Below are 576,716 nucleotides of genomic sequence, written 5' to 3'. Positions count from 1 at the left end.
AAAGCAAGTTTCAGCACATTTAAAAAAACTGAAATCACATCAGGTATCTTTTCTAACCAAAATGCTATGAGATTAGAAATCAACTGCAAGAAAAAAACTATAAAAAAACCACAAAAACATGAAGAAAAAACAGTATGTTTCTAAACAACCAATGGATCAATGAAGAAAACAAAGGAACTGAAAAACACCTAGAGACAAATGAAAACAAAAGCACAATGATCCAAGACAGTACATTAAAAGGATGAGACACCATGATCAAGTGAGATTTATCCCAGGAATGCAAGGGTTTTTCAATATTCACAAATTAATCAGTGTGATATACCACATCAACAAAATGAAGAATAGAAACCATATGATCATCTCAATAGAGAAAAAACTTGAAATTAATCAATACCTATTTATGATAAAAACTCTGCAGACAGTGGGCAGAGGCAACACACCTCAGCATAGTAAAGTCCATATATAACAAACCTATAGCTAATATCACACTCAATAGTGAAAACCTGAAAACATTTCCTCTAAGATCTGGAACAAGACAGAAAGAGTCCACTGTTACCACTTTTATTCAATGTAATTTTGGAAATCTTAGCTATGGGTAATCAGGGAAGAAAAATAAATAAAAGGAATCCAAGTTTGAAAATAAAAAATTAAGCTGTCACTACTTGCAGATGACTTGGTGGCTCAGATGGTAAAGCGTCTGTCTACAACGCGGGAGACCTGGGTTTGATCCCTGGGTCAGGAAGATCCGCTGGAGAAGGAAACGGCAATCCACTCCAGTGCTATTGCCTGGAAAATCCCATGGACAGAGGAGCCTGGTAGGTTACAGTCCATGGGGTCGCAAAGAGTCGGACACGACTGAGCGACTTCACTTTATACTTTCTTTACTTTACTTTGATACCATTCATAGAAAATTCTAAACACAGATAGAATTCTCTTTGACATAAATCATAGCAAAATCCTCTTTGACTGCCTCCTAGAGTATGGAAACAAAAATAAACAAATGGGAGCTAATTAAACTTTAAAGCTTTTGCACAGCAAAGGAAACTACAATATGAAAAGACAATCCTCAGAATGAAAGAAAATACTTGCAAATGAAGCAAGTGACAAAGGATTAATCTCTGAAGGATATAAGCAGTTCATGCAGCTCAGTATCACAAAAAACAAGAAGCCATTCAAAAAATGAGCAGAAGACCTAAATAGATATTTCTCCAAAGAATACATACAAATGGCTAAGAAGCACATGAAAAGATACTCCACATCACTCATTATTAAAGAAATGCAAATCAAAAGTACAATGAGGTATCACATCACACCAGTCAGAATGGCCACCATCAAAAAAATCTACAAACAATAAATGCTGCAGAGCATGTGGAAAAAAGCGAACCCTCTTGCACTGTTGGTGGGAATGTAAATTGATATAGCCTCTATGGAGAACAGTATGGAGAATTCTTAAAAAACCAGGAATAAAACTATAATATGACTTAACAATCCCACTTCTGGGCTTATACCCTGAGAAAACCATAATTCAAAAATACATATATCCCAATGTTAATAGCAGAACTATAGCCAGGATATGGAAGCAGCACAGATATCCATTGACAGATGAATGGATAAAGAAGTTATGAACATACATACAATTAAATATTACTCAGCCATAAACTGCAATGAATTTGAGTCAGTTGTAATGAGGTGGATGAACCTAGAGCCTATTATACAGAGTGAAGTAAGTCAGAAAGAGAAAATCAAATATTGTCTATTAATACACATATATGGAATCTAGAAAATAGTATTGGTGAACCTGCAGGGCAGGAGTAGAGACACATACATAGAGAAGGGACTTGTGGACACAGTGGGGGAAGGAGAGGGTGCGACAAACTGACAGAGTAGCACTGACACATACACACTCCCATGTGTAAAACCGACAGCTAGCAGGAAGCAGCTGTGTAGCACGGGGACCAGCTCATCGCTCTCTTCAAAAGGGAGGGGATATATGGACACTGATACCAGACTCATGTTGTACAGCAAAAACTAACACAACATTGTAAAGAAATTATCCTGCAATTAAAAATAAATTTAAATGTCAATGTATGGCAAAACCAATACAGTATTGTAAAGTAAAATAAAGTAAAAATAAAAATTTAAAAAATAAATAAATAAAAATTGCATCGCAGCACTGTATTTTTCAATCCACCTCTTTGTTTAATCGAAATAAAAACAAAAATAAGCAAGTGGAACCTAATTAAACTCAGAGGTTTTTGTACAACAAGGAAACCATAAGTAAAACAAAAAGACAACCCACAGATTGGGAGAAAATATTTGCCAATTGTGTGACGGACAAGGGGCTTAGTCTCCAAGATATACAAACAAAGCTGAATGCAACGTGGTATCTTCAAAAAAACAAAAACAATCCAATGAAAAGACAGGCAGAAAAGCTAACTGACATTTCTCCAAAGAAGACATACAGATGGCCATGAAAAACTGTTTAAAATTGCTAATTATTAGAGAGATGCAAATCAAAACTACAATGAGATATCTCCTCACACCAGTCAGCATGACTATCATAAAAAGAAAAAATCCACAAATAATAAATGCTGGAATGGTTGTGGAGGGAAGGGAACCCTCCTACACTGTTGATGAAGCTGTAAATTGGTATAGCCACTACAGAAAACAGTATGGAGGCTCCTTAAAAAACTGAAGATAGAGCTATCATATGATCCTAAAATCCAACTCTTGGGCACATACCTGGAGAAAAACATGGTACGAAAGGATACATGCACTTCAGTGTTCATTGCAGCACTGTTTATTATAGTCAAGACATGGAAGCAACAGAAATGTCCATCAACAGAAGAACAGATGAAGAAGAGATGGTAAGTATATACAACAGAATTTTACTCAGCCTTTGAAAAGAAGAAACAGTGCCACTTTCAGGTACATGGATGGATCTGGAGATTGTCATACTGAGTGAAGTAAGTCAGACAGAGAAAGAGAAAGATCGTATGATACCACTTATATGCAGAATCTTTAAAAAATGATAGACATGAGCTTATTTACAAAATAGAAACAGACTCATAGACTTAGAGAATGAATTTATAGTTGCCAGGGGCGAATGATAGGGAGGAAGAGATAGTTAGGGAGTATGGGATTGACAAGTACACAGGACATACTGCATGGCACAGGGAACTCTGCTCAATATTCCATAACAACCGAATGGAGAAAAGAATTTGAAAAAGGATAGATACGTGTATACATATAACTGAATAACTTTGCTGTATACCTAAAACTAACACAATATTGTTAATCAATTATACTCCAATATAAAATAAAAAGCTTTAAAACAAAGATGTGGTATATATACATACACTAGAATAGTACTCAGTCATAAAAGAGGAATTGTTGCCATTTGCAACAACATGGATGGAAATAAAGAATATCATACCAAATGATATTATGTAATATCTTGGCCACCTGAAATAGTCTAATTAGGGACTTTCCACATAGGGTAGACAATCAACATTACTAGCCATAAAACTGCCCGAGAATATGATTTTTTGTTATTTCTCTCCTTTTAGAATCATCTCTGAAGAGGAATATTATGCAGTAATCTTGCATGTTTGGTTTGAACTCAGATACCAAGCCTACCCATTCATATACCAAAGTCAGGCATTTTATTCCTCCTTTTGCTGACTGAGCAAACCCCACACATGGGAAGCTGAGTGAAGTGCACTGGTGTAACAATGATGAGTGGTATGATGACTTCAAATACCTGCTCTAACAATTTACAGATGTCTTCTCTTGTGTGAGTTTGAGACTGGATGTTCCGTTTTGAGTTTTCTGTGAATTGCTGCCAGAACCTTTTGATTTTGTAAGTTAACAGACCCAAAGAAACCTAGCTGATACTCAATGATTCAGTATATGTGCTCATATGGAGCCACATGGACAAAACTCCCATTTTGCCTGGGATCCACTAACACACTAAGAGCTATCTCTTCACAGGCAGAGGACATGGCCTTGTTTCAAAACCCCAGGGCCTATATAGTGATTCTTTTCGGGGCTGCTTGTCATAGATTTCACATCATATCTACCACTACCACCAGTTTCCAACAGGGTCAAAGACATCAGCTGTGCCATACTTGACAGCTCTAATTATGGCTTCAGGTTTTCAATGGGCAAGGAAGAAACCAGGACCTTTTCTGGCCTTGCATTCTTCCTCAAAATTGGCCACTTTTATTATCATCCAGCATCATATTCACAGGTGTGAAATGTTTGCTTCAATAACCCAAAGAAGCATATATCAGACATCACCTTCTTTGTGGTAGGGAAGGCATCGTGAAGCGATTTGCCTTTACTCTTCGGCTATTTCCCAACATGAGCTACATCCTGTAATCTGAAGTACTCCAATAATACGAATTGTCCCTGAATCTTTGTAAGGTTTGTCTCCTAACCTTAGAATGTATATCTCCTCATAAGACCTCCAATGAACTAACCAGCTCATGTTTGCCTGGGCCCATCCTCATGATGCTGTAGATATAATGATTCAGTTCAATGTCTTCTGCAATGTCCAGACAGTCTAAACCTGTTCAGATAATATGCCAGATGCAGGAAGGTGAATACGACTCTGGAGGCAAATATACAAAATATACATGGTTATCCATGACATATGAATGCTACACTCTTTTTGGATGCTCTTTTCTGATCAAAATAGAAATTAATAAGTTTAGCAAATCAATGACTGATGCACCTGATGCCACCATGCACCTGATGCCATTTAATATCCTCTGGCAATGGCAACCCACTTCAGTACTCTTGCCTGGAAAATCCCATGGACGGAGGAGCCTGGTAGGCTGCAGTCCATGGGGTCACTAAGAGTCGGGCATGACTGAGAGACTTCACTTTCACACATTGAAGAAGGAAATGGCAACCCACTCCAGTGTTCTTGCCTGGAGAATCCCAGGGACGGTGGAGCCTGGTGGGCTGCCGTCTATGGGGTCGCACAGAGTCGGACACGACTGAAGCAACTTAGCAGCAGCAGCAGCAATAAGACATTCTGAGAGTTGGTTGTCTACAATCACTCACTAGGATCAATACAGTTTCTGTAACGGCCGGATTGGTGATTTCTATGGAGATGTGATAAATACAACTGCTGCTGTTTCTTTTAGGCTTGAATAGTGCACTTGTGTCTACCTTCTCACCAAGAACATAGTATTGACTTTGATTCACTATCCTGGCCAGAGGCAGAGGCATCCACCTGCATAGTAATGATGACAGCTTTTATTCCACATGCCAACTTTATATGGACATTATTCCCACTACTTAAGATACCAATCCCAATTACATACCTGAGGACTCAGACATGTGACCACTAGGTTGGACTGCAGGGCACAGAACCCACTGTAAAACGTATGCCAGCTAGAACTCCACTTTTTTCCTGATGTCATAAGCTCCCACTATTTCAGGGTCCACAATAATGCTTTGGAATCTGAGCATCAATATCAATGCAGGTACTGTGTCCAATAATCTTCTCAATTCTACTCATTTCTCTATCCCTACCACAGTGTCTCCTAAGGAAATGGTTTTAGGTTTCTTGGGTAAAGGACTGATAGAATCACTACATGATATATTTGTCATAATGTTGATATATCCTTCCTCCTAGGGACCCAGCAGTCTCTTTATTCAACAGATTCTGTATTTGAAAATCTGCTTTGCTCTAAGAACTGAATAGGCATCAGGACTTTTTTTTGAGTGCAACCTTTCTCAGTTTCCTGCTCCTCCAGTTTTGCCTTCTTCTGATTGTAGATGCTAAGTAGCACTCTTTTTGGATATTGATCTGTTTTCCTTCAGTTCAGTTCAGTCACTCAGTCGTGTCCGACTCTTGCGACCCCATGGATTGCAACACGCCAGGCCTCCCTGTCCATCACCATCTCCCAGAGTTCACTCAAACTCACGTCCATCGAGTCGGTGATGCCATCCAGCCATCTCATCCTCTGTCGTCCCCTTCTCCTCCTGCCCCCAATCCCTCCCAGCATCAGAGTCTTTTCCAATGAGTCAACTCTTCACATGAGGTGGCCAAAGTATTGGAGTTTCAGCTTTAGCATCAATCCTTCCAAAGAACACCCAAGGCTGAAATCCTTTAGAATGGACTGGTTGGATCTCCTTGTAGTCCAAGGGACTCTCAAGAGTCTTCTCCAACACCACAGTTCAAAAGCATCAATTCTTCAGTGCTCAGCTTTCTTCTCAGTCCAACTCTCACATCCATACATGACCACTGGAAAGACCATAGCCTTGACTAGATGGACCTTTGTTGGCAAAGTAATATCTCTGCTTTTCAATATGCTATCTAGGCTGGTCATAACTTTTCTTCCAAGGAGTAAGAGTCTTTTAATTTCATGGCTGCAGTCACCATCTGCAGTGATTTTGGAGCCCAGAAAAATAAAGTCTGACACTGTTTCGACTGTTTCCCCATCTATTTCCCATGAAGTGATGGGACCGGATGCCATGATATTAGTTTCTGAATGTTGAACTTTAAGCCAACTTTTTCACTCTCCTATTTCACTTTCAAGAGGCTTTTTAGTTCCTCTTCACTTTCTGCCATAAGGGTGGTGTCATCTGCATATCTGAGGTTATTGATATTTCTCCTGGCAATCTTGATTCCAGCTTGTGTTTCTTCCAGCCCAGCGTTTCTCATGATGTACTCTGTATAGAAGTTAAATAAGCAGGTTGACAATATACAGCCTTGATGTACTCCTTTTCCTATTTGGAATCAGTCTGTTGTTCCATGTCCAGTTCTAACTATTGCTTCCTGACCTGCATATTGGTTTCTTAAGAGGCAGGTCAGGTGGTCTGGTATTCCCATCTTTTTCAGAATTTTCCACAGTTTATTGTGATCCACACTGTCAGCGATACCATTATCTGTTAACACCTCAAAATCCTTAGGTAAAAGGTAAATCCCTTCAGTCATCTCTCCAGCCTTGGCAATTTTGATGCTAATTCTGATCCCCTAGATTCCGGTTCTTACATTCAGCCCCTGACCTCTGTTACTTGAGAGAACTCATTATCCTCACAGCTCTTAAGAAACACTGGTCTGTAACAATGTGTCATCAAACTGTTCTATAGATGAAAGACACAACTGAACTTAGAGATGATATTGACCCTTGTACCAGCAGCATATTTTAAATAATTTTTATTGATGCATAATTGACATATAACAGTCTATTAGTTTCAGGTGTATAACATCATTAATCATTCAGTTCAGTTCAGTTCAGTCGCTCAGTCGTGTCCAACTCTTTGCGACCCCATGAATCGCAGCATGCCAGGCCTCCCTGTCCATCACCAACTCCCGGAGTTCACTCAGACTCACGTCCATCAAGTCAGTGATGCCATCCAGCCATCTCATCCTCTGTCGTCCCCTTCTCCTCCTGCCCCCAATCCCTCCCAGCATCAGAGTCTTTTCCAATGAGTCAACTCTTTGCACGAGGTGGCCAAAGTACTGGAGTTTCAGCTTTAGCATCATTCCTTCCAAAGAAATCCCAGGTATCATTAGGGATATTCAAATCAAACCCTCAATGAGATCACCTCACATTTGTCAGAATGGCTGTCATCAAAAAGACAACAAATAACAAGTGTTGGCAAGATGTGGAGAAAAGGGAACACTTATGAATTGTTGGGAATGTATTAATAAATTGGTGCATCCACAAGGAAAACATTATAGTGGTTCTTCAGAAAAGTAAAAATAAAACTACCAAACAACTCAGCAGTTCCTTTCCTGAGTACTTATCCAAAGAAAGAAAATGAAAATACTAATTGAAAAGATATATGCAAAAAAAAGAAAAGAAAAGATATATGCACCTCAGTGTTCACTGCAGCATTATTTACAACAGCCAAGATATGGACGCAACCTGAGTCCATCCATAGATGAATAGTTAAAGAAGATGTGGTATGTATATATGGTGATATATATATATATATATATATATATATATATACCACCTATATGTATGTTGTATATATATTGTATCCATATATATATAATACAATATAGCTATAAACTAAAATATTACTCAGCCATAAAAAAAGGACATCTTGTCATTTGTGGCAACATGAATGGGCCTAGAGGGTATTATGCTAAGTGAAATAAGTCAGATAGGGAAATACAAATACTATATGATTTCACTTTTATGTGAAATCTAAAAATCAAGACAAATGAACAAACATAACAAAACAGAAACATCATCATGTATACAGAGAACAAACAGATCGTTGTGAGAGGGGAGGTAAGAAAGACGTGATTATGAAGTGGAAACTTCCAGTTACAAAATAAATGAGTCATGGGTATGACACACATGGGAGTATCTAGTCAACAGTCATGTAATGTCTTTGTATGGTGACAGATGGTAAGTAGACTTAACAGGTTGATCATATAGAACAGCACAGACATTCAGAATCACTGTGCTGTACACCAGGAACTAATATTGTGTGTTGGTCAACTATACCTCAAAACAGACAAACTCATAGAAAAAAAGAGATCAAATTTGTGGTTAACAGAAGTATGGTTTGGGGGAGGGATGAAGGTAGTTAAAAGGTACAAATTTCCAGTTTTACAGTAAATAAAAACAGAGATGCAATGTACAACAGGATAAATATAATTAGCATTGCTGTGTGGTTTATATGGAAGTTGTTAGATAAATCCTAAGAGTTCTTATCACAAGCAAAATATATCTTTTTCTGATTGTCTAATTTTGTATCTTAACGCTATGGATGTTTACTAAACCTATTGTGGTAATCATTTCTTGATGTGTATATGTTACATCATTATGCTATACACTTACACAGTACTGCAAGTCAAATATATCTCTTTAAAACTACAAGAAAATTTTTCATTGAAAAAAATACAAAGTCAGATTTCCCTGGTGGCCCAGTGGTTAAGACCCTTATCAAGAGGCTCTTTAGTTCCTCTTCACTTTCTGCCACTAGAATGGTATTATCTGCATACCTGCGGTTGTTGATATATTTTTCCTAGCAATCTTGATTCCAGCTTGTCAGTCATCCATCCCTGCATTTCTCAAGATGTACTCTGAATATAAGTTAAATATGTAGGATGACAGTATATGACCCCTTACAGGAGCCCTATTTGCCCTCTTAAAAACATCCAGTCTAATTATATGATTCCACTTCAACTCAACTTCAGCCTGTCATACTCCTTTTCAAATTTTGAATCAGTCAGTTGTTTCATATCCAGTTCTGATTGCTGCTTCTTAACCAGCATACAGGTTTCTCAGGAGACAGGAAAGCTGATCTGGTATTTCCATCTAAGAATTTTCCACATTTTATTGTGATCCATACAGTCAAAGACTTTAACATAGTCAATAAAGCAGAAATACATGTTTTTCTGGAATTCCCTTGCTATCTCCATGATCCAATGAATGTTGGCAATTTGATCACTGGTTCTTCTGTCTTTTCTAAACCTAATGTTTTTGCTGCCAATAAAGCGTTTTGTGCTTTTCCTTAACTCATAGGTGATACACACAAAAACTGATCAGTGACAAACCATTAGTGAGACTCATCAAGAAACAAAGGGAGAAGAATCAAATCAACAAAATTAGAAATGAAAATGGAGAAATCACAACAGACAACACAGAAATACAAAGGATCATAAGAGACTACTATCAGCAACTAAATGTCAACAAAATGGACAACTTGGAAGAAATGGACAAATTCTTAGAAAAGTATAACTTTCCAAAACTGAATCAGAAAGCAATAGAAGATCTTAACAGACCCATCACAAGCACGGAAATCGAAAGTGTAATCAGAAATCTTCAAGTAAACAAAAGCCCAGGACCAGACGGCCTCACAGCTGAATTCTACCAAAACTTTAGAGAGGAGCTAACACCTATCTTACTCAAACCCTTCCAGAAAATTGCAGAAGGTAAACTTCCAGACTCATTCTATGAGGCCACCATCACCCCAATACCAAAACCAAAGATGCCACAAAAAAAGAAAACTACAGGCCAATATCACTGATGAACATAGATGCAAAAATCCTTAACAAAATTCTAGCAAACAGTATCCAACAACATATTACAAAGATCATACATCATGACCAAGTGGGCTTTATCCCAGGAATTCAGGGATTCTTTAGTATCTGCAAATCAATCAATGTAATACACCACATTAACAAATTGAAAGATAAAAACCATATGATTATTTCAATACATGCAGATAAAGCCTTTGACAAAATTCAACATCCATGTATGATAAAAACCCTCCAGAAAGCAGGAATAGAAGGAACATACCTCAACATAATAAAAGCTATATATGACAAACCCACAGCAAACATTATCCTCAATGGTGAAAAATTGAAAGCATTTTCTCTATAGTCAGCAACGAGACAAGGGTGCCCACTCTCACCACTACTATTCAACATAGTTTTGGAAGTTTTGGCCATAGCAATTAGAGCAGAAAAAGAAATAAAAGGAATCCAGATTGGAAAAGAAGAAGTCAAACTCTCACCGTTTCCAGATGACATAATCCTCTACATAGAAAACCCTAAAGACTCTACTAGAAAATTACTAGAGCTAATCAATGAATATAGTAAAGCTGCAGGATATAAAATTAACATTCAGAAATCCCTTGCATTCCTATACACTAATAATGAGAAAACAGAAAGAGAAATTAAGGAAACAATGCCATTTGCCATTGCAATGAAAAGAATAAAATACTTAGGAATATATCTACCTAAAGAAACTAAAGACCTATATATAGAAAACTATAAAACACTGGTGAAGGAAATCAAAGAGGACACAAATAAACAGAGAAATATACCATGTTCATGGATTGGAAGAATCAATATAGTGAAAATGAGTATACTACCCAAAGCAATTTACAAATTCAATGCAATCCCTATCAAGCTACCAGCGATACTTTTCACAGAACTAGAACAAATAATTTCAAGATTTGTATGGAAATACAAAAAACCTCAAACAGCCAAAGCAAACTTGAGAAAGAAGAATGGAACTGGAGGAATCAACTTGCCTGACTTCAGGCTCTACTACAAAGCCACAGTCATCAAGAGAGTATGGTACTGGCACAAAGACAGAAATATAGATCAATGGAACAAAATAGAAAGCACAGAGATAAATGGACACCTTATCTTTGACAAAGGAGGCAAGAATATATAATGGAGAAGAGACAATCTCTTTAACAAGTGGTGCTGGGAAAACTGGTCAACCACTTGTAAAAGAATGAAACTAGAACACTTTCTAACACCATACACAAAAATCAACTCAAAATGGATTAAAGATCTAAACCTAAGACCAGAAACTATAAAACTCCTAGAAGAAAACATAGGCAAAACACTCTCTGACATACATCACAGCAGGATCCTCTATGACCCACCTCCCAGAGTAATGGAAATAAAAGCAAAAATAAACAAATGGGACATAATTAAACTTAAAAGCTTTTGCACAACGAAGGAAACTATCAGCAAAGTGAAAACACAGCCTTCAGAATGGGAGAAATAATAGCAAATGAAGCAACTGACAAAGAATTAATCTCAAAAATATACAAACAACTCCTGCAGCTCAATTCCAGAAAAATAAATGACCCAATCAAAAAATGGGCCAAAGAACTAAATAGACATTTCTCCAAAGAAAACATACAGATGGCTAACAAACACATGAAAAGATGCTCAACATCACTCATTATCAGAGAAATGCAAATCAAAACCACAATGAGGTACCATCTCACGCTGGTCAGAATGGCTGCTATCCAAAAATCTACAAACAATAAATGCTGGAGAGGGTGTGGAGAAAAGGGAACCCTCTTACACTGTTGGTGGGAATGCAAACTAGTACAGCCACTATGGAGAACTGTGTGGAGATTCCTTAAAAAACTGGAAATAGAACTGCCTTATGACCCAGCAATCCCACTGCTGGGCATACACACCGAGGAAACCAGAATGGAAAGAGACATGTGTACCCCAATGTTCATCACAGCACTGTTTATAATAGCCAGGACATGGAAGCAACCTAGATATCCAACAGCCAACGAATGGATAAGAAAGCTGTGGTACATATACACAATGGAATATTACTCAGCCATTAAAAAGAATACATTTTAATCAGTTCTAATGAGGTGGATGAAACTGGAACCTATTAGACAGAGTGAAGTAAGCCAGAAAGAAAAACACCAATACAGTATACTAACACATATATACGGAATTTAGAAAGATGGTAACGATAACCCTATGTGTGAGAGAGCAAAAGAGACACAGATGTATAGAACAGTCTTTTGGACTCTGTGGGAGAAGGTGAGGGTGGGATGATCTGAGAGAATACCATTGAAACATGTATATTATCATATATGAAACAGATCACCAGTTCAGGTTTGGTGCATGAGACAGGGTGCTCAGGGCTCATGCACTGGGATGACCCAGAGGGATGGTATATGGAGGGAGGTGGGAGGGGGGTTCAGGATGGGGAACACATGTAAACCCATAGCTGATTCATATGAATGTATGGCAAAACCACTACAATATTGTAAAGTAATTAGCCTCCAACTAAAATAAATTTAAAAAAAAAACTGATCTGTGATTACTTTGCAAAATTCCCAAAGTTGGCGACCATATTTCAGTCCACCTCATCCTGAGCAGCCTCAGATTGAATGTTTCCATTGCTAGCACCTTTTCCTTCACAGAACTTATACTTCCGCTGTAACCTTGTGCCTATCAGGAGGCTGGTCCCCAGCACCAGGTGTGATTCTGTGCCCTGCAATGCACCACAGAACCAAGCTGAGCAGAAGGGCTGGAACCTGAATTTAAATCTCACGTCTGTAAGTTGGGAGCATCCCTGGTGGCTCAGGCTACTGTTCATGACAGTTGAGAGAATAAATAGTCACAGGACTTTGATTTCACTAGGTATGGACTGGGATATGAAATGAAATAAATAGCCAGCTAGGTGCTAAAAATTTAAACAGCCCACAGGTTATTTCAAGATTGTCTCATCAGCTACAAGCAGTGCAAAATTGAAACCTCCAGCTTTTTTCCAAGTTCTCATTCCTTATGAACAGAGGAGGGAGAGACGGGTCTCGGGATTTGGGAGTGGAGCCAGACACACTGGATGTTAAGAGGTAGGAATGCTCCTTTTCTAACCAATACAATTTTCAGCAAGAGACTCTCCCCACCCCTCCACATACACACACACAAGAGTACAGTGTCACAAGACCACGAGACACGTCAGTAAAATGAAATCCATTCCGTCCTTGAGGTCTGTGATCTGACACAGATCTGAGATAATCCCTAGAGATCTAATCTAGTAGTCATTTAATGTTCAGGAAGATAATAAAATGGAGCCCCAGGAGGGTAAGGCTAATCCTGGGATCACAGACTGGACTCCCCGCACACCTGGTGCTCACAGACGTCACTTACCCACAGATACGCTCTCCCTCACCCAGGCCTTGTACTCAGGGGACAAACACACTCCCTAACATTAATGTGTCCCTGGCTTGTCTGTTTTTGTTGAGTCATAGATAATATTGTACATATGGCCGCTCCCCTTCTTGTTCACACACATCCATCTATTCATTTGATAAGCATTCTAAGCACATATTCACCTCGCATTGTTACAAATGTCAAAAACACTGTACCAGCTCTCAGAGGCTTGTTTCCTCATCTACATTCATAAATAGACACACGCAGAGTTTATCACCCTTAGGAAAAACTAATGGTTCCCATTCACCCTTTAAACTGAAAGTAAACAGAAGGACTGTCTTTAACTGGAAGGGTAACTGGATTTCAGTCCAGAATCTTCCACTAACCAGCTATGTGACATTGGGCATGTCGCCTTTCTTCTCTAGCCTCATCTATCCTTTTTGTAAAACGACGATCTTAGTCAAAGATGGGTGGTCTTAAGCTTGTCAGCTTCACGTTCTCTAACTCTCTGTGAGCCTGCTTGCTCAGTCGCTTCAGTCGTGTCCTACTCTTTGCAACCACATGGACTGTTTCCTGCCAGACTCCTCTGTACCTGGAATTTTCCTAGCAAGAATACTGGAGTGGGTTGCCATGCCCTCCTTCAGGGGATTTTCCTGACCCAGGAATTGAATTCACGTCTCCTGTCTCCTGCATTGTAGGTGGATTCTTTTTACCACTGAGCCACCAGGGAAGCTCTCTGACATTTTAGTAAATGTAGGCCCTATAACAGTTGTCAGAAAAGCTCAAGTTATTAGCTGTGCAAATTGATGAAGAGTCTGAATTTTTTTTTCTTCTAGTATATGATAGGAGATAATATATTCTGGAGCTGCATCAGAAACAGTGGCTGAAGACTGTGGGATGGTATTGTTTGGCTATCTGTAAAGGCCTCTCTGGCCTTCACATTCTAGAACTTCAGAGAAAGTTCATGGTAAAAAGCAATTAACAGAGCACAGCAAAGGAAAAAGGGGGAAACTGTGACAACTGTGGTAGCTTCTTGCCCTTCTTTGATGGGGAAGGATGGGGGAGGCAGCGGAAAGGGAGCAAAAGCTGCCCTTGGAGCCTTCTCAGAGTTGTAATATCCAAAGGATTTGTTAGGAGTAAACACCTGTACAAGGATTTTGTCAAGATTTTTTTCTGTGTGTTTGGAAGTGTCACACTCCAATTATTCTGCTCACTCAGGCCTCCTCCAATTAAGAAATAAAAATCACCAAATAAGCCTTAATGAACCTCACTGCTGAACCTTTGCTGGTGAAGTGCTGCAATTTCTCCAAGTTGTGCGTCTTTTCTCAGTGTTCAATGACACAGTTCAGTTCAGTCGCTCAGTCATGTCTGACTCTTTGCAACCCCATGGTCTGCAGCACACCAGGCCTCCCTGTCCATCACCAACTCCTGGAGTTTACCCAAACTCATGTCCATTGAGTCAGTGATGCCATCCAACCACCTCATCCTCTGTTGTCCCCTTCTGCTCCTGCCCTCAATCTTTCCCAGCATCAGGGTCTTTTCAAATGAGTCAGTTCTTTGCATCAGGTGGCCAAAGGATTGGAGTTTCAGCTTCATTAAGGCTTATTTGATTTTTTTTTTTTTTAATGGGAGGAGGCCTGAGTGGCAAGGAAAAAGATGAGAAGGGGTAGGAGAAAGGTGAGCACAAAGTGTGAAGGCAAAAGGATATAGATGAAGAGAGAGAGTAAAGCCCAGTTCAGAAAGCGGTAATGGGCAGCTCCTAGAAGCACAGGATGTGGAAGTTGTTGTCCTCTATAGTTTCTTTGATCTCTTCTTTGTGGAGTCCAGAATTTATGCGGCTCTCCTGGGCTGCAGGCATCAGCTCTGCACAAGGAGGATGTAGTAGCTAAAGTAGCCAAGGCAATTTCACCCAGTCTGGTATCTCCTGGTCTCACAATATGTAAAGGGAGACTGCAGAGAGAACAAACCAGAACTGAAGGCTAGGGGCCCTGTAGAGAGTGCATTCTCACCAGAGCTGGGCTTTACTTAAGAGTGTGTGTGCGGTGCTAAGTCTCTTTAGTCATGTCCAATTCTGTGACTCTATGGACTGTAGATCAGGCTCTCCTGTTCATGGCATTTTCCAGTCAAGAATACTGCAGTGGGTTGCCATGCTCTCTTCCCGTGGGTCTTCCCGACCTGGGGATCAAACCTGTGTCTCTGTTTCCTGCATTGGTAGCTGACTTCTTTGCCACTAGCGCCATCTAGGAAGCACCCTTAATTAAGAGGTGAACCCCCAAATTGAGTGTTGTGTGGTCTTAGCACACCCTCCACTGGTAATAGGCAGTGACTCCAAGGCTTTCCCACACCAGGATGATTTCTGTTGGAAATACCACAGACCAGTTATGCCTCTCAGCACTTTTTTTGTCCTCAAAGTCTCGTCTCCACCCTCCCAATCTAGAGGAAATAAAAAATCCCATTTCAGAAAACTTTTGTCCACTTGCCTTCTATCATTTGGTGATGCTTCCAGCCAGTTAAATACTATTTAAGGGTCAAAAGGCAGAAAACAAACTAGAGAAATTTTTAAAAAAGAGAATTACTGGAAGCAGTAATTTAGGACAGAATATCTGTCATCTGTAAAGACTATTTTTTAACCTCCTAGTCAATAGTAGTAGCCACTCTTTTTATCACCTATGTTTCCTTGCCTGAGTTCTATACATATTTCACTTAGGTTAACTGACATCAACAACAAAACTTCAATTCACAGACAAAGCAATGGGGTCTCAAGGGGGTTATACAATTTGTATAAGATTACATAGTTTGTAATCTGACAAACTGACAGAGCCAAGATTCCAATTTAGGTCTATCAGTTTGCATTCTTTCCCACTGAACTTTGCTGTCTACAGAGGAGATAAGATTATTTAGATATAATCTTTTCATTAAAAAAATTTCCTTCTAAACTTTTATTTCAACAATCAATTTTAGTATAAAATACATATTACACGAAACAAGATTTCAGGAAAGAAACAGCAAAGAAACATAAGCTTAAATGCTATTAACAGAATGCTGAGCAATGCTATTAAAATACTATCTATGCTGTGACTTTTTAAATTTTTAATTGAAGGATAATTACAGTTTTTTGTTGATTTCTGCCATCCATCAACATGGATCAGCCATAGGTATACATACGTCCCCTCCCTCTTGAGTCTCTCTCCTACCTCTCACCCTATCCCAGCCCTCTAGGTTGTCAGACAGCCCTGGTTTGATTTCCCTGAGTCATACAGCAAATTCCCACTGGCTCTCTATTTTATATATGTTAGTGTGTATGTTTCCATGCTACTCTCTCCATTTGTCCTACCCTGCATTTCCGTAAGTCTGTTCTGTATGTATGTTTCTCCACTGCTGCCCTGCAAACAGGTTGATCAGGATCATCTTTTTAGATTCCACATATATGCGTTAATACACGATATTTGTTTTGCTGACTTACTTCACTCTGTATAACAGGTTCTAGTTTCATTCACCTCATTAGCACTGACTCAAATGCATTTCTTTTTATGGCTGAGTAATATTCCATTGTATGTATGTATGTATCATAGCTTCTTTTCCCATTCATCTCTTGAAGGACATCTAGGTTGCTTCCACATCCTAGCTGTTGTAAATAGTGCTGCAGTGAACACTGGGGTACATATGGCTTTTTCAATTATGATTTTCACAGGGTATATGCCCAGTAGTGGGATTGTTAGGTCACTTGGTAGTTTCATTCCTAGTTTTTTATGGAATCTCCATACTGTCTTCCATAGTGGCTGTATCAGTTTACATTCCCATCAACAGTGCAAGAGGGTTCCCTTTTCTCCACACCCTCTCCAGCATTTATTGTTTGTAGACTTTTTGATGATGGCCATTCTGACTGGTGTGAGGTGATATCTCATTGTAGTTTTGATTTGTGTTTCTCTAATAATGAGCAAAGTTGAGCCTTGTATAGAGCCTTGTATACCAGTCCAGATATACCTGGGATAAATCCCACTTGGTTGTGGTATAATTGTTTTTATACATTGTTGGATTTGTCTTCCTAATAGTTTATTGAGGACTTTTGCATCTATCTTCATGAGGGATGTTGGTCTATGGTTTTTCTTTCTTGTTGTATCTTTCTTTGCCTTTGGTATTACGATAATGTAGACCTCAAAGAATGAGTCAGGAAGTATTTCCTCTGCTTCTGTTTCCTAGAAGTTGCAGAGAACTAGTATAAGTTCTCCCTTAAATATTTGGTAGCATTCACCACTGAATTCATCTGTGTTTGGTATCTTCTGTGTTAGAACATTAATGATTGATTCAATTTGTTTAAAAGATGTGGCCTTATTCAGGATACCTATTTCTTCTTGTGTTTTAGCAGACTGAGTCTTTCAAGGAAATGAAATGTCAAGGAATTGAAAGGAAATGTAATTGATTCATCTAGATGATCAAATTTGGGGCATAAAGTTGTTCATAATATTCATTATTCTTTAATATCTATAGGGCCAATACTGATGGCCTATTTTTTCATTTCTAGTAATTTGTGTCTTCTCTTTTTTTTTTCTGTTTGGCTAGAGGTTTATCAATTGTATTGATCTTTCTAAAGAACCAGCTATTGGTTTTGTTGGTTTTCTCAATAGATTTCTGCTCTAATTTATTATTTCTTTTCTTCTGCTTGCTTTGAATTTGCTCTTCTTTTTCATTAGATTAATAGATTTTTTAATACACACATTCAATGATACTAATTTCCTTCAAAACTCTGCTTTTGCTATACCCAACTAATTTTGGTTAAGTTGTATTTCAGCTTCATTTACTTCAAAATATTTTAAGTTTCTCTTTAGACTTCTGTGACATGTGTTATTTAGAAGTGATAGCTCACGGTGAACAATGTCAGTTTTGTGATCTCTGAAGAAGATTTAGCTTCGGGTCCAGGGACCAGGCTTGATCACTCAAGAACTTTTGTGTAGCAGAGTTTTATTAAAGTAAGAAAAGGGACAGAGAAATCTTCTGACATAGACATCAGAAGGGGGACAGAGAATGGCCCCCTAGCTAGTCTTATCAAGGCCTTATATACTTTTTTCAGACCCACTCCCACAACATACATCTTAAATTAACAAGATTAGAATGAATAGAAAGATCTTACCAGACCCACTCCCATAAAACACACTTTAAGATGACAGGATAAGTCAGAAGGTTCTTGCTAAGGAGAAACAACATCCTCAGGATACACTGTTATACTGACTAAGACAAAGCAACATAGAAAAGATGTCCTTTTCTCTTTGAGAGCCCCAGATCCCTTTTTCCTTCTCGAGGACTCTGGACTGCTTTCTCCTCCTTGGGAACCCTGGACTTATCATCAACCTACCTAGGAATTGACTCTCTCAGAAGTGTATTAATTCATCTCCAAGTATTTGATTTTCCAAGTAGCTTTCTGTTACTGATTTCTAACTTAATTTCACTGTGGTTTAAGAGCATGCTTTGTATAACTTCTTTTAAATTTTTTAACATGCGGTTTGTGACCAAGAATGTTGTCTTGATAAATGTCATGTGTGTTTGAGGAGAATGTATTCCACTGTTGTTGGAAGAAGTATTCTAGAGATTTCAATTAGACCAGTTGATTGATGGTACTGTTGAGCTTACATAGGTTCTTACTGATTTCCTGACTGCTGGACGTGTCCATTTCTGACAGAAGGCAGTTGAAGTCCCCAACAAAAATAGTGGAATTCATCTATTACTCTTTGCAATTCTGTCAGTTTTTCCTCCATGTATTTTGTTGCTTTGTCATTAGGTACAAACACATTAAAGATTGTTTTTTGGAGAGCTGACTCATTTATTACTATGTAGTGCTCCCTCATTCATCCCTGATAATTTTCCTTGCTTTAGTCTACTTGCCTGAATTATGTAGCTACTCCAGCTTTGTCCAGATTAGTGTTAATATGGTATATAGATCCTAACCCTCCTTTTCACTCCTTCCCTCCTCAATCCTGTCTACTCTATTGATGACTCCATCTAAGCATTCATTTGTTAATAGCATTTTTGATTTCTAGAATTTCCTTTTGATTTCCTAGAACGTTCATCTCTCTGCTTATTATCCAACTGCATGTTGTATACTTTTTTCATTAGCACTCTAAACATACTAACCATAGTCATTTTAAATTCTCCAATCCTTGCCATATATGTATCTGAATTTCATGCTTGGTTTGTCTTTTAGAACTGTGCCTTTTGTCGTTTAGTATGCTGTGTAGTTTTTGTTGTTGCTGTTCAAAGTTGGTCATGATATCCAGTTGGACTGGGTAAAACAAAGTCCATTGAGTAGGCCTCGGATGATGTGGCAGTAATGTGGGACGGCAACAGTCTAGTCTTTTGATTAGGTCTTAGTCTATTACCAATCATGAGATCCTGGTATGTAACCTTCACAACTGCTTCTCAGTCTTACTCCCTGCTCCTCTCCCCCCATTTAGGTGAGAAAGGCTGGTAGGGGCTAGAGTTGGGTATTTCTCTTATGCTCCTCTCCCCCATTTAGGTGAGAAAGAAAGGCTGGTAGGGGCTAGAGTTGGGTATTTCTCTTACACCAGTTGGTTATGCTCTGGTAAAATCCAGTGTAATTAGGCTCTACCAAGAGTTAGTTCCCTTTGACACCAGGATTTTGTTAAGAGAATTTGGGGGGCATATTTCAAAACGGTTACTTTCCCTCCCCTTGTCAGAAGAACAAGATTTTTCTCCAACATTCACTGTGAAAAGCTGGTGGGGCTTCTGGAAGTCAAAGTTTGTTCCTGTCCTGATCTCCAGTTTTTAACTCTCAAGTTAGTCCATGCTCAGTCTCTAGTAATTAGTCAATTTCCCTTTAGGTATTTTTATCTGATGCTGGGCCCAGCAGGGGTTTCCAGGTGGTTTCTCCTCCAGGAAAACTGGAGGAGATTCTCTATATTTGTCTGTATCTCAAGTTTTCAGATGATGGTTTTACCCTGTACCTCCGTTCTCATGGATCGAAGAACATCAATTTTCAGTTTTTCAATTTTTTTTTTGTATATTAGGTGGAAGTTAAGACCTCATTATTTTTCCTTTAACTTGGGACAATATATGTTTCTTAACACATTTTAATGGTATCAATACAATCATCAGGTGATGCCTCGGAGACTGATAAGCATGTCATGTGAGGTATTAAAATTAAAACCAAGAATCTCACCACACTGATCATTTTCCACACAGGTCTAATATAAAATTCTGCTTGACATTACTGTTAAAATTTGGATCTAGACCAACTATTGTCAAGCAGGAATCCTACTTGCTGGTGGAAAAGAAATATGGGCGGGGGGTGCGGGGAGGGGGTAGTCTTCCCAGATGGCACTAGTGGTAAAGAACCTGCCTGCCAATGCAGAGACCTAAGAGATGTGGGTTCAGTCCCTGAGTTGGGAAGATCCTCTGGAGGAGGGCATGGCAACCCATTCCAGTATTCTTGCCTGGAGAATCCCATGGGCAGAGGATGCTGGTGGGCAGCAAAGAGTCAGACATGACTGAAGCGACTTAGCATGCATGCATGTTGGGAGTAGAATAAAGGACACTCTTTAAGTAGCAATATTCACGTTTATTGAGCAGTAAAATATATATGGTCAACATTGTTACTTTCATTTGCATATGGAAGAGTTGGGCCTTATACAAACCTGTACTTGACTTTTTATCAAGAGTACTTGTCATCAAATTACTCATATCTAGGCTTCTGCAGGTCTGGAATTTTCTCTCCATTGGATAGGAGTATATGGTTGTAATTCCAGTTGATAACATTTTTATTTAAAATTTAAAAAGTAAAAACAGAATCAACATGGTCAAGTTGTCTTATTAGTCTTAAGGATTTCTGGATTTCGTCCTTGGAGGAGATCAGGATCTTCCCAAGGCCTGGGTCCTCGAACATTTTTCCAGTCATCAAAGGTGGAATCCTTTATTTTCTACAGAGCCACAAAAATTAGAGCATAAATATTAGTATAGGAGCCCTGTGAGTTTGGCTAGGACCTAACTGAATAAATGAGTAGAAAGAATTCAATAGGCCCCCACTTATAATTCTAGTAAACAAATCAACTGCATGTCAAGCTTAATAATTAAAGAAATATTATATTTCTTTATAGGATCTGGAATTTTTCTTGCTATTGAAATTATTGCCTATCTTTCCCCTCATCAGAATAAAACTATTAAAAAAGGAACAGAATCTACATGTTTTTAAAAAAATTTTTATTTTGTTGAATTACAGTTGATTTACAATGTTGTGTTAATTTTTGCTATGGCAAAAGTTCTGCAGTTATACATATATATGTATACATACACACACATATTCTTTTTCATCTTCTTTTCCATGATGGATTATCACAGAATATGGAATATACGTTCCTGTGCATATACAGTAGGATCTTGTTGTTTACACAGTCTGTATATAATACTTTGTATCTGCTAATCTCAAACTCTCAATCCTTCCATCCTCCACCTGCCCCCACCTTGGCAAGCCAAAAGTCTGTTCTCTATATCAGAGTGTGTTTCTATTTTGTCGATATGTTCATTTGTGTCATATGTTAGATTCCACATATAGGTGATACCATATGGCACCTGTCTTTCTCTGACTTACTTCCCATAGTATGATGATCTCCAGATCCATCCATGTTACTGCAAATGGTGTCATTCTTTTTTTATGGCTGAGCAGTATTTCATTGTACATATGTACCACATTGTCTTTACCCATTCATTTGTCAATAGTCATTTAAGTTATTTCCATGTCTTGCCTATTGTGAATAGTACAACTATGAACATAGGGGTACATATATTTTTCTGAATTATAGTTTTCTCCAGATATATATTCAGGAGTGGGATTGCTGAATCATATGGGAACTCTATTTTTAGTTTTTTGAAGAACCTCCATATTGTTTTCCATAGTAGCTGAACCAATTTACAATCCCACCAACAGTGCAGGAGGGTTATCTTTTCTCTAAACCAGATTCGGCATTTATCTGTAGATTATTTTTTAATGATCGCCATTCTGATCTATGTGAGGTGGTTCCTCTTTGTTCCAAGTCATTCTGACTTACATTTCTTGAATAATTTACATGTTTTATTTCTGAGAGCACAAAGGGAAGAAGCTGAGAAAACGAAATTCCACCTCAACACTGATCCAGAAGAGGAATGATTAGCACAGGTACTGGCAGTAAATGAAAGGAAGAGACCAAAGGTGGAGACTGTACAGAGTCTGCTAGAAGGGAGAGATATCACAATGATTTGTTCCACACCTGAGAAATGAGCCTGGCCTTAAGAATGAAAAGCAATTCCCTATAGCGGCTGTGAGCAAAGCCCTTCTGGAGCAATAAAAACTAGTTTCACGTAGAGTTTGCATCACCGTATCTTTAGTTAGCTGTACCTCTGGAGCACAGGAATGAAAACAGGAAAAAAGGGAAGAACATAAACATTTCTTTATCCTCTCACACCACTCTGACAGTAACTTTCATATATGTGCTTTGGTTATTCTGGAATAATTAACTGAACAAGATAGAAAAAGAAACACAGAGAACACAGGACAGCTTACATCCAGTGACAGAGGAAATGATATAAATTGACCTTGACACTTGGATACTAAACATTACTCTTTTACCAATAAGCTATATAACCCTGTGCAAGTGATTTATCTGGGCACTAATTTTCTCATAAGTAATAATGAAAAGACAAGACCAAACAGTCTGCATGACTTCTTCAGCTCTCACATTCTATGGTTTCTAAAAGAACTATAGGGAACATCTACTTCCAGACAAACCCTTCATAGCCCATATACTGCTTATATACTGAGAGGTACCAAGTTAGAAGTTTAAGAGAAAATAATGGGGAAATAGTGAATAATGATTCTCTAAATTTCTCTTAGAGCTTTACCAAAAGTTTAAATCTACAAAGGTAAACAAATTTCTACTAACTCAAGAAGAGAGTAAGTTATCTTCAAGTATAGTTATGAAATGCTCCAAAGTTAAAAAAAGGTTTTAAGAAAGAACAATGGCCTTCACTCAGATAATGTAAGACATATGTGGTCAAAAGAATTTAAGAATAACTGTTAGATGGGGTGCAAGGCTGACTGAACTACTTCACGCGAAAGTGGTCCAGTTTCAAACTAAACTAAAACAAAAATAGCAAACGACACAGTGGTCCAGTCTTTAGCTCTGACAAGATCCTCTTGGGAAAACAATTCAGAGAAGGAGTCCCACAAAGTTCAGGGGATTTAGGAAACCTCAAAGCCTTTCCACAGATCCTCCCTTACAGAGTATAAAATCAAGCTCAAAATGACCAGCCAATAACTGGACTGCTAAAATGAGAATCAACCGCTCTTCACAAGTCTCTTCAATATTTACTATTCCCAATGCCTACATTTCAATAAAAAAGGACCACACACAAAAAGAAAAGGGAAAATATGATAAGAGATGGAGAATGTCCTCCTTCCCAACATCCTATAATTAAACATGCTATTAACTCCTTGATTTTGTTAATCAGATAGCTGGAAAAATGACACTTCATTATAATGTTAGTTAACATTCCTATTATAAGTTGAGCATCTCTTTATATGTTTTAAAAATGCTATTTATTTCCTTGTCTCTGAACTCATGACATGTTTTGCCCATGTTTCCACTGCCAACTGAGTTGTTGAAATTGTCTACTGATTTGCTCTTTATATTTAATCAATTCATCATGATAAGGATAAACAATATTTTTAGGATTTCTCATCTACTACTGACTTTATATTACACATTTTTTTTTTAGGTGGTACCTTTGAATATTTACTTTTAAAGCATCTCTATTTCTCATCACATTTAAATAGGCTTTTCTGACTCAAGAACACAAAAAAGAAATTTCATTTTTAGCCTTTTGGGTTTTTTTATTTTTAAATTCTTGATCCATCCAGAATTTATTCATAATATATGAAAAATAGATCCATGTTTATTGCCTTCTCAAACAACCACATAGTTGTTCCAATAATGTACATTTAAGGTAATTTTTTTCTGTACTGGTAATAATTTGAATTTACCTTAAGGCAGATAGAACCAATCACAGACTAGGAATGTTGCTACATTAGCACACTATACCTCGTATTCTGATTCCAATGACACTTTATTCATTTTCAGCTTTTTTTCTAACTCAGGATCAATCTGTAGAAAAATAAAAGCAGCCATAAGTTACTTAAGTTTGTTAGATTCCATTTGCAATTTAAAAAGTTAATATAAGCATGGCTCAGATGGCATGGCAGATTACAAAAATGTGGGAAAATCCCCACAATCTATCAAATTGTATGACAACTAATATCTCAATAGTACTATAACCACTACTACAACTAATAGCAGCCAAAAATTTACCAAGCACCTGCTATATGCCACATATTTTGACATTTATTATTTCTTATAACTCACAAAAAAGTGTATGACCTAAGTATTATTATTTGATCAAAGCAAGGATAATGGAACACAGGGAGTTTGAATGACTTGTCAAAGAGGCACGACTTGGCTTTGAAGCTTGGCCCTCTGCCTCCAGTTGCTGTTGTTCAGTCACTAAGTCATGTCTGACTCTTTGCAACCCCATGGACTACAGCACGCCAGGTTTCCTTGTCCTTCACTATCTCCTGCAGTTTGCTCAAACTGATGTCCATTGATTCAGTGATGCCATCCAACCACCTCATCCACTGTTGCCCCCTTCTCCTCCTGCCTTCAATCTTTCCCACCATCAGGGTCTTTTTCAATGAGTCAGCTCTTCATGTAAGGTGGCCAAACTACTGGAGCTTTGTTTTCAGCATCAGTCCTTCCATGAATATTCAAAGTTAATATCCTTTATGACTGACTGGTTTGATCTCCTTGCTGTCCAAGGGACTCTCAAGAGTCTTCCCCAGCACCACAGTTAAAAAGCATCTATTCTTAACAGCTCAGCTTTTTTATGATCCAACTCTCACATCTGTACATGACTACTGGATGAACCACAGCTTTGACTATATGGACCTTTGTTGGCAAAGTAATGCTTCTCCATTTTAATACGCTATCCAGGTTTGTTATAGTTTTTCTTCCAAACAGTAAGCATCTTTTAATTTCATTGCTGCAGTCACCATCTGCAGTGATTTTGGAGCCCAAGAAAATAAAATCTGCCACTGCTTCCATTTTTTTTCCCCATCTACTTGCCATGAAGTGATGGGACCAGATGCCATGGTCTTAGTTTTTTGAATGTTGAGTTTTAAGCAAGCTCTTTCACCTTCACCAAGGTCTTTAGCTCCTCTTCACTTTCTGCTATTAGGGTGGTATCATCTGCATATCTGAGGTTATCAATATTTCTTCCGGCAATCTTGATTCCGCTTGTGCTTCATCCAGCCTAGGATTTCACATGATATACTCTGCATTTAAGCTAAACAAGCAGGGTGACAACATACAGTTTTGATCTACTCCTTTCCCAATTTTGAACCAGTCCATTGTTTCATGTCAGTTCTAACTGATGCTTCTTGAGCTGCACACAGGTTTTTCAGGAGGCAGGTAAGGTGGTCTGGTATTCCCATCTCTTTAAGAATTTTCCCTCTTGACTCTCCCTTAATCTCAGCCTCTCAACCCTTGTAATTCCTGTCAACCTCAACCAATCTTCTCAATTCCTCTCAAAGTTAGTCCACCTTACCCTCTCAACCTTGTTTGAACTCAACCTTACCCAAACACTGACTCTCAACTTCACCAGAGTCTGACTTCTCAGTATCAACCAACCTGGACCTCTCACTCTCAGTAGGTCTTGTCCTCTGATCCTGCTCAGCTAATCTTTGTCCTCTCAGCCTCCTTCCACAGACCTCGACCAATCTCATCCTCTCAATCAACCTCATTTCTCTCAATTTTGTTCTCTTTACTCTGACCCCATCCTCTAGACCTCTTCTGTTATTGCAATCTCCCTCATTCTCCCTTGCTGTGAAACTTTACCCAGTCCTTAAAACCAAAGCCTCAAGTCATCCCATATTTATTTAGATTTTAATACTGTATATATCACTATCAACTTGCTGCTACAAATTCTTTTAGAATCCATTCATTTCTATTGTCATTGCCAATGTTTTACTTCAGATTCCAGTACTGTTCATCTATATTACTGCCAAAGTATCTTAACAGGTCTCTCTATCTCCAGCTGAAACACTCTCTTCCCTCCTATCTTGCTCCCCTAATCTCCATCCATCCTGTACTCTTGCCAGAGTTCTAAACTGAAAATCTGACCATATGCCCAACAGTCCCTCTATGTTATATACTACTAATCATTTTCATCATTTAGCTATCATTTAACTCTTATCATTCTTAAAGCCTTAATTCAAAGGTTGATACCTCTAGCAGACCTCTGGTATCCCTTTCCCAAATCTAAACTATATATCTCTCCTTGAAGTTCTAGCAATGTGTTATGTAAAATTCTAATCTAGCATTTCACTAGGCATTGTTATATTGTATGTTTGGATACATTTTTATATTAGAAGTCTCCCAACCTTGCTTATGGGGCTTTCTGGGTAGCTCAGCTGGTAAAGAATCCGCCTGCAACGCAGAAGACCCCAGTTTGATCCCTGGGTCAAAAGTTCCCCTGGAGAAAGGATAGCCTACCCACTCCAGTATTCTTGCTGAGAGAATCCCAATGGACAGAGGAGCCTGGTGGGCTGCAGTCCATGGGGTCGCAAAGAGTCAGACATGACAGGGTGACTAAGTATAGCACAGCACAGCCTTGATTATGCTATAAGCTTTATAAGAACCAGTTTCTTGAATCTTTATCGGTAGGATATAAGACATGATAAACTCATGACAAAGATGCAATTATTTTTCAAATACGTATATGACATCCCATTTCCAAAAGTCAGATTACTATAACTTTCATCTTAGAGCAAAAGGGCAAAAAGTCCTTAATAAAATAATTGGGATGGTAACAGAAACTTTAAAACTCAGTTGATAACTGGTCTATTCCCTCACAGAAACCATATATTCCTTTTTAATTTAATATTTATTCTAATACTGTCTTTAACACTAGCTAGAATTGGTATTTCTCTTAAACCATAAGATTAATTGAAAAAACTGAATAAGCTTTCAATACTCTACTTACCCACCAACATTACTGAGGTCTGCTAATGAAATACAGCTGACTCTTGAACAACACGAGTTTGTTCTTTGAGAGTCCACTTATACAAGGATTTTCCTCAATAAATATACACTTGGCCTGCCATATCTGTGGGTTCCACGAGCATGGATTCAGCCAGCTGCAGATTGTAAAGTACTGTAGTATTTATTGAAAAAAGTCCATGGTACCAGTGGAGCAGCACAGTCTAAACCTCTGTTGTTCCAGAGTTAACTGTACTTGGGAAAAAAACAAGTATCAGATGTGTGCCACAAACTAAAGCTATATACTTTTGAATGAATTAACCAGAATTCTTCTGTAACAACAGACCTGAATTTGGTAGTAATTACACAAACTAGTAAATGTAACAAAAAAGAAGCAGACTCACAAATACAGCAAACAAACTAGTCCTACAATAAAAGCAAACTATGAAAAAGACCCCTATAAATCCATTATCTATGTCTCTTTCTCCACATATTCATACAAATACCATGTATTCGTGGAATCTAAAAAAACACAACAAACTAGTAAATATAACAAAAAGGAACAGTGAAAGAAAGTGAAGTTGCTCAGCTGTGTCCAACTCTTTGCGACCCCATGGACTGTAGCCCACCAGGCTCCTCTGTCCATGGAATTTTTCAGGCAAGAGTATTGGGAGTGGGTTGCCATTTCCTTCTCCAGGGGATCTTCCCGACCTGGGGATCAAAACTGGGTCTCACGCATTGCAGGCAGATGCTTTACCATCTGAGCCACCAGGGAAGCCCAACAAAAAAGATGCAGACGCACAAATACAGAAAGGAACTAGTGGTTACCAGTAGGGGCAGGGGACAGGCAATACAGGGGTAAAGTGGTGGAAGTATGAACTACTGGGTGTACGAAAGGCTCAAGGATATATTGCACATCATGGGGAATATAGCTAATATTCTGTAATAACTCTAAATGGAAAGTCATCTTTAAAAATTGCATAGGACTTCCCTGGTGGTCCAGTGGTTAAGAATCTGCCTGCCAAAGCAGAGGACACAGGTTCAATCCTTGGTCCAGGAAGATTCCACATGCTGTGGAGCAACTAAGGCCATGTGCCACACGTGCTCTAGAACCCGTGCTCCTCAACAACAGAAGCCGTGCACCACAACTGGAGAGCAGCACCTGCTCACTGCAACTAGTGAAAGTCCCTGCACAGCAATGAAGACACAGCACAATCAAAATGAATACATACATAAAAATTTAAAATATATATATATATAAAACTTTTAAAGAAATGTTTTATAAAAGAGCAAAAGGACATCTCTCGTGGTCCAGTGACTCCACACTCCCAATGCAGGGGCCCTGGGTTCAATCCCTGCTCAGGGAAATAGATCCCATATATTGCAACTACGACTTGGTGCAGCCAAATAAATAAATATTTTTTAAAAAAGCGAGATAAAATTCAGACAGCTTAGTATTTTAAGTATCCATGTCTCATAAACCAAAATATACAAATATGCATGTCAAACTCCAATGAGAGTTCTTACTTTAATCTTCACAGCATCATAACGAATTTGAGAAAACTCACGAAGACCAAAAGAACCTCCAACAATCAGCAACTGAAACAAAACAGAGAAACAATTAAAATAGAAGGGCAGAATTCAGCATATCTATATATTACTTATCTAAATGCCAAGGGTGGCAGATTATACAAAATCCTATAGATTATTTTTCCTGGTGAGTTACCATTCATTTCTTCAGAGCAAATGTAGTATAAACTATAACTGGGAAACATTTTAGCATATTAGCAAATACCAAAATCACTAATTTATACCTGTACTTGATCCTATGATTTAAATACCAGATCACAATCATTGTATCAGTTAATTCTTATAAAAGACCTATGAACTAAGGGAAGACTATACACTTAGTATATGAGAAAGTAAAAGCACACCAACTAAATGGCAATCTTGATTCCAGCCTGTGCTTCATCCAACCTAGCATTTCGCATAACGTACTCTGCATATAAGTGAAATAAGCAGGGTGACAATATAGTGTCGATGCACTCCTTTCCCAATTTGGAACCAATCTGCTGTTCAACGTCTGGTTCTGACTGTTCCTTCTTGACCTCCATACAGACTTCTCAGGGGGCAGGTAAGGTGATCTGGTATTCCTACCTCTTGAAGAATTTTCCACAGTTTGTAGTGATCCACACAGTCAAAGGCTTTGGTGTAGTCAATAAAGCAGAAGTAAATGCTTTTCTGGAACCCTCCTGCTTTTTCAATGATCCTACAAATGTTGGCAATTTGATCTCTGCTTTCTCTGCCTTTTCTAAATCCAGCTTGAACAGCTATTAGTTCTCGGTTTATGTACTGTTGAAGCCTCACTTAGAGAATTTTGAGCATTACTTAGCTAGCCTGTGAGATGAGTGCAATGGTGCGACAGTCTGAACATTCTTTGGCATTGCCTTTCTTTGGGACTGGAATGAAAACTGACCTTTCCCAGTCTTGTGGCCACTGCTGAGTTTTCCATATTTGCTGGCATACTGAGTGCAGCACTTTCACAGCATCATCTTTTAGGACTTGAAATAGTTCACCCATGTTGCTGGCATCCAAAATAAAGCAACATTTCCTTTCCACTAACTTTACTTTTTTATTGGCTTTTGAGCTGCAAGCAGCCAGATCCTACTTTTGGTTACATATACATATGAACAGAATGGTCCACGTGCTAATAGCTGTGTGTAAGTTCAGGAGATTTCTGAGAAGATCCTTCCTACACACTCAACAATGGCTAACTTTGAGGCTCTGAGCAAATAAGTAAAGCTTTAAGGCAGAGTTGTAACCTGCCTGAGTATTGAAGGAATGCCCTAGCACACAGAGCCCCTTGACAAAGACTGAATCCAGGTGTTTAAGGAAACCTCTGCCCAATATAAAGAAAAACACATTCTCTTAAAAATGGGCAAAAAACTTGAATAGACAGTTCCTCAAAGATATACAGATAACCAATAATCAATCGTAAGAAAGGATGTCCTGTATCATTAGTCATTGTGCTGTGCTTAGTTGCTCAGTTGTGTCTGACTCTTTGCGACCCCATGGACTATAGCCTGCCAGGCTCCTCTGTCCATGAGGATTCTCCAGGCAACAATACTGGAGTGGGTTGCCATGCCCTCCTCCAGGGGATCTTCCCAAACCAGGGATCGAACTCAGGTCTCCCACATTGCAGGTAGATTTTCTACTGTCTGAGCCATCAGGGAAGCCCAAGAATATTGGAGAGAGTAGGCTATCCCTTCTTCAGGGATCTTCCCAATCCAGGAATCAAACCAGGGTCTCCTGCATTACAGGCAGATTCTTCACCAGCTGAGCTACCAGGAGAGAAATGCAAATCAAAACCACTTCACATCTCCTTGTAAGGGTTTAACTATTTTTAAAAAGTGGACACTGACAACTGTTTATAAGAACGTGGAAAAATCAGAAGCCTCATATGTTGCTGGGGGGAATGTAAAATGATGCACTTTTTGAGAAACAGTTTGACAGTTCCTCAAAATGCTAAACATGGAGCTATCATATGATGCAGCAATTCTACTAGTAGGCATTTATCCAAGAGAAATGAAAACACATCCATATAAAAATCTGTACATGAATGTTCATAGCACCATTATTCATAATAGCCAAGAAATGAAAAAAAAAAAAAAAAACTAATGCTTATCAATGGACAATATTCCAACTGATGGAATACTATCTAGTCACTAAAAGGGTATGACACTTTGATACCCGTTAGATGAATGAACCTTGAAAACATTATGCTAAGTGAACAAAGTCACTCACAAAAGACCACAGATTGTACTATTCTATTACATCTATAGACAGATGATTAGTGGTTACCTAAGACGGAAGAGTAGAGGAGAACAGGAAGTGGCTACAAGTGAGTTTGGTGATTCCTTTGAAGTGAAGTGAAGTCACTCAGTCGTGTCCGACTTTTTGTGACCCCATGGACAGTAGCCAACCAGGCTCCTCCATCCATGAAATTTTCCAGGCAAGAATACTGGAGTGGGTTGCCATTTCCTTCTCCAGGGGATCTTTCCGACCCAGGGATCGAACCCGGGTCTCCCGCATTGTAGGCAGATGCTTTACCATCTGAGCCACCAGGGAACTGGGTGATGAAAATGTTTTAAAATTAGATTGTGATGATAGTTTCCAAACAATGAATATACTAAAATCATCTTCAGACATTAAATGGTCGGAATTTTAGTATGCAGAAACCAGTAATGACTGGTCAGATTAGAAAGGTAAATTCTGGGGACTAAATGGGCAGTGCACAAATTGAAACAACAAATATATTCTCTTTTCCAAGTGGTTTGGGAAAGAAGGGAAGGAGAGTACTGTTAGCCTATACCTGGTACTCTAAGTCCTCTTCTGTTTGTTGTTGAATAAATATTCTTGTGAAGCAAGCACTAACATTTATGTAAGAGATTAAAAAAAAAAAAGAGAGAGTAAAACAGCTGGCTTAAAATTCAACATTCAAAAAACTAAGATAATGGCACCCAGTCCCATCAGTGCATGGCACATAGATGGGGAGAAAATGGAAACAGTAACAGACTTTATTTTCTTGGGCTCCAAAATCACTGTGGACAGTGACTGCAGTCATGAAATTAAAAGACGCTTGCTCCTCGGGAGAAAAGCAATGACAAACCTAGACAACATATTAAGAAGCAAAGAAATCACTTTGCTGACAAAGGTCCACTTAGTCAAAACTATGGTTTTTCCAGCAGTCATGTATGGATGTGAGAGTTGGACCATAAAGAAGGCTGAGCATTAAAGAATTAATGCTTTCAAACTGTGGTGCTAGAGAAGACTCCTGAGAGTCCCTTGTCCAGCAAGGAGACCAAACCAGTCAATCTTAAAAGAAATCAACCCTGAAATATTCATTGGAAGGACTGATGCTGAAGCTGAATTTCCAATACTGTGGCCACCCAATGTGAAGAGCCAACTCATTGGAAAAACCCTGCTGCTGGGAAAGACTGAAGGCAGAAAAAGGGAGTGACAGAAGATAAGACAGTTGGATGGCATCAGCGACTCAATGGACATGAATTTGAATAAGCTCCAAGAGATGGAGAAGGACAGGGAAGCCTGGCATGCTGCAGTTCATGGGGTTACAAAGAGTCAGACACGACTGAGCAAATGAACAATGACAACAAAGAGAGAAAATAATTTCAACTTTAAGTATAGTAGTATGCTATAGTAATATAGTAAATATGGAATATCCAACTGATATATGATGAAGACCATGCATCATCTGAGCTCTTTCTAGTACTGTTGGGTTTTAGAGAACTGAGTTCAACATTTTCCCCTACAGAATTAGTTACTTGTCTAGGACCCTTTGTGTGGATCACAACAAACTGTGGAAAATTCTTCAAGAGATGGGAATACCAGACCACCTTACCTGCCCCCTGAGAAATCTGTATGCAGATCAAGGAGCAACAGTTAGAACTGGACATGGAACAACAGACTGGTTCCAAACTGGGAAATGAGTATGTCAAGGCTGTATACTGTCACCCTGCTTATTCAACTTATATGCAGAGTACATCACGCAAAATGCCGGGCTGGAAGAAGCACAAGCTGGAATCAAGATATTCCAATGAGACTTTTCCATCAAGGTTATTCCAATATCAATAACCTCAGATACGCAGTTGACACCACTCTTACAGCAGAAAGCAAAGAACTAAAGAGCCTCTTGATGAAGGTGAAAACGGAGAGTGAATAAACTGACTCAAAACACATCGTTCAAAAAACAAAGATCATGGCATTTGGTCCCATCCTTTAATGGCAAATAGATGGGGAAACAATGGAAACAGTGACAGACTTTTTCATGGGCTCCAAAAATCACTGTCGATGGTAACTGCAGCCCTGAAATTAAAAAATGCTTGCTCCTTGGTAGAAAAGCTACGACAAACATAGACAATGTACTAAAAAGCAAAGAGATCACTTTGTGGACAAAGGTCCATATAGTCAACAGAGGACCCACATTTTGAAACAGTATAGACCTAGGTCCAGTGTAGTACAGATTCAGTATAGACACAGTATAGACCAGTATAGAAAAATACACTTAGGAAGAAGTCTACTGTGGTAGTCTTGTCTTATAAAACAAATGAGGGAATCCCTAGAAGGTACTTTTATACTTTAATACTAGTGGTTTTAAGAGCTTAGCTTTGACGATTTTGAAAGATAACAAACAAAACTAAACTATCTTCCAGTGGGACATGCAGGTGACCTCAACTTGCACTGACAATCATGTTTCTGAATGGACCTCTATTTTGTGGAAGGGGAATCCACAAGGAGGATAGTTTTTACACAGTCCCTGTTGGCTACGCAAATATAATTCTGCGTTGTCTTATAAATGATTTTGTTTAAACGTTTAAAAAGATAAAAAGGAGTTTTTAAAGATTAAAAAGAAATCCACATTCATCAAAAAAGAACTAAAAAAAACACATTACTTTTCTAAGGTCGCTACTTTCCTTTAGTCCTGGTTAAATGCAAAATCTGGTAACTTTTCCTGTACCAAATTCTCATAAAAGCAATAAACTATTTAAAAACTGTTCACCTGCTTTATTTAAATTATTTCATTTACTATGACATCAAGGCTTGTTGAAACAAACTACCTTGCCAAGGTCAAACAGAAAAGAAAGTGTGGTTTCACTGGATTCCAACTCCGGTTGGTGTTAAGTATTAAGCATTAACTTGAATCTTCAAGATGAACAGGATCTTCTGAGAACTCCATGTAGGAGTGGATACAAACAAAGAAACGCCAGAACTACTTGCACGGTGCTTTAAAAATATCAACCATAATGCAGCGACTATCTTTGCAGGGCTGCTACACTGTGCTACATTTAACTCACAAAGATTTTTTTTTTTTAACTCATAACAACCCTGGAAGAATTAAGCCAATTCACACTAGTAAACTGAAACCTGAGGATGCCCAAAACTGTAGTTAAATTAAGTGAATATAACTAGTTTCAATGATCAGAGTTATATTCAAGCTGTAGCGTGGCAGACGGGAGGTTGGGGTCAGGGAATGAGAGTTTAGTAATCATCCAGGCTCTAGCTAAGGCCTGGTTCGGGTTAAAAACTGGTTCAGAAGCACATCCAGGTTAACTACCAAAGGTCAGACAAGGACCTGAGATCGAACTACCAACGCGGGGAGTGACTAGGAAACTAGGACTGCCTAAAGGCAAGCCACAGTCTAGCGCAGGCTGCGGTTCCTCGCCTCACACACTACAGGTTCACCGCACTCACGTCCCAGCCAATCTTGAGGTCCCACCCTCTCGGAATCCCTCCTCCCCACCCGCCTCCAGCACACACTTTACCCTCCGCTGCGCTCACCAACATGGGAACTCCGTAGCGAAGGGTCTTATTCTTGCGCAGGGCGCGCCTCACCGCGTAGGCGAACATGACTGAACTGTCCGAGTCGTTTAGACGCCAAACAAGCTCAGCGCGGCCTTCCGAATCTCAGTAGCTCCGCTACGAAGACGTCCTTGACTCACCTCTTTCCCTTGGCCTCCCAGTGCCGGTTCTTTCTAAGATCGACCTCCGGCAGGCAAAAGCAATAGATCCGTAGTAACACACTTTAGCTTCCCCCCGGAAATTCGAGTACGAGCCATTTAGTTCCGGCAAGCTGGTGTCCCCTTGGGACTTGAGACTGGTTGTGTGTCCGTGCTTTGTCGCTCAGGCTCAGTCGTGTCCGACTCTTTGGACGTCATGGACTGTAGCTAGACAGGTTCTTCTGTCCATGGGGATTCTCCATGCAAGAATACTGGAGTGGGTTGCCATGCCCTTCTTCAGGGGATCTTCCCAACCCAGGGATGAACCCAGGTCTCCTACAGTTGCAGGCAGATTCTTTACCGCTTGAGCCACCAGGGAAGCCCAGTCATGTTTGTACTAATTGTCAAAGGATGTGGAACCTGTATTTATCTCCCATGTTCTGGGTCTCTTCTTAGAACACTTCCTGGCACATAAAATCAGCTCAATAAAAGTGGGTTTAAAAAACCTACTTTAAAGCCAGTACTCTAACCTCTGCAGTAATTTGCGGAGTTGTTCATTTTCTCAGTCATGTCCCGATTTTGCAACCCCATGAACTGCAGCACGCCAGTCTTCCCTGTCCTTCATCATCTCCTGGAGCTTGCTCAAAGTCATGTCCATTGAGTCGGTGATGCTGTCCAACCATCCCATCCTCTGTCATCCCCTTCTCCTCCTGCCTTCAATCTTTCCCAGCATCAGGGTCTTTTTCCAGTGAGTCAGTTCTTCATATCAGGTGGCCAAAGTATTGGGAGTTTCAGCTTCATCATCAGTCCTTCCAATGAATATTCAGGACTGATTTCCTTTAGGATTGACTGGTTTGATCTCCTTGCAGTCCAAGAGACTCTCAAGAGTCTTCTCCAACACTGCAGTTTGAAAGCATCTGTTCTTTGGCACTCAGCCTTTTTTATAGTCCAACTCTCACATCTGTACATGACTACTGGAAAACCATTGCTTTGACTATATGGACTTTTGTCAGCAGAGTAATGTCTCTAGTTTTTAATCCACTGCCTAGGTTTGTCATAGCTTTTCTTCCAAGGAGCAAGTGTCTTTTAATTACATGGCTGCAGTGATGGGTATTGTCACCCTGCTTCTTTAACTTATATGCAGAGTACATCATGAGAAATGCTGGGCTGGAAGAAGCACATGCTGGAATCAAGATTGCCAGGAGAAATATCAATAACCTCAGATATGCAGATGACATCACCCTTATGGCAGAAACTGAAGAGGAACTAAAAACCCTCTTCATGAAAGTGAAAGAGGAGAGTGAAAAAGTTGGCTTAAAGCTCAACATTCAGAAAACAAAGATCATGGCATTTGGTCCCAACCCTTCATGGCAAATAGATGGGGAAACAGTGGAAACAGTGTCAGACTTTATTTTGGGGGGGGGGGGCTCCAAAATCACTGCAGAGGGGATTGCAGCCATGAAATTAAAAGACACTTACTCCTTGGAAGGAAAGTTATGACCAACCTAGATAGCATATTCAACAGCAGAGACATTACTTTGCCAACAAAGGTCCATCTAGTCAAGGCTATGGTTTTTCCAATGGTCATGTATGGATGTGAGAGTTGGACTGTGAAGAAAGCTGAGCGCCAAAGAATTGATGCTTTTGAATTGTGGTGTTGGAGAAGACTCTTGAGAGTCCCTTGGACTGAGGAGATCCAACCAGTCCATCCTAAAGGAGACCAGTCCTGGCTGTTCTTTGGAAGGACTGATGCTGAGGCAGAAACTCCAATACTTTGGCCACCTGATGCAAAGAGTTGACTCACTGGAAAAGACCCTGATGCTGGGAGGGGTTGGGGGCAGGAGGAGAAGGGGACGACAGAGGATGAGATGGCTGGATGGCATCACCGACTCGATGCATGTGAGTTTGGGCGAACTCCAGGAGTTGGTGATGGACAGGGAGGCCTGGCATGCTGCGATTCATGGAGTCGCAAAGAGTCAGACACAACTGAGCGACTGAACTGAACTGAACTGAGTGATGGGTAGCTTAATAAAAATGAGGATTAAAAGTGCCATGAAAATTCAGGTTGAATGCTAATTGGTGTTGTGTCTTGCTATCTGTGAATCTTTAATACTCGTGCTTTTACTGCCAGATATTGTGCAGTCATCAGTTGTTTATGAATGTCTAGTTTCCACTCATTCTACAACCATCCAGTACACCTTTTGGGGAGTCATTAGAAGGCTCGAAAAACACAGGGATGAAAATATATGCTCCCTGCCTTAAAGAAGCTGGCATACTAATAGGCACACATGAACCATCTAGCTTGGGAAACAGCCCCTCACGTGTGCTGTTTGCATTGATGAGTCAGGGAAAGCCTCACCTATTATCACCTCAAACTGCACTTGACCGGTGAGACTTCTCTAGGTGACCTATAGAGGTCAGCAGGGACTTGGTTCCCTGGTGGCTCAGACAGTAAATAATCTGCCTGCAGTGTGGGAGACCCGGGTTCTATCCCTAGGTCAGGAAGATCCCCTGGAGGAGGGCATGGCAACCCACTCCAGTATTCTTGCCTTGAGAATCTCATGGACAGAGGAGCCTGGTGGGTCCCAAAGAGTCGGACACGACTGAAGCAACTACACACGAGGCCATGCAGAGTTAGAGAGTGTAAAACTGAGAAAAAAGCTTAAGATCACCCATGTTTGACTGAGATCCTCCTTTCACAAAAAGGATAAATGAGGCCAGAGAAGAAAGGCGACATGCCCAAGGTCACACAGCTGGTTAGTGGAAGATTCTGGACTGAAATCCAGTTACTCTGACCACCAGCTAAAGACAGTCCTTTTGTTTACTTTCAGTTTTAAGGGTGAGTGGGAACCATTATTTTTTCCCAAGTGTGATAAACTCTGCATGTCTCTGTGAGCATAGGTGAGGAAACAAGCCTCTGAGAGTTCCCATTTGTAACAAATGTTAAAAACAGTGTTTTTGGCATTTGTAACAATGCAAGGTGAATACCTACTAAGAATGCTTATTGAATGAACAGATGGATGTGTGTGAACAAGGAGAAGGGGAGTGGTCATATGTACAATATTATCTATGACTCAACACAAACAGACAAGCTAGGGACACATTAATGTTAGGACACATTGATGTTTGTCCCCTGAGTACAAAGCCTGGGTGAGGGAGAGTGGATCTGTGGGTAAGTGATGTCTGTAAGTACCCGGTGTGTAGGGAGTCCAGTCTGTGATCCCAGGATTAGCCTTACCCTCCTGGGGCTCCATTTCATTATCTTCCTGAACATTAAATAACTAGATTAGATCTCTAAGGATTATCTCAGATCTGTGTCAGATCACAGACCTCAAGGAGGGAATGGATTTCATTTCACTGACATGTCTCATGGTCTTGTGACACTGTACCCTTTTGTGTATGTGGGAGCCGGGGGCGGGGGGGGGGGGGGGGCGTGTCTCTTGCCGAAAATTGATTTGGGTAGAAAAGGAGCATTCCTACCTCTTAACATCCAGTGCGTCTGGCTCCACTCCCAAATCCCAAGGCCCATTTCTCTCCTCTGTTCATGAGAAATGAGAACTTGGAAAAAAGCTAAAGGGTTCAGTTTTGAACTGCCTGTAGCTGATGAGACAATCTTGAAATAACCTGTGGGCTGTTTAAATTTTTAGCACCTAGCTGGCCATTTATTTCATTTCATATCCCAGTCCATATCTAGTGAAATCAAAGTCCTGTGACTATTTACTCTCTCAACTGTCATGAAGTGGCCCCCTCCCCCAGATGGAGCTGATTTCTTTGATTACATTTCACACTGCCATTCTGAGGCCACCTGCCACTATTCAGGACTAGATCTGCACCCAAGCTTCCGTGCTGCTGCGTCAGGCAGACAACAAGGCACAGGGGAGGGGAGTGGAAAAAGAATACCAGTGGAGAACAGTTCATCTCTTTTGGAATCTAGTTTCTGGCACTTGACAAGTCAGTTAAGGAGAGTAAGTGACTAAAGGTTTGCTGGACAAATTCTGCTACCTGCCTCCAACATTTGAGAGCAGGCTTAGCTGCTCTAGCTGAATCTGTGATCCCTAGCACAAGGAACTATAATACCATGACTGGAGGGCATCCTTGGTGCTGAGTTAAATTACAATTTGTTTCCTGAGAAATGAGAATCAACCTGAGCTTAATTCCTATCTGTAAAAAGTAAAAATCAGATTAATTAAAAGGTTATACACCCTGACTCCCCATGACTTCACTGACATTCTTGTAGGGAATGGGCTCATTTAAGTTCATCTTGATCTCATCAACTAATGAATTGTTGTTGTTGTGTAGTCGCTCAGTCGTGTCCTATTCCTTGCGACCCCATGGACTGTAGCCCGCCAGGCTCCTCTGTCTATGGGATTCTCCAGGCAAAAATACTGGAGTGGGTTGCCATTTCCTTCTCCAGGGGGTCTTCCCAATCCAGGGATCAAACCCATCTCCTGCATTGATATGTGGATTCTTTACCACTGAGCCACCAGGGACGCTCCCAACTTATGGACGTGAGATTTAAATTCAGGTTCCAGCCCTTCTGCTCAGCTTGGTTCTGTGGTGCATTGCAGGGCACAGAATCACACCCGGTGCTGGGGACCAGCCTCCTGATAGGCACAAGGTTACAGCGGGAATGTAAGTTCTGTGAAGAAAAAGGTGCTAGCAATGGAAACATTCAGTCTGAGGCTGCTCAGGATGAGGTGGACTGAAATACGGTCCCCAACTTTGGGAACTTGGCAAAGCAATCACTGATCAGTTTTTGTGTGTATCACCTATGAGTTAAGGAAAGGCACAAAACGCACTTCATTGGCAGCAGAAACATTAGAGATCCTGGACTGATAAAATGTTAGGAAGTCACCAGTCAGGCAGACCAGCGGGTTTCTTCTTTGGACAAATTCCAGCAGAAAAGGAGATGGAAAGGATTAATTCATGTGCCGATTCACTGAGTGATTGTAAAGAACAATATTGCATAGGAATCTGGAATGTCAGGTACATGAATCAGGGTAAATTGGAAGTGGTCAAACAGGAGATGGCAAGAGGGAACATTGACATCTTAGCAATCAGTGAACTAAAATGAATGGAAATGGCAAATTTAATTCAGATGACCATTATATCTACTACTGTGGGCAAGAATCCCTTAGAAGAAACGTAGTAGCCCTCATAGTCAACAGAAGAGTCTGAAATGCAGTACTTGAGTGCAGTCTCAAAAAGGACAGAATGATGTCGGCTGATTACCATTCAAGATCACTCTAACACAAGTCTATGCCCCAAGCAATAATGCCGAAGAAAGCTTAAATTGATGAGTTCTATGAAGACCTACAAGACCTTATAGAGCTAACACCAAAGAAGGTGTCCTTTTCATCATGGGGGGATTGGAATGCAAAAGTAGGAAATCAACAGTTACCTGGAGTAACAGGCAAGTTTGGCCTTGGAGTACAAAATGAAGCAGGAAAAAGGCTAACAGAGTTTTGCCAAGAGAACACACTGGTCATAGCAAACACCCTCTTCCAACAACACAAGAGGTGACTCTATACATGGACATCACCAGATGGGCAAGACCAAAATCAGGTTAGTTATATTCTTTGCAGCCAAAGACGCAGAAGCTCTATCCAGTTAGCAAAAACAAGACAAAGAGCTGACTGTGGCTCAGATCATGAACTCCTTATTGCAAAACTGAGGCTTATATTGAAGAAATACAGAAAACCAGTTGGCCATTCAGGTATGACCTAAATCAAATCCCTTGTGAATATACAGTGGAAGTGACAAATAGATGCTCTTCCATATGATCTGCTCTGTTTCCAGTGATTACTAATGCATTCTTCATTTTATATACTGAGTTCTTCAGCAGCCAAATTTATGTTTGGTTCTTTTTTAGAGTTTCAATATCCTTGTTAAAGTATTCTGTTCATTAATTTTATTGCTAAACCAATTGAACTGGGTTTCTGAGTTTTCTTGTACCTCGTTGAGTTTCTTTGTGACAGCTATTTTGAATTCTTTATCAATTAGATTGGTGGTTCATTATTAAAGAATCCGCCTTCCAATGCAGGAGACAGGTTTAATCCCTGGATTGTGAAGATCCACTGGAGAAGGAAATAGTAACGTGCTCCACTATTCTTACTTGGGAAATCCCATGCAGAAAGGAGCCTGTTGGGCTACAGTCTACGGCATCACAAAAGAGTTGGCCATGACCTAGCAACTAAAAACAACAATCAGATAGATTGCAGTAACCCATGATTTTAGGTTTGGTTTCTGGAAAACCATCATTTTCTTTCTGTGGAACAGTGTCACTGTGGGTATTTGTAGTGCTTGATAAGTTGTTCATCTACTGATGCATTTCAAGTAACAAATACCCTTCTACTTGATTCTAATGATTCAATTCATTAGAAATTAAAGGCTTTTATTCTGTTTTCCTGTTGCTGTTGTTGTTGTTCGTCCCTCAGTCCTGTCCGACTCTTTGCGACCCCATGGACTTGGGAAGATCCCCTGGAAGAAGAAATGGCAAACCACTCCAGTATTCTTGCCTGGAGAATCCCAAGGACAGAGGAGCCTGGTGGGCCACAGTCCATAGGGTTGCAAAGAGTTGGACATGACTGACGCGACTTAGCACACACACACACTTATGCAACAAGAGTCCCCTCAATTTTTAGGGCAAGATTTCCCCTAGTATCAGTTCAGGAGCTCAGCCATGTCCGACTCTCTGTGACCCCATGGACTGTAACACTCCAGACTTTCCTGTCCTTCACCGTCTCTCAGAACTTGCTCAAACTCACGTCCATCAAGTCAGTGATGCCATCCAACCATCTCATCCTCTGTCATCCCTTTCTCCTCCTGCCGTCAATCTTTCCCAGCGTCGGGGTCTTTCCAATGAGTCAGTTCTTCACATCAGGTGGCCAAAGTATTGGCGTTTTAGCATCAGTCCATCCAGTGAATATTCAGGACTGATTTCATTTAGGATTGACTGGTTTGATCTCTTCACAGTGTAAGGGACTCTGAAAAGTCTTCTTCAACACTACAGTTCAAAGGCATCAGTCCTTCGGCACTCAGCTTTCTTTATGGTCCAACTCTCACATCCATACATGGCCACTGGAAAAAACCATAGCTTTGACTATATGGACCTTTGTTGACAAAGTAATGTCTCTGCTTTTTAATATGCTGTCTATATTGGTCATAGCTTTTCTTCCAAGGAGCAAATGTCTTTTAATTTCACGGCTTCAGTCACCATCTGCAGTGATTTTGGAGCCCCTCAAAATAGAGTCTGACACTGTTTCCACTGTTTCCCTATTTATTTCCCATGAAGTGATGGGACAGGATGCCATGATCTTCGTTTTCTGAATGGTGAGCTTCAAGCCAACTTTTTCACTCTCCACTTTCACTTTCATCAAGAGGCTTTTTAGTTCCTCTTCACTTTCTGCCATAAGGGTAGTGTCATCTGCATATCTGAGGTTATTGATATTTCTCCCAGCAATCTTGATTCCAGCTTGTGTTTCTTCCAGTCCAGCGTTTCTCATGATGTACTTTGCATATAAGTTAAATAAGCAGGGTGACAATATACAGCCTTGATGTACTCCTTTTCTTATTTGGAACCAGTCTGTTTGTTGTTCCATGTCCAGTTCTAACTCTTGCTTCCTGACCTGCACATAGGTTTCTCAAGAGGCAGGTCAGGTGGTCTGGTATTCCCATCTCTTTCAGAATTTTCCACAGTTTCTTGTGATCCACACAGTCAAAGGCTTTGGCATAGTCAATAAAGCAGAAATAGATGTTTTTCTGGAACTCTCTTGCTTTTTCCATGATCCAGCAGATGTTGGCAATTTGATCTCTGGTTCCTCTGCCTTTTCTAAAACCAGCTTGAACATCAGGAAGTTCGCGGTTCACGTATTGCTGAAGTCTGGCTTGGAGAGTTTTGAGCATTACTTTACTAGCGTGTGAGATGAGTGCAATTGTGCAGTAGTTTCTCCCCCAAAGAACAATAATATTAGTAGATTAGTCTCAACGTTTTTTCTGTTCTTTTTCAAGAATCAAGGTTTTCCCCCTATGAGTGTCACTTCCTTCTCCTCTCAGTGTTTTGTAACAGCACACATGACTGCTATACACAAAAACATATTCTTAGATCAGGTAACTACTGCAGGCAAAATGGCAGGTCTATGCAGTTCCTCACCTTAGTACGTGGACTTTTATAAAGAAGAGAATGATTTGGCTTCTCAGGTTTTATTGCTAATCAAAAAATAGAGAATGAGGTATCATCCCTAAAATTTAGATGCTACATGGATCTTGGTTTACTGGGTTTTTGCTAGAATTCTTAAGCAGATTTGCCAGTACTCTAGTGCCCTTTTTTCTGAACATCAACTAATAACTTTTATTGTTTATTTTTTATTGCTATCTTTATGTTGCCTTTTGCTATTGAAGGAACATTCATACTGCATGCTTGAATTTATATTAGTAGGTAACCAAGTGCAATTTTGAATGTAACACAGACTTTGGAATTATTGGGGTGGGTGTTCTCTTAATGTAGCCCAGGGCCAGAGAAAGAAGATGCCTCATACTCTAGTTAACTTCAGTTTGCTATAATGGCAATGGCACCCCACTCCAGCACTCTTGCCTGGAAAATCCCATGGACGGAGGAGCCTGGTAGGCTGCAGTCCATGGGGTCGCAAAGAGTTGGACATGACTGAGTGACTTCACTTTCACTTTTCACTCTCATGCATTGGAGAAGGAAATGGCAACCCACTCCAGTGTTCTTGCCTGGAGAATCCCAGGGATGGGAGAGCCTGGTGGGCTGCCATCTGTGGGGTTGCACAGAGTTGGACACGACTGAAGCGACTCAGCAGTTGGATTACTAGACGGTTTCAGTCAAAGAGTGCCGCTCCTAATTCTGTCCACCTCCAAGGTAACCCTGCTTTCCACAGGTAATTACATATAACTCTAGACACACGTGTATCCCTCAGCATTCTTGCAGCATATAATGCTTTCCAAACCGTGTCCCATTTCTATACCTTTTGGTAATATCTGTGCACTACTTTACCATCGACATTGGTTTTCTATTGTTGGGGTAACAAATTATCACAAACTTAGTGACTTAAATTTTTTTTTCTAATTTCACAGTTCTGGAGGTCTGAGTCTGATGTGGGTCTCAGTGGGCTAAAATCAGGGTGTTGTCAGGGTTGTATTCCTTTCTGAAGGCCCTAAGAGAGACTCTCTCCTTGCCTTCCCTGGCTTCTGGAGGCCACTCACTTTCATAGGCTTTTGGCCACTTCCGTTACCTGCAAAGCCAATCATGGAAGTTAAGCCCTTCTCACATCTTGTTGCATCACTCTGACCTTTTCTTCTGCCTCCCCTTTCCACTTTTAAAGACCCAGGTGATTACACTAGGGCCACTAGATCATCAAGGATAATTTTCCTATTTGAAGAACAGCTGTTTACTATCTAAATTCCACCTCTTAATTCCTTTTTGCTGCATAAGATAACATATTCACAGTTTCTAGTGATTAGAATGTGAACATCTCTGGGAAGAGGGGAAGTGGGTGAGAAGAGGAATTATTTTTCCACAAGAATATTTTTATTATTTTGGAGAAGTCTGAGCATACCACCTATTCTGAGCACACCACCAATAGGATAGGGAAAAGGTAGAAATATCTCACAAATACTGATCATCATCATTAAAATCTTCCATTAAGAAGTAAGGCCTCTTAGCTCTTGGACTCAGATCTAGGTTGCATTAACAGGGCAAAACGCACCAAGAAGGTCAGAATTGTGGGCAAATACAGGACCTGTTAAGGTGCCTCCCTCAGGAAAATGGTGAAGAAAATTGAAATCAGCCAGCATGCCAAGTATACCTGCTCCTTCTGTGGCAACACCAAGATGAAGAGATGAGCTGTGGGCATTTGGAACTGTGGTTCCTGCATGAAAACTGTAGCTGGTGGGGCCTGGACCTACACACCACTTCTGGTGTCACAGTAAAGTCTGCCATCAGAAGACTGAAGGAATTGAAGGACCAGGTGAAGCACCACCATTTGATAATGTTGCCAGCCTATAATAAATGGGTTAATTTATACAACAACAACAAAAAGAAGGCTTCTTAAATATGTTTGAATGATAAATGACACACAATTGATATGTATCAATTCATTGAAACAGATACTGATATTAAGTATTTAATATCATATTTGTAGAACCATCTATAGTTCAGTTCAGTTGCTCAGTCATGTCCGACTCTGCGACCCCATGAACTGCAGCACACCAGGCCTCCCTGTCCATCACCATCTCCCGGAGTTCACTGAAACCTATGTCACTGTGTCAGTGATGCCATCCAACCATCTCATCCTGTTGTCCCCTTCTCCTCCTGCCCTCAATCTTTCCCAGCATTAGTGTCGTTTCAAATGAGTCAGATCTTCGCATCAGGTGGCCAAAGTATTGAAGTATCAGCTTCAGCATTAGTCCCTCCAGTGAACACCCAGGACTGATCTCCTTTACGATGGACTGGTTGGATCTCCTTGCAGTCCAAGGGACTCTCAAGAGTCTTCTCCAACACCACAGTTCAAAAGCATCAATTTTTCAATGCTCATCTTTCTTTATAGTCCAACTCTCACATCCATACATGACTACTGGAAAAACCATAGCCTTGACTAGACAGACCTTTGTTGGCAAAGTAATGTCTCTGCTTTTTAATATGCTGTCTAGGCTGGTCGTAACTTTCCTTCTAAGGAGTAAGCGTCTTTTAATTTCATGGCTGCAGCCACCATCTGCAGTGATTTTGGAGCCCAGTAAAGTAGTCAGCCACTGTTTCCCCATCTATTTCCCATGAAGTGATGGGACCGGATACCATGATCTTAGTTTTCTGAATGTTGAGCTTCAAGCCAACTTTTTCACTCTCCTCTTTCACTTTCATCAAGAGGCTCTTTAGTTCTTCACTTTCTGCCATAAGGGTAGTGTCATTTGAATACCTGAGGTTATTGATATTTCTCCTGGCAATCTTGATTCCAGCTTGTGCTTCATCCAGTCCAGCATTTCTCATGATGTACTCTGCATATAAGTTAAATAAGCAGGGTGACAATATACAGCCTTGATGTACTCCTTTTCTTCTTTGGAACCAGTCTGTTTGTTGTTCCATGTCCAGTTCTAACTCTTGCTTCCTGACCTGCACATAGGTTTCTCAAGAGGCAGGTCAGGTGGTCTGGTATTCCCATCTCTTTCAGAATTTTCCACAGTTTATTGTGATCCACACAGTCAAAGGCTTTGGCATAGTCAATAAAGCAGAAATAGATGTTTTTCTGGAACTCTCTCACTTTTTGCATGATCCAGCGGATGTTGGCAATTTGATCTCTGGTTCCTCTGCCCTTTCTAAAACCAGCTTAAACATCTGGAAGTTCACGGTTCACGTATTGCTGAAACCTGGCTTGGAGAATTTTGAGCATTACTTTACTAGCGTGTGAAATGAGTGCAATTGTGTGGTAGTTTAAGCATTCTTTGGCATTGCCTTTCTTCGGGATTGGAATGAAAACTGACCTTTTCTAGTCCTGTGGCCACTGCTGAGTTTTCCAAATTTGCTGACATCTACAAGTTACCACTTAACAGTAAAATTTTTTTCAACCTTAATAGCATCCAAAGAAATATGAATCAGTGAGATCTCTCCTTTTTTTTTTTGCTATGCCAGGTCTTTAGTTGTGGCATGCAAACTCTTAGCTGTGGCATCTGGGATCTAGTTCCTAGACCAGAGATCAAACCCCAGCTCCCTGCATTGGGAGTGTGGAGTCTTAGCCACTGGATCAACAGGAAGTCCCTCAATGAGATCTTAAATAGTATTCTGTAGCTAGCTATAAAGATTAAAACATTATGTTCACCCACAAAGTTAATGAGCAGTATGAAAAGGCAAAAAGATATGACACTGATAGATGAACTTTCCAAGTCGGTAGGTGCCCAACAAGCTACTGGAGGAGAGTGGAGATATAGCTCCAGAAAGAATGAAGAGGCTGAGCCAAAGCAAATACAAAGCCCAGCTGTGGATGTCACTGGTGATGGAAGTAAAGTCCAATGCTATAAAGAACAATACTGCACAGGAACTTGGAATCTTAGGTCCATGAATCAAGGTAAATTGAAAGTGGTCAAATAGGCGATGACAAGAGTAAACTTCGACATCTTAGGAATTAGTGAACTAAAATGGATGGAATGGGTGAATTTAACTCAGATGACCATTATATCTACTACTGTGGGCAAGAATCCCTTAGAAGAAATGGAGTAGCCCTCATAGTCAACAAAAGAGTCTGAAATGCAGTACTTGGAAGCAATCTCAAAAATAACACAATGATATCTGTTCATTTCTAAGGCAATCTATTCAATATCACAGTAATCCAAGGCTATGCCCCAATCAGTAATGTTGAAGAAGCTGAAGTTGAATGATTCTTTTCATCATAGGGGAATGGAATGCAAAAGTAGGAAGTCAAGAAATATACAGAATAACAGGCAAGTTTGGCCTTGGAGTACAGAACGAAGCAGGGTAAAGGCTAGTAGAGTTTTGCCAAGAGAATGCACTGGTCATAGCAAACAACCTCTTCCAACAACACAAGAGATGACTACACATGGACATCACCAGATGGTCAACCAAAATCAGACTGATTATATTCTTTGCAGCCAAAGATGGAGAAGCTCTATACAGTCAGCAAAAAAAAACTGGGAGCTAACTGTGGCTCAGACATGAACTCCTTACAGCCAAATTCAGGCTTAAATTGAAGAAAGTAGGGAAAACCACCAGACCATTAAGGTTTGGTCTAAATCAAATCCCTATGATTATACAGTGGAAGTGACAAATAGATTCAAGGGATTAGATCTGGCAGACAGAGTGCCTGAAGAACTATGGATGAAGGTTCATAACACTGTACAGGAGGCAGTGATCAAAACCATCCTCCAGAAAAAGAAAGGCAAAAAGGTAAAATGGTTGTCTGAGGAGGCCTTACAAATAGCTGTGAAAAGAAGAGAAGTGAAAGGCAAAGAAACAGGAAAGATATACCCATCTGAATGCAGAGTTCCAAAGAATATCAGGGAGAGATAAGAAAGCCTTCCTCAGTGATCAATGCAAAGAAATAGAGGAAAATAATACAATGGGAAAAACTAGAGATCTCTTCAAGAAAATTAGAGATACCAAGGGAACATTTCATGCAAAGATAGGCACAATAAAGGACAGAAACGGTACAGACCTAACAGAAGCAGAAGATAGTAAGAAGAGGTGGCAAGAATACACAGAAGAACTATACAAAAAAGATCTTAATAACCCAGATAACCACGATGGTGTGATCATTCACCTAGAATCAGACATCCTGGAGTGCAAAGTCACATGGGCCTTAGGAAGGATCACTACAAACAAAGCTAGTGGAGGTGATAGAATTCCAGCTGAGTTATTTCAAATCCTAAAAGATGATGCTGTGAAAGTGCTGCACTCAATATGCCAGCAAATTTGGAAAACTCAGCAGTGGCCCAGGACTGGAAAAGATCAGTTTTCATTCCAATCGCAAAGAAAGGCAATGCCAAAGAATATTAAAACTATCACACAATTGCAGTCATCTCACATGCTACCAAACTAATGCTCAAAATTCTCCAAGCTAGGCTTCAAAAGTACATGAACCGAGAATGTCCAGATGTTCAAGCTGGATTTAGAAAAGGCAGAGGAACCAGAAATCAAAATGCCAACATCTGCTGGATCATAGAAAAAGCAAGAGAATTCCAGAAAAACATCTACTTCTGCTTTGTCGACTACGTTAAAGACTTTGACTGTGTAGATCACAACAAACTATGGGAAATTCTTCAAGAGGTAGGAATACCATACCACTATACCTGCCTCCTGAGAAATCTGTATGCAGGTCAAGAGGCAACAGGTAGAACTGGACATGGAACAACGGACTGGTTCCAAATTGAGAAAGAAGTCCGTCAAGGCTGTACATTGTCACCTTGCTTATTTAACTTATATGCAGAGTACATCATGTGAAATCCCAGGCTGGATGAAGCACAGGCTGGAATCAAGATTGCTGGGAAAAATATCAACAACCTCAGATATGCAGATGATACCACCCTTAGAGCACAAAGTGAAGAACTCAGGAGCCTCTTGATGAAAGTGAAAGAGATGAGTGAAAAGCTAGCTTAAAACTCAACAGTCACAAAACTAAGATCATGGCATCCAGTCCCATCACTTCATGGCAAATAGATGGGGAAAGAATGGAAACAGTGACAGACTGTATTTTCTTGGGCTCCAAAATCACTGCAGATGGTGACTGCAGCTGTGAAATTAAAAGATGCTTGCTCCTTGGAAGAAAAGATATGACTGAGCTAGAGAGCATATTAAAAAGCAAAGACATTACTTTGCCAACAAAGGTTGAAATAATCAAAGCTATGGTTTTTCCAGTAGTCATGTATGGATATGAGAGTTGGCCCATAAATAAAGCTGAGCACCGAATCACTGAAGCTTTTAAACAGTGGTGTGGGAGAATACTCTTGAGAGTAGCTTGGACTGCAAGGAGATCAAAACGAGTCAATCCTAAAGGAAATCAATCCTGAGTAATCATTGTAGGAACTGATGATGATGCTGAAGCTTCAATATTTTGGTCACCTGATGCAAAGAGCTGAGTCACTGGAAAAGCCCCTGATGCTGGGAAAGATTTAAGGCAAGAGAAGAAGGGGACAACTGAGGATGAGATGGTTGGATGGTATCACTTACTCAACGGACATGAGTTTGAGCAAGCTCCAGTAGTTGGTGTTGGACAGGGAAGCCTGTCGTGCTGCAGTTCGTGTGATCGCGAAGAGCTGGAGAAAACTGAGCAACTAAACTAAACTGAAGAGAATGAAGACAGTGAAAATGTACAGAAACAGATGCTCATTCACATAATTAAGTTATGAATTAACTTAATGGGAATTCAATAAACTTGTCAAAATTTAAATGACTATCCCTTTTGACTTAACATTTGGACCTCTGCAAATTAATAGATGTTCTTTATGATATTATCTGTAATTTTGAAGAAAAGAAAAAGAGACAACCTGTATGTAAAGAAAAAGCACTGATGTTTATAACTCATGATATATCTACATATTAGGCTAATACTCATCCCTTTAAAAATGTATGGGTAGAGGACTTCTAGTTCTGGCCAATATGGAGTACCTTCATCCCATCCAAGTACTTACTCTTATCAAATAGAGGAAGACTTTAAAGTGGAAAGATAACAGACTGCTTAGTGAAATGAACTCGCTCAGTCGTGTCCGACTCTTTGTGACCCCGTGGACTGTAGCCCGCCAGGCTCCTCTGTCCATGGGAGTCTCCAGGCAAGAATACTGGAGTGGGTTGTCATTTCCTTCTAGGGACCCTATATATAAGAAATGAGATGAAGCAGTCACTTGGATTCTGGATAGTCCTTCATTTCCTGTTGCATAGAAATCTTTTGGTATATATTAATAGCAAAGTGTATTTAAAAACAAAGTCTTTTGTGGCACAGACAGATTATCCCAGTCCTCTACAGAGTTACTCCTTGGTTTTGGATCTGATATACTTGTGGACAGGATGACTGAGAACCAGATGATATTCCTGGAGGAGTACCATGCTTCTGAAGAAGCATTCTTACTATAAAAATTATATCTATGTAAGTGGATGAGAAATATAATCCTTTTTATTAACAAGTTTCTTGTTCTACTTGAAAGTCATTCACGTAGAAGCTGTTGGGACACGTGGACCACATAGCAGCTACTGAAGAAATCCTTTTGAACAGCAGTGGAATTTAAATGGCCTGGAGGATGATGACATTTTTGAAAGAGTGAAAAAAGACTAAATTCCCTTATCAATTCTTTCACAAGATCAGGTTTCTCCAAAATTTACCATGTCCATTCCTGCACTCTCTTCCTCAGCTTTGCCTGCTTGTCCCTACTGCCATCCCTTTTCCTGTTGGTCTTCCTGTTTAGCAGTAGCAACAGCCCTACTTCCTCAGGAGTGGCTCTAGAATGTAGCTTTATTGGTATCAGTAATACAAGCGCAGTGCATGGGCCCGTCAGCAACAATGGCCTGGTCTGCCTTAGACCATTTGTGAACCTAAGTTTGCTCTAGCTTCATTGTTACTGTGGTTGGCTCTCTGGCTTTCCCAGATTTTGTGAGCAGCTTTAATTACTCAGCATCCATTCCATACTTGAAAGCAAGAACTTAAGACCTGCATAACATTTATAAAATATGCACTAGATGATAGGATCTGGTACTACAGAAATGAACAAGACACACAGCCCTTTTTGTCAAAGAATTCACAGTAGAGTTGGGAAGAACTGACAACTAAAGAAATAACTAAAGGACTTCTGCTACCAATAGTGATAGACTAGGTAATTCAGATCAAACTCTGAGAAAACTAGACCATCTAGATAGAATGTATAGTAAGAAATCTACTTTAAGGCATAAAATATGTAACAAGATAGAGAATAATTATCAGACTGAGAACAGAGAGAAGAAAGGAATTCCGAGTTGAGCATGGCATTTAGTGTTGTTTTTCCTTGAGAGTATTTCTGCCATGAGCTCAATGTTTGTAACTCCTCCAAATTCATCTTGAAACCTAATCCCTATTGCAATGGATTTTGGAGGTGGTTTTTGGAGTTGATTAGTCATGAAAGTGGAGCCCTCATGAATGGAATTACTGCCTTTGTATGGGATGCTCAAGAGAGCCCTCTTGTTCCTTCTTGCCACGTGAGGTTATAGCTAGAAAACTCTGTGAGCCAGGAACTGGGGTCTTACCAGACACTGAATCTGCTGGCACTATGGTCTTGGACTTCTCAGCTCAGAACTGTAAGAAATAAATTACTGTTGTAAATAAGCCACCCAGTGTATGGTATTTGGTTATAGCAGCCAGAATGGACTAAATCAATTTCTGCTTTTAAAAGTGCAGCTGACTGACACTTATAGGAACTTCAGCCAAAATCCATTCACTTCGTCAACCAGTTGCAAATTCCTTAAAATATGAAACATAGAGTTGCCATATAACTCAGCAATTCATATACCCAAGAGAAATTAAAACATCCACACAAGCCTAGTACATACGTATGCAGAGCAGCACTATTTACAATAACCAAAGTGGAAATAATCCAAATGCCATTAACTGATAAATAAACAAAAATGGTATATCCATTTGATAGAATACTATTAACAATAAGAAAGAATAAAGTATTGACACATGCTACCTCACAATGAAGCTTGAAAATATGCTAATTGAAGGAATCTAGTCACAAAAGACCACATACTGTGCTATTCTTTTATGAAAAGTCTAGAAAAAGCAAAGCCTGGAAACCAGGCTTTTCATAAAAAGAATAGCACAGTATGTGGTCTTTTGTAACTAGATTCGGAGAAGGCAATGGCAAGCCACTCTAGTACTCTTACCTAGAAAATCCCATGGATGGAGGAGCCTGGTAGGCTGCAGTCCATGGGGTCACTAAGAGTTGGGCATGACATTGACTTCACTTTCGCTTTTCACTTTCACACAATGGAGAAGGAAATGGCAACTCACTCCAGTGTTCTTGCCTGGAGAATCCGAGGGACAGCGCAGCCTGGTGGGCTGCCATCTATGGGGTTGCACAGAGTCGGATACAACTGAAGTGACTTAGCAGCAGCAGAGTACTCTTGCCTGGAAAATCCCATGGACGGAGGAGCCTGGTAGGCTGCAGTCCACGGGATCACTAAGAGTCGGGCATGACATTGACTTCACTTTCGCTTTTCACTTTCACACAATGGAGAAGGAAATGGCAACTCACTCCAGTGTTCTTGCCTGGAGAATCTGAGGGACAGCGCAGCCTGGTGGGCTGCCATCTATGGGGTTGCACAGAGTCGGATACAACTGAAGTGACTTAGCAGCAGCAGAGTACTCTTGCCTGGAAAATCCCATGGACGGAGGAGCCGGGTAGGCTGCAGTCCACGGGGTCACTAAGAGTCAGGCACGACAGCGACTTCACTTTCGCTTTTCACTCTCATGCATTGGAGAAGGAAATGGCAACCCACTCCAGTATTCTTGCCTGGAGAATCCCAAAGACAGAGGAGCCTAGTGGGCTGCTGTCTATGGGGTCGCATAGAGTCGGACATGACTGAAGCAACTTAGCAGCAGCAGGAGCAGAGTTGGGAAGGGAGTGAGGAGTGAGTACTACTTGGAACAGGATTTCTTTATGGCATAAAGTTGTTTGGATAAAATTGTTCTATAATTAGATTGTGGTGAAAGTTGCAGAACTCTACAAGTACACTAAAACTCTTGAACTGTAAGTATGCTTTAAACAGGTGAATTTTATGGCATGTAATTATATCTCAGTGTTTTTTAAAAATCTAATTATTTCAATCCCTGAATTTGGATCAAAATATTTTGGATTGCTATTGCCTCTGGGCACTGGCAGAAGGAAAAAAAGGGAAATGCTCTCTGGATAATGAAAATATCATCTTGGGCCAGAAATTAATTCTGATTCTGCAATATACAGTATTAAATAAAAATTTTTAAATAGCTAGGAACACAAAGAGATAAGGTAACATAAACAAGAACCAGCAGAAAGAACAAATATTAGATCTGTGGGGACTCCAGCTATTAGAGCTAGCTAATTATTATATTAGGCACAGACTTAGAAAACTATGCTTAATAGATTTAAGATAAAAGACAAGATTTTAAGTTTTGGCAAAGAACTGGAAGCTATAAAAGACATAGTAAGTTTGAAAAAGAAACAAACAGAATTCTAATATGAAAAATATAATGACAAGTGTTTAAGATTCAGTAGATAAAAACAGTAAGAAATGAAACACAACTGAATAATTACTAAACTGAAAGAAAGTTCTGAAAAAAAAAATCCAGAATAAAACATGGAGACATGAAAGGATTAAGACAGTAATGAGAGGGTTAAATAAAGAGACAGTGATGAGAGGGTTAAATATAAAGAGGTGGTGGTTTAGTTGCTAAGTCGTTTCTAGCTCTTGCGATCCCATGGACTGTAGCCTGCCAGACTCCTCTTCTCCAGACGAGAACACTGGAGTGGGTTGCTATTTCCTTCTCCAGAGGATCTTCCCGACCCAGGAATCGAACCTGCATTGCAGGCAGATTATTTACCCACTGAGCTATGAGGGAAGCCCAAGTAAAAAGAGGATGCTGTGAGAAAATCTAACTTACATACAATTGAAGTTCTATAACACAAATAAAAAATGAATGGAACAAAAGCAACATTTGAATAAAACAATGGTGAGAATTTGCCAAATCTCATGAAAGATAAGCTGCAAACTCAAAAATGCTACAAGCTACACACAGAATAGACATAGCTGTGGTAGTAGTAGTAATGATAATAATAATAACAACAATAACATAAATACACATCATAGAAAATTTGCCAAAAGCAGTGAAAGGAAAATAACCATGAAAGCAATCAGGGGAAATTTTTTATGTCACCTCACTTACTAATAGTGTTAGGGGAAGCACACTGATTGAAACCGCCCATCCTGGCCAGACACCATAGTAACCATTTGCATGAGTTGTTTTATGACAGGAGACCCTGATAAGGAATACGGAACTAATAAGCCACCACCAACTGGAAGAGTTCAGGAAAGGTCGAAAGGAGACACCGCGTGTCTGTCCACTTCCCAGAATCCCTCTTGCTAGCATCCATCTTGGCTGAGTGATGCGTGCACCACCAGGAAAGACTCTGAATTAGAACGATTGGCCAAAGACCACCCAGAAACTAATCCCATCACCATAAAACCGGATACTGTGAGCCACGTGGAGAGCAGTTCTCCTGGGTTCCCTTACCTTACGGCTCTCCACCCGGATGCCCTTTCCCAATAAAATCTCTTGCTTTGTCAGCACATGTGTCTCCTTGGACAATTCATTTCTGAGTGTTAGACAAGAGCCCAGTTTTGGACCCTGGAAGGGGTCCCCCTTCCTGCAACAATAGTACTAAAAATGGAGGGGGAATTTTTTATTTTGATTCAAGATTATAGAAATCCTATCCAAAAAATGTCAGGCTTAATGGTGAAATGTTGAAATCATTCCCTTTAAGGTCAGATCAAGGATTTTCACAGAATTCTTACTCTTACCACTTCTATTTAACAATGTACTAGAAGTCCTAGCCAATCCAGTAAGGCAAGAAAATGAAAACAACTGGTGAAAGATTGGAAAGAAAATTTTAATTGTGATTGTTTGTATGAAAAATCCAAAAGCCTTCACAAATGAGTTATTAGAATTGATAAATTAGTTCAACAAGTCTGTAAGATGTAAGGTCAACAAAGATCAATTGTATTTCTATATACCAGGGTAAAAAAATTGAAAGTTTCAGAAACAATTTATAATAGCTTAAAAGTATCCAAGTTTTACATTGAATAAAGGTATTCAAGACTATTTCACAGAAAAAAAAAAATATTTTCTGAGGTTAAAGTGACTGAAAATAAATGTAATGATAATCCATGTCATGGGTTAGAGGATTCAGAATCATAAAGATATAATCTTGCTCCAGCTTGGTGTAAAAAATTAATGCAACCCAATCAAAGTTTCAACAGCCATTTTGTAAAACCTGAGATGATTCTCAAGTTTATGTTGGAAGTTTAAAGGGCCAAGATTTACTCAAGATCCTAATTAAGGTATGTGTGTAAGGACAGGGCTTCCCAGGTAGCATGAGCCGTAAAGAACCTGTCTGCCAAAGAAGGACACAGAAGAAATGTGGGTTTGATCCCTGGGTTGAGAAGATCTCCTATTCTTGCCTGGAAAATTCCATGGACAGAGGAGCCTGTTGGGCTACAGTCCATAGGGTCAGAAAGAGTTGGACACGACTAAAGCAACTTAGCATGCACACAAGCATGTATAAGGATAACAGACAAAATTTTAAATAATAGTCCAGAAAAGAAATATACAGAGGTCAACACCAAATTTGCTCAATAAATAAACGAGTAAATAAAAATTTTTAAAGGCACAAAGTAAAGGAATATCTTATAAATATGTAGTGCTGGGACAAAGAAATAATAACATAGCAAAAAAGTAAAATCTTGACTGCTAGTCTACACATGTAAAATAAACATTCCATTAGCTGTACATCTACATGTAAAATTTGTTTAGCTTTAGATAACATGTTAATTCAGAGCAGAAAAATAATTCTTAGGTGGGACATATTGTCTGGCCTCACTGTGCATTAGGCACACGTACTTGCATTTGGAAACAACATGACTCCCCTGATTCCACAGATTTTCTTAATTGTTTTCTCTTAATGGAAACTCCCATTTTCTCTATTTTCTGCCTTCCTGCATATTAAGGTTTCCTTGTTCTTCTTTTTTTTTTTTTTTAGACAGCATGGCTCTTTTCAGTTTATTACGTGAAGGAATTACACTGACATACTTCTGAATACATGTGAAGCCCCAGCACAATTACACAATCCATGAGAACTCCTGTTATTTCTCTCCATTTCACTGTGAGTTGTGTTTTTTTCTTTCCCCCAACTGAACTGGGTCTTCATTTCAGCACTCAGGCTTTCTCTAGTTGCAGTGCATGGGCTCTAGAGCACATGTGCTCAGTAGTTCCAGTGCATGGGCCAAGTTGCTTCTCAGCCTGTGGGATCCTAGTTCCCCAACCAGGGATCATACACCGATGTCCCCTGATTTGAAAAGCGGATTCCCAACCATGGGACAACCAGGGAAATAGCACAGTGAGCTCTTTGAAGGCTATGCATGTGTGTGTACTAAGTCACTTCAGTTGTGCCCAACTCTGGCTCCTCTGTCCATGGAATTTTTCAGGCAAGAATACTGGAGTGAGTTGCCATTTTCCACTCCAAAATTAAACTAGTCCAAGTTAAAAGCAGACCCCAAATGGTTATATTAATACAAGTTGTGAGGTTTTTAAACTTGTGACAAGGTACAGAAAGGAAATTCTACTCATTGCAAGGAAATTCTCACTTTAGCTTCAGTGAGCCAAAAGCACTTAAAATCCATGAATCTTCAGCTGGTCATCCTTAGCCAGTCCAACCCCTACGAAGAACTAGCATATGTTCTTGCATTGGTCACTCCGTAGCTGAAATATAAAGTTTCTTCATTCTTAAAAATTATATTTACATTAATATATAAAGGGAATTTAAATGCTTTATCTGTCCCTCCACTTATTGCCAACGAAATGAAGTGACAGTCTCTCAGTCGTGTCCAACTCTTTGGGATCCCAAGGACTGTAGCCCGTCTGGCTTCTCTTTCCATGGAATTCTCAAGCAAGAATACTGGGGTGCTTTGCCATTCCCTTCTCCAGGGGATCTTCCCAACCCAAGGATCAAACCCAGGTCTCTGGCATTGCAGGCTGATTCTTTACCATCAGTACTTATTCAGTTTATTTGGTGACCCTTTTTCTTGTATAGTTCCTTATATTTCTTTTGAAGCTGAGTGCTTAGGTGAAAAGGGCAATCTTTGCAAGTACAGAATAGTGATTCCCCCTACCACCATGCAGTCTATAAGAAACTTCTTTTTTTTCGCAAAATTTCTTCACTGATGACTTTCTTGATTTTCTTTTCCAATTTCAATTTGATCTCTTCTCTCTTGGCATTCCAATGTCATCTACTTACCTTTTTTTTCACTTATCATACTTTTTTTTCATTATGATCACTTTACTCATTCAACTAACATGTGTTAAGCAGGGCCACAAGTTGAGGATGGCATGAATCTGAGTTTGAAGTCGAGAAGTCATTTTTAAAAATTTTCATCTCATTTACTTTTTTCAAAAACATTTTAAAGATCTGTCATTTTGCCCTTTTTAAGATGGGGAAAACATAACTGGGAGATATTAAGTTATCTGATCACAGCCAGACAACTGGAAGAAGATGGAGCTGAAACTTGAGACCAGGACTTCTAACATCACCTCCTGTGTTCTTTCCACTACTCCATATTAACTTCTCTCAAGACTGGCAAATAAAAGGCCTTCCTGCTGAATCTGCCTCTTTCTTGTTTTGTTTGATAAACACAGTAGCTTCTGCTTTGAGAAACAACCTGAAGTTAAGCCACTGGGATTGGTGGAAGAATGAAAAGTGCAATTCCAATTAAGGCATTCCAATTCAGATTAATAATCAAACCTGAAACTACTCTGTTTACTGGTCTTATTGTAGTGACTTAAAAGAAAAAAAAAAAAAGACTGAATCTTCCCTCTTACCAACAGGGAGAGACCTTTACCCCTCTCCCCTTCCACAGAGAATTTTCTTGAACAAACTTGTAATTAAAATCTTTCTTCTGTCTCTCTTACATGTATGCAAGTCTTTAAAAGGCTAAACGAGCCTCTTATCAGGTAGAATGGGCAAGACTAGAGATCTCTTCAAGAATATTAGAAATACTAAGGGAATATTTCATGGAAAGATGGGCATAATAAAGGACAGAAATGGTATGAACCTAACAGAAGAGGAAGATATTAAGATAAGGTGGCAAAAATACACAGAAGAACTATACTAAAAAAGATCTCAATGACCCAGATAACCACCATGGTGTGATCACTCACCTACAGCCAGACATCCTGGACTGCAAGGTCAAGTGGGCCTTAGGAAGCATCACTATAAACAAAGCTAATGGAGGTGATGAAATTCCAGGTGAGCTATTTCATATCCTAAAAGATGATGCTGTGAAAGTGCTGCACTCAATATGCCAGCAAATTTGGAAAACTCAGCAGTGGCCACAGGACTGGAAAAGGTCAGTTTTCATTCCAATCCCAAAGAAAGACAATGCCAAAGAATGTTCAAACTACTGCACAATTGCACTCATCTCTCACCCTAGCAAAGTAATGCTCAAAATTCTCCAAGCCAGGCTTCAACAGTACGTGAATCGTGAACTTCCAGATGTTCAAGTTGGATTTAGAAAAGGCAGAAGAACCAGAGATCAAGTTGTCAACATTCATTGGATCATAGAAAAAGCAAGAGAATTCGAGAAAAAATATCTACTTCTGCTTTATTGACTACACCAAAGCCTTTGATTGTGTGGATCACAACAAACTGTGGCAAATTCTTCAAGAGATGGGAATACCAGACCACCTGACCTGCCTCTTGAGAAACCTATATGCAGGTGAGGAAGCAACAGAACTGGACATGGAACAACAGACTGGTTCCAAATTGGGAAAAGGGTAGATCAAGGCTGTATATTGTCACCCTGCTTATTTAACTTATATGCAGAGTACATCATGCAAAATGCCAGGCTGGATGAAGCATAAGCTGGAATCAAGATTGCTGGGAGAAATATCAATAACCTCAGATATACAGATGACACCACTCTTATGGCAGAAAGTGAAGAGGAACTAAAGAGCCTCTTGATGAAAGTGAAAGAGGAGAATAAAAAACTGGCTTAAAATTCATCATTCAAAAACCAAGATCACAGTGTCTGGTCCTATCACTTCATGGGAAATAGATGGGGAAAGAATGGAAACAGTGTCAGACTTTATTTTGGGGTGGCTCCAAAATCACTGAAGATGGTGACTGCAGCTGTGAAATTAAAAGACGCTTGCTCCTTGGAAGAAAAGCTATGACCAACCTAGACACATATTTAAAAGCAGAGACATTACTTTGCCAACAAAGGTCTGTCTAGTCAAGGCTATGGTTTTTCCCAGATAATCATGATGATGTGATCACTAGTCTAGAGCCAGACATCTTGGAATGTGAAGTCAAGTGGGCCTTAGAAAGCATCACTATGAGCAAAAAGCTAGTGGAGGTGATGGAATTCCAGTTGAGCTGTTTCAAATCCTGAAAGATGATGCTGTGAAAGTGCTGCACTCAATATGCCAGCAAATTTGGAAAACTCAGCAGTGGCCACAGGACTAGAAAAGGTCAGTTTTCATTCCAATCCCAAAGAAAGGCAATGCCAAAGAATGCTCAAACTACCACACAATTGAACTCATCTCACATGCTAGTAAAGTAACGCTCAAAACTCTCCAAGCCAGGCTTCAGCAATACGTGAACCGTGAACTCCCTGATGTTCAAGCTGGTTTTAGAAAAGGCAGAGGAACCAGAGATCAAATTGCCAACATCCGCTGGATCATGGAAAAAGCAAGAGAGTTCCAGAAAAACATCTATTTCTGCTTTATTGACTATGCCAAAGCCTTTGACTGTGTGGATCACAAGAAACTGTGGAAAATTCTGAAAGAGATGGGAATACCAGACCACCTAACCTGCCTCTTGAGAAATCTGTATGCAGGTCAGGAAGCAAGAGTTAGAACTGGACATGGAACAACAGACTGGTTCCAAATGGGAAAAGGAGTACGTCAAGGCTGTATATTGTTACCCTGCTTATTTAACTTGTATGCAGAGTACATCATGAGAAACGCTGGGCTGGAAGAAACACAAGCTGGAATCAAGATTGCTGGGAGAAATATCAATCACCTCAGATATGCAGATGACACCACCCTTATGGCAGAAAGTGAAGAGGAACTAAAAAGCCTCTTGATGAAAGTGAAAGAGGAGAGTGAAAAAGTTGGCTTAAAGCTCACCATTCAGAAAACGAAGATCATGGCATCCTGTCCCATCACTTCATGGGAAATAGATGGGGAAACAGTGGAAACAGTGTCAGACTTTATTTTGGGGGGCTCCAAAATCACTGCAGATGGTGATTGCAGCCATGAAATTAAAAGACGCTTACTCCTTGGAAGAAAAGTTATGAGCAACCTAGATAGCATATTGAAATGCAGAGACATTACTTTGCTGACTAAGGTCCGTCTAGTCAAGACTATGGTTTTTTCTGTGGTCATGTATGGATGTGAGAGTTGGACTGTGAAGAAGGCTGAGTGCCGAAGAATTGATGCTTTTGAACTGTGGTGTTGGAGAAGACTCTTGAGAGTCCCTTGGACGGCAAGGAGATCCAACCAGTCCATTCTGAAGGAGATCAACCCTGGGATTTCTTTGGAGGGAATGATGCTAAAGCTGAAGCTCCAGTACTTTGGCCAACTCATGTGAAGAGTTGAGTCATTGGAAAAGACTCTGATGCTTGGAGGGATTGCGGGCAGGAGGAGAAGGGGACGACCGAGGATGAGATGGCTGGATGGTATCACGGACTCGATGGATGTGAGTCTGAGGGAACTCCGGGAGATGGTGATGGACAGGGAGGCCTGGCGTGCTGCGATTCATGGGGTCGCAAAGAGTCGGACACGATTGAGCGACTAAACTGAACTGATGTATGGATGTGAGAGTTGGACTATAAAGAAGGCTGAGCGCCAAAGAATCGATGCTTTTGAACTGTGGTGTTGGAGAAGACTCTTGAAAGTCCCTTGAACTGCAAGGAGATCCAACCAGTCCATCCTAAAGGAAATCAGTCCTGAATATTCATTGGAAGGAGTGATGTTGAAGCTGAAACTCCAATACTTTGGCCACCTGATGCGAAGAGCTGACTCATTTGAAAAGACTCTGATGCTGGGAAAGACTGAAGGCGGGAGGAGAAGGGGACGACAGAGGATGAGATGGTTGGATGGCATCACTGAGTCAATGGACACGAGTCTGAGTAAACTCCCGGGAGTCGGGAGTCGGTGATGGACAGGGAGGCCTGGCGGACTGCAGTCCGTTAGGGTCGCAAAGAGTCGGACCCGACTGAGCGACTGAACTGAATTGAGCAACCATTTTATGTCTCTTAGCTTTCCTAGCCAGCCCGCCCCGCCCCGAATCCGTCTGGAATGGTAAAATCATGACAGAAACGCGCTCCTTGCTCACCTCGTAGTTTGATTTGAGAACTAGGTGAGAGTTCGTGCCGGGCGGCAGCCAGGACCACGACTCCCGGCATTCCTGGCGCTCGCCCCTCATCCGGCTTCCTTTTCCGGTTCGCGGCTGCTGAAACCGAAAGTGCGGTGTTGTGGCTGCTGCCGGCAGTGCTTCTCACCTTCACCTGCACCGATCCTCGCTGACCCCGGTCGGGAAGCCAGAGACTAAAATATGAACGGAAGAGTGGATTACTTGATTACCGAGGAAGAGATCAATCTCACCAGAGGACCGTCAGGTATGTGCAGAAGTAATCATCGCTTGAGAGTAGAGTTCTTGAGGCTGTAAATTGCAGAGCGAACACCTCTTGCGGAGCCGGATTCCTTTGGCCCCGGACAAGACGGCCCCCAACCAAGAGGTTTCCTGAAGCGTTTGTGAGCAAACGGATGACTTGTCTTGACATCCGGCGTTAGCACGAGAGGATCTGAGGAGTCCACCTAATTTGCAGTCGGTTGTTGGTTGAGTCGCTCAGTCGTGTCCTACTCTTTGCGACCCCGTGGACTGCAGCACGCCAGGCTTCCCTGTCGTGACCACCTGTTTTTATAGTCGGGAGGGGTTTCTTTCTTCCAGTAGTGGTACTGGAAAATCCTGGGAGGTGGGGGGGTGGGGGTGGGGAAGCCTGCTTTTTTAGCCAGCACTGATGAACACCACACCCCTCCTTCCATTTGTCTGCTCTGTCCCTATTTCTGAGAGACCGTTTAGTGAAAATGGGAGCATAAACGGTGTGGACTGTAATTGCATATCCGTTTTCTCGGTGCTGGTATTCCTCCCTCCCGCCTTTCATTTCTGGAAAATTCATTTAGAGGGTTAACTAGAATGTTGAAACAGAAAGAGACCTTAGAGATCCTCTACAAATGTTCCCAAAGCTGGTTTCGCTTCAAAATTATCCAACTTTGTTTGGTTTTTCTTTTTTTTTTTAAATAAGTTAATTCCTAGAACCCATCTCTGTGAATTTGGATTCAGTGCAATTGTTTGTTTGGGCTTTTTCCTCTTTTCCTCACAGCAAACCTGTCATGTGATTCTGATACTACCAAATCTTCATTTTCACCTATAGTCCTCTTATCTCCTGATGCCCTTGACTCCACTAGGCTCTTAACATTGCTGCCCACGTTGGCTTTTGTTGCCTTTCCTTTATAGCTGTCTAGTGCTTTAAGAGCTTAAGCTTTGGGTTTATTTAACCTCTTACTAGTTCTTTGATACTCATTACCTAACTTTACTGATATAAGCTTTAATTTGTCATTTGTAAAGTGTGCATAGTAGAGTACATTTCTAAGGGGTATGAGAATGAAATCAGTTAATCCGTAAAATATTTAGAACATTGTGTGGTAAACACTGTGTGTTCATTACTCTTGTTTTTATTGTTAGGAAATAAATGAATAGATTAACACACTAAGTCTTGCTAAATACTGTTATTTCAAGTCTCCAACAGCTCATCAAGTACCAGGCACTCTATCTGAGATGTTTTTGTAAGCCATACACACCTGTCTGTTGCCATCACTACTACCTAAATCAGTCCATCTTTTCTCATCTGAAATTTTTTAGGAGCTTGACTACAATTTATAGATTATTTTTCATAAAATATGGCCCAAAATCATCTTTGTCTTTTTTCTTATTATAAAAAATTAGAAATCAGCTTACTGAGAGTGTAATTTATTGCCAATCTGCATGGTTAAATGCCATGCTTCATAGGAGCTCCTAAACGTTTGTCAAAGACTCATTCAGTATGCTCAAATCTCTTAGGTATACTTCTCTTACTTAAGTTTCTCCTTCTCTTCCTATTAATGGTTATTGACTTTTGAGACTAACCAAAATCTGTTTTTCAGTACTTTTCATCCATTGGTACTTGTTCTCCTAGGGCCAATTGAAACAATGGTAGTTAGAAGTATTTAAAGGCAGCTGGTTGTATTCCTGTTTTGTCTCTTCCTTCTAAGCCTAACTATCCCTAGTTGTTACATTAGTTCTCTTGTGTTTTGTTTCCTGTTTAAGAATTTAACCTGTTCTGACATAGTTCCATCAGTGTAGTATCTGCAGTATTTTCAGAATCACCTGACTGGAGCAGAGCAGCACTCTGATATTCTCTTGCTTATTTCAGTCACTAAATATTTTTAAAGTTTAGTGTAATATCACTTCACCTTTTTTGGTAGTTACATAACAGTGTTGCTGATGTTCAGCTGACCATTCATTGAAATTTTTCTGATCCTATTGATCTTGCAGACCTGAAATTCCTAATATAACCATTTTTCTGAATTACTGGAATTCGGAAAAGCATCAAAGGAATGATTAATAATAATTTTTTTAGCTAATATATCTCACCTCAGAGTTAATTTCTGTTTTGTGTGTGCATTTATTCACCTAGTGACTTTTAATTTTTTCTAAGCATTTTCACATTTTACCCATAAAAGTTTATAAACTTTAAAAAATTTAGACGAGTAGAGCCGCTGACTTTTGAAGTTTGGTTGGTTCATTTAACAAGGTTTCAAGTTTCTGTTTATCACCTGCCATTGCTAGTTACCTGCTATGTGGTGTTCCCAAGAAGTCTCACAATCTCACTCCACTTTTCCTCACTGTGTCATCATTAAGATATATAGGGAATAAGTCAGTTATCACGCCTAGAAGTTTCCAGTAATTTGGGTAGTCCCAAAGTAGCAGTCTTTTCTCTTTTTGGGTAGTCCCAAAGTAGCAAACTAGGAAAAGCCTCTAGTTCCAAGTATGCATTTCTGTGTGTAGGAAGTATTGTCACTCTTTGTTTCAGTACAGCTTCCTTTGCAGGGACCTGATAATTTAATCAAGTAATTGCAAGAATGTATATACTTTTGTTTTTGTGTGTGAGTGTTCTGTCAGGGACAAGGGTCTTGGGTAATTCCAGTGTTTGGGCCCATTTTGCAAGGCAAATGCACCTGTTCTGTATGGTCCTGCTTACTGCACAGGAAAGAAAATCTTGGAAAAATCATGACAATGAAGTGAGTATCTGGTGAGGCAAAAAGAAGCTTGATACGTAGCTCGGCAACTATCCTATGCCTTCTTCCTCAGCCTTGTAAAGAGAGTCTTAGGTTGGATGACTGGAAGTTTCGTCCTCCTCCAAGAGTTCATGATTCTTTGGCCTGTTCCATGTGTTGTTTCACAAGTCCTGCCATTTGTAACTAACAGTAAGTGGTCTAAAGAACCAGTTGAAATTTCAAATGCCTTTAAAGATTTGAAGAGTCCACTTTTTGTCCTTTATGGAACGCTCTTTTCTTTCTGTGGAAATCCAGCTTGATTATAGTCTCAAAGCCTCCCGCTTTTTCCTTTATTAAATTGAGTTCTTAATGTTGGAAAGACTCAGTTACTCTAAGAAGTATGACAATGAATTTAATCTAGATTTTTTTAACTTCATGTTGGATATTAGGATTCCTTGTTCAGGACTGAGTTCTCAATAAGTTTCAACAAGTTGCTCCTGATTACCATCTTTAAAAAGGAAGCAGAATTTCTATTTTTCTACTTTCTTTAAGGGAGTTGCAGAGGATAATGAGTTGGAACAGTTTTAATCATGAATAATTAAGGAATTCCGTATTATCTTTCTGGCAGTATGCTAATTATTTCATACACACACACATACATATATACACTTTTTTCTTCAAAACCACCACGAGTGGTGATTAATCCACATTATTAGATGAGAAAATTGTCTCTCACAGAGGTTAAGCATTTGCCCAAGTTCTAAAGTCAGTAAGTTTCAAAAGCCCAGAATTTAACCCAGATCTGTTGATCCCAGTGTTCCACATACTACCTCCTAGTATAGTAGCTGCATTTACTAGGCTGCTGTGCTACCTAGTCACATGGCTTTACAAAATGTGTCTCTAGTTGAGCATCTATCAACTTTTTTTTCTTCTGTCTTAAAAATTCTTAATAAGGTTGATCCTTGAAGCAGTCTTTAGAGATACAGTTTTTATAGCATATACTTTTCTCACTGTATGTGTTTTCCCACATATTCCATCTCCTTGTTTCTGGAATCTTAGTCAGTTTCCTACCCATTACATTGTGTTATGACCAAATTCATTCTTCTCTCTTAAATTGTGTTTAGTGGAGAACCTTGTTTATGACTTTTTGAAAGCTGAAATAGACCATGTTACTAGTTATCTTTATGTAATAGCATTCTATTATGATTTTTGATATTCATCAATTTGCCTAGTCATTTCATGAACATCTGCTGACTACTCTTTGGCATGTGCCAGGTAAGGCATTAGGAAAACAGGAAATGAAATACATATCCTTTGAATCAGAAGAGCTCAGACTGAAGTTGAGGGAAGAGAGAGAAGTAAGGAAGCAAATATAGAAATAAACACAATCTTTTTTTCTCCCTTTGCTCTCACAGGACTCTGATCTTTCTAGACTGGTTCCGAGCCTGGATTCTTAAGTCACACAGCATGCTTCAGTTGTGCTTAAGTTACACAGTCGCATCAGTTGTGTCCGATTCTGTGCGAACCTGTGGACTGTAGCCTGCCGGGCTCCTCTGTCCATGGGATTCTCCAAGGCAAGAATACTGGAGTGGGTTACCATGCCCTCCTCCAGGGGACCTTCCCGACCCAGGGATCGAACCCATGGCATCTCCTGCATCTTCTGCATCGCAGGTGGATTCTTTACAGTCACACAGACCTACATCCAATTCTTAACTCTGCCACTTAAGTAAGAGACATGATCTAGTAGAGACCAGGCATATGCATTCAGTTCTTGCACAAGGGCTTATTGTAGAGTGAGAGAATAAAGATGCTGGTGGCTGAAAAAAAATGCATAATCTAAACATTGAGAATTATGTTTTATCTGGCAGTCTTCCTGGGAACTTCAGGCCCACAAGACAGCTACTCAAAGAGCTCTGAGGGAGTGCTCCAAAGAGGTAAAGGAGGAGCCAGAATATTATAGGGGTTTTTGCAACAAAGGCCAGGTAGTCAGAACATCAAAAGATTACTGTTAAGAAAACCAGACATCTCAAATTAATGAATTTAGAGCTTTTCTTTGTGGCTCGAACCCAGGTCTTCTTTGCAGGTGGGGTCCATACCCTCCCTCCCCCTACCCCCCCACCTGTCTGAGCCACCAGGTCTTTCCTTCTGTATATGGGAAGATGCAAAAGTCTGGGCTCATTGAAGTCATTCCTTTGATATGCACCTGAGCTCTATAGGGCCAGCATCCTGTATCTTGCCCTGAGTCTCCTCAGGGTACCTCATTGGAGATGGCCAAGCAGTGGCTGACTGCTTGATGACAGGCATCCTGTTTCAATCCTGAGTTTGCTCAAGGTTCACCATCGGGGGCGGCTGTAATGTGATGGCTTGATGGCTGCAGCAACCTTTGTTTACTGATGTTGTAGGCAATATTTTTTTCATTCATGTAGGCCATATTCTTTGTTGCTTCCATCAGAGGGGGCACCAGGATGGAGAGGGACTGAGTTGAGCACAGTACATTTTTTGTTGCTATACCATCTTTCTGTTCCTTTGAGATTTAAGATTTTCCCTTATTCTCTCCTTGTTTGTCATGCACACTTGTTACTCTGTTTTGGGAGAAGTAACAAAAGTGACATATTTCATCTTTGGACCAGAGTTTCTCCAGAGAATATAATAGTTTTGAGTGAAAGATGCCTCATTATTAACCTCTTGAGTCACTTATTTGAATCTTTCTTTCGGTCTACACATATATTGAGCAGTGACTATAGGGCAGGTTTCTGTGCACAGCACTGTGAATACAAAAGAGAACTGAATTTTAATATAATTGCAGTGGGTAGCTGAGCATAGTGATTAAGAGCATTTTTGCCTGCGTTGCTAGCTACGTGTGCTTGGGCAAGTTACCTCACATCTCTATACCTTGATTTCTTGAAAATGAGTGTATTAATAGTACCCACTCAGAATCTTTGTGAGAATTAAATGGGGATTTTATTTTGTTTTGTTTTACAAATGATGTTGATTCTATATCAAGTACTCATCTAAGCAGTTTGCCAAAAATAAATCATTTAATTAATTTAATGGTGCCTGTCATTACTGCGGCTGTGTAGACAATAGACTTTACTAGGGTAAGAGCTCGGAGAAGGCAATGGCACCCCATTCCAGTACTCTTGCCTGGAAAACCGCATGGACGGAGGAGCCTAGTAGGCTGCAGTCCATGGGGTTGCGAAGAGTCGGACACACCTGAGCAACTTCACTTTCACTTTTCACTTTCATGCATGGGAGAAGGAAATGGTAACCCACTCCAGTGTTCTTGGCTGGAGAATCCCAGGGACGGGGGAGCCTGTTGGGCTGCTGTCTGTGGGGCCGCACAGAGTCAGACACTACTGACACGACTTAGCAGCAGCAGCAGCAGCAGCAGCAGGGTAAGAGCTGAGTCATCTGGGAAAGGTAGGGTAACCTGTCTCGCAGGCATTTTAGGGACATTGGGCTTTCCCTCCTGTATTTTTCTTCTTTTGTGCCTTTTTTTCCCCCCAGGTGTTGAAAAAGCCTGCTAGAGGCTCACAGAGACATTTTTAACCTTGCTGCATTTCCCCAGAATTAGAAATGTTAGGAATTCCTGGCTTGAGTATTATTTCCAATGGTTTAACAGAAACTTAACACCAACTGAGGTCCATAGGTATACTGGGTACTGTATGGGACAGGATGTAGAAAAATAAACAAAAGCCAGTCCCCTGCACATGGATGTTTATAGCAACTTTATTCATCATTGGAACTAATTATTACAGTAAAGAGTTAATTAAACCAGTCATTTCAGTGAAGTGTGTTTCTAGGCAAAAGGAAGGTGGTGGTTTAGTCGCTAATTGGTGTCCAGCTCTTGCAACCCTGTGGATTGTAGCCTGCCAGCCTCCTCTGACCATGGGATTGTCCAGGCAAGACTCCTGGAATGGGTTGCCATTTCCTTCTCCAGAGGCAAAAGGAAGAGGACATTGAAAATCATGGAGACATAGAACACTCAGGTGTAGAAGGGCGAAAAGCAGGGAGGTGATAATTATTATTTTTTTAATTAAGGCTTTATTTATTTAGAGCAATTTTTGTTTCATAGCAAAATTGAGAAGAAGGTAAAGAGATTTTCCATATCCCCCATGTGCATGGTGGTTTAGTCACTAAGTCGTGTCCGACTCTTAACGGCCCCATGGACTATATATCCTGTCAGGCTCCTCTGTCCGTGGGATTCTCCAGGCAAGAATACTGGAGTGCGTGGCCATTTCCTTCTCCAGGGGATCTTCCCCACCCAGGAATTGAACCCAGGTCTCCTGCATTGCAGGCAGATTCTTTACTGACTGAGCTACAAGGGAAGCCAAATATGCATAGCCTTCCCCATTATTGACATCCCTCCCTGAGTGTTTGTTACAGGTGGTGAACCTACATTGACACATTGTAAATACCCAAAGTCCAGTGGTTCACTTTAGAGTTCACTCTTTGTATTGTATCTTCTACAGAAGTGGACAAGTGTAGAATAATTTATGTCCATCCTTAGAGTATCATACAGAGCATTTCACTGGGCTCAATCTGTGCCGCATCTATACAGCCCTCTCTTCCCCCAACCCTGGTAACCGCTGATCTTTTTTCTGTCTCTATCGCTTTGCCTTTCCAGAGTTTCATACAGTGAAAATCATGCAGTATGTAGCCTTTCCAGACTGGCGTCTTTCACTGAGTAATATGCATTTAAGGTTTCCCATGTTTTTTCATGGCTTAATAGTCCATTTCTTTTTAGTGCTAAGTAGTAGTCTGTTCTGTGGAGAAGTGTGAGAAGTAGGGGAATGTAATCACATTTTTTGCTCAGTTGTTACCAAGTGATTGATGCTTTGAGGAACTTGGGGCTCTCTTTTATTATTAATTGTGAGTCAGTAATAGAGGATTGCTAAGAGTCGGACACAACTTAGCAACTGAAAAGAAAAGATTTCCCTGGGGGTCCAGTGGTTAAGAATTTGCCTTGCAGGTTAGGGACACAGGTTCAATCCCTGGTTGAGGAACTAAGATCCCACATGCCGCAGAGCAACTAAGCTAGCACACTGCAACCTCCTGAGCCCACAAGTTAAAACTGTTGAGCCTGCGTGCCACAACTGAAGAGTCTCTGCTCCAACAAAAGATTCTGCATGTGAATGTTGCATCAGAAAAGATGCAACAGAGATCCCAGGTGCCGCAACTAAGACCCAACACAGCCAAATAAATACATTTTTAAAATATTAGATGCTTAGAATACTTGCATTTTTGCACTTGAGAATTATCAGATTCATTTTTAAATCAATTTTATTGCAGTATCATTGACATAAAGTACATCCATTTTAAGTATAAAGTTCTAAGAAGTTTGGCAAATAATATACATATGTATAATCATGACTCATCACTTGAGAAAATTCTCTGTGTGTTCCTGCAGTGGGCCCTCTCACTGCATGCTCTAGGCAACCACTGGTCTGATTTCTATCACTTGCCTAATATAGAATGTCAAGAAATAGGATCATATAGTGTGTACTTAGGCTTCTTTCACTCATTTACACATTTATTTGGTATTACTGTCAGTATTTCATTGCATGGGGCTTCCCAGGTGGCTTAGTGGTAAAGAATCTGCCTGCCAGTGCCGGAGATACAAGAGACGCGGGTTTGATCCCTGGGTCAGGAAGATGCCCTGGAGGAGGAAATGGCAACCCACTCCAGTACTCTTGCCAGTATAATTCCATGGACAGAGGAGCCTGGTAGGCTGCAGTCCATGGGGTCGCAGAGTTGGACACAACTGAGCACAGCACACACACGTTTCATTGTGTAAGTATGCCACAATATACCATAGTATGATTATCCATTCACTTATTAATTCACATTTATGTTGTTTTGGGATTTTGGTTATTAAAAATAAATCTGCTATGAGTATTCACATGCAACTCTTTGTGTAAACATGTATTTTAATTTTTCTTGATTAAATACCTAATAATTGAGAATGGGTTTGCTGGTTTTAAGGGTGTGTGTTTAGCTTTAAAAGAAATTGCCAAACTGTTTTTCAAAATATGTGTGTTATACTTCTACCAGGTATGTATGACAGTTCCAGTTATCATCTCACATCCTTGCCAGTATTTGATATTATCTTTCCTTTTTTATCTTAGTCATTACAGGGGTTGTGGAATGGTTTTTATATGCATCTCCTGGTTGCAAATGATAATGGAGCATATTTTTATATATTTATTGCCCTTTCATATATATTCTGGAAAGAACTCAAGTCGTTTACCCATCTTTATTGTATTGTTTGTTTTCGTCTCATCAGATTGTAAGAGTTCTTTATATATTCTGGACAGAAGTCCTTTGTCATGTTTATGTGCTGTAGATATTTTCTTTTGGTTTGACTTGCCTTTTCGTTTTGGGAAGTGGGGTTTGTGTTTTGAAGAGTGGAAGGCTTTAAGTTTTAAGAAGAACAGTTTGTCAGGTTTTTTTTCCTTTTTCCTCTATGGTTGGTACTATTTGTACAATGTCTAAGAAATCTTAACTACCCCAAGGTAAAGAACATTTTCTTCTATGTTTTCTAACAAAATGTTATAGATTAGCTTTTATGTTTAGTTCTATGATTCATTTCAGATTAATTTATTTTGCATGTATTTGGGGTTAAGCCTGCAAGTTCCTTTTTATGTCTATCTCCTACACAGTTGTCCCAACACTTATTGAAAATATTATCCTTTCACCATTGAAATACATTAATGTATCAGATAAGTTGAGCATTTATATGTGGGCCCAGGATTGGTCTCAAATTGATTCCATTATCCTGTTTTTCTCTATACGAATACGTTGACAAATGTAGCTTTTTAGTAAGCCTTGAAATAAAGTGTGCCTTCCAATTTTGTTTGTTCCTTTTCAAAAATGTTTTGACTATTATAAAATAGAAGTTTAACAATGTAAATTTAAAAAAAAACCCCAGAGTATAAATTTCCATGTAAATTTTAGAATCAGCTTGTCAATTTCTATAAAAATATCTGGTGGGATTTTGATTGGGATTACATGAAAATTTTACTATTTTGTGAAATGATGTTATTTGCAGCAACACAGATGGACCTAGAAATTTCCATACTTGGTGAAGTCAGAAGGAGCCTGACAGATGCCATGTGATGCCACCTTATATGTGGAAACTAAAACGTAACACAAATAAAGTGTTCTATGAAACGGAAACAAGCTCACAGACATAGGGAACAGACTTGCGGTTGCCGAGGGGGAGGTCAGGTTGGGGAGGGGTAGATTGAGTTTGGGATTAGCAGATGCAAACTATTAAATATAGAATTGATAAACAGCAAAGTATTACTCTGTAGCACAGGGAACTGTATTCAATATCCTGTGATAAACCTTAATGGAAAAGAATATGAAAAAATATATATATATGTATCACTGAGTCACTTTATAGCAGAAATTAGCACAATATTATAAATCAACTGTACTTCAATAAAAAAGTAAATTAGAATCTATTTTGATTTATAGAGAATTGCATCTTATAAGTACTAAGACTTCTGGTCCAAGACATGGTAGAGCTTCATTTATTTAGTTTTTATTAATAATTTTGTGTACCACAATGTAAAATTTTTTTACTGTATCATTCAGCTAAGATGTTTTCTATTTTTCCTTATAATTTTATCTTTAACTCATATATTATTTGCTTTCCAAACATTTAGGGATTTTTTTTTTTTTTAAGGATATCTTTATTGTTGAGGACAATGTTTGTGTCCCTCCAAAATTCATATACTGAAACCCTAAGCTCTAATATGACTGTATTTGGAGACAGGCCCTTTTATTGAAGTAATTAAGATTAAATGAAGTTATAATAATGGGGCCCTGATCTTATAGAATTAGTATCCTTAGAGAAAGTGACCCAGAGAGCTCACTCTGTCCTTGTGTATACACAGAGAAGTCATAGGAGCAAGAGCAAGGTGGTGGCCACCTACAAGTTAAGAGAAGAGGCCTTAGAATGAAATCTGTCTTGCTGGTACCTTGATCTTAGCTTCCAGAATAGAATTTCTTTTAAGTCACGCCGTCTGTGGTATTTTGTTACGTCAGCCCAAGAAGACCAATATAGTTATTTTTATTGATTTCTAATTCAGTTCTGTCTTTTGAAATTTATTGGACTTAACCTACCATCAATCTTTGTGAACGTTTCCTGTGTGCTACAAAAGGATGTTTATTTTACAGTTGCTGAGTATATTGTTCTGTAAATGTAAATTAGGTTAAGTTCATTCTTAGTGTTATTCAAAGATTCCATATTTTTACTGACTTTTCTGTTTATTTGTTCTGTCAATTACTGAGGGAGAAGTGTTGAAATCTACAAGTCCGTTTTGAAAAAGTTTGACGTGTTTATGGCTGCACCAGGTCTTCATTGCTGTGCGTGGGCTTCCTCTAGTTGCAGTGAGTAGGGGCTCCTCTTCAGTTGTGCTGCCTGTACTTCTCATTTCGGTGGCTTCTCCTGTTGCAGAGTACAGGCTCTACACAGTGGGGCTTCATTACTTCCAGCACGCGGGGTCAGCAGCTGCTTCAGTAGCAGCGGCTCCTGGGCTCTAGGCCGTGGGCTTAGTCGCTGTGGGGCGTGGGCTTAGTCGTTGTGGTGCGTGGGCTTAGTCGCTGTGGGGCATGGGCTTAGTCGCTCCGTGGCATGTGGAATCTTCCCAGACCAGGGACTGAACTCATGTCCCCCACACTGGCAGGCAGTTTCTTATCCTCTGTACCACCAGGAAAATCCTGGAAGTCTTTTTTGACTTGCCTTTTTCTCATTTCAGTTTTTGTTTCATTGATATTCAAGTTCTGTTATTGGTGCATCCATATCTAGTGTTTTATTGTCTTCTTGTGAATTGACTCCTTTTTTTAAAATGAGGAAATGTCCCTTATTATCCCTTGTAATTTACTTTTTGTTACATTCATGGGACCAGTCCAGCTGCTTAGTATATCTGTGTTCATCCTTTTAATTTTAAGGTACATTTACCCATATATTTATGATTTCGAGTGGTGTTCATTCCTTCATACCCAAGCTTCTGTTGCGTATTTATGTTTTTGCCTGACAGACTTCTTTAATATTTATCATAGTATAAGTCTGCTTATGTCACATTCTGACAGCTTTTGTTTTTCTGAAAAAGTGTTTATTCTGCCTTACTTTTGAAGGCTGCATTCACTAGACATAGAATTATAAGTTAATTTGTATTTTTCTTTTAGCATTTTAAAGATGGTGTTTCATTGACTTGTGACTTGCATAGTTTCTAAGGAGAAGTCTATTGTCATTCTTATCTTTACTCCTTTGTACTTTGTTATTGCTCAGTCATGTCCTGCTCTTTACGACCCCACGGACTGCAGCACGCCAGGCTTCCCTGTCCTTCATCATCTCCCGGAGCTTGCTCAGACTCATCTGTTCTTGCTCAGACTCATCTGTTGAGTCTGTAATGTCTTTATACTTTACTATGTCCTTTTTCCCTCTGACCGCGTTTAAAATTTTCTCTTTATACCTGGTTTTGAGCAATGTGACTATGATATGTATTAGTGTTTGTGTGTTTGTTTTCTTTTGTATTTATCCTGATTTGAGTTTGAACTTCTCAGATTTGTTTATATTTTCATCAAATTTGAGCCAGTTGTTTTCTTCAGGCATTTTTTTCCATCTCCCTTTTTTCTTCTCCTTCTGGAACTGTACTTAACATGTGTATTGAACCGTGTGCCATTATCCCACGTGTTACTGTGGTTTCCCTACACTTATCTTTTCACTAATCTTTTCTCCTGTGGTATCACATCTGTTGTCATTCACATCTAGTGTATTTTTCCTTTCAGATATGTAGTTTTTAAACTTATTAGTTTCGTTTTTCCTAAAAAAACTTCCATTTTAACACACAGATCAGTAGAACAGGATAAAGTCCAGAGAGTAAACCCATATACATATGATTGATTAATCTGTGACAGAGGAGCTAAGACTATACAGTCGAGGAATGATAAATGTATCATTTATATCTTCAATAATGATACTGGAAAAACTGAATGCTAAAGAATGGAACTGGACTACTGTTTTATGCCACACAAAAAAATCAGCTCAAAATGAAGGCAACTTCAATATTTGAGGGAAAAACTTCCATTTTCTCATTATGTTTGACTTCCTTTATTTTCACATAGTTGTAATAGCCTTTTAAACATCGTTGCCTGCTAGTTTCATATTTCGGATTCTCTTTCTCTTGACCAATTTTTTTTCTTGATTCTAGGTCATGTTTCCTTCTTTCCTTGTTGTTCAGTCACTCAGTTGACTCTTTGCAACCCCATGGACTGCAGCACTCCAGACTTCCCTTTCCTTCACTATCTTCCAGAGTTTGCTCAAACTAATGACCATTGAGTTGATGAAGCCATTCAACTATCTCATTCTCTGTTGCCTACTTCTCCTCCTGCCCTCAGTCTTTCCCAACATCAGGGTTTTTTCCAGTGAGTCAGCTCTTTGCATCAAGTGGCCAAAAGTATTGGAGTTTCAGCTTCAGCATCAGTACTTCCAATGAGTATTCAGGGTTGATTTCTTTTTGTATTGACTGCTTTGATCTCCTTGCTATCCAAAGGACTCTCAAGACTCTTCTCAGCACCATGGTTCGAAAGCATCAGGTCTTCAGTGCTCAGCGTTCTTTATGGTCCAACTCTCACATCCATATATGACTACTGGAAAAACCATAGCTTTGACTATATGGACCCTTGTTTTCTTCTCAGCATGTTAAAAGTTTTTAATTAGATTGTGGATGTTGTGACTGGTTACATTGCTCAGTGTCTGCATTTTGTTTTGTTGCATTAACATTTCTAGTATTACATTGTTGAATTTGTTTTGGTAAGCAGTTAAGTAACTTGCAGGTCAGTTTTACCTCTTTAGGACTGTTTATAAACTTTTCTAGGGTGAATCTAAAGTAGCATTCACTTCGGGGACAGTTGAACCCTCCAAATGTTCTAAGTGGGTTGCCACTGAATTTCCTAGTATATCACTGAGGATTTTGATTCTGGTTGGTTAAAAGTCTCTCTACCTTGTGTTAACTTTTGAGAATTGCTTAGCCTGCTACTAGTTTTTATTTGTCTAGCCTTGTGGAGTTTCACTTAATGGATACATGGCCTCTCAGTAGACTCATGCGAATACCTGGCACTCTCTCTTGTACTCTCTTTTTTTTGGTCTAGCTTCTTTCTTTCCAGAACTTTGCCCTTCCAGAACTAACTTCCAGCAGTCTCACCCTCCCAAAACTTTGATCCTCATTTCATCCAGCCAGTGAAGCTGCTAGACTCTGTTTGGGCCTTACACCTTGTGGTATTAACTCAAAATTTTTCTTTAGAAAGCTATGGTGATTACAGAGCTACAAGGTTTTAATTCAGCAGCCTCTTAAGAGGATTATATACCATGACAAAGTGCAGTTTATTCCAAGAATGCAAAGATGGTTCAATATAAGAAAATCGGTTGATATGGTACACCATATTAATAGAATGAATGAAAAAGAGCCCACATTATCATCCCAACATATAGAAAAAGGATTTGAGAAAATTTCCTTTCCATGTTAAACACTTTTCCATGTTAAAACCACTCAGCAAAGTAGGAATAGAAGGAAACTTCCTCAACATGATAAAGGTCATATATGAAGAATCCATATATGGATACATCATACCTGGTATAAGAAACTTTTCTTCTAAGATCCAGAACAAGACAGTATGCTTGGGTTCATCACTTCTGTTCAAGATGGTGTTGGAAATTCTATCCAACAGGAAATTGGAAAGGAAGAAGTAAATTGTCTCTGTTCACAAATGGTACAGTCTTATGTGTAAAAAATTCTAAAGGTTCCACCAGAAAAACCTCAGAATTAATAGCAAACTTCGCAAAGTTGCAAGATACAAAATCAACACAAAATTAGTTGAGTTTCCATACATGAGCAATTTGAAAGGGATATTAAGTAAACATTTCCATTTATAATATCATTAAAAATAATAAAATACTTAGAAATAACTAATGAGACAATAACTTGTACATTGAAAACTACAAAATTTGACTAAAAGAAATTAAAGGCATAAATAAGTGGAAAGGTATTCCATGTTCATGGATTAGAAGAGTTAATATTGTTAGTGACAACACTATCCAAAGTGATCTGCAAACTCAGTATTTATCAAAATCTCATCTGCCTTTTTACAGAAATACAAAAATCCCATCCTAATATTCATATAAAATCTCAGAGGACCCCCTAATAGCCAAAGCAGTCTTGAAAACAAAGAACAGTGTTAAGGGACTCACAACTTCCTGATTTCAAAACTTACTGAAAATTACAATATTCAGAACACTGTGGTGCCAACATAAGAGCAGATGTATAGCGCTGTGGGGTAGAATAGAGAACAGAAATAAGCCTCCTCATATATGGTCAAATGATTTTTGAAAGGACACCATCACTATTCAATGAGGGGAAAGACAGTTTTTTCAACCAATTATGTTGGGAAAACTGGATATCCACATGCAAAAGAACGAATTGGATCCTTGCCTTACGTTTTATACAAAAATTAACTAAAAATGCATCAACTACTTGAATATGAGAGCTAAGACTAAACTCTTAGAAGAAAAGATAGGGAACATTTTTTATGACATTGGATTCACTGATGATATTGTTAATGTGACACCAGATACACAGGCACAGAAGAAAAAAATTAATTGGGTTTTACCAAAATTAATAATTTTACGACTCAAAATAGACTATAAAGAGAGTAAAAGATAACCCATAGAATGGGAGAAGATATTTGCAAATCATGTATCTGATACTGAATTAATACCAGTATACATAAAGACCTCTCAAAACAACTTCATTCAAAAATAAGGCCTTGAGACAGTTCTTTAACGAAGATACATAAATGGGCAATAAACTCGTGAAAAGATGTTTAACATCACTAGCCTTTGGGAAATCAAAATCACAGTGAGATACCACTTCACATTAATCAGAATGACTAATTATCCTAAACCCCACCCCCACCCCCAAAATGAAGATGATAAGCATTGATGAGGAGGTGGATAAATTGGAACCCATAGGCAATGCTTTTTGGAATGTAAAATGTGGTACATCTGTGATAGAAAACAGTTGGGCAGTTCCTCAGATTGTTGAACATAGAATTACCATGTGATCAGCAATTCAGTTCCAGATATATACCCCAAAGAATTGAAAGCAGAAACTCAGACACTTGTATACTAGTGTTCATAGTAGCATTATTCACAGTAGCAAAAATACGGAAACAACCAAGTGTCTATTGACAGTTGACTAAACAACACGTGGTATGTACATGCAATGGAACATTAGTCATCCTTTAAAAGGAATGAAATTCTCATACATCATACAACATGAATGAATTTGGAAGACCTATTTTGTGGAATAAGCAAGACACAATGAACAAATTTGTCTAGTTCCACTTATATGGGGTAAATAGAATAGGCAAACTCACAGTGACAGAATGTATAATAGAGGTTACCAGGTAAAGGGGAGAGTGAGACATTTAATGGATGGAGACTTCTCTTTGATATGATGAAAAAGTTGCAGATATGGACAATGGTGATGGTTGCACAACATTGTGAACGTACTTAATGTCACTGAATCGTACTCTTTAAAATGGTTAAAGTGTTAAATATTGTGTTGCATATATTTTACCTTTAAACAAAGAGTAAGTTGTTTGTCCTTTAGAGCTTGATTTTATGCTACATATATTTTGCCATGAAATGATTAAATGAATAGTGTGACCAATAGAGCTTGACTGGTATCTAGGGAAAACTATCGAGATTATCTTGGGATAGAAAAACCTTCAGGTAGATAGGGGGAAGGTAGAATATTCGTTCATCTAGTGTTCATAACTCAACATGTGGCTACCATCATTGGTGTTAATGGACTATTTTGTTTCATTTTAATGAATTATTTTCTTCCAGAATAACAGATTGTGAAACACTGCTCTTTTACTTTATAATGTTTAGATTTTAAAGAGAAGAATCTGAATGAAATGAAAGATTTTCCCTGCTCTGTCATGATAGTAAGCAATAGGGATCCTGACTGAGGTAACAACTCAAGAATAACCAATTCTTCCTTTGGAATATATTATACTTGAGGACTGTTCTACAGTCATTATCCCAACATTGCTTATTCATGCCAGCCCCCAAAACAAGTTGATTTATGCAAACTTTTTTCTAACGCAGTTGTTCATATTTCCTACAAAGATACAGCATAGCAAAATGGTTTAAAACTTATCCTTAGCAATCAAACATCCGAACTTAGTGTCTGAGCTTTACAAAGAATTAGCTGTGTTACCTTTTAAAAAGTTACTTAATCTCTTCATGCCTTACCCTTTTAAGTTCATCTGTACAGTGTGATAACCTCTTCATGTGTTTATTGGGAAGATTAAATGGGATAATGTATGTAGGGTGCATGGCATTATACCTGGTAAACAATAACTATTAGTTGCTGGTCTTATTTGTAAATAAGCTCAAGATCCAAACCTGGAGACAGGAAGAGGCCCCAAGAAGACATTTCTTGCTTCATTTTACAAAGCTCTTAAACTAGACACTCTTTCTTTCTCTCCCAGTCATATGATGGTGTCATTCTTATGCCATCTGTACATTTTTGTGCTTAAACTTCTCCTCCAAATTAGAGACCAAGAAATCCATTTTAAAAAATTCATTGGCGCATTATAACCAGGGTTCGCTATGGAGTATGTCTTCATTTGTTCACTTCTTAAAAAGTCTGTTGAGTCCCTGTCTTTTTCTTTCTCCATCTCCCCTCAACTGCTTTTGGATAGTAGATGCCAAGTACTGATTTAATTAATACCCTTCAGCTCCATGGGAAAGACTAGAGATCTCTTCAAGAAAATTAGAGATACCAAGGGAACATTTCGTGCAGAGATGGGCACAATAAAGGACAGAAACTGTATGGACCTAACAGAAGCAGAAGATACTAAGAAGAGGTGGCAAGAATACACAGAAGAACTATACAAAAAAAGATCTTAAAAACTCAGGTAACCATGATGGTGTGATCACTCACCTAGAGCCAGACATCATGGAGTGCAAAGTCAAGTTGGCCTTAGGAAGGATCATTACAAACGAAGCTAGTGGAGGTCATGGAATTCCAGTTGAGCTATTTCAAATCCTAAAAGATGATGCTGTGAAAGTGCTGTACTCAACATGCCAGCAAATTTGAAAAACTCAGCAGTGGCAACAGGACTCAAAAAGGTCAATTTTTATTCCAGTCCTAAAGAAAGGCAATGCCAAAAAATGCTCAAACTACCACACAGTTACACTCATCTCACATGTTAGCAAAGTAATGCTCAAAATTCTCCAAGCCAGGCTTCAGCAGTACGTGAACCAAGAACTTCCAGATGTTCAAGATGGATTTAGAAAAGGCAGAGGAACCAGAGATCAAATTGTCAACATCCGTTGGATCATAGAAAAAGCAAGAGAATTCCAGAAAAACATCTATTTCTGCTTCAGTGACTATGCCAAAGCCTTTGACTGTGTGGATCACAACAAACTGTGGGAAATTCTTCAAGACATGGGAATACCAGGCCCACCTTACCTGCTTCCTGAGAAATCTGTATGCAGGTCAAGAAGCAACAGTTAGAACCAGACATGGAACAACAGACTGGTTCCAAATTGGGAATGGAGTATGTCAGGGCAATATATATTGTCACCCTGCTTATTTAACTTATATGCAGACTACATCATGTGAAATGCTGGGCTGGATGAAGCACAAGCTGGAATTAAGATTGCAGGGAGAAATTTCAGTAAACTGAGATACGCAAATGACCCCACCCTTATGGCAGAAAGTGAAGAGGAACTAAGGATCCTCTAGATTGAAAGAGGAAAGTGAAAAAGCTGGCCTAAAGCTCAACATTCAGAAAACTAAGCTCATGGCATCTGGTCCCATCACTTCATGGCAAAATAGATGGGGAAACAAATCTGTGTGTTGTTTTTATTAATTTTATTTTATTTTTATTTTCTTGGGCTCCCAAATCACTGCAGATGGTAACTACAGCCATGAAATTAAAAGATGCTTCCTCCTTGGAAGAAAAGCTTGACAAACCTAGAGAGCAGATTAAAAACCAGAGACATTTGCCAACAAAAGTCTGTATAGTCAAAGCTGTGGTTTTTCCATTAGTCATGTATGGATATGAGAGTTGGACCATAAATAAGGCTGAGCACCAAAGAATTGATGCTTTGGAAGTGTGGTGTTGGAGAAGACTCTTGAGAGTCCCTTGGACTGCAGAGAGATGAAGCCAGTCAATCCTAAAGGAAATCAGTCCTGAATATTCATTGGAAGGACTGATGCTGAAGCTGAAGCTCCAATATTTTGGCCACCTGATGTGAAGAGACAAGTCATTAGAAAAGACCCTGATCCCAGAAAGGTTGAAGGCAGGAGGAGGAGGAGATGACAGAGAACATGATGATTGGATGGCATCACCGACTCAATGGACATGAGTTTGAGTAAGCTCGAGGAGATGGTGATGGACAGGGAAGCCTGGCGTGCTTCCCTGGGTTTGCAAAGAGTCAGACACGACTAAGCAACTGAATGACTGCAACTTCAGCTCCATAATAAACTGTCCTCATCAGTAGGTTCAAAGTCCCTTTTGGTTTTCATTCCTAAGCTTTATCTTCTATCCCTCCCTCACAGATAATGTGTCTTAAATATGTATACATTTTTGTAAATAGGTAACACTGTTCCACATAGACATGTTTTTAAGAAGATTTTATACTATTGGAGAGGGAAATGGCAACCCACTCCAGTACTCTTGCCTGGGAAATCCCATGGATGGAGGAGCCTGGTGGGCTGCAGTCCATGGGGTCGCAAGAGAGTTGGACATGACTGAGCATGCATACACACATATTATTAATATCAACATTATATTTTAAAGCTGTTACTTTGTGTATGATTATTCAGTGCATCTATGTTTTAATTTTTTCTTAGTTACCTGTTCCCCAAAGGATGAACACCTAAATTGCTGTCAGTTCCTCACTACCACAAAACATGCAGCAATTAATATATTCTCACATTACCCTTGACAAAATGATCACATTGGTCCAAACTGAGATGCTTTTGAAATTGAAAGGGACTATTTTAATTGCACTGGGGACAGTATGTGTTTATCAAGATTCCCTGGCAAACCAAGATATGTGGTCCACTGTATGGAAGATTTTCCCTAGACGGAGCCAATAATCATCGGTTATATGCTAGGGTGCTGCTGCTAAGTCGCTTCAGTCGTGTCCGACTCTGTGCGACCCCATAGACAGTAGCCCACCAGGCTCCCCCGTCCCTGGGATTCTCCAGGCAAGAACACTGGAGTGGGTTGCCATTTCCTTCTCTAATGCATGAAAGTGAAAAGTGAAAGTGAAGTCACTCAGTCGTGTCCGACTCCCAGCAACCCCACGGACTGCAGCCTACCAGGCTTCTCTGTCCATGGGATTTTCCAGGCAAGAGTACTGGAGTGGGTTGCCATTGTAGACCTTCCCATTCTGATTGTTTCCAGCTGACATCTGGTTGGTGCATGCATTGGCCTGAGTATTGAATATTTTCAATACTGCCATTGCTAGAAATTATTCAATTAGGGAGATGTCTGGGTCACAGGTAATAGCCTGAATTTCCATAAGGATGAAAGTTTATTGAGTTCCAGTCTAGTCTTACCCTATTAATAGGTGGATGGACATTTTAATCTGTCTTCCTTTATTTCAGGATTTTTCACATTTGTACTTTATGTTCATTCATCCTTTCTCCATGAGACTGTCTAGTTCGGGGGTGTAGCAGGCACTGCTGTTTTATTGGCAACTACTGTTAAAGGAGCTACTCCATGTAGCAACCACTATATAGTTTATAAAGGATTTTTTAAGACTTTATGTTATTGGACCCTACTTTTTGAGTTAGGACAGAATTTATAATCCTTAGGTTACAGAAGAAGCAGCTGAGGATCAAAGGTACACTAACTTGTTTTAGTCCACATATTCGGTAAGTTATGGAGTTGAATTTGTGGCCAGGTCATTTGAGTTTAATTTACTTTTGCAGACTCTAAGCGGGACAGGAAAACGGATATATTTCTATTTGTTGTTCAAGCAGAGACTGTCCAGTTTAGCTTTATGTCTTCCTCGGGATATAATGCAATGCCTGCTGCTGCTGCTGCTACTAAGCTGCTTCAGACGTGTCTGACTCTGTGCAAACCCATAGATGGCAGCCTAACAGGCTCCCCCGTCCCTGGGATTCTCCAGGCAAGAACACTGGAGTGGGTTGTCATTTCCTTCTCCAATGCATGAAAGTGAAAAGTGAAAGTGACCCCATGGACTGCAGCCTACCAGGCTCTTCTGTCCATGGGATTTTCCAGGCAAGAGTACTGGAGTGGGGTCCTATCGCCTTCTCCAATGCAATGCCAAACATATAGTAAATGATCAATAATGAATAAGTTGACTGAGGATTATGTAGGGCCCAGGCTTGAATTGGTAATATTACTCCTCAGTGCTTCAGAGACTCCTGTTTATTGCAGTGACGCTTCAAGTTAAAGGTAAGTTCAGTTTGTAAGTGTTGTAGCTGAAGAAGGAGACTTCTTATTAGTCTAGAAGTTCTCATATTAAGTGGTGTGGTTCATTTACAATTGATGTAGCGATAAGCGTGGCATTATAACTATGATTATATATTGTGGTCGGGGAAGGAGTAGACTGTACTTATTTGTATATAGAAAATTTGGGGAAGATTTTTTTTCCACTCTTCTTTTTTAATCACTATTCTGTAGTTTTAAATACCCAGTAGCAGAGTTCTTTTTCTTTCTAAGTACTATGTTGCATTCAGCAACATAACATATACTTCCTATTCCAAGATTCCCAGAGGCAGCTCTATTGTTTGGTGAGGATATTGGATTTCATTGAAAAATTCTCTCCAAATGGTTTCTCCCAGTACTGAGACAGGCTGATTGGCCTCAGCGCACCTTGCTGAAACCTGTCACGGTCTTAAAGGTATTTCAAAGCCTTTTATAATCAAGCTCCACCTACCTTTCCATCTGATCTGAACTGCCTCCCATCCCCTTTCCAGTACCGTCTACCCACTATGATAAAAATTAGGATTTTTCTGAGAGAAACCATTTAATAACTTAACAGTTTTATAATCTACCCTTTAAAGAAGTTGAAGTAGTCATCTTCCAGTGGAAGTTCTTTGTATTATGTATCCTTTTCATTCTCTAGCTGCAGACACTCTGTACAGCAGGTAGGCTATTTCAATTAGACATTTCCTGTTGCTTCTTTCTTTGGCCATGTGTTTCCTTAAATCATAGATTGATTCGCTAGTGCGTATGTTAATCATAGATTGATTCACTAGTGCGTATGTTAATACAATGAGGTTCACTTAGGCTTTCATCTCATCCCTCTAAGTATCTGTGTTCTGTTGAAACCAGTAGTAGGCTAGTGATTATGGCTGTATTTTTCCAGTTGTGCTGCCAGATAAATGTTTTTCATATCTGTTTTATGTGTTTCCTGATATATGTGTTTCCTATCTCTTTTCTCTTTGCACTGTGTCTTTGAATTCTACAGCACCGGATGTAAAGAAGGCCCTCCTTTCTTTCTTTTCTTTTTATTGCATAGATAAAAAGTGGCTTTTCTCTATTGCATAGATAGAAACCATGTAACCGTAGTTTTGTAAATGAAGCCCTTCCCACAGCTTATTGTTTGATCCTTGGAAATAGTACCTTGGTAGTCATTTTCTTTTTCTTTTTTTAAATTCAATTTTATTTTATTGTGGTAAGAACACTTAAATGAGGTCTACTATCCATAGTTTCTTCAATATCTAATAAGGCTGTTGTTATCTGTAGGCACAGTGTTGTACATCATATTTCCAGAACTTCCATCTTGCAAAACTGAAACTTTATACCTGTTTAAAATAATCACTCACTGACGTGAAGAATAGAATGGTGGTTGCCAGGGGCTAGGAAGAGCAGGAAATGGGTAGTTGCTAATTAATAGGTTGTTAGTTATCTATAGTAAATAAGACACAGGTTCTGGGATGATCCTCTGGAGGAGGGCATGGCAACCCACTCCAGTGTTCTTGCCTGGAGAATCCCATGGACAGAGGAGCCTGGTGGGCTACATTCCATAGGGTTGTGAAGAGTCAGACACGACTGAAGCAACTTAACACACATACACACACAGTGAATAAAGACTAACACACAGTGATAGTCACTATACCCAAGGATGTAGTTGTTTGCACTTGAGGCATAAAAGGAAAGAAGAATGAATTTGTTGGTTTAGTCCTGTCATGAACTGTTACAGTTACCTTTGTCTGCCACCACCTCAATTCAAAATAGAAAAAAATAAATGAACTCCCAAGGCCATTTTTTCCAAAGCACCACCATACACAAACTCTTCTGAAGGCTGGGAGAAATATACAGGGGACGGTTTGTTTAAGAATCTCCCTCTCAATAAGGAACAGTTCATTTGCCAACTAGTTAAAAGCATTGCTTCTTCTAAGCAGAAAAGTCAATATTTTGGATCCTCCAAATGCTACCAACAGAATCTAAATCAAATAGGAGCAGCACATCTTAGAATTGCCTTAATTGCCTATGGTCTGCAAAGCTGACCACTAAGTGCTGAAGAATCCAAATGTGAAATACTTAGTCTTGGGAGCCTGGGAGAATGGCTCCTAATTCTTTTGTTTATTGGTTGGGAGAAGTGCTTTGGGGGTAGAGAGATGTCATAAAGGCAAGAAAGAGCTGAGAGCCAAGAGGCCTAGGTTCCTGCCCTGATTCTGCCCTCAGGGGTGGGGGTCGGGGGGCTGAGGCTGTCATGGCTTTCAGGAAGCAGTGTAAACTGATGAAGACAAATACATTCTGTGCAACGATGCATCTTGTGAGCTCCACGGTGGCTCTGCAGGCAGCTAGGCTGGGGAGAGGCTAAGCTAAAGTTGAGCAGGGTGCTTTCCTGCAGGGCTTCTCAGAGCCTTTCCTGTCATTATAATGACAGGTGATATTTATTAACCACTTACTCTGAGCTATCACAGTGCTAATGACTTTGAAAAAAAAAACTTTTTTTCTTTTTGTATTCAACTAACCATGTTGATCACTGTGTTTGTATTTTTAGCCCTGGCTGGTCTGATTGAGTAACTCTGGGTGCTCTTGACCTCTGTTAGTGATACTAATCACTGACCTTGCCCATTACTAGCCACCAGCTACATCTGGTGTAGTCTGGACTTCCCCACCCCGCTTACCCCCCACCACCACTCCCTAACCCCTACCCTTGCCACAAGGCTTTCCTTTCTCTTTCTCCTTATCTTCTTTAACCTCTTTCCGCCTTCTTCACCCCTATCTCCTTTACAACTCCTCCATGATTTTCTTAGGGCTGGGCTTCAACATCGTCGGTGGGACAGATCAGCAGTATGTCTCCGACGACAGTGGCATCTTCGTCAGCCGCATCAAAGAGAACGGGGCTGCAGCCCTGGATGGGCGGCTCCAGGAGGGTGATAAGATCCTCTCGGTGAGAACTGGCTTCCGCCTCCTTCACTGTCCTTGGCTCCTTAGTCACTAGTGCCTAACCCCAACCCCTTCCTTGGGAAGATTCCTGCCTGCCTTTCTGGATCTGGAAATACAGTAATTCCCTCACAGACGAATGTGTTCCAGTCTGAGAGCAAGTTCATAAGGCTGATTTGTTCGTAAGTCCAACAAAGTGAGTCTCGGTACCCAGCTAACACAATGGCTACATAGTACTGTACTGTATTAGGTTTATAATACTTTTCACACAAATAATGCTTTGAAAACAGAAAATGAAACATTTTAAATCTTACAGTCCAGTACCTTGAAAAGTAGAGGAGTACAACAGCTGGCAGATAGGGGCTGACAGTGAGTGAACAGGCAAGCAGAGTTATTGGAGGAGCGAGAAGAGGTGGGAGATGATAGAGCTGAAGGGTGCTCAGCTAAAGGAGATGGAGGGCAAGCTGCAGTTTCATCAGGCCTTTCATGACTGGACATTCGAACACATACTTGCATCTTTAAACGTTCGTATGTAGGGGACTTACTGTATCCAGATTGCAGAGTTTGGTAAGAGGGACCTTGATCAGTTATCTTTTCCAACTCTGCCATAGAGCATGGAGGATAGTACGTCATGCAATGGAGAAGGCAAATTAAATCCAGAACGTGAGGGATTGGTGTGTGGGAAAGGGACTTAAAATTCACATTTTTTGTTGTTCTTTTATTATACTTTATTACTTCCTTTTGTTGATTAAACACTAAAGTGAGTCTTCCTTTACTTCAAAATTGGAGACAAAAGAGGAAGGTAGAAATTGTGTCCTTTTAGACTCAAAGACCTTTTTAAACTCATTATTTAGAGGAAATTTGGAATGCAGTCTGATTTGGTTATCTGTCCACCGTGCTCCCACTTCACCCTGCTAATGTCTCTAAGAGGGCATTGACTACATGGTTATCATTGATTTTATTATTTTCTGGAAGTTCCTCAAGGGCTCAGACTACATCTTTTTTTAACCATTTATATTCTAGCACAGTGTTTAATATATATTTAACAAATTAACAAGTTAAGAAATTTAAGAACACCTGGAAAGGTTGGCTGATCTAGAATATAAAATAATAGCATCATGGATGGTAATACCCCATTTTAATCCTTCTCACTGATTGTTTTGCCTCTTTACTGTCTCCTAGGCCCTGTTTATTAATCTGTGAGATAAAGACAATAATAATCTACCTAAGTTTAGAAGCAGGTCATTTCTTATTGCTCCTAGGAAAAAGACATTCTGAAAACATGAAGTCAACTTGAGTGATGTGTTAAGGAAAACTTGAGAATGGGTTGTTAAGGTTAAAGTGTAGCATGTAGTTGGAGACTATGCAGTGTAGTATTTTGACACGTAACGGCATTCTCTTCAAAATACTGGGAACGAGGCTTCATGGTGAAGAGGGACCTGAAAAAAGTTGGGTTAAGAAGAGAGTCATTATTCAAAAGGCTTTGGTTAAAGATAAATCACTGAGAAATGAGAATAATTTAAAGGTTTTGAGCATTCTATGCCAAGCAGTATACTGAGAACTTTAAACTTACTTAGTATTATAGCAACCCTACAAGGTGGGTATAATTGTTATGCGCATTTTGCAGCTAAGGAAGCTTAGTGAGGTCAAACAGCTTGCCCAAGGTCATATAACTAGTAGATGGCAGAGGACTTGGTCTGCAAATTGGGAACCTCTACTTTTAACCCATATACTATATTGTCTCCTAAAAGATAAATGAGGAGCTGGGGTTCTTTATCCTAAAGAGAAAGTTGCATGCTGAATTAGTAGAGTTTATGTATGGTTTTACATAAAAACTGAAATTAGTCTTTTCTATTAAGGGTAAAATGATAGAACTAAAGGACATACACCTCAATGTGAGAGAATTTATTAGACCTGAGCCAAGATAAAGGAGCCTTTTGTACGTGAACCATCACCTCAGAGAGAAAAGAAATTACTGGAAGGCCACTCAAGTGTTTTTAAAAGATATGGTAGGAGATAAATATCAACGAAGAGAAAAGTAGATGTCTAAAAACCTCAGCTCAATTGTCTTTAAAATTTATAGCAGAGAACTTGACTTTATCAAAATACAAAAAATTGATTATAAAGATCTTTTGCAAGATATAAAACATTGCAACTACATATAAGACATATTCCAAAGAATGATTCAAGTTTATGTTCTGGCCAGATAAGGAAGAGGTATGTAAAAGAAGGGAAGAGAAAATGCCAGGCAAACAGAAGGCAAAAATATAAGACAGTATTCTTACCTGGGAAATTCCATGGATAGAGGAGCCTGGTGAGCTGTAGTGCATGGGGTCACAAAGAGTTGGGACATGACTTAGCAACTGAGCACCCAGGGTATCTCACTATTGTTGGGCTTCCCTGGTGGCTCAGTGGTAAAGAAGCTGCCTGCCAGCGCAGGAGATGTGGGTTCAGTCCCTGCGTCGAGAAGATCCCCTGGAGAAAAAATGGCAACCCACTCCAGTATTCTTGCCTGGGAAATCCCATGGACAGGGGAGCCTGGTGGGCTACAGTCCATGGGGTCGCAAAAGAGTCAGCGACTAACCACAGCAACAGCCCTCTTCCCTCCTTCACCACACCTCAGGGAATGCAGTCACCCTCACCACAGGGCCCCTCTTATTGTTTGCCTTCATCATAAGACAGATACTGAGAGAAATAGAGAAGACCGAAGAAAAGACGGAGCTTATACAAGAGGAAAAGGCCAGCCTGCTCTCTGTTTACCTAGGGCTACATTCTTTGTCTCCAGTTCCCCTTCTAAGAGTGTGCTGCAGAATTTAAATTCTAGATCCCGTTTCTTATGAAACACTGCCTCACCATCCTGTTCCCTCTGTATCCTTAAGTGTACTTGTTAGGCGTTAACCATTAAATGGTTCCACCTGTTCTTGAGCTTGCTTTATCTCTTTGATGTACTTATGTGCTCATTTATAATTAACTTTGGAGTCTCTATAAAATGATGCTAAATTATTTATTGGCCTGTATTCCCATTTGTTCTTTAAGGGCTTCCATATTTTCCTCACATGGTTATTTTTCCATGTTGTAAAATTTGCTCCGACTATATCTGGTGCTAGGTAATCAGACTAAGAATATGTCCTTTCTTTAGTATATATTCATTTTTGGTAACTAATAGAAGTATCGTTAAATGACCTAGATTTCATGTGACTAATTATTGACCATTAGTTTAAAGCTTCCCTGGTGGCTCAGATGGTAAAGAATCTGCCTGCAGTGCAGGAGACGAGTGTGATCCCTGAGTCAGGAAGATCCCCTGGAGAAGGGAATGGCTACCCACTCCAGTATTCTTGCCTGGAGAATTCCATGGACAGAGGAGCCTGGCAGGCTACTGCCATGTGGTCACAAAGAGTCGGACATGACTGAGCAAGTATCACTTTCACTTTTCACTTAGGAGATCAGTTGGAAACTAGAAACTCTCATCCAGTCAGTTACAGAGACATTGAAATATGCAGGATCCTTTAGACAGAGTACCTCTAAGGAAAAGTCCTTGTTTTCTCATCTCTTTTAGCACCATGTACGCCTGTAGCTGGCACAGAGGAAGCATCTAGTAAGCTAGCTGCTCTGTGAATGAAGCTCTGTCACCTAGGAGCTTATAGCAAATGCAGAATATTAGGAATGAATTATAACATAACTGACTTTTTTGGTTTGACTTTATTAATTGGAACTAGATAATCTTTTTTTTTCTTTAATGAAAAAAGAGGATCCCTCCCCCCAAATTGTAATTCATTTTAAGATTTGGGGGAAGAATTAAATTATCCAGAGTATAATCTGATATCAATGCTTACTAAATTGAACCCATTCTTTCTCTGTATCTTACACATCTGTATTTATATTATCCTATAGTTAGCACTCCAGTAACTCTTACATTATCCTAAATGTTAGATTATCTTAATGCCATCCAAAATTATTAATCATCCAAGAAGTCTTATTTTAACTCAGTTTACTCCTTTTCTAAGGCAGGAAATGGGAAACTCATTTTTAAATACTGATAATAGCCATAGTCAAAGCAAAAAATCGTATGACTCCCCATCTGTTAACTAGAATATCACACTCTTAACACTGATCATTCAGTTAACAAAATTTTCTAGCATGTTGCAGATCTATCATATCTCAAGTTTAATACAACTTACAGTACCATGAGTTAAGGAAACTGAAGTAACAAGTTTAGCAGTATTCTAAGATTTCTCAGTTGAATAGCTCTTGGTAGTAAAATTGAGGTCCAAGGAACATCTGCCCATCACCTGGGAGTTTATTACAAATGCAGAGTCTCAGGAAACAGCCTGTGGATAAATTTTGAGAAGCACAGCTATAGGCAAGTGTTTTTCAAACATTTCAAATTATGACCTGTAATGGGAAATGCACACACACACACATAACCGAAGTTAAACAAAATAATACCTATCTCTTCTGTATATGATGCATTTTGATATGTTGTGTTTTCTAATTTCACTTATTTAAAATTATTTCTCATATTTAAAATTAAATTCTAATCTTGACCCACTGGATTGACTTCACTATCTTTTGTAATGGGTCAACAAACCTGTCTTTGGAAAATCACTACTCCAGTAAATGGAAAATCATTGATGGAGTCTAGATGCATAGACTATGGATTAAGTAGGGTAAGTAGACTGGGTGTGGAGAAAGCTTCAAGCAATTTAGGTTAAAGCTAACTCAAACTTCAGAATCACCGGATTACTAGAATAGGGCCTAATAAATTGCACTTTTAACAAATCTCCAAGTTAATGCTGCTGGTCCTGAGACCATTCTTTGTGAACCTTTGGTTTATATTATTAGGTTGGTACAAAAGTAACTGCCGTTTCAAACCATGAATTTTCAATCATTATAACTAGGATCAAACACACCTTTATTAATCAAAATAGAAACTGTTACAATCAACACATTTTTGCCAATGAGAAATACGTTTTTTTATTCCTGTAGGGTAAAGATCTATACTTTGGGATTCGATGAACTCTTGGAAAGCATTTTCTGCCTCGGCTGGTTGTGGAAGCGTTTTGCCTGCAAAAAATTGTTGAGATACTTGAAGGGTAGTCAGCTGGCGAGAGGTTAGGTGAATATGGCCCGTGAGGCAAAACTTCGTAGTCCAGTTCATTCAACTTTTACAGCATTGGTTATGTGATGGGCAGTTGGACATTGTCTTGGAGAAGAATTGGGCCTATTCTGTTGACCGATGCCAGAGTCAGGCATTGCAGTTTTCAGTGCATCTCTCAATTTGCTGAACATACTTCTCAAATGTAACGGTTGCACCAGGATCAGACGGGCCTCAGACCACCAAACAGTGACTGTGACCTTTTTTTCGTGCAAGTTTGGCTTTGGGAAGTACTTTGGCGCTTCTTCTCAGTTCAACCACTGAACCAGTTGTCATATAAAATCCACTTTTTGTCACATTTCACAGTCCAAGAAATGGTTTGTTTTGTTGCGTACAATAAGAGAAGACAACACTTCAAAAATGACATTTTTTTGTTTGTTTTTTGGTCAGCTCATGAGGCACCCACTTATCAAGCTTTTTCATCTTTCCAAAATACTTCAAATGCTGAATGACCTTGAATGGTCGATGTTGAGTTCTAGGACAACTTCTTGTGTCGTTGTAAGAGGATCAGCTTCTATGATTGCTTTCAGTTGGTTGTTATCAACTTTCAACAGCCAGCCACTGCACTTCCATCTTCAAGGTTCTCGTCTCCTGTGCAAAACTTCTTGAACCACCACTGCACTGTACGTTCATCAGCAGTTCCTGGGCCAAATGTGTTGCTGATGTTGCAAGTTGTATCCACGGCTTTATGACCCATTTTGAACTCAAATAAAAAAATTTTTTGAATTTTCTGTTTGTCTAACATCAATCATTTCTATAGTCTAAAATAAATATAAAATAAACAGTAAGTAATAAGTCACTATTAAAAGAACATAAAGCAGGAAATTCACTTTAAATGATGTAGAGCATAACCATATTTCTTTAAGAATGTATCCCAATATCAAATGGCAAATTTCCACAGTGTAGAACCACAATTACTTTTGCACCAACCTAATAGGATTGCAATAGAGTGGATTCCACATATATTTGGGATGAAAATCTGCAGCACTTGGAAGTTAGTCTGTATGAGCTGGAATCTGTAACACACTTAGAGGAGGTAAATATTAGAAAGCAAATTCAGCTTTAGAGTAGAGAGATGTATACTTTTCAAGAGAGAAAGAATCAGTTTTATGGAGCTGTTTTACCTCCCACATACTTAGGCAAAGGATGAGAAATGATTCTTTAAAAATGAAATTCCCTTTGCATTTCTAAAAGGCTTAAAAAAAAAAATTTTTTTTAAGCAATTAGAGTAACTGACCTCTTAGAATACCTTTAGAAAACTAAGAGGGTTGAAAGGTATCATTGGCCTGTGCTCTTCTTTTGTCTGATGTTACCCAATGTCTTTCTTCCCTGTTGTCAAAAGGAAGCGCATGTGAGGACCAAGGTTACACTTGCCTTCCCAGCAACAAGTGAACTTCCTGAAGCAGGGAAGATACCAGAAACTTAAAACAACCCTTTACATATATAGTTTTGATACAGTTCTGTATCAAACTGTTCATGGGAACAGCAGACTCTAAAACTACAGTAGATATAGACACACACAGTCTCACACAAGAGAAAAAAAGAAAAAGCAATCCAAACACAACACTAAAGATGGTCATCAAACCACAGGAGGAGAGAACAAGAGAGGAATGAAGAAGAAAGACCTACAAAAACAAACCGAGAACAGGGCCTCCTTTGTGTCTCAGTGGTATTTAATCTGCCTGCCAGTGTAGGAGATACTGGTTCAAGCCCTGGTCCAGGAAGATCCCGCGTGTGTTGGAACAACTAAGCCCATGCGTCACAACTATTGACCCTGTGCTTTGGAGCCCGGGAGCCAAAACTACTGAGCCCATGCTCCTGCTGCTCAGTAGCTTCAGTGGCGTCTGACTCTCTGCAACCCCAGGCATTGTAGCCAGCCAGCCTCTTCTGTGCATGGGCTTTTTCAGGCAAAAATACTGGAGTGGGTTGCCATTTCCTCCTCTGGGGGATCTTCCTGACCCAGGGATTGAATCTGCATCTCGTGCGTCTCCTGTACTGCAGGTGGATTCTTTACTGCTGAGCCACTGGGGAAGCCCAGGCACCACAACCTCTGAAGCCCTCACACCCTAGAGCCTGTGCTCCACAATGAGAGAAGCCCTCATGCTGCAGCTAGAGAGCACCCCACGCAGCAATGAGACCCAGCACAGCCAAAAAAAAGGAGAAAGCAGCACTAGGAGGATATTAAGAAACCTTAAGGGGAAAGGAAAGAAAATGGAGAGAATGTTTGTCATAAGTTCTTAGTATTCTCAAAAAAGATAAGACACGGATCTGCTGAGAAAAGAGATGGAATTGGAGTTTGATGGTAGGAAAGGTCTTGGGAACAGCTACCCACTGCGTATGTATTAGGGAGTTGAGAAGGATTGTAGTTGAGATGAGAAGAATAGTAAAGGTACAGCAGAAGCCAGCTCACATGCGTCTGTGGTGGAAAACGTGACTGTATCTTTCTCTCGGAATATTGAGCTCACTGATGACAAGGAAAAGAAATGCAGTGTGTTGCCCAGGACTGGAAAGATGGTAGAAGATCCTGGTGATAAGGGATTCCAGTCATTTTTCAAATGCCTTTTTGAAATAGTACAAACTCCTAGATGTGTAAAAGGCATTGATGAGAATGAAGAGGAGATTTTCAGAGGTATAGGAAATATGGAGAAAGTCGATTTTTTATCTTTTTTTTTTTTTTTTTTTAAGTTTGAGATATTGGAGCTGAAGCATGCCTAATGTTGAAGTGGAAGGCTTATGCCGTTGGTGACTAGAACGGAATAGAGCTGGAACCCTGCAGTTGGGACAGTTAATAAGGCCAGGGTGATGATGGAGTTATTCAGCAAGAATATTGACAGGGAAAAGACTGGAGGGATAGTTCTGAACCTCTTGGAGAAGGGAAACCGTGACAAGGAAGATGAGAAGGTTGAATAAGTAAATGACTTGAGCTTCAGCAAAGGAAAGAATAGCTGGTGAGTCAGGGTGGAGGAGGAGGAGTGCAGAAGGAGCAGTAAGAGGCAAGAGCACCTTAGTATTCCTTCCCGGATATAAAACACTTAGCCCTCGCTTCTACAGTTACTATGACTTTGGGTAAATTACCTAACCTTGCTAAGCTTCAGGTTTTTTTTTATTTTTATTTTTTAATTGCTGAAAACAAGATAAAAATAATGTCTACCTCATAGGATTGTGATTACTCAATGAGTAATGTATGAAAGCATGTAGAACAGAACCTACCAAATATATTAGATGTTCTTGCTACCATTGCCAGGTATGAAAGCTATGGAGATTTTACATAAAGTGGGCTACACTGTATCCCTTGAGTACAGCATAGACTAGGTATCACTTGTGGCCAGTGTCACTCCTGACACTGAGAAGTGTTGATAGCAGAGCCCTTCGCCTCTCTTACCTTTAGGTGGTAGGACTCAGCTTCACCAAAACATTTTTAGTAGTTTGTATCATCACAGAAATATGTTTTTTTTAGTAAATTTGAGGAGGATAGGAATATCCAAGGAGTCAGTGGAAATTGTTCAGAATAGAACAAAAACAATAGAAGAGGCTAGTCGATTTATACCACATCAAACTAAATTGTGGGAGAGCTTCCTAGAGTTACATTTCTAGAGCTGAAGCTGGCCCGGCCATGCCAGGGATTAAAAATATAAAGGGTATAGAGTGGTAACCTGGAAGACCTGTAGCTTTGAAGATGAAAAAGTTATTCTGAGTTCTAAGTTAACTTTACCCCTTCTCCTAGCCCTTGGAATTGTCTCTGTTTTTAAATATGTGGTCACATGTAAGTAAATCTTTTGACTTATGAGAGTTCACATTCTGTATCTTTCACTACTTTTCCTTGCTGTTTTTGACAGGTCAACGGCCAAGACCTAAAGAACCTGCTGCACCAGGATGCTGTGGACCTCTTCCGTAACGCGGGCTATGCTGTGTCCCTGAGAGTGCAGCACAGGGTAGGTGTCGTTTGCCGTCACCGAGTTTTTGTGACATTGTTGTGAATTAATTATGTGGTGTAATCTTCAGTAGTGTGTTTGGCTTTTTTCCTTCCCCTCTCATTCTTTTGAAGAGATTATCTGTGCATAGGCAAGGGTGTTCTGAGACTTCTCCTAATCATTAAAGGAAATTCTTAACTACATTTGCAACCCAGTAGCTTCAAGATAATATGGCCTAAAGATAAAGCTTGACAACCAAATTAAAATAAATCGGGAAGAATATAACTGGGCCAATTTTATTTCTTAGTAGAGGAAACATATGTCTTCCCTTGAACATTTTTATTTATGAAACTCTTAAGTGACAGAGGTGGTGGGTTTTTTGATATCCACTGTGTGCTTTTCCCTATCATCATCTTAAACACTTGTCTTATCATCTTGGGGATCCTCTTGACCTAAGCCCTCATGCTTAAAGGGGAGCTCTAGGAGAAAAGAAATGAGATTCAGAATTTGATCAAGACAGCTACCTATCCCTAAGTCCTCTCCTTAGTTCCTAGTGTTTTATCATTTACATGATAAGAAGAAAAGCCTGAGTGGACATAATCCTCCTGTAGCATGAAGGACTTTGGAATGCACTTATAACACAGGTTCACTGTGTCTTTAAAGTTGCTCACTCTTAAATTGATGCTGTCTTTGCCTCACCCAACTCCCGAGTGAGGCTTCAGAGACTGAAGAATTCAACAGGAGATAGTGAAAGAAGTGTAAATGGCACAAGGCATGAAGGATCTGAGAAAACAGCCAGGGTTGCAAGCAGAATCTGGGTGTGATGGATTAGGAAACCAGGTCAATAGGAGACGTTAGTATTCAGCTGCTTCTGCCTCGGCCCTTCTATGTTTCTAAAGTATGGGAGAAAGTATTGATATGCAACAGATAAAGGCAAGCAAATATAGGCTTACACTCTAATATGATTAGAGTTAATTTTGAAGGCATGTGAGTTCATTTTTTAAGGAAACATCCATAAATAACTCCAAACAAAACAGATTGTTCTGGTCAAGGAATTGGCCTATAAAAGCCATGTGTTTCTATTGAGCATGTTCTCTCAGGACATCTCATCTGGAAATGAATGAAAGCTAGAAGGGGGGATATAAGATAAAAAAGGTAGTTTTTTCAGTCTTTTCTTTCAGATTGAGAGGTCAGAGTTTCATGGACTAATGAGATTAAATCTAACTAAAACAAGACGGCTTCACAATTACTAAGTTATCTATTACCAGTTAATATTAATCTAATTTGAAAAGATACATGCCCTCAACATTCATAGCAGTGCTGTTTACGATAGCCAAGACATAGAAGCAACCTAAGTGTCCAGTGACAGATGACTAGATAAAGAAGATATGGTGTACGTTTGTATGTGATAATGGAATATTACTCAGCCATAAAGAATAAAATATTGCCATTTGCAGCAACATGAATAGACCTAGAGATTATCATATTAAGTGAAATAAATCAGAGAAAAACAAATCCTGTATCATATCACTTACATGTGAAGTCTAAAAAAAAATGAGGCAAATGAACTTATTTATGAAACAGAAATAGACTCACAAACATAGAAAAAAATTTAGGGTTACCAAAAGGGATAGTGGAGGCAGGGGAAGAGATAAATTAGGAGTTTCAGATTAACATATATATACTATTATATATAAAGTAAATAATAACCTTCTGTATAACACAGGGAGCTCTATTTGGTATCTTGTAGTAACCTATGATGGAAAAGAATCTGAAAAAGAATATGTATATACTGAATCACTTTGCTGAAACTAACACAGCATTATAAATTAACTGTACTTCAATTTTTTTAAGTGGTTTTTTAAAAAAAGTTGATGTTAAGAGAGGCTACCTTTTACAAGATTGACTGAAATGAAGAAAAATTACCAGCCTCAAAAGGGAATGTTTCAGCAATGGAAAATTATAACTGTTAGGATCTGAAATTTTTTAACTTATTTACGTTTGCATCTTTTACCTCCATTCCATATAAGTTTCACCTTTATCTTTGCCTAGAATTACAGAATGGGGGATGAAGGACAGGACCCCATCTTCAGAAGGAGTAGGTACCTTTCAGGAATTGAAAAGTATTTCTAAATAATGGCATTGCGCCTGTCCCATTGCTCAGATCTGCTGTTATTACACGCTGACTACTGATAAATCTTTCTCGATAAACGTTTCTAGAAAGATGGACACCTCTGCCCTTGCCCAGTAATTTCCAGGCTTCCTATAGGATCAGTAGGCTTCATTTCATATCTTCATTTCCCTGGTATGGTATACATATAGTTTAGTGGACAGTGCAGAAATAGGAAGAGGTTATCTGACTTAACCTTCGGTCCCTTTAGGTCAGTAGCACAGCAAGGTTAAATGCCTTTCCATCAGACTGACTTTGTTTCCCAAGAATCAGTGACATTGATGCATCAGCTCCAGATAGAGAGAGGACACCTTGTGTTTGGTAGTGCTTAGGGTGCACAGCTTTGAGTGATGCAGAGACTGCTGACCCAGGTAATGTGTCAGCTTGGACACTGCAGTTGTGGTAAACACACATTGTCACTAGAGTTAACCTTTTTCTTTCCCTTCCAGTTACAGGTGCAGAATGGGCCCATAGGACCTCAAGGCGAAGGGGAGCCAAGTGGTATTCCCATAACTATGGTGCTGGTGCCAGTGTTTGCCCTCACCGTGGTAGCAGCCTGGGCTTTCATGAGATACCGGCAACGACTTTGAAAAACTTGCTTTCTTCCTGTGCTCCCAAAGAAGAAGATACATTTCTCTTTTTCTCTCACCCTCTCCTGCCAGTCTTCCGTAACTTTTCCCTCTACGTAGCCAGCTCATGATTTCAAGAGACTGCTACCCAACCAGAATCTTGCTATTTGAAATCTCTGAATCCTCATTTTCTCATGGGAGAGTAAAGGCAGTGTCTGAAGGAAACCCGAAAGAAGGACTTGCCTAGAACAAACGAAGAGTTATATATTTTACTAGAACTGCCGATAGAAGTTCAGCTACAACCCAAAAAATGGGAAAGGTCCAGTCTTCCCATCACCCTGCAGTATTCCTTTTTTTCTTACCTGGCATGCATCAAAGGCCAGCTGTAATAAGAGGAAAACAGGATTTTTCTCTTTAATGATCTTCCTTGGGAAGTTTTTGTGGCCTTTTATTTAATTTCTAACTATTAATACCTACTTGGCACCTACTTTGTATCAAACAAAGATGATTGAGAAGAACATTTCTACTTTTTAAAACAAACATATATATATACACACACATGCACACACACACATATATACGTACATATTCATGTATGATATTATAATAGTGATGCCTTATGGAGAATTAAAGAAGTGGAAAGCAACTCCGGTTTCTAGGTTTCTGCTGTAAGGAGTAAGTGATAGTCTTCAATAGAAGAATTCAGTATGTAGCAAGAGTAATAGAGTGAGACTTAAAAGGATAGCAATCTGAGTCATTTAAAAAAACGAAAACTGAAGCAACTAATTAAGAATCTTAGAACAGTGTTTCTTCTTCATAATACCTGTGGTGACAACTGAGGTAAAATACCATAATCCAGCTTTGTGCAAACAAGTCTTTAAAAAACCTGGGAGATGTAAACGTAAATCTTACTAGTCTCTGGACTACTCTAGTGACTGTCTTGGTACCTTACCGTCCTGTTAAAGGATCAACTGGAATGACTGTAGTCAGAGCTATGAGGCCAAACCAACCCAGTGAAAACACTCAGGCCATCTACCAGTCTTTCCTGTTTCTGTTAACAGGCAAACTCTGAGAGAGGGACTGCTCCCCAGCAGGACGGGCATGAAATCAGCTCTCCTTCAACTCAGTTAAGTTGAACCTTTTTTTGAAAGGTTTTAAGCACTGGTTATGGCTTTTAATGAATGAACTATTTTGCAAGGAAGGGGAAGAAAGTTTTGTTTGTTTTAGGGGCTCTGGAAGTTTGGTTTATGTTTTGTGGGGAAAACTTATGGATGAATGGATATTAGGGAATACCAAGGGCACTAATGAGGTGGGAACCCTCCTGTTCTTGTGGTATTGAAGGTTGATTTTTAAAGCACTCATGAGAGCTGAACCAAGGCTAATTTTCTGGCTTAAAGAAAATCATTTCCATCCTCCACGTATACTTGGCAGGCTATAGGCTTTACATAATCTTGGCAGCAAGAGTATGAAAACTTTCCCTCAGGACTCAAGAAGTCAGTTGTGTCCAATTTTTAGCATGGATAATCTGATAAGAATTTTACAAATGTCTGTTGGACATCAGGTTTGTTACGACTTTTACAAAGAAGCAAAATACATAGCCTCCATCCTGAAGGGTTTTTGTTTTTGTTCCATTTGGGAAGAGAACACTTTTACACATGAAATAGTATACAGTTACCTGCATAGACAGGGCAATGCAAGTTAGGGTCAAATTTATATTGTCAACAACAAAAGGGATGGTTACTGAGAATTGAGGCACTTGAGAAAGTTCTATGGTGGAAGAGGTCAAGTTAAGGACCCTTGAGTTAGTCTAGTTAAGAGAATTCTTAAATAGATGAGAAGATAAAAGTATATCATAAGATTAAGTAATAGTTGAGAACAATAATAAAAGAAATGGCGCTATTCAGAATTCGATGCAGCAACAAAGACGTGCACTTTTTTTTTTTTAAGGAATTCAGAAAAAGAAAGCTGTTGATGGCATCAGGCCAGAGTGGAAAGAGAAGGCTTTTGAAACTAAAAATCTCAGTGAAGACTTTGCCTCTGGGTCACCTATTGGTAGAAGAAGAAACTTTCTGTAAACGATCCTGAGGATTTCTGCCTTCAGACCCAAACAGTTTAATACCTCTGAGACTCAACTTAGACAACTGCATTCATAGATTCCATGGAGAAACCCTCACAGTATTCCACTTCTCGCCTCAGCCAGCCCCACTGTGGAGGCGCAACCTCGGGTGCCCTTCCTATATAGGGAGGAATGTACAGCAGCCTCTGCAGTGGGCCTGCTTTCCTCCCAGGATTCCTCTCAAGGTTTGAACATTAACTCCTGAAAGGACCTTGAGACACACAACAGGAAGCAAGTGGCAAGCAGGATGGAAAGCTATTTCATCTTTTGTGTGTTGGTATATGTAAATAAAAACACCTATCACATCATTGGTAGAAGTTTTGCTTTGATAATAGGGATTCTGATACACTTTAATAATTCAGGTTTTCTCTGGAATTGTATTCAAAAGTCAATAGGGACTTCTCTGGTTGTCCAGTGGTTAAGAATCCACCTTCCAATGCAGGGGACACAGGTTTGATCCCTGGTTGGGGGACTAAGGTCCCTCATGCCTCAAGGCAGCTAAGCCTGCACCACAACCACTGAGCCTAAAGTATGCTAGAGCCCACGAGTCACAGCTAAGACCAGCTGCAGTCTAATTAATTAAAAAACAAAGATCAATACATTAAAAGGTTTAGGCAGGTATGCCACTTAAATTATATTCTTATTTCTGATTTTCTAGATAATTAAATTACTATAAGTGAAGTATTGGAGTCCATTGTAGGTCATTAAAACATTCATGCTGTTTGTAGATCAAATCTAACATTTCTATCACTTTATCAGTTGTATCTAATATTCCTTGCACCTAAATTACTAAGTTTTAAAGATTGAAAGTATCTTTTAAGACATTTACTTAAAACACTTCTCTACATTTATCATCCTATGTTATATATACAGTTCTAATGAGACAGTTTGCTTCAATTCTCTCTTACCTTTTCCTGCCAGATTTTAACCAGTGCTATTAACTTATTCATACCATCTAGCCATGTGTAACAGAAAAGGGAAATGAGGACCTGTTAACTGCATTCTGTGCCAGGTGCTGAACTAAACCCTGATTGGTAACACTGTTGATGCCTCACAACTCTGAGGTCTAGGTGTTGTTAAAAAGACAGTAAAGAAAAGAGAATAAGTTGCTTCCTAAGATTGCATAGGTGGTAATAATAGAGTCAGGATTTAAACTCAGGACTTAAGGTGCCACTACCAATGATACTTCCTTACTGGCTGCTGCTGCTGCTGCTAAGTCGCTTCAGTCGTGTCTGACTCTGTGTGACCCCATGGACAGCAGCCCACCAGGCTCCCCCATCCCTGGGATTCTCCAGGCAAGAACACGAATGGGTTGCCATTTCCTTCTCCAATGCATAAAAGTGAAAGTGAAGTTGCTCAGTCGTGTCCGACTCTTCACGACCCCGTGGACTGCAGCCTACCAGGCTCCTCCGCCCATGGGATTTTCCAGGCAAGAGTACTGGAGTGGGTTCCCATGGCCTTCTCCTCCTTACTGGCGGTGGTTCTCCAAGTGAGATTTCTGGACAAAAGTATCAGCATTACCTGGGAATTTGCTAGAAAAGCAAATTCTTGGGCTCCACCCTAGGAGTCAGACATTTAGTAGGGCACCCAGAAATAAGTTTTAAATAATCCTTCCAGGTAACTGATGCACACTAAAGTTTGAGAATCACTGTTGTATGCCAATAGTCGCCTTTTTCTCAGGGTAGAATCACCTGGAGAGCTGATAAAATTCTCATGTCCAGGCTGCAACCTAGATCAATTAAGTGGAAACTAAGGGTGGGAACAGGGCAGCAGTAAAACAGTTAATCAGGTGACTCCACTGTGCAGTGTCAGGAAAAGAAAAAAAAGGTATGGCATTTAAACTTACACTAAATTATTACATTCAGGCATCTCCAGCCCAAATAAGAATCTCACTCAGGCCTTTTTGGAGCCCCGCCCTCCATTAGCTTATGCCTCAAGTGTAGATGTGAAATAAGAAGTGAAGTGTTCTTTGGCTGTTGATTTGTTAGGGACTGACCAACTTCCAGTAAAATGTATTAGCATGTCAGTGTGTGCATCTATTGAAACTGAATCATAGAACATTGGAACTAAAAGATTCTAGAATGAATCTGTCTTAAAGATGAGAAAATCAGGGCTCAGAGGTATATAACAATCCAGATTAAAGAGTCTGTTGCAAAAGTGTCCTTTCTGTCTTAAATGTCTTGAATGCATCATATAGTGGATAGGCAAAACTATCCTTTTTATCTCACTTCCCTCTTCTTTCTTTGGGCCTTGAATAAAGACCAGAGAACTGATTGACAGCTGAAGGGTATTATTCCAAGCATCATGCCTGATTGGGAGATTGCATAGAATGATCTGAGAAAGATCTGCCCTCTTTTAAAAAAAAAAAAAGGCACAACGTGAGAGTTGGGTGTTAAAGTTTAATTTGTGGCAAAATGAGGACTATAGTCGTCCAGGAGATAGCATTTAAGATAACTCTGAGAAACTGCTCCAAAGAGGTAGCAGGGAAGTTCAGAGTATGATTTTGGTGAAGGGGGAATACATGCAATCAAGCACTTTTTTTTTTTTTTTTTTTTTTTTTGGCAAAAGCTTTCTGCTAGTCAAGAGGAGCAGCTGTTACCATGAAGGATTAAGTGTTTTTCTAGATATGAGGAGATAAACAAGAATTGGGCTCATAAAATCAGCTCCTGAGAATACCTAACTATCTGAAGACCTGTTCTGCTGCGTTTTCCCAGAGCACAGTGCCTCATTGCTATCTCCACCTTGAACTTTCAGGGGTGTTGAAAATCAATAGAGGAGCCTAAAAAGGATGCTGATCTTCAGCAGCTCATGATTTAATCCTTATAGAGGCAGATGGCAAGTGCCAATTTGGAGTTGACCTAGTATCAAATTGAATCAGATGAGTTCTTCTGCGACTAATTTCAATAGTTCAAAACTAGAGAAGTATGGTTTGTTTTTAACATTGGACATCATTTTTGTTGTGTAAATAAGCAATTTTTAAAAATGAAACAACATAAGGTTCTCAACTATGTGGGAGAGTAGAGTTCATGTAATTTCATGTGAAGCTGAAAGATTTTATTCCAATCTATTTTAGTCGAAACTTATCTTTGGACAGATGGGCGGGTTTTCCTTCATTCAACAAATGAGTGCCTACTATGTGCATCAGGATCAACTGTTCTGAGAGGGACAGTGTTTGAAGAGGGGATTGTGGGATGGGCAGATGATGAAAGGTGTCCGTGACAGTGACTCTCCCCAAAGATCTCATGCCGGGCCCTCCATGAAGCCTTTTTCTCCACTGATCTAGCTCACATGGGTCTGGCTCTCTTTCACTTAGAACTTGCATAGGAGGACAGAGGATTCAGTCATTACCATGGCTTTTCTGAGATATATGTAAGCAGGTGGAGGGCAGGAAGTCGGCCTTGTGTTTCTGTGTGAGCTGTATGTCAACTTGATGGGTGACTCGAGGCCCTTTCAGACATAAGTACAGACACTGATTCTTGGTGACAAGCAAAATTTTAAAAAGTGGGAGTGAATTTCTTGGAGGGTATGGAGTAGCTTATAGAAGGGGTGGAAAAGGTAAACTCCCAGACCTCAAGATGGCCCATAGCACTAGAGAGCAAGGAGGAAGGAAGAGGCAGACCCCATGGGGCACTGCCATCCAGTGAATCACCTTCAGCCACCTTCCATTCTTTGTTTATTTGGCTGTGCCAGGTCTTAGTCACAGCCTGCAAACTCTCAATTGTGGCCTTTGGGATCTAGTTCCTGACCAGGGATCAAATCCAGGCTCCCTGCGTTGGGAGCGTGGAGTCATGGCCACTGAGTCACCAGGGAAGTCCACCACCCTCTGTTCTTCTAGCCCTCCACCCAAGACTCAGATTTCCAGCTCAACCAACTACTGGCTTTATCACTTGGACAGGTCACTTAACCTCTGTGTTTGGGACTACTTGTTGGCAGAATGGGGCTATCAATTAAGCCCACCTCCTAGAGACATAGAAAGGACTAGATAATTCAGTACATGAAGGTTCTTAAGGGGCCTGTGTTAGTTGCTTAATCATGTCCGACTCTTTGCAACCCCATAGACGGCAGCCCACCAGGCCTCTCTGTCCATGGGATTTTCCAGGCAAGAACACGAGTGGGTTGCCATTTCCTTCTCCAACCGGAACGACAGAAAGAAAGTGAAGTCGCTCAGTTGTGTCTGACTTTGCGATCCCATGGACTGCAGCCCACCAGGCTCCTCCATCCATGGAATTTTCCAGGCAAGAGTACTGGAGTGGGTTGCCATTTCCTTCTCTGCTTAAGGGGCCTACCACCTAGCAAATACTGAATAGATGCTAATTTAAGGGACCGTTTTTAGTGGTCATTTTTTGACTTTTCACCTTGTGACCATTGTTTCCTTAAGTGATACTATGTCACATTAATGAATACTATAAGAGAATATGAAGATTCTCCTTAAAAAGAAAGGAAGATTAAAAATAACTTTTAAAACAGCCAGACAACTCAGCGAGTATCATTAAAGCAGGCAAAGTCTCAAGGTGCTGTAATCTTATGTCATGATTCCCAAGGCTTAATTGGAAATACAAGTTATAGAAAATGACCTAGGAACCTCGTAAGTCAAGCGGAATCATGCACAGAAATGCATAGGTGTTGAAAATACCATGACATTTTATTATAGTGGTAGATTTGTGCTTGTGTATATTGTTGTCTTTAAATTGCACATAACACTGTTAATCATTTATTACCGAGCAAATATATAGACCCCCTGGGCTTCCCAGGTGGCTCAGTGGTAAGGAATTTGCCTGCCAATGCAGGAGACACAGGAGACTCTAATTTGATCCTTGGGTTGGGAAGATCCCCTGGAGGAGAAAATGGCAACCCCACTCCAGTATTCTTGCCTGAAAAATCCCAAGGACAGAGGAGCCTGGCAGGCCACAGTCTACTGGGGGCCATAATCCATGAAGTTACAAAGAGTCGGACACAACTGAGCATGCACTATGTGCTAGGTGCTGAAGGTACAAATATAAATTAAATAGGGTCACTCTAAGCTGAAATAACTTATCATCTGAAAGGGAGGGAGTATTTGCTAGTGATTTTTTAAAAAATATTTTTACTTATTTATTTGGCTGTGCCAGGTCTTAGTTGGGGCATATGGGATCAAGTTTCCCAATCAGGGACTGAACCTGGTCCTCTGCATTTGAAGAGAAGACTCTTAGCCACTAGACCACCAGGGAAGTCCCTGCTGGTGATCTTGATGTCAAAGTATTTTTCTGATTTCACCTTAGAAGCAGTACATTCGAGTTGTGAAGCTCTTATGGGTGTGTGCTAAGTCACTTCAGTCATGTCCAACTCTGTGTGACTCTATGGACTGTAGCCTGCCAGGCCCCTCTGTCCATGGGATTCTTCAGGCAAGAATGCTGGAGTGGGTTGCCATGCCCTCCTCCAGGAGATCATTCTGACCCAGTGACTGAACCTGCATCTCTTATGTCTTCCGCATTCTCAGGCAGGTTCTTTACCATTAGTGCCACCTGGGAAGCCCCATAAAGCTTTTTGTGCATGCATGCTGAGTCTCTTAAGTCATGTCCAATTCTTTGCGACCCTATGGACTGTAGCCCACCAGGCTCTTCTATTCCATGGGATTCTCCGGGCAAGAATACTCTCACCTATGATATAATAGGGTTACAGTTGGTTGCTCTCCTGTGGTAAGCCCATTTGCTGTTTCTTTTTTATCTGTACATCTTTTTGAGACCAACACTCACATCCCAAAAGGCAATTGTAATCAAAGGAAGACAAAAGGAAGGCAGTATTTTAAGGAATTCTGATCAGAACCAAGTTCTTATGATGCAGATACTTGTAGAGAGATTTCAAAGCACTTAATCTGCTTTCTGATTTCACTTGATACACTTGATTCACTTTCTGATACACTTGATGATAGTGTAATAACCTATGGTATAAGCAACCATTGCTCTATCTAAGGAATCAAATGATTGCGAACATTAGGTCCTGTTTCTAAATGTTTTCCTTTCTTTTGCAGGGTGATAAATGGGAGAGGGAGAGAGCTGACGTGCATTTTTCAAATGCACGTCAATCATTAGCAGAGTCATTTACAAAAGAACTTTGTATTTCCTGTAATCATTAAATTGATTGACCAGTCAGGAAAATATGATCCTTCTTTCTGTTTTGAGATTGGCAAATGGAATCATAAGATTGAATCCCATTTTTTTCTTAATAAATGGAATGTGGTTTTAAAACTTTTGCTTAGTTATTTGGCTGCCTTGGGCCTTAGTTGTGTCACTCGGGATCTTCCTCGCAGCATGCCAGGTCTTTTGTGCGGGCTTCTTTTGTTGTGGCACTGATGCTCAGTAGTTGCTGTGCGTGGGTTCAGTAGTTGGGGCACTCAGGGTTCATTGCATCGGGCATGTGGGATCCTAGTTCCCCTTTTAATTCTGTGTCTGCAGTGCTGATTTGAATATGAGTTTCTTATTACTGTTTTGTATGTTGAACATGTTTTTATTGTGTAAAGTACAGGTATGTTGTACCCCCGAAACATGTTAATCTTTTAAATTTTTAAATTTATTTTTTTATTTTTGAGTGCACTGGTCTTCATTGCTGTGTGCACATCTTTTCCCTAGTTGCAGTGTGTGTGGGCCACTCTCTAGTTGCAGTGTGGGGGCTCCTTGTTGAGGTGGCTTCTCTTGTTATGGTGTCTTCTCTGGTTGGGGAGCACGGGCTCTGGGGCATGGGCTGACTTGCCTTACTGGTATGTAGAATCTTCCTGCACCAGGGATTGAACCCATGTCCTCTGCATTGGCAGGCAGATTCTTAACCACTGGACCATCAGAGAAGTCCCATGTTAGTCTTCATAAGATTGTTTTCTTTTGAACCTTGTTTTATTTTCCTTCCTGTCTATTTTGATCCTAATGTCATATTGCATGCCTGGATCTAAACAGCAGTCAGTTTCTCAGATCCAACAGATGCCTTGTAGCAACTTGGAAGATATATGGACATAAAACCACTTTTTTTTCTAAGGAATACCATTACAAATTAAATAAGTTAATGATGCCATCAAAATAGATAATAATCTCTCCTAAGCTTTGCTATTTTATGCCAGATACAGCACATAAGATAATAGTGTATCTAACTGTGCCTAACTTAGTATTGGCATTCAACAAAAACTTGTTGCATTTGTCGATAAACCTTTACAATCTTTTTTTTTTCCCCACTTTATTTTGGGGTTTGTGGAATAAATGTCTCCTTATTTAACCACCAGCTTCATGGGATAACACTCTGACAGAGCAATAAAATGAGAAAAACAAGGATTCTAAATGATCAGTTTAAGGCCTAGCTTTGACATAGAAGATAAGGAGATAAGGATAAGGGCTCAATCGTGCACTGCTAATAATAGTTGGCTAACAATTATTAAACTCTTATCAATTTATTTCAATCAATCTTATTTCAGCTACTGTGCCAAGTCACTTACATGTGTTTATTTAAGCCTCACAACAACTCTAAACTGCTGCTGTTTTCCCCATTTTATAGATGAGATAAGCAAAGACATTGAGAGCTTAATTTGCTAAATTACACAGCTATTAAGTGCCAGAGCTGGGATTTAAACCCAGGCAGTTTAGCTTCAGAACCTACATACATAACCATAATATGCTGTCTCCACTCTCCATGGTTCCAGGCACTACACTGGGCCATCCTTTTCAGTAACTTAAATGCCAACGAATTCTCATAACTATGCAAGGCAATATCAATAATTTATTTTTATAGATAAGGTAACTGAAGGCCTAAAGAAATTAATAACTTGCTCAAGATACATAGCTAATCAGTGCCAGACCTGGGAATTTCCTTCAAGCCATTAGGAGTCTACTTCTCATCCATCATTCCAAGAAATTAAAGTTTATTATATTTTAATTGAATTTGGTTCAACCATGCTAAGACACCCTTCCATTAGAGGTAATAAAGAATTGACTGCATTATATTAAATGTTCTACAACAACAGCAGTAGTAGTACCATTCATTTCATACAAAGTTTGAAAGCAGTTACCAACATTTGCCTTCTGACTTGTATCTCTTCCATCTCCCAAAACCTCATAAGATACATAGAAGACAGCAAAGGGTTTGTGCCACAGGATGTGAAAGGCGTTGTCAGAACTGAATACTGATTGACCTTTTGCCTAAGTTACCTTGCATACTCTGATATGAAAAGTTATCACTGCTGTGCCATATGACTCAAACAAAGTCCAGACCAGGAGTCAAAGTGCTAGTCTCTAACAGTAATTGTGTACAGAATGGCCATTTTCTCCCTTGATGGGCAAAGAAAGCATGTAAGTTAGCAATTACAGAACAATCCACGGCAAAACTTAATGTCTTAAATTTTTTTAAACTTAAGAAGATTCTGTGCATTGACTGTTTCTTCTGGTACCAGCTAGAGTCACATGGAACTGCATTCATCTGAGGACAGAGGTGGCCTCTCTTTCCTTACTGGCGCTTAATGCTAACTGTAGATGAGTGCCTTGGTTTTTGTCCTCATGGCCTCTCATCTTCCAACAGGTCAGACTGGACTTTCACTGCATGTGGAGGGGGTGTTCTCAGGGACTTGTTCTAAGAAGGCAGGTCCCAATGTGGAAAGCACTAGTCAGGCCTTTGTACTTGTCACACTTGCTGATGTCTTATTGGCCAGACCAGGCCAAGGCCAAGCTTAGAGTCACTGCAGGAAGGGACCTAAACTCCACCTCTTTTTAAAAAAAAAAAAAAATGTCACATATACCTCCCCACCCTCAACCCCATTTTTCAGTTGTTCCATGAGGCATGTGGGATCTTAGTTCCCCAACCAGGGATGGAACTGGAACCCCCTGCAGTGGAAGTGTGATGTCTTCTCCACTGGACCACCAGGGAACTCCCCCTAAACTCCACCTCTTGATGAGAACAGTGCAAAGAATGTGTATCATTTTTAATCCACACAGAAAGAAGCCAAGCTTCAAACAGCAAAGACCAGGGTTCAGCAAACGTTTTCTCAAAGGATGAGATGGTAAATCTTTTTTATATATATAAATGTATTTATTTTAATTGGAGGCTAATTACTTTACAATATTGTATTGGTTTTGCCATACATCAACATGAATCTGGCATGGGTGCACACGTGTTCCCCATCCTGAACCCCCCTCCCACCTCCCTCCCCATACCATCCCTCTGGGTCATCCCAGTGCACCAGCCCCAAGCATCCTATCCTGCATCAAACCTGGACTGGCGATTCGTTTCATTTATGATATTATACGTATTTCAATGCCATTCTCCCAAATCATCCCACCCTCTCCCTCTCCCACAGAGTCCAAAAGACTGTTCTATACATCTGTGTCTCTTTTGCTGTCTCGCATACAGGGTTATTGTTACCATCTTTCTAAATTCCATATATATGCGTTAAGGTAAGGTAAGGTGAAGTCGCTCAGTCGTGTCTGACTCTTTGCGACCCCGTAGACTGTAGCCTACCAGGCTCCTCCGTCCATGGGATTTTCCAGGCAAGAATACTGGAGTGGGTTGCCATCTCCTTCTCCAATATATGCGTTAGTATACTGTATTGGTGTTTCTTTCTGGCTTACTTCACTCTGTATAATTGGCTCCAGTTTCATCCACCTCATTAGAGATGGTAAATCTTTTAGGCTTGCAGGCCTTGGGTCTTTGCAGTCTGGGGTTTGAAAGCAACCATAGACAATATATAAGCAAAAGAATGCAACTGTGTTCCAATAAAACTTTATTTGCAAAAGCACGAGGTCCTATATGGTTGGTTTTTTTATATTTACAAAAACTAAACTATACACTATAGTTTGAGGACCACTCTCAAAGACAACTGCAGGTTGAAATAGACTTTTAAGAGTGAAAATGAGAGAAGAAAGTTCCCAAATGTTGATCCCTTGGAGTTCCAAACTGACACATTTTCTAGGAATGGCCTTTTAAAAACTTTCACATCCTCCAAGAGAGAGAAGCCAGGCAAAGTCCAGTGAAAATTTCCCCTACTGTAATTTTGGAAATGAGTTGAACAGTGACCATTGTCAGACTTAGTGAAGCAGCCATCACAGCCAGGTACTGTGCTTAATTATTCAGTTGTGTCCAACTTTTTGCAACCCCAGAGACTGCAGCCCATCAGGCTCCTCTGTCCATGTGGATTTCCCAGGCAAAAATACTGGAGTGAGTTGCCATGCCCTCCTACAGGGGATCTTCCCAAGCCATGGGTCGAACCCAGGTCTCCTGCATTGCCAGGAGAAGAACTCCTGGGTTCTTTACCATCTGAGCCACCAGGGAAGCCCTGATAGCCAGGACACCATCCAAATCCAAGGATTCACATAAAACCTAGAGCAATATTAAGAACTTGCTAGATACTTTACGGAAGTTATTTCATTTCATGCTAAAGAAATCTTGTTAGGTTAAAATTATTACCCCATGTTAAAGATAGATCAAACTTTGGAGATGTGAAGTTAAATGTCTCTAGTTAATATTGTTAATGTTAAAATTTAAACAGCCAATATTTGTAACCAAAACCAGAACATTTTCTACCACATACTCCACCACGTTGCCCCTGCCTTTTGAGTTTGAAAGGAAAACAATCTATGTAGGAAGATAACTTATTGGAAAAATTATGTATACAAATTATTTGTAATTACTAGCCACACACACATACAAAATAGCATCTCTTCAAGTGCAGAAAAAAAGATGGGGAATAAGAAGAATTGGTAGTTTTCTCCTACCTATTTTCAATATGGGTAGTTTTCTCCGGCTTGTGCATTAATAGAATGTGAGAGGTATAATAGGGCCAAAAGATCAGGAGACAACTGACATTAAAAGGTTAATTTATTACAGTTGCCAAGAAAAGAGGACATTCTGTGTCTTGGGGGCCACACAGGGAAGCACTGATGCTGGTTGTAGGGCAGAGGGAAAGGGAGGAACTGTGGGCGAGAGCCTTTATTGTGGTTTCTGTGAGAAGGAACTGACCAGGCCAGGTAAGCAGGCTTAGGATGGATTAGTTTGAACAGTGTCAATGGTCTCTGTAGCATAGGGGCTGTCCCTACTAGCTATCTGGTACCTAGCCTTGGGGTGATGAGGGCATGTGGATAAATGGCCCTAAGTGTGAGAGCTCAGTAAAAGAGATCGTTGGAATGTGAGCTCTGGATTGGCTCCTTTGTATTTGAAAACTGTGCTCATGAGAGTTGTTTATTATCTCTAAAAATGTACTAACCTCTGGAGGAGTAGTCCCTTCAGGGTCAGCAAGGCCCCAGCTGTCAAAGCATCAAAAGACAGAAAATAAAAGACAGTGGTTACACTACCACTACTACTCTAGTGGGTTCTCTAATTTTTGCTTTTACTCCAACACCTACAGAAATAACAGATAGCCAAAGGCAATCAGAACTAATCTAGATTACAAAGGTAATCTAGAAAATAGCCAAAAACAAGGAAAGAAACAACACAAAAAAAGAGGGTTCTGGTTCAAGATGACAATATAGGAAAATCTTGATCTCACAGACACACTGGGTCTACAGCTATGTATAGAACAATGTCTTTCAAAAACCTAAAGCCTGGCTGAGTGATGACTACACATCAGGCAAACAAGAGGAACTACATCAAACTCGGTAGGAGGCTGGGATACAGTCTTGCCATAAACCACACGCCCAGCACAGTGGCACACAACCCAGAGAAAGTTCAAAACCTGAAGCTCCTCTCTGAGGAGCAAAGGGTTTCATTTCCATACCGGTAACTTTGACTTTTCGGACCTGCACCAGAGAGATGATCCCCAACCACTTTGACAACTAACAGAACCTAAGAGACTGTAGTAATCTGGGAGACATATCCTAGAAGGTCCGTGCACTGAGAGGAGCACCAGGATCCAGCTCATTGTCAGCTGATCTCAACCAGACTTGAAGAGGCTTGAAGATCAGGGACAGGACAGGGTGCCCACCACCACCGCTTTTACTCAACACAGTATCGGAAATCCTAGTCAGAGCAATGAGACAACAAATAGAAACAAAAGGAATCCAAACTGAAAGGAAGACGTGAAGCTGTCAGTGTTCACAGATGACATGACACTATACATGGAAAATCCTGAAAGCTACTAAAACTCATCAGTGAATACAGTATATATTATTTATCACAGTAGCTTATAGTTGTTCAAACTATAGTTGTAGTTTATATTATAAAGTCGTATAATACAAAATTAACATACAGAAATTTGTTGCATTTCAGTACACTAACAACAAACTATCAGGAAAAAAAGAATCCCACTTACAATCATATGAAAAGAATGAAATACCTAGGAATAAATCTGAGGGAAAATGACTGTACTCATAAAACTGTAAGAAACTGATGAAAGAAATTGAACACATTACAAACAAATGGAAAGCTATACCTTGCTCATGGATTGGGAAAATTAATACTGTTAAAATGACCTTACTACCCAAGGCATATACAGATTCAAAGTATATTTTCATTAGTTATGAAAATACCATTTTTCGCAGAACTAGAACACATAGTTCCAAAATTTGCATGGAAAAAACAAAAGACCCTGAATATCCAAAGCCATCGTGAGAGAGAGGAACAAAGCTGGATATATTACATTTCCTGAATTCAAACTATACTACAAAATGACAGTAATCAAAAACCACATTATATGGCAACTAATCTATTATGAAGGAGGCAAGAAAATACAATGGGAAACAGCCTTTTTGAGAAATGGTGCTGGGAAACACTGGACAGGTACACACAAAATAATCAAACTGGACAACTTTCTCACCCATATGTGTAAATAAATTCATAATGGATTAAACACTCAAATGTAAGTCCTGAAATCATAAAACATCTAGAAGGAAACATAGTGCATTCTTTGACTTTGGTCTTAGCAATATATTTTTGGATATGTCTCCTTGGGCAAAGGAAACAAAAGAAAAAAATAAACAAATGGAACCTAATCAAACTGTAAAAGTTTGGCACTGTAATAGAAACTATTGACAAAATGAAAAGACAGCCTAATGGATGGGACCAGGTATTTGCAAATGATACATCCCATGAGGGGTTAATACCCAAAAGATACAAAGAACAGCTCAACATTTTTTTTTTTTTAAAGCTGATTAAGCCATGGGCAGAGGACCTGAAGAGACATTCCAAAGACATACAGGTGACCAACAGGCACAGGAAAAGATGCTCAGACTTCCCTGGTGGCTCAGTGGATCGGGATCCGTCTGCCAGTTCAGGGGACACAGGTTCGATCCCTGGTCTGGGAAGATTCAATGTGCCATGGAGCAAGCAAATTCCTGTGCCAGAGCTACTGAAGCCTGCTTGCCTAGAGCCTACGCTCTGCAACAAGAGAAGCCACCACAATTAAAAGCCCATGCACCACAACAAGGAGTAGCCCCTGCTTGCTGCAACTAGAGAAAGCCTGCATGGAGCAACAAAGACCCAGCGCAGTCAAAAGTAAATACATACATACATACATACATACATACATACATAAAAACGTAAAAAAAGATTGTCAACAGCATTTATTTTACAGAAATTTGAATCAAAGATACAGCGAGATATGACCTCACACCTTTCAGAATGGTTATTATCAAAAAGACAAGAGACAACGTATCAGTGAAGACGTGGAGAAAAGGGAATCTCAGGGACTGTTGGTGGGAGTGTAAACTGGTACAGCCACTGTGGAGAACAGTATGGAGGTTTATCAAAAGCTAAAAGTAAGACTACCATATGTTCCAGCAGCTCCACGCCTGGGTACGAAGAAGAAAAGGAAAACACTAATTCAAAAGGCCATCAGCTGACTTTTCTGTCGAAACTTTGGAGGCTAGAAGGGAGTGGCATCTGGCATCATGTATTTAAAGGGCAATAACTTCCAATGAGTATAATCCATAAAAATATTGAATAACTATGTTGTATACCTGAAAACAATATAATATTGTAAATCAACTACACTTCAATGAAAAAATAAGGAATTGCCTTTTCTCATGGTAAATTGATTTCAGGCTGAGCTCAAGCATACTTGTATCTGTTTGAATATTCCTGAGTGCACTAATTTTTAAAAAATCTTTCAGTGTTGCATACAACACATTCATACAGTAGGACATTCTTCTTTTCTAAATGTTAACATGAGTGGTACTGGTTCTAACTAAAAGATATAATCCACAAAAGAAGAAACCAAGTGAGATAAGTTGCTCATGGTAACTACCTTATTTTGAGTTGAGTTCATTTACAGGCAATCCTATGCAGAAATGATTTTTGAAAACACAAAGAAAATGATGTATGAGACAGTGCTGATCATGATAATGATGTACGATTCTGGAAAGAGCTAAAAAGAAACTGAAGTCAGAACTTTTTTTTTTTTTAAATAAATCAACTCTTTTGAGATATACTCAGTATACAATAAAATGGTCAGAGTTAACGGTGAGGTTTGACTTGTAAGTACCATCCTGTCTTAGCGTGTTGAGAATACTATAATAAAGTACCTTTAGACTGGGTGGTCAGACATCCTGGAATGTGAAGTCAAGTGGGCCTTAGGAAGCATCACTATGAACAAAGCTAGTGGAGGTGATGAAATTCCAGTTGAGCTATTTCAAATCGTAAAAGGTGATGCTGTAAAAGTCCTGTACTCAGTATATCAGCAAATTTGGAAAGCTCAGCAGTGGCCACAGGACTGGAAAAGGTCAGTATTCATTCCAATGCCAAAGAATGCTCAAACTACCACACAACTACACTCATCTCACACGCTAGTAAAGTAATGCTCAGAATTCTCCAAGCCAGGCTTCAGCAATATGTGATCTGTGAACTTCCAGATGTTCAAGCTGGATTTAGAAAAGGCAGAGGAACCAGAGATCAAATTGCCAACATCCGCTGGATCATCGAAAAAGCAAGAGAGTTCCAGAAAAACATCTATTTCTGCTTTATTGACTATGCCAAAGCCTTTGACTGTGTGGATCACAATAAACTGAAAATTCTTCAAGAGATGGGAATACAAGACCACCTGACCTGCCTCGAGAAATCTGTATGCAGGTCAGGAAGCAACAGTTAGAACTGGACATGGAACAACAGACTGGTTCCAAATAGGAAAAGGAGTGCGTCAAGGCTGTATATTGTCACCCTGCTTATTTAACTTCTATGCAGAGTACATCATGAGAAACGCTGGGCTGGAAGAAGCACAAGCTGGAATCAAGATTGCTGGGAGAAATATCAATAACCTCAGATATGCAGATGACACCACCCTTATGGCAGAAAGTGAAGAAGAACTAAAGAGCCTCTTGATGAAAGTGAAAGAGCAGAGTGAAAAAGTTGGCTTAAAGCTCAACATTCAGAAAACTAAGATCATGGCATCTGGTCCCATCACTTCATGGAAAATAGATGGGGAAACAGTGGAAACAGTGTCAGACTTTATTTTGGGGGGCTCCAAAATCACTGCAGGTGGTGATTGCAGCCATGAAATTAAAAGATGCTTACTGCTTGGAAGAAAAGCTATGACTAACCTAGACAGCATACTAAAAAGCAGAGACATTACTTTGCCAAAAAAGGTCCGTCTAGTCAAGGCTATGGTGTTTCCAGTGGTCATGTATGGATGTGAGAGCTGGACTGTGAAGAAAGCTGAGCGCCGAAGAATTGATGCTTTTGAACTGTGGTGTTGGAGAAGACTCTTGAGAGTCCCTTGGACTGCAAGGAGATCCAACCAGTCCTTCCTAAAGGAGATCAGTCCTGGGTGTTCATTGGAAGGACTGATGTTGAAAGTGAAACTCCAATACTTTGGCCACCTGATGTGAAGAGCTGACTTATTTGAAAAGACCCTGATGCTGGGAAAGATTGAGGGCAGGAGGAGAAGGGGACGACAGAAGATGAGATGGCTGGATGGCATCACCGACTCAATGCACATGAGTTTGGGTGAACTCCGGAAGTTGGTGATGGACAGGGAGGCCTGGTGTGCTGCGGTTCATGGGGTTGCAAAGAACCAGACACGACTGAGTGACTGAACTGAACTGAGACTGGGTGGTTAATAAACAAGAATATTTCTCACAGTTCTGAAGGCTAGTAAGTCCAAGATCGAGACACCAGCAGAATTAGTGTCTGGTGAGAACCATTCCTGGTTCATAGAAGGCACCTTCTCACTGTAACCACAAAGGGCAGAAGGGTTGAAGGATCTCTCTGAGGCCTCTTTGTAAAAGTACCAATCACCTCCCAAAGACCCTGACTGCTAATACCATCACCTGACAGGGGTGGGGGGTGCAGTGTTTAGGATTTCAACATGTGGACTTCGGAAGGAAACATTCATCTTGAGCACACCCCAATCAAGATACAAGTTTCCCATCACTCCAGAAAGTTCTCTCTCTCCCTCCATTCCCTCACATCAGGAAACACTGATGGAAATTCCATTCCCTTGTATTGTTTGGACTATTCCAGAACTTCATACAAAGGAAGTCCTATATGAAGTTTCTTTGTTCTGATTTCTTTCTATCATCATCCTATCTATGAGATACATCCATCAGTTCAGTTCAGTCTCTCAGTTGTGTCCTACTCTTTGCAATCCCATGAACCGCAGCACACCAGGCCCCACTGTCCATCATCAACTCCTGGAGTTCACCCAAACCCATGTCCATCGAGTTGGTGATGCCATCCAACCATCCCATCCTCTATCGTTCCCTTCTCCTCCTGCCCTCAATCTTTCCCAGCATCAGGGTCTTTTCAAATGAGTCAGCTCTTCGCATCAGGTGGCCAAAGTATTGGAGTTTCACTTTCAACATCAGTCCTTCCAATGAACACCCAGGACTGATCTCCTTTTAGGAAGGACTGGTTGGATCTCCTTGCAGTCCAAGGGACTCTCAAGAGTCTTCTCCAACACCACAGTTCAAAAGCATCAATTCTTCGGCACTCAGCTTTCTTCACAGTCCAGCTCTCACATCCATACATGACCACTGGAAACACCATAGCCTTGACTAGATGGACCTTTTTTGGCAAAGTAATGTCTCTGCTTTTTAATATGCTGTCTAGGTTGGTCATAACTTTCCTTCCAAGGAGTAATCGTCTTTTAATTTCATGGCTGCAATCACCACTTGCAGTGATTTTGGAGCCCCCCAAAATAAAGTCTGACACTGTTTCCACTGTTTCCCCATCCACTTCCCATGAAGTGATGGGACCAGAGTCCATGATCTTCGTTTTCTGAATGTTGAGCTTTAAGCCAACTTTTTCACTCTGCTCTTTCACTTTCATCAAGAGGCTCTTTAGTTCTTCTTCACTTTCTGCCATAAGGGTGGTGTCATCTGCATATCTGAGGTTATTGATATTTCTCCCAGCAATCTTGATTCCAGCTTGTGCTTCTTCCAGCCCAGCGTTTCTCATGATGTACTCTGCATAGAAGTTAAATAAGCAGGGTGACGATATACAGCCTTGACGCACTCCTTTTCCTATTTGGAACCAGTCTGTTGTTCCATGTCCAGTTCTAACTGTTGCTTCCTGACCTGCATACAGGTTTCTCCATGCTTGTACACATATCAGAAACTTGTTCAGATTTACTGAGGGTTTCCCCACTGAATAAATAAGCCAGTCTGTTTGCCATTCATCTATTCAGTACTGGTTGTTTGTTTCCAGTCTGTGGAATAAATCCATGCATTATGCTGCTATGAATATATATATATATATATATATATATATATATATATATAGAGAGAGAGAGAGAGAGAGAGAGAGAGACAGAGACAGAGACAGAGACAGAGACAGAGAGAGAGAGAGAGAGAGAGAGAGAGGCAGGGGGGAACTTCCTATGGTAGAATCACCAAGACATAGAGCAGATATATGTGTAACTTTATAAGAAACTATTATTATCCACCCTAATGTTGCCAAGAAATGCAATTACAGAGGGGTGTGCAACAACAAAAAATTGTCGCTACCAGCAAGGTTAAAGACTACCAAACTGTAAGGAAAAAGGAAGAGGTGACAGTGCGCTCAGTGGCCCTCCACCTGACATGAAATCAGGTATTCGAGGCAAAAAAATACTTAGTGTAGACATGACTGTAGCTTCATTGTGTATTCGTTTCCTACTTCTGTTAGCACGAATTTTGCTGGTATCATTTTTCATATAATAGATGTTTTGTAAGAGAGAAAATAGAAAACAAATTTTAAAGAAACAGAAAATCCCTGAACAAAAGAAACACTAATGGAGAAAATCACAGTGGCACTTACTGGAAGAAATGATGAATAATCACTCTGATAATTACTTAATTCTACTGCTATTTTGGTGAAAGAGGAGAGTGAAAAATCTGGCTTAAAACTCAACATTCAAAAACTAAGATCATGGCATCTGGTCCCATCACTTCATGGCAAATAGAAAGGGATAAGTGGAAACAGTGACAGACTTTATTTTCTCGGGTTCCAAAAACAGAGGGTAGCAACTGTAGCCATGAAATTAAAAGGCCCTTGCTCCTTGGAAGTAACCCTATGATAAACCCAGATAACATATTAAAAAGCAGAGACATTACTTTTCCAACAACGGTTCTGTATAGTCAAAGCTATGGTTTTTCCAGTAGTCATGTATGCATGTGAGAGTTGGACCATAAAGAAGGCTGAAAGCCGAAGAATTGATGCTTTTGAATTATGATGCTGGCGAACGCTCTTGAGAGTCCCTTGGACTGCAAGGAGATCAAACCAGTCAATCTTGAAGGAAATCAATCAACCCTGAATATTCATTGGAAGGACTGATGCTGAAGCTGAAGCTCCAATACATACTTGGCCTTGGCCCTGTGATCTGATGTGTTGACTAATTGGAACAAACCCTGATGTTGGGAAAGACTGAAGCAAAAGGAGAAGGGGAAGGCAGAAGATGAAATGGATAGATAGCATCACCAACTCAAAGGACATGAATCTGAACAAATCCAAGGGACAGTAGAGGACATAAGAACCTGGTGTGCTGTGGTCCATGGGGTTGCAAAGAGTCAGACAAGACTTAGGAACTGAACAGCAATGAACAACAACAAAATGTTGGCACTAACATTATGGCATCTCTTATGCCCTACCAGGGACTGATTGATTGACATTTCAATCAATGAGTGTTCTCTATTTCTTCTCCTAGTAGAGTTCTGCATAATTTTTATTTGCACAGACTTTTCCAGGTATTAGAGTTGTAGTTCATGTCAGTGCACCTAGTTTCAAAGAAACATCTTCCCTTTTGTGCAGTTTCATCTCCAAAAAAATACCATGGACAGAGCAATGCAGAGTTCTTATCAACTGTACCACGTGACAACTCCTAAAGCTAGGAAAACATTTAGCTCATGAAAGTCAAAAACCTCCATAGAGGAAGTCATGGTGTTTTTAAGCAAAAACAATACCCAGTTGTGGATGTGGCTGGTGATAGAAGCAAGATCCAATGCTGTAAAGAGCAATATTGCATAGGAACCTGGAATGTCAGGTCCATGAATCAAGACAAATTGGAAGTGGTCAAACAAGAGATGGCAAGGGTGAACGTCAACATTCTAGGAATCAGCAAACTAAAATGGACTGGAATGGGTGAATTTAACTCAGATGACCATTATATCTACTACTGCGGGCAGGAATCCCTCAGAAGAAATGGAGTAGCCATCATGGTCAACAAAAGAGTCCCAAATGCAGTACTTGGATGCAACCTCAAAAACAACAGAATGATCTCTGTTCGTCTCCAAGGCAAACCATTCAATATCACAGTTATCCAAGTCTATGTCCCAACCAGTAATGCTGAAAAAGCTGAAGTTGAACGGTTCTATGAAGACCTACAAGATCTTTTAGAACTAACACCCCCAAAAGATATCCTTTTCATTATAGGGGACTGGAATGCAAAAGTAGGAAGTCAAGAAACACCTGGAGTAACAGGCAAATTTGGCCTCGGAATGCGGAATGAAGCAGGGCAAAGACTAATAGAGTTTTGCCAAGAAAATGCACTGGTCATAGCGAACACCCTCTTCCAACAACACGAAAGAAGACTCTACACATGGACATCACCAGATGATCAACACCGAAATCAGACTGATTATATTCTTTGCAGCCAAAGATGGAGAAGCTCTATACAGTCAACAAAAACAAGACCAGGAGCTGACTGTGGCTCAGATCATGAACTCCTTATTACCAAATTCAGACTCAAATTGAAGAAAATAGGGAAAACCGCTAGACCATTCAGGTATGACCTAAATCAAATCCCTTATGATTATACAGTGGAAGTGAGAAATAGATTTAAGGGCCTAGATGTGATAGATAGAGTGCCTGATGAATTATGGAATGAGGTTTGTAACATTGTACAGGAGACAGGGATCAAGACCATCCCCATGGAAAAGAAATGCAAAAAAGCAAAATGGCTATCTGGGGAGGCCTTACAAATAGCTATGAAAAGAAGAGAGGTGAAAAGCAAAGGAGAAAAGGAAAGATATAAGCATCTGAATGCAGAGTTCCAAAGAATAGCAAGAAGAGATAAGAAAGCCTTCTTCAGCGATCAATGCAAAGAAATAGAGGAAAACAACAGAATGGGAAAGACTAGAGATCTCTTCAAGAAAATTAGAGATACCAAGGGAACATTTCATGCAAAGATGAGTTCGATAAAGCACAGAAATGGTATGGACCTAACAGAAGCAGAAGATATTAAGAAGAGGTGGCAAGAATACACAGAAGAACTGTACAAAAAAAGATCTTCACGACCCAGATAATCATGATGAGGTGTTCACTAATCTAGAGCCAGACATCCTGGAATGTGAAGTCAAGTGGGCCTTAGAAAGCATCATTACGAACAAAGCTAGGGGAGGTGATGGAATTCCAGTTGAGCTGTTTCAAATCCTGAAAGATGATGCTGTGAAAGTGCTGCACTCAACATGCCGGCAAATTTGGAAAACTCAGCAGTGGCCACAGGACTGGAAAAGGTCAGTTTTCATTCCAATTCCAAAGAAAGGCAATGCCAAAGAATGCTCAAACTACCACACAATTGCATTCATCTCACATGCTAGTAAAGTAACGCTCAAAATTCTCCAAGCCAGGCTTCAGCAATACGTGAACTGTGAACTCCCTGATGTTCAAGCTGGTTTTAGAAAAGGCAGAGAAACCAGAGATCAAGTTGCCAACATCCGCTGGATCATGGAAAAAGCAAGAGAGTTCCAGAAAAACATCTATTTCTGCTTTATTGACTATGCCAAAGCCTTTGACTGTGTGGATCACAATCAACTGTGGAAAATTCTGAAAGAGATGGGAATACCAGACCACCTGACCTGCCTCTTGAGAAATCTGTATGCAGGTCAGGAAGCAACAGTTAGAACTGGACATGGAACAACAGACTGGTTCCAAATAGGAAAAGGAGTGCGTCAAGGCTGTATATTGTCACCCTGCTTATTTAACTTCTATGCAGAGTACATCATGAGAAATGCTGGGCTGGAAGAAGCACAAGCTGAAATCAAGATTGCCGGGAGAAATATCAATAACCTCAGATATGCGGATGACACCACCCTAATGGCAGAAAGTGAAGAGGAACTAAAAAGCCTCTTGATGAAAGTGAAAGAGGAGAGTGAAAAAGTTGGCTTAAAACTCAACATTCAGAAAACGAAGATCATGGCATCCAGTCCCATCACTTCATGAGAAATAGATGGGGAAACAGTGGAAACAGTGTCAGACTTTATTTTTTTGGGCTCCAAAATCACTGCAGGTGGTGACTGCAGCCATGAAATTAAAAGACGCTTACTCCTTGGAAGAAAAGTTATGACCAACCTAGATAGCATATTAAAAAGCAGAGACATTACTTGGCCGACTAAGGTCCGTCTAGTCAAGGCTATGGTTTTTCTAGTAGTCATGTATGGATGTGAGAGTTGGACTGTGAAGAAGGCTGAGCACCATAGAATTGATGCTTTTGAACTGTGGTGTTGGAGAAGACTCTTGAGAGTCCCTTGAACTGCAAGGAGATCCAACCAGTCCATTCTGAAGGAGATCAGCCCTGGGATTTCTTTGGAAGAAATGATGCTAAAGCTGAAGCTCCAGTACTTTGGCCAACTCATGTGAAGAGTTGACTCATTGGAAATGACTCTGATGCTGGGGGCAGGAGGAGAAGTGGATGACAGAGGATGAGATGGCTGGATGGCATCACAGACTCGATGGACGTGAGTCTGAGTGAACTCTGGGAGTTGGTGATGGACAGGGAGGCCTGGTGTGCTGCGGTTCATGGGGTTGCAAAGAACCAGATACGACTGAGCGACTGAACTGAACTGAACTAAGAAAAAATGGATGCAGGGCAAATAAAAACAGATGGTTATTTCTATTTCTGACTGTAGTCTGGGCAAAGGTCTGGCTACAAAAGGATTTGGTCAAAAAATATTTTCTCACCCTAAAAGCCTCCATTCCTTGAGATTTCTGTTTTCTATGGCTTAAATAATGGTTGTATCTCTAGGAATCCCCTACCCTCCGTGTGGTTTAGACAGTCAGCCTAGACCTTGCATGCTTGAGGGGTGGATTCAGCACAGTTCCCTATAAACTTAGAATTTCCACTTCTTCCTTAGCCCAATTACATGTCTTGGGATCATCCACTCTCTAACTCCCCGCAAGGTACAGGAGGCCTAAGCAATAACGAGGTTTATGAAGAAGAGAGACCAGGTGAAACAGCTAGTCCCAGCTGATCGAGTCAGTTTACCAATCCTACCGCATGGGGGCAGGAGGAAACAAGAGAGAGGGAGTCGTCTGACTGCAGAGAGAGGGCCGATTTATCGCTGTGGCCAAAACATTACACCAGAATTTGACAAAACATTATAAACTCCTCAGGATTGGATTAGGGAAGAGCAAAATGGAAGACTGAAATAAGGGGGAAAAGATTTTCTTTCTATTTCAATATATATATTCCAGTTACTTGTCTAAGCATAAACGATAATATGGTATTGTTTGGTAATTTAAGTTTTTTTGTTTCTTTTAAGAGCATATTTCCATGTGCTTAAATATTTGATAGCACATAATATATAAATTGTAGGGGCTTCTCTGGTAGTTCAGGTGGTAAAGAATCCGCCTGCAATGTGGGAGACCTGGGTTTCATCCCTAGGTTGAGAAGATCCCCTGAAGAGGGCATGGCAACCCATTCCAGGATTCTTGTCTGGAGAATTCCATGGACAGAGGAGCCTGGTGGGCTATATAGTCCACGGGGTCGCAGAGAAGGACATGACTGAGCAACTAAGCACAGCACATAGTACATAATTTTAAATTGCTAGATAAATTTTCAGTCAAAGGCAACTCTAATATATCTACTTAAACCACTATTTTGGGGTAGGCTTCCCTGGTGGCTCAGAGGTTAAAGTGTCTGCCTGCAATGCAGGAGACCTGGGTTTGATCTCTGGGTTGGGAAGATCCCCTGGAGAAGGAAATGGCAACCCATTCCAGTATTCTTGCCTGGAGAATCCCATGGACGGAGGAGCCTGGTGGGCTACAGTCCTCGGGGTCACAAAGAGTCAGACACGACTGAGTGACTTCACTTTCACTTTCACTTCACTTTGAGGTATTTCCAGAATTTCTATAGTTATAAAATAATTAACTGTAATTAACTTTCATAAGGTTAAATCTTTCCCCAAAATCACAGTAATTTCCTCTGATGGAAGTGCTGGGTTCAAATGAATATAGATTTTTAAGGAATGTGTGCTAAATTGCTTCTGCTGTGTCCAGCTCTTTGTGACCCTATGGACTGTAACCCGCCAGGCTCCTCTGTCCATGGGATTCAACAGGCAAGAGTACTGCAGTGGGTTGCTGTTTCGCCCTCCAGGGTTTCTTCCACCAGGGATCGAACCAGCATCTGTTATGTCCCCTGCACTGGCAGGCAGGTTCTTTACCGCTAGAGCCACTTGCTGAATTCATCAAGAAGCACTTACCAATGTATATTCCACAAATAACATATTACATTATGCTTACACTTGGTGGCTTCTCTGTTCAGTCACATTTCTTAAATTATAATAATGTTGAATATTTTATTTTATTAGAATTACAATATTATTATAATAACATTTATATTTTATTCATGTTTTTTAAATTTCTTTTTTGAATTTTCCATGAATATCCTTGATCCAGAAGCACTTACTTTTTCTGAGTAATTCTGGTTCTGTTTGGATATGTAGCACCCTTGTCTCAGGTCAAGAAAGCATTAGCAAAAGAGGAATTTGTATCACTGTGTTTTTGAAAAGCACCGTCTTTCCTTACAGTGCATTTTATGGTCTCTTTTCCCCTCTCATCTCAGTAACTGCCAGCCCACCCAGCACTTCCCATCTTGCTTGTCTGCTCCCATCAAGAGTTTGTGTGGACATCCTGAGCAGCCCATTCAGAGTCCTCACAGTCCTCGCAACGGGGAAACTACCCAGCACTCTCTACCAAAAGGTCACCACTTGATAACCTATCCTTTTTAAAAATCTTTCCTGTTCCCCTATTTGTGATGTGGACTTTTCATTCAATTAGTTTTGCAACCCATTCTGATGAATTCACCTCAGACTCGCTCACTCACAGTAGATCCGTCATACTAAAATAGCACTTCAGAGTTGGATGAGGCAGTGGGAGGAAGACAAGAGAGAGGAGGGTGAGAAGAAAGAGAGAGGGAGCCGAGGCGGGAACTCTGATGCTTGAGAGAACAATTTAACTGGACTACCCTGAAAATAGACACCTTTAACTCTCGGATCAAAGCCAGTATTTGATTGTTGGGGCAGACTGTTTTTTTTAAACATTTTTTCCTCTATATGACAAAGTCATTTTTAACCTATGCAGATTTGTCAATGACTTGGTCAAAACTGATCTTTGCATACTCATGTTTAATGGACCATATAGCCAGATTTATTAATTTTTAATTAATTTCAACTTCAAAAATTCTGTTAATGTATACTAAGATAAACTAGTTAAGTTTCTTTTTTTGACAAAAGGTAAGCAGAGATTCATAAGAATCCAATTTCACAATAAAATCCAAAATTGCAAAACATTGCCCATGTGTTTATTTCTTCAGGATCATTTCTAGTAACTTGCAAATATCTCTATAATCTTAAATTTTTAATTTTCTCTTAGATTTTTAAACAAAAAACTTCACAGCATTACATATAATGACAGAACTGAAGTAACTCAAGTTTTATTTCTTTGTTTCTACAACCACTGTGCTCTCACTGTTTATTTTAATTTTTTGTTAAACACTGGAATATGTGCTATTATAAGAACTGGAGACACAAACTGTACCCAAAGTTAGCTTGAATAATTACAAATTTTTACAAATTTACTCTCAAAACAGTGCATGTAGCTAAGTCTGCATGGGCCAGGGCTATCTTTATTTTGATAACATTATCGTCTATGTGGAAAATCTGAAAAAATTTGACAAAAAAAACCTTCTGAAACTAGTAAGGAATTACAGTAAGGCTACAACATACAATTTAATATACAAAAGTCAATCCTCTATCCTAGATACTAGGAATGAAAAAGTGGAATTTGCAATTTGAAACAATACCATTTACATTAGCACCACCCGACCCCCATGAAATGCTTAGGTGTAAAACTAAAAAATATGGACATGATGTATATGAAAACTATAAAACTCTAATGAAAGAAATCAAATAAGAACTAACTGAATGAAGATATATTCCATGTCCATAGTTAGGAAGACTCGATGTTGTCAAGATGTCAGTTGTTCCCAACCTAACCTGATCTACAGATTCAATGTGATCTCAGTCAAAATTCCAGCGTGTTACTTTGTGGGTATCAACCAACTGATTTTAAAGTTAATATGAGGGGCTTCCCTGGTGGTAAAGAATCTGCCTGCCAGTGCAGGAGACACAGGTTAAATGTCTGGTCCAGGGAGATTTCACAACTAAACAGCTAAACCCATGTGCCACAACTAGAGAGTAGCCCCTGCTCACCACAACTAGAGAAAAGCCCGAACAGCAACAAAGCCCCAGCACAGCCAAATAGAAATAAATAAGATTGTATAAAAAGTCAAATTACCACAGACTTACCGGTTTAAAACACAGCTGTTGTTGTTGTTGTTTTAATTTTTAAAAAAGCTCATATAGGGAAGGAAAAGACTCAAAATTGAAGAAGAACAAAATTAGAGGAACTGACACTATTCAACTTCAAGAATTACTCTAAAGCTACACTATTCAAAATGGTGTGGTATTGTGAAAGAATAAACAGTTAGATCGGAGAAGGCAATGGCACCGCACCCCAGTACTCTTGCCTGGAAAATCCCATGGACGGAGGAGCCTGGTGGGCTGCAGTCCATGAGGTCGCTAAGAATCGGACACGACTGAGCGACTGTACTTTCACTTTTCACTTTCATGCATTGGAGAAGGAAATGGCAACCCACTCCAGTACTCTTGCCTGGAGAATCCCAGGGACGGTGGAGCCTGGTGGGCTGCTGTCTATGGGGTCACACAGAGTCGAACATGACTGAAGCGACTTAGCAGCATCAGCAGCAGAGAATTAGATCAGTATGATAGGAGAATAGACAGCCTAGAAATAGAAACATGTAGATATAGTCAACTGATCTCTAACAAAGGGTAAAAGCTAATCTTTTTTTTAATATAAATTTAACTGAACTGTGAACTTCCAGATGTTCAAGCTGGATTTAGAAAAGGCAGAGGAACCAGAGATCAAATTGCCAACATCCACTGGATCATGGAAAAAGCAAGACAGTTCCAGAAAAACATCTATTTCTGCTTTATTGACTATGCCAATGCCTTTGACTGTGTGGATCACAAGAAACTGTGGAAAATTCTTAAAGAGATGAGAATACCAGACCACCTGACCTGCCTCTTGAGAAACCTATATGCAGGTCAGGAAGCAACAGTTAGAACTGGACATGGAACAATAGACTGGTTCCAAATTGGGAGAGGAGTATGTCAAGGCTGTATATTGTCACCCTGCTTATTTAACTTCTATGCAGAGTACATCATGAGAAACGCTGGACTGGAAGAAACACAGGCTGGAATCAAGATTGCTGGGAGAAATATCAATCACCTCAGATATGCAGATGACACCACCCTTATGGCACAAAGTGAAGAAGAGTTAAAAAGCCTCTTGATGAAAGTGAAAGAGGAGAGTGAAAAAGTTGGCTTAAAGCTCAACATTTAGAAAACTAAGATCATGGCATCTGGTCTCATCACTTCATGGGAAATAGATGGGGAAATAGTGGAAACAGTGTCAGACTTTATTTTGGGGTGGCTCCAAAATCACTGCAGATGGTGATTGCAGCCATGAAATTAAAAGACTCTTACTCCTTGGAAGAAAAGTTATGACCAACCTAGGCAGCATATTAGACATTACTTTGCCAATAAAAGTCCATCTAGTCAAGGCTATGGTTTTTCCAGTAGTCATGTATGGATGTGAGAGTTGGACTGTGAAGAAAGCTGAGCGCCGAAGAATTGATGTGTTTGAACTGTGGTGTTGGAGAAGACTCTTGAGAATCCCTTGGACTGCAAGGAGATCCAACCAGTCCATTCTGAAGGAGATCAGCCCTGGGATTTCTTTGGAAGAAATGATGCTAAAGCTGAAGCTCCAGTACTTTGGCCACCTCATGTGAAGAGTTGACTCATTGGAAAAGACCCTGATGCTGGGAGGGCTTGAGGGCAGGAGGAGAAGGGGACGACAGAGGATGAGATGGCTGGATGGCATCACCGGCTCAATGGACGTGAGTTTGAGTGAATTCTGGGAGTCGGTGATGGACAAGGAGGCCTGGAGTGCTGCAATTCATGGGGTCACAAAGAGTCAGACACAACTGAGCAACTGAAATGAACTGAACTGAACTGAACTGAATTACTTTACAATATTGTAATGGTTTTGCCATACATCAACATGAATCCACCATGGGTGTGCACATGTTCCCCATCCTGAACCCCCTCCCACCTCCCTCCCCATACCATCCCTCTGGGTCATCCCAGTGCACCAGCCCCAAGCATCCTGTATCATGCATCAAACCTGGACTGGTGATTCATTTCATATATGATATTATACATGTTTCAATGCCATTCTCCCAAATCATCCCACCCTCTCTCTCTCCCACAGAGTCCAAAAGACTCTATACATCTGTGTCTCTTTTGCTGTCTCGCATACAGGGTTATCATTGCCATCTTTCTAAATTCCATATATATATGCGTTAGTATACTCTATTGATGTTTTTATTTCTGGCTTACTGAACTCTGTATAATAGGCTCCAGTTTCATCCACCTCATTAGAACTGATTTAAATGTATTCTTTTTAATGGCTGAGTAATACTCCATTGTGTATATGTACCACAGCTTTCTTATCCATTCATCTGCTGATGGACATCTAGGTTGCTTCCATGTCCTGGCTATTATAAGCAGTGCTGCGATGAACATTCGGGTCACGTGTGTCTTTCAATTCTGGTTTCCTCAGTGTGTATGCCCAGCAATGGGATTGCTGGGTCATAAGGCAGTTCTATTCCCAGTTTTTTAAGGAATCTTCACACTGTCCTTCATAGTGGCTGTACTAGTTTGCATTCCCACCAACAGTGTAAGAGGGTTCCCTTTTCTCCAGCATTTATTGCTTGTAGACTTAATGGGCCAAAGAACTAAACAGACATTTCTCCAGAGAAGACATACAGATGGCTAACAAACACATGAAAATATGCTCAACATCACTCATTATCAGAGAAATGCAAATCAAAGCCACAATGAGGTACCATTTCACACCAGTCAGAATGGCTGCTATCCAAAAGCTAATCTTTTTAACAATGCTGTTGGAACAACTGAATATCCACAAGCAAAAACCAAACCCGAACAAACAAACTTAGATGCAGACCTCACACCCATCACAAAAATTAACTAAAGATAGATCATAGATCTAAATATAAAGCCCCAAATTATAAAGCTCCTAGAAGATAACAGGTGAAAATATATTGGGTTGACCAAAATATTCATTTGGGTTTTTCCATAAGATGTTACAGAAAAATCTGAATGAGCTTTTAGGCCAACCGATAGAAGACCGTGGATATATAATACCAAAGGCAGGATCCATGAAAAAAATTATTGATAAGCTGGACTTTTTAAAATTAAATACTTCTGATATGTGAAATACACTGTCAAGAGAATGAGAAGACAAGGCACGCACAGGGAGAAGGTACATACAAAGGATGCGTCTGATAAATGACTGCTTGGGTGTGTGCACGCTGTCTCTTCAGTCATGCCTGACTCTGTGCGACCCTATGGACTCTAGCCCGCCAGGCTCCTCTGTCCTTGGGATTCTCCAGGCAAGAATACTGGAGTGGGTTGCCATGCCCTCCTCCAGGCGATCTTCCCAACCCAGGGATTGAAGCCACATGTCTTATGTCTCCTGCGTTGTCAGGCAGGCTCTTTACCACCTGGGAAGCCCAAATAATACAGAATGATGTATAATTTCCAGTTATTTCCAATAAACACTTTTCTCATTTTTGTTAAATTAGTAAAACAATTGTCAATTATATTTATATATTTTTATATATAATACAATATATTAAATATATTGTATATTTAATATTTTAAAATATAATACATTTATGACATATCACATTATATATTGAATAATTATTTATTATTTATGTTTTAAAAAGTTGGTTGCCCAAGTCAGCCCCCACATAGTCCCACATAGCCCGTCACATAAATCCTATGAGATAATAGTATTAACCCCACTGATTTACAGATGAAATAAAAACTTTAGAGACATTAACTTGCTTAAACCACAGAATAATAAATGATGAGTTTTTTTTTCTCCTTTCCATCTAAGGTTAATCAGCTAGATTATTTTCTCTGATCAAGACAACTGAACATGGAAATGTCCTTTTTTCTTTGACCATGCTCTGTGACATGTGGGATCTTAGTTCCCCTACCAGAGGTCTAACCCACTGCCTCTGCAGTGGAAGTGCAGAGTCAACCTCTGGACCGCCAGGGAAGTCCCAAAATACCCATTCTTTTTATTACAGGGTTCAGAAGTTAGTCATCCACAGTAGTAAGAATGCGTGTTTCTGTGCATATGTGTGTGCATGCGTGCTCATGCTTTGGTCGGCAATATAGTTTTAAATTAGGAATTTCACATAAAAGTCAGATTTCAGTTTTCTCTTAAAAATTCGGATTATCTGGAAACACTGGGCCCTTATTCCTCCACAGCAGCTGCTTGCTATGGACATTTGTTAGGACATTATCTCATTTGCCAAGCTCCGCCTTCTCCCTTTCCTCTACATCCTGCCAGCTTCAATCAAGGACATTACACTTACTGCAGAGGTAGCAGGCAGAAATGGTTTAAGAAGCAAGACTGGGGTTCAAATCCCCGCTCTGCTACTTAACCAGCTCTGTAACTTTGGACAACTTACTTAACCTCTCTGTGTTCCCAGTTTCTTCAGTTTGTAAAGCTGAACTAATAACAGTGTCTTTCTCATAGGGCTTTTTTCTAAACACTAATTAAAATTTTTTTTAATCTACTTATTTATGGCTGCGCTGGGTCTTAGTTGCTACATACAGGCTTTCTCTAGCTGTGGCCAGCCTGGAAAGCATTAGTCGCTCAGTTGCGTTCAACTCTTTGTGACCCCCGTGGACTGTAGACAAGCAGACTCCTCTTTGTCCATGGAGTTCTCCAGGCAAGAATCCTGCAGTGGGTAGCCATTCCCTCCTCCAGGGGATCTTCCCGACTTGGGACCGAACATGCATCTCCTGCATTGCAGGCAGATTCTTTCATTGCATTCAGTCTGAGCCACCAAGGAATCTGTTTATTTATGGCTGTACCGGGTCTTAGTCACGATGTGCAGGCTTTCTTTAGCTTTGGCCGGCCAGGGGCTACTCTTTATTCCAGTGCACAAGCTCCTCGTTGTGGTGGCTTCTCTTGTTGAGGGAGCGTGGGCTCTAGGAGGACCTGCTGAAGTGGGTTACGGGCCCCCGGGCTCTAGAGTGTGGACTCAGTAGCTGTGGTGCAGGGGTTTAGCTGCTCCGCGGCATGTAGGATCTTCCCGGACCAGGGATTGAACCCTTGTCACCTGCATTGGCAGGCAGATTCTTAGCCACTGGACCACCAAGGAAGTCCCCTTCACAGAGCTTTTAGAGGGTTTAAAGTAACAATTCTAGAAAACCTTAGAACATTCGTTAGCATATATGTGTTCCCTAAAAGGATCATTACATTCTGTCACAGTGTAAGCACTTCAGTTTGAGTTCCCTGTTGATGAAACTCCACCTCTCCACCCTCAGAGGTATAGCCAGAAAATGAACTCAGACCACAGTAGTCCAGCAGCTGTGCTTTCTGGGTTATTCTGTGTTAAGTAATTCCATACATGGACTTCAGTCATCCAGCCTGTGTTGAGCTAAACCATGGCCAGTCCAGTTTCATAGTCTATTCGAAAGGGAATATACCGCATCACAGCCTTCATGCGGTTTTCAGTTTCCCAGATACATCACGCATCATTAATCACAAAGGAACAAGCAACACTTAGCAAGGCAGCATGCTCTAAACTCATAGGCAAGCAAGAGCAATTTTTCTACCTTCACTTTGAACCACACCCCACCTCAGAGACAGCTCTGATTCAGACATACATGAGAAGGCTCATTATTGAACAGAATTCTGGCCACTCGATGTAAATCATCCCAATCAGGTTAAGGGTGACTCCTATCTCCCCAAACCTGAAATAAACTTTCTATCTTTTTCAGGACTGAGAAAACTAGCAATTCAGAAAAGCTCTCAGAAGAATCTTAAGGGTCTGACTTTAAATATTCATTTCTAGGTATCAATGTAGATTATAAACATACATATAATTAAAGCAAAATATATTTTACTTTCCATGATGTCTTACACCTGCTCTTTTCATTTAGTACTACATTAGTAAAATATTTGATGTAAATACATTTGCAATATTATTTTTAGTGGCTTTTTGATATTCAGCTTTGTGAATGCTGGGAGGGATTGGGGGCAGGAGAAAAAGGGGACAACAGAGGATGAGATGGCTGGATGGCATCACTGACTCGATGGACATGAGTTTGAATGAACTCTGGGAGATGGTGATGGACAGGGAAGCCTGGCGTGCTGCAATTCATAGGGTCGCAGAGTTGGACACGACTGAGCAACTGAACTGAACTGAACTGATGTGAATATAACAATCCCCTATACTTAGACATCTGGATAGCTTCCTAGTGTTCCCCAAGTTCACAAAAACGATGTGATAAACAATCCTGTAAATTAAATTTGGAGAGCAACTTTATTTGTTTACCCTGGAATTTTTTCTTAGAGGTAGTTCCCCTAAGTCCTGCCCACCATTGGAAATAATTTTTAAAGAAAAAGTAAACCTTAAAATATCCCAGTTTGAATATTCCATCTATTTCCTGTTAGCCCTTAATTGACACAGAACCTATCACTTATCAATATCTACTGTGTGTTCTATACATTCTTTAGTTAAACCATCCAACAGCTTTTTGTGATGGGCACTATTATTCTCAGTTAAGAAATGAGGCTCAAATGTGTAAAGTAATATGTCCAAGATCACAGCTAATTAATATCAGGAAATTTAAATTCTCCTTGGTCTGACTTGAAAGTTAAGGAACTTTCCTTAGCACTATGTTCTTGAAGAGATTCCATAATTCAATTTTTAAATAGACCCAACAATATTTTAGGTGCTGTGAGGAAGAGGACCATTTCGAGTTGTCAGTAATGATTTGCAAAATGAATACCCATTCACTAAAAATTAATGGAAATTAAAATGTTTAGTCATGAGGTAGCTGAAATCAAGAGATATTTCTGATTTCCTTTGGTTCTGAAAACACGTAATTAGTATCACCTGCTCTGAGGTGGATGCATGTGCCAGCTCAACTTTATTCTCTGCCTTAGTGCCCTCCAGAGCTCCTTGAAAGGTCTCTATTCAGACTCTAACTCCCTGTTCTTATAATATGCATGCAAGCATGCCAAGTCACTTCAGTCATGTCCGACTTTTTGCAGTGCTATGGACCGTAGCCTGCCAGGCCCCTCTGTCCATGGAATTCTCCAGGCAAGAATACTGGAGTAGGTTGACATGGCCTCCTCCAGGGGATCTTCCTGAGCCAGGGTCTCATGTCTCCTGCATTCCCAAGTGGGCCCTTTACCTCTAGTGCCACCTGGGCAGCCCATTCTTACACTATATAGGTTACTTTTCTCTGTTCCATTCAGTTCAGTCGCTCAGTCGTGTCCCAACTCTTTGCGACCTCATGAACTGCAGCACACCAGGCCTCCCTGTCCATCACCAACTCCCGGAGTTCACTCAAACTCATGTACATCGAGTCAGTGATGCCATCCAGCCATCTCATCCTCTGTGGTCTGTCGACCCCTTCTCCTCCTGCCCCCAATCCCTCCCAGCATCAGAGTCTTTTCCAATGAGTCAACTCTTCGCATCAGGTGACCAAAGGATTGGAGTTTCAGCTTCAGCATCAGTCCTTCCAATGAACACCCAGGACTGATCTCCTTTAGGATGGACTGGGTGGATCTCCTTGCAGTCCAAGGGACTCTCAAGAGTCTTCTCCAACACCACAGTTCAAACACATCAATTCTTCGGCGCTCAGCTTTCTTCACAGTCCAACTCTCACATCCATATATGACCACTGGAAAGACCATAGCCTTGACTACACAGACCTTTGTTGGCAAAGTAATACCTCTACTTTTTAGTATGTTGTCTAGGTTGGTCATAGCTTTCCTTCCAAGCAGTAAGCGTCTTTTAATTTCATGGCTGCAGTCACCATCTGCACTGATTTTGGAACCCAGAAAAATAAAGTCTGACACTGTTTCCACTGTTTCCCCATCCACTTCCCATGAAGTGATGGGACTGGATGCCATGATATTCGTTTTCTGAATGTTGAGCTTTAAGCCAACTTTTTCACTCTCCTCTTTCACTTTCATCAAGAGGCTTTTTAGTTCTTCTTTACTTTCTGCCATAAGGGTGGTGTCATCCGCATATCTGAGGTTATTGATATTTCTCCCGGCAATCTTGATTCCAGCTTGTGTTTCATCCAGCCCAGCGTTTCTCATGATGTACTCTGCATAGAAGTTAAATAAGCAGGGTGACAATATACAGCCTTGACGCACTCCTTTTCCTATTTGGAACCAGTCTGTTGTTCCATGTCCAGTTCTAACTGTTGCTTCCTGACCTGCATATAGGTTTCTTAAGAGGCAGGTCAGGTGGTCTGGTATTCCCATCTCTTACAGAATTTTCCACAGTTTCTTGTGATCCACAGAGTCAAAGGCTTTGGCATAGTCAACAAAGCAGAAATAGATGTTTTCTGGAACTCTCTTGCTTTTTCCATGATCCAGTGGATGTTGGCAATTTGATCTCTGGTTCCTCTGCCTTTTCTAAAACCAACTTGAACATCAGGGAGTTCACGGTTCACGTATTGCTGAAGCCTGGCTTGGAGAATTTTGAGCATTGCTTTACTAGCATGTGAGATGAGTCCAATTGTGCAGTAGTTTGGTATTGTCAAAAAAATATATACTAATGTCAACATGTTTTAGATGTAACAGAGAGTATATTTTAAAAAATATGCCATATAGCTGTACTCAAATTTTGGTGGAATATAGATTCTGGTTGTTTCTTTTTTGGCCACTTGCTAATCTAAATCTGCCCATCTTTTGTAAAGATCAGCTTCCACCAGTTAGAAGACAAATGTTCCGTGTTCACCCAACTGGTTAACTCCTGAGATTGGATTTATTATCTGAGTGCTGAAGAACTGATGCTTTTGAACTGAGGTGTTGGAGAGGACTCTTGAGTCCCTTGCACTGCAAGGAGATCCAACCAGTCCATTCCAAAGGAGATCAGTACTGGGTGTTCTTTGGAAGGAATGATGCTAAAGCTGAAACTCCAGTACTTTAGCCACCTCATGCGAAGAGTTGACTCATTGGAACAGACCCTGATGCTGGGAAAGATTGAAGGTGGGAGGAGAAGGGGATGACAGAGGGTGAGATGGTTGGATGGCATCATCGACTCAATGGACATGAGTTTGAATAAGCTCTGGGAGTTGGTGATGGGTGGGAAGTCTGGCGTGCTGTAGTCCATGGGGTTGCAAAGAGTTGGACACGACTGAGCGACTAAACTGAACTGAACTAAGTTTGTAGTTACTACAACATTGAGGGTACCCTTCAGAAAAGCTTAACCTCTCACTCTTTGATCATTCTTTGCACCAATTAGGATAGGTTCACTTGCAAGAAAAGTGCATTAAGCCATTGGAAATGTTCTTGTTTCTTAAGGAAAATTCCCAAAGTGGGCAGTTCCAGAGTTGACTGGCAACTCAAACATGTCATCAGGGACCCAGCGACTTTTCATCCTTGAGTTTCAGCATGCTAAGCATGCTGCCTCGCATCCTCACATTTGTCACAAGGTCACAAAGTGGCTACAGAAACTCCAGGCCTTAGGTCTTCATCCAACATTCAAAGATGAGAAAAGGGGGCAAAGGAAAAACACCTTTCCTGTTCATCAAGAAGGAAATATCTTCCAGACTTTCTACTATGCCCAAGATGGGAACTGGATCAAAGAACCATCTCTGACTGCAACACAGGCTGAAAGGTGAATATCTGGCAAAGAAATTTAAAGCTCTGATTGACTTAGACCAGTCACAATTTCATGCTGATTCAGCCTTTCTATCCTGCCTCTTTAGTGCAATTTTTGATCTTTCACTCTTACTGTGGCCAAGGCTGAAGAAAGCGGAAATGAGCTAACAGTGGCTGCTGTCATGTGGTGCAGTGTGTCATAGGACCCTCTGTGCTCTGATATGAAGAAAGGATAATAAAGTTACCTAGATGATGTTATGATTAGGACTGGTCAAGAAATGGGTTTCGTCTGTGTTTGATTCTTGCTTTAGCCTTGGCTACAATCAGCATAAAAGAAGATAACAAACACATCAAAATTGTAGAAATGCAAAAGGTGGTTAAAGTCTTCCATGGGCTGAATTAGGAGTATGGGATAATCAGACACACACCGCTATACACAAACTACGTAAACAACAAGGGCTTGCTGTATAGCACAAGGAACTATATTCAATATATTGTAATAACCTATAATGGAAAGCAATCTGAAAGAAAAACTGAATTACTATGCTGTATGCCTGAAAGTAGCACAATATTATAAATCAACTTCAATTTAAAAAATTATATGTAGGCTGAACTCATTACAAATATCATTTAGAGGCTCAGCAGGGCCAAAAATAAGGAGAGAACTGTTATGTCCAAGTCAGACAGAGAACAGTTAATCTCTGATAGTATCTTTGATTAAGACAGCTCCCCTTATCTCTTAACACTAAAGAATAAGCCAATTTCTCTGGTTAGAAAGCCCAATTTTTTAGGATAAAGGTCAGGATGTGTATGCTGTGGTGTGTGCATGCCGTGTGAGTACTTAGTCACTCAGTTGTGTCTCTGTGACCTCATGGACTGTAGCCCACCAAGCTCTGCTGTTCATGGAATTGTCCAGGCAAGAATACTAGAGCAGGTTGCCATTTCCTAGTCCAAGGGATTTTTCCCGACCCAGGGATTGAACTTGGTCACCTACATTGGCAGGCAGATTGCTTACCACTGAACTACTTGGGAAGTTGCTGTATTCCATGGCAGGGGCAGTCAAAAAATTTTAATACCAGTTATGTGGGTGTGTAGGTATCTGTTCCTCAGCAATGCACTATGCACTGAAATGAGTTCTATTGACAGCTACACACTAAATAAAATAATCAGCTAAATAAAAACCAGTTCCCAGATCTCTGAGTCTCATCTATCCTCTTTGTATAATTCACCCTTATGAACTGGAGAGGGGAGTCAAGGAGCTGCCAAGGTTGTAACACAACAGTGTTAATCTCAGAAAACAACCACATGGGACATAATTCTGACTTTGCCAACCCCAACCTCTCCTTGCACTAGTTTCCTTGGTATCACCAGAGCCTAATTAAAAAGCAGTATCAGTGGAAAGCTGGTTACTAAATAATGCTGAATTTAAAGTTAGGATACAAAATTGTAACTACCAAATGCCCAGGTATACTCAAACACATATTAAGTGTGTAACTGCATGAAATTACACATGTCATAATAGTTATGTCCAGGTGGTGTTATTTGGATGATTTTTCTTTATCCTTTTCTGCATGTCTAATTTCCCCAAAATAAATATGCATTGCTTCATAATTAGGTAAATATTACTGTTTTCTTTTGTCTGTCTTTAAAATCAGCATCACAGTGTAAGAGGCTGTTATGTTACAAAGCTGGTGCTGTTCAGCACCTCTGGAAGGAGCAAATCTATCCAGAGCTGTTTTCATCAAAAAGTGCATTTCTCACTGGTGAAAGAGATCAATAGATCAAGACCAGAAGTTTTGTGATGATTTCTTGGGGGAAGAGACTGCGCAGGGTGCTTGGGGCCTGGGCTGTCTGGTTCCCTACTGCCTCTGGCTCTGTGCAGAATTTAGCAGATTTATCACTGCACTCCATCGAGACTGTTATTTTTAGCTCTGTTGACTTCTAAACTGTAGCATACAGACCTGCAATAGACAAAGTACTTGTAGGTGGACAACCAAGCCATGGCAAAAGGAAAGAGCCCTCCACTAGGAAGAGGACGACTCACACCAGGAGGAAGAATGATAGGATATCTTGCGTAGAAAGACTTTAGGGAAGGGGACACCAAGCTAAAAGCCTCAGGAGTTCCAGGCTGCCTGCCTTCAGCAGCAGCCGGAGCTGAAGCTCTTCCTTCCTTGCTGCCTGCCACTCTCTCCCCGGCCCTACATCCTTCACTAGGCTCTAGCCACGATGGCTGCTTCCTGCTCCTTGAACACAGCGCTGGTCATCTGCCCCCAGATGTGCACATGCCTCACGCCGTCACTTCACCCAAGCTACTGCTCAAATGTGACCTTCCCTGAGAGACCTTCTCTGAGCATTCAATCTAGATTGCCGCCAAACTATTCTCACCGCAACCACTCTCTGAACTTTCACCTGGCATGAGTTTTCTCCATGCCACTTTCTTCCATCTGGAAATTCATAAAAATGCCCTCTAGTTTATTTGCCAATTATCCCCCTTCTGCACTGTGAGAGCAGAAACTTTGTCTTGTTGACGGGTACACCTTCACCCCCAGAACACTCCCATAGATAGTTGGCTTTCGAGAAATAGTTGTGGCGTCCCCCTTGCTTTTGAAGGTGGTTTTGTGGCAGTTTTACTGCCCCTCACTAAGGGCTGGTAACTCTGAGTCTGGGGTGGAAAACTTTTCCCTGTTGTTTCTCTCCCTCATCAACGTGTTCACCACCCAGGAACATGGCCCTCTCCCTCACCTCCTTTTTAGTTCTTTCTTGTTTAGTTCATTCCATCAGCTTTTCCTTTGGGGACTCCCCCTAGAGCCTCAGCCCTTTTCTGGTTATCTTTCTTGTGCACTTGTTTTTGTTTTTTTTTTTTTTTGCCAGTTTCTTTGAGGTTTGACTGACAAAACTTGTAAATATTCAGGTTGTATGTGATTTTTTAAAGGTGTATGTTGTAATGATTTAATTTTTGAGTGTGTGGTGAGGACACTTATGATCTACTCTTGGCAGATTTCAAGTGTACAATACAATATTACTAACTATTGTCCTGATGCTAGGAAGAACTGAAGGCAAAAGGAGAAGGGGGTGGCAGAGGGTGGTGGTTGGATGGCATCACTGACTCAATGGACATGAGTTTGAGCAAACTCCAGGAAATAGTGGAGAACAGAGGAGCCTGGAGCGCAGCAGTCCATGGGATCACAGAGTCAGACATGACTAGTGGCTGAACAAAAAGAACAAAATCCATGGTCATTGTCCTACACATTAGGAAAGGAAAGGAAAGTGAAGTCGCTCAGTCGTGTCTGACTCTTTACGACCCCATGGACTGTGGCATACCAGGCTCCTCCATCCATGGGATTTTCCAGGCAAGGGTACTGGAGTGGGGTGCCATTGCCTTATCCAGGGGATCTTCCCGACCCAGGGATCGAACCTGTATCTCCCACATTGCAGGTAGATGCTTTACTGTCTGAGCCACCAGGGAAGCCTCATTAGAACCTGTATCTTACAACTAGAAATGTAACCGAGCAAGTGGGTTTGTGACCTCCTACACAATGGAAAGACCAAATACCAAGTCAATGGTCTTTTATAAAGAGAAACAAGTTTTACTGGACAGAGGAGTCTGGTGGGCTACAGTCCATGGTGTCCCAAATAGTTGGACATGACTGAGCAACTGAGCACACATCCAAACATTTTATAAAAGAGGGAAGGTTATTTCCTCCTTTGGTCCTTTCCAAAAGTCCCTTGTCTGTCTCCAGTGCAGTGAAACAAAGAGCAGAGCAAGTCATCATTCCTTCTCAGGTAGGGAGTCTGGCTTGAACTAGCATTTTAAGCCTTGTGGCTCAGCTGGTAAAGAATCTGCCTGCAATGTGGGAGACCTCGGTTCCATCCCTGGCTTGGGAAGATCCCCTGGAGATGCGAAAGGCTACCTACTCCAGTCTTCTGGCCTGGAGAATTCCATGGACTGTATGGTCCATGGTGTCGCAAAGAGTTAGACATGACTGAACAACTTTCACTTTCACTTTCAATGGCTCATAAGACCAAATCTGTTTTTCTTTGTTCCATCCAGTTTTTGAAAGAGTGAGTCATACTTGGGTGTGGTAAACCCATGGTCTTATCCCCACTAATTTAAAGAGGAGTTAGTGTTCAACAGCACCTTGTATGGTCCTGTCCACTGACGGGCAAGTTGATGCTCAGGTCCTTGCTCTCTCCAGGTTTAGAGGAAGAAATTCCCCAGGCAGGAAGGGGAGCAGGACTTCCTCATTTGGGGAGACAGACTATTGGAGATAAACTCATGAATGGAAGTTAATATAGTGCTAAAATTTTAACACAGTTGGTGACTGCTAAGTCCTTTAAGACATCTATAGATTCTCCTGCCCAGACAGACACCTGGAATAGCCTACCATAAATATTTCAAAAGTGCTTAATTTAAGCTTGCTTTTAAGAGACACATTAATCAGTAGCAGGGCATCTGGCAAGGCCTTATCTCAAGTTAAATTAGTTTCTTGACATACTTTAACAATGGTCCTTTCTAATGTATGATTGATTTTCTCAGTTTTTCCTGTTGATTGTGGTCTCCGGGTTGGTGGTTGTTTTCAACTAACGTGCAGTGTTTAGACACTTGTTGGGTTATGCTTGAGACAAAGGCAGGCCTCTTTATCACTTTGAAGCGTACTAAACCATCCGACTAATGTCCATCTAGTCAAGGCTGTGGTTTTTTCCTGTGGTCATGTATGGATGTGAGAGTTGGACTGTGAAGAAGGCTGAGCGCCAAAGAATTGATGCTTTTGAACTGTGGTGTTTGAGAAGACTCTTGAGAGTCCCTTGGACTGCAAGGAGATCCAACCAGTCCATTCTGAAGGAGATCAGCCCTGGGATTTCTTCGGAAGGAATGATGCTGAAGCTGAAACTCCAGTACTTTGGCCACCTCATGCGAAGAATTGACTCATTGGAAAAGACTCTGATGCTGGGAGGGCTTGAGGGCAGGAGGAGAAGGGGACGACAGAGGATGAGATGGCTGGATGGCATCACGGACTTGATGGATGTGAGTCTCCGGGAGTTGGTGATGGACAGGGAGGCCTGGCGTGCTGCAATTCATGGGGTCACAAAGAGTCAGACACGACTGAGCAACTGAACTGAACTGAAACCATCCAGTGGCTTCCCAGGTGGCAGTAGTGATAAAGAACCCATCTGCCAATGCAGGAGACGTAAGAGACACTGGTTTTATCCCTGGGTCAGGAAGATACCCTGGAGGAGCACGTGGCAACCTACTCCAGTGTTGCTGCCTGGAGAATCCCATGGACAGAGGACCCTGGTGGGCTATAGTCCATAGGGTCGCAAAGAGTCAGACTTGACCAAAGTGACTTAGCACATAACACGTTAACTATAGAGGCTTTTTGCTATCTGGGTGGAATATGCTTTCCCCCATCCTGAAAAGCTGTACACAAGCACCAGCAGGTATCTAGAATTTCCTGCAGCTCAAAACATTTGAGTGAAGTCTATTTGCCAGTTCTCAGTGGGGCAGGTCCCTCTGTGTTGAGTCCCCAACTGGGGAACTCTGACAGCAGTCTTTGGGCTATTTTTGCACAAATCAAGCCGTTCTGAGTGACTCGCTGTGTAGTCTTTTATAGGTTAGATCCCATTAAATACTTCTGAATCCATTTAAGGTGGCATCTCTCCCATAATGGGTACTATTATGAATGTGCTGCAGGGCTTCCCTGGTGGCTCAGACGGTAAAGAATCTGCCTGCAGTGCAGGAGACCTGAGTTCAATCCCTGGGTCGAGAAGATCCCCAGGAGAAGGGAATGGCAACCCACTTCAGTATTCTTGCCAGGAGAATTCCATGGACAGAGGAACCTGGCAGACTACAATCCATGGGGTTGCAAAGAGTTGGACATGACTGAGCAATTAGCATTTTCATTTCATGAGTGTGCTGCAGCACAATGTCCAGGAGTATCTCAGGGATCAAAACAATTCCTTGTGCACAACATTTCCAGCCAGGAAATCAAGAGAGAAAACCTACTATCTGACCCTCTCTCTGTCCTTTTCTGAATACACTGACCGGTATTTTGACAAGTCAGTCTGTTAGAGAAGTGATCCCATCACGACTTGATAATTGCCCTAGCAAATCATCCATATATTGCAGTAAAAGTGCTTCACTCCATATTAAGTTTCCAACCTTATTCCCCAAATAAGGTAGGGGGATTTGTAAATCTTAAAGGCAGGACTGTCCAACATTACTCTTGGACTACCTGTGTTTCTGGGTCCTGCCATTCAGAAGAAAATAGCTGCTGTGATTCTTCCTCAAATAGGAATGAAGGGAGAAAAGAAACCATCTTTTAAGTTCCCAAACTGAGTACCAGCCATATTCTCTCAGAATAATTGTGAGCAGAGCACACACAGAGTGCAACTCTTGAATTATTTCATTAATAGCCCTCAAGTTTGGACAAAGCGATATTCTGCTGAGTTTGACTTTTTGACCAAGAGAATAGGGGTTTTATATGGGGACCTGCAGGGTTTCATCAGTCCTATTTTCAAAAACTTCTTGAGAATTGTCTGGATTTCCTTTTTGTCCTCTTGTCTCAGAGGATACTGTTTTAGATTAGGTGTCCCACCATCCCTTTTTAATGAGCTCTGTATTGGCTAAGTGTCCCATCATCCCTTTTTAAGGAGACCTATGCGTTTTTGGCCTTTCCTGCGGTGCCATCTGCCCACCCTTTTGGTCTTATATTTCCATATCCCTTGGTGGGGAAAGAGCTCTGTCTCCTTTTCTGGGATTTTTATGATTGTCATCTGTAGGCTTAAAGCTTGCTCTGGTGGACTCTGATGTCAAGCCCTTCTGGCAGAAAAGTTACTTGAACTTTACAAAGGAGATCTCCACCCAAAAGAGGGATTGGACACTCTGGTATATATTAGAAACTATGTTTCAAAGTGAGGTCCCCTAGCTGGCCTTCAAGAGATTGGAAAAACAGATGGCTTTTTGAGAAATCTGTATGCCGGTCAGGAAGCAGCAGTTAGAACTGGACATGGAACAACAGACTGGTTCCAAATAGGAAAAAGTGGTACGACAAGGCTGTATACTGTCACCCTGCTTATTTAAACTTATATGCAGAGTACATCATGAGAAACGCTGCACTGGAAGAAACACAAGCTGGAATCAAGATTGCCAGGAGAAATATCAATCACCTCAGATATGCAGATGACACCACCCTTATGGCAGAAAGTGAAGAGGAACTAAAAAGCCTCTTGATGAAAGTGAAAGTGGAGAGTGAAAAAGTTGGCCTAAAGCTCAACATTCAGAAAACGAAGATCATGGCATCCGGTCCCATCACTTCATGAGAAATAGATGGGGAAACAGTGGAAACAGTGTCAGACTTTATTTTGGGGGGCTCCAAAATCCGTGCTGATGGTGACTGCAGCCATGAAATTAAAAGACGCTTACTCCTTGGAAGAAAAGTTATGAGCAACCTAGATAGTATATTCAAAAGCAGAGACATTACTTTGCCAACTAAGGTCCGTCTAGTCAAGGCTATGGTTTTTCCTGTAGTCATGTATGGATGTGAGATTTGGACTGTGAAGAAGGCTGAGTGCCGAAGAATTGATGCTTTTGAACTGTGGTGTTGGGGAAGACTCTTGAGAGTCCCTTGGACTGCAAGGAGATCCAACCAGTCCATTCTGAAGGAGATCAGTCCTGGGATTTCTTTGGAAGGAATGATGCTCAAGCTGAAGCTCCAGTGCTTTGGCCACCTCATGCGAAGAGTTGAGTCACTGGAAAAGACTCTGATGCTGGGAGGGATTGGGGGCAGGAGGAGAAGGGGACGACAGAGGATGAGATGGCTGGATGGCATCACGGACTCGATGGACGTGAGTCTGAGTGAACTCTGGGAGTTGGTGATGGACAGGGAGGCCTGGCGTGCTGCGATTCATGGGGTTGCAAAGAGTCAGACACGACTGAGCGACTGAACTGAACTGAACTTGTACTTCTCCAGAGACTCTGGTGACCCAAAGTCAATCAGCTCATTCCCTACTGTCTGTGGAGAAACTGGAATTGGGCTCCGCTCCTCAAGTCCCATGGAGGCCCTGGGCCTCTTCATTCATCATCAGTGTTGCTCTCTTTCTACCATATGAGAGGCTCCCATTTTTGTTTTATTGCTTTTCCTTCTTACGTGTTAGCTCAGGGCAATCTTTTTTCCAATGCCTTTCCTCCTTACAGCAAGTGCATTGTTCTTTCCACAATGGCTGTTTACCTCTCTTTGGGTTTTTGTTGAATTTCTTGTGTTTTTTGTTAAACCCAGCCTGTTGGCTATTTGCATTTAGGCCCCCACGGAATAATGACATAGGGAAAATTGCCCTGCATGGGGAGTGGCTCCTGATCTGCACTGGGTGCCCTGTCAGGTCTTAATTGGTTCCTCTGCCCCAGGAACTAACACAGGATTTTCCAATTGATTCCTACATGGAGGGAGAGCTGGTCCCATTGCTTCGTGAGCCCCAGCATGGAAGCAGAAGTAGATGTTTTTCTGGAACTCCCTTACCTTTTCCATGATCCAAGGAATGTTGGCAATTTGATCTCTGGTTCCTCTGCCTTTTCTAAACCCAGCTTGTACAACTGGCAGTTCTCTGATCATGTACTGTTGAAGAACAGCTTGAAGGATTTTGAGTAGAACCTTACTAGCGTGTGAAATGAGTGCAATTGTATTATAGTTTGAACATTCTTCGGCATTGCCCTTCTTTGGGAATGGATTGAAAACTGACCCTTTCCAATCCTCTGCCCACTGCTGAGTTTTCCAAATTTACTCACATATTGACTGCAGCACTTTAACAGCGTCATGTTTTAGAATTTTAAATAGCTCAGCTGGAATTCCATCACCTTCCACTGGCTTTACTGGTAGTGCTGCTAAGTCACTTCAGTAGTGTCTGATTCTGTGCGACCCCATAGACAGCAGCCCACCAGGCTCCCCCGTCCCTGGGATTCTCCAGGCAAGAAAACTGGAGTGGGTTGCCATTTCCTTCTCCAATGCATGAAAGTGAAAAGTGAAAGGGAGGTCGCTCGGTTGTGTCCGACTCTTTGCAACCCCATGGACTGCAGCCTACCAGGCTCCTTTATCCATGGGATTTTCCAGGCAAGAGTACTGGAGTGGGGTGCCATAGCCTTCTCCATTATTGGTAGTAATACTTCCTAAATTAAAGCCTACTTCACTTCACACACTAGATGTCTATAAAATATACTAGATTGTTTTCAGCTATTTCCCCACTGACCTTTAAAATCATCATATCCAGTGTAAAAAAAAAATTAAACTAGAATTCTGGTTGAAATTTCCTTAAATATATAAATTCCTTTGGGAAAGGTAGATATTGTTATGACATTATTTCATCCTATTAATATCTTAGGAAGTTGTGACTCCATTTAGATATCTTTTTTCCACATTTTAATAATATTTTTATAGTTTTATTTACTTGGGTCTTTTGCCTTTCTTGTAAACTTTATTTCTAGGTATTTATAGTTCAAGGTTTTATTAAAAATGGGATTTCCTCCCCCCAGAAATTTAAATTTCTGTTTATTACAACTGTTAACTTTTGTATTTTAATTTTGTATCCAGCCACATTTTTCAATCATTTTAATAACAAAAACTAACATTTTTGGAGAACTAACAACTAACAGCTAGACATTGCTTCAAGCCTTTTAGTGCATTAACTCATTTAATTCTCATAATATGCCTATAAGGTAGATACTATTATATCAGTTCTATAGATGAGGAATTGAAGCTGTTAGTCTCAGTGGTGTCCAACTCTTTGTGACCCCATGGACTATAGCCTGCCAGGCTCTCTGTCCATGGAATTCTCCTAGCAAGAAGACCAGAGTGGGTTGCCATTCCCTTCTCCAGGGGATCTTCCCGACCCAAGGATAGAATCTGGTCTCCTGCATTGCAAGCAGATTCCTCACCATCTGAGCCTCCAGGGAAGCCCATAGATGAGGAAACTGAGTCATAAAGTAGAATTTCTTAATCTTTCTTGGAAAACAATCTTCTAACCTGAAATTGATGATTTTACTATTTAGGGATATTTTGGTAATTTTTAAAATCTTATTGTATTGCCTAAAACTTATAAAACTGTATTGAATAACAGGGGAAATAATACATGCTTTTTCTTATTTTAGTAGAACTATCATAAATAGAGATTATAGGCAAATCCAAATGTACCCTGGTAATATGATAAAGAACTGCTGCTGCTGCTGCTGCTGCTGCTAAGTCGCTTCAGTCGTGTCTGACTCTGTGCGACCCCATAGACGGTAGCCCACCAGGCTCCCCCGTCCCTGGGATTCTCCAGGCAAGAACACTGGAGTGGGTTGCCATTTCCTTCTCCAATGCATGAAAGTGAAAAGTGAAAGTGAAAAGTGAAAATGAAGTAGCTTAGTTGTGTCAGACTCTGCCCACCAGGCTCCTCTGTCTATGGGATTTTCCAGGCAAGAGTACTAGAGTGGGGTGCCATTGCCTTCTCCTGATAAAGAACTATATGCTTTCAAATAATGATATTATTATTATTAGGGAGCAAAGAAAAAAAATAAAGAGATTTATATGTACAAGTATCTTTCATCATCCCAACTGAATGCACAGTTACAGAGAATACCAAGGAGAGATAGGAAGCCCTTCTTCAATGAACAATGCAAAAAATAGAAGAGAACAATAGAATGGGAAAGGTGAGACCTCTTCAAGAAAATTGGAGATATCAAAAGAATATTTCATGCAAGGATGGGCATAATACAGGAAGAAATGGTAAAGACTTAACAAAGGCAGAAAAAATTAAGAAGTGGCAAGAATACACAGAGGAACTGTACAAAAAAGGTCTTGATGACCCAGAAAACCACAATGGTATGGTCACTCACCTAGAGCCAAACATCCTGGAATGTGAGGTCAAGTGGGCCTTAGGATGCTCTACTACCAATAAAGCTAGTGGAGGTGATAGAATTCCAGCTGAGCTATTTGAAATACTAAAAGATGATGGTGTTACAATGGAATATGAGTCATTAAAAAATGCATTTGAATCAGTTCTAATGAGGTGGATGAAACTGGAGCCTATTATACAGAGTGAAGTAAGTCAGAAAGAAATACACCAATACAGTATACTAACGCATATATATGGAATTTAGAACGATGGTAATGATGACCCTGTACGTGAGACAGAAAAAGAGACACAGATGTAAAGAACAGTCTTTTGGAACTCTATGGGAGAATGCAAGGGTGGGATGATTTGAGAGAATAGCATTGAAACATGTATATTATCATATGTAAAACAGATCTCCAGTTCAGGTTAGATGCATGAGACAGGGTGCTCAGGGCTGGTGCACTGGGATGACCCTGAGGGATGGGATGGGGAGGGAGGTGGGAGGGGGGCTCAGGATGGGGAACACATGCACACCCATGGCTGATACATGTGAATGTATGGCAAAAACCACTACAATATTGTAAAGTAATTAGCCTCCAATTAAAATAAGTTAATTAATTTTTTAAAAAAGATGATGGTGTTAAAGTGCTGTACTCAATATGTCAGCAAATTTGGAAAACCCAGCAGTGGCCATAGGACTGGAAACAGTCACTTTCCAACCTAATTCCAAAGAAAGGGAGTGCTAAAGAATGTTCAAACTACCAGACAATTGCATTCACTTCCCATGCTAGTAAGGTCATGCTCAAAATCCTTCAAGCTAGGCTTTACCAGTACTTCTGGATGTTCAAGCTGGATTTAGAAAAGGCCGAGGAACCAGAGATCGAATTGCCGACATTTGTTGGATCATAGAGAAAGGAAGGGAGTTCCAGAAAAACATCTACTCTGCTTCATCGACTATGCAAAAGCCTTTGACTATGTGGATCACAACAAACTTTGGAAAATTCTTAAAGAGATGGGAATACTGGACCATCTTACCTGCCCACTATGTGGGTCAAGAAGCAACAGTTAGAACCTTACATGGAACAACTGACTGATTCAAAATTGGGAAAGGAGTATAACAATGCTATATATGATCACTTTATTTATTTAACTTATATGCAGAGCACATCATGTGAAATGTTGAGCTGGATGAGTTACAAGTTGGCATCAAGACAGGTGGGAGAAATATCAAAAAACTCAAGATATGCAGGTGATAACCATCATAATGACAAAAGTGAAGAGGAACTAAAGTGCCTCTTGATAAGGGAGAAGGAGGAGCATGAAAAAAACTGGCCTGAAACCGAACATTCCAAAAACTAAGATCGTGGCATCTAAGATCACTTCCTGGCAAATAGAAGGAGAAAAAGCAGAAGCAGTGACAGATTTTATTTTTCCTTGGGCTCCCAAATTACTGTGTATAGTGACTGCAGCCATGAAATTAGAAGATACTTGCTCTTTGGAAGGAAAGTTATGACAAACCTAGACAGCATATTAAAAAGCAGGGACATCACTTTGCTTATGAAGGTTATATAGAAAGCTTTTGTTTTCCCAGTAGTTATGTACAGATCTGAGAGTTGTATCATAAAGAAGGCTGAGGGCCAACGAATTGATTCTTTTGAAGTGTGATGCTGGAGAAGACTCTTGAGAGTCCCTTGGACTGCAAGGAGATCAAATCAGTTAATCCTAAAGGAAATCAACCCTGAATACTCATTGGAAGGACTGCTGAAGCTGAAGCTCCAATCCTTTGGCCATCTGGTGAAAAGATCAGACTCACTGGAAAAGACCCTGATACTGGGAAAGATGGTAGGCAAAAGGAGAAGAGGGTGGCAGAGAATGAGATGGTTAGAAAACATCACCAATTCAATGGACATGAATTTGAGCAGCTCTGGGAGAGAGTGAAGGACAGGGAAGCCTGTTCTTGAGGCTGCAAAAGAATTGGACACGACTTAGCGACTTAACAACAACAACAAATATTTACTGAAGAAACATCAACAGATATAGAGGCAAGAAGAAAAAAAATCTAGAACACAGCAAAAAATGAATCTAGAGTGACAGAAAACAATCAATGGTTGCTTGAGGGAAGGTGAGGGATAATTGCAGAGGGGACCAAGAACTTTTGAGAGATGAAAATGTCCTGTACCTTGATTTGAGTGGTTGTTATATTTGTACGTACTTTTGTCAAAACCCATCATACGTAATTATACCTCATAAGCGGAGAAGGCAATGGAACCCCACTCCAGTACTCTTGCCTGGAAAATCCCATGGACGGAGAAGCATGGAAGGCTGCAGTCCAGGGGGTCACTGAGGGTTGGACACGACTGAGCGACTTCACTTTCACTTTTCACTTTCATGCATTGGAGAAGGAAATGGCAACCCACTCCAGTGTTCTCGCCTGGAGAATCCCAGGGACAGGGGAGCCTGGTGGGCTGCCGTCTATGGGGTCGCACAGAGTCGGACATGACTGAAGTGACTTAGCAGCAGCAGCAGCATACCTCATAAGGGTTTCCACGATAGCTCAGTTGGTAAACAATCTACCTGCAATGCAGAGACCCCAGTTCGATTCCTAGGTTGGGAAGATCCGCAGAACAGATAGGCTACCCACTCTAATACTCTTGGGTTTTCCTTGTGGCTCAGCTTGTAAAGAATCTGCCCGCAATGCGGGAGACCTGGGTTCCATCCCTGAGTTGGGGAGATCCCCTAGGAAAGGGAAAGGCTACCCTCTCCAGTTCTCTCTGATGGAAAATTAAGATGTTTCCAGTTTTTTCTTCTTAAAAACACTACCGTGAATGTCCTTGTAACTAAACATTTGAGCACAAATCCTCCATTATTGCCACAGAATGAATTTCTACTAGTAAAATTACTAGTAGAGGCAAAAGTGGTTCACATTTTTTAAGTAATTTGATGTATCTTCCAAAACTGCCTTCCCTAAAATCTACGCTAATTTATGGGCCCACCAGCAGTCTCTTGGGCTTGACTATGGGCCAATCTGCATCATGGGTCTCCATGAAAACAGACACAAGGTAAATCCCACCAACTGTCATAACCTGAAATCACACATTAGAAGTTATTGAACTTTGGCAGAGTCAGTGCCTCAGCCCCGAACTGGATTCAAGATCCATGAATGTAGAGGGATGTGAGACCACAGGGCTCAGTTGCTGCTGCTGCTGCTGCTGCTAAACCGCTTCAGTCGTGTCTGACTCTGTGCAACCCCATAGACGGCAGCCCACCAGGCTCCCCTGTCCCTGGGATTCTCCAGGCAAGAACACTGGAGTGGGTTGCCATTTCCTTCTCCAATGCATGAAAGTGAAAAGTGAAAGTGAAGTCGCTTAGTTGTGTCAGACTCTTTGTGACCCCATGGACTGCAGCCCACCAGGCTCCTCCGTCCATGGGATTTTCCAGGCAAGAGTACTGGAGTGGGGAGCCACCGCCTTCTCCGACAGGGCTCAGTTAGGACTGAGGATATCTAGGACTCAGACTCAGGACAGAAACCACCGTGTGATTTGCTGAATAGCATTGTTCAAGGGACCAGGAAAGAACTCACACACCATCCCCGGCTCAGGCGCTCTCTAACTCCTATGCCTACTTAATCTCTTTGGACCAAAACTTGTTCCAGAGCAGTTCTTAGGGGAGCCAGGAATCTGGGAAGTTGCACATACTGTTGAAGTTATCAGTGAAAATCCAGTTGATTCCACCTTTCTCTAGTCCTTGGTTCTGCTGCATGTGGCCTTGGGATGGTTTTTTAACCTCTCTAAGGCTCAATTTCCTCAAGAGAAAAATGGAGTTCATAACTGTACCTGTCTCACAGTTTTGTGAGGATGACATGAAGGGCAATCACATTCATTAGCAGGGCACTTGGCCCTGAGGAGGTGCTGACACTTGCAGAGTACTATTCTCACTTTCTTTGCTCATCATTTTCGGCTTCAGGCAGCAAAGGCCCGAGAGCAACTTCGTGCCCCTATGTTCTCTCCCAGAATCTGCCCTGGTATCTCTACAGAAGCCCCCACCAGTCTCATTTTAGATCTGCCTAATGCCATCCATAGACAGGGATGTGAAACCCCATTCTTGGGAGAGGCTTGCCCACCCCTCAGGCCTCCAGGACCAAGCCTGACAAATATAGCAGAAATTACAGGCATCTGATTTCAGGCTACGTGTGTACACTTCGTGTAAGCCAAGCCCCAAACCCTAGTTCTGTTGCTGCATCAAAGGATCATCTCTCTTCCAGACTCCAGGCCCAGAAGAAGCAGCAATTTGGGAGACAGCCCCCTCGTATTTTTAGCCTTGAAAACCCCAAAGCCAACATACCAGCGCTCACCCAAGCGTCTGTCACAAGCTGTTGTTTGATTTGGGTTGAGAAAATGACAGACTGAGTTCTGCACCAAGAACAGAAGGGGAAAAAAAAGAGGTAGAAAGGGAGTTTTCTTTTCCCTCCACTGCTAACCCCGTCCCCCCTCAACTCCTCCCCTAGGCCTGGGTGGACCCTGCCTGGTTAATCGTCCCCGGCTATATTTAAAAACCACAGATGTGTTTGGTGGAGACTTAATTTCGGGATTGCAGGCGGCGTCTCCTGAGGACAAGGGGAAAGCCGGTGCTGCGCGCCCGCCTGCCCTCCCTCCCCGCCGCTGCCCGGAGCTCTGGACTCCGCGGAATCCAGGTCAGGACGCGCCGCCGTCTTGGAACTGCCGCTGGCCAGGAGGCGCCCGGCGCCAGGCTCCAAAGATTGGGTGGGTGGCCTCGGGCTACGGGTTCCGTCTGCATTCGGTCCTGGGGGCTCTCGGGATGCGAGAGGCGGACTCGGCTCCCCGCTGCTGGTCGGAAAGCTCCCTGAAAATCACCTCCATCGGCGCGCGAGGATAAATATGCGCGGCTAGTCATGCCGTGATAGGGTGACGTTGGGTTTTGGAGGCTTGGAGATTGGCTTTTTGATTTGGCTTTCTCCTGCAGCTTAATGGGCAAAGCTCTCGGCTCGCCCAGAAACCAGACCCTCCGCGCGTCCCCTCCGCGCGCGGCGAGGCCGAGACGAGTCCCGCGGTGACGGCGTGCTAGGGGGAGAGCCGGCGCGCTCCCAGCCCCGGGAAAGCCCCGGCGACGCAGACTGCAAGTCCGGGGTCCTCGGAGCCGCCAGAGCACGCCGGGCCGCTCGCCTTCCTGCCCCTCCCGGCAGGGATCCCCTTGCTGCGGGCGGCCGGGACTCCGGGCCTCTCCAAGGGCTTTAGTCCGAGCCCGCGCCCGAGTCGGGGTTTCCCGGGGGTCTACCTAGGCGTGCTCCCTGCTCCTTAAACCGCTGCCGAGGGACCCCTCCCCAGGCCCCCTGCTCCGGCCCTAGCCCTCGCCCTCCGGATGCGCTACCCCAAGGCTCCCTGAAAGCTGGTAGCCCACGAGCCCGGCGGGCGGGCGGCGGCGGCGGACTGACATGCCCCGGACGCGGCTGCGGCCGGCGGGCAGCCCGCTGGGGCGATGAGCCGCTGCGGCCGGTGAGGAGCCCGGCGGCGGGGGCAACGCGCACCTTTCTCACACCCCCCCTCACTTGCCCACCCCGCCCGAGAGACCGAGAGGAAACGGTGAGTGAAGGGCTGAGCCTCCTGCCCTTCCCCCTCAACCGGCGGCAGAGGCCGGGGAGGCAGAGGTCGGGCGGGGGCGGCGGGGGGTGGTGGTGGTGGAGGGGGTGGGTTTGGGGATGTCCCCGTGAGGGTTCCGGCTTGTGAATAACGGTGTTAATTAAGTTCTTTCTGGAGATCATTCACGTGAACTGCTTTCCTGCGGGTCTAGTGTCAGAAGAGGTGGCTGGGGAGGGTGCCCCGGAAAGTGTACGGGGATGCAGGCGGTGCTGGGAGGTGGGGTGGGGGGCGTTCTGGCGGACTGAGTGCCTCCTGGGAGGTGCGAGGGTGGGGGGGTGGTGGGGGGGGGCGGTGCAGAGATGCCTGGGCTGGTCGCGGGTTTGTCGGGTTACGGACGGGTGCGCATTAGGGAGGCTGAGCGCCGTGTTGCGTGCCGGATGCGTGTATGCATGTGTGTGCCTGGGCTGTGCCAACGAGTGTTGTGCTCCCGCGGTGGCGAGCGCCCGTGGGGTTCGGGGGCTGCGAGGGGAGCGCGTTACCCACTCGGCGCGCGCCCGCGTATACTCACTCACGCCCGCGCGCACCCCAACCTCGGGACTCCGCCGCCGCGGGTCGGGAACTGCAGCCCCGGCGCACCAGCCCGCGGCGGCCAAGGGGGCGGGGAGAAGGAGGGTTTCTCCCGGCCGGTGTTTTCCTGTCCGCGGTGGTCTGGGCGGGCCGGGGCCAGGTGGAGAGACGTGAAGTGTGTAACTATGCCCCCTCCCCGCCCCACCCCCACCCCCGCTCGCCCACACACCCCTCACCGCCACCACCACACACAAGCACACACGCACACAGCCACAGGCCTTCATTCAGAGGCTGGCCCGCTCCTGGAAGACCCTGCCTGACCTGCCCCGAGGACCCGGGCCACTGGGGAGACGAAGAAAGCGATCTGTTTCGCTTTTTCCCCTCCTCTTTATTCGCTGTGTTGTATTTTTAACCGTGGAGGGAGAGGGTGGGGGTTAAATAGAAGAAACGCCTTTAATGCAGTGCTATAAATTTACCCGGCTCCCTGCCCGCCTGCCTGCCGCCTGTCTCTCTCTCCCTGTCTCTCCTTGTCCGTCTGTCTCTCTCAGTCTGGCGCGCGCTCTCTCTGTCTGTCTTTGGCTCTGTCCCCTGGTGACTAAAAAACAACCCCCGAACGTTCGGTCGTTCGGACTCCTGGGCAGAAAGATTGAAACTGGGGTAGTTTATGAAAAGGGCAGGCCGCAGCTGGGAGCAGGGCTGCGCGCTCTGGAGTGGCCGAGAAACACCCCACGCGGAGGGAGCTGTGGGTACGTGATAGGAGCACATCCGGCCTGCTGGTGGGGGCCGCGTGGCGACCTGGTGACTCGCAGCCGTGTGTGATTAATCTTCCGCAGCTGTTGTGCCCCGTCCACTTGAGCTGAGCTCTTGTTTACCTCGATTTTCAAATATAGCTGCTGCAACCTGCTTCTGCCTGACGGAGGGAGATCCGCTCAGGTCCTCCCTCCCGCCGGCCCTCCTTCCTGCGGGCCTTTTGGGGTCCGAGTTTGAGAGGAACCCGCGCCTTCCTGCCTTGCCCCTCTCCACGCGAGCAGGGTTGAGGGTCAGAGCTGGGGGTAGCTGTGGTCTCCCAACCCCTCACCGCCATCCGCAATTCCGCTTTGCAGTTTGCACCTACAAGTCCACTCCACAGTTGCCTGTTCCTTTAAATAAAATATAGATATGGGGTTGAGAAGAAGCAGGTGGGACCTAAATTTGGTTGAAGTGGTACTCAGACTTCATGAAGATGGGAAGGCTGTTTAGGTGGTTTCCTCTACCTGGAAATGCTTTCTTGCTCTTCCAACACTTCGTCCTTGTTTAATGTACTCCTGTTTATTTTTCTGTCCTTAGTTCATTGGTGGCTTTCTCAAGGAAGCTTTCCCTACCTTCCCTAAGCCAGATTATTTTACACTCCTAACTTGAACCTATTATTTTGAAGTAATTTAAAGATGCACATTCAATTTATTTATGTGATTGGTAAGACCAGTCACGCCTCTGTACAGCAAGCTGCATGAAGGGAGGAAAGAGAGCTGGTGTTTATTCACCTTGTATCCCCAGGACCTGGCAGTGTGTCTGACATAGAGAAGCTACTCCATCAGTGCTGGGTGAATGTATGGAACTAGGAGGAATAAGGTACCTTTCCTCTGATCTCTAGTTTGGCATCTCTTGCAGAAGGGCTACAGTCCTTCCCAGTGGTAAAGAACCCATCTGCCAATGCAGGAGATGAGAGAAGATGCAGGTTTGATCCCTGGGTTGGGAAGATCCCCTAGAGAAGGGCATGGCAATCCCCTCTAGTACTCTTGCCTGGAGACTCCCATGGACAGAGGAGCCTGGCAGGCTACAGTCTATGGGGTCACAAAGAGTCGGACACGGCTGAAGCGACTGAGCATGCATGCACGCATGGCCCTGCAGAGCCTCCTGGTCAGAGAAGGAAGCATAGGGCCAGCAAACTGACCCTGTAAAAAACACGCCCTTCCCATGGACTTCTCCCTGGGCTGGGACCCTGAAGCCAAGGGAGTGTCCTCCTGATCCAGCCCTGCCCTGTCCCTGTGCAAGGTGGGTCCTTGTACAGTCTCTGGCGTAGTTAGCGGTATTGTCCATGGGTAGTCACTGTGGGCATTGTTCCTCAGCCTAGCTGGTCCAGTCACTCACTGCCGACAATCTGAATTTGGAGGAATGTGTCACACAGCTTCTCTTTAAGCTACCAAGTTTGGCTCAAAAGAGAAAATCACTCCCTTTGCACTCAAGCCTGGTTGCTTTGCTTGGAAGTTCAAACATTTGATGAGTTTCAGAAATATATTTGACTCCAAAAAAGAAAGGCTTCATTGATATAATCAATCAGTTATTTATTCAATAAATATTCAACAATCCCCTTGGCCAAGTATTTGCTGGGTACAGAGGCAAATAAAATAGAATGTTTCCTTTCCTCATAAACACACACTCATCCCAGCAGGAATAACCAACTAGTGAACACACACTTACCCTTTAAACTGATTCCTGTCTGTGAAGGCTACATCCCAGGTGCGGTGAAAATGTAGGAAGATCACATCTCTAAGGGGTCTTAAGGAGAACTTCTAGGGATAGCTGATCCCAGAAAGACAGGCTAGGGAGGAGCTGGCTTTGGTGAAACTAGGGAGAGAAATGGTGGGAGAGAAAGGTCTTTGAGTGAAAGGCAGGCTCTGTCCATGGGATTTCCCAGGACACAATACTGGAGTGGGTTGCCATGTCCTACTCCAGGGGATCTTCCCTACCCAGAGATGGAACCTGCATCAGTCTCCTGCATTGCAGGCAGATTCTTTATTGCTGAGTGGTCAGGGAAGCCCTGAAGGGATCAGTATGCAAAGGACTAAAGGGGACAAGAGCTCGTTCAAATAACTAAAGACTGAGGGTAAAGTTCAGAGAGATGAATTTAGAGGAGTTCAAGGTGCCAGATCTTGAAGGACTTGTGCTTCATGCTAAGGTTTTCCACCGAGTTTCCGGTGGGGACTTGGGAAGGTTTTCAGTACTGAAGTGCAGGGTCAGATTTGCATTTTAGATGGTGCATCAAGACTAGAACGTAGCGAGAGGAAGTAGGGGACTGTTGCAGAACCCTTGTGCATGGCCATCCTGCTGGCCTATGAGGGAGGGTTAGGGGGTTCCTCTTTCTGTTTTAGCATACAAACCAGAGCTGTCCTTCTAGGCAGGAATTTCCCTATTTTCTTTAATGAGATTGGTTTGTGTTCAGTCGTCTCTTTGTTTTTTGGATGGGCACTCTAAACCCAACACTGGGTAGACCACCTCAAGAGAAAGGAAAAATGGCTCCAGCATGTCTAAGATACTCTTCCCAGTCAGCTGAGCTGCCCAGCAAGGTGGACCCCTAAAGATCTGAGATCTCTGGAGCCTGGGGAAGGTCTTGAGTAGGAAGGTGAGGGATAAGAAGGATTGCGATCCATAGAGACTATTGAACAAGACACCTAGATAGGAAAAATCACATGTATATATACACTTCTATAATATGAAGAGTAAATAGAGGCTGATTCCTGAATCAAGTTTATTTACATGTGGTATACAGGGTCATGTCTACTAAGAAAACAGCTCTTGGAATGGGTCAGGTGGCATTTACTGTCTTAATGTCTGAATGACAAATAGTGCTTTCCTGGTTGTGTACAGGAACACTGGGTCATGTTGGGACTGGATCCGGAAGTGGGTCTGGAAACTGTATTCCTGCCCAGGCTTCCACATGGCAGTTTCCAAGTCACTTGAGAGGAGAAGATGTCCAGGTCACACACCACTTTGTTCATCCTAGAGACTGAACCAAATAATGTGAGCTTGCACACTCTTCCTTTGCACCCTGATCTCCCAACTTTGTTCTCCATCCTTACTTGTCACTGGTCTCACAATTTAAAAAAGCTCTCCCTTCCCTTCCTGCCCGGTGTCCCTTCTGCCCTGCTTCCATCAGCTTGCCCTGAGCTCTTTCCTTTTGAGCATTAAATCCCCTCCATCTAATTGTAAGCATGCTTAACATCCTGGCAAGAATATCCCTTTGTTCACTTCCTCCCCTGTCATTTTCTCTTCCCATCTTGCTTTCCACACACTCTTGAAATTTTAGAGTAGACATCTGTTTCTATTTCCCCATCACTCATTCATTCACTTATCCCTTGCTTTCTCATTTTTTCCTACCTTCTGCCCGACTCTCACTCACCAAGGACTTCTCATTCCCCCAAATATGATAACTTATTCCTGATTTCTCCCAACCCCCATCAGAAAAGATTGATCATTAGCTCCGTGAAACTTTCCCCTCTTGACTTCTATCACACAGAACTCTCCAGGTTCCACTAACTCTCTAGGTGGGCCCTCTTTCACTTCATCTCCAAGATCCTCTCCTCCCTCCCAGTTTTCTCCCACAGGTTTGCTATTGCACCTCAGGCTGCAAAAATCACAGCCACTCTGTGTGATAAAGTGCTCCGTTAAGATGGACAAGGCATTAAATTTGTACTGTAAGATATTCTGGGGGCTTCCCTCGTAGCTCAGTTGGTAAAGAATCTGCCTGCAGTGCAGGAGACCCAGGTTCAATCCCTGGTTTGGGAAGATCACTGGAGAAGGAAATGGCAAACCACTCCAACATTCTTGCCTGGGAAATCCCATAGACAGAGGAGCCTGGCAGGCTATAGTCCATGGGATTGCAAGAGTCCAACATGACTTAGCGACTAAACCACCATCACCATTAGATGTTCTGAGTGAGAGAATGAAAGAGAATACACTCACACAACTTTTATTACAGTATCTTGTTATAATTGTTCTATTTTATTATTTGTTATTGCTGCTAACCTATTTCAGTTCAGTTCAGTTCAGTTGCTCAGTCGCATCCGACTCTTTGCGACCCCAAGGACTACAGCACGCCAGGCCTTGCTGTCCATCACCAACTCCCAGAGTTTACTCAAACTCATGTCCATTGAGTTGGTGATGCCATCCAACCATCTCATCTTCTGTTGTCCCCTTCTCCCTCCTCCTTCAATCTTTCTGGGCCTAATTTGGAAATTTAACTGTAAATGGGTATATACAGAAAAATACATAGTATACAAAGAGTTAAGTACTATTTGCAGTTTCAGACATCTACTTGGGGGTCTTAGAATTTATCCCACACAGATAAAGGGGGACTCTTGTGTTGCTTACCCCTGTTCAGTCCATTCCTCTCTTCGCTGTCCCTACTACCATTACCTCAGTATGGATTTGACAATCTCTTACATAATAATAATAATTATAATAGAAATTATTATTAAAGCAGCCAACATTTGTATGTTTGCAACAGAGTCAGGCTACTGTATTCAAAGTGCTCAACATTGATTTTTCCCACTCAGTCCTTACCGTACCTATAAAAAAAATAACTTTCTAAGCTATATTATTACGATGATACTATAAGCAGTAACTTTCTAACATCTTCCCAACTTCATTCTTCCAGTCCTTCAATTCATTTTAGTGGCTGTTATAAGATTGCCTTTCTAAAACACCAATCTAGTAGGCTTGTTATTTTCCCACACAAAAACCTTGAAGGGCCTCTCACTTTTTGCAGCAGTCCAACTCCTGGCTTTCAAGGTCCTCCATGGTCTGCTTCACCACTCCACTTCTAGCCTCACTTCTTACAGTTCGCATGTGGGCACCTAAGTACACTTGCCCTTTCTTCTTCTGCGCCTTTGTTCATGGTTTGCCCTTCACTAAGAATCTTACTGTTCTTCAGTTCAAATGCCTCTTTCTGATGGGAAGACTGTGAAGAAGCAGTCTCTTATTCTGAATTTTGATAACGCAGCATCTGTTTTTCACAAGTCCCTTATATTTATTGAAATGCAGATTTTTTATTATTAAAAAATATATATTTTTCATCTTGAGACTTACCTTCTTTCCTGGACCAAGTCCTTTGTCTCTCCCACTTATTGTTGTATGGTACGTGAAACACAGTGGCTGGTCAATGAAAAATGAATAACCTACCTCACTCTTGAGGCAGGTGGACTAAGATCAAGAAAGAGAATCTGTCCTATTTATCATAAAAGGAGCCAGTGAAGGAATAAAAAATCATCCCAGGAACGGGCAATGTGGTATCACAGAAGATGCATTGAACAAGTGGCAAGAACAGTATATTTTAGTCATTATTTCTTCTGACAACTACAGGCAAAACCCATTGCTGCTTTCCGGGCCTCACATTCCTTACCCTTAAAAAAGGCTATGTTGGATGTGTTGACTTTTAATCTACTTCCCTGACAATTCTGTGTTTTGTGGCTCTGGTTCCACAGCTTATAGATCACCTCCTACCAAGAATATTATTTCGTGCTGATCACATCTTTTGTTTCAGAGCTTTCCAGCTGCAATTTGAAGCCCCCAGTGTGTCTGTTATTACACTGGGTCTCTGGAGGTGAGATGAGCAGCCAACCCAACTATCTCGCTGTCTGGGCTACAAGGCATCCTGAGCTGTTTGAAGGTCCTGGTGGCCTGAGGTTGGCCCTCCTGTGTGGAGTCCCTTCCCACTGTGACCCTCCAGGGCATTCTCAGAATGACTAGTAGTCACGCTCGGCCCCCAAATGCTCCAGACGGTTCAGTCTCAAGTCCTACGCTTCTGCTTTTCCTTTTCCATCCAGGAAGGATGTATTTGGATCCATGTAGACTCTGTTGAGAGTCTACCTGGAATCCCTTTGCCCAGCGGCTTTCCAAAGGTTCTGCTTACTCCCTATCATATCACTGTACTCTCTCCCCTAGGATTCAGGAAAAATCATCTTGAGTCTGTGCCTTCCAGACCCTCAGGAGGAACTAATGAGGGAGTCAACTTCAAGGGGAATCATTACTGACCAGCCAGGGTGTGTGCTCTAAAGTAGAGGAAGAATGGGACTTCCCTGATGGTCTAGTGGTTAAGACTCCTCCTTTCCATCGCAGGGGGCAGTGGGTTCGATCCCTGGTCAGACAGAGCTCTGCCAAGACAGCGGCTGGATCTGCAGGAAGTCCTAGGAGTCTGCTCCTAGTGCCCTCTTGTGAAAGAAGGGCCCAGAACATCCCTGGAGTTGAGTGTACAAGAGACTCTCCCAGCCATGTATCAGAGAGAGAACTCTGGGTGCTTGCCTGAGTCCATTTGCTCTTCCTTTGGTCAGTGATATGATTTAATCCCATATTTTAACATTTAAAAATTAAGAGAACTAAATGGTATTGAAAAATAGATCAGTCTCCTGGAAAATGAGCTGAGGAAAAGGTACGTAAAAGTACCAGCTTTTATGACCAGCTCTCCCTTCATGGGTAGCCAGTAGGGCAGAGGGATGTCAGTCCTCTCTCTCTGGATAATTCCGAAAGATAGAGCCCAAGTCATTTTCTCTGGGAACACGGAAAGGTGGGAACGATATCCCCTCAGGCTGCCCTGGGCCTCTCACCCCCCTGGCCCAGCCCTGATTTCCTTTCAGTAATAGGGAATGTTGTCTCTGGGTCTTTGCTGACATGATGCTTTTCCAGCTTGGTGGAGGGAGACCCCCTGAAAGCTGGAGGACCGAGGTTAGGTTCTGACTCAGTTATTTCTTGGCTTAGAAACTCTAGGCAGCTGACTGAGCCTCTGTTTCTTCATCATTATGAACGTCCTCGTGAGGACTGAATGGGAGCAAGAAGGCCTTTGTCAACTGTTGGGACAGACTATCACTTGATATTTGTTGAGGAAATAGTGCACTGTGAGTGTCGGCTATTGTGAGGCCATACACTCTAGAGGAGAGGTAAGGTGCCCATGAGAGGACTAAGGTAGATAGAATGAAGTGCATTTAGAAACAGTCTCCCAACAGCCTTCCAAATACTTTGTGGTCCTGTTGGTGCTTTCAAATGAACAGAACCGCCGGCTCTCTAAGATCATTGGTTTTAACCATCTACCTCTCTACCCCAAGGCTTCCCAGAAGCTTGACATCTCCTCTCACAGGTGCATCTTTCCAAACACGCTTTGTCCTGCAGAGTGAGCACTGATCTCTTCAACAAATGCTGACACTCACTCTGCCAGGCTGCAGTCAAGCAGCCTGAGAATATCATAGTGAGAAAAAAGATCAAGTTGTCTGCTCCCATGGAATTTATATTCTATGATAAACCAGTGAACAAACAGAAAAACAATGATTCCAGCCAGTGTGGGTGCTCTAAAGAAAAGGAAAGAGTGGGAATTCCCTGATGGTCCGGTGGTTAAGACTCTGCACTTCCACTGCAGGCAGGATCAAGTTGCGAGCTTTCAAAGATGCAAGCATGCATTCCTTCAACATTAGGCATGAGTGAAATTGCAGCTTGCCCTCCATCTCCTATAGCTGAGGGTCCTTGAACTCCACCATCTCCCACCTCTTCACCCTCCTCCAGTCAATAATTCTTCTTGCCTGTTCACTTGATGCCAGCCCCTGTATGCCAGCTGTTTTACTGTACTCCTGTACTTTTCAAGGAACTGTACTCTAAGATTTAAAATGTTTGTTTTTTGTGTTGCTTGTTTTTTAATGAATTATTTGTGTGAAAAGTATTATAAACTTATTGCAGTATAGTACTGTATAGCCAATTGTGTTCGTTGGGTACCTAACCTAACTTTGTTGGACTTAGGAACAAATTGGACTTACAAATGTACTCTTGGAAAGGAACTCATTTGTATGTAGGGTACTTAACTGTATCTGATTTACATTTTAAAAAGATGGTAGTTGCTGTTTTTCTGGAGCACAGACTGTAACAGATGTGGCAAGATTGGCAGCTTTGCACTAGTCCAGGTAAAAGATATAATATTGAACCTCCAGTAGCTGGAAAAGAGTGTGACATACAGTTGGCACCCAATAAACTTGAGAACACATCCAAGATTCTGCGGACCAACTGAAAACAGAAGATTCTGATAGTGAAACAGGAATGAAGAGACACCGCTGGCACCAAACCGCATCAGGCACCGTCATCATCCCAGTGGTCCTGCAGGGTTTTTCCTGTAAGGATCTCCAGGACTGAAGAAATGGGAGCTGGAAAATTCGACACAAATTGGTCAGACTTAGATAGCTGTATAGCTTTGGGACGTCTGTGGCTGTGAGACAGATGGGGCCAGGAGAATTATGGGCTCTAGTGAAGAAGGCCCTAGAGCTCCAACAAAGGACCAGAATGCTCCTCAGTCTTGTCAAGGTAGTAACCATTTGTTGGCTCAATAGTCCAGACTGTTCTGAGTCTGGGCTTGCAAGTGGCACGGTGGTAAAGAACCTGCCTGCCAGTGCAAGAGACGCAAAAGACATGGGTTCGATCTCTGGATTGGAAAGCTCCCTTGCAGTAGGAAATGACAACCTGCTCTTGTATTTTTGCCTGGAAAATTCCATGGACAGAGTAGCCTGGTGGGCTACAGTCCATGGGGTCACAGTAAGTTGGACACAACTGAGCACGTGCGCGCGCGTGCACACACACACACACACACACACACACACACACACACACACACATCCTACTTTTGAAAACATGCTCCAAACCCCTGCCTCCCCTCAGCAGGCCTGCTCTCATTGCCTGTGTTCAGGTTCTGATCACATCTCTCTCAAATACTTTGAGAGTCTCTGAACTGGTCTTTCTGCCCCTAGTCTTCCCCCACCTTCATCCACATATCTAGTTTCTGCATTGTTGTCTGTCTAGGTCTCCATCCAAAGGAAAAACAATGATCTTGTCCCTCCTGTGATTAAAAGACTTTCAGTACTTCCTTATTACCACTAAGGTAATGACCAAATTCCTTGAATGGGCATACAAGGCCTTTCACAAACTATTCCTCAGTGATTGCTGCAGCTTCTCTCAGTTTTCTTAAATGTCCTGTTCTTCAGACACCCTGCTTACCTTTCTTTAAACAGACATTGCTTGTTGAGGCTGACCTGCTCTTTAGCATGGCTTTCTCTTACCTTTATTTGAGGCGCAGTGGCTTTGACCCAGTTAACTCATGTTCATTCTTCAAATCCTAGACCCAAAGTTGCCTGGTCCGTGAAGTGACCCTGATGGTCCCAGGCAGCACTTGACCTTCCTTCCTCTGCACTGTCTTGGCACATTGCACATGCTTCCAAATCTAGGACTTTTTTTTTTTTCTTTTGTTAATTTGGTTTTCTGTCACTGTTCTCCAGTGAAGTGTATGCTCCTCAGGGGGGATTACATTTTTGTTCCTATAACTCAAATTAGAAAAACCTTGCTCACAGCATCCCTAACAGATGGGATGCTCCATTTGAACACTGCCAAGAGTGGGAGAGATCACTGGCTATTATGCCTTCTATTTTTGTGCATTTATTCATGGATCTATTCATTCACTAAGTATATACTGAGTGCCCGCTCTATGCCAGGCACTGATATAGATGGCAGGGGTACAGAAATACCAAACAGATAAAAATTGCTACCCTCTAGGAACTTTTATTCTAAGTTTTTTTGAATGTGCGAAAACAGAGGTGGGTACCTTCTCATCTAATTCAGTGAAAGTCGACCCATACTACATGGACTGAGTTTCATACAAGTGCATGCGTGTGTACGTGAATAAACGAATCACTGAACAAAGATGGCACGAGGGAAAACATGGAGAAGTCAACATAAGATACCATCCATGAAAAGGGAAATACTTAGAAACATGTCTTGCTGAAAATGGGATGAGCAGCATCATTTTCCTGTGTAGATAAGGGAGCTCTGGGTCTTTTCTGTTTCTTCAGTAAGAGTGTAGATTAAGCTAACAGCAGGTTTAGGGAGAGACCATGGGAAAATCTACGTATATGGGTAGGGAGTTGATGCTCTTTGTCATTGGCAGGGTTTGAAAGGAAGTCAGAGTCCAGGAGGGTGGATGTTTGTCTAGTGTATAGAAAGGGCTTTGTGGTACACCCACTTATGAGTCAACTCATGATACACTAAGAGTCCTTCTTTTGGCCCAGAGAAATTTGGTAATGGTTGGAATCCCTGAGATGCAAATGTCTTTCTTAGTTAGTCTGTGTTCCTTTTATTCTCTCCCAGGATTCTCAACCTTGGCTGTACCTCTAAATCAACTAAGGAACTTTTAAAAAGTCTAAGTATTTGAGACTTCACTCCCAGAAAGTCCAAAACTTAGGTCTGAAGTAAGATCCAGATACCTGTATTTTTTAGAGCTCCAAAGTTACTCTAATGCGCAGCCCTCTTTAGCATGTGATCCTGGTTCCATTATTGCCTCCAATGTGGGGGATGACTTACATGCAGATGTAGACCCAGCATCTGGAGAAGCAGAACCTAAATTAGGTGAGCAAGGCCCTCTCTTTCTTCCTTTCACTCTGGTCCCCTTGCATGGTTTGTGATTCTCCAGACCTGTCAAGGACTCACAAAGGGCAAAGTCCTCTGGCCTCTAGAGAGTGTGGTAAACCTTTGAGTAGAGTCAACAAGCCTTGGAATCATAGAATTTTGGAGGCAGGGAGGATATTAGAGATCAGATCCAACCTCTTCGCCCTCTGAACTGAGTGTGATAACTTGCTAAAAAAGAAAAGTCCCTATATTGAGGGGGAATCCCTCAAGGAGTTTCTCTAAGTGTGTAGGAGATGGACATGCAGACAGATCAGCCCAGGTTAATGTGATCATGTGTGACAAGTGCTTTAATGGTCATCAAAGGGCTAGAGGAACGCAGGGGAGAAAATGACTCAGTTTGAAGGTAGAGGAAGAGGGTGTTATCACGGAAGGCTTCCCAGAGGAGACAGAGATTTCCAGGGCTGTAGGTTCTTGACCTAAGGGCTCCAGATTCCTACCCTGTTTTTCCACCTTCACTTTTAGACTTTGGCATTTCACATACCAAGTTTCATAGCTCAGCTGTGCTACTCAGCTAGTGGACCTGGGTAAATTAGTAGTCTTTGGGCCCACGTCTCCTCATCTCTAAAACAGTTGCTGCTGCTGCTAAGTCGCTTCAGTCGTGTCCGACTCTGTGCGACCCCATAGACAGCAGCCCACCAGGCTCCCCCGTCCCTGGGATTCTCCAGGCAAGAACACTGGAGTGGGTTGCCATTTCCTTCTCCAATGCATGAAAGTGAAGAGTGAAAGTGAAGTCGCTCAGTCATGTCCGACTCTTCGCGACCCCATGGACTGCAGCCTACCAGGCTCCTGCGTCCATGGGATTTTCCAGGCAAGAGTACTGGAGTGAGGTGCCATTGCCTTCTCCAACACTACCTAAATCATTGTGGGATCCTTAGGTCTTAAACAGAAGCTATAGAAATGCCTGATGCAGTGCCAGCCATAGAGTAAAGAATACTCAATGAAGAGATAGGATTGTTGTTATCATTTTAAAGTCCTTTATTTATATACAGCATGAGGAGGTTGAGGCTTGCTGGTGCTTCCTCTTTGTGTGTGGCAGTGCCTAGGAGAAGGCCAGCTTCATAACTTTTATGAAGTTATCATATGACTTGGATGCCATTAAGGGTTTGGAAGCTTTGAGGAAGGCAAAATGTGACAATTGCATGGGAACAGAGAAGCAAGAATCGTAGAATATCAACCATGCATACTACTGCAAGGTCCTCGATATTATAAAACTGTGATGTATTGCAGCCACTGTCCATAAGGTTAGAGGCATCTGTGCAGTGACCAACTTGAGAGCTTAGAGCAGAACAAGAAAAAGAGTAACTTCCCATGATATCATCATAGTGTCATGCCCATAATTCCTTGTTTGTCTTTATCCTTCATTAGAAGAAAATTTCAAACGGTTGGGGATGTGGTGTAGCACTTTCACGGGTGTATGCTCAATCATTAGTGCAGTGCTTGGTCCAGAATGGGCATTCAAAGAGCAGTGGTTTAAAAAATGAGTTTGATCCAAGGTGCTTTTGGTAAATCCAGATTGTAGGCTCTCCTTGCCTTTGGGGGCCCCCTTTTCCTACCACCCTCCCTTAATCTCTTCTCTTCTGACGTCTCCTGGGGAGTGACTGGCTCTCACACTGCTCTGGGCCAACCTAACTGAAATATGTGCCTTCTCTTCTTTGCCTATTGTGGAGATGGACCTGCCTGCCATCAAAGCATTTTTGACTCAAAGCAACTATGGAGATTGTCCAACCCAACACGAATTTTCTGGATGAGGAAGCTGATGCCCTAAGAGTTCTCTGACTCTTCGAAGTCTCATAGCTTGTTGAGGCAGAGCTAGGAAGAAAGTTCTTGCCTCTTGCTTTCAGATTTGGGGCTCTTCTACTGTTTCAGGCTGCCTTGGAGTACGTACCATCTCCAAGTTCATAGTGAGGGCTCCATATCCAGAAAAACTCACCCTCCCTTCCCCAGGCCCTTTGCTTTTCAAAGGGCTACCCAAACCCAAGGCATCTACCTAGCATGGTGGTTAATGCCAAGTGCTCTAGAGTCAGACTGCCAGAATTCAAGAGCTTATTTGTCTACTTACCGTGATTTGGGCAAATTATTTAACCTTTGTAAATTCAAATTTGCTTATCCCCTGGAGAAGGGAATGGCTATCCATTCCAGTATTCTTGCTTGGAGAATCCAATGGACAGAAAAGCCTGGTGGGCTACAGTCCATGGGGTTGCAAAGAGTCGGACACGACTGAGCAACTAACACTTTCACTTTCAAAATGGGCGTGACGATAATGTTAACTTTTTTACTTGGAATATTCAAAGCGATCATAATGGATGAAAAGCAGCGTCCTTACATTTTCCTCCTTGGATCTAAGTTCCGATTGTGGCAGCCAAACTGCCTAAGTAGCCGAGGTCGCGTCTTTCCTATTTGAGTGCCAGAAATTTAGTTCCTGCGTTTCTGGGAGAGCTTTGCCATGGAGAGGACTCTGCAGGCTCTCAGCCCCTGTGGCCAGAGGAAGTACAGGAGAAGAGGCAGTGTTCTTGGACTCGGGTGACACTTCAGATCCAGTGCAGCCTGGCTGCACCTAAAACTTTAATGTAAATTGGCTGTGACGTCTGTGCAGGGGCCCAGATTTAGAAGCAGAGCAGGATGCGTCTACCCAGGCTGGTGACAGACCCGGAGGAGTGTTCCCATTGGAGAAAGTGGAGGGCGTAGCAAGAGGGAGAATTTGCTCAGTCTGGCCTGGTGGCTCTGTTTTATTAATGATCTGGAAGAGCAGAGGAAAGTGACTTTAATTAAATTTGCCAGTGATATTAAAAGATGTCAGGAGCCACTGCTGAGGACACAGACACCTTGCAGATGGCCCTGGGGGCTTTAGGAAAATAACCCAGGAAAAAAATGAGAGGCTGTGGGCTGAGCTGAGGGGTCAGAGGGTCATCATAGGCAGAATGTACCCTAGGCTCACCCTCTTTGTCTGTATCTGTTCTGTTTCTAATAGATTTCTGACTGATCTTCCTGCTTTGGTTTTGTCCCAGTTACAGCCACCCTAAAACCTATCTAGCCAAATTGGTTTTTCTGGAATACAGATCAGACCATGTCATTCTCCTGTTCAAAATCCTATCATTGGCTTTTCACTGCCCTTAGGATAAAATCCCATCTTCTCAGCCTGGCATAAAAGACTTGCCATGAATTGGGTCCTCCCTCTGTGTCCAGCCTCATCTTCTGTCCCTCCTGCCTCACACTGATTTGCCTGTAATCCTATGTACACAGAGGGCTTTCCTGCCCCATGTCTTTGCTTGGGCTGTTCTCTTTGACTCAGATGCCCTTCCCATGTTCTTTCTTTTTTTTCTCTCTCTCTCTTTTTCTTCTTTTTTTAACCAAAGTGCACTCATGCTTGAAGCCTCATTTCAGGGATCACCTCCTTCAGAACGCCTCCCTGAATCCCCAGGTTGGCTCAGTGCCCTGCTTGCGTTTGGCAGCATTCGGCCCACACCCTCACTGATGATAGTAGAAGTGCCTGTGTGCACAGCTCTCCACCCCTGCTCAATGGGGCCTTGGAGGGAAAACCCCGTATCATAGTTTATTTTGTCCGGCGGCCTCTAGGACAGGCCTGGCAAATCACAGGCACTTGTTAATGTTTGTCAAACTGATAGGAAGGAGAATATTTGGGTGGGAGATGGCCTTGGGCAACCAGGACACCTCGAGGAAACCTGCTACTGCTGCTAAGTCGCTTCAGTCGTGTCCGACTCTGAGCAGTCAACTCAACCAAATGGTTGGCTCTCCTGTGAGCGTACGTAGGGCAGCCAGATTGCTTCTAAGACCACAGAAGACTAGAAGCTGACTGGGGCTTGTGGATGTTCTGTAACAGATTGGGACATCCTCATAAGGTGGAGTGGTTAGGGCCATCAGCTTTATGTCATCTCTATGTGGGCTCTGGTTCTGCTACTTCTTTGCTTTATACTTTGAGTAAATGACTCAAATGACTTAACTAAGACTCAGTTTCCCAAAATGTAAAATAGGGATTAAAATAGTACTCATCTCTAACAACAACTAATAGGGTTGTTATGAAGATGAAATAATACGTTCAAACTTTATGCACACAATAACTGCTTTTAAGTGTTAGTTACTGTCCCTAATATCTTCCTTGTTTTGGGCAGTTCTGGGGATCTCAAGCTGGGTCACCTCCATGAGTATGGCTTAGGCTCTGATTAAGAGCCTTCTGGAAACACCAAAGATCAGTTGGGTCTCTAAGGGAGTGCAGTGAACCACCCAGGAGGTAGGGACCCGTCTCAATCGGTGTCTGGGGCTGGAGTTGTGGCAAAAAATGACCATTGGCTTGTTCATCAGAGACATCCCCTCTCCCTCTAACTTCTCAGGCAGAAACCATCTCCTGGCAGAGCTGGAGAGAACAACTAGGCATCCCCCAGTGGTTTTTCACCTTCAGTTCTAACATCTTAGTGCAGGCAATCCCTAACCACTGTCTTGCTTTGTTTTCTTTTATTTGTTCATTCAGTTCATCTGTTGTCTCAGGGAACAGTCTTTCTAAACTGACCTCTGATTATGACCATGTGATAGCATAGTCCCCATAAAAACCTGTTGCCACAAGTGTCTGTGGGACCAAGGAGAATAAAGACCGTGATCCTCCTTAATTGTCCCGGTGGGTATGAGCAGTCGGAGTCCTCGTCCCCTGTCGATCAGGATAACACTACTACCTGCGTGTCCCCTGTCCCCTGACTGCAGCAGGCCAGCCTCTTCCCTAACCTGTGGGTAGCCCACCCCTTTGGGCTTGGCCAGTTGTGCAGCTGCCACTGCCTGTAACCATGTTGGCTCTTGATCAAAGAGCTGCTCCAGCTGGGCCCACCTGCTGTCTCTTCCTGCATGGGGCTCATCAGAATTCACAAAGTGTTGGGTTTTCAGAGGTCAAGGCAAGGAGCCAAGATCCATGTCTGTCCACAATTCTCCAGGTAGGTGAGTGCTAACCCTATGAATAGGGTCTCTGTACACACCGCAGGCTATGGGGGCATGTTCAGTCTTTGAATATGGATGCCAATCACCTTCAGCCTCTCTGCTCCTCTACAGTCGATGTCATAGCCTCTTCTCCCCCAAGTGAGGTCAAATCCCCAAGCACCTGCTGGGGTGACCCCTGGTACCTGGACTAGTGGGGATTATGAGCCTCAGCAGTTGGCTCCCGTCCGAGGAATACAAAACCAAGTTAATCCACAGAGCCCTTTGGGAGGAGGGCCTGCAGGATTACCATATGCACCAGGGTGTGTCCCAAGGGCAACTTCTCTTTGAGTACAAGCCTTGGCAATTGAAAGAGGTCCTAGGTAGCCTCTAACATCTAGTGAGGATTTGTCTACGAGATCTATTTTTTTCTAAATGGCTACGATTCAGATTGTAAAATGACTTTTAAGAAGGCTGATTTCTGAGTGTGTTGGTCTGCTCAGGCTGCCATAACAAAATACCATACACTGAGTGGTTTAAACAACGGAAATTTGTCAGGAGGCTGGGATTCCAAAATCAAGATACTGACAATTTGATTTCTGAAAAGAGGTCTCTTCCAGGCTTGCAGATGACTGCTTTCTTCCTATGTCCTCACAAAATGGAGCGCTCTCTCTTGTCTTCTTAAATGCCACCAAGCCTATTGGATTAGAACTCCACTCTTATGACTTCATTTAGCCTTAATTACCTCCTTAAAGTTCTGTCTCCAAATAGAGTCACATCATGGATTAGGGCTTCAACATAGGAATTGGCCGGGGGGATTGTACAATTCCGTCCATAGCAGTGAGGAACCTTCCCTAGGGCCACATTTATTTATTCCAAAACATACATTTACTGAGCACCTACGAACTACCTACTAAGGATACCATGATAAACAGAATAGACATAGTCTTTGCCTTTTTGTTATAGCTTAATGGATGAGTTAGTCATCAATCATATAATCCCACAAATACATATGTAATTTCAAAATTTTGTAAGTGCCATGAAAAAAATTAAAGGAAAGGAGTGGACCATTTTAGGGCGAAGGAAAGTTTCTGTGAGAAAGTGACATTCAAGCTGAGAGCTAAAGCATTGTTACGAGTGGCAGTGCAAAGAAGAAATGATATTTTTGGTCATGGGTCATGTTATGGGCAAAGGTCTTGAGATGCAAAATAAGATGGTGTACTCCACGACCTGATGTAAAGGCCATCACTGCAGAAATGCAGTGAGAGGGACAGTGACAAGAGATGAGGGGGACGAGGAAGAAGGTCGCTCGCACGAGGCTCAGCAGGTCATGGTGAGGATGCAGGTCTTTATATTGAAAGTGAGGGGGAAATGCCGAAAGGCTTCAAATAGGGGAGAAGGAGCATAGGCTTTTTTTGTTTTTTGGTTTTTTTTTTTTAAGATGACTATGGCTATAAGAGAAGATGGAATAGAGAAAGGTCAGAGTTGGAGTGAGTTCAATGAGGAGGTAACTGAGTAAATTCATCAGGTGAAAAGTAATGGGCTGTGTTGGTGGTGAGAGAGATGGGGAGGAAAGTTGATGGGACTCTGTGTTGGACTGGAGAGAGAAAGGCTTGCAAACAGGCAGCGGTTTCCAGGCGGAGAAACTGGGTGCATGGAAGTGCTATTTTCTGAGATAGGAAACAGCAGAGAAGGAGGAGGAGCAAGTAGAGAGTAGCAGCATTCTTCCATTACTAACAGTATTCCTACATGCTTGTAACAGAGGTGGAAACATGGGCAAGTTGTTTTTCTTTACGGTATTGAATAGTTATTTGCAGTCTCATTCCATCTGAATGAGGCAATGAGTAGAAAGATAACTGCAGTTTCAGCTGAATTTCTTCCATTCTTCTGAACTCATGCTTACCTTTTAGTGTCTTGAGGTCAGCAGAGGAGGCTGAATTTCACCCTGAAATCTTGCCTACAGATTAAAAAAACTTATTTAGAGTCACTTGCATGTTGTTTATAGTGCTTCCTACCACTTGGCCCTTGTGGTGTTTGGGTTTCAAGCTAGAGTGGCTGACTGATCTTCATCCTCCTGTAACTGGATGCCTAAACTCTTTCATAAGCCTGTCTTGCTGGAGGGCTAAGGACTGCTATGGACTGGGCCTTGGGCACCACTTACAGGGCTTCGGTTTAGCTACATGACAGGTAGTATTCACTACAGAATCAATTCTCTTGATTTCTCAAGCAATCTCAGAATTACAACTTGCCTCCCTAAGTTTTCATCTGGGGAAGGAGTTTTTCCCAACTGGGCTCAACTGCACACAAAGCAAGGTGTTCCATTTGCAGGAAAGTAGTCCAGGATAACAGTTCAATTCAGCATGTACTCCTATAAACTTATGTTTTGCAAGATTCTTGCGTATGATGACAGTGTGGCAAGGAAGGCTGAAAACCCTAGAAACAGTAGAAGTGGGGATGAAGATTCCTGTAATACTTGGCCAATTTTAAGTTAATTCTTGAGAACTCTCACAGATACCAAAAGGGTTGGGAGGCAAGACTAAAGGGGTATCAATTAAATTTCCATTACCAATATTCCCAGCTATTTTAAGCCATTTTTCTACTGACTCTACCAGATGGTCCTAAGGACAGAGCAGCTATTTGAGCCTCCCAGTGACATCTATTTTTCCAAGTGAGAGACTGCCCCATATGTTAGTACAATATGTCACTCAAGATGAAGCATCAGTTTTTATTGGTGGGAACCTGCCATTTATTGTCCTCCTTTTTTTTCAGAAAAAAACTTTTTATTTTTTACTGGGGGTATAGCTGACTAATAATGTTGTGATAGTTTCAGGTGAACAGCGAAGGGACTCAGCCATACATATACAGGTATCCATTCTCCCCTAAACTGTTCTCCTTTTCTTCATGCCTTTTTCTGCCTCTCTGATCTCTTCTAGGTCTCTGGCCTGTCAGGAGGACCATTGGTGCTGCAGCGGAAGCCGGCGGCTAAGTCTTGTGTATGGCGTGGTTAAGGTTGCAGCCTCTCACCTCTGCCTTCCTCCATTTTGGGCTGATTACCTTTGTGCTCTTCCTCAATGGTCTTCGGGCAGAGGCTGGCGGCTCAGGGGATGTGCCCAGCACAGGGCAGAACAATGAGTCCTGTACAGGGTCATCGGACTGCAAGGAGGGTGTCATCCTGCCAATCTGGTACCCGGAGAACCCTTCCCTTGGAGACAAGATTGCCAGGGTCATTGTCTATTTTGTGGCCCTGATATACATGTTCCTCGGGGTGTCCATCATTGCTGATCGCTTCATGGCATCTATTGAAGTCATCACTTCTCAAGAGAGAGAGGTGACTATCAAAAAGCCCAATGGAGAGACCAGCACAACCACCATTAGGGTCTGGAACGAAACTGTCTCCAACCTGACCCTTATGGCCCTGGGTTCCTCTGCTCCTGAGATCCTCCTGTCTTTAATTGAGGTATGTGGTCATGGGTTCATTGCTGGTGATCTGGGACCTTCTACCATTGTCGGCAGTGCAGCCTTCAATATGTTCATTATCATTGGTATCTGCGTCTATGTGATCCCCGATGGAGAGACTCGCAAAATCAAGCACCTACGAGTCTTCTTTGTCACTGCTGCTTGGAGCATCTTTGCCTACATCTGGCTCTATATGATTCTGGCTGTCTTCTCTCCTGGTGTGGTCCAGGTTTGGGAAGGCCTCCTCACTCTCTTCTTCTTTCCAGTGTGTGTCCTTCTGGCCTGGGTGGCAGATAAGCGACTGCTCTTCTACAAATACATGCACAAAAAGTACCGCACAGATAAACACCGAGGAATCATCATAGAGACCGAGGGTGACCACCCCAAGGGCATTGAGATGGATGGGAAAATGATGAATTCCCACTTCCTTGATGGGCACCTGGTGCCCCTGGAAGGGAAGGAAGTAGATGAGTCCCGCAGGGAGATGATACGGATTCTCAAGGATCTGAAGCAAAAACACCCAGAGAAGGACTTAGATCAGCTGGTCGAGATGGCCAACTACTATGCTCTCTCCCATCAGCAGAAGAGCCGCGCCTTCTACCGGATCCAGGCCACCCGTATGATGACTGGCGCGGGCAATATCCTGAAGAAGCATGCAGCAGAACAAGCCAAAAAGACCTCCAGCATGAGCGAGGTGCATGCCAACGAGCCGGAGGACTTTGTCTCCAAGGTCTTCTTTGACCCGTGCTCTTACCAGTGCCTGGAGAACTGTGGGGCTGTGCTCCTGACAGTGGTGAGGAAAGGCGGGGACACGTCCAAGACCCTGTATGTGGACTACAAAACAGAAGATGGTTCTGCCAATGCAGGGGCTGACTATGAGTTCACAGAGGGCACTGTGGTTCTAAAGCCCGGAGAGACCCAGAAGGAGTTCTCTGTGGGCATCATCGATGATGACATTTTTGAGGAGGATGAACACTTCTTTGTGAGGCTGAGCAACGTTCGCATGGAGGAGGAGCAGCCCGAGGAGGGGATGTCTCCCAGAGTACGCAGTAGTCTTCCCTTGCCTCGGGCTGTCCTGGTGTCCCCTTGTGTGGCCACAGTCACCATCTTGGATGATGACCACGCGGGCATCTTCACTTTTGAATGTGACACTATTCATGTCAGTGAAAGCATTGGTGTCATGGAGGTCAAGGTTCTGCGGACATCAGGTGCCCGGGGCACAGTCATCGTCCCCTTTAGGACAGTAGAAGGGACCGCCAAGGGTGGTGGTGAGGATTTTGAAGACATATATGGGGAGTTGGAGTTCAAGAATGATGAAACTGTGTAAGTAACCCTTCCATAGTCCATCTGCCTCCATCCCTTTCACCCCCTTCTCTCTTGCCCCATGCTTTAAAACTTTCCCTTGTACTCATGTTAATGTCAAACTTTGGTTCCATCACAGGTATGCAAAATCAGCAGACACTCCTGCCAGGTTCTGCTCCCAAAATCTCCTTCAGTTTTCTCTCTTTAAATTGTTTTCAGGCAAGGAATACCATGGCAGGATCTAAGCGCACAGGACCTAAGAACATTTTGTCCAGTGAAACTCAAAATGATAGCTGGTGGGGGTGTGGGATGATGGAAGTTCTGCTATCAGATTTGGGGAGAGTCTTGTGATGAAGCAAGATCTAGGAGACTGCTTGGGTCTCTCCTTCCTTCTCTTCTCAGGCCAAGGGCTTACATGAGCTTTGAAGGCAGTCCTTTCCATTCTGAATCAGTGATGATAGTCCAAGCTGGACATCCTCAAGAACGTGAGTGGCATTGGCTTATGCTTTTCCAGTACCATAATGCAGTTGTATTATATAAGCAGATTTCAGGCACCTCTCCTTCATTTGGAAATTGCAAAATTGATTGAAACTTGGCAGTCTCTTTAAGCATCAGTAGGCTTGTTTTATGGTGTGAGGCTTGCCCAGTCTAGGTGAAATGAATCAATATGGCTTGAGTCCTGGAGGTATCTTAGAGAAGCAGAGCTCCCAGGGCAGCGGCCACTAGTCTTTAGTCACAGGTCTAAGCTCCAGAATCTGGCTAAGCAGTGGAGGAGAAGCCTCTTAGGAATTGTGGGAGAAAAGACATCTTCTGTGTGGTCATCTCTTTTCACAGTCCAGAGTTCTAAAACACTGCTCAGGTCACTGGCTCATTTAGCCCTTCAGACACTGTGGGTCTTATGTTTCTATTGCCTCTGTCACTCTGAGGCCTCTCTGCATTGAAACATCTGTACTGGGTGTTCTCTCCTATTCTCAGATGGATATCTCTAAAGAATGAAGCAGACTGACTCTGCCCAGGAGACCAGACTTGCCAGGGTTGCCAAGAAGGAAGGAGATGAGAAAGGGGAACCTTGTCTCAGGATTGCTGCTCACATCCAGAAGCAATAAGCACTAGCAGGGGAATATCGAAGGAACCAAAGGGACACATATAGGAAGTGGGAGATGTCAAACTGCTCCAAGAACCTGCTCAAAACACTTTCAATGGGAAATGAAAGCTCTCATCTGTAAAGTGGGAATAGCAATACTTTCCTTGCCTCGAGGTGGGCTCTTTTTTGCAGTTCCTCCCAGCTCTAGGATCTTCTGAACTATAGACATAGGCGCTCAGTGTAGGTCATAACCTGCCCCAGCCAGATGGAACAGGGGGATACTGTGCCCTGAAAGGAAATAGCCATTGACAGATTGATTTATTAGAGCCCTGTTTAGTCATTTTGTGGGAAAGGATAATCTCTTGTTAGCATTAATAAAAACCTGTGCCTTTCTAGAGAATACTCTGCCTTTCGGTATGCTCTGGGGAAGATGCTTATACGTACAAATGAAGGCCCTCACGGCGAGGAAAACCCCCATGAAATTTCATGCGTATTTATGGCAATGTCAGTAGATAAATTACTGTCAGGCATTAGATGACATCAGCATTGGCCATAACTGGAGAGCCTCGTGGTCCCTCCCATTCAGTACCAATCTGCTGAAGGCACCGAAGAGTAGTATTTTGAGAGATCAGAAGTTGGGATCCCAATTTCTTAACCTCGTTAGTAATCAACTGTGCACCTGGGATCTCCAAATATGACTAAACCTTCCTCAAACCTATGTATGTTTTCAGCTTGATTACTGTCTTGGTGTAAATGAGCCTCATGAATGATCACTTCTGGGTAATATTGGTTATAAATATGTATGAACTTATACATGTTTGAGATGCTGGCCCAGGTATTCTAAGTTTTCCCATCTTGTCCTTTGCATTATTTTTTTAGACATCAGTAGAATTTAGACTACCCTCTTGGCCTTTTTCACTGCAGAAGAATGAGTCCAAAACCTGCTAATCTATTCTCACAAAAGGAGGCCTACTTTTGATACTTGAAATTGTAATTTTACAGCTAGAGACAGTATGATACAGCAAAAAACCGTGGGCTCTAAGTATAGTACTCTGTGGATTAGGATTCTGGCTCTAGTACTGATTTAACCACACTGGGGAAATTTTATTAATTTATGAGGTTTTTTCCCCATTGATAAAAAGGAGATCATAATGTCACTCTAGCAGATCTATTATAATGATTCATGATATTGTATCCCTGTACATGTTATGTACATGTTATATACATGCAGTGTCCCCTGTACATGATATGTACTCGGTAAACAAGCTCATTAATAGTAATACTGATGAATTAACAGTATTCTTCAGAAGGCACCACTGAGGTCATCAGGTTACTTGATTTTCTAATTAATAAGCATGCTAGTTTTTTGGTCACCATGAAGGTTACTAATCTAAACTCATAAAATATTGGAGCGAGAAAGGACCTTAGAATATCATCTAGATATTCTAGAGTAGTGTTTCTCAAATTTTAATGTGCTTGTGAACCAGCCAGGCATCTTGCTAAAATGCAGATTATGACTTCCAATATCTAAAGTAGGGCTTGAGATTCTTCATTTCTAACAAGCTCCAGATGCTTCTGGTTCCCAGAAGCAGAGCTGAAAGGCTCTAAACCATGAAGCTTAGGAAGGAAAGTGGCTCTTCACATGAGCTGCGTGACTGGATCGTGAATGCTTGCTTTCCAGTCCAGTGTTCAGCTCCATCTTGGCTCGAGTCTAGCTCTTATCCTGAGACCCTGCTAACTGCGGGAACAGTCTGAGCCCTGAGATTGGAACCTTCGGGGGACTTGGACAGAGCTGTGTGATGCCTGGAACAATTTCACTTTCTACTTCCCCACCAAGCCCAGTGGCACTGTCACTTTTGCCCTCACCATAATGCTCTGAATCTGCAGAACGAAGCAGGCCTATGCGCCACCAACAATATGAGGTCCATGAATTCATGCATTTGGCTTTATGCTTTACTTCTTCAAACGTGTCCTAGGATGGAAAAACACTCTGGTGTCTGACAAACAGGTGTGAATCCATTGCGTATCAGCTGTGTAACTTTAACTAGTCATTTCAGCTTCGGAGTCCCAGCGATTTTGTTGCAATGATAGGAACAATAATACCTATCCTTCGAGATTATGATTAGTACTACATACAGATAGTCAGAAAATGCACCTTAGCACAGTGCCTAAGTGCATCAAAAGTGCTCAGTCACTCAACAGACATTAAATATCTGCTACATCCTAGGTACATTACTAGTACTGGAGAGAAATAAGTGACTAAGATGAGGTGGCATTTTAACTCCCAAGGATCTTATTCTCCAGTGGAGAGGATACAAGGTATACAGACAAATCAAAACAGGTGGGAGAAGTATAGTTTGAGGTTAGCTCAATAAAAGGGGAATGAAAGCTTCTCCTTCTGTGCATGACACCACTAAAGTTTTAAAGTCACCTTCATCAAAGATGTAGTAGTGAAGTAGGTGAAGGGTGGGGGTGGGTACTTTAAACCCACGTTACAATAAACTCGTGATATTTGAGAAGGATGCTGCTGCTGCTAGGTCGCTTCAGTCAGGTCCGACTCTGTGCGACCCCATAGACGGCAGCCCACCAGGCTCCCCCATCCCTGGGGTTCTTCAGGCAAGAACACTGGAGTGGGTTGCCATTTCCTTCTCCAATGCATGAAAGTAAAAAGTGAAAGTGAAGTCACTCAGTCATATCCAACTCACAGCGACCCCATGAACTGCAGCCTGCCAGGCTCCTCCATCCATGGGATTTTCCAGGCAAGAGTACTGGAGCAAGTTGCCATTGAGAAGGATGCTACTGACATCTTTGTGGTCTGGAAGAATCCTGGTAGTTTGTGACTATGTAGCTCATCCTAGGGATTATGGCCTCCAAGCGTCCTGCACATTAATCTCACTCACTGAACACGTGACTCACTCCTGTATACCAGGCGCACAGAGAGCCTCTGCAAAAATAAGATTATTACAGCTCATTGACCTTTGGGGTCTCTGGGAATAGCCAAAGACTCAGATGTCAAATATGCAAATAGCAAGATCTACTATAATTAAATAGCGTGGGCCTCCTTCAAAGAACGGAGTGTAAGCTGTACCACACATTTCCCAAGGAAATATAGAATGTTGAAACTGGAAGGTATCTGTCCTCCCAGTTTTACAAGTTATGAAATATGAGAATCTGAGATGCAAAGCGACTTGTCCAAGATCGCAGAGGTAGATATGATAGAAAGTTAGACTTTAGAAAGGACTTTTCTGGATGCTACTGATTTAATGTCTCCCCCTCCCCTTTTGGACTTTTCCATTTTACTTTTATCCATCAAAATGTTATCTTTGGAAAGAATATGAAAATTCATGGGTGAAAGATGCCCTGGAAGGACACATCCAGGAGTGTTTTTGTGAGTAATGCCTTAACTAAGAATAATAATATATTATGGATTATTTTTAATCTTTTGGTTCACCTTGAAACTGTTCAGGAAGGAAAATATTGAACTCATAGAAAAAAATTTTAGAAGGTTTATCTTAGTGATCTCTTGCTGAAAAAAGTGACAGTGTAGCTGAGACATCTCTTGGTGATGGTTAACTTTACTCTAGACCTTGTTCCATGAAATAGTGCAGTATTTTTTTCGGAATGATACAGGCCATTCTCTTCCAGGGGTGCTTTCTCTGTAAAGTTTTAGCCAAAGGCATCTTCCCATGAAAACCTATACAAATAAGGAGTTACTCAGGACACAATTTTCACATTCTCCAACTTGACTAAACACAGTCAGGTTTTTGCTTTTTCTTTGGCTCAGCAGAGTAATAGGATAATTTTTATCTGGTCACAGAGGAAGATAAGGGGCTTCCCAGGTAGCACTAGTGGTAAAGAACCCTCCTGCCAATGCAGGAGACATAAGAGATGTGGGTTCAATCCCTGGGTTGGGAAGATCCCCTGGAGGAGGGTATGGCAACCCACTCCAGCATTCTTGCCTCGAGAATCCCATGGACAGAGGAGCCTGTCGGGCTACAGTTCACAGAGTCGCAAAGAGCTGGATACGACTGAAGTGACTTAGCACGCATGCATGCATAGAGGAGGACCATTTGTTTCTAGAATGTCCTTTCTGCACTTGAGAAAAATCAGAAGCTGCACACTTAGCGCGGGTGGAAGTGCAATGGAGGTAGAGGTATTTCCCCCTTAGCTGGAATCCTTTTCTTTCTCCTTTCTTCAGCCTGCAGTGCTGATTTCCAGTAACAAGCTCTCTTTGTAGTTGTAGGTAAACAGTCCATCCCCAGAACCATGGCTTCATGGAACTCACAGTGGAGCTATGTGCTTGATTCAGAGTGATCCTGAAGAAAGAAATCCGTGTTTAAGCGAATTGTTAAATGGGGGAGGGGGGTTTAACAGAATAGTGGAACATTTCAAATAGGGTTGTTCAACTACAGTTTCCTCTCTTTGGGGTACAAGGGAATGATTAGAGGCTATGTGGACTCTTCAGCAGAAGCTTTGGATGTTGCGCCCAGAAAGGCCCCAGGTTTTGGTAAATTTTTGTTTCTTTTTCTTAATTACTAAAATTGCCCAAGAATATGTCAAAGAGTGACATATTCCAACTTCAGGATCCATAAAGCATGTCAAATATACTTAAACCTCATATGTCCATAAAGATCGCCAGCAAGCCCAGAGCTTTCCTGGTTTATTTGTTTTAGGGTCTAAGGGTGCAACATCCTTGGCAATACTGGATCGGGCAGCGCTCTCTCTGCTGGACTTGGTCAGGGACCATAGGCGACAGAGCATTCAGCGTGCCTGCCCTGGGTCTTCTCACTTTGGTCTGCCCTCTGGTATGAGAAAATTCAGGGTGTGCAGAGTTGGAGACTCCACCAAGGAGAATGTCAGGTTGGGTTTGAGGAGAAAGGCACACTGTGGTTGGAGATGGTCACATGACCAGCCAATCAGAAAATGAAACAGTCTCAGCCTCAAAGCAGGCTCTCCTGAGCATTGCTTGCAATGATGCTAGTTGGGGCTTTAGGCAGAAATAAAGGAATAACAATAAAGATCCTGCCATGGGCCTTGCTTTGTTTGTCTCAACTCTTCTGGCTCTTCAGGTCAAAGTTTTCTCATTCAGTCACAAGTGTGATAGAAAGGGATAGTTGGGCAAAGTGAGATGGGTGAGTGGGGAGGACTCCTACTTGTCGTCCAACTTTCATCAACTTTTCAGGTGTGTTTGGGTCGTATATGAGCACTCATTCCTTCCCCATCCTTGGGCTATGCCCCCATCAACTCCACTAGAAATGGAGTAGAATTCAGTGCTACAGTCTTCAGTTTATTCAAGGTGTTATTTTCTTGTCCTTTTAGAAGATAAACTAACCTGTGCTTCCAGAACCAATCAGAAGTCCTAGTGTAGAGCAGTGTGTAACTAATGGTTGGAGAGAGAGAACTCCTTGACCTACAAACAGAGCAAAATCCCTCTATTTAAATTCTGCACCATCCAGAAGCATCTTGTAGGAATCAATGTGCTTTGAAAATTTTGCTAAAAGACCATGAAGGAAAGCACTAGGTAAACATTTTTAGCTGATGTGATCGTTATCATTCATACAAATTATAGTTCCACCCTACCATCTGCCACATACACAAATAGGAAGTTATCTGGCTAAGTAGAGAAGAAGATAAAGTTGAAGTAAAATTTATTCATTATGGAAAAATGTGTTTTCCTAAAATTGAGCCATCACTTGGTGAGTATATATATTTGAGTTCAGTTTTCAGTGTGGCAGCATCCTGACCCTTTCTAGTGAAGGGTCGGCATGGCATGGACACAGGCTGGTTAACCTGCTCTTGCCTGAGCCCAGTTCACTTGCCACTTGGTGACAAGGATTCATGAAGAACCAGTTAGTTATAATGCAGACAGCTCTTTAACATGGATATTTTAGTTGGTACTTTCAAAATGAGTGACATCTTGATAGTAGCTTCCTATTCAGAATATTGGAGAAGGCAATGGCACCCCACTCCAGTCCACAACTTGCTCCCCAGCCATTCAGAATATGGCTGCGGAGCAAGCTGTGGATTAGAGATGACGAATTCTGCCATTTCTTTGTAGTGGTCCATCTTTTTCCAGAGCCCTTGGTCTTGACTGGTCTCCCTTAAAGGTTTCCTCCTTGTGTGTCCTGTGTGATTTCTCCTTGGGACCCTCCTGAGCCCCTGACCTCCTCTTTCTGAGCTGCAGTCATGGAAGGTGTACCCTACCACCATCCCTAGGGCTAACCCTGGACCTGACTACAGATACTCTGGGTGTTCGCTCCGTTTCCCTGCTTGCGCCTCCCGTTTTGTTTGCCTGCTTTCTCTCGCACGGGCTCTCTCTTCTGGAAATCCTCGGCTGCACCCTTCTTTCTTTACTGTCTGTGCTCCAGGAGCCACTGACACTCAGGCCATGTTTGCTGCTCTTGCTTGAGCTCAGTGACTTCCTCCTCACGCCCTTTAGTCCCGTCTCCCGTCTTACTTTTATTCTATTCCCCACGTCTGTCTCCTTCACGCTGTTGGCTTCTGTGTTTGGACCGCCTTCTGTCTGCTGTCTAATCTGTGATTTCTTTGCGTGACCAAGAGTGTGCTGTGGGTATCCCTCAAGAAAGCCTGGCATTTGGATAGAAAGAACTAGCCTCATGATAATACCAAGAAGACTGAAATCTCCCAGGAAACAGACCACTCACTCTGGTGCTCTTTTTTTTTTTTTTTTTCCTTCACCACATAGTATTTGACTTTTAAGACTAGAAGCTTGAATTGTAAGGATCCAGCATAGGCTGGAACTGGTATCAGAAAGGCATCAGAGCCTTAGGGACCACCTTCTCTGTCTAACACGCTCCCTCTCAGCCACATGGTCTCTGTCTCCTGACGTCTCTGCCCTCTCTGTGGTCTTTTCCTTTATTGCTTCAATGAAACCTCACAGCCCAACAGCCCTATTTCCTACCTGAAAAGATCTTTCTATTCTTCTACCTCTGATTCTCAAGGGAGGGACTCTGCTGTTTCCCTCCCCCACCTCCACCCTTCCCCACCGCTCAACTTAACTTTATCAAAGGCCACTGGCCAGATAGATATTGGTTACCCTGGGTTAAGTCATGTTTCCATCCATCCCCAACTTGATGCTTAATCTGCCATAGTTGGGTGGTGGGGTGGGAAAATGAAGTTGCCCAGGGGTCTCGATGGTGAGCTAACTAAGCAATTGTGTCTCTAAGTGGTGGACAGTGTCACTTAGGAAGAAGTCCTAGGCAAAACAGTCTTCTGTCTCCTCAAAACTGACACAGTATGTAAGGCTTGCCGTACCCCTCCTGCTGCTGCTAAATCACTTCAGTCGTGTCCTACTCTGTGCGACCCCATAGACGGCAGCCCACCAGGCTCCCCCGTCCCTGGGGTTCTCCAGGCAAGAACCCTGGAGTGGGTTGCCATTACCTTCTCCAATGCATGAAAGTGAAAAGTGAAGCCTCTCAGTCACGTCCGACTCTTAGCAACCCCATGGACTGCAGCCTACCAGGGTCCTCCATCCATGGGATTTTCCAGGCAAGAGTACTGGAGTGGGGTGCCATTGCCTTCTCCAGCCGTACCCGTGAGAGAGTGCTGATTTTACAGTGATGAGTGCTGGCGTGGTAGGCTGGAGAACAGGAGAAACAGCCACCTCTGGAGCCCTCAGCACTACTATAGCCATCCAGCCGACCACAGACTCGGCAGCCGAAATTAAACTGGCTTCTGCCCAGATCAACAGAAAGCATTCCTAGCGGGTGATGCTCAGTGGCACAAGGCTGCAGGCCACTGGGGTCAATCCTCCCCCTTTGCCCTTTTCTGGTCCGGCGTCTCCGGGAGACGAGCGTCAGAAGACACTCTGCCGTCATTTTCAGGTGCCCTCAGTTTGGGTCCTGAGTCACTGTCCCAGCCTCTTCCTGGGTTTGGGTTTCCAGAGCAGCCTGTATTCCCTACTGGGACAGAAAGCATCCCCGCCACGGGTAGAATGACAGCCTCTCCCTTCTCGCCCTCCCGGGCTAGACAGCTGGTCTGCTGGACTTAGCACAAGCCAGCAGGCACCCCCACCCCCTTACCTTTGCAGCTGTAACTTGATGCCTCTCCAGGAACTCCCCGGAAGCCACTGCATTCTCATCTCCGGGTGGCACAGAGCGCAGCTCTGTCAGGTGCCCATGCCCCAGGGCACATGGCTGGGTGTAACATAGGACTCTTTTCTGGGTCAGTTCCGGTCAGTCCACTGTGGCTGTCCAGGGAGCCATCTTGGAAAGGATTTTTGAGGCTGTGTCTGGACTCAGCTGTGGATGTGAGAAGAAAAGCCAAATATCTGCCAACTCTAGTCCTGGGATGAGAGATGGGAGGAGCTTCATGGGATAAAGTAGGAGTCTCCATTTCACTGAGGTGCATTAGCATGAAGTTGTCACCATCTCTCCAATACTGGGCCAGCCCTAGGGGAAAACCTCCGTGAATTGCTCTCTTCTTCCCCCTGAATCCACAGGGACTTAAATCCCCACTGGACCCATGATGCAGGTAACCTTATCAGACCAGAATCTTCCAGAGTCCTTGCTAACATAGTGGGCTTTGTAAACCAGACCATGGTTCCCAGCCAGCTTCCCATAACAGGTCATTTTAATTATCTACCTCTCCTTGTGGGACACCAGGTTTTACAAGATTCTTAGCTGAAAATTAATTAAATTTCCATCTTTTTTTCATAAACTATAGCATAAGTTAACTAGTGTCACAACAATGAGTTAATACAGTTCTAGCCAAAGTAGACAGAAATGGTATTTTAGTTAACCCATGGACTGTTGGAAGAATATATGCTTTCTATTTTGAGGACTGGGGAGAGAGTACAATGAACACAGCCACGAACTCACTTTCAAAGGAACAAATCGATATAAAATACTTTGAAAATATTAGGCACTAATTGTTTAAAGTTGTTTTGAAGAGGGTGATCCCCTGGGGAGATTGGAATATGCTGGAGAATATATCAGAATATGGGACACAGTGTTGATTTTCTAGGCTTCTGCATTGTTTAGACCTTTGGGAAAGATTACTGTTGTGGCTGTTATGTTTTTACATAATAAGACTTATAATATTTATAGAGAAATAAAAATTGCACTTTTAATATTATCAATTTCTTTGGATGAGTTAACTGAATTTAAGAAAAGTTAATTTACCTTAGGACACAAAGCGTTTAAGGGTCAGTGTCCAAACCTAGATCTTCTGCTTATAAATCACATTCTTTCAACTACGTTACATAGTTTAGCATCAGAATAAGGTCAGGAAGTTGAAGCAGCAGACTTTATTCTCATATAGAAAGAGTTAAGAGGACATCTCTTCCTTAACAGCAAGAGTTGGCTGTCCTTTAATTCAGGGACAACTGGGCCCAGGGAATTTGGCAAGGGCCAAATAGACTCCTTAATGCCCAGCTCAGAAATCTGGACTCATCGCTCTTGGCTGTTGTCTCAGACCCACCCTTGCCCAGACGGGTACACAAGGGATCCTTGTCTGTCCACTTAACCATCAGAAATATACGCAGCTGACACTTTGGCTTGCTGCAGGCAAGGCTGACTCAGGAACATGTGTTCAGATTGAGGGGGCCCCTTTTGAGGTTGTGACCCTGGTGTCTGGGTCAAAGGGTTAGAGGAGGAGGATAGTCAGAGAGCTCGCAGCCCTCAGAGAACCTACGAGAGCCCTCCCTCCAGAGAGGAGGTGGGGAGGAGGAGCCAGTCTCTCAGGGTACAGTCAGCAGATGTTCATGGAGCTCATACAGTGAGCTGAGCACTGAGAAGAGGCGCCACCCCTGTCTTCAGGGAGTCCCCAGGCGGGCGGGGAAAGGGAGTGCCTGTGAGCATTGCTATGAAAGAGGGGCCCCTGAGCCTCAGCCACACAGGGACTCCTCCTTTTGTCACCATTTATCATTATTATTACTTGTTTGGCAATGTCGGGCCTTAGTGGCAGCACACGGGATCTCTCCTTGCGATGCGGGGATGCTCTAGATGTGGCGCTCCGGCTCAGCAGTTGTGGCGCGTGGGCTTGGTAGTTGCCGCCTGCAGACTCCAGAGCATGTGGGGTTCAGCAGCTGCAGCTCGCAAGCTTTCTAGTTGTGGCACATGGGTTCAGTTGCTCTGAGTATGTGGGGTCTTAGTTCCCCAAATAGGAATTGAACCCACATCCCCTGCCTTGCAAGGTGGATTCTTAACCACTCGACCACCAGGGAAGTCTCCTTTTGTCGTGATTCAGTTTGGAGTCAGTAAAGGTGACTTGCACACCTCCTCCTCTAGTCCACTTAGAAGAACTTGTTAGGAAGAAGGGCTGGTTGGCTGCGGCTTGTGGGGCATGCGTAGATAAAAGTAGAAGTTGACTTCAGGAGTGAATGGTCCCACAGCAGGCTGCGTCCTCAGATCAGAGCAGCACTTGGTTCTCTTTCATCACACATTCTAGGGGCACAAAAGATGCTTGTTAAATGAATGAGTGAATGGACAGAGGCCTGGTCCTCTGGCTCTCTACCACCTCCTGGTTGCAACAGCTGGGGAGATATGGGATTTGAACACACTTCTCAGGTATGAGCTCCAGGGATGCCCACCATCCCCCACTCTCTGTGCCTTCCTCCTCTTCTCTCCCAGGGTCTGCAAGACCACCAAGATTCCCCAGAGCTCTCTCTACTTCAGGCATCCCAGCTCCTCCCAAGCCCCACCCCTCCCAGCACCAGCTCCACAGGTCTGCTCCTGGACTGTTCGGCTACCTCTGAGCACAGGCTGCCTTTGATGCTCAGGAGACACCCTGTAATTCAATTAGGAGCTCCCTCCAGGGAGCATGTCATTATGTCCTGTCTGGGCCTTGTAATGACAGCCCCCCGCCACTGCCCAGGGAGCTGCCCTGCTCAGCTGTCCAGAAACCTTTCCCTGGGAGGGAACTAATCTGCTTAGCCCAGATTGGGTGCAGTTCCGCACAGCACCTCCCTGAAGGCCTCAGAAATCAGTCCCCACTAGCAGAAAGGACTGCCTTAGGGGAGCCTGAGGGTTAGCTCTGCTTTGCTCTTTGCTGTGAGCCCCCGACCCCCACCCTTGGGATTGTTCTTGGCTGAATGGAGGCTGAGGGGGCTCCATCTCAGCCATAGCCCCTGGGTGACCCCCAGCCCTCGTGGGGCTTAGAAGGGAGATGAAAGGAGACTGAAGGAATTTGCCTCTTTTCCATGTGAGTTTGGGGAAAGAGGGTGCAGGGTGTATTGAATCACTTGGCATGGTACCTGGATAGTGTTGCACTTTGAAGGGGAAGGGGCCTGGGCTGTTTTGGGCTGTGGGGGAAGTTGCCTTCTTCTCTGCAGGACTGACTTTGTCCGTTGGACTTGATTTCTGTGATATGTTTTAGATGCGAGGGTGCAGCCTCAGTCTGGCATGGACGCTGCTCAGGGTGGTTTGTCTCCTCCATCTCCCCACCCATATCGAGGTTTACCTGAGGCTTTCCCTTGAGGAACCCAAATCCTCTCCTTGCTGTTACGTGGAATCAGCCAAAAATGCCACCGGCAAGCTATGCAAGGTTAAAGAGAGTCCCCACTCCCCGCTCCCAAATCCATGTCCACGCATAATCTCAGAACATGACAGTGAGGTTATGCTCAGTTAGGGTGGGCCTTAGAGCCTATGACTAGCATCAACATAAGGAGGCCATGTGACAACAGAGGTAAAAGTTGCCTAGTGATGCCAGCTGCAGACCCAGGGATGCCAAGGACACTGATACCCAAGCCTTGCATAATGCTTGCTCTGGACTTCAGTGAGTCAGCGAGGGGTGTCACACGGATGGTCAAAGGGCTGCTGGTGAGAAGAGCATTGCCCGTGGGGTTAACCACCCTCAGGACACTGACCCACAGCTTCTGAGGGGGATGGAGACCAGAGCTCATTTAGCAACTTTGTTATGTATGGATTGCAATTGTAAGCCTTTCCATTCCTGCTTGCAAGTTAGATGAGAGTTCAAAAAAATAATCTGGCCCCTTTCTCTAAGCCACACTCCTCCCAGTCAGTTTAGTTACTTTATGACAGATATTTTAATGACCTTCCCTTTTATCTGCCAATGTTCTTAGTCCTGATCCATCCATTGATGATTATTTTATACACACACACACACACACACACACACACACACATTCACTTTGTCAATATTTCTATTGAAGTATACTTGATTTGGGCTTCCCAGTGGGCTTCCAGATTTGGGCTCAGTGGTCAAGAATCCACCTGCTAATGCAGGAGATGTAGGAGATGCAGTTTCAGCCTCTGGGTTGAGAAAATCCCCTGGAGGAGGAAATGGCAACCCACTCCATTATTCCTGCCTGGAGAATCCCGTGAGCAGAGGAGCCTGGCAGGCAACAGTCCATAGTGTCGCAAAGAGTCTGACAGTTCTGAGCGAGTGAGCATGCACGCGTACTGATTTACAGTGTGTGTTAATTTTTGCTATACAGCTAAGTGATTCAGTTATATATATATACACATGAAAAAATATATATTCGTTTCCATTACGGTTTGTCATAGGACATTAAATCCAGTTCTCTGTGCTATACAGTAGGACCTTGCTGTTTATCCAGTCTATATATAAAAGCTTACATCTGCTAACAACAAATACCTACTCTATCCCTTTTCAACCCCCCAGCCTTGGCATCCACCAGTCTTTTCTCCATGTCCATGATTCTGTTTCTGTTTCATAGATAGGTTCATTTGTGCCATATTTTAGATTCCGCATTTAAGTGATATCATGCAATCTTTGTCTTTGTCTTTGACTTCCTTCACCTAGTAGGATACTCTCTAGTCCATCTGTGTTGGTACAGTGGCATTATTTCATTCTTTGTTTGGCTGAGTAATATTCCATTGCACCACGTCTTCTCTCCCCATTCATCTGTTGGTGAACACTCAGGTTGTTTCCGTGTCTTGGCTATTGTGAATAGTGCTGCTGTGAACATTAAAATTGTCTGTTTGAATTGTAGTTTTATTTGGATATATGCCCAGGAGTGGAATTGCCGGATCACACAGCAGTTCTGTTTTTCGTTTTCTCATGAACCTCCACTGATGGTTCCTAACTGCCTAGAGGCTCCAGCTAATGCTCCATGAACCTCCTGCCTACTTCTTTTCCACCCTTGTGACCAGGGAGGCACAAGAAGGGCCCATTCTCCAGGCACTCTTTCCCATTGGTGTTCCCTGCTGCTTTGCAACCAGTCCTGAGAGCCAGGTGTGTTATCTGCTTGTCCTAAAATGCAGATGTTACCTGCCTCCCTCTGCAAAGCAAGGTGGGCCTAGCTGGGGAACAAATGGAGATGCCACAGCCAGCCTGAGAGCAAGTGAGCCATGTCTGTCTGTGACGAAAGGAAGGCGGCCCTGACACATGAGAAGGGGGCATTGAATGAGTGCTGGGAGCTGGAAGACAGAATTCGAGTTTATCATTTGCACCGTGAATCACCAATGACAGAAGTGGGAGAGCAGCGATATGGGTAAAGCCCATACAGTGGAGGGTAGCAGAGCAGAGGCTTCCCGCATAGCTCAGCTGGTAAAGAATCTGCCTGCAATGCAGGAGGCCCTAGGTAGGGAAGATCGCCTGGAGAAGGCTTAGGGTGCCAGCTCCAGTATTCTTGGGCTTCCCTTGTGGCTCAGCTGGTAAAGAATCTGCCTGCCATGCGGGAGACCTCGTTTCGATCCCTGGATTGGGAAGAGCCCCTGGAGAAGGGAAAAGCTACCCACTCCAGTATTCTGGCCTGGAGAATTCCATGGATTGTACAGTCCATGGGGTTGCAAAGGGTTGGACACAACTGAGTGACTTTCATTTTCAACAGAGCAGGGTGATGAAATACACGGAGAAGGTGTCACATGGACCAAATTGGAATCCCAGCTCAGCTACTTATTGGTGTAGGGATCTAGGGAGAGTTAACTGGCTTTTCACTTACTCATCTATATATATATGGATAACAATAGTGCCTACCTCCTGGGGTTTTTGTGAGGATTGAATATGACTATAAAGCATTTAACATAGTGCTTCTCAATTACTCATCAGAAGCATGATGTGCCAGTTTGTCATTAAGGAGTTAAAGAATCTCTGCCGTGACCTGTGGGCCAATCGTCTTCTCAGGCAGTTTCCCCATCAGTAATTATATGCCCCACCTGAGCCTAAGGGGAGTTTGGGGGAAGAGACCATTGATCTAAAGATAGAAAGTCAAGGAGTCTTGTATGGAGGAAGGCAGAGGAAAGTTTCGTTATCCAGGCTTTCTTTGACGACATCAGGGAACACGTCAGTGTTCTCTCCAAGGAGAGAGCAGCCCCAGGCCCGGGTACAAGGTGACCTTGGAGTGGATTCTTCTGCATCCTGATGTGGACCTTATTGAATTTGTTTGGGAGATGAAGGGAAAGAAGGAAGATGGAGAGAGAAGGGAAATAAAAGGAGAGGGAGGAAGAAGGGCTGGGAGGAGGATGCATGTTTGTATCTGGAGGATAATTACATAGGAAATTATTATACTTGCTGGTGGGGCTCTGGGGCTGGCACGACTACAGTAATTACAGTGCAGGCTCCCGGGGGCTCTTGGGTACGTCTCTGAGCAGCAGGTAGGCAGTGCTGTGATCTCTCTCCTTTGACCTGCTTCCCAGGCTCCACAGATCAGGAAGCTTAAACAGAGCAATTACCAGTTTCAGAACAGAGGCAATTACTACTTATTTTTGTCTTTCTTATTGTAACTGGACCATTATATCCTAAATATGAGTCCTACTGACCAAACGCGTATTTATAACCCTCCTGCTAAAATGGTAGACACCATGTTCTGAGCTGGAACCAAACTCAGGACTGAGCCAAGGACAGAGCCCCTGCCTTGAGGGCAAGGCAGATGACTTCTCCCACTTCTCTTCACTATATGCCTTGCACATAGTGGGGGATTAAAAAAAAAAAAAGTGTCTTTTGAATGGGTTAGCTAATGAGTCTGTGTCACATTTTTATGCTTATGTAATCAGTGTGATTATCTATGGGCTCATGTGATGCAAACCATTAAAGTTGTCCATCCTGGCCTCCTTCAGGTGGAGAGCCCTGCTCTTAATGGCCAAGTGTCTGGAGCAAGATGAGTAACTCTGCCGAAGTGCCGGCCAAGGTGCTGTCCCTTCCCCCCGTGCTGCCCCACGAGAGGAAGTTCAGTGACTAAAGAATTAAATATTTTCCAGCGTGGTTGTGGTGTTCCCAGTCACTGCCTTCTGCCTTTCTTTTTGTCTTTGTATTTAAAGATGCCTCCTCCTTACATGAGCAAGGCAGTTTTCTGTTGTCTGGTAAACAGCCAAATAATGATGTTGCCACTTTTTTGGTACTTGTTGCTGTTCAGTCACTAAGTTCTGTCCGACTCTTTGTGATCCCATGCACTGCAACACGCTAGGCTTCCCTGTCTTTCACCATCTCTCCGAGTTTGCTCAGACTCATCTCCATGATGTCAATAATGCCATCCAACCATCTCATCCTCTGTTGACCCCTTCTACTCTTGTCCTCAATCTTTCCCAGCATCAGAGTCTTTTCCAGTGAGTCAGTTCTTTGCATCAGGTGGCCAAAGTACTGGAGCTTCAGCTTCAGCATCAGTCCCTCCAGTGAGTATTCAGGGTTCATTTCCTTTCGGATTGACTGGTTGGATCTCCTTCTGTCTGAGGTTCCAGGTCCTGTGTCAGGTGTGTGGCATGTGTTATTTATGACCCTTACACTAATCCTGCAATGGTGCGTAACCCCATCCCTGCCCTGGGCACTCTGCCCTGTGCTTCCCCTTTTGTACCATAGCATATCACTAGATCAGAGTCAGAGATCTGCAGATTAAGCTTGGGTTTTGTAGGTGTTCATCCTCCCCACAGCTGCACAAAGCCTGTAGCTGAAATCTCCCATAGTTGAGGCATGAGCATGCTCACTGACATTGTCCCTCCTGGCTCTGAACACCAAGTTGTTCTATTCTTGCCTTGACAACGTCCATGTTCGTGTCTCTTCCCACTCAAGAAGTCCTCCCCGACAGTATTCCTGGCTTCTTTCCTGCTTCCGGTCTCTGACCTGACATTTTCTAACTACTGGTTGAGTCATATGTAGTTGCTATTCGTGAATATCATAAACAATCATATCAGCTATTTCATGTGGTTCATCCAACGTTGAACCCAGTGAACCCAGAGTTCTCTGCTTGCTCTGTGTGAACACTGTTGCCCCCCAATTCCCTTTACACATTTCCTGAGAAAGAGGAGGTGAAATGCTTGCCCACCCCCACTCCTCATCTCCCAACACTAAGAGGCTCCTCACTTTTTTACTAGTCACAGTAACTGCCACCACCCAAGACTGAAGAGACCCACTTTGTATTAAGACTTGTATTAAGGCTTCTATCTTAGCCATTTTATCTGAATGTCTTTCATATTTCCTTCTACCACTGTCTTCTCCCCATGGCAACCAAACAAGCAAGCAAAATCCAAAGTGTGGTATTACATCATATAAAGGACAAGAACATCAGCTTTAGGAGGCAGGGACCCTGTGTTTCAACCCTGACTCTGCCACTCCTTAGCTATGTATGTTAGTTTTCTTTTGCTGTGTAACTAATAGCCAAAGACAATACTGATGTATTGCTGTTCAGTTTCCCTGAATCGAGAGTCTGGGCACAAGTTAGCTGTAGTCAAGGTTAGGGTTAGGTCAGCTGGGGCTGCTGCTGTCTTATCTGAGGCTTAGGGTTCTTTTCCAAGTTCAGAGGGTTGTTAGCAGAATTAATTTCCTTTTAGCTATAGAACTTGTGGCTTTCTTCTTCAAGGCCAGCAGGAGAGAGATTCACCTTTTAAAGGACTCGTCTGTCTAGGAGAGACACACCCAGAGTAATTTCCTTTAAAATCAAGGCTTAAGAGTCAATCGATTATATCTGCAAAATTCTTTCACTTCTGCATTGCAGTGTAATCATGGCATATGACCATGGCCATGTTTACGGGTCCCCACTTACACTTTAGGGGTGGTATCGTGGAGGGCATGTATGGTGCAGAGGGGAAGGAATCTTAGGGCCATTTTAGAATTCTGCCTACCATGCTGCATGACCTCAGGTAAATTGCCTATTCTCTTTAAGATTCAGTTTTCATACCTAGAAAAGAAAAGAGCAATAAAAGCAGCCATATAGAGTTTATTATAAAGACTAAAGAGATATAATACGTTGAAGGGAGTGGCAGATAGTAGACACAAGTCCATGATTTCCTACTTATCCTTCCTTTTGTTGCTCATATATCCTGCAGTCTCTGTGATTAGAAATACCATGGAAAACCATCCCAAGAAGTCAACATTGTGTCAAAAAGCATAGTTTATTCTCATTATTTGTAGCAGTTATGTTCTATAAGGTTGCTGCAAACACTGAGTTAGTGAATACAAGGCAGGGGAATACAGAATTAGGTTCCTGTGAGTCCCCGATCATGGTCTTTTCACCAACCGACCAATGCACTATCTTGTTTTAAGTGTTTCTGTATGCTTATGCAATATATGCTGACGCTTCATTAACATTAAACTCATGGGCAACAGCACCATAACTCAGGCCTTATCAAAGCCTATCGAATACAAGTATTTTCTCCATAATGTGTGTCATGGCCTTCCTGCACCTAGAAACCCTGGACAGCACTTCAGCACTAGGCTGGGGGGCCATTTAAAACACAAAATCACCAATAAAACCCCACAAAAATGTGAAAGACAGTGGCACCAAACAGACTGCCCGAAGGCCACTTGTTAATGGCATGAGATGAGACAAGAAGGCGGAGCGTCAGCTTGTTGGACCTCACCTGGGAACATGAAGTCAGGTGACTCAAATGTTATATAACATTTTATATATTTTATATAAATATTAAATAAAAATATTTATATATTTAAAGTAGGTAGGTTGTTTTTTAAACTTTTATTAAAATATAGTTGACTTACAATGTTGTGTTAATTTCTGCCGTACAACAAAGTAATTCACTTATATATATTCTTTTTCATATTTTTTTCCATTATGGTTTCTCACAGGGTATGGAATACAGTTCTCTGTGCTATACTGTAGGACCTCATTGTTTATCTGTTCTACATATAAATAATAATAATTTGGATCTGTTAATCCCAAACTTCCGACCCTTCCCTCCCCTAGCCGCCCTCCCCCTTGTCAGTCACAAGTCTGTTCTGTCTGTGAGTCTGTTTCTGTTTCATTCACATGTTAATTTGTGTCATATTTTAGATTCCAAGTGTAAGTGATATCACATGGTATTTGTCTTTGCCTTTCTGACTTCGTTTAGTATGATAATCCCCAGGTCCATCCATGTTGCTGCAAATGGTATTTCATTCTTCTTAATGGCTGAGCAAACTTCCACTATATATATGTACCACCTCTTCGTTACTCACTCCTCTGTTGATGGACATTTAGGTTGCTTCTGTGTCTTGGCCATTGTAAGAAGTGCTGCTATGAACACAGAGGTGCATGTATCTTTTCAAATTATAGTTTTCTCTGGATGAAGGAAATGGCAACCCACTCCAGTGTTCTTGCCTGGAGAACCTCAGGGACGGGGGAGTCTGGTAGGCTGCCGTCTATGGGGTTGCACAGAATCGGACATGACTGACGCGACTTAGCAGCAGCAGCAGCAGCATGCCCAGAGTGGGATTGCTGGAACTTATGGCAACTCTGTTTTTAGTTTTTTGAGGAACCTCCGTACTTAAAACAGGTAGATTATTTTTCCCCCCAAATCTTTTTCTAGTGGTTTTTCACTGATTAGATGGAGGAGCTAGAGTGAGAGTTGGAAACAAGGGCCCTCTTTCCTTGTCCCTTGCTGGACCTCTTTGGAGAGCTTTCACCCCCTCAATACATTTTTACAACTCTTCTAATGCACCATCAGAAAAGAGAAACTAAGTAAAAGCTGATTTGTTTAAAAAAATGTGCATCACTCCATACTAAGAGATGAAATGTTCTAGGGGAATATTCTGAAGATATGACCTCAGCCCCCATGGCCTTATTGTGGACCCAGATTCCTGCCAGAGGTACTTTGGTTTGAACCTCCCCAGCCATGACACTGTGGACGTGATGGATCTCCTGCTGTTCAGATCAGGGAAGACATCCGTAGCAGGTGTTGTATATCAAAGAACGCCGGGAAGGGGTGATGCCCCAGTGGCTAGAGCTGGGTGTGAGTTGGCCACACAAGATGCCTCTTCTTTTCTCTCTTCTGCCTGTGGTGACAGATTGCAACCAGCTCTGGCTGGCAGTTGCTTTGAGACACACTCCAAGTGTTCCAGAAGACATTTTACACCAAATCTGTAATTCCGATGTTGTTGGACATGCTGTCTTCCAGCTCTGCCTGCCTGCCTGCGGTTCATCTGCTTTAGAACCGGCTTTGCTGAGCACCTGTCTTCGTAGCTCCTCATTAGTGACATGAAACCCTTCCCTTCTACCCTAACTGCAACTCATTAGGACTCAGTAGCAACAGCTGTGGTGCCAAAAATGGGGCTGGGGAATTGGTGTTGGGTAACGGGGCGGTGGGGTGATTATCTGGGACAGGTGAGCTCGTTGTTTCTTTTGTCCCCTTCCTCTCCCCTCCCCACCCACCTAACACACCCTTTCACTGCACCAAAGGGAGGCAGCAAACAATGATCTGGCAATGTGGCTGTCATGGATACCAAGCCTGCCATCTGTGGGGAGCCCTTCTGTATGTATCATCAGTCAGCAAAACAAAGTAGAACCGTGTATCTTGTAGCTGATAGAGCAGGGCAGCATCTCCACTGAGGAGGCTGGGGCGTCTGTTGCTTTATTAAGGAATGAAACGGCAGACTTGATTTCATGCTTCAAAGTCACACGTTGGTCCTGGTGTGGAATGCAGGTATCCACTGACACAGATGGCCCCGCTGTCTTTTCTCTGCAGTGACTTGTTGAACTTAATAATGAAAATGTATAAAATCCAGAGTGATTTGAACTGAAGGTGTAGGGACTTTGTTCCAAATTGATATGTAAGGGATTTGGAAGGGAATGAGGGATTCCTCTTGATACCGCTCATTCAATTATGGAGCCAAATAACCATGCATTTACAAAAAGCAAAAGAGAAATTGAAATAGGATTAATCTTGGAATTTCTGTGCCTCCTATGAACCAAATCTTATAATAAGAATTATGTTTTTTTTTTCATTCCATGCCCAGTCAGCAAATATGATTAGTGGATATCTACTGACTTCAGGGCACTGTGCTAAGAGGGGTTACCGAATGTCTTCACTTCACAGAGTCCTGCTGAGCTGCTAAGCTGTGTCAGTACCATGCCTGGTGCTGCATGTAAGGCATAATGACAGGGAGTGTCAGGCCTCAAGAAGCTTACAGTCTGTCCGGAGACATCAAACAAGTGAGCCAACAAAATGATCTACCATCTTAGAGATGAGTCGCTCAGTCATGTCTGACTGTTTAGGACCCCATGGACTATAGCCCGCAAGCTGCTCTGTCTGTGGGATTCTTCAGGCAAGAATATTGGAGCGGATTGCCATGCCCTTCTCCAGGGAATCTTCCTGACCGAGGGATCGAATGCATTGCGGGCAGAATCTTTACTATTTGAGCTATCCAGGAAGCCCCACTAGCTTAGAGATAGTCCTCAAATTCGAAGAGTTGGCAATCTTCTAAAGAAGGTAAAACATAGACCTGTGAGCATTCAAAAAACACCCACTGAAGACGATAACAGAAGAATGCAGTTGACAACTGAATTATACAGACTGTAATGACTATAATATAAAAATTCACTGAAAGAGATCATTATGAGCTGGGGACAATCCAGGAGACTTCCTTTTGGAGGTAGGTTTTCAGCCAAATCTTGAAGGGTCAGTTACTATTGTTTTTTGCTTCCTATTTTTTAAAAAAAGTCTGTGTCAAATGGAGGTGAACGGAAAGAGAGGCTGTGACAATGGAAAGAAATGATTTCTCTAAAGAGTTTTCTGATGTAAGAATCCAGCTCTTTGGGTCTGAGTGTATTCCTTCAACCAGTATTGTTTGAGTCCATCCTTTATGCCAAGTGCTGCATCACACAGGGGACAACAGCCCGTGAAATTCTAGAACAGCAGTGGCAAAACCAGTGAATTATTGAAGCTGTCAGAGCTCAGATTAGCTCCAGGATCTCGAATCCAAGCCCTCTTTCGGGCATGAGTTCAGTTCCTCCCTGTGGGGGAGTGGTTCTCAGTCTAACTTCTCTTTAGAATTACTCAGCTTAAAAAATACTGATGCCTGGATCCTACCTCCAGAGATTCTGGTTTCATTAGGCTCTGGTGGGATTTGAGCATCAGTGTATTTTAGAAGCATCCCAGGTGATTCTAATACGTAGCTAGGGTTTGAGCCTCTGCTCTGAATTAGCTATCTGCTCTCTGGAAGTCCTCCCAGGCCTGTTTCTCCATGAGTCAACAGGCTTTTTGCAGCAGCAAATGGAGAGAATTCCAAGGAGGCCCTAGTGGTTAAGAACCCACCTGCCAGGTCAGGAGACATAAGAAATACAGGTTCAATCCCTGGGTCAAAGATCCCCTGGAAGAGAGCAGGGTAACCCACTCCAATATTCTTGCCTGGAGAATGCTATGGACAGAGGAACCTGGTAGCCTTTATGCCAATTCTAGGGGAGAACTACTCAATGCCTTACTTTATACACATTTGTGACAATTTGTATGGAAGTGCAGTCATATTTTGAGGAGTCCTGTGGTCAAATAAAGAATCTTTCAGATAACCTAATGATCAGATACGCCGCTGCCCTGCTCTACCCCATCCTACTTTTACTCAAATCTGAACGGTCAGCCATTCTGACTTTCTCAAGGTAACTAGCTCCTTTTCTGGACTCTGCAAGAATGGCGTACAGCATTTCCTAAAGCAAGCCCAGGGCTGAGAGACTAGAAGCCTGTCTGCTCATGATAATGTGAATCAGTTGAAGTATCACTCTGCGCATCGGATTTGCTTTGAATCAGCCCAACCCTGGTGACTGGCACTTCTGATTTTTCACTCCTGGCTCATGAGGGACTGCACTGACCGTCTATGCTAGGCTGGACTCTGAAACTGCGTTCTGTGGCAAGACTCTTGTCATTGTTGAGAGGGAGGCTACTGGGATGGATCTCCAAACTGCAGGCAAAGCAGCTAGGTGGGCACCCTTTCAGAACAAAGAATGGACTACAAGGTGAAAGAAGTCACACTGTGAGGTAAGCCAGGGAGTAAGAGAGCTGATCTGAGAAAGGTACCAAGTTCTTGTGGGTATAACAAGATTTTCAGGGGCGGGTCTCCACAAGGTAGTATCTCTGAAACTATAGCATCTAACTTCTGGTGGTGTACATGAATTGATTTATGACCAATTGAAATTGTAGAGGTTTCCTCTTGTCTCATTCCAAGTCTCACTCTTCTTTCTGCCAAGTCTGAGGAGCGCTTGTTCTGTTAGCAAGTGCACGTGGTTAGAAGAGGAAGTCATGAACTGTTTTGTGCTATGGAGATGGTCCACATGGGTGTATGCCCTGTTGTTTCAGTCGTGTCTGATTCTTTGCAACCTTATGGACTGTCCCCGCCAGGTTCCTCTGTCTGTAGGATTCTCCAGGCAAGAATACTAGAGCAGGTTGCCATTTCCTTCTCCAGGGAATCTTCCTGACTCAGGGATCGAATCCACTTCTTCTGCATTCGTGGGTGGATTCTTTACCACTGAGCCACCAGGGAAGCCCCTTATTAGCTACATATACTTTCACAAGTCACTTCTTCTGTTAGCTCTACAGCCCAGGGGTTAAGATTGTGCTTTGCAGACACATTTATTTCAAAGACTTGAATATAATCTTAATAAATCTTTCATTGTCTAGCCACGTGACCTTGAGCAATCTATGTCTACCCTTCTCTTTTTCTACCTATAAGATGGGCATACTGTTATCTATCGTACAGCTTTGCAGTAAGGTCTAAGTGGGATAATACATTTTGCACAGGGTCAGTGCATATAGTAAGCTCTTGATAAGTGTTAGCTAAAGCCAACCAACTAACCCACCAATAAATAAAACCTTTCAGTCAGTGTTGATGGAAGGAGACCGTGAGAGAGGTTCAAAGCACTCTCTTACCATACCTGACACAGGGCCAGTGCTCAATAAATTAGTTGTTATTATTATATTTTCATCATCACCTTCTTTCTCTTCTGTAGACCTCAGGTTTTCCAAGCTCTCTCACAGAGTAGTAGTTTAGCAGCAGCATGGACTTAACTGAGCTCCTAATGTGTGTATGGCTAGATGCCCTAGAGAAGAGATGCAGGCACAAAAGTATGGAAAGGAGAAAAGTGCGCCTTAAACTAGGCTTTCAGGAAAAGGGCTCAAAACAATGTTCGTAGCAGCATTATTGACAATTGCCAAGATGTGGAAGCAACCCAAGTGTTCATCAGCAGAAAGGTGGATAAAGAATGTATACATGCATGTATACACAATGGAATACTACTAGCCTTTGCCATTTGCAGCAACATGGATGGACTTGGAGGGCATTATGTCAGGTGAAATAAAGTCATGCAGAGAAAGACAAGCACCGTATTGATATTGTTTATAAGAGAAATCTAAAAGATAACAACTAGTGAATATAGCAAGAAAGAAGCAGACTCAGGTACAGAGAAGAAACAAGTGGTTACCAGTGGGGGTGGGGGGAATACACGGGTAGATTGGTCAAGAGGTACCAACCATTAGGTATAAAATAAGCTATAAGGATATATTGTAAAACACAGGGAATATAACTGATGTTTTATAATAACTCTAAATGGAGTATATCCTTTAAAAATTGTGAATCACTATATTTTACACCTGTAACTTAAATAACATTGTACACAACTATACTTCAACTTAAAAAAAGAGCTGGAGGAATTAGTAGTTAATGTACATCTGTACTATCTGCCAGGCCCTAGGTAAACGTGTCCTGTTCAAATCCTCATAGCATCTTGATGGTAGGTGCTACACCCATTTTATAGAGGAGGAAGGTAAAGTTCAGATTCAGTAAGTCATTTCTCCAGAATGCCGAGGTGTGAGGTGGCAGTGCCGTGACACAGATCCACTGGGACTTTGCCCCTAATCCATGTTCTAGATTCTTCAAGGCTTTTGGAGACAGTGACTAGGGGGAAATAAAACTGTCCCAGGCTATACGTTCTGAGTTCAGTGATGATTTTATGATCGATCATACCTTATACAGCTACTGTATGTATGCAGTGGTATCATGTATGTGTAACTAGTTTATTAGACAGTCCGAGCTCAGAACATATAACCTGGCTATTTGAGGGACAAATAGTGAAAGTCGCTCAGTCGTGTCCGACTCTTTGCAACCCCATGGACTATACAATCCATGGAATTCTCCAGGCCAGAATACTGGAGTGAATAGCCTTTTCCTTCTCCAGGGGATCTTCCCAACCCAGGGATCGAACCCAGTTCTCCCAAAAGGAGGAGGAGAAGCCAAAAAATCTCCTCAATAGCCAGCAATTCAGGCACCCCATCCTTTTCTCCTCCTCTGTTTCACGGGCTGGGAAGGGGGTTGCTGGAGTGACCACGGGGTGATGAGGGGAGCAGGGCCAGTTCAGTGGCCTTTTGCAGAGTCCCAAGGGAGGTATCTGGCTGCTGTCTTTAAGGCTGGGGAGAGTTAAGGCCTCTTTGCCTCAACTCTCCATTCCAACTGCCAGGATCGGGACAGCGGGCAGAGCTGAGTTCGACATCCTGTTAAATATTTGAGGCATAGCAGCACGGCGCCTGGCACCGGGCAGGTGCTTCCTAAGCGGGAGCCAGCGGGAGACCTACTGTACTCTTTTCCTTTTTGCTTAACCTCCAAAGCAGCTAGGCCCATTTGCTTGTCCACACGCAGCCAGATAAACAGAGCACTGAGACTGTGGTGCTCGTTGCCCTGTGTCCTCATCCCACCTGGGAGTCTGGAACACACTCATTCCACAATGTTAGTTGGAGCCTTCTCTATGCAGAGCACTGCACCAGGCCAGGGAGACCAGCTTTACTGAACTCCGAATTGAGGCCAGTTGGCAAGTTGGGTAACTTCAGGCATGGGGTGCAAGGGCAGAAGCAGTGGTTGTAAAAGCAGAGCTCCAAGTTCCCTGCCTTCCGGGAGCTTACAGTCGGTGCAGGGACGGGAGAGGTCTGAAAAAGTGAAAGTCACTCAGTTGTGTCCGACTCTTTGCGACCCCATGGACTATACAGTCCATGGAATTCTCCAGGCCAGAATACTGGAGTGGGTAGCCTTTCCCTTCTCCAGGGAAGCTTCCCAACCAAAGGATCGAACCCAGGTCTCTCGCTTTGCAGGCAGATTCTTTACCAGCTGAGCCACAAGGGAAGCCTGGGAGAAGTCTGAACCAGGATTCAATCCGCTGGATCTAGATGGGTGATACAGTGGGCAACGCTGTGAGCTCAAAGCAGGAGGAAACCTCTGGTTCAAAGAAGCGTCTGTCACATCTCGGCTGCTTTATATGGCTGATGGGAAGCATTCATCCATTCATTCATCCTTTCTTTCCTTCAGTCAACAAAGATGAGTGAGTCCCTTCTGTATGCCAGGTACTGAAAATGCAGTGATGAGCAATACAGGTGAGATCCCTGCCCCGAGGAGCTTGCAGCGTAGCAATGAAAGCGTCTTTCTCAGCGGCCTCTCCCTTTGGTAAGAAACCACAGCCGGTGCCCCTGCAGTCCTGAGGCTGATTGCTCCACAGAGTCACACAGGCCCTCAGGAAGCTCCGCCAGCCACCCGTCCCCTCGAGGGCAGGGGCTGCAGCTGCTGGCAGTGTGATCAGTGCCACCCCGAACCCGGCTGCCTCCCTTCTCCTGAAGGCAAGATCGTGGGGAACATGTCAATGATTTCTCCTTCCTGAAGAGCGCCAGCAAAGGTGTACAAGGGAATTGAGGGGCGTGATGGATCAAGGCCCCGTGGAAGTGAATCACTGCTCAGCATGAAAAGCGAGGAGACGTGCTCAAAGGACAGACCGTGCCAAGTCTGCCATGCTTCTCCCCCACGGAGGTGAACTGAAGATCTTATTTTCCCCAGGGAGTCAAATCAACAAGGTGCTGGGAGTTTTCCAAATCCGGAAAAAAAAAAAAAAAAATGTCACTACCGGCTCTCAAATCAGATAGACTGGTGGGTGGTTTTGTCGACTAGCTCATTGTATTTGGCATCCGATGCTAAAATGAGGGTGAAGGCAAGGAGTTTGTATTGAAAATGCAGCCACCTCTGAGCAGGCGGTACAAATCAGCATCATTGTGTTTTCAGAGGCAGGAATCACAGCATTCCCTGATGCCAACTACCTTAGTGACCACAAAGCTGAATTTTCACAAATTATGAGGTAGGAAATTGTCAGTCATTATACAAATTGATTTACCTCGGGATTCCTTCTAGGTGGCCAGTTCCCTCAGTACTTTAAAATATGACTTAATTTATAAAAATTTGATATATAAACAGATTTCTTTGTATTCTCAGCATGAGCTGGTAGAAAAAGCTTGTGTTATAATTCTTAGAGGCCTGGTTTTCCATTTTATTTCTGACTCCAGCGAAAGCATGCTATTACCTCCATTGATCAGCCCTTTCATGCTTCATTGTGGGTGTTCCTTCCTTCGACAGAGGCATAACAGGATGAGCACTAAATGTAGCATTCATTCATTTATTCACTCATAAAATTCACTGAGTGTCTTACAGGTGCTGAGCACTGTGAAAAGTGCCAAGGATATATTAGCAAATTCTTTCAGGACAGTGAGCTTGGCTTAGAGGAGCAGCCCATCAATGGTCCATATCTGCATGCAGCTTATAGCCCAGTGGCAGAATAAAGTAAATAAACAGCTAGAAAAATTAAACAAGTTTAGGTTGAGATAGGTGCTGTGAAGGAAAGAAGCAGGCTGCTTCAGACCCACATAGATAGAATGGTTTGGGAAAGTCCCTCTGAAGTGGTGACATCCAAAGCAAAACCAGAAAAGATAAGGAGATGCCAATTACATGAAGGCCTAGAGAAACAATGTTCTATGGAAAAAAACTAGTCCATGCAAAGGCCTTAAAGGCAAGGCGGGCCTATTGTGTTGTAGAATGTATATTCTAGATGTGAAGAAAAAGCCTTACTGGAATAAGGGTGAGATGACATAAAAGGAATTTGCTGAATAGGCAGAAACCTCATCATACAGGTTCTTAGAAGCTATGTGTATTAGCATCTTGGGGTTGCTGGAACAAAATACCATAAACCACATGGATTCAAGCAGCAAAAATTTATTGTCTCAATTGTGGAGGCTAGCAATCTGAAATTAAAAATGTCAGTAGCACCAGGATCCCACTGTAGGGGAATCCTCCTTTGCCTCTTTCTAGCTTCTGATGGGTTGCTGGCCATCTTCGGCACACCTTGACTTGCAGCTGTGTCTTTCCAGCCCCTCTCCATAAGCAGGCGGTGTTCTCCCTGTGTGTCTGTGTCTTCACTATCTTCTTAGGACACCAGTCATACTGGATTGGGGGCCCATCTGACTCCACTGTGACCTCAGCTTTACCTAACTAATTACATCTGTAGCAACTCTATTTCCAAATAAGGTCACAGACAGTGCTACTAAGGGGTTACGACTCCAATGTGTAAATTTTAACTCATTACTTTTCAGACACTTTTTCAACTCATTACCCCATGGTAAGGAGTTTGAATTTAATTCAAGTCCAGAGTGGTCTTAAGCAAATGCATGGCATGCTATGTTCTAAAGGCTGCTATGTAAGGATGGACCAGTGGTAATTGTGGAAAGGTGATGAGGATAGAGGTTGATGACCAGGGATTCACTTGTAAAGGGCTAGTCTAGGTCAGAGGTGATGATGGCATGGACTAAGATGATTTTGGAAGTTGGAGAAGGGAGTAGAGTTTAAATGCCAAAGAACACATTGAATGAGATGTGTATGGACTGGGTACAGGGTGAAGGAAAGAAAGGACCTGGGGATGGTGTCCAGTGTTTTACTATAATTGTGAGAGGATGGTGGTACCGTTTATCGTTGTTCCCTTTACAGACTTGGAGAGGATCAGATCTGGGGTTGGAAGTGGTTTGTATCAGGGTCAAGGAATGGTAAAAATGCAGGAGATGAAATTAAAAAGCTTTTCTAATCCCTGCCATCTTGCTTTTGTCTGAAGTACTATAAAAAATAATTCCTTTTTTTTGGAAAGCTCAGTTTAGTTCAGTTCAGTCGCTCAGTTGTGTCCGACTGTTTGCGACCCCATGAATCGCAGCACACCTGGCCTCCCTGTCCATCACTATCTCCCGGAGTTCACTCAGACTCACGTCCATCGAGTCCGTGATGCCATCCAGCCATCTCATCCTGGGTTGTCCCCTTCTCCTCCTGCCCCCAATCTCTCCCAGCATCAGAGTCTTTTCCCATGAGGCAACTGTTCGCATGAAGTGGCCAAAGTACTGGAGCTTCAGCTTTAGCATCATTCCTTCCAAAGAAATCCCAGGGTTGATCTCCTTCAGAATGGACTGGTTGGATCTCCTTGCAGTCCAAGGGACCCTCAAGAGTCTTCTCCAACACCACGGTTCAAAAGCATCAATTCTTCGGCGCTCAGCCTTCTTCATAGTCCAACTCTCACATCCATACATGACCACAGGAAAACCATAGCCTTGACTAGATGGATCTTAGTTGGCAAAGTAATGTCTCTGCTTTTGAATATACTATCTAGGTTGGTCATAACTTTTCTTCCAAGGAGTAAGCGTCTTTGAATTGGAAAGCTCAGTCCCCTGTTGAAGTGAAAACATTGCTGGGGAGGAAACACAGCCAGTCAGAGCACTTTTCCCCAAAGCAGTTGCTTTTTGGGAGATCAGACAGAGCAGCAGACAAGACACCAGAAGAGAATGTCAGGAAAGAAAGAGCAATGACACTCCGAGGCACAGGGCCTGGAGTCACAGTTTTTCCTTAGACTGGCTGTAGGTGTGTACGTAATTAAATTCCATTGCAGTGCTGGAGCGGGACCCAAGAGCAAATAGCCCAGAAGTGCCAACAAATTGGGATTAGGATATAACAAGTTCCTTCCATAGAGACCAGCTGGAAGAAAGTAAGATAGAGGGGAATTTTGGGGGTGGGTTGGGACATGCAGTGTTTAAAGCACATAAAACAGAAACAGGGCTTGGAGTAAAAAGTGGGCTAAAGCTAGGCCTTTAAAAGAGAACTGTTTCCTGAGTTCAACTCACCATCATCATGGCTTTCTCTTGACTCAGTCTTCTTTTTTTTCATTATTAGAAAATAACTCAGCATATCAGTTTTTTCTAAACTTGTTTATTTTTAATTGAAGGAAAATTGCTTCCCAGTATTGTATTGGCCTCTGCCATACCTCAGCATCTGTCAGCCATCGGTATACCTGTGTCCTCTCCCTCCTTAATCTCCCTCCTACCCTTCCTCACCCCTCTAGGCTGTTACAGAGCCCCAGTTTGAATTCCCAGGTTCAGTCATTTTTGAAACCCCATCTTCATCTGCATTCCCAGCAATAGCTCTTCCAATCCCCAGAATTTTGCTTCTACCAGAGCTGGGTTTTCATCACAGCATCCCCTTGAGCTTGTATCTCCATTACGCCTTTTTGCTTAAATTCTCATCAGATCACCAGAATGTGGGCATTTGGAATGATCACCGTGGAGAGGGGGCATCCTGGCTTTGGTACTTGGCATAGTGTGACCTCATTGGTCCCCACCACTTGTGTGCCGCCGCCCTGTCCTGAGTTCTCGCCACTGTGCATGGATTTCACAGAAGACATGCTCACTCTTCAGCCTCAGTGCACCTTGCTCTGAAGAGGATGTTAACACTCAAGAGAATATGAGGACAGTGGCCTATGCTGGAAGGGGTCCCTGGCCCTCTTATATCTTTTTCCAGGTGACCTACTATCTTTGCATAGACCACCTCCTAGCTTAGCATCAGGACCATTTGTCCAGCCTGTTGAGCAAAGGTTATTCTGCTTGAGCTGAGAGAGCACAAGAGAGTTTAAGCATCACTTTCATCCTGTCATTTCTTTTCTCTTCCTTCAAGGCCTTGCTTTTTGGCTTAAACAAATGGCAAAGGCCACTCTGTGGCAGGTAGCAGATCAACTTTGCCTTGGTTTTATTGCCATGCTAGTGGGGAAGGGGGTTCCTCTTTGTAAAACTTCAGAAGACATCTCTTTGGTTTGGAAGATGGAGGGGGGGGGCTGTAGTTGGAGGAAGAAAAGATTTTCTTGCTCATGTTTTCTCAGCATTTATTGAGTGTCAAACCTGGCAGTAAATGAGACTCAGAAGATAGCAGTCAGTGATAAGCAGAGAGGCCAAGGGTGTTGCCAGAGGAAGGCAACAGACAAAAGTGAATTGTTGGCTGGCCCCACAAAAGGTATTAGAAGCTCTCATGCGGCCGTGTGGTGAACCCCCAGATGCCCCAGGATGGGGCTATGGTTCCCTGAGCTCCTGCCGCCACTGTCTCATCCCACCTTCCCTGGGACTGACTGACAAGCAACACTCATTTGCTCACCGAGGCCAGGTATTCAGCAGCAAAGCCAAGAGCTGAATTTGTCTGGTCTCTAGATGCTCCTCTCTTTACACCGCATTGCCAGAATCACCGCCTCCAAAGGCTGTCCTGAGATGAAACTGGAGGATGAGACAAAAGGCCTTCTGTTTCATCCACTGTTGCCTCCTGAGCTACTTACAGCAGCAAGTCAAAGCCACTAACGCTCCGCTTGCCTGCACACACTGCACACAGACAAGGGCGCCCCTGTGGCTGGAAGTCTGAACGTCTCGATTCTAGTCTCAGCTCAGCCTCAGATTCCTTGTGCTTGGCAAGCTGATTTCTTCATCTGGAAAATGAGTTGGCTCTTCCATAACTTAAAAAAAAAAAAAAAACTACCCTAGAATTTTCACTAATAAATTGAAATAGTTTATAAAGCAAGGGGCCAAACCCCTAAATATAACAGTGAAGGCTGCAGCATCTCCTGAACTTTCTGCTTTCTCTGCTGGAGGATTTTCTAGCTTGGTTTCCTCTTTCCCATTCCAATCCAACAAGGAGTGATCACCAAAAGACGGCAAGCTGAGTCTATTTTATTTCCTTTCAAGCAAACAGATACCACGAAAAGAACCAAGGGATCCAGGTTCTAGCCCTGGCTCTGCCATTAACTATATGTGTGCCTTGTCTGAACCAGCTGTTCTGACTCCAGCTTCTCCTTTGCCTGATGACGAGGCCATCTGGGTGATCGCTAATCACTCTTTCCCCTACCAGGATGAGAATTTGCTCTCATCCTGAGAAACTTTTCCCTGACGCCTCCTATCCCTTCTCCTATTTGAAGACAGCCTGTTTTTTGTTTTGTAAATTAGTTCCTTTGGATCATTTCCTGATTCTACATATAAGCGATATCATCTGATACTTGGTTTTCTCCGTCTGATTTATTTCACTTAGTATGAAAATCTCCAAGTCTATCCATGTTGTCACAGATGGCACCATTTCATTCTTTTTAATGGCAAAGTAATATTCCACTATGTTTATGTACCACATTCAGTGGGGATGGGTAGTGAGGGATAGACTGGGAGTCTGGGATTGACATGTATGCATGTCATGTTGTATTTAAGATGGATAACCAACAAGGACTTTCTGTATAGCACAGGAAATACTGTTCAATATTCTGTAATAACATGTATATGAATAATTGAATCACTTTGCTGTGAGCCTGAAACTAGCACAACATTGTTAATCAACTATGCTCTGATATAAAATGAAGAATTTTAAAAAGGCAGCCCCCATCCTCTTCTTCCTGCTCTGTGACCTTGCTTTCTCTACCACCCATCTATTCCTTCCCTTATTCTCTCACTTATCACTTAGTGTGTATCACTTCTGAACTCTGATCTATGAACTTCTGAACTATGATCTTTGCTTTGACTGTCCCTGAATTTCAACTTGTTTTCATACAAACATAGGGACTTCGTAAACAATCACAGACTCTGTCACATTCAGTAACTGACACATTTCCCAGCAACAAGTGTAATGATCTCAGAAACCCACAATTTCACCCAATTGCAGCAAGAAAACTCAGCAGCCCTTGAATTACACTGTTTGCCATTAGGAGGGCCAATGTCTGAGTTTGCCTATCCTTCCCTATCACTTATATTCTATCTGTATTTAAAACTCTCCTGTGGTTGAGCTCCAGCTCCACTGATTGAATAAGGTGGTTTCCTGGGGCAGATGGACCAACCCAAGGTACCCTGCAGCCAGACTGCAGCCTGAATCCCTATGCCCCTGTGAACCCTGTGGTCTAGCTTTTATTATATTCCCCTTACTGATGAAGAAACAGCCTTGTTGGATCTACTCCAGGCCACACAGTTGTATGGAAGCTGAGTGTCCCACTAAGCCCCGGGGGACCCCGAAGCATCACAGAAGCTCCACCCCCTCCCGCATCATTTCAGCTCCACTCCCACCTTCAGCTCCCATCCAGCCTTCTCAGACATCCCCCGTCTCTGCTTCACTGCCACCTCCTGCCACCCTCGGCCCCCTGCAGTCTGAGTTCTCTGAGATTGTCAAGGCTGCTCTGCTCTGTTCGACAGTTCTGATCACTGGCCTTCCGGAAGTTCCTCACTCGTGTGGACTCTGGGACAGAGCAACCTCCTGGCTCTTCTCTTCCTGTCTCTGTTTTGTTCACTGGTAGCTTTTTCTCCACCATGCATCAAAATTGATGTTCCTCGGGGTCTCACTTTGCCTCCTTTCTGTACAGTCTCCATGATCCATGTCATCCATCCAGGCTTTGCCCACAACCTGTGTACTGACCTGACTCTCCAGCTCTGGCCATATGTTCCATTGCTGAGAGGCATCTCTTCCTGAAGGTCTCACAGACATTCCTTACAGCTACGATCCTCATGGGACTGTCTCTTCCTCAGCCGGTAGCATCATCCTTCACCTCATCCCTGGAGCTGGAGTAACCTGGGATTCTTGCAAGCCACCCTTGCTTTGCTCTGCATCCAATTAAACACCACGTCCTTCTTCCTAACAACTTTTTCTCACAGACATCTCAGGATAGACTCCACCTCCTTTGCATTCACCTATCATTACCTCTATATCAAGCCTTCATCATCACCATCTTTTTGTACTGCAGTAGTATAAATGGCCTTTGTGTCTTTTTGCCTTGAATACCCTCATCCCATTTCTTGCCTATAAACTCCTATCCTATAAAACTCAGCTGGAAGTTACCTCTTCTGGAAAGTCTTCACACAGACACACACGTACACACACCTACACACCCTACATGGCCCAGGCTCCCTTGGGTGACCTTTCTTGAATACCAAACCCTTAACTACTGTGTACAAACCTTCATCTTCCCACTCACACTGCCTCAGAGCTACCTGTTTGTGTGTTTGTCATTTCTGTCAGAATTTGGAGGACCATTACTCCTACACCTGTGGTTCCCAATCGGATGCCTGGAACACAGCAGGCACTAAATAAATGTTTTAGAGGATAAATGAGCAGGTACACCAAGTGCAGAGCAAATCTTTAGATATCTGGACATAGTTTTTTTTTTTTTTTTTCCCTCTCTTTTGCTAATGTTTAGTCTTTAATTATAATTAACCAAAGCACTTGACCAGACCATGCAATCTAGAGATGAAGAGTGCTTTAAAGCACATTAGGGGCAGGGGAAAATATGTCACCTGATTTCTGGTCTATGTGAGTAACTGTCTGGATTTTAGGTTTTCTCCAATTCGTGGATAAACAGATGAGACCTCCTCCTACCCCACCGGGACACAACTTTTTCAAAGCAAGATTAGCCAATGGGCAGAGAATAATAATGATAGGAAATAACCTTCATATGTAGTGGTTATATGTGCCAGGCACTGTTCCAAGCATGTTGTATAGTTAATATCATTTGTTTAATCCCCACAACATTGAGATGAGTGAGGTACCTTTACTGTCCCATTTTGCAGATGAGGAAACTGAGGTACAGAGTGATCACGTAGCTTCCCAAGGGAACATAAACTGTAAGTAGCACACATAGATATTCACATGTTTAAATAGCATTAAGTGCTGATGAGACCAATTCTGCAGACTGTGTTCTCATGGGCCAATTAGCCTCACTTCATTCATAACCACATTGCATCTTGAGAGGGAAGAAAGGGAAAGAGAGGTTAGAACTGCTATTTGGGCGCACCTATTAGGTGTTGAGAATAGCATTAAGGGTTTTACAAAGATCGTCTGATTTGTCTCTGACCAGATAGATGCTCCTATTTTACAGATGGAAAACAGAGTCAGAAAGGCTAAGCAACTTCTGAAATTGCCTAGTAAGTGGCAGAGCCGACCTGGAATGCAGGCCTGTCTGATTGACAGTACTCCATAGTCAGCCTTCAAGGCAGACAGGGTCAATGCATGGGAGCAGAAAGGTGATTGCTACCCAGTACCAGAAAATACAAGTGTGAGATGTGGGTTTTGCTGGTCAGGATAGGCTTGAGTGTCCTGCAGTAACAAAGAATCCCTGAAATCTCACTAGCTTCATATAATAGTTTTAGTTCTTGTTCACTAGAATACAGAGCTAAATGTAGGACACACTGCCTTCCTTCCTCTCGTGGCTGCTCCACCAGGAATGGACAGCCTCCAAGATCACCATGGAGGGGTAGAGAGAGAGAAAGAGACAGAGGGAGGCACACACACTCTCAACTGCCTTGACTTTGAGTAGACACATTTCACTTTCACCTACAGTCCTTTGGCCGAAACTGGTCACATGACCCCATCCAATGACAAGGGAGGCTGGGGGATTTAGCGGAGGGCTTGGAGATGAGTGAGCACCAGCCTGCCCATGCTTCTGTGGCCTTTATTGCCAAGGGCTCTTAAAGGATGTGGAAGATGTGAGCCTGGAGGTCTCCTGGCATGTTTCTACATCTTTCCAGCACAGTACTCAGGGCTCCTTCCTCCTCTGTGAAGGTGAATCCTCTATAGAAGAGACACCAGAAAGTTCTCAAGAGAACAAGTTAGCAGATGCCTTTTGAACCCTATGCCTTCTGGCTCTGGGTTTTGTGAAATACAAGTTGATCTTCTTGCACTTTGAGGAGAGAAAATGCGGTGACACTCACCTGTGAAAGGCACTGCTGTGTCTTCATTGCCCAGGAGTCAGGAGAGGGTAGGGCCTGGAGAAGGAGCAGGGGAGGTCCAGGAGGGGAGCGGGAGTGAGGATGGGGATTCTGGCTGCCGTCCCTCCACAGCTGAGTCCGGCCTCTGCAGCAGAGAGCTATCCTCTTTTTATTAAGGCATAGTGCCTCTTTCAAAATAATTTACAGCACACACCCAAGCCTGCTGTGCAACATCACAATTTGTCATTAAAACTCCATTCCTCTTGCCAGAGTAAATGAGCCATTTACAGCCAGGGAGCCAAGGGGGACTGTTGTTACTTTTTCTGCTTTTGTTATTATGAAGGTTCACAGCTCTTCTCAGACAAGCCCTTGGGGATTCCCAGAGGAAGTGGCTTGACATTCAGGTCAATTAGCGAGGCTTGGTGTGGTTTTCTGGATGTAGGTAACAGCCTTGTAGAGACTGCAGGAGACCAGATGTGGATTCCCCCAGTGTGATTGCTGACCCTGAGAAGTAGTCCTGTTCTTACGCGTGCTAACAGGCTTCCCTGCTGCCTCAGACAGTAAAGAACCTGACTGCCAGTGCAGGAGACATGAGACTTGGGTTTGATCCTTGGGTCAGGAGGATCCCGTGGAGGAGGGCATGGCAACCCACTTCGCACACATGCAGCACATGTGCACACACACGCACGGACACGAGCTCTCACATGTGTATACACAGGACACAAAGAAACACAGGGAACTCAGCATCTCTGCCTTCCCAGCTGTTAGCAGGGTTGTACCTCCATTAAGGGTGGGAACATTAAGGAAGGTTATCAAATCTCTGAACTATGTGCCTAGATGGGCTCAGAGAGTGACCTGCAAATGTCGTAGGGTGTGCAGTTCTTTCCCATGGTCTTCTGGTCTCAAAATTCCCACCCCGGCTGCTGTTCTTGACAGTAGATTAAGATCTGACCTAGACGAAGCAGGGGGCAGTCAAGTAAACGAGTTCATCAGCTATTCACTGAGGGAGAGAGAGTGGGAGGATTCTTTGGGTGGCTGGAGGAGGAGATTCTGCTAGTGACTAAGGAAAGAGTTGTGCAGGGGCCTGAGGGCAACAACTCTATCTTGTTTATCTTTATACCCCACCCCTCCTCGTATGCACACTGTCCTGGCAGGTACAGAGAAGATGCTTGATGAAAACCTCTTGCATCTGTTGAGATGATCATAGGATTTTTATTCTTCAATCTGTTAATATGGTGTATCACCTTGATTGATTTGCAGATACTGAAAAATCCATGCATCTCAGGGATAAATCCCACTTGGATGTATGATATTTTTAATGTATTTTTGGACTTGGTTTGTAGTATTTTGTTGAGGATTTTTACATCTGTGTTCTTCAGTGATTGGCCTGTAATTTTTTGGTGATATCTTTGTTTAGTATCAGGGTGACTCTAGCCTCATATTAATAGAATAAGTTCAGAAGTATTCTTTCCTCTCCAGTTTTTCAGAATAGTTTCAGAAGGATAGGTGTTAGCTCCTTTCTAAATGTTTGGTGGAATTCACCTATGAAGCCATCTATCTGGTCCTGAGCGTTTGTTTGTTGGGAGTTTTTAAGTTGCTGGTTCAATGTCAGTAGTTGTAATTGATGTATTCATGTTTTATATTTCTTCCTGGTTCAGTCTTGGGAGATTTTACCTTTCTAAGACTTTATTCATTTCTTCTAGGTTGTCCATGACAAAAAACCTCTTGAATTGAATTATACATAAAGGATGTGATTCTTCCCTCAAGGGATTTCCTCCTTTCTGTTTCCCCAGAAAGCACATGCCCTTCTACCTCTGCCTTTTGAGGTCTGGTCTACCTTGCAAAGCCACTGGCCCAAATCCTTTTCTTTAAGTAAGACTACTGAGTCAATACCAACCTCTCTCTTTCCATAACAAAATCCGGTTTACTTGAATACTTAACTGTCTCCTCCACTGGCCTCTGGACTTCTGGGTCAGGGAGCATATCTGATTGATCCTTAAATCTTCCACAATGTCTAGTACAGTAGCTGGAGTAAAGTGTTCAATAAATGCATTAAAACATTAATGAAGCTCGCAAAATGCTCTAGTTTATGAGTCACAAAACCCAAAGTTCTCTAAACTTTTTCTTCTGCTTAAAATAAGGATAATAATTTTAGTACCCACACAGAATTGCTGGGAGGATTAAAATGATATATATATCATTAGCATAGTAATATTAGTTACAAGATAATGGTAGCTTCCAGAGCAACTCTTCTCAGCATTATTTACCTCCCCCCCTTTACATCCAGGAGTCCAGATCACAGTGGCCAGATTCCAGGACCCCACATTTTCTGTAGGTGCTTTCCTTCGAGTATCAATAAGGTGATTTGGGTTCACACTATGCTGTGTTGAACTCTCTTTTCCCCACTCACAGGCACTGAATGTGGCCTTTCCAAGCTTGAGCTGAGATGGGCTTGTGAGTAAAGATTTAGATCTACGCTGCATAGGAAAGTGTTTCTTCCCAAGGTCCGTCTGGCCTGATGTAGTTAGAGATGGGTATTTTGGCCCAGAGCCCAAGCCAATAATGGGAACCACTGCATACAGGCAGCCACCTCCCACTCTCCCTACCATCTCCTACCTATACCCATAACTACAACAGAAGCTAATTAACCTGTGATGACACTGACAGATGTCAAGGCGCCATAGTTTCAGACTCCTTTGGTGTGTCCTACGTGGGTTTTTAAACCAGTAAAGAAGCAAACGTTTTACACTCACACCTATCATGAAAGGCTCAGAGAAGGCAATGGCAACCCACTCCAGTACTCTTGCCTGGAAACGCCCATGGACAGAGGAGCCTGGCAGGCTGCAGTCCATGGGGTCATGAAGAGTCAGACATGACTGAGAGACTTCACTTTCAGTTTTCACGTTCATGCATTGGAGAAGGAAATGGCAACCCACTCCAGTGTTCTTGCCTGGAGAATCCCAGGGACGGGGGAGCCTGGTGGGCTGCTGTCTATGGGGTCGCACAGAGTCGGACACGACTGAAGCGACTTAACAACAGCATCATGAAAGGCAGGTGGTAAGGGTGGTAAGAGCTCAAATAAAGGTGTGAAACACCTTGGCAGAGCAGGAGGAATTGTACAGCCTGAGGCCTGGTCCCTTGATTGGGAGAAAGGAAACACGTTAAAAGAGGCCACCATATAGCCATAGCCACCTTCTCTGGGTTTTTCATGGCTGTGCTTTTGTACTGCTTCTTCTAATATATTCTTATCATAGTTTTAATAACCAGCAATGTAACTGCATTAACTTAAAAATGCTAAGAGTCACCACTTACTGGGACCCTGTGTAGAATGGGAGATGACTTCATTAAAGAAGGGAGTCTTAAAGAAGAAATAGGGCCTTGTCAAATTAAAATGGAAGGAAGGACATCTCTGGTCAAGAGAAGGAACTGTTGAGGAAACAGTGAATAGTGCAACGTGGCCAGATCAGGGTGCAGAGTGAAAGAACCTCGGAGTTTGACCGAACTGTAGATAGCCTTGACAACAGCCGGGCTTCCCTTGTGGCTCAGCTAGTAAGAAATCCACCTGCAATGCAGGAGACCTCGGTTCAATCCCTGGGTTTGAAAGATCCCCTGGAGAAGGGAACGGCTGCCCACTCCAGTATTCTGGCCTGGAGAATTCCATGGACTATATACTCCATGGGGTTGCAAAGAGTTGGACCTGACTGAGTTTAGACAATACTCTATACTCTGCAAAGCAATACTCTGCAAAGCAATTGCAGAACTCACTTTGAGTAAGAGAACAACATAACAAAACAAAAAGATCTTTGTCTTAGAAACGTTAATCTGGTAGCAATATTGAGGATGAATAAGCTGCAGCTCCAGCGCCAACTCGGGGGCCTGGACACCCCTGACCAGGGCCCAGACCAACTGTTGTTGCCTGAGGGCACCATGAACAGCATGTACATGAACATGCCCACGAACTTCTCTGTGCTCAGCTGCCAGCAAGCCACCCAGATCATGCCCCAACAGGGGCAGTACCTGCATCCCCCTTCATGGGGTACATCATGCAGCCAGACACGGTGACCACGACCCTGGTGCCCCCCATTCCTGGATGGGCTTCAGACAAGCAGATCCAGACTCCCTTCCCTCAAACCAGCAGCGAATAGAAGAGGTACCCAGTGGTGACCATGTAATGCAGAGTGTGGCTGGAGTCCTGGACCAGACAGAGGCCAGTGGCAACTGTGAGCTTGGGCAGGATTCTAGCCTGGAAGTCCCTGCCAGGTGGTGAGTTTATGGCATGGTTCTGTTGGATGGCTTCATTTGCCCCCAAACTGTATGAAAACATCTTTCTCCAAGTGGGTGTTTCTAGATATGTTTTGGTCTTCCCTGGTAGTTCAGCTGGTAAAGAGTCTGCCTGTGATACAGGTGACTCTGTTTCGATTCCTGGGTTGGGAAGGTCCCCTGGAGAAGGGATAGGCTACCCATTCCAATATTCTTGGGCTTCCCTGGTGAATCAGATGGTAAAGAATCCACCTGCAATGTGGAAGACCTGGGTTTGATCCCTGGGTTGGGAAGATCCCCTGGAGGAGGGTGTGGCAACCCACTCCAGTATTCTTGCCTAGAGAATCCCCATGGACAGAGGAGCCTGGTGGGCCACAGTTCATGGGGTCACAAAGGGTTGGACTTGACTGAGTGACTAAGCACAGCACAAGGAGCAGATGGGAAGAATCCAGAAAGAGGGTCATAGACTAAGGAAATATCACAGAAATGCAGGTAGAAGATGAGAGAGGCCTGGGTTGTGTCTATTGAAATAGATAGGAAATGGATACAAAGGCATTCTATGAGACTCAGTAGATTTGGAGCCTGATTGGCACTGAGTGAAAGGAAAATAAAGAGGGCAGGGTCAAAGATGACTCAGTTCAGTTCAGTCGCTCAGTCATGTCCAACTCTTTGTGACCCCATGGACCGCAGCACGCCAGGCCTCCTGTCCATCACCAACTCCCAGAGTTTACTTAAACTCATGTCCATTGATTTGGTGATGCCATCCAACCATCTCATCCTCTGTCATCCCCTTCCCTTCCCACCTTCAATCTTTCCCAGCATCAGTCTTTTCCAGTGAGTCAGTTCTTCGAAGCAGGTGACCAAAGTATTGGAGTTTCAGCTTCAGCATCAGTTCTTCCAATGAGTATTCAGGACTGATTTCCTTGAGGATGGACTGGTTGGACCAACACCACAGTTCAAAAGCATCAATTCTTTGGTGCCCCGTTTTCTTTATAGTCCAACTCTCACATCCATACATGACCACTGGAAAAGCCATAGCTTTAACTAGATGGACCTTTGTTGGCAAAGTAATGTCTCTGCTTTATAATATGCTGTCTAGGTTGGTCATAGCTTTTCTTCCAAGGAGCAAGTGTCTTTTAATTTCATCTGCATATCTGAGGTTATTGATATTTCTCCTGGCAATCTTGATTCCAGCTTGTGCTTCTTCCAGCCCAGCGTTCCTCATGATGTACTCTGCATATAAGTTAAATAAGCAGGGTGAAAATATACAGCCTTGACGTACACCTCTCCCAATTTGGAACCAGTCTGTTGTTCCATGTCCAGTTCTAACTGTTGCTTCCTGACCTGCATACAGATATCTCAAGAGGCAGGTCAGGTGGTCTGGTATTCCTATCTCTTTAAGAATTTTCCACAGTTTGTTGTGATCCATACAGTCAAAGGCTTTGGCATAGTCAATAAAGTAGAAGTATCTCTTTTCCTGGAACTCTCTTGCTTTTTTGATGATCCAATGGATGTTGGCAATTTGATCTGTGGTTCCTCTGCCTTTTCTAAATCCAGCCTGAACATCTGGAATTTCACAGTTCACGTATTGTTGAAGCCTGGCTTGGAGAATTTTGAGCATTACTTTACTAGCGTGTGAGATGAGTGCAATTGTGTGATAGTTTGAGCATTCTTTGGCATTGCCTTTCTTTGGGATTGGAATGAAAACTGACCTTTTCCAGTCCTATGGCCACTGCTGAGCTTTCCAAATTTGCTGGCATATTAAATGCAGCACTTTCACAGCGTCATCTTTCAGGACTTGAAATAGCTCAACTGAAATTCCATCACCTCCACTAGCTTTGTTTATAGTGATCCTTCTAAGGCCCACTTGACTTCACACTTGAGGATGTCTGACTCTAGGCGACTGATCGTACCATTGTGATTATCTGGGTCATGAAGATCTTTTTTGTGTAGTTCTTCTGTGTATTCTTGCCACCTCTTCTGCTTCTGTTAGGTCCATACCATTTATGTCCTTTATCGAGCCCATCTTTGTATGAATTGTTCCCTTGGTATCTCTATTTTTCTTGAAGATATCTCTAGTCTTTCCCATTCTATTGTTTTCCTCTATTTCTTTGCACTGATCGCTGAGGAAGGCTTTCTTATCTCTCCTTGCTATTCTTTAGAACTCTGCATTCAAATGGGTATATCTTTCCTTTTCTCCTTTGCTTGTTGCTTCTCTTTTTTTCACAGCTATTTGTAAGGCTTCCTAGCAAGATAGAATGGATAGACTTGCCTTTAAATGTGATGGAGAATCTAAAAGTGGGGAATAATTTTGCGAGGTGTTTGGAGGTCAATGTTGAGTCCCATTTGGGACATGCTGCTTTTGAGACAGTAATGGGACATCCATGGAAGAATGATTTAGACCAATAGAAACATGGATCTGGCATTCAGGATAGCTTCAGAGCATTAAGTCATGATAATGGAGGTGAGATAGAAGACATGGGAGTAGATGAGGTCACTGAAAAGAAGAACGTAGAGGCCAAAGGCTAACTCTGTGGTGTCCTTTCTTTTCATGTACCCTCTGGACCATCAGAATTTCATAATATTCACATCACCTCATGGATGACCACAGGCAAGTCCCTTCTCTCGAAGGGATTTACTTCTTCATCTGTAAAATCAGGGTTTAGATTGGATGATTCACATTCTATGAAGTCAAGTTTGGAGAGACTGTAGCAGATTGGTTGCTATCAGAGGAAGGCCATTATGAGACGAAACGGAGCGAAAAAAGTCTAGCACAGGGAAGACACTTTCTGGTGTGGTCGCAGGAAGGCAGGACTCGACTTAACCCATTGCCATCACTCTCAGAAGCCTTCAGCTACCACTGACCACACTCACAAGGAGAGAAACCATTAGAACTGAGAGTTAACCCCTTAGAGATGGTCAAAGAACTCTGGTCTGCAATACCTGGTGATAAAGTGCTACGATGCCTGAATAGGTTCAGAAAGGCGCTCAGATGTCTGACATTTACCAACGGCCCATTCACCACCTTCTCTGGATGGACCTGGTGTAAGCCTCATCCAGACTGTCTCCGAGGAACAGAACATTTACTTTGCTTTCTCTCCCCATCTCCATCCTTTCTGCCTCTTTCTAGTCTAAATCACATGTAAATTACTTGGGCATGAATTTGGGAGCCAATTCTAGGGAAATAGAAGGCAGAGATGATGGGATGGGTGGAAGGTGTTTCTCGCTGCTTCCTGCTGTACTCAACAGGTTAGGAGACATCCTGGGAGCCCTCCCCAGTGACCAGGAATTGGTCACAGCATGAGTAAAATTGATAGTAGGGTCAGAATGATAGCAACGCTTTAAGGTCGAAAAGACCTAGCTGGAACTGATGAGAAGAATATAGATCCTTCCTTTCCCTGGGTGCTACCTGCACATTTACTGGCAGGGTCCTGTATTTAGTTCGTGTGTGTGTGTGTGTGTGTGTGTGTGTTTGTGTGAGTGAATTTTATTTCCTCAGTTATAGTCTGAGTTCCCCAGAACAAGATGTTGTGTTTCTTTGTATTCTCCATACAGTCCTTTGCATAGTTCTAAACAGTAGTAAGGATTCCATTCAAGTCTGATTTTAGGCAGCTCCAAATTTTCTACATAATTGGCTTAGAGGCAACAATCCGGTTGCAATAGGAGTTTGGGAGCTTTTTTAAAACATTTTTTTAATGTATGTATTTATGTATGATTTCCGTTGCTCTGGGTCTTCAGGCTTTCTCTAGTTGCAGCAGCAGAGGCTCCTCTTTGCTGCCACGTGGGGGCTTCTCGTTGCCATGGCTTCTCTTGTTGCAGGGCACAGGCTCCAGGCACCTGGGCCTCAGTAGCTGTGGCCTGTGGGCTCGAGGGCCCACGGGCTTCATTGGTTGTGGTGCGGGCTTAGCTGCTCTGTGGTGTGTGGGTTCTCCCAAGATCAGGGGTTGAACCTGTGTTCCCTGCATCTTATCCACTTACCACCAGGGAAGTCCCAGGACCTTTTCTTAAAGCACATTTTACATGTAAGAAAGTGCCAGTTGTGCATATCTAAGAATGGGTAGGGTTTAATGACCCCCCAATTTACCCTTACCATCATCAGTTTTCATTTCTTCTGATTCTGGGCCCATCTGATGAAGGCCTTTAGATCCCCCAATGTAAAAGCCAGACTCTGCTGGTAGAGAAACTCTTCAGGAAATGGCAGAGAAAATTGTTAGAACTTGAATGCACCTCAGATCTAATGTAGTAAAACACTTTATTTTTTATCAGGTAAAATGGAGCCCCTGTGAAGTAAGTGATTTGTTCATGATCACACAGCTACTCAGTAAATCCAGGACTTATGAGATCCATTGCCCTTCTCTTAAACCAATGGTTCTTGACCTTAAAGAGCTTTAAAAACCTGCTAGTGCTATATCCTTCCCAGAATAATTAAATCAGAACCCATGGGGATGAGACCCAGACATCAGTATTTTTTTTTAAGTTTCCCAGAGTTGAGAGTCACTGTACTGCACTATGGGCCTCTGCTGTATTGTAGCTCAAAATGAGTTTAGAAAAATTTATAGATCAATATAAAAATATTTACTGAGTATGTACGAAGTGCAAGGTACTGTTAAATGACTGTGGGGAAATTAGATTGGGGAAGAAAGGCCAGATCATGGCCTAGATGAGCTTTACACCAATGGAAAAGACAAGTGATAATGAAAGGCCACCTTCTTCCACCCCTTCCCCATTGTTTTGCAATGGCAGATACAGCTAATTGATTTTGTTACCTTTATCTCTGACCCAAATATGGTCTCATGAGTCTTTCAGCCAGGATCTAAGCAGATATCACCTTTTGATCTCTCGACACCTGGGAAGAGACACATTTACCACTCTTGAACAGGGCATACATATATGGCTAGAGCTGAGTGACCAAGCAGGGGAGTAATAAGAATTAAAGCAAGGCTTAAAGGTTCAGGAGACAGAGAAAGGTTTTGCAGGTCAGGCAGCGATCTTGAACTTTCTTAGTAGGAAATCTAAAGCTGTTACCTTGAAGGACAGAGAGGTAGGAGTTAGTGAGTCAAATTGGGAGGCAATTGCATGGTTGAGTCATCAGGATATATAGGAGGCAACAAGGGCCTGAACATGAGGGGGTCATTGTGAAAACAGAAGAAAGGAATGATGGAAGAGACACTGAAAGAGGAGAGTTGGCAGGACTTCATGCTGGATAGAGGGAAGTGGTGGAGAAGAGAGTGAGAGAAGTCAGAGGCCTGCCACGTCTGGGCCCTGGGTGAGGGAGAAGAGGATGATGCCATTACTGAAAAGAGAGGCTGGAAGAGTCACTGGATTCAGTGGAGGGATAATCAAGTTGGGGTATCCAGACGTGTTCCCCTTGGAGAAGCCGGCTCTGAAGTGGCACCAGCATACTGAGTTTAGAGTCCTAGTTCTATGGTTTATCTACGTGAAGTGGACATGAAATAAGCAAGCCCTTTAATGTCTGTCAGTTGTTTCTTCTGGAAAATGGGGCTGATGCTGTTTATCACAGGGTTGTTTTGCAGATTAAATAAGACAAGTATGGCAGGGCTTTGTAAACAGTGATAAGCCCTGAGCAATTGATTGATGATGGATTCTCCTGGCTCATCCACCTGGATGTATGCTGGCCCAGGGGGACCAGAGTCTGGGAGGGAAGCCAGGCCTGAAGATGGAGACTTGAAAATACTCTTTGTGGAAAAGGCAATTAAATTAAGCATTGTTTAAGACCCATTAAATAGATATCAAAAAGAGAACAGAAACCACATAGAATGTTGAATAATACCATGTTGTAAAATATTCTATTTTATTTCTATCATAAGAGAAAAAAATCACTCTACGTGGTTTCCTGCCACCAAACACATGATTCACAGTTTATTGTATCTCTTTCTTTCATGTTTTTTTGTGTTTCATATAAACAGTTATTCATAAAGGAGAATAACAAAAGGAGAAAGCGGCTCTGACATTAAAAATGGTTAAAATAATTCTAACCCCAGAGAATAGTCATAATACATTTTTTTAAGAAGGGGGGATAAAAATCACATACTCCTATAACTGATAAAACTGTAAAAGTCATTTAATCTAAACTGTTTTTGGTTAAGTCTTCATCCATTATATATACAACATGATCCAGATTCTTGGCTAAATGCTATTCATGCACTGTGTCATATAGTATTCCCAGGAATCCTATAAGGCAGATAGTATTACTATCCATTTTACAGATGCAGAAACTGAGACCAAGGTCGCAGAGCCAGGCCTGCCTGATGTTGGGATGCATGCTTTTAACCACTGTGCCATCAGAGTCGTCCTCACTGTCCTTGGCCTAGTAAAGCTGAAAATGTTCCTAAGGGATGAGCGGGGAATGTGGCCCCCGGGGGTGTGTCTGAGTCAGAAGCAGCTGGGAGTAGGCTGAGAAATGAGTCTTCTGTGACACAGAGTAAAAGACAAAATGGGTCAGAAGGCGATAATCATTGTCAATCTTTTTGGGAATATGTGGGATGGGAGTGGGGCCGTAAGGGTTTCCAAAGTCACTTAGAGGTGACATGTGGCTACTCACGTTCTCCATTCACACACCTGCCCCTGCCAGATCTCTGCTGTGGCTCTCTTCATGGCTATCTCTGGCTTCTTTAGACAATGGGGTGCCCAGTCCTCCTGTCGTCACAGGGTAGGGATTCAGCTGTGCCAGTGGAGACAAGTAAACCTCTCCTTCTCATTGAGCCTGAGTCTTTAAACAGAGAACCCTATGCCAGCATCATTTGGAATGAACCTTGGGCCATGGCCTCTTTTCCTGTCAGCTGGGCAGTCCTATGAAAAAAGAGTTGGAGGCTGGGGAATCACTCCCAGCCCCCGCAGGAATCAGAAGGGCTGACAGGATTGCTTTTCCACAAACAGCCTTCCTGCCTTGTTGGAAAGAAAGCCCTCTCCCCAGCTCTGCTCCAAGGCAGCCTCCTGCAGAGCATCCATAGCAGCGCTGAGCCGTTCCCATGGCAACAGAGGAAGGGGCTTTTTGTTTCCCACAGAAGGTTGAATCCTTTCAAACAGAATGTTGGCTAGTAGACTGTTCACCACAATCCACAATCTACTGGTTTTTAGCTGCATGACTAGTTTTGGAGTTATGGAGTTTTAAACATAATTAAAACAGGTATAATATGTGGAAACTGAGGCTGAAAGGCTTAAGGAGGCAACTAGTCTAGAAGTTTCTCAGTAACTGCATGTTGTTGTTGTTGTTGTTGTTTAGTTGCTCAGTCATTTCCGACTCTTTGTGACCCTATGGACTGAGGCAAGCCAGGCTTCCCTGTCACTTTTATCTAAGATTTTTTTCCCTCACTTTCTTCCCAAGTTTGCTCAAACTCATGTCCATTGAGTTGGTGATGCCATCCAGCTATCTCATCCTCTGTCGTCCCCTTCACCTCCTGCCCTCAATCTTTCCCAGCATCAGGGTCTTTTCCAAGGAGTCAGTTCTTCGAAGTAGGTGGCCAAAGTATTCAAGTTCAGCTTCAGCATCAGTCCTTCCAATGAATATTCAGGACTGATTTCCTTTAGAATTGACTGGTTTGATCTCCTTGCAGTTTAAGGGACTCTCAAGAGTCTTCTCTAGCACAATTTGATAGCATCAGTTCTTCAGTGCTTAACCTTCTTGATTGTCCAACTCTTACATCCATATGTGACTACTGGAAAAACCGTAGCTTCGACTATACGGACCTTTGTCAGCAAAGTAATGCCTCTGCTTTTAAATATGTTGTCTAGGTTTGTCATAGTTTTTTTTCCCAAGGAGCAAGCATCTTTTAATTGCATGTTGGAGCTATAGATTTAAACCTGCTTAGAGCAACACTCATCAGAATCTGCAAGGGTGTTATGAAGAGGCACCAGCTACTTCAAAAGCATCCTCTAAAACACTCCAGAAGTTTCTAAGCAAGAAATGTAGGTGGCGATGCAGTGGAAAACACTGACCTGGCCCCTCTTTGGGGCATAGAATGGGATGCTTTTTCAAATTTCCCTTCTTTTCCAAGGCCATGAGTCAAGATGACTGGCATAGAGGGCCCGAACGTGACCTCATCTTCAGGTAAGTGACCTTGGATGAGCTATCTGATCTCTCTGGACCTTTGTTTCACTGTAAAATGAGGGCATATGAAATAATAGCCTCCTTTTGGGTTTAAAATGCAGTGCTTTGAGCTGCTGGGGGAAAAAGACATTTCCGAGTTGTTACCATGTTGCATACTCTGAACTTTTCCAGAATGAACACCTTTCTTAGGATAGTTGCCTTGTAAAGGAGCCCTTTTCTGCTTTGTCCTATATTATACATCGAGGTATATGGCCTATAATCGGCCATGTAGGAAGAGAACCCTGCACAGTCTGCCTCTAACATGCCTGAGTCCAGGACAGGCAAATCCCCTCTAGACTGATCCCCTTGAGGCCAGAGACCATATCTTAAAGATCTTTGCCCCATCCCAGCACCCAGCACAGTGCTCGATAAATGTCTGTTGAGTGGAAGAACTTGTGAGAAAAAACAAACAAAAATAAATCATTAGAGCTGAGAGGATCCTTTGAGCTCTTTCAGTCCTTCATTTTATAGATGAGGAAACTAAGGCTCAGGACATTGTGTGACTTGACCAAGGTTACACAGCAAGTTAAAAGCAGAGGGAAGACCAGGCGTGGGCTGTCTCAACACTTGCACCACAACCCTTCCTCCAGCGTTTATAATTCTTTCACCATTCTTGCAAAGGATTTTATAGGAGCATCAGGCCAGGGCTGAAATCGTTTAGAATCCTCTTATCATTCATCAGGAAAGCTATGTCAGCCGCCAGGGAGGACAGAACTATCCTGGGCTCTGCCTCTGTGCCCTCTGCTTTTTAATAGCAAGAGAACCTAGGCTTTTGAGTGTGAGAATTAGTTTAAATAGGGATGCCATGAATAGCTAACCTCTCCCACCTTCAAACCCAGAAGCTGTAGCTAAAAGTGATACCAGTTAAACACTCCAATTTTCCCTTTTATTTTCTCAATATATGTCCTACTTGAGTATTAATAGCAAAAGCGTATTAGTCCGGGTGATTCATGCAAGCTCTCATAACAACCCCCAGATGTCATTGGCTTCCACAATAAAAGTTTGCTTCTTACGCATGCAAAGTCTAATGTCCTGGGCAGGCAGTTCTTATCCAAGCCATTACTTGGAGTTGAAGGCTGCTTGCATCTTGCAGCTCCACCATTTGAGGGCTGCAGCGTTGCTCTGGCAAACTCCGATCAACAAAGGAGGGCAAGGCTTCCCTGGTGGCTCAGTGGTGAAGAATCTGCCTGCCGATGCAGGAGACAGGGGTTTGATCCCTGGTCTGGGAAGGCCCCACGTGCCACAGAGCAGCTACTCCCACGTACCACAACTATTAAGCCTGTGCTCTCGAGCCCAGGAACTGCAACTGCTGAGCCCTCATGCCACAGCTACTGAAGCCCACACGCCCTAGAGCCCTTGCTTCACAATAAGAGAAGCCACTGCACCAAGCCTGCATACAGCGACTAAGAGACACCCTCTGCTCGCTGCAACTAGAGAAAGGCCGTGCAGCAGGGAAGAGCCAGCATAGCCATAAACGAACCAATGCAACTATTAAAAGGAAAACAGAGGATGGCAAAGCTTGTGCCTGTGACTGAACCACCTTGGTCCAGTGGTGGCACACATCACTTGCACTTCTCTGGTGTGTGCACTCAGTCATGTGACCCTACTTAGATGCACAGGGGACTGAGAAATGTACCCCTGATTGGTCAGCTGGGTCGCAGTGACAGCTTAACTCTACACTGTGGAAGGGGAGCCCAGATCTGTTTTGGTCTCTACCACAAGGAGCTAGCATTTAGGCCAGGGGTCCCAAACCTCCAGGATCTAATGCCTGATGATCTGAGGTGGAGCTGATGTAATAATAATAGAGACAAAGTGCACATTAAATGCAATGTGCTTGAATCATCCTGAAACCGTCCCCTCCACCGACAATCTGGGATGGATAAATTGTCTTCCATGAAACTGGTCCCTGGTGCCAAAAAGGTTGGGGACTGCTAATTCAGGCAACACTAATTATTTGCCAGGAGACATCCTAGGTTTTATTTCATTTAATCTTCACAGTATTGCTACAAGGTTATTATCGTCTTCAGTGTACAGATGAAAAAACTGCCTGTAGAGATGTCACACAACTAATGCAAGGTTACATAAGTAGTTGGTGGCAAGTCCAAAAATCAAGACTTAACTCCAGAACCCAGCTTCATAGCTGCGTCATTACAGTCTTTTGAGACTCTGAGCTGAGAGACTATATCAGCCACTAAGTAGTCTGTATGAGCTTCAGCAATTTACTTTTCCCTTCTGCACCTTGGATTCATTCTCTGTAAAGTGACAGTGTTATGCTGGGTGAGATCTGAGCTAGCCTGCCAGCTGGGACATTATATGATTTTTGGGGTGAACAGATAAGATGTGTGTGTCTTAGTCAGCTTGGCTGCTAATAGCAAAATACCATAGACTTAGTGTACAAATAACAGACATTTATTTCTCTCATTTCTGGAGGCTGGAAAGTCCACGATCAAAATGCTAACTGATGTAGTATCGGGAGAGGGTCCATTTCTCAAGTTGTAGACAGCTGCCTTATCATCATACCCTCACTTGGCAGAGAGAGAAAGCTCCAGTGTTTCGTCCTTTTCTTTTTTCTTTATCGGAATATAATCGCCTTACAATGTTGTGTGAGTTTTTGTTGTACAATGAAGTGAATCAGCTATATGTATACAAACATCTCCTCCTTGGGCCTCCCTTCCACCTCCATCCCACCCATCTAGGTCACCACAGAGCACTAAGCTGAGCTCCTTGTGTTATACAGCAAGTTCCCACTAGCTACCTGTTTTCCACATGATAGTACATATATGTCAGTCCTAATCTCCCCGTTTGTCCCACCTCCCCACCCCATCTCCACAGGTCTGTTCTCTCCATCTGTGTCTCTGTCCTTATGAGGGCGCCAACCCCATCATGGGGGCTCCACCCTCATCACCTTATATAAACCCGATTACCAACCTCTCACTTCCTAATACCATCTTGTTTGGAGTTAGGGCTTCAACATGTGAATTTTGAGAAGGAACATAATTCTTTCCATTACAATAGAATCCCTATAGTTGCTTGACTATAGCAAGGCCTTTCCAAAGCTTTCCTAATTCCCTATGGAAACATGAAGGCTCACAGTGTCCTTATAGGGGAAAGCATGTCAAATTAGTCTCCTTTCTTTGATAAAAAATTAATATACTGAGAAAGGAATGCTTTTCCACCCAAAGCTTCAGAGTAACTTAGGGGTATTCTTGGAAATAGGATCTTCTATCCAGTGCTCTTCTCACTGAAATGTGGAGGGGGACAAATTGGGAGATTAGGATTGACGTGTATACACTATCATGTGGAGGACAGATAGCTAGTGGGAACATGCTGTGTATAACACAGGGACCTCAGCTTGGTGCTCTGTGATGACTAATGTTGTCACTAGAATAAGGGGAAAACACTACTTCTGTACCCAAAATGCTGATTTCCTGAAATTAAAGGATGTCACCTGGACACAGATCATTCCCAACAGCAACAGAAAAATACTTGCACTTAAATACAGTTGTGAAGCTGTAGGACTTTAATGAGCAGGGTCGTATAAGATCCTTGCATTGACATGCTCTTGAAGTGCTCAGATGGATGAATTATTCAGTGTGACTTCTTATTAGAGACTTCTTATGACAGTAAAGTTCCAAACTCGTTCCAGGTCTAAATATTTAAGGAAAGGACAATCTTTGAATGGCTGTGTAGAGCAAAGCTATATTTCACTGTGTTCAGAGGTGACCAATTTTACATTTGTGGGTGTGTGTGTATACACCTCCATGTGTCCTTTCTACCTCCATCTTCCTAATGCTCCCACCCACAGCATCCTAAGCATCTTGAAATTCCTAAACTTGGAGGTAGGAGAAGCTTCAAAGGCCTCTTGCAATTTCTTCTGAAAGCTCTTCTGTGACATGTTGGACAGTTCATTAAGGAACAAAGAGATGACCGAACAGGGTCTATCTATCTATATGGGGATGTATGTGTGCAGGAGCATAGGAGTCCCTTCTTAGGACTGAATTTTGCTTCTAGGAGAAGGATGATCCCTCAAGAAACCAGGGAGGAGAAATAAAGAGTTGAGCCTAGAAATTACTGGTGGTCAGAGCTGAGAAGCCCAAGTTCTAGGCAGAGTAGATTCTAGAGCAGCTTCAGAAGACCCTAGAGTTTGTTTGGGTAGCTTCTGCTAGACTAAGTGTTTCCTGTCCATATTTGTTCCAGAATGAGAAAAGAATGTGAGAAGTCAGAGTGTGAGTGGAAAGGGAGTAGGGTGCACGAAGCGTTTGGAATCTGCCTGTTGTAGCCTGGCCTCGAGAGCATCAGGCAGCTTGCTTGGGAATGACTAATGCCAGTGTCTTCCCATGGCTCCTGGATCTTAAAGGGATTCAGGCACTTTGGCTTGGAGAAGTGTCTCTCTAATACCTTGTTTTAAAATATACCCAAGATTTATTTTAATCAGGTGTGGTAAGACACACAGACGTGGAAGTGACTTTATGGAGGAATAAGTTTTTATACTCACAGATCCGCAGAGACAGGAGGCCTGGCATATCATGCAGGGCTACGTGGAGAAGCACCAGGATTTGTTGCCAGAGGAAAACGTGGGCAAGAGTGTTCATTTATTGTGGTTCCTGTAGGAAATAATTGGCAAAGCAGAGTAAGCATGCTTAGGATTAGCTAGTTTGAATGTTTTTGGTGGACTCTGAAGTATAGGGCTTCCCAGGTAGCTCAGTGGTATAGAATCTACCTGCCAATGCAGGAGGGGCAGGAAACACAGGATTCAATCTCTGGGTGGAGAAGATCTGCTGGGGAAGGAAATGGCAACCCACGCCAGTATTCTTGCCTGGAAAGTCCCATGGACAGCAGAGCCTGGCGGGCTACAGTCTATGGTGGTCACAAAAAGCTGGACACAATTTAGTGACTGCCCAGGCATGCATGCCAGGTATAGGGACTATCTCTAGCAGTCTGGCATCTAGTCTTGGGGTGCTTATAGCAGGTCGAAAGTGACCCAGAGTGTAAGACCCCAGTAATGGAGGTGGTTGAAGGAATGGGCTTTGGGTTGGTTGTCTTGTATATGAAAGGCTCACTTGCTGATGAGTCCTCTACTATTTCTAGAAATTGACTAGCCCAAGGAAGGGCAGGATCAGCAAAGCCCCAGAGATTGAAGAATCAGGAAATAAAGAAAACTTTTTAAAAAATGATCAATGCATATCTATAGGAGGCCCAGTCTTTGTGTAAAGAACAACCGAAGCATTGGTATGACAGGTTGGTTTCCCCAGAAGTCAGACTCTGAGATGGAGATCTGCATGAAGGAAGTTGAATGTGGACGGCTCTAAGGTTGTGTACCTGTGGAGGAAGTGAAGGGAGCATTACTGGGCGAGGAGAAACTGAGCTGTGAGGCTAGTCACACAAAGACCTTGGGGTCTTGGTCCATGTGGAACTCTGGAGTGCAGAGGGCCCTACAGAGATATCCTGAATTGGGGCAAGGGGTCAGACCAGTCACTGGGTGCAGGCTCCCCATCCTGCCCTAAGAGGGATGTGGTCTTAAACAAATCAGCTCTCCATACCCAGGGTACTCTAGTGGGGACTTAGCCACCAATACCCCCAGCAGCTACAGGAAGAACGCTTCTGTCCTTAAGGAGAATCTGGGTGGCACACCTGGGCATCCGTTAGAACTAGGATGAGAATCCATCTCAAAAAAAGGCCAGGGGCTGCTGGCAGGAATCCCCTGGAAAACAGAGGTCACTATTTTATTTAAAATTAATTTTTTATTTTTGTCCACACCTCCACACCACGTGGAGGACCTTAGTTCCCTGACCAGGGGTTGAACCTGCCCCCCTACATTGAAAGGTGGTGTCTTAACGCTAGATAGCCAGGGAAGTCCCTCCTCATATTTTATTTTAAATCAAGCTATGTATCTGAAGCTATGTGGTGAGACAACTCAATTTGCTGCTAAGGAGAAGTCACCAAACTAAACTGGCTTATTCATGTTGAAGAAGATGAGAATCATCCTCAGATTTTGTGGGTGATCCTGCTCAGATGAAGTTTATCTATTGATATGCTTATGGTACGGTGGTACCATTGCTAAAAATCCCATGAGGAGAAACTAACCCAAGGCATTTCCTTCCTCATGGTTTGGCTTTTAAAGATGGAAGTTTACCTGGTGCCCCTCTGGATCTTACATGGAAGTGGCAGATTTCTCTCTGAAATTGAAAGGAACCAACCCTGCCAGCAAGCATGACTGGAGTGTCCCTTTTGTGAGAGGAAGACTTAGTGGAAATTATTTATTTTGAGAGCCACAGATGAAGACACATCATGGCTTTCTTTTACCTTCCGGGCTCTGTCGACCACAGACTTACCAGTGCACCTGAGAACTGAGGATGAAGCAGGTGCTGTGCCCGTCTACCTTAAAGTCTTGGAGCTCTCAGGCAGCACAGCTCCATCGTAGTCATGGGGAGTTTGCTTGGTATGATAATGCATTCCATTGAGCGCTTATATAATTGCAGAGTCGATGGTGATCTCCAGGCCAGTTTCAAGTCAAAGCTATTTTTAATGAAATTGCCAAAGGATGTTAGGGTTGGAGGCAGGGAGAGAAGAGATGTTTACAGAATGGTTTTCTAAGCCAATACCTCTCCCCAAATTTTAGTCTTTGCATTTCTGAACCTGAATTTTCAGGGCAAAGGGGATTGGAGCATGCAGATTAAATCATAGCAGATATATTTGGAGGTGAGATTCCCTTTTCTGCACCTATAGTTTTCTTTTGAACGCTGTTGCATATAATGGAAAGGTGACTGGGATGAGACTCAAGAGACCTGAGTCCATCCCCAGCTCAGTTAAAAGCCCTTAGTGTGCCCTTGAGCTGCTTACTATCAGTTGCTTCATCTGCAAAATGAGAAGGCTGAACTGAAATGATTCTCACAGCCCTTCCAACTCTAAAATCCTAGATGATCTGCAGACGTCAACAGCGCTAAAGCCCCTGAGCTGTGAGATGTCACATGATCCATGAGGGGTTAGGTTCTTCCTGCTTACATATTTTCCTCCGACCACGACTTCTCACTTACCTTTGTTGATACAACCTTGCCTGTCCTAAGCATTCAAGGACCCAGGGCTTTATTTTATAAGCTTTCTTCAGAAGAAGGTAAAAGGCTTCTCTGAGTTCTGAACACCATCTAAGAAGAGCATAATTTAAGTTATTCCAGTGTTAGGAGTTCATAAAGCTTAGTATCAAATCTTCAGAGAAGAAATTTCCGCCAACACCTAGCAATTTCAGGAAAAGAAAAAAAAAGCTTCCTCTGCTACAGTCAGGGTTGTGTGTGTGTGTGTTGCTCAGTTGTGTCTGATTCTTTGTGATCCCATGGACTGTAGCTCGCCAGTCCGCTCTGTCCTTGGAATTCTCCAGGCAAGAATATTGGAGTGGCTTGCCATTCCCTTCTCAAGAGGATCTTCCCAACCCAGGGATTCAATCCAAGTCTCCTGCATTGCAGGTAGATTCTTTACTGTCTGAGCCACCAGGGAAGCCCTAGTCAGGTTAGGCTGTTGAATTCTGATTTTGACCTTGAACTTGCTATATCTGAACAAGGTAGACAAATGACCTAATGGAATGCTTTAGCATTGCTTTAGCACAGGAGTGGATTTCTGAACCAATTTTAAGCAATCCTGGCTCTTTCTGTGCATGTTGATTTAGCTGTGGTTATAGTGCTAACAATTTTGTAATTCATCTCATTTTTAATCTCCCTTTCCCTTTAGCAGGATCATTTTCTCTGTCTTAAGGGATTAACACTGAGGTAAGAATGGCTAAATAACTGCCCTTTCTGGAATACAAATGACTTTATAAATAAAGGAATATAAAATAGGAAGAGTTCTTAGTGCTACTACAGTCAGTAAATGCTGTAGGCCTTCGTCTCTGTGCATCAGCCAGACCAAGCATGGCATTAACAGTTCAATTCTAGTGGTCTCTTTCAAGACCATCCCATGCTTGAGTCTCTACTGGGCACAAAGACCACTGTACTTGGCTGTTCCCCAACATTTCATGTCTGTCTGTAAATCCTAATGGGAAGAACAAAGGACCCATTCACAAAAAAAAAAAAAAAAAAAAAAAAGAAATAGGGTCTTTACTGATGTAATAAGACACGATTGTACTGGAGTGGGGTGGGCATACCTCCTAAATCCAATATGAGGTATATCCCTAGTAGAAGAGAAGAAGAGAGCCAGATACACAGGCAGTTTATGTGACGAATGAGCCTATGATTGGAGTGGTGCTGCCTCAAGCCAGGGAAGATCAAGGATTGCTGGCAACCACCAGAACCTGGGAAGGGTCAAGGAAGTATCCTTCCCTAGAGCCATCAGAGGCAGGGAGCATCAGAAAGAACATGGTCCTGCCAGTACCTTATTTCAAACTTGTAGCCTCTAGAATTGTGGGGTATTACATTTCTGTTGCTTCAAGCCACCTGTGTGGTACTTTATCAATGCAATCAGGCTGGAGAGGCGTCTGGGAGCCACAGGAGAACAAACTGTAAGAGCCAGAAACCCCCAGCCTTGACTTGTGCACTGCCTGTTGCCTTCTTTCCTGCTTTCAGGCTAGGAGGTGGCAGGAAGCTGTGAAACCCACTGATGGTCTCCACGTGGATTCTGCTCCCTAGTCCTGTCCAGACCACCACGGATCTGTAGCCAGCCTTTCATTCCTTTCTTGTTGGCTGCCTGTCCCATTCCCTCAGTGACCAGACTGAACCTTTCTCATCTTTCCCAAGTCTCCAAACTCACCCACCTGCCTCACCCTCAATGGATGATTTACTCTGAAACCATGATGAAAACACTCTTTAATTCTTGCCTCACCTTAGAACTCTTTCTGCATCCTATGTCTGAGGGAAGATGTGCACCTCTTGCTTGCCAAGGAGACTCTCTTCTTTCTCTTCTCTTTTTTTAGTTATCAGACAAATTAGCACATTTTATTTATTCATCTATTTGTAAACACAATGAACACTCTTAAGTTTTCTTAGACTGCTTACTTAATGTGTTGAATCATCAGTTCAGTTCAGTTCAGTTCAGTCACTCAGTTGTGTCTGACTCTTTGTGACCCCATGGACTGTAGCACTCCAGGCCTCCCCGTCCATCACCAACTCCTGGAGCTTACTGAAACTCATATCCATCGAGTTGGTGATGCCATCCAACCATCTCATCCTCTGTCGTCCCCTTCTCCTCCTGCCTTCAATCTTTCCCAGCATCAGGGTCTTTTCCAATGAGTCAGTTCTTTGCAACAGGTGGCCAAAATATTGAAGTTTCAGCTTCAGCATCAGTTCTTTCAATGAATATTCAGGACTGATTTCCTTTAGGATTTACTGGTTGAATCTCCTTGCAGTCCAAGGGACTCTCAAGAGTCTTCTCCAACACTACAGTTTAAAAGCATCAATTCTTCGGCATTCAGCTTTCTCTACAGTCCAAGTCTCACATCCATACATGACTACTGGAAAAACCATAGCTTTGACTAGCTTTTAAACCTTTGACATAGTTTTTAAACCTTTGTTGGCAAAGTAATGTCTCTGCTTTTTAATATGCTGTCTAGGTTAGTCTTAACTTTTCTTCCAAGGAGTAAGCGTCTTTTAATTTCATGGCTGCAGTCACCATCTGCAGTGACTTTGGAGCCCAAGAAAATAAAGTCTGTCACTGTTTCCATTGTTTCCCCATCTATTTCCCATGAAGTGATGGGACCAGATGCCATGATCTTCGTTTTCTGAATGTTGAGCTTTAAGCCAACTTTTTCACTCTCCTCTTTCACTTTCATCAAGAGGCTTTTTAGCTCCTCTTCACTTTCTGCCATTAGGGTGGTGTCATCTGCATATCTGAGGTTATTGATATTTCTCCCGGCAATCTTGAGTCCAGCTTGTGCTTCCTCCAGCCCAGCGTTTCTCATGATGTGCTCTGCATGGAAGTTAAATAAGCAGGGTGACAATATACAGCCTTGATGTACTCGTTTCCTGATTTAGAATCAGTCTGTTCTGATTTAGAACCACGTCCAGTTCCAACTGTTGCTTCTTGACCTGCATACAGATTTCTCAAGAGGCAGGTCAGGTGGTCTGGTATTCCCATCTCTTTCAGAATTTTCCACAGTTTGTTGTGATCCACACAGTCAAAGGCTTTGATGTAGTCAATAAAGGAGAAGTAGATGTTTTTCTGGAACTCTCTCGCTTTTTTAGTGATCCAACAGATGTTGGCAATTTGATCTCTGGTTTCTCTGCTTTTTCTAAATCCAGCTTGAACATCTGGAAGTTCACAGTTAACATACTGTTGAAGCATGGCTTGGAGAATTTTGAGCATTACTTTGCTAGTTTGTGAGATGAGTGCAGCTGTGCAGTGCTTTGAACATTCTTTGATGTTGCCTTTCTTTGGGATTGGAATGAAAACTGACCTGTCCAGCCCTGTGGCCACTGCAGAGTTTTCCAAATTTGCTGGCATATTGAATGCAGCACTTTCACAGCATCGTCTTTCAGGATTTGAAATAAACTGAAATTTTATTTGAAATTCAACTGGAATTCCCTCACCTCCACTAGCTTTGTTCGTAGTGATACTTCTAAAGCCCACTTGACTTTGCATTCCAGGATGTCTGGCTCCAGGTGAGTGATCACAGCATCGTGGTTATCTGGGTCATGAAGATCTTTTTTGTATAATTCTTCTGTGTATTCTTGCCACCTCTTCACATCTACAAAAACAAGTTATTGTTTATGGTGCATGCAGGTTTGGGAAGCAGATTCTTTTAAAGTCTGCCCCTGTGTAGACCTAAAGCAAATAAAATACATCAAGTTTAAAGTAGGGTATATGTATTTAACATTGTATGTAGAAATTTTATGTTCAATGTAAAAAAATTATATAAACAAATGCTTCAAAATGCATATGACAGTCAAGAATCATAAATTAGCCAGTTTGGTCTTCACATGATGCTCTTCTATGCCTAGGGTGGAGTGATTTGGGGGAAACCACACCCAAATGACATGTGGGAAATAGCACACCTAAGCATTCTATAGAACATAGATGACCTTCTAGGGGTAGGCAATGGACTGTCTGGGATGTTGGGAGAGGTTCCTATCTCAGGATAATTGGGGTACAGCAAGGGTATAAGTGTACTGGACAGCCAGGGATCCACAGAGGTGGTCAGTATGCCTTTGTACAGTTCCATTCTTTATTTCCATTAGTTTTTATTTTATATTGGAGTGTTGTGATTAATGATGTTTGTGTTAGTTTCAGGTATATACCAAAGTGATTGAGTTATACATATGCAAGTATCTATTCTGTTTCTAATTCTTTTCCCATTTAGGTCATTACAGAGTTCCTTGTGCTAGGTAGGTCCTTGTTGGTATCAGTTTTAAATATAGCAGTGTGTACAGTTCCATTCTTTATAGGTTTTATTGGGCTTAGATTGCAGCCCCAGAGCAGCCAAGTCCACAGTAGCGGCGGGAGTCAAGGTTTCAGGTGTAGCCTTGACCCAACCTTCTCCGGCAACTTCAGCTTCTGTGCTCCATCATTCCAGCCCAGCTGTGGTCTCAATCTCTCCAACTCTGGTGCTCCCCTCTCTCCCCATTCTCAGCACCTTTCTACAAGCAGGCCTAGTCTCTTAATAAAGCCAAACCAGACCAACAGACAAATACACTCCTCAGATGATTATTTGGTCTTTCCCTTTCCCTTCAGATTTCTTTACGGAATTTTTTAATAGTCACTCCTTCCAGTTCATCAAACCCTTGTGGACAGACTACTGCCCTCACGCTGTAACATGAAACCACTAAGGGAATTTCCAAATCAATAAAACAGTCGTCTTTTTGTTAATATTAAAGACATCTCAAATATTCATTAAAATTTTTTTTCCAAATCTTCATTTTAAAGCATCACCATCACACATTGCCTCACACTGAAACAAAATGTTTTTGCAGTTTTCCTTTCATGCACACACGTATTTTCATGTCGTTAACATGGTTTGCATACTGTCTGCAGCGTTTCTCGCTGGGCCACTCTCTTCTTGAAACTCTCAACTCACTTGGACCCTGGTTTTCTCCCACTTCTCCATCTGTCCCTTCTCAGTATCATTTTCAGGCTCCTCTGCCCCTACCCATATTCTTTCTTAGGTCTACAAGCTATCTGTGAATAATGTCATTACTCCTGTAATTTCAGTGATCACCTGCGTGCCAGTGGTTCACAATTTCCTATCCTCAGCCCAGACTTCCCATTGATCTTTAGATTCTTCTCCAACTTCCTGTCTTGATGTCTCACAGATATTTCATTTTCAGCCTATCTGAAGCTGAACTCATTATCTTTTCCCAATGCTCTTTTTTTGGTGCGTTTTCTCTCTGCGCTGCACGTGGCATCTTCATCCACACTGCTACTCTCCTGAACAGCTGGGAACTATCTTAGGCCACTCGCTCCTCCGTCTCCACTGCCACCCTACCCGTCCTGTGCCCCTGCTTCTGTCCATGGTACCACTGCTTTCTCTGAACTCATTATGGTGTCTATCATCTCCAGTTGCTTCTCGAATCTAGTGAGTGGGCTAATCCCCTGGCTTGTCCTACAACATTTGCTGCTGCTTGTTATCTTTCCCTCCATTCCTAACACTTCCAATGAGGCTTTCACTTCATTTCATCTGGACCACTATGGTGGATTACTGACTAGTCCTTATGACTCAGGTTTCTCTCTGGGCTAATGTCAACTTAAATAGTGAAAGAAAAAAAATGTCCAAAGTATTGTTTGAGGACTGAGTTGGAGGGAACATGATTCCACCCTACTAAAAAAGAATTCTTTGATGGCAGAAAACTCAAGCTGGCCTCCAGATACAAGCACCCTGTGGTTTTGTTTGTATCTTTCACTGTCTCCAATACGTACTCTGTTGCTCAGGATCCGCTGGGACTTTCAAGCCTCTGTGTCTCGGCTGCGAGTGCTACATACTCCACTGTGATGATTCTGTCCTGCCTCACCCTTGCACCACATAGCATTACCCACCGAAATCCAGGACACACTTTTACATTTATCCCACATCACCACTGCCATCATCATCACTGTCATCTTATGTTTGAATAGGATTTCAGTTTTCAAAATACCTCCACATGCGCTTTCTCAAAATCTCTATAGCTCAGAAGGGTACATATTTATTATTCTTTTGAGTGTGGAAACAAATCAGAAAAGGTAACTTACTACCTCAGTTCATTCGCTTAGTCGTGTCCAACTCTTCGCGACCCCATGGACTGCAGCATGCCAGGCTTCCCTGTCCATCACCAACTCCTGGAGCTTACTCAAACTCATGTCCATCGAGTCCGTGATGCCATCCAACCATCTCATCCTCTGTCATCCCCTTCTCCTCCTGCCGTCAATCTTTCCCAGCATCAGGGTCTTTTCCAGTGAGTCAGTTCTTCGCATCAGGTGGCCAGAGGATTGGAGCTTCAGCTTCAGCATCAGTCCTTCCAATGAATATTCAGGGATGATTTCCTTTAGGACTGACTGGTTGGATCTCCTTGCAGTCCAAGAGATTCTCAAGAGTCTTCTCCAACACCACAGTTCAAAAGCACCAACTCTTCGGCACTCAGCTTTCTTTATAGTCCAACTCTCACATCCATACATGACTACTGGAAAAACCATAGCTTTGACTAGATGGACCTTTGTTGGCAAAGTAATGTCTCTGCTTTTTAATATGCTATCTAGATTGATCATAGCATTTCTTCCAAGGAACAAGTGTCTTTTAATTTCATGACTGCAGTCACCGTCTGCAGTGATTTTGGAGCCCAAGAAAATAGAGTCTGTCACTGTTTCCTCTGTTTCCCCATCTATTTGCCATGAAGTGATGGGACTGGATGCCATGATCCTAGTTTTCTGAATGTTGAGCTTTAAGCCAACTTTTCCCTCTCCTCTTTCATTTTCATCAAGAGCCTCTTCAGTTCTTCTTTGCCTTCTGCCATAAGGGTGGTGTCATCTGCATATCTGAGGTTATTGATATTTCTCCCAGCAATCTTGAGTCCAGCTTGTGCTTCCTCCAGCCCAGCGTTTCTCATGATGTACTCTGCATATAAGTTAAATAAGCAGGGTGACAATATACAGCCTTGACGTACTCCTTTCCTGATTTGGAGCCAGTCTATTGTTCCATGTCCAGTTCTAACTGTTGCTTCTTGACCTGCATATAGATTTCTTAGGAGGCAGATCAGGTGGTCTGGTATTCCCATCTCTTCAGAATTTTCCACAGTCTTCTGTGATCCATGTGGTCAAAGACTTTGGCATAGTCAATAAAGCAGAAAAAAAAATGTTTTTCTGGAACTTCTGAATTACTACCTAATATATAACTATTTAGGGGCTCTTCTTTATATTTCCCTTGTCTCCTGCCATGTTCTTCCTATTAGGATTATTGCTCCTATGACCATATCTTTCATGCTATGTTGTAAATCATTTATGATAGCAAATAATAGTAAGAGTGGTGTACTTTTGTATTACATGGTTTGCAAAATGCTGCTTTCAAATTAAGCAAATCCTCAAAATATTCATCTGTTAAGAATGATTACCCCCATTGTAGCATACATGTTTGTTACTTGAGCTAAATTTCCTTGTTATAGTTGGAACAGATCCTCATCCATAGGATGAATGCAGTGTTTGTGGCTTGTCATGACAGCTTGAAAGTCTAGTCCTTGAAAATCTGGCCACAGAAGAGCATGAGATTACTTAGTCTATGTGTCCTCATATTGTAAAGTTAAAACCTGTCAGTGGACTTTAGAGTAAGGGCATCATGCTTAATGTAAAAACAACTTTATAGCACTTGGAGCAGCCTTATGCTGAAACTGCCACAAGATGTAGTGAGCTCTTTATTTCAGAGTATTACAGAGGTCATTTCTGCAGAAGGAGGGAAGATGGCCAGGTAGGATACATTGTCTATTTCTTTATTAAAAAATTTAAAACATTGAAGTGTAGTTGATTTGCATTGTGCTAGTTTCTACTATACAGCAAAGTGATTCAGTGACATGTATATGTATACATGTACATATGTATACACTTACATAATATACTTATTTATGCACATACACACACACATATATATACTTTTAGATGCTTTTTCAGTTTCTCTTCCATTATAGTTTATTGCAAGGTATTAATATAGTTCCCTGTGCTGTATATATACACATATATCAGTTCAGTTCAGTTCAGTTCAGTCGCTGAGTCGTGTCCGACTCTTGGCGACCCCATGAATCACAGCACACCAGGCCTCCCTGTCCATCACCATCTCCCGGAGTTCACTCAGACTCACGTCCATCGAGTCAGTGATGCCATCCAGCCATCTTATCCTCTGTCATCCCCTTCTCCTCCTGCCCCCAATCCCTCCCAGCATCAGAGTCTTTTCCAATGAGTCAACTCTTCGCATGAGGTGGCCAAAGTACTGGAGCTTCAGCTTTAGCATCATTCCTTCTAAAGAAATCCCAGGGTTGATCTCCTTCAGAACGGACTGGTTGGATCTCCTTGCAGTCCAAGGGACTCTCAAGAGTCTTCTCCAACACCACAGTTCAAAAGCATCAATTCTTCAGCTCTCAGCCTTCTTCACAGTCCAACTCTCACATCCATACATGACCACAGGAAAAACCATAGCCTTGACTAGACGGACCTTAGTCGGCAAAGTAATGTCTCTGCTTTTGAATATACTATCTAGGTTGCTCATAACTTTTCTTCCAAGGAGTAAGTGTCTTTTAATTTCATGGCTGCAGTCACCATCTGCAGTGATTTTGGAGCCCCCAAAAATAAAGTCTGACACTGTTTCTACTGTTTCCCCATCTATTTCCCATGAAGTGATGGGACCAGAGGCCACGATCTTAGTTTTCTGAATGTTGAGCTTTAAGCCAACTTTTTCACTCTCCTCTTTCACTTTCATCAAGAGGCTTTTTAGTTCCTCTTCACTTTCTGCCATAAGGGTGGTATCATCTGCATATCTGAGGTGATTGATATTTCTCCTGGCAATCTTGATTCCAGCTTGTGTTTCTTCCAGTCCAGCGTTTCTCATGATGTACTCTGCATAGAAGTTAAATAAGCAGGGTGACAATATACAGCCTTGACATACTCCTTTTCCTATTTGGAACCAGTCTGTTGTTCCATGTCCAGTTCTAACTGTTGCTTCCTGACCTGCATATAGGTTTCTCAAGAGGCAGGTCAGGTGGTCTGGTATTCCCATCTCTTTCAGAATTTTCCACAGTTTATTGTGATCCACGCGGTCAAAGGCTTTGGCATAGTCAATAAAGCAGAAATAGATGTTTTTCTGGAACTCTCTTGCTTTTTCCATGATCCAGCGGATGTTGGCAATTTGATCTCTGGTTCCTCTGCCTTTTCTAAAACCAGCTTGAACATCAGGAAGCTCTTGGTTCACGTATTGCTGAAGCCTGGCTTGGAGAATTTTGAGCATTACTTTACTAGCATCTGAGATGAGTGCAATTGTGTGGTAGTTTGAGCATTCTTTGACATTGCCTTTCTTTGGAATTGGAATGAAAACTGACCTTTTCCAGTCCTGTGGCCACTGCTGAGTTTTCCAAATTTGCTGGCATATTGAGTGCAGCACTTTCACAGCATCATCCTTCAGGATTTGAAGTAGTTCAACTGGAATTCCATCACCTCCACTAGCTTTCATATATACAATTTCTATATACATACTTTTATATACTTTTCAGTTTGTCTCCTATTATAGTTTATTACAAGATTCTGAATATAGTTTCCTGTGCTATACAGTAGGACCTTGTTGTTTATTTATTTTGTAGATAGGAGTTGGTATCTGCTCATCTCAAACTCCTAATTTATCCCTCCCCCGCCCCCTTTCCTTTCTGGTAGTCATGAGTTTATTTTCTATGTCTGTGAGTCTCTTTCTGTTTGGTAAATAAGTTCATGTATCATGAACTTATTGTATCATGTTTTAGATTCCACAAACAAATTATAAGATAGATTATTTATTTATTCCTTTATTTAAAAAATATTTATTAACAATATTTAAAATATTTATTAAGAATCATTCATGTGCCAATAGTTGTGCTTGGTGATGAGAGTGTTCAGTTCAGTCGCTCAGTCGTGTCTGACTCTTTGCAACCCCATGAACCACAGCACACCAGGCCTCCCTGTCCATCACCTACTTCCGGAGTCTACCCAAACCCATGTCCATTGAGTTGGTGATGTCATCCAAGCATCTCATCCTCTGTCGTCCCCTTCTCCTCTGGCCCTCAATCTTTCTCAGCATCAGGGTCTTTTCCAATGACTCAGTTCTTGGCATCAGGTGGCCAAAGTATTGGAGGTTTAGCTTCAACATCAGTCCCTCCAAGAACACCCAGGACTGATCTCCTTTAGGATGGACTGGTTGGATCTCCTGTAGTCCAAGGGATTCTCAAGAGTCTTCTCCAACACCACAGTTCAAAAACATCAATTCTTCGGTGCTCAGCTTTCATCGCAGTCCAACTCTCACATCCATACATGACCGCTGGAAAAACCATAGCCTTGACTAGACAGACCTTTATTGGCAAAGTAATGTCTCTGCTTTTTAATATACTGTCTAGGTTGGTCATAACTTTCCTTCCAAGGAGCAAGTGTCCTTTAATTTCATGGCTGCAGTCACCATCTGCAGTGATTTTGGAGCCCAGAAAAATAAAGTCAGCTGCTATTTCCACTGTTTCCCCATCTATTTACCATGAAGTGATGAGAGTGTGGTGGTAATTAAAAACAAAACTCTTTTCCCTTGTGAAATTATCAGCTCACTGGGAAAGACTGGTTTAAGTAATAAACAAATAACAACTTGTAAGAGTGTTATAAAGAAAATAAAATGGTGCTAAGATGAAAATAATGGATACACTTTATTTTGAGACAATCCCTTGAAAGCCTCATTTAAGATGTAGAAGTTAAACTGGCACATATTGAGGGAAAAGCAATCCAGGCTTAGGAAGCATCAAATGCAAAGGCCCTGAAGTGGGGAAGAGCCTGGAGAAGAAATGCAAGTCAGGGCAGCCAGTATGGCAGGACCACGGTTACAGTACGGAGCTAGACAGCCCCCTCCCCGCCGACTCCCCAGGCCATAGTAAGGAAATAGCTTAGGTTTTCTTCTCAATACACTAGGAAACTGATAGTTTTCATTCTAAAACTGTCTAAGAATGGCAGCTTCTTCAATAAACTCTCATATACCCAGACTCCAACACCATGAGTGGCAGCTGTTCTAATTCAGGGTGGATCCTCCTGCCACACACCATGTGGACAGGACTCTGATTCACCAAGGGGTCATTCTTCTCTGGGAGGAATTTAGCAATCTGCCTAGGGGAATGCCTAAGTCTCAGAGAAGACAAGGCAGCAAGGGACGACAACTTGCTGGGACAGAGATTTGTAAGGATGAGAAGAGAAAAGGAGGTGCTGAGCCCTTTTCCCTAATCCATAGCCTGCAGTTGGACACACAAAGAAGCGTGCCTTCACTGGTTTCATTCCATGGCTGGAGAGAACTTGGAAGAGACTCAGTAATAACACAGGCTACTCTTCCAGTTCCTCAATGTGTTTTTGGAGCTTCTATTATGTCCCAGGCTCTACCAGCTACTGGGGATATGACAATGAACCAGACAGGCAAAGCTCTTGTCATTGGAGAGTCTAAGTAGCAGTGGACACAAGGAGGTAGAGAGCAACCCTTTAGGAAGTCATTGTAAGCACTTCCAAGAGAAGAAAGTCTAAGGGCAAACACATCCACTCATGCCAAACGTCTCTCAGAGGCAAGAGATAAAGGAATTTTAAGACCGGACCTCAATGACAAAAGGTCTTTGGAAAGGAAAACAGGAAGGATGAGGGTAATTACCTGGGTGGCAGAGTTTGTCTGGTATACTGCCTCAGCTCTCTAATCTTTTTCAACCCCAGTCCCAAATTTGAAAAGGTGGCCAGGAACTCCTGCTGGAGTCATTTCTGGGTTAAGTAAATGTGCAGAAATGAAGACTCCTGGACTGTTTGCAGATTTCCCCATATTTCATCCCTTTTGTAGAAAGGTTGCACTGTGGCCTTTTGGACTGCTGTGATTATGTTAGGACACCAGTGAACAGCATTGGTATGAATTAATCTGCTGCAGTATCTCTACAGATCAAGAGACTGACTTCTGGAAATATTCCAAAGCACAGGGAAAGCCAAATATCTCCCCACACTGAGACTGAAAATGCCTTGGGTGCCCTTGCTGATAAGATCTGATGTATAGATGCATGTCTACAAGCGCTCAGTGGCCACTGGCAACATTTATTACAACTTGAGTGTACATGTGCTGTCCTATTCATGGATTCTGATAAAATTTATCAGCCATGGTTGATGTACAAGGAATCTGGCTTCACTGTGACTGAGTAGAGTTATCTTATTTCCTATTTCTAAACCACATTTACTCTGGGAATTGAGCTGGAAATTGCTCGCAAATGCTCTCCTTTCTTAGTTATGAAGGTATAGTTATTTGGTTTTCTATAGGAAGAGATATAAGCCAATCACGTTAAATCATATTCCACTGATGTCAGAACTATTGGTCCTAATCTTCCTTTCCAGTCTCAACTTCTGTTTATTTGTAACTCTTGCTCCTCCAAACTAAACTACCTGTGGGATCCTGAAATTGTCACCTCTGTTCAGTCTGGCCCTTTTGCTAGGAATGATATAGGAGAGTTGTCTCTCATCCTTTGTGAACCAGCTGAAATCTCAGTGTCTCTGAAAATTCTTTCTGTGCCACTGGGGAACTTCTTTATTGTGCATTCCCGCAGGTCAGATCCTGTGTTGAGCATGGAAGATGCAAAATCAAGCTATAGAAGTGTCTGTACCCTCAAGTTCTCATAGCCTGGTAGAGAGCTGCTGCTGCTGCTGCTGCCAAGTCGCTTCAGTCGTGTCCGACTCTGTGCAACCCCATAGACGGCAGCCCACCAGGCTCCCCCGTCCCTGGGATTCTCCAGCCAAGAACACTGGAGTGGGTTGCCATTTCCTTCTAGACACCAGTAAATACATCTGGTGTATTTACTTTCTATAGCAAAGGCATAAAAAGAGACACAAAATAAAGAATTAAGTCAAATGCAACATGGATCCCAATTCCAAGCTCTTCCCTTGTTATAAAATTACCAGTCTTCTCTAGTGATATCACAATCGCATCCTGGTACTCTTCTCAGTACATTAGCCTCCTTCCTACACAGGTAATCACTATTCTCATCATGATCAGCAGCAACCTCGTAATCATAAAATGATAAAAACAGAGTTAACAGAGTGTGAACTTTCCAAATCAACAATATATGGTATGATTATTCATATGAGAAGGATGATTCTTCATTTTCTAAAAACATCTGTAAATACTAAGATTCCTGCTACAATAAAACTCGAGTTCAGTTTACAGATTTTGAATATAGTCCATCTTTAAAGAATATTTATTTCATAAAATAAAATTAAAATGCATGTGAGAGTATTAGCACAACGGAGTTACAAAATAAAATTTTAGTCAAATGTAAAATAAGATGCACATGCATTGAGAATAGGAACAGTGATGATCATTATCTTATTCATAAGCAATATCTCTAATCAGTGTGCCTTCTTTGTAGTATTTAGAGTTGCACTTATTGCACAGAGTACCAGTTGTTCAAATGCCCTGTATTAGAGATTTTCTTCTTGAACTTAAGTAACCTATTAATGCTTTTGAACTGTGGTGTTGGAGAAGACTCTTGAGAGTCCCTTGGACTGCAAGGAGATCCAACCAGTCCATTCTGAAGGAGATCAGCCCTGGGATTTCTTTGGAAGGAATGATGCTCAAGCTGAAACTCCAGTACTTTGGCCACCTCATGTGAAGAGTTGACTCACTGGAAAAGACTCTGATGCTGGGAGGGATTGGGGGCAGGAGGAGAAGGGGACGACAGAGGATGAGATGGCTGGATGGCATCACTGACTTGATGGACGTGAGTCTGAGTGAACTCTGGGAGTTGATGATGGACAGGGAGGCCTGGTGTGCTGCGATTCATGGGGTCGCAAAGAGTCGGACACGACTGAGCGACTGAACTGAACTGAATGATTTTCTTTTAAATTTTGTAGGCATAATTTTTTATCTAACAATTTATCTTCCATGGAAACTAAAACTCACTATTCTGTTACATTGACAATACTAAACTAGCTTAATTACTGTGGCATTTTAGTAAGTAGTGTGAATTCCCCAATTTTATTCTTCTTGTTCAAATATTATTGTAGTTCCTTTGTATCTCCATATACATTTTAGTGGAGAAGGCAATGGCACCCCACTCCAGTACTCTTGCCTGGAAAATCCCATGGACAGAGGAGCCTGGTGGGCTGCAGTCCATGGGGTCGCTAAGAGTCGGACACGACTGAAGCGATTCACTTTCACTTTTCACTTTCATGCATTGAAGAAGGAAATGGCAACCGACTCCAGTGTTCTTGCCTGGAGAATCCCAGGGACGGGGGAGCCTGGTGGGCTGCCGTCTATGGGGTCGCACAGAGTCGGACACGACTGAAGCAACTTAGCAGTAGCAACATGGAAGACCAGCTGTGATTATAATTAGAAATGTAGTGTTGAATGCATAGGTCAAACTTGGGGAGAATTGAAATCCATATACTATTGAGGCTTCCAATCCATGAACATGCTATATCTTTCTATTTGTTTAGATCTTTAATTTTTCTCAGGAATGTGTTATAGCTTTCAGTGTAGATGTCTTCTATATATCTCTTTGAATGTATCTCAAAGTGTTTTGTTTTGTTTTTGGTTCATGTACCAGTTGTTTGCTGCTAGTATACAGAAATACAGTTGAGTTTTGTATATTAGCTTGTGTCCTATGACATTGCTAAATTACCTTGTTAACAGCTGATTGTTGCTTTATGTTTTTCTTAGGGTTTTTAATATAAACAATTATGTTCTCTATAGTTTTACTCTTTTCTTTATGCTTTTATTTTTTCTTGTTTGTTGCACTGGTTAGTATAGTGTTGAATAGGAATGGAAAGAATGGACATTCTTGTTCCCAATCTTCTTCAATATTATGTCTATAAATTTTTCATTGATGCCATTTATTAAATCAAAGAATTTGCTTCTATTTCTGTTCCCTGTTAATTTTTTTTTTAGACCGCGAGTGGGTTTTAAATTTTGTCAGATTTTTTTCCTGTGTCTCTGTAGATAATCATATGGTTTTGCTTTTAAAGCTGTTAATATGGTTTTTACATTGATCAGTTTGCAAATGTAAACCAATCTTATAATACTGACATAAGTTGTACTAGGTCCAGATTCAAACTACTACTAATTTTTCTGTATGTGTCTACTTTCATGATGGAAATTAGTCTGCAATTTTTTTCTCATAAAGTTTTTGCAAGGGTTTAGGGTATCAAGGTTATTTGAATTGAGAAGAACTCTCTTTCTTCATTTTTCTTAAAGAATTTGTGTGGCATTTGAATTATTTCTTCCTTAGATGATCAGTAGAATATACCAGTGACACCATTTGGACTAACAGTTTCCTGTTAGAAAGTTTTGATAAAGAATGTAATTTCTCTACAATATATACTTATATTTTCTGTATTATCTTGTGACAGGTTTGGTGAACTGTATTTTTCAAGGAATTTGTCCATGTCATCTATATTGTTAAATTTATTAGCATAAAATTGGCCATAATATTCTTTGAATGTCCACAAGATCTGTACTGATGTCCCTTCAATTTTTTTCAAGAAGGCTTGCTAGAAGCTTATCAGTTTTATTAACCTTTTCAAAGAACTACCTTTTGGTTTTATTTATTTTTCCTCTTGTTTGTCTATTTTTCATTAGGCTGCTTTCCATTCTTTATTTTCTTTCTTCTACTTTGGGTTTTAATTTGTTCATTTTTTCCTAGTTTCTTGAGATGGAAGCTAACATTATTGATTTTGAAACTTTTTCCTTTTCTAATATGTGCATTTAAACTTATGTTCCCCTGTAAGCCCTGCTTTAGCCATGTCTTACAATTTTGATATTGTTTTTATTATCATTAAATTCAAAATATTCTAATTTTCCTTAGGACTTCTTGTTTGACCCCTGGGTTGTTTATAAATATGCTGTAATTTCCAACTGAAAGTGAAAATGTTAGTTGCCCAATCCTGTCGACTCTTTGCAGCCCTGTGGACTGTAGCTCTTCAGGTTCTTCTGTCTGTGGAATTCTCCAGGCAGGAATACTGGAGTGGTAGCCATTCCCTTCTCCAGGGGATCTTCCCGACCCAAAGATAGAACCCATGTCTCCTGCATTGCAGGCAGACTCTTTACTGTCTGAGCCACCAGGAAAGTCCAATTTTCAACTGTCTAGAGGCTTTTACTTACGTCTTATTATTGTTGTTTTCTAATTTAATTCTGCGGGGTCAGAGTACATACTCTGTAAAATTTCTGCCTTTGGAAATGTATTGAGAATTGGTTTTTGACTTAGTAGATAGTTTATCTTGGTGAACATTTTATTTTCATTTGAAAGGAAAGTATACTCTATAGTTACTGGGTGTAGAATGAAGTGATTGATAATGTTTAGATCATCTATATCCTTACTGAATTTTGTTTAATTGTTTCATGAATAAGAAAAAAGAGTTTAAAATCTACAACTGATTGTGGATTTGACAGTTTCTCGTAGTACTGTCAGTTTTATTTCATGTATTTTTAAATTCTGTTAGTAGATGTGTATTCATTTATGATAGCTGTAGCTCCCTGATGAATTGGCTCTTTTAAAAAATCATTTATGGGGACTTCCCTGATGGTCCAGTGGTTACAACTTCACTGTAGACCTGTTTCCATTTGATATTATTTCTTTTGATCTGAAACTTCCATTAACATTTCTAGTGCAGGACTGCTGGAAACATATTCTCTGTTTTCATTTCTCTTGAAATGTATTTATGTTGCCTTCACTTTTGAAATATAGTTTTACTGGGACATAGAAATCTAGTTTGATGGTTGTTTCTCCCTTTTTCTTGGGTTCCATTGTCTTCTGACCTCTGTTGTTTAGGAAAAGAAGTTATCCATTATTTGCTATTTCCTTGTATATAATACATATAATACGTTACTTTTCTTTGGCTGCTTTTAAGATTTTTCTCTTTATCTACGGTTATCCACACTTTGAATATGCCTAAATGTTGTTTTCCCCTGGAGAAGGAAATGGCAATCCACTCCAGTACTATTGCCTGGAAAATCCCATGAACAGAGGAGCATATTTATCCCACTTGGTGTTTACTGAGCTGCTAGGCTATGTAAGTTAATTTTTCCCTTGAACTGCAAGGAGATCACACCAGTCAATCCTAAAGAAAATCAGTCCTGAATATTCATTGGCAGGACTGACACTGAAGCTGAAACTCCAATACTTAGGCCACCTGATGTGAAGAACTGACTCATTGGAAAAGACCCTGATGCTGGGAAGGATTGAAGGTAGGAGGAGAAGGGGATAACAGAGGATGAGATGATTGGATGGCGTCATTGACTCAATGGACATGAGTTTGAGCAAGCTCTGGGGATTGGTGATGGACAGGGAAGTCTGGCGTGCTGCTGTCCATGGGGTCGCAAAGAGTCGGACAGGACTGAGCAACTGAACTGAACTGACTGGGACATTTTAAACCATTATTCTAGATTTTTTCTTTTCTGTTCTGTCTCCTCTCTTCCTGGCACTCTGATCACACATAGGTTATACTGCTTGATATTACCCCACAAGTCATGAGGTTCTTTCTTTCTTTCTTTTTTTCTCTATATTTCTGTTTTTTCCTCTCTGTTCTTCAGATTGAACAATTTGTCTTATCTGTCTTAAAGTTCATTTATCTTTTCTTATCCTATTTCCAATCTGATATTAAGGCTACCCAGATCTAAAATTTCTATTAGGTTGTTTTTTATAGTTTCCATTTCTCCGTTAAGTTTTTTTGTTTGCTCATTCATTAAGATGTATTTTCCTTTAAGTTCTTAAACATATTTGTTTTAAAGTCTTTGTCAGCTACTTTCAACATCTGAGTTATGTTAGAGTTATTCTCTATTGAGTGATTTTTTTTTTTCTCTTGTCTGTTGGTTACATTTTCATGTTTCTTCACGTGTCTAGTGATCATTTATTGTTTGCTAGGCATTGAGATGAATTAAAGGTCTCAATAATGTCATCTTCCTTTAAAGTGTATTGAATTTTGTTTAGAAATGAATTACAGTACTATAACTTTTGTTTCTGTCAAGCTTGGTCCTGTTCTTTGTAAGGATGGGCCTGTTTTTAGTTTTGAACAGTTCTCCTTGCTCTGCGGTATGGTCCTTACTTCTGCAAAGCTTCCCTTCAATGCCTGAGATGCTTAGTGAGGTCTCATTACTCTGATTGGGCTGGAGCTGCAGTATTTCCCATCATGGCCTGATCTCTGCTTTTATCATTCAGCTCTCAGGCCTGCATAATAAGGAGATCCTTTCTGGGCCTTGTGGAATCTTGCTTGCACTTGTGCAGTCCAACCCTCCACTAAAGACCTACAGGGAACCTACATGCAGACTTCTGGGCTCTCCCTCTCTATAGCTTCCTCTTCTCAGAGATTCTACTATGAAAATTTCAGCCACCTCCGCAATCCAGAACTCTAATCTCGACTTATATCAACTTAGCCCAACTACTACTCTGTTTCAGCTCCATCGTTGGCTCCACAAAAAGAAAAAGAAAAGTATCTCCAGGAAGGAAAGCTGGACAATTGTGAAATGGTTGACTTTTGATTCATGTGTTTTGTTTCTCTTAAAGGTCACAGTTCAGTCCTGTTTGTTATTCAATACCTGAAGACAGTTTCTTCAAATACTTTCCCAGTTTTATGACTGTTTTCAGTGGGAGGTCATGTCTAGTACCAGTTACTCGGTCATGGCTAGAGATACAAGTTCAACATGAATCTTTTTTAGAATACAAATCGGGTCACATCTCTTCCTGCCTAAAACCCTTTGGTAGCTTTCCATTCAATTCAGTTCACTCGCTCAGTCATGTCCAACTCTTTGCGACCCCATGGACTGCACACTCCAGGCTTCCCTGTCCATCACCAACTCCCACAGCTTGCTCAAACTCATGTCAATCGAGTCGGTGATGCCATCCAGCCATCTCATCCTCTGTCGTCCCCCTATCCTCCTGCCTTCAATCTTTCCCAGCATCAGGGTCTTTTCCAATTACTCTTACTTTCCATTACTCTTAGGGTGTTTGTGATCTCTAATATCATCTTCAAAGCTGTATATGACAGGTTCTCTGCCTGCTTCTCTAGTTTCCTCTCTAGTTCCTTTCCTCCTTCATACACTACCCTTTTATTGGCCTTCTCACTTTCCACGGAGTTCTCCCACCGGGGGCTTCTCATATCATATTCCTTCTACCTTCAAAATGCTCCACTATCTCCTTGCTGCTATTCATCCTCAGGTTTCAACCAAAATATGATTTCTTGAGGATGGCCATTCCTGCCCCCACCGTGAGTCTTAGGTTTCCATCTCCTATTATATGCTTTTGTTTCACTCTATATTTTTCCTTCAAAGCACTTACTAAAACTATAATTATGTGGTTATTCTTTTATATCTGTCTGCTCCTCCAGAATGCTCAATCCAGCAGCACAGAGAGCCTGTCCCTTGTATTTATTCTACAGCCCCAATGTTTATTAGTGCCCAATACTCAGTAGTTAACATGTACTTGTTGAATAAATGAATCTGCCTCTGTCTTTTAGAGCTTTTATTCACTTTATCACTGATAGTAAATGTAACTCATGAATTTGTATAGTCTTTTTTCTTTTTCAAAGAGGAATCTCCTGCATAACTCCTCTGAGTTTCCCAAAACCCTGTAAGGAAGCTTTGTGACTGTTATCAGGTAAAGATTTTTGAGACATAGAAAAGGCTGATGATATGTCAAAGCTCATACAACCAGAGGTGGAAACATGGCTAGAACAGTCTCCAAGCATCTAATCAGGAATTTTTTCATAAGAACCCCTCTGGCCATCTTTCTCCCCTTATAAAGAAAAATGTGTACATGGCATAGTCCTCTTTTCGAAACAAGTCTTTAGTTTCTCAGGATGGAATCATGTTGACTTTTTAGGTTCTTAAAAAAATATCAGTGAGCACAGAGAAAACTCTGTGTGGGTTTACACTCATTTTGCTCCCATCAGTTTCCACACTGAACAGTTTCCCCATTTCCATTCTTGGCTTTGTGGGGCTCTTGGCTGTCCAGTCACAGTTGAAAACTGCTTGGGTCTTTTCTTGCAAAAATACATCTCAAACATTCTAACACCCCCTTTCTAAAAAAAGTGAATAAAGGCTGTTCCGAAAATCAGCCACGAGTCTAGAAAGCCTGCAGTCATCTGTGTGCTGTCATCCCTGGGTGGACGTGCATGTGCTGAGCTCTGTCCCCACCCCCACCCAGCTCCTTTCTGTGACCCATGTGGATATTCACAGGACAACTGGCTGGGAACACCACCTGAATTTTTGACCACACAAAGCCGAATGGCTGATCCAGGTTTAACCTTGACATCATCAGCATGACCTTCTCAGTACGACTTTGGCTCAGCAGCTCACTTATGCATTCCAAAGGATGAATAAATGTAGTGTCAGGGTCTCCTTGGGGGTTTTTGAACTCATTTATCTGTTCAATCTTTTATAAAAGCTGAGGAGGTGAAAAGGTAGGCCAAAACAGTTTTGTACTATTAAAGGTTGTCTGATTTCTCAGTACATGTTCTTTGCTGCTTTTCTACTAAAACACCGTTTGGATGATGTTGGTTTTAGTAGGTCTTGTGCACAATGGGCCTGATAATGCTGTATGGTGCACTACAAGGCTGTATGGTAGTGGTTTGGGTGAGCAGCTAGTCCTGGTTTTAGGTGTTCATCATCAGAGCCTTTGTCCAGCTTCTCGTGGGCCCAGAATCCCTGTCTCCATGGAACACCTTTGAATTCTGGGAATTCTAATTCCTGAAGCAGTTGTGAGAAGGAGTATCTGATGCTTATCCAAACCAAAATATTTGCAATTGGTGTAATTCTGGAAGAAAATCTAGGTCATTTTCCTGCCATATTTCAAATGTACTTTTCCATCCTTCCCAATGGTAGTGCTGACTACTGTTTATAGAGCATTTATGCAGTGAACACTGTGCTAAGCTAGTGTCTTCATTTTCTGTGAGATAGATACCAAGCCTAGTTTTACAACTGAGATGCACAAAAATGATATAAATGCCATCAATTCATTCACTGAGTTAGTTTGTGGAAGGCCTGGGGTTTGAACCTCATTATATCTGTCTTGAGTCTGTAGTCTTTGCTTTTAACCAGGGCTTGGAAAACTTTCGGTAAAGTGAAGTGAAAGTCACTCAGTCGTGTCCAACTCTCTGTGACCCTATGGACTATACAGTCCATGGAATTCTCCAGGCCAGAATACTGGAGTGGGTGGCCTTTCCGTTTCCAGGGGATCTTCCCAACCCAGGGATCAAACCCAGGTCTCCCGCATTGCAGATGGATTCTTTGCCAGCTGAGCCACAAGGGAAGCCCATTTCTGCAAAGGGCAGATGGTAAATATATCAGTCTCTGCAGGGAATATGTGGTCACGGTCACATCTTCTTCTTTCTTTTACAACCCTTTATAAAAGCAAAAGCCATTTTGAAATCACAAACCACACAAGAAGTGGATGATGAGCCTGATACGGCCTGGCTTCAGTCTGCGGCCATAGTTTGCTGACCTCTGCTTTTAATCAGTGCACACACTGTTTCTCAGGATGTGAAAACTCAGTGTTTCCAGTGGAAAACTGAGAAAAATGGTAAGAGCCTCAGAGAGGTAGCTGGATGACAATAGGTGCTGTCCCCGCTCTGGTGAGATGAGCCAGGGGTCCTTTAACCACTGGCTGCTGTGTGCCTGGAAGAGTTCAGCTTTACCTTACCAATTCTGTCGGGAACCTTGTGCCTCCAGCAACCCAGAGAACAGCCTGGAGGGACAGCCCTCCTCTGGGAGAAGGAAACCTGCAAGGCCAAAATTGTCTGCCTGATCCTTCTCAACCTTTCTTTCCTGCACCCTCTTGATTATAATCAGAGCACTATCAGGAACCCTAGAGTCAGCAGCTTTTTATTTGTATGTTTTAATTTATTTCCCTTTTCAGTTGCCAAGCGTTTGACTGTTTAAGGGACTCCCGTGGTAAATATTTATCTCCCTCCTGGCACAGCGAGGTTCCCTTTGCTGGGCTCACACAGTGGGGTTCTTTGGGTGCTGCCAACCAGGACAGCTGACCATCTCTAGTAGATGGAGTCCCCAGCTGTGGGCTGAACCCCTTCCAGAAGAAGCTGGAGGGCCAAGAAGCTTCCTGCGAGTCCCCACTGCCCCCATCTAACCAATATGTCCATCTCCTCGCCACACACCTCCCTGCCTGCCCCCTTCCCCTGGCGCAGACACATTCTTCTGCCTGGCAAAAAGAACCGTGTTTCCATGGAAGCCTCATTAAATCTGCATCTTGCTTCAGTTTGGGTTTGATCACGGCTGCCAGAGTATTTTTATCCCATGCAGTTCCGTAATGAGATGGGAATTGGGGAAGGGAGAGGGGACAGTATGGACAGAGAAGATTTTTTTTTTTTTTAAGAAAAAAAGAGGAAGGAAGGGAAGAAGAACCTCAGGAAGAGGGTCCCACCAGAGGAGGGAAGGGTGGAGCACTCCTTGGGTGGTGAGGACCGCTGCTCCTGGCTCGCTCCACCCTCTGGAAGCCTCTGGACACTTGCCATGACAGCTGTCCTGGTCACATGTCAGGGGAGCCTCTGATCTCCCTTTCCATGAGTTCAGTTGGCCCCAGCCAGGGTGTCACTTAAACCAGGGAGTATGGTGGATGACGCCACTGCTCATGGGTTTCCCCTCCCAGGGGGTGGAGGCAGGGAGGCAATAGTAGCCAAGTTGAGGACTGGGGTTCTCAGGGTCTGCAGCTGTAATGGCCACAGGGTGATAGCAGGGGAGAGAGGGTGTCTTAACACACTGGAGGTTTATACCCAGAGGCAGGATTTGGGGGGTCAAAGAGGGCGTGTAATGTGATTGTGCCAGAAGCTGACACCAAGGCCATCCCTGGCTGCTGAGGTTCTCAGAGCTTTCATGTTGGCCCTTCAGCCAGACTGTGCTCTCACTCTGCCGTTGTGTGTGAGCGGGCTCTTGAAAACCTGGTTGGTCATTTGCATTGGCGTTGTTGGAATGTGTGTGTACGTGTGTGTGTGCATGCCACACACCTATGAGTGCAGGTCCATAAATCACATCACATAAAGAGATCAAAACCACAGGCATGGAGAATAGCTAACATTCACTGAGCCCTCCTTGTAGCCACACAGCATTTTAGGCATTATGTACGCAATAACTCATTTTCTCTTCCCCTACTCTATGGACGAGACACTTAGCATCTCCATTCTACAGACAGGGAAACTGAGGCATGGAAAAGTTAAGAAGCATACTCAGGGTCACAGACCTAATTAGCAGTGGGTCTGAGCATCGTACCCAAGTAGCCTGACTTGCGAATCTGCACTTTGAAATTGGTAATGTTAGCATGGGCCTGTCATATGTTTGAAACAATTTTCTGTACAGAACCATTTATAGTAACTTTGGATGGATGAGCTGAACACAGTCTCCAGATGTGCTGCTGGGATTTCATTCATCCTTAAAGAGATGGTGTGTTTTTTTTTCCCAAGGTTTTCTGAGGGCGGTATCCAAATTCATAAAAATCTTCACAATCAAGATTTTCACGAGCTTCATTCTGACTCTCCTGCTTTGCTGATCTTCCCACATTTCTGGCTGATTTCACTGCCTCATCTCTCTAAAGCCCCGCTGCTCCCCAGTGTGTCTGCATGTGCAGCAACAAAGACTCAGTGCAGCCAAAAATAGATAAATAAATAATATATTTTAAAAAACATCCTATGAGCTGAGTGCCAGCGATACCCTTTATTTAGATGAATAAACTGAGGCACAGAGGTAATTTCCTTCAGGTCCACACAGGAAGTAAAGGGTTGGAACCATGATGCAAAAGAGGGCAGTCTCGCTCCAGAATCTGGGCCCTTAATCACCATTCTATGTCACTTCCTACTTGAAAACAGCCAGGGAAAAGTTGGAGATAGATCAGTAGCCATCTCCTTGCACAATAAAGCAGAGGCCAACTGTCTGGAGCTACACTAGCCTGGTTGTTCATTGTGAAGGCCCTGTGTTCAGCGATAGCCTCTAAAGTTCAAGGTCTTGCCTGGATGCTGTAACAACTGGGCACCAGCAGAAAAATCAATGTCTATGATTCGTCAGTTATCTAGTCCATCTAAAGGTGAGGTAGGAAGAACACATATGTATGCCCCATGTCACTCTCCTTTTTTTAAGTTGAAAAACTTAAAAACTGTATATGGTATAAGGGTATCTTACAGAATTTGGTTTAAGGCACACAGGCCTTCTGAGGTGCTGAAAGCAAGAATGAGGATGTTGCCAGCACCTCAAAAAGTCAAGGCAGAGGTTAGTCGCATGCTTTTCACGGATGGAGAACCCGAAGCACAGAACGCACCTGGCTGGGCATCCAGATCTCTGGCTTTGTTTCTGTACTGGGCCCACCAGACATGGTATCTGATTTTGAGGGGATGTGGGGTTTCTCTACTTTCTCTCTCCCCACAGCACTGGCTCATCAGGGGGTCCTGGGGCCCTCCTAGGGTAAATTCAGTGCAAGAGCCTCAGGAAAAAAGTATGCAAAGTGAAATTCTGGATCAGCTCAGGCTCTGGTGTTGTTACTGACCCATGTTCTTGGCCCTCTCAATCAATAGAAATTGATCAGAGGCCAGACAAGATATTCAGTTAAGGCTTTACTGGGGCCCCTGCTGCAGCAGAGGGGAGTGAGAACAAAGTAACAGGTCCCCTTGCTCATTCCCCATAGGGAGGTGAGCAGGTTCCTCCTTTGGGGTGAGGGTAGGGAGGGTCCAGGGATCGGCTGGAGGGGGGCTTAGATGGCTTGTCCACCCCTCTGGTGGTATTATTTGCAGGAGGCATGCTCAGTGCCCTGCTTTTGTTCCCAACTCTTCAGAAGTGCCAGTTGGTCTTCCTGTAACTTGTCATAATTTGCCCCAGTTGCAGTTATTTTTAGTCCCCTTCAGTTTCTTCGTATTTTGTGGCTCGAGGAGACGTTCTGTCTGGGTGCAAGCACTGCAGCAAAGGGCCCAGGCCCCAGTCCCAGCCTGTCTCAGAATGAGGACTCCTGGGTCCTGAAACCAGCTCTTGGCTCATCAGTTGCTTGGTGCCATCGTGACGCTAACATCTAATGCTCCTGGATTGAAATACAAGTCTTCAAACTTCTGCTCCTTCTGCCATGTTTCAGACCCTCACATATTCATGCCTCAGCCCTATGGGATGGGAGCTTTCAGACCCACATTTCAGACGAGCCAGTTGGGACTAGGAGGGTAAGCAGCTAGTTCAAGGTCACACAGCTGAGCCAGAGGTGAGAACAGCTCTCTCTAATTCCCGAGAGCCACTTGCCACACTCCTCCGCCCTCTGCTTCATTTCCTTGTCTGTCTGATGGGAATGATATGCCCATCTCCCTTGGATATTGTTGGGGAAGAAACAGACAAAAGAAGAGAAAGTGCTCTGAAAATGTCAGCAGCCCCTGCAGATGGCAGTTGTTTTTGTTGCCATCACCTACCACCAGCCCCCCACCCCTCACCCCCCGGAGTTTTGCTGAGCTCTACCCAGCCCTGGGCTCCTCCCCACCGACAGCAGCGGGGAGCCTGTCTTCACCCTGAGCCAGGCTGACAAAGTGAGCCCCACCCACCCCCTACCCCACCTCCCCAGGCCTGGAAGGAGTGTAGCTCCCTTGTTGCAGGAGGGAGGCGGGGATGAGGTGAGGGGATAGGAGGTGGGGATAGGGGATGTGGAGGGGTGCGGAGGTGGGCGGAATGGCAAAACCTAGAATTTGGGTCTCAGCAGGTTGAAGAGATGAGGGGATAGATTCCCCCAGCCCACCGCCCCAGATTTATTTTTGAAATATTTGTATTTGTGGATCCACATTTGCTTGCAAATTTCTGCCAGAGATATAGAATATCCCAATAATGAGAACTGTTTAATAATTGAGTGGGAAAGGAAACATCAGTTACTGAGCACCTGATGTATATTGGATAACTATGTGACTGTGGGTCATCTTTACAATGTAGTATAGGTTCTATTTAAAGGACTCCCCTTTATTTTGGGGGGCTCCAAAAGCACTGCAGATGGTGACTGCAGCCATGAAATTAAAAGACGCTTACTCCTTGGAAGAAAAGTTATGAGCAACCTAGATAGCATATTCAAAAGCAGAGACATTACTTTGCCTACTAAGGTCCATCTAGTCCAGGCTATGGTTTTTCCTGTGGTCATATATGGATGTGAGAGTTGGACTATGAAGAAGGCTGACTGCTGAAGAATTGATGCTTTTGAACTGTGGTGTTGGAGAAGACTCTTGAGAGTCCCTTGGACTGCAAGGAGATCAAACCAGTCCATTCTGAAGGAGATTAGCCCTGGGATTTCTTTGGAAGGAATGATGCTAAAGCTGAAACTCCAGTACTTTGGCCACCTCATGCGAAGAGTTGACTCATTGGAAAAGATTCTGATGCTGGGAGGGATTGGGGGCAGGAGGAGAAGGGGACAACAGAGGATGAGATGGCTGGAAGGCATCACAGACTCGATGGACGTGAGTCTGAGTGAACTCCGGGAGATGGTGATGGACAGGGAGGCCTGGCGTGCTGTGATTCATGGGGTCGCAAAGAGTCGGACACGACTGAGCGACTGAACTGAACTGGTGGCTCAGACGGTAAAAGCGTCTGTCTACAGTGCGGAAGACCTGGGTTCGATCCCTGGGTTGGGAAGATCCCCTGGAGAAGGAAATGACAATCCACTCCAGTACTATTGCCTGGAAAATCCCATGGACAGAGGAGCCTGGTAGGCTACAGTCCATGGGGTCGCCAGGAGTCGGACACGACTAAGCGACTTCACTTCACTTCACTTCATAGGCTCTATTTATGCCCACTTAACAGACAGGAGTATGATCGGCACTGTGTGTGTGTGTGCCTAGTCACTCAGTCGTGTCCACCTCTTTGTGACTCCCCAGGGCCGCCAGGCTTCTCCGTCCCTTGGGATTCTTCAGGCGAAAAACTGGAGTGGGTTGCCATGCCGTCCTCCAGGGGAATTTTCCCAATGCAGGAATTGAACCCAGGTCTCCCTCATTGCAGGCGGATTCTTTACCGTCTGAACCACCAGGGAAGCCCAAGAATATTGGAGTGGGTAGCCTAATGACCCGGAGAAGGCAATGGCAACCCACTCCAGTACTCTTGCCTGGAAAATCCCATGGATGGAGGAGCCTGGTAGGCTGCAGTCCATGGGGTCACGAAGAGTCGGAGAAGACTGAGTGACTTCACTTTCACTTTTCACTTTCATGCACTGGAGAAGGAAATGGCAACCCACTCCAGTGTTCTTGCCTGGAGAATCTCAGGGACGGGGGACCCTGCCATCCATGGTGTCACACAGAGTCGGACACGACTAAAGCGACTTAGCAGCAGCAGCCTAATGACCAACACAGTTGTGTTCAATTGGCTAGTTCCTCAGTGATGGAAGGAAGGGCTGGGTTTGAACCTAGGTCTCCAAAGTCTCCGTCTTTCTACCACTGCCTCCCATTGGAGGGGAGATTAGGGAATAGATGTCAGAGATGTTCCTTTCCAGCCAAGCAGACTGGGAGGCCGGTTGGAAACTACTTGTACAAAGGTCAGCTAGTAAGGGAGAAGTCAGAGCTGGACTGAGTCCCCAGGCAGCTCGCCCTTGCCGACCCACATGGGGCAGCCAGTTGTTGTCACCCGGGCTGGACTAGGCTTACTATGTTCTACAGAGGCACACAAGCCAGAACAGTCCATCAGGGTTCACCAAGGTTCACCCCAGCTCGTTAGCTAGGGCAGTTACCTGGGCATGTGTTCTCAGGGATGGAGCAGGTAAGCAGGAGACTCAGGATCCGTTTTCATGGCCAGAGGCTGAGCTGAGAGGCCTTCTGAGCAGTGGCAGGGTGGGAAGCGGCCAGAAGGTTTGCTTGATGATCGAGCCAGGAGGAGAGGAAAGAAAAAAAATCAGATGTTGAACGTGGGAGGGCTCGCCTCAGCTCAGGTGTGTTGGGCCAGCTCTCGAAGCAGTGACACTGCCTGTGGCCCCGTGTTTATCAAAGCAGCCCTGTCAGCCCTGCAGTGGACTCTGTGTTTAGAGAGGGACCCAGTGTAATTCCCCAGAAAGGATTTAACAGCAGCCAAGCGCCGCTATATGTTTTCTCGTATCATCCTCTCAGTAGTCCTGTGAAGTGAGCAGGACCCAGAGAAGTTAAGTTGCTTTTCCAGAGCCACACAGCTGGTAAACAATGTCTGTCTCAGCTGTCTTCTATCCCACATGCAGTGGTCTGTGCACCATGCAAATAAAAGCTGATCGGGCAGCCATATGGGGTATGTACGCCTTTTACAGTCTCCCTCATTTCATCTTTCAGGAAGTGCTCATTATTTTTGGTTAGACAAGAAATAATCAGGTCAGCCAACACTTGTGCAGGATGGTTAATCAAATACACAGAGCAAACTCAGACCCAAATAGATGCTCAGAGCGCGCATGGAGTCACTGCTTCACTATAACAGCTTTAAGGTGTGGCCTCATGTACCTATCATAGTATGACATGTGTTCACACTCTCACCTCAGTCCCTGATTCCGCATTACAATAAACACAATTTCAGGCTTTGTTTATAGAGCCTCTGGCGAATGCCAAGCCTGGAGTTAGCAGCTGGAGTCAGAGACATGAAGAAGGCAGTCGGTGTTACTTGAGAGGACTCTTTGGTGGCAAATAGCAGAAACCCAAGTTGCATACACGTTGGAGAAAGGCTTCATTGGCTCCCATGAGCAAAGCATGAGAAAGGCAGTCCCAGGGATGACCACAACCAGCAATTCAGCTGCCTCCAGGATTCTTCCTGTCCACTCTTTACCTGCCAGCTTCCTCGGCCCAGAATGGCCTCTCTTCACCAGGCTGGAGACATAGCTGAAAGCAGCCATCAGGCTCACAGCTTAAGCTTAACCATTGGAGGTGACTGTCCCTCTGTGTCAGAGACCACTTAGAGCATTCACTCAGCCAGCTAGGTAGGATGTGTAAGAAGATGGCAGCTCCCATGTCAACCACGTGGTTGGAATTAGAGGAGCGAACATACCCCAAAGCAGGGGCTTGGAGGTGTGAACCTACCCCAAACACGAGCTTGTTTGTCACACTATAGGTGGAGAACAATACCCAGTCCCTGACCTGAAGGGCCTTTCCCTCTAGTGGAGGGTGTGGGTGTGGACAAGTGAACCAGCAGCTATAATACAGTCCCATAAGCTCTAGACACAGGAGCTATGAAAGCCAGAGGAGGGGAATCCACGTGGGTCTGCACTGGGGTGAGGAAGGTCGTCAGGAAAGCCTGACAGGGGAGCTGAGGGACACTTGATGACTGGAATCATCTGGGTGTACAAGGGGGAAAGGGCATGCCAGCCAAACCCAGCCACATTAGCAAAATTCCTGAAGGGTATGAACATTTGGGAAAGACAAGTAACTCAGTATTGTTGGAGGCCCAGGTACAAATGGAAGGGTGATAAGGTCCTGATGTCAAGGATAGAAGAATAAAGGTTTCAGAAATATTTGTAGAGCTGGGATCTTAAAAACCCTGAAAGGAATTGTTGAGAAGAGGATCAGAGAACAACCTGAACAAAGTATATAGGCTGAGAAGCAATGGATAGCGAGTAATGTGGTGACGAATGTTGGCTTGAAAACTATCTGTAACATGATGGTTTTTTCGAGGATTTTCCTTTGGGAAGAGAGGAAAAAAATCTCAGACTGTGCAAGTAATTAGTGAATTTCCCTATACATATAAAATCTCAGGAAATGTGATTATGGGGATGCTGGTGAGACATGCAAAATGGTACAGTTTGTAATTAGTGGTTACTAAGTTGGCTTATCCTTCAGGTCATGCTTGTAACATGATTTTCAAAAATTAAAGGTCACTTAAGTTTGTCTAAAAAAAAATTATAAAGGAGGAAGATTATGTTGCCTTAAGTTTAAAAGGAACATAGGAGTTGGTGATACAAATGATCCAAAGCACCAAGCTACCTCTTAGGATTCAAGGGGCTAGGGTACAGCTCAGAAATCAGATATGTGCAAAGCAATATGGAATGAGACAAGTCAACAACAGACATTTAGAAGATTGGAACTGATATAGGATTTTCAGGCACCAAGAAAATGAAATGAGACCTAATAAAGGAGAGCAGAAGTCAAGGATGTGTAAGGTATTAGAGAAAGTGAGAGGGGAGGGTTTTGTAGGAAGGGAGGAAGGAGCAGCAAAAAGAGCCCCTCCCTCCCCTCTCCGACCTCTTGCTAAAAAGTGGGTTTGTTTTAGCTGAAATGACTGTAAAGCAAACATTTGTTTTCAAAAAGGAGCTATTTTGTGCTGACTTCCATCATAGAATCAGAGCTCTGCTGCCATGAAATACAATCTCATAATAGAATGAGTAGGAATCTTGATATCTTGCAGAAGGAAAGATGGCAGCCCGCTCAAGGCCATGCTGGGCATGATTGCACACAAGCCATGCACCTCCCGCTGGGAGTTGTAGCTCCCGTAGTTCACATTTTCTTTACAGCTGTTTTCTCTGCATTCTGAGGTTACTGAAGTCTATCACCCCTCAGCAATTGATCTTTAGTCCAGGGGTTATTGACTTGGAGCCTAGGGACATTTAGGGCATCAATGGCTGGTTTTTGTGAAGTCTGTGAACCCTCTAAAACAACATACAAAATATTTGAGTGTGAGTGTGTATATTTTTCTGGTAAAAGACATCTGAATTATCAAAATAGTCCGTGATCCCTCAGAAGATTAAGAACGATTCCCTAGAACAGAGGGAGTTTTTGCTACACTTAGAGACTTCCAGATTTGACCAGGGCAGTTCACATAACTGGGATGCAGTCTCACACTTCAAAAGCAGGTCTATTTTCAGCTCTACAGATTCATCAAGGACATGTTGTAGCAATTCTATAAGAATCAGAAATTTAGTGTATTGAATGTATTTAGAATAAGGACTACTATATACCCATTCTTTCAAAAGGCCAAAGATTATGCCCTTGGCAGGGAAGAACATGTCAGATTCATGACGTGCTCTTGTAATTATATTTCAACCCTGAAAAATAATGGTGGTTTCACTAAGTAAAACCTTTATTTCAGTTAGGAGAATGTTGACTGGTTTTAGCTTCCAGGGGTAAAATATAGCCCGGATGATATACCATTGGCATCGTACTTTCATTCACTAACAGGGCTTTTGTAATTGACAGACAGGCATAAGGATGTGCCCATATTATGTGGTATGTTTAAGGACTCACAAATGTTCACTGGAACTGGAGAAGAGGAAAATTCAAAACACAGAATTTCTTGTGGAAAATCAACATAGAGAACATAGAGGAGGCAAAAAGAAGAGTGAGTAGGAATAATTCTTATAAAACTTGTCTGGATCAATAGCAACCAACCTGCTGATCAAAGAAATTATATTTGGGGGGAGGGGAACAGTAGGATCCAACTGAAAAATAAACATCATACTGCATAAAAACAGGTGACAGAAATTACAATGGCCGGATGGTGTAATGAGGTAATTAACATCTGGAGTTTGCAAAATATGCTTGAAAAGAACAGTAGGCATTGTTAGGAAGACAAAATACAAAAACTAAACAGCAGATCTTCAAAATCAGAAGCAATGGAGACAGTTGTTCAGAAAAGTAAGAAAAGAAACCTCACTTAGACCTGAATTACCTGGATAATTGATAAAACTTCTTTCACGAAGCAGCTTCTGACCTCTGCTCTTCTCTCTAAATTCTGTATTGAAGACATCTTCCATAGATGGTTTTAAAGAGATCTTTGGTATGGATAAGTCCCAAACCTGTGTCTCCTGGGCTCTGTCCAGCCGTCATCTCCCAGTCAGCCTGCCCAAATTGAAAGCATCATTTTCCTTTGCCAGAGCCAACTGCTTCTGCTCTTCTGGACGTCTCTTTCTCTGTCCATCGCTCCATCATCCCTTCCTCCTCCATCAGGTGTGAAATGTTACATTTATCTTTTACTTTGCCTTACTTTCCATTTGTGCATTCAGAATGTTTTCCTTACACATCCCTTCATCCACTCATTCCCTTCCTCATTCATTTGTTCACAAGCATTTTTGAGCTCCTGCTAGGTTCTGGATACTGTGCTTGGTGCCGAAGACGATCTCGTGAACAAGTGATTTCAGTTGAGTGTGTTGTGTCACCACAAAGGCAAGAAGAGTTCCACGGGAGGGCAGAAGAGACTCACCAAGCAGTTCAGGGAGGTTGGTGAAGGCTTCTTGAAGAAGCTGATGTCTGAGGGCTGGAGGATGCGTGGGAACTGGGCAAAAAAAAGGGGCAAGAAACAGTGATCCGGAAGAGCCTTTTACAGCATGCTGAGATGGCTGGATGGCATCACTGACTCGATGGACGTGAGTCTGAGTCAACTCTGGGAGTTGGTGATGGACAGGGAGGCCTGGCGTGCTGCGATTCATGGGGTCGCAAAGAGTCGGACACGACTGAGCGACTGAACTGAACTGAAGAAGTTTAGAGGACCGTGGAAAAGGGAAGGAGGAGCCGATGAGACTGGCAGCTGGAACAGATGGCTGTGTTGGAAGAATGAAGTAGCATGGCCATGAAGCAAGTCAGGGAGATGATTTAGGAGACTGCTGTGGGAATCTGGGCCAGAGGTGATGGAGGCCAGTGAAAAAGAGTTTCATAATACCGTTTGCAGCAGCATGGGTGGACAAAGAGATGACCACACTAAGTGAAATAAGTCACACACAGAAGGACAAAAGCATATGATATTACTTGTATATGGAATCTAAAAAATGATACAAATGAACTTATTTACAAAACAGAAACAGACTTCAAAAACAAATTTATGATTATCCAAGGGGAAACCTGACAGGGAGGGATAAATTAGGAGTTTGGGATTAACATGCACACATACACTGCTATATATAAAATAATCAATAAGAACCTACTGTATAGAACAGGGAGCTTAATATTCTGTAATAACCTACAAGGGAAAAGAGTCTGAAAAAGGAGGTATAACTGAATCACTTTGCTGTACGTCCAACTTTACTCCAACATAAAATTAAAAATTAAGAAAAGAGTTTTAGAGGAGGATGGAAAGAAGAAATTGTATTTTGAGCTCTAAGTAGGTAGAAACAACAAGATCCACTGCCTGGCTGGAAGTGGGGGTGGGCCAGAGAGGGCTCCAGGATGCAGGAATGAATGGATAGTGTATGATCCACTGACAGGGGCTCCAAAGAAGGAGAATTGGCTTTAATGAAGAAGATAAGTTCAATTAGTAATAACTGTATGGGGTGCGTATATATACACAGCAGATTATTATTCATCCACAAGGAAGAAGGAAACCTGCCATTTGCAACAACATGGGTGGATCTTGAAGGCATCGTGCTAAGTGAGTTAGAGAAAGACAAGTACTGTACAGTCTCACTTATAGGTAGGATCTGAACTCATAGACTAGAATGGTGGATGGGGGAAAAGGGATGTTGTCAAAGAGTACAAGCTTCTAGATTATTAGACGAATAAACTCTGGAGATCTAACATACAGCATGGAGATTGCACTTAATAATACTGTGTTGTGTACCTGAAAGTCGTTACGAGAGTAGATCTTAAATAAAAATAGTAATTATGTGATGCAGGTAAAAAAAAAAAAGAAGATAAATTCAGCTTTGGGGTGTGGGAATTTGTTATTTCAGAGGGAGGACCATTCTAAGCAGCGGTAAAGCTCGGGAATAGAGGTTTGAGAGTGGATGGCCCAAGCAGTGGTGAAGGTGATTGAAGATGAGAAGGTCAGCAGATCTAGTGGCAAGGATTTTGGATTAGTCATCTTGGGGCTGCTTACATCACCCAGGATGCTGGCAGGAAGACTAGGAGCCAGGTATCAGAGTCTGCAACGCTGAGGCAAGTGACTCAGACATCAGCAGACAGGGGCAGGAAGCAGCAGGAAAGGGGTTTATAGCCTGCTGGGTAAGGGACCATTACCTAAGAGTGGCACGGAGGACAGAGTTTTCCTTGGCCGATGCAGCAATGAGGGCTTGTGTTTTTCAGCCAAGCCTTGAGAAAGAAACAGCAGTATTCTTAGGAAGCGGCAGACACTGGCTTCCCCAGAAAACCTGCCTAGATGCATTCTCTTGCCAAAGGACTCTTGTCTAGAAAAGTGAAAGTGAAGTCGCTCAGTCATGTCTGACTCTTTGCGACCCCATGGACTGTAGCCTACAACGCTCCTCCGTCCAAGAGTACTGGAGTGGGTTGCCATTTCCTTCTCCAGGGGATCTTCCCAACCCAGGGATTGAACCTGGGTCTCCCGCATTGTAGGCAGATGCTTTACCATCTGAGCCACCAGGGAAGTCTGCTTGTCTAGAAAAGGACTTCGTTATCAGAACACCACCAACTAGATGTGTTAATCCACCTGTCTCTCCAACCCTTCTGCTCTGGCCGCATGGGCTTGCAAATGGTCTGCTGAGTACACGTATTTTCCTCTTTCAGTGCGGCATAGTTTGCAGCCTTCTTCTTGCCTCTTCTTCACCTCACCTCCCTCAACCTTGTGAACTCTTTTTTTTAATTTATTTTTAATTGAAGGATAATTGCTTTACAATGTTGTATTGGTTTCCGCCATGCAACAACGTGCGTCAGCCGTAAGTATACACATGTCCCCTTTCTCTTGAACCTGCCCCACCCACCCCACTCCACTCCTCTAGGCTGTCCCAGAGCACTGGGTTGAGCTCCCTGTGTTATACAGAAACTTCCCACTAGCTCTCTAATTCGCATATGGTAATGTGTATGTGTCAACATGGAATCTAGAAAAAAATGATACTGATGAACCTATTTTCTGGGCAGGAATAGAGATGCAGACACAGAAAGCAAACTTGTGGTCACAGCGGGGAAGGGGGGAGGAGAGGAGGGGATGAACTGACAGAGTAGCTTTGAAACATACACATTACCATGTGGATTCTTGATGACCGACTTCATCCCAGCTCTTCCAAGAACCTTTTAATAGCTACCAAGTGATCATTCTCTCCACTGACTGCACCTCTGCAGCGTAGCACTTATTCTGCAACTATCAAATACTACTTATTAGGCACATGTTTGGCAATCTCTTGGTAGACACAGACTCCAGCTTATACTTTGTCAGTCTCTAGCACAATTCCTTGCATACCTAGATGTGTCATGAAAATTTAGAAGACTGGTCAGTTAATTTCCTACTTGGAAATTACATGAGTTACAAAGTTCTGGCCCCTGTGTTTCCTGTATGAAGTAGGAATGACAGACAGTACATGGAGCTCAAATTCCATGAAGCAAAAGCGTATAAGGGATGGCACTGGACTATTTGTTTCCTTTTAGCTCTTGTAGCAACTGTTTTGAATTTGTTTGTTTTGCCTGAGAGCTAGGATTGTGAATGGCAGGTCAAGTGATTTTTCTGTACATCCAGAAAATGAAATTGAGTACTTGATAGAGAGTAACGGCTTAAGACAGGAAAAAGAAGAGATTGTAGTGCTCAAAAAAATTTCTATAGCAGAGCAATAAAAAATGAAAATAAATAAGGTTAAGTAGCAAATATCTAAGCCTACTGGACACAAGCTTCTGTGGCCATTGATGGATAAAGTTTATATGACTGCTGGGCCATTGATAGATGTACATTAGTGGTCAGTGTTCCAGGAAGTTTAAGGAGATGAATGAAAATTGCACAGCAACCCAAGTCCTTTCTTAGGACGACAGTACTCTGTCAGAATGCCATCAGTCTGTTTGCCTGTCCTAAACTCTTCATATTTAATTGCCTTCTTTTTCTCATATTTTTAAAAGATTTTTATGGGGCCATTTTTTAAGTCTTTATTGCATTTGTTACAATATTGTTTCTGTTTTATGTTTTGATTTTTTGGCCATAAGGCATATGGGACCTTAGCTGCATGACCAGGGATTGAACCCACACCCCCTGCATTGGAAGGTAAAGTCTTAACCACTGGACCACCAGGGAAGTCTCCTTTTCTCATTTTTATGATGGTTATCCTAATAATACTCTAGCCTGGACTTTGGCCAAGACATCTGGAGATAGGAATGATCCTGAATTATTCTATCCTTTGGGTAATGATTTTAAAAACTTGTTAGATGGCTAGAGATCCTTGGAGAATTTCTGTTTTCTTGAAAGATTGTCAAAGATAGTGAGGACTGTGCTTTGAATAATTGTCCTTGTGAAAGGTCACATCCTCACCAGCTCCCCAGACTCTAGTCAGTGAGGACCTTTGGAACTGCAAGAGTTTCATCCCAACAGACTCTTCCCTCCAGCACTCCTAATTCGGCACTGGCTCTGTGTAGTAGGGGGTCTGGTTTATGGAATCTGATTATCTCAGCAAGGGGGTGAAGAGGGAGCAATGGAGAGCCCGTGTTTAATGGGGACAGAGTTGCAGTTTAGGATGGTGAAAAATCCGGGAGATAGATGATGGTGAGAACTGTACAACAATGTGAATGTACTTAATACCACTGAACTGTACAGGTCCGTCCAGTCAAAGCTATGGTTTTTCCAGTAGTCATGTATGAATGTGAGAGCTGGACTATAAGGAAAGCTGAGCACTGAAGAACTGATGCTTTTGAACTGTGGTGTTGGAGAAGACTCTTGAGAGGCCCTTGGACTGCAAGGAGATCAAACCAGTCAATCCTAAAGGAAATCAGTCCTGAATATTCATTGGAAGGACTGATGCTGAAGCTGGAACTCCAATAATTTGGCCACCTGATGCGAAGAGCTGACTCATTGGAAAAGACCCTGATGCTGGGAAAGAGTGAAGGGGACGACAGAGGATGAGATGGTTGGATGGCATCACTGGCTTGATGATCATGAGTTTGAGCAAGCTCTGGGAGTTGGTGATGGACAGGGAAGCCTGGTGTGCTACAGTTCAGTTCAGTTTAGTTCAGTTGCTCAGTTGGGGTCGCAAAGATTGGACACGACTGAGCGACTGAACTGAACTGTACAGTTAAATATGGTTAAAACAATATGTTTTATATTATGTGACTTTTACCACAGTAAAAAGCATTAAAAAAAAAAAAAAAAGGCTATACAAGCACCTTCCGAGAGTGAGGGAACTAGAAACGCTTATCCTACTTTCCTGAAACTCCAGAATTTTAGGGCAACACAAATGTTCAGTTCATGACAGGGCATGGCACTAGTACCTGGCTCATTGAGCTGTAATGGTAGTTGAATGAGATGTGTTGATGGCACCTAGCACAGTGTCTGGCACATAGGAACATTCAAGAAATTGATAAATGCAGGCTGTAAAGTAGCCAGAGAGGCCTGAAGGTGACAGTGGACGACAGAGGCTGTAATCTCTTCTGGTTCACTGAAAAGCAATTTTTAACCATCTCATTTGAGAGGTCAGTATAGTCTGGTCGTTAAGGGTGTGGACTGCAGACTTAGACTACCTCAGTTCACATTCTGAAGCTGTCGTTTAAGCTGTGTGACCTTAGGCAAGTGACTTAACCTCCCTGTGCCTCAGCTTTATTATCGCTAAAAATAGACAATAAATAAAACAATGATTTCTACCCAATTGGGTTGTGGAGGTTTAACAAGTTGATATACATAAAGTGCTTGAAATAGTCCCTGGAGCATATTAAATGATATGTAAGTATTAGCTGTTACTATTTTGTGATGTGTGGTAAAGGACATATGAAAACTCCAATGTTTTTGAGGTGTTTCCCAGTTTCATAAATCACACTGAGTGTGCAATGTAAATATTTCTTTGCCTATCTGCCTTCCCCATTGGACTGTGAATTCTTAAAGAGCAGAGAAACAGTTTCATTCATCTCTGTGCAGCATAGCATCTTACAATGACGCTTGATGTTTTCGAGATGCTGTATCGGGCACAGTATTGGGCATATTATCAGATCTCTGTCAATGTGGATCAGAGCAGGTGGGGCAGCGGGTAGGTTAAAGGTGAGAGAAAGGCTTCAGGGGCATCACACGCACTAAACAGTCATCAACATATACTGAAGACACTGCTATCCAGGAAAAATCAAGTCCGTTATTCCCCTTCAGTATCAACACCGAAAGAACCTGAGAATACGTAGAAGAGAACATTAAGATTTGCTTGTACATGTTTTATTTAATTTTTTACAATATTTATTTATCAATCTGCTGCACATGGGATCTTTCATTGCAGAGCATGGACTCTTTAGTCATGACATGTGGGCTTAGTTGCTCCTTGGAGTATGGAATCTTAGATCCCTGACCAGGGATCAAAACCTTGTCCCCTGCATTGCAAGGTGGAATCTTAACCGCTGGACCACCAGGGAAGTCCCTGTATGTGCTTTCATATTACCACTAGATGGTTTTGTGTGTGTGTGTGTGTTATGTTTTGTTTTAGTGAGCATGGAAAATGAGGGCCCATCTTCTCCCCTCCCCAACACTAGAGCTCAAGAGAAATCGTCACAGACATGAATCTGTAAGCTGGAAATTCGGCCATGAGGGTTTCTAGGTCGCTCTTTCTCAACATTTACAATCTGTGTCATGCCAAGCTCCTTGAAGTAAAGAAGATCTTACTCATGTTTGTAACTCCTTCAGCCCCTAAAGCCATATACTTTGACCATAGGCATTCGATAACCATTAGAAATGGCATTGAATTTCTGAAATCCAGGAAGGTACTCACCTTTTCTCATCCCTCCTGGATGACACACTTTGTCTCTCCTTCTCTGGCCTTATAGACAGCATGTGATGACATCCCAGGCATCTTCTTCCTCCTTCATTGTACCTGACACTTCCACCGCTCTGTGACTCTCTTGTCGACTTACAAGGCAGGAATAGAGATGCAAATGTTGAGAATGGAGGTGCAGACATGGGATGAATCGGGAGATTAGGTTTGAATATATATACCACATATATATATATATACACACACTACTATGTGTAAAATAGATGGCTAGCAGGAACCTGCTATAAGGCAAAGGAAGCTCAGTTCAGTGTTCTGTGATGACCTACAGGGGTGGGATGGGAGGGTATAGGGGAGCAAGGTCCAAGAGGGAGGGGATATATGTATACACATAGCTCATTCACTTCACTGTACAGCAGAAACTAACACAACATTGTAAAGCAATTACAGTCCAATAAAAGAAATCAAATTTTTTTAAAAAATCAAGGGAAAAATCCCACTGCATTACAGTGAACCAGAGCAGAAATAAACCAGGAAAGAATCCATTTTTGGGGGGGTGGTAAAAAAAAGAATTTCAAGTGCCTTTAAAATTCTAGAAATCAGAGACCTAAGGCTCTTCAGACCCCACAATCCAGTTTTGTGACCTGAGGTGAGGCCCTAATTTCTTTCCCCAACTCTATTTCTCCTCTCTCTCAGTGGATATTTTCTGAGTTCCCCTAAGGCATTGGCAATTCCAGAAATGTTCGTGTTCTCCTCTCTTAATACCACGCTCCTGGACACCACTTTCCCTCTAGAGACTGAACGCTGGAGAAAAATGGAAAAGTACTTTGAAAGCATGTGTGTGTGAGGAAAATGCTAAGTGTTCTCTCTGATCGCTTCAATGACAAGTTTACCTCTTCAGAAACCGGACTAGACAGAGCGTGAGGGGGAAAAAAAGGAAAAGGCAGAAATGTGTTAAGCTTGGCTGAATAATGACCAGCAACTCGAAAAGATAAGAAAACCACCTGCCCACAGGATTTCTATCCTTAAGCCCCAGGAAGGTTGACAACAATAGCATTGAAACTACTCTTAATGGGGGGTATGGCACAAAACCCCAAAACTGTACAGCCATATTTTTGGTTTTTTAATTTTATTTACTTTTATTTTTTTAATTAATTTGTTTATTTTAATTGGAGGCTAATTACTTTACAATATTGTAGTGGTTTTTGCCAAACATCGACATGAATCAGCCATGGGTGTACATGTGTTCCCCATCCTGAACCCCCCTCCCACCTCCCTCCCCATCCCATCCCTCAGAGTCATCCCAGTGCACCAGCCCTGAGCACCCTGTCTCATGCATTGAACCTGGACCTGCGATCCGCTTCACATATAATAATATACACGTTTCCACGCTACCCTCTCAGATCGTCCCACCCTCTCCTTCTCCCAGAGTTCAAAAGACTGTTCTTTACATCTGTGTCTCTTTTGCTGTCTCACATATAGGGTCATTGTTACCATCTTTCTAAATTCCATATATATGCATTAATATATTGTATTGGTGTTTTTCTTTCTTACTTCACTCTGTATAATAGGCTCCAGTTTCATCCACCTCATTAGAACTGATTCAAATGCATTCTTTTTAATGGCTGAGTAATATTCCATTGTGTATATGTACTACAGCTTTCTTATCTATTTGTCTGCTGGTGGACATCTAGGTTGCTTCCATGTCCTGGCTATTATAAACAGTGCTGCGATGAACACTGGGGTACACGTGTCTCTGTCCATTCTGGTTTCCTTGGTGTGTATGCCCAGCAGTGGGATTGCTGGGTTGTATGGCAGTTCTATTTCCAGTTTTTTAAGGAATCTCCACACTGTTCTTCATAGTGTACAGCCACATTTTTGAAACAGGATAGGGAAGTTTGTGACATAGAGAAAATGCCTAACTGTATGGGATTCCACTGCCATCTTGGATGATAACCAAGATGATATGGTCTTATTCAGGATCATTTAGTTAAAACAAATCCAGTGGTTAATGCCACTGTTGCTGTCAATAATCAATAACATTGAGTACATTTTGAGGAATTTGTGCCAATCAATTTGCAGGAGAAGATTACACTTAATCTTCATGGTGTCCTTTTACAAACAAGAAAATCACCTTTAAACAGCTGTTTTTCCCACTGTTATCTGGCCGTGAGTGGCAGAGCTGTAACTCCAACTTAGGCCAGTCTAATTGCAAGACTCTGCTCTTCTTTCCTGTATTGTAATATACCCAGTTCATGGAGATGGACCCTCATCAGAACTGCTTCTGTTACCTTCAGAATGCCTAGGTATGGACTGAGTCAAGCCTATAGGCTGAGAGAAAGAATAGGGTATTTTTTATTTTTTCTTTCTTTTTGATTGAGAAATAATTGCTTTACAATATTGTGTTGGTTTCTGCCATGTAACAACATGAGTCAACAATAGGTACCCTGAACACACACGATCTCATCTGATCTCAGAAGCTTAATGGGGTTGAGTCTGGTTAGTACTTGGATGGGAGAAGAAAAAGAGGGTATTGAAAAGGGTATGACCTTGTTTCTGAAGATGTGGGCCTAACCCATTTACCAGACATAAGTACCATTTGCCAGCTGTGTGACCTTGGGCTCATTCCAACACAACTAAGCCCCAGTTCTCAGTTGCCACACACCTCAAATGTAATGTGAGTATAACTCACATGTGTGAGTTATAACTCAGATGTGTGACTATAACTGCATGGACCTCACTGGGCTGTTGTGAGGCTTAAATGAAATAACTCTCTAAATGAAAGTGCCCACTGCAAATACAAAGCTTTATCGGCATTCCCCACGTGGTACCAGTGGTAAAGAGCCTGCCTGCCAATGCAGGAAACGTAAGAAATGTGAGCTCAGTCCCTGGGCTGGGAAGATCCCCTGGAGGAGGGCATGGAACCCACTCCAGAATTTTTGCCTGGAGAATCCCATGGACAGAGGAGCCTGGTGGGCAACAATCCATGGGGTTGCAAAGAGTCAGACACAACTGATAGGACTTAGCATGGCATAGACAACTAGGAACACCAAACGTGGTCAGCTGTCTACCACTGGTGATGTAGTTAATTTGGGCTCCTCTTTCTCTTTCTCTCAAAAACTTATAAGACATTTGCCAGCTGCCTTTCCAATAGGATTTTTTTCTCTTCGTGCATGGTAAGTTGCTTCAGTTGTGTTCGACTCGTTGCGATCCTGTGGACTGTAGCCTACCAGGCTTCTCTGTCCATGGGATTTTCTAGCCAAGAATACTGGAGTGGGTTGGCCATGCCCTTCTCCAAGGGATCTTCCCAACCCAGGGATCGAACCTGTACCTCCAGTGTCTCCTGTATTGGCAGGCAGGTTCTTTGCCACTAGTGCAACCTGGGAACCCAGGGAGAGAGGAAATAGACCGCTCTTGTTGTTGTTCAGTCCCTCAGTCATGTCCGACTCTTTTGTGACCCCATGGACTGCAGTCTTCCAGGCTCCTGTCCATGGGATTTCCCAGGCAAGAATACTGGACTGGGTTGCCATTTCCCTCTCCAGGAAATCGAACCTGCATCTCCTTCATTGCAAGTGGATTCTTTACCCCTGAGCTACCAGGGATGCCCGGGATGCCCAATAGCTAATCCCATAATTCTCTGGAGGAGATGGGACCTCTGCACTGTAAAGGTCAGACAGTGGTGGTGGCCTCGTCTGGACCCTGAAAACAAGTTCCTAGGCTAGAACCTAGGACTTACATAATAAATGTTACAGTCTTTTGTTGGTGTTTTTTTAAAAATAGAGAAGACTTTACGATGTAATCTGCTATAAGAGCAGGAAAACAGCAAGGGAGAAAAATCGGGAAAAGAACCCTCTTGGAGATGTACTTTCATTTACCTAGTACTGGATCACCCAAAAGCATCAGCTAAGTAGAATCATCTCCCCCAAAATTAGGGAAAAATTGAAATAATTTGAGATTTAAAAAAAAATCTTATCACTTTAAAGAAAAAACCAAGAAGGAAAAGAATTTTAAAAAAATCCTATCATGAGGACCTAATTGGGCTTCTTATATTTATTTTGTGGGTTAGGGTGCAAATAGAACCTGGCATTAGACCACTTACTGCCTGGATAATCTTGGACAAAATTACTTAACTCCTAACAGATTCAATTTCCTCACTTGCAGACTGCAAATGCTAATAGTATCTCATGAAGTTCTGGGGAGGGCTAATGAATTATCAGTATAAAGCATGATGTTCGGCCTAGAGGAAGCTATAGGGGAGGGGCCATCAAAAGGTCTTCAGAATGGAAGAGAGCTGAAAATCTCAGTCCAACCCTGACTATCTCCTCAACAGCATCATAGAACTTCTGTCCTTTGTCATATAGTTCTCCCAACACTTCAGTAAATGAGCAATCGAGCATTCATCGTTCAGTGGATTTCTCCAGACTTTGTGCTTGGCCAACAAATGTATTTTCAACCCAACTCTCACATACTCCTTTAGGATTTTTCATCTGATCAACCTCTTTCCTGTGCTTTTGAGAACAGTACCCTTCCTCTCTGCCACCCAGAGCTTCTGTTAGCAAGGCAAGCTGGCTCCACTCGCTGCACAACAGGTCAATGAATCCGAGAGATGAGGTGTTGAAGCACGGGAAACAACTTTATTCAGAAAGCAACTGACCAAGAGGATGGCAGACTAGTACCTCAAAATAACCGTCTTATGGGGTCTGGATGCCAGGTTCTTTTATAGATCAGAGATGGGGATAGGCAAGGAAGCAAAGTAAAAAGGCCATTTATCTTGCAAACATCCCCTAGAATGGCAAGCCTCAGGCGGGAGATGTGTTCATTTCTTCCTTCCTGCCATCCACAGGTGGACAGGGTTCTGAACAGTCAGGCAGAGGGGCAAGATTCTCTGAGGCAAACCATTCTGTGTGATTATAATAACAAAAGCAACAAAAAAGAGGTCAAAGAAACAGTTCCATCATGGAGTCAGAACTGGCTTCTCTGCTGCCCGTCCTTGGGGTGGCCATCTGCATGTTAGACACAATGATGACCCCACCAAGGTCAGAGAGTGGCTCTGGCCTCATCTGGATCCTGATGACAGGTTCCATAGAATCCATGGCTTACCAACTGTCTGGAGTCCAGGTGGCCTGGGTTCAAATCCCTGTTCTGCCATTTATCAGCTGCCATTTATCAACCATTGGGCAAGTTGCCAACCTCTCTGTGTCAGCCTCCTGTAAAGATAATCCTACCTCACCAGGCCATTTTGAGGATCCAGCGAGATAATGTGTGATTAACAGCTTTAGGAATGCTTGATCGTTCTGCAGTGCAGGTTTTGCATCATCTTGGAGCCTGCCATGCCCACGTTCAAATCCAGTCAGTATATGGAGTTCTGCATGTGAATAAAATCCTTCTCTTCCTTTCTGCCCTTGTGTGACTTTGGTTTTCCTTATGGGCTGAATCCATGATGTGTGAGCCTGGGCTATAGTGGGGCTCCCTTGGATTCTCTTGTTTCTTCCTCCTTCCTCAGAGCTGAGGACAAGAATTTCCCAAAATTCAGCAACAAGAAAAGGGACATTCCTCCCCGGGAAGGAGTCTGATCTGAGCATCTTCCAAGCCCAACATCACTAATGTCATTCCTCCACCAACCCCATCAGCTGCCTCCTGACTCAACTGATAGAGAAATCATTTGAGGAAGGCTCCAGGAGCTAAGGCTGGGACTGGGTCAGTGGAGAGAGCAGTTTTCAACAGTTAGTTTTATCTCCTCTTACGAGCATTTCCTAGGCAGTGACTCCTCCCATTTCCCTGCAGCACCTCCTGATGGGGTGCACAGGTGGGGGTCCTGGCAGGCATCAGCTCAATGGGAGAGTCCCCCTTCCAGCCAGACTCACAGATCTTCCCGACAGCTTCATCTTTCCTTTCAGGCTGTCCTCCCTGCTTCCTCCCCCACCATCACCATAGCAACACAGTGGTGTAAAAAATAAAAGAGCTGAGGCATCTAAATATAGTCTTGAGTCTCAATACTTCCAGCACAGAGCCTAAAACCTAGGGGGTGACAACTAGGAGCAGCCAAAGGATGAGCAGCAGCCAGGAGGCAGGATGAGTCCAGGAAGGGTGGAGGATAGAAGGAAGGGAGGGGAACGGCCATCCCCTGACCCTGCTGCCTGTGTCTTAGCATTTGACCCCCACACCCCTCCCCCTCCACATGGATGGTGTCACCTCCATGTTACTACAGAAGACACGGAAACTCAAAGAGGTCAGGGACTTGGCCAAGTTCACATAGCCGTAAGCGTTTGCGCTCAAATTTTTAACTCTTGTCTCTGGGACCCTAGACTTTATGTGTTTTTTCCCGCCATACCATATATTAGATGCAGGCGAGAGACTTCTGGGGACACCGGGCTTTTTGAGACAATCATATAAATAAGCTGAGTCCAGAACTCAACTCTATCATTGGATGAGGTTCAGTCTATTTGTAGGGTGAGGGGTAGGGAGGAGAGGGAAGGATGTGGCTTCTACCTGCAGCCCCTGTGTGTTCCTTGAGGCCGGAGGAGGATGAAGAGGGAGATGATGGTGAGAGTGACCCAGGGCACATGATGGAGTGGAGTGGGAGCGGAAGCTGTTTTGATTCCCTAAAACAGAACTTAAACCTGTACAAAAAGGGCATGATTAGGAGCCCTAAACCAGAGAATGCTCACTGTGATTCATGCCATCACTCACCCGTTCATTCAACGGATATTTTTATAAGCATCTCACTTGTGGTTGACTCTGGAGATACAGAGACAATTAAAACAAATACAGCCCCAGCCCTTGTAGAGCTTAGAACAGTGGAAAAGACAAATAAGGAAATAATTACACTCTTGATTCTTTCCAACTGCGACATGTATAAGTATGTAACAGAAGTACATCACCTCCCTGATGGTATCAGTATAAGGGAGACACAGACCCTGTTACAAATGAAAAACATTCACTTGGTCAGTTTTCAAGGTGATGTCCATTTTCAAGGTGGTGTACTAATAACTTAGCTTCAACCATGAGCTTACATGATCAATGTACCGTGTCCTGTCTCATCGTAAAAATCATGAAGTCTATCTGATAGCTGTATAAATGAAGCTTTCAAATCCCTGCCCCTTAGACCCAGAAGAAATCCGATGGAAATGTATTATGTCTTCTTACAGCCCTTGGTGTTGCTGGCATTATGTGTGTGTTAATGTAAGCAAGGCAAGTGAAGCTATGGTACTGGCTCCTTAGGGCTACCAGGAGCAGAACTGGGACGTGTCCTGCAGTAAGCAGGTGCAGGAGAGGAGGGAGAAGGCATTAGAAAGTCGTGAGTTTCTGTGGATCCAAAGCTTTTCCAAACTACCTGCAAGGCAGCAAAACAGGGCCTGCTGTATGAATGAGTTAGAATTAGATAATGAAACGTACTTGGAGCCCTTTAGGTCTTCAGAGTAATGCTGTCTAAATACGTAGTGCTCGCATCAAAGATAATGATACACTGGTTTATTTATAGCACTCTGCTACCTACCTGCGGGCTCTTTTCCAGGGATGTGGTGCACATGAATGGGCAAGAGCTGGGAAATGTGCTTTGAAATCCTTGATTAAAAGGCCCTCCAGGCAGATGTAGCGTTTCAAAGAGTATTATATGACTGTCATCGTCGCGAGGTTTTCTTTTATCACCCAGAGTGTCACCGCCTCCCGTTTCAGGTGAATGACTCTGCCTGACTGCGCACGCCCTGAACATCATCAGGAAGTCAGCAGCTCACAGATGTGCAGTATAAACAAGCATGTTGTTAACTGAGGGTTCCACGGGCATGCTGGGCTCACGCCTGTCAGCTGCCCGCCCCCGCCCTCCCCGCCCCGCTCCTGTGAACTTAGGTTCTCCCAAGCTCATTTTATTTCCACCACTAGGACCGGAAGATTCAAACGGTGTGCTGGAAATGAGCATTGTCTGCAGACCTTCTGGTCCTGAGAAGTGGGGAGAGGTGACGATTGGAGGAAGGGCGGGTAGATGTGTTAGGAAGGGAAAATGGACTCTTCTCCCCACCCGCCCGCCTCACCCTGTCAGGCCGACAGAGCAAGGGAGCAGGCGCGTCTCGGAAGTGAGGGCGGGCCAGGAAACGAGCTCCAGGAATTGGCACTAATTGCGACTAATCGTGAAATCTGAAATCAGACTGTTGCACCCCTGGGAACAGTGAAAGATGTGGATGGGTGGGGGAGGGGTGCACCTCTGTCGACTGGAACATCCAGGATCGGGCTCGGGCTCGAAGGAAGTGAATTCAAATGCTGCCTCCCCTGCTTGACTTCCCATGGAGAGCTGCTCTTCCAAGGGCAAATTGGCACCATTGCCTCTTCACGTTCCCCCGGGAAATCAACCAGGACCCTTGAAGGCCCTTCTCTGACTGGTTAAAATATGGGATTAAACTATGCAAATGAACCACTTCTGCAATCACCCTCAGCTCCCACCCCAGGAGAGAACCAAGAGCAGGGTTGGATAATAGGGAAGGTTCAGTTCAGTTCAGTTCGGTCGCTCAGTCGTGTCCGAATCTTTGCCACCCCGTGAATTCCAGCACATCAGGCCTCCCTGTCCATCACCAACTCCCGGAGTTCACCCAAACTCATGTCCATTGAATCGGTGATGCCATCCACCCATCTCATCCTCTGTCATCTCCTTCTCCTCCTGCCCCCAACCTCTCCCAGCATCAGGGTCTTTTCCAATGAGTTAACTCTTCACATCAGGTGGCCAGAGTATTGGAAGTTCAGCTTCAGCGTTAGTCCTTCCAATGAACACCCAGGACTGATCTCCTTTAGAATGGACTGGTTGGATCTCCTTGCAATCCAAGGGACTCTCAAGAGTCTTCTCCAACACCACAGTTCAAGAGCATCAATTCTTCGGCGCTCAGCTTTCTTCACAGTCCAACACTCACATCCATACCTGACCACTGGAAAAACCATAGCCTGGACTAGACAGACCCTTGTTGGCAAAGTAATATCTCTGCTTTTTAATATGCTATCTAGGTTGCTCATAACTTTCCTTCCAAGGAGTAAGCATCTTTTAATTTCATGGCTGCAATCACCATCTGCAGTGATTTTGGAGCCCAGAAAAATAAAGTCAGCCACTGTTTCCATTGTTTCCCCATCTATTTGCCATGAAGTGATGGGACCAGATGCCATGATCTTAATTTTCTGAATGTTGAGCTTTAGGCCAACTTTTTCACTCTCCTATTTCACTTTCATCAAGAGGCTTTTTAGTTCCTCTTCACTTTCTGCCATAAGGGTGGTGTCATCTGCATATCTGAGGTTATTGATATTTCTCCCGGCAATCTTGATTCCAGCTTGTGTTTCTTCCAGTCCAGCATTTCTCATGATGTACTCTGCATGGAAGTTAAATAAGCAGGGTGACAATACACAGCCTTGCCGTACTCCTTTTCCTATTTGGAACCAATCTGTTGTTCCATGTCCAGTTCTAACTTGCTTCCTGACGTATGCATAGGGAAGGTTACCTTCTGATAATAGAGAAGGTTACCTTCTGATAATAGGAAACGTTACCTTTGCCTGCCTGGCCCATCATGGCAGCAAAAGGTGCCCTTCCTCCGGTCAGAAGCAAACCCCAGGTAAAGGACTTAGATATAGGAAACTAGAATGTTGCCTTGAGCTACAGACACTTTGGGGCTTCCCAGGTTGCTCACATGGTAAAGAATCTGCCTGCAATGCAGGAGACTTGGGAAGATCCCCTGGAGAAAGAAGTGGCAACCCACTCCAGTATTCTTGCCTGGAGAATTCCATGGACAGAGAAGTCTTGCAGGCTACAGTCCATGGGGTTGCAAAGAGTCGGACACAACTGAGCGACTAACACATACTCATACATACCTTCTGAGAGGCCTGTGGCTAACATTTCAGCAGCAGGTTCAGGGGAAGGATGATCCTCGTTTCACAACAGACTTCTTAAGACAGGCTAAGGTCCATATGCAGTGATAGAAACTGAGGAGAGATGCTGAGGAGATTCTAGCCCACTCTGGGCATACACACCCCGTTGTAATTCTTCCTCAGGCCAGACCACGGAGTGCAGAAAATGTGCTGCCTGGTTCCAGACCAGCACTTGTCAAACTCCCAATCATCTCACCCTCTTCTGACCATATTCCAGAAGGAATGATCCCCCTGTTAGTTGCATAACAATAGACCATCATCAAATCAAGTGAAATCTATGACTGCTTATTATATGCCAGTTCATATACTATGAATTTTACTTGCATTGCCTTATTTAATCCTCTCCAAACCCCTATGAGGTAGGTTTTATTATTGTACCCATCTTCAGATAAGAAAATCAAAGCTCATAAAGATTAAGCCATTTGCCCAAAGTCCTAAAACTCTTTTTCTCCCCTGCATAGGTTAATTTTGCTTTATCTTTTTTATTGTAATTTTTGTTTTTATTGAAGTATAGTTTATTTACAGTATTATAATTAGTTTCTGGTGTACAACAAAGTGATTCAGATATATATATATGTGGAAAAAACATGAAAAAGGATATATATCCTTATATATGCATATATATTCTTTTTCATATTTTTTCCATTATGGTTTATTATAGGATATTGAATATAGTTCCCTTTGCTATAATGTAGCACCTTGTTATTTGTCTATTATATATATAATAGCTTGCATCTGCTAAGCCCAAATTCCTAGTTTATCCCTCCCATACTCACTTTGTTTTCTGTCTGTGAGTCTGTTTCTGTTTCATAAATAAGTTCATTTGTGTCATATATTTTTTAATTTTTTTAAATAAATTTATTTATTTTAGTTGGAGGTTAATTACTTTACAGTATTGTATTGGTTTTGCCATACATCAACATGAATCCACCACAGGTATACACCATTTGTGTCGTGTTTTAAATTCCACATATAAGTGATGTCATGTCATTTGTCTTTCTGACTTACTTCACTTAGTTTAATAATCTCTAGGTCCATTCATGTTGCTGCAAATGATATTATTTCATTCTATTCATGGCTGAGTAGTATTCCTTTGTACCTATTGTGTATATATAAATACACACACACCACATCTTTATTCATTCATCTGTCGGTGGACATTTAGGTTGCTACCATGTCTTGGCTATTGTAAATAGAACTGCTATACACATTGGGGTGCGTGTATCTTTTTGAATTGTAGTTTTGTCTGGATATATGCCCAGGGATGAGATTTCTGAATCTTATGGCAACTCTATTTTTAATTTTTTGAGAAACCTCCATGCTGTTTTCTACGGTGGCTCCACCAATTTACATCCCAACCAACAGTGTAGGAGGGTTCCCTTTTCTCCAAACCATCTCTAGCATTTGTTATTTGTAGACTTTAAATGACAGCCATTCTGACCTGTGTGAGGTGATACCTCATTGTAGTTTTGATTTGCATTTCTCCAATAATTAACAACGTTGATCATCTTTTCATGTGCCAACTGGCCATCTGGATGTCTCCTTTGGAGAAATGTCTATTTAGGTCTTATGCCAATTTTTTGATTGGGTTGTTTGAACTGTATGAACTGTTTGTAATATTTTGGAAATTAAGCCTTTGTCAGTTACAAATATTTTCTCCAAATGCATTGGTTGTCTTTTGTTTTTAAGGTTTCCTTTGCTTTGCAAAAGATTTTAAGTTTCATTGAGTCCGATTTGTTCATTTTTTTTCCTTTTATTTCTATTGCCTTGGGAGAAAAGTCTTAAAACTCTTTAAGTACTGAGTCCAGGTATCCCTGACCTTGGGCTCAAGCTCTTCACCACTAAATGACAGAACGGAATGTTGTTTTCACAGCACAAGTCACAGGAAGGAACATAATGTGCTATGCTCAGTCGTGTCTGACTCTTTGTGACTCCTTGGACTGTAGCCTGCCAGACTCCTCTGTCCGTGGGGTTCTCCAGGCAAGAATACTGGAGCAGGTAGCCATTCCCTACTCCAGGGGATCTTCCCAACCCAGGGATCAGACTCCTGTCCAGAACAGAAAGTTGTCTTCATGGTATGGGTCACAGGAAGGAAGAGTGTAGCATATTAACATTCCGCTAAAGGCATGACTGAATTCAGGAAGTGGCACTGGAGCCAGGTTCTAGCCAAGGGGACTCCTTCCATGTATGTTTTAAAGGGCAAAGGAGTTTAGATTTGTTTGGGAAGGTAAAGGGGAGAGAGTAAAGATCATTTCATAAGAGAAGCCCCATAACAATGCTCCGAAGGGAGAATATAGGCAGAAGTGATGTCAGAGAGGCCCGCTCAGGTCTGCCTCGGCACAGCCTCCAGCATAATCACTTGTTGAGAGTTAGTGCAGGCTCTGCAATCAGTCCCCAGGTCAAACCCTGGCACCACCACTTAGTAGTTTCACTCATTATTTGTTGAACAGGTACAGATTGGGGGCCTAAGTGCCAGAGGCTGTTGGGGCACTGGTAAATAAGACAGTCACAGCTTCTGCTCTCATGGAACTTATATTCTAGTGGGGAAACAGATTGTCTGAAGACAAAACAAATATATTCAGTTCAGTTCAGTTCAGTAGCTCAGTCGTGTCCAACTCTTTGCGACCCCATGAACCACAGCACGCCAGGCCTCCTTGTCCATCACCAACTCCCGGAGTCCACCCAAACCCATGTCCATCGTGATGCCATCCAACCATCTCATCCTCTGTCGTCCCCTTCTCCTCCTGCCCTCAATCTTTCCCAGCATCAGGGTCTTTCCAAATGAGTCAGCTCTCCCCATCAGGCGGCCAAAGTATTGGAGTTTCAGTTTCAACATCAGTCCTTCCAACGAACACCCAGGACTGATCTCCTTTAGGATGGACTGGTTGGATCTCCTTGCAGTCCAAGAGACTCTCAAGAGTCTTCTCCAACGCCACAGTTCAAAAGCATCAATTCTTCAATTCTCAGGTTTCTGTATAGTCCAACTCTCACATCCATACATGACCACAGGAAAAACCATAGCCTTGACTAGATGGACCTTTGTTGGCAAAGTAATGTCTCTGCTTTTGAATATGCTGTCTAGGTTGGTCATAACTTTCCTTCCAAGGAGTAAGCATCTTTTAATTTCATGGCTGCAATCACCATCTGCAGTGATTTTGGAGCCCAGAAAAATAAAGTCAGCCACTGTTTCCATTGTTTCCCCATCTATTTCCCATGAAGTGATGGGACCGGATGCCATGATCTTAGTTTTCAGAATGTTGAGCTTTAAGCCAACTTTTTCACTCTCCTCTTTCACTTTCATCAACAGGCTTTTTAGTTCCTCTTCACTTTCTGCCATAAGGGTGGTGTCATCTGCATATTGATATTTCTCCCAGCAATCTTGATTCCAGCTTGTGCTTCCTCCAGCCCGGCGTTTCTCATGATGTACTCTGCATGGAAGTTAAATAAGCAGAGTGACAATATACAGCCTTGATGTACTAACAAGATAGAAACAAAACAGGGTGACCTGATGGAAAGTAGTTAGAGTCAATAAGAATGGGTGGACAAAGAAGTAACAGGTGAATTGAAACATTTTAAAAGGCCCTGATGATAAGAATCTGGAAGGTCCCAGGCTTAGGAAAGAATTTAGTGAAAAGGCACTAAAGCAGGGTTGAGGTGGATGCATTTGAGAAAATGGAAAGAAAACTAGTAGAGCTTGGACAGAGTGGATGGAGGAGGCATGGTATGGCACGAGTTGAGGGTAAGCCAGACTGAGCTCTGCAGACCCGGTCAGGTCCTCACGGTCGTTCAGGAGCCTGTAGCATCAGTGTCCATGGAAACTTGTCTGAAATGCAAATTCTCAGCCCCTACCCAGACCTCTAGAATTGGAAACGATGGGGATGGGGCCCAGAGTTTTGAGTGTTTCATCAAGCCCTCTTAATGATTCTGAACATGCTGAAGTTTCAGAACTTATGGGCTCAGTTATGCTGGGTTGATTTTTTAAATATTTTTTTGGTTGTTTTTAAATTTATGTGCTTATTTTAATTGGAGGATAATTACTTTACAATATTGTGATGGTTTTTGCCATACATTGGCATGAATCATAGGCAGTTTAATTTTATTCTCAGTGCACTGGAAATCCACTGAGGGTTTAAAGTACAGGAGTGGCACATTATGATTTTCATGAAGAATTTTTTAAAGCCCCCTTGCTGTTGAGAAGAGAATGGACTCTTAATTCGGCAAAAGGGATGGAAGCAGGGACCGGGTTGACTTAGGTGGCTATCACAAGGGTCCTGGCCAGAAATGACAGTCATTTGCGCAGAGTACCAGTGACGAGAACTGGGCCATCCCTGATAAGGGCAAGGGCCACAAAGAACTGGCTGCCACCATCCAGAGGACAGTTCAAAGGCAGTGCCTTCAGAGAGGACATTCTGCCCTCCCCAGTCTTCTCCCTTTTGTCTAAAATTACGAAGTCCGAAATGGAGATGGAGCCTGTCTTCAGAGGGTGGGGACTTACCTTGCTGCATGAGGATAGGTGAGGTGGGCAGCAGTGATGAAGGGATGGACTCTAAACGGCTGAGAAAGTTGGGAGCCTTCCTGAGAGGCCTAAGGGGTTAGTTTTGGAGGGTGAAGTAGGAGCCCTACACTTTACACACAGAGACGTGCTTGACTGAAACCTGTTATTTCCAAAAACAAGGGTTGTACTTTTTGGCTTATATCACTATCCACAAAAATCCTGAGAGAGAGATAAGGGCTCCTGTTCTCTCATTTAAGCTCAGAGAGGGTGAGTGCCTTAGGAGAAGGCATTGAATGAGAAGCAAGAGCTGAATACAAACTCCGATCTTTTGCTTCCAAGGCTAACACCCTCTCTGTTAACACAAGTCACCAAATGACCCCTGAAGTGGGTTAGGATGAGGGTGCAGTGAGTCATACACAGGCAGGGTGGCTCCTGTCTTTATTTAAAAATTTGGTATTCATTATGAATTTTTTAAACTTAATTCTTTTTTTTTAATGTTGCATTAAAATATTACTTATCTTGATCACTGAGTTGCCTGGTGGACCTCTTAGGTTTTGCACCTTTTACTTGCTTGTCTCACCCTGGTCCTGGCTATGGACCTGTTACTCTATTCTGTAACAGCCTCTTCCATTGATCGTGAGCAAAACTTCAGACCTTTATCACAGAGCAAATAGGATGTCCATTCTCCTCACCCTGTGAAAATCTCAGCTGCAGATTTTAGACTCTATTGCCCAAGAAACTGGCCTCCTGTCTTCCTGCCGAGATCTCCGAGTAGCTGGAGGCTAGGTCTTGACGTTGCAGCAGAGGGTCCAGCACTTAGCACTCCTGCGCCCAGCAGGGGCCAGGATTCAACCCTGCCCACTCCAACCCTTTGACAATCTGAGCTCCAGTTTATCTCTAGGTGGTGCAAGACGAGAATTTTCTGTTTGGCTGGTAGAAGAAGGGAAGAACTCTGAACAGGAAAACAGGTCATCTAGAAATCTCAAAGACAGGGAATTCCCTGGGGGTCCAGTAGTTAGGACTCTGCACTCCACTTCAGGGAGCATGGGTTCGATCCCTGATCTGGAAACTAAGATTCTGCATGCTGCAAGGCCAAAATAAGATAAAGTCAGTTCATCTTTAGAAAAGAAAAGTCTCATAGGCAGAAATTTCTGACAACCCCTTTGGAATCCACAACACAATTCACCCAAAATGGACCCAACGGTTGACACCCAACCTGGATGCTCTCCTCTCACCCAGGGCCGCTGCATCGCAGAGCCCCAGGGCCTGCAGTCCCATGGACATCTACGTGAATGGATGGAATGCTACAGCTCAGCCTTAGTTTAGTTCTGGATTAAATCAGTCATGAAAACTCTAGTAGGACCAGCAGCTCACCTTCCATTTTGTTAAGTCCCTAATTGAAGGAGTTTCTCTGCCCAGACCCGGGACAGTAATCTTTCCTGAACTTGCCCTTCACGGGGATCTCTAAAAATTATCCACCAGAAGGATGGGCTTTTTAAGTGCTGCAGTGGACAGGGATGTGAGGTGGAAAGTGAAGCTTTGACTGTGTTTAACTCAGGTCCTGAGGAACAAGCTCCTCTCTCTTCCTATTAGAAGGTTTTCCTTGGACCTGAATTTTCACATCTGTACAGTACGAACTTCCCTCCTTTCTGCTTGAGTCAAAATTGTCCTAAAAAAAAAAATGAGATCCCCAGCAGAGAGAGAAAAGAAGACAGAAAGACCCAGCGTCTCCAAAGCTATGAATCAGTCACTTGTTCTCTTTGGAGCTGTAGGAGACACACTGTTAAATAAAATGATTTTATAGATTATTCTCACTGCCTTTCCAAGAAAGAGATTTATCAATTTCAAGGCACAGAAATGGTTTATTCCCAGATCATTGATGGGTTTCTTTCTTTCTTTTTTTTTTTTTTTTCTTTTTACCCTCTCCTGTTGACTTAGAAGAGGAAGAGAATTGCAGCTGTGAGTTGTCCTCCTCTCCATTCTACTTTCTTAGGGTGAGTCAGGGCACACTTGGGACCCAAATAGGGCTGTAAATAACTGAGTCACATATGGAACTGAGACCCACACGTGAGACCAGTGGGGATTGGAAATTGAATTTCCCTTTGTGCGTAACTAAGACTCCTGCAGAGACTTCTTTTCAAGAAGGCCAGATTCTCCCTCCAATGTACAGTGGGTTGTATCTAACCCTTCCCCGCCCCATCATAGATAGTTTCACTAGCATGCGCACACACACACAGTCAAGAGCATGAAACACTCCCTACCATAGGGCAGCAGAGGGGGAGAAATCTTTATTGCGGCTTGAAGAGCACTCTTCTCCCAGCAGAGACATTGCAGCTAGACAGTGGAGGAGCTCTTTTCCTCATGTGCACACCTAGACTTTTATCTTGGCATGGTGGCCATGAGACATAGCCAAGCTTAGGAGCCTCCTTGACATTTGTGGCATGCTCAAAGCAAGACAGATTTGCACTGCTTGGGGAGTGCAATCTGATGCCTCCACTGAGAAGTGTCTCCTAGAGCTTAATATTACCTGCTTTGCCATGGAAATGCCATAAAAGCATTGGTCGGGGAAAAAGGATACCTTCTGTGCATGTTCACACCACCAGACTGTGAGCCTCATGAGGGCAGGAACATGCTTTTGATCAGTATGTGGTCATATTGATGGGTGGGTGGATGGATGGGTGAGTGTGTGGAGGAATAGATATTCCAGAGAACATCTAATTCCTAGAATGAAGGGTCCAGTCTATATCCTCTATGAAAAGGTAGAGAGATAAAAATCTATAATCTTTTCCCTGTAGGGCTGCCCTGTGAGGCATGACAGCCTTCCAAAGAAAGGGTATCTACCAGAAATGCAGACAGACTGCTGACTAAGGAGCAAGAAGTGAAAAGGATGGAGGAAGAAGAGAGGAAGTTCCGTGTTTTGCTCTGTATGCTTTAATACCATATGAATCTTTGAGAATATTTTACTTGAGTTATAATAAAGGAAAACACAAAGGGAAAAAAAAGAAAGGGTGCTTATTTAGAAGACCATATTTTTAAAACATTAAAAGATTTTCTCACTTTGTCCTGACCTATGGGAAGCAGAATGAGTGGCCCTGCTGGGGCTTTTGGCACGATTCTGGCTCTAAACATACCCTAAAGCCTTAAGTTCATAGTCATGCAGTCATTCCGGATGTCTTTTTCCCTTTAGCCCCAGGTAAGAAGTTCTTCAGGTATGGGGAAAGCAGGGGATTAGGAAAGGGAAGGAATCGGCCATGAGTTATGGTACCCAGCGATGAGCCCAGACAGTCCCAAATGGACAGGATGCACATGAAGTCTTCAGACGTGGGTGTGCGCCCATCGACTTGCCCAGCAGTCCGGTCTTAATTGTCAGTGGAGACAGAACGCTTCTACATTTTGCCTAGGGGAAGCCACCCATACTTACAGGTTCTCTCTGCTCAGCCCAACTAGTCATAAGTATGTAAAAGCTGCACACAGCAGCAGGCTCATCAGAAGGGTCCAGCATAGATGCCAAAGCAGCAGAAATCCTGTGCATTCTCCTCCTTACACACCCAAACACCTTTCCCTCCCACTCTGTACCTCCCTGCCTGCTCATCCTCTCACCTATCTGGCCACTCCCCAGGCTGCAGAAAGTTATTCAGTGAAATCCATGTCTCTGCCTTCACCTGTCCCATGTTCTTGTTCGTTCAAGCATGTGTGTGGAACAGTCAGTCAGGCAAGAGTCTGCCAAGCAAGGCTGCCATGTATAGTTGTACAGCCTGTGCACTGCATAAAGACCCTTCTCTCCACACCAAGTTCAGCTGTCTGACATGACCTACTGCTCTGGAAGCTGGAGGAAGGAGCTTTCTTCTTGCCAAGCTGTGTATCTCCAAGGCTGTATCTTTTCTCGGTTTTGCATAAAGGCGCTGTGGAGCCTAGCAGTGGCTCTACATCAGGACAAAGTAGTTCAATTACAAAATAGACACTGCAAGACAGTTCCAAGAGATCGTCTGGCTCAGTTCCTGACTTCATAAAATTTTAAAAAGCCTTTCATATTAGTTGCTGTGAAACAATGTGTCATTAACTTAGAGATGTAACACAATACCTAAGTCACAATTCCATAGCTCAGAAGTCCAGGCATGGCATGGCTAAGTTCTCTGCTCAGGGTCTCCTGAGGCTGAAATCAATGTGCGGGTGGCTGGGCTCTTGTCTGGAAAACTCTGGGGAAGTGTCTGCTTCCAGCCTCATTCTGGAAGCTGGCAGAATCCAATTTCGTGTGGCTTTAGGTCTGGGGGCCCCCTTCCTTGCTGTCTGTCATCCAGAGACTAGTCTGCTCCTTGAGGCTGCTTGCTTTTCTGCCCATGGGATGCCTTCCATCATTAAGCAGCATGTTGTATCCTTCTTATGCTTCAAAGGGATTCATGCATGAAGTCTTCTGCCTTCCTTTTTCTTCAGCCAGAAGTGAAGCTTTCTGCTTTTAAGGAGTCTGGTGATTAGGTCAGACCCACCTAGATAATGCCCCTATTTTAAGGTAACATAACATATCACATAACATCATGAGGAGGTGATATCATATTCACAGGCTCCAGGAATTAGGGTAGGACATTGTTGAGGGGACATTGTATTTTATTTTTTGTTGAGGTATAATTGATATACATGTTGTGCTAAGATGGGACTTGTTTCTTTGTTTTAAACCTTTAATAAAAGCAAAAATAAAAAAGAATGCAGAAGAATACAATGCTGAAAACTTAGTATAAATGTGAATCTTACTAAATGTTCAAATCTGATATAATGCAAATTTTGTTCATGCTATTTTACATTTTTACCAACTTTGGTTTGTATATTTGCCATTAAGTATTGGCAACAAAATTCTTCAGATTCACATATTTTGGCTATATTGTTTCTAACAGATAAAGATTTATTTCCAGTTTAAGAGAAAAATGCTTATGGTTTGTGCATGATCAAGTATATTTGAAAGATTCAATAACTGCTTTCATCTAATAAGTTCTGGTTTTTCATAAAATGCTGGCATCCTCATTGAAAAATCTTTTCACATAGCTGATCATTTTGTTCTCAGAAAATGTATAAGGGATCATTGCAAAGTTCAGAATGATCCTTTTCTTTTACACAAAATTCCTCTAAAACAACTTGGTGACAGTAGACTAAAATTTACTCCAGAATATTTTCCTCAAAACAAAGTCAAACACAACAAAGACCATCACCTGAATGGATGGTCATCAGCAGTGGCCATCAGTAGTGGCTCCACATAAGATGGGGCATTTTAGGAATTCAACCTACCACAGTCTTGTCACCCACCCACATTTATTTTAAAAACCAAATCCTTGAGCCTTTCCCCCCACAAAGGCTCATGTGAATAAGCTCCTTGAGATAGCCGCCCATTTTGAGCAAACACTCGCAAGTAGTAAAATAATTTGTAAATTGATCAGAACTACCTTTTCTCATCACAACCTCTCTGGAACGTGCTGGTAGAATCTGAAACTGTCAGTGGTCTGTTGGAACTGGCTTTTACCAGTTCACAAGAGCTAATTGTTATGTGTTTAAACTTTTTGCAAGCTGGTTGTTCAAACTACTAGTACCCTAAAATTTACTATAGTGGCAGTATTTACACCATGGAAGACATCACCCCAAACCAAGGTTGCTGGTTTTTTTTCCCCTAATGAACAGGTTTACCAGCACACCACTGAGTGCTGATTTTTCTTTACAGGTCATCTCCTTGACCTCCTGTGGAATGTAGAATCCTTTCCACAGACCTTTTCATGCATGGTCATCATTCAACTTTTGAATACCACCAGAAATGGGGTGATCACTCCCTTTTATTTATTTATTTATTTTTCTTCTCTTTCTGATCACTCCCTTTTAAATCGGTTGATCTCATTGATGTAATGGTATATGGTAGAGTTGAAGTCTGCCTTCTGGCCAATGGCCTCGGTCCTTTGGACACACCACTTGTGATGGCCCCAGGACCATTTGGAGTGGGTGCCATCTCCTCCCCAAGCAGACACCTCTCCTCTGGATCCACATATCCAATCCTGATTAGAAGGTCAGTCTTTAGAGCCACACTGTTTGAGTTCAAATCCCAGCTCTGCCACTCATTTAACTGAGACCTTAGGCAAGTCTCTTAACTTGCCTGGGCCTCTAGTTCCTCATCTATAAAATGGCAATAAAAATAGTACATACCTACATGGGTTATGATGAAGACTAAGTAAATGAGATGATCTGTGTACCTTGCCTGGCATGTACCTACCTCATGGGTTTGTTGTGAAGATTGAATTATCTAATATACTAATTCTATAATTAATATAGAATTCTAGAATTCTAATCATTCTATCTAATATATAATTCTAATGAAGCGCCAAAAGAGGACAGTACCTGGCAGAAGTAAGACTATTAAATATTAGTCAATTAATTTGAAACATGATGTCTTCATCAACTAAGTCACCCTGTTCAGGGTGCACTCTAATTTGGCTCTCAAAATGTAGTGTCAAGGGACTTTCCTGACAGTCCAGTGGTTCTGCACTTCCATTGCAGGGGGCAGGTTCAATCCCTGGTCAGGAGCTATCCCGCATGCCACATGGTATGGCTGAAAAGCAAATTTAAGAAATTAAAAAAAAAAAAAAAGTAGTGTCAGAATGGACCTGATTCCAGCCTTTGCTGAAATGCTAGACTTCAATTTCAGCTCCACCTCCCTGACTGGCATTAGTTTTTGAGCAGCTACGTCCTTTTCCCTGAGTTTTTAGTAGAGTCAGAGAGACTTCCCCGAAAAGTCTTGGGGGCTGGATAAGCAGCATCCAAATACCCGGGTTACTTGTTAGAAATGCAGAATCTCAGGCCCCACCCCAGGCCTGCCTACTCAGAATCTGCATTTTAACAAGATTCCCAGGGGAAACATGCACACCGAAGTTTGAGAAGCGCTATTTTTGGGGACCTTATGACACACCGATTTTCAAGAGAAAACCAATGAGAGCATCTTAAGCCTTCTCATGAGACGAGAAGCTCTTCCCCCAGACCTCGGTAGGGGTGGGGGAATGTCAGTGTTGGGCTGTCAGGCTGTGTTGAAGGTGGGAGGGGCTTTTCTGCCATGGTTCAGAGCCAGAAACCTAGCAGAGGGAGATGGGGGCTGCTGGCACCAACTTGAGAGATAAAAAGGACTAAAAGAAGAACCCAGCACAGACGTGAGGCTTCTGAAAGCTCCCACAGAAAGGCTAACAGCTCTGTCCTACGGCCCTGGGTCAAGGAAGCTTTGTGAGTGTTAGCTGGCCTGGAGCGGCCAGGATAAATTTAGAGATGATGAAAAGGAACGCTTCTTGATGTGGTGAAGAGTCATTTAGTGGGAATCAGGAGGGAAGAGGTCACCAAGTCAGGGATTCTTTAGAGATTATTTCCAGCAAGGGAGGGCCGAAGGGTTAAGAAGCCACCTACTCACATTGCAAAGCAGAGTCAGATCCCTTTATTACCTGCCTATGCTGCCTGAATTTAAATGGGAGGATTCTGTGCTTCTTTGCTGTGGCCGTAGCTTGGGAATGGCACCCAGAGTTTACCCACCTGCTTGTACGAAATAAGCTCCAGGAGTAATAAGGGACACATGCTAAAACCTCAACCTAGGTGACTCTGGGCAAGTTACTTAACCTCTTTGGGCATCTGTTTTTCATCTTTAGAGTGGAAGGAATATCACCTATGTTACACGGCTAAAGTAAGGATGAAGTGAGAATGTTCTTATGGCACTGAATGAGATGAAATGTATATGTTAGATTCCTTCCTTGTGTAAAGTGAGATTCACAAGGTCCTGATTTGGAATTGGGTTTCCTCATACAAAAGAATGTTCTGAGAAGGCCAGCGAGGCAGCCCAGAAATATGTTTCCTAATCCTTTCCCGGTTGCCGGTGGGCGAGGCCGTGGGGGCATCTTTTCAAGCAGCATAATCAGTCTTAGCTGGGAATGCTGCCTCCTTTGGCACCTCCCTCTGCAGAAGGCTCGGAGGAAAGACAGGCGCAGACTTACTGGCTCTGAAAGCATGACTGGCTTTTAGGAACAGCTGCTCAGGATAATCTGACCCCATGACCATTTAGTATCTGCCACTGAGTGGAAGGGAAGGTCCCCTGGAGAAGGGACTGGCAGCCCACTCCAGTATTCTTGCCTGGATCCTTCCATGGACAGAGGAGCCTTGTCCTTTTGAGGCCACATACACATTCCTTCCTTGAGGGGCCATATTACCTCCTTGGGTCTCTTTCCTCCCCACCATGCCCACCCCTCCACCCTGGGTCACTTTCTATCATGTCCTATAGGCTATAGTATGAATTTTGTATTTATTCCAACTAAGGAGGCATGATAAGACCTGGATTTTATTTTTAATAGATAACCCTGTTGTCATGCAGGGAAGGAATTGAAGGAGGATGGCAAAGTCAGGAGCAGGAAAACCTCTTAGGAAGCTATTGTAAAGTCCAGGGGACAGGTAATGTTGTTTTGATCTAGGTCTTGATAGCAGAGGGAAAATGGTGATAAATTAAATGTTTTAGGGTCAGAGGCGGGCATCAGGCAGGGGCTGTCAATGGGAAGGGATGAGGTGAAGGGAAGGAATCAGGTGATTCTGGATTTAAATAGATGATGGTTCCATTGACTGAAGTGGAGAAAAAACAAGTTTAGAAAGAGAAATCAAGACCCGGCTGGTGACCCTTAATAAATGTAAATGTTCGTCTGGCCTCATTTGTGGCTTAAGCAGAACTGAGAACTTTCTCAATTTTCTCCAGGCCAGATAATGTCTTAAGCCCAAGCAGATGTGGTACCTTCCCCACAAGCAATCTCAGGGAGGGAGTCTTACTTACATCCTGCCTCCTCCCCTGTGACACCTTCCAACTAGAGGTTCCTCCTTGCTCGGCCAAATTTCTTTTGCCACTGCTTGTTGTCTGGCCTCATTTCTCTGTCTTCAACTAAGTTGTCAATGGCTTCTCTCATTCTGTTTATCCATTCACTGAAAATCAAACAAGCACAAGGCAGGCTGTGTTCCTGACATGTGGTCTGTCCAGCCCACAACTTGTCACTGGCAGGGACACAAAGCCAGATTGGGGGAGAATATGAGAGTCACTCTCCATGCGACTTGAACATTCCAAGCCCCTCTAAGAACCCATCTGGCAGTTATGATCCTGTTCTGTCCAATTCCTTCTTGACCTGACTTCTATTTCCAGCCGGTGCTACCTCTTGGGTCACCATTTCTATTTCTTGACTTCCCTTTTATCCTCTGATTCAATAACTGGAGATGAGATTTCTTTACATATTACTCTTGATGCACCAAACTGGGGTTATATTACTCTTAGTAATGATAGTGGCTATTTATTAAGCATTTACTAGGGAATGCACAACCTGCCAAGTGCTTCGCATGCATTATCTCAGTTAGGAACGCTGTGAAGAGGTATTAGTATTCCACTTTACAAAGGAGACTTGGCAAGCTCTAGCAAGTCGCCTGAGGTCACCCAGCTAACTGAGAGGTGGGGCGGGGTTTGACCCCAGGTCACCATCTCTGATACAAACCCACTGCCCTGGAGGAGAGAAGGCCAAAGTATTGTGGCCTTTCAGTGACCCCAGTGGGTGAGTCCTGCACTCTCTGGTGACCAGCCAGGTTAATCTGTGACTGGGGTGGGTGTGACAAGTGATGAGGGTTTGGAGCCTGTTTTTGAAGCAGTGGGGTGGCAGCGGCATTCACTTCATGAGCAATGGACCGGCATCTGGTTCTACAAGATCGACAGTGTGGCCGGTGGAAGCTCTGTAGACATCCAGAGTTCTAACAGTGACTTGGGAAAGCACAGGAGAGAAGAGAGTTTGTTCCAAGTCACAATGTAGCCATATTCCTACTTTATGCTAAATAATAAAGGGTGAAGCTGAAGGCCTCCGTCTCCCCCACAAAGCAGGCCTCGGGGCACCCGAGTGGGAAAGGGCAATGCCCTGGGGCAGCTGAGCAGGGCTCCTATGTGGCCCCTTCTCTCCCACCGCTGAGGGGAGACTCAGCTCCATGCCCACCCTTATCCCACAGTGTCTCTCCCCCTTAGTATCTGGGGTCTGATCTGGAAACATCCCCCAAGTCAAGCACAGCCTGGGAGAGGCTCAGGACCTCCTCTGTTTTTGAAGCTCCTGGTAATATGTATTTTTTAAAGTAAAAAAATATGCAAAACAGGGCTCCTGAAATTGGTTTTTGTTTTTCAATGTTTAACAGAACAACTACTTTTAGCACAAAAACAACTTAATTGCACTCATCACAAGATTGCTGTAGGATTTATGAATTAATCGTAATTCAGAGAGTCAGAATTCCTGTGATCCAGTCAGTGTGTTCCTCTGACAACAGAAGCTCATTTGCAGATCTGATCAGTAGTGTTTGACAACTGCTGTGAATTACCAGAAGGTGTGACTTGAGCCAAACGGCCCTCCAGGTTTCCCTGTGATAGTCACAAACACAGAGAAAGGGACTGGTTCCAGGCAAAACTCCCACGGGCCAGCAACATCCCCCCACACACTGCCCTTTCTGCCCTTTCTATAAAATAAACCTTTCAAGTCAGTATCAGCTGATTTCAAAAGAAAAAAAAAATTTTTTTTTTTAGTTCTCTCTTGCTCTAAAAGCAAGACAGAATAAGGAAGGAAATGCTTTAGAAGAACCTAAATGTCTGAGCCTTTATACGTATATTTCACAGCTCTCACGTTTGCCCTGGGATGATGTTAGTGTTATTCGGCCTGTTTGTGTAGCAGTGAAATTATTCGTCCAAGGTCACATAGCGTACACAGGATTAGAACCTAGATCCTTTAACTGCAAAGCCTGAGCGTCTTCCAGTCTAATAATGCCATGAAGCCACTCAAAGCCTGGGAGGAGTCTGGTGGGGCTGGAAGGCGTTCTGGGGCGACCACTCTCCTCTGTGCTCCTATGGTGTTGGGGCAGATTTTTGGCCCTTCTGGATCTTTTCCCTGTTTCTTTCTCCTCCCATTCCTTCCCTGCCTGGCTAGCCCCCCAGTCTACTCCTTGCTTATGATCCTTATTTTTCCATCCACAGCAAAGCAGTTCACATCAAGGTAATTGATGGTGAGGCGTATGAGAAAAACAAGAATTACTTCCTTGAGATGATGGTCCCCCGCATGGTGGATATGAGTTGTCAGAAAGGTGTAGTACCCTGTCCTGCACACTAACGTTAACACCCTCCTCTCCCCTTGTTTCCCCCTTTCTCCTACCCATTTGTCGCCTTCTCTTTCCCCGTCTTCTCCCTCTCCGGTTCACTGTCCCTGTTTCCTTTCTCGTCCTCTCTTTCCCTCTCTCTCTCTCCTCTCTCTGCATACAGCTCTGTCCTAACACCTGCCAGCCTGTCACATGGTATCATAAGAGGGATGCTCAAGAGCCAGTGGTAACTTTTGTGGGATGAGGAAATGGATATGGGAAAAAAATTGAGAGAGAGCAAGCACCAGCCACAGCCCCGAGAGTATCATACACGAAGCTCTCTGCTTCTCCCAAGTGATTTAGGATGCAAGGAAGGAAAAGATAGCGCAGCTCCAGGCAGAAGGGCAGCCCTGGAACACCAGCTCAGCTCTTAGCCAAGGTCCACAGGGCAGCTCTTCTCAGGGCTAAGCTGATAGTCCCTGGGTACGAACGATCAATATATTTGGATTTGGGTTCTATTTGTGGTTCATCCATTCCTCAAGGCATGCTCCTACGGTGAGAGCTGCTTAACTGCCATATCCCTGCAAGCAAGGGTATTTTTCTCTCCCTGACCTTGATTGAGCTCAAAGTACAGGTATGAGTTCTAGGTCTAGATCAAAGACCTGCCTATCATACTCTGCTTTCCCTGTGAAGGGCATCTAGGTGTGAAGGCAGTTATAAGATGGGAGGGAGGATTCTGACCTGAGGGGAGGCTCCCCCAAGAAGTCACAGGACTTCTCAGAGTGGGCGGAGCTTCTGCTTCGACTTAAATGGCCCCATACACCCCAGCCTCCAAGAGACAAGACAGAAAATCCTTTTTTCGGATGGATCATACTGTGCAGGAGGGCAGAGCCATCAATCGGGTCCCTCCAGACCGTGCCCAGGGTCACAGAGCAAGCACCCCCTTCCCATCCCCCAGCAGAGTCGCTGCAGTGGAAAAACAGGCTGGGCTTACATCCTGTACACAGCCCTAGGGTACCACATCTAGGGTGAGAGAGAGTCCCAGAAAATGCCTCTTGACAATTGGTGATATTTGTCTTTGGTGCACAGAGCAAGGTGTGGAAAGATGTCCAGAAAGTGCTCAAAAGGTCACACACAAGCACACACACACACACACACACACACACACACCCACAAATGCACAGCAAGTCCAGTGCCCAACAAAGCACCTTAGATCAGCCTAACACTGTATAGATGATAAAGCCGAGCCTGTCTTCAGAATGGAACAGGAACATCAGAGGTTCTAATGAAACTTTTTACACTATTGTTTGTTAGCACATTTTATCCTTTAGAGAGCATTTAGGTCCCAGGCAAAACAAACAAAATACAAGATAAAAAGCAGAAAATAACAATTAGGGCTCACTGTTAGGACTTCTTGACACCACTGTGGTTCCATGAAGGACCAGGAGAAGCCACACAGAGAGATTCAGGCCCACATGGCAACTTCTACAATAACAGTGGACCTGAACCAGCCTCAGGCCAGTCTGTGAAAGGGAGGGATTTTCTTGGAAACTTTGCTTTCCTGTATGATTTGGTTTTAATAGATACTATGCTTTGTTGGGGCTTCCCTTGTAGCTCAGATGGTAAAGAATCTGCCTGCAATGTGGGAGACCCCGGTTCAATCCCTGGGTCAGGAAGATTCCCCTAGAGAAGAGATAGGCTACCCAATCCAGTATTCTTGGGCTTCCCTGGTAGCTCAGATGGTAAGGAATCTGCCTGCAATGCGGAAGACCTGGGTTCAATCCCTAGGTTGGGAAGATCCCCTGGAGGAGGGCATGGCAACCACTCCAGTATTCTTGCCTGGAGAGTCCCTATGGACAGAGGAGCCTGGCAGGCTACTGCCTATAGGGTTGCAAAGAATCAGACATGACTGAGTGAGTAGCACATGCTTTGTTGAGATACCCAGAAATGAGCAGAAACCTCCATCACCGTGTCCCCTTGATGCCTAATAATCTGCATTTAAGGAAGCCAGCTTTGAGACACATCACCCCCATGTGACAGAGGTCCAAAGATGATTTAGAATTGATGATTTGTGGCATTTTCATCACACTTTTCAGGAATGCATCAGCTGTAACTTAAAGGAGTCCCACATCATATTGTGGTCAATACGTATTTATTTTACTTCCCACCACTAAAGCCCCTACAAGGTAAAGAATGAAGAAGATGATAGAATTCTGCCTTCCTTCTTTCCTTTCTCTTTCTCTCTGATTTCCCTGCCTCAAAAATACTTTCCTTTTAAGATTTTCTCTATGAGGCTCACATATGAAGTGGGTATAGACCCAAGGAAGGGAAACAAGCCCCTAGCTAGATACTGTTGACATTCTCTGTTGTAGAAGAGCCCTGGGCCACCCCCATAGGCCAGCAGTTCACCTACTCCCCAAAGAAATGCCAGTTACCATGTGACACCCAATGGAATGTGCTGCCCAACTCACTTTGTACTAACCATCAGCAGGATCGAAAATGACTCCTCCCCACCATCAACCCCCTTTTTCCTTCCCATTTCCCTCCCATCCTCATGGATCCCTTCCTTTGCCCACTTTCCCTTGCCTTCTGACTCCCTTTCCCTCTCACTCATAAGGACAACTCTGACCAAGGAGAAAAGAAAAGCTAAGACCTTTTTTGACATAAGAACAATATAATCCACTGAGTCCTGTCAAAAGCCACCATGGCGGGACTGGGCTGCATGTGCCAAGAGTGATGGGGAATGATTTTAAAGGCTGTGCTCCGGGTGACCAACCAACCTACCGACCCAGTCGACACTTTCTCTCTTGTTGTCCCTACAGGAAAACCGTAAGGGTTAAAATAGTAGATGAGGAGGAATACGAAAGGCAAGAGAATTTCTTCATTGTCCTTGGTGAACCGAAATGGATGGAACGTGGAATATCAGGTGTGAGATTCTTTAAAAAACAACAACAACAGCAACAAAAAACCAAAAAATGAACAAACAAAATAAAACAAAAAGAAAAAAATTTAAACAAGCTGTAAAGCAACAAGAACAAAAAGCAACTATATTTTTTTTCTCCCCTCCCCCCCTTTTTTCTTTTTCTTCCTTCCTCCTTTTGACCAATGGACTTTTTTTATTCTTTTCCCTCCTATATTCTCGCTCTCACCCTGTTTCGGTATCATCTCTGCCTTCTTAGCCTTAGCTTATTTCCAAGTCCTCCTGTTTCACCTCCTGGGCACAGTGCAGCCTCGACTCCTCATGACCCTGCTGAGTCACATCTGCCTTGTGTTCCAATTATCTGATTCCCAATGTCCCCTGCACTTCCTCTTCCACCGCCCACCCCTGCCCCATTTCCCACCCCACACAAAGTCACCTGTAAATGTGCCAACTCCTTGGTGGATGGGGAGGAGAAGATGAAAGGAATGCATGCGAGGCATGCCTGTGCCCCTTCCCTGCCTCCTCCTCCTTCTGCCCTCCTCTCTCTCTAGCCTGGATTGAATGGGGGAGGGGCTGGGGAGGGGGCTGGATCCCATGTTGCAATGACGCTTTGACAGCCTTCTGCTGCATCTCCCAACCTCCGTGGAGTGCTTGGCAGGTTTTTCACTTGCAGAGTGGCCCATGGGCCGCTTTGCCCTTCGTGGAGGTAAGTGTTTTATCTGGCTATTTCACAGTTGGGTAGAGCTAAACGTGGAAAGATATACCAGTTGTCAGAGGTCACACTTCTGGGAGCTCTCTGAGGGAAAGCTGGCTTCCAAGGTAGTCATGCAATCTGGAACCCTGAGCTGTTCATCCTTCCCTTGACTTCCCACCCCATCTCGTTCTACCTCTTGTCTAGCCCAAGGCGGGGTACTTTATTCTGACTGCTTTAGGGTAATGCAGTCCTGAAAGCAGAAAATTGAGTCTGCAAAAGTGAAGTGATTAACTCCAGATATGGAAATCACCTCAGCCAGAAGGCCCTGGAAAAAGACTGACATTGGGCCGGCCCCAAGTATGGCCTTTTGGGTTTTCCAATAGGAGGAACTCTCAATGGTGTGGTTGGTGTTGATCCTTGAGAAATAGATGTTGGACAGTTCACAGAAGGCAGCCTTGGCTTGGCGTCTGCAAATGAGAGCATTACCCAGGTCTTGAGATAACCCTCATCCCACACCAGAGACGTGGCCTCCTCTCCTCCTTTGCTCAGGACCTGCATCTTGGGATACCTGCCTAAGGGACTGATTATGTTGCAACCAAGGTAGATGTCAGGAAAGATTTCTTCCCTTGAATAAAATGATTGGAAGCTACACCTTTGCAAGTGTTGGAGTATATGTGGGTAAGAATGCTCTTGGGAAATGCCAAGAGGGGGTCATTTAGACTCCCCTTCAGGACACATGTGCTGCTGGGAGCCTCATGGAGGATAGAACAGCGAGATCTACTTGTTTGTCAAAAAAAGATGATGCTTCTGCCTCTACTTCACATGACAAACAACAGCATGAAGCCTTTCATTCAAGGACAGATCCAAGATATTCAGCCACTACATTCCTAAAGGCTTTTGCCCAGGTCTTCTGAGACATGAATGATTGCTCAGTTCCCCTTGTCCTCTGACCCTCTCTGCAGATCTGACTGTTTCTGTGCCCACACTGGTTTGGTCACACCTGGTGTTGGAGAAGCAGAAGCGCTCTCTGCTTTCTATTATTCATTCTCTTCTTGGCCACCTAATAAGATGTTGCCGTGAGCCTGATTCCCAAAGAGTGCTGGAAGAAAAGAGTAACTTCCGTTGCTTCCCAGACTGTGTTCCTGCCACCTGGACTAGTCTCAGAAATTGTCTCAGTATCTACCCTACCTCATTCCTATCTCCCTTCTGCATTTACTGCACATCGTCATGATTGGTTGGACGCAGCTGATACCTAAGGGCGTTATCAACTAGCCTCATCAATTTCCATAGTCCCTAGCTACTTATGTGCAAATGAAAGCTGGACAAAGGATCACACAGGATGGCTAGAAAGAAGGCAGTCTTCTCCAGACAAGAAGAGTGAGTTGCAAGTCCATCCATGACTTTATTCTACCAATGAAGAGACTTTTCTTTTCTGCCTCCCCAATAAAGACCATTCAACAGCAGGACAGAGAGTGACCTAAGATAAATCTTGTGATCTTCAAGAGACTTGACCAAACATGAATGCCTATGGCTACTCTTCATTTGAGGACCCCTTTTCACTGCAATAGATTCTCTGTCCAAGGAGATGTCAGCAGAGCCCTGATGGAGTCCAATCCTGGGGGAGGCAGTAGGAGAGAAGACAAGGATTTCATCAAGCTACCAGTGTGATATGCCCCTAGATCTTTTCCCAGTGACCAAGGTGGAAGTTGCCAATAGGAAAGGTGTCCATTTTCTGTCAGTTTCTATTATCTATAGGGTTTATTTTCAGTTTCTTCGGATTGTCCCATATTTTGGCATTAGACCACAAGGCAAGAGGTCATAAAACTCAATTGTGTAGACTCAGAACCAAATGAAACCCCATCCCGATGTCCAGAATGTCCTGCTGTTCTCCTAGTGAGAAACATCACAGTGGACATTGCTTTTCATTATCACTGCTGCATGGGAGAGGCTTAGGCATTCAGAAGAGCATAGCATAGTGGGTGCATGGTCAAAGTGACAATTGCATTACAAAAAAGTAAAATGCTGTATTTGAAATAAGAGATTCTATTCTTGGCAAACAAAACAGATTACAGAGGGGAGATTAAATCCTCCGGACAAACTAAGGGAGGGAATAAGAGGGGATGAACAGGACACACAGTTGCCCAGGAGTAGAGGAGGCATTGGAGTTTAGCAGTGGACAACTGAGAGCAACTCTGAGCAGTACAATCAAGGCTGTCAGGCCTGGGCCTGGACATTGGAAGCCTGTTTGTGCCTTCTTTGGCTCAGAGGTTAAAGCGTCTGCCTCCAATGCGGGAGACCTAGGTTCGATCCCTGGGTCGGGAAGATCCCCTGGAGAAGGAAATGGTAACCCACTCCAGTATTCTTGCCTGGAAAATTCCATGGACAGAGAAGCCTGGTAGGCTACAGTCCACAGGGTCGAAAGAGTCGGACATGACTGAGCAACTTCACTTCATTCACTTTGGGCTCCCTCTAACAAGTTGCTCAGATCCTTCCAAATACTCAGAGATGTGCTGTTTCCTGCTTGTCCCTGGGGTATCTGAGCAATCACCTGACCCTGGGGGATCAACACAGGGAAAAGTTCAGCTCCAGCTTCTCTCATCAGCCACAGCAGGAAAAATACCCTGGAGGGATCCTGTCACTCAGTGTGTCTACCTGGATCTCACTGATCCATCCATAACTGTTCAGTGGAAAGCCTCAGGTTCATATAGACATGACCAAGAAACAGTGCCCAGCTGACTGAAAGTCCTCTCATTGTGCTAGAGATGATCCTGGTGCTGGGAGGGATGTCTCAGTGAAAACCAGAGCAGCAGGGACTTTTCTGGAAGAGCTGCCCTTTGTCTGGCCTACCTGGGTACACTGATTTGTTTGGGTCTCTACTCTTCTTTTCTTTTTTTTCTACTCTCCACCAGAACTTGGGGGCCAGGAGAGGCTCTTCTGTGAAGATCCATAGGAGGAGTAGAATGAGCAGGCTGTCTTGCTATCTGTCCATCTCTCATCTCAGTGTAGTACAAAGATCCACTGATCCATTGCCCCTTAGAATTCCATATGGGAGAAACCAGAAAAAGTCAACTGCTATTCTCCCTGATTATGTACCATAAAGATTCTGTATCCATATGTGTTTTCAGTGGCTGTGAATACGGAATTACAGACTGAGCTGTGTTCTTAGAGATTTTTAGAAGAAACAATTTACAGACACCTTGCCCTGCCCCCTGCCTCACTTATTCCTCATCAATCCCCATCAGTCACCAGCTGCACCAGGAGTATGTAGCAGGATATTCCCAGGCTTTTATTTGACAAGAGACAGGGAGGGAGGTGCTGTACTAAGACACCATCAAAGTGAAAATGTGGTATGTTACAAGAATTTCTTTTATCTTGAAATCTAGGAGAGGTTAGCGTAAGTGAAAACTCAGGGGCTAGGAAAGACCTGTGCTGGGTATATCTTTAACTCAGCTTACCAGACCATTTAAGGACCTTGCATTTGTCATCTCCCATCTGTCAGTAGCTTTCGGTATGACAGTCTCTCTGGTCCAGAGTATCTAGACTCTGACTTAGCCTGTCCTTTCTGAAACAAAACACCATTCAGTGATGCAGCCCCACAGGATCTGTGAAAAATACAATTGCTGAAATAGGTGGCAAATGGCAAACCTCTACTGAACATCTACCCATTGCAATGACTTTGCAGTTGGCTTCACAGTGACTTTGCACAGTAGATAGAGTCGATGCAAAATGGGAGGAGGCCATGGCCTCCAACCTCCAGCCTTTCTCTATAAAATGATACACTGTTCAAGGAAAACATTTTGCAGGATTTATCTTTTCACGAGGTTATCCTTTTAGGGATACTCAAAGCTCTGGTAGGGTTGCAACCTATACAGTTTGAAGATAACTGGATTCTCACTCCTTTACAGAATGGATGTGATAACCTGATCCTTTAGAAGATCACGAATGGCCAATTCTGTCTCTGCTCCACCTACTTAGTTCCCCCCATCCTCATTCCTCTATCCATAGCCCTCAGGGTTGTAGAGAAGTTGTGGGGGAAACTTGCAGCTGCAAGGCCCTGGTGCCCAGTGCTCTCTCCAATAGTTCACACCTCTTGCTGCGGCTGCTGCGCATGCTCCAATTGCTGCCTTTTGCATGTGGCCACAGTGCTCTCACCTACTAAGCTCACTGCTTTTCTTGCGCTACTGCAGCCGCAAAACCTGGGGACACTTTCCAGATGGGACCTTAATGCTCTTTCCTTTTCTTTCTTCCCTTTGTCTGGTACCCATTTGCAAACAGCGCTCCTGTTATCGCCAGGTAAGAGGTGTCTTCCCTCCATCCCTTTTTCTGCTTCTTGCCAGTGCCATTATTTACTTTAAGACCAATATCCTTTGCTTTATTTACTAGGAGCTGTGGGCTTAAGTTCTCTTAAGGACCAGGAGATGTATTTCCCTACTGCAAGTGATTGTGAGGAGGTAGACAATTCCTTGAGCACCATTTCAGTGGATGTGGGTAAAGGCGTAGTTGGTCCTCTCTGAGACCAGGAAAAGAACTGAAACTTACTGAAAAAATGGAGGGAGGTCATACACTTCTCCTGAGTCTTAATTCCTCCATCATCTCATGTTGTGGGGCAAGAGAGGATGAGAGTCAGAGCTGACTCTCCTAATAGGATCATGATGGGATGAGAAAGCAAATACTTCAATCTGGATGGGGTCTGGGGAGAAATAATCAGGAGCTTCTGTGAGAACATGAAAAGTAGTTTTTAAGGAATCTGGAATTTTATTGATCCTGAAGATCTTCCATCTCATCACAGCAGAGACATAAATTTCTAGAACTTTGGTTCATTTGTCATTGATCTTTGAAATCACATGTGCCATGAATGACAAGAAGAATTAGAATATTATGTGGTGAGGGGGCAATTATTTGATTGGATATAGAAATTTGGCAGAATTTATATTGGGGATATTCTCACACAGAATCTAGAGCCTGTCATAGGGAATGTACCAAATATGCTTGCATCCGTGTAATCAAATCACAGACAATATCCAACTTTGTGAGTAGTTAGGAAGGCATTGCTGGCATATGGGCAATACCGTAACTCTTGGTGCAGACAAAGCGAGCTATACAAGGTGTCCCAATATATGCTAAAATAACATTTTACATTTCATCAGTCCTTTGAACATATAAAAATTGTAAGGTCATTTAAGATGCAAAACATCTTTCAGAATTCACTGATAGTCGCCATAGGCTGTACACTGAGTTTGAGAAAGGGGCAGGTTACATACTAAGGACATTGATCTCCTTGGAGTCATAAACTGGAAAAAAAAAAAAAAAGTAGATAAACCCCTACATTTTCCCTTTCTGGAAAGAACCACTTCAGCTTCCTTAGTTTCTTGCTTCCTCTTATATCAATAAGATAATGACTACCTCCAACCCCATATATTCCACTCTTCTCCCAGGTTTTAATGTCAAAGCACTGGGTGCTCCTTCTCCAGTTAGCTCATCTTCTCGCCTGAGAAGGCATTCAGGCTTTTTTGTCCCAACTCTTGCCTCTACCCACTACCAGCCACACATACATATGCTCAAAACAGAGATTGTGATTTAATTTAAGCTTCATTATACTTTTAACACATTGGCACAGATACCAGTAGACACTAAAACAGGAAGAAAAAAAAAGGTGTCATTTCCTAGATCTTTCAATCTGTAAACCTTCAATTTAGGAGCCCTTGGCTAGACTTTAAATTCACTGGAAATCTCAACTCCTTGTTTGGATTTTTCCAGGTGGCCACGAAAACGTGATTCACAATGCCTCGTGATAAATGGAGAGAAAATGTGTTCAATCTGAGCTATGCCTCCAAGCTCAGGGACCTGACTACACTGCCCCATTTCTTTCTGAGAATGTCTGTAAAACATTCATGGCAATCTATTCCAGTCTGGCCTGGCAAGCTCTTCTCTCTTCCAATATTTGTTTAATCTTCCATCCTATTAATAGGTTCATTCTCTCTTTTCCCCCTTCCTCCTCCTTTTTCTAGATCTCAGTGTTTGTTTAGTCAGTCTGAATATCAAAGTCACCTGTCATTTATTTTCTACACTCAAAATTGAGAGGTTACATTAACAAGTGATCAGAATAATTATGATCTTTAAGGTTTGAGACTTCTCACCTTCTCAAGAAAGTAGCTTAATTTGAATGTAAAGAAATGATCATTGCAGAAGTAAGGCAGGAATTACTACCAAACCAAGATACTAAATCAGAATTGATTTAAAAGCATGTGAATCAATCATTAACAGATATATATATATATATATATATATATATATGGGGAGAGAGAGAGAGAGAGAGAACCTCTGTGGGGCTGTGGGAGATCCAAAGATAGAGGATTGGTTATTTGTCACAGTGATTTCTGCAGAGAGCTAGATGGAAAAACTGACTGTCACCACAGGGTTGGACAGGTCAGTAGCTAGATCAATATCCTGCCAGATGGATACAGTGCTAGATTGATAGCTAGACAAGGGGTTAGACAGGTACATTTATAAGTCACTGGAGAGCTTATTATGTTGGGATAAAGTTCTTGTGGCACATGCAGAGTATGACATGGGGGAAATGGGGAGGGAGGAGTGGAATAATACTGTCTCTACTAGGATATGCATTGTAATATGGTCCCAAAGACCACAAGTAGAGGAAAAGAATGCCCATGTTTTTTAAAGAATCCACATATATACGTTTTTACAAAGGCTTTTATTCAGAGTGGCTTGCAGTCTAGCTTCTAGGATCACTGACTTCATAGCCAGACTTATTTTCAGAATTACCTAATAAGAGGCTCATATGGACTAAATAAAGTCAGGCTGCAAGAGGGTATATGCTTAGAAATGTACAGGAGGATGCTGATCCATGAGAAGTAACTGTTTCCAAGAGTGGTCACCAACACTAGCGGGAGGACAGCACCACGGACAGCTCCCCAACATTCTGGGATTGCCTTCTGCCTTTGGAGCCAGAAGCACTGAGTAAAACAGCCAGCCCAGGAATCCACTGCACACTCTCTTACCAGTCTTCATTCAAAACAGCTTTAAAAATTCTTATATAAAACAGACCCTCTGCCTGGTTTACAGTCTTTCCAGTAAATTATTTTCCTTGCAACTTTAAGAGCTCAAGTCTCACCCCTCACCATGCTTCACCAATCCCCAAGATAGAGAGAAAAGAAGACCTTCTTGTCCTCTGACCCGTTTTGTCCTTGAGATTACTCAAGGACTAGAAGACTCCCCTGGGAGATTCACTGTGTGGAATAAAAGCAATTAAAGAGCCAAATAAAAGAATTAATTGCATGTAAGAATGTGGACTCGGATGGAAAGATGTTTAAACGAGCTCTGAAAGAAACAGACTGCCAAGAGCAATTTTCTAATCAAAGGGAAATAAAAAGATTCAATCTCTGTTTCACTTTAATCCAGAAAACATGTCTTCATGGTGAAATGGTCTTAAAATGGGCTCACCAGCTGAAGTGGAAAAAAGTTGTAACTGTTCAACATGAGAAGGGATTGTAAATGAGTCAAGATACTGAGGGGCACACGGAATACCTCAGAAAGAAATAAAGGAAGAACTTTCTCTTTGTGTGTTTTTGAACAAGTATTTGTATTTCAGAAGAAATGTGCCTGGTTCCTTAAAAATCCTAGGGCTCTTTCATTTAGAAATCATGACATTTTGAGGGAAGCCGTCCAAGTTTCTCATTGTGAGGCTAATATTCACTAGTACGAAATGTAGATATTCCTGAAAACATCCTTTTTGTCCCTTATTGAAGTTACAGTCCTAAGAATGTTGGAGACAGATGTTAATGTGAGCCAGTGGACATTCCATTTGGTTGAAATGTGCTTCTGACCCCCAGGAACCTTTATATGAAGTAGTCATGCCAGTCATGCCCAACAGTTCAAAGCTGTTAAAGGTCAAGAGATTTGGCTTTTGTTTCCAGCTCTTCAATATCTCATCAAATGTTTTGGGGCTTCACTTGGTGCTGCTTCTCAGAAGGTCTTTGGGTCAGGTTCCCCCGCCCCAACCCAAGCCAGGTCTAAAAATGGAAAGAGGGATGTTAAGCTCAGAACGTGCAAGGAACCTTTTCATGGTCTGTTTAGCAGCTTATAGAAAGAGGCACTAACAAGCACATAAAATCCCCATCCTCAAGAGTTATTTCCTGTATGCCCATTGCCAATGCCTAATACTCCGAGCTTTATTTAGACTACCAGGGAATGGCAAATGTGCTAAAGCTCGTCTGGTTTTGTTTTGTTGCAGAGGTGACAGACAGGAAGCTGACTGTGGAAGAAGAAGAAGCCAAGAGGATAGCAGAAATGGGAAAGCCAATATTGGGTGAACACCCCAAACTAGAGGTCATCATCGAGGAGTCCTATGAGTTCAAGGTCAGGCCATAAGTGAGATGTAACTGAATAACAAAATAATGAGGTGGGAGGTAGAAGCCCTGGAGTTTTGTTCTAACGTCACCACTGAATACATAAAGTTGAAACTGCGCAAATCACTTACCCACCCCAGTCTCAGTTTTCCCATTTGTAACATGGAACAAACAGTTCTGGTCATTTGTAACTTAGGAACAGTGAGGAAGTATTACACGGCCTATGGAACAAATGAGCTATAATACCCCAAAAGTATCATCACTATTTAATTGTATTTTTAAAACAAAGATACTGAAATTCACTATCCCAGGTCTAGGTTTACTGATCCCTCGGTTGGGAAGATCCCCTGGAGAAGGAAATGGCAACCCACTCCAGTACTCTTCCTGGAGAATCCCATGGAGGGAGGAGCCTGGTAGGCTAGTAGTCCATGGGGTCGCAAAAAGTCAGACACGACTGGGCGACTTCACTTTCACTGTAGTGTTATTCTCTATTGTATTGCTTTAAATATCCAATGTCAGCAGTCACAACCCAAGAAGAGGACAGTGGAAGGACTATGCCAGAAGATGCCCCCCTGAGGCCATTTCATGCATAACTTACAGAACCCACGTGGAGCCCCCTGGAGCGCAGGGTATCTTTCATCCCCACGAAGTGCCGAATTCTTCAGTGGTTCTGAGCATTCTGACCTCATGGTTCCAAGTTTTAATCTCCCTGACAGACTACCGTGGACAAGCTGATTAGGAAGACAAACCTGGCCTTGGTCGTGGGGACCCATTCCTGGAGGGACCAGTTCATGGAGGCCATCACTGTCAGTGCAGGTAAGGGGGTCTCGGGATGGACACAGGCTTTGCTGGGAGGAGCAGGAAGCTCCAGAGAAGCAGGAACACAGACATGTCAGCAGCTCACTCATCTCAGGAAGGGCCTCAGCAGCCAGCCTTCCCGGCTCTTACCCTAGATGTTTGTCTTTTCACTGGGTCACTTTGGAAGACAAACATGGGGGTAACTAAAGGAGCATGGCTATCTCTGCTTCCAGACCCTGGTTCTGCTGTGTGAAGAGCTTCCCAGGTGGCGCTAGTGGTAAAGAATCTACCTGCCAATGCAAGAGACGCCAGAGACGTGGGTTCAACCCCTGGGTCAGGAAGATCCCCTGGAGAAGGAAATGGCAACCCACTCCAGTATTCCTCCATGAGAAATCTCATGGACAGAGGAGCCTGGTGGGCTACAGTCCAGGGGTCACAAAGAGCTGGATACGGTTGAGCACACATGCATGCTATGTGAACTCAGACAAGCTGTCCTCCCTGTGTCTCAGTTTTGTCACCCAAAAAAAGGAACTATTGCTACCTTTCTTTCTCAGCAAAGAGAGTAGAAAGCTACAGAGTCTGGTGCTAAATAGAAGCTTAAGACATTCTGGCTTTCATCATTCCATCATCTTGTTAAGGCAGTCCTCCTTTTCTGTAAAATGAGAGACTATTCTGATTTATAGATGTGTGGGTCTGAGGTTGGTAAAAACTTTGCATTGACTGACAGACCTCTGCTCTGGGTGATTCCAGATCGCTCCTTGGCACTTAGTGACAGGTTTCCTCAGTGGGCACCCATGGCACAGCCAGCATCCCAGAGGCCTACATGCAGGTTAGCATGGGAAGGGAGGGGTCTCATCACTCCCAGCAGCAGTGGGTCTCAGCACCACTGAGGCCTTCTGTGCTGCCCAGCACTCTGGGCCTTGTCTCTTTTCGTGAAGCTTTGTTGTCATAGCAACCCACTGGGTCGCATCCCTGAGGTCCCAGCACCACAGCCAAAGTACAGACAGGAAGAGAGGGCCACTGCCGCTGTGTTCACTGCCCCGCCTTTTCTATCACCTGCTTCCAGACGTCCCCTCTTATGACCTTACTCTGCCCCTAAAGAGACAATGAGTAGACTATCAGCCACATAATCGAATGCCCTCCTTTTTCAAATGAGAGAACCAACGTTCAGAAACAAAAAGGGATTGATGCCAGGTTCCAGATTCTCTTCATGGAAAAGATGCAGCTGGAGCCCAAGTGCCCTGAATCCTGCTTCCACAGGTCATGTTGGAACATGACAGAGCTTGCCTTTGACCGAGCTGCAGCACGTCCTATCCTCCTGGACAGCCGAGTGGGCAACTCTGCCCGAATTTCCTGGCAAGGACAAACCGGGAACAGCCCAGCTCCGTCCCACGGGATATTTGGAGAATGGCAAACCTGTATGCGAGTCAAGAAGCAAGTTAGAACTGGACATGGAACCAAGGACTGGTTCAAAATTGGGAAAGGAGTATGTCAAGGCTGTATATTGTCACCCTGCTTATTTAATTTATATGCAGAGTACATCATGCAAAATGCTGGATGAAGCACAAGCTGGAATCAAGATTGCTGGGAGAAATATCAGTAACCTCAGATATGCAGATGACACCACCCTTATGGCAGAAAGTGAAGAAGAACTAAAGAGCCTCTTGATGAAAGTGAAAGAGGAGAGTGAAAAAGCTGGCTTAAAACTCAACATTCAGAAAACAAAGATCATGGCATCTGGTCCCATCACTTCATGGCAAATAGATGGGGAAAAAGTGGAAACAGTGACAGATGTTTTTCCCTTGGTCTCCAAAATCACTGCAGATGGCAACTGCAGCCATGAAACTAAAAGACACTTGCTTCTTGGAAGGAAAGCTATGACCAACCTAGACAGCATATTAAAAAGCAGAGACACTGCTTTGTCAATAAAGGTCTGTATAGTCAAAATTATGGTTTTTCTAAGCAGTCAAATATGGATGTGAGTGTTGGGCCATAAAGAAGACTGAGTGCTAAAGAGCTGATGCTTTTGAACTGTGGTGTTGGAGAAGACTCTTGAGAGTCCCTCCTTGGACTGCAAGGAGATCCAACCAGTCAGTCCTAAAGGAAATAAACCCTGAATATTCATCGGAAGGACTGATACCAAAGATGAAACTCCAATACTTTGGCCACCTGATGCAAAGAGCAGATTCATTGGAAAAGACCCATCAGCTGGAAAAGATTGAAGGCAGAAGAAGAGGGTGACAGAGGATGAGATGGTTGGATGGCATCACCGACTCAATGGACATGAGTTTGAGCAAACTCCAGGAGATAGTGAAGGACAGGGAAGCCTGGCGTGCTGCAGTCCATGGGGTTGGACTTGAGTTAGTGGCTGAACAACAGCTGACTCACCAGAATGCCCACATGATCTGGAATGACAGGTGTCTCACTGTGGATGGATAATGACCAGAACCACGTGGTTATTGCAGTAGTCATGTCAGGAAAATTAGGAGCCCTGTGGGTGTCCAGTGAAGAGTGGGCTCACAGCTCCCGCTTTTCTTCACCTAAGCAACACCATGCCTTCTCCATCTCCCTCCCTCTCTCCCCCACTGCCCTGTCGTTTTCACACTCCCACATTCCGTCTCTTTCTCTTCTTCCTTACTCCTCTGTTCCCTCTCTCCCACTCTCTCACTCTCCCTGCATTCAAATTGACTAGTGGGGCATCCCCATGCGTTTTCTCTTTCCCTCCTGTTTTCAGGTGCCTGCACCAGCTGCCCAGGAGACAGCTGGCGTCTCTGTGCCGCCAGTGATGCTCCTGAGGTGGGTTGGACTTGACTTTCTCATGAATGAGGATCTGACCCCGCTGCCCGCTTTTCTTGCCTTCAGCAGGGGACGAGGATGAGGATGAGTCAGGCGAGGAGAGGCTGCCTTCCTGCTTTGACTACGTCATGCACTTCCTCACGGTCTTCTGGAAGGTGCTGTTTGCCTGCGTGCCCCCGACAGAGTACTGCCACGGCTGGGCCTGCTTCGTTGTCTCCATTCTCATCATCGGCATGCTCACCGCCATCATTGGGGACCTGGCCTCCCACTTCGGCTGCACCATTGGCCTCAAGGACTCGGTCACGGCTGTTATTTTTGTGGCATTCGGCACCTCAGTGCCAGGTGAGAGTGAGGGGGGCTTCGATTAACAAAGGGAATATTACCTGGTTCAAGTGAGCCCTCCGATTTGCCTCATTATCTTCCCTACGATCTCAGATCTGAGCTTAAGGTGCATGAAGGTCAACCCAAGGGACCCCTGCTTCCATTAAGAATGATCATTAACATTTCTTGAGCACTTCTGATGTGTCAGGTGGTATGTATGCTAAGCAGCTTACCTGTTTTAGCCCTGTAACCCTCACCCAAACCTTATTCAATAAGAAGAGTGATTATCCCCACTTGACAGATGAGGAAACTGAGGCCCAGAGAGGTTAAATCACTTGCTGAAGTCAGTGACCCACTTTCTTAACCTCCGCATCAGACGAATAGGCCATTTCCCTCTGGCTGCAGATTAGCCTGCTTGGAGATGTGCAAAAGAAAGGCCCACAAGCCTCCTCTGCTTAGGACACCTGTAAATACCAAGTGTCTTCCAGCAGGACGGGTGAAGGAAGCTTCACAGCCTCTTGTCCTTCATATGATGAATCACATTTTTTTTTCTCATAAACACCTAGAGATGAAAAGGAACAGATATGCCTTTATTCCTTCATTAGACAAATGTTTGCTGAGCCTGATAACAGTTTTGTGCTGGTTCCCGGGACAGTAATGGGAAACAAGACAGACACACTTCCCTCTCTACATGAAGTTCATAATGTAGTGAAGGAGACCACATTCAACTATGATCGTTCAAATCATCTCAATAAGTTTGATGACGAAAAAGTACAGGCGCTGAGCAAGCATGGAACAGGGGGACCTCGGCTGGGCTGGGAAGGCAAGCAGGGGTAAGCAGGTAGAGAGGGGCTACATTAGCCCAGGTTCCTTACTTAGTTCAGATGGGGTCTCCAGTGTGTCTGAACCCCAAATTCCTACCAAGGAGCTGGCCTCCCAGTTGTGGTAGAAAGACAGAGACAGCCCCTTCCTATGGAAAGGCTGAGCCAAATCTCATCAGACAGGACTTTGCTGACTGGAAACCCTTCTCGTGCCAAGAAAGCATATCCTTCTGGACAGTAACTGAGTCTGCATCACACTCTGGAGAAGCCACTTCCCCAGACCCCAGCACAGACCAGTGGAATTATTTGTACATTAATGATGCAAAAGATTTGGCTATCATGGGAATGCATGGAGTGGTAGGAAATTAAATGGATAATTGAGGGAAGGCTTTGTGAGAGAGATACCCTATGATTTACCTCTGTTCTCTGGGGCCTCAAGGAACTATCAGAGGGGAAGGAGCAGATATGGGCAAAAGGAATAAATGTGGGAAGAAGTTGCAGAGAATCAGAAGTTTAAAAAAAGAAGAAGCAAGGTCATAGGCAAGAAAAGGCAAGAGGTCTTCTTGGGGACAATATTGACAACGAGGAGGCAGGCTGGGCCAGGGAGAGCTTGGGGCTTGTCCAAGACCTTGCGGTGGGTGCAGAGAACAGCTTGCAGCATTAGGGGCTTGAAGGTGATGCTGTGGTCCACTCAGCTTAATTTGTGGCTTTGGCTGAAGCTGTTTGGATGTCGGGTAAAGCTATGGAAAGGGCTCTCAGAGGAAGGTTTTCAGGTCAAATCTCTTGCTAACTTACCTTGAGTAGATCCCTTGACGCTTACTTTTCCTAACTTGTCAAATAAAAGGATGGCCGGCCAGCTTCCAGTGCCTACAATCCATACCAACATCTAAAGTCAAACAGCCTTTGAGGCCCTGTGCTTTGTATGCTAACTGTGAATCCTGAGCCCTGTCATTCTTGAGCCCATGGATATCCCCATCATTAGTCCCTGCATCTCCCCATGTGTCCTCTGTCCCCATAAATCCAGCCCTTAGCACAATGCTAAGCCCACGGGCTCAATCACAGTCTGTTTGCAAAGTAAATATCCCACGTGACAGGGGCAATCAGGCATTTATTCTAAACAGCTTCTCTGGATGTCAGAGTTCCCTGGGAGATATTATGGGAAAGCAACACCCGCCCCTTACAGAAGTAGTAGTCAGAAGGGAACAATAAAAGCCACTCAGTAAATATCAGGACCAGAAGGACCCTTGAAAACCTTTCAGGCTCAGGCAGATTAGGAACAGAAAGCCCGGAGAAGTAAGGTGACCAGCCCAAGGCCACACAGCTTATTAACAGTGGACCAGGGAGTAGCCCCCAGACCCCTGCCTCTCACTCCCAAGGCTCAGCCTGCTGGCCCCGGCTGCCTTTCGGCCTCTCCATGGAAGGCCCTCCACATCTCAGCCTCCCCACCGGCTCTCACTGTCTCTGCCTCTTTCCAGATACGTTTGCCAGCAAAGCGGCTGCCATCCAGGACGTGTACGCAGACGCCTCCATCGGCAACGTCACGGGCAGCAACGCCGTCAATGTCTTCCTGGGCATTGGCCTGGCCTGGTCCGTGGCCGCCATCTACTGGGCCCTGCAGGGACAGGAGTTCCACGTGTCGGCTGGCACGCTGGCCTTCTCCGTCACCCTCTTCACCATCTTCGCGTTCGTGTGCATCAGCGTGCTCTTGTACCGCCGGCGGCCCCACCTGGGCGGGGAGCTGGGCGGCCCTCGTGGCTGCAAGCTGGCCACGACTTGGCTCTTTGTGAGCCTGTGGCTTCTCTACATACTCTTTGCCACGCTGGAGGCCTACTGCTACATCAAGGGGTTCTGAGTCACAGAACGAGGCCTCCGGCTGGGCAGGCCTGCAACTTCTCCCCAGAGAAGGGTGCGTCCCCACCCGTGACCTCTGGGGGACGAGCCACACCCTGGAGAGGTAGCCTCAGGACCCGAGCCGCTGGAGCATCACTGGACTGGGCCCCTGCAGTGAACTAAAAGGGCAGAGTCCATCCGTCCAGTGGAACAGAGGAAACACCCACTTGGCAAAATATTTAATTCAATCCACACCAACGACAGCAACAGATCCACCTCCAGCCCGTCTCCCCGCCGTGTCCCTGACCCATAGCAAAGTCAGACCCTCTCTCCACCTTCTCTTCCACATTTCTTCTGACTATTCCTTTGCTTTCTAACTTTCCTTGTGGGGGGACAGGGTTTCTCCTGTCTGTCTAATTTGACACATCGCCATCCTCTCACTCTGCCCGCGCGGCATGGAAATGAGCCCTGTCCCCGTGGCTGGCTCGGGGGTCTCTTCATTGTCGTCAGTATCGTGGTTGCTTTTGTTTTCCCACCAGGTTTTGCTCATCATTTGTTTGTCCACCTCGTCTTTTCTGAGGTTAGTGATGACGGTGCTGCGAAGGAGCTCAAGGTCTGAGCCGATGGGCAGAGGCCTGAACTTTCAGACACACCCTTTCCCCCACTCTCCCCTGGGTAACAGCTGTCTCCTGTTCCAGCGAGTTCCTGTTCCCTTTCTCCTTTTATCCTCTGCATTCTTGAATGGACTGTGGTGTCTGGATGGTGGTAAGTTCGCACACCCGCGAGGGCAGTAAGAATGGGGACTGTGGCTGGAGCAGGAACAGCTTTATCTCAAGCTTCTGTCAAGATCCAGTTTGCAACAAGAAGTCCCTGTTCTCTTCCCTGCCCGAGCCTTTCAGATTCTGTCTGTCTCATTGTATCAGTGTCTGGATGTTCATCCCTCTGCACCAAGACCCACCAAGTGGTAGATAGGGAACGAAAGTAGAAACAGAATATGATGACAGAGGGCAGCTAGGAAGGCAGAAGGGCTATATGCCTTCTAGAACATCTCTGGCTTTGTATCTGAGGCAGGAGAGAAGTGATGTCCACCTAGTGGGATCTGTCAGGAAAAGATTGTACTGAAAATGTCTGATTCTGAGAGATGTCAGCTTCGCCACTCCCTCACTTCCTAATGCACCAGACTCAGAGCTTTGACTGTATTTCTTGATTTCCTGCAGAAGCTTAGAACTGTCTAAGAAAATGAGGGACTTCACATCTCCTGGACTCGGGTCATGTTTGAAAGCATTTTCACAGGACAGGGATTGGAACTCCTCATCTCTCCCACATTCCTGCTTCGTTTTAAACCTCTTGAAGCTCTTTTTCCAGCCTGTGGGCTATTTCTTGCCCCAGTAGGAGGAATCTTAGCTGCCATAATTCCATGGAGCCTGGGTTTATAGAGAGATTGCCATGCCCTACAGACCTTTTCCCAACAAATTTTGAAAGGACCTGGCTTTAAAACACACACACACACACATATAATCACTGAAAGACTGCCCACAGATCTTCAGGCTTTCTGCATTGACATAAATACATTTTTTAAGGGAAAAGAAGAAATGAAAAACACCTGTTTAATTTTAAACACATTTTTTAAGAAAACAAATAACTGAAAAAGAAACCGTGTTCATGTCATAAGCTATGTTGACAGTTGCCAGTGGAAATGTTTGGTTGGTTTAAAAAAAAAAAAATAAAAGCTATACTTATATCTCTCTGAAGACAGCTTGCTTCTCCCCATGTTGCTTCAGGAAAAGGTCCAGGGGGCCACCTTGGGTTCCTTCTGGGGCTGCAGTGACTGAGGTGAAAGTGTCATCTCCTATTTGTATGTCCCATTTGTACCTGTCATCTCTTCAGATGCCAGTGTGCCAAACCTAGGATTTTTAAAGCAAAAAAAAAAAAGCTTCAGGGAAATGTCACCTGTCAAAATCTGGATTTTAAGAGGCTAGAGGACATGAGAGGTAGAGCCGTGATAATGATTAAAGGGGAAAGAGCTCTTGGTATTAGAAAGGCCTGCTGGGTCAGGGACTCCAGCTAGACAAACAGCATCCTGTGTTTATTACCAATGGGCACATCCATTCATTCATGTACTCATGATTCTTTCAACAAGTGATTCTGAATACCATGTGTGCCTGGAGATATGTTCTGGTGCTACAGTGAAGAGGAAGGTAGAGTTTCTGACCTCAAGAAACTCACGGTCCAGAGTGGGAGGCAGAGCTGCTTTAACCAAGGCTCTTTGGGTTACAAGAAGCAGAAACCCATTAAAGTCGTTCAGGAAATGAAGAGGGGCTCTACTTCGAAGCCTTAGTGGGGGCCTCTTGGGGAACCCAAGGCAGGAACACAGCACGGGGACCTGAAAGCCCTCAGGAACTGAGGCCACATTCCGTGTCCCCCAACTCACAGCATGTCCCCCATCCTTGCTCCTTCTCCCTTGCAGGCCTATCCTCCACCTCCCTCTCCCGACGTGCTCTTGCTTTGCTCGTCTTGTTCGTGGTCTGGCATGGCCCTGACATACTGCCATGACCTCACAACTCTGTTCCCTACAGCAACCTGGAACATCTCTTTTAAACTCTGAATGCACATTCTCAATGGAGGAAATGGGGCCAATTTTTCATCCAAAGGGGCCATCCCCCAAAGGCAGAGTCCTCGTAGAAGGTTCTGTCGAGATGGCAGGAGTGCCTGTGGCCCGGTTACTTTGTGTCAGGCGTCCAGTCCTGGTCTACAGCTCAGGGGAGGAGACGAGGGTGGCCACCACCTTGCATGTACTGTCACCCTTTACAAAAGTTAAGGGATGGGAAGAAGGCTTTGCTGCATGTGAGACATCAAGGTGGGAATGAGAAGTGCAATTCTGTGCCATGAGTGGCCAAAAGGTGGGATAGACAGGGCACCACAGCACACGGTGGAAAGAAACTCTGTTTCAGCCTGCAGGAATTGCAGAAGACTTCCCGGAAATGGAATAGGTGGGTAACATCTTGGAAGAAGAAGAAATAGTGACTTATCTTGGTGAGGGGGTTGGTGATGAAGAACATTCGAGAAGAAACAGCATACTTGAAGGCACAGGGTGAACCAGGGCCTGGCAGAATCATGGATTAGCAATGGTTGTCATGGCTAGAGGATAGCGTTTAAAAGGACGCACAAGAACACACAAAAAAAGCAGTCCAGGAAAAGGGTTTGGCTACAAGGCTCGGTCATTTTTTTTTTTTTTTTTTTGCCTGCCACAAAATTGACAATGAAAAATGCCTGTTAGCCAATGAAACGGTAGATGCAGAATCATAAAATCCGTTTGTCTCCATCTCTCCCCTTTCGTGAGTCATTCCTGGGTTATCCAGATGTTAGACTTTGTCAAGAGAGAAGCTGGGTTGAACCACAGAGACCTGGTTGAACCAGCTCTCAGGACTTGGTACTGGTTAAGATGCCACCACTGAGTAGCTCTGTGCACTTGGGCCAGGCCACCTTCCTCCGTTTCCTGAACTACAAAAATGGTTTTAATATATGGCCTCTGAAGCTCATTACTTCCAGCACTGGGATTCTAGAATATACATACATATACATCTATGATGTATCTCTGTGTGTGTGTGTAATTAAACTGTCCACCGACCTCATCTGATGGAGCATAGCAGATGTCCTTTTGCAAGCCCTTGGCTTCATCGGCCTGTGTGCTAGTGTGGAAAAGACACAGCCAGCCGTTATGCACATGGCATCCTCAGTACTTTTTCCTGGCAGAGCTATAGCATTCCCATCCCCTTGATTCATTTATTACTTAGAGCAATCTTAGCTGCTGTAATAAAGAAACCCCAGGATATCGGGGCTTAACAAAACATTTTAGCATTTCTCACTCACATAATAATCCAGCGAGATTGGCCTCAGTCAGTAGATGGCTTTCTTCCAGGCAAGGATTCGGGAACTCATTTTTCTCCTATTTTTTGATGCCTCCAATCTCAGAGGCTTTGGATCCTCTTCCTCAGGTCATAGGTGGGAAAGAAATTAGAGAAGGCACATTTCTCATGCCTTGGCTCTGAAGTGCTACTCATCACTTTTGCTCATATTCCTTTAGTAAAGGTTACTCACTTCAACCCAGTCAAATGCAAAGGAGATAGGAAGTACAATTCTGGCTGGGCTGCCACTTCCCAATGACCATTCTATCCTACAAGACATGACTTTTTTTATGAATGGTTACCTCTGCCACAACCCCTTGGTAATTAAAGATAGGTATTTTTGGTAGCTATGGCCAAAAGCAATCTGACCTATGTCCATGTTGGAGCTTTGTGGTTTACAAACCTTTCATGTTTTGAGTTGGTTAAGAACCACAGAAGTAGATATTATTTTCATTTTATCAGTGAGGTTCCTAGAGGTTGAACAATTGCCCAGGAGCACACAGATAGTAAGAGGCAGGTCATAAACACAAGTCTTCTAATTTTAAATCAGAATGTCAGCCTTCCATGATACGCACCAGAACAAAGGATGAGCCCCTCAGAAGGCCATTCTTCCAGCGAGGGACCCTGGGAGGCAGCCAGAGTCCAGGAGGAATAGCTGAGGAGCCAGCCCTCTTGACCTAATTCAGTCCCCTTCTTCTGCTTTTGTCCCCACCCTTAACTGAGCAAGGACCTCTTCTAGGGGCAGCTGAGTGGACCCAGTAAGAGTCAAACTGGTGAAAATTTCCAAAAAGGGAAATTTCACTGTGATAAAGTGATTTGGGTCGATAAGTCTAATTATTCACAATTCATGATGGTATATTCCCTAGTCCCAAGGAGGGGGTGATTCAAAAGACATCTTAGGAAATGTTTCCTAGAAAGCTGCTCCTAGAAGGCATGCCATATGATATTTACAACATGTTCAGAAAAGAACAGGGGAATCAAACTGTCTTTATAAGAAATGGGATTAACCTTTACTCATAAATGTGGAGGGAATTCATCATTCTTCAGAATCTGGAAAGGAGGTGACCCAAGGTAAACTACTTTGATGCCTCAAAATCCTCGGATTCTAATTTCTAATCTAATTCATCCAATTTCTAACTTTTCTGCTGTATCTCAGGTTGGCCCCAACTTCTCCATCAGGTGAAACACAGTAGGAGCTGGTTGTCACTCTGTGGCCGCCCCAGTGACCTTTATTATAAGGTCAGATTGCATGAGTGACCTTGCTTCCACATTGTGAGGTAATTCACTCTTCTGCTATGATCACGGCCTCTGGCAGACTCCTTGTTCAGTCTGTTTCCCTTTCCATGACTGTGCAGGGCAAGAGTTAAACCGGGTGGGCAGCAGTGTGATGCATTTGATCCATGTATTTTTTTTTTCTTTGATGATTACCAGGAAATGGGGGAGTGGGCTACCAAGATTGATGTTTTTGTTTTTAATTTATTTTTAATTGAAGGATAATTAGAATATTGTGTTGGCTTCTGCCATACATCATGATCAATGTATTTTTTAAGTAGAATAGTTTTCAGTGTCTTTAAACAAGCATTTTGTGTAAAAATATGAATTTTAACTTCTCTGGCCACACTGGGTGAGCATTCCTTCATGGCAATACTCCAGCAGAGCTGATCGGTGGCCACCCCATGTTGACAGGGCTTCAGTTCTCAGTTCCCCAGGGTCCCTATCCAGCCTTCCAGTCTCATTCACAGGACTTCCTGGTCCCCGGAGCCACTTGTGCATGTGACACCTACTGTGGGGTCAAGGTTTGGGTTTTGCCATTTGACCTTCTACATGTTGGTGCTAACCTCCAGTATTCTCGGGTTTGAACCCCAGTTGTATCATTTTTACCTTTTGTGGGGATTTTTAAACAAGTGACTTTAACCTCCCTGAACTTTGTTTTCTCCAACCCAGACATACAGTTGTTGCAAAGTTAAATGAGCCATTTTTCAAGGCAATTACCATAGTGCCCTGTACTTAGCACGTACCCTAGAAATATTCCTTTCACCTCACAATAATGCTTTGTGGTAAAATCCCTTACAACTGGTGCCATTGGGGTCTGACATGTTCCAGGAGCCTGGCAGTGTTCCAGGGGATAGATGGATGACCTCAGGCCACCTCATACAACATACTGTCCCTCTCTATGTTGGTCCAGGCAGGCTCCCTGGAGGTGGAGAAAAGCCCTTCATAGTCTTGCTTCTGTAGCAGGAGCAGGTCCCTGGCTTCTTGGGCTGCATGGGGCACAGAGGTTAAGATTTAAAGGGACAGCCAATGGGCACTAGAATCCCCAGGTCAGGCAAGCCCCTTGGACTTTGGAGAAGTGGGCCAGATATGTTTGGCATCAAAGAAACAGTGACACAGAAAGAGACAGCAGCCCATATAGAGTCTTCCTTGCTAATACTAAAGTGGGTCATGGTGTACAGAAATGCCTGCAAACTCACCGAAGGAGGTGAAGCTTCGGGAGAAGCCGTGTAGTCTGGCCAAGGTCATCCAGCAAGTAAGTAAGCTGGACTTAACTAGGTAGGTCCACCAGATTACAAAGTCACTGGTTATTATCTTCATTTACACCTGTTAGGTGTGTAAGACATGCTTTGTTTACTTTCATAGTGCTGATTAAAAGAAATGAGCATAAATGGGATGACTTGTTTTGGTTTTTCCTGGACTTTCCTGGTTTTAGCACTGAAGTTCCCATGTTTCAGGAAACACTTCAGTCCTGGGAAATGGGCATGGTTGGTCACCCTAAAATATCCTGAATACAGAGTAAGACTTAGTGCAGTATTGCTGCTGCTGCTGCTGCTAAGTCGCTTCAGTCATATCCAACTCTGTGCAACCCCATAGACGGCACTCACCAGGCTCCCCCGTCCTTGGGTTTCTCCAGGCAAGAACACTGGAGAGGGTTGCCATTTCCTTCTCCAATGCATGAAAGTGAAAAGTGAAAGTGAGGTCGCTCAGTCGTGTCCGACTCTTCGAGACCCCATGGACTATAGCCTACCAAGCTTTTCCATCCATGGGATTTTCCAGGCAAGAGTACTAGAGTGGGGTGCCATCGCCTTCTCCGGCAGTATTGCTGCTACTAGTAAATGGTAGTCTCTGCACGTGCATCTTCTACCACGTCATGCTGTCATCTTTCCCCAACCGTTCCAAATCCCATTACTCTCAGCCAGTATTTCAATTGGATGAGGTCCTTTACCTGGTGTGATAACTCAAACCTTCATCCCAGAAAATTTGAAATCCTGGTGTTTTGCTCTAATGTTTCATTGATTGGTATTCTCAGGAAAGGGAGTATGAAAAGGCACCCACAATGAATCCCAAGTTTCCGAAATAGTCCTTCTTACTCTCATTAGGTAGCAACCCAGGTCCCCCAAAATAACTGGGATAATCACCCTACCCAGTTCACTGATCTTTGCCTTCTTGATGTAAATAATCTGAAACTGTGTTCCCTGGTAGAGGCATTTCTCCCTTAGGCTTTAGGACCGCCAGACCTACTGAGGCCAAGGTTATAGGGGCAGAAATTAAAATTCTTCAAGGAGATTACTAGGCATAATGATGAGAGGGAACACCCCACCTCCACTCTTTAGTCCTCAGACCTGTGCATCCTGTCTGGAAGAAGTCAACACTATACTGGCTCCCAATTTAAAGCATGTTGTTGCTGTTGTTACTTAATGAGTTGTGTCCAACTCTTTGTGACCCTGTGGAGGACTGTAGCCCACCAGACTACTCTGTCCATGGGATTTTCCAGGCAAGAATGGAGTGGGTTGCCATTTCCGTCTCCAGGGAATCTTCCCAACCCAGGGATCGAACCCATTTCTCCTGCCTCTCCTGCATTGGCTGGCGAATTCTTTACCGTTGAACCACCAGAGAAGTAATTTAAAGCATACACTGCATTCAGTAGGATAGCATCACAACCTCACAAGGTATTACCTCCTAGTTGGTGCTGTAAGTGAGCCTGCAACAGGTCAATCCACTATTATGTCAAGTCAACCATATGTGAGTGATAGGAAATGTGCTAAGTTAGTGCCTCTGATTAAAGACTGTGTTATAAAAGATATATGGCAATGGATAAGGCAATCTGAGTCCATAAATGATGTTAGCAGGGAGACTATGGGCAAATCCACACCCAGAAATTGTGTTCAGCTCCTTGCAAAGACTAACTGCTACCTCTTCCATGATGAGAATGATTCAGTGTAATCACCCAGGTAACTAGCTGATCTTCCTGGAACATATCAAGGGCATATCATATCAAAGGCTTATCAATTACCTCTGCAATTAGCAGGTTGCCCACTTATCGGTGGCAAGAGCCAAACGAGCCTCAGTGAGGGGATCCAATTACTAAGCTCAAGCATAGCTTCCATCCCTGTTACCAGGACAATTTTATGGATGAACCATTGAACAAGCCACCAGAACAGCTGGAGAAAGGGGCCAACTAAGATCTATAGCATGAGTCATCCTGTCCATCGGATGATTGAGAACTTCTACTACTGTGACCATTCCTAGGTAGGCACTAATATCTTCACACTTTGGGCAGCATTCCAGAGGTCCACATATACACATCTTCAAACTTCCGTGTCACCAATTACCTTCCTTTCAAAGCTTCAGGGAGCCAGTCACCCTTTTTTCACTGTGTATGAATCAGTGTGGGCTTCCCTGGTGGCTCAGATGGTAAAGAATTCACCTGCAACGCAGGAGACCTGAGTTCAGTCCCTGAGTTGGGACGATCCCCTGGAGGAGGGCATGGCAACCCACTCCAGGATTCTGGCCTGGAGAATCCCCATGAGAGGAGCCTAATGGGCTATAGTCCACGAGGTCACAAAGAGTCAGACATGACTGAGCATCTAAGCAGAGCACAGCACATGAATCAGTGTAGATTCATTATTCAGACGAAAATGGGCAATCAGATGATCTGCCTGAAGTCTGGCCCTGAGAGAATTTCCACCACTGTGGTCTCTGAGGGCCATCTCAGTGGGGCTATAGCAGGGTGCTCTCCACTTCTGGCTGGTTCTGGCACACTGTAGATCCACCCGAGAATTAAGTCCATGCTTTCCCCTTATTTATTAACTGGCCACAGGAAATTATCTGTGAAGCCACAGTATGGCTGAAAAAGAGGCAGCAAAGCTGTAGGTACAGTGGCTATAAGCATCTAAGTGTTCAGTTGGGTACAACTCTTTGCCACCCCGTGGACTGTAGCCCGCCAGGCTCCTCTGTTCATGGGATTCTCCAGGCAAGAATACTGGAGTGGGTTGCCATTTCCTTCTCCCAGGGATCTTTCCGACCCAGGGACTGAACCCTGGTCTCCTGCATTGCAGGCAGATTCTTTACCCTCTGAGCCACCAGGGGAAGCCCACAAGCATTTAAGCCACCTGTTTTTACAGCTTACTCGTGCCTGCTTGACTTGACTGGCTTGGGTTTCATAATTATCTCTTCAATGTTCATAATTAAATAGCTGTTTTGTAAGTCTAATTTTTATAGTTTTTTGGATAAGGTGCCCAGTTCTACACAGTTAAAGTCTCATGTTACTTGGTTTCACTCCTTCCCTACCTGTGTCCTTAAGATACATAATATGCATGCTCAGTCATTTCCAACTCTTTGCAATCCTATGGACTGTAGCCTGCCCGGCTCCTCTGTCCATGGGGTTTTCTAGGCAAGAATACTGGAGTGGGTTGGTGTTGTGTATTTAATTGATGCTGTAACTTGGACTTGGCCCATATTCCTATCCTCCTAGTGCCTACAGGTGAGGAAGTATTCCTTTAAATTTTTCTGGGAGGATTTCCAGTTGCTTATGGGAATATTCATAATTTTCATTTGTCTTTTTCCTTATGTATGACCTTTAAGGCCATAAAAAGAGCTGGGTGGCTCCACCATTTTCATTACTGTTCTAAGTGCTACAACACGTTGTTCTCCAAACACCTTGCTTTACCTTCTGATAAACTGGGTAATTACAATCCTACCATCTACCATGAACTGCCTTGTCCCATTTGCCCTCATCCAGGAAGTTATCTTTGGACTCCTCAAACACATGACCAACCCAAGCCCAGAATTCCATTTTATGAGTCTGTTTCCTGGTACCACTTCCAGCACCTGTCCTGTGTCAGTCAGAATCCCAATAGAAATAAATGGCATTTTCAAATTGGGATAATCCAAATGTGTGGACAGTATTGAACATCCAGGGCTGGCAGCAGTGGGACTGCTGCCACTTCTTGGCTCAAATGGCAGGGGAGGAGAGATTTTTGGAACTGAGAAGGAGAGAATCATGTCCATGCGTTTTTTGTTTCTGTTGCTGTTCAGTCACTAAGTTGTGTCCGAATCTTTGCGACCCCATGAACTGCAGCACATCAGGCTTCCCTTCCTTCACTATCTCCCGGAGCTGGCTCAAACTCGTGTCCACTGAGTCAGTGATGCCATCCAACCATCTCATCCTCTGTTGCCCCATTCTCCTCTTGCCCTGTCTTTCCCAGCATCAGGGTCTTTTCTAATCAGGAAAAGCTCGTCACATCAGGTGGCCAAAGTATTAGAGCTTCAACTTCAGCACCAATCCTTCCAATGAATATTCAGGGTTGATTTTCTTTAGGATTGACTGGTTTGATCACCCTTGCTGTCCAATGGACTCTCAAGAGTCTTCTCCAGCACCACAGTTCAAAAGCATCAATTCTCAGTCCTCAGCCTTTTTTACAGTCCAGCTCTCATATCCATATGTGACTACTGGAAAGACCATACCTTTGACTATACGGACCCTTGTTGCCAAAGTGACGTCTCTGCTTTTTTAATACACTGTCTAGCTTTGTCTTAGCTATTCTTCCAAGGAACAAACGTCTTTTAATTTTGTGGCTGTAGTCACCACCTGCAGTGATTTTGGAGCCCAAGAAAGTGAAATCTGACACTGTTTCAACATTTCCCCCCATCTATTTGCCATGAAGTGATAGGACTGGATGCCATGATTGTTTTTTGAATGTTGAGTTTTAAGCCATCTTTTTCACTCTCCTCTTTCATCTTCATCAAGAGGCTCTTTAGATTCTCTTCACTTTCTGCCAAGAAAGTGGTATCATCTGCATATCTGAGGTTGTTGCTCTTTCTCCCAGCAATCTTGATTCTAGCTTGTGCTTCATCCAGCCTGGCATTTCACATGATGTATTCTGCATATGAGTTAAATAAGCAGGGTGACAATATACAGCCTTGACGTACTCCTTTCACAATTTTGAACCAGTCTGTTGTTCCATGTCTTGTTCTAACTGTTCTTTCTTGACCTGCCTACAGGTTTCTCAGGAAGCAGGTAATGTGGTCTGGTATTTCCATCTCATTAAGAATGTTCCACAGTTTGTTGTGATCCACACAAAGGCTTTAGCACAATCAGTGAAGCAGAAATAGATGATTATGATCCAGCATATGTTGGCAATTTGATTTTCTGGTTCTTCTGCCTTTTCTAAATCCAGCTTGTACATCTGGAAGTTCTCAGTTCATGTACTGCTGAAGTCTAGCTTGAAGGATGTTGAGCATAATCTTGCTGGCATGTGAGATGAGTGCCACTGTATGGTAATTTGAACATTCTTTGGCGTTGCCTTTAGCATTGAAATGAAAACTAACCTTATCCAGTCCTGTGGCCACTGCCAAGTTTTCCAAATTTGCTGACATACTGAGTGCAGCACTTTAACAGCATCATCTTTTAGGATTTGAAATAGGTCAGCTGAAATTCCATCACTTCCACTTGCTTTGCACATTGTAATGCTTCCAAGGCCCACTTGACTTTGCACTCCAGGATGTCTGGCTCTAGGTGAGTGATCACACCATCGTGCAGCCATTTCAGTTGAAATCCAATGAGTACAAGGCAAACCTAAGAATAGAACCAGGGGAATAAATACCCTTCCTTCCTCCCTTCCCACCCTCCCACCTCCTGCTGGACTCCTGGTTTATCCAGACAGCACTAGAATTCCACTGATGCAGTTCACACAAGCCAGACCTCCATGGCAGAGCAGGCAGCAGTGGAGAAGGGGGAGAATAGATGTAGAGTCAGGCAGATTTCTAGCGTAGCATGCAGAGTTGTTGCAATGATTCCATGAGATAACAGACTTGGCAAAGTACATGCCATATAGTAGGCACTCACAGGTGAGAATGCTGAGAAGGCCCAGAGAGGGAAAGCTAACTGCTCAAGGACACACAGCTAGTTCATAGTAAAGCTGGGGCGGGGGGTGGGGGGGTGGGGGGAGAGTGGAGGGGGAGCAGATTCCCATAGTGAGTGTTGTCTCCACGTCCCCTCCCTGCCCTGGTGTATCACATGGCTTTGCTGCTGACTTTGAACTGTCCCTTCACCCTTCTCCTCAAGGAATTATCTTAACACAGCCTCTATCACAAATTTCTGCAATGGGATGTACATCTCATCATGCTATTTACATCTCATTTCACTGCCTCAGTGAGTAAATTTCACGATACCGTTCCCTAATGGTAGTAGTAGTGTTAGTCGCTCAGTCATGTCTGACTTTTTGCGACCCCATGGACTGTAGCCCCCCAGGCTCCTCTGTCCATGGAATTCCCCAGGTAAAAATATTGGAGTGGGCTGTCATGCCCCTCTCCAGGGGATCTTTCTGAACCAGGGATCGAATCCGGCTCGCCTGCATTGCAGGCAGATTCTTTACAGTCTGAGCCACAAGGGAAGCTCATACCTTTCCTTAAACATCTCATATTTTAGATACTGACATGATGTGTTACTCAACATCACAGTAGACACACTTCTGCTTCCGCATTTAATGGACTTTTCTGCTCACATATGTCATATCTCTCTTTAGATGTGCCAAATTCAGCTCCATTAAGAATACTAAATTAAGAGCCAAGAATTTTAATTACATCTCTATCACAAGCTAGGTGTCTGATCTGCAGAAGATGACTTAACTTATCAAGCTCTTGGATTTTTTTTCATGTATCCAAGTAGGCAATTTTCTGGGCTCTTCGCAGTGCCAAAGTTCATTGATGATGCAGAGGAAGAGGAGGAAGATGATGACTCACAGAGAGTGAGCCCCAGCTTTGTACCAGGCACTGTGCCGGGTATCAATACTTTATCCTCATTACCTCACTGAACCACTGTGTCCACCCTGTGAGAAAGACCCTTTATCCCCATTTTACAGATGAAGAAACTGAGACTCAGAGCAGACAAGCAATTTGCTCACAGTCACCCAACTACCTCTTGGAAGCACCGGAATGTACTTGGATTCATCTGACACTAGAAACCACATTCTAATCCAATGATTCTCAAAGTATAGTCCCAAGATGAGTAACATCAGCAGCACACGGAATTTATTATAAATGCAAATTCTCAGACCTCATCCCAGATTCCAGATCCCTGGGCATGCGTCCTAGCAAACTGTGTTTAACAAGCCCTCCAAATGAATCCAACGCGCAGCTCAAGTGTGAGATTTACTGCTCCAAACCACTATGCTCTATAACTTCTCTCTCTCTCTTGCCATGTACATTTCATCATACGTTCAAATATGCATATTCAATACCACTCTCTAAAGACAAACCACAGTATCTTTCTGTTTGTATATCAGGTTTTCTTCTTAAACGTGCTAATTGCATAATTCTTTCCATATAAACATCTCACTGTGTCTCCTACATCCTTTGGATGTTTTCATATTCAAAGCCTTAAGTTATTCTAAGCCTAAGGTGGTGACCTTGGTCTAGCTGAAGTAATAGACATGAGAATTACTGATTGTAATTTGGGTAAGGACATGCGCTTTGGTGGTCAGAGGGGCAATCTTCTAGGAGCCTGAAGCACCAGCATTTGATTCTAAAGCAGCATATAATGAACAGAGCAGTTGGGGTTTCTTTCTAAAAGGAAGTAATGCTTGAGTAGTTTCAAATATTAGTCAGAAGAATAATGATTGTTATTGTTTTAATCTTAGTTCCTTTTTTAAAATGTATTGAAATATAGTTGGCCAGATGGATGGACAGCGGGGGAAGGACATTGGAGCAAGGAGAGAAGCAGGACTGTGGGGTCCCAGGCTTGAGGGGAGTGGCCGCTGGTGTGCCTAGCACTGAGGAGAGGTGGAGGGAGATGGCACGCACAGGTTTAGTTACACTGAGTTTTCTAGACTTTTGGGACACCCACGTGGAAGTGTCCAGGAGCTTGGGTGCAACAGAGACCCGGGCTGAGTCTCAGTCAGTTCAGTTCAGTCGCTCAGTCGTGTCCGACTCTTTGCGACCCCATGACTGCAGCATGCCAGGCTTCCCTGTCCATCACAACTCCCGGAGCTTGCCCAAACTCATGTGCATTGAGTTGATGATGCCATCCAACCATCTCATCCTCTGTCGTCCCCTTCTCATCCTGCCTTCAATCTTTCCCAGGCTCAGGGTCTTTTCCAGTGAGTCAGTTCTTCACATCCGGTGGTCAAGTATTGGAGTTTCGGTATCCATTCTTCCAGTGATTATTCAGGACTGATTTCCTTGAGGATGGACTGGTTGGATCTCCTTGCAGTCCAAGGGACAATCAAGAGTCTTCTGCAATACCTGAGAAGAGCTGAGTCTAGGACCAGAATAATCTCCCTAGCAGATTTTCCAGAGCAGTCACCATTCTCCTGAGAGTCTATTCTGAAGTTGCTTAAAATAGCCCACATGCTGCCCTGCAGCGCTCAGTCACCAGTGTGAAAACCTCAAACTCCAGCAGTCCAGCAGAGACACCTCAGCCTATTTCTAGTTTGTTTTTCCAGTTTGAGATGCCTCATTCTTCCCAAACCCTCTTCCTCCACCCTTGCTCCAGGCCTGTTAGTCCTCCCTCTCCCTCCCTCCCTCCCCACATCATAATTTTTTCCTCTTGAACTCAGCTTTTCACGACTCTTCACCAGCCATGACCCTCCCTCAGGGCTCTCTCAGCCACTCCTGATTTCCTTCTTGCCTCGCTTCTCCCTCTCCCTTCACGTGGCTTCACCTCTTGCTCTGCCTGCATCTTATTTCCTCTCTAAACACCTCACATTTTTTTTTCCTTCCTTTCCTGACAATCGCAGGCCCACAATGTGGATTCCCTCCAAGGATGCTTTCTCACTCCCGTCCCACTTCCTAAAGGTGCATCTGTTGCATCTCCCCATCGTGTATGTGCCCGCTTTCCTCTGAGGATGCTCAGCACGTCTTCCCCGTCTGGGTGCCTCCTTGTCCCCTGAAAGACACAAACCTCCTGCAGTGTGAGACCAGCTGCCCTGTGTGCGGTAGAGCAAAGAGCCCAGGCAGAAAGAATCAGTCTTTAAAGGTGAAGCCAGTTACCTGAAACCCAGGGTAGTTCAACGGCTGAAGCAGGATGAAAAGCTGATCTTCTAAGTGCAGGACTCTGGGAAATTAACACCACCAAGTGTGCCAGGTCTATAGAGACTCCGACTTCTTGCCTTAGCTGGGCTCCTGCTGCTACGCAGGGGTCCTCCCCACCATCTCCTGCTAACTCCCCACCACCTTCCTCAAGGAGAGAGCTGCCTTCCCAACCTTCCTGCCCCAAACACGTGAACTTCTCTGGTCTTAGAATCTGTTGGATCCAGGTCTCCTCCGGGCCAAGGATTTTAAAGGTACCTAGGATCAAGGGAGTCAAATTAAACACTCTGGAGTCATCTCTGCCCAGCATGGCTCTACTGGGTCTCAAGGGTGACTCCTTAGAAAGCAGTGGGCCTGCGTGCTCAGTCACTTCAGTCCTGTCTGACTCTGCGACCCCATGGAATGTAGCCCGCCAGGCTCCTTTGTCCGTGCAATTTTTCAGGCAAGAATACTGGAGAGGGTGGCCATTTCCTTCTCCAGGGGATCTTCCCAACCCAGGGAGCGAACCCACGTCTCTTAATTCTCCTGCATTGGAAGGTAGATTCCTTACCACTAATGCCAGCTGGGAAGCCCCTCAGAAAGCAGAGTCTATGTGTTTAATAGGAAGGAGAGATGTCTATAGAAAAGAGCTGCTAAACATGGGAGAGTGGGGGGGGTAGGGGACTGAAAAACCTCGGGTTCCATTTGCAGCTACGTAGCACATCTCTGCGGAGAAGGCAATGGCACCCCACTCCAGTACTCTTGCCTGGAAAATCCATGGATGGAGGAGCCTGGTAGGCTGCAGTCCATGGGGTCGCTTAGAGTCGGACACGACTGAGGCGACTCAGCAGCAGCAGCAGCAGCAGCACATCTCTGAAAGAACTCCCCTTAAAAAGCTCCAATTCCTTCCCTTGGGTCAGCTTCACAGGGGGTTAAAGAAATGGGTCATCTAAATGGGAATTTAGATGTATTCATACAGCATAGGAGCCCATTGGAGGAGTGGAGATGAATTGGCCCCCTGGGTCCTGCCTGGTCCTGGGGTCAACACCCTGAGGGCAGAGTTGTCTAGAGCAGCAAGCTCAATTAGGGCTCTGAGATGGTGGGAGGCTGGAGGTCCCTGGGACTGGAATTGGAGCAACCAGAGATTCTCTCTGGGGTCCTCTTCCCTTGCATCTATCTCTATCATAGTTCAACCCACCATCTATCATTGCAACCCTCCATCATAGGACTTTGATGGAGCAAAAATTTTCTACTTCCCCAGAATTAATGATTAGGGCTCAAAATGAAGAAAACAGAGATGCCAAGTATCCCAACAGTTAGGGACTTGATACCCTCTGCTAAGACAGCACGGCACTCGAAATAGCTCTGGAACTAACCACCCTTCCCCAGCCCAATCTATGAAAGGATGGGGGAGAGAGTGGAAGGAGATGGATAAGAAACACTGGGTTGCCTCCTCTCCTCCTTAAAGCTGAAAAAGCAGGGGGGCTCTGAGAGAATTGTTCATGGTGGGTATAAGCTGGCTGTTGGTCTGACATCTCTTTTCCCAGTTAGACACCTGTGATGCAGGCAACTTGCTGATCAGCCTCTTCTACCTAGTGAAGCAGGGGTGGGGAGAAGTTGGAGAGATGTAGAGAAGAGGTGATAAGGATTAACCTGCACTCCCACCAACTGGTACAGCAAGGGTGTGTGAGTTTCCCATGGGTGAATGGACTCCCCAGAAGGGAGCCAGGTGTGATCTACAATTTAGGTCTAAAACCCAAGGCAAGGTCCTAGGAGCAAAGTGGACATGGCATCATGCATTGGTGTGCGGAAGTGTGGAAAAGGTCAAGCCAGAACTGGACTTCCCACACATGGGCTCTGTGTATGGGGAGGGGGGACAGGGCACCCAGATCCAGCATGGGCCCCACAATATTCCATACTATATTTGAGCATCTACCACCCAGAGGGCAAGCAGCGCCAACCTGAGAAGCTGCCACAATGAGCAGAAAGGAGAACAACTCTTTTCTGTAAACAGATCCCCCTGGATTCCCCAGCTGTCTGGTGGTTAGCATTTCATCTTCCAATGCAGGGAGTGCAGGTTGGACCCCTAGTTGGGGAGCTAAGATCCCACATGCCTAGGGGCCAAAAAGCCCCTAAAACATAAAACAGAAGCAATATTGTAACAAATTCAATCAAGTCTTTTAAAAAAATGGTCCACATCAAAAATACCTTAAAAAAAAAAAAAAAAAAACCAAACAGAGACCTTCATGGTTTTCCGTTCCCTCTTTCCTTCCCCATCATCTCGGGAGAGCTGCTTCAGGATAAAGTAGAGGAAGAATTGTCTCAGAGAGTGACTGAAGCCCCCCTGCTCTTCTTCTCCAAGCTGCTGGGCTGCCAGTTCACCACTGGGCACCCCAGTATTATTGGGCTTCCCTTGGGGCTTAGTTGGAAAAGAATCCGCTTGCAATGCAGGAGACTGGTTTGATCCCTGGGTTGGGAAGATCCGCTGGAGATGGGAAAGGCTCCCCACTCCAGTATTCTGGCCTGGAGAAGTTCATGGACTACAGCTCATGGGGTCGCAAAGAGTCCGACAAGACTGAACGACTTTCATAGACAGACAGACAGACAGACAGACAGGGAAGGAGGAGCTAAACCAAGCTGGAGACTGAAGCTTTGTCACTGGGCAGAACTGAGCTGGTAAATAACTGACGTAACCTGGAAGGTATGGGAACTGCCCGAGCTGTCACAAGCAAAAGGAGTACGTCAAGGCTGTATATTGTAACCCTGCTTATTCAACTTATATGCAGAGTACATCATGAGAAATTCTGGGCTAGATGAAGCACAAGCTGGAATCAAGATTGCCGGGAGAAATATCAATAACCTCAGATATGCAGATGACACCACCCTCATGGCAGAAAGCAAAGAACTAAAGAGCCTCTTGATGAAAGTGAAAGAGGAGAGTGAAAAAGTTGGCTTAAAGCTCAACATTCAGAAAACGAAGATCATGGCATCCGGTCCCATCACTTCATGGCATCCGGTCCCATCACTTCATGGCATCCGGTCCCATCACTTCATGGCATCCGGTCCCATCACTTCATGGCATCCGGTCCCATCACTTCATGGCAAATAGATGGGGAAACAGTGGAAAAAGTGTCAGACTTTATTTTTGGGGGGCTCCAAAATCACTGCAGATGGTGACTGCAGCCATGAAATTAAAAGATGCTTACTCCTTGGAAGGAAACCTATGACCAACCTAGACAACATATTAAAAAGCAGAGACATTACTCTGTCAACAAAGGTCTGTCTAGTCAAGGCTATGGTTTTTCCAGTAGTCATGTATGGATGTGAGAGTTGGACTATAAAGGAAGCTGAGCACCAAAGAATTGGTGCTTTTGAACTGTAGTGTTGGAGAAGACTCTTGAGAGTCCCTTGGACTGGGAAGGAGCTCCAACCAGTCCATCCTAAAGGAGATCAGTCCTGATTATTCATTGGAAGGACTGATACTAAAGCCAAAACTCCAGTACTTTGGCCACCTGATGCAAAGAGCTGACTCATTTGAAAAGACCCTGATGCTGGGAAAGATTGAGGGCAGGAGAAGAAGGGGACGACAGAGGATGAGATGGTTGGATGGCATCCCTGAGTCAATAGACATGAGTTTAGGTAAACTCTGGGAGTTGGTGGTAGACAGGGAGGCCTGGCGTGCTACGGTCCATGGGGTTGCAAAGAGTCGGACATGACTGAGCCACTGAAATGAACTGAACTGAACCCTGAGGAAAGAAGATGCAGTGGAGCACAGCTGAGGGCCAGGATGGCAGAGGGAAAATGCCACATTTACCCCCACGGTGCAACAATTCCTCAGCTGCTTTCAAATAGTTACTTGCTCCCTCTCCAAGTTCTCCAGCACTGGGGCGTGGATAGTTACCTGAGACCTACCCCACCCTCACCCCCGCCCCTCCCCTCCCCAGGGTGGGGCATGGTAGCTCACGGGAGAGAAGCTGCATTCATCCTTTTCTTTACCCACAACAGAGAGAATGATCATTACCCTAATGATCATTACCTTTATGTCAGAAGTCATTGACATAAAATGCACTGTGGAAACTGTGAAAAGCAAGTCTTTTTATTCTTGGACAATGTAAAAATTGCAGAATTTTCCCATCAATATGAAAAATACAAAGATAATCTATGTTGTGATAGTCATCAGAGTTGTCCACCAAATACCAATTCTACTTCTGTTAACAGACCCCCCTGGACTCCCTGGCGGTCCAGTGGTCAGGGCTTCACCTTCCAATGCTGGGGTGCGAGTTGGACTCCTGGTTGGGGAGCTGAAGTTCCACAGTACTAATTCTGCTTCTGGGCACTTGCCAGCTGCCCTTGAGCTAGATGGGACGATGTGATTTGTTGTAGTCATTGAGATGGGGACAAAGTGACATGGCATTATTAGATGGAAGCTTTAAGAATCAGGGTAAAATGTAGCATGTTCTCTCTCTCTTTTTTTTTGCCTTCACAATCAAGGAGAATGGAGCCTCCCTCAACCTGGGTCCCTGATGACAAGAAGCACCCCTTGCTGACGAGTGATGGATATGCTCCATGAGGGAGACGAATACCTCTGTGACTTAAGTGGGTAGGGAGCAGGATGGGTGTTACTGCGTCTTATCCTGGTCCCTGCTGATTCTTATGAGTAATTCACCAACGTGCCCATCATCTAGTGAAGACACCGCATCCAAGCAGTCAGTGGCCCTCCACCGCCAAGCGTGTGGACAACCAGGGTTAGTGCATGCATCACACACAGGATGGCAGACCATTAGCTGCAATCAAAACTTTGATTAGGAAGACCCCAGGCAACAGGACCTTCACAGAGCAGCTACGGGAAGAAGGGGAGCAGCGCACACGGTGGGAAGGATGAGGCTGCCCCAATAAGGTGTTGGCACAGAAGAGTATAAGGGATGGGTCAGATTCTACAAGAAATGACAAGAGATACCTGTGTCACACACCTGACAGGCATATAATCAAAGTCATGCCCCATCCCTGTTTAATTCATGAAAGTCACACAAAGGGGCATAGTGATCCAGGCCACAAGAATGAGGGCTTGGTTTGGTATCACTGCATGAAAAAGATCAAGTTTTGCCTGTCACCCCTATAAAATGGGGGGGGAAAAAAGGTCAAATGCCAGAAGATCAGGTTTCCAAGAAGTTCTTCAATGTCCTTGATGGGCACACCTAATGGCCTTGTGGGTCATTCAAGAACCTGGAATAAATGGTCAGATGAGCAGACTGGCTCTCTCTGGGTTTTTTCCCTACCAGGAGTCTGGTGCTGCCAGATTCCCAGACCCCTGGGGAAACCAGAGATGAGTACCAGCCTGGAGACCCCTCTTATAGTATCTGAGGGACCCCAGCAGCAGTCATATCTTGATATCCAACTGACAATGTCCCCGGTCTTCCCCTCCCTACAAAGGCCAAGCATGACTCAGAAGCCTTTGGGTGAAGGAATTAACAGGATGGGTCTACGGTTCCCTTTTCCTTGACTGCCACGAGGAATAGCCCTCTCATCTTTGGAGAAAGCAGAGGAAGCCTAAACAGGGCTGCAGGGTCAACCCCAAGTCTCCCAGTGAGGTCCTGCATGAGCAAACACTTCCCTTATTTCTCTTCCCAATCCCTGAAGCCCATGATAGGCATCTGCAATTAGTGGTTTTTTAATAAGACTCTAAACTATGCAGAAAGAAAAAAAAATGCACTCACAGCTGAATACAGCCACGCAGAGTGAAGGAAGGAGAAGGCTGATGTTCTAGTGCCTGAAGGAAGGCAGCCCGCAGTGAGCAGAGCTCCGGGCCTGGAGGGGAAGATCTGAAGGTGATGCCCAGCTGTGCCTTTCCTAGCCTGGTGCAACCCAGCAAGTCACTGAGCTTCTGAGCCTGTGACCACACCTGTAAGATGGGGATGATGCCTGTGGTACTGGGCTGTTGTATTAGTTCAGGGCCCATGGACACAGCAGCTCACTGTTAGCCCTGGAGGAGGGAAACCTGCCAGACCCCATCTGAAGGCTGAGATCCTTTCCCAGGAATGCTTAGCTAAAGAAAGGGCTGGGGGCAGGGTCATTTTCAAGGGCATTGTATTCTGCTTACCTGCAAAGGATAAGGGGATGGAGGTGGCAGAAGGAAGTTCTCAGAGGCGGGAGAGGAAGACACTTCTGGACACAGCTGCTTGTGCAGAGAGGGAAGCAAAGGAGAAAGATGTCTGTAGCACCAGAAACAGTCTGGAGCCTCACCTCTGCCGCAGTGTCCACGCTGAAGGCCTCTAGCAACGTGAGCCAGACCAGCCGCCTTGACCTGAATACGTGCCCCACAAAACTAGGGCACAGACGGCATAAACCCCACTGGGGCCTGCTCCCTGTGTACAGTTGCTTCCCAGCCTGGGGTCTTGAGCTCAGGATTACAGCCAATATCCCCACTCCCATCAGCCTGCGCCATGGAACAGGCTCCCCCAGCCCTGCCCACCAAGCACTGCCAGCAACATCCCCTGCTTTCAAGTGATGGCTTGCGGGGCTAGCTGCATAGAGGCAGGTCAGAGGAAGCGTTACAAACAGGGTACCAGCACTGTAGGCAAGGGCCCAGGGCATCAAGGTCTTCACTGCAAGCGGGGCACCACCTCATGGCCACTTCTGGCTCCCCTTCTGGTCTAGCCCCTCAGACTGCCTAGGATCAGAGTGGAGGGCACCTAGGCCACAGTAAACAACTAAACCTTTAAGGAAATGAACGCTTTCCATCAAAGGGAGCCACCCAAAGAAAGAGGCAACCGCCACCAAGGTTTACGCATTTTTTATTTTTTATAAAACAAGCTACAAACAGTCTCCCTCCCTCCTCACAAAGGAAAACCACACAACTCAGCCTCCACACGTGTGTGAGAGAGAAGATGTCCTGGGCAGATTCCAACTTTCTTCACGGAGGTGCTTCCTTCAGGGCAGGGAAGGAGGCTGAGGTCTCCCGGAAAGTCCACCCAGCCAGCACACTGGGCTTTCTGGTCCAGACTGATGGGCCAGGGCTCTCGTTCCATCCTACCACATTGGGATGGGGTCTCCAGTCACCCTGACACAACCTCTGGGACTTTCATTAGGACAGCAAGAACCTTCTCCAGTCAGAGGATGGGATGGGATAGGAGATACACAGAGATGTGGCCAGATTTCCAAAAATAGCCCACAAAGGCGCCGGTCCTGGAAAACTGCCCACCCTCCCTCCTTGCTGCTATGGCTGCTCACGGGAAGGAGGGTTCGGTGTCACCTGTCACCCTTTGTTGGATGACTGTTGGATGGCCATGCCCCCACCCCTGCTACCCCAGGCAAGAGGAAGCTGGGGTATGACCAGAAGGCTGGGCGGTCCATGTTGGAATCACAGTAAAATACCTGTGGGAAGCTAGGCCTGGATTTCCCCATGGCTGGGCCATTCTGTCCTCACTTCCAAGGGATGCAGAAGTAACAGGCCCAGCATGAATCTGGAATTGGCCTCAAGCCTGGAAGCCCGTAAGAGCATTTAGGAAAACAGGAAGAACCTCGGTACTGAGTTTAAAAAAAAAAAAATAGAAAAGGTTGAGTGACCAACAAGGTGATGGACACAACTCTTCCCTCGGGCTTACGCTGACCAGAGAACAGCAGGGGAGAAGGAGGACTGCAGGAGTCGCTGCCCAGCCTGACCTCGGCACTGGGCGCTGTCTCAGGAAGCCTCACTCACGGGTGTGCGAGAGGTGAGGAGCCTTGGGTGGGCGCCACACTCACCAGGACAGGCCTTCTGTGCTGCCTCCACCGCTCAGATGTGAAATTTAACTACTAAACAAAAGGTCCCGCGGGGTGTCTTTCTTCTCTGCCTCCCCTCTCCTGCTTAATATGTGCTGCTGCTGCTGCTGCTAAGTCGCTTCAGTCGTGTCCGACTCTGTGCGACCCCATAGATGGCAGCCCACCAGGCTGCCCCATTCCTGGGATTCTCCAGGCAAGAGTACTGGAGTGGGTTGCCATTGCCTTCTCCGGCTTCATACGTAGTAGATGCTAAACATAGGGACCCTATGTTTCAAGGGACCCTAACGCAAATCCTTAGGGCAATTTGTTCAGCAGGCACCAACGACACTGTCGACTCAGGCACCCACTGAGTCTGGGCCACCTGGGGGTCTGGATGGCCTGACCACATGGGTGTTGGAGAATGGGGACTCATGAGGGCTACGGGCCTCCCTCCAGGAGCCACTTCCATTGTCCTGCAATGTCCACTCCCGCCCTTGAGAAGGTCAACCGCCAAGTGACTTGCTGCTCTGACAGCCACGGCAGAAGGTGGCCCCTTCCTCCCACCAGAAAAGATACCCAGGGAGTCTGCCCTGTGATCACAATGGGATCCAGGCTGGCCGGGGATGGAGTCCTGGCTTCTAGAGAGTGGGGCCGTGTGTCCAGAGATCTCACAGCTCAGAGCAGGGAGAGGGAGAGGAATAAACAGAGAGCAATGCCAACACCTGTACAAAAGAACTATACAATTTACATATATATTTATATACAGTATATAAATCTCTTTCTTCTCAGTCCCAGAAAGGCCCCCGCCCTCCAAACCCTAAAAGTTGTCAGTAGCAGATCCAAAAACTTAACAATAAAAGAGAATAAAACAGTCTTTCTTCCCTTTCCTTTTCCCACTGCGGTATTAGATACTGGTGTTTAAAAATGAAACCGAAAAAGAAAACACACAAATAGGAGTTATTAAAAGTGCAAACACGATGGGCACCACTTATGTTACATGGGATGTGGCTGGGCCGTGGCAACGCCGAAGGTTAGCTGTCTGATGATCCATCCTGCCTCCCTGGTCTCTCCACCTGCCCTTTGGTTTTCCACTCCTTAGACGAGGCGTCCTACTGAGAAGTGGAGGAATAAGCAAGAAATTAGAGCTGAGTTTAAGGAAACTCTGGGCTTCCCTGGTGGCTCAGATGGTAAAGACTCTGCCTGCAACTCAGGAAACCCGAGTTCAATCCCTGAGGCTGGAAGATCCCCTGGAGAAGGAAATGGCAATCCACTCCAGTATTCTTGCCTGGGAAATCCCACAGATGGAGGAACCTGGCGGGCTACAGTCCCTGGGGTCACAGAGAGTCAGACACAATTGAGCAACTAAAACACTTTAGTGAGGACTCCAAATACATATATCCATTCCATCACTCAAGAGGGTTTTTCTGTTCAGGGTTAGGCACCAGCCTCGGGCAAGTCAGTGGGAGAGATGGTGGGTTTTTTCAATGGAAGGACTTGTCTCCAGCCTCACAGGGTGGTGAAAAATAATCCTGATAACTGCGCTTCATAAACTGGGAAGGACCAGTTAAGAAAGAGACCTGAGAAGACTGTGCTGGGCAGTCAGCTCCCCAGTGAGAAGTCTGGCGGGTGAAAATGCCTGGATTCATGTGGCATTTCCCAAAAGTCAGTCCCTCGGACCCAAAGCTACATTCACCCCCAAACTCTATGTCCTGCCCCACCTGACTTTTGCCCCCCACTGGGTGTGCAAGCCCCTCTCAGCCCACCAGAGGGCAGCGCACGACATCAGATGGCCAACATCTGCTTCAGTCCCTGCAGACAATCTAGCCAGGTGGCTTTTCCGCTGCTCCCAGAGCACAGAGACCCCACAAAGCTGCTGGCAGCCCAGGGCTGTCGCTCCGTGTCGCTTCAGTTGTGTCCGACTCTGCAACCCTATGGACTATAACCCACCAGGCTCCTCTGTCCATGGAATTCTCCAGGCAAGAATACTGGAGTGGGCTGCCATTTCCTCCTCCAGGGGATCTTCCTGACCCAGTGATCAAATCTGGGTCTTTTACATCTCTTGTGTTGGCAGAAGAGCTCTTTACCACTGCCTCTTGTGTTTCTCGACTATTTCTAATTTCTTCTGTGCATTCACCGCAAACTAGGCACCAGCTTGTTAAATCTTCACACCAAATCTGTGAAGCAGATGCTGTCATATCCACTTTGCAGATGAGGAAATTGAGGCTCAGAGACTTTGGGTAGCTTGCTAAAGATTACAGAGCTGGGAAGTGCCAGGGCTGCCTGCTTTCTTTGGGTCCTGCGCACCTGGTGCCTGGCAAAGCTTCAGAGGGCAGCCCGGAGGCCTCCGTGAGCTGTGTGGACCTGAGGTCAGCACACCCAGCCTCCCCCTTGCTGCTGTGTGCCATGTGGACCTTAACTACCAGCACAGGAAGCAGACCAAGGGCAGAGTGCCGGTGGAGCTCCGTGATTCCGAACCTACTGAGCCCAGAAGTGCTCCAGGTGGGCCTGGGGGTCAACGCAAATGCTGGCCCCCAGCTTGTGCTCTGAGAAATGGGCACAGATTCTAAGTGTGCCAAAGCATAATGCTACCACACAGGACGTCCCTCTCCCAGCCCTTCGTCATTTGACCAGGATCTAATGCACTGTGCCTGAGGTTAGGAATTGAGAAGGCACACCCATGATGCAGGGGAGAATCGGGAGCACGGACTGCATGCAGTGTGAGCAGTGCTTCTGACAGCTGCAACGGTCTCATGAAGAAGAACAGTATTATCTATGGAACTTTCACGGAGGTCCCTCAAGGCCTCAACCACAGAGGTCCCTCAATGCCTTCGGCAACTGCTTTAACTCGCTATCTCATTGCATCGGCACAATGGCCCTGTGAGGTGGATACTATGGTTATTTCCATCTTACAGATGAAGAAACGGAAATCTGGGATGGCTGAGCAGTTTGACTTGGATGAGAGAGCTGGTCTGCGGCTGAAACAGGGTTTGACCCATGACGCTGCACCATGTCCTGGGGACTCAGAGTCGAGGGGGCACAGAGAGGCATCCTCATCAGACAGGACTGCCTAGAGGAGCTGACGGACCTCAGGGTGACTGAGATGCATGTTTAGAGACAGAAGGAGAGGGGAGGCAGCAGGAGGTGAGAGAGTCTAAACTATACAAGGGCAATGGGAAATTGTTGAAGGGATTCAGTCCGAGAAACGATAGCATCTGTTTTGGTTAAAAAAAAATTCTTCTGGGGCAGTGTGGGAAATGGATTGGGGATGAGCATCACTCACCCAGGGTCACACATCCCTGAACCAGGGCCAGTACAGGTCACTCACCCAGGGTCACACATCCCAGAACCAGGGCCACACATCCCAGAACCAGGGCCAGATCCCAAGACTGGGTACCTCAACCACCTCCCCAGCTACCTTTTGGGTTTACCCTATCAACCAAGGGTTAGAACAAGGAAAAGCCCTTACGTCTCCTTCAAGGCAGTTCTCGGCACCAAACAAGTCAGAATTACCCAAATCGGCATCATCGGCCCAGACCCTTCACCTGCACTGTGACTCTCTAATTTGGGGGATGCAACCAACTTGACAGGTCCAAGTCATGTCTGTTATCTTTCCCCCACCCCGACCTGCTCTTCTCTTCCTCCCATGCTGCCCGTCTCAGTGAATGGCCCACTCTCCAGTTGCCCACGCCAGCCCTCATCCCTCTCTGCACTCAATCACCAAGCCCTGAAGTCCTACCCAGTCACCTCCCCCAGTACTCTACAAACCCACTGGGTTTTCCCTAACTCAGGCCTCCATCATCCCCTGCCTGGTCAGTGCTCCGGCCTCCTACTGGGTCTCTGCCCTCACTCATCCCCCGATCCATTTCCCACACTGCACTGGAAGAAATTTTTTTTTTTTTTAACCAAAACTGATGCTATCGTTTCTCTGACTGAGTCCCTTCAACAGCTTCCCATCGACCTTATATAGTTTAAACTCTCTCAGCCTTACCTCCTGCCGCCTTCCCCTTCCACTCCTAAACATGCATCCCAGTCACCCTGACGTCCTTCAGCTCCTCTAAAACTCTCCTTCCCCACCTCCACAGCCTCACTCTTCACTTGCCTCGGTTCAGAACACTCCTCCCTTCCATGACCTTTCAGCTCAGCTTCCTCTTACTCACTGGGCAGGGATTCGTCCAGAACAAGGGCAGCAAGCTTTTCTGTGAAGAACTAGATGCAATCATTTTAGCTTTGTGGACCATGGACAATATGCAACAGTCTTGGCTGCATAGTCTTATTTTTTGAAAATTACATCCTTTTAAAAATAGAAAGGACATTTGCTCCTTGGAAGGAAAGTTATGACCAACCTAGATAGCATATTAAAAAGACTTTACTTTGCCAGCAAAGATCCATCTAGTCAAAGCTAAGGTTTTTCCAGTAGTCACGTATGGATGTGAGAGTTGGACCATAAAAAAAGCTGAGCATTGAAGAATTGATGCTTTTGAACTGTGGTGTTGGAGAAGACTCTTGAGAGTCCCTTGGACTGCAAGGAGATCCAACCAGTCCGTCCTAAAGGAAATCAGTCCTGATTATTCATTGGAAGGACTGATGCTGAAGCTGAAACTTCAATACTTTGACCACCTGATGCGAAGAACTGACTCATTGGAAAAGACCCTGGTGTTGGGAAAGATTGAGGGCAGGAGGAGAAGGGGATGACAGAGGATGAGATGGTTGGATGGTATCACCGACTCAATGGACATGAGTTTGAGTAAACTCTGGGAGTTGGTAATGGACAGGGAGGCCTGACATGCTGCAGATGGGGTCACAAAGAGTCAGACACGACTGAGCAACTGAACTGAACTGAAAAATAGAAAAGCCACTCTTAGCTCACAGGCTGTACAGAAACAGGCCGTGGACTAGACTGGGCCCATGGGCTATGGCTGGCTGGCCTCTGGGCAAGACATCACTTCCTTCCTGAAGATTTCCAAGCCTGATGGACCCTGAGCAGATGTGGGTGCCTTAGGTATATTCCCGCAATACTCTGCACTTGCTGCACTTTGACAGAGACCATCCGGTGTCCACCCGTCCACCAGGTGTCTCCTCCTTTTCCTGGGCCCCAAGCCCTCCTCACTGTGGGGTGTGGTCTAGTGATGGAGATCCAGCCAGTGAAATAGGAGAGGTGATGTATGTCACTTCCAGGACTGGCCCATCAACCTTGCCCCATGGGCACTGCTCCAGGGTTTACGCCATCCGGCTGGGGAGGGAGAAGACCCACAGGGTGACCTTGGATGTCACAGAATGAAGTTGGCAGAGTCATTCTCAGGCTGGCTCTCAGAGTGACTGCACCTGGAGCAATCTCCACTATTCCCCTACACACACACACACACACCCCCTAGGACCTGGAATCATGGTGAATCACTATATGGGCAAGAGGAACTGATTTCCCCTGTGTTGAGCCATTACACGTGTGGTTCTGCTTGTCACTGCAGCCCGGTGTATCCTAATACACCCTCATGGCACTCAGCCCAGTGTATGTAAATACTTTAGCAGCTGTCTCTTCAATAGACTGCGGAAGGATAGGAAACTTACCCTTCCATTCCTCCACTGTGTCAGGTGTCTAGTGCAAAGCACGATGCACTCCCAGTAAGTAGTCGAATAACGCATACCTGGGAATCTCATCTATTGCAGGGTGGTCCCCTCCCTCCAGGAGGGGCAAGTCCTAGAGGGCCAGGAGCACAGGCGATCACTCACCTTCTTTGCTAACACCCAGGCAGCCCTTCAGCTCGGGCAGTGAGATGACCTTGTCTTTGTTCAGGTCACAGTAGTCAGTGAAACGCCGGGCGCATTTCTTGGGCTTGGCTTTCTTCTTCACGTAGCGCTTGAAGGGCTTCATCTCGCGCTTGTTGATGTCGCTGCTACTGTTGCTGTCCAGCTGGCTGAAGTACCAGTGCACCACGCGCTCTTCCAGGGTGTGGCTGGGGTCTGGCTCCGAGAACCTGGGCCACGGGCAGACACCCCACCCCCAAGCCCCGCTTAGGATCCTGCAGGAACCACCAGCCCTACCGCAAGCCTCTCCCACATGCTCAGATGCCAAGGGTTGCCGGCAGCCAGGTAGAAACGGCTCCTCCAAGCCCAAACCCTCCCAGCCCTGCTCAGCCTGCAGCAGAATCAAGTCACCCTTTCCAACTTGAGCCTCCAGCCTGGACAGTTCATTTCTGGGGGATCCCCAACTAGGTGAACCCGCCACACCCTCCACCATAGTTAGGGATGTTCTCATGCAAGAGGAATGCTCAGGACATACCGACTGTATTTCATTCACCTGAGAAAAACACAGGGATCCAAACTGTTCTTCTCCTAGCCTAGTGTGGCTGATGCACAAACTGCCATCACACATGAACTTGACGCCCAAATGAGTGTGTCTATGAAGGGAGCTTGGAGCCTGTACCACCCACTCAGCACCCAGGCTGGATCCCAGGAAGGCTTCCAAAGCAGCAGGAGTAGCCCCTGGCTTCAAACTGTTGTCTTAGCAAGACGGAGTCGAAAAGAGTGAAACCAGGCAGCAGCAACTCAACGTGAAGTGTGACGTTCCCGTGGGCCGTCGCTGTCGGGTACCAAGTGCGGTAGAAATTGAGAGGAGGAGGCAATTGAGATGGACACAAAGAGAGGTTCTATAGCTGGCAAGTCCAGACCGACTAACGGTGAGTCTCTCCACACAGAGGTCTTAAGAGAGGGCAGACCCAGGAAGCCACATGTTAACTCGAGCACCTGGGGAATTCTGCTGAAAAGCAGAGTAACCTAGAGTAACCAAGAAAGCTTCCTGGGGGTCGAGATGCATGGCAGTGACTGCCTCTAACATGGCCCCTGATTGTAACACGACAAGAGCAATGGCTACATGTGTAACATACACAAGGTCTACCCATTCATTTTACTTATTCATGCCTCATTTTTTTCCCCAAAAGGATTCAGGGTGCTAGGTAATACTGAAAACTTTAAAAGCCAATGATGAGTCTGTTCTAGGGCGGGTGACTGGCCAGGAGAACGGAGCCACACAAGCCCCATGGCTCCTGCTGCCAGGGTTGGTCCAGAGCCTTGTGTTTAAAGCCCTGGGTAACCTTCCCTCGGCTGGGGGACTGAGGCTGAGGTTGGCCCATCGTCTGCAGGGAACTGGACAGACTATACCAGGGGTCCTACAGCAGGGATTCAGGACCTGCCAGCACACTCTGAAGCTGTACCTAGCAAGAAAAATATTCAAGGTACTTGCCAATGCCTTGGGGTTCTTCTCTGGAATTTGCCGAGGTTTCCAGGAGGGAAGGGACAACCCTGACCCCTCCCCTATGAATGAGCCAGCAAACTCCCTCCCCCCGCCACCCCAAGTGACCTCACCATTTAGGGAAAAAGAAGTTTCATTACCAAAGAAAGCCAGGCGTCCCTGCCGAATGCCCATTCCTAATTAGGCGGATTATGGTCTTGGGCAGGCCCCACTGGGCACCTTGGAGCATGTCCAAGACAGCACAGTTGGTAGGTCAGCCAGCAGGACCTCATCCTGACATGTCTGGAGCAGGGAGTACCTGGGGAAGGTGTGAGGGACTGTCTGCTTCTAGCTGTTGGGGAACCTGCTAGGTCCGTCATAGAAACCAGGCTTGGAACGGCTTGCAAACAGGCAGGGCTCAGGCTGTCGTCTCAGTGCATGGTATTTTGGTGGTTTTGAGCTTCCTCTATTTTCACTGCAATATTCACTCTTGAGCTTGAGAGGCATATACCAGGAGGGTCCCAGAAACATCTCTATCAGGATGCTCCTGGAGCAGGAGGGAGAGTGGTCAGCTCCCTTGCAGAGCACCCTGTCTGCCTCCAACTGTCCCTGAATGAGTGGGACCCGGGCCAGGGAGGAGAGCCAGGACGGGCCCCAGGGGAGGCGCTCCAGTTATTCCCCTCCAAGCTTTCTAAGGCATCCAGGGGAGGGGGTCAGGGTTTTCCCCCTCAGCCCCTCCCTTGAGGGGCCACGAGCGCCCCTGGCGAAGGCAGCTCTTCCTTTAACCTTTAGGCTCAGCATAGCGTCATGTCTACCTAGAGGCTGGAATAATAAAGCCTCAGTCGCTGAGACGGGAAGGGATGAGGTCATCCCACACAGACGCCCTGCCAGGAGAGGCTCGCTGCCTCCAGCACGTGTTCCTGGGCTCCTGCCTGCCTGCCCGGTTCTCGGCGACTCTGTGACTGGGGCTCCCTGCACCTTCCTTTGGGCTAGTCTGCAGCGAGAAGCAGCTCTTCTCCCCAGGCGACAACCTCTAAGAGTTTCATCTCAGGCCAGAGAGTGACTGTCACTTGGCTCCTGCTTCTTTTCCCCTCCCTTCCCTGTCTCCCTGGTCTGGAGAGCCAAATTTCTGCCCTCCTCACTCCCAGCTGGACCTCCCAGCCCGGAGCAGCCACAACTTCAGACAGCTACACCCCTGCATGTCCCACCCCCGGCCCCCACTGAGGACACTTGCCCAGGAGAGGTGCTCCGAGGGCTCTCCATGCCTGCCTCTGGCTCCCCGAGCTCTGCTGCAACCGACAGGCTGCCTCTGCCCTCCCTTCTCCCCAGCTAGTGTGAGGCTCTCTGCTTCTGAATTCCTCTGACTTCCAGAACCCATGCTGTATCCTCCCCCAGACAACAGGGCCCAGCTCTACATGTATAGCTGGGCAGTGCTAGGGTCCTGCTTTGGAATCCAACCTTTTGTCTAGGCCAAGCTCCAAGTGCATTTAAGGCAAGAATTTCTTAGCTTGGGGGAGATCATGGACCCTCAGAGAACACAAACAAAGCCACAGTCCCTCTCTCTAAAATGCACGTGCACCTAGAACTCTGCAGATTTTAGGGGTTTAATAGATGCTCCAAGCTTCATTTAAGTTAAGAACCCTTGTCTAGAGGGAAAGAGACTCCAGTCATGGCCCTAGAAGAATAAGTATGCACCTTCTGGGAGAAGATGGGATGAGACAAAAAAAAAGCAATTGGAAGGAGCCTGGGAGTAGTTTTCATGTTTCCAGCAAAGCATAACGAAAAAAGAAAGAAAACTACTGAAGGCATCTGGCTCAAAGCTCTGAAAGTGAGGTTTCTGGCTTCACAGCAGCTTTAAGTCCCCAAACTACCATACTTCATACAAGAACTAGTTAAGAGTGAGACATATCAGGAGTCCTGATTTAGCCAAACCAGCAGTGGGCATGTGTTAAAGATGGGCACCTCCATTAACTGAGGAGAGGCTGGGATTTTCCCAGGGGAGTGCGGGGGTGGAGCAAGATGACCTCCTCCAGAGGCCCCAGGAATCTCTCAACAGTCTTTGCTGGAGTCCGTCCCATCACAGCTAGGCTCCCCACAGTTTGCCACTGACCTCAAAGCCACACCCCACTGACCCCTCCAGCTCTTGCAGCTTTCTAGCAGTATCCTTTAAACACACAGGCTACTTGCACTCCCAGTTCCAGGGTTGCGCTGGCATGGACTCCGACCTCTCCCGTACATGCGCACGCAGAAACCCCACTGGGGCCATCAAAGCTGCTCATCAGGCAAGGGTTGAGGACCCAACATTAGAGCCAATAATGGTTCCTTAGATCACTTAACAGTGACAGTCCTTGCTATGGGCCTCCCTACAGGTAAAATTCCACTTCTATTAAAAGGGCTCCTTGGGTGTGCAGAAGATCCAAGTCTTCTCAGGTATGGCGTGAAGAGCCAGTAAAATGTTGGTGTCAGCCCTGACTCTGGGCTTTTTTGGTAGCTGTCCTCGTGCCTCCCACCTCCAGGGAGAAGGAAAACCACTAGAGCCAGGTCCCTCCCTGGACTGGCCCCACTGAGTCTTCTCCCACACTGAGAAGCGGCAGGTGCCGCCCTTCCCCTGCAGCCCTCACTGCGTCGCTTCTGCAGTCTCAGCCCGGCCAGGCCTTGGCTGCAATGCACAGCTGGAGAGCCAGCCCCATTTACCACAAGGAAACCGGTGCTGGCCGAGATCTTGGGCCCAATTCTGCTGTCCCAAGCAGTTTTAAACAAGGTGAGGTGGGATGGCCTGGAGGCACGAGCCAAGCCAAGCAGACCAACGGAGCCCCATCTGGAATTGGGTCCAGGCCCCACCAGCTGTGCGGGCGGGGTGGGGCTGGGAAATGCCAAGTCAGCCACATTCTCAGCCTCTTCCTTGCAAGACCATCAACAAGTAACCACACTGGGCAGGAAGGAGGAAGCCGCAAGACAAAGGGCCTCTCCTTGCAGGACCATGTGAGGGGCTGGGAGGCTCATGCAGCTCAGCCCACCTCCTCTTGACGTTGGCTTTTTCTAGGAAGGCCGATCTATGGGGTGGGGGAGGAGGGCTCTGCTTCTTGCAGGAGGAAGGACCAAAAGCATTACTCAATGACCCATCAACCCTTCACTGAGAAAAGCTATCATCTAATGATACCTGTGGGCTTCCCCTGTGGCTCAGGGGTAAAGAATCCACCTGCAATGCAGGTGTTGCAGCAGATGTGAGTTCGATCCCTGGGTTGGGAAGATTCCCTGGAGGAGGGCATGGCAACCCACTCCGTATTCCTGCCTGGAGGATCCCGTGGACAGAGGAGCCTGAGAGGCTACATAGTCCATGGGGTCACCAAGAGTCAGACACACATGCAATGAAACCTGCAGGCTGCTCCCTCTCAGGCTCTAGCCACAGATGTTTCCATAGGTACCCCTTTCATTTGGCCTATTTTTAAATTTGGCCACACTGCTTCCCCCCCAAATCAAGCTAGATGCCAGAAAAGGAAGTAGACATCTCTCTCTTCCACTCCCTACATCCAACAAGTCTGCAAATCCTATTGATTTCATTACTTGAACTTCAGTAGATGATCCTACCCCCCACATCTTTAGTCCACACTCTCATCACCTTTCACTCAGATGATGCTGTAACCTTCCTGCCCCATCCAGCACCCCTCCCGTCCAGCTCCCATAGGAATGCCCATCTAACTCCTTGACTCCCTGCAGCCTCTCTGGCATGAATCACAAGGTCCAGCAGGGTCTGGGCTCTGCCCAATTCTACAGCCTCATCTCCTACAACCTGCCTCCCAAGCCTAAAGCTCTGCTCACGAGTCCTTCCACAGACCCTGTGTGTGTGTGTGTGTGTGTGTGTGTGTGTTAGTTGCTCACTTGTGTCCAAGTCTTTGTGACACCATGGACTGTAGCCCACCAGGTTCCTCTGTCCATGGGATTTTCCAGGTAAGAATACTGGAGTGGGTTGCCATTCTCTTCTGCAAGGGATCTTCCTGACCCAGGGATCGAACCTGGGTCTCCTGCACTGAAGGCAGATTCTTTACCATCTGAGCCACCAGGGAAGCCCACAGACCCTACCTTGTTCATACCTCACTAACCTAAGGGTCCTTGGGAAGTTCTTACTCCTGGTCCAACTAGGTCAGGACGTTGTCTCATTCGTAAGTGATGATGTGGCTTAAATATCACCTCCTAAGGAAAGCCTTCTCTCACGTGCCTTCCTCCCCTGAGTCCCTGCCTGCATGACTTCATCTGCCTCTGTTATCACACTGGCTTTACAGGGCACCCACGTGACTACACAGCTCTTCTCCCAGGAGCTCCTCCAGCCCAGGAACCAAGTCTGTATCCCTGTATATCCCCAGAACCAAGCACAGAGCTTACCCTGGGTGTGAGACGTAAGAGTCTGTGCAAAGCTAAAACCTCCAAGCCTGACAGGTGGTAGTTTGGGACGAAGACACCCTCTCTTCTACTCAGCCCAAAAGTCCCCCTGTCCCTTCTTTCCAATGTCACTAAATAAGACTGTTTCCCACTGGCCCCAGCTGATGTCCAGCTTTAATTGCCAGACCCTGAGAGGATGCAGGAGGGATCAGCTGCGGCTTCCTTGAGCTCGTGCTTGCAGTCCCAACTCCGCCTGAATTCAGAGCCAAGGCCTAAACCCAGGCAGCCTGGGTTCCCTAATTCTCTTCACCGGCCCTGCTCCTCCGCCTTTGCTCTTCTGTGCTAGAAAGGTGCCCAAGTCCTGTGGGCCCAGCCAGGGCACCGTAAAGCTCTGGCGGCAGTGAACTTCAGGGCTGGGTTTGGCCTCATAGTTAGTCTTGAAGTAGCTGCTGGACCCTCAGACGTGTGCCAAGGAAAAGAGGCCTCACTGAGCCATCCCTCTCTGTGCCTGACAGGGGTCCATCCATCTACCCCCCAATCCTTCTGGCTATTAATTCATGTAACGAATGTTTACTGAGCACCTACTGTATGCCAGGCACTTTTCTGAGTTCCAGGAATAAGCAGGGAAGAGGGTGAAAAATGTTCCTTTTCTCATCGAACTTCAATTTTCATTGGGTGGGGTGAGGCAGATATAAATAAACAAACCAGCAAGACATCAGGTAGTGATAAGCACTAGGCTGAAAATTAGAAAGAGGTGTCATGATAGAAGGTGACAGGGCTGTTCCTTTCATTCAGATGGTCCCTGAGAAGGTGATATTTAAATGGAACAGCGGGGCAAGTCACAGGAAGATAAGGGACTCACATTCCAGCCTGAGGAAGCAGCTGGCATGGAGGCCCTGGGGTGGTGAGAGCTTGGCCTGCTTGAGCACCTGAGAAGGACCACCAGCAGCTGCCATGTAATGACGGGAGGTAGTGGCATATGAAAGGAGGGTAAGCGCCATCAAGACCATCCTTCAGAGCCAATTCATGGTCAGAGTTAGGGCTTGATTTTCCTAAACATTGGGTCGACATCAAAGTTCACTCAGGTTTTTCCGTAACAAATTATGGAAAAACCCGAATGAATTTTTTTGCCAACCCAATATAATAGAGAGATCTGAGAGGGATTTAAATGCAGTAAAACCAGTAACCCTGACCAACCACCCCCCTGTGTAACCACTCCTCTCTCCTTCTCCCCCCAAGGCCCACCCCGACTCCCTTGATCTCTAAACTACTTCTCGATTCATCTTGTCTGTCTTTTGATTACAAGTATAGCCTCCAGGTAACACAATTACCAAATGCAGTTCAAACCTTTCATTCTCATCAGAACCAAACACGGTCAAGTTCATATGAGCTTAAAATGAAAAACATGTTTAGGAAAGAATATTTAAAAAAAAAATTTTCTTCCAACTCTCATTATACCTAAAAGAGATTTTTTTGGGAAAGAAAAAGAAAATCACTTCCCTAAGGACATACTAGGATTAAAAGCATTTATAAACTTCTTAGTTTTTATTTTCTGTTAAAATTTCCTCACCCTGCAATTTGAGGGCAGAGCGTCCATCTGAACTTGCCCTGGCAGCAGGCCTACCTGTGCTTTTGACCCCCCTGGCCCAGGACCCAGCTGGGTTCTGCTTTCCCTGTCACTGAAGCCTGCCTGGATCTGAGGCCAGGCAAAACTCAGGGCTGGCCTCCTGCAGAAGCAAACAGGATGGAGGGTGAAGTGCTATCTCCTTGTACCCACGTACAAGCACGAGGCAGACTCCCTGAGGGGTGGGTCAGAGCCAGCAGCCCAGAAGAGCTGTGAGTGGACAGGATCCAGATCTTGGATTTTTAGGGCCATGCTTCCTCCTTGTTTCTTTAGTCCCTCTCTTCTAAAAAAAATACATAGCTCATACTCATTTTTGCGTGAAACAACAGGTATGTTTTCACATTCCAATCATGGAAAGCAAAAAGGTATACAATCCTGAATACGCCTGTTCATAATTTGCCGTCCCTCTTCCAGGAGATGAGGACACAGCTCTCTCTGTCTTAGACCTCCAGTGGCTGAGCACTGCCTCTGGGCAGTTCCCATCTGCCGACCTGTCAGACCCTGTCTCCATCATCTCAGCCTCAGTGCCCTGCTCCTCCTGCTGTGGGGGAGGCCTGGCCCCATTCACAAGGTGAGCAAAACAAACCAGCCTCAGAGCTCACAGGACCACAGAGTAGCTGAGGGCAAGCAAGCCCAGACAGGGGGTTTCCTAGAGTGGCAATCCACAAGGCAGTCTCTGCACTCATCATGATGGGACATAAATGGTTTTTACCGAAGGCCACTCACTGTATGAGCCCATCTATATAAAATGTCCGGAGTAGGCAAATCCATAGAGACAAAAGTTGATTAGTAATAGTAGTAGTAGTTTGGGGGAGGGCCACTGAGGAGTGGGTGTTAATGGGTACAGAGTTTCTTTGGGGGTTGATGAAAATGTTGTGGAATTTTGGCTGGTAACTGTACCATTTTGCAAATATAATGAAAACAGTTGCACGCTTAAAAAAGAAAGTGGGGGGCCACTGCCCTCATCTGCCTTGGGACACAGAAGTGCTGACAGCTGTGCTGGGAGTCCTGGTTCCCTCCCTAGATACGTGCCCTGCGGTTGCACTAATCGCCCGCAGAGGCAGTCAGCCTTCCACCAGCCTGGGGGCCTGGGCCGGTCTCATGGTGGCACTTCTTGCCCGTTGACAGTTCTGCCTCTGGGCAGGTGTGGAGGAATCAGCCCTCCTTCCTCGGTGAGCCCCACAAACTCAGAGTCAGGCTGCCCACTGCTGCCAAGCACATGGTAGCTCCTGTTGCCACAGGGGCCTGAACACCGCCCAGCTCTGCCGAGCCTCACCCCCTGGCTTCATAATGGGAAGCACATCTCATGGGCCCTTTGGGACCTGGTTCCCACCTCCTTCTCTGCGTCACCTACCACCACTGTCATCTTCTCCATCCTCTCCTCTCCTCCTCCATCCGCCCCAGCCCAGCCATACTGAACTATGGCCATGCGCTTGCCTGGGGTTACAGTGTTTTCTTTTTCTCCTAGAATGGCTTTCTTTCTTTTACTAGCTAAGTCCTACCTGTCCTTCAAAATTCAGTTCAGGTGTCACCTCTTCCTGGAAGCCTTCTCTGATTCCTCCAGACTGAATGAGCAAACCCTTCTCTGTTCTTTCACCTCTGATCTAGCACTTACCACAGAGTTTGTATCTGTCCACAGCCTAGTATTCTCACTGCTGCTGCTAAGTCGCTTCAGTCAGGTCCGACTCTGTGTGACCTCATAGACGGTAGCCCACCAGGCTCCCCCGTCCCTGGGATTCTCCAGGCAAGAACACTGGAGTGGGTTGCCGTTTCCTTCTCACTAGGTGCATTCTTTGAAGATAAGGATGTGCCTCACGTTCCTGGATTCCCAATCCCTAGCCCAGGGCTTGTTGTGCTATGCATGTTTAGTAGGCCTGAGCATGTGTGCTCCAACCTACCCAATGGGCCCAAATCAGTGAGCGCTGGTGATGCTGGTTGTTAAGGAGCAGGTGGACTTCGGCCCTGTGTCAAGACTGCATTGGTCAGCATATCAGCTCCTGATTTAGGTAGGGTCTGGCTAAGGTAGTGCCAATCCCAACACTTGGAGTCCCTTGGGAATCTCGGGCATGTGGCTCCTGCCTTCTCAGAGGAGAAAACCACCAGTGCTCCAGACTTCCTCCTTGCTGTCCCCATCACATCCCACCCCACTTCCTGCCGTTCTGGACTCACTCTAAGGCACACACTGCTGAAGTCTCCAGACACTCCTGGTGCGTGCCATGCTAAGTGGCTCCAGTCATGGAACTCTTTGGAACCCCATGGACTGTAGCCTGCCAAGCTCCTCTGTCCATGGAATTTCCAGGCAAGACTACTGGAGTGGGTTGCCATTCACTTCTCCAGAGAATCTTCCTGAAGGATGGATCGAACCCATGTCTCTTATGTCTCCTGCATTGGCAGGTGGATTCTTTACCACTAGCACCACCTGGGAAGTCCCAGACACTCCTGGACTTACCTGTAATCAGGTAACTACAAGCTAGAGAAAAGTAACTCCCAAGGACTGGAAAGGGGAGAGGGGTGGTGAGATTTTTGGCAGAAGGTTGGACAAAGTCACAGCTACATGGTTTCAGGAAAAGGATCAACTTCCAGCCCTTGTGCTACCCAAGCCCTCCCCACTCTCTCAGCGTCCTGCAGCATCTAAAAATTCAGGAGCCCCGAGGTCCCACTGGGCCTGAGTCCTGCTCACACTCTCACCTCCCACCTCCAGTGGGCGCTGCTGAGTTAATGGCCTGCACCATGTCAGTGGTGAGGGCATCCAGTAGGCTGGTGATAAATTCCAGTTTCTTCCCGTCTGGACAGCCTGCAAGACAAAGTGAGATCTGAAGGCATGTGGCAGGTAAATGATCAAGTAAAACAGCTTCCTCCACTAGCAGTCTCTTCAACCTCTCCGAGTCCTTCTTGTCCAGCCAAATCTACTTTGGGAATTGTCCACAGCTCAAATGATTCGGTCTCCCGCGTTGCAGGCGGATTCTTTACCAGCTGAGCCAGGGGAGCCCCAGATGATTGTCATAAACCTCCAGAGTTCCTCTCCCCACAGCCCACAAGGGACCATCAGACCACATGGACAATAAAGCCTTTGGTGTTCTTCCATTCCACAGATTTTTGCTGAGTATCAATTCAGGCACTATGGTATATGTTAGGAATATACTAGACAGGGCTCTTCTCCTCATTAAGTCCATAGTCTGCTGGGAAACTCAAGTGGTACAGTGAGACCAGGCTACTCCAGAGGCGAGGGCCAGGTGCTAAAAGGGCACTAGGAATGAAGAGAAATCCAAGGTCAACGTTGATTCAACGGACCTACTAGTTTACCTATCCAAGAAACTCCCTTTTTTTACATTTCTCCTCAGCCAGCTTAAGTTATAATGATCAACCCTCCCTTAGAAGTACTCTCAAATCCTTTGTTTATTCCTCATGGTGGGACTCCAGCAAAACCCCAAGGATGGATGAACCTTTACACAGATATGCCTTCTCCAAATCCACACCCCAGAGCTGAATGTTGCTGGTGTAAAAACCATCACACCACTGGAGAGATGGTTTTCCTGTAAGTTCATGACTGCCAGCCCCAAACAGTCCCTCAACACTACCTACAATTCTCTTCTCTGCAGCTACTATTTCATTCTCTTCTCTCCGCAGTTTCCCCGGGTCTCTGGCTAAATGCTACTTTCTCAGAGAAGCCACAGATTTCTTCCTGCCCTTCTCCCAGCACCTCACTCTTTCCCTTTAGAGTACCTGTCACCATCTTCATGGTTTGTATTCATTTATTCGTATATTCTGTCTCCCACACTACATAAGCTTCACTTCCGTTTTGATTACTAGACATATCCAGTGCCTGGCACACAGTGAAATCTCAATTCACATTTGTTGAAGTGATGGCTAGACAGAGGGATCCTGGTCTCTACAACTCCGTTCTCATGACAGAGTGATTTCTACAAACCTCACTTGGGAACCCCCGGACTTTCAAGAGCCTCTGTTTTCAGTTCTCCTTTGGAGTCCTGATGGGAACAGTGAGAGCTCCCATCAGCATTGACCTGATTAAAACTACAGTGTTTCAAGCCATCAATATTTAGTAATCGTATTGTTACTCACTGGCAGAGAACACGGTAAATAAGGGAAACCCAGCCCAGCAGCCCTTCAGAGGCCCTGGCCCCTGCCTATGCCTCTTGTGTCATACTCCAGGGACAGTTCTGGGCCACCAAGGGTCACTGCAAAGGCACTCTACAGAGTTGGTGACAGACACTACCACGCCCCGCAGGATAGCCTGTCCCTGAGAGTTAGCTTCTGGGGAAAAGGGTCCACAGCCCCCAGATCACTGTCCCAATCACCCTGCTGCTGCTGCTGCTAAGTCGCATCAGTCGTGCCCAACTCTGTGCCACCCCATAGACAGAAGCCCATCATGCTCCTCTGTCCCTGGGATTCTCCAGGCAAGAATACCGGAGTGGGTTGCCATTTCCTTCTCCACCCAATCACCCTAGGTTAGAGAAAAAACTGGAGCGTTTTTGAGGGTAGGATTTTAAGCCAACGTGTGTGTGTGCTAAGCCGCTTCAGTCATGTCCCACTCTTTGCAACCCTATGAACCATAGCCAGGCTCTTCTGTCTGTGGGATTCTCCAGGCAAGAATACTAGAGTGGGTTCCCATGGCCTCCTCCAGGGGATCTTCCTGACCCAGGGGACTGAACCCACGTTTCTTAATGTTCTTTACTACGAGCGCCACCTAGGAAGCCCTTTAAGCCAAGGACTACATTTTAAAGGTTAAAAAAGGGAAGAGCAAGGAGGAGAAACCATGTGTTTAAGGGTTCAGGACTAATTAGGGACAAATGCCAGACTGGATGCCGATCCTGTGGCTCCTGCCATGCCCCTGCCCTCTGTCCGTCCCCATCCCAGCTTACAGATGAGGAAACAGACCCAGAGGCGGGCACTGCTTCTGCACAATGAGGGGGTGGCGGGACAGGAAGGAGTGAGGATGTCAGCAAGAGGCAGTGTCATCTCCTACCTGGCAGCTCCCTGTCCTTGAAGGGGTCCTCCACCTCCGCACTCTTAGCCCTGGCATCACTCTCACAATTGGGCATCACGTAGCTGAGAAGAGAGAGAGGCAGGGGGTAAGGAGGGGCTGGAACCTGAGCCGACTTCAGCCCCTACCACTAGCAATGATCTGTGTGGTCTCTAAGCGTAGAGCACCCAGAGCTGGTGGCAAAATAGCTCCCGCACTGTCCACTAGCTACAGGGCAATCCCAGCATCAGCGTCCCCACAGAGACATGTTCAGGCATCTTGCCACATCATCTCAGTTACTCAAGTAGAGTGGTGTTCCCTTATGTCTGCACACAGGATCTTTTTGACCCCTAGCACCCAGTGACTCAGGCAGGGCAATAATCTGCCTGAGTGAACTGAGGTTCACAGAGATTACCTCCTTTCCCCAAGGCCACCCAGCTAGAAAAGGCCAGCCCTGTGGCCAGAATCCAAGATCTAGGTCTTTCCACCAGGACCTCATCTGCCCACGAGCAGAGATGCTGCTCCCCGAGTGTCTCAATTTCCACCCGGCCAGGACAATAAATCCGGGAGATGCGAGGCGCCAGCCTAACAGGAAGCTGGTTCTCCTGCCCAAGGGTCCATCTGAGGGGCAGGACAGGCTCCGGGGGCTTACCGTGTGGAGGTCCCCGGCAGCGGACGCCCGGTGTCCACCAGCACACACCAGCAGTAGCCAGTGGACTGGTGGCACTGCACTGGTTTATAGAGCCCCCCGGGTGCGCACTCGGGAATCACAATGCCCTCGCGGGGGCTCTGCCGGGCCTCCTCCAGGGCACTCTGCCGCTCCTGGTCACACGAGTGAACTTTCTCTGCAAGAAAAGACACAGCCCGTGATGACTTCCCGCTCCTATGCTTTCCCTGCCAGGACCCGGCCTGGCCCCCAGGAACTGATGATGGCTGACTGGTGAATCACCAAGGGGAGCCGTGTCCCCACGCCAGCCCTGAGTGAGGAGCTGGAGAAGCAGAGCACCTCACTCTGGCCCTCGCACGGCCAGGCTGCAGTAGCATTCATGCCGGTAGGCTCCAGCGGCTGCAAGACAGCCAGGGAGGCAGGGCTACTCCTCATCAGAGCTGCAGCTGGCCTGGGAGTGGAATCTCCTGACTGTTTGCAGAACAGTCTCTGCTCATGTCTCCTGGCTCCAGCCCTGCAAGCTGACAGCTGAGGCAGGAATGTCCGTGTGTGTGGACGCTCTCCCAAACCCAGACCCCGTAGGACAGGGCCACAGTCACTGTCCTCAGGGTGGGAAGATGCTCTGATGCCCAGCACCCAAGAAGAGCAGAAACCCAAGGACCAAACCCACTCCTTCCAGGGCTCCATCAAAGCCGGACAAAGGAGGCTGAATGGAGCTGAGTTGATTACACAACACTGCTTCCATTACACGGAGAGGGCAATGGCACCCCACTCCAGTACTCTTGCCTGGAAAATCCCATGGACGGAGGAGCCTGGTGGGCTGCAGTCCATGGGGTTGCAAAGAGTCGGACACGACTAAGCGACTTCTTTCACTTTTCACTTTCATGCATTGGAGAGGAAATGGCAACCCACTCCAGTGTTCTTGCCTGGAGAATCCCAGGGACGGGGGAGCCTGGTGGGCTGCCATCTCTGGGGTCGCACAGGGTCTGACACGACTGAAGCAACTTAGCAGCAGCAGCAGCAGTAGCAGCTTCTCATTACACAACACACCTTCCCACAGGAAGGTGTCTGCACTCAGAGGCCTCAGAAACCATGCCAGCGTGTCTGAACAGCCAAACCTAGCTTTCCCAGAATCAAGCCCAGCTTGAGGCACCCTGTGCACCGGGGGCTTTAGAACCCCATGGCCGCTGACCAGTCAACCTGCCCGACTTCCCTTTCTTGTTTTTTTGTTGATACTATGTGGGGTTTTTTGGTTTGTTTTTTAGTTATTAAAAATAAATAGCATTGGGTTTCTTTTCTCATTATAAAGAAATATTTGAAGAATCTCTAATCCCACCAAAGTTCTACCGACCCTGGATCTTCTCTTTTGCATGCACACACACGCAAATACATATGCACACACGAGGTTTGGTTTTTTTTTAACAATAAAAGGGACCATATCATAAACTTGTACCACTGTTTTTGATCTACTTATTTCTCTTTTTATTCATTTACTTTATCATCACTTTATTTCTCTCATGAACAGTAATCCACAACTTTCCTCTTGAAGAATGTGACAGGAATCACCTTGGGCATCCCATGACTTTTTCACAGTGTGTTACAAAAATACCACTCGGAGAGCCAGGAGTTTGGCATCAGCAATGTGGAGATTCATCCTGCTCACTGAACAAATGGATGAAAATAACAGAAGCTGAACTCTGATGGAGCCAAACCCTTTGAAATAATGGGCTCTGCTAATGATACACATATGAACCGGACAAATGTTGAAGCAGACTGTAGGTGTGCAGAGATGCAATGCTGTCTTAGAGGAAAGTCAGATGACGGGAAAACGATTTCTGGTCTCCTAAAAAAAAATGCTGAAAAATTCTCATTGCAGGGTGAGGGAATATTTCCTTAAGGGCATAAAAATATCAGATGGTATATATACATATTTGCTATTAAAACATAATTCTGATATGGAAAATGAAAAAAAGGAATTACTGTTTTCATAATGCAAACATAGCAAAATTGAACAGAATCTCCTTGGCTATATGAACAGCAGTTTAGAACAGTTGACAGACAATAGACTTATGATTCTAAACCCAGTTATAACTTCCACCAGAACTGCCCCTAGAGCCAGCTTAGGGAAGAGACACAAACTGTTGAAGAGAGGGGGCCTTTGGGGAGACCTGGCCTGAAGACTCAGAATTTTGAATCGGGCCCCTGGCTAGGATGGAGCCTGGCACCTTCCAGAGGATTACACAAGAGTGTTTCAATAGCTCTCCCAACCCCAAGTGGGTAACTTTATTTTCCTACCTCGTATTTCATGCCACACACACAAAAAAAGTGACAGATGAGCAAAACCAAAAGAAAACAGCTTTTTACTGGCCCCGCGTTCATGTAACAACCTCTGACAGAGACTTTAAATTATAAGATCCTCCAGGCCAACATTCTAAAGCCGTAAATCAGATGGAAGGCGAGATGTGAACAGAGGTGGAGAAAGCTTCCCTGGGGACAGAGCAAATGATGGGCCTGACTTCACACCATCGGGGATCCTGAGACTGCAGGGATATGGAGAGGAGCCAGTAGAGGAGAGGTGGGAACCCGTAGTCTGGGGGCTGTCGACAGATTTCTGGATGTCCTTGAAGGCTGTTCTGAGATGTTTGCAGCCCGCTTCCATAGAGGCTGCACGGAGTTCCATGGAGAATAAAAGCATACAGATGATGACGTGCGCTAATTCGGAAAAACTAGAGGACTAGCAGTGGAATTTGAGAAAAGGCTAAACGCAGGGTTTATTACTTTATTACTTTTTTCTTTGCTTGCTTGCTTGCTTATTACTTTATGATGATCTCTGCAAGTCCAAGTGCTGCTCTAAGAAAGAGGCAGGAAAGGTTTATAATCACTGTACTAACCATTTGCAAAGAAAACACGGAGAGTTTGTCTTCCAACAGAGAGAAAATCTCCCCTAAAATCCTCTTTATACTAATAATAGTCAAAGCAAATATTCACTGAGAAGCATGTGCCAGGCAGTAGAATAAGGACTTCACTTGCCTAATCTGTCCCTGTGAAGTAGGTGCTGCTATTATGCCCATTTTATTTTTTTTTAAATATGGATTTATTTATTTAGCGGTGTTGGGTCCTAGTTGTGGCGCATGGGCTATGATGCATGGGCTTAGTTGCCCTGTGGCATCTTAGTTCCTCGACCAAGGATCTAACCTATGTCCCCTACAGATTCTTAATCATGGGAACACCAGGGAAGTCCCTTTGCCACTTTATAGACCAGGTGACATTCATGAATTTTCCCAGGTTCACTCAGCCAGGCAAGAGGAGAGCTGGGGCTCTGGTCAAGGGCTCTGACAATCAACCCTGTCTTGTTGAACTCTAGACAGAGGTCATTGCCTCTAATCATTTGCTTTTAGGGGAAAGTACATTTATTTTTATGGTGTGAAGATTTTCTAGCCAGTCCATTTGCAGACTGCCATAAACCTGCTGCCTTCGAAAGCAAATGTGTAAAAACCCATACTTACCCTTTTGACACAGCACTGCTTCTTCTGAACCAACAATTCTCCGCTAGAGCGCACTCTGGACCTCATACTCTCGTATTTTTCCCTCTTTGCCTCCGAACCAGAACACCTAAAGCCAAATCTGTAACTCACCCACCACTGACAGACAGTAACATGAATAATCATAGCTAATTGCTCTCTGAGTGTTTACTACGTGCCCAGCTCAGCACTGGGCACTTGCGTTAACTCAAACTCATCACGAGCCTCTACGATAAGTGTTACTATAATAATAGTATAGTCACTGAGCAGACTGGCTGTGTGATTTCCCCAAGGTCAATGGTGAGGAAGTGGCAGAGCCTGCATTCTAGCCCAAACAGTCTGTTCCCAGGCCATGGCCTTCATCTTTCTTAAATGTCAGCTCTCACTGCCATAGGCTAATCTGATTTTTATTCTAACATATGTTTTCCTTTTACTCGGTATGGTAGACAGTTACAAGATGATACCAGTGGATTGTACCTCCTTGTACTCACGCCATTGGATAGACCCTCCACGCTGACTCTGAGTTGCTTTGACCAGTGGAAAGGACAGGGGTGACAGTATACAGTTTCCAGACCTAGATCTGGAGACTCCTTACAATTTTTACTTGCCCTTTCTTGCAGTCCACCCTGAGACCACTCCATAAGGAAGCCAGTCCATCCCCATGGAGGATGAAAGGCCACATGGAAGAAAACCAAAGGGGTCCAACCACAGCCAGCACCATCCACCAGGTGTAAGGGTGAGGTCATCCTGGACATCCCAGCCCAGGTGACCCTCCAGTCGGACAAGTCCAGGAGTAAGTGCAGCCACGATCCATCAGGGAACCACCACTAACACCGTAGAAAGAAAAAATTATTTTTGCTGTAAGCCTTTACGTTTCTGGGTGGTCTGTTACCCAGCAATAGATAACTGAAACACTCAGGCTTGCTCAGCTCTTATCAAAGTGTGTGTGTGCACGTGCTCAGTTGCTCAGTCATGTCTGGCTCTTTGCAACCTCATGGACTGTAGCCCGCCAGCCTCCTCTGTCCACGGCATTCTCCAGGCAAGAATACTTGGGTGGGTCGCCATGCCTTCCTCCAGGGGATCTTCCTGACCCAAGGGTCAAACCTGAGTCTCTTGCATCTCCTCTACTGGCAGGCAGATTCTTTACCACTGTGCCCCCTGGGAATCCCCTTGATCAAATTATCCCATAAGTATTATATACCCCACAAGCATTGCAGCCCTCTTGGACCCTTCGACCAATCAATCAATCAATCAATTATTCCTTTAGTGCTTCTCCAGAGGTCATGCAAATACTGATCATACATAACGAGAGGCATAAGCTTATTCTGCATCTGAAGACCCAGAAGCCAGCTCCACCCTTAGGGCCATTGCTACCCTCTGCCCTTCTCAGTCACTCCCAAACAAATCTTACAATTGACAATTGTGAAGAAGTCACCTTCCAGAATGCAAGCCAGGGGACCTATTTCAAGGGTCTGACCACTGGTTCAGAAAGGAAGCTCCTTAGAAGTTGACACACTGCTCTGAAACATTCAGTCTCTGCTCAGGGAAGTTCAGGAAAAGATGAGAAGATTAGAAGGTCTGGCCTGATAACTCTAAGAATGGGCTGGGACCATCTGTAAACACTGGGGAGACATAAAGATCGGGGGAGAGGGAACAGGCAGGCCTTGTTCAGGGCGACTCAGGAATACCTAACCACACATTCTTGCACTCTAGCACACTCAGCCCTTCTAATTCATTCCAAGACAGTGCAGACAAGTGAGAGCCGACTCACTCCCCACCTGGCAATGGGTTGTTTCACTCTCACTCACAAACCTCCGGCTGCTTGAGAGAAGAATACAACAGAGAAGTAGCCCGTGGAAGGAATGACAACGCGGTCCAACTCTTGCCACCGGAAAGCACACAGCCCTCACCACCAATCACACAGCAGCGGAGCAGAGCAGGACTGCGCCTGGGTGGGGGTGGGCAGGGAGGGGGACTGAGGAGAGAGAGAGCAGGCTGAACCAGACAACACAAACCCTGTCTGCAGGCCCAGGGTGCAGATTCTCGGCTGTCCAGCCAAGACAGGAGGAGTGTGGAAAACAGCCCTGTCTGCTACGGCCAGTCCCTGCCTCTGTGCCTTACCCATGGTAATTAGGAGCAATGGAGAGCGTGGACAATTTCAACCCCCAGCTGACCCTCCATCTCATCTTAGCCCACAGTTTATCCTTTGTTTCTAGGAACATTTTCTTCTTTATCATCTGTTTCTTTTTTCTTCTTTACTTAAAAAAAAATGTCCAACAAACATAAACATGAAAAGATTCAAGTTTCACGTCCTTGGGCTGGTCTTTCTCTCTGGCTGCTGCATTCCAGAGAAGCTGCTGAAGGAAGGAACAGACAGAAAAGCTGGGAGGCTGCGTAACCAAACACCCAAGTGAGCAGGTATTGACGAGCCAGGCACATCTTGAACTCTTTGGAGAAACAGCTGGGGAACCATATAGTGATGGAGACCCAGAGGGAGACGGGAGGAGAGAGAAGGCCGCAATCAGGGAGCATCAGTAGTGGTGGGGGCTCTCCAGAGAAACTGAACCAATAGAAAAAGGAAAAAAAATACGTATTTGGATATGGCTATACTTGTGGAGAGAGAGAGATTTATCTCAAAGATTTGGCTCCAAACTGACAAGCTAGAAATTCAGGTAAGAGTGATGGGGGCAGTCTCTAGTCCAAAATCTATAGGTCAGGCCAGCAGGCTGGAAATTCAGGTAGGATTTCTATGTCACAGTTTGGAGGCAGCATGCCTTCTTTTCCAGGAAATCTCAAGTTTCACTCTTAATGCCTTCAACTGATTGGATGAGGCCCACCCACACCACAGAGGGTCATCTGCTTTACATCAAGTCAATTGACTATAAAAGTTAATCATGTCTAAAAGAATACCTCTGCAGCAACATCAAAGCTAGTGTTTGACCAAACTGACTACTGCGGCCTAGTCAAGCTGGCCCCTAAAATTAGTCATCACTGGGTCCCTATGAAAAATGAGACCAGGAAAAAAGCCCTATCTTATAGAAAACCATACACAGAAAAGCTGAGAAGAGTCATGGGTCTCAGAAACATGTATCGGGAAAGAGGCCTCAATGAATGATGCAGTCTTCCCAGAGAAAGAACCAGAAGCTCTCCTCCGAGGGGAGGATCAGCTGGGAATTAAAGGCAGCTTTTCAGGCTGCCTCGACCAAGCGCCACCTATACTACACACTGGGGACTGGGGTGCAGACAGGGCCGACAACAATGTCCTGAGAGAGATCAGTGCTCCTGGGGTCTCAGACCTAATGTGGGATCTGGGGTAACACAGGAGATTGGGGCTCAGAGAGGACGCAGAGGGGGTCGAGGGACTTCCTGGCCCCCGGGACGGGGTATGCGCTGGCCCCATGGCAGGCTCAGGAAGAGGTCAGAAAAGTTTCATAAGAGGTAGCAAGAAGAAAGAACTAGCCACGAGATCCTAACCTACCCTCATTCCAGGCCTCCTCCATCCCCAGAGCTTTCCCTGGGGGGCCCCACCTAGACCAAGGCCTCCCTCTGCTCCCCTCCTGGACTCCTCACCCTGGGCACCGGGACTTAACAAGACTGAAAGCTCCTAAGGGCAAGGGCCCTGTTGCAGCCTTCCTGACCCTTCCCCACATCCAGCCCTGAGCCCCAGCACCTCACTCATAGGAGAACCATGGAGACCCAGATATAAAGGATGCTCAAAGCATACAGCCCAAGAACCCTGCTATTACTTGAATACTTGCTATGCCATCCCCAGCTGCAGGATTCTGTGCTAGCCTAACTCTTCAGAGATGGGTCCCCACTGCTGAGTCACTGCCAAGTGTGTGTGGGGGGTATGGGGAGCGGGGGTTTGGGAGGGATGAGATCAGAGTCTAGAAAAAGAAAACCTGTCCCTTTGACTCATCCTAGGAGATGCCACACTCAACCCTCAGACCATCCAGCACTTGATTTTCTTAAAGGAAAAATCAATACATGGTACCCACCTGAAAAACAGGAGCAGTGTCTCTATGTTGTAAAAGGAATTGTCCCACTGGGCCAAGAATACCAAGCAAAACAGTAGCGTTGTTTCATCTACAATTACCCTGAAACCTCTTCAAATACCTCACACCCACCTAGCCTCTTATCAAAAATGAATGAAATGCTGAAGGATAACACAAAGTAACAAGCTGTGTGTTAAAGAAAAAACAAAAACAAACAAACAAAAAACACCTTTCCTGAAATTCCAGAACATGAAATTCCAGAGGCATAAGAAATTGCGTGGCTCCTGCCTCAGGAGTCTCTGGGTTGGCACAAGTGGCGTGTGCTCTGGGGACTTTCACAGAGAATCTGGCTGACGAAGAAACTGCAGGAACAAAAGGAGGGACTGGAGGGACCAGGTTTGAAGGCACTGACTTCCTGTTTCCGAAGAGCCAGCCCTGTGACTGGACACGCAGTCTCCAGGGAGGAGATGCTGCAGGCTGTATGGTCTCAGACAGTTCGCAGGACACCACTGAGCAGCCCTTTCTATTTATTTGGCCACATGTGGTTCCGCACCCATGAGCGCTTTTCTGTCCTCCCGTCATGCCCAGCACTGAGCTGTCACTTGGCCGTCATCAATCCCCTAGTCTCAGAGTCATCCAGGGACTCCAAGTACCCCCTCAAGAGGAGGGGAACCCACAGAACCATTCCTCAGAGCTCCCTCTGGAACAGATAGTGGCCAAGAAAAGGAGAGGTCTTGCCAGGGCAGGGAAGACGCAGACCCCTTGACAAACAGAACAAAGTCAACCCTTGAAACTGTGCTCAGGTGTGTATCAAGCAAGGGTAGACATAGAGAGAATAGACACAGAATACGCACAATTTAAAATGGTCACCTCTACCATGGGAATAGGTTTCTCCAAATGACCCTTTAATCTGACGGATGACAGAGGATTACACGGTTGGATGGCATCACTGACTCAATGAACATGAATCTGAGCAAACTCTGGGAGATAGTGAAGGACAGGGAAGCCTGGCGTGCTGCAGTCCACAGGGTCGCAAAGAGTCAGACATGACCTAGGAACTGAATAACAACAAAGAGGTCTTGACGTGAGAGCTGTTGATGGGCTTGGAGCCCTGGGCAAGGCCCTTAGTCTGGGCTCCTTTTTCTCATTTAAAATGAAGCAGTGGTGGACTTCCCTGATGGTCCAGTGGCTAAGAATCCAATTGCTAATGCAGGGGTTGTGGGCTTGATCCCTGGTCTGGGAACATTCCATATGTCATGGAGCAACTTGACTTCTAGCAAGACAGAAGAAGCCAGTTACAAGCCTGTGTGCTACCACTGCTGAGCCCAGGCACCTACAGCCTGAGCTCGGCAGCAAGAGCAGGCACCGAGAGGGAAGCCCATGCCCTGCAACAGACAGCAGCTCCCACTCATCGCAATGGAAACGTGCACGCAGCGATGAGGGCCCAGGGCAGCCAAGCATAGCTACACAATACGAAGGCTCCTGAGAGTGCCTCGGACTGTAAGGAGATCAAACCAGCCAGTCGTGAAGGAAATCAACCCTACATGTTCACTGGAAGGACTGGTGCTGAAGCTGAAGCTCCATGACTTGGCCACCGGATTTGAAACGTAGACTCAGTGGAAAAGACCCTGATGCTGGGAAAGATCAAGGGCAGGAGAAGGGGACGACAGAAGATGAGACGCCTGGATGGCATCACCGACTCGATGGACATGAGTCTGAGAAAACTCTGGGAGATGGTGAAGGACAGGGAAGCTTGGCAGGGTGCAGTCCATGGGGTCACAAAGTGTTGGAAACAACTGAGCGACTGAACAACAACAATACATCTGTTTAAAAAGGCAATTGCAGCAGGGGTACTAGAGGCGACCACCGCCATAGCCTACCACCCTACAGCCAGGCCAGAGCTCCCCCACCGCTCAGCGCCGGAGCCCGTTCAGGCTCCCCCACCCCAGGGGAGCCCGAGAGCCAGGAAGCAGCTGAGCACGGGGCGAGGCTGCCGGGGGCCTTCAGGTCTGCCCCCAGGCCTCGCTCCCCCAACCCCCACTCCCGCCACGGCCATACTGTGTCTAGCTGCCTGTGGCTTAGAACCCACCCCCGCCAAACAAAACTAACAATGCCCACCTCGTGTCCCCGACACACCCACTCACAGGTGTGTGTGCAGTAGGCTCTGTAAATAGGGCCCGGTGCTCAGATGAAGTGCTGTGGGTCAGGAGGCGTAAGGGAAAATTACAAACCAACCAGCCTGTCTAAATAATTTCTCTCTGGGGCTGGAGGAAAACAAGATCTAAATTCTACAGAAGATACTTCTTCTAGGATGGACTGTCCCAATATAGCATATGGGCACTTTTTTTAAACTTTTTCCCCAAAGCATCACTGACTCACAGCCACTCGAATTTTAGAAAAGGCGCCATCTCAATTGACTCGTGCTCATATGACCCTTCCACCAAAAAGAATATGAAACTCTTCACAGTGGTTTTGCAATGACAAGTACTAAGAAGTGGCAAGCTGGCATCTCTGTAGTTTTTCTCACTAACTTCGCTGACCTTGACCTGACAAGCTCTTCCTTTAAGGACAAGAGCCAGCAAATAAAAATTCAGGTGAGAAGGAAGGAGGGGTTGTGGAAGGGGGAGATGGAAGAGAGATCTTTTTTAATTTGTCAAATAAAGTATCATAACTTCACTCTTCTCCTCCAAACAATAACGCTGCACATATGGGTGTGCTCATAAACTATATACCCTGTCTACTTCCAAAGTCTTATAAATAAACACAGAATGAGGCTGCTCAGACCAAAGCAGAGATGGCAGCTGACTTCTAACAATTGGAAGAAGTCAATTATAATTATCTCAGCAGGGCCTTCGATTAGGTTGTTTTTTTTTTTTTCCAGCAGCAGAGGCCAAAAGTAGAACATTAGGATGCGGTGGGTTTGCTCTTAAAACCACAAGCATACAAACTCAATAAAATCTTTGCTAGTGGAGCAAGTTCCAGACCCCTCCCAGTCACAATGCACCGCTATGTTCCAAACAGACAACATGGGATAAAGGAGCAAGGCGACTGGGAAAACTAATCTTAAAACAAGATTAAAATGGACTGTGAGGCTAGGCGCTCTGGGGCCTCCAAATGTGTTTCAGATCCTCTTAGCAAAGGGAGAACTTAAGAAAGGCCTTTGTTGTCAGAGAGAAAGTCATAAGAATGACCACTCATCCCCACCCCTGGCTCTTATTCTACTGGCCATGATGGACCAAGACACCTGCAGAAGATACGTGGGCAGACATCCAGAAGGCCAGTGTTAGAAATAAACATCAAGGATTTGTTTTTATATAGATATTTTAAATGCACACCAGCCCAGCCCCATCTGCGGCTGCTAACGTTAGTGGATTACTCATTCTTCCTTCCAATCACGTCATGCGCAAGTCTCCAGGTGGCTGTGGGGTATTTGCTTACAACGGCTACCGCTGGTTTCCCTGAAAACTGTTTATTTTTCCAGGCCTCAGGTCATTACATCACCCCGCGGTTTCTGGGCAGGCCAAGAGCGCTGGTTTTAGGGGGTGGGGGATCCAGCCAAGAGGTGCTATTGCCTCTGTGACCCCAAGTCCCAGTTCTAGGAGCAGCCACCCTGACAGGAACTTCCAGGGAAGGGAAGAGTATCCAAAAGGTAACCGAGGAGCCCAAAGTAGGCCTAGGAGAACACTGTTCTGACCCTGGCGGGTCAGGATAGGATGCTGAAAACAGCCTACTTATGACTCGGATGGTGACTGAGGCAAACACTCTCACGTTCAAGGAGGGCGGGGGTCACAGTCGCGACAGACGTATAAGAAATGCATTTCCACCTGTGTCCCCGCTGGTGGCTGGTCTCCAGGGAGCAGAGTTACCAGCAGCTGCTGCATTTGCAGACGGACAGAAGGAAGGTCTGCCAGGCAAACAGGTGAGGAAGGAAAGACACAGTCCATTTGAATTGAACCCACAGCACCAGGTGCTGGGGCCTCTTGAAGTCAGATCAGAACACGATGTTAACTAGAAAAGATGGAGATAAAGGAAAGAAAGAGATGGAAGAGGGAGAAGTCAAATGACCTCACAGGTGGCCGCTGGTGGGTACCAGGCCAGGAAAGAGGAAAAGGGCTGTAGTACACGCCTTCAGGGCATCGTCTGGACGAACAGCAGAGTGAAGGCTCACACGACCACATTCCCTGAGAGATAATATCTTCCCGGAGGAGAAAGCACAGAATTTTGTCACACAGAAAGAGAGAGAGGGGAAAAAAAAGACTTTTATAAATCACATGCTGTAGGAACATGTCCGCATATAGCAAAATTAGAAGCAGTTAAATATGGATGAAAGGTGAGATGAAGCCTAGTTTTTGTCATTTCTTGGATCTCTGTACTCTCTTCTCTAACATGTAAGTGATTACAGTTTGTTTTTTTTAATCTAGTTATAATAAGAAATTCTTTGATCACTAGCCCCTGGTACCAAAATCTCAGCAAGAGTCTGTTTTCTTATAAAAGCAGAGTTTCTGGCCAACGTGTGTATAGGAGAAGATGCTCGCTGTCGAATTCTAGGATGTTCGCCACCAGGTGCATTGTCTGCCTGGTTGCAAGAAGAAGTCCTGGTACAAAGGAGGCGAGAATCAAACAGTTCAACAGGCAAACCGGCTGCTGTGGACCCTGCCACGTACTCAGAGGGTGACCCTGACCAAGATAAGCTTACGACAAAGCCTTAAAAACAGGGACCAAAACCTTCAGGAGGAGGGAAGGAGACAGGATAAGTCTGCAGGCATAAGTGTCATGCTGTTGCAAAACTTCAGCTGCCTGGTGGAACCTTTCCAACGTCAACAGTCCACAGGCCAGAAACCAAACCTGGCGTCACAGGGTCTGAGCGTGAAAGAAGGATGTTTGGGGTGTAAAAGAAACTGGGATGGCCTTTCTGCCTGTGGGAGAGAGAGAGCTGAGGAGAGTGCTCACTCAGTCGGCTCACAGAGTCCCACTCCAACCTCCCCAGGGGTGTGAGTGGAAGCTCTCTGGACTCAGAATCTTTCATCAAACTCTGATGGGGAAGTGCCCCAGGGGCCCCACGCAGAGGCTGCTGTCCATTCCAGAGCCCAGACCCAGACAAGTTATCATTCAAGTCTATGTGACTTCTCATCAAACCAAGAGAAATCATGTGGAAAGTGGCTAACACAATACATCAAGGTAGTCCATTGAGGTGTTTTCAATAATTTATGTGCTCCTACTGTGTGCCAGGCATTTTAGCTACACTGAATTCTCAGAAAAATCCTGCAAGGCATTAACAACTTTATCTAATAAAGAAGGAAATCAAGGTTCAGGGTAGCTAGTTATTAACTTTCTCAAGGTCACCCAGCCTCTCGGTAGGAAGCAGCCAGTTCCACTGTTGTTCCGACGCTCTGTGGTGCCCGACTCTGCGGCCCTGTGGACTGCAGCACACCAGGCTTCCCTGTCCATCTTCCGGGGCTTGCTCAAATTCATATCCATTGAATCGGTGATGCCATCCAACCATCTCATCCTCAGTTGTTCCCTTCTCCTCGTCTTCAATCTTTCCCGGCGTCTTTGCATCAGGTGGCCAAAGGACTAGAGCTTCAGCCTCAGCATCAGTCCTTCCAATGAATATTCAGCACTGATTTCCTTTAGGATTGACTGGTTGGATCTCCTTGCAGTCCAAGGGACTCTCAAGAGTCTTCTCCAACACCACAGTTCAAAAGCATCAATTCTTCAGCGCTCAGCCTTCTTTATGGTCCAACTCTCACATCCACAGACTTGCCTGATACCAAAGACCATGCTCATGCCATTGCATGGGTGAGCTCTTCTGTATACAGAAGATTCCCTACCCTCCCACCTATGAAGGCCAAGCCTCAGGATGCTTTCTGGGCAACCCACGTGTGAGAGCATGCACAGGAAAGGATGTTAAAGCTCACATGAGAGGTGAAAGTGCTACGCGAGCCACCTAAAGAATTTTACGCTAATACAGGCTTCCCAGGGCACGTCAGGAAACATCTCAGGAGACACAGCCCCAACTTCTAAGAAAGAGGCCACAAAATGTGAGAAAGACACACTTCTACTCACCATCCCACCCGAATGCTTCTCCTTCAATCTTATACGAGCTTCCCTGGTGGCTCAGTAGTAAAGAATCCGCCTGCCAAGGCAGCAGACATAGGTTCAATCCCTGGGTCGGGAAGATCCCCTGGAGGAGGAAATGGCAACCCACTCCAGGATTCTTGCCTGGGAAATATCACGGACAGAAGCCTGGTGGGCGACAGTCCATGAAGCCACAAAGAGTCCAACATGACTTAGCGAGTGAATAACAACAATGCAACAATCATATACCAGCAGCCAGCACACTTTTTTAATGTAAAGAATCAGATCATATTTTAGGCTTTGTAGGCCAAACAGTCTCTGACACAACTCTTCAACTTGACAGTTACAGCATGCAAACAGCCATAGATGACTGTACATAAATAAATGGACATGGCTGTGTTCAAATAAAACTTTATTTGCAAAATCAGTCACGAGGCCTTTTGCCAACCTGTTATGCACGTTTGAGACATGATGGCCTTCACACAGAATTACATCAAAAAGGTTGGCAGGCACTCTGTCAGTATTACCACCTGACCATGATGGAGAACGTCCCAGTTTCTTAGAAAAAGCCCATGGTATCAATCTTCGATAATGATCACTGGTCTCAGCTTCTCCCTTGGAACCTTTAGCTCTCTCCCAGCTATCCTGTCCTATATGCCAACCTCACAGACATAACTGGGGCCAACCATGGAAAAATAAGGTGACTGGGCCCCTCTGACAAAAGTAAGGGGGTTGTACCTGCCTGGAAACCATTTCTCAGCATGACCCCATACTCATGCAATTGGAAACTACTCAGAGGAAGAAGGAGTGGAAAGAAGGACTCGAGTGGAAGCAAACATCAGCAAACTTGACATTGCCCTTCATTATACACAAAGAATAGTGCCCCAAAAGATAGGCACTGTATTCCCAGAGAAATTGTTTTCTTCAGCCCTACCACTTACTACAAAGGTCTGTCTAGTCAAAGCTATGGTTTTTCCAGTAGTCATGTATGGATGTGAGAGTTGGACAATAAAGAAAGCTGAGTGCTTAAGAATTGATGCTTTTGAACTGTGGTGTTGGAGAAGACTCTTGAGAGTCCCTTGGACTGCAAGGAGATCCAACCAGTCCATTCTAAAGGAAATCAGTGCTGAATATTCATTGGAAGGACTGATGCTAAAGCTGAAACTCCAATACTCTGGCCACCTGATACAAGGAACTTACTCATTTGAAAAGACCCTGATGCTGGGGAAGATTGAAGGCGGGAGGAGAAGGGGACAACAGAGGATGAGATGGTTGGATGGCATCACCGACTCAATGGACATGAGTTTGAGTAAACTCCGGGAGTTGGTGATGGACAGGGAGGCCTGGCATGCCGCAGTCCATGGGGTTGCAAAGAGTCGGACATGACTGAGCGACTGAACTGAACTTAAATGAACCACTTACTAGCTGTGAACCAGGACACGTTACTTCCTCTCTCTTGGCCTTTGACTCTTCATCTATAAGACAAGGACACAACACTTATCTCACAGTGTTATGGCAATGCTCAAAGAGAACACAGCTGATACAGGTAGCTGATAGCTGTGATGACAGTGACGATTCTGTCTTTATTGATGAAGATCCTTTCTGCTGGATCCTTCTCCGAAGCAATCAAACATGTTAAGTGAAATTCTCTAATAGATATGACATACAGGCACGAAAGCCCTTGCCTTCACAGAGTGTAGCCTAGATAGAGAAATTAACCACTGGTAGGTGAAAAAAGGGCTTCCCAGGTGGCGCCAGTAGCAATGAACCCGCCTGCCAATGCAGGAGACAGAAGAGATACAGGTTCGATCCCTGGGTTGGGAAGATCTCCTGGAGAAGGGCATGGCAATCCACTCCAGTATTCTTGCCTGGAGAATCCCACGGACAGAGGAGCCTGGCAGGCTACAGTCCATGGGGTCACAAAGAGTTGGACACGATTGAAGCAACATAGCACACACAGGTGAAAAGAATCACAAAAGCAGTTGCTAAAGGTCAAATGTATCAGGCAAAAAGTACCACATAATTTCAGAGAGAGCTCTCCCTCCTATCTACCCCTTGGGCACCAGATGAGAAGTGAGCCCCCTACTGGGGACTTTTTGCAGATACCACTTACAGATACCACAGGTACCAAAAGACTTCTCTTTGACTTACCATATTTGCTTAACAGTTAAGGAAGAGTGGGGGAAAGGTCTAAGAAGAAGCTTCCTAATAGATGCTTTGGCTTAAGGTGACAATTACAAATTCTTTCCTAATTAAGGAATTCTCACTATAAGCAGTATCATTGAAAGTGAAAAGTGAAATTCGCTCAGTCGTGTCCAGCGCTTTGCCACCCATGGACTATACAGTCCATGGAATTCTCCACGCCAGAATACTGAAGTGGGTAGCCGTTCCCTTCTCCAGGGGATCTTCCCAAGCCAGGGATCAAACTCAGTCTCCTGCATTGCAGGCGAATTCTTTACAGTCCCAATTTTCCCACCAAAGATGATGATAGTAATAAATACCATTGTAGTTACAATTTATCATGCACTTACTGTTTATCACTTAGTCAGGCATTGGTTAAGTAATATACAGACTAACTTAGTTAACCTTTACTCACCATCCTTTAAGGGGGAGATTATTATTCCAGCTGAGCACTGAGGCTTGGTGGGGAGGGAGGGAGGCATTTGACCTCAGTGGGTGTTTGACTTCAGTTGATTTGACTTCACTTGACTTCACCAAGTGTTGGAGCCAGAAAGAGAACCCAAAATTGGTGTTTTAACCATGGCCCCTGTTCTGTCAAAGACTCTGGCCCACAGGATGTCATGTGGGCTCCTTCCCACCCCAGTATCCCCAGTCTCCTCCAGCTTCTGTCAAACAGGGAACCAGACATGGGCCGGGGTACTTGGCAGAGAAAATCAATCAATGCCATATGGCTTCACCTCACGGTCTAAACCGTTCCACGTACCCCAGTGTCCACAACCTTTAGGACAAAGCTGGTGTACCATACAGATAACCAAAAGGAGGGCAAGACAGCTCACTCATTCACTGATGGTCATGCAAAACTCTGCCTCCCAGGTGAAAGGGATGTATCTTTAGTTCACAGTCCTTGCTATTAATCAGGAAAAGATGATATGGCTAAATTCAATAACCAGGCAGAAATATGACAAGTGGCATTTCTCAGAATGAAGTCTGAGGCTGAAAGAAGAGTAAGTCCCCCCTGATGGAGAAATAAATTGGGTCTGTTAATAACTCATTGATGGACATCTAGTTTCTATTGATGGTAAATGAACTTTATCAACTTTGGTCTTCATTGGTGGTAAATGAACTCTATAATCTGATCACTCTCCAGAAGTTATTACCTTTCTGTAAGGATTCCGGTTTCCCTGGTGGCTCAGTGCTAAAGAATCCAACTGCCAATGCAGGAAACATGAGTTTGACCCCTGGGTCAGGAAGAGCTCTTGGAGAATGAAATGGAAACCCATGCCAGTATGCTTGCCTGGGAAACCCCATAGACAGAGGAGCCTTGTGGGCTACAGTCCAGGGGTTCATGAAAGAGTTGGACATGACTTAGAAACTAAACAACAACTACAAGGGTTTAACTAGTACTAAGACCTGGACACTTACAAGATCTTGAAAGATCAGATTAGAAAAGACGTGATTGTAGGCAGTTAGTCAGAGCCTTAAAAACACATAGATCCAAGGTTCTTAAGGTTTGAAGTCCAACTTCTCTATGCCCAGCCATTCTTCCAAATTCTTCTGTATTACACATAGACAGTCAATTAGAATATTAAAACATACCATCAAACTATTTTTTTTAGCTAAAAGGATCTACTACTTATGAAAGATGATCCCTGAGTCCTAACTGAAGACAATTAAAGTTGGAAGAGATTAACTCATCTCATCTTCTCATTTTACAGCTGTGGAAGAAACTGAAGGCCAAAATGGTGAAATGACTTGCCCAACCCTGCACAGTGACAGTCATGGAGTAACCATGTGGCACCCATGGGTACATCAGGTATGCACACAATCCAAGGCAGATAATTTACCTGAATTTCTTATGTTGGTGTTGTTCAGTTTGGAGTCCTTGATTACCAAGTGCTTAATCCAGAGAGTGGGAGCTGTGATTTCTGAAAAAAAAAAAGAAGAGAGAAAATAAAGTCTGGGCAACAGAGAGTATGAAACTTGGGATGTAACCCCCAGACTTTTTAAAAGCCTGAGGCATCAAAGATCGAGCCATTTCCCTCATCCCATGTCCACTTCATCCCAACAGCCTCTTGCTTCCTCCCTATGGAAGCTCCTCTCCATCAGCCCAGAGGAGCCAGCTAGGGCCTCTTGTGCTGGGAGGCAGAGTGGTCAGAGTCCAGAGGCATTGAGCCACTCCATCCAGGAATAAAAATATTATCCCAGGAGGTGAGGAAAATGGGCCAAGCCAAGTCTCTCTCAGCTGCTTGCCTGGAAGAAGATTTAAAGGAAATAAATCAACAAACCAATGCCAAAAAAACCACAGAGACCATTTTGGAAGAAACACCTGAGCCACAGCAGATTTTAGCTTGCTGAGACTCTGCTCCATATGGGAAAGAAAGTAATGGGTCTAACGTGTGCTTCAATCTCTTTTCTAATGGTTTCTCATCAAACAGAGGCTGAATTCTTCATTCCAGAGAGCTCCAGGAGGCCACCAGTCTCTCCAGGGCTGGGGTCACCCAGTGGACCAGTGCTGTGGAAATCTGAGGATGCCCCTGAGCACTGGAGATGAGACCTTTCATGAGTACGTTGGAAAGGTCTTCCAAGTTGGCGTGGTCTCCATTTCCTGCCCAGACTGCCCAGGGTCCAGGGTCCCAGACTCGCCAATGATCCAGGACATTTGTGGATCACAGAAACATTTGAACTTCTAGGCATGAACACACATGTGTTCCACTCCATGGCCAGCTGCAAAGGCTATCTTGTGTTTCTGTCTAGAGCTGAGCCTGGGCTAGGGCCACTGTTAGCCAACAGTTCCAACAAGTGGCATCACTTCTTATTGTTCCTCTGTCTCACTGTCCAGTCTTAGGATCCAAGCCTGGGTATACTCAGCTGAAAGCTGCTAAAAGGTATATTGCACTGAGCGCCACATCTCATTGTCAGACTTTCTAGAAACTGCACTCTGCCAAGCTTCCTGCTCCCCCTCATGGGAACCTGGAGTATTTAGCAAAGCACGCTGAAGGATGTAGGCCCTGAGCAGCTCAAACACAAACTGAAGCCAGCCTTCTGCATCCAAGTTCCAGTTGTCCACTCCTCAGACCTCCAGAGATACCCAGCCTGTTTTGCCACCAACTACTGCTATTTCTCTTGATCTAGAATTTCTCTTCCCTCAATGTCTGGACTCAACTCGCACGGTCCCTGGAAGTCAGCCACGCCAACTCCATGCACCAGTCTCCTTCCTGCGACTTTCCTCCTTACGCTCTGTTTCCACCATACTCCCTCCTTTGTCCCTGCCCGGAACACCCTGATTCTTCCCTCACACTTTCAGATCCAGCTCAAGTTCCCTCTCTTCACAGAATCTTTTCCCAGACCACTGTGATCTCTTTCTTCTGGAAATGTCTATCACAGAGGAAATAAAACTGAGACCATGTAGCTTCATACATAAATTCTCCAACAGTCGCCACTCTGTTGAGAGCAAAGGCTTTCATCTTATCTATTTCTCCTTCGTCCCCAGCAGGCCTCGCACAATGCTGGGTACAGAGCGCTACAAGGACTTATAAGAGCTGACTCATTTAGAAAAATGATGCTGCCGGCCTGTCTTTCTCAGCCATGGCTCCTCGGTCTTGGCAGTTTGCAGGGTCCATCCAGGCTGTGTTATTGTTGGATGTTAGCGGCCAGGCAGGAAGCCTGGTGAGAACAGAGGGCCTTTCCAGAAGTGGAGGGTGTACTAGTTCCTGGGAGGGTTTGCATTTTTTAAAAACGTTAAAAACAGCCCAGCTTAAACCAGGAAAAATTGAAATTAAAAACGGGAAAAAAAATAATAGTAAAACTTAAACAAACATCCGAAGGAAAGACCTGTCCCAAATCTGAAAAGAGTGGGACAACTCGAATCTGAAGTAATACAAGAGCTTACCATCTCCATCGAACACCGGCTGGGTCTCCATCGTGGGTGTCGGCTTAGACCCGTCATCTGAATTGAGGGTTAAAAAGAATCGAAAGGAGACTACCATTATTGAGGTAAATACTATCTACTCTCCAGCACTGTTGAATGGTTGGGGTTTGCACATGGCCCGGCCAAGTCCCAAGGAACAGATCAAAGAAAAAGAAACGAGAGAAGAAAAGAGCAAGAAAGAAAAGAGCAACACAGAAGAGACACCAACAGTAAGACAAATCCAGGTGCATGCTCGCCATTCCAGGGAAGGAACCCAAGTTATCATGGCTCTGGAGGACCCCCGTCTCATGACTCTGCAGCAGCATGACTGTCAGCCCTTGCTGTTTCCCCAGGAAAGCTGGGAGTGCTGTCTTCCCAGGAGCCCTTAGCTCTGGCCAGGCACGTTGGGAGATGCTAGCACACTTATGACGTCAAGTGCTGATGTCCCCAGATCCTTCCTGCCCTCTTGTGCAAGGGACCAACCCAGTACCTTTCTAGTGGCCCTCACTGAAGAGTCTGAAGAAAACCAAAGACCATGGTGCCATTCCCTCCCAAACCCCTAGCTATTTTTCCGTCGTCATCTAAAAACGAAGTGAGGGTAAGAAGGACCATTCTCTCTCCAGCATGCTGAACTGAAAAGAATTGGGAATCCTTAGAACACTTTTTTTTTCTTAGAACACTTTTAACTGTGAAACCAATTCCCAAGGAGACATGGAGACAGACAAAATGAGAGGGAACATGAGTAATTGCACTCTGGATTTCCTTTGAAATTTCTAACACAGATGCTAGGAGCAGAGAGTTCTCAGTGACAAAGTCTTAACACTTGTGGTCAGAGTAGTGTTGGCAGCTCTCTCTGCAGACTAAGAACCTCTACAGGTCAGAGTAAGTGCAGGCTTTATCTACTTTTCAGGACTTTGAATTATGTACATCAAGATCCCCAAACCTTAATTTTGAACACTGTTTCTCAACTTTTGTGTTATTATTGTCTATCTAAGGAGCATTTTTAGGCATTTTCTCCTTAACTAGTTTCCTAATAAAATTTTAATAACAAGGATACACTGTATCTCTGTATACACTGTATATTTATGTACTGTATGTATGTCAGTACTTTATATGTAAAAATAGAAAGGGTTCTTTTGCGCCTCCCAAAACAATTTTCACCTCTTTGTTGAAAGCTGGGAACAGGTATCTTTACTTACATTGAGAATGCACAGATCCACGATTTTTCTGTTTTCTCCCTCAGCAAGAGCAAGAAGGTGAGCACTTCGGTCTCAGACACTGTGGTTACACAATCCCTTCTTCCCAAGACCCCCAGCGATCTTTGGGGACTAAACACTATATTCTCCAAGCATGAACTATTAATGGAGAATACAAGTTCTCATATCGTCTGCAACACCGGTCAGATCATCAGTAATAACAACCTCCACCATTTGGAGCTCCCAGAACTCTTGGCAGACTTCCCTGCCTCTTATCAGGGGAAGGAGAAAGAGCACAGAGCACGGATCCCTTTTTTCACACCAATGCCCCACCCCTGGGATCTTAAGATTCAATAGCTGTGGAGATCCTGACCCTTGCTGGAGGTTGAGGCCAGCATCCTGAGTTGCGTGACACCTGACCCTGCTATTACTGTCACGTGCCGACGTAAGACCCAATTCCCACAGGGGCCAGGGCGATCCTGAACAAGCCGACGATCATCCCCAGACACGAGGTGCCCCAGGAGGAGAGGAATAATGGAGCTGAATATCTTATTTGCCTCAAACTGGAGTCCTGAACAGTCATCTTTTGACACCAAACTGCCCATTTGATCTGGAAGTCATTGAGGGAGGATAAACACAGTGAAAAAACACACAATGTCATTTTTTTTAATAGCATCACTTCCCCAACTCTATTAACACCCCTTTCCGCTGAATTCAATGAACCACTGAATGAAGCCTTTTGGCAGCTGCAATGCACATTTGGTTGCTCCTGCCGGATGCAGGGTTCACAGTCTAAATAGCCCAGCACAGTGTGCTCAGCCCCTCCACACAGGGTGGCTTCCTTTCAGAAGTCTTAAAGGTAACAAAGGGAAAGTGAGAAATCAAACATTCTCACAGGGACAATGGTGACAAGCCAAGTGCAAAAGGGCTTATGTGATATCTTGGTATTCAATTAAAATCATCCCATACTCCAAGAGCTGTATCTCTCTCTCTCTGGAGCAAGAAGACAGAAAATACTCTGTTTATTTCTCCCATCACTGACAGGAGAGGCTGGGATGGCCCATCTGGTCCAGCAATCAGCAAAGAAGTCTGCTGCTCAAGGAGAGGAAGGAGGGTTTCCAGATTCCCCCCGCCCCGGGGAAGTCGAGGACCTCCACGATTGCCCAGATGCAGGTTCAGAAGCCCACAGAGCGTGAAGCCACGTGTAGGGAGCGAATCTTCCTGCAGGGTAGGGTCACCGAGGGTGAAGACATACAGCTGCACTGCCACCATGGAGGCCTTAGCTGGAAATCTTTATGAAGTGAGAAAAGACAAGTGCCCTGCTGCCAGGAGAACCACCTGTGACATCCAGCATGCCCCGAGGATGGGGAGCCAAGCCAAAGCCAACAGGACCCTCTGACCATCATCTCCGGGCACCTGGGCACCTGGCGTCCAACCCAGCAAACAAGCGCACCCTTCTCCCAAACATAGGTCCAAGGCCTGGGTCCAAGGTCCACATCAAGCCTGCTTCCTGGCAAGCCCTGGGGCGACACCGGGCCCACACTGGGCCCTACACTGGGCCCTGGGGAGAGAGAAAAGTTTCTACGTGTACCCCTGGCCTCCCAGTTTCCAGTGGGGTCACTGTGCAGACCCCGGCTTGACATCCACTAAGTTGGATAAACTGAACCCCTCGCTTTTCTTCTCTGGGCAGTGATATCCTCTTCTAAAAGTGAAGAATGACTGCATCCTAGCCTCAGGACACTGTGGCTATAAAAGACTCTACAGGCCTCTTAAAGAAGGCATTAAATCATCAAGTGTTAAATCATCTTATCCAACTGCTTACTTTTAAAATTGGATTTGCAGCATGAAAATTCGATAGTTTTTACAACAAAAAATCAAGTAAACCTTACAACCCAATAAGAAGACAAACAGCCTGATTTCAAAATGGGTAAAATATTTCAATAGACATTTCCAAGATGCACGGACAGCTAATAAATATGCAGAAAGATGTTCAATAGCATTAACTGTTAGGAAACCACAAATTAAAACCACGATGAGATACCACCATGTACCTACTAGAATGGCGAAAAATTTTTTACAAGACACTCTTAAGTGACAAGGATACAGAGGAGCTCAAATCCTCATTCACTCTTCATGGGAATGTAAAGTTGGGTTGCTACATTGGAAAAGAGTCTGACAATTTCTTTAAAAATTAAACATAAACTTACCAATCAATCTTGAAATTTTACTCCTGGGACTCTATCCAAGAAAAATAAAGACATATCTGCCCAAAGACATATACACACATATTCATAGCAGCATTATTCATTAATAGCCTCAAACTGGAAATAATCCAGATGTTCTTCTGCTGGTGAAGAGGTAACCAAATGGTGATACATTCATACAATGGAGTATTATTTAGCAATTAAAAGGAATGAATTACTGATACATATAATAATATAGTTGAACTTCAAAAATATTACACTATGTAAAAGAAGCCATGTGCAAATACTACATATGGTATGACCCCATTATATAAAATGCCTAGTAAAGGTAACTCTATAGAGATAGAAAGCAGATATATGGTTGCCTGGAGGAGAGGGTCAATATAACTATAAATGGGTACAAGGTTTCTTCGGGAAGTGATGGAAATGTTCTCTGGTAATAGCTGTACTTCTCTACAGATGTACTAAATTCACTGAATTGTACATTTACAGTGGGTAAATTTTATGGTGTGTAATTATACCTTAATAAAGATTTTAAAGCCAAAGAGGGACAGAGCACCAAAGACGTCTCAGATACACCATTAGGAGGCAGTAGCTAGATTATCTGAGCGATCCTTAATTTGGGGGGAGACTCTTCCATAGAGCTTAAAGAAAAATACATCTGAATTTCAGTTTACACATATGCACATGATGATTTCACGTGTGTGTATGTTCACGCTTGGTGATTCTTACAGACCTGCAATAGTAAGACTTTATTTTTCTTTGATGCCATAATACTCTTCCTGATGGAGAAGAAGACAGAATATTGAAGAAAAAAAAACAGTTCAAAGATGATCATTTCTCTCACAGGGAGAAAAGGTAAATTTGGAAACATTAAAGAAAAATAGGGGTTTACAGGTGGCCCTAGAGGTAGAGAACCCACCTGCCAATGCAGGAGACATAAAAGACACCGGGTTTGAACCCTGGGTCGGGAAGGTCCCCTGGAGGAGGGCATGGCAACCCACTCCAGTATTCTTGCCTGAAGAATCCCATGGACATATGTAGATAGAAACATAACACTCATTATTCCAAATGATGTAGCCCTGAGATTGGGCACAGAAATACAGAAATCCTAAGGCTGACTTAGGATGTTGTGAAGAGCCAACTCGTTGGAAAAGACTTTGATGCTGGGAAAGACTGAAGGCCAAAGGAGCAAGGGGCACCAGAGGAACAGAGGATTAGATGGCATCACCGACTCAATCGACACAAATCTGAGCAAACTCCCGGAGACAGGGAAGGACAGGGGAGCCCAGCGTGCCGCAGTCCATGGGGGGTTGCAGAGTCAGACACAACTGAGCCCCTGAACAACAACAGCTGAAGCAAAATAAGTCAAACTTGAGAAAATTTCTCAAGGATGATGTCAAGATCAAGAATAGTACGTGTTACCACATTTTGTAACACTCAGAGTTCCTAGCAGGTTGCTTTCTTCATCTATTCTTGCCACTGGCCAGGGCACAGGAAGTCACCAAGCAGATGAAAAGAGATTGAGCTTCAGCGCAAGGAAGTGATTTGTTCAAGACCCTAGAGGCAGTGAGCAAGCGGTACTGGCAACTGCTCAGGCCCGGAGCAGGCATCTGGCCTCCCCAAAATTCCCCAGCCCCCCAACCACACCTCCCCTCGCAGGTGCAGCCCCAGAGAGCCGCAGCCCCCAGCATGGGCCCTGTAAGCCCATCCAGACAGTGGGTTTATGTGACACCACAATTCCCTGCCCCGCGAGAAGGCCTGGCCCACGCACAGACAGCTGGAAGTCACTTCGACCCCCAGTGACACTGTTCAAAGCCTCCTCTGTTTGGCTTTTTGACTCCTGATTGACATTCGCTGGCGAGTGGAGCTAAATGCCGCGCTGAGGACAATGTTGACCCGCTCTGACTATTCGCAAGGAAAGACTTTTCAGAATAACAAACAAAACAAAACAAAACCCCCAAAACATTGGTGTGCTTAAGGGACTGAATAGAGCCCACGAGGTCCAAGAAGGCAGGGCCGGGCCTTTCAAGGGGCTGGCAAGTCCATTGAGGAGTTAATTGTTTGGGTGTACAATGAGTTTATTCTGACCACATACAAAGAGCTTTCTCTTCCAGGTCCTTCAAAAGCAAATGTGTCAAAGGGGCCAGAGGAGGAATCTGTATTAATGGCATCTCTTGGGGTCTTGAGACTGAGGAGCCTTGGAGAATGAGAGAAAAAGAAACCACCACCCCCAGCCCGAGATTCAGAAAGTCTCTCAATGATCCCAAGTCTGCTTCGATTCTTGGGTTCTGCCCAAACCCTGGTCCATCACTGGTCACCCTCCCTCTTGGATTCATTCAGGCTGCAAGACATGGAGATAAACTTCAGCCCGGTAGAAGTGTTGGAAGGTTCTTGTTATTGAAGGCACTACATTTATTCCAGTGCCATCATCCCCCTCAGCATGTGACTCAGACCCAGTATGAAAGTCGAGATGACTTATTCCGGGCATCACAGGGAGACAACAGTGTCTGTTTACAGAAATGTCCCTTAAGAACCTGGCCCGAATCATACCAGGGGGAGGATGGAGTTGCTAGTTAACCTCAACATTTCCTGAGGTCCCATGACCAACAAGGCTCAGAAATGTACTCTGAGCTGTCCTGATTCTGACCATTGAGAACAGAAGTTATCTGAGGACTTCAGGTCCTTACCAGAGTGAGAGATCAGTGCTCTACATCTGACCACCCACATGCACCCTCCTTCCCAATACAAGTGAAAACAAGCTTAAAACTGTCTTTTTGCAAGCAGTTCCCCACATCTTCAAGCTCCACATTTTCTTGAGTTAGAACAGAAACAAAGGGCTGGCGAAAAGGGTAAACCAGAGATGGAAGAAGAGGGTGGTGAGAGGGGTGGGGTGTAGGGCATCCGTGGCACTGGCAGCAGCAGAGCTGGCTCAGAGCTGGGTTCACACAGAAACTGGGCTAGTTTTTTAAACTAGAAATGACTTTGCAACAGGTAATTGCAAACAGAGAGGCCTCATGAACCCTCCACCCAGTTTCCTCCAATGTAGCAAGCATCTTTACAGTTAACATAATTATATAGATAACATCATAATAGTATAATATCGAAATCAGGAAATTGATATTGGTATAATCCAGGGACCTTATTCACACCCCACCAGTTTTGCATGTGCTTGTTGCTGGGTGTCTGGTTGGGTGGGCGGCGTGTAGCTCTATGTGACTTTATCCATGTGCAGATTCATGCAACCACCACCACAATCAAAATATAGAACTAGTCCATCACTACAAAGATATGCCATGCGCTACCCTTTTATAATCACACTTCCCCTTCTTCACCTCATCTGTCACCCCTGGTAACCTCTAACGCTTTCTCCATCTCTATAATTTTGTCATTTTCAGAATGTTATATAAATGGCATCACGCAGGAGACGATCTCTGGAGGCTGGACTTTTTCACTCTGCATAATGCCCTTGAAATCCATCCAGCTGTTGCTGCATGTGTCAGCAGTGTGCTCCTTTACGTTACTGAGTAGTATTTCATGGTGTGGATGCACCTCAGTTTGTTTCCCCCACTGAAGGGCGTTTGGGTTGTTTTTACCCTTGGCTATTACAGATAAAGCTGCTGTGACTACTTGTGTACAGGTTTTTGTGTGGACATAAGTTTTCATTTCTCTGGCATAAATAATCAGGAGTGCAATCACTAGATTATACGGTAAGCATATGTTTTGTTGTTTACTTTTTTAGGAAACTTCCAGAGCGGCTGTATCATTTCACATTCTTATCAACAATTTATGAAAGATCCAGTTCCTCTGCAGTGACATTTGGTATTGTCACTCTTTTAGCTCTTCTAATAGGTGTGTAGTGATATCTTACCGTGTTCTTAATTTGCACTTTAAAATTTTTGATCAAAGTATAGCTGATTTACAGTATCATGTAAGCTTTGGGTGTACAGCACAGCAATTCAGTTATGCATATATATATATGCATATTCTTTCTCAGATTCTTTTCCCTTATAGGTTATTACATAATACTGAGTCTAGTTCCCTGTGCTATGCAGCAGATCCTTGTTGGTTAATTTGCACTTTTTATAGCTAATGACATTGAACATCTTTTTGTGTGTTTATTTGCCCTCTGCATATGTGTTTAGGTGAAAAGCTTATTCATGTATTTTTTCCATTTTTAAATTAAATTGTTTTTCAACTGTTAAGTTTTTAAGCATTCTTTATATGTTCATATGTCCTCTGTCAGATAGGTGGTTTGTAAGTTTTTTCTCCAAGTCTGTAGTTTTTAATTTCCTTAACAAGATACTTTGAAAGCAAGTTTTCAATTTTGGTTAAGTCCAATTTATCAATTAAAAATTTTTTTGAATCACATGTTTGGTATTCTACAACACTAAAGCTCAAGGTTCACCTACCTATCAGGTCTAAAAATTTTCCCCTATGTTTTCTTATAAAAGTTTTAATAGCTTTAGATTTTAAATTGAAGTCCAAGATCCATTTTGAGTTAATTTTCGTATGAGGTGTGAGGTTTAGGCTGAAGGTCTTGGGAAGCTGTTTTTGTTTTTGTCTATTGGGTGCCCGATGGCTACAGCACCATTTGTTGAAAGGACTATCTTTACTCCACTGAATTCCTTTTGTACATTTCAAAAATCAGTTTGCCGAGCTTGTGTAGGTCTATTTCTGGGTTCTCTGTTCTGTTCTGTTGATTCTTAGGTCAACAGACTGAAAATACTCCGTATGATACTATAATGGTGGATACCACTACTCATGTGTCTATTCCCACAGAGTATACGACACCAAGGGTGAATCCTAATATAAACTGTGAACTTTGGGTGTTCATGGTGTGTCAATTAGGTTCACAGTTGTAACAAAGGTACCCACTCTGGGAGGGGGGGTGTTGATGGTGGAGAAGGCGACACATTTGTGGGGACAGGGGGCATATAGAAAATTTCAGGACCTTCCTCTTAATTCTGCTGTGAACCTAAAACTACTCTTAAAAAACTAAGTCAAAAATAAATAAAAACAGAATAAAATAGACATTTAAAAATATGGAGTCACCACATTTGTTTAGATGACCAAAGGAAAGCATGGATTGAAAATTCATAAAGGGTCATGAAGGGAGTAAAATATTAAAGATCTCTTGGTTAAAAAAAAAATCACATACAGTGATTCCTCTTACTTTCTTTTTAAAAATTGTTTCAGCTACTCTAGTACCATTGCCTTCTCTGGGAGACAGTAAAGGACAGGGAAGCCTGGCGTGCTGCAGCCCGTGGGGTTGGGAAGAGTCGGACCCAACTTGAAGACTAAACAACAACACCACCATTGCCCTTCCACATAAATTTTAGAATAAGCAGCCCTTGAACCTCATGGCTTTCCTTCAACAGGTACAACAGGACCGGAGAGTGACAACTCCTTGGCCTTGACCACAGGAGCTACATGGCGCTTAGGGCTGGAGGAGTGGTTCAGATGTGGCCCCAAGGCCTGTCCACCCACAGGCTGATATCCCTGCCTCCCTCCAGCTTACTGGGCCACACTTGGAACTGAACTTATTCAGCCAAAGAACATGTCCTCAGTGGCCAGACAAGGTCAGGGCGTCCCCTAGACTTCAGGAGCCCCACAAAGGTACCAGGCAGAGGAATCAAGAACTTGCCAGTGCACCATGCTCATCCCAGGCAGCCTCCTCCAAGGGTCTCTCATTAGAGGCTCTGATCCTGGGAGCTGCTGGCCAGGGCATTTGGAGGAGCCACCTGCCATCCCTCCCCTGCTTCCCAGTATCCCAGCATCTAGAAGTCTGTGTTCCTCTGGGAGGCTTCCCCTCCATGACGATGCCTTCGACAAGAAGAGGCTAAGAGCATAGAGTGTGAGCTCCACGAGCTGAGGGCTCTTACATTTCACCCGCCACTGGGTCCTCAGGGACTGTAACAAAGCTGGCACTGAAGGCTCAATGAATATTTGTTGAATGAAAGAATAAAACAGCCAAGTATAAAACACCAGTGGTCACTAACAACATCAGGGGACTCGTTAGAATCCAGATCACAAACCCTGTTTCCTCTCCACTCCTCAGAAATCAGGTATCCTCCATTCGTAAACTTTCTTCTGGAGACCCCCGAATAGGGTCTGAGATGGAGGCCGGGCAGTTGAGTAGATGGAGTTACTCCCTGCTGGGGGAGTAATGAACTTGGGTAGTGGGAGATGAGGGGCACACATGAACGCTCAAGCACACTCGTGCACACCCCTTCTGCAGCTGATCTCTTTGAAGCTGATATACTGATATGCCAGGCTTGGTCAGGGTGGCTCGGACACCAGACAGCGACCTGCACGCAGAGAAGAAAAGAGCTGCATCTCATGGGCCTGGAGCTACTTAGGTGCAGTTTGTAGCAGGCATGCATCAGAAGGAATGCTTCTCCACAGGGAAATCCGAGGTCAACACATAGAGGTCATCAGTTGCCCATCTCCATTCAAATCCAGCCCAGGCTGGAAGGTAATCAGACTTAAGCCATCTCGTGGCAAGGCTGACAGATCACCGTGAATCTAGCTGCCCTCTCTGGGCTGAGAGAAGAGAAAAAAGAGGTGGCTGGGAAGAGGTGAAAGACACGTGAACGGGCGACATTCTGTGTATAGGATGCTCTGAGACGGCTGGCTCTGCACACCTCCACCAGGTTAGAGGCAATGCAAGGAAACCCCTTCAGATGTACTTAGCCCCCGTGAGGGCAGAGGCTAGAGACCACACGAGCCCCTTCATCTGGGAGACCTGCCATCCATCATCCCTGCCCTAGGCACATCCCTAGGCCCTGAGAGGGAGTGCTGATGGCTCCACCGTTTGTATGACAAAGGTCTCCAAGCTGGCATCAACGTGTACACCAAACACCACGAGAGATCCTCAAAACCGAGGCCCAGAGACGGACTTGGGAAAAATAACTGCAACCCATTCTGCGTTTGCAGCACAGGCTACGGAGCCGTCAGAGGAGGGGCGGGGCTTGGGGGCGCAATAAAAGAAGTCTCCAGGAGCTGAATGTTGGAAGTTCCGCTTCTCTCCAAGGCTGGCTTGACAAATACAGGAGCACGTGCAGAAAAGAGCAGTTTTCTAAATGTTTTTTTTCTTCTCTCACTTTCCTTACACTGCTCACTCCCAGAGCTCTTAGAAGTAAGAAAGCAAACTGCAGAAAACTCCCGATGACCCTAAATTTTCACTGGCCACGTATCCTAGGCGCTCCAGAGAAAAAGTTCCCGGAAACTGCCAGAAATCATTGTCCAAGTCCTCTCCCACTGTTCTCTCATTCTTCACCTGCCCCACCAACACCACACCGGAAGCTGAGAATGTCCTTTCTGCACTTCATAAGCAATGAAGCCTAGGACCAGTCCTTGACTCTGTGTTAGGTTATCCTGGAAACTCTCTCAAATCACCCACATTTGTTAGCATCTAGACCCCTGAAAGAGGCACCTCGGGAAAATCCACAAGCCTTGGTGGGCCAGGAGAAGCTGCTCAGGGTAAAATCATCACTTCTAAATCGCATTTTGCTTCCCAGTCACTTTTCTACTTCAATGGAAACCCCAAATTCCTTCCTCTCAATTTCTGCAGCTTTCAACTGTTTTAGCAGCAGATGGTCAGAACTCAGGGGATGCTGGGGGGTCCTTTCCTCTCTTCTGATATTCCTCTGTAGCATCAATAAAACATATGTGGATGCACGTGTGCCCCCCGCCCCCCCAAAATGCACACATACCCCTTCCATCTCTCTCGGAGGGCGAGGACCATCAGAGAAGGGACGGCTGCAGGATGGGAGTGCCCCAGATCAATGGATATTTGAAACTCAAACACATGGCCCGGGACCTCCCCCACATGTGTTAATTACCACACATATGCCCATAAAGGAGTCCGGGGAAACACAAGGGGCCCAAAGAACAGAGCACAGTGAAGACATTCCAGGGGATTAAGTAAACAGTCTGAAGTTCTGACCCTCCTCCTCTCCTGCAGCACGTGCATCTGGGTAAGATAACCGGGCCTCCTTCCCCCCACTTCTCCCCTCGGGCCCCACACCTGTGGACCCAGGAGCAGGAGCGACCCAGACCTGCTTGCTGGCCAGACGCCTGTGACCTGCTACCGCCTGGCCTCTCTCCCTCTCTCCTGCCTCCTGCTATCTCCCCGGGCCTCCTCCCCCAGCCTCCTCCCACTCTGCCTTTCTCCTCCTCGCCTTCAGAGGACTGATTCCTGGCCAGCAACCAGACTCTCCGTCGCACAATACGCCTTTTCATTCCTCCCAGGCGGAGAGAACCTATCCCTCCAAGTCCCGTCCATGGAGCATGTTCAAAAAGGCAGAAGGGTGGGGAAAGAAAGAGCTGGGTGTGCTCCTCCCCTGCTCCCATCCCCCACCCCAGCCCCTACACATACATGCACCCAGACCCCCAGCCTCGCCTCCTTTCTGGACGTCCTCTGGGCCGAGCATCCCTCTGGGCAGGTCTCTGGAGTTGCGGCTCTCGGGAGATGCCTTCTGGGAGACCCCCCATGTGGGCACGAGCTCAGACAAGGGCCCTTTGTGTCTTCCCACCTGCTGCCCTCCGGAGCACATTCCATTCTTAAGTGGCAGCTGAAGAGGCACCTCAGCGGGGCCGACACAGGATATTACCAATGCCCTCTCGCACTCTGTCCCCATTCAAACCCCAGCTTCCTGGACAGGTGTGGCTTCAGGTGGGCCTTCCTACAGGTGGCTTTTCACTGCCCTGCCCGTGGCAAACAAAGAGAAGAGATTCAACACCTCTGCTGTTGTTCAGTTGTGTCCGACTCTTTGCGACCCCACAGACTGCAGCACCTCTGGGAACCCTCCAAAGTAGAAGGAAAGAGAGGCCATTGGGCAGAAGTCAAGTCTCCAGGGGGCAAGTGAACCCTAGCATCTTCCCCACCCCCCTGCCAGGCCTTTGCACCAAAGAGGAAGCCCCTACACCACAATCTGGAATGGAGGAACCCACCAGGATAAGGGAGTGAAGAGATAGGAACTTGAGGCTTCACACTCTATCCACCCCCCTCCCTGGAGGAATCAGATTCCCCTGCCTTCTCCCACCTGGATCAGCAAGAGCCTGTTGTGAGCACGGGTCTGATTCCTATTGTCATTCACAACATACAAGACAACCTGGGAAATATTTCTCTGTGCAGTTTAAAAGCCAGATCCTCTGGTTGGCCTTTTTTGGGGCAGGTGCTTCACCCAGCATCATGCACTCCGTGGGGAAAGTCTGGGTGGTCTGTTCTGCATGGCTGCTCTTTCTTTTTCCTACCACCAGGACCTCATGCCCAGGATTAAAGCTTATGCTCCTGAAGACTTCAGTGGCAACAAGCAAAACTGAAGGCAGTTCCCTTTTCCAACCCAAATCAATTACAGACAGACATGCCACTCACAGTGTTGATGATTTCAGATCTTTGCAGGAAGAAATGTTTATCCCCTCTCCTGCCCTCCCTCCTAGAAGGGAACCACCAACATTCAAGGCTGTCTTCCTGGCGCTGCAAAGTACTTTCTTTTTGCCCACTTACTCATTCCTGTTCGCTGGTAGGGAAGCAGCCCATTGGGTCCTTTGGCCCATGGTTTCTAGAAGGAGGTGATATCACCAAGCTCTACTCCCATATCTTCTTGGAGCACCTGCATGCAGGGAGAGCAGGTTCTCCAGACTCTCACCTCGTCCATTCAAGTAGGGGGACTCTGCCTCCTCTTTGGGTCCCCACAGAAATAGCATCTGGGGCAAGGGCCAGGGCCTCACCTTGGTGTCTCTGTGACTGCAGTGTAGGATAAGCCTGCTTGCCCCACTCTGATCCTTGCAGGCCCAACTCTCCATATAGGTCTTATAAGCATGAAGTTCCCAAGGCTCAGAGTCAAGTAGGAGGGCTCAAATTCAGCTGAGATCTCCCACCTGGGTTTTACCTGAGACCCCAAAATGAGGCTTCTGGAGTGCTTGCATGGGCAATAAAATTGAAACCTGTTTTCCATGCAACCACCAGTTGTCTGTGTGTATGCTGTTCTGGAGGTAAGAAGTGGCGAATCTTAGCATCTTCCATACTGGAAAGTATGGTCAGCACATCCCAGGGGCCCATTCCTCATGTCGGCTAGTCCACTAACCAGCACTCAGACAAATGCCTTCATCAAGGCCAACTGCACAATTTGTAGGGCCCAGTGCAGAGTGAAAAAGCCTTTTCTTCAAAAAGCCGGAGAAAGGGTGCCACGAAAGACACTAAAATATTAAGTCTGATCCTCTCCTCCATGGTCTCTCTCTTGATTTGTCATGGTGTTTTTCAACTTGCTATCTGTCATTGTTCTAGGTAAAGAAAGGCTTCCCTAGTGACTCAGACAGTAAAGAATCTGCCCGCAATGCAGGAGACCCAGGTTCGATCCCTGGCTTGGGAAGATCCCTTGGAGAAGGAAATGGCAACCCACTCCAGTATTCTTGCCTGGGAAATCCCATGAACAGAGGAGTCAGGCGGGCTACATTCCATGGGGAGGGGGGCAAAAATCAGACAATGACTGAGTAACAAATACGTTCTTACTTTCTAGGTAAAGAAAAATGAAAATTCTAAGCAGGTTATGGAAGACCCGTAGCCCTCATCACAAAAGCTATCTGTCAATGAATCCACAGTGAACACGCACAGTACATGTGTCTCTACTGCCCACATGTATGCTTCGTTGTCCCATTGCACTGTGCTGACAAAACCCCAGTTCAAGGGCAAAATAACAAGAATTTTGAGACCACAGCTGCCCAGGTCACATGCCCATGGAGCATCGCAGTCTTAGTGAAGAGACTCTGGATGTGCCAGAACAATTATCAAGGAGAATCAGAGAGGAAAAATTATGCTCAGATGAGTTTCCAAAATAGAAGAGTCTGGGTAGGCTTGGGCATGCCCGCCTTCACTGTGCGCTTCTGGTTAACGCCAGTGGTTACCGGTAGTTGACTGACTGAACTTCCCAGGAACCAAAGGTCTCAGGGTCCTCGCCTGCCACGTGCACTGCTCATCTCTCTCAGAAATTCTGGGAGGTGATGAGCTTTACTTACCTCCGGGGCTTCTGGGAGGGAACAGAATAAGAATGCAGACTCTCTGCAGGGCACTTTTAGCTTTCACACCAGGCTCCTTCCATCTTGTCTAAGAACGCCTGCTTGGACGGGCTTTAGAAGCAAACATTTAGATAAAGCGTGAAACTCCACTCACCTTTCCTTCCTGAGTTACCCTGGCTCACAGGCTTATCGGTGACCGAACCTTGGGTGAAAGGGGAAACAAAAACACAGACGTTCAGAATGCATCGCGGTTGGTTTCTTTCAGAGTTGGTAAAGCCTGATGTTAGGAGCATATGGTTATGTATATAGATACTGTATACACAACTAGGAACATTATATACAAAGTGAGTACATACATACATGTGAGTGGGGTTTGTTTAACATCAATGTCACTGGTATCACAGCACTGTTGAGATGAACCATGATTTCCAGGCTCCCTGGCAATAGTCTCGAGCAGATTTTTACAAAATTCCACATCCACATAACTCCTTTGTTGAACATTCCACTCACTGCCCCCTCGCCTCCACTTCCCACCAGTTCCACGTTCTGAGCCACGTTCAGTCAGTAGGGCCGACGGCAAAGAAAACCCGTCTCACTGCAAATGCAGTGATTGACATCCCTTGCCGGTAAGAGCAGGAAATCGGTGATTTTCCATCTGCATTAAGTAGAAAATTGTTGGCCCAATTGTACTGAATGGGCCAAAATAGTCTGGGGCATGGAAACAATTTTCTAGATGCAGCCCAATCCTCAAGGAGGGTGGGTAGTGGGTGCGTTTGGCCAAACGTGGTGCCCTGCGTGTACTCGGGTGCCCTGTGCCCCTATCTGACAGTCCTGACCCTGCTGCACCTGCCTTCCCCGGGATGCCCTGCCCCCCACACACAGGGCACAGCCAGCTCAAGCATAGAAGGGCATTGGGGGAGGCCCCCGCGACAAAAGAGAAGAAATCCATCCCTGTTCACATCCGACCCCTTCTCCATATACGAGTTTTGTGGGAATTCAATTATATTACCCTGCATGACTTGTTTCTAGCACATTTGTTTGCTTTAAATGAAACTTTCCAGGTCATTTGCAAGAAAGTTTCATTCCTCCCCCTCCCCACACCAACCCCAATTAAGGTTTCCAGTTTCCATGTAAACCACAAATAAAGTAAACTTTCCTTTTTGGCCTGCAAATTTTGGGTTCCTAATGTAGATACTTACTGCCCTTTCCATTCACTCTTCCCCTTATATAGCAGGGCTGGTCGAAAAAAATGAATAAATTTAGGGGAAAAAGAAAAATGTTAGGACAGGACTGCTGGAGTTTGGAATTTCCCATAGGCGTTAGAATAATGTTTTATACTTTGCTTGCACTTAAAAATTAAAAATACGTAAATACATAAAATCTCATATACACAGATTACAGAGAAATAGGAAGCAGCTGGTGGGTGGGACAGACTTTTTTTAACATAGGCTGAGCTGCACAGTGAATTAAAGGAGTGACTTGAATTTCCTTACCATCAGAATGGAAGCGTGGGGCTTCTATAAATCCATAATACACAATCCCACAAAACTGACCTAAGAACAAAATTCCTCTATGCCCATAAAGTTGGAAATAGAAAAGATCTGATTTTTCCTATGGACTTACTAGGAGGGTCTCTGTGAAAGAGTGGTTCCCTAATTTGTCTCAGCATCAGAACCACCTCAGGAGCTTCATAGGCATGTAGACTCCAAATCTCACTCTAGACCTGCTGGACCCAAATATTGAAGGAGAAGCCTCAACATTTGGGTTCTTTTTGAATTCCCTAGGCACCGCTGATGACAGCCAGATTTCAGGACCCCTGTCACGAATGTTGTCCATCACTGTATGTTACACTGGGGGCAAACATATGGCAACACAGACCACTGCTCCCCTCTCCTGCAGCCATGAAAGACATCACTAATTGCTCACCATAGCCTTTGATGCTAAACTCCTGTGCACTCTTGAAATCTATCTCAATAAAGTGTGCCTAGGGTCCCTAGCAACCAAGAGCACCACCCAAGCTATAAACTTATAGACCGTGCTTGGGTAAAGAGCATTGAACCAGAAACCTAAACTCAAAATAAAGAAATACATACCCAGAGACATATACTGACCCTATCACCCAGCTCCCAACAGAGCAAGCACATTCAGGCGGACTCCTCCCTGACGGGGAAGAGGACTCATAACCACCACCAGTCTTTCAGAGGTCCACCCACAGATGCAGGAGACCGGCCAAGGCGTCTCTCTCCACCCCTTTTCTCTCTTCCCGCCCTTCCCTACGGTACCTGAACATACAGGAGTTTTATTCTGCACAGAAGAGCCGCTGATGGGCTTCCCGTCGGGGGTGACACACCAGCAGTACCCTGTGTAAGTGTGGCACTGCACCTGTTCGGGAAGTGGGGAGCAGAAAAGAACCATCAGTCTTGGGTCGCAGCATCAACAGTGGCCTCCCATCCGTTTCTAACCAACCCCGGCAAGGCGGAGCGCCGCTTCCACTGCTCCCTCCAGCAGCCCGCCCCCAGCAGGTCCCTTGAGGATGGGCCAGAAAACGCTGTGCTTTCTGCGTGACTCTCAGGCGCAACCGCAGCCACTTATCTTGGGCTTCATGCTGTTTCCTTATGACATTTAACACTTCATCTCTCACACCACACTCAGAAATGTCCAATGCATGTCCCATCTATTTGTAAGAAGTTCCGACTGGTGAACTAACTTGGCAAGTACAAGTTGGAATGTCATCGCTGTAGGTTGATACAACCCTTAACAGGCAGAGACAAGTGAAAGGCTTTTCTTCTTTTTCTAGCTTTTCCCAGCACCTGTTCCTACAGTCAGCTTGCCTACTGATCATGTGACTTTCCTGAGAGAAGGCCACACATGATGGGGCTGAGGCAAGAATAAGGCCACGTGCGCCTGCAGGTGCTAGTTCTAGGTGCCCTGCTGCACCACTGCTTGACCTTCTTCAAGCCTCCTTGCTTAGGTCCATGCTGCCTGGGAACAGTAAATTAAAATGAGGCTTTGGCCTTCATTTGGGGTAATTCTTCTTTCTCTTTCAATAGTTGTCACTCTGTTCACCTCCTCCACTGCACCCCGCTATCCCTTTTCCACCCACTTTCTACACAAACCTGGGCATCACTCCCCTGCTTAAAATACCTCAAAGACTTGTCATTGGACTCAGGATGGAGATGAGGCTGATTTGCACAAGCTTAGGGATCCCCATGATCTGGCCCCTGCTCTCCTCATATCCCCATTTTACCCCCAGATCTCCACATATCCTCCACTCCAGCCACAAGCAACTTGTCGAGGCTCAGAAACACATCCTAGTGTCTCATGATTCTGAACCTCTGTTTGCTTCAACCAGTCAATCTTTCCAGAATACCATTCCTCAACCCATCCCAGCCTACACCCAAGCCTTTGTCTTCCCACCTCATTCAGGATACCTTCTCCTTAAAGTGGTGTCAGGCTCCCTATGTCCTCCCCCTCCTTCCTCTGACCCTCCACACAGCCTGGCTCCCCTAATTCCCCCTATTACAACGAGCCTGATGATCTGTCTAGTCTCTCCCCCATTAGACTGTGACCTCCCAAAGGCAAGAGACTGAAACTTGGCTGTTTCTATATTCCAAGCATCTAGCACAATGCCTGAGATTTATTGTAGGCATTTGATGAGTTGCAAGAATGCATGGATTATCATATTTCCTGAATTCTTGGTTTCAATCCATCCTAAAAATATAACATCAATTTAAACAGCCCTGCCACATTAAATGTAGACCTCAATCACAAGATGTGTGCCAACCACACAGACATTAAAGTGTGGGCAAAAGGTGCCTCTTGGGATCAAGGACTTATCAGAATCGAGGATAGACAGCAACAGCACACGAACTGAGAGGTGAGGGACAGGGTACAGGAGGAAAGGACAGAGCAGACAGCCTCTGTAAAATCCATAAGTTATCAGCAAGACAGAAAAGCTACAGAAAAGACTTCTGCTCTTGTGACGATACCAAACACCACAGTTTTCCCCAAAACTAGTTGTTTCATTACAGACCTGCACTCAGAAATTGGGATTTAAGAATGAGATGCAGGGCATCTCACTCCTACCAGTATGATGACTGTATAATTGAGGCATTTACCTGTACCATGCCTGCAGAGAAACTGTGTTCAATGCCTTCACCAAAGGACCATGTTTCACTCCCGCTTTAAACCGTGGAGACAAGCCCTGAATCCCAACATCACGCTTACTACCCCAGATGCTGACTCAAGATCAGTGTCCTCTGGCAGGTTAGTGCTACCTTCCGAGGAGGCCTAAGGGTGGAATGGAAAGCAAGCCAGATACACCTGGATTTGAATCCTAGATCCAGCCAGTTATGTACGGATTTGGCAGTTATGTTACTTAGGTCTTTGAGCCCCATCTATAAAACGGGGATCCTAGCACCTAACCTGGAGGGCACTGGCTAGGAAAACAGCAAGTGTGAGACCAGTGCCTGGCCTGGGCCGATGGCTGGATACAGGGTGGCTGCAGCAAGATTGCTCTTGGCTGTGTCAGACAGCCTGGCCAGCCAGCCTCCAACGTGGGCGCAAACACCCCCGGGAAGCCCGGGAGACTCTGGTGGGGAGCACTCCTGGAAACTTGGAGTCCACCCCTTCAGACTCAACATGGCCCACAGGGGACGGCTCTTCGCCAAGGGCAGCATTTTAATGGGGCCTAACTGGCTGCTTCTTCCTCTGTGGGGAAGTCTGTTCCTGGGGCCAGTGGCCAGGCTGACTCACCCTGGGGCTCCTTGGCTCTCACGGCCAAGGCCAGCGTCTCTTTCTTGAGGATGGTACCCAGCCCCCAAGTCCGACTCTTAAACAACATGGAGCGCCCCTCCTCTGGGCCTGCAGAGTCCTAGCTGAGGCTGCTGGGGACAGAAGCGTGTGCCTGAAGAAGAGACAGAGCCTAAAGCTTTGTTCCAGGGGATATAATCTGACCTTGGGGCTCCGAGGGTCCCCAGGGCCACATGCTACCTGAGAATACCCGCTGTGCCCCTTTGGACATACAGAGGCTGCCTCCCAGCCCCCAGGCCAGGCCCACAGGCCCAAACACAGCCCCCCTTTCTCCCCAGGGCCCTCAGCATTTTCCTCAGACCAGGCTCCAAGGAATAGACTCCGGACGACAAAGTCCACAGGCTGAAGGCTGCTTCCAAGTCCTTCAGAGTTTTACAGCTGAGCTTGAATGAGGGATTGTTGCCATGTCCCTCTGAGGCATGGAATCCACATTTATGGGCACACCTGCCCCAGGTGTGCTGCAGAGGCAAGAACAACAGTGAACAAAAGAAGACCCAGAGGACCTAGACCACTGCAGGAAGCACCCAGCAAGGTCACTTTCCTTTCCTGAAGGATCTCCAAGTGAATGGACCCACAGTTCTTCACCTAGAGGCTGTCTGCAAATTGTCTTGGGAAGTTTCCAAGATGTCTTCTTGAAGAAAAAGAAGTCATATGAAGACAGAAAGCAGTGGTCACAGAGTCAGACTGTAGCCTGCCTTTCTTAACTAACCAGCTCTGCCACTTCCAATTAACCACTGAGCTTTCCAACCCTCTGCAGCCTTGAAAAGGTCTGTAGTCAAACCAAGCCTCAGACTGTCCATGACCATTTAGAAAGAGGGAGATAATAATACCTACCTCACTCAGTTGCTGGGCGGATTACACTAGATAATGTAAATAAAGCACTTAGCTCACATGGTAAGTGCCCAGTTAAACTTAGCTATTTATTTTTATTATCATGGTGTTATTTTTTTAGCCAGCTATCTGCACTCAAAAGAAAAACACAGCCAGATTCTCTGATGGAAACTAAAGAACATTCTATTCCAACCAGCCTCAAGGGAAGGGGCAATTTGAAATCAGCAAAAAGTGTGAAAAAGTTTGAGTAAAAGAAGGGAAAGTTTATTTTCATATAGAAATAGTTTCATTACTCTCAGAAGAGAGAAGTAACATTTCTTGTAGAAAAGCAATCAGACCAAATGTTAAATCCTACCTAGTTTCCCTTCTTCCCTTGCAAACTTTATTGTTTAAAACTAATAAGCAATCCTCCTTGTTCAGATGGTGAGTGCAGCCATGAAATTAAAAGATGCTTGCTTCTTGGTAGAAAAACTATGGCAAACATAGACAGTGTATTAAAAAGCAGAGACATCACTTTGCTGACAAAGGTCTATCTAGTCAAAACTATCATTTTTCCAGTAGTCATGCACAGATGTGAGAGTTGGGCCATAAAGAAGGCTGAGCATCAAAGAATTGATACTTTTGAACTGTGGTGTTGGAGAAGACTCTTGAGAGTCCCTTGGACTGCAAAGAGATCAAACAAGTGGATTCTAAAAGAAATCAGTCCTGAATATTCATTGGAAGGACTGATGCTGAAGCTGAAGCTGCAATACTTTGGCCACCTGGTTTGAAGAGCAGACTCATTGGAAAAGACCCTGCTGCTGGGAAAGATTGAGAACAAGAGGAGAAGGGGGTGACAGAGGATGAGATGGTTGGATGGCATCACCGACTCAATAGACATGAGTTTAAGCAAACTCCAGGAGATAGTAAAGGACAAGAAAGCCTGGTGTGCTGCAGTCCATGAGGTCACAAAGAGTCAGACACAACTGAGCAACTGAACAACAACAGCTTTGTTTTATCTCCCCCTGCTCAAAACACCAACCTCCAGTTCATGAACTTTCAGACTTAATCTATGTGAAGAGCATGGGCCAAGAGGAACTGACAAGGTAACTGGCCATTTCTAGTGTTTAGCATCTAGTGCAGTTTTCAAATCTCAGGGTTGTTCCAGCCACAAAGGTACAGATACAAACCATGGCATTTCTTCCTACCCCACTCTGGAACAACCTTGAGAAGGTTAAAATGTCAACTGATGGGTCTTCCTTAAAAGACAACAAGTGTTTTTACATCAATCTAAGTGAGGTTACTCTCTGCTTAGACTGCAGTGTGTTCTTAGGTAGGAAATTTCATCTCTGACTCATATACTTAAATATTTTTGGCAAGAAGCCCTTTGCAAAAACAGCCCAGTGGTTTACTTTGGGTCAACCTCTCTGTCCAAATGAAGACAAATCTGAAATTATTTTAAGTTTGTTAGTCTTCAACATTAGCTCAACTTGTAGACACCTGGGAAAATGTGGGAGGCCAGCATTGCCAATGAGTGCAGTTGAGTAACTGATGAGCAGAGAACAGAGCAAACACCAGCTAACAGAGCAAAACAAACCAATGGGGGCATCAAAAGGGAGGAAACCACGAGAAAAGCAAAGGAGATGACGGGCCATATGTAGAGCCAAGGAGCACTCACATGTCACACCCCAAATGAAAAACACCACTTTCTGTCTTTACAATGATTTTCCAAACACCACCATGACTGAGACAGTATCTCATTTGGGCCTCAAGGTCACCCAGTGTGCAAATCCTTCATAGGAGAGGTGCATGGAGCAGAGGTTATTTGTTCAAATATCACAGCTAGTTCATAACAGCACAGGAATTCAGATCCCAAACTCCAAGCTCTCACAAAATTTCAGAGTTGACAGAGCTGGAGAAAAATCTTAGAGGTGACTAGTCTCACCCAAATGCTTTACAAATGGGGAAACCAAGATCCAGAGACAAGAGAGATAGCATGATGGCCAGTACCTATCCTGGCAGACGGAAGTCCCCCAGACCTGGAAGGGAGACCAAGAAAGGCCGGGGTCTCAGGGCTGGTGTATAAGGGAACTGACCAGGTATCTTTATGCTTTGTAATTCTCTGGCAAATGGAACTCTTTTGAGGGAGAAGGGGAGAAAGTGGGATAAATATTCAAATCAAGAGTCTTTTGCTCCAGTTTGAGTGGAAGGCCATTTCTGGAGTGGCTCAGATGACAACATGGGGGCCTTTGCTGTGCCCCCTGGCCAGCCTGCTTTCCTCTAGCTGTTCTTGGGGGACTCCCTGGACAGGGTTGGACCTCACATCTCAAAGTAGCATATTTGTTGTTGGACTTTTGCTGTTTTTCCTACCAGCTTCCCTAGGAGAACAGTCTCCCCAAGTGTGGCTACTTTCTTCCCTTCTCCTGGAATGTGAAGCTGCTGTTCCTCCATCTTTCTATCTGTCACTTTGCTATAGCGATGGATACAGTTGGTGCCCTTTGGGGTGTGACCAGGAATTATTGGGGATGAAGGGGTTCTCTAGCCAAATAACTTTGGAAATATTGAGCCAAATAAAATAAAAAGATTTGTTGATGGCAGGACTTCTCAGAGCCTTAAATCTGTTCACAATTCAGCTCTAAGAGGAAGATACCATTTGCAGCTATTCCTAAACTTCTTTAACTGTCAGAACTTCCCTTAACTTTGAGTGAGTGAACCCAAATCCCCCTAAAACTGAGTTCCCCTGCTGAGTTTATGATTAATCTCTCTATCCAAAACTTTATCCCCTTTCTGGTCCTGCTTGTATTCCCCTCAGAGGGTAGAGGAATATCAAAGAAAAGGTGGAGTTGAAACTGAACAAGACCCTGTGTGGTCTTCTCAGGTATCAAAGCCCATTCCTTGTTTGTAGAAAAAGGCTTTAGTCTCCTAGGCCTTCCCTGAGTTCCAAAGAGCAGACTCAAGCAGTTACTAACTAGGGAAGTGAGAGTATGCAGAAACAAAGGAAGAACAGTCAAGTAAGAAAAGTAATGATAGCTTAAACAATAATTCTTCAATAAAACAGAGCCCCAGCTCCAGCTCAGTAAGAACCTAGAGAGGTGAGATGGGGGAGAGGTGGGGGCGATGTCCAAGTGTGAGAGGACATAGGTAAACCTGTGGCTCATTCATGTTGATGTTTCGTAGAAAGCAACACAATACTATAAAGCAACTACCCTTCAATTAAAAATAAATAAAATTTTAAAAACCAGCCCCAGTTCCTCCTCAAGGAATCTACATAATCATCTGATGCATATCTTTGAGTTGTTTTGCAGGAACTAAGACCTACACAGATAGATGGATGATGATGGCTACATGCTGACCACAGCATATAGACCCTAGACTGGATGGAACGAGACATTGATGATTACGATTCCAGAAACATCACCCTATTACCTCGCCACCAACCAATCAGAAGAAAGTCCACAAGCTGCAACCTTCACTCCAAATGCTGCTTTTAAAAACCCTTCCCTGAAAGTCATGAGGGAATTCAGGTCTTTAGAGCATGAGCTGCCTGTTCTCTTTGCTTGGTGCCCTGTGATAAATGCTATACGTTCCTTCACCTTAACTTGGTGTCAGTTAATTGGCTTTGCTGTGCATAGGTGAGGGAGCGTGAACCCAAGTTCAGTTCAGGAGCATTCCGTGGTAGTATTAGTGTTCTCTGAAACATGCCTTTTTTAAAAAAAAAAAAAAAAAGGCAGTATAATGAAGTGCAGGGCCTTGCCATATTTCTCTTTTTCCCGGTCATACTTTCTTACTATCCAGGTATCAGGCTTTCATTTAGTTCACTCTTCTTGAAACAATTTCCCTCTGGCAAATCCCCACCTCCTTTTCTGTAATGCTTTCTCATGTTCTATTTATTAAGAAATCCATCTTGAATTGCCTCAGACCTTCACTGACAACTGGGGTCCCCTCCAAGGCACCTTCAACCCAGTGGCTACATCCCTCCCACATCCCTTTTCTTTGTGCTTCTTTTGTAAAATAGAAAAATGTGAACCATATGCAAAAAGACAGGCTTGATTCAGCATTCTTAGTAGCAACTACCAAACTTGTAATGAAATGACTACTCTCATGTACAGGAACATTTCCCAGTGGGAAAAAGTTAAACTAAAAGCAGAAGGCATGTGGATATTTCTCTAACTCTCCTTGGCAGTGGGATTATGAAACATATTTTTCTCTGTAATCTGCCAGTTGTTCCAAAGCAGTTAGTAGGTTTTTTGGATTAAACTAATGCACAAAGTTAAACATCTTGCTGTAGAGCTAGCTACCCAACCACTTAGTTTCAGTGCAGTATTTTCAGCAGGCGTATTTTCCTTTCTTCTGCATTCCCTATAGGACCTCTTGTAGGAAATTATGTTTTTCCATTGGTGCCATGCACCCTCGCTGAATGACTGAGTCTCCAGGCCATCTGAGGTTGCCACTTATCCCCCTAGAACCTCTCTCCATCAGAAGCTGCAAGAGAACATTTCTTATTGCACAGTAAGATTCATGCGGAGGGCTTATGAAAACAAATTGCTAGGCCCTGCTCACAGTTTCTGGATTCATTAGGGACAGGGTCAGCTGGAGAATACGCATTTCTAACAAGTCCCCAGGTGATGCTGCTGCTGCTGGTCCAGGGACCACGCTCCAAGCACCACTGTTTTAAGAGACACTTCATCACTCCATCCTTTCCAGCATTTATCATGAAATACTCAAGAAACAAGCGCTTTTCTAGGTGGGAATTTGGGAGCAAGGGGCCATGGGACAATACTTCTTTCCAAAGTTTTTCTGTTCCAGTTGTCTTGATGACATGTGGTCTTTTAATTCAGGAATCTAGCGATTGTGGCCTTAAATCTTCCGGGTGATTTTACACAGGGAATACAGTTTGATTGCAGTGAGAAAAGCGAGAGTAGACAGGAGAGATGGCGTAATCCTTTTGGTCTGGCTAGCATGAGCTGTTTTTCCCTCAGTTTGGAAGAGGTTATCCCACAAATGTCCCCCTCATCTTTAGTCAGGTTTGGATGAGAAGCAACAGGATGCAGAAGGAAAAACATGGCTTTGGATTCAAAATGACCTGGGTTTAAATACCATCTCTGTGTGACTTTCACAAAGTCACTTACCCTCTCCAAGCCTATTTATGAAGCAAGACTGACGGTGCATACCTTGAAGGTTATTGAGAAGACAAAATGAGACGAGATACATAAAGCATCTAAAATAGTGTTGGATGTAGAGAATGCACTCAACACAAGCAGATTTTGTCCTTTTCCCCTTCCCATTTGCAGAAAGGATGTCCTTTGTAGCTTCAAAGCACTGCTATTCTTGCTGGCTGTAGACACTGTCTCCTGCTCAATGCCAAGTCTAGGGAGGACTGTCTGCTGGGGAATGAGGGAGTTTCCTTTTAGAGTATTTACCTGGTCTTCCAGAATTTAATGGAGGAGAGGCAAGGAAGGAAGGTAACCCCTCAATTTCAAGTTCTTCTAAATGTGGGAGTCCTTGTTGATTATGTTTTTTATAACTTGATGGTGTAACATGGCTGCCAACGTGATATTAGTCAAGCAGTAGAGAGTTAAGAATAAGAGATAATACCATTCTTTCCTAAGCTCTTTCTGACCATACCTGAATCACTGTATCCAGTTTGGGGAAGGACATTCTATAAGGGCAGGGTTGGTGGGGTGGCAGGGGAGGGGGGTGTGTGTGGCCGGGCTTGCAAACTGAAATCAGAGGAAATAAGCCAAGAGCAAAGAGAGACATAAGTCTCTAAGATATGGGAATGAGTGCTATAACTAAATATCTTTGCCAGGGCAAAAAGAAATATTTCTTGGCTATAAAAGAGGACTTTACCAGGACATAATGGTGTTGGTCTTCAGATTTTTTGTGGAAAATGAGATTTCTGTGGATTCAGTAAGTCCCTTAGATAGAATGGGGGTCATCTATTGGAAATCACAACTCTCAGGTCAACCCAGAGAAGGACTTTCCAATTAAACTTGCCCAAACTGCATTATGTTGCCATTGGTGGTAATAAGTTTCCTGTCTTTGGTGGCAATCAAGCAGAAGATAGATGATGGCCTGGTGAGATATTATAAGTAGAATCTGAACCCTGGACGTGGTGAGACAGGGAGAGGAAGGAAAATATGAACCAGATTATCTCTAAGATGCCTTTTGATCCAAAACTTCTGTGATTCTACAACTGTACCCCAAGGTGAACTTCTGCTACTTAAGAGGAAGGTCAATATTTACAAATTGTCACCTAATTGCCAGGGTTAGGACCACTTTTCCAAATACATGATGAAGAACATTTTGTTAGTTTCCAAAAAGTGTAAAGAGCATTCCCCCCAACACACACATAAAGATATTTTTGAAATCTTAGTGTCAGGGTTTCGGAAGAACTTTATTTTCTTGACTTCTTCCCTCTTGTTTGGTGCCTAGAATGACCCAGGTTTTGTAAACAGCAAACACAGCACCTCTCATTTGTTCGCTTCTACTTCCACTTCAGGGGGGAAGATATCAAATACTTTTTATGTTTTTAAAATATCCAGTAAAAAATAAGTCCCTTTGTGTAGGAGCTTTGTTCAGAGCGGAGCTGTGGTGATCCGGCCAGTGGTGGGACAAGGGTAGCCTGCAGGAGGAGGGGCTCTTTCTTGCTTGCCGTGTCTGTGCGTGCATGCGTGCTAAGTCACTTAGCTATGTCCGACTCTTTGCAAAGAGCCCACCGGGCTTCTTTGTCCATGGGATTCTCAAGGCAAGAATACTAGAGTGTGTTGCCATGACCGCCTCCAGGCGACCTTTCCAACCCAGGGAGCAAACTTGCCTCTCCTCTGTCTCCTGCATTGGCAGGCGGGTTCTTTACCACTAGCGCCACCTGGGAAGCCCTCCTCTATCTGATTTCACTTTAATTAAACTTTTCTGCCTTCATATCTCCCTCCCATGTTCCTTTTACTTTTCCAGACTTTGACAGGGGGAAAAAAAAAATCTGATCCTGTTCATTTTGCAGAAGAGTTTAGTGAAAGTGAAGTCGCTCAGTTGTGTCCGACTCTTTGCGACCCCATAGACTGTAGCCTACCAGGCTCCTCTGTCCGTGGGATTTTTCCAGGCAATAGTACTGGAATGGATTGCCATTTCCTCCTCCAGGGGATCTTCCCAATCCAGGGCTCGAACGTGGGTCTCCCGCATTGTAGACAGATGCTTTACCGTCTGAGCCACCAAGAGTTTAGTTGACTTGAAAAAGTTGACTTGACCTCCCTCCCCCACTTCAGAGGCAGCATTATACTATGACACAGTGTCACATGTCATGACCTGCACCTGCAGGGTCACCACCTGGCATGTCATATGCACCCAGAGCAGAGTGGCAAAAGCCTTGAATGTGTGTGTATTAATGGGTCTGCCTGGAAGGTTCCTGAATAAGAGTTTGCTGTGGGTCAACTGTGTGCCTACCCGCCAGACTGAACATTATACTCATAAAATCATAGTAGGTGTGGAGGAGACGCCAAGAGGTCATCAGTTTAATTCCCTTCCCAGTGCAGGAGCACCCTCCTTCCCCACAGCACCCCACGTGAATGCCCCTTCTGTCCTGCCTGTCCTCTTCCTGGGATGGGAAGTCCTCTTTGAGTAAAATATTCCATCTGTGGATTGCTCCTCTTGTAAAAAGTTCTTCCTGGGTTTGAGTCAGAATCTGAGTCATTAAATATTTCACTCAGTGATCCTGGGTCGGCTCTGTGAGACTACTCAAGAAAAAGCAATTGGCATCCACAGACCAAGGTGAAGATGGCCCTCATGCATCCCTTTGGTCGTCTTTTTCTCATCCGCCCATTGGTTCTTCTCATCTCCAAGCCAACCTCTGGCTCCTTTGACTATTCCTCATGTGACACAATTTCCCCAACCTCCTCACCTGAGTTATCCTCCTAGATAAGCTCCAGTTTGGCAATACCACTATAAAAGCAGGCCATGCCCTTTAAGAGGCAGTATAGCGCAATGGTTAGGACCAAGAACCCTGGCACAGGGCTGCTTGGGTTTGAATCCTGACTCTGTCACTTGCAAGCTGTGTGACTCCTGGCAAGCTATTCAGCTTCTCTATGGCTCCATTTTCTTATCTATTAATTAAGAATACAATAGTATCTACTCATAGGTCATAGTGAGGGCTGAATAAGTTAATGTGTGTCAGGTACTTAGATAACATCTTGGCACAAAGCAAGTGCTATACAGGTGTTACATTGCTATCATCTTAAAAAGAAACGAATAGCAGAGAGAGTGATGGAAGCCGCCATCACTGAGCCTCCCCTTTTCCATGAGCAGCAGGAAGACCAGAGAAGCAGGCCTCATCCATCCCTTCCTCCCAAGTACCCCCCCCCCGCCCCTTGCAGAAGAGCAGCTGTGGATACTGCCCAGGGCTTGCTCCTTTCATTTCCACGATAGACTTAGGGGCAGACTCACCGGAGACTGCAGGGAGGTCAGATGCCCAGTTGAGAGCACCCAGAGTCTACAACTTGCTCCAAAGCAAATGATGCCAGCCAATCTGGGAGAGGAGGCTCAGGGCCATGCAGAGGAGCCTTGGAGGGGAGGACGCAGCAGTGGTTGGAGTAGGCAGGTCACCACCGAACACAACGGATACAGCGTTGGAGCTCCACCCACCCTCATCTTGCCCTCCTCTGCACTTGTGGGTGACCACAGGGTTCTCTCATCGAAAAGATGACAGTGGTGGCTCCCACTATTTGTGAGAGATGAGATGAGTCACTTACTAGGCAAGTCCTTCCTGCATGTGGAGGCATCAGGTCCTGTGTCCCTGCCATGATTTACAGAATTAAACATTTACTTTCATATGACCTCCAGTGGGTACATGGATGTGTTCTTGGGTGATGAAAATATTCTGGCATTAGATAGCGGTAACAGTTGCACAACTCTGTAAACATACTGAAAACCACTGAATCATACACTTAGAGGGATACATTTTATGGCATGTGAATTCTACCTTAATAGAGCTGCTATTTTAAATAATTAAACCATGTGGCTGGCCCACAGGACAACCTCTGGAGGAGCTCAGCTAGCTCCCCCATTATACAGTTGAGCAAACCAAGCCCAAAAAGGAAGAAAACTAACATTTGCTGAACAGCAGTTATGTGTTATTTGTGAGCATGCTTGTATAAATTACCATATGCAGCATCTGGTTGTTTGGAACAAAAGCAATTCAAAGAAAAACACACGTCGAACAAGTAGTAAGATGCTCTGGGCACAGTAGATGTTCAAACTGTAACAATAATAATATGTTTACTGAACACGACAGAAAAGGACAGAGAAAAGCAACAACTGATGCAACAGTGGGTCTCTTGATCACTATGCCATCTGTACATAAAGGATGGACTTAAATATTTAACAGTGTGCTTAAAAAAGTTGGCACCATCCACTAAAACACACAGAATTGTCTGTGTTCGGGGCATCCAAAGGAACTTGATATGCCTAGAGAAGCTCAGAATAGTCCAGCTATGGATGAAGCCAGGCTGTTAGTACTTTTCCTACAGAACCCTCCGCACTGAGGAGACACCCACACTATTGCTTCAGGTAAGATAGTTTCACATTAACACAAAACGATGTAGCCCTTGGACTCATCAAGGATGGGACAATCCTTCCCCCATGATGATACTCAGTGCTCCAGCCTGCCAGTGTTTTATCAGAGGTTCGACAGTTGGTCCACAAAGGCTCACAATTGATGCAAAGCATCCATACCTTCAGCACTTGCTGAGAATCTGGAAGACGGAGGCCAAGATGGTAAACACAGGTGTTTCCAAGACAAGCTAGTCATACAGCTCAGCCAGGGTTGTGGGGGGAGGGGCGGGGAGAGGAGTCGCGGCAAAGGAGCCTCAAGGCCGGCTTCACAGCTCAAGCCCACGCACCTAGGAAACAAGCCGCAGTCCCCAGGTGTGAGATAACTGTAGGAGCTGCAGAAATGCTGACAAGGGAAGCCCACCATCTATGCCAAAAAGCCACAGAGCTTTCTCTTTGCACTTCCAGCTTCTGAACAAAGCATTATCAAGAAGAAATTACAGCTCCCCAAACCCATATAAAAAAAAAAAAACTAAACTTGGGAAATAAAAAAACATATATGTATGTGCTGGTGTAGGGAGCAGTGATTGGAATGAAGAAAAATGGGGACAGTGTGGGTGCCAGACAGAGCTATATCAAGAAAGACTGTTCCTGGAACATGGGGCTTAAAGTGGGACACAAAATACATTTTTTTCATGTAGCAGTAATGTTACAAACGGTGTTTTATACTCTACAGTACTATTAGAACTACAATCTAGCTACATAAAATAAATTAAATGGCTTGGGAATGTATTTGGTAACAACCACTAAATCAACTACATCGTTGCTCAACACTAGAAGGCAGTTTGGGAGTATGCATCAAACGTCTTTGAAAGGGCATGTCCTTTGGACCCAATATTCAGCTTTCAGAAATTTAATCCCCAAATTTCCAGAATTCATGGTACCTTCATACAATGGGACATACAGCCATTTTTAAAATGACGTAGGGTACTATGCAATAAACCTGGAAATAAGTAAATCACAGTATAATTAGTATAGGAAAGCATTAGAGGGCTTCCCTGGTGGCTCAGTGGTAAAGAATCTACCTGTCAATGCAAGAGACACAGGTTCGATCACTGGTCCAAGAAAATCTCACATGCCACAGAGCAACTAAGCCTGAGTGCCACAACCACTGAGCCAGAGTTCCAGAGCCCAGGAAGCACAGCTACTGAGCCCACGTGCGTAGAGCCCCTGCTCCACGTCAAAAGCCGCCGCACTGAGAAGCCCGCACACTGCAACTAGAGAGAGAGCAGCCCCTGCTCGCCGCAGCTAGAGGAAGGCCTGTGCGGCAACAAGGGCCCAGCACAGTCTAAAATAAAAAATTAGCAATTTTTTAAATAATAAGAAAGAATTAGAAAGTGATATATGACATTTTATTATTTTCACCCTCAAAAATGATAAGTACACAAAGGAAGAAAAACTGGTGGGCCATAGACTTAACAGTTGCTACTTCAAAGAGATGAACTCACTGACTTTACCTCTGTATCGATATCCTTCTGCACTCTCAGAATGTTTTTTTTACAAAGTGTGTGCAGTTTTTCGATTTAGAAGAAAATGCAAATATTTTTTCTTTTGAATATCTGATTGTCTCTTACATATGTGTGTGTACACACACACACACACACACACACACACATACTGTGTGAAATGAGCGTCTATAACATATCGTTCCACTAGCTGCACAGTATGGCGATGTCATAATCTGTTTAAGCACTTCTCTATTTTGGATATTCAGATTAGACTGGTTCCTAATTTCTGCAACTATAAGCAGAACTTAGATGGAAATCCTTGTGGCTAAATATTTGCATATATTCTTAATTATTTCTTTAGAATAAATTCCTAGAAGTGAAATGTCAAGCTCAAGATTTGGACACAATTAAGGACTTTTGACCCATATTGCAAAATTCTCTCCTAAAATGTCAGTGCCAATTTACTTTTTCAAGTATGATGTGGGGCGTAATCTTTTCCCTGCACCCAGGCCTGAATATGACTCTTTTCCAAGTTTCAACAATTTGGTAAGCAAAATGCCACATTGTTATCTGTATTTATATTTCTTTAATTACTAAGGAAAATATCATTCATAATCATTTACTGACTATTTGTTATTACTGTATAATCTGCTTATTGATATCTCTTGCCCACTTTTCTACTAAGATCTTTTTCTTCCTGGTTCTTAAGAGTTTTTTAAATCTAATATTAGCCTTTTGTCATTAAGGCTAATATATATCATTTGCCCTTTGCTTTGTTTAAGGCATTTTTATGTTCAGAAATTCTTAATTTTGATGTTCAGAAGTGTTTTAATTTTTATGCTCAGAAATTTTTAATTTTGCATCTTTTCTCAATAATAAAATCACTCAGAATTCCAAATTACTGACTTATAACGGGGCATTTGAAATATACCCAATTGTACATGTAGGGTCTTATATACTAGCTACTTCATGGTATGTTTTCATATCTTTTCTGCATGTAAGCTCCTTGAAAGCACAGGCCATGGCATATCTTGAATGCCCCAGAGCAACCAGCTCATAACCCAGAACATAGCAGAGCTCCAAATGTCTGAAATGAAAAAATATTGTGTCTGGGATCTGCTTTGAAGCAATCCAGTTTGGCGTAGGAGATGAAAATAGGGTAAAGATGAAACAGAATCAGCCAGATGTTAATCATTGTTGAAGCTGGGTGATGGGTACATGGGGTTCATTACACTATTATTTCTACTTCTGTGTACACACACACACACACACACACACATATTTTTACAGAGGCAGGTGGAAGGCATGTGTCCTGTAGGTTGCAGAATCTTTGTCCCCTGATGAGGAATCAAACCCATGCCCTCTGTAGTGGAAGTCTGGAGTCAACCACTAGACCACCAGAGAACTCTAGCAACTTTTCTGTATATTTAAAAATTTCCATAAGCAAAGGGATTTTTTTTTTTTAATGTTTGCTTGATTGATTGGCCAACAGCATCAGAGAGGGGGCTTCTGGAATAACAATCACTATACAAATTAATTACATACACATCAAGGACACTTTGGTAGCATAAAAGGTTAAGAGCATAGGCCTTGAAATTAGGTAGCTGCCGCTGCTGCTAAGTCGCTTCAGTCGTGTCCAACTCTGTGAGACCCCAGAGACAGCAGCCCACCAGGCTCCCCAGTCCCTGGAGTGGGTTGCCATTTCCTTCTCCAATGCATGAAAGTGAAAAGTGAAAGTGAAGTTGCTCAGTCGTGTCCGACTCTTAGCAACCCCATGGACTGCAGCCTACTAGGCGCCTCCATCCATGGGATTTTCCAGGCAAGAGTAGTGGAGTGGGGTGCCATTGAAATTAGGTAGGCCTGGGTACAAATCCTTAGTGACCTTAAACTTGTTATTTAACCCCTCTGAAACTCAGTTTTCTGATATAAATAAGGGTATTAATAACTACCTCAAAAGGTTCTAGTAAAGATTAATGAGTGTAAAAATCAATGCCTGGCAGCAAATAGCACTCAATAAAGAGTTGCCATTATAATTACTCAGTGACGCACAAGCTTGACAAGCCAACATCCTAGTGGTGGTGATCCAGTACCATTCCTCTATGGCTGTGATTTCAGTTCATCATATTGGGCAGCAGACAACAGCTTGGCAGAGGACTTGGAGAACAGATGTCAGGAGTTAACATTCCTGACACCCAGAAGAGAAAGCAGACAGGACCACAGCAAAGGACAAAGTCAGTAGCTCCCATCCTCACACAGCAGGTCATCAAAAAGCCTTAAGTCCATATTCCAGTGGTGCAACCAAGAACAAGAATGATTAACAGCAGGTCATTCACAACCTGGAACCAACACTAGTATCATCTGGAGAGCTTGAAATAATAATAATGTCTGGGTCCCTCATCCAGAATTTGATTTAATGATCTGAGATGTGGTCTAAATATCAAGGATTTTTTAAAACCTGATGTTCTAATGTTTACCACTCTGCTGTTTGAGTTGGGGTGCAGGGTAGCAAGAGAAGAGGTCAAGGGAAAACAAATTAGAGAGCAGAGACCACTGTATCCCATATGAACCCCATTAAAGCCAACTTAGTCATGTGGTCCCAAGCTGTGTCCCATGCCAGACAAACCCAGTCCCATGAGGGTCCCCTCCATAAACTTCAAGAGCACATTACTGTATAATAATTCACAGGATGGAAATATGTTACCAACACCAGGATGCATGCATGTCAATAGTCTAAGCAACGTTGAAATAATGGACCTGGTTTCTGGGTTCTGGTCTTAAAGAAAACAAAACCAAAAAAGTCCAGGTCAGTGATAGTGGAGGCTGGGGGAGGCAGAAAAGCATTTTTTTTTTTCTCATAGCCTTTTGGCAGCCTGTCAATGCAATTGAAGCACACTCAAAGAGACAGCCTCATTTTGTGAAGTTATTGCAGTGTCTTTGATCAAGGGAAAAAGCACATCCATTTCAATCACTGTGACGGGGTCGGACTGGCTGTCTGGCTGCCTGGCTGCCCACCGGGGTGAGCCAGCCTCCAGCCCGCAGACACATGGCAGCGCTTAGCGTGTCAAACAAATGAGGGGGCTCTTGACTGTCTATCCAACCTCTGCTGAACTTCAGGGGCCCCCTCACTTAGCAATTCTGCCCAGACTAATCTGGAAGTTCCCCTCCCCGGCAAACACCACCTGGGCCAGCCTGGCCTCCCTCAAACAAAAGCTGGCCAGCGGCTGTCTGTCACGAGGCAGCAAACACTTCAGAACTGGGAGGGCAGGGGTCAACCGTTCTCATAAGCAACACACTCAGGATTACAGAAGCCTAGAAAGGGGGGGGGGGGGGGGGAAGGATTCCACCTCCTCTCTATTACCTTGACCCCTGTCTCAGCCCCAAATGCAGCTGCAAGAGGTTTGATATTCTCCCGCATACGTGAATTTTCAGCACAAAGATCACCTGGATTCTTTTCACTAGCATAAATGATAAATAAAGAATCCATGGAGGAAAGGTCCAACAGAAGATTTTCTTTTTCTTGGGTGACATCGTCTGTAACATCTTGAGAAGATCTGAGTAACAGAACCAGATTAGAGATGGGGCTAATGTTGATAATGGCAGGTATTTATGTGTTCCAAGCATTTTACATGTGTTGACCCATTTAATCCTCATCACTACCTCATGAGGTAAGCTCCAGTAATACTCAATAGTAATAATAATAGTAACATATAAAAATGTATAATATAATAATTTGTTGTTGTTTAGTTGCTAAACCATGTCTGACTCTTTGTGACCCCATGGACTGTAGCCCACCAGGCTCCTTTGTTCATGGGACTTGCCAAGCAAGAATACTGGAGTGGGTTGCCATTTTCTTCTCCAAGGGATCTTCCTGACCCAGGGATCAAACCCACGTCTCCTACCCTGCGGGTGGATTCTTTACCACTGAGCCACAGGGAAGCCCATAATAATGATAATTACTATATAAAATAATAATAGAGATAATAATCTCTATTCGTCACTTAAGGAAATTATGACCTAGAGAAATTAAATGATGTGCCTGAGACTGGGGGTGGATTCATGTCCAGGCGGTCTGGCTCTAGGAGTGGTGCGCTAGCCACAGCCCTAGACCGCCTTTCTCTAGGCCACACCTCAGGGCCTCCTTTATTTTTTTTCAATAGGCATTTTTGTGTCTATCAAAAAGAAACCAACCAGTATAATATTCAAATTAAAGGAGAGAACTTGACTAAACTCTAAGAATGGAATTTCACTATGCATTTGTTTTATAGAGATATGAATTTAAATATTTTTATAAATTCGTCTAAAATTTTGCACCATGTGTTTATTTTACTTACTATGATAGCTACATAGCAAAGAGCTACATTTCTGGGAGAATTTTGAGACGGGGTAAAATCAAGATAAAACAGGGAATGCTTTGCACGCAGGGACCGTGCTAGTCTTGTCTGTATTGTTCCGATTTTAGTACATGTGTGGCCAAAGCGAGCACGGAGAGTATCCTTTGAAACTGCCAGCTCAGAGAACAGCAGAGTGTGGAGGGCTCCGAGGGAGCTTGGGTGCTGGAGCAATCTGAGCGTGCCTCCCAGCTCCTGGACCACTCTGCCTCCCGCTGCGGTTGCATCTTCTGTAAATGATGATAGCAACGCCTGCCTGGCAGGCTCGTGGTGAGCCTAAGTGAGAAGACGAATAAAAGCACCTCTCACAGGGCAGGCAGCCAAGGTCAGTCTAACTCTGTGGCTATCAATCTTGGCTGAACACTGGAAACTTCAAAAAATATAAGGCCTCATCCCTACCCCACCACTTCCACCAGCACTGGGCCTGAAATCAGCAGTCCCCTGGGCCCAGCCCCCAGTGAAAGCTGAAACCCAGCAGCCCAAAGGCCAGACTCATCCTTTCCCTCCTCCCCCACCCCCCTGAAAATTCTGGGACGATTACAGGGAAACTTTGAAACTCCCAAGGCCCCCGCCTCCAGCTCTCACATGGCAGAGGTCCCCAGATGACACTACATTCCAGTGGGAGTCATGCCTGTCCCAATCCAGTGGCTGACCCACCCTTGTCCAGTGACCCTCCCCACTCTCACCCAGCTGTCTCAGCCCTGCTACTGTCCCCAGCTCCAGCCTGAAAGCTCTGCCACCCCGTTGTCCCATGCTGCCTGCGTTCCAATCTGTGCCAACTTCAACATAGCCGGCATTACTTTTACCCAACCTCCAGCCAGAAGGTCACACAGGATCAGAGGGAAGACTGCCTGAAAGGAGATTTTAGAATCTGAGAGCATGCATACATGAGTGCACATGCATGCTAGCACAGACACCACACATGCACATGTGCACGCAGATACCATGTACCACACAGCACACACACATACCACACACACACAGAAAGACAGCCTCCACACAGAATCCACACACATGCACAGACACACAAGCACAGATACCACGCACCACACATCACACACATACACCACCACACCCAGGCATACACACATGCAGGCAGAAACCACGCCACACAAACACGGACACACGTGCACACAGATAATACATCACACACATATACCACCCACCCACACAGACACCCACACACACACCAGAAACCACACAACACCCACAGAGACACACATGCACACAAGAACCACACAATACACACAAACACCCACCCACAGGCACACATACACCACACACACATACACGCATCCCACAAACCACAGACACTTTACATTCAAAAGAAACATGGCTTCAGCTGAAGCTTGGGACAGGATGAAGAGGTGTGCAGAAGGGGTAGCAATGAACAGTGAAGGGAATACAGAGGCTGCCCATGGAAACCCACGAGGATAAGAAAAAATAACCAGCCTACATTTGACAGAAGAGAACAATGAAGACGGGCAGCGGGAGGACGGGGACAAAGCGGTGCCAGTTTCCTGGCTTGAACTCGCACAAGCCTTTCAGGACCCGCTGCCAGTGCTGGCACCGAGTGGCGGGGGGCCCGGGGGGGACACAGGCCCCAGAGGCAGCACAGGGGAGTCACAGAGCCCTCGTCTGTTTCCAGGGAGCAAGGCTCTCGGGGCCCTCCTGAGAGAGCAGCCAAGGCCTACCTGGGTAAAGGAGCCATCCTCGGCGCACTCCGGGACAAACACCGCCTCCTGGGGCTTCTTGGCTTGCTCCAGGGCCTGAGCCCGCTCCAGGCGACACTTGCTCTGGCCAGCGTCTAGAGAGGGAGGTGTGCACGTCAGAGTCACTTGGGCCCCACACAGGAGCCACGGACTCCAGCTGTAGAAATGCTGAGAGCAAAGCACTGTGTTGTGGGGGCCCACACACCGCCACACATCACACACACACCACACACACCCAGACACACACACACGCAGGCAGAAGCCACGCCACACAAACAGACACACATGCACACAGACATATAAAAGCTGGCTGTTCCAGGAACACAAGGGCAGGGACTAGCGAATGCCCCTCAGCCTCACCTGCCTCTTAAAGGTCTTCTTAGAAAAAGTCAGGGGGGTCACATTTATGCCTGGTTCTGTTTATTCCTCTTCTCCCAAATATCCCTAATCCCTCCTAGGGGAAAAAAAGTTCTACTTCTACTATTTTTCACTGACTTCATTTAAAAACACGCAAGCCCAAGGAGTCTCAAAGATGTCTTGCAATTCAAAACCTGCAAGCTCTTTTCTTTTTTTTTCTGGCGCCACCATGGATTTTTAAAAGTATTTATTTGTTTATTTATTTATGTGACCATGCCAGGTCTTAGTTGTGGCATGTGGGATCTAGTTCCCTGGCCAGGGATTGAACCCAGGCCCACTCTACAGGAACACAGAGTCTTAGCCACTGAACCATCAGAGAAGTCCCCAGCAAGCACTTTCTTTGGGAAATCAGAGGCCCTAGGGCAGCTGGCTTAGCCTCCCACAATTTCTGTAATAGCTCTGATCAGTCCACGGGTCACAAACTCAAATACTAACAGGGCGTAGGAAAGAGATACAAATTAGAGAAGGGGCTGGGTGTATTAAGCGTGGCGTTCAGCTTGGTGGCACCACAGGGAATGCTGGGGACTGTGGCAAACTGGAGAACAGGCTCCTTTTAAAGGAGGTAGCAGCTACTCAGCAGCAGCCACATGTTTGCCTTGAGGGAGGGAACACAGACCTCATATCACCACAGTTTCCAATTTTTTATGGGAAATACAAACATCCAGATTTTTAGGTTGAATTTCCCAATTTTTAAATGTTGTCTCAAACGTTTTTAATATGTTTAAATGTGTGAGCAGACCAAACAAAACACATCTGTTGGCTGTCAGTGTGGAATCCCTATTCAAGAGCCAGCCATCGTGTTTTGCCATTTTAAGCCTCTCTACAGAAAAAAAAAAAAAAGGAAAAGAATTATAAAAATTAAAAGCAATAGCCAAATAGCAGCATCTCTCTAAGCCCTGGTGGCAGTGTTTGAAAGCCAGAAAAGTACTTATCTTTCAGTGGGCCAGTCCTCCTTTCCGTATTCCCTGGTGGAAAGGGTAGGGGAGAGGCTGCCAAATGAACAGACTCATTCTGAGCTCCCTCCTCGGGAGTGCCCCACGCAAGGGGTGTGGTGCGCAGGCCTGTCTCTCCTCCGTGGGGCGCGTGCACACTCACCTTTGCATCTGCCTCGATGCACCACAGCCAGGGTTGGGTCTCGGCACTTTGCTCGCTGGTACTCACACATGGACTCGTAGGACCTGCCGTCGGAGGCGCAGACAGGTTTGGGTTGAGTCCTGGAGCAGTGGAGGTTGCACTGAGGGTCACGGTCACTTATGAGAAACTGGGTTGGAAAAAAAAAAATGTGAAATGGTACAGGGGTTACTTTTGCAAGAAAAGGAAAGATGAGTTCACAATTTACAATACTAATTTGCCTTTGGGAAGCAAGTCCAGAATAATTCCGAAGTTATTAAACCAAGCGACCACAGATTCTAACCAAGGACGGCATCCTGGACTCAGTAACACACCTGCAGGACCTCATTAAACCTCACAACAACCCTATGAAATAGGAACTACCTATTTTTTTAGATAAGGAAACTGAAGCCCTAGAGAGAGGTAACTTGCCCAGTTTCACACAGTTCTAAGTGGTGAATCTGAACCTAGATTGGTCAGAGGTCAAGTCCAAGCTTTTACCACTGGGAACTTCAGCCTCTGGTCCACACTGATGGTCCCTGCACTTGGACCGGTTTGGGTACCTCCCCAAACCAGGAATGCACCAGGAATCTCTACTCTCCATCTTTGGAAAGTTTTATTGTCTAGAAAGTATTACTGACCCCACATCTATCACCCTTCCATTTCTGCCCACTGCTCTCTGTCAGAATACAGGTTAAGTCATTTTCTAGAAGAAGGGAATTTCCTAATTTAACATAAACGTCATCATCAGATTGTGAAATGCTGAGTTAAAGTTTTCTTCATGGCAGGACTTCCCAGATACCTTTGGTACATTCTTATGTATTATTAATCTCCCAGAGGTACAGTAAATTAAAGATAGATAGCTATAAAGTATTTGCTACTCTTCCCGTTGAGTGTGGAGTCTTCCCTTGAACCTGGACTGGCCTCAATAACTTGCTTGACCAATAACATGTTGTGGCAGTGATGTTGTGTGACTTCTAGGCAAAGTCATGAGAAGCTTTGCAGCCTCCTCCCAGGTCTCTTGCAACACAGCCTAGGGGAAATCAGCCACCATGTAAGAAGCCCAACACTGAGACCACCATGCTAGGAGGAAGCCCAAGCTAGCACGGGGCAAAACCGAGTGGAGAGAGAAATGCCAAACACAGGCGCAGAGACACGTGAGTGAAGAAGCCTTCAGATGAGTCTAACTTCAGCAGTCACTTGATTGTAACCAACAGAGATGAGAACGAGTAACTGCTTGAGAGACCCCTGCCCGAGCAAGACCCACCCAGCTGAGCCCAGTCGACTCACCAGAACTGTGAGAGATAATGTTATGTCATTAAGTTAAAATTCTTTTTATTGAAGTACAGTTGATATATAATGTTTCAGGTATGCAGCAAGCCATTAAGGTTTGAGTAGTTTGAAACAGAGCAATAGCTAACCAGATCAAGGGCATATATGATGCTGTATCTCTCAAACTTATTTGACTGTGAACCCCCTTCTCAGTGAACTCCTGTTCAAAACTGTAGGATGCCGTTGGAAAACAATAACTGGATTCTACAGTCCATGAGCTCCTGTTGAAGAACCCATGATTAGACTGCATGGGCCTTGAGAGCTGGATCCACTTTCATTCATCCCTCTGTAGCAGAGCTCCGGACACACTGAAGGCTCTTCGTCAGGGTGAACTGAGAGAATGAGAAACCCATCATGGCACATGGCAATGTCGTGCGCACACGTCTGGCCATCAGTGATGTTAGATTTGACTGGATAATCACACCACGCTCATAGAGGTTTAGAAAAGGTATGACTACACCCCCTATTTCTATCTGCAGGCCCTTCGTGTGAAGCAAATAGATGAGAACTTATTGATCTTTTTCCAGAACACCCAACGGAGGTCCAGAGGAAGTAACCCTCCCTTCAAAGGAGCACATGGCCCATACTGGCCAAATCCAGAGTCCAAGCCTGTCAGTGAACACACAGGCCGCCTCCCAGCTGTAAACCCAGTCCCTCCAGCTCTCCTGACCACACGCTTGGATGCCAGCTGCTCGGCACAGGGAAGCGGCAGCTGAACTGAGACCACCGTGCACACACAGGCTTATCAGGATGGACAGCGCGATGAAGCCTCTCTTCAGATGCTCTGGACAGCCACACTCACACGTCCAGCCTGAGTCCTGTCCAAAGCTCAGAGGGAATGTCCTGATAGTGTCTCAGTGTCCCCAGGTAACATGTGATGGCTCAGCGGGTAAAGAATCCACCCACAATGCAGGAGACACAGGAAATTCAGGTTCAGTCCCTGGGTCGGGAAGATCCCCTGGAGGAGGAAATGGCAACCCAGTCCAGTATTCTTGCCTGAAAAATCCCACGGACAGAGGACCCTGGCAGACTATAGACCAACAGGTCGCAAAGAGTCGGACACGACTGAGCAACTAAGCACGTTCCCAGGTAAAAAATCTGTCGTATACAGAGTCATCTCCCGAGGCAGCCCACGCCCCCAGGCTGCCACAGAGGAGGGATGAGCAGACGGAGAGGGGGGCAGGCAGCGTCGTCCACACTTCAGACCCGTGGGTCGTGCCCCTCTGTCCCTGGGGACCTTCACAGGGTCTCCTGCCCTAACAAATCTGCCCCTTCTCTGGCCTCAGCTTTTCCTGCTCTGGCCTCACTCTGCTCACTGCTTAGTGGGGCACCCTGGCCTGCCTTCCAGGTCCCACTGGCTCCTACACCTAGGCCTTTATTTTTATTTAATATTTTCCTTTCTTTCTTCCTTTCTTTATTCGGCTGTGCAGAGTCTTAGTTGCTGCATGCAGGATCTAGTTCCCTGACCAGGGATCGAACCCTGGTACCCTGCATTGGGAGCCCAGAGGCTTAGCCCCTGGACAACCAGGAAAGTACGCCCCTCCACTCCCACCTCAGGCCTTTAGACACACTGTTCCTTCTCCCTTTCCTCCCGCTGCTGCTCAGATTTGGGCTCATCTGGGAGGTTCTCCCTGACTCTCACAGGTGAGGACGGGTCCCCCTGTAAGAACCTCTCACACCTCGCTTTTCCTTCAGGGCTCTTACCACAGTTTGAGGACAAACTGATTTGTGGGATTTGATTAGCAATGGAATCCCCCACTCTGAGCACCAAGATGACAAGGAGACTGTTTCTTTCAGCCTGTGAACACATCTCTGGCATCCAGCGCCATGCTGGGGCACTTGATTATTTGGGGGACGAACGCATCCCTGCAGGGGTCTTTCCCATGTGACATTACCTGCAAACCAGCTGGTGTGAAGTGACAGGCCTCGTCTCCCAGGCTCCTGCCATCCCTGGTGGGGAGCTGGGGTGGGGGTGGGGGGTCCCTGGGCCACTCCCCTACCCCGCCCCCAGCCCCTCCTCTCTGAGCTTCCCCCTCCCTCCCTCAAAACATGGTGGGCCGAGGTGGGCCACAGACTCCTGCCCTAGCTCCACTTCAGAATCTAAGTTATCTCTCAGGCTGAGAGGTGGGTCTCTTCTCTCACCATCCCCACCCCAGGCCCCTCTGCCACTCCTGCCTTCCCAGCCTTGGACCAACTGGGCACCAGGGAAAACTTAGGACCCAAGGTCCAGCTGAATGATGCAGGCTTAGAAGCCCTGGTCGTGGGCACCTGGGTGGGTACAGGACCCAGGGGGCTGCGACCAGCAAAGCTGGCCTTGAAGTCTCTCTCCCTCCCTCAGACCCATTGCTAATCTGTCTGCAACCTGGAAAAGCAGCCAGACCTGGCTCCATCATCCTGCTGGTGGGCAGCCGGCGCCGCCCAGAGATCTGTGCTCTCATGCCCTGGCTCGCAGGCCAACCGGTGGCCTCAAAACTGTCCCAGGGCAGGTCAAGACACTGCTGTTCCACCGCTCTCTCCTGGTCCATGGGGGTCGGGGTTACTTTATAGGAAGTGAGACCTGTTTGTTAGCAACTTTGCATGTCAATCTGCAGGAGCTAGAGAGCGGCTGGCTCTCACAATCACACAAGGATAGAAATATCAGTATCTTCCAATGCTTGGGCAAGTCAAGAAGCTCATCCTTGGTCACAGAGGGATTTGGTGGCCAGACCTTGTCTGAAGAGTGAGAAGAGCTGATAATAATATGTCACTTATGATATGTTAACTAATGTAACCTCCACAGTAGCCCTAAGAGGCAGGGTCAGTGCTGAACTTGACACCCAGGGCCTGGCTCCAGAGCCACAACTTCTAAGCACTACACCACGCTGCCTGGCAATATTATAGAGTAACACTGCAAACAGAAACTCTAACCCAATTGAAAAACCGGATTCGGTTTTGGATTAGCAGATACAAACTGTTATATATAAAATAGATAAACAACAAGGCCCGAATGTATAGCACAGGGAACTACATTCAATACCTTATAATTAACTATCATGGAAAACTAAACAAACAAACTGGATTTCCAAGTCAAAAACTGTTGACCCAAGAGCTTACTGCATATAAGACACCAACTACTGAAGACTCAGTTATGACAGCCCTGCCCTCCAGGCACTTTAAACCTACTGTGCTGCTGCTGCTGCTAAGTCGCTTCAGTCGTGTCCAACTCTGTGCAATCCCAGTAGCTCCTTATATGGCTCTCTTCACCTTCAAAAAAGAGGGATTAAGCATTGCCTTGCTGTCTCCTCTGTAGCTCACAGGAGAGGGGAGATACAGGCATCCCTGTGGTGGTGAACTATGCGCCATAAATTTGGTTTGGAAATGGTTTGCTTTGGGCCAAGAGAGATGCCACAGCAGCTGTGCCAGAGACTTGCTTCATAACTCGCAGAGCACTGCCTAGAGATGGACAAGTTAAAGGCAGCTTCAGAATAAGCTCCACCTGCTCTCCCCTCTCCCCGAGAGCCTTCCTGGCTTCAGAAGAGCTCCCAAAAGGGTCCATCGAGAAACGACTGGCCCCCAAGAACAAGTGAAAAAGTAACAGAAGAGCCCAGGACCATTGCTAAAGGCCGTCTCCAATCATTTGTGGTGTCTCATCTTTATCTATTTTAGGAACTGTGGGTGTTTGTGATTGCTTTCCCCAAAAAAGATGAGTTTTATAAAATGGAGCTTTTATTATTATTATTATTCAGGTATAGTTGATGTGGAAGCTGAAACTCCAATACTTTGGCCACCTGATGCAAAGAGCTGACTCATTTGAAAAGACTCTGATGCTGGGAAAGATTGACGGCAGGAGGAGAAGGGGACAACAGAGGATGAGATGGTTGAATGGCATCACCGACTCGATGGACATGAGTCTGAGTAAACTCTGGGAGTTGGTGATAGACAGGGAGGCCTGGTGTGCTGCAGTCCATGGGGTCACAAAGAGTCGGACACAACTGAGCGAATGAACTGAACTGATAGTTGATTTACAATACTGAATAAATTTCTGGTAGAAAATGCAGTGATACACAATTTTTAAAGATTCTATTCCATTTATAGTTTCAGAAAACATTGTCTGTATTCTCTGTGCTGTATAATATACCCTTTTAGTTCATTTAATTTATACATAGTTGTTTGTAACCTCTTAACCTTTTACCTCTATCTCACCCGTCTTCTTTCCTGTCTCCCCACTGGTAACCACTAGTTTGTTCTCTGTATCTATGAGCCTGATTCTTTTTTTTATTATAGAAGTGATGTCATACAATAATTTGTCTTTCTCTACCTGACTTATTTCACTAAACATGATACTCTCCAGGTCCATCCACATTGTTGCAAGTGGCAACATTTCGTTCTTTTTATGGTCCATTGTGTGTGTGTGTGTGTATCATCTTCATTGTCCATTCATCCATTGATGGACACAAGTCGCTTCCGTATCTTGGAATAGTAGAATGCCCAGGCCCTAATGGAATCACCCAAACCTCCGGGGACCCTAGGACACTGGCTGTTCGGCCATCCACTGATCTACTTCTATACTAACAGCCAAGCTCTACGATGCGCCCTGCACTGCAAGGCATGGAAAGCAGGACACAAGCAGCACAGTCCTGTCCTCGATGGGCTTGCACTCTAGGGTCTCAAGCACAAGCAACCTGACATCAACCATGTTAACAAGGGAATAGGAAACCAGAGAAGGAAGAGAAGATTTCATCCTTGGGACTCTGCAATGCCACAAAGCCACAGAGCCCAGGAAAACTTTCTGCAGTGATAGACATGCTCTATATCTGTGCCATCTAGTTTATGGAAGCCACAAGCCACGTGTGGTTATGAAGCACTAAAACATAGCTAATGCAACTGAGGAACTAAATCTTTGGTTGCATTTAATTTTAGTTAACTTTGAATAACTATATGTGGCTAGTGGTTGCCAGATTCAAGAGCACCGCTATTGCAGGCGATAGGGGATAGAGCGCGATGGCTCACCCTCGCTGGAGTTTCTCCTAGTTGAGCCAGGGTACAACAGATTAGACCAAGAAGCAGAGTCTGAGATAATTTCTGCATTTGGAAACTGGACATGAAAACATGAATTTATTATTTATAGGTTTCAACAACAGAACATCCCAGCAGTTCAACACAGTCCACCTAAAGTCACAACGGCAGATTTTTTCCTCTCTTCTTCAGGAGACAGGAGGGACAGGATGGAAGTCCCCAGCACCACCCATGACTGGGTCATTTCTCCCAGCACACAGACAAAACTCAGAGTCTGAGTCACCCTGCTGGGACTGAACTCCTGGGCCAGAGAAGTCTGCTGTGGGCTCAAGAACAGCCAGAGTCGGTGGAAATTTTTGGAGTTAAGCAGAGGCAAGCTGTCTCCCCAAAGAAGCAAACCATTTCCCTCTGACGAAGAAATAGCATTTTCATAAAAATCCTCACAACCCTTCCTTCTTCCTCACCAAAAGACAACAAAAACAAAATAATTATGTTAAGTATGATTGTGTAATATGGGAGCCAAACAAAAGGGGCCAAGACAATTGTGCATTTGCAAATGGTTCCTATTCCCTCCCTCTCTCCTTGGGGAGTGAGTGGTTCCAAAGCAAACACGCAGAATTTTCGTGTTCTGCTCACATTTGTAAAGTAGGACAAGCACTTGAAATATATTTAAACAATCCATCCTTTCTATTGGAAAATTAAGCTACCGATGGGGACTATCTTCACCAGAGAAGAGGCGTGGGCAAATGAAATCAATGTTAGATAACAGTCCCTTCTGTCTGAAATGTGTACGTTCTGATCCTTGCCCTCAGTTTCCAGCAGAGTACAATGTAAACCCTGCCACAGCTTTTGCTCAGGGAGACCATTCCTCTACCACAAACTGTGTTGGGTTTTACTGCCAAGTTTCCATGACAACAGAGGGAACAACAGAGGCAGCCTAAGTTTCCATTGGGGAGGAGATGTTCGATTCTTTATAATAGGGAGTTGGTTTCACAGTTCTACCTACACCATGCTGATTTCACCAGCATCTAAAAGTCCAAAATGGCATTTTGCTAGTAACATGCCTATTTCTATAGTTTTCTCAAGTGTAGAAAGGGGGGCAGGAACATACTATACAAAGCAATGGTTTGGAAGTGTGAGATCCACAACTTGGAAAAGCAAGCAGCATTCCCTTTATGATGTTGTTGTTGTTTAGTCGCTAAGCTGTGTCCAACTTTTTTCGACCCCATGGACTGTAGCCCACCAGGCTCCTCTGCCCATGCAATTTCCAAGGCAAGAATACTGGAGTGGGTTGCCATTTCCTTCTCCATGGGGTCTTCTGGACACAGGGATTGAACCCACGTCTCCTGCATTGTAGGCAAATTATTTACTGCTGAGCCACCAGGGAAGCTCCTCTTTATGATATCAGACTCAAAAATCGCAGGCCAAACTCAAATAATTTGAGGGTTTTTTATATAAATTCATTTGTAACACAGCTTCAGTTACTGACTTTTAACTTTTTTGTTTCACTTATAGAGTGCTACAAAACAAACCCTCCCCAGACTTAGTGGCTCCAAATTATTCATCACGTCTCTCAAGTCTATGGGTTGGCTGGGCTCAGCTGGATGGTTCTTCTGCTCCAAGTGGTTTTGGCTGAGATAACGCACAGGCTTCATTCAGCTGGGAGCTTGGCTGGGGCTGGAACACCCACTGTGACTTCACACACTGGTGCCTAGTTGGAGTGGCTGAAGGTACAGAGGGCCTGGTTAGGTCTCCCTCTCCAGAAGACTTTCTTCTTTTATCCACATTGACTTCTTTCAGTCCTTAACCTCTTATCTAGATGTCTAACTTTCTGTCACAAAATCTTTTTCCCCATTCAAGTTTCAGTTCCACACCAACTGAAGTTACCACTCTAAGAAGCAAATGCTTTCATGTTTTAAACAGGACTGCTAACTTCCTCAAACCTCCTGCTACACTGTCTTCACACATCTATCAAAACCTTCTACATACTCCATTAACATTTACGTATGTACATGTCTAGAAAAGACTGTGTCTTATTGCTCTCTATACACACAGGGCCTAAGCCAGAGCCTGATCCAATGCAGTTGTTTAATACATGTTTGAAGAATAGATGGGTGAATATCAAACCTTACCTAAAAGATATCCCGAAGAAGCTCCATTTTCTATCACTTACTGTAAAAAGAGATATTCTTTGTCAAACCACCACCAAATGCTTAACAATCTCAAATGTTTTTTTCCTTTTTTTTTTTTTTAAGAAACATCTATTATATAAAGGAAGCCATACATTAACCACAGGACTTTCCCCTTGAATTAAGGAGGAAAAAAATTCCTGAACCATTAAAAAGAATGCAGCTGAGTGGCTGAGACAGTGTCCATGGAATTCATTCCCAGTGAAACTGGCATTAGCCTGAGAATCCTCCTCACAAAACTTGGAAGTCATTCCACTGCCCAGATAAGTCACGTCACCCACAAGACAGGCAGTAATCCGAGATGCCCAAGGTTGCTAAGCCTGAAAAGTGTATGTTAAGGCAGGAAACCCTGACAATTTAACAGCCAATGTGATTAGCACTCTGGTTTTTCTGGCAGCTACGATATGCATGTACTTGAGTAAAAACAAAAGCCAGATTCATTTATAAATCATGTTTTTGACACACTAAGTTTACTTTTTTTCCATAGAATCAACGTTGTAAATAATGGTGAGTGTCTCAGCCCAATCTGCTAGTGTCAAATTCGAAGGAAGAGATGGAGAAGGAGCCTTCCCTGTGTGCCTGATGAGTAGGAAACAGGCACAGTCAAGGCTTCCAGTGCCAGGCCCCCCAGCTGGGTAGAAATCCCTGGCCCTTCACACTGTTCCTTCCTGCCTCAGGACTTGGCATGTGTGGACCCTTTTCCCTGGACTGTGTTTCCACCTCATAAACTCCTATTCACCCTTCCAATCTCAGAGCAAATGCAGTTTCCTCGAGGCATTTGACTTCTCTGTTAGGTCAGGACCCTATGATAAGCCTCCACACACCCTCTACTGTCCACTGTGGCCTGTGCCACGACTGAAATTAAATGACCAACTATTTAATAATGCATTTCTTGCCCCCTCCTCCCCACTAAGCCACTGTTCCCTACAGACAGGAACCATGATCTGCTGGGTGTCACCCTGCTGGATCCCCAGTGCCTGGCAGCGGCCTTGCCCAAAGTGGGTGTGTAATAAATATCTATTGATTGAATGAATGAAGAGGAAACTGAGGCTCAGCCAAGTTAAGGTAGTAAGTGGCAGAATACGTCTATAAGTCTGACTCAGTGGCCCAGATTCTCTCTATGACACCACATGACCTCCTTCAAGGCCGGATGGTGAGGGCTGAGCCCTGGAGGCTGGCTAGGGAGGTGGGCAGGGGTGTGGGTGGGTGGGACAAAGGAAGCTCTGCTGTTAGCTCTGGTATCAGTGGTTCTTGGCAGTAGCCCGTCTGGTGGACAGGAGAGGAGACTGGCTCTGCAAGCAAAGAGAGCTTTCCTAAGGGAGGGAATTTTTTCCTCGTTATGTTTGTAAGTCCAAGTCCAGCTCAAGGTTTTAGTACTCAGGCTCTAAAAAGCATTTCTGGGAGATAAATCTACTACTGAGAGAGGGGAAAAGGCCACTCATGGAGCCAGTAAGTCAAGAACCACATTCCAGGACGTCCGGCTGCAGCTCGGTCCTGTCCCAAGCTGGCCCTGTCTGCCTGCTGTCACTGGCTTCACCATCTGCAGAACCGGGTTTTGGCCTTGTTCTCCGGGGCAGGGGCCGCGTCCTTGCGAACGAGGAGGAGCCAAGTCACACGAAGACATCCCTCACCCACCCACCATCTAATCCATCATCTGCCCTGAAAATCCACATCCCCACTTTTGCCCAGGCTCTCACCCTTCCCTGACCTCGCAGCCCCCGCATTTACACAGGTGCACAGGAGGGCCTCGCTCAGGGCACCTCAGAGCGGTCCCAGAGATGGAGGAGGGGAGATAAGGGAGGTCAAAGGGGGTGGGGGCTGCAGCGTGGCGGTGTCTGCTCTTCTTCTCCACACCTCCCCGGCAGGGCCTGACAACGGCATGCCGTTTAAAGGGCTTTTCAAGCTGCTGAGGGAAAGCAGGCGGCCCCCTCCAGCTGTTTGGCAGCTGGAACCACTTGTGTTGTTTTAGCCAGGAGAGGCCTGACCCTCGTCACCCCAGCCCCACCCCCTCCCCAAGGGAGGAATTCCATGGTCACCCCGGCCTGTCCACCCAGCTTCCCTCCTCCACTCTGTCCCCCACAGCTATGGAAATGATCAAGCAGGACCCAGGGGACAAGGTTGTCTTACACCAAGTGCCATTGTTGGGGAGGGATGGGGAGGTGGTCTGTGGGTTCAACAAAGCAGCTGAGACCCTGGGTGGAAAGAAGCACTAACAACGTTGCAAAGGTAAACCTCCTAACTCAGACCCCATCCATATCCCTAAGCCATGCCCCATGCCAGCCTATTAGAATGGCAAGCACGAGTCAAGCATGGGTTAGGGGCCAGGCCATCAGATTTCTAAAATATGAAGCATTCTTCTAAGTGAAGGAGCCAGACTCAAAAAGCTACATACTGTCTGATTCCATTTATGTGACATTCTGGAAAAGGCAAAACTATACTAATAGAAATCAGATCTGTGGTTGCTGGAAACTGGACGTAGGGCTCTGATTGATTATGGTGGTGCTGATTCAACTACACAAACTTGTTTAAAAAAAGCAAAGTGTACACCTAAAAAGGAGGAAGTGTACTGGATGTAAATCATATCTCAATAAAAAAAAATAAATAAAAAGAGAGAGAGAGAAAAGCACAAAACTAAAAAAAAAAAAAATAGCATCAAACCTCCCATAGGCACACAAAGAGGTTCCTGGAAATTTTTCTGCCCACTCCCTTCAATGACCAAGCATCATGCAAGGTGTGTTGGGGGTTATGAAAATAAACAAGAACAAAGGCCCTGCCCCCAAAAGTTGCTTCAGTTGCCAAGATGGACATGTGTACAGCTAACTTCATCGGGACAATTTCCAAATCAGCAACTAGGAAGCAAAGCCTGAGTCACAAACAGACGAAAGAAGAGAATATTTGAAAATGGGGTGCCTGGAAATCCAAGATGTGAGATGCCTAACTCTGAGAGAGAGAAGACAGAAGAGGAAGGAAAAGGAGGCAATTGTTCAGCAAAGAATAGCTGAGCACCCATGCTAAGTGTTGGGGGCAGAGCAGACAGGGTAAGAGCCTAACGCAGACTACAAGGAAGCAGGAGGATTTCTCATAAAGGGGCTGAGTCTGGGGGGCAAAGGATTTCCCCAAGCAGGAATGCACCCTGAGCAACAGCAACAGGTACACAAAAGTAAAGAGCAAAATTCAAAACATAGTTTCAAAATGACCATTTACAGGGGATACAAAGTTTTAGGGCTAGGGTAGGAGAAGGCATTGGCACCCCGCTCCAGTAGTCTTGCCTGGAAAATCCCATGGATGGAGGAGCCTGGTAGGCTGCAGTCCGTGGGGTCACTAACAGTCGGACACGACTAAGCGACTTCACTTTCACTTTTCACTTTCATGCATTGGAGAAGGAAATGGCAACCCACTCCAGTGTTCTTGCCTGGAGAATCCCAGGGATGGAGGAGCCTGGTGGGCTGCTGTCTTTGGGGCTACACAGAGTCAGACACGACTGAAGTGACTTAGCAGCAGCAGGGGTAAGATCATGGAGGGTCTTGAAACTTCCATTTGTCTTTTTTTTTCCTTGAAGAATTGGAAGCCAGTGAAGAAAGTAAAAGATAAGATCAGAAGATCAGACGTGAGCTTTAGACATCTCTGGCAGGGATCTGAAAGACAACAGAAACACTGATTCAAAAGTTCCTATAGTTGAACAGAAGAACAAGAGGAATCCCGAAAAGAGGGGGCATACATGGGCCAAGGAAGTCGCTGAGTGAGGCAACTGGATGAGATAAAAGCACCAAGAACCAGGTAGCTGTAGGGCTGCTGCCCAGAGGAGATGGTCTGTGCTCTCCATCACAGCCCCGTGGGATTTCTACAAGGCTAGGAAGGGAAAGGAGGTGTGCCACAAGCATGCATGTCAGCAAGGAAGAAGGGGACACAGAGGACAGGTAGGGATGAAAATATTTCTTTGAATGAGTGGAATCCTTTAGCTTAAAATCTGTTTAGGTTTTAGCCCTACAGGGTGTCAAGCCTTCTGATCAGAGACACAGCGCGTTTATTTTTGTTTCCTGCTTGCAAAACCCCAGTCACTAAATCCCAGCCAATGGAACTGAGGGCATAGAGAAAGTCACCCGCCCACCCCCACGCCCCATCCCTCAAAGTCTGCCACCAGCATAAATAAAAAACTCCTCTCTCTCCAAATCAAATAAACAGTACACTCTCCAGAATCCAGATTTTTTTTTTTTTTTTTTAGTTCTCTCAGTCCATTAGCACTGGGGAAAAAAATAAAGGTTAAGTCGATGGTATTAACAAGGGACAATAAACTGGTCTTGTATTCAAGATGCATCCGGGAGACGGCGATTTACAAGAGAAAACTCAGGCGTGGGATTCAAAGCCCAGAGGACCGTGAAGGTGTTCTTAAGGACCTACCTGTCTTGTTCTAGGTACCCCACCTTGTATCCCAACAACACACACGTCTGGCAGTCAGGGTTTGCTAAATTTGCTCTATCTCTCTACCTGGGGAGAACGATTTATTTCACCAAGGTTAGTGGCTCCTTACACGGTTACCCTTGGATGCTCCCCCAGGCTCTGCCTAGGGCCATGCTCCAAGTTTTCAGTGGGTCTTCCTAAGATTGCAACTATCTCACACAACACTGAGCATCCTGGCTAGTGGCAACATGGCCCAGACATGACTCCTGCACATCCTGGCCCTGCCCACCATCCTCTGCCCCGCCCCTCACTAGCAGCATTTTACTGATATGTGACATTTGTTTATATCCAGGGGAATGAGGGATGATATTGGTCAGGCTTAGGGGTAATGACTATTGTGGGAGAAGACTGGGGTTGGTCCTGATCCAGCCAGGTGCTGGGCAGGAATTGAGGCCCTCTGGCTGGAAGGATGAAGTCCCAAAATAGAAGCGTTGAGTGAGATTACGGGGAAAGTAGGAGGTGCAGAGGTTCAAGATCACTTTGAGAGATTCTGGGTGTACATAGAGCTATTCCAGGGTCTAGGTGACCAAGAGACACAGAAGCGAGGCAGGTCCTTCCTCCCACCCCCTAGCTGCCTGAAACCCAGCCTTGCTCTGGCAACTGAACCAACAGCTTTGGCAACAGCTGGGAGCAGTTCCATTGGCCCAGGCTCGGATGCTCTCTTGACGCACACTGCCAGCAGCGAGGTTCCTTTCAGGCAAAGAGGGAAACTATGACTAGTTTGTGGAAATGTGTGAAGCATCCCAAAGTAGAGACTGAGAGGAACTGGTGTTTGAGCAGATGAGGGTCTTGTTTCCTTTGTAATTTGGGAGTAAAGGTAGATATGACCCCATTTTGTCATCAACAGACAGAAGAGACTTGGAAATGCCAGTTCTAAGAGAGACGCCAGTGGGAGTGCAGGTCCACTCAGCAGGCTGCAGGAGTCAGACAAGCACCAGAACATAGGGAGATTTTGCAAAGGCCAACTGAACATCCAAAACTCCATTTTCCAAAACGGCAATACCGGACACAGTTGTCAGGCTCCCAGGCTGGTCAGCAAAATGCCTCAGTAACTTGTTATGTGGCTAAAATAAAACTACCAACTCACAGCCCCGAACAGCAGGGTGAGAGTTGCATAGTCCCGCACAGCGCTGGTCATCTGTTTGTGAGCTTAGGCCTGAGTGTGTCCACTGTACGGACACACACACGTGTGTGTGCACACACTCACACACTTGCCAAGAGCCCTGAGCAAATACTCTTTTGTAGGGCACAATCACCACCTCTGGTTCAACAGTGTAGGGTTAAGAACACTGGATGGGGGAAGCTGCTCGCTAAGTTACTTGCTAAAACAGTGACTCTGGAAGTCTTCATTTTCCTCTCCTTGTGAATTTGCTCTGCATCGTCAGCTGTAAGTCCTTTAACGCCACAAAATGTTCCTTAAAGGAGGGGAATGGACACTCTGTTTAGTGAACCCCATGGTTCTCACAGAGGTCACGATCAGACACCCCTGCAGCCCCTCAGCAATGGGTCACTTGTGCGGTGACTCCCCACCAGCGTGGATCCTGCCCCCACCCCTCACACCGCCACCCCCCACCAGTTTTCCTGAGTGGTGGAGAGGCCCCAAAGCCCACTTTGGCACTGAATCCCTTAACCTGAAAGACAGACTCTGGTCTTGGCCAAGTCTCCCTCCTTGCCTCGCTAGAGGACCACCCCTCACCATCCACCCCTTAGAATTCTTGGCGCAATTGCTGCTGGTGGTGTTCTGCCGTTAGAAGATTTTTGTCCACTCACCTATTTTGCACTTGAGGCCTCTAGCCTTTTCCTCTTACTGCTCCCCTTATCATCACAGAAGGGCCCCAAACAGTCTCACCCCAGCCCACCCAAGATAAAAGACTTCCACACAAAGTCTAAACACAGCGAGAAGTATTACAGGCAGGCGTATTACACCCTCCCGGCCCCGGGGAATTACTTCCTGGCTCCAGGATAACTAAAGGGAGAAACGGGTGTGCTTTCAATGTCATGGAATTATCACGGAGGAAAATGTCATTTTAAAGCCCATCTCGCTCGGACCAGATCCTACAGCATACACACACAGGCTCATCTTCATCTCTGCTTAAAGAGTGGGGTAATTTATCCTGACAAGGAAGATAACAGAGGGGGAAAAAAACGCTCTATCCACAACACTTGAGGAAATCCACTCCCTTACAGCGCTAAACCCTGGGGATGAGAGCTGAACAAGCACAGACTAAACCAAACAGAAGAGGAAATCCCAGCCCTGCTATGTCATCAGATTGCGTGGGGGCGTGTGTGTTTCCTTTTTACTGCCGTTTCCACTGTCATCTTGAGACCTGGGTGCAGCGTGCCAAGCTCCAGACTACCAAACACACAAGCAGAGCCGCACACACCCAAGGCCTTCAAAGTCCCTTACAGACGAAAGAGAAGAAAGAGCGGAGCCCACGCGGGACGGCCATGCGCCACATAGAACCCGATGCTGTCACACGTCTCCAGGCCGAGAGCCCCTGCCGCGCAGCTCAGACAAGGATTAATTACCACTGTCCAGAGCCCAGGCTCACATCTTACTTCACACAAGTGTGAGGCTGTTCTGAGCAGAGGAGAAATCCTGTTGACCCAAACTGGGGCCAGAGAACAGTCAATACAACCAAGTCAGGCTCTACAGACAGGAAAGGAACTGACCGGAAACCCGGAGCAAGCCCACTCCTGAGAGACAGAGAGAGAATGGTTCTTCCAATCCTTTCAGATCCCAGGCACAGAGAAAAGCCTTTCTTTTTAGGATTAAAAACTTGTAATTGACTTTTGAGGACCTTCTTCTTTCAGTCCAGACATTTCTGGAGTTCAGATCTCCCTCAAATGCTGGATGAGCGACCTGACTGAAAGGAACATCGACCTCTGCACTTGGCAGATCCCATCTGAGCAGCCCATCCTGTGGAAACGAGGTGGCAAGGGGCAGGCCGGAGACACTCGGTGGAGCCTGCAGGAAACACTGAGCAAGCCCGCACAATCCCAGGGAATGGGACTGCTCGGGCTTTGTGCTTTGAGGTTCATGCCCCCAGAGACATCACGCTAAAGACTGTTAATCCAGGCTCAAAGGGGGTCTCGGGGCCAAGGAAACACTCATAATATAGAGTAAATAAAAGCAAAGCAGAATATCATATGTATGTGTGTGCAGAGAGATAGAGATAGGTAATACTCAGATGTTCAAGCTGGTTTTAGAAAAGGCAGAGGAACCAGAGATCAAATTGCCAACATCCGCTGGATCATTGAAAAAGCAAGAGAGTTCCAGAGTTACATCTATTTCTGCTTTATTGACTATGCCAAAGCCTTTGACTGTGTGGATCACAAGAAACTGTAGAAAATCCTGAAAGAGATGGGAATACCAGACCACCTGACCTGCCTCTTGAGAAATCTATATGCAGGTCAGGAAGCAACAGTTAGAACTGGACATGGAACAATCAGACTGGTTCCAAATAGGAAAAGGAGTCCATCAAGGCTGTATATTGTCACCCTGCTTATTTAACTTATATGCAGAGTATATACTCTTCCATCATGAGAAACGCTGGGCTGGAAGAAGCACAAGCTGGAATCAAGATTGCCAGGAGAAATATCAATCACCTCAGATATGCAGATGACACCACCCTTATGGCAGAAAGTGAAGAGGAGCTAAAAAGCCTCTTGATGAAAGTGAAAGAGGAGAGTGAAAAAGTTGGCTTAAAGTTCAACATTCAGAAAACCAAGATCATGGCATCTGGTCCCACCACTTTATGGGAAATAGATGGGGAAACAGTAGAAACAGTGTCAGACTTTATTTTGGGAGGCTCCAAAATCACTGCAGATGGTGATTGCAGCCATGAAATTAAAAGACGCTTGCTCCTTGGAAGGAAAGTTATGACCAACTTAGATAGCATATTCAAAAGCAGAGACATTACTTTGCCAACAAAGGTCCATCTAGTCAAGGCTATGGTTTTCCCAGTAGTCATGTATGGATGTGAGAGTTGGACTGTGAAGAAAGCTGAGTGCCGCAGAACTGATGCTTTTGAACTGTGGTGTTGGAGAAGACTCTTGAGAGTCCCTTGGACTGCAAGGAGATCCAACCAGTCCATCCTAAAGGAGCTCAGTCCTGGGTGTTCATTGGAAGGACTGATGCTATAGCTGAAACTCCAGTACTTCGGCCACCTCATGCGAAGAGTTGACTCATTGGAAAAGACTCTAAAGCTGGGAGGGATTGGGGGCAGGAGAAGAAGGGGACGACAGAGGATGAGATGGCTGGATGGCATCACCAACTCGATGGACATGAGTTTGAGTGAACTCCGGGAGTTGGTGATGGACAGGGAGGCCTGGCACAAAGAGTCGGACATGACTGAGCGACTGAACTGAACTGAAAGAGAGACAAATGTGTGTGTTTAGACATACATATATACATGCATACACACACACACACACACATATATGTACACATGTTTACTTAAGGATATCTTCTTTCCACTCTAGAGAGGGAGAGAGAGAGAGAGGGGACCAAAAATAGAAGGAAATACACCAACATGTTAACACTGGCTCTCTCCAAATGGTAGGAATATAGATGGGTTTGTTTGGTGTTTTCCTTTATGTTGTTGTTCTGTTGCCAACTCTTGGCGACCCCATGGACGCCAAGGCCTTCCTGGTCCCGACTTTGCCCACGTTCATGTCCGTTAACTTGGTGATGTCATCCAACTACCTCATCTTCTGTCTCCCTCTTCTCCTTCTAACTTCAATCTTTCCCAGAAACAGGGTCTTTTCCAATGAGTCAGCTCTTTTCCTTTAGACTCTTCTTTGTTTCCCAAGGTTCCTACAATAAGCTTGTTTCAAGGGAGTTTGAAAGTAAAGAACAGACAAAACTGTGTTGACCCAGGCCTGCCTCTTTCAGCAAAGTTGCCACCAAAACTGAGGTCAGAGACTGGGAGAAGCTTGCCTCCCTGGAAGTGGGAGGGGAGGGTGCCTTCCTCTGGGCTTTTTATCTCCTGGGGCCTGATCAGGTGTCCTGTTCTGCATCACACACACAGCTCTTGTAAAGAAGACACAGAAAGACTTGGCCTCCTTTCCATGGGTTGTCATGCTGGGCCCGGATGGTCCCTCCACGCAGGCAACAGCCTGGTCACCACGTCATCTCCTGCTCCAGTTCAGGTGGCCAGGTGAGGCAGTCTCAACCCTCCCGACGGAAGGAACTCTGACTCTCATCTTCCAGTCCAAAACTGTGCATGACAGGGTTTGCCAGTGCATTCAGCAGCCTTCCAAAGGGCGCACATGTGGCCTGCATCAGCCATCACACTGCAAGGTGATGGTGGGTGCTGAGTACGCTGTCTTATGGGGCGGGGTGGGGTGGGGGTGGGGGCGGGAAGAGGATGGAGGAGAAGTGTAAGTCCATGCCTGAAAATGAGGCCTTGACTTCAGGTATGGGAGGTAAATGGGCTTCCCCAGTGGCTTAGTAAGAAAAGAAAAAAATCCTCCTGCAACACAGGAGCCACAAGAGATGTGGGTTCGATCCCTTGGTCGGAAAGATCCCCTGGAGAAAGGTATGGCAACTCACTCCAGGATTCTTGCCTGGAGAATCTCATGGACAGAGGAGCCTGGCGGGCTACAGTTCATAGGGTTGCACAGAGTCGGACACAACTGAGCGACTTAGCACACACGCACACATGGGTGGGAAACAGAGGGTCATCTGTCCTCCCATTCCTGCAGGATGCCTTTAGAACAAAATTGTCCCTGCATTTCCTTCCTTGCGAAATGAATCAAAACTTGCAAATTAGTTTTGTGTCCCGGCTTCACAAACTCCCACATTCATTCATGGGATAAACATTTACTAACCTTTCTATGGACCAGGCATGGTGCTGGGCAGTGGGTGCAGTGAGGGACACAGAGACATGGTTCCTGCCCTCGAGGGCTGTGCTGAGTCTCTGCAATCCTCCCGTTCATATTTCGCACACAGATAATGTCCTTCTAGGTCCTCGGTCCCTCCAAGCTCTACAGAGTCAGGATCCAGGCATGGAATTCACAGCAGGGATAAGTCAAAGCAGGACAAGCCATCCACATGTAACAAACTCCCTGGGGAAGGTTCTTGGTCTAAAGCATAACGGCTGGTGCCCCCAGAAGCCAATGCCATTTCATGAGCTGATCAAGAAAAGCAGATCCACCCTAAAGAGAACCTGAAAACCTGCTGTTAAAGGGATTCATGAGGCCCCCAGACCAAACCCTGTTGTTGCTCAGGCTCAGACTGTGCCAAGATCCAGGAGAGACTGCCTCCCAGTTTGATCTCCAAAAAGATAGGGCTATGGGTAACATGGGCTTCCCTGGTGGCCCAGACAGTAAAGAATCTGCCTGCAATGCAGGAGACCTGGGTTCAGTCCCTGGTTTGGGGAGATCCCCTGGAGAAGGGCACAGCAACCCACTCCAGTGTTCTTGCCTGAAGAATCCCCGTGGACAGAGGAGCCTGGCAGGCTATAGTCCAAGGTGTCACAAAGAGTCAGACATGACTGAGCGACTAAGCACAGCAAGGGTAACATGCTCGAGAACTTGACCTTGTGCAGGAAACGTCCTCCTAGGGAAAGGAGAAAAAGACAGCTTCCAACTGCCCCTTTTTACCTCAACAGAGTGTGTCCTCCCAAGTCCTGATGTATTTTAAAGCATTTTGAAGATGCTTAAAGTAGAAGCATCTTTGCTTTAAATAGATTCTCCACACCAGATCTAAATCTGTTGGGGTCCACCAGAAAACAGCCTTGAAACACTATATTTTAGTGCAGAAGTTCCAAGAAGACTATATTTATCTAACCTAGGCTATAAAGTGCCTAATTGCACAGCTAAAATTTAAAAGCAATCTGAAAGAAAGTTGGAGGGGAAAGGGTCATAATAGAAATATATTTGGGAGAAAGAGGCAAGGGGTTCTCACTTATTGTAGGGCTTCCATGTGCAAGACACAAAGCAGCCATCTTGCATAAATTATTTTCAGTGACCCTGACAATCTAAGAGGTAATACGCTGTGTCCCACTTTGTATATGAGAAAACTGAGGCTCAGAGAAGTTAAGCAACTGCCCAAGGTCACACAGTCAGAATCCAAAGCTAGAGCTATGACTCCATATTATCACAGCTAGCAAGGATCAGAGAACCATTTTACCCACAAGTGTTACCTGATCTAGCCTTGGTCTACAAAATGCTCAGCAATCTGGAAAAAATGCTATCTGACATGGATATGTCCTCGCACCTAACTACTGAGTCAAGAAAATGTCACCTTCTAATATTCTCTCCCCACACTCTCACTGCCTCCCACCCACCCCCTTACAAAAGGACAGGACAGGAGGGCAGCAAGGAAGAGTACCATTAAACAAAGACTCTGGGTCCTTAACAGGCCTCAGCACCTGGCCCAGCAGCACTCACCCCCGGGCCCCGCACTCCCCACCCCTGCAGCCCAGCTCAACACCATCTCCCCAGCTACCTGCACCCTGGATTACGGGTGCTCTCTATGTCTCGAGCAACTGCTCTCTGACACAGGTGAAAATAAGAGGGGTTAAAGTTCAGAGTCAATGCCATTCTATTTCTGATGTGGGGAAAGGGGACTGTCCTTATTTATGAGTTGGGGGGGAAGATGGATGACAAACTCACTCAATTCTCCAACTGCATTTGTAATAGGAACCAGGTCTGAGCCTTTCACAAGACACAGCAAAGAAAATGCTATTTGGAAAGTGCTCTGTACTCTGCAGAAAACGCAGGTGTTAAAAGCACAGGCTTTGAGTGGACAGACCTGGGATCCAGTCCCTGAACTTCAGACCTTGGTCAAGACACTCTATGAGTCTCGGTTTCCTCATCTATGGAGAAATGGAGCAGTTCTACCATCAAATGTTGATATGAGGATGAAAGGTTAGGTTGTTACCTTAAAAGTTCTTGATAAATCTAAGCTATTACTATATTAATACTTCTATTATTAACTAAATCAAGTTGTTCAAACTACATTCTGAGTTCCACATGTTCTCACTGAAAATCTTTGGGGATTGGTTGGCAAAGTTAAACTTGGATATTTGTGAAATTGCCCATTATCTCTGTATTTTCCATTTGTGTGAGTGCATTTCTTTCTAATTTCATAGTACAGTGATTTTCAGCCGTATCATCCAGAACCATGGCAAAAGGAAGTGGAAAATATTTAAGTTCTAAAAAGTTACAAATTAAAGAATAGTACAACTGTTACTAACTGTAATCAAAATGTCTTTATGGAGAGGGCAACAATGAGTTTTTTTCAATGGGAGAATAATGTTACTACAAACCCACAATTGCCATCTGACTTCCACAAAAAGTAAATATTACTCCTCTAAACACTGTTTTAGACCTCATTCTTTCCAATAAGGGTCACTGGCTTGAGGTAAAAGATTAAAATAAAAACAAAAACATTCGGGTTGCAACAAAACTGTGCCCTTTTTTGCTTGAGCAAAGAGTACAGTTTTGTTGCAAATTGAATGTCAGAGAAGCATATCACTTTAAAATTTTTGCTTTGCGCATAATAGGTGCGTCCCCCTGCACACACTAAAATATGGTTTGATTTCATGTAAGAGTACCATGTGTTCAAGAAGTCTCAGAGCGGCTGCCCTAGGTGGGTCTTGTCTCGTATAGCTCATCTCAGAATTGCTCAGAACTCCTCCTGGGGTGACAAAAGGAGAACCAGTATCCCCATCTCCCCAGATCTTTCAGCCCTGCCTGACAGAGCATCTTTGCCCTTCTCTACATCCCTCCCATCCCATCTCCTGTGATCACCAGGAGACCATTGACATGGCTGTGACAGCCAGCATCGCTCTTCTTCAGGCTCAAGATTCCCAAAGCAGAAGGATCAGTCCCCAGACCTACAAAACCGCCCTTGAGTGAACAGTGGAGCAGAGACCCACTGAATGCAGCTCATCTGGCCGTGGTGAGCAGGGAAAGAGGTCTGCACCCATGTGAACAGTGCTACATCTGTAGCCCGAATGGGTACCAGAAGGCCCCTCTGGCTCCCACTGCCCCCTTCCTCCTGACTCCTTTGTGTTTCACATTCCCTGCTTCCTTCCCTCAGGGCCACCCACCCCACCCCTGGGAAGATGGGAGTAAATAGGGGACAGCAGGCAGCAGTCTGAAAGACACTCCAGAAAGCACCCCAAATAGCAGAAGGTTACCCCTGGGCGTGGCCTATTCTAGCCAGGCAGGCATGCATTCTACTGCACAATACAACATGCAACAGGCAAAATACAATGTTGCCTAAAACACCAGTGTCCCACCTGCCCCTCAGATGGGTCCTTTGAGAAACTCTGACTGTGGAGGAGCTAAACCCATGGTCCCACACATCTCTGGAAAGCCAAAGCCCCCTCCCACTTCCCTGGTGGCCAAGTCGAGTTGGGGGAAGGTGGGGACAGACACTGGCACCTTCCAACAACTGCACACCTGGTTGCTGGTTGATGAACCGCTCTGGTCTCAGGAGACAGGATGGCATAAGCCACTGCTTGGTTGGGGATGCCCAAAACAAGAGGATGGCTCCAAAGCTTTAGCCCTGGCAAGGTTTGGCATACCCCACCCCGCCCTCCCCACAGCCTGCCTCCTACTTCCCTGCTCTTCCCACCCCTTGAATCTGATTCACTTACGGCCAGGCCAAGGCTGGGTGACAGGATAAAAAGGCCAAGAAAGCCCTGAACCAATGACGAGAATCAGAAATGGAGAGGCAGAGAGCCTCTGTAAACGGAAGTCACAACCAGACATGAAATTTTTTTTTTTTACCTTCCTCCTCTTTTTCTGCTGCCAACACTGCCTCCACAACCCTGACAACAATTCTCAGGAGAATCTTCTCTAATTTTTCATAGATGTTATAAGAACTAGTACTGCTACAGCCTTCCCAGGCATCCTTTTGAAACATCTAACTGCTCTCTAGAAATTCATCCTTAAGGCACCCTGCTTATTTAACTTATATGCAGAGTATGTCATGAGAAACACTGGACTGGAAGAAACACAAGCTGGAATCAAGATTGCTGGGAGAAATATCAATCACCTCAGATATGCAGATGACACCACCCTTATGGCAGAAAGTGAAGAGGAGCTAAAAAGCCTCTTGATGAAAGTGAAAAAGGAGAGTGAAAAAGTTGGCTTAAAGCTCAACATTCAGAAAACAAAGATCATGGCATCCGGTCCCATCACTTCATGGGAAATAGATGGGGAAACAGTGGAAACAGTGTCAGACTTTATTTTCGGGGGCTCCAAAATCACTGCAGATGGTGATTGCAGCCATGAAATTAAAAGACACTTCCTCCTTGGAAGGAAAGTTATGACCAACCTAGATAGCATATTCAAAACCAGAGACATTACTTTGCCAACTAAGGTCTGTCTAGTCAAGGCTATGGTTTTTCCAATAGCCATGTATGGATGTGAGAGTTGGACTGTGAAGAAGCCTGAGCGCCACAGAATTGATGCTTTTGAACTGTGGTGTTGGAGAAGACTCTTGAGGGTCCCTTGGGCTGCAAGGAGATCCAACCAGTCCATTCTGAAGATCAGCCCTGGGATTTCTTTGGAAGGACTGATGCTAAAGCTGAAACTCCAGTACTTTGGCCACCTCATGTGAAGAGTTGACTCATTTGAAAAGACTATGATGCTGGGAGGGATTGGGGCAGGAGGAGAAGGGGACGACCGAGGATGAGATGGCTGGATGACATCACTGACTCGATGGACGTGAGTCTGAGTGAACTCCGGGAGATGGTAATGGACAGGGAGGCCTAGCGTGCTCTGATTCATGGGGTCGCAAAGAGTCAGACATGACTGAGCGACTGAACTGACTGAACTGAACTGAAATCCCTCACACTGGGACTTTCCTTGTGGTCCAGAGGTTAAGAATCTGCCTACCAGTACATGGACATGGGTTCGATCCCTGGTCAGGGAGCTAGCATCCCACACACCATGGGACAACTAAACCCAGGCCCCATACCCACTGCGTCTGTGTCTAGAGCCCATACTCCACAACAAGAGAAGCCACCACAACGAGAAGCCTGTGCACCACAAAGAGAGAGCAGCCCCCACTCTCGGCAACTAGGGAAAGGCCCACATAGCAACAAAGACCTAGCACAACCATAAATAAATAAAATTTATAATTAAAAAAATAAAGAAATACCTTACACTGCAACTGACTTCCTATTGATTAAGCTGATTTCCTGTTGATTCATCCAACAACTATTTCCTGAGTATCCCCTTAGAGACCTGTGCGTATGTGTGCTCAGCCGCTTGCTCAGTTGTGTCTGACTCTGCGACTCCGTGAACTGTATCCCGCCAGGCTCCTCTGTCCATGGGATTCTCCAGGCAAGAATATTGGAGTGTGTTGCCAGGCCCTCCTCCAGGGGATCTTTCCAACCCAGGGATCGAACCTGTGTCTCTTATGTCTCCTGCATTGCCAGGCAGGTTCTTTACCACTAGTGCCACCCGGGAAGCCCCTGTTAGAGGCCTGACCCAGGGCCAACCCCCAGGCTACAAAAGAACCTGATCTGGCTCCTTCCTTCCAGAAGCCAATGCTCTGGTTGCAGAGAAGAGATGGACAAGCAGGAAGGCACCATACCTTGCCTGCCTCATCCCTCACTGTCATGAGCAGTGAAGGCAAGTGAGCTACAGGGTGTCCAGAAGGATGAGCTGGAGCAATGGAGGGGACCACACAGCAGGCAGAGGACATGGGCACCTCTTTGAAGGGCAGATGCGATTTCTGCTCATGGCTGAGAGGAGGAAAGGAGAGAGCTTTTGGCAAAATGACCGCACATGTGCAAGGGACAAAGGCAAGACCCAACTGCCTGCAGCAGAATGTCTATGTCAGCACCAGGCGGGTCTCTCAGTCCTTCAGGCCAGAGGCAACCCTGGGAGGCTTGGGCAGGAAAGTCACTTCATAAAACTGGCATTTTCAGCTAGTTATTCTGGCCACCGTGGGTAGAAGAGACGGAAGGGGAGAGAGAATAAGTGCAAGATGGACAGCTAAGAGGCAGTGGCAGAAATCCAGACCCGAGGTGTTGACAGGGATCTGGGCTACCCAGTGGCAGTGGGGATGGGAAGAAAGAATCAGCTCAGGAGATGGTTTAGGGGAAGATTCTGGAAACGGCCGTCACCATCTTCTGCGTCCAGCCCACTTCAGTAAATGTGATGTAACTGGGTCACCTGCTGCCTTCCCCGCTCCAGGCCAAGCGCTGCTTCAGGTGCTGGGGGACGCGTGCCCTCGTCAGGAGCAAGCTTCACGCGTGCCCTCTCGCCAGGCTCCTCTGGTGCCAGAACGAAACTTCCAGAAGCCCAGCCCTGGAGCCTAGCAACTGCAACCCCTGACTCAGTCTACAGTGTCCTGGGGGACCCTCCTCAGACCTCAGGCCCTCCGAACTCCAGCCCAGGGGCCCAGCTGCTGGCTCCCACCCAGGAGTGTTCAGAAGTGGCTGGGTGGTGTGGCTCTGTACCCTGTCAGCCGCCAAAGGGAAAAAGACACCCTCCCAGAAGCCACAGTTTGGTTCAGGCATTGGTGGTGGTAGTGGTTTAGTCACTAAGCGTGTCCAACTCTTGTGACCCCATGGACTGTATCCTGCCAGACTCCTCTGTCCATGGGATTCTCCAGGCAAGAATACTGGAGTGGGTTGCCATTTCCTTCTCCAGGGCATCTTCCCAACCCAGGAATTGAACCCAGGTCTCCTGCATTGCAGGCAGATTCTTTACCAACTGAGCTATCGTTTAGGCATTAATGCCTTGCAAAAGAGGACTTGGTATCCCCTGACCCCTGTCCCAGGCACACATCCATTTACCCTCAGAAAAGTCTCTGGCATAAGGCCAGTACCACACGCACTTCTTGAGTGAGGTGGGCCTCATGGGACCCACTGGAGATGTGCAGAGGTGGGAAGGGCCCGTCAGGGGTGTCAGTCTCCAGGGACGGGAGGCGGTAGGAGGCAAAGGATGGGACAGAGCGAGGACCATCCAGACGCATGGGCAGCAGAAGCGCGTGGATGCCGCAGCCCAGTCACCTCCGAGGTGGGCTTGGGGGTCAGGCTCCTCTAGGGGGCTGTGGTGTCCTCTGGATGCCCCCCACCCAACCCCGACACGGGCCCTTATTGAGTTCTGCACCAGACCCTGGTCAAACCTCCAGAAAGGGGACAGTGCCCAGCTGGGTCCAGACACCACAAAGAGGTATTCTTGTAAGAAAGTTTCTCTCCTTCACCCACCTGACGCCCCTGGGCCATCCCCCTTCTGTGTCCACACTGAGAAGCCCCATGGCGTCTAGCCAAACTCTCAGTTAGTACTACTGAGAAGTCCCACCTGTGTTTAATCCAGACCCAAGAAGCTCTTCATTGGCTTGTACTTTCCCCTGGAGATCATGTCTCTCTCCCCTCCTTCTCTGGGAGTTCACATTCCGAAAAGAAGCCTTCAAGATTCAGTACCCTATGCTCCAGACTTAGCTCCCAAATGGCTTCCAGAACCTTCTTTAACATTCTCTGGAGCACTCACCCCAATGTCCCAGGAGGCACTCAGTTTCCCAGGCGTTGCTGTGGCGTGTGCAGCACATTTAAGAACATAAACTTTAGAAGCAAGGCAGAGCAGAACTTCAAAACCCGAGTCTAGCACTTACTTGCTGTGTGACCCTGGGACAGTCATTTAACCTCTCTGAGCCTCAGCTGCTTCATCTGTAAAATAAGAATAATGCCCACTTCATGGATCTGTCATGAGGAGCAGAGAAATGACACATAGTGTGCTCAGCCCACGCCTGGCACACTGTAGACACCCAACAAATGGTGGCTATGCTTATTGGGGCCACTCACTGCTCTCAAACCAACATAGGACAGGTGAGCAGGGTAGCTCCAGCCAGTTTCTTCTTCTTCCTCTGCTAAGGGTCAGAGGTTCCAGGGACCTCAAATATGGCAGACGCTGGTCCCAAAATGGTCCCTTCCTATGACCTTCAGGAGCCTGTCTCTCCTGAAGAGGCTCCTATTTCTCGAAGAGGTCTTACCAAGAGATCCAGACACTCCAGAGAGCTGCCACTTCAGGGCAAAGAGACTTGCAGAGGGCGGTTCCCTGTCCAGAAACACTTCTGTCCTTGTCAAACATCCTGGCACTCACACCATCTACCACTTGGGGGTTCAAGAGCTCTGCTTCCTGACTCACTCTTGGAGAATTTATGATAAAGGTGGAAAATAAGAATAAACGCAAGCCTAGGAAGCATATACATACGTGGTTTAACTATTTGGGCTCTGAAGAAATGTAATGTAATATTAGTAACCCTACCCAGATGGACGTATTAACTGGGCAAAATGAATTAATCTAGATTTTCCTACCAAGTAGTTATATAAGGCAGGTTCTTATTTCCCTTGCCCTCTGAAGGAAAGGTCCCAGGAAGGAGAAAAGGGGCCACCAGAAAGCACCAAAGTAGGGCTCACAGGAAACCCAAGACCCCGCCCAAGTACATACACCAAGGACTAGGAGGACCCAGAGCTAGAGCTGCACTGGAGTCTATAAATCCAGCTACAAAGCTGCACGGGCTGGGCCGGACTCTGACCCTGGCTGGCTCTGACTCTGGCCTCAAGCACACAGAGCCTGCATAAACAAACGGGATCACACTCACCAGGGCCAGGAGGAGACTGCAGTCTTGCTTTCTGAAAAAGCTGCAGTTGGCCAAGAAAAATCATCTCTGATACAGACAAGGAAAATCTCAAAAAAAAGTCAGAGCTGTCCCCAGGCACGAAGGCGCCGAGGAAGCCGGCCTGCTTCCCGGAGGAGGAGGCTGATCCACCATCAGCCCAACCTCCTGCCTCCCAAGCTGGGTGCCAGACGCAGACGTTCACACACACACACTCACGCACACACATGCTCCTCCAGGGCTGGCCCTGGGCCAGTCTCTTCTCCCATCCGGGTCTCAGGTCTGAAGCCTCCTGAACTTACTCAAGGCATCCCTTCTCCTCAGCAGGAACGCCACTGCACGAAGGCCAGCAGCCGTCCACAACCTCGTTGCCCGCTCCCCGTTTACCCTCTCTTCCCCACACTGACCCTTCTTGTTTTGTCAAGGGCTCTCTCTTAACCTCGTGTTGTAGGACAGAAGGCAACCCTGGCCCAGGGGGCTTGGCACCCCAGCTGAGCAGTTTTGCAGAGTGCTTGGTTCAGCTGTGAGCAAGACAAGAGGACCAAGCCCTTCCAGCCTCCGCCCAGAAAAGCAGAGCAATGGCTGGAGGAGCGGCCTCACCCCAAACAGTCCTGCACCCCCTCTGAGCCTCGCTGGCATGAGGAAGAGCTTTCCTGTGACCACGTTACTGAGTCCAGCTCCTTATCCTGCTGGCCCCCTCACATTCTCACATAATCGCAGGGCCCTTCCCGTCTGGTATTTGTCAGGCCCAGCACATGCACGGCAAAGGCTCAGATGTCAGTGACCTCCAAGACCAAACCCAAGGCCTGGACCCTCCTTGGAAGTATAATACCGAAGCATTTGGAAGTCAGCCAGTACTTGACAGTGCGTCCTGCCCATATTATCTCAATTGGTCATGAGAAATAGAGCTCTGGTCTATGGCCTTGGGCAGGGAGTTTAACTTATCTTTGCCTCAGTTTCCACATCTGCAAAATGAGCATGATCACGGAACCACCACGTCAGGGTACTGGACATCAAGTGAAGTGCCAGCAAAGACATGTAAAGAATATAGCATTACGCCTGGCACCAGGCAGTTCTCAGTAAACGCTGGTCACTGTTCATGTCACCATCATAACCACACTCAGGCTCTCATAGCAACCTGGCAGAGATTAACTGAGGTTCAGAGAGGTCAAAGGGGCTTCCCAGGTGGCTCAGTGGTAAAGAATCTGCTTGCCAATGCAGGAGACACAGGAGATGTGGGTTTGATCCCTGGGTTGGGAAGATCCCCTGAAGAAGGAAATGGCAACCCACTCCAGTATTCGTGCCTCGAAAACCCCACAGACAGAGGAGCCTGGTGGGCTACAGTCCATGAGGTCACAAAGAGTCAGACACAACTGAGCATGCACACAGAGAGGTCAAGCAACTTCTTCAAAGTCACCAGGGAAAGAAGGGCTAGAACACATTTTTCAATGAGGTCTTCTTCCTCCAAAGCATTTCTACCATTCAACATCCAAGCATGCTTATCTGATGCCTATGCACTATTCTGCTCAATGAGCTACAATAGTGAGCAAGGCAAACATGGTCCCCAACTATGCCCCATGGAGGAGCAGAATTTGTAAAGACCGCAGGTTTGGAAGCAAAGTGACAGGCTGGGTCAGAGGTGCTGGTTGTGAGACAGAGCAGGGCTCAGCTGCCTCAAAAGAAAAAGCCATTTGTCCTCAGCAGAGCCTCTGGGACTAGAAGTGATGAGTGGGAGATACAGCAAGAGAAGGGCTCCATATCTCCCCTGTATCCACGGCCTGGCCCCCAGAACCCTATCTTTTTCCACTTCCTCTTCCCCATGCTCCCAGAGAAATCAGGACCTTTCCTGCACCATGGCCTGACCCAGAGCTGGGAGCAGGGAGGATGGTTCAGGCCTCCTTGGCCCCCTGGCACAAAATCAAACACTGAAGTCCAACCTAGTCTTCAGGGGAGTGATTGGTCCTAGTTCTGAGCCTTCTCCTCCAAGAACTTCTCCTCAGAGGAGAACTTCACCATTCAGAGGCTTGGCTGGCTTATCTTCCTTACGGCCTAAGACTCCGCCATCAGAAAAGTCCTGTTTCTTGCCCTTCAAACAAAGTTGTTATTTGGAGAATTTAGCTCACTTGTGTTTGTTCTCTAAACATGCAACTTCCAGTCTTTGTCAGGGTTTGGGTAATACCAAGTCAGGAGATGGGAAAATAATTCGAAAAGACTGTGATGTTAACCAGCTCTGTAGGCCTCGGTACCAGAAGGTTCCTAAGACAAGCCCCTTGGAGGGAGCTGAGCCATCCCCAGGGAGGTGTGTCTTCACTTGGGAAGAGCCAGAACACCCCTTCTGTGCGTTCTCAGATTTTTCCAGATCATCTGTCTTTCCTGGTGGTCTGAGGTATAAGCAGGAAACTGGGGTTTGTTTCCTGCTCTGCTTATGTTGATAAGAAAAAGCAGAAGTTGTTGGGAAAAGGACAACTTCTAACCTACAATGAACTTTCTGGATAGAGCTGCCTGGTGCTAAATGGGCCCCTGAAGATTCCAGAGAGCTGCAGCCCTCGCATCTCTTTATTTACTTCTCCTGGTGATCAGTCATTCAGTCAACACGTCCGTGAACCTGGTCTGTGCCCAGCACTGTTGCTGGTGTGGGAGGTACAGTGGTGGGTAAAATACACCAAGCCCCTGCTCTCGTGGGCTTTATACCTTAGGGGGCTGAGACAGACACGTGCACAAATAAATGGACAAGTCGTTTCAGACAGGAATCTGTGCTCGGAAGAAAATGGAACAGTTGATGGCACAGCAAGTGATTGGATCATGAGGCTGAAGAAAGACTGGAGGGTGGATGACGTTTGAGCACAGACTCAAATGTCAAAAGTGTGCTGCCCACACAAAATCCAGGGACGATCATGGCTCCTCCCTCAGGAGCCTCCCAGCCTAGCTGAGGAGAAAAGAAGCACAAAGACCTACTTTACCATACCCTACCTGAGGCAGGAGGCAGGAGATGATGGGGAAGGGAGAGGGGACAAAGGTCAGATTAGGTAGGACTCGACACAGGGCTGAGGAGTTTGGATTTCATCCTAAGTACCATGGAAAGGCGTTGAAAGATTCTACACAAGGAAATGATACGATTTGATACAAGATTTTTAAAGATTCACCCCTTATTTAAAAAAACATTGGGGATCAATAGGTACACACAGCTATATTTAACCAACAAGGATAATCAACAAGGACCTACTCTATAGCACAGGGAACTCTGCTCACTGTTATGCGGCAGCCTGGACAGGAGGGGCTTTCTAGGGAGAATGGGTTCATGTATAAGCATGGATGAGTCCCCTTGCAGTTCCTCTGAAACTATCACAACATTGTTAATTGGCTATACTCCAATAGGAAATGAAAAATTTTAAAAAACAAGTGAACCAGAAACTTTAACAGACATCTCACCAAAGAAGATATACAGATAGGCAAATAAGCACACAAAAAGATACTCCACACCATCAGGGAAGTGTGAATGGAAACAAGATACTACTACGCACCAGAAGGATGGCCAAAACCTGAAATACGGACATCCAACGTTGGTGACAATGTGGAGCCACGGGAACGCTTGTCAACTGCTGGTGAGAACACAGAATGGCCCAGTCACTTCTGAAGATGGTCTGGTGGTCTCTTACAAAACCAGACATATTCTTACTATACAATCCAGTAATCAGGCTCCTTGGTATTTAACCAAAAGAGATGAAAACTTACATCCACACAAAAACCTACCCATGGATGTTTATAGCAGCTGTATTGCTCATTGCCAAAACTTGGAACATTGCTCAGCATTTAAAAAAAAAAAAATGAGCTATCATGAAAAGACATGGAGAAAACATAAATGCATGTTACTAAGTAAAAGAGGGCAATCAGAAAATGCCACACACTGCATGATTCCAACTACAAAACATTCTGGAAAAGGCAAAATGATGGAGACAGAAAAAAGATCCGTGGTTGCCAGGAGTTGCAGGACAGGGATGAACAGGCAGAGGACAGAGGATTTTCAGGGCAGTGAAAATACTCCACTCCATATTAAATTATAATAATGAATGTAAATCTAAAGTCAAAGTACATGCCATTAAGCATTTGTCCAAATCCACAGAATGTACACCAAGAGTGAACCCTTATATAAACCCTTATATATTTGGATAATACAGATACATCAAGGTCGGTTCATCAATTGTAATAAATGTACCACTCTGGTGGGGGATGCTGATAATGGGGGAGGCTGTGCACATGTCAGGGCAGGGGACATATGGGAAATCTCCACAACCTCTTTTCAATTTTGCTGAAAACCTAAAATATAAAGTCTTAAAAAATATTCACCCCAGCTGCTATGTGAAGAAAGATCAGAAGCAAAGGAATCAATAGCGAGGTTATGAGGCTCTCCAGGGCCAAGAGTTGGGGGTGGGGGCCGGGGAGGTGGGTATCAGTTTAGAGCAGGATAGTATAAGTGGAGAGACTGAGAAGTCACTGCAGCTGGGATGTAGATGCAACAGGAGCTGCTGACAGAACAGATGGGCGGGTAAGAAAAAACAAAACAGGATTAAGAGTGGTCCCAGATTTCTAGCTTGAGCAAATGAGTGAGTGAATGGTGGTGCCATCCACTAACATAGGAACAGTCTGAGGAGGGCAAAGCTTGCAAGGGAAGGTAGAACTATGGTGTTGGAGAAGACTCTTGAGAGTCCCTTGGACTGCAAGGAGATCAAACCCAAAGGAAATCAACCCTGAATATTTACCGGAAGGACTGATGCTGAAGCTGAATCTCCACTACTTTGGCCACCTGATTTGAAGAGCCGACTCATTGGAAAAGACCCTCATGCTGGGAAAGATTGAGGGCAGAAGGAGAAGGGGACAACAGAGGATGAGATGGTTGGATGGCATCACCGACTCAATGGACCTGAGTTTGAGCAAACTCCAGGAGATGGTGAAGGACAGGGAAGCCTGGCGTGTTTCAGGCCGTGGGGTCATAAAGAGTGGGACATGACTCAGCAACTGAACAACAAAGCCATAGATGCTTATTGGGCATCAGTAGAAGAATCCCTCTCAGGCTAGTGCATCCGTCCCCTAATTGCTCAAAGTACTGCACACCTTCTCTACAGACCTGCCTTGATGAAGCTCTATCCAGGGACACCAGGTACATGCCTATTCCCCCAAGCCCATCCAGTATAGCAGGCCCAGGACAGACATTTCCTGGCAGCATATTATTTTTTCCCCAGCTTTATTAAAGTAAGATGGACAAAGCCTGTATATATTTAAGGTATACAACATGATGTTTTGGAAAAATAAATATTGTAAAATGATTACTACAGTCAGGCTAATTAACACATTTGTCACCACACAAAGTTACCTCTTTTGTGTGGTGAGAAACACGTAAGATCTACTCTCTCAGCAACTTCTAATTATGCAATACATTATTATTAACTATAGTCACCAAACTGTACATTAGTTCCCTAGAATTTATTCCTCTTATAACTGGAAGTTTGTACGCTTTGATCAGTATCTCCCCACTTCCCCCACCTGCTCCCAACCCCACCACCATTCTGCTGTTTCTGTGAGTTTCACTTTCTCAGATTCCACACAGAAGCAAGTGGGGCCACATCCTTGCCTAGCCTCTTCCCTGCCCTGCCCTGTCTCTCTCATTCCCTTTGCCCAGAGAGCATGCTCTCCATAAACCCTGAGCCAGAAACCCTGACCTCAGGCTCTGCCTGCACCAGGGAACACAAGTAAGACAGGACCTAAATGAAGATGTCCCCTAGGCAGCTAGCATAGGAGGTTGGAGCGAGGGCTAGAGATGCAAACGTTAGAGTCGCCAGGGCACAGATTTAAAGTCGTGGGACACGATGAGACCATCAAGAGAAAAGCAGAGCATCCAGGGCCAAGGTACGGGTCAACCCCACACTAAAGGGGGCAGAATAGGGGGAGGTGCCACAGGGACCGAGAAGGAAAGCCCAGCTTAATCACAGGAGGGCCAGCAAGCCTCGCTCCTTCTAGTCTACACCAAGTCACCGCACACTTCCACCACACCCCATCTGCACCTCGGTTTCAGGACCAAGAAGAGGAAACTCACATATCCATGGAAATAGATTTGCTGTGTTCACTCAGACATGAGTCCTCCAGCGAGGCAGACAGTTAGCTGGCAGGGAGGGTGTAAAGACAGCACGGAGACCCTGCCCCTGGAGCTCACCTAGGGGAGGAAGGGGTCAGCAGGTGCGGGAGGTTCCGTACGACAACTGCTGGGATGCAGAAAGTCACAGGTCAAGTTCTACTGGTTTTCAGTTATCTCATCTGCTCATTCTGCTCCCCTCCTCTTTCCAGAGGTACCCTCTCCTTCACACACCAAAAACAGAGTAAAGCCTCTATGCCCATGAGCTAAAACAGTGTCGGGCAGTGCTTCTTGAACTTTAAGGTACATGCCTCACCTGGGGTCTAATAAACATGACGTCAGTGGGTCTGGAAGGGGCCTGGGATGATGCATTTCTGATAAGCTTCTAGGCGACACCGTGGATGCTGGCTGGAGGATCACACTTTGAGCATCGAGGATATAGAGAACATATTACATCCAACAGCAAGGGTCCAGGGCAACAGCAGACGGTCAACCTGAGCTGTGACTTCCCCCACAAAAGCCCGTTCCTGCAGCAGCAAGGGCTCAGCTAACCCCAGGGCCCATTCCAGCATCTCCAGCAGGAGCACATACTACACTTGAGCACACAGAGAGAGGCACAGAACCTTGACAGCCCGAAGCAAGATGGGAAGAGTGAAACAAGCCTCTGCCTCTGGTTCTCAAGCTCGCTGACTTGATGCCAGCCACCTGTGAAGGACATTAAGCGTGTTCTTCAATCTATCTGTACAGCTTGTGGTATTTACACTTATATCTTACCAACAAGAAAGGGCATTACTTGCCCAGGACAGCACAGCCAATGCCCAGGCAGTCCCACCTGGAAGCCGGCACTCTGCATCATGACATCTGAGCTGATCTTCAGTGAGCTATGGAGTAGCCAGCCCAGTGGCTCTGCGCTGGGCACTGCCTGATTTTGCAAGAGCATTGGGTCTGGAGATGGAGAGAGTGGGGCACGGAGGAGCTGTATGCCCAGTGGGGCATCCCATGACCACCACCACCCAAACTGACCAGGGGTCCTTCAGGGGTCCAGGGGGAAAAAAGGGGCCTTCTTCCCTTGGCCCCCATCTTTCCTCACCCTGCTGCCCACCCTGATATTTCTGGTTGCCACCACAAAGTCCCAGAGGCTTCAAGACTGACTGAGCATTTTATAAAAGGAAAAAAAAAAAAAATGAGAAGCGTCGGTTCATTCTCCAGCTGGACGATGTAGCAGGACCACCCAAGCTAGGGCCCCAGCTCAGCCCTGGGGAATGCTCATCTGCTGGAAAGAGAAAACTAATAAGATTCTCCTGGGGTTTATGTCAGCTGTCTCCGTCCCCAGGATACAAAGCCCTGCACAAATATGAGGTTTCATTCACCCACCTTGGGTGAGTCCAGAGAGGGGGAGGGAAATTAGCAATGGCACCTGGCTGGGAGCCCCAAAGGACAGGGAACGGAGCCATTTCACCTTGCAGGCTCCAAGAACCAGAGCCCAGAGGCTCAGAACATGACACATCGGCGGTGTGCAATAAATGTGTGTTCAATGAATTGATATCTCCTCCTGCTCTCCTGGGAAACTTGGCCCAAAACAGTGAAGAACTCATCACTCTCAATTTTGCAGTAAGTGGAAATGGAAAACCAGGGCCGCTGTGAGCCTCATGGCCCAGGAAGGCCCAGGCAACATCGCATGAGATGCGCAGGGCTGTTCTTGCTTCTCCATCTCTCCCCCAGCCTGCAAGATCTCACCCGCGATGGAGTGATCAAGCCTGAAGGCTGTGAAGCTGGGGGCTGCAGAGTCCAGCTCACTCCCCTCCCTGTCCCTGGGCTTCCCAGGCTGTGACTCAGGCAGAGGCAGAGCTTAGGAGGCACCTGGCTAGCCCTGAGGCATGAAGTTGGTTGAGAGGGGGTAGCTCATGGCCATTCCTGGCAGCCAAGTGTGGGCCCTCAGCCCCTCGGAATTGTCTCAGAGGGCCCAGGGTGTGTCAAACACCCTAAGGAACCCAGTGCTAAAAAGGCACAGAACAGGGTTCCCCATTTGCAAGGTGACTGGTGACTGGCTTAAAGGGCCGGTGGAATTTCAACAGCCACCTCCAGCCACCAAGCCTTTCCCTGTGCTGAACCCTTGGCCTGGAGCAACCCCCATCTCCCACTCCTCGCTGAGTGAGTCTTCCTTTCCGTCCAGACCTCACCTGGAACAGCACATTTTCAGGCAAGCCCTCCTGCCCCTCCAATCCTCCAAAAAGAGTCAAAGCTCCCGGGGCCAAGCAGTTCTTCCCCCATACCTCTCACCACGTGGAAGCTGTATTCTGTTTCTGTGATTATTTTATGCCCTCCCCAACTAGCTACCCGCTCCATGACCGACGGCAGCAGTGATGTCTGTTGAGCTATCACTATTGCATCTACACCTGGGTGGGGCTGAGTTCAGCACAGAGCAGAAGCAAATGTGTTGGACGCATGTTTGGATAAGGTTGGGAGGACAGAGTAATGGCATTTGGGGTGGAGCCAATAGTTTGAATATGGCAGAAATGGGCTGTGATGTACGAGCATCTGAATTACAGCTCCAAGTCCCAGTTCTGGCCACAGCTGCTGATCAATAACACGGGGGCTGCCTGCTCCTGGTGAAGGCCCCCTCCTTCTTGTCTGCACCTGCCTAAATTGCATACCGGTAAAATCTACAGCCAGGTAGGTGAGCAAGGACAGAGCTGGCCTGAGCACTGATTGTATCGAGGATCAGCACATTAGGGTTCATTCATTCACAAAGAGTCAATCACAGCAAAGCCCTAAAGAAACCAGTCACGGAACGAGCTTCCCATGGCAAAATATAAGGGCTCTGGACCTCACTCTGATGAGATCCTTCAAACTAAATCCATTCCAGTCACAGCCTTGGCAGCCACTCGGGAGAGAGGAAGACTACCCACACCTCCCAGGAGATGGTGGGCATGGCAGGCGCCCACTCTGGCTTTAAGGTATGATGTGTGCCGCTTACCTCCAATGCAGAAGAGAGAGAGAGAGAGTATGTGTGTGTGTGTGTGTGTGTGTGTGTGTGTGTGTGTGTGTGGGTTATTTGTCAATAAATAACTGAGTCCAGATGCTAATGTTAACATATTAACATAATTAATATGCCAATTCTATATTGGCTAATCCTCCAAATTCATGCTGAATAATTGTAAAATAAAAACACAGGTTTTGAAAAACCTACCTCTGGCAGGTTTCCACTGATTTCCTTGAAGTCAGGAGAGGGAGTGAAAACAGGGTCCCTGCAGGTCTTAGGCCCATCCATCCTGACTGCATTGACAATGGTGGGTTGGGAGCATGAGATCTGAAGTCTCCATAAGGGCTTGAACCCCAGTTTCACATTCACAAGCCAAGTGACCTTGGGTTTAGGTTAAGTTTAATATCCCAGTTTCCTCTGTATATGCCCCTCACAGGTCTGTGAGGATAGTGCATGTGCCTGGCATCTTCCAGGTCCCAGTAAATATTAGTAGTAATACATGCTGTGATTGAAATAATCATTATAATTTTTAAAGTACAGAAGGCAAAACATTCAGGGTATGTGTGTGGAACTTCCCTGCTGGCTGGAATACAAGCTGGACAAGGGACATGGAAGACTGGGAGACAAAGTCCACATTGGGTGGAAGGGGCTGGGAGGGCCTACCAGGGGCCTGGGCGTCATTCTTCAGCCTGTGGGAACACATGGGGGTTTCTGAACACCCACTCTAGGCCAGAATAGGATTGCTTAGTCCAGCTCTTCCCATGGGCCTGACATGGCTGTACGAGGCAGTAACAGGGTCTCCCAATGGGAAGCCAGTCCCATGAGAAAAATGATTCATTCTACTCACTTCTACAAAAATAACCCTAAGTCAGCACTGCTCCAAACCAAGTGTGTGGACCCCAAGAAGCAGCAGCAGGAAGGGAGGTGAGGCAAGGTTTTGTCTTTTAAAGAGGACTCTGCAAGTTGCCTGGAGAAGGAAATGGCAACCCACTCCAGTATTCTGGCCTGGAGAATCCCAGGGACAGAGGAGCCTGGTGGGCTGCTGTCTATGGGGTCGCACAGAGTCGGACACAACTGAAGCAACTTAGCAGCAACAGCAGCAGCAGCTGAGGTTGCCTTCCCTTCTGACTTCTGTTGTGTTCATTCAACATCTAATGTTCATTAATTGAGCATCTACTATGTTCCCAGACTTCAGAATCGTCCCTAAGAGCCCTTTGGAAAAGACATCAAATTCACTGGCCTACTGCACTTTGCTCAGTAGATTTTGTTCATGTATAAACCAGAGAAAAAACATTTGTTGTTTCAAAAAAGAGGATGAAGAAAGAGAATAAGTCATAAGAATCTAACTGTGTTAAACTATCCTTTAAACAAGCTGATATGTTATAGTCGAACAGTTAACACACAGAAGACTGCAAACACACACACTGTCTCATGTTCCCCCCAAGGCTTTTGCACAACACTCATAACAGGGCTTTTCCCAGGTCATCACTGTGCGATACTTCAATGTTTCTTAAATGTGTCATTCACTGATCAAGAAAATGTAGGTCTCTGTTTTCTGTTTTAATTCAGGCTTACCTGTCTGTTCATGTGAAATTCTAAAAACAAGTCAAGGTCGCCACATCAGCACACATGCACTAGGCGGAATGCACAGGCACCTATACTCAGCAAGTATTCTCTTCAAAGAGTTTGGGTCAATTGCCCAAGAACCCATGAATGTGTAACTTAACACATCATAGTAACAGCCAGCTATTGGCAGTTGAGACACTATTATAAATCTGGAGACTTCTTCCCTGACGATGGGGCTGGGGGTTGCAGTGGGTGGGAGAACAAATAGCTGTTAAATGTCGCTAGTAACTCAACTTTGTAATACATATACTTTACTATCCTCCCTTCTAACTCCGGGTCAGTTTAACTCAAAGGTATTCTGCTACTGCAAAGTATATCCAGACTTTCTCAACACTTTACAGAAAGATAACAAAAACAACATAAAAATCCGACAAATTCAAACTGATCGAGTATCAGCGATATCTGTCCTACAGATCAAAGTTCTTTCCAGATTTTTGGAGGAAGAATGATCTTGCTTTTTAAAAGTCCGACAGCCACTTTCCTATGATAACGCAGTTGAACTAAGTCTGAGACGTGAGACTTCATTCATTCCACCTGCTGCCAGCACATTCTGGATCTCAGGCCCCATTCTAGGCACTGCCCTCATTGCAGCTTTGCCTCCAGTGGAAGGACACAGCTAGTAGGCAAGTAAATGTATAATCCAACAGGTATGAATGTTGCTAGGGAGGAAAACAAAGCCCGACAAAGGATATCAGTTCTTATCAACAGGGTGGTCAGGGAAGATTCTCTGAGAAGGTGACATGTGAGCAGATGGAAGTGAATGAGCTAGCCCGGCAGTTTTCCGGGAAGAGACCCTTCTGCACAGAGGGCATGGCAAGTGCAAAGGCCCTGAAGAGGAAGTGTACCTGGAGTACTCAGGGAGAAGCCAGGAGGCCAGAGCAGCTGGGCCAGAAGGGCAGCTCAGAGAGGCAGCAGATAGCGGATCCCACGGGGCCTTGGAGGCCACTGTAAGATGGGAAGCTAGGCAGTGACGGAGCTGATCCTGGGCACAGAAGGCTCACTCTGCTGCTATGCTGACCGAACTGAAGACTGAACGTATAAAGACATACTGAAACAAGGTTATCAAAAGTGTATTTCCTTTTAAACATATACACTTGACAAATGAAAACTTTTTCCCATACAAAAAACAATTTACTATAACTGCTATTGACCTCTTTAAATTCTGAAAATTATAACCTCATTTGAAAGCAATACCCAAAACATTTAAATAGAAATGCAAGTTAAAACCATGGTGAAAGGCCACGTACCTATTAGAATGCTCAAAACAGATAAACACCATGACAATACCAGGTGCTGACAGGGACAGAGAGCACCTGGAAACCTCATACATCAATGACAGAAATACAAAATGGTACAGTTAGTCTGGAAAGAAGTTTGTTTCTCACAAAGTTAGACATACACTTACCCTATGATCCAGCAATCCTACCCCTAGAAGTGAAAACTCATGTTTACACAAAACACCTGTAAACAAATGTTTCTAGCAGCTTTATTCATAACAGCCTCAAACTGGAAACAACCCAAATATCCTTCAGGTAATGAGTGGATAAACAAACCGTGACATATACTCAGCAATAAACAAGGACAAACCATTGATCATGCAATAACATGCATGAATCTCAAAAGCACTATAATGTATGGAAGACGCCAGACTCAAAAGACCACATCATCCCATTTATAGGATATTCTGGAATAGGCAGGACTATAGGGAGAGAAAACAGAGCAGCAGTTGTCAGAGCCTAAACCAGGCCACGTCGATAAAAGGAGCAACGTGAGAGAATCTGGCCGGAGCCGGGGAGGTGATGGCACCGCTCTGTACCTTTAGGGTGGTGGGGACACAACTCTGCGCAATTGCCAGAAGTCACAGAACTGCACACCAGGAGGTGTTTCATTTACTGTTTGTAAATTAAAAGCCAAATTTAACAAAAGTGTAAATGAAGGCCCTTCAGGAAAATAGACCTGGGCTACACAGCCATCCTGGGATGCCCCCCTTAGCCCCAGCCTCAGTGTCTGCCCCAATCTATTCTATCCCCAGCCCCCAGCCCCAGACACTGTCTGGACGAACCCCCAGAATCTAATACAGTGGCAGGCAGAGAGGATTCTCTGCCAAATCCTGGACACATTTTAACACCGGCCACTAGCTGGCACCCCTGAAATGCAGGACAATAGCTGTATTGTATGTGGCTCCGTACAGGCCACTGCATAAGCATCAGCAACAAGTTCCATGGCGACTCCCTGTTGCTGGCCTTTGCAGCTGCCCAGCTCCCAGGACTTGAGGGTCTGCCCAGGGTAACATGGAGCCTGGATACCGTTCAACGTGTCAGTTGAATCTATAGCTCATAACAGTCTCAGTCCTTGGAAAACCCCTGGTGATAATACAGACAACGGACCCGCTTCCACCGGAGCCCCCAGTTTCAGGCTTCCTAACCATTTTCCCTGATGGCCTGCCAGAGGACACCGTACCCTAAAAATTTGCATGTCCAAGGTTAACTCGTGAGACTCAAGCCATGAAAAATCCATCAGCCTCAGGAGGGATTCTGACCAGGGGCGCACTCGACTAGACACCTCCTCTGCATAAACACAATGTGTCTCTTTTGACCTTAGGCAGCTACTAAGCCTGGTTTATTAAAAACCGAGTATCCAAGACTTATTGCAAAAGGGGTACTTCGGTCGACAAAAAAAAAAAAAAAAAAAGCTTCGAACATAAATCATTTAAGGCACCCTCCACATTAGCTGGCATGAAATAAACAGAGCTTGTCTTGTGGGCAGAAGGTGCCAGAGTCACTCTGCCAGCTTCAGGCCTCCTGCCTGGCCATCATAAACTCCACCCTACATGCTTGAACTACAGTAAAAACCTTCACAGGAAGGTTTCTTCCCAACTGTTTCTTTCCACCCACCTGTGCTTGGTAACCCAAAGCCTGCTCTCACAGGCTGTGAAGGCAGCATCGTGCATTGGAAAACACAAGGACTTTGTGATAGAGAGACTTGGGATTCACGTCCAGTCTCTTCCTAGGTGCCTGAGAGCACTCTTCTCAAACCTCAGCTTGCTCATTTACCAGTGGGGATAATAGGTGTCCCCCTGTGCAGGGCAGGCTTCCTCCCTGGTGGCTCAGACAGTAAAGAATCTGCTCGGCAATGCAGGAGATGCAGGTTCAATCCCTGAGTTGGGAAGATCCCTGGAGGAGGAAATGGCAACCCACTGAAGTATTTTTACCTAGGAAATCCCATAGACAGAGGAGACTGCGAGGCTACAGTCCATGGGGTCTCAAAGAGTCAGACATAACTGAGTGACTGAGCGCACACATGTACATATTGTTTTCCACCGCAGCTGCACCAATTTACATTCCCACCAACAGTGCAGGAGGGTTCCCTTTTCTCCATATCCTCTCCAGCATTCATTATTTTTATAGACTTTTTAATGTTGACCATTCTGACTGACCTCATCGTAGTTTTGATTTGCATTTCTCTGATAATTAGCAAAGCATCACCTTGACTAATAATCACATGGGTTCCCTCCCTAGGGAGTGTTATACCAATAAGCCTCTGGTCTCTCACTCCCCTCGTCTGCACTCATGCCCAGGTGGAATTCTTTCTGGCCCAAGAATCAATGAAAAACAAGTTAAATGGCCAAGGTCCATCAGAACACAGATTTTTTTTTTAAAGTATTTAACTGTTCCTACTCCCTAGGGTGCTCTTGGAAAATGCCCTGACATTTTCTGGGAGCCTTTTACACAGCCTAACTTAAAACCCAAGATTGTTTTCCAATAGAAAATAGCTCTTTGCAAAAATAAGAAACTGAACATTCATGAAAGATACAGTCACAATTATGAATAACTTTTACATAAACCCTTGCCAGAAATCAGGCTACCCCAATCCAGTTACACTCTGAACGGAAAGCTGTCTCCCATCCCAGGCTAACTTTACACCATCTAGACGCTGCAGGGGGAACTTTGTAAGTCAGAATTCAATGTATCAGTCTATAAAATCAACATGAAGTCCATCAGAGACATGTATTTGCTTAGAGAAGTTTCCAACAAATAGAGAAGGGCATAAGCTAATCTCTGCTGTTGGATGGAGTTTATCACCTGTTCAGATCATAAGATCATATTCACATGTTAAATTACACAGCATATACAGTAAACATGTACTATGACTCAGAGATGCAGGAAACACCCCCACTTATGATGAAATGCTGGCTGGTACCATTATCAAGAGGTTGTTATTTAGCATCTGACACAATATGGTCCTAGAAATATAGAGACTGAAGACAGATCTCTTGTCTTCTGAGTTCTTTTGACGTAGTTAGTAATGAGGTTCCTGCCCTCAAGGAGCCCACACTGTAGTGGAGCAAAAAGAGAAATTACAGCGAACAAACCAACCCATCAACATCAAGGACTTCAGCAGAGACGAGTATAAACAGGCAGGAAGAGGAGAAAGCGAGAGTGAAAGTCATTCAGTCGTCGCTGACTCTTTGCAACCCCGTGGACTATACAGTCCAGGGAATTGTCTAAGCCAGAATACTGGAGTGGGTAGCCTTTCCCTTCTCCAGGGGATCTTCCCAACCTAGGGACTGAACCCAGGTCTCCCTCATTGCAGGCAGATTCTTTACCAGCTGAGCCACAAGGGAAGCCCAAGAATACTGGAGTGGGTAGCCTATCCCTTCTCCAGCGGATCTTCCTGACCCAGGAATCAAACCAGGGTCTCCTACATTGCAGGCGGATTCTTTACCAACTGAGCTATCAGGGAAGCCCACAGAAAGAGCAGTGGGATCTGGAGAGTTGAATTCTCCCAAATAAAAGTCTGCCTCAAATAAACACACACATACAGACACCCCAACACCTCAGATCAACAGGAAAGGGGGGAAGGAAAGAGAATGAAAACATTCCCTGCCCTGTTTCAAGCCAGCACACCCCCCGTCCTAACTGTACCCAAGGAGGTTACCACAATAGACCAAAGTTTGGTCCTTCCTCTTCCATTCTCCAGCACTCACAGGAAGGACATCACAGGGCACCGGAAGGCCAGCACACCACAAGCAGAACCCAAGGCACCATCAGAGCTAGAGAAGCGGCCAAGATATACATATTTTTCAAAGAAACAGGATGGAGGCCAGATGAGGCAGAGGGCAGAAAGGCTGCAGAGGCCCAGGCCCTCTCAGTCTGGCTAGCAGACTCTTGGGGGTCTAGCAGTGTTCCTTCCTTTTCTGAACTTAAACACAGCCCGTCCTGTGGCCAATCTGTCCCAGTTCCCACCATCCTCTGGGCAGCAGCCAGCATGAAGGTGCAACATGGTTTCACACTAGGGGGCAAAATGTCAGGAAAGGCGACAGCCAGGCCTTACCTTCTTGCAGTAGGTATCTGTTCTATCCTACCACTCAATGTTCACATTTGCAATGAACAGATATTCAGGTTCAGTGGTGGTTCCATTTTTACTAATTGGATTTATACACACAAGAACCACATCTTCCTTCTACATGAGAAAAATGAATATCTTCATAACCCCACCACCCAAAGGAAACTATTAACATTTTAATGTGTACTCTTTTTCTGTGTATATTTATCATTTACAAAATGGGAGTTCAGAATACGATATATAATGTTTGGACCTCCCTTTTCTCCACTTTAAATTCACTGTGAACATATTCATGTCAAACACGCAGCACCATTTTTATGGAGTGTCCATAGGCCTATGCCATATCTTACTCTCCTACTTTCTACTTAGGTTCATTCTTAATTCTTCTCTTCCAGTTCTGTCTCATCCAGCCTCATTTTTGCTGAGTGTGACTGAATTAGAGGCACATTGCCTTTACCAGCACATTCTGTGTCTGGTGAGGACCCAACTCCTACTTCATAGATGGCATCTTCTCATTATGTTCTCACAGCAGAGAGAGGCAAGAGAGCTCACTGGGTCTCTTTTATCAGGGCACTAATCCCATTCATGAGGGCTCCACCCTCATGACCTAATCACCTCCCAAAACACCCCCCACACACAATACCATCACATTGAGGGGTTAGGAGTTCAACATACAAACAGACATGGGAACACAACCATTCAATCTGTAACCCTTTAAAGCTCAGCAACTTAAAGCAACGATTTTTCCATGCTCACAGATTCTGTGGGTCAGAAATTCAGAAATGCCACAGTGGGAATGGTTTTTCTCTGCTCCTTGAAAAACTCAAAGAGTTGTTGAGTGGTCTCCCCTCAGGTGTGTGTGCTAGAGAAATTAGCCCTTTTGAAGACAGTGGTGGTGGTGGTTTAATTGCTAAGTCATATCTGATTCTTGTGACCCCATGGATTGTAGCCCACCAAGCTCCTCTATCCATGGGATTTCCCAGGCAAGAATACTGGAGTGGGCTGTATTTCCTTCTCCACGGGATCTTCCCAACCTAGGAACCAAACCCAGGTCTCCTGCATTGAAGACAGTATCTTGAATAGAAGGCAGATTCTTGACCAACAGAGGCACCAGCAAAGGGCCTTTTGAGGACACTGGGACTTATCATTCAGGTAAGTTACACTAACATGAGCGAGAAACGGATTCCATCAACAAGTGAGTTCATGTACACACCCAACAAGTGAAGATCTATACGTAGATAGCTGATTTCCCCACCTTGATGGCAGAGGTGGGAAGAAGTTCCACAAAGGTCCATTTCTGGTCAAGCTTAGTTTATTACATAACTACATTGATCAGAACTATTGCAAATCAGTCTCATCTGCAATGATAGCAAATAACATCAAACTGACTTTGTATGAGCCATTACCGATGTAAAACAAAACTTCAAGATTTCGTGGCTTAAAATAACAACTTTCGATTCTGTGGGCTGACGGGGAGCTTCCTCTGATGGTTTCACTCGTGCAGATGCTTTTAGCTGCTCATTAGGCTGGAAGGTCCATTAGGCTGTCAGGCCCTCCCTGACAAGGTGGGCAAGCCTGGTAGGTTGCAGTCCATGAGGTCACTAAGAGTCGGACACGACTGAGCGACTTCACTTTCACTTTTCACTTTCATGCACTGGAGAAGGAAATGGCAACCCACTCCAGTGTTCTTGCCTGGAGAATCCCAGGGACTGGGGAGCCTGGTGGGCTGCCGTCTATGGGGTCGCACAGAGTCGGACACAACTGAAGGGACTTAGCAGCACCTTCAGTTCTCCTATGCATGGCCACTCATCCTCCAGTAGGTTAGGCTGGCTTTCTTACTTGGTGGCTTCAGGGCAGAAGTCCCAGAGGGTGAAGGCAGAAGCTACAAGGCCCCCTTGAGGCCTAGTCTCCAGACCTCACAAAGAGTTGCTCCCAACACATTCTATGAGTCAAAGTAAGTCACAGGCCAGCCCAGATTCAAGAGGCAGGGACATAGACTCTACCTCCTGGGGAAGGAGCCACAAAGAAACTGTGGCCATGCTTTATCTATCACAGGAAGTTACTGACATATATAAATGGGAGAAAACAGGGGCTCTTTAAGCATAGCTGTATTCAGATGCTCACAACATACTATCAGAAACCTGTCTCTTTCCTCTCTCTGCTTTGCTTTGCTATGTGCTGGCTTTATTCTCCAGCAAACTGTTCACTCATAAGGACCAAGTGACCACCAACCACTCTAGGCCTATATCCTCACAGTGTTCCAGCCCAACCAGAACTTCCATCCCCCAATAGTTGTACCTAAGCCTTAGAATCAAATTCATGGGTTCAAGTTGGGTCTCATGACCATCCCTGACCTAAGAGAGAGCACATACTCATTGATCAAGTCCAGGTCACACCTGTAGCCCACAACTAGGAGGAGGAATCAGTGCACTTCGATGATGGGCACTGAGAGTAAAAAGAAGACAGAGATTCTATTACCAAGGAAGGGAGAATAGATATTAGACAGACCAAAACCACAGATGTTTATTACAATGGGCTTCTCAATAGGTCACAGGACAGAGTCCCCACAGAATGCAAGGAAAAGCTCTCTCCTAATACATCATGCTACTCTGCCAGCTGACATGTCGCAGTTTCCCAGCGGGATAGTATGTGCACCATTGAAGGATTTGTTGTGCATTTGAAAAACAAAGCCTCTAGTGACATGCACTTGCACAATGCTTCCGTCTGGCAAAAGACGTCGTTTCTCAGGTATTTGTCACATTGCTCTCAAAGATGGCTCTCCCCAGTGGGAAGCAGAATGCTTTGTCTTTTAACTCAGTGGTTTTTCCAGATCAGAGGCAAATACAATTTTCTCCTTACCTGCCAAGGACCCATCAAGGGGCAACTCGAATAAATGAATGAGAGAATGAATCAAGATGCCCTTCCCTAATCAAAGTTGCTCATATCCAAAGCTCCCAGGTCCAGGAAGCAAAGATGGTCATAGAGAAACCCAACCAGTCCGTCTCTTTGGAACCTCTTGGAGTCTGCTATACTAATCTACATTGGAGCTCTCATCTTTTCATCTTCATGGACATTCCCTGAGTATGGGATAAGGAGCTGGAAAAAGAAATCTTTGTTTTAAATTTTACCACATCTGAGAGTTGGACTGTGAAAAAAGCTGAGCACCGAAGAATTGATGCTTTTGAACTGTGGTGTTGGAGAAGACTCTTAGAGTCCCTTGGACTGCAAGGAGATCCAACCAGTCCATTCTAAAGGAAATGAGTCCTGGGTGTTCTTTGGAAGGACTGATGCTGAAGCTGAAACTCCAGTAGTTTGGCCACCTCATGCAAAGAGTTGACTCATTGGAAAAGACTCTAATGCTGGGAGGGATTAGGGGCAGGAGGAGAAGGGGACAACAGAGGATGAGATGGCTGGATGGCATCACTGACTCGATGGACGTGAGTCTGAGTGAACTCCGGGAGTTGGTGATGGACAGGGAGGCCTGGCGTGCTGTGATTCATGGGGTCGCAAAGAGTCGGACACGACTGAGCGACTGAACTGAACTGAACTGAACTGATAGCAGTTGCACATGGCCCTTACGACTTGTCTTCCACAGAATTGGACACCACCCTTTTAAAACTGCTACACAGCTAAGATCCTCAGTTTCATGCCAGTACAGGAATGGCTCCCATCCCAAAACAAGATGTTCCTCTACCCTCAAACATGAATATAACACTTGGAAGAGCAGAGGCCAGAGACTTCAAGAAGCTCACTTCTTTCCAGGGAGCTTGTCTTAAAATATGTAAGTGAAAATGAAAGTTGTGTCTGACTCTTTGCAACCCCATGTCCATGGAATTCTCCAGGCCAGAATACTGGAATGGGTAGCCTTTCCCTTCTCCAGGGGATGTTTGCAACCCAGGAATCAAACCAAGGTCTCCTGCATTGCAGGCTGATTCTTAACCAACTGAGCTATCAGGGAAGCCCTAAATATATGTAAGTAATTATCAGCAAAAGCAAATGGAGGAATTCCCTGGTGGTCCAGTGGTTAAGAATCTGCCTTGCGATGCATGGAACATGAGTTCGATCCCTGGTTAGGGAACTAAGATCCCATATGCCTTGGAGCAACTAAGCCCTCGTACTCTGGAGCCCGTGTGGCACAAATACTGAGTCTGTGCACCACAACTAGAGAGTCCAGGCGCCACAGCAGAGGGTCCCACATGACGCAACAAAGACCCCACGTGCTGAATTAAGACTCAGTGTAACTAAATAATTTTTTTTTTAAAGGCAAATGGAATTTGCATTTGTTTATGTTCTTTTGGCTTCCCTGGTGGCTCACTCAATAAAGAATCTGCCTGCCATGCAGGAGACCCGGGCTCAACCTCTGGGTTGGGAAGATCCCCTGGAGGAGGGCATGGCGACCCACTCCAGTATTGTTGCCTGGAGAATCCCCATGGACAGAGAAGCCTGGCGGGCTGCAGGCCATAGCGTTGCAAAGAGTCAGACATGACTGAGTGACTAAGCACAGCACACATGTTCTTTGAAGTCACAGGTTCCATAAGTCATGGGTTCCAGTCCCTGTCTGATAGATTTTATTCCTTTCTACAGTTTTAGCCTAAAGAAGCCTCAAGCTAGAGTAAGCATGAGAATCATCTGAGGCACTTTTCAGAAATACAGATTCCTGGACCTTGCAGCATCTGAGGTGAGCTACAGACTCTACTTTAGGAAATACGGGTCTACAGGATGTAACAAGATTCCTGTCTGCTGGGTCTCAGCTCCTCAGAGCTGGCATGACTTAAGGGTCCACGAACCAGGCCAGACTTTTGTGATTTTATGGTCATGAGCCCAACCAACCTCAGTTAACACAGGGATGGGCAAGCAATCTACCCTGTGATGCACAGCTGACCTGCTCTAGCTCTGAGAAATACCTGATTAGCAGGTTTTCCACAGCTGACACAACACCCTTGGGTGCTGGGGATAGGCAAGAACATGTACCAGGGTCTCACAACAACTATCAGGGAGGAATCCCTTCATGCTTCCTGCACAGAGAGGGAAAAGCAGCCTTTTTGAAATAGCCGGAACATTTTGTTCATGCTATTAATAATGCCCACTCTCAAGAGAAACTGTTTTACCTGGGTCTAGCTTATTAGGGTTTTGTCAGAGCTTAACTGACCTGGGGGAAGAGAAATACCCCATCCCAGCCCCCTTCAGCCATCCGGTCCCACCTAAGGAGAGGAAAAGACTGAGAACATTTGGAAGGTTCCCCGTGCAGAGGCCCAAGTCCACTCAAAGACTGACCCTAATCACAGGCCTACAAAACACTTCCTGCCCCTACACCTTCCCACCACACCACTAAAGGTCTATTTATTTGCAGCCACTTTTACCCAGTATATCATGTCTGACTTTCAATTAAAAATTACAAGGCTTACTAAAATGCAAAAAAAAAAAAAAAAACCACATAATTTGAAGAATTAGAGCAACCACTGGAGTCAGACTCAGATATGGCAGAGACATACCAGATCAAGAACTTTTAAAAAACTATGATTAGTATGCTAAGGGCTCCAATGGAAGAAGCAAACAACATGCAAGAATGGGTCATGTAAGGAGAGAGATGGAACTTCTAAGAAAGAATACCAAAGAAATGCGAGAGATAAACACTGTAACAGAAGTGAAGAATGCTTTTTATGGGATTATTTGTGGACTGGACACAGCTGAGGAAAGAATCCCTGAGCCTGAGGATACAGCAACAGAAAATTTTCAAATAGAATATTGAAAAGCAAAGAAGAAAGACTAAAACAAATTAGAACATTATAACCAAGAATTATTGGACAACTGCAAAAGGCATGTAACATGCATGTAATAGTAATATCAGAATGAGAAAAAAGAGAAATGGAATAGCAGAAATATTTCAAGAAATGATAACTGAGAATTTCCCCCCAAGTAAATGTCAGACAACAAACCCATGGGTCTAGGAAGCTCAGAGAACACCAGAAAAGATAAATTCCAAAAACTACACCTAAGCATTTTATATTCAAACCACAATCAAGATAAAGAAAGAAATGTTTTAAAAAGTCAGAGGAAACAAACACCTCATCTATAAGAAAGCTAAGATAACAATTACATTGGGGTGCTCCTCAGAAACCATCCAAATGAGAAGACAATGGAAAAAAGTGTTAAGAAAAAAAAAAACAAAAACTCATCAACCTAGAAGTCTGTATCCTGCAAACTTGGAGAAAGTGAAGGAGAAATAAAGATTTTCTCAGACAAAAACTGAGGGAATTTGTTGCCTTATAAGAAATGTTAAAAGAAGATTTTCAGAAAGAAGGAAAAGTATGTAAGTCAGACACTTGGGTCTACATAAAGAAAGGAACAGCATTAAAGAAGTAATAAAAACTTTCACATTTCTTATTCTTATTTGATCTAACAGATGACAGTTTGCTCAAAACAATAATAGCACCAATGTATTCAATGACGATAGCATATGTATAACTGAAATGAGTGATACAAGGAACAGAAGGAAGGAATTTGGAGTATTTTGTTATTATAAGGTACTTGCACCACCCAAGAAATAGTATAGAGTTATATGAAAGTGGACTTGAATTAGTCATAAATGTATATTGCAAATTTGGAGAAAACCACAAAAAAAGTTTTAAATAAAGTATAGTGGATATGCTAAGAAAGGAGGGAAAATTAAATCATGTAAAACACTCAATTAAAAACACACCACCAGCAAAAGAGAGGTAGACAAAAAAAAATAGGAACAAAGAACATGAACAACAAATAGAAAACTGGCAAATATGGGAGGTATTAATTCAACAGTACCACTGGTCACTTTAAACGTCAGTGGTCTAAATGCACCAAATAAAAGTATTTGTGCTCAGTTGCTCAGCTGGGTCCAACTTTTTGCAACTCTTTGGACTGTAGCCCACCGGGGTCCTCTGTCCATAGGATTTTTCAGGCAAGAATACTGGAGTGGGTTGCCATTTCCTCCTCCAGGGGATCTTCCCGACCCAGGGATCAAATCTGAGTCTCCTGCGTCTCCTACACGGCAGGTGGATTCTTTACTGCTGAGCCATCATGGAGAAAAAAAAAAGTGGGTATGGTTGGCACAAGCCATCCTATCTGGAAATAGCCCTCCAGGAAGTCATGCTAACAGCAAGGATTTTTGTTTCTGAAATGCTCTAAAAGCAGCCTTGAGATCAGGTGCAGGCCCACCCACAGGCTCACTGGGACTGGCTTTCCAATTCCAGATAAGGGAATGCTCAGCATCCAGTGAAAGGAGGAGGTGGCCGGGCAAAACCAGGCGCTGCTCCTCTGGCTCCACAGACTTTGCCTGGGGACCAGATCTGGACATGTACTGGGCAGTCACCAGCCTGACGCCTAGCTCAGAAATAAGGAGGGCATGTCAGCAGGGCCTTCTGGTTACCTCTTACCAGCAACCTACCATGCCAGGAAAAGAGAAAATGAAAGAAGACTTCAGGAAGGAGAGAGAGTACAGTCCCTCAGAGCAGACATAGCCACATGGCACATGGAGGAAGATCTCACCAAAGAGCATCTTTCCTCCTCCACCCATTTCCATGAGGGGCTTCTCCTGACCTACACTGGATGGCGAAAGGAACGGGGGATGGGGATATTTGATTTATTGCACACAAAAAGTAACTTTGTTTTAAACAAAGGAAATAGAACCACAGATGAGAGGCTCTTCCATATATATTGATGAGCTTTTTAGCTTTAATTCGAGAGGGGAAAACTATAGGAAAAAAAAAATACTGGGTTCTCATATGAATCATCTTTTCTTGTTACATCTGTTCTTTTTATAAGTAGGTAATGCCAAAGCCTTTGACTGTGTGGATCTCAATAAACTGTGGAAAATTCTGAAAAAGATGGGAATACCAGACCACCTGACCTGCCTCTTGAGAAACCTATATGCAGGTCAGGAAGCAACAGTTAGAACTGGACATGGAACAACAGACTGGTTCCAAATAGGAAAAGGAGTATGTCAAGGCTGTATATTGTCACCCTGCTTATTTAACTTCTATGCAGAGAACATCATGAGAAATGCTGGGCTGGAAGAAGCACAAGCTGGAATCAAGATTGCCAGGAGAAATATCAGTCACCTCAGATATGCAGATGACACCACCCTTATGGCAGAAAGTGAAGAGGAACTAAAAAGCCTCTTGATGAAAGTGAAAGAGGAGAGTGAAAAAGTTGGCTTAAAGCTCAACATTCAGAAAACGAAGATCATGGCATCTGGTCCCATCACTTCATGGCAAATAGATGAGGAAATAGTGGAAACAGTGTCAGACTTTATTTTCGGGGGCTCCAAAATCACTGCAGATGGTGATTGCAGCCATGAAATTAAAAGACGCTTACTCCTTGGAAGGAAAGTTATGACCAACTTAGATAGCATATTCAAAAGCAGAGATATTACTTTGCCAACAAAGGTCCATCTAGTCAAGGCTATGGTTTTTCCAGTAGTCATGCATGGATGTGAGAGTTGGACTGTGAAGAAGGCTGAGCGCCGAAGAATTGATGCTTTTGAACTGTGGTGTTGGAGAAGACTCTTGAGAGTCCCTTGGACTGCAAGGAGATCCAACCAGTCCATTCAGAAGGAGATCAGTCCTGGGTGTCCTTTGGAAGGACTGATGCTGAAGCTGAAACTGCAATACTTTGGCTACCTCACGCGAAGAGTTGACTTATTGGAAAAGACCCTGATGCTGGGAGGGACTGGGGACAGGAGGAGAAGGAGATGACAGAGGATGAGATGGCTGGATGGCATCACCAACTCGACAGGCATGGGTTTGGGGTCGCAAAGAGTCAGACGCGACTGAGTGACTGAACTGAACTGAACTGAATATTTACTGAGCGTCCTGCCATTACTTCATTTAAGCTCCACAATGACCCAGCGAGATACATAATATCTTCAAATTACAGATGAGGAAGTTGAAGCTTAGAGGTTAGCTACTTTGCCAAAGGACACACAGCTAGAAAGCAGTAAAGCCAGGGCTTACTCTTAGGCCTCTTTAGACCCCAACCACTACACTACACTCCCTTCTGGATGGGCAAAAAAGCTGGAATGGTAATATCTCAGGCTTCTGTTGCTCAGCAGTGAGACGGGGGATGTATTTCATTCTCAAGGTAAAGGCAGCTTTAATGAAAGAAAAGGTACAAACTGGGAATCCACAACAGATTTGGGCCTGGTCTTTTTCTAAGCCTCTCCCTTGATGGGAGAAGAAAACACAATAACACACCATCAGGAGAGGGCACCTGGTCCTCAGGGCAAAGGAGAAGAGAGAAGGATGGAAATGATGCATCTTATCCTCTGGGCAGCTCCTGACTTCAGGCTACCTGGGGCCAGTGCAGCTGTGAACCTGCCCCAAGAGATAGGAAGCATCCACAGAAGGAGGGCCGTGGACACTTTCAGACACTCTTCAACAAACACAAAGGGTTTCCACTTCAACCCTCAAATTGAGTATTGATTTTAAAAGGTCTCCCAGGAAAACACTGTGCCAACCGAAAAACACACCCTCTGTGCTCTGGCCCGTTTGCCATTTAACTTGGACAGATGTGCACCAACTGCATAGCTACCGACAAGCATGAGGAGTCTTACACCAGACCTACCTTGACTTCAAACTGCATCCATCACTGGCTGCATGTTCTATTTGCTCTGCTGTGCATTTAACTGAAACTGTCAGAATTTGCAGAAACCAGAAATCCATGGCTTTCAGGGACTAAGAAACCAGAACCCTAGGAAATGGAAGGTATAATAACGAGGACGGTTGAAGACTCTGCATGTCCTGAGTTTGTGGCCACATGTTCCAACCACCTTATGCTGGTGAACTGGCCAAAGGCAACTCAGAAATATAATCCTCTCCTAAAATTCAGGCTATTTCCTCCCCTTGGCCAGACTTTGGACACTTTCCTAAGTTCTCCAGGATATCTTTGAATGGAAAAGTCAGGGACAGAGCAATAGAGGTGGAGGTCTGGGTTCTGGCTCCAGCTCTGCCAAGGTTTAGCTGTGTGGACTCCAGACAGTCCACACAGCTAACTCACAGAGGAAACAAAGGCGCCTCTGGTGTTCCTTCCATCTGTGGGCCCATGATGTCACGCTCTCTTCATATTGGGGGCCCTCATGAAGATGCGGAATCATCTTCATGTGGCCTACTCTACTCTTAAAGCATCCAAACTTTCCCTGCACTCCCTTCTTCCTATCAGCTCCTCACCTGGGAACGTCACCTTGGAGGTCATTTATTCTCCTGTGACGGTAAAGCCGTTGATCACACGGCAACAGGAGATCGCCGTCTCTGGGCTCTGACCAGGAATGTCCTCACACTTCCCACCCCACATACCGCCCACCACTCTGCTGGGCTACAAATCCCCAGATGGATATTGTGCTTGTTGCCCCAACGTCCTTTCCACCCTCCCACCTTACACAGCCATGTGGGCAGGAGGAAGGAGGAAAAATAACCTGACCCTCCGTGCCAGAAACGGGTATTCCCCCTCTCTCGCTGCACAGGGATGGTCTAAGGAATCCAGGCCTACATCACTCACAGCACGGCACTTTCCTGGCCAAAGGGATTGGTTAAAAGAGTGGGCATTTGATTCCATTTAGATCAATAATCTAAAACCCAAAGTTATCTGAGAGTACCCAGGAAAGTGTGTCTGGAGGCCAATTCTCTCTTCCCTCCCCTGGAAAGTGTGATGTTTAGATATGAAGCGTGGAACCACTGCAGCAATCCTGCCACCAGGAAAAGCTAGGCTTTGGGTTAAAGGCACCACAAAAAGGCAGAGGGGAGAACATAAGTGCACCGAGTGTTTGATGACACCGTCAAGCTGCTGAATCAAACCAGCCTTGAAATCTACTTTGTATCTGTACCTTCTATTACTTGAGCCTGTGAATCCCCTTCATTGGATAAGCCAGTTCAAAACATGGTATCTGTTTCTTATAAGATAAATTCCCAACTGATATACACGATACCAAAGATCACACACAAAGCTGATCTACAGTCACACTTCAAAGGTCTAGGGATTAGCACCACAGAGTAAAACCAGCTCCCTTGTGCTCTTACCACTTCCACCAGACACCAAGGAAACTCCCTTCCTAGGCCACCAACCAAGAAATCAGGCAGAGTTTCTCTCACAGCACTGGGGTCACATGCAGTCTCAGCCATTGGGAGGCCACCGCTGAGAAGGGAACACAGCCCCTTCCTCTGCAGCCCTCCATGCCAACTCAGAGACAAGAAAGATGGTCCTGCCACACAGAAGGTAGAAGTGCTTTTCAGTATCACTTGCTACTTGTTTAAAAATCAGTGGCGATGCCTATCAAATCAATGGGTCCCAAAATGACCACCACTGCACTCACATCACTTGATGGTATGTGCCTCCTGACGGAAGCACACCCATGAAATATGCTTACTGGAAAACAATATCAGATCTACATCTGAGCAAGCCTCTGGATCTAACTATCATTTCCCAGGAAATATAAAAGATAGAGGAATATGTCACACAGCTCTTTGGGAATATAATCCCAAAAAAGCTAGCATGAAAAACCCTAGAAAACCCTGTTTATTCAACAAATAAATTACAAAGTGAAAAGGAGATGGAGAGGAAACTAGTAGATTAAAAGAGGATTTAGAGAGAAGGCACGATGTGGACCTTAACTGGATCATGATCTGAGACATAATCAAGGAGATTTGAATGTTGATTGAATTCTGTTATATTAAAGGATTATTGTTAATATTCTTTGGTTGTGATGTGGTTTTGTGGTTAGGTGCCTTTTAATGAGTCTTTATCTTTAGAGATAGATGAAAATATTTATGGATAATAAGATATAATGTCTGAACTTGATACAAAATAATATGATCAAAGGACTAGAGGGACAGGTGAAAAAATCAAGTTTGGCCAGGAGTTGTTCATTGGAATTCACTATACTGATCTTTGCTTTTGTATATTTGGAAGTTTTCTTAATGAATGGAAAAGACCCAGAGATGAAGCAGAGTCTAAGCTCTTTGCCAAAGTCTTACCGTCATTTCCAAGAAAGCCTGCTTACTCAAAGTAACGCTTTCTATATAAACTTCCCCGAAGTAATAACCTTGACAGAATATTTCTGGTTGACATATCTTCTTTCTAAACGTTACTGGGGATTTCTGAAATACAGGACAAATGCTCCTTCCATAGGGGCTGCTTAAGAAGTTCCACCAGGGAAGCCCATTTCCCACACAAATGTATGTCAAACATTAAATCAATGGATGACTCGTATACTGCATTTCTAAGAGCCTTTAGAAACTTATTCACCCTAATTTCTATAAACTTAGGAGGAAGAGACCCTTCTCATCCTGACAGCAAAGAGAGAAATCATAATGACAGATGGGTTACACAAAGGTGTAAAATTTAGAAGACTGAAACTAGTATTTTTTCATAATGAAAGGCATTTGCCAGACATGATAGCAAAACAGACTGATATTCTTAGTATTAAAAAAAAAAAAACTCTTCCCAAGTCAGTCTGTGAGGTGAAGAAGAAAAAAATAAAAACTACCACTCCTATTTTAAAAACTAGCAAAAATACTTGACAGATGACTCCTGGAAGAAAAGGAACTAATGTAGGATTGCCAGATACAATACTGGACACCCAGTTAAATTTGAATTTCAGACAAATAACAAAGAATTGTTATAGCAAGTTATTATATTTAGTATAATAAGTATACTAAAACATCTGTTGCTTATGTAAATTTCAACTTATGCAATTTACATTATTTAACATTATATTATTCAAGTTTATGCAATTTACAATTTAGGCAACCTTATATTCATATTTTTATTTGCCAACTCTGGTGACCCTAACCAATGGCCAATAAATTCGAGAAAATGATCAACCTCATCTCTAACTATCAAGGGACAGCAAGTACAACAAGAGCAGAGGGCCCACCAGGCAGGGATGGGAAAAGGCCACTGCACCTGTACCCATCTGGCCCACCTGGAGCTCAGGGGAGGAGGCACGGCCTCAGGGCCTCACAAGGGCAGGAGGGAAGTGGCCAGCACTAGGGTGCTCAATGGGGATCACAAGTGTGGTTGAACGACCCTGAGCATGGCCTTCAGGGCAAAGGAACAACGTGATCAGACTCTCGGAGCAGAGTACACTGTGCAGAAACAGCGCTTCTCTGTCCTACTCTTAGAACTGTGCTGCGATCTATCCAAATGCCTTTTTATCTCTCAGCGACAATGTTGCGATATAGTATGTAATACATGTAAAAAGGAATTTAAATATCCACGTGCTCACCTTCCCCTTTAAAAACACGAAACAGTCCCAACCAGTGTTTCTTTCTCTTCTGCCCTTGCACCCTAGGTAACCACCATAATCTGAGCTTCAGAGTTATCATTACCCTTAATTTTCATATATTTATTTGTTTACTGGCGATGATGCATGGTATGTGGGATCTTAGTTCCCAGACCAGGGATGGAACCCATGCCCCTGCAATGGAAGCACAAAGTCCTAACCACTGGACCACCAGGGAAGTCCATCATACATTTTTTTTAATGTATGTGCTGCTGCTGCTGCTGCTGCTAAGTTGCTTCAGTCGTGTCCGACTCTGTGGTGTGACCCCATAGACAGCAGCCTACCAGGCTCCGCTGTCCCTGGGATTCTCCAGGCAAGAACACTGGAGTGGGTTGCCATTTCCTTCTCCAATGCATGAAAGTGAAAAGTGAAAGTGAAGTCGCTCAGTCATGTCTGACTCTTAGCGACCCCATGGACTGCGGCCCACCAGGCTCCTCCATTCATGGGAATTTCCAGGCAAGAATACTGGAGTGGGGTGCCATTGCCTTCTCCATTTTATGCATGTATGTACCCTTAAATCAAATACATGTAATTTTCACATGCTTTCAACCATCATATAATTAATAGCATCATGATGTATGCATTCTACAATTTGCCTTTCTTCACCGCATATTTTGATTATGAATTTGATCCATAATAATAAGTGATGCTTTATGTTAGTTTCAGCACTGTGTAATATTCTACTATTTGGATATATCAAAATTTCCATTTCTAGTTTCCTGTTGATGGACAGTTAGCTGGTTTACAGTTTTTCCAACCAAAAATTGCTCCTGTGAACATCCTTAAATACATCTCTTAATACAGATTTCAGCCCATTTCTCTGGGGTATATGCCAGAATGGAATTACAAGCTCAAAGGGTATGTGCAGCTTCAACTATAATTCTACAAAGTGGTTATACTAATTTATATTCCCACCAGCAGCAATAAATATACTTTTTACAGTTATGTCCTGCTGAGGTTAATTGAAAACTCTCCTTTAAAGAAGACTGAGTTCAAAGCATGCAGAAATTGATTCAGAGGCTGATATTAATAGTTACTAACTTAAAAATCAACCCCACGTGAGCATAGGACTGACTGTGTCTGATGTAGAAGGGGGCTTATCTGGATTAAGACAGCTTCAGGTATTTCTTTGAATCATGCCTGTTTTAATCTACATTACTTTCATCTGAGATTAAAAATGCTCATTGTAAAAAAAATTTTAATAATTACTAAGATACATCTCATAGAAATGGAATATGCTCATAATGACCACCATTAACAGCATAACATATACCCCACCCCATTTTTCTAAACATAAGTCAACTTTTTTTTTTTCACAAAGGGGATTACTTATTTTGGTTTACATTTTACTTCTTTCTACTATGTAATATTTCTTTAAAAGTAAAGAGACAATCTACATTTATCAAAAATTCTGTTATTCAGTAATTATATACTAAGCACAGAATGAAGTCTATAAAGATAATTAAGCAATGTCACCATTAAGAGACTTCCATTCTAAAAGGAAAGAAACTCACAGCTGTAGGTCACAGTAATGGCCCCCACTTACCAAGTATCCTCTATAACCTAGGCACAGTATTAGACCTTCAATGAGTGTGGTAGGCAGAATAATGCTCAGTTGCTAAATCGTGTCCAACTCTTGAGAGCACCCAGACTGTAGCCCACCAGGCTCAGACTCTGTCCATGGGATTTCCTAGGCAAGAATACTGGAGAGGGTTGCCATTTCCTTCTCCAAAGCAGAATAATGCCCATGTCCTAATCCTAATACTGCTATTAACTGCCATGCTATTCATACTAATAACTAATACATGCTAATAACTGCCAAGTTATATGGCAAGGAGGAATTAAGGTTGCTAATCAGCCAACCTTAAAATAAGGAGAATGGTTTGGGCCCTCCTGGTGGGCCCAGTGTCAGCAATCACAAGGGTCTTTAAGTGGGGAAGAGGGAAGCAGAGTCAGAACCAGACAGATGGCAGCATGAAAAAGACCTAACCTGACTTTGAAGGTAGAAAGGGGCTACAAGCCAAGGAATGCAGGCAGTTTCTAAAGCTAAGAAAATGGATTCTCCCCTAGAGCTTCCAGAAGGGAACTCAGCTCTGATGATTATTCAACCCACTGAGACCTGCGTCAGGCTTCAGACCCCCCAAAATTTGTATTGCTTAAGCCTCTGGGTTTGTATTATTTGTTATAACAGGAAAAGGTATAGGAGTAGGAACAGGAATAGGAGGCTAAGACTTCCCACTTCATCCTCTTGCCACCCTAAAACGTAGATGCTATGATTTCCACTAGACAAACTGGGGAACCAAGGACCCATGAGATTACAGGACCAGCCCAGGCTCACAATGGCAGAGCCAGACTCAAACTTGGGTGTGTCTACCCCTGAAGGTTGTGCCCCATTGCCCTCCCTCTCCGGTCAGCCTAGAATACAGGGCAGATGGGGGCACACACTGCCCTGGGGGTAAGTGAAGCACAGGGGGCTGAGAGAACCCTCCTGGGGCGAGGCTGGGAGGACTGTGTGGAGGCTTTCAAATAATGGGCGGGATTTGGACAGAGATGAGGAGGGAAGAAGAGGTCAGGAAACACAGCTCAGCTCAGGGCAACCAAAGTCTGTATATCCTCACGTGGGGGCAGGGATATACGGTGAGAGGTAAGTTGGGGTACCTCGGAGAGGGATTAATGTCATCCAATACAATAGCCACTAGCCACCTGTGGCTATTGATATTTACACTTAAATTCATTACACTCAAGTTAAAAAGCCACTTCACCACAGTTTTACGCACCACATTTAACACTTCAATAGCAAAGAAACAAACAAACAACACAAAACTCCCTTCAATAGCCACGTGTCTAATACTGGACAGTACAGATATAGGACATATTCATCCCGGCCAAAAGGGCTACTGCACAGCAACACTGACAAAGGGAAGTCATTGGAGTCCTCGTTTCTGGGCCCCTCGGGAGCACTGAGCACCTGAAGGTGGGCTCAGGTATATAACACTGTCCACCTCACCATCTCACTTGTTACTACTGCTGTGTCCTCTCCCCTGGGGCTTTGCAGAATTTTTCGAGAGACATAATTAATATGCCCCATATTTTGAACTCCCAGTGCTGTCTAATAGATGCTCTGTAGTCCTAAAAATGAACCATTCTGGAAAAGTAAGTCCAGTTTTTCTCCACTGCCAACACTTAAAAAAAAAAAAAAAACCATTTGGCCTTTATCTACTAGAATCAGATCGATGCTGCAGTGAGAAATAGTTTTTTTAATGGGAAGGGGCACAGTTGCTGACACTTATAGAGTATTTTTCAGGTTTTAAAATACCTGCCACATTGTCTCACAGAACCTCACTCTGTCTCCATCCTTCCGGATGGTGGCGGGGTTTCTTCTGAGACGCCAGACTTTCTGAGTGGCTTTGTAGAGGCCACCCAGCTCCAGCTCCAGAAGGAAGAGGCTGAAATCAACCGAGGGGACGGCCGAAGTACACAGAGCTCCACACCTAACATGTCCGCCCAAGTGAAGATTAATTCGTGATCTAGCAATTGAGTTTAGAATGACATCAGGTGCAAAAGGAAATCCAACTAATTGTTCTACTGACCTATGTCACTTGGGGTCCTTATGAGGCTGTTGGGAGTGTTGGAGGAGGTCCAGTTCTCTTACCCCCTCAGGGACTCAGGGTTCGCGCACTGCACATTTGTACAACGCTAACCCGTTTGGCAGCCTCACAAGCAGCTCTGATCGATTTCCCATCCGCAGCTCAACCCTTGTCCTCTCCCAAACTGCTTCACGGTGACAAATGCAGCAGGAGGGGGCCTCCACACTGACATCAACCCCCACCAGCAGCAGCGATGCCAAGAACTTGGCTGCTTAAACAATAGAACTCTATGTAGTCAGGAGAGAAAGGGTGCCCTGTACCTGCTAAGCAGGGGCCATGCTCCCCTCCCCAGCCTCTGCCATCGGGAGTGAAGGAAGAGGCCGGAATGAAGGCAGGGATCAACCAGAAACATGCCTCCCCCACCCCTATGGGCAAGTAAGGCTTCTGGCCCAAGTGTCAGCTAGTGAACCTTTCTGCTCTGCAGGGCTAGGGACTCAGATGTACAAGGTTGATCCCCCTGAGCGAGGAAGGTGCACGATGGCCCACAAAGGGTTCAGTTTTACAAACGAGCCCGTTGGCCAGGTGATGTAGATATTTACGCCAGAGCCTCGTCTGGCTCAGGGTCTAACCAGACAAGAATGCAAACAAAAACCAATAATCACTCTCCAGCATGGTATTTCGGGTAGTTTCTAAGACGCACATCTGGAAAGGGTGACAGGAGGGAGCAGAAGGAGACAAGAAAGGAGTCCCTACTCAGGGAATTTGTGTTCATCTGATCTCGGGTGCAAAGAACTGAATTAATCATAATCTTTGGCTATGGTTTTCCAGTAGTCATGTATGGATGTGAGAGTTGGACTATAAAGAAAGCTGAGTGCTGAAGAATTGATGCTTTTGAACTGTGGTGTTGGAAAAGACTCTTGAGAGTCCCTTGGACTGCAAGGAGATCCAACCAGTCCATCCTACAGGAGATCAGCCCTGGGCGTTCATTGGAAGGACTGATGTTGAAGCTGAAACTCCAATAATTTGGCCACCTGATGTGAAGAGCTGACTCATTTGAAAAGACCTCGATGGTGGGAAAGATTGAGGGCAGGAGGAGAAGGGGACGACAGAGGATGAGATGGTTGGATGGCATCACTGACTCAATGGACATGAGTTTGAGTAAACTCCGGGAGTTGGTGATGGACAGGGAGGCCTGGCATGCTGCAGTCCATGGGGTCGCAAAGAGTCGGACACGACTGAGAGACTGAACTGGACTGAACCTGGTTCATGACACACTCAATATTGGCCTGTGCAGGAGCCACACTTATTTTTTATACACCAGCTATTTTGATCTTTGCCAATGGACAAATAACTTCAAACTCACCTCATCTCCCTTCTCCTCTGAAAAGGTAAAGTATTAATACTAACTTACACTAATATGATTTTCCCAGCCAATCCAATCTCGGCCTCACCCTAACCTCCCCTGATCCTGTATACCTTGTTTTTCTTTTCATATAGTTTTCTTGCAGCTATATGTATTCCTAAAAGTTTCTTCTTTGATTTTAGCTGTTTATAAATTTATAAAAGATGTCACATTGCATCTTTCATTGTATTTCTTTTACTTAATATCGTATTACTCAGAGGCATCCATATTTTTGCATGTCACTGTTGATCATGTGTTTTGACTGACTATAATTCTCCGCCCTCCAACTGATGGCTTATTTGGCTCTTTCCAGGTTTGTGGTAGTGTGGATTCAGTTGCACATGTCTCCTTCTGGACACGAGTTTTTCTTGGGCGTATACATCTAGAAATGGAATCACAGGCCGTAAGAAATGTGAACATTTGGGACATTCGCTTATAGTCCAATGGTTAAGACTCCAAGCTTTCACTGCCAAGGGGTCGGGTTTAGTCCCTGGATGGGGAACTAAAATCCCACAAGACAAGCGGGGTGGCCAAGAAAAATGCGTACCTTCAACTTTAGGACATAATATCAAAGTGTTTTCCATTTGCTTGGATTTCCTAGAGTTTCTAAGATGATTGCTTCCTCTTCCTGTCTTCCTCAATTGTGCCAGCTCCATCAGAAGGTTTAAATCAGATTCTTGGCCTAACACCAGAGTAGCCTCTCAGCTAAATCCACCACGTGGAAAAAAGGGGGGGGGGGGGGGCGGGGAAAGGGCTCTTGTTCTGAACACAGATAATAAGAAGGGCATCTCTACAGACACAAGGCCCCACCCTCATCCAGACACTGAGACAGGTTAGTCAAAGAGAAGGGAGCTGTCTACAAGCTGCTTCACATTTGGCAAATGCAAGATTGTTTTTAAAGGGTTTATGTGGAGCCAAAGCTTGTTCCCCTATTCAAGTTTTGTTTGCTCAGTCTCTCCACCCCCACACCTCCCATAACCACCCCACACACTTTAGGAACAAAAGCCTAAAGTGGAAAAAAATAATAAATTGTTAAGTAACCAGTTTCATTTAAATGAGAGCAGGGAGTCCAGCATGGCTGTCACAGTACAGTCAAATTCATTTCAATAAATATTTACAGTACACTTTGCAGTGTGACCAGCACATTGACAAATAACATCTTTACTCTGCCCTCGAGAGGTTGTAAACTTGTTCATTTAACAAGACAAGATCATGGATGGAGTGCCAAAGGGGCAAGTTAATGCTAAGAGGATGAAGATGCTGGTCTGATCTCAAGATGCTCACTGTAAAATTAGCAAAAGTTAAGAACACAAGTGAATCAGATATTGAAGCTGTGCAAAGGTAGAGAGTGATCAATTCTAACCAACTTGGAGAGTGATGCTAGAGCTAGGTTTCAAAGGAGGAGTACTCGAGAGGAGAGAGGATAAAGAATACAGCTAAAAAAATTAAGAAATCAAATTTTTCTTCTATTTCTCAAACTTCTTAAAATCTATTCCCTGCCTCCAGTCCTGTACCAAGAAAGTGGAACCTGTGAATCACTGATAAACATGCATCATCTGGGGACTTGCCTGGTGGCCCAGTGCTTAAGACTCTGTGCTCCCAGAACAGGGAGCAAGGATTCAATCCTGATTGGGGAACGAAGATTCAGCATGCCACTCAGTGAGGCTGACATAAATAAATAAGTACAATGTTAAAGCACCCATCATCTGCATTTATTTGTTCATTCCACAGGTGCCAGGCCCTGTGTGAGCTCTGGGGGATACACCGATGGACAAGCTGGGCACAAACCTGCCTTCAGCCAGCTCCCAGTCTGCAGAACAGATGGAGGTTTAGACAAAGACAGGCAGTGGCTTGGCCTGGCCATCAGACTCCATGGGCCTGAGAGATCCCCTCCCCCATTAACCCTCCCCAGAAACATTTTCAGTAAATTGTGCAGGATTAAACAAATGGCTGCCTCCTCCGTAATTAAAAAGCTCCTGACCAGCATCCCAGATAGCCATGTGGCCACTCAGAGCCGAGAGACCAAGAAATCAGGTGCTTCCTACATAACAGCCTCCAATCTGATACCTGATAGCTGCTGGGAGCCAGAGTCAAACAAATGTCAGGCATTTTATGAAGGCAGGAAGCAAATAAGGGGGCAAGGATTGGAGTCTAGGCCTCAAGGGAGCTCAATTAGTGAGCCAGATAAAGTTAAACCGAAAGGGCACGCTCTGGGTTTCCTAGAAAGCCAGCTGGAAAAGATGCCAATCCCTAAGCCTCTGTCACTCAAAAGATTAACAGAGGAGACCCAGGGATGCCCAAGGGAACACTGCAACGGCCAGATGTTTCTGCTCCTCTCATGACACTGCTGCCCACAACCAGGACCGCATTTCTGACGCCACCAAGAAGCCACAGAAGAGAACTGCAGGCTTCCGGAATAGGTTGAAACTCAAAGGCATCACCCTTTAGAGATGCAGACACAAAAAATCTTGTTAATAGTGCTTTCTTATAGACAAACTCACCTGATGCCCATTTAACAGGAATGGCATCGCTAGTCGGACGAACACTTCCTGCAGCTGCTTGGTGCTGTGAAAAGCACACAAGCTCACAACCTGCACATCCATATATACTGGGATGTGGCTCCCACCACTATGCATGCACCATGTTGCAAGCAAGGCTTTTACCCTCCTGAGTCTCACTTTCAAAATGACGCTAAAAAGACCCACCTTCTTGCTGTTATAAATGTAAGTGATCATGGAAAGTGCCCGGCCCAAGAATTCATAAATGCGGGCTCTTACTGGGGTCTATAAATGCATCCAGGTAACTACATGCTCAACACAGCAGCTTTCCCTTGATACTTTCTAAATGTGTGTGCGTGTGTGGTGTGTGTGTCTGTGTGAGAAAGAGAGAGACAGAGAAAGGGAGAAAAAAAGAGAAAAAAATCCAGCTGGAACCCACAGAAGCCTATTTACACTTCCTATTTGTGTTCTACCATTTCTATCAAATTAATAAACTAAAGAAGCCCAAGGGAAAACTAACCCATGTCTCTATTTTCCCTTGAAGTCCCTTGCTTACCCCTAAGAGCTGCTTCCTCCAGTTGCAGGAGGCAAGGAAGGAGAGCCATATGGCTTGAGACCCTAGACTCGCCCAGCAACAAACGAGCCCCCCACCATTTGTCTCCGGGCCTCTCATGTGGGCGGGCATCCAGCTTTCAGTCGGGTGCTCTGGTCTGCGTCTCTGTCTTGACTGTTCCTAATTATTGGAGGGAACGCCGTGGCTCTCCTGACCTCGGAGTTTAAAAGCTGCGAGTCCTAATATCAAACCAAGCAGCTTCATTTAAAAGGCATCCTCATCTGCATCCATAAAAGTCACTCCCGGAGCCCTGGCTTGCCCCAGCTTCGGGAATGCCTGCTGTCGAGGATTTATGACACGCCCTGGCTCTAATCGGCCACACTTTAACTGCTGCTGTTGCACATCTGGTCATAAAAGCAAGGGCCGGCCCAACATGGGGACAAACACTTTTCTTTCCTAAGTGGCTGCAAATCTGATCTTACAGTGATAGCCAGGCTCAGATGTAATCAGCCAGCATCTGGGCAGTCATTAAGGCTCGTCAAGCTTTGCGAGGCTTTTCCCACACACACGACAGTTATAAAGACGATTCTCACGGAGCAAGCACTGGGAAGAAAGAACCTGCAATCTGAACAGGTGGCAATGGGCTAGGCCAAACAATATCCAGGAAAGCACAAGCTGGTTAAGGAGCCAATCTTTTCACAAAGATACTAGCTACTTCCACATGGACTCTCCTGTTGCCTGGAGAAGGCAGGCAGTTGTCTGTCGAGATAGTTGTCAACAGACAACTGCCCTGACATAAAGTAATTCTTGGCCAGAGATCCTCTAGTCATCGTTGTTGTTTAGTCACTAAGCCATGTCTGACTCTTTTGTGACCCCATGGACCGCAGCCCGCCAGGCTCCTCTGTCCATGGGATTATCCTGGCAAGAATCCTGGAGTGGTTGCCATTTCCTTCTCCAGGGGATCTTCCCACCCCAGGGATAGAACTCATGCCTCCTGCCTGGCAGGCGGAGTCTTTACCACTGAACCACCTGGGAAGCCCCATCCTCGGGATCAGTTTGGTCAAATGAATCAGTGGGTGGTTTAAGAGTACACTTTTTAAGGTAGTGGAATCCTTCATTAGACTAACTGGGTTATACGGGAGCAAGAATCTAGCCCAGAAAGGAACACAATGCTGTCGGTTCCGGAGGTTTTACAGTGCCTTGGACAGCCTGCCCTGTGCGCAGAATTGGCACGTTTCACATCGTTCAGGAACTCCAATCAGACCAAGGTTCAACAAGCAGTGCACCCTCCCAGGCGGAACGCAAGCAAAGAGCTCCTCGAACACTGCCAGTTCCTCTCCACCAGCTCTCCACAGCCCCCCATCTCTACCCCTCCTCTGCGGCTGTGCCCAGCAGGAGGGAGCATTAAAATTATCTGCTGTGGGTTTTACGAGCAGCGATCGCTTTTTAAAACAACAACAACACAAGGTCCTTGTGTGGCTCTCCGGTAACCTAAAACCCTGGAGGCAGAGCTGCTCTCCCCCGAACCGCCCCCCGCCCCTGCCGCCGCCGCCGCCTGCCAAGAACGCCAGCGCTCTAGGACCGCGCGCGGGGTGAGCCCACCGAGCAGCCCCGCTTGAGCGGAGAGCCAGGAGGCACCTCGGATGCCGGAGGCACCTCTAAGGGTCTTGGAGCAAAATGCCCCGAGAGGAGAGATGGGGAAAGAGAACTCACCAGTGACAGTAGGGGGAGAGGGGGAGGAGGGGGAAGGCAGAGTCGGTGCTGCAAGAAAGAAGGGGTGGGGCGGGGGGGAACAATGGGAGAAATTTTAATTTCAGCAACTTCGCCAAGAAGCCCACCGGCGACGGGGTAGTAGGTTGGAGGGGTGGGGCACAGGTTCTGATACCTCCCTCTCCGGTCCCCAAGGGATGAAGGCCAGCGACCTGCGGTCTCCTTCCGCAGGTGGGCGCGCGGCTGGGGGCGCACTTACCCTGGGGCCGGTGGTGCGGTGGTCGCGAGCCGGGGACAGCTGCACTAACACCAGCAGCAAGTGGGGCGTGAGCAGGCGGGCGCAGCGCGCGGGCAGCATGGTGCCAGGCCGGTCCGGGCAGCGGGCTGCGGACAGGGGTGGCGGGCTTCACGGAGCGCACGGCCGCGCCGGCCTTCCTGCCTTCCTTCCCACCCCGGGGGACCCTGGCGACGGCGGGCGGCGGCAGCGCGGGATCGCGGAGGCTACAGTCGGAGCGCGCGCTCATGAACCGCCCCGGGAGCGGAGCTGAGCGCGAGCGTGTGTGCTCTGCGCGCGGCGCTCTCCGCTCGGCTGGGCCGCGGCGGCAGCAGGTTGGATGCCAGAGCCCGGGCCATGGGAATTCCCGTTATAAACCCCCGGGAGGGGCGGGGCGGAGCCCGGCGGCCCTGGCTGACTGGCCGAGAGGCCCGTGGCAGCCGCCCCTCGGGCAGGTGAAAGCCAATGGGAGAGAGGAAAGAGGGGCGGCTCGCGACCGTCCCCACCGAGGAGCGACATTTGGTGGCTCGGCCGAGTGGGCTCTAGGAGAGACCGGCATAACGAGGAACTTTATCTTGGCCCTTCGGTCCAGAAAAGCGTCCGAGAGCTCCAGCAGCCTGAACGTCCCAGAATGCCCGCCCGTTAATGATCACACCTTAAGCATGTTTAGGTTACAGTAAGTGAGTTGTCACGTCAGCAGGATGAAATAGGTAGGGAAAACACTCCTAGCCCCGTTTTCTCAGATGAGGGTACTAGGGCACAGGAGGGGCTGACAAATCTGCTTCCCGGCTGCACCAACACCGAGAATAACTGGGGAGTCGCCAGGTCACCTGCACGCGGGGTACAGGATGCAACCAGCGTTAGGAGTGGGACTTGGGAGCGTTCGCTGCTTCCAGACAAGGTAACACATTAAGTCCTACAGCAGCGGCCCGGGAGCAGTGTCAGGGGGAGAGAGGAAGCTCCTGCTGGGCATCTCCTTGCTGGGGAGGGCCCCTGTGGGTATGAGATGATGCCAACCCATGGCCTGGTGGTGGATACAGGATTAGAACCCAGGGGTCCTGGCTCCCTGCCTGGAACTAGAAGGCCAACAGGCAGCTTCTCTGTGGCCCAGGAGCCCTGGCAGGAGAGGTCAGAGGGGACCTGGTCTCCTGACTGGGGGAAGAAAGAGGAAAAAGCACTGATAAGAGGGGTAATCTGTACATGAAGAGACCCCAGGGACGGGTCAGAGAAGTCAGGGAGACCTCTCCTGAGTGCCGGTAGGATGTTAGAAGGCTCTGCCGAGGACGATCCCCAGGAGTTCATCTTGGGAATGGTCACAGACACATCACACCAGCCCTTCAAAGGAGCGAAAAGGTCCACTGCATTCAACCTAAGAGAACCATGGTTTACCTTCTTAAGTGGAACACAACCCTTAGTGTTTATTTTCTTTGGTATGGACCACTCACTTGAAGGTGAGGGATTCTTTACTCCAACCAGGCTGGAAGCAGCGCCAGGGCTTAACTCCTCTCCCTGTGAGCTTAAGCGGTCCTGACAAAGGTTAACTCTGCTCCCTCACAGCTTCTCTCCTGGGTTGCATAAACAAGCTTCCCCACCCAACTCCTGCATTCAGTTTTGCTCACCCGGCTTGCCTGCCACCTAGCCTCTACCCAGCAGCCAGTCACCCTTCTAAAACGCAAGCCTGAATCGTCACTCTCTGCTTAAAAGGCTTCAACTCTCCCCAGCGTCATCAGATCAAAAAGCCCTGACTGGATGTTAGAACAATTACAAAGTACTGATGGTTCTTCAAACAAAAATGAGACACTGCTCTAAGAGAATTGTCTGTCCTCCTCTGCTGGGAAATAGCAGACAACAGTTAATGCTCTCTGGAGTCCGTCCGCATGGGTTCAAATCCTGGGTCTGCCACCTAGTGGTGTAACCTTGCACAAGTCACTTTACTTATCTGGGACGCTGCTTTCCCTTCTGTAAAATGGGAATAAAAATAGTGTCTCCCTCATGAGTAGTTGTCAGGATTGAAGGAGATGGAATATATATAAGTCCCTTAGAATGACTGTGTTATAAACATTACAACCTGGCATCTGAAGAGGGCAGTACAAATGCCTCATCTCATTTTACCCTCTGAATGATCCTGTGAAGTCGACAGAGAGATCCAGCTTTACAGGTAAGTAAACCAGATACCCCATGCGACTGGGACTTGCCTGGCCTCATTTGGCTGGCAAATGACAGCAAACATTCAAGTACAGGTTTTCAGAGTCTAAATCTGCCTCCATCATCTGATAACTGCGATGTCCAATCGCACAGAGTTCGACAGTTCCTGTGTGCTTCCTGGGAATTTTTCCAGTGGCCTGCAAGGGAGCTGAGATTCTGAGCTTCACTGAGTTTCAGTGAAAAGCATGGAAACAGCAAGGGTCAGCCTTTCCTGGAAACAGCCCTTGTGATCTGGCATCCTGGGAATTTGCCCAGCTGGACTTGTCCGCTTCTCCCATGCCTCATGAAGCACTTACATCAATTTCCCTGTGCCTGCCTGAGTGCTCCTCCATCAGGGGCTTCCCAGGATGAAAATGTCACCCTCAGGCTCAGCAGTGTGGTAGGTTTGTCCTGACTCTACCACCTTACCACATGCACCCATCAAGCCGGTCAACTTCTTTCTGTTGCTGGAATTATTGAGAAATCTCCTGGAGTAAGTAAATGTGCTTGAGATGGCCCCCCAGTATCTGGCAGCACAAAGTGCTGAGGGAAAAGACACTGCAATAGTCCTTTCCATCCGTAACACCACAGGCTGCTCTCCAGCCAGAAAGCTTGTTTCCAAGTGGTCACTGGTCCAAAAGTCTACATTATTCTGGATTTAAACCATATAGCTTAGTTTAAAATATGAGCAACTGCTTTCCAGTTACTTTGCTCAGCAAAGTAATTTTACTTTCCCTCCGGTTGGCATGGGAGGCCTTTCGTAACCATGGCTATCATTCAAACGATGCATTTTCTTCTCCCGACTCCTCCCAAGCCCAGAGAAGGTTAGAGATTCCAGAGAACTACTAGTCCCAAACATCGTCTCTCTGCCAGGCTCAATCGTCTGATCCAAGCAAAAAGTGAAACTGACAAGTTCCTTCTTTCCCTGGAGGCCAAGCTTACGGTCCAAAAATAAATCTAGCTCTCCTGGCATCTGGTCTGTCCAGTTTCAGCCTTGCTCCTTGTCCTGTGGGACTTCTGTTTGCAAGGGGATATTTCAGTGAGGAAAAATAATACTTTATACCCCATGTTGAGGTCTGAGAGCTTCAAATATTTATTAGCAACTAGGAACACCCATTTCAAATATATGTTTCTGTATAGGCCAGGAGTCTTGTCTCATATTCAGAACAGACTCTTTCTGTTCATTTTCACAAGCACTTTGATGCATCTCCTTCTATGCCTAACACAATGCTCATCATAATAAAGGATCTTTGAATGCATACCCTGCCCTCTGAGAGGTTATAATCTAAGAAACAGCAGAGACCTGGAGAATATATTTAAGAATAAAGACTGCAGTGTGTTTTGGGGACTCAGAGAGCAGAGACCTACTAAAAACCTAATGGCAGGGAAGGTTTCAGAAAGGTAGGTCTTTAATGGTGCTTTGGAGAAAGGTGCTTCTGTAATATAAATACACCTTGGTTTATACTTGCTTCACTTGTGATACCACTACCAACAGAGAAAGGTGAGTGGTGTCTAAGGTTCAGGACTCTTTTCAAATATACGACTGAGATCAGAAACCTGGAACATCAAGAATCCTGGGCTCCGTTTCTGGATTTGTGACAAACTTGCTGAAAAACCTAGCATTGGGCTGAGATAGTTATTATTATTTCCATTATGCAGGTGAGATTGATCCACAGAAGTTAATCTTACCAAGGTCAGTCCTTACACTTTAAATACACATGACAACTGATAACACACACAAAAGTAAATAGGTGAGGTGATAGATGTGTTAATTAACTCGATGGGCAGAATCCTTTCATAAAATGTATATATTACATTGTACACTTTAAATATCTTACAATTTTATTTGTCATGTATACCTTAATAAAACTGAAAAGTATATATACATGACAAAAATAATTTAGAATGACAAAAATGTAGATTATCTCTTTTGGACACAAATTCCCTTCAAGGTCTAGGGTAGCTCTCTCTAACCCAGGCTTCTTCTATTTGTCTCCTATTTGTCAGTTTGTCTATTTGTAACAAGCAACTTCTCCCTCATAATCCAAAGTGCCTGCTCAATCTCCATACATCACATTTGTCTTCCAGCCCACAGGGAGGAAGAAGAGGGAAAGAAGAGCAGGCCCCTCTCTTTAAAGATAACTCCCAGAAGTAACAGTCACCGTATCTCATCGGTTAAAACCTAGTGACCTGACCACACTTAGCCACAAATAAGGCTTAAAAAAATTGTGTTATTAATTCAAGGTGGCCACACGTGTCCAGTTGAAAATCAGAGTTTATGTTACCAAGGAAGGAGAAAACCCTGGGACGAAAATAGAAGTAGACGCCATCATCATTATCATATCTCAAGTTGCCAAACGAAAGAGCCACGGACAACGCAGCGCAGTCCAGAGTGTTTAGCTGTGGCTTTCCTCTAGCTCTGCACATCTAGCTCCTTCATGCTCAAAACATTACTGGCCTTAGGGCCAGACACCCAGACTCTCGATGCCACAAAAATTTACTTCTGGTATTTCCCTCTCTTAGGCACCTTCAAGTGGGAGGATCTGAGAACATACTTGGATGAGGCTCAAGCCACACAGTGCCAGAGTGGCAAGAAAGAAGCCCCCTGACGAGACGAGCAGTCAATTAGGACCACTGGGAAGAATGCCATCTTTGTGAAAATATTCTGGGCGATCGCCTGTATTCTTGTTTCTGTTTCCTTCCCTCCCGCATCCACCTATAGGGAAATCTCTTTTCACCTGGTTACTTTTCTGTGACCTGGTTTCAAAATGACTAAGACAGCAATAACATGAAGACTTTAATACATACTCTCACATTTACTCTACAAGGTAGGTACCATCGTTTCCCCTGTTTTACTAATGAAGAAGCAGAAACTTGGGGAGGTTACATAACTCAGCCAGAAACAAATAGTGGAATCAGAACTTGAGCCCAGTCCATCAAGAGCAGAACTTTTTGCTAAGCACTTTCACTGCTGCTGCTGCTGCTGCTGCTGCTAAGTCATTTCAGTCATGTCCAACTCTGTGCGACCCCGTAAACGGCAGCCCATCAGGCTCCCCTATCCCTGGGATTCTCCAGGCAAGAACACTGGAGTGGGTTGCCATTTCCTTCTCCAATGCATGAAGGTGAAAAGTGAAAGGGAAGTCGTTCAGTCGTGTCCGACTCTTAGTGACCTCATGGACTGCAACCTACCAGGCTCCTCCATCAGTGGGATTTTCCAGGCAAGAGTGCTGGAGTGGGCTGCCATTGCCTTCTCCGAGCACTTTCAATGCATGATCTTATATCCTCAGACCGAGCATATGAGGTCAGTATTATTAGTCCCATTGTTCAGATGAAGAACTGAGGCTTAACCAACAAAGATTACCATACCAAGGCACACCAAAAGTTTTGGCATCCTCTGGTTCTAGAGGTTGTCATACTGAGTGAAATAAGTCAGAGAAAGACAAATATTTTATGGCATCACTTACATACAGAATTGAAAAAGAAATGATACAAACGAGTTTATTAACAAAATAGAAACAGACTCACAGACTTAGAGAACAAACTTATTACAGTTGCCAGAGGAGAAGGATGGGGGTGGAGGGGAGGGATGGTTAGGGAGTCTGGGATTGAAGCATACACACTACTATATTTAAAATTGATAACCAACAAAGACCTACTTTATAGCACAGGGAACTCTGCTCAATATTACATAACAACCTAAATGGGGAAAGAATTTGAAAAGGAATAGATAAATGTGTATGTATAACTGAATCAACTATACATCGATATAAAGTAAAAGTTTTTTTAAATAAAAAATAAAGCTTTCACATCATCTTTAATCTCTCAGTCCTAGGAGTCAGAGCACATGCTGTATTTGCACATGCTCTTTTGTGTATTACTGAAAGTTAACTCCTATTTCCATGTGTATGAATTCTCCCCACTTACCTGCTTTATCTTTCATTTGCCTGCTTTATTGGTCTGTATTGTTCACGTGGGATCCCATTAGACAAGGAGCCTTTCCCATCTATAGGCTCACAATCACCATGCTTGGGTGCTCCAGAGAAAGCATTGTCAAGAGGATGTCACTGAGACTGGGGTTGAAGACTCCATTGCAAATCATCACTGTTTGTTCCTGATTCATCGGCACAGAGACAGACCAATCAAATTTTATTGCATCCCCTACTATGTGCCAGCCACTGCACTAGGCACTGGTATACAGTGAGCACAAAGAAAGAAGGCAACTGACCTCAAGGACATTATACTTCAGTGGGAAGACAGACACTAAACAACAAATTATCAGTAATTAACTCACTAGTTACAAGTGCCCAGGGTACCTGCAAAGATGTACAGGGTATTCGCTACTGCTGCTGCTAAGTCATTTCAGTCATGTCTGACTTGGTGCAACACCATAGATGGCAGCCCACCAGGCTCTGCCGTCTCTGGGATTCTCCAGGGTATTTGAGGAGTTATTAAAAAAGGCACCTAACTCAGTCTTGAGAGTCAACTTTTCTGAGAATGTGATGTTTAAGTTTAGATTTAAAGGATGTCTGGTTTAATCAGTACAAAGATTGGGGGAGGGGAGCATTCTGGGCATAGCAAACAGTATGTGCAAAGGCACTGAGGCAGGAGAAACATAGCAATAAATTTTCAATCAACTGGATCACTCATCCTTTTAACTCTCAGTATCCCAGTAAAAATAGTTATCATCATTCACAATCTGGCTGGCGGATTCATTTTATATTTTTAAGTCATTTTACAAACAGTTTACAAAAGTAGGAATAAAGGAATAGTGTATAAGCTATTTATTCCATAAGCTATTTATTGCTATGTAACAACTTACTCTTTGAACAGTTTAAAGCAACAAAGATTATCTCATAGTTTCTATGGGTCAGGTGATTAGGAGGGGCTCAGCTGGGCGGTTCTGGCTCAGGGTCTCTGAGGTCACAGTCAGGTCCAGGGTCATAGACGTGCAAGCTGTGCAGTCATGAAAAGTCCCACATTTAGCTTCAGTTCAGTTCAGTTCAGTCACTCAGTCATGTCCGACTCTTTGCGACCCCATGAATCACAGCACGCCAGGCCTCCCTGTCCATCACCAACTCCTGGAGTTCACTAGACTCACATTCATCGAGTCAGTGATGCCATCCAGCCATCTCATCCTCTGTCGTCCCCTTCTCCTCCTGCCCCCAATCCCTCCCAGCATCAGAGTCTTTTCCAATGAGTCAATTCTTCGCATGAGGTGGCCAAGGTACTGGAGTTTCAGCTTTAGCATCATTCCTTCCAAGGAAATCCCAGGGCTGACCTCCTTCAGAATGGACTGGTTGGATCTCCTTGCAGTCCAAGGGACTCTCAAGAGTCTTCTCCAACACCACAGTTCAAAAGCATCAATTCTTCGGCGCTCAGCCTTCTTCACAGTCCAACTCTCACATCCATACACGACCACAGGAAAAACCATAGCCTTGACTAGATGGACCTTAGTCGGCAAAGTCATGTCTCTGCTTTTGAATATGCTGTCTAGGTTGGTCATAACTTTTCTTCCAAGGAGTAAGCGTCTTTTAATTTCATGGCTGCAGTCACCATCTGCAGTGATTTTGGAGCCCCCAAAAATAAAGTCTGACACTGTTTCCACTGTTTCCCCATCTATTTCCCATGAAGTGATGGGACCAGATGCCATGATCTTCGTTTTCTGAATGTTGAGCTTTAGGCCAACTTTTTCACTCTCACATTTAGCTTAAGACTCTGCAATTGCTGAATTTAAATTTATAAAAATTTTTGAAAACAGAACCATCCATTTTCACTTTACACCAGACCCCAGCAACTATGTAGCTCGTTCTCACTGCAGTTGACCTAGCAGCCAGGGTTCCAGTCATCTAAGGCTGAAGGACCCACCTCCAAGTTCACTCCCATGGTTGTTAGTAGGCCTCATTCATCACTGGTTGTTGGCAGGATACCTCCATTTTTCTCCACATGAGTCTTCACAAGATAGCTGGCTTCTCCTGAGAGCAAGTGATCAGTGAAAGAACCCAGGATGGAAGCCACAGTCTTTGGCTAATAACCTTTTCTTGGGCTCCAAAATCACTGTGACTGCAACCATAAAATTAAAAGACACTTGCTCCTTGGAAGAAAAGCAATGACAAACCTAGATAGCATATTAAAAAGCAGAGACGATACTTTGCCTACAAACATCTGTATAGTCAAAGCTATGTCTTTTCCAGTAGTCGTGTATGGATATGAGGGTTGGACAATAAAAAAAGGCTGAGTGCCGAAGAACTGATACCTTCAAACTGTAGTGCTGGAGAAGACTCTTGAGAGTCCCTTGGACAGCAAGATCAAATCAATCCTAAAAGAAATAAACCCTGAATATTCATTGGAAGGACTGATGCTGAAGCTGAAGCTTCACTACTTTGGCCACCTGATGTGAAGAGCCAATGCATTGGAAAAGATCGTGATGCTGGGCAAGACTGAAAGCAGGAGGAGAAGGGAATGACAGAGGACGAGATGGTTGGATGGTATCACCGACTCAACGGACATGAGTCTGAGCAAGCTCTGGAAGATGGTGAAGGACAGGGAAGCCTAGCATGCTACAGTCCACGGGGTTGCAAAAAGACGACTGAGAAACTGAACAGCAAATCTCAGGAGTGACACATCACTACTTCTGCCATATTCTATTGGCCACACAGACCAACCTGGTACAATGTGGAAAGGACTTTAAGGGTGCAAATGCCTGGAGGCGAGTGTCAGAGGGAGCCACCTTGAAGACTAATGACCACAGATAGTGAAAAGCAACTCTGTCAGAACTATTAATAAGAATTTAAATATAATAAACCCAGGGCTTCCCTGGTGGTCTAGTGGGTAAGAATCCACCTGCCAATGCAAGGGACACGGGTTCGATCCCTGGTCCAGGAAGATCCCACATCCCTCATTCAGGAAGATCCCACAAGCTCCCACATGCAAGCAAATAAGTCCAGATGCCACGACTACTGAGCCTGCTCTCTAGAGCCCACGCTGCAACTGCTGGAGCCCATGAGCCCTAGAGCCTGCGCTCCACAACAAAAGAAGCCACTGCGATGGAGGCCTACACTCCCCAGTGAAGAGTGGCTCCCCCCTGCTGCACTAGAGAAAGCCCACGCAGCAGCGAAGGACCCCGCGGAGACAAAACTACACTACTCAAATCAATAAATAAAATTTTTAAAAGACTACAAAAAATAAATATAATAAACCCAAATTTGGGGAGCGCCAATGGTCCAATGGTTAGCACTGTGCCCTTTCACTGCCAAAGGCCAGGTTCAGTCCCTGGTTTGGGAAGTAATATGCCACATGATGCAAAGGACAGCCAAAAAATAAAAATTAAATTAAAATTAAAAATAAACCCCAAACCGTAACATACTTGAAATAGACAACAAACTTTGAGGAAACCATCCACTGATCAAATGTCATGATCCTGGAACTAATTCACCTGGAATACTGATTCCAGAACTCAAATATATTTCTAATTGGTCTAGTTTATCAATCCTTATGGTTCTTCTGTTTACATTTGCACCATCAAGACAGAACTTTTGAAAGTTTGGTGGCTTATAATTTTGTTGAAGAGAGTATGGCCATCTTCTTCGCTCTGTAATTGCAAAACATTTCTACCTGTAGATATATAAACATAATTAAAAATCTTCAATCCAGTTAATATTTTCATTTCTACGTCATCTATTTCCTCTTTGCGAGCACATCTGCCTTCAAAATTTGTCTATTTACAAACCACTCCAAGTAAATTTTGGTGCACAAAAATCTAAAAGATTAATGAATATTACCATATGTCTTTTTTGCAAAATAGGAAAGTTCAGCCTCTTGTCATAAAATATTGTGTAATTAAGTCTTTCTTGTTGAGCAATAACTGGATGAAAATATCACAATTCCTTTTTGTCCTTAAAAGTTTGAGAAAAACCATCTAGATTTTTGAGTTTGAGAAAATTCAATTGAATTTGAGAAAAGACATCTAGGATATTATTATCTAAAGAGTCATAGGCTAAGATTTCTCTTACATAATCAATTTCACTATCATCATTTGCTTATATTCTAGAATGCTACTCCTTCTTTGTATTTGTCTTCTGATTTATGTAATAATTTGAAACTTCTTCCTCTATCAATTTTTTTCTTGTTGCCTATATAAGTAGAAAATGAAAAATTCAGAATATCCAACTGTATCCAATGAAAGCTAAACATAGACCACAAAGATGGTGTCCCCAGTTTTCTTTTATATCTTCTTGGAAAATGATATAACACTTCAGGTAGTGAATTAAGAAACCTGAAGGATGATGAAATTTGGATGGTTTATGACATTATTCCATCATTCTTCTAGATAATTCTGTTGTTCTTCAGTTTTTGTACTATTTTTTAGTCTTTTTCAGCATAGTTGGGAATAATTGGTGAGTAATGGTAAAATAATTCCTTGGATGACAAATAACACAATGTTTCAAGACATAAGAAAAAATAAGATCTCATAAAGTATCTTACATTTACAAAACAATACATCCATACCCATATCATAACTGTGAGGTTGAATGAGTTTTATTCTATCTTTAAAAAATAAATCAATTTATTTTATGCCTTGGAAGGTACCTTAAAAAGAATAAAAGTCGAGAAATATCTTTAAATATTTGTTTATTTTTGGCTGTCAGGTTGCGGCACATGGGCCCTCTAGCTCGAGGCGCTAAAGGGCTCAGTAGTTAGAGCACGCATGCTTAGTTGCTCTGTGGCATATGGGATCTTAGTTCCCTAACCAGGGATCAAAGCCCTATCCCCTGCATTGGAAGGCAGATTCTTAACCACTGGACCACCAGAAAAGTCCGTCAAGAAATATCTTTATAAGAAAGCTATTTACAAGAAATGCTTTATAAAAGATACAAGTGCTTTAAAAAAAAATCAACAAAATTAGGTCCAATGGAGCCTGGATGGTATTAACACAAGTAACCTAGCAGATCTGGGAGAAGTGGCACCAGGGAGAGGACCTGTAGCAGACACTATTCATGCCCTATCCACATCCCCCAGATTTCTGCCTGAGGGCTTCCTCTGGCTATGGGTGCTAGCTCATTCTTTGCAGAGAGCAGCTGGAAGCTTCTGGAAAACAATACCCCTACCTCCCAACCAAGTGAAACTCTCAACCAATTCGGAACCAGGATTAGTGAGTAAATTTCCCAACTTCCTCACCCCTCAGCAAGACAATTCTGAGGTGTGTTCCATAGCCTCTCAGTGGGCCCCCAACAGGATTAAGCCCCAGTTGCTTTCTCATTAATGAATCATTAGTTGGCATTCTTCCTTTCCCTATTGTACTCCCCCACTCCCTTACTGTGCTTCCTTGGATCACCTCCAAATAAACTGTGTGCACTGAAATTCCTTGTTTTAGAATCTGCCATTGAGGGGAGGACAAAAAAACAGAATATGCTGTCGGAAGACTCTAAACCAAGACACAAGTTGAAGCCACATCACGATAAAGCAGCGGCAGCTCCGAACGTCAGTCATAGGGGCTCTTCTTGTTCTACCTGGAGGCCTCACTCACAACAGGGCAGAGTGAGCGGATGCAATCAAGCCAAACAGAGAGGAGACTAGCTAATGACGGTAGACCGCAGTTTAAGAGAAAGAATGCTTTTAGAGGTCATTAGAATAAGGAGCTGTCTAAAATCATCAGAAATGCTTTCTCCATTTAACAAAACGTTGGAATGGGTTCCCAGGGTGGCAGATGGACAGTCTGATCTCATTTAAGAAACTGCCTGAGGCACTGGAACCATCCTGAGTGTGGAGATGGAAGACTTGGATTCCAATCCAGGCCTCTCTGAATTCAATTGCAGTCTCTACTGAAGAGGGACCACAAACTCTTCATTAAGTTGCTGAGAGTAATAAATAAAACCATGCATTGTAGAAGAATGCTCTGTGTTTTTAATTTTCTTTAGCAAGGTATTTAATAATCTGCCAGCTAGCTTGGGGTGCAGGCAGGGACAGACACCCATCTCAAAACAGATAGCCTTGTTCCAGAAAAGTCACTCCAGTCCCTTTGAAAGTGAAAGTAAAGTGAAAGTGTTAGTCGCTCAGTCGTGTCTGACTCTTTGTGACCCCGTGGACTGTAGACTGCCAGGCTCCTCTGTCCATGGAATTCTCCAGGCAAGACTACTGGAGTGGGTTGCCATGCCTTTCTCCAGGGGATCTTCCTGACCCAGGGATTGAACCTGTGTCTCCTCCTTTGCAGGCAGATTCTTTACCATCTGAACCACCAGGGAAGTCATGTAAATGAGGGGCCAGTAGGCTTTGGCATCCTGGGGAAAAAAGAGTACAGCAAGCTCCTTTTTTGTGCTATAAACAGTTTTGCTCCTTTAGAGGAATCTGGCCACTGGAGAGGCAGAGGGACCCTGGTTCTACATCTGAGCAGTGGCATGGCTGGGGCCTTCCTAACTCACAACCTTCCTGGAGATGCTCCCACCCTGGGAGGGCTGTGTAAGAAAATTAGGACATGTGTAGAGCTGGGCCCCAGGGCTCAGGTTTAAGAGGAGGCCCGTGGATTCCATGTGGCTAGGGTGGGGAGAAGTCACCAGCCCATCTGAGCATCTGCACCAGCAGCAAGATCAGAAGGCAATTCAGGGACTTGCCTCGTGGCCCAGTGGCTAAGACCCTGTGCTTCTAATGCAGGGGGCCCAGGTTTGATCCCTAGTCAGGGAACTAGATCCCACATGCCTCAACTAAGAGTTCACATGCTGCAACTAAAGATCCCACATGCTGCAACTAAGACCTGGCAAAGCCAAATAAGTAAGTAAATAAATATAAAAACTTTTTTAAAAAGCAGACAATTCATCCTCCAGCCTCACCTAGACTATCTTCTCTCTTCTTCCGTAAGTCAGTTGACCTCTTCCTTCCACTGAGGTTAACTGCGATGATGTAGCTAGAGTGATAAAACTGTCCAACCACAAGAAGAAATAAGCATCAACCTAGTGGGTTTTTCCACTTTACATGTATGTGCATTTTTTTCCTTATTATCCATTTTTGGCTGCACTGGGTCTTTGTTTCTGCACTCGGACTTCTCATTGCCACGGCTTCTCTTGTTACAGAGCATGGGCCCTAGGGCTCGTGGGCTTCAGCAGTTGCAGTTCACAGGCTCTAGAGAGTGGGCTCAGCAGTTGTGGCACATGGGCTTAGCTGCCGCACAGCGTGTGGAATCTTCCTGGACCAGGGATCAAACCCATGTCCCCTGCCTTGGTAGGTGGATTCTTAACCATTGAGTCCCATATATGCATTTTAATGGCTTCTATTTATTATTTGCCATATACCAAGCACTTTACAAATATCTTATTTCATCTTCATGCAACCTTACTACCCCTGATATAATTCCCATATTTCAGAAGACGGAACTGAAACTCAGAGGCTGAGACACTTTCCTGCTACAGCCTTGGTAGAACTGCTTTCCAACCTGACCACCTCTGACCCTAAAGACTGTGTTCATCACCACTAGCCTGTGTTGGAAGAACTGGACAGCCAGGTGGAGCTTTTCCTACAAGGCAGTCTAAAGGCTGGGCTGGCACCAGAGACAGGAACCTTGTGATCTCCATGGGACCTGGGTCCAAAGCTAATGGTGCAATCAGGGGCAGTGGCCTCTGCACAAAGTGGCACTCAGAAAGGGTCTGGAGAGCTACCACAGCCTCCTCTATCATGAGCTGCCTGGAATTATACCAGGCCTTGCACCCAGCCATGGAGGCAGCCTGCCCTTCAGCCAGGAACACTCCCTGACTGTCCACAAGGCCTCCGCAATCGGCCTCAATCTTCCGAATTTCACCCTCCCAGGAGCCCACCACTCCCTGTGGTCCTGGGTCTGTGCTGCTGCAGAATGCCTCTCAGGTGGGCACATCTCTCTGATATTTTATCTTGGTAGACCACAAATATCTCGAGGTTAGGGTCCACACTTCCATTTTCTGGCTTCTCCACCCTTCCGCCTAAGGTCAAAATCCATGCTCATTCACACCATTAAATAGATCATTTAAATGGTCAGATAACATTGAGGTAAAGGGCTATGGGTCAGCCAACTTGAAAAAATTATTTGAAAATTAACTAGGATGAAATGTAGATTAAGGAGAAATTATTTGCTATTACTGTTTTCCCACGTGAGAGGTGTATTTTCATTAAGAACGTGTAAAAACTCCTTGGACATAGTTAATTCCTAGTTTTGTGCCTTTACCAGATGTCTTGCACAATTAGACATCTGTGCAAAGACAGAAAAACTTGTATTTGAAGGCACATATTAGAGGCAGGAAATATAACAGTTAAGAGTCCCAATTTGAGAGTTAGACAAACCTTGGTTCAAATTCCATCTCTGTGACTTGCTGGCTGACCACGGAGAAGTCATTCCACCTCTCTGAGTTTCAGATTCCTCATTTGTGAAATTGTCATTAAAAGTGCCTTCCTTGTTCACACCCATTAGGATGGCCATTATTCTAAAAAAAAATAAAAATACATTAAAAACAGAAAATAAGCATCGGCAAAAAATGTGGAGAAATCATCGCTGGTAGAAAGGCACAAGGATGCAAATGTACTGTTTACACAGTGGTGTAAAACAGGATGGTGGTTCCTTAAAAAGCTAAACACAGAATTACCATATGACCCAGCCATTCCGCTTCTGGGCATATACCCCAAAAAATTGAAAGCAAGGACTTGAACACATATTTGTACACCTATGTTCAGAGTAGCCTTATTCACAGTAGTCAGAAGATGTGAGCAGCCCACGGCCCATCAACAGATGAATGGAAAAACAAAATGTGGTACGTACATACAATGGAAGATTATTCTACTTTAAAAAGGTAAGAGATTCTGACACAAGCTACAACACAGGTAAACCTTGCAAACATTGTACCAAGTGAAATGAGCTGGACACAAAAGGACACATACCAGATGACTCCACTCACATGAGGTACCGAGACTGGTCAAATTCATGGACAGAAAATGGAACCACTGTTGCCAGGGACTGGAGGAAGGGAAAAAAACGGGGAATTATTGTTAAATGAGTTCAGAGTTTCAGTTTGAGGAGATGAAAACGTTTTGGAGATGAGTGACGGTAATGGGTGCACAACAAAATGAATGTACTTAAATGCAACTGAACTGTAGGCCTAAAAATGGTCAAAGGGGCAAATTTTATATATAAAGCAGCATTATACAGTCATAGAAAAGAATGAAATCTTGGGACTTCCCTGGTGGTCCAGTAGTTAAGAATCTGCCTGCCAATGCAAGAGACACAGGTTCAATCCCTGGTCCAGAGATTGGACCAGGGCAACGGTCCGCATGCCACAGGGCAACTAAACCCCGAGACTGTGCTCGAGGGCCCACGAGCCATAACTACTGAGCTCCCATGCTGCAACTACTGAAGCCTACTCTCCCTGGAGCCCCGTGCTCCACAACAAGAGAAGCCACCGCAATGAGAGGCCCAAGTGCAGCAACAAAGACCCAGGGCAGTCAAAAATAAATAAATAAATGATTAAAAAAGAAGAAGAAGAATGAAATCTTGATGTATGGGGACAACCTAGAAGGACTTTGAGGGCTTTATGCTAAGTGAAATAAGTCAGGCAGAAAAAAGACAAAATATCATATGGTTTCACTTATATGCAGAATCTAAAAGAAAACAACAACAACAACAAAGCCAAGCTTATAGATACAGAGAATAGGCTGGTGGTTGCCAAGAATGTGGGATTGGGAGTGAGTACCTGGGTGCTGGGCTATGCTATACTTAGTTGCTCAGTCGTGTCTGACTCTTGCTTACTCCATGGACTGTAGCCCACCAGGCTCCTCTGTCCATGGATTCTCCAGGCAAGAATAATGGAGTGGGTTGCCATGCCCTCCTCCAGGGCGCCTTCCCAACCCAGGGATCAGACCCAGGTATCCCACACTGCAGGCAGATTCTTTACTGTCTGAGCCACCAGGGAAACGCAAGAATACTGGAGTGGGTAGCCTATCCCTTCTCCAGGGGATCTTCCCGACCCAGGAATTGAACTGGGGTCTCCTGCATTGCAGGTGGACTCTTCACCAGCTGAACTACCAGGGAAGCCCAGAGTAAATGGGTAAGTGGAGTCAAAAGATTAAAAACCTCCAGATATAAAAAAAATAAATGTTATGAGGATGTAATGTACAGCATGGTGACTATAGTTAATATTCGTGTATTATATATTGTTAATATAAGTTAATGTACTGTATATTCAAAAGTTACTAAGAGAGTTAAAAGTTCTCATTATAAGAAAAATGTTAATTAGACTTGCAGTGTGATCACTTCATAATATATACAAATATCAAATCAATATGCTGTATACCTGAAACCATTATAATACTGTAGATCAATTATATCTCAATTTCTTTTAAAAGGTAAATTTTATGATATATATGAGTGCTAAGTTGACTCAGTTGTGTCCCACTCTTTGAGACTCCATGGACTACAGCCTGCCAGACTCCTCTGTCCCTGGGATTCTCCCAGCAAGAATATTGGAGTGGGTTGCCATGCCCTCCTCCAGGGGAGGAGGAAAGTATATATATATATACATATGTATGTATGTATGTATGTTTTGTTTTTTTTTCCCACACAAACGCCTTCCTTCAGTTTTATTGTGAGGCTAAATGGATTAATGTTGGTAAACCAGTTGACAGTGCCTGGTGCATAGTACAGGATTACTAAATTACAGCTATCACCATTATTGGCTTTAGTCCTTAAACCAGTGGCTGAATCTTGACCAATCCAACAAGTAGGACTGAAAAAGGAGGAGGTGAGTAGAAAAACTCCAGACTAAGACATGAGGGAATTGCAACCCGACACAAAGGTAGAAAGACAATAGGGTCCTGCCCCAGGGGGACCTAAGTCCCCAAAGGACCAGGGGATGAAAGGAAGAGGTCTTAGAAAAGACCAGGAGAAAGAAAGCTTTTCAGGGCTTCATGCAAAAGAAGACCAGAGCAGGGTTCCCAGAAAACTATAGGCTGCCCTGTTAAATGGACATCAGACAAAATACAAATAATTTTTTATAAGTTATGTTCCAAATACTGTACAACCCTATTTTATTGCAAGGGACATCCTAATACTAAAAATGTATTCATTTACCTGACATTCAAATTCAGCTGGGCTTCCTGTGTTTTTAGTTGTTAAATCTAGCCACCCTAGGCCAGCGGTACCACTCATCCGTCACTACTTTGCACTGTCAGTTTACCATGATTATAGACCCTAGAATATCCTGGTATCTAAAAATCTGGACAGCCCAGCGGGTGCCAGAGCAGAGAATGGAACAGGATTCTTCACTTTACAAATATACTCTTTCACAGCTGAGGTCCTATAAATAGCAAACTCTTAACAGTCTTATCACAGAAACTCATTTTTAAAACTTAAATGTAACAGCCCCACTTTTGAAGCAGCCCACCTGTCAAAACTGAAGGCAACTGCCAGGCACAGTCCCCAAAGCTGTGGTTCTCCTGGTTTCAGAGATCAGGAGAGGGGATAACACCATACCAGGGGCCACTGCAGAAGAGGGGCCCCCACGATAAAGGCTAAAGCGCCACCTTGGGCCCCAGGGTCTGGCCTCTTCCCCGAAGGCCCAGCTTGGATCAGCCCCAGCACCTCCTGCCCAGGCTGCTGCAACCACTTGCCGAAAGGGCTGTCGACGATCCTCTGACATTTCAGCAGAGACGTAAAAACGGGCTATGTCCAACCAAACGCAATTCCCCAACCTCAGCCCTAAACTGATTAAAAGCTGGAGGCCATTCGTTTTGTTTTGAGAAGTGCCAGGGTTTTAAGCCCGCGGTCCCCCTCTTCCCTCCTCACTAGTTCCAGCTGCAGGGGCACTTCAGTGTGAAAGACCACACACCAGCAGGCTCGGCGGTGCGGAGGCCTGGCGGAGATTAAACCCCAGGCGGCCGGGAGGGGCGGGGTGGGGGGCGCCCCCACCCCGCCCCTCCAAGAAGGCGAGCGGAGCCTGGAGCCGGGAGTTCAAGAAGAGCCCACCCGGCCAACCCGGATCGCGCTCATCCCAGCCACGCCCCTGCTCCATCCCCGCACCCCAACCCCCCAGCAGACCCGGGAGGGCGCAGGCCGGGAAGGTGACCAGATGTCACTTTCTTTTTAATTTACCAAATTTATTTATCATGCAACAAGGTTACTTTGGAAGGAAATCCGGGATCGGAGGCGGAACCGAAAGGAGGCAAGTCTGTTTTCATCCGGCTCTACCAGCTCACCAGACAGACCTGGGACCACTGCCCCGGCTTGGTCCTGCCTGCTCTCCAACCAGGGAGGCTGCGAACCAAGACTAGAAGCTCTTTCCTTGGTCCTGCGCAGGACAATCCGTGTCTTCTCACTGGGTCCTTGTCTGTCTCACCCAGCAGGATGCCACAAGCTCAGGGCTGGAGCCAGACAAGCTAGCAGGAGACCAGGCATCAAGTATAGCCTGGACACAGTTTTTTAGTCGCCTGGAAAAAGTATGGAAGGGACACTGATGAGGGAAGGGAGAGCTGCCTTTCCCACGTGAGGGAACCTTCCCTGTTTCCTGTGATGCTATCCCAGGATCAGAAGGGACGTTTTTGAGTGCTTGGGGTTCCTGAGTTACTCTTCTTGCACCAAATTCTGAAGCACATGGAGGTTCCACGTATGGACTCAGGCATTGGTATCTTAGTCCTTTCTCCTTTGCATTTGGGACCCAGTGTCCTTGCTGATAATGCCAATACCCTGCCTGCCAAGCACTCTACCTGGAAAATGGGGTGGTCAGAAAATACAGGAAATAAAAAGAATGCAGAAAGTGGACTTCCCTCGTGGTCCAGTGGTTAAGAGTCCACCTGCCAATGCAGGAGACACGGGTTTGATCCCTCTTTCTGGAAGATTCCACATGCCTCAGAGCAATGAAGCTGGAGTGCCACAATTACTGGAGCCTGCGCCTCCTAGAGCCCTTCTTGGGAAACTAGAGAGTAGTCCCCACTCATGGCAACTAGAGAAAGCCCACACAGGATAACAAAGACCCAGCACAGCCAAAGATAAATAAATTAAATTAAAAAAAAAAAAAAAAGAGGGCAGAAGGTACTTGAGGGAGGAGGTTAGAGTTTCCAATGCTCCCCAGAGCAGAAGCCAGCATAGACCCAGTGTCACACAAGCATGTGTGTCCTGGAGAAGATGGACGAGGGGACCTCCCATTCCCACAGGATGACTTTTGCTGCTTCCTACTCCCCTCCTCCATACATCCCCTCCCATGACATAATGAAAAATTCATGTTAAAAGCTTCCCATGTGATCTGATTTTTCAACACTTTAATTGGATTAATAGAAGCCGGGAGTGTAGTCAAGCCCAGGGCCCTTCCACCCCGGGGTCCCCCTCCCCATACCTCCCCCTCCCTCTCTACCTTGCTCCTTCTCCTGCTTAGCTCTTTCTCCCTAGACACACTCTTCTGACTTTCTCCACAATTTGCTCCCATCCAGACCTCCCTTTCTTCCTTTCCTTCCAGCTCACTCCCAGCAGCCTCTTCCTCTCAGCACCCAGCACCTTTTTGAGAGCTCAAATTTTCTCTTTCTTCCCTAAAGGAGGGAAGAGAGCAGTCCCATCACTCAAAACCTTGATGAATGGACTATATCCAAGTACTTGGTGAATGGAATGCAGCTAAAGAAATTTGATTTTATTGCATTCTAGAATATACGCTATCTACCAAGAGTTCCAGGAAAACAGCACTCAAAGTTTTTAATAGATGCAAATTAAAAATAATTGGTATATTGGTTATGAGAGTGCAAGGGTTACTGTTAAAGGTCCTGATTCTTGAGGTGACAGACATTCTCTGGACACAATCTGGGCAGTGGTACCACCACCTCATGTTTTATAGACAAAGCTGGACTACAGAGAGGGAAAAACACCCTACAATGTTTCCCATGATTGCGTAGTTGTTCAGGTGCTATATCCTTAGCAGCAACAACAATCCAAACAGCTAAAATGTTCTAGACAGGCACTCACCTGAGTCCCAGTACCTGCATGGTGCCAAGACTACTCACTTTGAACACATGGCTTGACTTCTTTCCCCTCAGTTACCTCATCTATACAACCAGAAGGGCAGTCTGGACGGGTGAGATTCAAACTCTTTTACTGTATTCCTCTACCAGTAAAAACACTTTGAGCATTCATTCTCACTACACATATGTCTGAAGTGAAGTGAAGTCGCTCAGTCGTGTCCAACTCTTTGTGACCCCATGGACTGTAGCCTACCAGGCTCCATCCATGGGATTTTCCAGGCAAGAATACTGGAGTGGGTTGCCATTTCCTTCTCCAGAGGATCTTCCCAACCCAGGGATCGAACCTGGGTTTCCCGCACCGCTGTATTATTTGTACTGATATGTTCTGAACACAACATATAGAAATTATTTTAAGGATAAAATAAACATGAAATCAGAGGGGTTTTTTCGTTTTATTAACCATGATGGCTTCAATTTATCACTCACTAATATTTCAAGGCCAAATATTTACTTAGGATAAGACTCTTCATGGAGTGTTGCCGTAAATCCATTTTCCAGTAGACTTAAGATAGTTTCCATTTGTTTTTGTCGCTGATTTCTTGCCAGACCATTGTTTTTAACCTCATAATGTGGTTGAAAGGGGGAATTTATAAGAAAAACTAGAGAAGTCTCAACTCAGCCATTGTCATTGTTTGCCTTTGCTTGCAAAACAATGTTGGATTAATAATATTATCTTTAAAATAGTTTTTTTTTTTTTTGCAGGAATCTTCTATGGTTGCCTGTCTACTTTGTGAGGGTAGATATTAGTTCAAGCTAAATGATACACTTTGTACATGATTGTTAACAGGCGCAAGTATACTATAATACATCCCAGTATGCCGGAAATACAGAATAGGGTGAGGGCACCCCCTCCTAATGCACAGATTTCCTCTCACACAGTCGGCATGGCACACAGCATCTGATGGATGGACCGATGGAGGCAATAAGAGCCACTCTGTGAGTAAACTTTAATGAGGACTTGTGTTTCTTGTTTTTAGGAAGACTGCAAATAGAAGTTCTATTCTTCTCCTCCAGCTGTCCAGAGGACTGTGTTGGGGCCCCCTTTGTCAACCACTGCAATTCTCTTATCAATACAGTTCTTTGACTCTCTGGTGTCTCCATAGACAAGAGTCTTTCTCTGCTCTGCACTCCACTTGCTGCCGGTGAGCACACCCTGCTTGAGAGCTCAGCCCAGGTAATGCCATGCCCTGGGGTCTGCACACCTCGAAGGGCCATGCTGTCTTGTGTCGGTAGCACTGAGTGCCCCTTGGCCCCTGACCCCAGCCTCATGGGGTGGGCCGTAACACGGGGGTTTTGCTCTGGGAAGTGATTCTTCACTTTTGCCCCCACTCTCCATGCCCAGTAGTTCTCTATTTATCCCCTTTCCCTCCCCTTTTCTTCCCCCTGGGAACCCTTAGTCAACCCCACCTCTCCTGCCAGGAGAAATAAGGAGAGCTCCTTTGGATGTATAAAGTGTTCACACAGGTGGAACTACATTCCACTTCTAGAGAACCCAGGTCTTTTGCTCTGAGTCACAAAGCTACTACATGGCAAAGCTAGTACTTGATGTTGAGGTCCAGATAATTCCAAAACCCATGCTGTTTGCAAGTCTCCAAAAGCAGGGAGTGACTACTGTTTGTATATGGAGTGTGTGTTTCCCTGTGTGCATGTAAACAGACATATCTCTCCACACAGTGCAGCTGAACACAGGGTGAACGGCTAAATAAGGGACTGAGTAGGGAGATGCTGCCACGTCCCACAAAAGCCACTTGGTCCAAATGCGGACCGACAGGCTGAGTGCCCGGAACAGGCCATCTCCTCGGCCCACACCTGAGACCAGCGCTTGGTGGTCGGTAAGGAATGAGGGTGTGCCCACTCATCACCTCCCAAGGACACTGAAAAATAGCCCAGATTTGTCTGCTTCTGACTCATCCATTTGGCTTCTTTGAAGGGATGGCATTTACCCTGGCTTTGCACAGGAATGTGTTCTGGTTTGAAGAGGAATCAGATTTATTGTCAAGGTGATAATGACCCAAATACCATTCAGGACCTTCTGCCCCATCCGTCCAAACCTGAGGGAACAAACACAGTGTGGAATTTGGGTTCTTCTGCATCTTCGTGACTGTGTGACTGGCAACCAAGTGCAAGTTTTAAAAGTAAGTGAGGAGAGACATAGAGGCAACAACACAGGGCTTGGCTCACCCTCCTTACGTGTGATTAGTGGGGGGAGAGTATTTTGAAATAGAAGTCTGCACTCTCATCACTCACCCCCATGGTACTGCCAAGCCTTAGACCAGCCCTAGTCCCAATTAGGAAGGGTTTCAGCATCAGGATAATGATGATGACTGTGACCACGATGACAGTGGTAACACCATTTGTTGTACTTGTTGAAAATACTTTTCCAATGTTATGTCGATTCACCCCATAGTCCTATGGGGCTACTATAACCATCTTCAGAAAAGGAAACTGAGGCTCAGAGGTGCTGGGTGATTGCCTCAAGTTTGCATTACTCTTGAGGGGTGGAGCCAAGATTTGAAATCAGATCCATCTGGCTCCAAAGGCCGTAATCTTACCTCTGCTCTAGGAGCCCCCAAATTGGAAACCAAAGAGAGACTCGCCAACTTCTTACAATGGGTTTCTCTTGAAATAATTTGATCCAACAAATATTTAGGGCCAGGTACTCAATCTTCACTGAGTGCCAAAGAATTGATGCTTTTGAACTGTGGTGTTGGAGAAGACTCTTGAGAGTCCCTTGGACTGCAAGGAGATCAAACCAGTCAATCCTAAAGGAAATCAACCCTGAATATTAATTGGAAAGACTGATGCTGCAGCTGAAACTCCAATACTTTGGCCACCTGATGTGAAGAGCCGACTCACTGGAAAAGACCCTGATGCTGGAAAAGATTGAGGGCAAGAGGAAAATGGGGCGACAGAGGATGAGATGGTTGGATGGCATCACCGACTCAATGGACACGGGTTTGGGTGAACTCCGGGAGTTCGTGATGGACAGGGAGGCCTGGGATGCTGCGGTTCATGGGGTCACAAAGAGTCGGACACAACTGAGCAACTGAACTGAACTGATACAGCATGAACAAAACAGACAAATTCCTATTCTCATAAAACTTAGTATGTAATAAGAGACCACTGATAACAAACAAAACAATTAATATGCAATATGACAGAGGTGGTAAGCACCACAAGGAAGAACAAAGCAGGTAAGGGAGCTAGAGAGTGATAGTGGTGGGGGCGGGGAGTGCTGTTTTGGGTAGGGTGCTGGAAGACCTCTCCAAATGGGTGACATTTGGGCAAAGGCCTGAAGGACTGAGGGCCTGAGCCCTGCAGAGATCTGGGGAAGAGCATTCCAGACACAGGGAACAGCAAATACAAAGAACTAGTGGCGAGAGCAAGCCTGGAGACCAGGTGGGCCTACCTTTCAGGTTCTTAAGCCTGCTTTCCATTTTGCTAATATATAGGACCATGTCATTATTCTTATTTTGCAATGAGGCCATCAGAGGCCTCAATTCAGAAGGTTCTTCCCCTCGCTGGCTTCACAGAGAGAGGAAAAGGAAGTCATTTTTGTTGTGTTTACTTACCTGTGCTTATTTGTCCTTAGAATGGCTTGAAAAGTAGAGGTTTTAAAGTTATAGTCTGCTGGCTCCAAAGCCTATGCCCTTTCCATCATACCATTTGGAAGTAAACTAAGTGATTTCAGATTGATGCAATTCCTTCCTTCTTAAGAGCACAGATCACCAGGAAACCGGACTTCAGGTCTTCATCCATCCATCCAGTGTGAGCTGAGAGCCTCCTGTGTGCTGGGCTCCTGCTGGCCATTGTAGCGATACAGCGCTGAACTCAACAGACACAGCTCCTCCTTCCAAGGATGGTTCCCATCACTCAGCAGGGCCACTGCCAAGACCCACCCCACCAGGGTGTCATGTGGACTCTCACCCACCCTCTAGCGCCAGGCCAGAACCCCAGGGGAATGCCTCCCATTCTAGTTCTGACAGAAGGAGAATGAGTCCCAATTTTCTGATACTCAGCAGAATTTGAACTGCCAGTTGGAGCTCAGTACCCGCCCCTCCTTGCCCTCCACTTCATTGTGTGAAGTCCTCCCTGATAAGAGAGAGCTGGTTTTCCAACCAAATTTTCCTGTTCTTGCCCACAGACTAAGGTACAGTGAATGAGGTAACAAAGATTCTGTCTCTTTCCAAGGAATGGAATTTGAGAAATTCCATCGGGTGGGCCAAGCCATAAGGAGCATCCAAGACGGGTATGGGGATTCAGACAAAGGTCTAGCCAGTTCTCATTTGATCCAAACAGTATGCCTGACAAAAAGTCCACCACATCCCCTGCCTCCAAAGGGATTCAGCCCCATAGAGTGTTACCAGGAACCCATCGCTCAGTTCTCCCATAACAGGGTGTAACTTCTAAACCCAGTGGATCAATGAACGGATCCAGGGACAGCCGACAGAGGAGACAGGAGTGTGCCTGGAGACTGGCAAAGCCTATTCAATACAGGCTGGGCAGCCCACTGCGTCCCTCCATCCAGAAAAACTCAGTGCCCGCCAGGGTGGTTGGAGATCAGACCCGGAGGAAGGGCAGAGGGGAAGAGTGTTAAATTGCAGCTGAAACCCACCTCCCCCAACCTCAAGGCCTGCTCCTTCAGTGTCAACAAATATGCAACCAATTAATGTAATTGCAGAGTTATTTATGGTGCCCAGCAAAGTGCAGCTGGATCCTAACAGACAAGGGTGGAAGCAGAGAAAAAAAGCTCTTTCTCGGGTTTGGCTGTGCGATTGTGTTGGTTGAGTTTTTTCTTTTTTTCCCCCTCTTCTTTCAGATGTTTCAATCAACTTGTGGTATCCATGTGTCTGGTGGTCACGGCCCCTTCCAGTCAGTATGCAGGTGTTCCTGCCTGGGGGGCAGAGCGGGGGAGGGAAAGGAGGGGGAAGCCAGAGGGAAAAGCTAAAGGTCTTCGGATTTCCAACTGTGGCCTGACAGAGAAGACTTTTTCAAGGTTCCCCGCTCCAACTGCACCCTGGTCTTAATCCTCTCCCACTGACCCTTTCCATAACAACCACCACCCAAAATTGCATCGAGAGCCTTTTTTTTTTTTTCATAGCTCTGTTATGGGATTGTCTGGAATGACAGCTGTGTGGCCATTCAGCTCCCCACACAAGATAGGTTTTAATTAGAGTTATTGAGGGGGTTGAATTGGCACAATTAGGCCCCACATTAATGGGGTCTCCATGTGTTCTTTTGAACAGTTTGGCCTTATTTTTTGTCCCAGGGAAGGAGGGGGTTGCAACTAATGAAGTTGGATAGTGCAGATAATCTCAGCAAAACAGCACCAGTGTGAACCACCCAGGGCAGCGGGAACATGCAGAGAAAAGCAGCAGTTCCATATGGTGGAGGCACACAGATACATATTTTCCTGTCTTCCTTCTGGTAACACGGTCCTCTAGGATTTCCCTGGCGGTCCAGCGGTTAAGACTTCACGTTTCTGCTGCAGAGGGTGCAGGTTTGATCCCTGGTCGGGGAACTAAGATCTCACATGTCTCATGGGCTGCCAAAAAAATAAAACAAAACAAATGGTCCTTTTAGAAGGAAGTTGTGGCCACCAAATATGTATCATTGGCTAAGAGGGGAAACCAAAAAAGTGTATGTCTTGGACCAAACTAAACTAAGGCAATGTGTGTGGGGGGTGTATACACACAGCCTCATCTGTTATCCATGGTTTCCGCCATATCTATGGATTCCACCAACTGCAGTTCAAAAGAGAAAAAAAATAAAATTTAATTACAGAAAGTTCCAAAAAGCAAAACTTGAATTTACTTCACTGGCAACTATTTACATAGCATTTACATTCTATTAGGTATTGTAGATCTTCCCTTTAAATTTAAAGTATAAGGGAAGACCTGAATAGTTCATATGCAAATAGTATACCATTTTATATAGGGGACTTGAGCATCTGTGGATTTGGGTATGGGGGGAGGTCCTGGAACCAATCCGGAGGGACAGCTATACACATTTTTGTGCTTAACCCAAATGCTTACGGCTATATTAGAGAAAGAGCAAGACACAAACTTCAGTTATCAAAAGTCCTAACCTTTTGTTATCTGAGATGTAGATTGCTCTTTACTATCCCAGTCTCCCATTTCCTTTCTTTCCAGAGGTCTGTTCCTCTCTTTAATTCCTTGGAGTCCTTATCCTCTATGCTCTCTTGACAGAGAGCCATTAGAAAAGATAAGCTCCATCTCCAAGTCTCTGAGGCCCCCATCCCCATCAACTGCAGCTCGCAAGGATACTGGGGACAAGAGGAAAGCCTGGTAGGCCCTGGTGTCTCTGACTTCCTCGTGGACCTGTCACTCCTTCCAGAGGGCCTTCTGTAAATGGCATTTCCCATAAAAAGTCAACACAGCCATTTGGATAGTAGGAGGGTCAGCACTGGAAAAACAAATATGAGATTGCCCAGTTATCAATCAACTTTAAGTGGGAAAGAGGCAGCTGGACGGACACAGGCCTCAGTTCAGTGGGGCCCTAGAGCCTGCGGTTGGCTTTTGAGTGACCCGAGCAGCTCTGGGGACTGGGGAGTGGAACCAGTGAGGAAGCTAAAGCAGCAGCAGGCCCACAGCAGGACGAGGAGGTGGAGGAAAGGTCACACGCAAGTTGCAGCTAAAAATGTTGTGAGCACTTATGAAAGTCAGGCTCAAGCCCCTTCCCATCATCGTGGGCCAACAGGGCAGCTGACTGCCTGCAACAAGGTCCCCTTATTCCACAGTGAGGCTCAGTCTCTCTTAAGGGTGACGTCACCTTCCTTCATACTGCCTTCACTGGCTGCGATCCCCAAAATTTCAGCCCTTCCAGTGGAGAAGGCTACATTTGCTGTTTGGCAGAGTGAATGGAGGCAGGAGGTTGGCTCACCCTTTGCAGGACCGTCTTGGCAGAGAGAAATGGGGAGAGCAGCTGAAGGGTTTGAGGGCCACCCCAGACAGACAGACAGACACCCAATTCAAAATGCCCCCCAGTGCTCAACATAGCTTTGGGTTCTGGTGTCCAGACAGTCTGACCTTGTCTTTTTCAGCAGACTCTCCTACCACACCCTCGACAAACCACAGGGCTGATCTTTATGAAAAGAATTCCACATTGCTGTTCCAATTGGTTTCCCCAAAAGATGAAATACTGAGCCCAGTGCAAACCAGCATACCAGGACATGCAGCATGCCGGGCTTGTTTGAAAACACTGCCTCTCAGCAGAGGGTGAATTTGCGCCCCCCCCCCCCCAAGAGATATTTGGCAATATCTAGGGACATTTTGGTCGCCATGACCAAAAAGGGGTGCTATCACTCATCTGCAAGGCTCTGGACAGTCCTCAGCAAAGAATTATTGAGGCTAGAATGTCAATAGCTCCCAGGTTAAGAAACTTAAGTCAACAGCCCTGGGTTCAGATTCCAGCTTGGCCATTTCCTAATGGCAATTTTAGCAAGTCAATAACCTCTCGGTTCTCACATCTGTAAACCCAGCACAGTAAATACCTCACTCCTAGATAAAGCATTGTACTCATTCTTTCCTTTTTTTTTCTTTTTTATAAAGAATGTTCTGAGCTATCTTTATTAGAATCGCTAAAAGAATGTAGCGTTTGGTAATCTCTACTGAAGTCTTCCCGCCCTGAAACTGTCTACACTGGCAACTGTCACCAGCCCCCTTCCCGAGATGTATTGATATTTCTCCCACAGAAACTAGAAGGCATGGCGCCCCAGCCCTGGGGTAGACACCCTCTGGACACCTGATCTTCCGATCAAAGCAACACTGGGAATAGGATTCTGCTGGGCGCGCGTTTCCCCGCGCAGCCTGTGGCCAGCTGCACTGTGGTCCCCGGCTGCGCCCCCAGAGACTGACCCCCGGGGGAGGGGTGGGGGAGGGCGGCCTCATTTCCGGTGGAAGTGGACTTGAGTTCGGCCTTTTCTTTTGAACCTACAGCGACCAAACGTCAATTAGCCGAGACCTGAAAAATGAGCGCGCTCTGGGCTCTCCGCAGGGAGGGCAGGGCGCCCCGGGCCGGGCCTGGGGTTGCTGCCCCGTTCCCCCTATTGTGCCGCCAACAAGAGCGTTTTATTGAAAAGAGCTGAGTGCGTCTAATGCAGTTATCCGTGTCCACCCCGTCGGGCCGTGGGCTGGGGGCAAGGCGCGCAGCTGCCGCCGCCTCACACGCTCGCAACAAAGGAGCGCGCCGTGAAGAATGTGCTCCCCTTTGAACGGTTCATCTGGTTTCCATTTTTTGAAAGGTTCCCCCATCTTCGCTTGCAGTCAGCCCCCTCCCATCGTCTCCCCACCTGCCTCCTCCTCCCCTGTACTCCAGCCGTGCCCCGTGGAGGGGGGCGCCCCACGCGATCCCCCTATCCAGAGAGTGGGAGTTGTGGGCTGACCTCCTCCGGGCAGGGTCCTGGGGCAAAGGAGCCTGCCGGCCTCTGCCACTTTCCCAGGCCTGGACCTCAGTTTCCCCACCTTTAAAATGCCATGGTTGGATACCACCTGGATGCCTTTCAACGCCAATGGTCTCTGAGTTAAGGAACTGATTTGTAAAATATGTGGCAAGTATGTAAGAGTATAGTTAAAAAAAATTTTTTTTAATTGCTATTAGTTTCACAGCCTGGAGAGAACCACTATCAACATTCCAGAGTCTTTTCTTCAGGCCTTTTTGTATGTGTAATAAGTCATTTATAAATTTATCATTGTTTAATGAGGTATGTCATAGAAAGTTTTTATCTCCTGCTTTTACTTTATCTGGGGCATTTTCCTATGTTAATAGTCTTGGAAAATATTTTTAAATGGCTGCAAAAATACACCATCAAGGCCTTGTACCATAGTTGAGTTAATGGGTTCCTCTATTGTTGACCATTTAAATTGTTTTCCTGTTTGGTTGGGATTTGTCTTTTGGTTTCTTTTCCCCAGCTCCCACCCCCACTGTTATAAATTACAAGGCAATTTTCTTTTAATAGAATCTTCAAGTGGCTCCTAAGTTGATAGCGGGAACTAAATCCCATGCCCCTGCTATAAATCAAGGCATAAGAACACACTTCCACCTCTTCTGAGGGCTGGCGTGAAGGGAAAAGGTCATCACTGGCCTCTCCTCCCCTCTTTGACACCTCCAGGCACCTGCAAGTTGGAAATTCACTTGTGAAATCATGCCTCCGGCAAGCTCTATAAACTGCAGAGTCCTCAACTACACAATAAAGATACAAACCTAGCGACTCCGGGCTAGTGGGGCTGGGAGGGGAAGGTGGGCGGTGGGCCTTCCCAGAGCTTTACCCTGCTGCTCACAGACCAGAGCGTGCAGCTGGCACACAGCTGCCAGGCCGTCGCATTTACTAAGTGTGTGACTTTGGGCAGGTTTCCTAATTCTTTTGTGCCTCAGTTTCTCCACCAATAAAATTGAGTTTTGATCATTAAATGAAGTAATACCCCCAAAATACATAATACCTTACATTTGGGACGTCCCTGGTGGTTCAGGGGCTGAGACTCCACGCTCCCAATGCAGGGGGCCCCAGTTCAGACCCTGGTCAGGGCTCTAGATCCCACATGCTGCAACTAAGACCCAGCATAGCCAAATAAATAAAATACATTTTAATAATACCTCACTCCTGTGAGAATGGCTGCTATCAAAAGGGCAAACGGTAACACATGCTGGTGAGGATGTGGAGAAAAGGGAACGCTTGTGCACTGTTGGTGGGAATGTAAATTGGTGCAGCTGCTATGGAGAACAGTATGCAGAGTCCTCAAAACATTAAAAAACAGAATTAACCTGACTCAGCCTTCCCGCTTTAGGGAATATACCCAAAAGAAGGAAAAAACAGGATAATGAGGATAAATAATATATGTTCTCCTGTGTTTATTGCAGCACCATTTACAATAGCCAAGACATGGAAACAGCCTGGATCAGCAGTCCCCAATCTTTTTGGCCCCAGGGACCGGTTTTATAGAAGACAATTTTTCCATGGACTGGGGCAGGAGGGATGGTTTCAGGATAATTCAAATGCATTACATTTTTTGTGCTCTTTATTTCTATTATGATTACATCAGCTCCACCTCAGATCATCAGACCTTAGAATCCAGGAGATGGGGACCCCTGGGCTATACTCTGGAATGTTAGTCAGCCATGAAAAAGAATGAAATCTTGTCATTTTCAATGACATGAGTGGCCCTTGAGGGCGTTATGTTAATCAAAATAAGTCAGGCCGAGAAAGACAAATACGATATGATTCACACTTATTTCTGGAATCTAAAAGCAAACAGGGACTTCCCTGGTGGTCCAGCAGTTAAGAAACTGCCGTCTTCCAATGCAGGGGATGTGGGTTCGATCTCTGGTCGGGGAACTGAGATCCCACATGCTGTGATTAAGACCCGACTCAGCCAGATAAATAAATTTTAAAATAAAATTAAAAAATAAAAACAAACTCATAGATACAGAGAAGAGATTGGTGGTTGCCAAAAGCAGAGAGTGGGGAAAGTGGGTGGAAGGAATCAAAAGATAATAACTCCAGTTATAAGATAAATAGTATTCTGGGGATGTGATGCACAGCATATGACTATACTTAACAATGCTGTGTTGTTTATTTGAAAGTTCCTAAGAGAGTACATATTAAAAGTTCTCATCACAAGAAAAAAAAAAATAGTAACTGTGAGGTGATAGGTGTTAGCTAAACTTCTTGCAGTGCTCATTTCAAAATATATACAATTATCAAATCATTATGTGGTATAGCTTGGACTAGTACAATATTATGTCAATTATATCGCAATAAAACTGGAAGATAAAAGTGCTTAAAACAATGTCTGGCACATACTAAGTGCTCAATAAATTTAGCTTTCATTATTGTGTATGTGGGGCTTCCCAGGTGGCTCAGCGGTTAAGAATATGCCCGCCAGTGTTGGAGATGAAAGAGACAAAGAGACACAGGTTCGATCCCTGGGTCAGGAAGATCCCCTGGAGGAGGGCGTGGCAACCCACTCCAATATTCTTGCCTGGAAAATTCCATGCACAGAGGAGCCTAGCAAGCTACAGTCCCTGAGGTCGGAAAGAGTCGATCACAGCTGATCACTGCTCATGGACTCCACACACATGTAAGCCAGGCATATAATTTACATTTAAGACTTCCCTGGTGGTTCAGATGGTAAAGCATCTGTCTACAATGCAGGAGACCCAGGTTCAATCCCTGGGTTGGGAAGATCCCCTAGAGAAGGAAATGGCAATCCACTCCAGGACTATTGCCTGGAAAATCCCATGAACAGAAGAGCCTGGTAGGCTACAGTCCATGGGGTCGCAAAGAGTCAGACACGACTGAGTGACTTCACTTCATTGTGTATGTACCTGCCCTGTTTGTGATAGGAAACGTCAGCTTTCCCAAGGAACCAGTTTCCTCTTTTGTCCACAAGGATGTGTTTTAGTTGCTTAGTCATGTCTGATTCATGTCAACCCCTTGGACTGTAGCCTGCCAGGTTCCTCTGTCTGTGGGATTTCCCAGGCAAGAATACTGGAGTGGGTAGCCATTCCCTTCTCCAAGGGATCTTCCCAACCCAGGGATTGAACCCGTGTCTCTTGCATTAGCAGTCAGATTCTTTACTACTGAGCCACCTGGGAAGCCCCCCACCAAGGACTAGCACCTTGCAAACCCTATCAATCAGGCTCCTGCCTTCAGCCTCCAGGCCCAGCTCCACCTGGAGGATCCCAAGTCCTTAGAAAACTGGACAGTGAGGGATGCAGAGCTCCAGCCCAGAGCACAGGCCTCAGAGAAGTTCTCACAGAGCAGCCTCACCGCATCCTCACCTCCAGCCTCTGCATCTGGGATTTGGGCTGCCCTCTGGCTCAGAAAAAGGGATAGGTTGGGAATGAGGAGGCTGATTTGCCATGACCTTGAATCTCCTCTCTTGCCTTCACAGGACTTTCTGTTTGCTTGTCCAGATAAGAGTATCATCAATAGCAGCCACTGTTCACTGGGTGCCCACTAGATATTGGACCATTTAATCCACAAAGAAACCCTCTAAAGCGTTATAAGGGCATCTATGAATTAACAACCCTTTGCACGATGGAGTGTGGAAACTGAGCTCAGAATTATCAAGCAACTGGCCAAAAATGGCAGGGAAGTGAGATCTGAACCCATGAGAGTCTGACAAAGTCTGTCTCCAGGACACCACATGGCTCAAGCTATGGGTCAGGTTGAAGTTGCAAAGTCACCTTCCCTGGAGTTCCTGCCCTGAGGAGCCTAAACATGGGAGGGCATTTGAGCAGGGGCACCAGGATGCCCATTTAACTTTGAATTTTAGATAAACAATGAATAACTTTTTAAGTATAAGCATACACTCGTGTCTTGATGAGGGTGAAAGAGGAGAGTGAAAAAGCTGCCTTAAAACTCAACGTTCAGAAAACTAAGATCATGGCATCCTGTCCCATCATTTCATGGCAAATAGATGGGGAGAAAGTGGAAACAGTGCCAGATTTTTATTTTCTTGGGCTCCAAAATCACTGTGGAGTGAGTGACTGCTGCCACGAAATTGAAAGACGCTTGCTCCTTGGAAGGAAAGCTATGACAAACCTAGAGAGCATATTAAAAAGCAAAGACATCATTTTGCTGACAAAAGTCAATATAGTCAAAGTTGTGGTTTTTCTGGTAGTCATCTATGGATGTGAGAGAACATAAAAAAGTCTGAGTGCTGAAGAATTGATCTTTTCAAACTATGGTGCTAGAGAAGACTCTTGAGAGTCCTTTGGACAGCAAGAAGATCAAACTAGTCAATCCTAAAGGAAATCAATCCTGAATACTCATTGGAAGGACTGATGCTGAAGCTGAAGCTCCAATCCTTTGGCCACCTGATGTGAAGAGCCGACTCATTGGAAAAGGCCCTGATGCTGAGAAAGATTGAAGGCAGGAGGAGAAAGGGACAACAGAGGATGAGATGGCTGGATGGCATTACCAACTCAATGGACATGCGTTTGAGCAAACTCTGGGAAATGGTGAAGGACAGGGAAGCCTGGCATGCTGCAGTCCATGGGGTCACAGAGTCGAACATGACTTAGCGACTAAACAACAACTGCAATGTTTGGGACATACATATACTAAAAATTCCTCAATACTCATCTGAAATTCACAGTTGGTTGCATGTCCTGTGTTTTATCTGGGAGCCTAGTTTGGGGGGCCTCATTCACCTTCTGCAGCAGCCAGTTCAGCAGATGAGGGGCTCAGCAGATGAGGGGCACAGGATTGGACACAACGTGGCGTCACTTAATCCCCTCTCATCTCTGTGCCCCTTTACTAACTCAGAGGCTGGTTACATGACTTGTCTGTCCCCCCCCCCCCCCCCCACCATCACCCACCCCCGTCTCCCAAGCCTCCGGCTGTTTCCACAGGGCTCAGCAAAGTGCTCGCCGCAGCCCAAGAGAGGATTGGTTCTTTCCAGGGTAAAATGGTCAGTCAGCTGCATTGACATAAGAGAAATATTGGCAACATGTGAAGTGTTCAACAAGTATTGCAACCTACATACTCCCTGAAGAGCTGTTAAGAATCCTGTGGTTACAAATGACAGAAACCCTCACTTAAACTGACTTAGACTAAAAAGGAATTGATAGCTTGTGTCACTGAAAAGCCAAGGTGACCACAACGATGGTAGCCGACTGATAGACAACCACCCCCCATCCGCCAGTACTCAAAGCTGGAACAGTCTGAGCAACAAAATCAATAAAGTAGCATTGGATTATATCCCAAAGTATAAAATAAATATGCAGGAGTCCATACTTACATAAATAAATGATTGAATACATAAATGAGAAGAAAAATCTCCCACGCAGAAGAATTCCAAATAATTTATGTAGAACACTCCATCCTCAAAGGGAAGCAACGTAAATCCCTGCTCCTTAAGCATGGGCTGCACGTACTGAATTCTTTCCAAAAAGAACAGTATGGAAAGGACAATAAGAAATAACTTGACAGGGCTTCCCTGGTGGCTCAGTTGTAAGGAATCCGCCTGCCAGTGCAGGAGACGTGGGTTCGATCCCTGATCGGGAAAGATCCCACATGCCTCGGAGCAACTAAGCCCGTGCATCACAACTATTGAGCTTGTGCTCTAGAGCCTGGAAGCCACAACTACTGAGGCCCTCACAGCCTGGAGCCCGTGTTCTGCAATAAGAGAGCCACTGCAATGAGAAGCCAGCACACCACAACTAGAGAGTAGCCCCTGCACTCCGCAGCTAGAGAAAGCCAGAGCAGCAATGAAGACCCAGCCCAGCCAGAAGTAAGTAATTAAGAAAAAGACAGCATCCAGCAACCATTGTCAAGTGAGGCATTCTTAAGATTTTTTAAAGAACATTTAAATAATAAACGTAACCACTCCTTGAATAAATAAATAACTTGGTGGTGGAGAAACCTGAAGACCCCACCTCAGTTAGGTGATCAAGGTCAACATCAACCGTGATGTCCTATTGACCAGGTGACAGGCACCCTTGATATGATGTGATGAGAACCACACTTCACTTCTGTGGTCTTCCTCCCAAAACATACAACACCAACCTAATCACAACAAAAACATCAGATGAATACCTATTAAGGGACATTTTATAGGATATCTGACCAGTATTTATCAAAAGTGTCAATGTCACCCAAAACAAGGAAAGTCTGAGAAACTGTCACAGCCAAGAAGAAGTCTACATAGAATGTGGTATCCAGGGTGGGCCCCTGAAATAGAAAAGGGCATTGGCGAAGACTAAGAATGCATGAATAAAATATAGACCTTGTTTAATAATAACATACCAGGAACTTCCCTGGTGGTCCAGTGGCTAAGACTCCAAGCTCTCAATGCAGGGGGCCCAGGTTCAGTCCCTCATCAGGGAACTGGATCCCACATGCCACAACTAAACATCCCATGTGCTGCAAAATAAGACCTAGCACAGGCGGATAAATAAATAAATAATTTAAAATAATAATGCTCCAAAATCACTGCAGATGGTGACTGCAGCCATGAAATTAAAAGACGCTTACTCCTTGGGAGAAAAGTTATGACCAACCTAGATAGCATATTCAAAAGCAGAGACATTACTTTGCTACTAAAGTCCGTCTAGTCAAGGCTCTGGTTTTTCCTGTGGTCATGTATGGATGTGAGAGTTGGACTGTGAAGAAAGCTGAGCGCCGAAGAACTGATGCTTTTGAACTGTGGTGTTGGAGAAGACTCTTGAGTGTCCTTTGGACTGCAAGGAGATCCAGCCAGTCCATTCTGAAGGAGATCAGCCCTGGGATTTCTTGGAAGGAATGATGCTAAAGCTGAAACTCCAGTACTTTGGCCCCCTCATGTGAAGAGTTGACTCATTGGAAAAGACTCTGATGCTTGGAGGGATTGGGGGCAGGAGAAGAAGGGGACAACAGAGGATGAGATGGCTGGATGGCATCATGGACTTGATGGACATGAGTCTGAGTGAACTCCGGGAGTTGGTGATGGACAGGGAGGCCTGGTGTGCTGAGATACATGGGGTCGCAGAGAGTCGGACACGACTGAGCGACTCAACTGAACTGAACTGAATAATGCACCAATACCAGTTCATTCATTGAGATACATGTGCCACAATAATGTAAGTTGTTAATAATAGGAGCAATGGGGTATAGGGTCTATGGGAATTCTCTATACTATTTTCACAATGTTTCTGTAAATCTAAAACTGTTTTAAAATAAAAAGGTTATATTAAAAAAAAATCTAGAGGCTTCAGGCATCGCTGGACTTGGAACTCAAAAATCTTCTTCATCTTTTGATTCAGCCTTCCTCCTTGTTGGCCTCAGGCTCGCCGCTGCTACGAATATGACAGCACCACCTCCAGGCTATGTGCTCTCAGGTCCCAGCTCATCAGAAAGGACCAGCTGCTTTTTCCACAGAATTCCAACCAGTCTCAGCATCTGGTTGAGCTTCATTGCTGGGCCCGGAGGAATGAGGAGCCCTGACTGACTTACACTTGTCCCCAGGCTTCAGCTCTGAGTCAGGGGCTGGTTGTTGGGGAGAGATGGACACAGCAAAACAGAGGCTGTTGGCTAAAGCAGGTGAATGGATGCTTGGTAGTCAAAATGCATCAATGTCCAATGTTCCCTTTCAACATTTTTGGTGCTGGAATGTCCCTGCATGAAATAATGATGGTTCTTTCTTTAATATTCCCACTTCCCCAGTAGTCTGTATCTATCAGTTTCATTTTTAAATCTAATTCAAGAAATCCCAACATGAAAGAACCACCATTCAAATCTGGCCCACAGGGCTAAATCATCTTCGATGAGAATATGAATGATGACTTCCTTGTAGGACTCCATCTTGAGGGCCCCAAAAGCTGATGCACAGTCTGTATAGGGACCAATGAAGCAGAAAAGGCAGAGGGCTCCCCAAGAAGAGCATTTCTTGGGCTGAAGCAGGAAAAGTTGAGAAACTCCCAGGATCACAATATTTACTGATACTTAGGATGAGCCAGACACATTCCTCAGCAAGTAGATGCATGAACACCTGTGGTCCTCATGGTAGTGCCATGCAGTAAGTATTGTGTGCTGTGCTTAGTCACCCAGTTGTGTCCAACTCTTTGGCACCCCATGGACTGCAGCCCACCAGGCTCCTCTGTCCATGGAGAGTCTCCAAGCAAGAATACTGAAGTGGGTTGCCATGCCCTCCTGCAAGGGATCTTCCCAACCCAGGGACCAAACCGAGGTCTCCTGCATTGTAAGCGGATTCTTTGCCATCTAAGCCACCAGCGAAGCCTGCAGCAGGTATGACTATCCTTGTTTTATAGATGGAGAAACTAAGGCAGAGAGTGCTTAAGTATTGCCCAAAATCACACAGCTGGCAAGTGACAGAGCTGAGATCTGATTTCAGGCTCTGACTCCATAACCACTGTACCAAAAACCATTATTTAGAAATTCAAATAGGAAAATGATGCAAAAATACAGATAGTACTCAATATCTAGCTTATCACTCCCAGTGTTTTAGATCTGGGTTACCATTGACCTTCCCTGTGGTTGGAAAGTCACTTCACTTCAAGTGCCGGGACCTTGCAAGGAAAAAACTATATAATTCATCTCTCTGAAAAAGGAAATAAAAACAAACAGGTGGTGGAGGGAGAACAGTGTACCTAAAAAATCACAGGTTCAAGATCTCGAATGCAATTCACATCTGTGTGCTGTTTTCACTTCAGTTATACATGAGATATTTTAGGGCCAACTTGATTTTCTTTTCCTCTTCTGAGCCTGTTATCAATTTGTATCAGCAATTCACTCTGCTCTGGATCCCTAGCTCCAGACTGGCACCCCAGAAGGTGTTCAGAATGAGGTTGGCATTCCTCAGCAGGAACACTTCCTGCTGGTGACTCAGCCTGGTCCCTCGAGTGAAAGGAGATGCGGGGACCTGGCATGCTGACCCTCTTCCAGGAAATACCCTTGGGACTCTTTTTTGGCTCTCAGATCATGGTTACCAACCTTAAGTCCATAGTAATAATCTGAAAGAAAGTCACTCCAAACCAAATTCATTATTTTGTACTATGAACCTGCCCCTTAATCTGTACTCCCTGCCAGTCATTCAAACCAGAATCCTGGGCTGTCGCACCCCATAGCCAGCCAGCCCTAAATTCTTTTTCAGTTTCTTTTCCCTTATAGGTTTTTACAAAATGTTGAGTATAATTCCCTGTGCTATACAGTAGGTCCTTGTTGGTTATCTGTTTTCTATGTAATAGTGTGTGTATTTTAATCCCAAACTCCTAATTTATCCCTCCCCCCTCTTTTCCCCTTAAGTAACCATAAATCTGTTTCTATGTCTCTGGGTATGTTTCTTTTTTCTAAATAAGTTCATTTATCTCATTTGGGAGGAGAGGGTGTTCCACATATAAGACATATGATATTTGTCTTTCTCTGTCTGACTTCACTCAGTATGACAATCTCTAGGTCTTCCATGTTGCTGCAAATGGCGTTACTTCACTCTTTTCGATGGCTGAGTAATATTTCATCACACATATGTATCACATTTTCTTCATCCATTTATCTGTCAATGGACATTTAGGTTGCTTCCGTGTCTTGGCTATTGTTAATAATGCTGCAATGAACATTGGGATGCATGCATCTTTTCAAATTAGTTTTCTCCAGATAGGCACTCCTGTGGGGGTTGCAGAAGCTTCCTGTGGAACTGGGCCTGCAGTTACTTCACAAAATAATTGTTGCAACTCCTTCAAACCCATCTACTTCCAAGTCATTCCTCCATCCTCAGCCATCACGGTGGCCAGTGGCATCGGAAACCCGATGACTTCTACCGAAATGGCAGAAGGCAATACCAGAAGGCAATGGATCTCCACTGCCTACTGGATAAAGGCTGAAGAACTCTTAGGATTCCTGAGGGTCCAGCTCAGTTCTAGGAATTGTGGGAGAGGCAAGAGAAATGGGGGGCATTGCCTTTGTCTCCAGAAAGTCACAACAGAATTGAGAAGACAAGAGACACATGGGAAGTTAGACGTGAAGCAGACCCGGTGGGTCACGTAAGTACAGTGTTTAGCAGAGGGCCTGGCACAAAGAAATACTCACTAAGTAGAATCCATAATAGTAATAAATAAATAGCATGATTAGTATTACAGGACATAATAAGTCAAAATCTTGGGGTGCTTGCTCTAAGTAGAGCAGGGAGATTTCAGGAGCCGGGTGTGACCTGGCAGGGAACCCTGCACACTCTGGGAACTTACATTTTTTTATATGTCAGGCAGAGACAGCTTTGGAAATGAGCTTTGGAATCCAAAGATGAAAGATGTTTGAATATCAAGGCTTTCCTGTACTTGTTTCTCAGTAACTCCCCAATTCCACACCACCACCACACTCTCCCACCCAGATCAGCTGGGCCCGTTCATGCTGGCTGAGAGAGGCCCAGCCACTCCGGGGTCCGAGACACCTCCAGGGTCTGAGACCCTGGGACCTCAAGACTTCAGGGAGCCCTCTCCAGCCTCTCCGGCTCCACATAAAGCAGACCCCAGTCCAGCCCCCGTGCTGCCCAGGCTCTGATGCCCTCAACTGTTCTTCAAGACTCGGCCTTTCTTTCCAGAGAGTTGGTTGCTTGGCTGGGGGCAGGCCAGAAGCAGGCAGCCGCGCACACCCACCCACCCCTACGCCCACCCAACCCCACCCCGGCCGGGTCTCCCGAGGCGTCTGCCCTCCCTGTCCCTTCCCCCGCCCCGCGCCTTCTGCTCTCAGCCCCTTGCTCCGTGCCAAACTCCAGCACTCTCAACGGTCCCCAACTGCTGCCACTAATCCGGTTTGGGGGAGCAGGTCAGCAGTGAGGGAGCCGCAGCTCGTGTGAAAACAGCCCCGCTGGCCCCAGCAGCTCACACCTGCACTCTCCATTCATCCCCACTGTTTACACATTGTCATCCGCAATTAATGCTTTCCCAGGAACCGCAGCGGGCTGATTGCCCCACCGCCACACAGGGACCCCATTCTGAGCCCTTGTGTCTGTTAAATTGAGCATGGGGCCCTGTGATTAAATTAGGGTTTGTGGATCTGCCATTCTGGCCCCTACCCCCTTTCCATCCCCCCTCTTCCCTCCTCTTCTTCATCCCTCTCTCCCCCGCCCTCCCGTCTCCCTCCCTCCCCTTCCGCTTTCCTTTCCCATTCATCACAGAGCCTCTTGGCAGCTTGGTTGGGGGGAGGTGGGCAAGCAGCAAATGGCCCTGCCCCTGGGTAGGAGGAAGAGGGGACTTCCTTCATAAAGCAAGGACAGGAGAGGAGACATGGCCCCTGGATGAGGACACAATGGGGAGAGGACACAATGCCGGAACAGGAAGCGGAAAGAAGAGAAAGGTGTGGAAAGCGAAAGTGAAAGTCGCTCAGTCCAGTCCGACTCTACGCGACCCTGTATAGGTCTGTATGGTCCGCGGAATTCTCCAGGCCAGCATACTGGAGTGGGTAGCCTTTCCCTTCTCCAAGGGATCTTCCCAACCCAGGAATCGAATTGAGGTCTCCTGCATTGCAGGTGGATTCTTTACCAACTGGGATATGAGGGAAGTGGTGTGGAGCCTATGCTAAATCAGTGATTTAATTCTTAGAACCAACATGGCAGAGTGGTTAAGAGTTCAGGCTCCAAGGTAAAGCAGGCTGAGTTTGGGTTGTATTCCTGGCTTCTGTCACTTCTACCTTTGGAATCTTATTCAGATTGAATCAGTCTTATTTTCTCTGAGCTGGACAGAGGAGTCAGAAACAAGAAGACAGAGGTTGTCTGTGCACTTGCTACAATGGGAAGAGAACGGCATGATACTTCTGGGCTCTTCCTCCCCAAACCCATGAAGTGAAGTGAAAGTTGCTCAGTCATGTCTGACTCTTTGCAACCCCATGGACTATACAGTCCATGGAATTCTCCAGGCCAGAATACTGGAGTGGGTAGCCTTTCCTTTCTCCAGGGGATCTTCCCAACCCAGGGATTAAACCCAAGGTCTCCCGCATTGCAGGCGGATTCTTTACCAGCTGAGCCACAAGGGAAGCCCTCCCCAAACCTATAAACCCAATCTAATCATGAGAAAAACATCAGACAAATCTCAGCTGGGAGACATTCTACAAAATATCTGGCCAGTCCTCCTCAAAAACAAGGAAACTGCCATGGCCAAGGGAAGCACAAGGAGGCATGATGGTGTCCTAGAAGGGGTTCTGAGACAGGAGAAGATGTTAGTAAAAAGTGAGGAAATCTGAATAAAATATGGACTTCAGTTAATAATAAATTATTAATATTGGTCCATCTATTACAATGAAGGTACTGTACTAATGGAAGATGTTAATAAAAGGAAAAACCCAGAGGCAGAGTATATGGGATCTTTCTGTACTACCTTTGTAATATTCTTATAAATCTAAAGCTGTCAGAAAATTTAAAGTTTATTATTAAAATGTAGGGGTAAGAGTGGATTCAGAGAAAATGGTGGCAAGGGCACAGCTTTTTAATCTCCTATAGCTCCCCCAAACACAGATGAAGTCATCAGGATAGCAAAATCAGAGGCCTCGGACAACAGTATTAGGTAACAGGGTACCCCCAATCTACTAAGTATCCCCAAACCCCCAAAATTCATCAAAAAACACAGCAAGTTAATCTGAGAAGAAAACCCAGAAGGTGCTGAAAATAGTATCCAAGTGGAACAGGATTGGACAATAGGAACAAAGGATAAAAATGTGAAGCAGAGGAAACTAACGTCAGAAAATGCCACACCATATTTTTTATCTCTTTGCAAAAACAACAGGAGTTCTAGAACCAAGAGTCTAAAAAACCTCTTAACTCTTTTCTCCAAAAATACTCAATTCACTTTTTTAAAATAAAAAAAGCAGTAACAGAAAAGAGAAAAGGATTGTTTGGGAATTCCTTGATGGTCCAGTGCTTAGGACTCCACACTGTCACTGCCAAGGGCTCGGGTTCAATCTTTGGTTGGGGAACTAAGATCCCATAAACTGTAGAGTGCAGCCAAAGAAAGAAAGAAAAGAATTGACATCCAAGCAAAAAGACTGATCACTTACAAGGGAAAGAAAATGAGGTTGTCCTCAGGCTCTCTGACAGCAATGCTTTTTGACAAAATACAATCAATTACTCAAGAAAAGGAAAGTGTGAGCTGCGGATTTTATATCCAGCCAAATTGACCTTCAAGTATAAAGGCCACAAGTAAAATTTTTGATAAGATGTGAGAACTCTGGAACATCTTTCCATGATCTTTTCCTAAGGAATCCATTAGAAAATTAGTTTCAGAAAACAAACATACAAACAAAAAAATGACTGGAAAGATACCTGCATAAGCACTGGTGGTAGACATTAAATACATATTTACCTGTAAAATTAAGACTGAATTATGGTTGTGAGACAGGATAGCATGTAGTGCTTACATTTCTGATAATGTAAATAAAATGCAACTATCATAATAAAGTAGATAAGAATGGAGGGTGTGGATGAAAAGTAGAATAAGCATGCTGATTGCCTTATAAGTGTTTTTTGGAAATATGACAGTACTACTTTAAATACTGGTGTAAAAGGAGGAGGCAGGGAAAAGATGTCACTACCTGATTTTAACATTGTTTTGTATAATGGCACCAAAAGACAAAGGGCCACCTTCAAAGAAGAGAGGGTACTTTGGGTATTATATAAAGGTATGAATATAAAGATGACCATTAGAACAAAACTTAAAACCTTCCCAAATACCAAAAGATGTATCAAGAGAGAAAGAACATAAAAGTCCACGTAGTGAGAGATACACAATAAGAAGTATGAGAGATAAGAGATACGTGCCATCTCATAATAATATGACAGAAATGAGCCAAACATATTGATGGCGCCACTTTCCTTTTAACTCACCTATTAAAGAGAAAAGATTTGGGGGACTTCCCTGGTGGTCCAGTGGCTAAGAGTCTGCGCTCCCAATACTGTAGGCCATCTGATCCCAGGTCAGGGAGCTAGATCCCAACTAAGAGTTCACATGCCCCAACTAAAAGATCCCATGTGACACAACTAAGACCTGGCACAGCCAAATAAATAAATGTTTTTCCCAAAAAGGAAAAGATTCTTAGGCTGGCCAGCAAAACAAAACAAAGACCTACGCAATGTACAAGGGACACACTCAAAAGACAAAGAAATTCAGATAGCACAATTATTTTTAAATGGACAAAGGTATGCTCAGTTCACTTCAGTTCAGTTCAGTCGTTCAGTCGTGTCCGACTCTTTGCGACCCCATGAATGGCAGCACGCCAGGCCTCCCTGTCCATCACCAACTCCCGGAGTTCACTCAGATTCACGTCCATCAAGTCAGTGATGCCATCGAGCCATCTCATCCTCTGTCATCCCCTTCTCCTCCTGCCCCCAATGCCTCCAAGCATCAGAGTCTTTTCCAATGAGTCAACTCTTCCCATGATGTGGCCAAAGTACTGGAGTTTCAGCTTTAGCATCATTCCTTCCAAAGAAATCCCAGGGCTGATCTCCTTCAGAATGGACTGGCTGGATCTCCTTGCAGTCCAAGGGACTCTCAAGAGTCTTCTCCAACACCACAGTTCAAAAGCATCAATTCTTCGGCGCTCAGCCTTCTTCACAGTCCAACTCTCACATCCATACATGACCACTGGAAAAACCATAGCCTTGACTAGACGGACCTTAGTAGCAAAGTAATGTCTCTGCTTTTGAATATGCTATCTAGGTTGGTCATAACTTTTCTTCCAAAAAGTATGCTGGGAATATGTAAATATAAGAATCAACAAGAGGAGTGACATTAAAAGAGACCAGGAAGAGCATTTTATAATGATAAAGCCTGTGATTCACCATGAAGATATAAAATTATTAATATACAGCAACCGTGTTCATAAAGAAGCTATAGCAATTGCAAGAAAAAATATAAAGAAACATTGATAAAAGTTCATGGCATTTTTATGAACCAGCCTCAGATGGCATATAGTATCATTTCCACCATACTCCGCTGGCTGTGCTAGTTACAAAGACCACTGCACAGAATTCTGTTGACTTATGTGTAGGTGGAACTCTAGATACAACATGTGAAGATGAGGCAACAGGTATAACTGAGACCTCATGACCTGAGTCCTGGGTTCCAGTCCTCACCCTTGTGGATAATTTTGCCTCTGTGGCAGCTCTCTGTTTCGTGATTCCACTTGAAACTTTTCACTCTATTTTCTATGACCAGAAGTTTTGCTGTCATTATTTATTTCCACAGTACAGTGAGATCATTGGCAACTTACTGAATGCTTAACTTAATTAGCACACTCTATCTATCAGAAACTTTAAGTTAAATTATTAATAAAGAAAAGACACAACTGAAAAAGAGACCAAGTGAGGGGACAGGAGAGATAAAGAAGGATTTGTGAGACCAGCAGGTGGAGGAGCCATCGGCACGTACTCTGAGGCTGCTGCAGAAGGAGGATGACAAGGAAAACTGAACCAGCCTGTCCAAGCATAATCAAGAGTGTCTTCCAGGATCAGTCTCCTGCCCAGATTCAGGCCCCCAGTACCACTGGAACATCAGCATCAGATACTGTCTTGGTCCATTTGGGCTACGACTAGAAGCTTATAAGCAACAGAAATGTATTTCTCACAGTTCTGGAGGCTGGATGTCTGAGATCATGGTTGAGTTCTGCTGGCTTGCAGACTGCTGTCTTCTTGTTGCATCTTCACGCGGAGGAAGGCAAAGACAGGAAGCATCTCTCTCACGACTCTTAAAGGGCACTAATCCCCATTTATGAGGCTCCATCCTCATGACTGCATCTAATTCTAACCACTTCCTAATACCATCACTTTTGGGGGTAGGGTTTCAGCACAGGAATTTGGGAGCAACATGGACATTCAGTCTGTAACAGATACCAAACCCCAAGGCAGGGGCTCAGAGCATGCAGGGTTTCCACACACTCACTAAAGGTCACAAATTTCCTGGCACTACAGGGATCCACTGGGAGCTGACTCTTCACATGTGAGCCGACTTCACCACATACCTCATTTCTGCTCATGTAACTAACTCAGTCCCACAATCCCAGTTGTGGCTGCATGTGAAGAGAGCAACATAAGATGAAGGTGGAGGCCAATGGAGTTGGGTTTCTAGTCCTCTCAACAGAAACTCAATAAAATACATTGTCTTAATATCTTCAGCCTAGCACAGAAAGTGGCACCCAGGTCAACACACACACACACACACACCACCCCCCAACACTGGCTCAGTGATGAATGGAAAATGGAATAGAAAACAGACTCACAATGACAGTAAAACCACTGGAAAGCTTTTCCTGTTTTATTTGCATCATTATAAACTTTCTAAAGAATGAGAAATTCAAGAATAAATTTCAGCTTATACAAATAATATGAGACACCGTGCAAATATCCCTGAGTCTTGACAATCACAGATGAACAGGCTTCCCAGGCGTTTGCCCACACTCCCAGCCCTCAACTTCCACCAAACCCCCAGGGTTTCTTGACCAGCCTGGCAGCACGTGGCTTGGCTCCAGCCGGGCGGAAGCACCAATTATCCTTGGCAGCAAGACCTAGGCTTGTGACTGACCAAAGGAAGTCTGAGGGCCATTCCAGTGTGAATCTCTTGAACGGTTTATTTTCAAGCAGGCTTAGAATGGGTGTAGAGATGTGTCTAAGACTTGGAGAAACCTTAGACCCATTTCATTTTCCGACACAGCTCATCCTAAAACATGTGTCCTGTCCCAGGCTTTCCTTGGAAACTCCCAGGAATTTGAGGCAGTAGTCATAAGAGAAGAGGAAGCAGGTCAGCAGGGCCTCAGCTTTATCTTGGAAGTGGGGAGGGCCAGCTGCAAGGAGGGAAGATTGGAATCCCAGTGAGATTTTGTAATGGAAAAAAAAATTCCACATCTGTGGGGCTTCCCACAATTTAGGAGACAAGAAAATCCACAGCCTAGCTCATCACAACACCATCACGACCACCTCCATCAGGTGGCACTGCCACATGGCCTGATGACTTCCATGGGAGGGTTTCATAACCCCAGTTCCTGATAATCAATTAAAAAATAATAATATGGTTCTTGGAAAATAACAGCTTAATGGGCAAGGGGGTTGATTTCAGGATGATTAAATGTTTTGGAACTAAACAGAAGCAAGGGTTGCGTAACACTGTAAATGTGCTAACTGTCACTGAATTGCTCACTTTAAAATGGCTAATTTTATGTTACGTGAATTTCACCTCAAATTTAAACATAAGATGGTTTAATACAGCGGTTGAATAGAAAATTAACACCCAAGAATCAGTTATCTTGACATAGAACAGAAATACCCAGTTAGAAAAGGAAACTGGAGGGAAAGTTCATTTTAAAGCAGTGACAGAAACCATGAAGTACCTGGGATTCAACTGAACAGGAAAGATGTGAGGTCTATGCATTTTAAATTATCACACTTAATTTAAGGGTAAGGCAGAAATAACTTGAATCTGTATGGGAAAATCAGCCAAAATACTAGACAGGAATTCTGACTATTATGTATGGTAATTCTACCCACAGTATTCTCTAAGTTAAATGCAATTTTAATCAAAATCTCAAATTTCTTTCTGGAACTTGACAAATTTATTATATAATTCAGTTAAAGATATAGAAAGTAGTATAATCTGCAATTTACCCATAATCCTAACAGCACAGATTACTTCTTTTGACAGTTTTACTGGATTGCCTTACACATGTACATTTTTAGAAAAGATATACAGCACAGTTGCAGATATTTTAGGCTCTTCAGTCAGAGTTGATCCCAGCTCTGCAGTTTAAGATTGTATGGATGAACTTAACTATGTTACCTAAACTTCTAAGGCCTCAACTATCTCTTTTGCAAAACAGATAGGATATACACTCCTTGTAGATATGAGCATTATGTGCGATTATCATGTCTGAGTGCTTAGCCTAATTCAGGCATAATGGGTCTCAGCATTCAGTAAATGGTTATTATTACCATTATACCAATACATGATAGCATATATGTGACTTTATTACACACAGTGAGCTGGAATTTTTTAATTTAATAATGTATTATGGACATCTTTGTAAGTCAAAACATGCATTTCTTTATTCGTCAGCACTTAACCTGCCACCTACACATGCTATGTGCCCAGAATATATTTGTTACATGAGTAAAAGAAGAAACGAATCTTAGCTCATCTTTTTAAGTCTGCTGCTGGTTGTAATGATTGTGTTGGGTTCCAGCATATGGATGTGCTATGAATGAATAATCAGTCCTCTCCTGACAGACATGTATTATTTATAATGTTCAAAAAACTGAAAACAGCTCATAGATATAGAGAACAGTCTGCTGCTTGCCAGAGCTGAGGAGGTTGGAGGTGGGAAAAATTGGTGGAAGGGGTCAAAGGGTAGAAGCTTCTAGTTATAAAATAAATAAGTTGTGGGGATGTAATATACAGCATGGTGATCATAGTAATGACCCTGTTTTGCATGTTTGAAACTTGTTGATAAAAGCAATCTTAAAAGCTCTCATCACAAGAAAAAAAATTCTATATATATGGTGACAGATGTTAGCTAGACTTATTGTGGTGAACTTTTCACAATATATATAAATATCGTGTTTTATGCCTGAAACTATAATGTATCTCAATTATACCACAATAAAAAAATTTAACTGGGAAAAACATTATAATGATCCATTAATGAGGATTATGGGTAGACTTTTGCTTTGAGTGATTCTAAATGCGTTAAAACAGTCCCACCCCATACTGGTTGTGATCAAGTATATCCAGAGGTCATCTCAATGTGATTCCCTCAAGTAAAAATGGTAAAGATAGCTCCATTTGTGGGGGATGAGGTTGGGGGGTGCCATTATCTCTCTTCTGCAAAGCTGACTGTACCCCCTCCAGAAGGCTGCTGCGGGTGAGGACCCCCCGGCTGGTGACAGAGCCTGGCTGAGCCCCACCTCTCACTGTGTCTTTAGTTCCTTGACTCCTTTCTGCTTTTCCAGAAGAAAAAAAAAAAATGCTGTTTCTTGGTGAGAAATGACCACCAAGTGAGAAATATAGTGACAATTTCTCTAGAAAAAATGTGGATTTCAGGAGAAAACCTGGAGCCCTAAGAGGCTTTTTCTGTTGGCAAATATGGTGATTCTGAGGTCTTCACATGGATGGGTCAAAACTGTGTGAGCTACAACCACACCAGCAGCCAGGGTCTGGAGAGGCCACCCGCATATCTGCAGGCTGAGTCAAGATTCCAGGGAGGCCCCTGCCGATAGCCTACCATCCTTTCCTTCCCACCTCCACCACCATCCTTCATAGGGGGAGCCCTGGGTGCATGTTTGCGTCCAAAACGCATAGTTCGCATGTTTAGCATGCCTCCCTCCCCACTCAGCAGACACACTGAGCCACCCCTTCGGAGCAGACGTGCAGGCGCTCCAACAGCCAGGAGAACTGGCAGTGAGTCCTCGCAGGCCCTGGAAAACAGAATGTGGTCCAGAAGGGTGGGGTTGTTCCAGGTGGGCACATCTCCTCGGTTCCACGGACTCCTTGGCCTGTGGGGGGAGAGCAGCAGCTGGAAGGCAGCTGGAGCAGGACTTTCAAACAGCCAGCACCTCGCAGAGCCCTGTCTCTCTGATCTAAGGCGGCACCCAGAAGCCCAGGCAAAGCTTCCAATACATCAGTGGTTCTCAACCGGTCATGGTTTTGCCTCCCAGAGGTCATCTGGCAATGTCGGCAGAGACTTTTGGTTGGCACAAGTCAGGAGATGTTGCTGGCATCTTGTGGGCAGAGGCCAGTGATGCTGTTAAACATCCTGCCATAACCAGGATAACACCTGCACCTCCCCTCACCCCACTGCCCACCCTGCCAACAGAGAATTATCCAGCCCAAAGTGTTAACAGTGATGACACTGAAAAACCTTGTAAGACATGCATGAGTGCGGAGGGGCTTCAGACCTGACTCTGCCACTGACTTGTTATGGGACCAGTTTTCTAAGTCTCCCTGGGCCTCAGTTTTCTCGTTTGTATCATGAGGTTAATGGTAAATATTTCACGGCACGGTTGTGAGAAATGAAAGGGATTTGATACATAAAATGCCTCACACAACATAGGTCTTCAATAAAGGTCACAGGTGCTCCTAAAGGAAGCCAGTTTTTAATTCTTAAAGGTCTTTTTATGAATCAATTAGAAGTGTTGGAGTTTGGAAGAGAACATTTAAACCATGAAAGCAAGAGAAGTTTACATTTCACAACTACTGTATAAAAGATGAAGAGGAAATATGAATGTATAGAAAAATAGTCTTAAATTAGGCTAATCAACAAAAAAAAGTTGTTTATACACAGTACTGTAAGACACAGTGAATTGTGTAAAGCTTAGTTATACTTCTAACAGGTTTTTCCCCTTTTCCACTGAGAATTTTCTAAATCAAAACACCATCCCAGGAATTCCCTGGAGGTCCAGTGGTTAGGACTCAGCACTCATTGCTGAGGGCCAGGATTTGATCCCTGGTCAGGAAACTAAGATCCCACAAGCATCACCTGTTTGCTTCGAAGATCCCCAAGACAACATAAGCCCAGAAGCAAAAAGCAGGGGTTAACCTTCTACAACCAGAAATTTTCTTGATATAAAGGAAATCAAGGCTCTTCCTGAAATGGAGCTTTCCCTGGGCAGAAATTAGGGGCCACGTGGAGACATGGCTCAGAACCAGTGACACCTGAGTGGATGAGCTTCATGAGGGCTCGGGGAGTTTCCAACGTGTCTCAAGAAACTGGTAGCCAATAACTGCAGGAATGTCACACATTAAAGCTATGATTTTAAAAATGCCTCTTGAGATTACCTTATGAAGTGAATTGAGAAAGAGAAAGACAAACCCCATATAATATCACTTGTGTGAGGAATCTAAAATAAGACGCAAATGAACATATCAGCAAAACAGAAACAGACTCCCAGACGTCAAGAACAGATTGTGGTTGCCCAGGGGGAGAATGGGTGAGGGCTGGCTGAACTGAGAGCTTGGGATTGGTTGGCAGATGCAAACTAGTATATATAGAATGGTCCGCCAGTATAGCGCAGGGAACTGTAGTCAGTATTCTGTGATAAACCATAATGGAAAACAATATTAAAAAAAGAGTATATATATATATATACATTTATATGGGCTTCCCTGATAGCTCAGTTGGTAAAGAATCCACCTGCAATGCAGAAGACCTGGTTCAATGCCTGGGTTGGGAAGATCTCCTGAAGAAGGAATAGGCTGTCCACTCCAGTATTCTTGGGTTTCCCTTGTAGTTCAGCTCGTTAAGAATCCACCCGCAATGCGGGAGACCTGGGTTTGATTTCTGGATTGGGAAGATCGCCTGGAGAAGGGAAAGGCTACCCACTCCAGTATTCTGGCCTGGAGAATTCCATGGACTCTGTAGTCCATGGGGTCACAAAGAGTTGGACACGACTGAGCGACTTTCACTTTCGTTTGGGCTTCCCTTGTGACTCAGATGGTAAAGAATCTGCCTGCAGTGTGGGAGACCTAGGTTCGACCCCTGGCTTGGGAAGACTGGCTGGAGGATTGCATGGCCATCCACTCCAGTATTCTTACCTGGAGAATCCCATGGACACAGGAGGCTGGCAGGCTACAGTCCATGGGGTCACAGGAGTCAGACAAAACTGAAGGGACTTAGCACACACATGCACACACGCGCGTGCGCGCGCGCGCGCACACACACACACACACACACACACATATATATATAACAATTCTCCTGACAAGAATACTGGAGTGGGTTGCCATTCCCTTCTCCAGGGGATCTTCCCTACCCAGAGATTGGACCAGGGTCTCCTGCATTGCAGGCTGATTCTTTACTGTCTGAGCCACCAGGGAAGCCCAATATATATAAGAGTATGTGTTATATATATTCTCATACATACATAAAATATATATATATATGGCTTTCCAGGTGGCACAGTGGTAAAGAATCCACCTACCAATGAAGGAGATGCAAGAGGCATGGGTTTGATCCCTGGGTCAGGAAGATCCTCTGGAGTAGGAAATGGCAACCCACTCCCATTATTCTTGTCTGGAAAATTCCATGGACAGAGGAGCTTGGCGGGTTAAGGTCCATGGGGGTCACAAGAGTCAAACACGACTGAGCACGCATGCACACGCGTATATAACTGAATCACGTAGCTGTACAGCAGGAACTAACACAGCTTGTAAATCAACTGAACATCAATTAAAAAGTTTCCAAAAAAATTTCCAAAACAGATCCCGCAAGTCATGTGGCAGGGCCAAAACCAAAAGCAAACAAAAAACAAACAAACATGCCATTCCTACCCTTTTCGTGGCCTTTCCACACACCTCTGTTTACTCTCCGGTCCGGGCAATCCCACCAGAGGTGACTTGCTGCCATCCGGTGGTAGAATTGGCAAGGGCAGCTAAAATTTTGTATTCATTTTTATTTTTTCTGGTAAAAATAACAGAAGGAGATCTAGCACGCACAAAGCATTTTTTTCTAAATTCAGATATGATTGACACGTAACATTCTGGAAGTTTAACACGCGCATGTTGAGTTGATACATTTATACATTGCAATATGATCGCCACTGCAGCAAACGTTTATCTCACAGTGCTCTAGGAGCTGCGGGGAATGTAAAGATGGACCAACATGCCCACGCTCCTCCCAGCATCAGATGGAGGCATTTGGGCTCCTGGCAGCTGATGATAACTTGCCACCCCTTCAACCTGTTTTAACATATGTTTAGTTGGAGTACGGATTCTCTATTTAATAAAAACAGAAATTGTATCATTCCTTGTGCTCACATAAGAAATCTCCTCCATGAACTCATATAAAGTTCTAATCATTCACACTTAACCAAAGAAAGAGATCATTTACAAGCACACAGATATAAAAGAATATCCAAAAGTGCTTGAAAATTTTCCTTCTAACTTTGTAAACAACATATTTCCAACTTTCTTGTATTTCTTCTCTCTTCTGCTTTCTTTTGCAATTTGCCTAGTTGAGCAACATTCTGAGAGGCAAATTTAAAGATTTAAAGTGGAGATAATAAATTACCCCATTGGATAACACTATGTCATGATTATTTGATTTCAGAATTTTAGCTGATTTCAAATGGCAGTCAGAGCTGGCAGTGCACCCTAGCATTGCACTGAAGAGGTTGCATTGCCGGGACACAAAATTACCTACTAGATCCAGTTTGGAGCTACAAAGGACTTTTTTTTTTAAGGATTTTCTTATTCCTAATTTAGAGCACAAAATCAATGAAAACAGGACCAGCTTACTTTTTCCCTGATTCAAACAGAGTGTCATATGGAAACCTGAGTAAACAGGCATGAGATTTCCATTCATTCCAATGATTCTTCAAATGTTCATATTTATTACAAAATATTCTCTATGTCCAAATAGTGCATATATATAATGAATAATAAAATACAGACTTCAGTATGGATCCCCCAGACCAAGAAATAAAACCTGACAATGACTTCTAAGGCCCTGTATGCTGTATCTCTATGCCCCAGCCCCCACCATGGCAAGGGGAATCCAATATAATAACGTTTTTGCATCTTGTGTGGGCCAGAGTGCCTGATTGAAAACCACAGGGAAAAACAACTTTAATGGTCTTAAACAAAAGGAGGGATGTTAAAAGAAAAACGGGTTTTCACAGAATTCATAGGAGGTTGGAAGGTCAGATCAGACTAGAAATAGACAAGAAGCAGCAGGGTTTAGGGCTGGCCTGCCACCCTCAAAAAGGGTACAGGGCCCCTCTGCATCCTTTCTTCACAGTTTCTTTTCTAAACCTGGATCCTGTGTCCATAGCAGGTAGGGGGCTGGCTAGATCTCAGTGGTTCCTTCAGGCCCCACCCAGGAAAGATCACAGGTCCTCTTTGCTCGCAGAGCCCCCAGATTTATTCACGTAACCATCCCCAGGCTGGAGTCATGACCCTGAGTGGGATGCGGGGACAGAGTGCAACACCTTTCCAATGGGCTTCATTTCTCTCTGGCTTCCTCTCTGATTCTCTTTCCTCCCACTCCCGAATCCTCTGAGACTGTTGTTCAGACTTTGGTCTTGAAAGCGATCAAGACTCCTCTCTGTTTTAAGTTTTAAATAAAAAGCCTGCATATTCCCCTGCTTCTTTCTCTCTGCATTTCTGAAATCCTCCTCTGAAGGCCAGAGAACTCACCAGACATTCAGCGGAGGGACCTCAGGATGAAGGTTCGTGTGGGTTTAGGGATGGGAAAGGTTAATATTCACCGTTATCATCCTGCCACTTATTAAAAGTTATTTCTTTTCAAAGATATTTACCATGCTTCAGTAATAAACACAAAAGACAGATGCTAAAATGATCCATCATGTGATCATGAAGAGAGAACAGCACCACAGTGTGTTACAAATTCACCTCTTGCTGCGCAAGCTGTGACTCCCCTGTAAGGTCAATGTCCATGTGCAAAAGGGAAGGCCCTAAGCCTGGGAGCCTCGAATCCAGACCTGCACCGTGAGCCGCCTGGGACCCTTGCGATTTCTCACAAGTGCACCTTCCCATGAGGCTGCAGCCTGCCGACCAAGACACGTCTTGACCCGTGCGCGCGAACGCCCAGAGCCAGCAGAGACACACATCCTCCTGTGTTGGAGGTCCCCACAGGTTACTGCTCAGTCGAGCTCACCTGTATGTTTGTTTACTGCAGCTTTTACATGGTTTTTCCCTACTTCTTTAATTAAATTCTAACTCACATTTTTGGAATCCTAAAAGCACCTTCCAGCTCCTCCAAGAACCCAGTTGGAAACCACCAGGCTGAAATATTAACCATGCTCGCTGCTGGTGGTGAGACTTTTGTTTTCTTCTTTGTGCTTATCTTCCCTTTCTGCCTACTCTACCTGTTTCCCTTGTGTAATTTTGTTTAAGCTGAACAGAAATCAATGTTAAAAAGGACTGCTGACCCTCTGGGTTTACAGCTCTCTGTCCCCAGGGACTTTAGTCTCCTATGCCCTTTGCTCTCTCCTGACCATGGAATATTTGCTTACACGTGGGTAAGAAGTTGCTGCAGGAGGGGAAGCTAAACTCCGCTCCACCAGCCTCAGCATTTTCCAAGCTGAGTGGAGTAGGAACCACAGTGAGCATGGCAGTAATCACAGCCCAAGCGATACTGGGAGAACCATTGAAGAACTTCTTCACTAAAAGTGAAGAACTGTCTTCCGCATCCCCCAGTTCAAGTTCATAAATGTCAGGTCAATCCTGGTCTGTCAAAGGCCTAATGCCCTCCACCCACCACCGCCTTCGCTCCAGGGAATCCTCCAGGCCTCTGAGTTCACAGAGGTGGGCCAGGTTCTTGATAATCAGTATCACTGACCACCTGAAAGTTGGCTGTGGGCCCAGCAACTGAAGCCCCCAAATCAGACAATTACTGATGTGTTTTGTGGACTAGAAAAAGTCCAGACATACTCCAGGAGTGGTATCATTATGTCTAGCCATAGAAAGCACAAGGATCAGATAGTTGCTCTTTCCACACCCCAAATGGACCTTTCAGCACTTTTCATATTTACTTTGTAGGAGATCAGTCCTCTGAGAGTGTTTGAAAGACCATGTTTGCTGTCTTGTATACATATTTCCCAACCACGTGTTACAACAGAGAGGATGCCATTTTGCTTTAACGACAAGAGACTTGCAACTAACAGGTGGTGCTTAGGATGGAAAAAACCCCTTCTAACGTATCCCCTCCTTCAACCAGGGTAACCCTAGAACCTCTGTTGGATAGTTATTTTGATACTTTGGCTACCTGATGCGAAGAGCTGACTCATTGGAAAAGACTCTGATGCTGGGAAAGATTGAGGACAAGAGAAGAAGGGGGTGACAGAGGATGAGATGGTTGGATGGCACCATCGACTCAATGGACATGAGTTTGAGTAAACTCGGGGAGATAGTGAAGGACAGGGAAGCTTGGCATGCTACAGTTGATGGGAGCATGAAGAGTCAGACACGACTTAGCACCTGAATAACAAAAATTGAGTCTCATGAAAAAGGGTCATCTTTGCCTGAACCTCACCCACCCCACCTCCAGCAGTGACAGGCACTTCAAGGTACTTCATCCTTTTTTAGAGTTACAGGTTAAAGGTTTTCCCTATGTGAAATTGAAACCAAGCCCAGAAGAACCAGTTTCCCTTACTGCATTCATACTTACTCTCTCCATCCCAGACTTTATTCCCTTGCTTTTCTTGTCTGACCACAATCCCTTTCTTGTCTCTTCTGACCTCAGTCCTTTGGTAGCTGGACACTAAGCAAGCAGTCAGATGACTGAGATTGGTGTGGTTGATAACATCGTTAATGTGCTAAAATTACTATTATAGATATCACCATTAACTTACAAACTCAGGTTGTTTCTCCAGGACAAGATGAGCTCACAGACCACCACCTCCCCTCCACACCAAGCCATGGACTACCTTCCCAGAGAATTGTAAACGAAAAACTTTCTAACTTCCTAAACCACAATCAAGAAAAAATCAAAGAAATGTCACAAAACAATGACGAATCTCGGTTTCTTTGTTATTCCTCTTTAAATCATTCCTAACTCAAAGACAAAAATGGAAGGGATCTGACACTTATCTCCCACTCATTGCTTGGGGCCCTGCAAACAAAAAGCCTTCCTTTGCTGCAACACCTGCTGTCAGATTTTGGCTTTCTGAGCCTCAAGCTCACTCTGTTGCAGAATCAGAAACAGATTCACCTCTCAACTCTTCAATTCCTAAACCAAAATGTTCTGAAACCTGAAAGTTTTTTTCTTTTTTTCTGTAGTTCCTTTGACAGCAAACCCTGTGATGAACTGGTATGAGGCTATCTGTAGTCCTTATTTATCCCGTCATAATGACTTACAGCAGAAATATCAGTATGTTTGATTATGGTACTGCCCCAAGCCCCAAATTCATATATATTATATATCATCCCAAATACCAGTTGGGATGATATATAATATATGTTTATGATGCTTTTGAACTGTGGTGTTGGAGAAGACTCTTGAGAGTCCCTTGGACTGCAAGGAGATCCAACCAGTCCATCCTAAAGGGAACTCCAATACTTTGGCCACCTGATGCAGAGAGCTGACTCATTTGAAAAGACCCTGATGCTGGGAAAGATTGAGGCCAGGAGGAGAAGGGGAAGACAGAGGATGAGATGCTTGGATGGCATCACCAACACAATGGACATGGGTTTGGGTGGACTCCAGAAGTTGGTGATGGACAGGGCGGCCTGGCATGCTGCAGTTCATGGAATCGCAAAGAGTCGGACATGACTGAACGGCTGAACTGAACTGATATGTACCATATCACCTTTTCAAACTTTGGAAAATTACAGAGGGTTTTGGATAAGGAATTGTGAACCTGTATCTGTTTCTCCAAATAGGATATTTTGGTCTACTACATCCAATTTATTTTTTCTACGTATTCAAGTTCATTGATTGAAAAGAGGTGAATTGAAGTCTCCCACTATTTGTTTGCTTGTCTATTTTTTCCGTATCTCCTGTAATTTTAGCTTTATGAATATTGTTCCTTGTTTCTTGGTAGACAGGCATTCATAACTGTTATATCCTCATTGTGAATTGCATTTTTGAATGTTACAAAGTGCCTTTCTTCATCGTCACCTGATGTGATATTGAGATTACGACTCGTGCTTTCTTTTCTTTGCATTTGCCTCATGCATCATTATACATGTATTTTCAGCCTTCTGGGAAACACTTTATCTTAGATGAGTCATTTGCTTGACAACAGCATAAGGTCAGTTTTGCTGAGAAATATAATCTGAATTTATTTTCTTTTAATAGGTGAGTTAAGCCTATTTAGACATTTATTGTGACAGAACATTTATTGTGATAGAACATTGTGATAGACATTTATTGTGATAGAACCTTAGTTCTATCACACTAATACCATATTATACTTTTCAATTTTATAGGTTTTCATAATCTCTTACCATGTAGCCTGTAGCCTTGTTGAAAGCTTTTGGAAGTTACTTTTATAATAAAAACTTTAATACCCCAGCTTTCTGTTATCAGTTTTCAAATATCTATTACTTCCTTGCTGTGAACAATGGCAGAAAAAGTCAGCATATTTCCTCTTCTTTTCTTTTGTCTCCTCTCTTGGCCAGTTTTAGTCAGTAATATACTTCTCAGAATTTACCTTTGTATTTAAAAGTGCTTACTTTATCACCTGGTATGTCAGCTTTGATGAATATTTTTTGACTCCCAGTTATTAAAGGTATAGCAATCAGTAAACTTATTCTACTTCTCATTTACTCCCTCACTTCCTCTGCAAATATCCATTAGAGACATTGTTTATATATTCTCAGGACATATCATTTTTACATACTTTCAATCACCCTAATGTGTAGAACTACTTTAGCTTTCACACTCATTCGCTCAGTTGTGTCTGACTCTGTGTGACCCTGTGGACTGTAGCCTGCCAGGCTCCTCTGTCTAGGGGATTCTCCAGGCAAGAATACTGGAGCGGGTTCACAATAAATGTATTCAAAACTTGCCGTCAATCTTTTTTTCCATAATTTCCTCAATTATCTCTTAGTCGGCTAACATTCATTCTCTGGTTATTTCCCTAAGAAAGGTTCATAGAATTGATATTCTCTGAATTCTTCCATGTTTGAGACCCTCTCTTCACATGGTTCGAGACCATGTCTTCACAGCTGAAGGGAAATTTGGCTGTTGATAAAGCCCCTGGGTAACACTTTTCCCTTGGTCATTTTCCTTGATGGATCATCTTTGTAATCTAACTTTACCAGGATAGTATCTCTAAGTTAACTCTTCTGGGATAATCTCCCATGATACAGGGTATAAATTAAAGTCTTCTGTATTTCAAAAACATATGTTCCTATTTGAAATGTTCCACTGTTTTGGTTTTCTTCTAAAGAGACTCCAATTATATACATAATAAATTTTCCTTTTCCTATATTCTATCATGTTCTCTCTACCCTTTCCTTACATCTTTATTTCCTGTCTATTTTGTTTGCCATTTGTATTTCTTTCCTCTATGCCCCTTTATTTACTTATTACTGTGTCAGGTCTCTCTCTGTTGTGGCATGCAGGATTTTCCTGTGAGTTTTCCCCTCCATTTTTCTTATGATCATTGAATGATTTCCAAGAAAAGAAAGGAAAATTCTAATTTCTCCTGCCACTTTCATAGCATAAATCACCAGCATATTTTTATAATGGCTACATTCATTTAAATGCACCATAACCAGTCACCTATTAATAGACATTAAGGTTGTCTGCAACAGGCTTTCCTGGCGGCTCAGTGATAAATAATCTGCCTGCCAATGCAGGAGACACGGGTTTGATCCCTGAGTCAGGAAGTTTCTCTGGACAAGGAAATAGCAAACCATTCCCAGTATTCCTGCCTGGGAAATCCCATGGACAGAGGAGCTTGGAGGGCCACAGTCCATGGGGTCACAAAAGAGTTGGACACAACTTCACGACAAAACAACTGCAACAAGATTGTTCCCAACATTTCACTGCTACCAACAGTGCTGCAGTGAAAATCCTTGTATGTATAACCTCACACTCAAATATTTCTGTAGGATCATTTTCTATAAGTAGAATTTGGGAGTTAAGGGCAATAGCTGATGACTTTTTATGACATTTCAGAATACGGGAAAACAATTCATTTTGCTACAGCTGAAGCTGCAGTGCCTTTTAATTAAATTCCCTCAACTACTACTATCCTTATTAAAGCATTTGGATGTGGTGTCGCTTGGTATATCCAGTCCATGAAAAAAAACAGTCCAGTCCAATTTGGGAAGAAACATGTAATTACAAGGACTTTTCCAGTCAAAGCTTCCAGGTCTTAAAAGCAGGGTGAGTAGAAGGTAGGATGGGGCAGAAGAAGGAACACAACAAAACAACTCAGCATCACGGCCAGGGGCACAGAGCCAGGCTGGGTGTCCATACCCAGGCTCTCAGACCTGCGTGTGAATATCAATTCCACCAATCAATAGCAGTGCAAACTGGGCAGATTGCTTACCCTCTCTGAACCTTACTTTCCTAATCTGTAAAATAATAGTAATAGTACCTACTTCGTGAGGCTCTTGTGAGGACTAAGAAATATAACTGAAACCACCGTGTCTGTCACATAGCATGTGCTTAATAGCTGCCAGTTATCATTAATGTAACACAAAATACACCTGCCTGCCTTCCAAATTTTATGGCATGAGAGTAGGTGCAGAGGAGATATGGAGAAAAGGATGAAGACTGTCAGCTTCCTAGAAGAGATTTTTCCATTCTTTGCAAAGGAACAAACCAAATGGATAAGGGAAGAGTCAGGAAGGAAGCGAGGTGAGAGCAAGAAGATGCGTTTTCAAAAGGAAAAGATTCACAGTAGGAGGTAGAACTTTGGTTTTCTGAAAAGGGGAAAGGACAAAGAGTCGACAGAAACTAAATGGCTTAGTATCCAGTTTCAGTTCAGTTCAGTCTCTCAGTCATGTCCGATTCTTTGTGACCCCATGAACTGCAGAACTCCAGGCCTCCCTGTCCATCACCAACTCCCGGAGGCTACCCAAACCCATGTCCATTGAGTTGGTGATGCAATCCAACCATCTCACCCTCTGTCATCCCCTTCTCCTCCTGCCCCCAATCTTTCCCAGAATCAGGGTCTTTTCCAATAAGTCAGCTCTTCGCATCAGGTGGCCAGAGTACTGGAGTTTCAGCTTCAACATCAGCCCTTCCAGTGAACACCCAGGACTGATCTCCTTTAGGATGGACTGGTTGGATCACAGTCCAAGGGACTCTCAAGAGTCTTCTCCAACACCACAGTTCAAAAGCATCAATTCTTCGGTGCTCAGCTTTCTTTATAGTCCAACTCTCACATCCATACATGACTATTGGAAAAACCATAGCCTTGACTAGATGGACCTTTGTTGGCAAAGTAATGTCTCTGGTTTTTAATATGCTGTCTAGGTTGGTCATAACTTTTCTTCCAAGGAGTAAGCGTCTTTTAATTTCATGGCTGCAATCACCATCTGCAGTGATTTTGGAACCCAAAAAATAAAGTCTGACACTGTTTCCACTGTTTCCCCATCTATTTCCCATGAAGTGATGGGACCAGATGCCATTATCTTCGTTTTCTGAATGTTGAGCTTTAAGCCAACTTTTTCACTCTCCTCTTTCACTTTCATCAGGAGGCTTTTTAGTGCCTCTTCACTTTCTGCCGTAAGGGTGGTGTCATCTGCATATCTGAGGTGACTGATATTTCTCCCGGCAATCTTGATTCCAGCTTGTGCTTCTTCCAGCCCAGCATTTCTCATGATGTACTCTGCATAGAAGTTAAATAAGCAGGGTGACAATATACAGCCTTGATGGACTCCTTTTCCTATTTGGAACCAATCTGTTGTTCCATGTCCAGTTCTAACTGTTGCTTCCTGACCTGCATACATGTTTCTCGAGAGGCAGGTCAGGTGGTCTGGTATTCCCATCTCTTTCAGAATTTTCCACAGTTTCTTGTGATCCACACAGTCAAAGGCTTTGGCATAGTCAATAAAGCAGAAATAGATATTTTTCTAGAACTCTCTTGCTTTTTTGATGATCCAGTGGATGTTGGCAATTTGATCTCTGGTTCCTCTGCCTTTTCTAAAACCAGCTTGAACATCTGGAAGTTCACAGTTCACGTATTGCTGAAGCCTGGCTTGGAGAATTTTGAGCATTACTTTACTAGCATGTGAGATGAGTGCAATTGTGTGGTAGTTTGAGCATTCTTTGGCATTGCCTTTCTTTGGGATTCGAATGAAAACTGATCCTTTCCATTCCTGTGGCCACTGCTGAGTTTTCCAAATTTGCTGGCATATTGAGTGCAGCACTTTCACAGCATCATCTTTCAGGATTTGAAATAGCTCAACTGGAATTCCATCACCTCCACTAACTTTGTTCATAGTGATGCTTTCTAAGGCCCACTTGACTTCACATTCCAGGATGGGGAATTCACATTTTTACCTACAGGAAATGTATTGAAAAGTTACATTGTTAAAGAGTTTTTAAATATACATGCACGTATTTTTCCAAGAGTGAAAGATTTCCACTGGGCTTGAAATACTATCTTTATCTATAACTTTAACCAATCTGGTGTTTCTATCCAAATAAACAACAATAATACAGTTTGAGGTAGTTATTTGACTTCGTTTATACTTTTTATCTCATATATTTTTGGGTGCTCTTTTACTACCTTAATTCTTTTTTCTTTAGGATGCTCTTTTGAAGCAATATTTTAAATTCTTTTCATTTTTTAATGTGAAAAACTATATACATTTTAAAATCAGTGTCAACTGTCCAATGTATATGCTCAGTAGCTCAGTCATGTCCAACTGTTTGTGACCCCTGGACACTAGCCCACCAGGCTCCTCTGTTCATGGAATTTTACCAGCAAGAATACTGGAATGGGTTGCCATTTCCTCCTCCAGGGGATCCTCCCAACCCAGGGACTGAAACTGTGTCTCTTACACCTCTTAATGAAGAATCTCCAGATTCTTCACCACTGCACCACCTGAGAAGCCCCAGCTGTCCAATAAAAATGAAAAAAGAACAAAGAGAAGGTAAAGCATTCAGAGACAGGTATTTAAAAGAGACTCTTTCTAAAGTCTAAGAAATGTCTGTGCCATATTCTTTCGTACAATTCCACACTCAGACCAAGAGCAGAAAGGTGATGACAAAGGCACGCATCACAGTCACTTTCAACTAACATCTGGTGAACACTGGCCACTGGGCCAGGCTCAGTGAAGATCCCCAACCTGGCGCTACTGGATTCTAATCACCAAGTAATACAAATCAAAAAACAGGCAGTACTAAGTTGAAACAAGATAACAGTCTTAAGCCAGAACAAAACAAGTAGCATCCTGACTCACAAAATCAAATTCCTCTTTGTTTCTAAAAGCCGATCTCGTCTCATATTCCTGCTGGTTTCCGGTAGGGTCCCTCACTGAAAACTCTTCTGGGAAGTAAATGATGTTCTTGAAACTCCTGCTGAAGCCAGGAGGATCACTACATGTGCCTCCCCTCTAAAGAGCTCCCAGAAGATGAACTCTTAATAAAACAAAGGCAATGGTGGCAGGCAAAGCTGCCTGAGGCCAGACCAGGAATACTAGTAAAACCAAAGCATTCCCCAGAATATCAAGGGCATCTGAAGTCTGAAAACCTTCACTGCACTAAAACTCCTTGGAAATATTTCTTCATGATTGAAACCTGGGAATGCTCTCTGCTAGCTCTGCCATCACACCATTCATCTGATGCACCGTGGAGTCCACGGTGCCCAGAAATGGACCACAAGGAGGGACTTGGCTCTGAAGCACAGAAGCTCCTCAAATTGCCCGGCTGAGCCTACATCCACCAAGGCCGCCGCCACCTCAGCCGTCCCTGCCGCCATGCTGTCAACCAGACAGCATGAAACCCTTTTAACAGATACTGATTGATTACTCCTCACCTCCCCGGGCATAAGGCAGATGTGTAAACACCTGTGGTGGCACAGGGTGTCCGAGTGTGTGGCGTCCCTAGCATCATGCAGTGCACAGCCTGGACTCCGCCCTTGATTACTCTTTGCTTTGCATTGTGAATCGTCATATGGACGGCAAGTCTCCTGAGGGCAGGAACGTGGATTATATAGTTTTCAATGCTCCCACAGTGCCTAGCACTCAGTTGATGATCAGTAATTCTCCCCTAGCATTCCGTTAGGGGTCTCCTCTGACCAGCTTTAGAGAATGAAAGCAGCCTTTTTTGGGCCTACACCGACTCTCCAGGCACATTCAGTCCACGCCCCACCCACCCAATGAGCATCTAAACATTCCCACTTGTCCTGTCCCTTTCCTTGAGGCCAGACCAACTCAAGCAGCAGGAAATCATTAGTGTCAGAGACTCTCAGAGGGAAAAGGATTTCAATTTCATGTCACTGAGGTCACAGTGTGTAGCTCTGTGACCTACAAAACTCCAGAGAGCAGCCTTCTTGAGTACACAATGTGCAGATCCTATCCCTCAGCCTTTATCTATGCAGGATTCAGGAGGCCCTGGGGCCATTAGTGGAGAGCTGGAATTTTTGGGTGGTTCCTCATATCAAGACAAAATCTATCTCCACCTTCCCTACAGAGTGGTTCACATTCTGGTCCCTGTCCTATCCTCTGGAGCCTCACACTGAATTCCTTATCTTGTGTTTCAGCAAAGATGAAGACATGAGATCCCATATAGGCCCCTTGGATTCCAGCCCAAGCTAGAGGCAATTCTTTTGATGCTGCTCCTTGTCCCTCGCTGAAGATGCTTGACTTTCCAAGGCTGCGATGGGAGGAGAGAGACCAGCAGGTGTGCCTGCCTCTGTCCACTGCCACCATCATCCAGAACCTGGCTCCCGGATAGGTGCAGAGCAAAAGTAGAGCAGTCAGGAAATCAGGAAAAACCTGCATTCCTGCTTCCTTCTAGGCAAGTCTCCCAAGCAGCAGGGCTCCTCGGGCTGTTGACTGCAATACATCTCCCCAGCCAGGGTTCCCTCAGAGCAGCCCTTTGGGCAAAGTACCCCCAGGCTTCCTTCGAGCCCCTGGGTCATCCCATCAGGCTCCTCCCTGGTGGTAAGCCTGCTTGGGGGCATGTTCCTCCCCCAGAACTTGTGTGGCCAGGTTTGGGGTTAAGACAAGAGTTTCCCAGCCTGAGTGGGAAGGACACAGGCACTTCTCCTCTTCCAGGAGAAGGGTCATGGATACATCTAGAAGCCAGTAATTCGCCTGTCCTCTGTCCCACAACCTCCTTTCCAAGAAGGAAAGGTAAAATTCAACTCTTGTTACTTCTTTGGGTCTGGACAAGGGGAGGCACCTTCCCCTGAATGAGAAACTGTGGCCTCTGGGACGGAGCAGAGAAAGAGGGGCTGGACCCAGATCGGTCCTCAGGACACAGTGCCTGTGGGCATGCTCAGGGGTGGGAGTGGGGGAGCGGTGGGGGGATGTGGAGAAGAAATATAAGGCCTCTTGTTCCAGAAGCAGCCAGGAGGTGAGAAGAGGTGTGAGTGGCATCCGGGAAGGCAGAAGAGGCTGAGGAATTCAGGAGGGGCAAGAACAGCCCTACAGAAAAGGCTCTGGTCACACTCTCTCTCTTTTGCGGCCAAAGCCAGAGAAAGAACAGCCAGTTGCATAATCCTTCTATTTGCTCAGATCTACATTTTGCCCTGAAGCTCCCTGCCCTGTGAAGTGATTGAGGAAGGCACCCAGCAAGGACTGGGCAGGGCAGGGAGTTGGCAGGGCAGGGAGTCAGTAGACCAACCAGGGGTGCACGGGGTCTTCAGCCTTTCTTCCACCGCTGCCCTCCAGGAGGATGGAGGCCTTCAATGAGTCTTCCCCGTTCAACTTCTCCCTCCCGCACAACTTCGGCAAGCGGCCCACCGACCGGGCGCTGAGCATCATTCTGGTGATCATGCTGTTAGCCATCATGCTCTCGCTGGGCTGCACCATGGAGTTCAGCAAGATCAAGGCGCACTTCTGGAGGCCCAAGGGGCTGGCCGTCGCCCTGGTGGCGCAGTTTGGCATCATGCCCCTCACTGCCTTTGGACTGGGCAAGTTCTTCCAGCTGAACAACGTCGAGGCCCTAGCCATCCTGATCTGCGGCTGCTCGCCGGGGGGGAACCTCTCCAACATCTTCACCTTGGCCATAAAGGGGGACATGAACCTGAGGTAGGACTGGGGGTGAGGAGGAAGCGACTTGCGGAGATTGCAGACAAGGCGAAGAGCCAGGAGGGGAGTGAATGGGGGCTGGGAGGCTGCTAGGGCAGGGGGTGTCAGCCATTTATGGTCAAAAGCTAACCACTGGGCTGGGGGCAGGGGCTGGGGTATATCTTGGCTTAGGCTCCAAGCCAACGGGGCTCAGCTGGTCCAGGGACATCCTGGAGAGATCCCGCCCCTACTCCTAGGGTTGTCGCAAATGGGGCGCAAGGACTGTCTTGAAGGAATACTGTACTAATTTAAAGCAAAGGGACCTCTGGTGAACTTTCACCCATCAGCCAGGGTGGGCAGAATTCTGCTTCAAGGCCAGAGATACGAAAGGGAGTGCAGATTAGTCCCAAAGATCTCCAAGGAGATCAAGGCGGCTCAGAACCTCCAGTTCCTGCAGAGCAGGAAGGAATTACCAAAGATCCCCCCAACTAACTGTCTGTGCAAGTGGGCTGTCCTCTCTGAACCTCCCCTCTCCACCCATCAGAGGCAAGAACCCTTCAACGCAAAGACACAGCCAGGTAGATCCTGGAGTCCCCCAGCACCAGGTCAGGGTCCCATGTCAGGACAAGCCTCACCTCAGCCAAACTGGGAGGAGGCAACAGCAGCATCCCCATACCCAAATCATTACAGCAGAAGTCAGTGAGGGCAGAATCCTGCAGGGGGTGGCTGAATATCTGTCCTTCCAAAGAGGTGGGACTCGTCTGGAATGCTTCCCAGGGCAAGGCCACGTCAGACCAGCTCCAGCTCCAGCAGCAGCTTCTGCTGGCTGAAGAAAACTCACCAGCACAAGAGCTCTGGTTCTTACTTAACTGCCCGTCTCAAGCCTGTCTCCTATGGTTCAGTCCTCAGTGGAGAGGCTGTTCCATGCCAGGCAGGGCAGTAAATCCAAGACAGCCCATCTGCTTGTGCCTGTCACTACCCTGCCCCTGACTGAACTGCACTAAGGAAACCAGCCAAGTAGGGAATCCTCTTCCTGGTGATGCCAAGTGATGCTGGAGCTGATTCTCAAATGAAAAAATGATAGTGATCATGGGGGGTTACCTGGACCTGCCGCCTGAGAAGCTCTGGACTCTCCACCCATATAATTCAACCCTCATTGAGGTGTTTGATGGAGAGAGAGCCTGGCTTGTACAGTCTCTCATGCGAACATGTCCAGTATTCAGCCACCTCACTATGAGGAAGTTCTTCTCCTTATCTGATCCAGGTCCTTCCTGCAGCAAAACAAGCCCCTGACCTGATCTAGACCAGGCCCAATGCAGCCTCTGTGTCCCGTACAGAGAAACCTGAACCATATCTTAATTCTGATGTAGAAGGGTTGCAAGCTTGCCTGGTGGCTCAGCTGGTAAAGAATCCACCTGCAATGCGGGAGACCTGGGTTCGATCCCTAGGTTGGGAAGATCTCCTGGAGGAGAGCATGGCAACCCACTCCAGTATTCTTGCCTGAAGAATCCCCATGGACAGAGGAGCCTGGCAGGGTACTCGGGGCCTTATGGCTCTGTATTAGCAGAGCTGCATGGGGAGGTGGGAGGCAGTGTAAAGCATAGTAGGGGAGTCTCTAAGTGTGAGTGACCAGATGTCCTAATCTCTTGAGCCAATGGGTGCCAATCAGGTCCCTTTGGCAATGCCTGCTTTTCAGAGGCTCTAGGCCTCCACCAGTGGCGCCTCCAGTGACTCATGCTCTCTTGCTCAGGCTCCTGGTCTGGGCACCTGGGTGAGAGCTGTCACTTCCACCTAGGCCCCTCAGGAGATAATACTTTGCAGGACAGCTACCTTCTGCCATAAAGCCCCTTCCCACAGACCAACCTCCCATACACATGAAACCAGGCCTTTGACCCCATTCACCCTCCACCATCACAAGCTGCCAGAAACTTCAAATTCCAGATTGAGTTCACCTGGGACAACTTGTTACAGGTATTATAGTAACAATAATGGTGCTGATAATAAAAGACAGCCTGACAATGGGCCAAAGACTCTACATGGGATCCTGATACGGCTTCCATGAGGAGGTGCTATAAGGAGCTCCATTCTAGAGACAAGGAAACTGAGCCTTAGAGAGGTTAATACATTTATCTGAGGTCTGGGGACTCCAAAGCCTGTGGTTTCACTCAAATATCTTCAATGCCTGGTGTGGCCAGAGGGTGACCGCCAGCCTCTGAGGCGTGGGCCTCCCTGCACAGGTCATATGCCATCCATCTCTGCCGTGGATGTTGTGGGATGAGGAACTCATGGCTGGCATAGCTTCCTGCTTTTCAGAAGACAGAATCTCCCTTCAAAGGTGAAATCTCCAAATTTTTAATTGTTGGCAATGATTTCAAATTTTTTAAAACACTGTGCAAGCCAAACTGTACATGTCAGAGGCCCAGATGCCACCCAGAGGCTACAGGTTTGAGGCCTGTGTACAATACCATGCTATTCCCATCTGGACTAGAAAGGAATGTTGAGACCAATTCCACTTTACATGTGAGGAAGCTGAAGTCCAGAGACTTGCTAGAGGATTCCTGAGAATCTGTGGGCAAGCTGTGTCTGGAGCCAGTCCCAGGGTCTCTCTTGCCAGTCATTCTGCTTCAGGGTTGGAGTGAGGCTGAGGGAGACCCTCGTGGGTGGAAGGGGGAGAAGGCATATTCCAGAAGGCTGGGCGCCCCCCCACCGGGTGGACCTTCAAGGCAAGCCAGGCACAGCAGCTCTTTCCTCCAGGATGCCGAGTCATGCTTCAAAAAAGACAGTGGACCCACAGGCAAGAGAAATTTCCCTCCCTGTGGGACAGAGGAGAGAGGGCCAGGGAGAACTGGGCCCCTTTGATGACCACCTATGCCACCCCTCAGTTTCACCTGCTCCCCCCCGACCCCTCATCCAGCCTACAGCAGAGCCAATGGCTGTGGAGAGAACCCAAGGATTCTCACAGCTCTCCCCACCACGAAAGACTAGGCAGGAGGAGACAGAAGCTACTCAGGTTCCCCGAAGTCTCCCACGTCACCAGAGGCTGACCGGTTCCCTCACAGCTCCCTCAGCTTCTGCTGCCAATGCCTTTAACAGGAGCTTAAAACCTGTCCCTCAAGCAGGGTATATACAGTTGCCCCAAAGCAGGCTGTGTGCAGTGCTCTGAGAATTTAAGCAAGAAGGTTTAAAAAAAAAAAAAAGAAATGTCCTCATTCCCCCTGGTCCCTGGACCCCTAAACAAGGTCCATAGCAGACTCTGGGTCCTGTAGAGAGAAACCTGGACCATATCTTAATTCTGTTGCAGAAGGGTTGCCAGCTTCCCTGGCAGCTTAGCTGGTAAAGAATCCGCCTGCAACCCAGATTCACAACGTTACCACACGACAGGTTCGTTTCAGAGCTACAACAGGACTGTCCTTCCAACACTGCCCTTCAGGGTAACAGGATCACAACCGTTACAGATACCAGAAATTTAGGCCAAGAGCCCAGCCCTGGCACGTGTGGAGGAGGTATCAGGAGGTCTGGGAGCACGGCTCCCACACACACACCCCAGTACACAAGGCACACCAAGTCCCAGAGCAAATTCCAAAGCTCCCGACATGCCAAGCCAAAGTAAGCATGACCCCTGTTCAAGGTCATCAAAACAAGCCCACAAGTTTCGTGTGTGGCCTTTCTCCCAGGCAGAGATCAATAGCTAGCGCTGTAGCCCACCGATTGCCTTTCCAATCTCATTCCCCTCTCCCTACACTCACGGGAGCACCTCCCAGGATTTGACTTTCAGCACTTCCACAAACCCTTTTATATTTTATACTATTACTATATATGTATATATCCATCAGCAAGACACACTCCTGCATTTGTATGCTTTTAAACTTTATATGAACTGTACCATACTACCCATATCATTTGACAGCTTGCTTTCTTTGAGATGATAGGTTTAAAAATAAAAGAGCGATTTTGTGCATTTGAACTGCAGTATAGTTTGTACCAGGCTTCCCTGGTAGCTCAGTCAGTTAAGAATCTGCCTGGAGTGCAGGAGACCCGGGTTCGATCCGCGGTCAGGAAGATCCCCTGGAGAAGGAAATGGCAACCCACTCCAGTACTCTTGCCTGGAAAATTCTATGGACAGAGGAGCCTGGCAGGCTACAGCCCGCGGGGTTGCAAGAGTCGGACATGGCTTAGCGTCTAAACCGCAACCACCATAGTTTGCTCGCATTGTCCTGTCGTCAGACATTCGTGCGGATTTCCTGTTTAAGCAAGTCTTCTGCCTGCTGCCCCTATGCTCACATGTGAGAGCACACACAAGCGCAGGACTGCTGGGTCTTGAGGTGCGCACCTCTTCATCTAACATCTATCCAGAGTAGTTTTTCTACTTCTCACTTCCCAGGGCAGTGTATGAAGATCCCTGTTTCTCCGTGTCGTCATCTGTATTCGGAATTGTCAGATTTTTCAATTTTGCTATCTGGTCAAAGTGAAATGTCATGGTGGTTTTAAATTTAATTCATCATAGGCTTCCCTGGTAGCTCAGCTGGTAAAGAATTCACCTACAATGCGGGAGACCCGGGTTCGATTCCTGAGTCAGGAAGATTCCCTGGAGAAGGGAAAGGCTACCCACTCCAGTATCTGGCCTGGAGAATTCCATGGAAGTCCATGGAGTCGCAGAATTGGACACAACTGAGCAACTTTCACTTTCACGGGAGGTCTAGCACCTATTCAAATCTCGTTGGCCATTCGGGTGTCCTTTCTGAAAATAATGCCCTTTGCCTATTTTTCTATGGGATGGGGTTGCTTCCTTCTTATTAATTGGTAGTCATTTGTTGTTTTTACATATTTCAACAGTCTACTTCCAGTTTGGGGCTTATCCTTACGTTTTGATAATGATATAAAACAGTGCGTATTATAATTTAACCAACTGTATTAATATTTTTCCTTGACATTTTATATTTGGGGGATTATCTAAGAAACACTTAACTGCCTTCAAGGTCATATATACATTCACCTGTTTGAGAAGTTTTAAAGCTTTGCATCTCACATGAAGATCTTTAATTTATTAATATGTATTCTGTGATCTAATTGTATCTTTTCCACATGAATAGAAAAAATTCCTAGGATCAGTGAATTTTTTTCCAGCAACTTGTAACACCACCTCTTGTTGATCAGATGCTCAAATAAGCATGGGTTTATGTCTGAGATCTCTCTTCTATTCTATGTGGCTATTCTTGCATCCGTATCACATTTTCTTAATTATAACTCCATGATAAATCTTGATAATTGAAAGGAGTTGCCCTACCTTGTTATTCTTGGAAATTATGTTAATTATTTTTGACCCTTTACTCATTCATTTGAATTCTGAGACTAACTCTCAAGTCGACAAGTTATTTCTGAAAGTTTGGTTAAGTTTGCATTAAATTTATAAATCAATACTGAATCTTCCCATCCACAAAACTGGTACAGGTTTCCTTTTATTCAATCATTTCATATTAGGAAGTTCTTCCATATAATTAAAAATTCATTTACTAATTGTTCATAGTATAATTTTTAATTGATTTTTTATTGCTAATGTATTCAGAATTTCATGGATTCTATCTACTAGTTATAATAGAAATTCACTTGAATTTCCTCTGTGGACAGTCCTATCATCGGCATATTTTAGTTTCTTCCTTTCCCATCTACATAGTTTTCCTATCTCTTGTTTTGCAACGCTAGCAAAGACATACAGACTGTAATTTATAGCAGGTGATGTGATGAGAACAGGTATCCTTCCTTTATTCCTCTAATTTTTCACCATTAGGTTTTCTATTTCCTGTAGGTTTTTTGACAGATAACCCTTTTCAGGTTAAGGGAATCCATTCTGTTGCTAGTGTGCTGATTTTTGCCATGCATGAACACTGGATTTTGTTGAATGACACTTTCCTACATCTATGATACCATTTTTTTCTTTAATCCAATAATGCAGTGATACATATCAGTAGATTGCCTAATATTAAACCATTTTTATATGCTGGGATAAACCCATTTTGTTCATTGTATTATTTTATAAAGGCATGGCTAGATTCACTAGGTAACACTTTATTTGTGACTTTTGCTTCTGTGTTCATAAATGAGAATGGTCCCTAATTTTTCTTTCTCGTATTGTTGACTTTTTTACCTTTGGTTTTAAAATCATACTAATCATATATAATTTGGGGCATGTTTCCCCTTTCTTTACTCTGTATAAGACTGAGACGATTTATACTTTGAATGTTTAGCAGAACTCTACTGTAAAATCATATACATTAATGTGAGGTTTGGATAATAGGTTTCAAAGTGTTTAATAAATGTCTTTAAGTGAGTCTAAATTGATTCAGGTTTTCAACTTCACTTTGTTTTTGTAGATTATATTTCCCAGGAAATTGTCCATTCAGTGTGAATACAAAAATGAAAATATAAGACTAGCCTTGCTTTCTTCTATGGTCCTCTAAAATCTCTACTGTATCAGAAATTATCTTTCTTTTTGCATTCATGCTAACATCAGTTTGTCCCCATTCTCCTCTTTCTTGGCTAGTCTTGCCGCAAGTATTTATATTATCGGACTTTGTAAAGAATTTGCTCTTGGTGTAATTGATCCTCAATTAAACTATATTGCTTATTCTCTCATCTTTAATATTTTCTTACTTTCATTAGGTTTAGTTTCTCCAACTCTTGAATAAAATGCTTAGCTCATTAATTATATAAATTGGTAATTATATTTTATATAATTATATTAATTAATAATCTTTCTTCTTTTCCTTTATAAACATTTCAAGCTATAAATTTTCCTCTAAGGATGAATATATTTGTCCTCTGGATTTTTAATTTTTTTAAGATACAATTCACACACCATAAAATTCACCTTTTTAAAGTGTACAAGTCAGTAGTTGATAGTATATTCACGATGTACAACTATCACCACTAATTCCAGGACATTTTAATCATCCCTCAAAGAAACTTAAACACATTAGCAGTCACTCCCCATTCTCTCTCTCCAGCCCCCAGCAACCACAGATCTATTTTCTGTCCCTATAGATTTCATGTAAATGGAATCATATAATACCTAGCCTTTTGTTTTTGATTCCTTCTCTTGCCATGTTTTCAAGATTCATCTATGTGATAGTTGATATACAGTGGTACTTCATTGCTTTTTATGGCTGAAGAATATTCAATTACATGAATATACCACAATTTGCTTATCCATCAATATTTTATTTTCCACTTTTCAGCTATAACTAATGTTGCTATGAACACTTGTATGTACTTGTGTGAACATATGCTTTCCTTATGGGTATATACCAAGAAGCAGTAGATAACTCTATGTTTAACTTTTTTAGAGCTGTCAAACTTTTCCAGAGCAGTTATACCATTTTAACATGCCCATCAAAAACATAAGAGGATTCCAGTTTCTCCACAGTCTCACCGAGACTTATCCGTCATTTTTATTGTTTAGCTCTACTAGGGGACGTAAAGTGGTATCTCATTACCACTTTATCATTTCATTATCAATTTTAATTTGTATTTCTTTTATAACTAATGGTGTTGAGCATCTTTTCATGTGCTTGTTGGCCAACTGTGTATCTTTGGAGAAATGCCTATTCAAGTCCTTTGCCCATTTTAAAATTGAGTTATTTGGAGTTTTTTAGCTGTTGAATTATGAGTTCTTTATATATTCTGGACACTGGACACTTACATGATTTGCAAATATTTTCTCCCATTATGTGGCAGACTTATTTTGAGTATCCTTTGAAGCAGTTTCTTAAGTTTTGAAGTCAAAGTTACCTGTTTTTCCTTTGGTTTCCTGTGATTTAGGTATCACATCTAAGAAATCATTGTCTAATCCAAAGTCAGTTCAGTTGCTCATTCATGTCAAACTCTTTGCGACCCCATGGATTGCAGCACATCAGCCTTTCCTGTCCATCACCAACTCCCAGAGCTTGCTCAAACTCATGTCCGAGTTGGTGATGCCATCCAACCATCTCATCCTCTGTCATCTCCCCATATTTTAAAATACTATATTCTTCTATTCCTTTTTTCCATTATGATTTCATTTTCAACCCATAGAGAGTATTGATTACTGAGTAAACATTTGTTTCACCTCCTTTTTTTCATAGGCTTAAAGTCTCAATTCTGGCCCCTCCCTTGGGTATTAAAACCTAAACACCAGATTACCAAGACTAACACCCTACCACCTACTCCACATGCTGCAGCTTCAGCACAAGTCTACCTACTAATTGCTCAACATTCTTTGTTTCTAGTGCCTGGAAACCTCCCTCAGTTTCTTACAAGCTGGAGTATGTGCTTAAGTGTTCTAGGTGTTCATGAGTATGTTGTGGGGAGGTTCCCATTATTCAGTCCACAGTATCTTTTGAGGGTCTCTCCTCAGCTTCTGACTCCTTGTGATACATCCACCAATTATGTTCTTGATGGCTATACTCCAGACCCTTTGGACTAGGATGTAGTTGATGGTCATTTGAGTCATATTTGATATCTATAAAAGCAATGAATAAGTGTCGATAGTGAATAGGGCTATGGAGAGGAGGAACACACACTTCATGCAGCTTTCCTGGGGTCCTATCAACCCCACATCCCCAACCTTCTCACTAGAATGGAAGCCAAAACATATATTGTAGAGTAAATGTCTACAAATCCAAGAATGTTCCCTAGCAGCTTCCTCTCTCCGTTGGTCTTCCTGAAGGGCCTCTTCTTACAGTGTTCTGAGATTAACAAGGATGAGATTCCAAATGCAGAGAGCAATAGGACAGTTAGGATACAAATGAGAATTGGGAAGATACATTATTATTCAAGATCTGAAACTCACACTCAATTTATCTTAAATAATGTTAAAGATAAGCCAAAACATAAAGGACATGAGATTATCAATGCTGGGTGTGTGTACGGGTGCATGCTGCTTCAGACCAGAATGTAGCCTGCCAGGCTCCATGGGAATGTCCAGGCAAGAATACTGGAGTGGGCCACCACGCCCTCCAGGGCATCTTCCCAACCTAGGGATCAAACCCACATCCCTTACATCTCCTTTACTGGCAGGCAGGTTCTTTACCACTAGCACCACCTAAGAAGTCCTCAAGTGTTGGGGACTAGAATATTATTCAAGATATAAAACAGGTCTGATGACCAGATTATCTTGTCACTTAACAGTGGGTAACTATTGCTGCCTTCTCTAATACTCCACTATTGTGCTCCTTCAATTAACTTTTTTCCTTTTTTTTACACAGTCCTCTTAATCATATGGGCTTCCCTTGTGGCTCAGCTGGTAAAGATTCCACCTGCAATGCAGGAGACCTGGGTTCAATCCCTGGGTTGGGAAGATCCCCTGGAGAAGGGGAAGGCTACCCACTCCAGTATTCTGGCCTGGAGAATTCCATGGACTATGGGTTGCAAAGAGTCAGATAAGAATGAGTGACTTTCACACTTCATCATAACCTCTGTTTACTGCTTTTTCTTTGCATGTTTTTTGGTTTTTGCCTGAAATCCCTCCCATGCCGCCCACTCTCGAAGACCAAGTGCTCTGTAATTCTGTACGCATTCAAAGTCCCTGAGAGAAAATGCTCTTGACGTGCTTGATCTTTGTTATTTTAGTCACAGAACCACTATGTCCAGCCATGCCCTAGGCTCTAAAGGCAGGCACTTAGCCACTGTAGGTCAGGTGTTATTCTACAATCCAATGGGCTACAGTCAGTGATGGGATCGCACAGCTTTTTTCAAAATGGGCTGTGCATATGTACAAGTATAGAGAGCAAAGAGTTCTATTATGGAGGAGATCAAAATGGCTCCTTTCACAGTGAAGTGTACAGGGACGTGGGTTCAAATCCTGCCTCAGCCTTCCCACCTTTGTGATCCTAGGCAAGTCACAACGCTTCAAGTCCCCAGCTTCCTCCTCATCAGTAAAAAGGAGATGGTATGCTTACCTCCTCCAACTACTGGGAAGAGGAAACAAAGCAACGTATGTAAGATTCTTCAGGCCATGCCTGGCACATAGCAGGCACACCACAAATAGTACAGACATGCCCTGGGGATACTGCAAGTCCATTTTCCGACCACTACCATAAAGCAGGATATCACAATATTGTAAGTCATGCGGATTTTTCGGTTTCCTGGTGCATATACATGTTATGTTTAAACTATACTGTAACTTATTAAAGGTGCAATAGCATTGTGTCTAAAAAAATACACATACCTTAATTTTAAAATACTTTATTGCTAAAAAATGCTAACCATCATCTGAGCCTTCAGCAAGTTGTAATGTTTCTGCCAGTAGAGGGTGTTGCCTCAATGTTGACAGCTACTGACTGATCAGGATGGTGGCTCCTGAAGGTGAGGGTGGCTGTGGCAATTTCTTAAAATAAGACAGTGAAGTTTGCCCCATTGATTGACTCTTCCCTTCTCTTTCTTCACGAATGATTTCGCTGTTTGATGGCATTTTATGCACAGTAGGACTTCTATCAAAATTGAAGTCAATCATTTCAAACCCTGCCACTGCTTTATCAACTAAGTTTACATAAAATTCTAAATGTTCTGTTGTCATTCCAACAATCTTCACTGCATCTTCACAAGTTGTAGATTCCACCCCAAGAAACCACTTTCTTTGCTCATCTGTAAGAAGCAACTCCTTATCCATTCAAGTTTTACCATGAGTTGCAGCAATTCAGTCACATTTTCAGGCTCCACTTCTAGTTCTCTTGCTATTTTCACCAGTCACATCTGTAATTGTTTCCTCCACTAGTCTTGAATTGCTCAAAGTCATCCACGAGGGTTACAATTAGCTTCTTTTAAACTCCTGTAACATTGATATTTTGACCTCTTTCAGGAATCATGAATAGCCATCTAGAATAGTGAATCCTTTCCTGAAGATTTTCTGTTAACTTTGCACAGATCCGTCAGAGGAGTTACTATCTATGGGAGCTGTAGATTCATCTTCTTTTGTTTCACCTGCACTGAAAATCTGTTTAGCATGGCCATCGTCATTGATGATCTTAGGAAGACCTTCTGGATAACTTGCAGCTTCTACATGAGAACTTGCTGCTTCACCCTGCACTTGCATATATATGCATATGTCAAGAAACATGCATGTTTCTTCTGCACTTTCCTCACCTCTCTCAGCCTTCCTAGAACTGAAGAGAGTTCAGGCCTTGATCTGGATCAAGCTTTGGCTTAAGGGACTTTTGTGGCTGGTTTGATTGTCTCTTTAGATCACTACAACTTTCTCCATAAGGCTGTTTTGCTTTCTTCTCATTTGTGAGTTCACTAGGGTAGCACTTATAATTTTCTTCAAGAACTTTTCCCTTGCACTTACAACGTGGCTGTTTGGTGCAAGAGGCCTGGCCTTCAGCCTGCCTGGGATTTCCACAGAATTTCCTAAGAGTAAACATTTCTACCTTTTAACTTAACAACATAAGAGACATCTGACTCTACCTTTCACGTGAACACTTAAGAGACCAGTGTAGGGTTCATAATTGGCCTAATTTCAGTATTGTGTCTCAAGGAACAAAGAGGCTCGAGGAGAGAGAAAAGGGGGAGCAGTCAAAACACACACAATATTTACATCCTTGAAGTTCGACATCTTACACGAGCGTGACTCGCAGTGCCCCTAAACAATTACAATAGTAATATCAAAAATCACTGTAACAAATACAATGAAAAAGTGTGAAATACTGCGAGACTTACTAAAACATGACGAGACACTAAATGAGCAAATGCTGTTGGAAAAACAGCACCAACAGACTTGCTTGATGCAGGATTGCCATGAACGCTCATTTTGTAAAAACACAACTGTGAACTGCAATGAAATGAGGTATGCCTGAATTAATGAGCGCGCTCTCTCTCTGCATTTTTCCTGTCTCCCTCTCAGCATCGTGATGACCACCTGCTCCACCTTCTTTGCCCTGGGCATGATGCCCCTCCTCCTGTACCTTTACTCCAGGGGCATCTACGACGGGTCCCTGAAGGACAAGGTGCCCTACGGCGGCATCGTGATATCACTGTTCCTGATTCTCATCCCTTGCACCATAGGCATCATCCTCAAATCCAAACGGCCACAATACGTACCCTACGTCACCAAGGTAAGAACCTGGGGGTCTGGGCAGGGAGTGAGAACCCCACCATCATAGCAGTGAATGGCTTGAACCGAGTCATTTGGGCTTTTTCTGTGTCAGTTTTCTTTCCTTGCTTAAAAAAAAAAGTCTGCTATTGCTACAACCTACTTCATCAGATGGTAATGCACATCAGAGTATTTCTGAAGCGTTAGCAGGAAAAAAAGGAAAACACTACACACAACATACAATCATTTTGATAATTAAGCTTTTATCATGTACCTACTAGATGTTAAGTTTTATGCTACTCTCTAAGGATTCACTGTCCTCAAAGAGTTTACTCGCAGAAAATCAGTACACGCGATAAACAAGACCCAGCAGTGTATAGTCAGGCATTGGCAGAATGCAAGAAGGTAAGGTCAGTAAGGGCCAGGTAGTCAAGAAAGGTTTCTCTGCAGGATGGAAGGAGGGGTGGTCCTGAGCCAAACCATGAAGAAAGGGTCAGATTTGGGTAAGCCTAAGGAAATGCCTGAATAGAGGAGTTCAGAGGGAGACCAAAGGCAGACATGGCTGACTAGATGAGAAGGTGGAGGGGAAGAGACCAGAGAGCTGGTAGGCACACTCCTAGCACTTTGGGAATGGGATGGGAGGAAAGTGGAGAGTTGGTCCCAAAGGGTGTGGGGGAATGCTATGAGGGCATCATGCCACTGTCTTGCCTTTGGAAAAAACAGACCCTTAAGAGTTCCCTCTGCCAACTCTTATGACCTTGGAGCTCAGTCCCCATCAGTCTCTCCTCTGGTTCACTGCTCATCCCTGGGATACAAGTGCCAACTTTGTCCTCAGTATAAACTCTGCTTCCTGAAGGCCTGTTTTTGTTCCTGGCCCTGGGTCTACGCCTTTGAGCCGGTCTACAAGGTACACTACTTGGAAGCGCAAGGCCTGGCAGCAGCTTTAGGCCTGGAACAGAGGCTTGGTCGGGTTTCCAGGGTCTTTCAATTTTCACAGTACCATCGTCAAAGGTAGATTTTTGCCCTTGCCCTGGTGCAGTCCTAACACCACGGCCAGTTCCCCTCCCGACCTGTTGGAAGATGTGAAGTCTCCTGCCAAATGGCTGATCACTACACTCTGCTCTGGACGGCATCTTCTGCTTTCACCATTGCTTCTCAGTAATCTCCTTTTATTCATCATATCCTCTATCCCCACAGCCTCCTCCTCACTCTCATTTCTAGAATGACACCATATTAATTCTTCCCAATCAACGTCGGTTCTGGTTTACATCTCTCCTTTTTTTAGTAAGTCGTCACTGGACTGTACTTCCTGTTTCAGCCAACACCTGTCTTTCCTCCCCTTCCTAGCCATGTCCCAGGAGACACCCATTGCCCCCACCTACCTTCCACGCCCACCCAGCCCCCAGGGCTGTTCTCCAGTGACCACCCTCATCGATCAGTGTCTACTCCTCGGTCTCCCATCCACTCACATTTTGATGACCATCTGCTCCACTTCCTTCACCAAATCCAACAGACTTGACTCAACTCTTCTTTTAGCAGTTTTTGATATGGCTGATCACTGCCTCCACCTCAGAAATCCTTCTCCTCAGCTTCAGTGACAGGGCACCTGCTTTCCTACCACCTCTCTGGCATTTCTTTTCAAACTTCCTTTTGAGTTCCTCTGGCAAAGGTTACTTCTCTGCATTCAGCCCAAGGTTTCTGCTTTTCTTACCTAAGCCCGGGACCTTCCCACCATGAGATCTGGCCCAACTCAACAGCCATCTACAAGCTGACGACCACCAGAACAGTATCTTCAGCTCTCACATCTCTCCTGACTCCAGCAACCATGTATTAACTACCAAATCTTTCTACTGAATATGTCTCAGGCATTTAAAACTCAGTATGTTTTAAATTTAAACCATTTCCTCAAACTTGCTCTTCCCTCCTCCCTGTGTGATCATCTCACTGAAGCATTTAATGTGCCCAACTGCCTGAGCCAGAAACCAGAAAGCCACTCTCCACGTCCTCCCTCCCTCCCCACCCACAATGATCACCGATTGCCAGTTCTGCCGTTTCTTGCTTGAGCCCATGTCTCTCCATCCCTGCATCCACTGTCTTCACTCAGGCCACTCTCCTCGCTCACTGAGCTACTCAGTCTTCTAACCTGGTTCCCTTACCTAATTTTAACCTGAGTCTGGAAAGAACAAACTATCATGTCACTCGACTCTTAAAGCCCCTCATTGGTTCCTTATTCTACCCCAGGAGTCATGAGGCTCCTCAGTCCTTTCTTGATTTGGTCTCAACCAACCTCTCCAGGGTCAGCTCTTTTCTTTGCACATGCCCTTCCCTCTGCCTGGAATACTCCTCTCTCCAAAATCCCACCTCCTTCACCACCACCTTTCACTGGACACGTCCTTCAAGTCTCAGCACAATTAGCACCTCCTCTAGGAAGCTGTTCTTAACCCACAAGCTTGGACAGAATGTGTGTCCTATTTGCTCCCTTATCACCCAACATCCTCCTAGCACTGATCGTACTGTATTAAAAATACCACTCACTTTTATTCCCCACCCACCTGCAAGAAGCAAGATCCCAAGGCTGTGTGTTAACACTGAATTCTCAACACTCACATCTAATGCCTGAGAATAAACAAAGGAATAAAGGACAAATCCTGTCTCTCCTACACATTAGTAGAAAAACAGAAAACCAGAGACATGAACCTATCATCTCACTTACTAAAGAGCTTGTGGAATGTAGGAACAAAAGAAAATATATATCACAGAAGATAAAAATGTGAAATGACCCCTAGTATCACTTAAAGCAACTCTGCCCTCCTCCACTTTATAGGTGAAACCAGAGACTAGAACCCCAAAAGCAACTGATATAAGAACATGTCTCCTGATCTAAGTATTCTTCTGAGAATAACAAATACTGTAAGATATCACTTATACGTGGAATCTAAAATGACATGAATGAACTTAACTGTGAAACAGAAACAGACTCACAGACATAGAGAACAGACTTGTTGTCAAGAGGGAGAGGGGCAGTAGAGAAGGGATGGAATGGCGGTTTGGGGTTAGTAAACTGATATATACATAATGGACGGACAAGGGCCTACTGCATAGCACAGTGAACTATATTCAATATCCTGTGATGAAATGTAAAAGAATGTGAAATATATCTGAGTCACTTCGCTGTACAACAGAAATTAACACAACATTGTATATCAAGTACACTTCAATTTTTTTACGAAAGTGTTCTGAGGATGGAAAAAAGAATCTCAGATCTTAAAGCTAGAGAGGGCTTCAAGATGAAGTAGTCTCCTGCCTTATTCCCATTTTATATACAGAATAACTGAGGCCCAGGGAATGTCTCTCATTCCTGTTTTGTTATACATCCATGACTCAATTCTACAGCAAATGACCCCAGAGAACATTAAAAGGGCTGAGATATGCCTAGACTGGAAAGACAGGAGCCAGTAACAAAGAATCACATAAAAATCACATCAACTGCTCAACCAGTTGCATTCCCTAGTGAGAGGTCACATTCAGACACACCAAGATACAATTTTCAGGATGTCCTATTTGGGCTTCCCTGGTAGCTCAGATGGTAAAGCATCTGCCTGCAATGTGGGAGACCTGGGTCTGGAAGATCCCCCTGGAGAAGGAATTGGCAACCCACTCCAGTATTCTTGCCTGGAAGATTCCATGAACAGAGGAGACTGGCAGGCTACAGGGGATCACAAAGAGTCAGACACAACTAAGCAACTAACATTTTCACCATTTGGAAAGGTGATTCAAGTAATACTGTAACTCACCCATGCAGGAGTTCATTCAAGCCTATGTGGTTACAAAGTTGGTGAGCCTGAGCATGACACCAGCCAGGTGTCACTCTTAACATAAGCCTCACTATTCTCACTATAATAAGGATCCCACCCTGACACTGGCTCAACCACGCTACCTACGCTTTCCCCACACCTGCTGCTACTGATCAATGACCTGACTCTCCTTTGTCTCAGTTTATGCCACCTTGTGACTTCTGCAGCCTGCAGGCCTCCGTGTCCAAATTTTCACACTTGTCTCTGCTCTTGCCTCCCCCTCTCTGTAACTCTACAAACTCCCTAAATGAGAGGACTGACTTCCTCACTGGGTCACTCACCTACCAGGTCACCTACATGCGAAGAGTTAGGCCAGGTTATCTCCTGGATCACTGGCAAGCTGAGCTGGCTGCCCATCAATGGACGCACACTCATCACAGCTTCAGTCGGCAGTGACAGGGCAATGCAGGAGACAGACAACATGGTGACCTATGAAACGACGATGACTGCGGCCTCTCTTCTCAGCAAGAGGTCATGGGCAGGAGATCTGAGAGTGACAAGAAGCCGGGGTGTTAAGCTCCACTCCCTTCCCTACAAGCTACAACGCAGTCAGTTGTTCTAAGATGCTAGGTGCTGTGCTGTCAACCTCATTCAAAAAGCTGAATGACTCACCAGTTTACACACCTGAGGAGGGCTAAGCCAGTTTTCACACCTGGGTCACATCCATGTCTATGCTCACCGCCACTCTAAAGGCCCCAAGAATGGGAGAATGAGAATGAGGGCTTAATACTCACGCAGAGAAAGAGGGCTTCCGGATTCACAGACAATCCTTGTAGCCCAATACCTCCTACATTCTTCATTACACTCTTCAGAACAAAATCTGGACATCAGGTAGAGGACAAACCCAAGAGGCAAAAATCCAAAAGGAGAAATTAACTCAAAACCCAAGGGTGAACTAAGCAGTTAATCAGTTAATTTTTGTTGTTCAGTCACTCAGTTGTGTTCAACTTCTTGCAACCCCATGGACTGCAGCACTCCAGGCTTCCCTGTCAGTTACATCAGTTAATAGTCTCTTGATAAAACTTAAACCACGCTGTTACCAGTGAGATTCCTTCCTATCCTGGGACAGAACCACCAACAGTACAGGTGTTGTTTTATATGATTATCAGTTGCAACATGGTTTAGAAACACAGGCTGAACTGTGCTGTTGCAATTAGAGCAATATAAATAAATGTTAAACTGTCACTAGGACAACACTGTGAATGTAATTAATGCCACTAAACTATACTCAGAAATGGTTAAAATGGCAACTTTTGTGTTCTACATATTTTACCACATTTTTTTAAAAAATCGCATTAAAGTGAAAGCAAAGTCACTCAGTCGTGTCCAACTCTTTGCGACCCCATGGACTGTAGCCTACCAGGCACCTCCGTCCATGGGATATTCCAGGCAAGAGTACTGGGGTGGGGTGCCATTTCCTTCTCCAGCGGATCTTCCCGACCCAGGGATCGAACCTGGGTCCTCCCCCATTGTAGGCAGACGCTTTTACCGTCTGAGCCTTAGGAAATACCAAACACAGGTGTGAAATGAGCTGGGAAATGGAACCATAACCATTACAGAACACAGTAAGTTCAAGCAAAGTTTGCTGCACACACTTTTACTGAGAAGACGAGGCTTCCCTGATGGCTTGGTGGTAAAGAATCCGCCTGTCAGCGCAGGAGATGAGGGTTCAATTCCTGGGTCAGGAAGATCGCCTGGAGAAGGAAATGGCAACCCACTCCAGTATTCTTGCCTGGGAAATCCCATGGACAGAGGAGGCTGGTGGTTACAGTCCATGGGGTTGCAAAGAGTCGGACACAAGTTATTGACTAAACACCTCAACTCAGAAGATGAGAGCTTCAGTTTATGAAAGTATTTCATCAGTTTACATGTCACTCTCTAAAATGCAGACATATAACACACTTTGAAACCCTGAATCCTCGTTAGTAGAGAAAATTCTTAACATTCTAATTTCATGATAAATTGCCTACTGAAAATTCTAAGTGGTGTGTTAAGATCCAACTATAAAGTCATAATTTTAAAATAAAAACATACCATTGTTCCTGATGACAGCTGCTTTCACAGCTCTTACCTGGGGAAGGGTGGACCTGCACTGTTTCTAAAGATCCCAGTATTACCTGAGCTATTTGAAACTCCTTTTAGGAACTTTCCTATCATCCCAATTTGCAAGTCACTCAAGAAAAGCACTCATCCCTATACATCATTTAGATCTAAAACCACATTATCTGACTTCATTACCTGCTTTAACCAGCGTTGCTTCAAATGACTTTCGGCAACTTCCAGAAATCAGATTCATCCTAAAATAGATGAAGTCCCTACCCATAAAAGAGGCATTTAAGACAAGTATGACAGGTTCTAAGAACAGCTTCTACTCAGTTCCAAAATATCCAGAGCATCCAAAGTATTGTTGGGATGTGTAAAGAGAACTTTCATTTACAATATCCACTTTGCCAGAGGGCTGAATAGTCTCACCCTTCAGAGTCACAGCACTTCACTGAAAACCCGCTACTCAGAGATGTCTATCAGAAACTGTCTGGCTGAGCTTTCAGTAACATGGTAATCAGATCTATGACCTCCAGGAAGCTGCCCAGCTACAGATAAGAAATCCAAGATGATGATAAAGGTCTTGCGTATTCCCTTCCACTTCAAATACGTTTATTAAAATGTTTTCCACCTTCCATATCCACCAGTGTTTCCCTAGCCCTCTGTGCTCCTCCATATCCCCACAGCCTTCTAACTGCCTTTTCTTCTCGTCCTTCTTTGCAGGGAGGGATCATCCTCCTGCTTTTGTGCAGTGTGGCTGTTGTAGTGCTCTCCGCCCTCAACGTGGGCAAGAGCATCTTGTTTGTCATGACACCACACTTGCTGGCCACCTCCTCCCTGATGCCTTTCATCGGCTTCCTGCTAGGCTACCTTCTCTCTGCTCTTTTTTGCCTCAATGGACGGTAGGTATTATTATTTTAGGTTCCACTGTCCCACACCTCTCAGGATAAAGATAAGATCCACAACCTGGGGAAGATAATTTTTAAGCAATATATTCAAATGCAAAAATGGAACAAGGAAATTTGGACTGAGGAACAGTGGGGAGGAAAGGTACTGGATGAATAACACAAAGAAACAAAATCCAAAGGTATCTAATCATGCAAAGAGGAACAGTTCATGGCGAAGTGCTCCCTAGCAGAGCCTAGATGCCACCACCTGCCCAACTCCCTGGTAGTAAAGGGCAGCGGAGTAGCTCCATGTCTTCATGACAAGCCTGGATGAGGAAACGGATCCCTTCCCCTTTGCCTCCTTTTCTGTCTAGGTTTTAGTTGTAACACACCACCTTGGGGCGGCAACTTTATAATAAATGTGCAGAGACAGTGCTCACAATTTTTCAGCAAAGAACTATTTTAATCACTAACTGCAATTCAGTAAATAAAATGTATTAAATATAACAGTACAAAATAAATAAATAAATATAACAGTACATTCTTTAGCCCATAAGTGTAAAGCAAGAGAATGTGTTCTAAAGGCAGATCATGGAACCAAACTTTCAGTTGTGTTTTGAAGACATCCAAGCCAGAGATCGGACCACAGGACAAGGTTCCCAGACATTTAGACAAGTTTTTACTTTACGCTGAAATCCTGATTGTCCTATATGTAACCAACATGTGCCAATGAATGATACTGGCTCATATTTTTTCTCCCCGGAAGCAGACATTTTCTCCAAAATTCATTTTGGTAATTCCACAAGTGACAAACTGTAGATTTCTAAGCTAATCAAAAATTCCCTCATTAAAAACTCCCCAACATGGACCTACTAGTCACCATCTTCCACAAGGCTGGATTAGTGACCTAAGAGATGCATCGATTTGACTTTTCTCAAAACCCTGTGCACATGGCTCAGTTCCATCTTTCTGTGTTGGACTGTCAGTCTGTCTTATAAAGTATTTGGGAGAAAGATGAGCAAGTGAAGTTGCACCCTTACGTCCCTTCTCTGAAGGCATTTGGTTGTTTTTTAATCAACACAGATGCAAACGCACTGTCAGCATGGAGACTGGATGCCAAAATATTCAACTCTGCTCCACCATCCTCAATGTGACCTTCCCCCCTGAAGTCATCGGACCACTTTTCTTCTTTCCTCTCCTCTATATGATTTTCCAGGTTGGAGAAGGGCTTCTCCTTGTTGCCATCTTTAGGTGCTATGAGAAATGCAAGCATTCCAGCGGTAAGTACTGAATCATTCCCCTTTGAGCTCTACTCTCACCTGGGACATGATTTCGCCAGCAACTGTCTCTGGCAAGGACCTTTCAGGAGGGGCTGTAACCCATAAAGTCATTAGGAACCACACAGCACCAATGTGCAGGAAGGAATTCCAAAGAATCAAACTACCGATAATAAGTGCATCTCATTTTCACTGGGAGAGTAAGCTGTGGACTTTGCCTCATGGTGGGATTTGGGCTGCTTTAACTGGGGAAGACCATGCAGGACTTAGGATGAATCAGACAGAACTGTCTTAAGCATTACATGGTTATGGCATCAGTAAGATTCTGTGTTAAGTGTAGGTTCTCAAGCCATGAAACCAGGTCAGAGCCCCAGCACCACTGGCATTGCTTTATGAGGGAAAACATGAAAGCAATGCAGTCTAATAAACCAAAATCAAAAAATGAGGATTCCAACTCTGGTTACACAGTAACAAAAAGTCGACTATTAATCTAGATTTAATCATTACTACTGGATTCACATTAATCTAGATTTAATCTAATTACTACTGGATTCACAAATTCCTAGCCTACAGCATCTTTTTTAAGATGCTCAAGAGTATTCATTCTCTTCAAGATACAAACTTCAAGAAAGCGCACTGACTCCTTTCCTCAAAGTAAACATCAAATATTCGTTTTTCTTCAGTATCTTTTTTCAAACCCAGAAAACTCAATCTCATTTGGCAACATATTTCAGTATTTTATAACTCTAAACATTAGTAGTATATTCATCTTAACCACTCATTCTTAACCGACTCAACTTCCCATGAACTTGAGGATGTCTTGAAGACCTCCTCAAGACCCAGAGACTTATTCACACCCTAGAAGATACAACTTACTCTGGTAGAATTTATCTTACAGTAACAAATGAAGACTTACAGTTACTTAAAAGATGTAATCTTGGTTATCAAGCAGTCAAAAAGGAACCAATAACTGATCATTACTTATGAACCATTTTTATACTCAGCTCTGCTTGAAAACTACAGAGCTGTGGGTAAGTATGCAGTCTGATACTTCTCCAAGAGCAACTCAAGCTATTTGTTACCATTCAAGATTTCCACCCTCTTAACAAAAAAAAATTCCAGATCCCCAGGCTTGCGGTTTTAGTACCAGAAAGGGCTGAAATGCCAAGAGGCCATTTTCTACAGCCTCTGGCTCTAGACATCAACGTATGTAGGAAGATCCTTGTGAGAAAACTAAGTGAAAATTACTCATCTCACATACTGTCTGGGCCCAAGTGGTGTTCAAGTTTAAGGATCTGTCAGTTTTTGTGCTTTGGACTCTTATACCCTTCTAGAAAGATGGGAAAACGGAAGAGTGAACCCTAAGCATATCTCCTTGCTACCACCATGTACGCAGAAGTAAACCCAACACCACAGCAGGCGTATGGAAACCCTCTGGGAAGACTTCCCACTTACAGCGCTGTGCTCCCTGCCCCTACTGGCTCCCCGAATGCAAGTCAAGCACTGCTTACATGAACTCAACTCCCCAACTGTACCGCTGTACTAAGATGATAGAGATGGAGTGAAGCAGAGTCAGTGTTCTCTAGACCTTAGCGCTCTTTATTAGACCTTTTGTTTCTAGTATTATCATTAGAGTTGTTGAGGGGAAACCTAATTTTTCCTCAGTTTGACTAAGTCATGGGGAGAGAGGTGGTCAAGAGACAAGAGAAAAAAATAGAGCATACCCTAAGGGTAAGTTGATATTATCCCCCAGACAGAAGAAGTTTTTTAATCACTCTTTTGTTCGTCCTAACCCATGACCCTTTTCAACTTTACAGATAACACAAAAATGACCTACAAAGTTGATGCAACTGAAGAAACCCTCCCAACAGCTCTGGGAAATGGCACTTACAAAGGGGAGGAGTGTAATGTTGGGTTTACTTCAGCCTTCCCCAAAGAGCTGGATTCTGGTCAGAAGGCAACTGAGCAACTCAACGTGGCAAACTGAAGAGAGCAGAAAGAGGAACCACCTGTGGTGTTCTTAGGCTTTCTCCAGCATTTCCAGCATAAACTATCAGAATCATTAAGGCTTGCATGAAGAACAAAGTGGGAGTCTACCCCACAAGGCTAACCTGTCCTCAGCTCAGGACTTGATACCTGTTTTAAAAAATGAAAGACTTATTCAAGGATAGCCCTACAAAGGCAGGCACCAAAACTGCCTTTGCATCCCCAGAACAGTGCCTAATAGGCATAAAAAAGCAATTTCTGAGTTGGTCAATAAATGGGCTTTCACCCTAAAATCGAATATCGAAATTCCATTCCCAGTTTTGTGACCCAAAAGGGAAATAAGATGCTCAGAGTAGTGTAGGATTAGTAGAGACTTCAGAAGTCATTTCTAACCTTAAGATTTAGAAAAATCTAGATCTCATTCTTTCCCTTTCGACATCACTGGCAACAAAGCTACTGAGAACATGACACCAACTGGCTACGACAAACTCACAACCATACTGAAATGAAAGGACATTCTGGAGAACACAATTCTGGAAGAGAGCTTTAAAACAAAAAAGCAAGGAGAAGTATAAATACCAAGAGAATAATTTCTCTAATCTAATAATCTACCCCATCAGTTCATTAGGTATCAGTAGTTTTCACGTCATGTTCAAATTTAAAATTGACAGTAAAGTATTGCCAAAATTAGTGATTGCTAACTTCTGAGTAACTGAAATTCTTAAATTTCCAATTTTTCCCAATGAAATTTACACATTTTCCATACTGCTCATAGGCAAACACATACACACACATAGACACATTAAGTCAAAGATTAACAAACAAATAAAAACACTTGAAAACACCTGACTATACCTAAGTTCCTTGTGAATTTCATATCCCTTAATTAAGTACAAATGGAAACCTAGGCAAGTAAATATGTTGGCATTCATTTGGCAATGTCCTCAACTACTCCCAACAGAACACCAACTTGGGTCATTAACCACCTCTTAAAAACACTAATTTGTTTTTTAAAAAAAAATTGTAAAGTTATCTGCCACCTATCAACCTTACATTTTACCTATGTTTACTTATCTGTTCAAATTGTTTTCTCTCATACCTGGCTGACATCATCTAGGAGACCTGGTTAGGAAGAACAATTAAGTTCAGCTTTTTGAGTAAAGTATGGCTGAACTTGAGATATATTACACTCAAATTTCCCTTAGAGGACCAAGCTGAACCCTGAATAGCCAATCTCCATGTTGCTGAAAATTCGAGTATAATTTAGTCAGCTCTCTGTATCTGAGATTCCACATCAACTGATTCAACCAACCATGGACCATGTAATACAGCAACAGGTATTTATTCAAAGTCCATATATAAGCAGACCCATGCAGATCAAACCTGCATTGTTCATGGACCCACTATATATAGAAAAATAATTACAGGGAGTCCCCTGGTGGTCCAGTGATTAGTAGGACTTCACGATTCCACTGCAGGGGGCAGGGGTTCAATCCCTGTCCGAGAACAAAGATCCTTATGCCTCACCACACAGCAGAAAAAAGTTACATCACACCACACAAAACCTGCAGTTGGACACAATTGAGCAACTAACTGTAAAACCTGGTCCTAAAACTTTGCTTAGGATTACAGCCACACTCATTATTTCTGATGTTCTGTATCTGGGAATTCAGGCCAACTTATCACTTCAAAATTAACTTGGTCATCTCTGCCATTGTTTAAAGACAGCGCTTTATCCTGTTAAGAGTGGTAAGCCACTGATACTATGTATTTAATGACAGAGGTGAAGTCACTGGTAAAACATCAAAGTATATACAGCATGCCCTTCTGAGTTACTGTATCTAAACAGCCTAAGGGGGAAAATAATCACACCTCTCCATTTGACATCAGCAACTTCTGGCTGAACTGTACACCCTTCAGATACACTATAAAGAAAAAAAACCTAGGTTTCCCACAGAGGTAACCACAAAATGCCCCACATTCAAGTGAATCAACAAGTACATCACACAAACTCTCCCAAGCATTGTGATCAGCTTCACAATTTCATGGCCTAAGTTCTGTAGTCTTGAACACAGGAAAGCTTTCCTACCAAGAACTCTCAAATGCACTGCCTGCTGATGCAGATTCCCACTGTCAAACGCCTGTTCCTAGTGCTGCCAATTCTGCCTTCCTCAAAATCCCTGCAAGGCTGGGGCAGGTAAGTGTAGTTTTGGGTTCTGGAACTAGACTTCCAAGGTTCTAATACCAGTCTACCATTTACTTGTTGTTCCAGGCCCTGGCTCTCCTCTTGGAAAATTTTGCATTAAAAAATAAAATTGTACATACATATATATAAATACTTCTATACAAATACTACATGTAATAGTTAAGTGGTTTAGGATTCAGTGACATTACATCCGCAAGGAACTTAACAGAGTACTACGTGTTACTCATTTTAACAAGTATTTATCTTGACTAGCATTCAATCAAACTTGTCTGAGATATTCCTAGAAGAAACAACGAAACTAATTTCCTAGATAAAGGACTCTAACATTTAATAGAGGTGGATGTAGAACCTTAAGCAGTTTCACTACCAACTGTTTTCCCTTCAACAGACTGTCACGCCCATTTCTCAGGACTATTAATAAAATGTATGTGAAAGCCTCTTCAAGCATTTACATGCAGTTATTTTTAAGTTTTATGGAATGATCTCGGACCATCAAAATCATTTTACAACCTTTAAGTTAGGCATGAAGTATTAACTTTTACAATCTGCTTCCCAAACTGTCCCTCTCTTGGCTATGGAAACCTAAGTAACCTGATGCCAAAATCAGGTAGGGTCACACACAAGGGAAACCGTCATAAAAAACTAAGCCATCATTTGCTTTTAATACTTCACACTCCATCAATCTTTTGACTAGCCTGGAAACGTCAAAGGTACTAATTTAAAAAAAAAAAAAGCTCACCATACCTCACTAAGGTGGCTTCTCAGGTGGCTTTGGTGGTAAAGAATCCACATGACAATGTAGAAGACATAAGAGATGTGTGGGCTGGATTCTTGGGTCAAGAAGATTCCCCTGAAGGAGGGAGTGGCAACCCACTCCAGTATTCTTGACTGGAAAATCCCATGGAGAGAGGAGACTGGCAGGCTACAGTCCGTGGAATCTCAAAGAGTTGGACATGTCTAGGACACACACACCTACCTCACTGCTACAGCATTCCTGATGACGGATTTTAAATGCATCAAAAGTGCATGGGGAAGAAGTAGGTAGCCTAACTTCCTTCAGACAAACACACAAAAGCAGTTTTATAACCTTTTATTATCAATAACAAACAGCTGTCTTAACGTCTTTGCCAGACAGCTGTTAAAGGGTGGGTGGGTGGACACCCTTAACCCTAACAAGGAAAACTCATATTAAGCCTTTATGTACAAGCAAATTAAGAGCTCTTTTAAGTGTCCAAAGCTGTTAATTAGTTTAATTGAGGCATTAAACTAATTTTGCATTAACTATCTGAATAACCAGGAACTAAAACGTTCAAAATTTTTCTAGTACAAAAAAATTAAATTTGCTTTAGTAATAAAAGAGCTCTGTCAATATACACAAACTATATACTTCAGACATTCACAAAAATGTGAGCAGAAGGCTTATCAAAAGACATTTAATACAATTGGTTTGCAACAACCCCTGGTGGTCCACATCTACAAAGATATCCAGCCCAACCCACCCCCCTCCAAATCCCACCCCACAGAAAAGCACATACTTACCAGAATTTTTAGCAAGTATGGTTTGGGAATTTTTTTTTTTTAAAAAAAAGGCCCCTAGGGCAAGTTATTTACAGTTTAATTGCCACTGTCAACTGATCTGGACCTGGACCGGGACCGGGACCGGGACCGGGACCTCTGGCGATCCACAGATGCTGGAGACTTAGATCTACTTGAAGAACCACGTTTCTGGCTCTTCTCAGGCACAGGAGACCTACTAACAGAACGAGACTTGCTCCGGCTCCGACTCCGGCTCCTGGACCGGCTGTAAGACTTGCGACTCCGGGAACGAGATCGGCTACGAGACCTCGAGGAACTCCTAGTACGGGAACGAGACCTGCTTCGTGACCTACTAGAAAGGAAAGAAAAAAAATAAACTAACGAACTAGCAGACCCCCACAAATCCCTTAAATAAAACTATGACTTAAAAATATTAGAGATACCTGTGCCTTTTGCTGCCTTCAATTAATTTGATTTTTCTCCCATTTATTTCTTTTCCAGAAAGTTTTTCAATAGCATTCTTTAAGTCACCATAAGAGGCAAACTCAACTACCCTACAAAGGAAAAATACACTATTTGTAAAGTTACATACTTCTTATCATCTCACAAACTGTTATCAGTCTAGCTTAATTACTTTTTAACGTTCATTTTACTATCGATATTATTGAACAGGAAACTTCAACCTCCCAACGGTGGACATCTTAAGCCACATAATTCAATAGGAGTGAGGAGCTTTCCTGTCCACTACAGGAAGATCAATAACATCTCTGACCTCTACTTTAGCCACCTGATACGACGAGCTGACTCACTAGGAAAGACCCTGAAGCTGGCAAAGACTGGAGGCAAGAGGAGGAGATGATAGAGGATGAGATGGTTGGATGGCATCACGGACTCAATGAACATGAGTATGAGCAAACTGCGGAAGACATCGAAGGGAAGGGAAGGGAAGTCTGGCGTGCTGCAGTTCTTAGGGTTGCAGAGTCAGACATGACTTAGCAACTGAACAACATGACCTCTACCCACAAGATGCAAGCAGTAACCTCAATTCTGACAACCAAAATGTCTCCAGACACTGCCACATGTACCCTGAAAAGCAAATTCAACCCTAATTGAGAACTGCTGCATTTCAGGATGTCCAAATTTTGAGAACGCTAACTTCACAGTACAACTTTCAGAACATTTTAAAAGGCTCTCATATGCCAATACATACTCACCCCTCATTTAATTTAGGTCGATGTGCATCCGCAAAGGTTACTTCCCCAGCTTGTCTCATGAAATCTTTGAGATCCTTAACACAAGATGATCGAGTTAAGCAGAGAAAAGGAAACGTGACACACAAACAACCACAATGTATAAAAACAAGACTACTGAAAGAGAAGATGTTAGATAAAGTACAAACATGGTATTTACCACACTTGTAGTCTATCAGAATTTTAAAATAATATATGTCAGGGCACGAAATAAGCAAATAGCATATTGCTTTTAAGCAAAATGCCAGAGGAAGTTTAGATTTTAACATTAAAGTAGTATTAGTCTATACTGAGCTCAATACAAAAAGAAAAAAACAAAACAAAACAAACAAAAAAACAAAAAGAAACAATACATATTTTTAAAGTAAAGACTAAAGTAGAAATTTTATATTTAAAAACAGAACATTTACAAGACACCAGTTATTTTGTGCCCCATATGTCATTAAAAAAGTTTACTTTACCTTTATTATTATTTCCCTAGGCTAGTCAAGCAGCAAACCATTTATCGGTCGGAGAAACCTTCATGACATATGCCCGACTGGCTCTTCGCCACCCACTTGAAGGATACTACCCAATTGATGGAAGCCTTTAATCGCACAGCCCTCCCTATTAGCAGACTATTGGCGGATGCAGACAGGTTCTACTCTTGTGTAGTTACCAAGGACCACTTTACTGCGATCAGGATTCCAACGACCACCTAATTTCGAATCTTTCAACTCTTTTCGACCAGGACCTCTTATTCGGAAGCGTTACAGAAGACAGCTCTCAACTTAGGGATCAGATCACGTTATCAGCGCTCTGGGATCGCTGCAACCTGGCACTTCAAGAAGTGCACCGATTACGTCTAGACCGGCAAACACAGATCTAGAGGTGGCCAATTGATCACTGTAGGAGCTGACTGGCAAAGTCAACCAGGCCCAACCAAGAGTGACCAAGACAACGATTAGGATAACCCACAGGCACTCCTCGTCATAAGGCCAACGACACAGATAGGCTGGCAAATAAAGGGTTTAATATTTGGTTAAAATTGATTTTTAAAAACAAGAAAATATATCCTCAAAACATTTACATTTGATCACTAGCATTAAAATTTGAAATATCCCCCAATTACATTTAATTAAAAATTTAAAATTACAATTAAAAGTCCATTAAAGATAAAACTACTTTTAATAAAACATTAATAAAAACATTAACTACCCACTAATATTTAAAAAACCACATCAAAATATCTCAAAACTGTGTTTCAACAAACCTGCCAGCTGACTCTTGAAGATAAATTCTCAACTATAAGCCGATTTTCTGTTCTTACAGGTGGAGCATTTCTGAGGAAGAAAATGAGTACTCACAATGGAAGAAATGCAGCAACGTGCACCTATTGTGTTCAGTTGTGGGCAAGTTCAAGCAATCAGGTATGACAAGTCATTCAAATGACTTCCACCAACAGTTTCTACATTATTTTATGACTCACGCTTATTAGAAACAGTAGACTAACACATGAATGACAAAATTGATTATGCATATACAGCAAAATCACTTTTGCTAACAACTTTAGAACATTAAGACTCCTCCAGTAATGCTTGTGCAAAGCAGCCATCCACCATTCATCACATACCGTCTATCATTTCGGGGTCTGCGACTACTAAAACGGTCTGAGTAGCGTCCTCTACCTCTTCCACCTCGAGATCGAGCCCTAGCATGTTCAATTGTAACCCTACAGGAAAGGAAGAAAAATCTCCATTATCCACTTTAAGCTACATTAAGAGATCTATTTACAAAAACACCTAGCCCAATACCTAGCTTATCTTTAGACTGCTAAGTCATAAAACTAAAAATAAAATTATCACCTTTCACTGCAGAGTTCTTTTCCATCAAGTTCATATACAGCATCATCCGCATCCCTGGGATCTTCAAATTCCTAAAACACAAATATATATAACGCTTAACACTGCTTTAAAAGTCTATTCTACAACACATTAAAAACACTAAATACCTGTGAAAGAGTATGTTAATGACAACAGCATATAAATTAAGCCCAATCAAAAAGGGACCGGAAATGATTTCTCCAGCCAGGAGTGAAATTCTTTTCTCCTTTAAGAAAATTCACTACTTTAAGAATGCATATTTCCCAAACATACTCTACTGGGACTCAAAAAACTCAAAAGCACTGCTTATAACAATCTTTACCCACTAACAATAGAAAATTCAACCAGTTCTAAACACTTACCACAAAACCAAAGCCTCTTTTCAGATCAATATCTCTTATTCGTCCATACCCCTTGAAGAATCTTTCCACGTCTTTCTCCCTGGCCGCCGGATTTAGCCTCCCGATGAATACTCGACAGCCACTCATGTCCGGCTAGTACTTTCTGTCAGGAAATAAATTCAATTGAGATAGTACCAGTGAATGTCAGAGGAATGCCTGGTCAAGGGACCAAAAACATAAACAGCATAAAATAAAATGTTTACCCGGTGATGTTATAAACAAGATTGCCAAGAGTGCCTCTTATTAGGCCGGGTCCCTTGCAGACAAAATTAAAACTCGGCTCCCAACACGATCGTTCCCTGGGCCCAGACCGCAGCAACCGCAACGCCCACTGCCGCCTCTGGAACTGCGCAGCCGCACACTGTCCCCGGCTCTTCTGGCCCCCTCCCATCTGCCGCAGTTAGGAAAGGCCGAGAAGTGCGGGCGGAGCCGACCCCGCCCTCCGCAAGGCCAGCCCAATGGTGACTGGCTGCAAGCGCGTCCCGGGAGCGTCACAGCGGGTGGAAGCCGGAATCTCGCGACGCCACCGCCGCGCCTGCGCAGACGGCGGCGGGTGGCCGCGGAGCAGCCATAAAATGGCGGCCTCGGAGCCGGCGGTGGGGAGAACCGCGCGTGCCAAACCCCCCCGTTCCCTCCCGTTCTCCCGACCCCACCGCTCCGGATCACTGTACCCACCCTGGGACAGCCCCGACCACACCCCGAGCAAAGGTCTCGGCCCACTACTCCCGGGGTTCAGACAGTGAAATAAAAAGGCAGGGAGGGGCGCACGACCCCTCTGTAAAAACGACCCTGCCCAGGACCGCCCTTCCACCTTCAGGTCCCCTCACACAATACCCAAAGGGAGACGTGCCCCAGCGCCCACCTCGAATAAACTGCGCTCATTGGACGCCGTCCTCCGCACAGAGAGCAGCCCTGACCACTCGCGATCTGAGCGGCCATGAAGAAGCCTCGATCCGAGAAGCCTTTCCCTCAAAGTGAGCCACTCACCTACCGGACAGGATCTTTGGCAGCTGAGACCCAGAGAGGTCCGTAGTCTGCGATAGAGCCGGCCGCCTCCCCGCAGACCAGGACTCAACTCGTCTGCGTCTCTCCACAACTGACGCACTTAGCTGCTCTCGCGTCCCACAAAATGGAGGGCGCGTCCCTGCGTCACTTCCGGGACCGCCCTTGACAACACCCCTTGGGTCGGGGGACAGAGGTGTCCACAAGGCGGGGCCTCTTTACGGTGCTGGCCCAAGTGACCCTGAGTCCAGGTGGGCGGGGCTGAGGGGCGGGACATTGTATGGGCGTGGCCGTCAGGTGCTCGGGGCTGGGAGGCTATGGCTCACAACGTTCGCACCTCCGAGGCAACGACGTTCGGGTCATCATCCAGCTCCGTCGTGTCCGACTCTGCGACCCCATGAATCGCAACACGCCAGGCCTCCCTGTCCATCACCAACTCCCGGAGGTCACTCAGACTCGCGTCCATCGAGTCCGTGATGCCATCCAGCCATCTCATCCTCGGTCGTCCCCTTCTCCTCCTGCCCCCAATCTCTCCCAGCATCAGGGTCTTTTCCAATGAGTCAACTCTTCGCATGAGGTGGCCAAAGTACTGGAGTTTCAGCTTTAGCATCATTCCTTCCAAAGAAATCCCAGGGCTGATCTCCTTCAGAATGGACTGGTTGGATCTCCTTGCAGTCCAAGGGACTCTCAAGAGTCTTCTCCAACACCACAGTTCAAAAGCATCAATTCTTCCGCACTCAGCTTTCTTCACAGCCCAACTCTCGCAACCATACATGACCACAGGAAAAACCATAGCCTTGACTAGATGGACCTTTGTTGGCAAAGTAATGTCTCTGCTTTTGAATATGCTATCTAGGTTGGTCAGAGCTTTTCTTCCAAGGAGCAAGCCTCTTTTAATTTCATGGCTGCAGTCACCATGTGCAGTGATTTTGGAGCCCAAAAAAATAAAGTCTGACACCGTTTCCACTGTTTCCCCATCTATTTCCCATGAAGTGATGGGACCGGATGCCATGATCTTGCTTTTCTGAATGTTGAGCTTTAAGCCAACTTTTTCACTCTCCACTTTCACTTTCATCAACAGGCTTTTTAGTTCCTCTTCACTTTGGGCTTCCCTGGTGGCTCAGAGGTTAAAGCGTCTGCCTGCAATGCGGAGACCTGGGTTTGATCCCTGGGTTGGGAAGATCCCCAGGAGAAGGAAATGGCAACCCACTCCAGTATTCTTGCCTGGAGAATCCCATGGACACAGGAGCCTGGTGGGCTACAGCCCAAGGGGTCGCAAAGAGTCCAGCGCGACTAAGCAACTTCACTTTAACTTTCACTTTCTGCAATAAGGGTGGTGTCATCTGCATATCTGAGGTTATTGATATTTCTCCTGGCAATCTTGATTCTAGCTTGTGGTTCATCATTACCCCGCCCATAAAACTACCCTAAGGCAAATGGTCACCTTTTTTATCTGAAGTTTTTTTTTAATACCTGAAAGAGTACTGGGTGAGAGAAACTGGGGCTTGGCAAAAAATGTCTGACCATCTCTGACCCCTTGCTCCTTAGCTTCCTGCATAATATTTTTTATAAAAGAAATCAGTCTTTCAACTGCAATTATTTTCTGCATTCTGTGTTAAATATGGAAGCAATATCTTGTGTTTTCACTCACTAAACATTATTTTTGCTGCAATAAGAGTAATCTGGAAAATATTTTCTGGGGCGAAAAACAAAAATAATGGTGCTATCCACCATTTAAAAAGTTGCTGCTCACCCCCAGAAGTGGTGTGATTTTCTTCAGGATTAATTTTTTAATAAAGTATCTTGATTTATTTAATGTTAAAAAGTTTCTGACTTCTACAAAGGTAATTGGTCTTGAGTAGAAGATCATGGCATCTGGTCCCATCACTTCATGGGAAATAGATGAGGAAACAGTGGAAACAATGTCAGACTTTATTTCTTGGGGCTCCAAAATCACTGCAGATGGTGACTGCAGCCATGAAATTAAAAGACGCTTACTCCTTGGAAGAAAAGCTCTGACCAACCTAGATAGCATATTCAAAAGCAGAGACATTACTTTGCCAACAAAGGTCCATCTAGTCAAGGCTATGGTTTTTCCTGTGGTCATGTATGGTTGCGAGAGTTGGACTGTGAAGAAAGCTGAGTGCCGAAGAATTGATGCTTTTGAACTGTGGTGTTGGAGAAGACTCTTGAGAGTCCCTTGGACTGCAAGGAGATCCAACCAGTCCATTCTGAAGGAGATCAGCCCTGGGATTTCTTTGGAAGGAATGATGCTAAAGCTGAAACTCCAGTACTTTGGCCACCTCATGCGAAGAGTTGACTCATTGTTAAAGACCCTGATGCTGGGAGAGATTGGGGGCAGGAGAAGGGGACGACCGAGGATGAGATGGCTGGATGGCATCACTGACTCGATGGCGTGAGTCTGAGTGAACTCCGGGAGTTGGTGATGGACAGGGAGGCCTGGCGTGCTGTGATTCATGGGGTCGCAAAGAGTCGGACACGACTGAGCGACTGAACTGAACTGACTGAACTGAGTGCCTAGTGACTTAATCTGCTGTATTTTAAACCATTTGTCTTCTGCAGTGAGTTTTTTCTGTGAAAACTGTTGAATAAGTTTCCCTACTAGATTTTCTGACCAGCTTCTCCAATTAAAAAAAGTCATATTTCATGAGAATTACTCTCCCTTCTATGTGATCCAGCGGTAGTCTGTGTACACCCCAATAATTCCTTCATCACTGACATAAAAAAGATACGTGTTATTCATGTTTTGTTTTCCAGAAATGCCTAGCATAGAAAAGACTCAATATTTGTAGAACTGGGTTTACATTAACATTTTTTTCTCAAGTGTTCCTGTTCCTATAGTAATGTTTCAACAAAATGACTTGGCAATTTTCCTTTTCCTAAGAAATCCTTTTCCTAAGATAGCCGAGTAGCAAATCTATAGTAAAGGAAAAAAGATGCAGAGAAATAAGATTAAAATAAAATCTATCAAAGTCATCTCTTTGGGAGACTTTCAGCATAACTGGAATGTTTCCTTCATTACATCCCTGATTTTATCTAACTGGCAATTAAAAAAAAAACCCACCTCAACCTGTGTCACTCGTTAAAGCTACCCCATCTCACCTCTCCTAAGCCAATATATTTAGCTTCAGCGCAAGTAGTTTCTTGCTGTTTGGTTTTCTGGCCACACCTTGAAGCATACTGGATCTCGGTTGTGAAATGTCATTTCTGCATCCAAGGATCAAACCCATGTCCCCTGTAGTGAAAGCTTGGAGTCTTAATCACTGGACCAACAGCAGAGGTCCAAGAGCAGGTAGTTTTTACACTCTGAGATGCCACTTTCTCAAGCTCTCATTCACCTACAGCCAGACCTCCACCCTACCTTTCCACTGAACTGCTTTCAATGTTCATCATCAATCCAGCTAC

General features: G+C 44.5%; 6 protein-coding genes and 1 non-coding gene across 17 annotated transcripts; 3 read left to right on the top strand and 4 right to left on the bottom strand.

Annotated features, from left to right (window-relative positions):
- Positions 1 to 20,983: 20,983 nt before the first annotated feature.
- On the bottom strand, positions 20,984 to 35,036 carry LOC128054396 (cytochrome c oxidase assembly protein COX16 homolog, mitochondrial). The gene is made up of 4 exons (XM_052647027.1): positions 34,849 to 35,036; positions 29,020 to 29,091; positions 24,502 to 24,564; positions 20,984 to 21,348 (listed from the first exon to the last, which is right to left on the bottom strand). Exons 1-4 carry the CDS (start codon positions 34,915 to 34,917, stop codon positions 21,229 to 21,231), a joined length of 324 nt encoding a protein of 107 aa, XP_052502987.1. The 5' UTR covers positions 34,918 to 35,036; the 3' UTR covers positions 20,984 to 21,228.
- A 26,744-nt stretch (positions 35,037 to 61,780) lies between these two features.
- Positions 61,781 to 100,530, top strand: SYNJ2BP (synaptojanin 2 binding protein). 2 transcript variants are annotated; one of them, XR_008199988.1, is made up of 5 exons: positions 61,781 to 61,926; positions 85,966 to 86,102; positions 95,087 to 95,182; positions 97,781 to 98,575; positions 99,848 to 100,530. XR_008199988.1 is itself a non-coding variant. In XM_052646652.1 (4 exons), the coding sequence occupies exons 1-4, from the start codon at positions 61,863 to 61,865 to the stop codon at positions 97,919 to 97,921; spliced, it is 438 nt and encodes a 145-aa protein (XP_052502612.1). In that variant the 5' UTR covers positions 61,781 to 61,862; the 3' UTR covers positions 97,922 to 100,530. The 2 variants fall into 2 exon arrangements, 1 of the variants encoding a protein (XP_052502612.1); XM_052646652.1 differs by having other exon boundaries at positions 97,781 to 100,530.
- A 50,220-nt stretch (positions 100,531 to 150,750) lies between these two features.
- Positions 150,751 to 313,203, top strand: SLC8A3 (solute carrier family 8 member A3). Of its 10 annotated transcripts, XM_052646314.1 has the most exons (9): positions 150,751 to 150,765; positions 150,918 to 151,014; positions 171,571 to 173,416; positions 292,819 to 292,925; positions 300,806 to 300,823; positions 304,782 to 304,906; positions 305,613 to 305,712; positions 308,557 to 308,832; positions 311,108 to 313,203. In XM_052646314.1, the coding sequence occupies exons 3-9, from the start codon at positions 171,633 to 171,635 to the stop codon at positions 311,482 to 311,484; spliced, it is 2,787 nt and encodes a 928-aa protein (XP_052502274.1). In that variant the 5' UTR covers positions 150,751 to 150,765; positions 150,918 to 151,014; positions 171,571 to 171,632; the 3' UTR covers positions 311,485 to 313,203. The 10 variants fall into 10 exon arrangements, with proteins under 10 accessions (XP_052502274.1, XP_052502275.1, XP_052502282.1 ...); XM_052646315.1 differs by lacking the exon at positions 150,751 to 150,765 and having other exon boundaries at positions 150,996 to 151,084; XM_052646322.1 differs by lacking the exons at positions 150,751 to 150,765; positions 150,918 to 151,014; positions 292,819 to 292,925 and adding exons at positions 151,768 to 151,921; positions 295,739 to 295,842 and having other exon boundaries at positions 308,560 to 308,832.
- TRNAC-ACA (transfer RNA cysteine (anticodon ACA)) lies at positions 263,050 to 263,121 on the bottom strand. Its single transcript has one exon. It is a non-coding gene; the product is annotated as a tRNA-Cys (tRNA).
- A 20,285-nt stretch (positions 313,204 to 333,488) lies between the features above and the next one.
- Positions 333,489 to 478,887, bottom strand: SMOC1 (SPARC related modular calcium binding 1). The gene is made up of 12 exons (XM_052646558.1): positions 478,633 to 478,887; positions 411,648 to 411,813; positions 410,118 to 410,230; positions 389,648 to 389,747; positions 387,520 to 387,567; positions 372,926 to 372,982; positions 370,881 to 370,961; positions 353,247 to 353,439; positions 352,598 to 352,680; positions 350,302 to 350,407; positions 340,115 to 340,359; positions 333,489 to 335,499 (listed from the first exon to the last, which is right to left on the bottom strand). Exons 1-12 carry the CDS (start codon positions 478,729 to 478,731, stop codon positions 335,483 to 335,485), a joined length of 1,308 nt encoding a protein of 435 aa, XP_052502518.1. The 5' UTR covers positions 478,732 to 478,887; the 3' UTR covers positions 333,489 to 335,482.
- A 63,703-nt stretch (positions 478,888 to 542,590) lies between these two features.
- On the top strand, positions 542,591 to 565,034 carry SLC10A1 (solute carrier family 10 member 1). The gene is made up of 5 exons (XM_052646223.1): positions 542,591 to 542,946; positions 554,798 to 555,008; positions 561,607 to 561,785; positions 562,854 to 563,050; positions 564,865 to 565,034. The coding sequence occupies exons 1-5, from the start codon at positions 542,591 to 542,593 to the stop codon at positions 565,032 to 565,034; spliced, it is 1,113 nt and encodes a 370-aa protein (XP_052502183.1).
- Positions 565,035 to 568,313: 3,279 nt separating this feature from the next.
- On the bottom strand, positions 568,314 to 573,397 carry SRSF5 (serine and arginine rich splicing factor 5). Its single transcript, XM_052646224.1, has 8 exons — positions 573,151 to 573,397; positions 572,250 to 572,391; positions 571,870 to 571,940; positions 571,638 to 571,736; positions 571,278 to 571,347; positions 569,990 to 570,063; positions 569,219 to 569,329; positions 568,314 to 569,127 (listed from the first exon to the last, which is right to left on the bottom strand). The coding sequence occupies exons 2-8, from the start codon at positions 572,373 to 572,375 to the stop codon at positions 568,854 to 568,856; spliced, it is 825 nt and encodes a 274-aa protein (XP_052502184.1). The 5' UTR covers positions 572,376 to 572,391; positions 573,151 to 573,397; the 3' UTR covers positions 568,314 to 568,853.
- Positions 573,398 to 576,716: the final 3,319 nt, after the last annotated feature.

The sequence above is a fragment of the Budorcas taxicolor genome, chromosome 10 (genome assembly GCF_023091745.1).
Source record: "Budorcas taxicolor isolate Tak-1 chromosome 10, Takin1.1, whole genome shotgun sequence".
NCBI classification, from domain to species: domain Eukaryota; kingdom Metazoa; phylum Chordata; class Mammalia; order Artiodactyla; family Bovidae; genus Budorcas; species Budorcas taxicolor.
Note: the sequence above shows the minus strand (reverse complement) of the source record. Positions and strands in the feature narration are given on the sequence as shown.

What these genes read in the sequence shown, in the direction of transcription:
- SLC10A1 (XM_052646223.1), top strand. Translation starts at nt 542,591, where the DNA reads ATGGAGGCCTTCAATGAGTCTTCCCCGTTCAACTTCTCCCTCCCGCAC. An exon ending in AAGGGGGACATGAACCTGAG is followed by an intron (nt 542,947 to 554,797) that starts GTAGGACTGGGG and finishes TCTCCCTCTCAG; the next exon opens with CATCGTGATGACCACCTGCT. An exon ending in GAAATGCAAGCATTCCAGCG is followed by an intron (nt 563,051 to 564,864) that starts GTAAGTACTGAA and finishes TCAACTTTACAG; the next exon opens with ATAACACAAAAATGACCTAC.
- SYNJ2BP (XM_052646652.1), top strand. Translation starts at nt 61,863, where the DNA reads ATGAACGGAAGAGTGGATTACTTGATTACCGAGGAAGAGATCAATCTC. An exon ending in TCTCACCAGAGGACCGTCAG is followed by an intron (nt 61,927 to 85,965) that starts GTATGTGCAGAA and finishes TGATTTTCTTAG; the next exon opens with GGCTGGGCTTCAACATCGTC. An exon ending in CCCTGAGAGTGCAGCACAGG is followed by an intron (nt 95,183 to 97,780) that starts GTAGGTGTCGTT and finishes TTTCCCTTCCAG; the next exon opens with TTACAGGTGCAGAATGGGCC.
- SRSF5 (XM_052646224.1), bottom strand. Translation starts at nt 572,375, where the DNA reads ATGAGTGGCTGTCGAGTATTCATCGGGAGGCTAAATCCGGCGGCCAGG. An exon ending in AAAGAGGCTTTGGTTTTGTG is followed by an intron (nt 571,941 to 572,249) that starts GTAAGTGTTTAG and finishes TTTGTGTTTTAG; the next exon opens with GAATTTGAAGATCCCAGGGA. An exon ending in CTTCAAGAGTCAGCTGGCAG is followed by an intron (nt 570,064 to 571,277) that starts GTTTGTTGAAAC and finishes TCTTGTGTTAAG; the next exon opens with GATCTCAAAGATTTCATGAG.
- SMOC1 (XM_052646558.1), bottom strand. Translation starts at nt 478,731, where the DNA reads ATGCTGCCCGCGCGCTGCGCCCGCCTGCTCACGCCCCACTTGCTGCTG. An exon ending in TAAAACTCCTGTATGTTCAG is followed by an intron (nt 387,568 to 389,647) that starts GTACCGTAGGGA and finishes CTTTCACCCAAG; the next exon opens with GTTCGGTCACCGATAAGCCT. An exon ending in GCCGGTGTTCGATGGAGATG is followed by an intron (nt 370,962 to 372,925) that starts GTAAGCTCTTGT and finishes TTTTTTTTTCAG; the next exon opens with AAATCACAGCTCCCACTCTC.
- SLC8A3 (XM_052646314.1), top strand. Translation starts at nt 171,633, where the DNA reads ATGGCGTGGTTAAGGTTGCAGCCTCTCACCTCTGCCTTCCTCCATTTT. An exon ending in TTCAAGAATGATGAAACTGT is followed by an intron (nt 173,417 to 292,818) that starts GTAAGTAACCCT and finishes TTCCATCCACAG; the next exon opens with CAAAGCAGTTCACATCAAGG. An exon ending in AGGAGTCCTATGAGTTCAAG is followed by an intron (nt 304,907 to 305,612) that starts GTCAGGCCATAA and finishes TCTCCCTGACAG; the next exon opens with ACTACCGTGGACAAGCTGAT.
- LOC128054396 (XM_052647027.1), bottom strand. Translation starts at nt 34,917, where the DNA reads ATGTTCGCCTACGCGGTGAGGCGCGCCCTGCGCAAGAATAAGACCCTT. An exon ending in GCTACGGAGTTCCCATGTTG is followed by an intron (nt 29,092 to 34,848) that starts GTGAGCGCAGCG and finishes GTTTTGTTTCAG; the next exon opens with TTGCTGATTGTTGGAGGTTC. An exon ending in CATTGGAATCAGAATACGAG is followed by an intron (nt 21,349 to 24,501) that starts GTATAGTGTGCT and finishes GTGGCTCTGTAG; the next exon opens with AAAATAAAGGATTCCACCTT.